General features: G+C 43.5%; 5 protein-coding genes and 3 long non-coding RNA genes across 18 annotated transcripts; 4 read left to right on the top strand and 4 right to left on the bottom strand.

Annotated features, from left to right (window-relative positions):
• Positions 1-190,261: 190,261 nt before the first annotated feature.
• On the bottom strand, positions 190,262-285,676 carry LOC142072542 (uncharacterized). Its single transcript, XR_012668969.1, has 3 exons — positions 285,487-285,676; positions 274,774-274,854; positions 190,262-190,375 (listed from the first exon to the last, which is right to left on the bottom strand). It is a non-coding gene; the product is annotated as an uncharacterized LOC142072542 (long non-coding RNA).
• On the top strand, positions 213,626-229,276 carry DLL4 (delta like canonical Notch ligand 4). Its single transcript, XM_048854624.2, has 11 exons — positions 213,626-214,020; positions 214,140-214,403; positions 214,995-215,052; positions 216,221-216,490; positions 217,978-218,038; positions 218,121-218,251; positions 220,006-220,175; positions 223,062-223,281; positions 223,877-224,585; positions 225,384-225,492; positions 227,377-229,276. The coding sequence occupies exons 1-11, from the start codon at positions 213,967-213,969 to the stop codon at positions 227,380-227,382; spliced, it is 2,052 nt and encodes a 683-aa protein (XP_048710581.1). The 5' UTR covers positions 213,626-213,966; the 3' UTR covers positions 227,383-229,276.
• An 88-nt stretch (positions 285,677-285,764) lies between the features above and the next one.
• CHAC1 (ChaC glutathione specific gamma-glutamylcyclotransferase 1) lies at positions 285,765-289,097 on the top strand. Its single transcript, XM_048854866.2, has 3 exons — positions 285,765-286,143; positions 286,633-286,668; positions 287,592-289,097. The coding sequence occupies exons 1-3, from the start codon at positions 285,940-285,942 to the stop codon at positions 287,994-287,996; spliced, it is 645 nt and encodes a 214-aa protein (XP_048710823.1). The 5' UTR covers positions 285,765-285,939; the 3' UTR covers positions 287,997-289,097.
• A 17,793-nt stretch (positions 289,098-306,890) lies between these two features.
• On the bottom strand, positions 306,891-441,071 carry INO80 (INO80 complex ATPase subunit). Its single transcript, XM_048853134.2, has 36 exons — positions 440,746-441,071; positions 413,157-413,342; positions 410,279-410,445; positions 410,086-410,153; positions 406,513-406,674; positions 399,582-399,702; positions 398,029-398,243; positions 393,346-393,399; positions 390,537-390,740; positions 388,853-389,048; positions 388,570-388,637; positions 388,012-388,221; positions 387,240-387,320; positions 386,167-386,262; positions 382,957-383,016; positions 382,355-382,497; positions 380,710-380,794; positions 379,876-379,993; positions 378,727-378,812; positions 375,925-376,092; positions 375,343-375,476; positions 372,783-372,850; positions 370,769-370,862; positions 368,734-368,911; positions 359,696-359,836; positions 350,844-351,069; positions 338,040-338,167; positions 323,691-323,785; positions 321,276-321,348; positions 315,911-316,069; positions 314,524-314,626; positions 313,838-313,926; positions 312,551-312,706; positions 311,129-311,288; positions 310,065-310,280; positions 306,891-308,963 (listed from the first exon to the last, which is right to left on the bottom strand). The coding sequence occupies exons 2-36, from the start codon at positions 413,297-413,299 to the stop codon at positions 308,746-308,748; spliced, it is 4,683 nt and encodes a 1,560-aa protein (XP_048709091.1). The 5' UTR covers positions 413,300-413,342; positions 440,746-441,071; the 3' UTR covers positions 306,891-308,745.
• A 5,397-nt stretch (positions 441,072-446,468) lies between these two features.
• EXD1 (exonuclease 3'-5' domain containing 1) lies at positions 446,469-482,705 on the bottom strand. 11 transcript variants are annotated; one of them, XM_048853142.2, is made up of 11 exons: positions 481,331-482,705; positions 480,184-480,252; positions 477,733-477,775; positions 473,143-473,273; positions 471,022-471,089; positions 465,546-465,632; positions 464,358-464,462; positions 464,160-464,240; positions 461,395-461,538; positions 459,863-460,054; positions 446,469-449,453 (listed from the first exon to the last, which is right to left on the bottom strand). In XM_048853142.2, exons 1-11 carry the CDS (start codon positions 481,461-481,463, stop codon positions 448,674-448,676), a joined length of 1,833 nt encoding a protein of 610 aa, XP_048709099.2. In that variant the 5' UTR covers positions 481,464-482,705; the 3' UTR covers positions 446,469-448,673. The 11 variants fall into 11 exon arrangements, with proteins under 11 accessions (XP_048709099.2, XP_048709102.2, XP_048709097.2 ...); XM_048853145.2 differs by having other exon boundaries at positions 482,059-482,705; XM_048853140.2 differs by having other exon boundaries at positions 464,160-464,462; positions 481,331-481,569; positions 482,392-482,705.
• A 164-nt stretch (positions 482,706-482,869) lies between these two features.
• Positions 482,870-518,192, top strand: CHP1 (calcineurin like EF-hand protein 1). The gene is made up of 7 exons (XM_048853151.2): positions 482,870-483,103; positions 493,025-493,097; positions 508,106-508,186; positions 511,377-511,504; positions 512,695-512,756; positions 514,151-514,273; positions 516,191-518,192. Exons 1-7 carry the CDS (start codon positions 483,037-483,039, stop codon positions 516,242-516,244), a joined length of 588 nt encoding a protein of 195 aa, XP_048709108.2. The 5' UTR covers positions 482,870-483,036; the 3' UTR covers positions 516,245-518,192.
• LOC125638014 (uncharacterized) lies at positions 494,924-522,400 on the bottom strand. Its single transcript, XR_012668968.1, has 3 exons — positions 521,990-522,400; positions 496,040-496,123; positions 494,924-495,777 (listed from the first exon to the last, which is right to left on the bottom strand). It is a non-coding gene; the product is annotated as an uncharacterized LOC125638014 (long non-coding RNA).
• Positions 522,401-522,565: 165 nt separating this feature from the next.
• On the top strand, positions 522,566-545,045 carry LOC125638013 (uncharacterized). Its single transcript, XR_007357127.2, has 3 exons — positions 522,566-522,704; positions 533,484-533,576; positions 535,074-545,045. It is a non-coding gene; the product is annotated as an uncharacterized LOC125638013 (long non-coding RNA).
• Positions 545,046-547,178: the final 2,133 nt, after the last annotated feature.

Below are 547,178 nucleotides of genomic sequence, written 5' to 3'. Positions count from 1 at the left end.
ATGGCCAGTTTCTGTCCATTTGTTCTTGCATCCACATTGGTGCTTAACTTAAATAACTTCTCTCCCTCCCTTTTATATATCCATCTGATGTATTTATAGAGAGCAATCATATCTCCTCTCAGCCTTCTTTTGGTTAGGCTAAACAAGCCAAGCTCTTTGAGTCTCCTCTGATAAAGTAGGTTTTCCATTCCCCTGCTCATCCTAGTAGCCCTTCTCAGATGAATTTAAACTGGAACAGGTGCTTTCTTAAATCTAAAAGACCAGAACTGCACACAGTATTCCAGATGAGGTGTCACCAGTGCCTTGTATAGTGGTACTAATGCTTCCCTGTCTCTACTGGAAATACCTCACCTGATGCATCCTAGGACTGCATTAGTTTTTTTGCACAGCCACATCGCAGTGGCACTATTAAATGTCATCCCATTTCTATTTCTCCAGTTTATAAGGTCATCCGGATCTTCTTGTATGGTATTCCGGTCCTCCTTCCGTATTGGCAATACCTCCTAATTTTGTTAGCACACTCCCACTTTTTGTGCAAGGTCAGTAATAAAAATGTTAAATAAGATTGGTCCCAAGACCAGTCCCTGGAGAACTCCACTAGTAACCTCCATCCAGCCTGACAGTTCACCTTTCAGTATGACCCGTTATTGTCTCCCATTTAAGCATTTCCTTATCCAGCTTTCAATTCGCATATTAATTCCATCTTCAATTTAATTAATAATTTCCCATGTGGAACTGTATCAAATGCCTCACTGAAATCCAGGTAGATTAGATCTACTGCTTTTCATTTGTATAAATAAAAATCAGGTATCTTCTTAAAGAAGGAGAGCAGGTGGTCTGGCATGATTTACCTATTGTAAAGCCGTGTTGTATTTTATCCTAATTACTGTTAACCTCTACATCCTTAACTCCTTTTTCTTTCAAAAGTTGTTCCAAGACTTTGCATACAATTGAGGTCAAACTGACAGGCCTGTAGTTTCCTGAATCACCTTTTTCCCCCCTTCTTAAAAATAGGAACAGTATTAACAATTCTCCAGTCGTAGGGTTTGATCCCTGAGTTTATAGATTCATTAAAAATACTGGCCCTTGGGCTTGCAATTTCACATCTAGTACCTTTAATGTTCTTGGATGGAGATTATTTGGGCACTCCGATTTAGTCCCATTAAATTTGACTTCCATGTCTGATGTGATAGTTTCTACCTCCATATCCTTGTTCCCATTAGCCACCCTGCCACTCCCCCTAAGCTCTTCATGAGCCACATTTAAAAACTGAGACAAAGTATTTGTTTAGGTGTTGGGTCATGCCTGGATTATCTTTATTCTCCACCCCTTCCTCAGTGTTTAGCAGTCCCACTTCTTCTTTCCTTTTTTTTTTTATTTCTATGGCTATTATTTTATTGTTGGTTTTAATTCCTTTTGCAAGATCCAACTCTTCTTGGCTTTTGGCAATTCTCACTTTTCCCCGTACACTTCCTGACCTTCAAGAGGTAGTTTTCCTTGCTGATCTATCCCATCTTCCATTCCTTGTAGGCTTTATGCTTTCTGTTAATCACTTGTTTGAGATGCTTGCTGGTACAGCTTGGTCTGCAACCCTTCCGTACAATTTCCCCCACCCCTTGCTTGGGATGCAGGCTTCAGATAGTTTCTGCAACTTTGACCTAAAGTAATTCCAGGCCTCCTCCACATTCAGATTCTTGGGTTCTCCAGTCCAGTCCACTTCCCTAATTAATTCCCTTAATTTTTTAAAGTTAGTCCTTTTGAAATTTAGGACCCTAGTTGTAGATCTGTTTTTGTTTATCCTTCCATTTAGTTTAAACTGAATTAGTTCATGATCATTTGAACCAAGGCTGTCCCCTACAACCAGTTCTTCTATGAGGTCCTTACTACTCACCAATACCAGATCTAAAATGGCATCACCTCTTGGTTCAGCGACTGTTTGGTGAAGAAATCTGTCAGCTGTCACATCCAGGAAAATCTGGGCCTTACCATTATTTGTAGCACTTGTCCTCCAATCTATATCTAGGAAATTAAAGTCTCCCATAATCACATAATTTCCTGTCGCATTTATTTCATGAAAAACATTAAAGATGTCTCTATCCAGATCAGATTCTGGGGGTCTGTAGCATGCCCCAAGCATGATCCCTGGGGAACCTCTGGTAGTTTTCTTCCCCAAAGTGTTTTTGGCCAAAACAGACTGTTTTATCCATTCCATCACTTCTAATTTCTTTACAGTCTACCTCATCAATATACAATGCTACTCCACCACCTTTGCCTTTATTTGTTTTTCTTGAACAGCACATTCCCTTCAATACCTATATTCTAGTCATGACTACTAACCCACCATGTTTCTCTTATCCCTATAATATCTGGTTTCGCTTTCTGCACTGGTAGTTCTAGTTCCTCCATTTTGTTACCCAGGCTCTTTGCATTGGTGTACAAACGTCTTAATGGTTGTTGCTTGGCTTTACCCACATTCCTCACCGGATTGGGTACAGTCATTCTACTACCAGTGTTGCCTACCAGACTGATATTGGCACTGTCCTTCCTCTTAATGTCCATTCTCCTACTGACTGCTGTTCCTGTCTCCATTGCTGTATTCTCTTACTTGATTTTCATCCCTCTCCGTGTTAAAATCTACACACTTTCTTCTGCTTTGTTTCCTTTCCTCTTGTGTGAAATCCCTCAGAAACACTATTTCTAAGGCCTGGGGGAGTCATACTGCAGAAAAAATACTGCCAGTATCTTTACAGAAAACAGTAGCGGGAACACTGCATACTCAGTTCCTTATTCTGATTGGCTAGTTTGAGAATGCAGAGCCATTCATTAGGGAACATAACGGCACTCTATGGCACTTCAAAGGGGGCAGTCAGCCTCTGTAGGAAGGATTATTGGAGGCTGGTGAGATCCTTGTTGCCTTTGTATTAGGGCCTTCCTTTCCTAGCAAAGAGGTCTAGCCTCTTGGGGACAAGGTTGTTTTATAGACAGATGGCATGGAGGTTCAGTCAGTGCAAGTTACTAGTTAGACAAAATTCTCTGCTTTTTAACAGCTCAGTGAATTTGAGTGGGATGCCTTACAAACCTCTCAGTTAGGATTCAGCAAGCCTGGGGAAGTGCTAAGAGTTCCAGAGCAATTCTCACTTTTATTTAGCAATGCTGTGGTTTCTCTTTGCCTGCTGGTTTGGGTGAAGAAAAAATTAAGATTCCAATTTGAGAGTCCTGGGGATTGATTTTCTTTTCTGTATTTAACATAGGACAGGGTGAGTCATACTTTTCATCCAAATGGCCTCTCTTGCTCTAAAACTAGGTGACTGGAAGCCAAACAAAATGGCATGCAGCTGGTACACTTGGTGCTCAATTGATCAAGGACCCAGTATGTGACCTTGGGCAAGTCAGTTAACTCCTCTATTCCCTCTTCCATAAAATGAGCATAATCATATCTACTACACTAGGGTGTTTTGAGCAACAGGCATTTGCCAAGCACCTTGAAATGCTCTGATGAAAGGTGTTCTAGAAGTGCAAAGTGTTTTTGTTGTTTCTGAATTGAGGAAAGGGCCTCCATTCTCAGAGGTTGGGAAGTGAACATCCGTAATTGTGAGACCCTTGTTTCTTTGCTGAAAAGCATCATGACTTGAAAATATGTTATGTCTACCCAGAGTATCTGACTAAAGGTTGGACCAGACCGGAACAACCTAGCTTATGTGTATGTAAGAGAAAATGAATGGAGAATGTTTTGCTTGAATGTTTTGCATTAATCCTTACCCATTTGCCACAATCAGAAAAGTTAATGCACTTCAGAGTTGACTTCTGTCAAAAATCTCTGAGCATGTATGGTTGCTTTTTCTTTCTTTTGGGTAAGATCCAGGGTAGCATCAGTTTAATATCTGATATTTACGGCTGGCGGATTATAATCTTCATAGGTAGAGGGACAGAATTAATCTTACAGATCTCACAAGGCCTGTGAAAGCATCAGCTGTGTGCAAACTAGTGAAAGACAGTGTTTTTTCTATATATGCTGCATTTATACATTGCAGTTCAGTCTTGAAAACAAGGAGCCAACTCAGTTCTCCTTGGGAATTAGATCAAAGAAATAGTATTGCCAACCTCAACCACTGAAAAGGCATGAGACAGGCCTACAGAATCAGAAGCTTAGAAGTCGTGAGATTTTAAAATTAATAAATGTGGGGTTCTCTTTACTTGCCTTCTGGGTTTTGAGACTTTAAGGTTCACATTTTCCAGTTTTTTTGTGCAATCATGAGAGGTAGACACTTTCTTAAAAAAGAAAGAAAAGGGAGATTCTTACCTAGGATCACCTGACTCTAGGAAAGAGGGCTTAAAAAAAAATCAAATATTGCAAGACTCGCAATACAATTGCAAGAGATAAAAACACTTGAAAGAACTCTGGTGTGGAACTTTTATGTAACTACTTTGCCCCCTCTCTCCTCCAAAAGCAGTGAAACTCATGAATTCCCATGTTTAAAACAGTGCAATTTTGTAACGTGTTTTTCCTCAAGCCTGTGTCCTTTAAAAGAATCCTAATTTTGTGCAAATGTTGCATTTCACCCTTGCAAAACTGACCGATCCCCTGTAACCATGTCAGGAAGAAGTTCCTATCTACAGGCGTGAGTTATTGGCTGTAGGTTCAACAGTAATTCTGAAACAGCAGGAGAGTATTTTCCAGAAAGCATTTCTATAGACCAAGGGCATTATGAGTATGATACAGCCTAGCAGTTGTGCCAGCAAATAGCTTTCTCTGTTGGTAAGCAACATTCAAGGCTCTTCTGTGCTGCTGCATGGTTAAGTGCTAGACAGGAAGCTGTGGGAATTCTTGAAGGTAATAAGAACAAGGTGTAGTAACCCCTCCTCTAAACAGGATTCAGCATAGGTCATGTCCAGCTCATGGGGAAAATTAATTGGGCTAGGGCAGGTGCTGCTAGGGCTAAGGAGAGAGGGGGGACCACTGAGGTGAAATAAGCAGTGTGATCCGGTAGATAGGGAGTGGATTGAGATGCAAGACAGCTGTGTTCCATTCCTTCTTCTGCCATTGCTTTGCTTTGGGTCCTTGGGCAAGCCACTTAATGCCCCTGTAAAAAAGATATAACAATGTTTGCTCTCCTCTGTAATGTTCTTGGAGATCTATGGATTAGAAATACTAAGTAGTATTATTGCTTATTAGATGTTGGGCTCTCTTACGAGCTGTCTGTGCACAAATGAAAGACCCTCTGTTGGTTTTCCCTGAAATTGCATCTCTTACCACAGTTAAATGGAATCAGGTGCTACACAGTTGAGCCTGGATGAGTTAGTCACAAAGGCTTGCAGTAGTGCTGGAAGAGAATCTGTGTGTATTCGTGCTGTTTGTTGACTGACGAGGATGCCAGATTTTACATGGGCACTACTACCAATTCATAGCAAATCCCTAGAGATCCACTTGTGTTTAGATTATCACTGCTGAGTATTGAGCTAATGCCCCAGCACGGTGCTGGAATAGAGGTTGGTGAAGTTATTTTGCCTAATACTGACTCTGTCAGGAATGGGACTGAGTTCATGTTTCATTTCAGGATGGAGGCGGTGGTGGGGAAAAGAGGCAGAGAGAGGGAAAAAGAAAAAGACTGTAATAAAGAAATAAATGTATTCCATATGTACCCTAGAAACAGTAGTCACTCCTGCCACCTTCTACCCAGAATACATAGTAGGGGGGCAAAACTCTCTATTTAAAAAGCATGGGCAAATTACAGGAGAAGAGAAGTTTGGAAATTCTGACTAGTTTTGCAACCGTGAAGATAATTCAAGAGATTTGTAAAACCACAAACTCCGTAACATTCACACACTCCTAGCTAGGTAGCGCTGTGCTCTCAGGAGTGCCACTTTTCAGATAATATAGAAACCCAAGATCCTTACCGCATGGTATTTGTCCTATGAGTCAGGGATGATAACCCCAGCGTTTTGGCCATGTTCCAACTGGAGTAATTACATTTTGCTTACCTAAAATTCCTCCTGGGATTACCCAAGGTCACATAGAGTTACTGGCTGAGCTTGACATAGAACCTCTGAGCTTTCTCTCCCAGCCCCCCCGCTAACCACTAGACACACTTCCTTCCATCAAAAACTACAGAACTCCTTGCTCTAGCTGGGCTGTCCAATGCCTCTGTAAAACAATGAGCTAAGAAAATTGATCTGAAAAGAACCCTAGAGCCCCTTCCATTTTATTTTGAAGTGTAACCCACTATCTGTCCTTCTTTGGAAGCTGAGGGGCTGCTGTGGTTTTGTTTATTTTATGGGCAGTGGGCTCTCTTCTTTTTTTTTTCTTTTGGAGCCAGTGTGGCACAGCTAATTCATGTAGGAAATTACATTTATTACTTTTTCCAGCAAATGAGCCCTCTCTGTAATGCCGTTTCGTGCAGTGCAAGGCAGATGCAAGTCAGACAGCTCATTTTCCTAATTTCATTTGGAAAGATCAGGCGACACCACGCTGGTCTCACAGGCTGGGGGCTTGGTGCTAGGAAGAAAAGCCTCAGCAGGCTCCTGTGTTGATGGAATCTATGGCATTGCCCCAAATGCTAGTTGTCCCAAAAAAAAAAAAAAAAAAAATCTCAAGGACAAAGTGTATCCTTCCAAAAACAAACAAACAAAACACCCCCTGACAACAATGGCCACAAAAGGAAGGGCTCTGCCATCAGGGCAGTTATGCATTTGCTATTTCAGAGTGGCTTCACTCAGATCGACTCATGCTGCTGCTGCTGCGTTGTGCTGACAAAAGCCTATGCTGGGAAACTTTGTCACCCAAGGACAGCACTTTATGTGCCATATCTGCACAATCTCCCCTGTGAGCTAATTCTGCCGCCTGTACCCCTGCAGATCTTTGTGTAGCAAGTTCTTACAATGCTTTTGAAACCCACTTCGGTCTAGATTCAGCCTCTTTTAGGGGATCCAGCTATTAAGGGTTGGTATTTTTTTAATGACCCAAACTAGAAAGTATGTGGGAAGAAAGCAGGGAAGATGTTAAAGTCCTGTCTTTGGGACTGTTCTCCTGTGTTTGGAGATGCTTTATTCTTGACCTTATTTTGCCTTTATGTCTGTACTGTAGCCTCCCCTTCCTTTTTTTTTTTTTCCCCTCCTTTTTGAAGTCTGAAAATGAGCAGACCCTTCCTTTCTCATCACCTTTTTTGTTTTTCATAGTGAGCTAGGATTAGGAGGAAGTATGATTATTACATTTAATGATGGTGAATCTCAAAAGGTTCAAAGATTTGGTTTGGGCAAGCATTCAGACTTGTGGATGCTCATTTTAACCTGTTGAGGCGACAAATTTAGGCTAAAGTTCTAGGTGAGATTTCTAGTATTTCACTGAGGAATGCTGCAAGAACAGACTTTGTCACACTCTTTCGACACTTCAAATTTCTGGTCCTGCCTGCAACCAGAAAGTGCATAAAAATTAAAAATAGTTTCATTCCCCCCCCCTTCTTCCTGCTCCCTCTCCTGAAGTTACTCTGAAAGCCTTTGCAGAAGGTGTCTGGGGAGGGCTGCCTTATTTTGTCCTCCATGGTAGGACACTTTACCACGCCAAGCCAGTAGCAAGTAGTCTGGAATCATTGCAGCACAAAGCATGGCAGCGAATGGTCCTGGGTTTTGGTCGCATTCATGCAATGTTTGGTCTTTACCTTTCTGTGTCAGCCTCAGGAGAGTGATATCATTCATGGTTGAAATAGGGGAAGTTTTGTAAGAGAACAGTAATCCCCTCTGTTTGGTGATCCCCGACACATTAGACCCCGGGCATGCTGGGCTGTTTGTGCTTGGCTAAAAGTGATCATCCCGGAGAATAGACAGGTGGGGGGAGAGGGGTGTGCTGCATATCCACCCCAAAACTCCAGCCCCTCCTTTTAAACGGCAACCACAGCCCCTCCTTTTAATTGGCAAACACAACTGGCATTGGTTCTATGGGAAAGGAGGGTGCTGCAGTTTGAAACCATTCCCACATGTTATGAACATGGAAGAAGCCAACCCCGCGTACCATTTGGCTTACCATGGCTGCCGGCAAATCGAATTCCGTTGCCCAGCCCTGTGTGATGCGTCACCATACTGGCAGGTGCTCAATATAAAAGGCAAAATGTGACCTTGTACCTAAACACATGTGCTGTCTGCTGTGAATTGCTTGATTCACTGTGAGAGAGACTCCCTTTTGTTCTCAAAAATGTACATTCTTAAAAGTCTACTTTCCCACTTCCCTCCCCACCCCCCGCAGCTGCAAATGCTTCTATGCTCTCCACATCAACTCTGTCCCTGAGGTTATTACAGATTAGAAGGCGAAAAAAACACACTTGTGATGACGACATGTTTTCAGAGCTCATGCAGTCCTCCCACCCTGATAGGGCACAGCTGAATGCGTGGAGGCATTTGGTGGCAGAGGCATACAGTGAGCGTGATTGGAACACGTAGGAGGAGATGCTAAGGCTAATGGGGGAGCAAACGGACATGATGAGGTGTCTGGTGGAAAGACAGGAAAGGCAACTAGAGTACAGACTACTGCTGCATCTACTGTATAACCGCTTCCCCTCCTCCCCCAAGTTCCATATCCTTCTCACCCAGATTCCCAAGAACATGGGGGTGGGGGGAGGCTCCGGGCACCCAGCCACTCAACTCCGGGGATGGCCCAAGCAACAGAAGGCTGTCATTCAACCAGCTTTGATTCGTAGTGTGGCTACAATAAGCAATGTGGCCTTGTCCTTCCCTCCTCCCCCACCTCACCCTGTTATCAAACACTTTGTACACCCAGGCTTCCTTTTACTAGTCAGCGTTGTCAGTGACCTCAATTTTTTTTTAATGTGCCAGCTGTGGTCGAAGGTGGGGGAGGGAGAGGGATTGGCTTACAGGGAAGTACATTCACCAAAGGGGGCGGCTTTGCGTCAAAGACAAACATACACAACTGTCACATTGTAGCCTGGTCAGTCATGAAACTGTTTTTCAAAGCCTCTCTTATGTGCAGCACACCTCAGTGTGCTCTTCTAATTGCCCTAGTGTCTGGCTGTTCAAAATTGGCCGCCAGGCGCTTTGCCTCAACCTCCCACCATGCCACAAACATCTCCCCCTTACTCTCACAGATATTATGGAGCACCCAGCAAGCAGCAATAACAATGGGAACATTGCTTTTGCTGAGGTCTAACCTACTCAGCAAACTGCACCAGCGCCCTTTTAAACAGCCAAAGGCACATTCTACCGCCATTCTGCACTTGCTCAGCTGATAGTTGAACTGCTCCTTTCTGCTGTCCAGGCTGCCTGTGTCTGGCTTCATGAGCCATAGGAGCAAGGGGTAGGCTGGGTCTCCAAGGATAACTATCAGCATTTCAACATCCCCAATGGTAATTTTCTGGTCTGGGAAGTAAGTCCCTTCTTGCAGCTTTCTGAACAGCCCGGAGTTCCGAAAGATGCGAGCGTCATGCACCTTTCCCAACCATCCCAGGTTGATGTCGTTGAAATGGCCCTTGTGATCCACCAGTGCTTGCAGCACCATTGAGAAGTAGCCCTTGCGGTTTATGTACTGGCTGCCTTGGTGGTCTGGTCCCAAGACAGGGATATGCGTTCCGTCTATTGCCCCACCACAGTTAGGGAACCCCATTGCAGAAAAACCATCCACTATGACCTGCACGTTTCCCAGATTCACTACCCTTCTTAGCAGAAGGGTATTGATTGCCTTTGCTATTTGGATCACAGCAGCCCCCCCAGTAGATTTGCACTCTCCAAGTAGATTACTGACTTAATAGGGGATCATAGTAGACTTTTAAGCAGTCAGACGTTGCAAGCTTCCACAGGGCTATTGCCACTTGCTTCTCAACTGTCAGGGTAGGTCTCACCTTGGTATTCCTGCTCTTCAGGGCAGGGGAAAGCAACTCATAAAGTTCCATGAAAGTGGCCTTACGCATGCGAACGTTTTGCAGCCACTGGGAATCATCTCATACCCACAACACTATGCAGTCCCACCAGTCTACGCTTGTTTGCCGGGCCCAGAATCGGCGTTCCACTGTATCAACATGCTCCAATACCACCATGATATCCCAATTGCCACATCCCTTGCTTTCAGGAATGTCTCTGTCCATGTCCTCCTCACAATCTTCCTCATGCTGGCGGCTCCTAGCTAGGCTCTGCACATACTGCAGGATAATGCGCAAGGTGTTTGCAATATTCACAACAGCAGTGCGCAGCTGAGCAGGCTCCCTGCTTGTCGTGCCAGGGTGTCTGCACAGATAGCCCAGAAAAAAAAAGCGTGAAATGATTGTTTGCCGTTGCTTTCAAGGAAGGAGGGAGGGAGGGGAGACTGAAGACATGTACCCAAAACCACCCGCGACAATGTTTTTGCCCCATCAGGCATTGGGAGCTTAACTCAGAATTCCACTGGGCAGCGGGCACTGTGGGATGGCTATCCACAGTGCACCACTCCGTGAGTCGATGCTAGCCACGCTATTGAGGACGCACTCCACCAACCTAATGTGCTTAGTGAGGACATGCATGATCGACTGTATAAAATCAGTTACTAAAGATCGACTTCTATAAAATTGATCTAATTTCGTAGTGTAGAAATGCCCAAAGTTAGGACAGTAAGTAAAAAGAAAAGGAGTACTTGTGGCACCTTAGAGACTAGCCAATTTATCTGAGCACGCTCGGGGGTCGTATAACTAGTTAGCATGCCAAACCTCACCCAGCCCGGACACGGAAAGGATTGACAGATTGATAGCTCTTTCTCGATTCTGTGGGTGGTGGTGCAAGGCCGTTCTTAGTTGGTGGAGCGATTTGTCTGGTTAATTCCGATAACGAACGAGACTCTGGCATGCTAACTAGTTATGCGACCCCCGAGCATGCTCAAATAAATTGGTTAGTCTCTAAGGTGCCACAAGTACTCCTTTTCTTTTTGAGAATACAGACTAACACGGCTGTTACTCTGAAACCTGACAGTAAGTAGTTCTGCAATCACAATGAAGACACAGAAGCTGAAGGTAGAACAGAGAGCAATGAGAGAGGAAAGCATTTAGCAGCCTAATATTTAAGTTACATGTAAAGTGATTTGCATTAGCTTTGTTAAACTAAGAACTATTTTATATTGAGATTGTGATCGAGCTTCCATTATAAACTGTGTTGTCCTATACCTTGCCCCTAAAATCCACCACAAAAGTAATATCTGCCTCAAATTGGGTACTTGAGGTCTGGAACCAGGGCAAAACTTTTCTATAAAATTTGAAGTGAATTGGCCAAGGGGATCCTGAATTATGATAAGCTAAGAGTAGGGGCATTCACCCACTATTAACACTTGTTTGTCACTTTAGCTGGGGGAGGGTGGAGAGTGGGGACCAACCAGGAAGCAGAAGAGAAATAAAAGTTAGTGCATTTGACTCCCCTGTCTGAGATGTTCTGCCTATCCACTAAAATCATTGATTATGTGCCTGCAACCTTTACTGAACAAAGGTTTTTTTCTACTGGTATATTTATAGCTTCAGAGAAGGTCCTTAACACATACAATCCAGTACAAACTGCACAGGCTTTTCCTTCTATGCAAGAAGAGGCAGTGAAGGGCTGTGTGCACATATGTGCATATTGTCATGTTGGCATGTGAGGCTGGGTAGAGTCTGTGTGATTGTGTTTGTTGCTTTCAGGTGAGTCCAGCTATGCCATTTATATGACTGGGCCAGTGTGTGAATGGGTTACAGCTGTGAGCACAGTACATCATACTGTTTATTCACTGTGGCTTTTGGTAATTAGCAGCTCTCTCCCTTCTGGCACTGGTTTCAGCAGCAAATTTGTTTGATTAAAAAGCACCAGATTAGAATCTGGTGGGAGGCTGCAGATTGATTTTAGGTAAAGTGAGGGCCTATTTGCTGGAAGGCAAGAGAGAGAGGAGGGGAGAAGAGTGAAGTCTGCAGATGGGAGAATTAATGCCTGCTGCTTGTGTGGTGAGGGCAGGAGGAGCTGGCTGCCAAAAACCTGAGCCTTGGAGAGTGACATGCAAACAGACAAGGAAGGAGGAAGAGAGAATGTGTATATGCATGTGGGCATATGTGGCTCAGTGTGCGTATATATGGGTGACCCTGTTTGCATATACATCTGGTATGTATATGCAAGAGTCTATGCATACATAAACATAGCAGTGAGAGGCCCTGGCCTATATTTTCAAAAACAACTAGTGATTTTGGGTGACCCCTTAAAGTGGCCTGATTTTCAGATAACACTGATCACTTGCCCCTGAAAATGTGGCCCATTTAAGGTGTCTTAAGTTGGCCCCCCAAAAGGCAAGTCACCCAAAAGCACAAGTCATATTGGAAATGTAAGCATGTATGTGCAGAAAGAAGAGAACATGGCCCTGTGTAGCAGTGTGATGCAGTGATTAGAGAAGTCTGGGTACTGAGAGACATGGTTCTACTCCTGACTCTGTTACTAAGCTACTGTGTGACTTTGGGGAAGTCTCTTCACCTCTTTGTATCTCACTTTCTCCTTCTGTATCAGGATCATAAAACTAAGCCCTCTTTGCCAAGTGCTTAGAGATTCTCAGATGAAAACCACTGTATTCATGCAAAATATTGTTGTATGTGCACATTCCATGTGGAAAAACATTTCTGAACTCTGGTGTGAGATTGAAATTCACTTATTAGTACATTTTGAAATGTGATTTTCTGTAAAACTCAATTCACTTTGTAATAGTCTGCACAATATATCTGGCGATAGTCAAAGAACAACAGTAAAAACTCAAATTGTATTTATTTATTGTTAAAGTTCAGATAACACTAGCTCAGATCACTTCTCTGATGCTTCAAGCTCTATTTTATTGCATTGAATAGTATTCATTGAGTTATAATGGGATTGCCCACACAGATCATCACATAACAGATTCTATTGTAGTCCTGAGTATTAGAAAAGGCCATACAAAAAGTTTCTTATGTTGGGATATTTCTCCTTTAAGAGAGAGTTAAATTCCTGACGTCACTTGAGAACCTATAACCAAGGTCCAGTGTTCTCTGCAGGAAATTTGGGTTAAGTTCTGGCAACCCTCCTGCATTATCTCTCGCTCTCGTGCATCAGACTGGATGTTCCACAGCAGCTTCAGATAAATGAAAAGAGGAGGCTTTTACTGGACTAAATATGGAAATGAATAATACAATCAAGACTATATCCTCTATATTATTTAATTTGATAGTAAATTAAATTTATGCTGCTGTGAAATTTTAATTTCCAATGTGCTGCGGAATTTTGTATTGAAAACACATAACCAGAGATTCTAAGGTCAGAAGGAACCATTATGCTTTAGTCTGACCTCCTGTATAACACAGGCCATGGAATTTCCCCACAATAATTCGTAGCTCATAGCTTCTACTAGAAAAGTGTCCACTCTTGATTAAAAAATTGTCAGTGATGGAGGATCCACTACAACTCTTGGTAAATTGTTCCAATGGTCAATTATGCTCACCATTAAAAATGTTTTATGCCTTGGTTCCAGTCTGAATGTGTCTAGCTTCAACTACCAGCCAATGGATCTTGTTATACCTTTCTCTGCTAGATTGAAGAGCCCATCATTAAGTATTTGTTCCCCAAGTAGGTATTTATAGACTATAATCAAGTCACTGCTTAGCCTTCTCTTTGTAAATTACATTGTAGAAATTGTCCGGAGGAAGCGAGAGGCTTCGGCAGTGCTTAGGAGACAGTTGGGGCTTTTGGCACCTGGAAAGATGGGGGAGACACTTTCAAATAAGCACATTAGCTGGATGTTCCTGCTGAAAGGCAGTGAAACAGTTAACTATGTTGCTGTCTAAATTACTATTATGTAACATTTCTGTTTAGGCTTGGCAGAAGTCAATTTTTATTTTTTTTATAATGTTGATGGATAATAATATCAGTTTATTTTTAGCAATTTTTTTAGACATGTATCAATTTAAATTTTCACAGTTGTGTGACATTAAGGGTTTTAAGCATTCCCCCCTAGTTTTTATTGATTTAAATATTCACAGTTGGGGGAATATATGGGGGGTGGGGAGACAGACAATAATCATTTTATAACAGACACTGAGATTCAAAAAATTAAATCTTGATAACCGTTAAAATTTGTCAAAATATACAAAATAAATATCCTTAAATCAAACTTGAGTAAGTTCTCAAGCAGCATTTTTATTACATTGCCAATCTTTAAATTTTGATTATTATCAATGGAAACGTTGTGTGTGTGTGTGTGTGTGGTGAAATCGACATTTACCAATAACATTCAAATCCTCCCAAGCCGATTTATATTGCAGTAGTGCCTCAGAGTTAACACCACCAGTGAGCTGAATGAGGCAGTTTCAGGCTATCTGCAGACTCAGGCAGACAACAGTATACATTCCATTCATATTGGGAAGGTTTGCTTTGCAAGCAGAAGGGCTAAATGGGTATTATTATTATTATTTATTATTATTAATTCTTTATTTCAGAACTCAGATTCTGCAGTGGCAAGGGTAGCTTCTGCAGCAAATTCTGCAGCTGTGGAACTGTGGAGTGTATAGAAGCCTTCCCTCTAATACACAGTATCAGAAATTAATCTACTACAGGAAAAAATGGAAACATTTAACAAACAGTTGCAGAGGAACTGCAATTAAATATTCATCCTGGCTAAATCTAAACAGGGAAGAGTGTGGCGCAGCAGCAAGGCAAATAAGCAATCAGCAGAAGGCTTTTAAAAATATACACAATCTGATAAAGAGGAGGACTGGAATGTCTGTAATAATAAGCAATCACAAGTTAAAAGGGTAATCTGAAGAGTCTGAAGAAATAGTGAACAGATTTCAGAGAATATTTCAGTTTAAAAAAAAAATCTAGCTTCAGGAGAGAGACTACAAAAGAGAAAATAATGCTCCTAAAAATAGTGAGGGATTGGAGACAGTGACTAGGAATGTGGCAGAGCTGTTAATCTGTTTCTGATTAAGGGCCCAATCCAGCTCCCATTGAAGTCAGTGGGAACCTATCAAATGACTTTAGTGGGAGTTGGATCAGGCCCTAATAGCTGATGCTGAGTGACGTACAGAAAGGTTCACTATTCTCTCCTGTCTTTGGAAACATCAGAGAAAATACTCCTAGATCATTCTGGTCCTCATAGATACCACCCCCACCCCCCCGCGGATCAGTGTAAGCAAAGCCAACAACATCAGCATCAACAGGAAATGTAGAGCTGCATTAGAAATTTGAATCCTGTGCTACGTATCTTGTGCCAAGCCAGAGGAATGAAGGGAAATTTTAATTTTCATATTGGCCAAGACCAAAATAAATCCACATTTATGTACCTAAACAACCCCTATAAACTTCCAAATTATTTCCAGATTTCAAGTAATGTAATTTTATTTTATTCATTGTCTCTAGAGCCGTAGTGCACAGAGGTCCCAGTCAGGATGGATCAGGACTGCATTGTGCTGGGTGTGTACTAACATTAAGAAAGTCTCTGCTGCAGAACTAATAAAGACTAGGGATGTAAACCCAGAGTAATGCATTCCTACCACAGCCTCAGCCCTGATCAGGAGAGTCAGCTGTTTTCAAGGGCACTCAGAAAACACTGAGGCTATAGACTTTACAGCAGCTGCAGCTACATTGCAGTAAGGTCTCCCCATAGCCGCTCTATGCTGACGGGACAGAGCTCTCCCTTCGGCAGAATTAAACCACCCCCAATGAGCAGCGGTAGCTACGGCAGCAGGAGACGCTCTCCTGCCAACGTAGCACTGGGCACACTGGCACTTTTGTCAATGAAACTAATGTCAGTCAGGGGTGTGGTTTTTCTCAGAAACATCATTCCTCAAGTCGGTGATGAGGTGCTCTTATTATGGTTCAAGGCTCTCCTGCTGTTCCCCCGAGGAAGCTGCCATCGTAGTACTCCGACCCCCAGCCCACCTGGACTGTTAGGCTGGAGGAAGGAGCCAAACCTGGTTCTGCATGATAGTGCAGGGCCCTGGCACTAGGCTGCTGCTTTGCCCAACTGAGGTATGTTTTCACTGCGATCAGAGGTGGGACGGTAGCATCTGTACGTGTACCCTGAGCAAGTTCCCATCTAGATAGTTCGAATAACAATGGCAGTGAAGCTGTGGCATCCCAGGCTGTACAGCCTGGTGTAGGACCCTGAGTATGTACTAGAGTGGCTCGCCAGTGCTGCAGAGCAGCTTCAGGGCTATTTGTTAGTGGCTCTAGCTAGATCAGAGCTAGCTTGAGTATGTGTCCAGGTGCTGCAGTCACACCTCTGATTACAGTGCAGACATACGCTGAGAGAACAGAGACAGCTCCGCAAACACTTTCACTGTTCGGATGGGGATATTCCTTCTCTTTGTTCCCAGGATTTTAGCAGTCTCCTGACTCCTGTATATCACTGAACAACAGTCTAAGGCAGGCAGATCATGGAAGTGCTCAAATTTGATGTGAATCGAGTGCCCACGTGGTGACCTTTCCCGTTGATAAAGGCTTGTACTGTAGTTACATGGCATGATTGGGTCACAAAAATACAGTACAAGCCTGAGGGGGTTCTGGCAGTCACATCACTACATTCTGAGCAATATCTTGTTGAGTGGCCTGTATTTCCAACAGCTAATCAAGTCCAGCTTCAGCTGAAATAACGCTAACCCTCAGAGCAAGGCTGCGTGGATTGCTGCAGCTGCATTTCTAAGTAACACAGTTTCCCAGATGTGGACGTGAGCTGAGGAGAAGAATATCTGAAACAGTGGTAAAGCCAGAAGGATGAAGTGGTATTTCAATGCAAGGTCAAAGCAGGAGCAAACAAATAAAAAGGTTGATGTAGGGTAGATAAGCCATTTAAAATTCCTACCAGTAACCATACCTGTCATAATCATCACTTCTTCCTCCCGTTTGTTACCAGCAAATTGGTGGCAACAGCTTGCAAGGTCGCAATCAGATTCGGAACCCTGACCTCTTGGTGTGAAAAAGCAGCAGGAGGAGGAGATGGATTTACTGGGGATAAAGGATGTTTATCAGTTAATATCAATCAAGAGAAAAAGATAGCATACAAATGCATGGGAAGTAGCTGTACCATTCATCCAGGCAGTTGGAGTGCTGGATGACTGGACCATTATGCATTGAAGATAAGGTTTCAACTAAATTAATTAAATTACAACAAGACAGAGTCTAGTTTATTCTTTAAGTACAGTGGGATTTGTGTTCATCTTGAATTACCCCCAGAAATGAATGAGAAGCCAGTCCAGTCTGTGGGGTGGTGGTGTCACCTGCTCCCTATCAGCTGAAGCACCACTGAGGCCAGCAGCAACACTCTGCACCACCTGCAGTTTCTGGATAATCTTCAGGGGTAGCTCTCTGGAGAGCACATTTCAGTAATCCAGTCTGGAGCTGACAGAGGCAGAGATAGCTGGGATGAGGCCCACATCCAGAAGGAAAGGCCACAATCTCCTGGCCAAATGTGGATGGAAATAATGTCACTATTGGCCATGGCTGCTACTCAAACCTGTAGCATAGCAGCTGAGGATCCACTAAAATCCCCAGACCGTGCACCTTACTGACAGAGGGGATGCTATCGGTTCTGCCATTGCCTCAAGCTGTTTCTGTCAGTCAATCATCTGCACTTAATTCTTCTGTGATCTGAGCCACAGTCGCCTCATCCAAGCAGCAACTTCAGCTAGATCTTGGGGAAGGAGAGACTGCACCAGCTGCATGTGAAGAAAAAGAGTGAGCAAGCTGAATTTTCTCAACATGTTGATAGCACTGTAGCCCAGTCCACTATCTCACCAGCAGCCTCACCTAGGTGTTGGAAAGGCAAGGTGACACCAAAATCTTGTGCAATACCCCTTGGGCAGGCAAGCAATTGCCCAACACTACCCTTAGGTTCTGTTCTTTTATTTCTGAGGATACCGTCTAGCACAGCTCTGTCTTTCTCTGCCAGGGCCCACAAAAGTGTCAACACCACCGAGTGGCCACTGGCATCAAAGGCTGCTGATGGCTCCAGAAAAATCAGCTGACAGATCTACCAAAAGGGACATGTAATCTTTGATCATCATAAGAAGGAGATTCTCAGCCAGTGATACATGTTCAGACTCTGTACTATTTACCTGGACCTAAAGCCAGACTGAAAAGGCTCCAGGAAATCTGAGCACTACAAGTGTTGCCACAGTTGTCTCATCACAACCAGAGCAAATATGAAAAATGATTCACCTACAACCGTGGCAGGTTTGGCTTGCTGTTGTTATTTGTTGTTTGTGAGTATTCGGGATGCCATTGAGGATTTGTGAAAATATTTTCTAACTCCATCCTACTCATGAATTTGAGCACAAATGATTATTCATTCACATATTTTTTTTAACCAGAGTACTGTGATATTCACTATTTGTTACTCTTTTGTTTAAATAATTTCATGTAGTCAATCTGTGGCAGAAAGAATACCTCATGAGTTAGGAGGACAATCATACACCATAATCAGAGAAATTTAGATGTGGAAGGGATCTGGAATGGTGAGCTAGTCCAGTTCCCTGTCCTGAGGCAGGGGCAAGTAAACCTAGATCATCCAACAGTTGTTTGTCTAACCTGTTCTTAAAAATCTCCAAAGAAGGAGATTCCACAATCTCCCCTGGAAGCTTGTTCCAGAACTTAACTATCCATAAAGTTCAAAACTTTTCCCTAATATCTAATCTAAATCTCCCTTAGTGTAGAGTAAGTCAGCTAGTTCTTGTTCTGCCTTCAGTGGACGTGGAAAACAACTGATCACTGGTTGTCTTTATAACAGCCTTTAACATTGGATGAAGTGAGCTGTAGCTCACGAAAGCTCATGCTCAAATAAATTTGTTAGTCTCTAAGGTGCCACAAGTACTCCTGTTCTTTTAACATATCTGAAGACCATTATCAGATCCCCCCTCAGCCTTTTTTTCTCAAGACTAAACATATGCAGTTTTTATAACTTTTCCTCATAGGGCAGGTTTTCTAAACCTTTTATCATTTTTGTTGCTCTGCTCTGTACTCTTTCCACAACCTTCTTAAAGTGTTGCATCCAAAACTGGACACAATGTACTGTTGAGGCCTCACCAGTGCCAAGCAAAGCGGGACAATTACCTCCCATGTCTTACACACAACACTCCTGTTAAATCACTCCCAAACAATATTACCCTTTTTTGCGACTGCATCACATTGCTGGCTCATATTCAATTTGTGAATCACTATAACCCCCAGATCCTTTTCAGTGTTACTACCACCTAGCCAGTAATTCCCCATTTTGTATTTGTTCATTTGATTGTTCCTTCCTATGTGCAGTACTTAGCACTTGTCTTTATTGAATTTCATCTTGTTGATTTCAGACCAATTCTCCAGCTTGTCAAAATTGTTCTGAATTCGAACCCTGTCCTCCAAAATGTTTGCAACCCCTCCCAGCTTGGTGTCATTCACAAATTTTATAAGCATACTTTTCCCTCCATTATCCAACTCATTAATGAAAATGTTGACTAGTATCGAACCCAGGACAGACCCTTGTTGGACCCCACTAGACTGTACTCCCAGTTTAACAGCGAACCATTGATACTTACTCTTGAAGTACAATCTTTCAACCAGTTATGAACTCACTTTATAGCAATTTCATGTAGAGATGAAATACTAGATAGTTAAATGGAACAGTTCATGAACAACCCATTGGTTGAAATTTTCAGATAAACTGTTCAGCAAACACTTACAAATAACAAATACAATCAGAGCAATAGATCAGTTAATAGACACTAAAGTGAGAAAACACTGAATGATTTGCAAATAGCCAGAGGCTAAAATAACAACAAATAATTCTGTCAGTTCTATTCACCTCAGAACTGTCTTAATTAACCTTTCTTCCAAAAAAAGATCCTGCACCTATTGGCTGTTTGAACACCTTGGGTTAACTCCTGACCCTAATGAAGTCAGTGGCAAAACTCCCATTCACTGCAATAGGGCCAGGATGTTACTGCTTGATTCTGAGGATATTTTGTTGGTTTATTTTTTGCTTTTTGCTGTGATAAACAGGCTGTTCCTTGAAAACAGAAGATCAAGTGAACATTATAATTGTGTGCCTATGTTTTTATTAAAACTTATATGCCAATGAGTGTGACCTTTGAGCTCCTGCTAGTGTGCCTCCTGGCATCATAACAGTTAGGTCTCACTAACCTAACAATTCGTTTTTCTCTGCAGAATATAATGATCAGAATGAATATAATGAATAGTTATTTTTAAATGTCAATAAATTGCAAATTAATGCAGCATGATCCAAACGATCAGCCCCTCCAAAAACACACATAGTAGGAGAAAGTCAGGGTTTAGATTCTGGTCTTCCCTTCACCCTAGGGCTGTGCTACTTGTGACAAAGACATCCATGGTCTTGCTAGGCAGGGGTCAGAGTTTTAGGTGTGCTGCCCTTGAAATATGGCCTTGGTGCCCTCAACAGTCATCTTTTCATTGGTCACATTATTTTCCCAGTTGTATTTGACCCCCTGATGGGGAACATCTAACTTGCAAAAGAGGCTTCAGAACCATTCTCTGCCATCATACAGTTCACCCAAGCTGTTATATGGCTGATGCTCTTAAAAACGAAGAGCAGTAGCATCATGGCATGTCAGATCCACTTTGACACAGCATCAGTATTTACCTTGTAAGAGATCTTCTAGCTTCTCCTGTACAGCTCTAGGCTCTTGTCAAATGTGCAGGCATAAAGGAACCTGTTTGTTGTTTTGTTTTGTGGCCCTGCTCCTAAAGGCCCTATCCAACAGGTAAGTCCCTTCGTTTTCAGTTTAAATTGATTTTTGCTGAAACATTCCCAGGTTTTACAAAAAGTATTATTCATTTTTTTCTGATTTTCACCCTACTTTTGTATCATTCAAGTATATAAAAATAACTTCTTTTATTAGGAAAACACAGTACATTGCATGAGATATATGTATTATGATAATACATTAGTCTGCGAGTATATGCAAAGCTGTCTGTTGAAGTCATGCTATGTATTAGTCTAGAAGATACACACAATAAACAAACAGCCATGCACGCAAGCTCTGAAGTGCATGCGCATCTGAACGTACTGATGAATCTCACACATTTCAAGCTGTTAGCAGATAACGGTTTAAAGATCTGATACATTAAAATGGGAAGAAAACGAAAATCTGTATCAGAATACGTTTCAGAACGCAGGGGTGTATTCGAAAGTTTAAAAAAAAACAAAAACAGGAGAAAAGGATGAAGTTGAGTTTATGCGCTGCAAATAGGGTGGCCCAATTATTAAATGTAAATATTTATAGGCTAAGAGTTCTAAGACTTACAACAGAACCTGTTTATTGAAATGAAAAGTTTTATATGGGGATTAGATATATTGTTTTCTTAAACTCAGAGTGGGCATTGTGTGTTTTGAGTTCTGTTTTAGTTCTGCAGCAAACCACCTTGATTAATGGAATCCAAAGCTTTTAATCTACTGAATATTTCCCCCATCTTTCCATCCAGCAAAATAAACCCCAGCATTTACCCAGAAAAACTATTAATCGGTTTTTGCACTGATTTTCACCTGTTTTTGTTGTTTGGTAATTAACACCGATAAATTCTTGGGGAAAATTAAATAAAATAAAAACTGAAAATGAAGGTCCCTACCTACAGGTTGGAGAAGGAGGCTGCCATCTAAGAAGAGCCTACTCCCTCCCCACCACTGGCTGCTAACCCCTCCACCCTGAGGGTAAAAGCCTCAACCCCCAATCCCAGTAGTGCAATCACCCAGCCACCCTGACCACCACCCCAGCTGCCAAAACCTTCCAGCATCCCCCTAATGACAAGCATCCCCAGCCTGACTTGTCCAGCTGCCAAATCCTCCCCACCCAGTGATGTGCTGTGTTGGCTGCAGAAATCTGCCTGAGGCCTCACATAGCTAGCTTTCTACAGGGCCCTGCAAAACACAATCTCAGACTGAGCTTCTCAAACGGGCACAAAGTGCTTTGGATTCTAAAGCTGCCCCACTGCTGCTTTTATTTTCCCTGAATCACCTTCCGTCAGAGCTGGTCTGGTGTTCGGTGGTAGTGAAACCTCTGACCCGCCAGACAGAAACACCTCTGTAGGGAAGGATGGCTCCTGGGCCCTCTGGAGTGATTGTACTTCTGACCACTCACTTATAAGGAAGTGCTGGGGCAAGCTGTTTAATAGCTCAGAGTCTTGGGCACAGGAGGCTTTCCCCCTTCCATCCTCTCTCCCCACCCTAGCAAGCAGACCCAGATGCCAGGGTCAGTGGATAAGGGCACCATGAGGGGGACCTGCCAGTTCTGCCACCACAGCTGCTCTCTTTGTCGCTGGCAGCTGGGCTTGAATATTCATAACAAACAAAAGATTAGTGCTTGTGTGTGTTTGGCACTGGAAGCAGCTAAACTTTCTTGAGGTTCCAGGGGCTCCATTCTCATCCCATTCAAACTGCTCTCTCCCCCACAGCACTTGTCCCTTTCATTTGGCAGCTGATTTCACTGCTGTATAAATAGCTCATGGGGGGGGGGCAGGGGAAGAGAAGTGGGGAGCTTGGTTAAGTATCCGGAAAGTGGTTTGGAACCAAGACAACCCAACCCAAATCTTTGCCAAGACTCACACTGACATGGAATCGAAGAAGGGCAAAAAGTTCCCCTTTAACAGGCAAAATTTCACATCTGAATATTTGGGTGCTTCTATTCTGTTCACATTCTTATATTGTCCCCATCACAGTGTTATCTGAGTGCCTTCTAGTAGTGCATTAGGTGACTTGGTTATTATCTGTCATGCAGAGTTCTTTCCTTAGTTTACTCATCCAGTGCCCAGGAGGAAAAATTGCATGTGGATTTCGAAAGAATTTTAATGTGTGTCTGTGCTTGTGCCAGGTGTTGGCATTAGGAAAGGCAAGACCAAAGAAGTGCACCTTGCAGTGGGAGTGGAAGTGGGCAAGGTCTGGGGTTGTTGTTAGATCCTGAGAGAGTTTGTTTCACTGTTTTGGACTGGCCCCCTGCACAGATGAGCATCACCCTTGCAGTGAACAATTCCATTGTGCCAGAGGAGGGGAGTTGTCAGATGTGACCCCTGTCTTAGAGCTTCGGCAATTTTTTAGGCATCCTGAGCTCATCTGACTGAACCTGTGTGCACCAAACTCTGTGAGATTTACCTGTATTTAATTAGTAATAAGAGGAGTAAAAGTATCCCTAGCCTCCGTTTGCCAGAAGCTGGGAATGGGCAACAGGGGAGGGATCACTTGATGATTATCTGTTCTGTTCATTCCCTTTGGGGCACCTGGCATTGGCCACTGTCAGAAGACAGGATACTGGGCTAGATGGAGCATTGGTCTGACCCAGTATGGCCGTTCTTATGTACTGGAAGGTGGAAATAATTTTTTCTTCCACAACTCACTTCCCACATGTTTTTTGAGTGCAGATGGGGAGGAGAGTTTTACTAGACTCCTATTTTGCTATTACATTGCCATGGTATGCAACGGGATCCTGGAGCTCTGGTAGATTCTGATCACATGTCCTGTGCCAGTATCGGGTGGGCATAGGCCCTGTGTACCATATCTGATGAGGGATGAGCAAAACTGGGACAGGTGGAAAATGTATGTTGGTAGTGGTTGCCAAATATGTACATATTAATGTGAACTGATCTTATGACACCATACCGGATGTTACTAGCATTAGCATGTTATTAGCTGGAGCAAATATCCAAGTGATGGAGAAAATGCAGCTGAGGTGATGGTATTGGTAGACAGACAATGTCCAGATTATTAAAGGCAAACTTTCTAGCAAACAGAAAGCTCTCGAATGCCCTGCTAGGGAGGTTGTGGAAAAAGATATCTCAGTGATAAAGAAACTCCTCTCGCCGATCTCCAGGCTGGGGCAGATGGAGACTCTCCAGTTATATGACAGGTAGCACCTTTAGAAGCACAGCAACTTTAATACCGTGCTGGGGCCTTTGTAGATAAAGAAGTTCCAGGTTAGGAAAACTAGCACTCCACAGAAGGGCAGTACTTCCAACTCCCTTGGAGACCGTGGATCTTAGTGGAGACCCCTGTTCAGGTTCTGAGGGACAGTGTGTGTAAAGACCCAGCACTATGGATCACAATGTTGTGCTAGTGGGGGCTAGATAGAATCTTTGTGGCTCTTCCCAAGGATATGAAATGACAATGACTACAGGGCCCAGCAATAAAAGAGCATCACAAAAGGCTGTCTGATAGAGGTTGTTCTAACTAGCTGAATAATTATCTTGCTTTGGCAAACCACATGGGTCTTCAAGTCATGAAAATATTAATAGTTTATTGTTTGCTGCTGAGTGGGGATGGCAACAATTTGGAGTTTGCTATCGTTTGCTGGTGAATTAACTTCTGCAGCCTGCAGCGAGGCTGCCTGTATTGCTAACCATTCCCCAAGGACCACAATGGGGAAACAATAGAGCTTGAGGCCATGGCCACCTGCTCCTTTCCCATCTGACGCAGGCACAGCCATAGCCTGCCAAGATTTGGCTTCCTAAGGGTCTCTTGTGGAGCTGATGGGAGTGACCTAATTAGAGAGCAAAAGTTAAACAGTCAGTCAGCAACAAAAGATAAAATCTGTTTCTCCTGGATTCAGACATCGCTGACAACGAAAGATAGCAGATCTTAGGTCTCTAGAAAGGGAACTTACCCTTTAGATCCTTGCCCCTTGCAGAGGGCACGAAGTTGTTGCCAAACTGACTGGCCTCCTCCAAAGAGGAGACCTGCACTCAGAGTCCAATCCTTTCCTCACACACCCTGGCAAGAGACTATCTCATGTTACTGATCAAGCCTTGTACTGTCCATCCCCAATGGCTGCCATGAGCAAAGGGGATAAAGACAGGCTCCTTGGCTGCATGTTCATGCTTTTATTTGAAAGATGAGTGTGGAGTGACTGGGTGCCATCAGCAATTCCAGTGTAATTCCTCTGCAACAGCATGTTTGCTCAGTGTCGGCTGGACTGCCCCTTCTGGTTGAATCCATTTCCTCTTCCTTCTCTCCCAGCCTCTTGTTAAGTTGTTTTCTTTTTGCAGATGGTCTCCAGTTTGGCCTCCCTCTCTCCACACTGATTTTAGTCAAGGCTCTTGGCCCTCCAGCCAGAGTCAGGGATCATTCACTGTCCAAATGCAGTAGTTGGGATATTTCCTGGCTTGCGTTGGGGCCCTCTGGTTTTCATGTCCTGTTGCATTCTGGGTCACCCCTCTGGGTCACCCCTGCTCAAATTGTTTGTCTTCTCAGATGTGTTTTATACCACCACCAGCCATAAGACCTGCACTCTCCCTTGAGAAGGGAAGGGAAAGCCGCTCACCCATGATGACTGTGCCTGTCTGTTCCAGCCACTGGAGGCATGTGATGTAATTGCATACTTTCTCCCTGAAATTCAGACCTCTTTGGTGCTCTGAACCCCATTTGGCTCTGGTATTGGTGTGTCTCCTTAAGGCTGCCCTATTGCTGAAACCAGAGAACCTCAGCTCAACTGGTCCTAGAGACTAATGCAAAAGCCATGACAACGCCCAAGCTGTTAGCTGCTGCAGCTCTGCATGTAAACTGCTCTGAATCCTTCCCTTGTGTGTGTGCCAGGCAGGGCTGGATTAAGACCTTTAGAGGCCCTAAGCACTGAAAAGATTATGGTGCCCCCCCATATGTAATTAAAAATAAAAACAATACAATACCCGAAAATAAAATTTTATTTTTTGAAATGACACAAAATTTACATGTATGCTGAAATTAAAATAGCTTCTTTCTAGATTTTCTGATTGCAAAATTCTGGATAAGTTCATTGAAGCTGACTCGACGAAGCATGTCTGCTTCCATACACAATAGGGAAAGTGAATCAAGTCTGTCATGACACATTGTTGTTCTCTGAGGGTTTTTTATTCTTTTCAGCTCAGAAAAAGAGCGTTCTGTGGAGCAGTTAGTAATCATTAATGTTAGAAAAATACGTAGCGCGATCTCTACATTTGGAAATACACATTGTATTCCGTCTTTCAATATTGTGTCATGAAGATCAATGTGACTGAATTTCATTTTTCCTGTTTCATTAAACTTTGCGTGCATATAACAGTGGAACTACCATACTTCTCCACAGAGGTTCATGTTCAAGTCAACAGAGTCTGAGTCAACTAGCTTTTGGGAACCTTGTGAATATTGTTCGTCAGATATGTCCATGTCATTTAGAAAAGAAAATCTACTTGATATTTCTTTGTACACTTCACCTCTCCTCTTCAAATGAGCTTCAAGTGTATCAATTATAGTGTAGTAAGTAGATACGCCAAATTTGTCTCTAGAATTCAATGCTGTTTCTGTTGCAAATGCTATCATTTGCTTGTTTTTTCCTGATTCACTTGAGGGACTGGGCTTCTTTGTGGTTAGTATCAGGCAAGATATCTTTTGATATGTCTTCAAATCCTCAAAGTGTGTAAGTGGTCTGCTAATGATTGACAGAGGTCTGCACATGTTTTCAAATCCAATTCTTTTTCTTGGAGAGCTTGACTTGTGTGGTAACTGTTGTAAAATTTCATTCCACATGGTCAACATGAATACAAACTCTAGTTCTTGCATCTTGTTTGCAATATTTTCTGCCTCTCGTATAGTTTCTCCCTTTTGTGACTGGTCTTCAGCTGTACTTTTCAATGCATCCACAATCGTTGAGTAGGACTCCAGAATTGCACTTGTTGCCACTGCATGTGCCTCCCAGCGAGTATTAGAAAGAGATTTCAATACACGATCATTGCCCAAATATGTTTTAAGAACTGCCCATCGGTGTGTTGAGGCAGAGAAAAATGTATCAAGTAACTGGGCTGTTGAGAAAAAACTTACTGCCACCGGACAACAATCAACAGCACCGCGGACAACAAGATTGAGAGCGTGTGCAGCGCATGGTATGAATATGGCATATTTGTTCTGTTCTAAAAGCTTCTTCTGCATTCCTTGATAACGCCCTGACATGTTGGCAGCGTTGTCATAAGATTGACCTCTGCTCGTTGATAAATCTATTTTGCAAACTTGCCACAGAAAATGAAGTACTTGATTTGCCATTTCTTCACCAGTGTGGCTTTTCAAATTGAGGAATGTTATAAATGGTTCAACTGGTTTTCCATCTGTGGGAGACCCATATCTTAGTACAATACTTAATTGATCAATATGTAAAAGATCAGGTGTAGAGTCGACAGATAAACTGAAGTACCCGGCAGTTCTTATTTCATCCACAATAGCTGAACGAACTTTGTCACTCATTAGACCAATGAGTTCATCACACATTGTCTTGGATGAGTATGATGGGTTACCTTTGCCAGCATTCCCATATTTTGAGATATGGCCTGCTAAAAATGGGTCAAACTGAGCCACAAGCTCCAACAATCCCAAGAAATTTCCATTCTGCAATGATCCAAATGTGTCATTTGATCCCCGGAAAGGCAGACCATGTTCAGCTAATGTTTGAAAAACAGCTATAACACGCTGCAAGCCATGTTGTCAGTATTCACGCTCCCCTTTAATTTGTTCGTCCAATTTTTGTGTCAAACCAAAGCCCTGTCTTGGATTTAAATATGTCAACATTGAATCTCTGTGACTAGTGCTATTTTCATGTTGTTCAATTAAAACAGTATTCCGCCAGTCACTAAATCCATCTGCAGCAAACCAGGATGTTGAAGGTTTATATGCAAAAAGTTTGCAAACAAAACAGTACACAGACCCTATTGATGGTGAATACAGTAGCCATTCTTGATTGTATTTCTCACCATTCTCTTTCATGCCAAAAAATATTTTTTGTGGATAATATCTTGTTTGTTTGCCATTGGTAAAAGTCTCACGTGATTTCTCAAATGGCCAAGTGTGGTGTTGACAGTCATTTGGTCCACAATCTATCCAGTAAGCTACATCATCAGTACTGAAATCAACCCACATACCAGGATCTTTTCTCCTATTATTTACAGCATGAGCAGGTTCAGTCTCTGACACATCCACACCTTCTAGAACAATGTCTGTTTTACCACCAGGAGTAGGATGATCAGTTACAGTCTCTGACACATCCACATGTTCTGGAATAAAGAAAAGGAGTACTCCTTTTCTTTTTGTGAATACAGACTAACACGGCTGCTACTCTGAAACATGTTCTGGAATGGTGTTTGTTTCACCAATAGAAGAAGGGTCAGTCTCTGAAACACCTACAGGTTTTGGAACGATGTCTGTGCTACTGAGAGAAGATGTTGCTTCTGATGGATTCGCTTTGAAAAATGATGTCAGCTTTGGAAGATTTTGGAAAATTTCACTAGTTTTTTGTTTCTTTTCTTCCACCAATTTACGATTCTGTGCTCCACTCAGTTGGTTATGTTTCATCCTGCCCCTTATCTCAGTTATCTGAACTTAAAAAAACAAAAAAATTACACAATGTACACTATTTTATGTATATATATATAATCTATATATAAGAAAGAAAAAAATGAATCAAGTATAACTCAGAGGAATATATCAATAATAAAACATAAATGTATTGCAATACATGACAGGTTCTGATTTCCTCACATTATTTCAATCTGTGTTAGTAGGATGCCTCCCTGGTTTAGGTGGGGATAAGTAATAAAAAGAGAACAGAAAAATGGGGGAAAAGTGTGTAGTGGAGTGTAAGGCAGTCTAACAAAGTTCTGATTTTTCCCATGATGACTACTTTGATGCTTTTTTTTGAAATATCAAATATCAAATTTTTTCCAAAAAAAAAAAAAATCTCATTTTTTTTGTGCCCTCTGCTTTGCTGGTGTCCTAAGCACGTGCTTAGTCTGCCTATTGGGTAATCCAGCCCTGGTGCGGGGATTTACTTTCTACAAGACAGCACCACTTGAAGAATAAAAATGGTAAGGGTGCTTTGAAAACTCAGGCTCCTATGTGGCAGCACAATGCTGCTGCTGTTCTTTTCCCCCAAAGTGGGTGGTCAGACCTGGAGCCAGCTGATGCTTTGTTCCAAGGGGAGATTGTGACAGCAATTGAACCATCAACAGTTAGCTGGAAGAGGAAGTGAAGAATGAAGTGAATGGAGCTAAACTGACTCACACCATGTGCAGATATGGCCAAGGGTTGATAAGCCTCCTGTTGCAACTTCTATTCAAAAGGAGGGACCTGGCAAGGATGTCCTTTCCCTAGATTGACTCAGAGGGCTGAAAAACCCCTAATTGCCCATCATTTAGTTAAAGCTCCAGGGACTCTGATAAGGCACCTCATTTTGCTGTGTGGAAACCATCTGACACCGAGAGGGATCACACAGGGCAGGTCATGAGAGAACAAAAAGGAAAGGGGCCATGATGGTCCTATTTGCTCAGTCACATTTATAAAAACAATGAAAGATAAAATTACGCCAGGTCCACACTGTGGTCCACAAAGATATCAGGGGAGTTAGAGATGATTTGGGGCACCAAATATCCTGGTGCCCTGCACAGCTGTGTGCTGCTCCAGCCCCTGCCCCACCTCTTCCCCATCACCCCCACCCCTGCTCCGCCCCTTCCTGCCCCTCCTCCACCCCAGCCCCACCTCTTCCCACCCCTGCTCCGCCCCAGCCCCGTCCCCCTCCCCGTGGAGGCCTGGCCTCCCCTCCCCCCCACAGGGGTGTTGCGTAGGGCCCCAGAATAGCTAGAGACGGCCCTGGCTCCTACTAATGCAGTCCAATATGCCATTAGCCTTCTTGGCAACAAGGGCACACTGCTGACTCATATCCAGCTTCTCATCCACTGTAATTGCCAGGTCCTTTTCTTCAGAACTGCTGCTTAGCCAGTCGGTCCCCAGCCTGTAGCGGTGCATGGAATTCTTCCATCCTAAGTGCAGGACTCTGCGCTTGTCTTTGTTGAACCTCATCAGATTTCTTTTGGCCCAATCCTCCAATTTGTCTAGGTCACTCTGGACCCTATCCCTACCCTCCAGTGTATCTACCTCTCCCCTCAGCTTAGTGTCATTTGCAAACTTGCTGAGGGTGCAATCCACACCATCCTCCAGATAATTAATAAAAGATGTTGAACAAAACCGGCCCCAGAACCGACCCCTGGGGTACTCCACTTGATACAGGCTGCCAGCTAGACATTGAGCCGTTGATCACTACCCGTTGAGCCCGACAATCTAGCCAACTTTCTATCCACTTTATAGTCCATTCATCCAATCCATACTTTTTTAACTTGCTGGCAAGAATACTGTGGGAGACCATATCAAAAGCTTTGCTAATGTCAAGATATATCACGTTCACCGCCAAAGGGAAAAACCAAAGGGAAAAAACAACCAAGGAAAGGTGAGAGAGACAAGATCTGTGAGGTCCCCATGCAAGTCTCTGGAGGACTTTAAAAATAAGGAAGGCAACCTAGACTAGCTCATTGTATAGAAATCAGAGCAACAGAGAGTAAATTGGAACCTGAAATTTGAAAAACCACCAACTATGTTTTCCAAGAAAGTGAAACGCAAGATCCGTCAATGAGAAAATACCATTGGTCCATAGGAATGGCTTATAATGGTGTTACAAAAATCCCCTTTCACATAGCATGAAGATTGCAGAGATAAGACTGGTTGAGAATGAAGCAGGAAGTTCTGTGCTGGCAGTTAACACTCTTCCGTTAGGAATCTTGGAAGAGCTGTATAGAGTGGGGGTTGGGACAGAGAGGGGAAATTGAGCGACAAACAGGAACCCAACACAAAAACATCTGAATTCTACAGTCCTGTGTCTTTGGTTTTTATCAAGCAACTAAGGCTTTTATCAAGTAACATGTACTTTCACCTTCAACTGTGGTAAAACCAAACTGAAATCCTATGTACCATAGCTTTGTATTTGATAGGAGCACCCTCCTATTATTCTTCCTATCCATTCTCAATGAATCATTAGTGTCCATTGATGAAAGACCCTTCTAGGATAGAAGGCAACTGTTTTTCTACTGCATGGATGCGCGCACGTACCCACCTACACAGAGTATTGGACCAAATTCTTTTCTCAGATACAGGCACACAGATCCCATTGACATCGCTGATAGTGGCATGTCCATATCCAAGGGTAGAATTTGATCCTTATGAATATATATAAATCGTACACACTCCATTATGAATAAGTTCTAATGCTGTCTCTGATCTAAGAATAAAACTGACTGGATCAAAGGAAGAATATCGAATTGTCTAATGAGTGCTTCAAACTCTCTCGGTGTGCGTGCATATACCTGAGTGCCTTGTGTAATCACAGAGGTGAGCACTTAATAACCACAGCATTTTTGTTATTAAATACTTAAACATTAACATCCCTTGGAAAGGGGGGTTATACAGGAATAACCACACTGCTTGGATCAGTTGAAGGCACTGGGGTTTTAGCCTGGTGCTTCACAATATAGGTATGCCATGCTAACTGCAAACCTTCTTGTTTGTTTTTTCTTTTTTGGCTGTGTCACAGGTCAGGCACGCCCTGTCCCCTCCCGGGGCGGGGCATAGTCTTGATAGGCCCGTGGTCATGCCTGTGCACCCCCAGCTGGGGCTGGGCAGTCTAGCGGTCAGAGTCAATAACTGCCCCCCCCCCCCAAGTGCAGCATTATTGCCAATCCCAAGTGCTTACAATACACAACTCTGGCCCCACACAATCATGAGCTTATTTTCAGATTCACGAGATTGGCTTTAAAAATCATGAGATTTTTTAAATTTTGAGTTGTTTTTATTCACCCTCTGGTTTCTGAGCATTTAGAGTGCACGCATTTAGAGTGCAAGCCTCCCTCTGCAGCTTTGACAGATAGAAACTTGCTTATTTTTAAATGAAAACTGAGAGTCTGATTCCCACATCTGGGAATTATTATCTAAGAAAAACACCATATACCACAAAACTCGCCATCCATTTGTGAGAATTGGCAGCACTGATTCTGTGTCTTGGGGATCTCCATCCGTAGCCCTCCTACTCTGAACTTTGAGGCAGGCGGAGTTTGCACCCTGCCTGTGAAGCAAGTCTGTATTTTACCTTGGAATTTCCCTTTTCCTCACATGGTCCCACTGTGGCCACACCATTTCCCTTTGCAGTTTGTGATAAATAAGGCAGAGGCAGCGGGGGCAGGGGGTGTCATTCTTTCTCCCCCTTCCTCTCCCAAAGGGCTGCATTCTTCCTTCCTGCTGTTCTCCGAAGCACTGTAGAATGAAGGGCATCTTCGGCGGGGCTATTCTATACTAACGAAGAGGCTGTCTTATCTCTGCTGACTACGAAGCTTTCTCTTTCTTTTAAGTGATTTCAAGGAAATTGTGCGCACTCCACAGGGAGAGAAGAATGAGAGGCTGGAAAAGACTTCCTTTACTAAGGGCTAGGTTCAGCCACTGTAATTATGAGTAGTACCTTACTCCTCAAATAGTCCCACTGAAATCAGTAGGACTACTTGCTGCAAGCCTGGCCTAAGCTGGAGATTCTTGTTAAGAAGTATGGTTTTGTGCTGAGTACAGACCTCCAACAGAAGATGTGGAGCAGCACTGTTGCCTATCTAAGGAACTTATATGGTCCCCATTGCTGTAGGATCTGATTGTGTCACAGTCCTTCTCCCACTGCTCATTTCCCAGTTCTGTTCATTATTCCATACCTATTCCTGTGCTGTCCCCAGTCTCAAGGACATCTTCTCTCTCAGTGTAGGGTTTACTCGTAATTGCCATGCACACTTGTGACAATGTTTGTTCCCCTACAGCATGAGAGAGAAAAAGTACTGCTCTCAGGTGGAGATGTATTATCGTGGGGGAAGGGATTATTTTGTTAGGTTTATATACATTTTAAATAGGGCTGCCAAAATGTTGCTGAGCCATTGTCAAGCTGCCAAATGCCTGAGGGCCACACCTGATTTGTGTAAAAGCAGAGAAGAATCTTAGCACAAGATGGAGCATTGCATGCTGGGCCCTGTAGTCTCCATGGGTCATGCCTCTCTAAAAGAGGAGGAAGGCCATGGGCTGTGCAGTAGGATTCCACAGACTGCATTTGCCCAAGTCTTTGTTCTTCACTGAGATAAAAGCAAAGTGATCCAGAGCCTTACGGAAAACACGTTAGCTGTATAAATATAGCATCTCATTTATTCAAAACACAATGCAAAAGCAAACAAGCCTTTTATAGTTCTAATTCAACCAGAAACAGGCACTGGAATGTTAAAACAACTCCCTGTGAACAATCAATCAGTTAAAACATGTTTTCAGCAACTAATAATTTAGACAGATTAGCCTGTTAATTATTGGTCTTCCATGCTTCTCTCTTAGGGGCAGCTCATATTGTTGTTCTTATTTTATAATTGCTTAGTGCTATGTGCTCATCAGTCTACAGGACACAAAGATAAAGACAGTCCCTCCTCTGAATTGCTAACAATCTAAGAACATATTTGACCCCAAATTGCTTCTAATCACTAATCCACAATTTTAGTCACTTACTCAATTGAAAATGCTCCACTGGGTGCAAAATGGCTATCTATACATTGGTCAACAAAACTAATGAATAACTAGTGTATAGCATTTCATACCATCACACCAAAAACAAAAAAAAGGGACAAAACCCAAACATTTTTGCTATAAGCTGGGGGTGTATCAGCTGGAAGAGCCACGGCTGCACAGGCTAGCCCTGTTTACAAGCACTGGCTAGCCCTGCCCATCCAGGACACTGTGCATACTAGAGCGGCCATCACCCAGACTGCTGTGGCTTTAGTGCTGTTGTTACTTGAGCTAGCTTTGAGCTAGCTGGATCAAAGCTAGCTCGGGTATGTCTGTATGTGCTGCAATCACACCTCCTGATTGCAGTGTAAACATACCTTGTATGATATCGTACGGATATACTGACCAATAGTGTAGACATACCCACTGTCAAGGGTCTATCAGCATGTGGGTGTTCAACGGTGTTGAGGTGAGTTACCTGGATGGAGTTGCTTAGGTGGACAGAGGAAGAGAAAGACCTGAATATATTGGTTGATCACAGGATGACTAAGAGCCACTAATATGATATAGCCATGAAAAAGGCAAATACAATCCTAGGATGCACCAGGCGAGGTATTTCCAGTAGTGACAGGGAAGCATTAGTACTATTATACCTCATCTGGAATACTGTGTGCAATTCTGGTCTCCCATTTAAAAAAAAGATGAATTCAAACTGGAACAGGTGCTGAGAAGGGCTACTAGGATGATAAGAGGAAGGGAAAACCTACCTTATCAGAGGAGACTCAAAGAGCTTGGCTTGTTTAGCCTAACCAAAAGAAGGCTGAGGGGAAGATATGATTTTTCTCTATATATACATCAGAGGGATAAATACCAAGGAGGGAGAAGAATTATTGAAGTTAAGCACCAATGTGGATGCAAGAACAAATGGATAGAAACTGGCCATCAAGTTTAGGCTTGAAATTAGATGATGGTTTCTAACCAGCAGCGGAGTGAAGTTCTGAAACAGCCTTCCAAGGGGAGCAGTGGGGGAAAAAAACCTAACTGGCTTCAGGACTGAGCTTGATAAGTTTATGGAGGGGATGGCATGATGAAACTGCCTACAATGGCATGTAGCCAATCTGCGACTGATAGCAGCAAATATCTCCACCAGTCGGTGACGGGACACTAAGTGGGGAGGGCTACGAGTTACTACAGAGAATTCTTTCCCAGGTGTCTGGCTGGTGGGTCCTGCCAATCTGACCGGGGGGGAAATTTCCTTCCCAACCCCAAATATGGCAGAGACCCTGGGGTTATTTTTTTGCCTTCCTCTGTAGGATTTAGTAAGCCAGATTTTGCTCTTGCTTACATTCATGTGAATCCAGAACACTGTAACTCCATTAACTGAGATCAGATTAAATTGTCATTGTTCATACGTAAATAATTCATGGGCCTTATATATTTATTTACATTGGTAGATCTGTGGGGTGGTAGAACAGGGGCCCCATTACTTAGCCAGCACCCAGGGGTGTAGCTAGCATTGGTGGACGAACCAGGCCCACTTCACTTTTCTCCTCCTGCCACACAGGGTATGTCTACATTGCAGCTGGGACCATGCTTCCCAGCACAGGTAGCCAGAGCCACTAGCTCCATGCAAGCTAGCACGTGAAAAATAGCAGTTTAGCCACAACAGCACAGGCTAGCTGCCCAAGTACAATCATGCGCAAACCCTAAGTAATTACTCTGGTGGCTAGCCGAAGCCACCCCTCATGCTGCCGCAGCTACTCTGCTATTTTTAGTGCTCTCGCTTGCGCAGACTATCGAGCATTCACAACTCTGTGCAGCTCTAACCATAGAGGTAGTCTTCAACCTCTCTCAGGACTTATTCACTATACTTTGAAATTGATGGAGAGACTCCCCTGGAGTTAAATGGGCATTGGCTAAAGCCTTCAGAAACCAGGGATAATAATGGCACCTTGTGTGTTTATAGCACCTTTCATCCAGAAGGATCTCAATGTGCATTGTAAACTTGTGCGTGGAGGTGCAGTTTGATGCTGGTTCAGCCACTGGCATGGTTTAGAATAGCCTTAGGGCTACTCCACATTATATTGACTTGTAATGGCACCCTTACTCTACCCAGATATTGCTAGCGCATATCTCGCAACATTAGGGTAGCCAGGGGTCTAGTTTTTGACTGGAAAGTCTGGTCAAAAGGGGACCTGTACAGTGTCTGGTCAGATATACTGACCAGACACCATAAGTCCGGTTACCATGGGTGGGGTGGGAGGTGGTGGGTCATCAACCAGTGCCAGCCCCTGCTCAGCCAGGGCTGCCTCCTACCTGTATCTCACGGGCAGGCAGGCTCTGTGTCAGGGACTGCAGCTCCCGTCCCAGTCCTGGGGCTGAGGGAGCCCAGCTTTGGGGAGGAAAGGGGGGAGAGGATGGAGCGATGAGGAAGGGGGAGGGGGAGAGGCCAGGGACGGGGCCCCAGGGGAAGAGGCAGGGGGAGGTTCTGGTGCTCCTGCTGTAGTGTCCGGTTTTCAGAAATTAGAAAGTTGGCAACCCTGTGTCATCATGCCTCTTATGATGGGGAATGGGAAGAGCTGATGTAGGGCTGGTTTACTGGTTCTGCATCAGCTGAGAATTCACCCAAGCCAGAGAATGCTCAGCTGCCCATTTAAGGCCTCTTTGTGTTACTGGAGCAGAGCAAAGGGGCCTTAGCATAGATCAAAGTCTGGGCCTGGGTCTGATTCTCCTCTCACTTACTGTGGTGTAAACTGGGAGTAACTCCACTGAAGTCAATGGCATTATAGTGTAAAAAGAAAATTGAGCTTGCTGTTCTTATATATGAATTGTCACAAGAGAAGATATAGCCGCGGGAAACATTCGTATGGCAGAGCCCAGTTAAGCTGTATCCAGCAACATCAGTCCAGGAATAAAAGGGGTGAGTGTGGGGAGAGAGGAGACCACGATAACCCACAGCTAAGCTCCCTTTGGCCCCAAGACGGAAATGATAGTATCAGTCAGAAGTGCCTTGTCCTCCAGCAGTCGTCCTGATTTTTTTCCCACGTTACACTAGGCAGGAGTTAAATACTCTGAGACCATAATAAGCCAATGTGACCTCTTCAAGGTAACATCAGTTGGAAAAGTGCAGCTGCTAATTCTCTGCTCCAAAGAGTGCGTCTGTGATCTCAGCCTGGGAATTTGAGGGACAAAGCTGTTACAAACCTGAACTGGAAATACTTCTGTGGCCTTTATATGTTGCCAGCAGGAGAGCACCCACACATTTCTCTAAAACCTCAGGCAGGAGCATGTATGTTAGGCTATTGCATTGTGGGAAGCAGTCTGTACTGAAATAGAGAAGACTGACTTAAGTTTTCAATTACCAACAAGCTAGACAACAGATGGTATGTCTCACATCATGTCCGTTTTTATTGCCTCAACATTCAAAGCCCACTTACTTTTATTATGGTGAATCATGTTTGTAACCGGTCCAACCCTTCTGCTCAGATATGGGGCAAGGGCTTGGCTGCTTCTCCATAGTCTGGGAAGCAATGACAACAATCTGAAATTTCCAAGAAGCGACTATTTTATGTCTTGCAAAATGTGCTTGGGTCTTTCAGACCTGACGGTGTGGCAACCCTGTCACTTTGTCAGTACTGTGTCACAGACTGGTGTGTCTACACTGCAATCAGGAGGTGTGACTGCAGCATGTGTAGACATACCTGAGCCAGCTTTGATCAAGTAACAATAGCAGTGAGCCACGGCTGCACAGGCTAGCCCTGTTCACAAGCACTGGCTAGCCCTGCCCATCCAGGACACTGTACATACTAGAGCGGCCATCACCCAGACTGCTGTGGCTTTAGTGCTGTTGTTACTTGAGCTAGCTTTGAGCTAGCTGGATCAAAGCTAGCTCAAGTATGTCTGTATGTGCTGCAATCACACCTCCTGATTGCAGTGTAAACATACCTTGTATGATATCGTACAGACATACTGGACCAATAGTGTAGTCATACCCACTGTCAAGTGTCTATCAGCATGTGAGTGTTCAACGGTGTTGAGGTGAGTTACCTGGATGGAGTTGCTTAGGTGGTGCTAGAACATATTTATGTGTTTCTGAACTATCTGGAGTACGTTTCTCCTTGTTAGCTAGAACTTTCTTGAATAAGAACTGACAGCTCTGAGGTGGTCTTGCTCCAACTAATCGGTATCAGAATCTGGCCCATGGGTTCACTCTGGCCTGCTTGAGGCATGTATTTAGCCTGCACTTTGGGGAAACTGAGCTCTTCTAAATAAATAATAAAGAAAGGGGGGCTGATTCTCTTTTCACTCACACCAATGAGAAGAACACCTGCCAGCCGTGAACTGAATGTAAACTGATGCAGTGGTGTCTTCCTGAGTCTCCAGACAGCCTGACACGATGAGTCTGAGAGGTGTGTCTTGCCCTTCATTCATCTCAGTGGGGTATTTGTGTTTGAGCTTAATGAAGACAATGCCCTCCAGGGTCAGTACAGTCATGCCACGAGGGTGTTTGTACTGAAGCTGACCACCAGCAACAGTCTGCTCAATTGTCCTTGTAGCCAAAACAGCCAAGAGTTTCTCTGCCACTCAGGAGAAAATGACCAATGAAACCATGCAAAAAGGTCATTCCTGTATTCCGCTTAATGAAGAAAATATGCATGTCACCATTAACTGCTTCATTGCTGATTATTCTAGCAGATAGGAGGGGGAAGAGGTAGGAATGAAGCCCATGTGGGGTGGAGGATATTGGGAGCTGCTGCAGGGAAAGTAATAAGGAGACAACACAAAGTTGGGAGGGAAGAAGGGTATTTGGGAAGGAAAAAAACCAAAGATCGTAAATAATGGCGATACTAAGGTGAGCATCCTTTTCCTGGAAGTGTCACTGACTGCAACACTAAAGGCATGGAATCAATAATAAACTATGATATGAATAAATAGTCCTTTTTGTAATAATTAAATGTTATACTCTACCTTTGCTCTTTGTGCAAACCCCCATCTGATGTTTCCTGGGAGTCAGACTGTGGATGGAGAGAACTAAATTTAAACTTTAGCCCATGACCCATAATTAAAAATGGAATTTGACCCTCTTCTCAGAATGTATTTGATACCACCCCTTATATTATACCCTAATTAGAAAACTGAAAGGTGTGTATCTGCAACATTGCCCTCTTCTGGACAGACTCAGAACTGTTCAGCTGTATATCATAGACGCTCTGCTGTTAAAGCTAATCGAGATTTTCCTTTAGCTCAAGTGATAGGGTGTATGGCTGGGGTGGAGAAACTGGGTTCTATATGCAGTGCCACTTGCCTGTGGTGTGCAGCACATGGACAACTATGACATCATAAGTGGCCATAGATGTGTTACAAATATATAACAGGACGCTCAATTATATTATATAACACCTTGCTACAGGATGACGATGGTCCCACTTACCTTGCTGAGATCTTCCTGTATTAAGTTTATGTATCGCTGTGGGCCCAGGATTGCATGTAATTCCATGGAAGAGGGTGACCACAGCCCTCCAGGAATTAAAACCAGTGGAGGGGGAGGGGAACGAAGGGGGGGAGGGGTATGTGTGTTTAGGTGAATTCACTCAGGTTGTAATAGCGCTAGAGACGTACCACCAGAGATGCTCATATATGCTGGTTCAAGCTGGATTTTCAAGAGACCAACAAAATAAGGACTTCTGGATAAATAGCCTGAGTTTAAACTGACTCAGGGCCTACTTTCTGATCCAGAAAATTGACAGAACTTTCTGTCCAAGGGAGTTGGTGGGAGGCAATTCTTGCTGAAGGGTTGGAAAGACTGACACCTACCAGAGCCCTTGCTGCAGCTGGAGTGACCTCTGACAAGCTTATTAGCATGCATGTAGGCTCTTTCATTGGTTTTAATACATTTTCTCTGTAAGGTTTTCACCTTAAGAATAAATGTGCTTGCTTTTAAAGATCTGTGTGGTAACTTATAACTGGGGGCAATTAACCTTTTCATAGCCCTCGGAGAGAAAGGAAAGCACCAGTACAGGCCCACTGAGGCAGTCAGACTTGTGGGGGTGTTCCCAATATTGGTAGGGAACTGTGAAGTCTGGAAAAACCATGGTCAAGAGGGAGAGGGCCTCTGGTCTCTGCCCAAGAAAGGTGATGGAGACAGAAGCCTAAGAGTGGCCTTTGCTGAACCAAAGTGGAGGAACACAGGTCCAGCTGCCCTGAACTCTGACAGGTCCAAACCAAAATTCCAGATAGGCACACCCACAAATTTCGGGAAAGTTTGACTCTGCATTTGAAATTTATGTCTGTGGCCAATTTCTAATTTACACTCCGGTCGATGAGCCTCTACTGTCTTTCACTGACTGTTCATATCTGTTTGAAAATTACCTTCTTGCTATTAGTTCCCAGATGGTAGGAAGCAAGATTTGTTAAACTATGCCTTGGGAACTATAAAAGGTAGAAGAGATTAGCCATCCTAAAAGAAACTGACTCTTTAGAATAGGCTTCTCCAATTGTTGTTGCCAAGAAAAAGATAGGGGAATTTTATATTTGTGTCTAAAACAGTAGGGATTGACAGCCATCCATTATCACATAATGAGGAAGTGTCCTTGGAGCTGTGAGGAAGCAGGATGTTTACTACCATGATTTTGCAGAAATTATATAATGTATTAAGGTAAGTGGGACCTCACACATTTTATAATGCATTAGGGACTTTTTCTGTTTTGACATGTGAGTTATCAGCTTGTGTCTGTACTTTGTGCTTTCGAGAAATCAGTGGAATTGAAGATGAGTCAACAGTATAATAAATGTTATTCTGAAATGTATTAACCGGAGTGTCATATGTAAGACACAGGAGATCATTGTTCTGCTCTACTTAGACTGGTAAGGCCTCATCTGGAGTACTGTGTCCAGTTTTGGGCACCACACTTTAAAAAAGATGTGAACAAATTAGAAAGAGTCCTGAGGAGAGCAACAAAAACAAGAGATTCAGAAACCATGATCTATGAGGAAATGTTAAGTGAATTAAGCATGTTTAGTCTAATGAAAAGAAAGCTAAGAAGGGACAGGATAACAGTCTTCAAATATGAAAAGGAGTACTTGTGGCACCTTAGAGACTAACCAATTTATTTGAGCTCACGAAAGCTTATCCTCAAATAAATTGGTTAGTCTCTAAGGTGCCACAAGTACTCCCTTTCTTTTTGCGAATACAGACTAACTCGGCTGCTACTCTGAAACCAGTCTTCAAATATGTAAAAGGTTGTTTCAAAGAAGACAGTGATCAATTGTTCTCCATGTCCACTGAAGGTCAGACAAGAGTAGATCAGCTTAGTTTACAGAAAGGAAGATTTAGGTTAGATATTAGGAAAACTTTCCAATTATAAGGATAGCTGAGAGGTGGAACAGGCTTCCAAGGGAGGTTATGGAGTCCTCCATCATTGGTGGTTTTTATGAACAGGTTAGACAAACACCCATCAGGGAAGGTTTAGGTATACGTGTTCCTGCCGCAGCATGGGGAGACGGACTAGATTAAGTCCCTTCCAGCCCTACACTTCTACGATTCTATGCATTGAATTTAAAAGGCCACTCTTGGTCTAATATTTTGGATGATATTATAATGTATGGAAACAGAACAGAACACCATGTTAATAACTGGAGAGCTGGGTGTGACAGTGTAGACAAGGCTGGTTTGAGATCACATGTTTCCAAATGCCACTTTACAAAACAGATCTTTTAGAGAGACACATAAACTTGGACCTAGACCACACCGCAGCTGTCACCCCAAGCCAGTACATTTGACCAGTTTACATTATCTTCTAGGACAGGGGTGGGCAAACTACAGCCCGCGGGCCAGACCTGGCCCATCAGGGCTTTCAATCTGACCCACGGGATTGCCAGCCCGGCAAGCTCCCTGCCTGCCCTGGCCCCGTGCCGCTCCCAGAAGCGGCTGGCACCACGTCCCTGCGGCCCCTGGGGGAGCGGGGGACAGAGGGCTCCTTGCGCTGCCATCACCTGCAGGCACCGCCCCCCGCAGCACCCATTCACTGGGAATGGGGAACCGTGGCCAATGGGAGCTGCAGGGGGTGGTACCCGCAGGTGAGGGCAGCGTGCGGCAGAGTCGCCTGCCCCACCCCACCCCCAGGAGCCACTGCCGGACATGCTGGCCACTTCTGGGAGCGGTAAGGGCCAGGGCAGGCAGGGAGCCTGCCTTAGCCCCGTTGCGCGCCACTGACACCCCGGAGCAGCTCGAGGTAAGCGACGCCAGGTCGGAGCCCACACCCTGAACCCCTCCTGTACCCTGCACCCCAACTCCCTGCCCTGAGCCCCCTGCCGCACTCTGCATCCCCTCCTGCACCGCAACCCCCTGCCCTGAGCCCCCTTTTGCACCCTGCACCCCTTGCCCATAGCCACTTCCTGCACACTGCACACCCTCGCACACCCCGCACTCCTTCCCACACCTCAGTCCCCTGCCCCAGCCCTATATTCATGGCCCTGCATACAATTTCCCCAACCAGATGTGGCCCTCAGGCCAAAAAGTTTGCCCACCCCAGTTCTAGGATCTTCCTCATAGCATACTGAGTTTTGTCCAGTTCCTACAGCGATTGTGGGACTTCTGCAGTCATATTATAGCAGAGGACTAGCTCTGCTATTGTTAACGTTACAACTATAGTGTTTACCAGGTAAATGGGGCCCGATTCTAAACGATGCTGAAAATTTTCTGGAAAGTATTAAAACCCCTCAACACCTGCTCCTCCAGACTTGCTGCTTTCAGACCTCCTCCATAGTGTTTTGTTTTTCCAGCAAAGAACAATAATACTTCTGATTTGAAAACACTTCTGATAAAAACCACTGCCTCAGCTGTGACCGGGTTTCTTTCTGCCCAGGGAGCTATCTCAGGAACCATGTGCGGTTAAGCACAATCTGGTGGAGCACAACTGTTACAGTAGCAATAAGTGATGCAGCAGGAAGGCACAGTTGTGGTAAAAAGATCTTTCTGGAACATGTTGGGAGGCAAGTGGTCCACGCTTAGGGGCTAACATTTGTGTGTTAGCAGCCTGGCCTCTGGTGTCACACCCAACTAGATCCCTGCCTTCTGAAACCTGACTCTCTTCTTCCAGTCCCACTCACCATACTACAGCTATCATCCAAACAGAAATGGGATGGGATGGTGCAGAAGAGTCATTATACAGCTATCAGACAGCATCTGTCCAGTTATGGTCACCTTTGGATACTTCGTGAAATGCCATTGTATAACATATAAAAACTCCACAAAATGAAAGGAAATAAAATTGCTTAAAAATTGAAATGCAAATCAGGATTTAGTGAAATGTAGAGAGAGTGCCTCAGAGAGACCAAATGCCATTTAAAAAAGAATCATTACCATACCCTGCAGAAGGGACAGGCTATGTGGTCCAGTAGCTAGGGTACTGGCTTGTTACTCACACAGTGTGGGTTCTATTCATGGCTCTGTCCTGCTGTGTGACCTTAGGTGAGTCATTTCAAACTCTCTGTGCTGCTGTTCCCCCTTTATATGCCTTGTTGATTTGGACTGGAAGCTCTTTAGGACAGAGACGGTTTCTTACTATACGTGTGTTCGTACTGCTCAGCACAAGGGAGCCCTGACATCTAAACAATACTAAAAGGTATAAAGATTCCCTGGGATGACTTCTCTGTTAGATGCAGTACAGTACTGCTTGTGGCTTTTCTGCATTCAGACTAATCTGAGAACGGGAGCCTTCATCAGTCAGTGCTAACCTATTCCTTCTCTCCCTGCCCTTGAAGAAGGACAGGACAGAGACATGCCAATAGTCATAGCTCTTCCAGAGTGTTTTTCATACAAGGCTCTCAGAGTGCTTTACAAACATGAATTAATTAAGCCACCTCACACCCCTGTAAGGTACTCTAGGTAGGTATTATTATCTCAATTTTACAGATGGGGAAACTGAGGAAGACAGAAACTAGGGCCCAGATTTTTACAGGTATTTAGGAGTTACTGTGCTCAATGTTACAAAGCCTAGGTGATGTAGGAGGCTAAGTATGATTTCCGCCCCCTCCATGGGATTTAGGCATTTAGCAGCCGAAATACCATTGACTGTTAATGAGATTTTGTCTCCTAGATGCCTAAATCCATTTTGAAAATGAAATTTAGGCCCCTAAGTCAGTTAGGCATGAACACAGAGTGCCACAATGCCTAAACACCTTTAAAAATCTGGGACTAAGTGATTTGCTTAAGGTCACACAACACATCAGTCATAAAGGCAGAATTAAACCCAAGAATCCTGTCTTCTAGACCCCCTGCTGTAACCACATAGACCGGGGTACTCAGACTTTTTGTACAGTGGTCCACAGCTAACCAGTCAAATTGTCTTGTGGACACTCCCTCCTTAATTAAGGGCATGTGGCTTTTCTCCATCCACCATTGTGCAGGTCACCTCCGTGCCACTCCTGACTGAGCAGGCCACCTCCCCTGTCACTTGTGGTCACATTATATCCCCTGGCAATTGCTTAAATGGAAAAGTAATACTAGAAAAACACTTAATGTTTTTTATCTGTCTTCATGTGGGTGAAAGGAGGAGAAGAGCCAGGAGCATGCCACCAGCCAACTCTCCATAAACCACCAGCAAAGCACCCATGGACCAGCAGCAGTACGAGACCACACACCCTCCAAATTGAGGCTGCACATGGTCTGGGCTCTTCAAATTTTCAGGACCCTGAGACTGCTCTCTAAGGGTATGTCTACACTACGAAATTAGGTCGAATTTATAGAAGTCGGTTTTGTTGAAAGCGTTTTTATACAGTAGATTGTGTGTGTCCCCACACAAATGCTCTAAGTGTATGTAGTCGGTGGAGTGTGTCCACAGTACCGAGGCAACCGTCGACTTCCGGAGCGTTGCACTGTGGGTGGCTATCCCACAGTTCCCGCAGTCTCTGCTGCCTATTTGAGTTCTGGGTAGAAATCCCAGTGCCTGATGGGGCTAAAACATTGTTGCGGGTGGTTCTGGGTACATATCGTCAGGCCCCCCATTCCTTCCCTCCCTCCGTGAAAGCAACAGCAGACAATCGTTTTGCGCCTTTTTTCCTGAGTTACCTGTGCAGACGCCATACCACGGCAAGCATGCAGCCCGCTCAGCTCACCGTCACCCTATGTCTCCTGGGTGCTGGCAGACGTGGTACGGCATTGCTACACAGCAGCAGTTCATTGCCTTTTGGCAGCAGACAGTGCAGTATGACTGGTAGCCGTCATCGACGTAGTCCTGGGTGCTCTTTTAACCGGGCGCCTGGGCAAACATGGGAGTGACTCAGCCAGGTCATTTCCCTTGTTTTGTCTCGTGGCAATTCAGTCCTGCACTGTCTTTTAATCTGCAGCTAGCAGAAGATGATGTTCCAGTAGTCATACTGCACCGTCTTCTGCCGAGCACCCAGGAGATGACGATGGCTAGCGGTCGTACTGCACAGTCTGCTGCCAGCAAGATGTATAAAGATAGATGAAGTGGCTCAAATCAAGAAATAGACCAGATTTGTTTTGTATTCATTTTCTCCTCCCTCCCTCTGTGAAATCAATGGCCTGCTAAACTCTGTTTTGAGTTCTATCCTTGAGGTTTTGAGTTCTATCCTTGAGGGGGCCATTCAGTTTCTCGCAAAGCCACCCCATTTGTTGATTTTAATTCCCTGTAAGCCAACCCTGTAAGCCATGTCATCAGTCACCCCTCCCTCCGTCAGGGCAATGGCAGACAATCATTCCGCGCCTTTTTTCTGTGCAGACGCCATACCACGGCAAGCATGGAGCCCGCTCAGATCACTTTGGCAATTAGGAGCACATTAAACACCACATGCATTATCCAGCAGTATATGCAGCACCAGAACTTAGCAAGCGATACCAGGCGAGTAGGCGACGTCAGTGCGGTGACATGAGTGATGAGGACATGGACACAGACTTCTCTCAAAGCACGGGCCCTGGCAATGTGGGCATCATGGTGCTAATGGGGCAGGTTCATGCTGTGGAACGCTGATTCTGGGCTCGGGAAACAAGCACAGATTGGTGGGACCACATAGTGTGCAGGTCTGGGACGATTCCCAGTGGTTGTGAAACTTTCGCATGGGTAAGGGCCCTTTCATGGAACTTTGTGACTTGCTTTCCCCTGCCCTGAGGTCAAGAATACCAAGATGAGAGCAGCCCTCACAGTTGAGAAGCGAGTGGCGATAGCCCTGTGGAAGCTTGCAACGCCAGACAGCTACCAGTCAGTTGGGAATCAATTTGGAGTGGGCAAATCTACTGTGGGGGCTGCTGTGATGCAAGTAGCCCACGCAATCAAAGATCTGCTGATATCAAGGTAGTGACCCTGGGAAATGTGCAGGTCATAGTGGATGGCTTTGCTGCAATGGGATTCCCTAACTGTGGTGGGGCCATAGACGGAACCCATATCCCTATCTTGGCACCGGAGCACCAAGCCGCCGAGTACATAAACCGCAAGGGGTACTTTTCGATAGTGCTGCAAGCTCTGGTGGATCACAAGGGACGTTTCACCAACATCAACGTGGGATGGCCGGGAAAGGTACATGACGCTCGCATCTTCAGGAACTCTGGTCTGTTTCAAAAGCTGCAGGAAGGGACTTTATTCCCAGACCAGAAAATAACCTTTGGGGACGTTGAAATGCCTATAGTTATCCTTGGGGACCCAGCCTACCCCTTAATGCCATGGCTCATGAAGCCGTACACAGGCAGCCTGGACAGTAGTCAGGAGCTGTTCAACTACAGGCTGAGCAGTGCAGAATGGTAGCAGTAGAATGTGCATTTGGATGTTTAAAGGCGCGCTGGCGCGGTTTACTGACTCGCTTAGACCTCAGCGAAACCAATATTCCCACTGTTATTACTGCTTGCTGTGTGCTCCTCAATATCTGTGAGAGTAAGGGGGAGACGTTTATGGCGGGGAGAGAGGTTGAGGGAAATCACCTGGCCACTGGTTACGTGCAGCCCGACACCAGGGCAGTTAGAAGAGCACAGGAGGGCGCGGTGCGCATCAGAGAAGCTTTGAAAACCAGTTTCGTGACTGGACAGGCTACGGTGTGAAAGTTCTGTTTGTTTCTCCTTGATGAAACCCCCCACCCCCTGATTCACTCTACTTCCCTGTAAGCTAACCACCCTCCCCACCTCCCTTCGATCACCACTTGCAGAGGCAATAAAGTCATTGTTGCTTCACATTCATGCATTCTTTATTCATTCATCACACAAATAGGGGGATAACTACCAAGGTAGCCCAGGAGGGGTGGTGGAGGAGAGAAGCACCAGGAGGGGTGGTGGAGGAGGGAAGAACAAGGCCACACAGCACTTTAAAAGTCTAAAACTTTAAAACTTATTGAATGCTAGCCTTCTGTTGCTCGGGCAATCCTCTGGGGTGGAGTGGCTGGGTGGCCGGAGGCCCCCCCACCGCGTTCTTGGGTGTCTGGGTGAGGAGGTTATGGAACCTGGGGAGGAGGGCAGTTGGTTGCACAGGGGCTGTAGTGGCAGTCTGTGCTCCTGCTGCCTTTCCTGCACCTCAACCATATGCTGGAGCATATTGGTTTGATCCTCCAGCAGCCTCAGCACTAAATCCTGCCTCCTCACATCAAGCTGCCGCCACCTTTCAGCTTCAACCCTCTCTTCAGCCCACCACTTACTCTCTTCAGCCCGCCACCTCTCCTCCCAGTCATTTTATGCTTTCCTGCACTCTGCGTTTTTTTCGACTTCTAATCTTCGCTAGCCTCTGGGAAGGAGAAGATCCTGTGATCCTTGAAACACATGCAGCTGGTGGAGAAAAAAAAAGGGACAGTGGTATTTAAAAAAACACATTTTATAGAACAATGGGTATACTCTTTCACTGTAAACCTTGCTGTTAACATTACATACATAGGACATGCTTTTGTTACAAGGTCACATTTTGCCTCCCCCCGCCCCTCTCCCTGTGGCTAACAGCGGGGAACATTTCTGTTCAGCCTCAGGCAAACAGCCCAGCAGGAACGGGCACCTCTGAATGTCCCCTTAAGAAAAGCACTCTATTTCAACCAGGTGACCATGAATGATATCACTCTCCTGAGGATAACACAGAGAGATAAAGAACAGACGTTGTTTGAATGCCAGCAAACATACACTGCAATGCTTTTTTCTACAATGATTCCTGAGTACGTGCTACTGGCCTGGAGTGGTATAGTGTCCTACCATGGTGGATGGAATAAGGCTGCCCTCCCCAGAAACCTTTTGCAAAGGCTGTGGGAGTATATCCAGGAGAGCCACGAATGCCAGGGCAAATTAATCATTAAACATGCTTGCTTTTAAACCATGTATAGTATTTTAAAAGGTACACTCACCGGAGGTCCCTTCTCTGCCTGGCGGGTCCAGGAGGCAGCCTTGGGTGGGTTTGGGGGGTACTGGCTCCAGGTCCAGGGTGAGAAACAGTTCCTGGCTGTCGGGAAAAATGGTTTCTCCGCTTGCTTGCTGTGAGCTATCTACAACCACTTATCATCATCTTCCTCATCCCCAAAACCTGCTTCCGTGTTGCCTCCATCTTCATTGAAGGAGTCAAACAACACGGCTGGGGTAATGGTGGCTGAACCCCCTAAAATGGCATGCAGCTCGTCATAGAAGTGGCATGTTTGGGGCTCGGACCCGGAGCAGCCGTTCGCCTCTCTGGTTTTCTGGTAGGTTTGCCTCAGCTCCTTAAGTTTCATGTGGCACTGCTTCAGGTCCCTGTTATGGCCTCTGTCCTTCATGCCCTGGGAGATTTTGACAAATGTTTTGGCATTTCGAAAACTGGAATGGAGTTCTGATAGCACGGATTCCTCTCCCCATACAGCGATCAGATCCCATACCTCCCGTTCGGTCCATGCTGGAGCTCTTTTGTGATTCTGGGACTCCATCATGGTCACCTCTGCTGATGAGCTCTGCATGGTCACCTGCAGCTTGCCACGCTGGCCAAACAGGAAATTGAAATTCAAAAGTTCACTGGCCTTTTCCTGTCTACCTGGCCAGTGCATCTGAGTTGAGAGTCCTGTCCAGAGCGGTCACGATGGAGCACTCTGGGATAGCTCCCGGAGGCCAATACCGTCTAATTGCATCCACAGTACCCCATATTCGACCCAGCAAGGCCGATTTCAGCGCTAATCCCCTTGTCGGGGGTGGAGTAAGGAAATTGATTTTAAGAGCCCTTTAAGGCGAAAAAAGGGCTTCGTCATGTGGACGGGTGCAGGGTTAAATCGATTTAACGCTGCTAAATTCGACCTCAACTCCTAGTGTAGACCAGGGCTAAGGTTTGGGGTGGGGAACCCAATAAAATATCCAGAGCCTGGGTTGGTGCTGCTGGAAAAGTACCCTTTAGAACACAGGACCCAGTTTACCTAATCTATCTGATTATGCCTGAATGGGCCCCTATGTTCAGAAGAGTTTGGAACTAGAAATATCTATCAGGTCTAAAATAAAGTAAGAACCATTCCTGATCCTTTGCTGCAAATGGTGTTTAAACCCCGGGACACCATTTCAGGTTAAAACACAGCTGCACAGGGTCTATGCCCTTCTTTTCCCTTGTCATTTAGTTGGGTCACTGGTTTGGCCTGTGATTGTATCTGTGTCCAGCCTTCAGTTACAGAATAAGAGGCTGTGAAGAACAAATTTGCTCACTCATCTGTTGCTTGTTTGCTGGAAACCAAGACTAATTAGAGTCAGGAGGTGGTAAATGAGCATTAATAGGGATATTGACATGAGACCGAACCTTGTTTAGGAAGTCGTGTACCCTGCACTCAAGTGTGGTGCAAGGGTCTGTCTGTCTGTCTGTCTGTCTGTGGTCCACATAGAGACGGACTCTTTGATAAGCGTGTGAGCCGAAAGGAACTGCGTTAGTATGCAGGCCTTCCAAGCAGCTTCCGCACAGCATACAGAGTTGCTACAGAGAGGAGTTAAATGAAAACTTCCCCCTTTGTTGAGAAGTGGAAGCGAGGCACTTTTGGCCGTGCACACCGCGTATAGCACGGTGACAAGGCCACAATGTTCGCCTTAGCAACAGGCACCTGAAACAGAAGCAACAGCTTTTTCCAACATGGAGAGCTGGCGGGACTCCCCTACAGTCAATACCAGAATGGTATTGAGAGGTGTCTACACAACATACATTGAAATGAAAAACATCTTCCTGCCGGGGGTCCTGATGGAAGCCAGGAAAGCCACTGTGAATGAAATCTAGGTATTCTCTGTACCCCGGGGGCTCTTGAGAAGCAGGACTAGGAAAGAGTAAGATGTCAGAGACTTTTCCTGCGTGTGCTTGGGCTGTCTTGCCCAGCATGCTGCAGTCCAAGTGCCTTTGATGCGTTTTTGTTTTATGCTGCGATTGGCTCATAAAGGAGCCTTCTCCTCTTTACCATTCCAGCTACCTGTCTGTGTAATTTTTTTTCTGGATTCCTCCCAAAGCATTTCCCATCATCACTTTTAATGTCCTAATTGACCCACCCCTTCTGTGCTTTTCTCTGGCCACCTACAGCCACCAGCTTTGCCCGACATACATTCCAACTCAGTCTAGAAACTATGATCATTCATGACTATCCCCACTGAATTTCTATCTACCAGGATCAGTAGTGAGGGTGTTCCTCACTGAGCCAGAATTACTGAAAAGGTGGTCTGGAGGGGAAGGTGAAGACAGAGAGGAGATAGCTGATCGCTTTGATAGAAAGGTGATGGGTATTACAGAAAAATAAGATAGAATACACACAGATAGGGAAGCTTCAGAGCTGGTATAGAGATCTGCTCACCCTTCCAAATCTGTGTTAGGCAGGCCAGAATAATGTATTTAGCTCACCCATCAGGTCTGCTTTGAAACTGCAAGATGCACCTTTTCCATGATGTGAGTGTAGTGTCCCCCTTCTTATGGAAGGGGCTGGAGACCCTGGAGTTTTTGACTCTCCTGGCTCCATAGCTACTGAGGAGTGTAGGGAAGGGGATGGATATCAGACATCACAGATATGGGGCATGCTTTCCAAATCTGCTACTTCTGAGCAACAGTGATCATTTTCTCACAGTTGAGTGGACTTTTGAGGAGGAATTCACTCCTCCTTGGCATGTTATTCTGTGCTGTACTCTGTCAGGGCTGAACACAGATGGAGTTATGTAACGGGGTTGCGAGTTGCTAGAGATTGGCGAGTCAACTGTGAAGAAAGGAAATGACCTTGTTCCCCATACTAACAAAAATTAACAAGTATCAGAGCGGTAGCCGTGTTAGTCTGGATCTGTAAAAGTGGCAAAGAGTCCTGGGGCACCTTATAGACTAACAGATGTATTGGAGCATAAGCTTTCGTGGGTGACTACCCACTTGGTCGGATGCATGTAGTGGAAATTTCCAGAGGCAGGTATAAATATGCAAGCAAGAATTGGGCTAGGGATAATGAGGTTAGTTCAATCAGGGAGGATGAGGCCCTCTTCTAGCAGTTGAGGTGTGAACACCAAGGGAGGAGAAACTGCTTTTGTAGCTGGCTAGCCATTCACAGTCTTTGTTTAATCCTGAGCTGATGGTGGCAAATTTGACAATGAACTGAAGCTCAGCAGTTTCTCTTTGAAGTCTGGTCCTGAAATTTTTTTGCTGCAGGATGGCTACCTTTAAATCTGCTACTGTGTGCCCAGGGAGGTTGAAATGTTCTCCTACAGGTTTTTGTATATTGCCATTTCTAATATCTGATTTGTGTTCATTTATCCTTTTACGTAAGGACTTTCCAGTTTGGCCTATGTACATAGCAGAGGGGCATTGCTGGCACATGATGGCATATATTACATTGGTGGACGTGCAGGTGAATGAACTGGTGATGGTGTGGCTGATCTGGTTAGGTCCTGTGATGGTGTCGCTGGTGTAGATATGTGGGCAGAGTTGGCATTGATGGTTTGTTGCATGGATTGGTTCCTGAGTTAGAGTTACTTTGGTGTGGTATGTAGTTGCTGGTGAGAATATGCTTCAGGTTGGTGGGTTGTCTGTGGGCGAGGACTGGCCTGCCTCCCAAGGCCTGTGAAAGTGATGGATCGTTGTCCAGGATGGGTTGTAGATCACTGATGGTGCATTGGAGAGGTTTTAGCTGAGAACTGTATGTGATGGCCAGTGGAGTTCTGTTGGTTTCTTTCTTGGGCTTGTCTTGAGGCAGGAGGCTTCTGGGTACACGTCTGGCTCTGTTGATCTGTTTCCTTATTTCCTCGTGTGGGTATCGTAGTTTTGAGAATGCTTGGTGAAGATCTTGTAGGTGTTGGTCTCTGTCTGAGGGGTTGGAGCAAATGCGGTTGTACCTCAGCGCTTGGCTGTAGACAATGGATCGTGTGGTGTGTCCGGGATGGAAGCTGGAGGCATGAAGGGAGGCATAGCAGTTGGTGGGTTTTTGGTATAGGGTGGTGTTAATGTGACCATCACTTATTTGCACCGTGGTGTCTAGGAAGTGGACCTCCCGTGTAGATTGGTCCAGGCTGAGGTTGATGGTGGGGTGGAAGCTATTGAAATCGTGGTGGAATTCTTCCAGGGTTTCCTTCCCATGGGTCCAGATGATGAAGAAGTCATCAATGTAGCGTAGGTAGAGAAGGGGCGTGAGTGGACGAGAGCTGAGGAAGCGTTGTTCCAGCTCAGCCATAAAAATGTTGGCATATTTTGGAGCCATGCTGGTGCCCATAGCGGTGCCACTGGTCTGGAGGTATATATTGTCACCAAATTTGAAATAATTGTGCTTGAGGATAAAGTCACAGAGCTCAGCAACCAGTTGTGCTGTGGCATCATCAGGGATACTGTTCCTGACAGCTTGTATTCCATCTGTGTGTGGGATGTTTGTGTACAGAGCCTCTACATCCATGGTGGCTAGGATGGTGTTTTCTGGAAGATCACCAATGCATTGTAGTTTTCTCAGGAAATCAGTGGTGTCACGGAGATAGCTGGGAGTGCTGGTGGCATAGGATCTGAGTAGAGAGTCCACATAGCCAGACAGTCCTTCAGTGAGAGTTCCAATGCCCGAGACGATGGGGCGTCCAGGATTTCCGGGTTTGTGGATCTTGGGTAGTAGATAGAATAAACCTGGTCGGGGCTCTAAGGGTATGTGATTTGTTCCTGTGTTAGTGTAGGGAGTGTCCTGAGTAGATGGTGCAGTTTCTTAGTGTATTGCTCAGTGGGATCTGAGGAAAGTGGCAAAATTAACAAGTAACTTTAGTATCAGGCCTTTGACCACTAGGTGGATCTAGAGAGCCTTATTTAGATGATTAAGGAAAATTCCTTTAAATTGTTTCCAGTTTTGCTTCTGACCCAGATCCTGGCTTCCTGAAAGAGGAGATGGGTAGTATGGCTTGGGTTTCCCCTCTCTGATGTGAGTGTTATTAGGCCAGAGGTGACTCTCAATAAATTATAATTGCCAGAGTTAGTCACTACAATGCCATAATTTCATTAGCCATGCTCTGAAGCCCTGAAGAGTAGTGAAGCTCTTGACCATGCTGGTGTCACTCAAATTCTCCTGCAATCCTGATAATATCTCTGCCTCCCAGGCATGCATGTTCCTGTAGTCTCCCATCAGTCACAAAGGAGGAAGCAAACAGACTTCCAGTTGAGACCAGCTGAGCACAGTTTCTACTGGCTTGACTAGAGGGATGCTCCTTCTTGGCTCATGACATTGCTGACTAGAAATCATTCGGGTCCTGGGTCATGCCCATCCAGCCATTCCAGCCACTGGAAAAAGAGGGTGGGGCTCTGCTAAGTGGTTAAGTCATCTTCAGTGCCTAGCCACCATTTTGGCGGTGGCTTCACCTCATGTCATTGCACAGCTTTCACCAGGCTGTATTTGGTCATGGACAAATCACCCCCAACTCTGTCTTACATATTACAGGAGTCTGGTTTTAAGATTTCAAGCTCCACACTCACACATGCCACTGGATATGAAATGTCACACATGAGATGGACAGGAGAGAAAATTATACAAGCAAGGTATAAAATGGGGATGATGGGAAGATGAGGTAACGTGGCTAGTGGAGACTACACTGTTAGTAGAGACTGCACTGTTGGACGACTTTTGGCAATCTACCTGGTGCAGCATATCACAGGGCTGAAGAGGTTATTTACATGCCAGGAATGAATACAAACGAATCATCATCATCAATATAAATGTGATGCTGGGCTGCTACAGCAAAGAAAAGCCCACTGAAACAGAGTAAGTCTGTTGCAGAATTAGAGTCAGCAAGTTGTGTGGTCAGCGACTGGGGCAGAAGGATGTGACTGGGACTGGTCACATCTGGGACTGGGACTGGTCAAAATCTGGGACTGGTGGTCCAGAAGTTGGGCTCTTCTCAACAAAGCAAAAGAACAAACAGACAGATAGCAAAGAAGAGATTTCCTAATTGAATTGGATAAAATAAGAACCATCCATTCTTTACCTTAGATCTGAATGGGACCTGTTTCTGTTTATCTGAAGGTTCCAAAAACTTGACTAACTTTCTTCTCTTCATCATTTTTCATTTTCATGACTGCTACTGCACCTCTCTCCCCCCTTGTTCTAGTTTGGACAGGAAATGGAAGTTCCAAAATACCTTGACAGAGGCAGTTCTCACAGTATTTCCAGCCTGGCTGGAATCGGGAAGTACAGGAAACCTTACAGGCAGCCTATTCTCATGAAATTCCCTGCTTAATATTTTTGCAGACTGAAAGGTTCAGATAGTTCAAGCAAGCAACTTTTGGATGCTTGTCAGAACCAAACCTCCAAGCCCTTGGAAGCTTGCCTGTCACCAAGTCTTAGAAACAAAGAAACAAACCCAGATCTCAGGAGACAATATTTATTGGGACATAGTAATGATTCTTGGTTGTATTTTACATAGATGTGGACAGAGCCAGAAGGACCAGATGTCCTGGTGCTGAGGAAGTGGGGGACCAAACTGACTGTGTGATGCCATTAGTCTTCATTTCCTGAGGAAACGGTGGAAACTTGTGAGCAGTAAGCAGTCAAAATCTTTTTCGTATTTAAACTCTTCCCAAGAAAATGAAACCCGAGATTCCTTGGCATATCTTTAGGGCATACACATCTGGGACTAATTTAGTCAGCCAATGGATTGCACTGTTTCTCTATTTAAGCCCAACTGGCTGGCATGTTGGCTCCTCAATGAAGAAATTTGCCTGCTGCAGAGGTAACAGGACTACAGGACTGGTGAGAGGCTAGAGGCTGCCACCATCTTGTCCCCAGCTTCACTCCATCCACACTGCTGGATTCATCAATACTAAAGTAGCACACTGGGAGACAGGTGCTCTGTCACTATAGGTGCAGCTGTACCACCATTTACAAGAGAATATACTTTAGAATAGCAGATTAGGCGGAAACTCCTGTAAGCAGAGTCTGAATAAGCCCTCCCCTGACATCTAGTGATGAGCTGTGGAAGAGGAATTCAGGAGCTGATCTCGTTTGCACGGGCACACCCACCCTGCCTAGGCACTCAGCATGGTGGGATTGCCTACCCAAATGAGCACTTTTGGCTGGTGTTGGATCCCCAGTCTCCTTGTTACTGGGGCAGGAGTAATAAAGTGTTGTTATCCTAGTGTGACTCAAGGGCAGCAGAACTGTACTTGGCATAGCCTGATTGAGGGACTCACCCTCAACTAAACGGCCCTCGCTAGGCAGGGGACATGGGTTCCAAAGCCCAGTGAATTGAGAGGGAGTGTGGGAACAAGTACTTGTACCTTGTGATGTGGGCCCTGCCTAAGGGCCCCAGATGCTATTTGAGATTTCTGCTCTCCACTGTGTAATAACAGAGCTAATTTGGACTCAACTGAGAGTTTTGTTACACCCTGGAGAGCTGAAATCACTGATATCTAGGTCTAAGCGTTAGACCTGTTCTGGGACAGTATCTCTGATGCAAGAGACTGCCCAGTGTGCCCCAACAGTGAGGCTCCCCACTAACAGCTGAAATCACTTAGAGCTGTGTTAAGTGGTGGGACCTGAAGGCATCCAGGCAGATTGGTGAGCAGCCAGCAGGGCAGCTAGCAAAGGGGTGCAGTGATTGGCCAGCAGGGTGGCTGGCAAAGAGGAGCGGAGTGCTGATCCACTGGCAGGGCATCCAGCGAAGAGAAACAGAGCACTGATTCACTGGCAGGGTGGCTGACAAAGAGGCATAGTGATTGGCTGGCAAAGTGGAGCAGAGTGCTGATCGGCCAGCAGGGCAGCCAGTGAAGAGGAGCAGAGTGTCAATCGGCCAGCAGGGTGGCCAGTAAAGAGGCGCAGTGATCAGGCAGCAGGTGGCTGGCGGGGAGGAGCAGAGTGACGATCAGCTGGAAGGGCAGCTGGGGAAGAGGAGCAGCAAGTGAGTGCCTGGGCAGTGGACCAAGTAAAGTGCCTTCTTCCCCTGCCACTCCACCCATGGTGGGAGGTGATCTCTGCAGATGGACCTCTGGACTCTGGGTCTGCACTGACCAATGGCAACAACTGTGAGTGGGGTGAAGAAAAGGGACAGGCACGTTAAAGGGACTTTTGGTTACTGGACTTAAGAACCTGACAGAAAAGGATACTGCCCAACTTACTTGGTGGTGGTCTTTTGCTCATGGTTTATGTTTATAAACCCTGTTGTGGTGTTTTCCCAAATTAATGCTGGGTTACTTCCCTCCTTTTATTAAACGTTTATTTTCTACACTCAGACTCTGTGCTTGCGAGAGGGGAAGTACTGCCTCTTAGAGGAACCCAGGGGGTGGTATGTAATTGTCCCAGGTTACTGGGTGGGGGCTGGAGCTGGTTTTGTGTTGTATTGTTGAAGAGAATCCCCTAGATATTGAACCGAGACATGGTTGCTGCCAATTTCAATGGGCAGAAGGGTTATACTCCCAAACAACTATTTGGGAGTTGGCATTCTTCATCACCTTCTCATGTCCCGCTGGGAAGTGCAGTGTCTAGGTTTTATTGTGTGAGGTGGAAGAGATAGAGGAGGTTATGTTCCTATGATCATTTCTGTCTGCACCATTGATTGCCCACAGTAAAACAGGTGAATATCTTCCAAAATGAAAACACACATAATACCGCCAGAATTCTACCGATCACCACAGAATTCTTCACCCTCTTCCAACTACAAACAAAAACCCTTCTCTGATGGGGTATAAAGCCCACACTAGCACTGAAAGAGTTATGGGTAGCTGGAGAGCTCAGTAAGGGCAATTGGTTGCACCTGATAGGTGGGCCAGGAACAATTATAGATGAGTCCCAGCCGGGGAAGAACTGGGTGGCTACTATAAAGGAAGGACTTCAGAGCAGGAAGAAGTCTGATGGGAGAACAGGTCTTGAGTGCCTCTCCTGAGAAGAAGCTCTTAGTGAAGGGTCAGGAGGAACAAGGTGCGACCACTGGGGTAGAGCAAGCTCCAGAAGTAAGCCCTGATAAAAGGGCAGGATCTGGACTTCCAGGGAGCCCTAGAAGCCCTTGAGCAAGGGAAACTTAACAGGGATGAAAGGTCAAGTCCAAAGAACACAGAAGTTGGTTTAAGTTTATGTGTTCAATTAGAATTTATTAGGAGAGTTCAGGGCAGATCCCAGTGAGTCCTCCTGGCCCTGAAAGAAGAGTAAACCTAAAGAGGCTGTGGAATCTCAGGTACACAGGGGGCCCAGAAGGGGCTGTGAGAAAAGCCCAGGGAGGTATCAGCGGGTGGGTCTGAAGAGATAGACCTTGAAGAGTAGGGCCTGGGTTTCCGTACTAGCCATGAGGGAAGGTGGTGTGACGCTCCTAGATACAAAGGCTTAAGTATTTCTCAAAGCCCTGAGATGAGAGGGTGTAAGGACGATGTCATGCAGAATTGGCAACTGGAGACCTGATATAAGGACACTGGACCTTTGTTTGCGGGACTCTTATTTACCTGTGGGGTGGGGAGAATAAAAGTGACTTGGCCAAAGGGCTGAGTCAGAAGATGAGGCAGACTTCAGGGGTGGAGCGACTGTCGACAGGAGGCACTAGATGAGGAGAGTCTGCTACGTCATGCCCGGTCGTGAGGGAGTGCACTAGTGGTGAGTCCACTTTTCTCAATTCTCTTTGTTTGCGGTTCTCTCAGCTATTGCCAAGGAGAACAAAGCTGACAAACCAGGGAATTTTAGTTTGGCAAAGACAAGCCCAGTCTGACCACGCTCCTGGAACACACTGCTGACTTTGAAAATAACTGTGCTAGCACCATGTGTGAGCAGGTGAGGTTTCCACCCTGCTCTGTACAGCGTACACATACCCTATGTAGAATCCAGACTTACCCCACTTCTGAGGTTGGTCTTTACTGGTAGCTGAAATAACAACCACCAAACAGAATCCCAAACCTTGCTGTTCTTAGGGTTGTATAGCCTGAGGACCCCTTGCTTTCTTGTCTCAAGAGACACCGTAGCCCCTCTTCTATCCTAGTTGGAGCTAACAAGATTAATCAGAAATAAATCTGGAGTAGTAATTACAAAGGGGAGAAGAGTCTATTTGTTTTTTATAGAAGAGATTCCAGTCTGGAGATAGTGACATTGCTTTGTCTGGCAAAGCTCTGGAGCAATTCCCTGTTCCGGTGTTCTCCACCTGCATTTGACAATAACAGACAATGATTCAGGACTGAAGGACTTTGTAACTTTGAGTCACTAGGGGAGATGGGACCAGCCAGGAAGCAATATGAAGGATGTTTTAAAAGTACAAAGCCAGTGTTGACAGGTGCTTTTTCAAGTGTGTGTGTGGGCGGGGGGAAGAGTTAATTCAGTAAATTCTCCAGATAAGTCCTGGATACAATTTATGGGCACTGAGTTACACTGACTTACACCAGCTGAGGGTCTAGACTTGTGTTTATGAATCCATTTTACTAGACACCCATTTGAGCTCTACTAATTTGATTAGTACAGCTAACTATAAATGCAGACTGCAGGCCAAATACTGGTTCCATTGAAGTCAATGGCAAAGCTTCCAAGTATTGCAAAGTTTGGAAATGGACGGTTAAGGCACTGCAACAACATTAACTCTGCCCTGAAATGACACCATGAAATATTCATTGTAGTGTTTGTGGTTCTAGATGAGATTAACTAATTTTTTTAAAAGATGTTTTTCATTTTACCCCTCATGGCCTCATTATAGGGCAAAGTTAAGGTTCCCTAACAGTGCATTTCAATATCTTAATATTAGGGCTGTCAAGCGATTATAAAAAATTAATTGAGATTAATCGCCCTGTTAAACAATAATAGAATACCATTTATTTAAATACTTTTGGATGTTTTCTACATTTTTAAATATATTGATTTCAATTACAACACAATACAAAGTGTACAGTGCTCACTTTATTTTTATTACAAATATTTGCACTGTAAAAAACAAGAAATAGTATTTTTCAATTCACCTCATACAAGTATTGTAGTGCAATCTCTTTGTCATGAAAGTTGAACTTACAAATGTAGAATTATGTACAAAAACCCCGTGCATTCAAAAATAATACAATGTAAAACTTTGGAGCCTACAAGTCCAATCAGTCCTACTTCTTGTTCAGCCAGTCGCTCAGACAAACAAGTTTGTTTACATTTGCAGGAGATAGTGCTGCCCACTTCTTGTTTACAATGTCACCTAAAAGTGAGAACAGACATTTGCATGGCACTGTTGTAGCTAGGGTTGCAAGATATTTACATGCCAGATGCACTAAAGATTCATATGTCCCTTCATGCTTCAACCACCATTCTAGAGGAAATGCATCCATGCTGATGACGGGTTCTGCTTGATAACGATCCAAAACAGTATAGACCAATGCATGTTCATTTTCATCATCTGAGTCAGACGGCACCAGCAGAAGGTTGATTTTCTTTTTTGGTTGTTTGGGTTCTGTAGTTTCCACATTAGAGTGTTGCTCTTTTAAGACTTCTGAAAGCATGCTCCACACCTCATTCCTCTCAGATTTTGGAGGGCACTTCAGATTCTTAAATCTTGGGTTGAGTGCTGTAGCTATCTTTAGAAATTTCACATTGGTATCTTCTTTGCATTTTGTCAAATTTTGCAGTGAAAGTGTTCTTAAAATGAGCATGTGTTGAGTTATCATCCGAGACTGCTATAACATGAAATATATGGCAGAATGCAGGTAAAACAGAGCAGGAGACATACAATTCTGCCCCAAGGAGTTCAGTTACAAATTTAATTAACACATTATTTTTTTAACAAGCGTCATCAGCATGGAAGCATGTCCTCCGGAACAATTGCTGAAGCATGAAGAGGCATCTGAATCTTTAGCACATCTGGCACATAAATATCTTGCGATGCCGGCTATAACAGTGCCATGCGAATGCCTGTTCTCACTTTCAGGTGACATCATAATTAAGAAGTGGACAGCATTATCTCCCGTAAATGTAAACAAACTTATTTCTCTTAGCAATTGGCTGAACAAGAAATAGGACTGAATGGACTTGTAGGCTCTAAAGTTTTACATTGTTTTGTTTTTGAGTATAGTTATGTAACAAAAACCCCCTACATTTGTAAGTTGCACTTCCATGATAAAGAGGTTGCACTACAATACTTGTATGAGGTGAATTGAAAAATACTATTTCTTTTGTTTATCATTTTTACAGTGCATATATTTGTAATCAAAAATAATATAAAGTGAGCACTATGCACTTCGTATTCTGTGTTGTAATTGAAATAGATATATTTCAAAATGTAGAAAATCATCTAAAATATTTAATAAATTTCAGTTGGTATTCTATTTAACAGTGCAATTAATCGCGATTAATGTTTTAAATCATGATTAATTTGAGTTAATTGTGATTAATCAACAGCCCTACTTAATATATTTTGATTTCTTTTTAGTTCAACCTTAACTCTGAAATTCTTGGGCGATAATTACAACCTCTCTAACTTTTTTACTTTATATTACTAATACATACTCCCGCCTTTAATTTCAATGTAATGTTTTTGTCTGTAATGGGAACAACTAACAGCATGTTTTAGAAGTCTAATAATACTAATGAATACAATTCCTTATTGAATGAAAACCAAAGTTCTTCTAAGCATTTAGAAATTAAGAGCTTGATTCTGCTTCCTGTTTTCACTTACACTAATGTAAATCAGGAATAACTATTGGGATCAGTAAAGTTACATATGTGTGAAGTTGATGAGAGAGGAGAATTAAAAGGAGGTGGAAAAAGTACTCTATCAAGAAAAGTAATTAAGAGGAGGGTGAAAGTTAGAGCAACTCAGGGGTGCTTTACATTCACATGTCCCTAAATTTGCTTCTGTCTGGTCCCCTTCCTCTACCATGTCATCTATGTAAGTTGCATCATTTGGTAACAATAATAATGAGGACTTTCCAAAAGATAGGAAAATACCGTGGGGCCTTTAGGATTCCTTTGCTGACTGTGTATTTTCTGCTACTTTGTTTTTTTTTTTTTTCTAGAAAAGAGAATAGTATACAAAAGGGTTAGCTTCTGGTTTGATCTGAGTTTGGCGCAAAGTTTTTGGATTGAGTCTGATTTTTATATGGACCTGACACAAAACTCCGGTTCCCATCCCCCGCAATGTTAGCAGTTTAAGGCCCGCTCTAACTTTATCTGAACCACTTTGGCTCTCCTCAAATTCAGTCTTTGAAGAGTCCACAATTCTCTCAGAAGTTTGTTTCAGTGACTTTTCAGGTTATCCCCACTTCCTGAAACCAGAGTAGCTGTGGAAGGGAGATGCCCTTCCAAGTTGTTTGAGACAGAACCCAAACTCTCTGCAATATTTACACTAATTGCTCATAACTAGCATACCAGAAACCAGGATCAGCGCTTTGCTTATAGGATCAACATGTTTATATTTTGTTTCATTGCAGCAGGAGAAAAAGGCTAAGCACTGACTGCCGAAACTGCTTCATGTCCTATCTGCTCACTGCCAAGTACTGTGTGCCCTGCTCAGAACAACCCAAAGGGAAAACCCCCTTTTTCACTCTCTCAGAAGTTCCTTTGAAACTTTGGTTGGTAGCTGGTGATCTTGCCTGTAGCTCTCAGCAGTGCAGGAACAACAGCATGCTGGAGCTCTAATCAGCAGAACTATAGCACGTGCCTCTGGGGATGGCAAGCACGAGATGGGACATAGTGAAGAGAAGGGATAATGGTATTAGGTTGAAGAGGTTTTCGGGATTGCTTCCACTTTGCCTCAGAAGATAAACGAGATAAGGGAGTTTGCAGCATTTCTCAGTTCCCCATTCTCCCTCACCAGAGCAAATTGTGGCTAAACCCCTAGAGTGGGTCTCATGAGATCTAAGTTCACTTCCCAGCTCTGTCTTGGACTTTCTGTGTGACCCTGGGCAAGTCTCTTAATCTCTTGGCCTCCATTCTTCATCTGTAAAATGGGGTAACAATACTTTTTCTCCCACCTACTTGTCTATTTATATTGCAAGTGCTTCAGGTCAGACTATTTCTTACTATATATGTGTGCAGAGCCCAGCAATCAATATCTATACAATAAGATTCCTGGAATGTCACTGTGTGTGCCACTCTGAAGCCTCAATGTCTGAGTCAGAGTGAAATGATAGAAGCAGCTACAAGCATGGCTGTGAGCTCTTTGTTCAGAATATCCTCAGGTTGAATCATCACTGGGTTTTGAGGTCGGTTACCATGCAATTTTTTAAGTTCTCCACCATTTTGACTTTACGAATTACACCGGTGCAGTCTACAGCTACAGCAAGACATCTGTCTTTGCCATGCCTAAACCACTGTGAGATCAGAGGTAACTGGACCAATCCCCACCCTTACCCTATACCTAATTTGCATACAATCACTTCATTCACAACAGCACAGATGGTAGATTACTTGGCCCAACTGCCACCTCAAAAATCAATACAAGTCTCCCAGCACAGCCCTCCCAGACAAATATCAACACAATGAGCATACACAATAATGCCAAACATGCACAGCCTTTCATGGCAGCATGCATCACTCATTTGCCACCCACACAAGTCAACACCACCAGCGCACACACAGTAAGCTCAAATATTGCTCTGAAGCCTAGAATGTCTGAGTCAGTCTGAAGTTATGGAGACAGCTACAAGCATGGCTGAGAGCTCTTTTGTTTAGGATATCAGGTTCAGTCATCCCTTGTATTTGTGGTCTGTTACAGTCCAGCTTTTAAGTTCTAGGGACAAGGTGTGTCTAGCCTCTATTTGCCAGAAGCTGGGAATGGGCAACAGGGGATGGATCACTTGATTACCTGTTCTATTCGTTCCCTCTGGGGCACCTGCCATTGGCCCAATTCAGAAGACAGGATACTGGGCTAGATGAACCTTTGGTCTGACCCAGTATGGCCATTCTTATGTTCTTATATCTGGCTTTCTTTTAGACACACTTGACTTTACAAGTTACAGCTGTGTGACAGCATGCGCTTTCAGCTATTCCTTCTACTAATGAGTGAGTTATGTGGGTCATTCTAAACTAGGGATTTTTTTTTTCTTGTTAGATTTTTGTCATTGTGCTAAGGGAATGGTTCAGGTATGGAGTAAGGGTCATTCAATCAATTAATGCCAAGCCCTTATAGGGCTTGATTCCCTCACACCTGTGTAAAATAGGAGTAACTTCATTGAACTGAGCGAAGTCATATTAGCTTAAACCCAGAGTTATACCAAAATCAGGCCTGCAGCATACTGTGCTTCCCTTTCATCTGCGCATCTCAAAGGACGCTGCAAGGGTGGGTGAGCATTCTCATTCCGGTTCTACCATTGGGGCAATCAAAAACAAACAAACGAGTGACTTGTTCAAGGTTACACAGCAGCATAGTGACAGCTGGTACCAGAACACAGATCCTCTGATGCCCAAGCCCCTGCAAAATAAGGGTCTGTTACAAAGACTGGCTAGCAAGAAAATAAATCAGGGTGTACCTTGACTGCTTTGTCTCACTCCAGTGACATGAAGCAGGTAGAAACCAGTTAAGCTGGATTTACAGCTACTGTGTACCTCTGGAGCAGCAGATGGGTACCGGTGCTTCCAGCAGTAAAACTTTATTGCCTGGCCCAGTCATATGAGGTGGGTCAGGGTTCTAAAAGCAAGTACCCCAATCACATGATCGGGGTCACTATCTCCCCACATCAGTGTTCGTTAGACCTTGCCGGTGTTGCCTCCCATTAAATAAGCAGTGATCCAACCACTTTGCCCCAAACTTAAATTTTTGAGGTTCAAAAACGTTCAGTTAACTCTTTTTTTGTTTGCTTTTAATTTTCACATGTCGTTGAACTTCCTGGTTTCTGGCCGAAGTGAAAGCAGAAGAGCTGAACTAGCACAAGAGAGGCTTCTCTTGTGTTACTCCCAGAACCAGGAAGAGTCAGAAATCTCATGAGAAAATCAACTGTCATGAGATTTCCAGCCCATTTTTTCAAGCTAAAGAGGCTTGGACAAATTGAAATAAGGATCTGAACTGTGAACTGCCTTTGGGACCTCCCTCTGACTAGCTTTGGTATGAAAAACCTTCTGCACTCAGTGAGTGTCCAGAGGCTGATAGACTCTGTCATCCGACATTGGTAGGGTTCAGGTGTTGTAAGCAGAAACAAAGTTCACGGATACACAGTGAATTCTGTTAACAAAACCTATTGAATAAAAATGAAACTTCACACTGAAATCGGTTGATGATGTGCTGATCAACTCAAAGGCCACCATGGCCAGCTGGGAAATGCTTGTGCTGTACTTTGGAGGGTGACCTGAGGCCAGCAACTCTGATTTGTACTCTGACATACCTGAGGCTGAAGCACATCAGTGAGCCAAGAGACAGAAACTGGAAACAGAAATCTGCATTGTCTAAATCTTCTTACAGGAAACAAGTGCTTTTCCTTAAGACTTGCAGGACTTTTATTGTATTATATAATAATGGTGCTAAAGTGCAGTTCTACTCTGGAAAGTGTTATTTTTATAAATAGCTCTGTCATACTCTACAGATCTGCTCCCTTGGTGTATTTAGAGTCACATCTGCTGATTTTAGTATCAAAAAAGATGTTACTGTATTTATGCCATTTAGCAGTGCTTAATTTGTGCCAGAGCTGAGCCCCGGTGCCTCTGGGCTTGGCAGTTCATAGCCCCGGTATCTCTGGGCTAGCTGCATCAGTTATGAATGTAAAAAAATTGCTTGAGCCCTGGCACCTGTTTCATTACAAATTAGGCACTGCCTGTTAGCTTTGCAGCAGTAACACAGCTGAGAGTGAGGAAGCTGAATTCTGTCTTTTCCCCCTATGCATCAACAGATTTGTTAGCTAAACCAAAACTTTCAGAAGTGGTGGCTAATTTTGGGTGATTTGTGACCTTGGAACAACTTAAGGTTTCTCAAGGCAACAACACCCAAAATCAGCTTAAGTGTCTCAAAGTGGCACCCAAAACCAGGAGCCATTTTTGACAATGCTACCCTCAGCGTCAGGCAGTTGCATCTGTCAAAGCCCACTGATGGCAATAGAGTTGCAAAGGTATCCCTGAGGGCATCATCTGAAGGTGATGGGGCTGTACAGGTGTCACTATGGGCCTAATCTGGCTGCAGAACCTCGGATGCTGGTGGTGACCCGTGAGACAGAAAGAACACAGCTTGACTCTTGGAGCCTAGGCTGAGTTGGGGTGTCGGGGGCGGGGGGGGGGACGGGACGGGACGGACGACGGGACCTTTACAGTTGTAAACTGAGCACATTGGATTTGGAATTCACTGAGAAAATGAATGTGGAACCTCAAAGTCTCCCCTCCCCCCGCAGCGTGACTCTTCTGAGCAGTACTACACTCCAACTTTTTTTTCAGCTTTGCATGTCAAGTGTTCGCATACAACAGAATCACACTGATTACAGGGAGACAGACTGCTGCTCAGGGAACTCTACAATTTAGCACATTAGGCACCATCTACTGTGCAAAGTCTGTCAGTCAAAGGATCATGTTATAATACAACAGCATCCTGACTGTGTTACCACATGAAATGCACTAACGAATGCACGCAGTATAGTTTGAGACCTCGCTACAGTGCAGTCTCCGCTATGAAATGAGACCTCACAATAGCACCGCCTCTGCTATGAAATCTTTGCAAAGAGGTGGGCAGAGACCATCACATCTTGAGGCAGGATTTTAAAGTATCTGGATTAGTGAGAGTCTATTGAACTTTAAATGATACTCTTGCACCTCTCTCTGTCTATCATTTAAATGGACTGATGGGGAATATTTCAAGTCTTATATTCAAGTTTGGTAGGATGGGTACCAGAGACTGACTTGAAGTAAAATCTCAAAGCTGAGCACCCCCCAAATTAAGGAAACTCAAATCCAGATTCAAGTGCCCTATTCTTCCGTAAGGAATAGGTATAACCCTATTATTTGTATTCCAATAGCACCTATAGGTCCCAATCAATGTCAGTGCCCCATTGTGCTAGGTACTGTTTAAACAGAATGAGACAATTTCTACCCCCAAAACATTTGCACTCTAAAATAGAAAAGACGAAGTCATGAAGTGACTTGCCTAAGGTTGTACAGGGGGCCCTTCATTTTTGGTTTTCATTTTATTTAATTTTTTCTCAGGAGTTCATTGGTGTTTATTACTACTACAACAAAAACAGATGAAAATCAGTGGAAAAAACTATTAATAATTTTTCTGAGTAAATATTGGGGGTTTATTTTGGTGGCTAGAAGGACGGGGAAAAAGTATTCAGTAGATTAATGCTTTGATAAAGTGAAATTCAGTGTGGTTTGCTGCAGAACTAAAACAGAACTCAAAACACAGTGCCCCCTCTGAGTTTAAGAAAACAGTATCTCTAATCCCCAAATAAAATTTTTCATTCAATAAACAGTTCACTGCTGGAGACTTTGAACTCTTAACCTATAAATATATACATTTAATAATTGGGCCACCCCATTTGCAGGGCATACACTCAACTTCATCCTCTGTTTTTTTTTTTTAAACTTTCGAATACTTCCCTGTGTTCTGAAATATAGTTCGATACAGATTTTCTTTTTTTTCCCATTTTAGTGTCAGATATTTAAACCATTATCTGCTAAAAGCTTGAAATATGTGCATGGTGGCTGTGAGATTCATTAGTACATTCAGATGTGCACGCACTTCAGAGCTTGTCTGTGTGCCTGTTTGTTTATTGTGTGTATCTTTTAGACTAATACATAGCATCACTTCAACAGGCAGCTTTGCATATTCACACAGATATATATCTCATAATACATATATCTCATGCAATGTATTGTATTTCCCTAATAAAACATATTTGAATGATACAAAAGTAGGGTGAAAATAGAAAAAAAAAACCCCAAATAATACTTTTTGTAAAAACCCGGAATTTTGGGGGGTAAAAATCTGTTTGGGCTTAGTTATACAGCAGGACCTCTCTAGAGTGGGGACTAGATCCCTGATCCTAGTCCCTTGCCCTATCCATTAGACCATGCTGCTTCTTGCAATTGAAGTTAATAAGAGTCACTGCTAGGCTGTGGGTGGGAGAATAGGCCTTCATATATGAACTCCACAGCTATCATCTAGTTGTACAGTAGGTTAAATGAACCCCCTCACCCAGATCCAAATGTCTCCCTCTTCAAACTTGCAGATTCCAATTTGGATCCCAACTGAGCAGTTCATCTCATCTCTAGTGGAAACTCTTTAATAGTGTTTGACCTGAGGCCCCAGACGCCTTAGCAAGGTAGTGGCTGTTGACAAGATGTCCAGAAACGGCATTTTTAATTCAAAACTTTCATCCTGAATACAGGTGTCCATTTTTCCAGGGGAGGCATTGGTCCAAATGCTATGGCTGAGAACACTTCTGCACTCAGCACAGGGGGAGAAGCTGGAGTTCACACAAGTGAAAATGCACAAAGCATGCATGATCCAAGTGATCTGCATGCTTTCCCCCAGCACATTCTGCTTCCACCCAGCTAATCTCCTCACAACATTGCATGGCAATAAAAGTGATAAATGCCCATGAGATGAGGTCACTGGTTCCCTGTATAGCAGCAAGAACATACAGAAAAGAACAATTATTGTGATTAGAGGAAAGATAACAGATTAATCAGCAATTCATTCCACCAGTCACTCAAACTGGGAAGGTGACCTCATCCTTTATAAAGTGAGGGGCCATGCTGCTGGCATTCGTTCCAGTGGGAAGGGGGGAAGTTTTCCCAAAGGAGGGTTAGCCAGGAAACTAGTCTGCCGTCAAGTGCTGAGAGCATAGTAGTATCTGAACATTGTGTCAGGGGGTGCTCTCTAATCAGGCTGGCAGCATATAGTGTGCCTACTATAGGATTCTTGAGTCACTGATCTAGGAGGATCCTTATCTGCTGCTGTAAATTCACTCTGAATGCACTTTTACCTGTCAGTTTTGCCTTTCCAGTTTCAGATGTGATCAGCGTTCACTGCCATATCTGTTACCTCCTCCTCCACCCATGGAAAAATCCATCTGTGTTGTGCAACTCGAAGGCTGGATCATGACAGCCCTCGTAGAATACACAGCAGGTTGTTGCACTCCAGCATGAGCCCCAGTAAGATAAAGCAGGAGGCGCAGTCTTTTGCACGGGGTGGCCAAAAGTCTCAGACCCCGTGCACCTGCTCCCTGACTCACAAGTGCACACTGCACAGGGTGGAAAAGGAGCAAGAGAATGGGCGTTTCTGAGGAGAAATGGGCTTTCTTGTTAGCATCAGGCTTATAAGGCAGCTTGCTCCATGGCCCCCTTTTGGGCCTGACTCCTGCTATAAAGGCAGGGCTATCTTTGCGGCAGTGCTCTCGTTAATGTAAGACTGAGTTCTCCTCTGCTCCTGGTCTGACTCATCACTTTTTACTGTGCTTATGCACCCGCACCTTCCAGGATGAGGATCTGAGAACAGGAAGAAGGCTCAGCCTAGCAGGGGGTCTGTTCCCCACCAAATGCCCAGACAAAATGATTCTTACATGGCGGAGAAGCTAACAGAGGACCTGTGAGCTTGATTTAGGAAAGAAAGCCCTAGTCCCATCCTCTACAGACATCGTCCTAGGTACATAGACTCTAGAGTTTTGACTATGCAGTAGGTGACACTATGTATTACAATTGAACTGTTTGCAGCTATCTTGTCACCTGTAGTGGCTAAAGCAATGGAAATGTTGTAATAAGCCATTGTGAGGATAGGTGACAGCTAACAAGAGGAGAGAAGCAAGGTGTGAGAGGTGGATACTAGTGAAAGCTGAGGTGGTGAGATTTTTTTCAAAAGCAGCAAGAAAAGGTGTGGTTTGAGCTACCTTCAAAAATGGGCTAGCTGCTGGTAAGGAAGCAAGCTGAGCATTCCAGAAAGATGAAGTGGTGGTAGCAAAGGATTGACCCCCGCAACATAGGGGAGGAGCAAATGGGACCCGACCAAGAGAAAGAGTGAAAGACGCTACATGGGGTGGAAGAAGTTTCAAGATCAGAGGTAAATGGGGATGTGGCCATGAAAGGCCTTGGATGTATGCAAAGCAGTGGAATTTCCTCAGGATGGGGAGGTAATGGGATCATCTGTGTGGGGGGGTGGGGTGGGAAGAGTAGAGTATTCCTTTGAAAGGGACTTATCACATAACCCAGGCCTGTAATTGCTAGAGCAGTGTTTTCCAACTGGTGTGCTGCAGAACACGCCTGTGCCCAAACAGCTGTGCCAGGGAATTTTTTGAAAAACTACCAAGGGAGGAAAGTCTCCTTCTGACTGGCCATCTGCCTTACTATTCTGCCTCCTCTGGGGCAGAGCAACCAATCAGAGGTCAACCTCCCTCTTTTCCATCCTGTGTGAGCAATGGGTCGGCTCCTCTGCCTTTCCCCTTCCCTCCTGCAACCACCAGCAGAAGGTGGGGGGAAGAGCTGCTGGAGCTCAAGGTGTGCCGCTGCAGAGGAAAGGTTGGGAACCACAGTGCTAGAGACTCACAGGATCTATTGGTGGTTACCGATAGCACACCTGAATGGAAGGTGGGCAGGAATAGCACAGAGACCTGCAGAGAAGCTCAGCATTAAGATGCAGAGGTGGAACACAAAAGGAATAGCCACACAAGATCAGAGCAGTGGTCCGTCCAGTCCAGTATCCTGGCTCTGACAGCGGCCAGGACAAGCTCCTTCAGAAGAAGGTGAAAAAATTATTTTATTATATTTATTATTAAAAGAAATTCCATTATTAACTTGCTAGTTTCTTCCTGATCCATAGCTGGCATATTTCTTGAAACTTTAGGAGAGTAGCAGATTGTATTCAGTCTAATGTAACTCTCATATTATCCATAGAAACATCTAATCCTTTATTAATCCCTTTTGTGTATTTACCTTCAAAGATATCTTGTGTCAGTGAGTTCCACAGGTTAATTGTGAGCTGTGTAAGCAAGTATTTCGTTTTACCAGCTCTAAATTTCTTTTATTTTCATTATGTGTCCCCTTGTTCTCTAATGAGAGAGGGTGAATGGGAACACCCAATTTACCTTCTTTATACAGTTGTTATATAAGTACATTAGGTCAGATCCTAAACTGCTGTAAATCACTGCAGTATTGTCAACCCCAAGGCCCCTCAAGAAAATGGCTTAAAAATCATAAGCTTAAAAATAATATATTGAGTTCTTTTTATTTTCCTTTTGATTTGGGGTGTGTTCAGATCACAATTTTAGATTTTTTTTTCTCCACAACCATGAGGGATACAAATTTACTTAAACAGAAGCTGAGAGTCTCACATAATCACAGGATTCTAGGAATTGGGACTTTAAGAAAAACACCAAATATTGTGTGACTTACAACATGGTCTAGTTATTTCTTAGTCCTGCCTTGAGTGCCAGGGACTGGACTAGATGACCTCTTAAGGTCCCTTTCAGTCCTACATTTCTATGATTCTATCACGAGAGTTGGCCACACTGTCACTGAGTTAGACGTGTCACTTTATGGTAATGAGGCAAACAGGAAATTCACAGACAGAGGGAAGTTTTAAAACAGTTTTATTTTTAAAAGGTGTTTAAATAAAGTTTGCCTGCATTATGCACTCTAAGGTATCTGCTACATTCATTTGCAGAAATATCTTGTCCACAAGTGAGACAAGATTCACCCTAATATCATTCTGGCTGTTGTGATTTGTCTATAGAAATAAGTTTGGGAATCTGGAATGATGTGTACCAAGGAGTGTGTGCTGGAAGAGGACTCTTCCTCACAGGAAGGGTATTTTTATAAACAGGAAGTGTAGTCTCCTTCCAGATTTACTTCTGTATCAAGTCTTATTTTAGATGCAACTGTGTGATTAAGGAGAAGAAAACAAGCAACTCATTCACAGGATGGCAGAGAAAATTAGCACATGATGACAAACACGTATCTGGCTTGATTCTAATCTCATTTACATCCATTCAAACTGGGAGAAATTCCACAGACTTCAGTGGAATTACTCCTAATTTACCCTTGTGTAACAGATCAGAATCTCACCCATACTTTTTTAATGAAATGCACAAAAATAAAAAAAGCACTGACTTCAGCAAAACTACTCCTGTGACTCTAGTTAAGCGTGCATGTAAGGGTTTGCAAGATTGGGGGCCAAAGACTTTAACTAACAAGATGGACGTCTATCAGTCCCTGATCACTTTGCTGGTATGGCATGTCCCTTTCCCTCACCTTCCTATTTTGTCATAATCTTTATAGATTGTACTCTGTTTGGGAGACTGAGTGTGGGTTACTCTGCTTTTTGAAAAGTGTCTAGCACATTTTGATACCACAAGGAACATAAATATATAAAGGATTATCTATTAAATATACTGAATTAATTCAGATGATAATATTTTGCTTTCCCTTGGTAAAGGGGCAGCGACTAAAAAGGTTACCTATCAATTAAAGCTGTATGCAAAAGGTGCCACTACTAAACAGGGGTGGTTAGTGAGGGCAGATTGCAAATGAAAATATATGGTAGTTTTAATCAATTATTCGAGAGGGGCCTGAATCAAAACATTGGATCCAGACTTTGAGGGTGTGGGATCTGGCTCCAGACCTGAAATTGACTGGGCCCATTTTTGTAAATTAGTACAAATCAGAAGACTAGCTCTGAAACCCTCCCTCCCCAGGGACTTTAACTGAACATCTTTATCATTCCAAATCAGGATTTCTCAGTACAGGCCAATCTCTAATATTAACAAGTAAATGTAATGTAAATGTTGTGTTTATTTGTTGGTGTATATGCACATACTTGTGCAAACACAGCTGTCATACACATGCATTTACAGTCTGATCATGTCAGAAATGAACTAGAAATATTTTTTCCCAACAAAAATAAATGTGAAGGGGTGACCATTTCTCCACTGGAACATGTATTTCTAGTAAACCAAAACTAATGGAATCCAGCTGTTACTGGAATGAGAAACAGCTCTGAAATTATGCAATTATTACAATCTGTTCATCAAGCCATTGTTTAGAGGCAATGGTTCCCTCTCCCTCATCAGTGTACACCACCATCCTCATCCACCATCAAGTTTTGAGGGGTTATATGAATTGAGCTCTGTTAAGCTGCTAGAGTTACAGCCAGGCAGTTCTTCTAAACCAGTTGCAAGTTTCAGCCTGTCCCATTACAGCAGGTTTGTTTGGTTTTGTGTGTGTGTGTGTGTGTGTTTGTCTATGACAAATAAGTTAACCTTATTCTTGGAAAAAGCACAAATTTCTCACATTTCTTCTGGTTTCTTGGAATGTAGGATGTTTTACTGGGAATTGGTATGATTAAAATGCAAAGGAGCCTTGCTGCAGTCAGAATTAAATGCAAAACATCTCTCTTCAGCTTCGTCCTCCTGTAATAACCCCTTCTGACATCTTCACATTTATATGTTAGAAAACAGTCCCAGCGCTGGGCCAGCTCCTTGGCTGCTATAAATCAGTGAAGTTGATGGAGCTACACTAGTTTATACTTCCTGAAATTCTGGCCCAGTAACTTCCTCCTGCCAACAGCAGTGTAAGAGAGATTTGGGGGTTTAGCTTTTTGGAAGGTGCCCAAGTTCCATGCTGGTGGGCAACCCTGTAAACACCTAGATAGTTCACTGAGTTTTCATTCATTATTTAAACAATTATCCTCATGATGCTTAACCTATCAACAAATATTGGACCAAAGTCTATGGAGAATTATACCTGTGCAACTTATGGCTGCCTGCTCGTAATACATGTGCCATATTCTGATCTCGTTTACACCAGGCTGGAGCTAGAGTTGCTCTGCTACCTCAGCATAAAACCAGAGTAAAATATGGCCTATAAGGGGGATAAGAGCTCCAGGAGATGTACCTTTAGCTCAAATGGTAGAGAGGCCTGGCAGCAGGTCCATTTAAGTCAATAGAGCTGTGGAAGTTTGCACCATGTGAGAAACTACGTCCTGATGGTCTATGTCTTTTGATGCTAAACTCTCGGCTGAGGGGATCACTATCTCAATGCACACAGGTGTTACAGGCTGGGAGATGCATATTCTGTCAGGCGTTACAGCTCACAAACCTAATGGCTTGTTGCATTCCATAAATATTCAAACCTACGGTCTGAAATCCAAAGAGAGGGTATAATGCATTCACCACTGTACGAAGGAACAGTCTGAGGAACTTTAAGTGTGAATAAGGCTTAGCGCCACATGGACAGTGAAAACCATCCTAGCCGTTGTTGGTAACCTCCATTTACTTTAAGCCATTTATTCAACTGTGTCATTAAATACTTCATGCGTTTTGAAATGCACAGCAATCACGTCACCCACGATCACTCAGGATTTGGCGGGAGGGACTAGCAGGCTGGGCACATTCACACCAAGCTGCAGGAGGGGGAAGAGGTAGCTGTGATACACGAAGGAGATGGCTCCTGGTAGTGGTCCCGGCCCAGCGTGCTAAGGCTCCACGCCACTATTCTACATGGCTCTTGAGAAGCGGTTGGCTGCTCAGCCTGCTTTTGGTCCCTCTCAGAAGTAGCCTTTCCTTTCCCTGCCCCATACATCTTCCCCACCTTCTCTGCAGCCCCAACAACCACCTGGCCAGCTGGCCCCTTCTGCCCCTTTCAAACAGACAGCGGGCTTGGGATTCCACTTCACCAGAAGCTTTTGTATTTATTTTGCCACTCTCTTTCCAGCTGTCAACACTGCAGAGTGAGAAACTGAACAGAGTTGATGTGACTCTCGGGGGTGAGAGACGCAGGCACCAAGTCTAAGCAGAGCTTGGAGCAGCCTGGGATGCAGGGAGCCAAGTTGGCTGTGTGACAAGGGGGTAGTAACATACAATTGTTTCACTAGCCATAAGTGATGGTGTAGCCATGTCAGTCCCAGGATATTAGAGACAAGGTGGGTGAGGTAATACCTTTCATTGGACCAACTTCTGTAATAAAAGATGTTCCCTCACCCACCTTGTCTCTCTAGCAATAAGTGATGTGTCATGCTGGCAAAGTTGTAGGAAAAAGAAGCTTATGAAGCATGCGGACGGGCCAATGTTACCTGCTGAGGCTCTAATGTTTGAGTAGTGGCAGCCTGGTGGCGCAGTCCATTTCTGGGCTCCCTGATGCCACAGCAAACTAGGTCCCTCCTAAAACCTAATAATCTTCCTCCAGTTCCATTCCTTGTACAACTCCCTGGAACAGCCCCCCCCCCCCCCAGGCCTCAACTCCCTGGAACAGCCCCCCCCCCCCAGGCCTGTGTCTGCTGGACTGTAGCTTTAGGGTCAATGCCTAGGAGTTGCATTCTTTTATCTGTCTAAATTTCTTGTTCACTGGTAATTCTGACCTGTCTTTTCCTGTTCTCAGTGCAGATGAGCAGTGCAAATGAGAAGTAGCACTAGTGATATCATCTGTTTAAAGCATAAACCAGAGGCCTAGCATGTATGTTCCCTCTATTTTTAAAGTGACTTTATAATGCTGCTGAAAAGCTCCAGCTTAGTTTTAAGGGTTGGGTTTTTTTGTTTTGTTTAACTGAATGGAGCAACACACCAAGGCTCCAGCAAGAACTGGTACTTTATTGTGCTGAAGAAGAAATGGTCCGTGACCCATAAAGCGTACACTTTAATGTAAGAAACAAAGTCCTCTAAAACAGGTTCAGAGTGAGGAGTGGAAGGGTGAACTTCCACACATTTCCCCCTCCCCCCGAGGATCAGCCTGTAGAGATGAGATGGTACGTCAGTCTCCACGGTCCGTGGAGTACCTGGTTTCTCTTCTCTGAAGACCAGCCAGGGTGCCAGTTAGTACTAAGTATGGTAATTGTTTTGGTGGTGTGGATATCTGTCCACTGGAAACTGGACTGAAGCCACCAAATTCATTTTGTAAAGCTCACCAAAATGCCCTAAAAAAACAAAACAGGCAATAACAACAAAGGGTGGAGGATTCTTAGCACTTATTATTAGCTGAGGAAGTGCTGGGATTAATCACTCATGCAAAGGCAGCTGTAAAGGATGGAAGTGGTTGATCAAAGTGGATTTCTGCTGTTGCAAATGGATCATTCTGCTGAGCAAGGAGACTCAGTGTGGGGCACGAGAGCTTCAAAAGGAGACTAATGACTCAAAGGCCTGATCCAAGGACATCACCAGAGCTAATCAAGTAGGAAACCCAGAGCAAGGTGGAAATGAGTCCTTCAGTGCAAGGAGTTTTTCCATGGCTTTCATTTCCTAATGCCATACTTTTGAGGTAATAAAACTTACAATAATGGAAAAATAAATAGTGGGACAATGGGAAATGTTGCTCTGTGGGACTGGCTTACGTGTGGCCCGGGTGCACCTCAGTTCTGTGCTAGTGTGCAAGGGAAACAGAGGGCACAAGAAGCATCTCCGTTTTGTACTCCACACTGTGCTTGTGCAAAATTGCAGCCCCTGTGCTTCCACTCATGTAGTGTCAGCTCCATGCTATTGCCTGGCAGTTGCTCAGCACCACAAAGGGGCAGGTTGGAGGCCATGGCTGGCCAGATGCACGGGGACAGCATACTGCACCCCGATGGGGTATAACAATAGGTACATTTCCCCCTGTGCGCCTGTGAGCTCCTGAGGCACAAGGCCTCCCTGGGCCCTTCTGCACCTGCTCCGAGCTATGGCTAAAAGCCACTAATGAGCCCATAAATTAGTGAGGGAGATCTGAGTGAGCAGAACAATGGAATATTCAGCTCAGTCTTAGCCACATTAGGCCATATTCATCCCTGGTGGGACTCCAGGGACATGAATTTGGCCTAGTGTTTGTAGGGTAGTTGAGGAGGAAAAATGTCTGTTGGAGGGTAAATCTCTCTGTTCTATTAAATACATTTTCTTTCTTTCCTCCGCCCCCTCCAAACAAAGCAGACATCTCCTTCCTCAAGACAGTTTTCTCCCCATCCTTCCGTAACCTGTACAGCTAGAAGGGCAGCTCCCTTCAAGAAGCAGTGCACAAACTTCAGAAGGTTTGGAAGTGCAGGTCAGATAACGATCCACAGATCTGTATGGTTTTCTGAACTTCTTTGTTAGTGGGAATTTTTCCAAGGATTCAACATCAACCTACTCTTGGGGGTAAAGGTCCCAGGCGTGATAACATCCATACTAGCCCTCAGTTTGTAAGGTCTCCTCTGAAAGCCCTACCTGGAGTAAATTACGGTATTCAGTTTAGCTAACTCAGAAAGAAAAGGCTTTTCTTCCTGAGATTTGAACCTGTGGCTCTGAGGGGTTCAAAGGTGAGGTTCAGTCTATGAAGGCACATTCCTGCTCAGAGTTCTCTCTGGATAGGCTCCATGCCAGCCCAAATGTCAGATGTGTTCCGGTTCCTCCACTTTTACTCAGCTGTTACTCTGGCAAACTCCCACTGAAATCAATAGGAATTTTTCCTGGGTAAGGAATGAGTCAAAACTGAGCAAGGATCTCAGTAAGTAAATAATTGAAATTTTTGGTGATCTTTAGTATAGATCTGGTGGAGTGGCCCTTCCTAATGCTAGATTACGCTGAGATCCCAGAGTCAGACTGCGTTATGGGAAGGTACCTCCTCTGTCAGGGGACAAAGGATGCATCCTCTTGCCAGTTATTGTATTATACCAGTCTTCAGACTCCATGGGCCACAGTAAGTCTCAACAGAGCAGAGCTGTGAAGGGAGTGGGGTTGGAGGTGCCCTTCCTGAGCAGCTGTGTCTGGAGGCCATGGGCTTGATTCTGACCTCATTTACACTGGGTTTACACTGGTACAACTCCATTGATGCCGGTAGAGTTATTCCTGATTTACACCTATGTAACTGAAATCAGAATCAGGTCCATTCTGCCTATGTACAATATAATTGCTCCGGAGCTGTTGGAGGCGGGAATGGAGGGTGAGGAGCGGGTCTTACTAAACTTTTGCATGCATCAAGGCCATATTAACACAATCAGCCCCTCTGGCTACACCCTCCTACTATGTTCCCACTCCTGCTATGGCCCAGCCCTTCCTTTGCCTGGCAGCAGGTTCCAGAGTTCAGTTGAATGTGTCAGGCTGCATGCAGACTCAGGCAGGTGCCAGTTGCATTTGGTTTGTGTTTTATTTGGACCTCTGAGGGATAGACTTTGAAACCAATTTTTTTTTTGAATGAGACCTGAGATCCTGATCTCACCCTGTGAGTTAGGTGTGGGTTTATTGCTGCCCATGCCTTACTCTAGCCCAGCCAGTGTCCTTCCCCTAGCACTCTTTCCAGAATTATCCTGTGCATGGGGATAAGGGGATAGGCTGCCATGGCTCCAGCCTGTGTACAGATGCACAACTGTTGGGGCTGCTAGTGCTTAAAGTAGCACTGGTTGACACCCCCATGCTTGCAATTCCTGGCAGAGATGGCCAAGTTCTAGCTGCCTCCTGTTCAGGCACTTGAGGGAAGGAAGGGTCTCTCTCGCCCAGATCTTTTGCTCCCACAAGGGGGCAGACGACATACTTCAGACCCAACACAGGAACACCAGTGAGAAGAGACAGGAAAGTAGAGTCACTGCATAACTTTTTCAGCTTTTTTCCCCCCCAGAAACTGTCAGTTGCTTTCTTGCTTGCCAAGTCCAGCTGGAACAGTTTAATGTGTATTTTGTGGTTTAAAGTGAAAAACGAAAGCAGCTCCCTTTCCCCAAATCCTGCAGCTGTTGGGCTGCCTTTTTTTGCTTTCCTCAGCTGAAACATGCAGCAGCACATTCTGAGGAAGGGCAAAGCAAACAATCCGCCCCAAAGGACTGACAGAAAGAGAAATGGAGGAAAGGAACCCACGCTTGGAGGGGAATTTGACACCCCACACCCTGGTCACAGAAGTTATGCTCTGTGCTGTGTTGCAGCATGTTCCGATGGCTCATGGATTCAATGGGTAAATACTAGGGCTGTACTACAGCCTATCCTGAAGAACAACCCATCACTCTCACAGCTCTTGGGAGACAGGCCAGTCCTTGCCTACAGACAGCCCCCCAACCTGAAGCAAATACTCACCAGCAACCACACACCACACAACAGAACCACTAACCCAGGAACCTATCCTTGCAACAAAGCCCGTTGCCAACCGTATCCACATATCTATTCAGGGGACACCATCATAGGGCCTAATCACATCAGCCACACTATCAGAGGCTCGTTCACCTGCACATCTACCAATGTGATATATGCCATCATGTCCCAGCCTCTGCCATGTACATTGGTCAAACTGGACAGTCTCTACGTAAAAGAATAAATGGACACAAATCAGACGTCAAGAATTATAACATTCAAAAACCAGTCGGAGAACACTTCAATCTCTCTGGTCACTCGATTACAGACCTAAAAGTGGCAATACTTCAACAAAAGAACTTCAAAAACAGACTCCAACGAGAGACTGCTGAATTGGAATTAATTTGCAAACTGGATACAATTAACTTAGGCTTGAATAGAGACTGGGAGTGGATGGGTCATTACACAAAGTAAAACTATTTCCCCATGTTTATTCCCCCCTCGCCCCCCAATGTTCCTCAGACGTTCTTGTCAACTGCTGGAAATGGCCCACCTTGATTATCACTACAAAATGTTTCCCCCCACCCCCACCCCTGCTCTCCTACTGGTAATAGCTCACCTTAAGTGATCACTCTGGTTACAGTGTGTATGGTAACACCCACTGTTTCATGTTCTCTATGTATATAAATTTTCCCCTGAATGAATCCGATGAAGTGAGCTGTAGCTCACAAAAGCTTATTCTCAAATAAATTGGTTAGTCTCTAAGGTGCCCCAAGTACTCCTTTTCTTTTTGCGAATACAGACTAACACGGCTGCTACTCTGAAACCTAGCACTTCCTTATGTATATTTCACTTGGGTGGGGATGGAGAGGAAGAGTTTCTCTTAATGCAGGGGAGTATTTACACTCTGCTTCAAGGGGAAGTTACTGTAAAGGAGTGGTGGCCAAAATGTAGCCCATAAACCAGCTGTGACCCAATCAGCAAGCGTCTGCAAGATATCCTGTGGCTGCCCTCACCTTTAGCATGGGGATGTGACCTGTAGAGATTATGGCCCTGATTCATCCCTGTTCCAGTGCAGAGCCTGACACAAGAATCAGAGCGTGGGTGCCCCACCTCCCATAATTCTGGGGCTGCTGGGGGCTGGTTCAACCACCAGCACTGCCTTGATTTAATCCCAGCTGTTCATGGCCCCTAAGGGCCCTGTGAAAGCTGGGGAATAGCCAGGGCACAAGACTGCCCTGCCTACCCTCCTTGCCTCTGCTGTAGGGATCTCTCTCAGGAGACCAGGTAATTGTGTTCCAGCTGCTTTGTACCACCTATGAACTGGGCACTCTGCTCCTAATTCCCCACCACTGAGCAACTGATGTAGTCCCAGAGCTGGGTAAAGTGGGTGTAAAGGGCTGTCTCCAGCAGGAGTGCATGAGGCAATCTGAGATGGTGGCAGTTTGCATTCACTTTGCCTGGGGGCAAATGACAAAAGATACAAAGCAGTGGGGAATCAGGAAGTAATGATCCGGCTTGATTTGAGACACATCCGCTCAGGTCAAGGGAGATGCTTGCATGCTGGAATCTGTAGTCTCTTTGGAGCTACACTATAGTAAATGCAAGGCTTGCTGCAGTCTGCTCAATTTTTTGCAAATCAGGTGCACCCCTGGTCTTTGGCAGGTTGTCAAAGCAGCCTTCAGTTGAGCCAAGGTTTGGAGGTCTCTGCTATAGAAGATGGACGGTACTTCAGAATCTCAGCACAGCAAGCCCTTATCCGCAGGAGCATCTGAGAGTACGAACTGTTCATTCCTTGCTCCAAAGAAGGCAGGAGTGAACTAAGCTGGGTGTGATGCTCACAGACATTGAAGCAGGGCTGCCAACTTTCTAATTTCTGACAACTGGACACTACAGCAGGAGCATGGGAACCTCCCCCTCCTCTTCCCCTGGGGCCCCGTCCCTGGCCGCCTCTTCCCTCAAGGCCCTGCCCTGATCACTCATTGCTCCCTCCCTGCCCCTTCCTCATCGCTCCATCCTCTCTACCCTTCACCCGCAAGCTGGGCTTCCTTGGCCCTAGGGCTGGAACAGGAGCTGCAGGCCCTGACCCAGAGCCTTCCTGGCCACAAGATGCAGGTAGGAGGTGGGCCCCAGTTGAGTTGTCCTTCTGCCATGGGAGTGGAGATGCATTCCCCAGGAAAAGGGGCACAGAAGAGAAAGAGACAGCAAATTCCATCATTACTCGCCTGGGAAGAGAGACCTTTCCTACTGGCAAGCAAGCAGTCTTGCCACCTAAAAATGTTACGTAATTATTGTAATTAGAGGGCAGTCTGGGAATGCTGTGATATCAGGGGGTGAAAGGTTGGGGGGGGTGGTCAGAGGAAGCAGCACCCCCTAGGCATGGTGAGGAGGGTTGAGAGGGTGGAGTGTGACCTGCTGAGTGGGAATCACTTTTGTTATTTTAATACAAATTATTTCAGACATTCAGTTTCTGTTGATGTCCTGAACTCTGCCCCTGAAGTCACCAGCGCCCCAGCTGTGCCAAAATAAACACAATGGCCTGCCAAGGAAACAAAGTGAGATCCTTTCCCCAGCAGCAGCATTGCAGCCTCCTCCGGGCCACTGGTATCCAGTTACCTGCTTTATTTAAAACAGCAAAGCAGATAAATATAGAGCCACGCGCTACAGTGCAGGCAACCAGAACTCCGACGCAGGGAATAGTAAACTGATAGGGTCAGTGCAGCGAGAGGGTGGACACACAAACGGTCCCTGAGATGCAAGTGAAAACAAAGACACAGGAACCAAGGTGCTGACAGGGGAGAGAGAGATGGAAATGCCTCGAGTGCTTTGATTTCAAAGCAAACATTTGGTCATGTAAAATGTTTACACTGGTTTGGGGCTGCATGGAGGCAGCAAAATGGGATGGAGCAGCAGGTCTCTCTCTAAAAGAGCTGTTGGGGCGTTGGGCCAGCCTGAGGACACAGCAGCTTTGGTTCATGACTGCGGGTGCCCTGCCTGGCGTGCTCCCATTTGGAATTATAAACCCTCAGCAGATATGATGGATCTGATTTCTTCCCAAAATGACGCTGTGAGTGGCTGAGCTGCGTGACAGAGGATGTTTCATCAGACAGCCTGGATTTTGGAAGAGTCTTCATGGGAAGCTCTTCTTTGTCCAAGGCAGCATGAACCACGCAAAAGGCAGCTGCATCCCATGGGGAAGGTGGTGGAAGAGAGAAGAGTACTCAGCAATGTGCATTATGTCAATGGACAGAGAGAAATGAACACAGCTAGGGAAGTTAATGCCAGTGACAGATTAAGGCAGGATCAAATGAATCAGTTTATCTGTGTCTCGTACTCCTAAGAGGGCCCCCAGGTTTCTGAGAATATTAGTATGGGGTTGATGTGAGCCCCAGGTTCCCAACTTTTCACTGAAGCCCAGAGGAGTCTGTCACCCTTTCCCCACTCCATGACTAGGTCTGCACGATTGCAGTCAATCCAGGACACAGTGAGCCTTAATCCTGGGCTATTTAATGCCACTTTCACTGTAAACAGCAGTGCAGCTTTCCTAGTGTATCTCTGTAAGCAAGTGAAATGGGAGGGTTTGCCTTGTAATTTCCTTTCTGACTCTGTTTCCACTTGAAGTCAGTGTGACAAACAGAATCAGTGAAGCAAAAATGCCATGAAACAACTGTAACTGCATTTATTAAAGCCCAATCATACTGGTATGATATGGTATATACTTGGGTGTATACCATACTCTCCTCCCCAAGAAATACACTGGAGATATATTAGGAACATAAATGGGAGAAAGCTCCAGAGAGTCCTGTGGCACCTTATAGACCAACAGACGTATTGGAGCATAAGCTTTCGTGGGTGAATACCCACTTCGTTGGATGAAGTGGGTATTCACCCACAAAAGCTTACGCTCCAATACGTCTGTTGGTCTATAAGGTGCCACAGGACTCTGCCGCTTTTACAGATCCAGACTAACACGGCTACCCCTCTGATACATAAATGGGAGAGGGTTTTCAGAGATCACAACACGGCACTTGGGGATACAGTATGTCAATAGGGGATGCTGTCATCGACCTGGGGACAAAATTCATTTTGTGGGCACCTGTCAACACAAATGCCAGGCCACAGCCCAGCTGCAAGTATGCTTCTAAATCTCTAGGACTGGAAGTCAGATGAATGGACATGTAGCCTGGGTACCAGCAGGGGGCACTCTTGTCAAGTTGAGGTTCACAGCAACAGAGGAGACCCCCAGACTGAGAGGATGCTGAATGGAGCATGTCATCTCTAGGCCAGCTGAGGGCACTTTCACGAGAGGCCCGGTTACAACATAACTTTTTGCTCAGAAGTTGATCACTTGTTCCAAAACTGAAATTCACACTGCTGTGTGCTGTACAACACCACAGTCTTGCTGTTGTATTTCACAGAGCCCAGCAGCTTTTTCAGCCTTGCTTAATAGACGAATAATATTCATCCATCACACAGGCTTGCAGTGACAGTCACAAGACGCTGCAGTTATCAGAGCCAGCGTCACTACAATTCAGCCTCTGCCATTGAAAAGCATTTTTAGAATTGAGGGGCTCCCTCTTCCTAGCCTCCTGAACATTGTAAGCAAAGAAGATGCCAAAGGCAGATGCCAGAGTGCATCTTTGACCATGTAATGGCTAAAACCTTTGAGGCAAGGGGCTTAAGCAGTCCCCAGACATGTAGATGTATAGTTTTCCCTTAGTACATGTGCAACTCCCTCTTTGCCTTTTGGTTTTCTGAGAGGCCTGCCATGATATCTGTTTGAAATGGGTTCTTCTTGCCTCCCTGATAACGAGGTCTAACATCCTAAACTTCCCTTCTCTCCTTAAAGCTACTGGGCCAGATTCTCAGCTGCTATAAACTACTATAGCTCCACAGGTGTCAAACTTCATCAGTTTACATCAGCTAAGCATCTGGTCCAAGCCACCTGCCCTTCTCCCTTTGTCTGCCTAATTTGTTTTCCCAGGTGCTTATTCCACACACCCATCACTGCGATATGTGAGAAACATTTTAACAATAATTGAATTTTAAAAATAAAGAAATAACACCCCTCTCCCTTATCCAAAGGGTGTGGGCCTGACCCTCTCTAAGGTCCCTTTGTGCTACTCCAGCAGAGCGAAGGGGACTTCATGCTGCTTCAAACAGGCAGCTGATGATCCCCCCAGCATGCACAGCAGAAAGTGCTCAGTGCCTCTGAGGTCACTTCTGAACAAAATATTTCAGAGTTCCCTGAACATGATGCACCCAGTTCTGAATGAAACCATGCTTTAGCTTCTCGCCTGGTTGTTTTCACAAGCATTTTGTTTAGAAGGTGAGGATGCACCTTGCCACTACAGCAGATATATTATTAGACCTAAGGCCAGGTCTTTCTTGAGCAAGAGAGTTCACCCAGCAGGTAGAATTTCAACATTGCACAATGCTCTTTTCCCTTTCTCTGATGCACATCCATATTACAAAGGATTTGACACTAGGAGATTATCTGGAATTGGAGACATGAGATGTTGGTGCATATCTGGTTACAGGTTACTGTACCAAGGCCTTTGCTCTTATTGGTCATGTGCATGTTACACTGTGGATTACTATTGTTTGATTACATTATTAATGCTATGAAATGGAAATACTGTGCGTACAACAGTGGGCATATCAATCTTACCAACACAACTATTATCTAGTTTTAAGGTGCCAATTATGCCAGGGAGTCTTTATTTTTTAATGATTGATGTATTGAAACATGAAATAGTTATACATTTCCTGTCCAGCCATCTCTGATCACTCTCTTTCTCTAATCAAATGAGATTTCAGTAAGGTCAAAACCAAAAGTATTCATAAAACATATTATACAACACAGATGTAGCATATCTATTTGACAATGTTTACTGTTTGCTGGGTCGTCTTAAATAAATAACACACTGAATCTGATATTTCAGTGTGGCTTCCCCCCCTGTTTACACAGAGAGGGAGAGAGATCTGGAGTCAACTAAGCTGCCTTGTAATTCATTAACATTTGGTTAGCATAATGAATATTCATTCACATTGTTAGCTTATTGTTCCCGTTTGCGTGGTGTGAGAAATATGAAAAGTTTTGGTAGGGAGGTTTTAATTGTGGTTCTTTCTCCTGGAGAGAAGCATTCTATTAATCAAAAGAGCTACATGATTAAGGATTAGAAAAAAGAAAATATGTTGCAATAATGTTCCTTGCACAGTTTACAGAATCCAAAGCTGAACAACTAAGTTCATGTATATTTCTTATAAGGAAATATTGACCACAGTATAATTTAAAAATATATGTGTAATCTATATAAGTAGCTATCTATATATGGATGTACCTCTACATTTAAATACTACAATATATAACCCTACAAGTAACTGTATTTATGGGGCTATTTAAAGGTAGATGTCAAACTGCATCTCTTTGGAATTAGGCCATGTTTAGTTGCTGAAATGCTGATCAGTAAGAGAATATGAACCTGTCTCAGTCTCTTGCTTTGCCCATGAGACAGAGCTGGAAGGAGATATGGAATTTTACTTGAAAGCAGCTGGCTTCCAGAGTGACTGAAAAATGATGCTGATAAGAAGGAGCATCTCAGTGCTGTCAAGCAGGTTGCTCCCACAATATTGCCTGGAGGAGGCTTATGGCGCAGTGACCATTTTGCCTGGATCAGCCGTTGTTCAGTACATCATTAATACCACTGGAGGGATAAGAAGGGACGAAAGAGGAATCATAGCTATTGTTTTTTTTAAAAAAAAACCCTAGGTTGTTTTCTATGTATAGACTGTTCTAAAGACTATGGCATATTCCCTCTGCTGTGACGCTGGTGTAGTCTAACGCTCTGAGATAATGCAACTTTGTGCTTCTATTGCATCTTTCATCCAAGTAGCTCAAAACATCTTATCAACATTCATTATTTAAGCTTCACAGCACCCTTGTGAGATAGCTAAGAGATGTATAAGGATCAAATCACCCACCAGCTGAAATGCAGGGACCTAAATTCCCAACTCCCGTTGATAGTCAATGGGTATTGGTGCCTAAGTCAAATCTGTGTCTTTTAAAATCTTCCCCACAGAAAGCAGGGTTATGATAAGTTTGCACTCTGGAAGACATTGGGATGCTTTATAATGAGACACATGAAATGTGCGCATCACTAAAAGAGATTCACCCCAGTTAATAAGCTACCACACAGCAAGAGGTCAGTTGTTGTGATCACAAAATTCCAGATAGACTTGGGATTCTGGACAGGTGCTCTGCCATGTAAACAAAAGGAGAGTTAACAGAAGAATTAAAATAACGTTTGGCCCCCATTTTCAAAATTAGGCCCATATGATTTTGTGCATGCTATCCCCAATGTGTGTGCATAAATCCGGAATTCTTCTACATAAGCATATGCCAAAAAATGCTCATGCCTAACTATAAAATATGGCTCTGTATTTATACTGCATTTTCTATCTGGAATGATTTCAAAGCATTTTATATATTGCATAAAAATATAAAACTTCCTATGACCAGGGCCGGCTCTAAGTCTTTTGCCGCCCCAAACAGCAAAAAAAACCCCAAAAAACCCTGCCGAATACGCCGCTGCCAGAGAGAACAGGAACATCGGAGGGAGCTGCTGCCAAATTGCTGCTGACGGCGAGACCCGAATCAGAAGAGTTGCCGCCGAATTGCCACCTCAGGGAACAACGGAGAGGTGCTGCCGCTGACTTGCCTCCAGGGCTGCTGCCGGAGCGCCGCCCCAAGAGCAGCCAGAGTGCCACCCCTTCAGCAGCACTGCCCCAGGCGCCATCTTGCTCAGCTGGTGCCTATTGCTGACGCTGCCTATTACTGAAATGCATCGCTTCACTGGAGGAACAAGACAAGCGCTCTGCACCAGCAACTCTGCACAGTAGCTTCAGAGGTTGGCAAGTGAACAATAATGTATCAATCTGAAATTATAGGGGGAGGTTTGGTAGGTTAAGATCAAATTATCAGAGCTGCAGTATGGTAGGACTTCAGGACTAACAACCTTAGGAGCCTTGGGATCTCCGCTGACCATGGATGGTCAGGATCTTGGCTTTATCTCTCATACAAATTATATCATCTCCAAGTGACAGAGTATCTTTAGAGAGACAAGGGCGGGGGTGAGGTATTACCTTTTATTGGACCAATTTCTGTTGGTGAAAAAAACAAGCTTCGAGCCACACAGCACTGACCGCAGACTTGAAGAAGAGCTGTGTGTAGTTTGAAAGTTTGTCTCTTTCTCCAACAGAAGTCGGTCCAATAAAAGATACGACCTCACCCACCTTGTCTCTAATATCCTGGGACGAACACACATACAACAACCCTGCAAACAGCATAGTAGGTTTAGCACAGCGCCAGCTATTGAATCACTAGCATCACTGTGAGTACTGCTTAGGGGCCAGAGGCTCTGGTCTGCTAAGGCCACGTTGCACTGTATAAGCAGCCCTAAGGGGCTTTAAACTGGCCAGAGATAGTCAGTAGACAATTCCCACTATGCAAGGGATCTCTCCTCTCGTGAGAAGTTGGCAGAGGGGTTTCTGCCACCTCCCAACCAGCCACCCCCTCCTCCCACAATGTATGAGTGTATCAGGGTAAAGTGTGGGCAGGGCATAGAGGAAGGCATGTTGACGCAGACCTCTGCAACACCCAATCCTCCACTGTTGGAAGGTCCTGTGATTCCCCTCTCCATTCATCCACATGCAGCCCAGATGGAGGGGAGAATCCAGTCTAGGTGTTCTTTGGAGTTCTCCTGTTCAAGTACTGCCCCCGCCTAACCCTGTTAATTTTCTATATCAGGCAAGCTCACAACCCAAATTCCAATAGGTCTAACCATGACAGGAGGCCCGGTAGTTGATCTCTATTGGTCCTTGTACAGTAGCCCCTGGAGTCAGTAGATATTGACCATAACCTGTCAGGTGACTGGTGCCAGGAAATAAGGACTAGTTTTACCAGCACTCTTACAGCTGACAATATTATTACAGTCTTGTCATTGCCCTTAGAACCTGGTCCATGTGGATGATGTGCACAAGCCAAGTCCTGCCCCTTTGATTCCTGATATTGGGAGTGTAGATGCACGCTGACCCTGTCCTGCCCTCTTAGCACCTGGTTCTGTAAGTGTGGATGATGCACAATGATCCTCTCCTGTCTCCTTTGCAGCTGGTCAGAGAGGATAATGCACTTTAGCCAAGTCCTATCCCTTTGTCACCTGGTGCAGGTCCTAGCACATTGGCCCTCTCCTATCCAGCTGGTATTCAGACTGTGTGGCTGATACACATTGTTCCTGTCCGATTAGTGTTTGAGATATGTGTGCTAATCTTCCCCGATGGAACCCTGCACTGCCACTCCCTTCAAGGTCTGCCACAGCTCTGACCCTGCAATTTGCCTGGAAAAAAAGGAAATGAAGGCAGTGGCTTATTTGCTGGGAAAGTCTGTGAGTGATTTTCTCTTCAGATCAATGAACGTGCTGGAAAAAGGAGTGGACAAATTAGCCAGTGATGGCTGAAGGGAGGCCACTGGGACCCATCAGTAATATAAACAAGGAAGCCACCTGATGTGACTGGGGTCAGATAAGAGAGTCGTCACTTTAAAAGCAGGTGCTTCCTGTGCAGAGCCCTGAGTCTGTTCCAGGTTCCATCTCCCAGTAAAAACAAACCAAACAAATGCTCTGGGATAGAAGTGTGATTTGCGTGGGCCTGAAGTTTATAGTGCTTAGAGGAAGCTGCTTCAGGTCAGTTCATTCTTCGCAGTGCAGGGGTTGCACCTCTGTGTTTTCTTTAGTGTACCGCTGTTGCTTCTGGAGAGGATCCCTTTCATCTTGGGATCTGAGAAACGTAGGTTTTCACAAGCTTGCATTTAAACACACAAACAATATGCTGTATAAGAGGAACAAAAACGGCAGAGTGCGCTATCAGCACATAGGGATTTCTGTGGGTCGCAGCTATTTTAAAACACTGGTGGATGAGAGCAGGAAGCCAAAAGCCGCTATTTTTGCTTGGATCTGTAAAAAAGCCAGGTCAAGTTTTCCATGCATTTGTTTGTGGTGTACTGTCCCTTGAGTCCTTGACACAGCACAGGAGGATGACTGACAGACCTGCACATATGCAGGTATGAAGAGGCTGATTGGTAATAAGGATGTTGGCTCAGTTCTCTTCCCTTTACCATGTAGACTGTAAGGAAAGTACTTACCTCCTAAAAGGATGAGACAGCCTTTTACCTTGAACCCCTCCCTCTAACACTGAGAGTAAAAATCAAAGTCAAACTTTTAATATTGTTATAACTTTGGAGATGGTGCAATTCAGAGGCCTGAACCCTAACCTGCATTTGAATCTCTGGGAACACGGGGAAGGTTTGGATCTGGTTCTGAGCTTCATAAATTGGGCCCTTAGCTAGTTTTGATCCAACTGGTTGGTTTATGCAATGTTGGAGGCTCTGTGTACACACTGATAATCTCTGGGTTAGAATACACCTGCTATATGTCATTCAAGTTGCAAAAATAGCTAGTCATATTCTGTTCTCAGCTGCACAAGCGCTGGTGCAGAGTAAATGCAATGACTTCAGTGGAGTCACTCCATCTTTACACCTATGTCACTGGTAACAAAATTGGGGCAACATCTTTAAATGGACCTTTGTTTAGGTATCTGGTGAAGCTGGTGCTCGTACTGGAGGAAACAGTGCTGTCACTTCAACAGTATTTCTACCAACCGTTAAATACTTGGAAAGGTACAGGAAAAGGCTGAGGGATTTAGCTCTTCCCTCTAGCTTTTGGTTTATGCTTGTGCAGGATATAGGATGGGTGAAGTGAACTGCTTGCCCTGGCCTGTGAAACCAGCTTCCCTGTGAGTCTGGCAAGTTTCTGAGAGTAATACAAGGCTTATTTGTTTCGTCAGGCCCTTAACTAGTCAAGCCAATGTTCAGGGTATCAAGGCACATAAGGGACAGCATTTTCATCATTCCATCTGTATGATATTTTGTACGTGTTTGTTTTTCATTTCCAAAGTGGTGCCTGCGTGGCATGGCTGTGGGCACCATAGAAACAGTTAAAAGAAATAATGCTAATAATGCCTTAGATGCGAAGCTTTTCAGAGCAAGGGTTGTCTTTTTGTTCTGTGCCTGTACAGCACCTAGCGCAATGGGGCCTCGGTCCCCAACTAGGGCCTCTAATCACTACAGCAATACAAACCATAATACAGATAAGTGAAAATGAGGCCAGCACTTATTTTTAAGATCCTTGATGCCCCAACTGTACTTCAAGGATCCATCTCTCTCTCTCTCCCTGTCCTTGTCTGCTTGTTTCCTCTCTTGTGATAATGAAATGACATCACAGCCCTCCACTAGAGGACATGGCTTCCTAGCTCCGTGGAACTCCGGCAGAGGAGAGAGGCCCTTGTTATTGTAAACAGAGTTTCTATATTCACAACACTGTGTTTCCAACACTATAAGAAGAAAAGAAAAAAGACGAACATAGGTAGCTGCATTAGGAAGCTGGGCAGGATGCTGTCCGCTGGGTTGTGTTCAGACAATTAGTTGCAAGTGGGAACTCCAAAGTTCAAGACGTAAACTCTAAGGGGAGCGGAGAACAGAAAACTACAAACAGAGCTACCAGCAGCATATATCGTAGAGCTCATCCCATCCCTCAGGACGTGGATGTGTGATGCTGCCTTCTACTGTGTGACACAGCCTTCAAATGAAAGACACAGCTCAAAGAACACCAAAAGGGAGCCACTTGAAATGACACGGGGCACCCTCCTTTATTCAGTATCAAGTCATCAACAGCAGCCTACATTGCATGAGTCAGCATTTTTTTACAGTGGCCATTTTTACTAAGAATAGAGAGATCACATTGGGTCCATGTGGGATGGAGATAAATCTAGGTCTAAAAATTAGTGATATGCCTCATTTTAGTAGGGAGTGTGATCAAGTGATTGAAGCAGGGGCCAGGATTCTAGGGGGTCTATTTCCAACCCTGCCACTGGTTTCCTGTGCAACCTTGGGCAAATCATTTAATGTCAGTGTCCCTTAGTTTATCAATCAGCAAAATAATCAGGATAATACTAGTTATCTGCTTCACTATGGTGTTATCAGTCTTCACTAATTAACTTCTTAACCTTTAGGAGATGAGTATCTGATGCATTTGGGTATGTCATACCACAGGATTTTAGGGGTAAATGGGTTAATGTTGTAAAGTGCTTTGAGAACCTGGGATGATTAATTAATACTAGAGAAGTCCAAAGAATATGATATAGTTGAGAAGGAAATTATGTATGAGGACTCTATATTTGCTTATGAGCAACCAAATCAGAGAGGCCAGCTGTAATTATTATAAATAAAATTCCTGTATGACTTAGAATGTCAGGAAGTTCCAAAACAGGCTGAGAGGCCATTGTATTCCAAATATTGTCCAAGCGCCATCTGATTTGGGAAGCCCTGCATGCATTACCCACACTAAACTCATGTATCAAGGGCACCTCTACTTGGGTGTCTTCTTCAGCTCAAGGACACGCTATTAGCTTTGGAGATCAGTTAGGACCCTAGCTGTTCGTTAGAGCAATCAGTGATAGATAGATAGATAGATATACACACAACCCTTCTGCAAGTGTGGGGCAGCTAGTTTATGACTCTATATAGTTCCCACTATGGCCCCCAAAGGTATCCCAGTCATCCTATGCTTAAAGCACCAGAGCATGGCCTTCTCCGTGCTACTCGCCCATGCTGGTACTGGAGACATCAGGCCTCTACAATCACTCTTAAGTCCTCAGGAACACTCCTCTTCTGTGCTGCCATGCTGTCAATGCTCCTACAATGTGTATCTAGTCAGATCACCTTCTTTTGGTCAAAGGGGGACACTTCCATTCCTCTCGCTGTTCCCCTTCTCAGCGTCCTTCTTGGTGCATATGAACGCCATCAGATGAAGTCTTGGAGAAAACTCTGCCTTCCTCACCTTCAGTCCCAGGAGATTCACACCCCTCCTGCCCCAGCTCTAGCTCTCACAGTAACCATCCATTGCTCTTGCCCTCTCAGTCCTGGGCACTTGATAGCCCCGACGGCACTACCTTCCCCCAGCAGCCTCTCTTCTAAAGAGGTGCTCCTGTGTATTATTTGCAGACGCTTCCTTTCTGCTCCGTTCCCAAACACCAGGTCTATTCTTGGAACGTCCGGTTAGCACACTTGTATTGACGTCAAAATTATTCAACAGTTATTGTTAGGAAGGACTTGATTTGCATTTGAATAGAGTAGCTTTTTAATGTCTCAGAAAGAAGATGCTGTTGGGGACGTTGTCTGGAAGAGTTCCTCAAGGCAAATGTGAGACGGGCAAATGACATGCCCAGCTCTACTTTTAAAGAGTTCTCCAATCCCCTATGTATGTGAGTGTGGAAAAAGTACATAGAGTGCGAGCATGGCTTCTGCCTCCAGAAAGCCCCCTCTGTCCTCTCCTTCCTCTGTCCCTAGTATACTGTACGGAGCGCTGCTCCAGCTTCCGGCACAGGAGCAACCCGGCAGCATGTGAAAGTACCATGGCAAATCTAAGCTAGCTATTGTGTGAATGTTCTCCTGGGAAAGGAGGAGGAGGAGGAGGATGGGAGGAAAGGAGTCCTGTGACCTGAACTAGTTTTCCATAAAAGAAGAGATCAACAACCTTCCCTCTTCTGTGGCTGAGGCTTGAAGAGAATTTGGTTCTACTCACTATACTCCCTCCATGCTTTCTAAAGCAAATGGAGGGGGTTGGCCTAAGTAACAGGTTTGCAATATGTAAACTCCCTAGAATCATAGGTTTTAATACAGCTATGGTCAGCTCAGCCCTTCATTCTTCTAAGGAGGGTAAATTAAGTTCCATGCAGTTTACTGTGGGGAGAATTTCTCAGGTGAGATCTTAAGACCAAGGTCCTGTCTGTGCGTAAGCAGTAAGAGATGTGTTTTAACCACACATTCAAATGCAGGTGTCAATTTATGGACATAATGGGTGCAAATCACAGCATTTAGACTTCTAATTGTAACAGGAGTCACTGGAGTTGGTGGATACTGACCCCTGCCACGTGACAAGAGTTTAACCTCTGTAACACTGACCCAAACCAGGTTTTTATTCCACTAAGTCTCTGGTTTTGCCTGTAAATCAGATAGCTAGACACCAGAATGCTGTTTTTTGCACCCACAGTCAATTATAGGTGCAAAATTAGAGGCCAAAATTAAAATCCCCTTTAAAACTTTGGCTCTAAAGATCCCATGGCACTTTTATAAGAGTAGAGTGTGACCCCAATTATTGGCTACAATTTCCCTTCTCCCATCTCCACTAGTGAGCTGTGTGCCAATTTGCTGCCACTCTCCACTTCCGAGGTGGCTGCCCTTTAGTGGTACTCTATGGATATAATTTGTGAAGTACCTTGATGATGAGGTCTATGTGAATGAATACTGAATGACTTAGAGATCCTGGGAGCTCTAGTCTCCCCAGCACAAGGTACCTATCAGTAACTCCCATGGACTTTAATGGAAGTTGCTGCTGTTCTGCGGGAGGGAAATATCTCCAGTGGTTAGGATGTTAGGACTTGGTAGAGCTGGGTTCAAGTCCCTGTTCTGCCACTGTGTGACTTCGGGCAAGTCACTTAGCCTCGTTGTTCCCCATCTGTACAATGGGGGTGCCAGGGGTGTTGTGAGAATAAACATATTAAAGATCATGAGTGGCTCTGTAATAGGGGCCATATAGGTACCTAAAATAGACAGTGCAGTGGCTCTATATAGTTCCCACACTCAGGGTGGGACATTAGAACCTGCTGTCTTCAGAGTCAGAATGTTGGCCAAGACATGGGGGTCATCTCTTACTTGGTCTGAAAACCTGCCCTGGGGATCTTTGATTTCCTCCAGACAGCCCAGGGAGACGGACTGAAGGGGCACCAGAGACAAAGATGGGAACAAGAAGCAGAACAAGAGAGGCTACCTGGGACAAAGAGACTTGAAAACAAGTCAAATCTGAAAAATTTCATTGCAGCCCTTCCCTTGTCCCTGCCCAACCGTCCTAACTCCCTCAGCAATGTGTTTTAGGGCAGCAAGCCAAACCTTGTTTTCTAGCATGCTGTTCCCAAGGAGGACACAGAACATTCCAAGCCTGGGACCGACTGCTGTGTTTGTATTGCACAGTGCTGCTGTTTACAGACAACTAGATTAAGTTTCCCTTCTGTGCGCTGTGTGCAGGGGCGTGTGGGCCACGCTCAATGTGCCGGTGCATCTCTCTGCACCAGACTGCCCACTAGGCCTCTGATTCACCCCTGGGGGGGGGGGGTAGGGGGCGTTTCCACCACCATCGTCCACGGTAGTTAAGCTTTAAGTTCTGCCACGAGCTGCATAGGAGCCTTGCTGGCGAGTCTATAGCAGGGTCTCCACCCACAGAAGCCAGTGTAGACCCACAAGTGACATCTAAACAAATAACCCTCCGCAATTCTGTCACCCTTGCTCACAGTGAGTAGCACCTGATTCTGTGAGTAGCCCTTTGAGTGAGATTGTGCCCCAACGACACAGGCCATAGGAAAAGGTGGTATGCTATTGCACCACTCCAGGAGCATTCCAGGAAAGGAACTGTGGCTCAGGGAGCAACAATTCCCTCCCTGTTTCCCTCTTGCTGCAGGGAGGCGGTAATTTGCTGCTGACCAATACCATCAGCTAATGACAATACCCCTGACAACACTCCCCAAAGCTGGCTCAGTGGGAGCTGGGTGCCATCAGCACATGGAATACATCACAGCCCATGTGTTTTCACTCACTGTCCTAGCAGCCTCATATACGCATTGAACAGGAGGGGTGACAATATAGACCCTGTGGCACCTTCCTGGAGATAATCCTTGGGGCAGAGGAACATTAGCTCACAACTACCCTCTGGGTTTCCATAGCCTGACCAGCTGCTAGTGCCAGCATCATAAAGTTCTCAAAGTCCTGTCTCTCACCAATGGTGTCACAAACACAATGTGGGAAATCCAGCTAACTAACTTGCCTTTTCCTTAATGTCATCTTTGCAAAGCCATAGTGCATCAGCAACTCTAAACACTGGGTGGTCAAAAAATAGATAAGCCAAGTATTTGAATGGCCACAACCCTGAACTTGCTGAGTTAAGCACTATGGCTCTCATGGCTTTTGACTCATTTCAGGCCAGAAAATCTTTGATCCATGAAAGCTCTCTGCCAGTTTCCTTAGTATTTGTTTGTTATTTACTTGCATTTCAGATCATTCTGACTGGCAACCTCTTGGAGAAGTGAAATGCAAGCTGGAGGTTTCATTCTGATGTCCCCTTTAATGCTCACTTGCATCCCTGATTAAATTTTAAATGTAGGCAATGATTGTACGCCATGTGGAGGCCAGAACTCTGCCTGCGTTACCACTTCAGTATGATTAGTCAGCAGCAACAGATGTGTGCATCATGCACTGACTCATGCTCAAAAGATGGGGGCGGGAAACAAATGTTTAGTTTGTCTCACACTGCCGAAGCCTGAGGAGGTCCTGACACAAAACGGCTGTGAGGAAGCTCACATTGTTGGGAGTCCGCATTAATCTGGAATGGGCCTAGCTTTGAGGAGGCCAGCTCTACTGCAGCCTGAGCTGGTACTGAAGGAGCACTGTTGTGAGGAAGGTCATGCTGCTGGCGTCCCGGCTAGTATTAACAGGACCCGGTTGAGATGAGGCTCAGTCTCCAGTAATCCTTGTTAGCACTGGGAAGGCACTGCTGTAAGCAAGCTCAATTTGTTAGAACCCTGGCTAGCATTGAAACACAATTGCCACGCACAAGCCCATGCGGCTGGTCCGTTGCCAGGGGAAGGCAAGCTGAGAATGAAGTTTAGACCACTGGATTAAGAGTGGCACCTCTACTCATGATCTAGCTATATTCACACAGTCTGATGGCAACAGAGGCACGCTTGAAGGTGTGTCTTGCATCTGTGGAGATGCAGGAGTTGGGTTTGGAAAAAGACATAACTTACTGTTGCCGCTCTACTGTGTATTTCCAGAGCCTTTCAGTCTAATATTATTGATGGTAGACTGGGGTTTCAGGGAGCCCTGTTCATAGTATAACTCGCACTAGCTTTGGCCTGTTTTCTATACTGTATGTTCAAGGCAGCCTCAACATATAAGTGAAATATCTGTATGTGAAAATCAATGGGAGTGAGCTCTGCAGTTGGGGAGTTTGGCATGTACTGGTATGTCTCACCTTTTTTGGTAGGAAAATGAAGGTACATTGCTGGAAAGATCATGTTGGTCCAGATAGGAATCTCTTGAGCATCTGAAGGGTTTTTAATATATTGTTTCATGGCACATTAGGGGACCAATCACCACCTGGTATAAATTGGTGTGGCCCCTTTAATGTCAGCAGAGCTATGTAGATTTACATCCACTGAGGATCTGGGTCATCTGGAAGAGGTAGGATCACAGCATTATTCTCTTCCTCATCACTGGTGTAAATTAGCAGTAATTCCACTGAAATAAATAGAGCTATACCAATATAAAACTAGCATGAGGGGAAAAATCAGACCCTGAGCCAGAAAAGATCCAGCTATTGTCTACATCATTTTACACCATAGAATATCAGGATTGGAAGGGACCTCAAGAGGTCATCTAGTCCAACCTGCTGCTCAAAGCAGGACCAATCTCCCATTTTTGTCCCAGATCCCTAAATGGCTCCCTCAAGGATTGAACTCACAACCCTGGGTTTAGCAGGCCAATGCTCAAACCACTGAGCTTATCCCTCCCCCTGTGGCTCTGGCTCATGCTTCCTTAGAAGTGCAGAGTACCGTCCCCCACAGAGGCTGAATCAAGTAATTCACCTACAGCATGTATAAGGAGGAGCCTGTGGACTTTACATCCATCTTCTGATCCACACCACAAAAATTGTCCACTGAAGATCATGGAAATTAAATGTACAAATTGCTTCATCCCTCTCATTAGCAATAAGTGATGCAGCAGGCAGACAGAGTTGTAGGAAAGAGATCTGTACTGAGCATGCGTAGAAGTTGGTGTAACATGCAGAGAGGCCTGTGCTTATCTGTGTAGCAGGGCACACCCAATTTGGCTTCAGACCTCGCCGCTGCCTCAATTTACCCTTCGACCCCAAACTCCACATGGTGGGTGTTTTCTCAAGAACCCCCCCTTTTCCAGGAGTTTAGTTTATTAATGTACAGTTAAAAACAATACAAATCTTCCCCCTTCCCAGCTGGCTCTGGCTCCCTGCAGGCATGCAGGCCCCTCTGCCGGGGCACTAATGACAGAGTCACTGTATGGAGCAACTCGCACAGATCACCTGTTACGTTGCACCTCTCCCCTGGCTGACCTCAGCTTGCACTTATACCCCAGCGAGTCTGGCTCCTACCCACATGCTCCCATCACATGACCCCATAGACTGAAAGGTAAATTAGTCACAGGTGAGGCTGAACCCAGCACTCCCTTAAAAAAACAGCTCATGTTCTGACAGTGTGGTAGCAGCCTGGCTCCAGCTTGGGTTCCTGAACTCCTGGTATCACACCAAACTAGGTCCCACCTAAAACCTGACTCTCTTTCTACAGTTCTACTCATTCTAAAAGACACACTCCATTAATTGGAGCATATTCTCTTGGAGATGACAATAGAATCAGCTTCCTGATGGAACTAGGTCACCATCCCACCACCATGCCAGGGCTAAGTCTACATGGTCAGCAGGTAGGGGTGTATGTTCAGGGGCCATGGAACCTGTAAATGAGGATCAGGGCTGCTTTCTTCTTTAAGTTACTGGTTGGATTCTGGTTCAGGTCAGTAGCAAATCAAACTTGCTGTCAGTTGTTTGAGGACCTTGGAAATACGTCTCCATCTAGCATCTCATATCAGATGTTCATGTCACAAAGCCACCACAGTTGGGCCCCTTGTTGGCAGTCACAGCTGAAGAAACAAGGACTGAGTGGTCGTGGACACTGAAGTCCCCTGTCACCCTAGAAGTGATCCTTCCAAGTCAGGAGTAAACACGTTGGTTGGGTGGCAACTGCCCATGCCCTCCTAATTTCGCAGTAAATAGAGGACTTCATTCTCCAGTGCTCTCAAGGCAACAGCAGCAGCTTCTACAAGCACTAAATGTGACAGATATATTTTGAAAGAAAATGCTTGGAAATTCTTTTTTCTACAACTCTGCCGCCTCCGGTGCAGTGAAGTTCTGCTAGTTAGTGCACAGTTCACACACCCACAGCGTTTTCCAGTGTGGCTAATCACACACAACAAGGATTCCCCACCTCTCACCCTCCCCAGCCATTGAAGTTGCCATTCTCTTTTTAGCTCTACTAGAGCGTGTTCAAGTTTCTGTCAGAATCAGAAACATGCCACACGCTGGTCTAATCCCTTTAGCAGTGCAGAGATTCAAGCAGCCCTCCAATTAAAGGGCAAGCGCCAACCCGAGCTTCTCCAATTCGTCACAGTCAACAGAATTTTCTCCCCCTCTTTCACAGCACAGCAGTAACTTAACACGCCTTTGATGCGCCGGCTGGTCCCTGTCGCATCTACAGAACGATGAAAGTGTGGAGAGGCAGCAGCAGACAAGGGTTGCTCAGCTAGACATTGTAAAAAGAAGCTTCCCTCCTAGCTATCTCTATCTTCCTGTAGCATGGGAGAAAAGACACCTTCTCTCAACTGTGTCTATCATCCTGCAGCATGGGAGAGAAAAAGGTTTCTTTACCCCCCACCTGAGTGTACTTTGTCATCCTGAAACTTGTAAAAGAAGATGGCTTCCTCCCCTAGGAACACCTGTCCTCTTGTCTCATGTGGACAATAAAGTTTCCCTCAACCTGGCTCCACCGCCCCAGTGCATGAGGAGGGTTCTGTACTCCCAAAACTAATTGTGTCAGGTGTAGAGTATGTTAAACACCTAGAAGGAAGAGATTGGCTAGACAATACTACAACAATGACATACAGTATACAGTGAAAGTCCCTCTGAGGTCAACACTTTGTCTTCTGAGCCCTACAAATCACAGTGAGTGCGTTAGAGCCTCAGTTAATGTAAATCTGGGTCAATCTGTTGACTTGCTCCCTCCAGCAGAGGATCTGTTCCTGTAAGTGCAAAGGGTCTGTGCCTGAGGTTCAGCAAGAGCTCCCATTAATTGCAGTGAATGTGTGTGCGTGTGCATTGTCTGTACACACATGGAGCCAGCACCGGGTTCTGTGGTGCCCTACTCAAAGTAACATGTGAGAGGCCCTGTCCAGTTCACTCTCCCTAAGCACATATCTCACCCTGACTTTCCCACCTCCTGCCTGCCAGCTAATCCCTTCAGACTGTTAAAGCTCCCCTCATTGGTTTATGAGGCTCCGTGGTTTCTGGTGAACCTCCCACAAGGTGGAGCTGAATCACAACTTTGTAAGTGGGGCAAAGGTGGGACGCAGTTGGAGAATTCATCCTCCCACATGGAATTGCTTCTCCAGCTACCTACCCTGGGAATTATGAGCCATGACACCTGAGCTATGGGACACGACTCCTACGGGATGGTTCTGCATAGGCAAATAATATATTCAGAGAACTCCAGTTACTAGAAAGCAACGTTCCTTTCTCTGCTCTGGCCCACTGATTCCAGAGTCAGAGAGGACTTCAGACAAGGAATGCTACTTTGGCAGGTTGGGTAAGGAGTGGCACAGGACCCCTGAAAGAGCAGGGCCTAGGACTATCTAAGTTGCATAGGCCTAAGGCTGTCAGCACACATGTGAACCAGTTTGTGTGCATGCAACTGCATGCATAAGTGTATGTGTGCACCTGTTTGGGTTTGCATGTCTGTGTATGTACACATAGGAGCATGAGTGTGAGGGTGCGTGTTTATGTATCTCAATGTAAGCACTTGTTTGGGGGGGCAAGTTTGCATGAGTATGCGTGTTTTTGTGTAGTGCCAAGAAAATATGGGAGGTTTAGACCATGCACAGTTGGATCTTGTTTAAGGAAGATGGGGAGAGTAATAAAGAAAGACTAGGTTATTCTTATTAATTTAACCACTGTTCTAAATGGGGGAATTTTTTTAAGGTCTGAGTAGAGGTAGCACAATATTCAATATAAACACAATTCTAACTTCAGCCTGGATGGCTTTTTGCCTTGGAGGGATCTCTATGAATTACAGAATACTCCAAGAGATGCTGATGGAAACCCTCTCAGACGAAGGAGTGAGTCATGAGAGATAATCACAGAAATGTATTTCCCAGGCTTCTCCTTGCTCTGCACTGAGAGCAGAAGCTGAAACATGGCATGGCAGATGGAAGCCACAAACATGCTCAGATCTTTGGCAAGATAAGAAGTTCTTATTACTACAAAATAGGTATCCTTCTATATATTTTATTCTTCCTGCTTCTAATCTCTCCCCCTTGCCCTCCCCTCCCCCCGCCCTGTACAGATAGCATTCTCTGATTTTCTGTCTCACATCCATTCAGTAACGTTCCATCATTAATAATTCTTAGACACACAAGCTGCAACTTTCACATACGGAAATTCCCAAAGGTCAGAGAAGGGAAATGGTTAATTCCTTTTATTCAATGCCTAACCTCCCCCCACTTCCCCCACTTCCCACCCCCACCCTGTGTGAACAGGAAGTTTAAAAAGGAAAAGCTTTCTGAATCCAGCAGCTGGGAATGGAGGAATCCAGGAACATTATACTGCAGTAACACAAAGACAACAATAATAGTTTCCCCCCTCCAAAGAACAAGTAAAAAAAGAGACACCTCTTCAAACAAACAGATAGGGAAAAAACACAGAACCCAAGCACTGAAGTGATCTTGAGATCCAGCAAAGCACCAAGAGATCAAGGGATAGTACTTACTGTGTCACCAAGCCAGTTAGTTGAAACAATGGAGGAGGATACCTCAAACAATCCCATATGCCCTATATCTTCTAAATATGCCTTTCTTAGCCCTCATTTGTATTAGTAAGAGAGATAACCCACAAACCAACACCTGAATCCAAACCTTTTCAATGGATGGGGAACCTGAGTTAGATCTGGATCCAATCTTCATGCGCATTACCATTTCTCTAATGGGCCAAAGCAAAAGACAGATTCTCAACTCAGAACTCTTGGAAAGTTTGGATGAGGGTCAAAACTTGGCTGCTTGAGTCCATCTTGGATTTCTAAGCCTATGTGCTGGATTATTGTGATTGTTATTTGCTTATACAGCACAATTGGTGTACAAGATGCCATACAGAAATAAAGTAAGTCAAGGTCCCTGTTCACTGTCGAATTGAAAATGGGATCTTTGCTTAAAGATCCAAGCTTTCACACCACAAATTATGTTCCTGTGTTTTTGACATTGCAATTGTATAATGTGGAGATTATTATGGTGCCACCAAGTTTCAGGTAAAGAGTGAGCAGCAAGAGCAGATAATCACCTAAGAAACAAAGATAATGAAACAAAGTCCCACACCATTTCCTGAGCCCAAAAACCACTGAAGTCTATAGGAGTTTGGCCTCAGTAAGGACTTGGAGAGCATGAGCAGGCTCTCTACTTACAGGACATCCTGCTGTCCTAAATCACTGACCTTTGAGCCAGATGTTCAGAAATGTCTTCTAAAATTATACCCACAATTTTTCATGTCCCATGTGCTTGTGTGTACTCAGATTTGCACATGCACAGAATGGAATTGATTACAGCTTTATGTCAGTGCAGCCTCACTGACTTCGATGGAATTACACCAACGTAAAACCCAAGTAACTCTGTGGTGAATCAGGTGTCCAATAACCCAATTTAGATGTGAAGAATTGTGGGTGTAATTTCAGAGGCCAGACTGAGACCCTTTTGGATATTTAGCCTTCGATTGCCATGTTGCAGGCTGGAACATTTTATGGCAGAGATTCATTCATTATTAATTATTATTAGTCACACTCATTTTAAAAAATATTTTAGGCTGCTTTGGGCAACCACCCAGCTGTTCAGTTGGTTATCTGGGAGTCAGGAATCCTGCAGTCTGTTTCCAGCTCTGTTTCTTACTCATAATGTGACCTTTGGCAAACTACATTACCCTTTCCCCATCTGTAAAATGGGAAAAGTAATACGGATGTAAGCAGGGTCTGAATGAATGCTTTTCTCACAGGTAGCTGGAAGGAGGAATGTCTTGGGTGTGTTTATGTAAATATGGTTTGCTCCTGCTCTGCTTACATATTCAGCAGATACAGTGGAGTCAAAGTGATCAACTTTGGCTGGTGTTGGGCACAAATCACCTTAGTACTGAATGCAGGGGTAGTGAAATATGGTTACCAATGTTGTAATTATTGTAGGAATACAGGAAAGCAGGACTGTGCTTAACCTGTCCCAAATGAGGAGGCCACGCTCAGTTGAAAGAACCTCGTTAAGCCAGGGGCTAGAATGTCAGAGCCCTGTGAAAGTAAGAGGGGTGAGGACAGGTATCCCCAGCCTGGACACTGCACACCCTCATCAAGAGTCTTCTCTAGACTGGTTTAACCTGTTCATTCCCACTGTTCAAAGAATAGAGGTAAATAGGCTTCATTAGGAGCCTCTTTGTTGTGTTAAATGTCCAATCAGAGCTGAAATCAGTTGTGGTAGGACTGTGTTTCTGCCCTGCCTGCTAAGAACTAAAAATCACTGAGAGCTGCAATCACTGGAGATGGAGCTGTGTTTCTGCCCAGCCTGCAAAGAGCTGGAAATTACGGAGAGACTAACGTGCAGCGGTCACAGTCAGCTGATGAATGAGTGGCTGGTGTGGTGGAGAGGAGCGATGAGCAGCCAGCAGGGCGGCTGGTGGATGGAGAGGCATGGCGAGAGTGGTAAGCAGGTGGCCAGCAGGGCATCAGCGGAGAGCCACAACGAGCAGCAAAGCAGGGCGGCTAGTGGAGAAAAGTGGTGAGTGGGCAGCTGGTGGAAGCAGCGAGCAGGCGGCCAGCAGGAGTGGTCAGCAGGGTGGCTGGTAGAGAGGGGCGGCGAGCGAGCGCCCAAGCAGCGGAGTGAGTAAGGTGTCTCTTTACCCCACCCAGGGGGTGAGGTGGTGAACTCTGCAGATGCACCTCTGAACTCTGGGTCTGCACTGACCAAGGACAGCAACTGTGAGTGGGGTGCAGAGAAGGGTCAGGCACGTGAAAGGGACTTTTGGGTTGCTGGACTTAAGAACCTGAGGGGAAAAGGACACTGCCCAACTTACTTGTGGGGTGGGTCTTTTACTCATTGTTTATGTTTATGAACCCTGTTTGCAGTGTTTTCCCAAATTCATGCTGAGTTACTTCCCTCCTTTTATTAAAAGTTTCTTTTCTGCACTCAGACTCTGTGCTTGTGAATGGGGAAGTATTGCCTCTCAGAGGCACTCAGGGGTGGTGTGTCAATTTCCCAGGTTACTGGATGGGGACTCGAGCTGGTTCTGTGTTGTATCAATGGATAGGATCCCCTAGATGTTGAACCCGGCCCTGGTTGCTGCTGGCTTTACCTGGCAGAATGGTTGCACATATCTCACAGTGGTGAGGTACAGGTTAATTCATTACAGTCTGCAATGTATTCTGAGGTCCTTGGATGGGTGATATTATTTGGTGACTGTGGATATTCTGAGATCTGACTGTATTCTGAGATCCTTGGATGACAGTGATATTATTTGGTGACTGTAAAACATGAGTGGAAAGCTCACCCAAAAAGTCTCTCACTCGGGATTTTGTATCTTCACCTCCCAGCAGGATCCAGGAATGTAGAAGCAGGTGGAAATGAAAAATAATTGAACTATAAAGTTAACTAAAATGTGAGATTTTTTTCACATCTCAAAAATAGGTTTGGTTCTAAGATTAAGGTCAACCTGTGTTTCATGTGAACTGGTTCAGTTACAAACCAGGAACACTAGTGGATGCTGCAAGAAGGAAAACAGCGAGTAGTACCTGGTGCCAGCCATGCAGTGCTTTACTTAGAAATGGGTCCGAGCCAATGAGTTAGGATATGAACTTCCTCAAAGTTCAAAGGCATTTAGATGTGGTGTTCTGGCTTGGGCCCATCTTGGGTTTCAATGGACCAAAATGGTTTCTGTTGTGAAGAAACCCACAAGCAAAGTCCTGCTATACCAGGTGCAGCTTTATGATTTGCTTGTGTGTGTGATTGTAAGGAAAACAGGATATATGACAGCCTCAAAAATTCTACTCTAGTGACTGTATGTGCAGCTTTTGGACAAACTAATTTGTCCTGCTGTAGCTGTTCTCTTGAATTCTGCTCAGCTTCCAGTGTTTATAAATCCTTTGAAGACATGCAGAGTGCTTCCTGTTTGGAGCTGGGGATTTGTGATGCCAGCTCCCCTCCCCCAGCCATTGTTCTAGTTTTGAAAGCTGTGTTCCTGTCCACGGTGAGTGAATCACACTGGCACTCATTCCCCCTGGAAAGGAAGCGGGGTTTCATACTGGTCTCGCCATTTAAAATCATTTCGATGGCTGCAATGTGTGACCAATATCTAGAAATCATTGCAGTTCTAAACAGAAAATGAATTGGCATTGATCTCTCAAATTACCAGCTGTTCAGATATGCAGTGACAAATGTGTATCGGCGGGCCGGATTGAGTCCAGTGTGTATCGAGGATGCATTATGACTACAACAGTATGCAGTGGCGGGTGAAAGAAAACTCAAATGGATCAGCCAGCCCCCACCCTCCACTGTATAAGGAACTGTAACCCACTATAGACAATGGTTAATTCTTTTTCCTGCATCTCCCCTGCCATGATTGCATTTAGCTTGAAGTCCCTGGAAGGATGCTAGTTCCAGTTCATCTTAATGAATCTTTGTGCATTTTCACCGGACTAGAAGTGCTTTACAAACTATGTGCACATATCTTTATCTCTAGATTGTAGGCACTTTCTTGGGTGCAGGGTGACAGCCAGCTTCACAACAGGCTGTGAGCAGGGCTAAAAGGAAATATCAGTCCAGGGTAAACCCATACTCTTATGCAAATAGATGGGAAGAGGGCATGGCCAGGGCATGCTGCACTCCGGCTATCCCCAGCTTGTGCATGACCCCATGGAGACCATAGCCAGCTGGCATAGCTTAAAGCAGCCCCCAGGCTGTACTGAGATACTCCAAGACCAGGGCTGGCATAGAATACGCCGCAGAAATCAGGCCACAACCAGCTCCTTTTTGCAGAAGCTCAGTGCAGCTGAGAATATGAACCTTGGGATAACTGGGTGCAACTCTGTAGAACTCAATAGAGTCACATGGCTTTTTCTCTCCACAGCAACTCTTTTAAAGAATCTTTCTTATCTTTATTACACCAAACCCTAGTTAACTGAAACACCTGGTTAATGAAAGCTACACCCTCCAGCGTCAGTGCACACAATATCTTGTTTCCCCGACTATCCAAAACTCTGTTCATCCAAAGCTTTGGGATTTCAGAAGTCTCCAAAACCCTTGCAGTAAACAGGATTGTACTGCATTTAAAATAAATGTATAAAATGTTGCTCAGGCTATTGTTGATGTAAACATCACATCATGTTCAATGTAGTGCTCAAAGGATGCATCAAAGGATACTAATGCATTATTAGTAGTATTTTGATACACTGCTTAAAGGGACTTCTTTCTGTAGTCCGTCCCCCCCCCCCCCGTTCTGTTGTTTCTAACATCCCCTTTGAACATGTGACAATAAAATTTCCTTCCCCACTGATTTTGTCCTTTACCACTTGGCAAACATTGACATTTTCCCCTCTGTTTCTATGGAACCAAAGCCCCCATGAGTCCCTTTTGTTTACTTCCTTGTAAGTATCCGAGCATCACTGGTGAGGTCAGTGGGAAGGTGCACAGGCTCTGGGAATAGCTGGAATAACACTGCCAAAGCAGTTAGATTGTAAAATTAATCCGCCTTCACAGCCATTCCATTTTGTAGGTGTAACTTTAAGGATTCCAGGATTTAATGTTTCCACCTACTCCTGCACTTCCTGATTTCAGCTGGCATCAGAAGTGGAAGTCCCAAAATACTATGAGAAAGTTATAATATTTGTTCAGTAGCTGTGCAAGTTAAAATAAGGGTAATAAAAACCTCACACTTCAATATCTGATCTAATTACCTGTTCACATCAAGAAGGAAGTCTGTCCCCATCCCCCATGCATCTTTGTATAATTGGCTAGTTTCATTGGGACAGATCCTCATCTGGTGTAAATTGGTCTGTCTTCGTTGAAGTCCTTTTGTTCATCCAGAGTCAACAGAGCTGAAAATAATCTTTCAGCAGCAGAAGATCTGGCCCCTGACTGGGTTTGTAGGGGTTATGGGGAAATGTTTTCCTGAAGCATCATTGGCCATTCATTGCCAAAGACAGGATACCAGATGGGATGAACAAATGCTGTGTTCTTAAAGGCTCTTCTCTCCATATTTGTGAGCTGGCTGAAGCTAGAATGCACTGCAAATCTGATCTCATCAAGCATCTGTAGGGCCAGATCCTCAATGGTGTAACTCAGCATAGGACTATTGACTTTGGATGAACACCACCTGATAATCTGGCCCTTGATTTCTGGGTTAAGTTTAACCAACCTGAGGTAAGACTTCAAACTTTTTAAGATTCACCCAGGAAAGATTCTTGGATAAAAAATAAAAGACACAAGAATATTTATCACAATGAAGCCTACTTTTATAATCATGGTTACCACCTGTAGTGTCCTGCAAACTCATCTTCAAACCTATATGGGGAAGGTGTCAAACTGTCCAATCGACTCACTAACTGGATCTCAAGAAAACAAGTATAGTGAAATCTGTTAATAACAGCCACCCAAGGGACTACTATTTTCCTTATAATTGTAACAGGTGGCTACCACACAATATAATGTAATTAATACTGAGGATCTCTCATGGAGACTGAGATTTTATTGGCTGTTGAGAAGAGCAACTGTGGTTAGTGGGTGACCTTTAACACAGATATGACTACATTAGTGTGGAAGATTTTTTGCACTTTCATTGGGATCCTTTTGGTTTTGTAGCAATGAACAATTTAAAATGTATATTCATTTCAAGGATGCCTTAAGTAGAGATCTGCAAACCAAGGCCGCTGTCACTGTAGGGTAGCGTTAAGGCCGTACAATCTTCACATGGTCCTTTTAACTGTTTGCTACATTTGCTTTCATGCACACAAAAACAGTGACTATTGCAGTTTTGCCCTCTCAAACCCCATCTACATTGGTCATGAAGTAAGTGGAGCTATGCCAATGTACACCAGGTGAGTATTTGGCTCTGTATATGTAGGACATGATTCTGCTCTCATACCACGGTAAATCATGAGTAACTCAGAAGTAAGTTAATGGCCCAGGTTAGGGGGAACCCTTCAGTAGCTTACAGATAGAGTAATGGCTCCTATGCTACCTTCCCTTCCTGCTGCCAGGAAAGGGGGTTTGTCTAGGAGAAAGAGGGTGTGGTTGGAGCCTTCCTATGCCAGGGAAATTGCTGGGGTTTCCCTAGGAGACCAGCTTGGTGGAGAGCAGGCCCATCTTTACATCCCCCCTGCTCAAGAGCAGTTTGTTTTATCTTTTGAATTTTTAAAAAGTTTTGTTTCCTTTGATATTTTCCATTTTTGTTTTGGTTTTTATGAAAAATTTTAAATGAAAATTTTCATTTCCTTTGGAAAAATTTCATTTCAGATTTTCACAGCTCCCCATTTGATCTCACTTTTTTACTCCTCCCACTCCTTTTTTCCCCACTGGAAAAAAGGCATGGTGAGGGGAGGGAGAAAGTTAAAAAAAGAAAGTAAGACTTTCCTCAATGAAAAATTGCAGCACTTTTTTAAAAATTTGAAAATTTTCATTGAAATTTCATTAAAAAATTCTATGACAACAATTGTCAATGGGGGCTGCGGGAAGTGGCGGCCAGGACATCCCTTGGCCCGTGCCGCTTCCTGCAGCCCCCATGGCCAGTGGGAGCTGCCAACGGCTGAAGCTGTGGACACTGCACGTAAACAAACCGTCCTGGCCTGCCAACGGATTTCCCTGAAATATCCAACCTGAAAGGTTGCTGATCCCTGCTGTAGAGGAAGGCAAGAAAAAAAAAACCAACCAGGGTCTCTGCCAGTCTGATCCAGGGAGGAAATTCCTTCCTGACCCCAAATATGGTGATCAGTTGTACCCTAAGCATGTCAGCAAGACCCACCAGACAGACACGTGGAAAGAATTCTCCATCGTAACTCAGACATTCCCATCTAGTGTCTTATCACCAGCCATTGGAGATATTTGCTGCTAGCAGTCACAGATCAGCTACATGCCATTGTAGGCAGTTTCATCATGCCATCCCCTCCATAAACTTATCATGCTGAGTCTTGAAGCCAGTTAGGTTTTTTGCCCTCACTGTTCCCCTTGGAAGGCTGTTTCAGAACTTCACTCCTCTGATGGTTAGAAACTTTCATCTAATTTCAAATCTAAATTTGTTGATGACCAGTTTATATCCAGTTGTTCTTGTTGGTATTTAACTTAAATAACTCCTCTTCCTCCCTGGTATTTATCCCTCTGATGTATTTATAGAGAGCAATCATATCTCCCCATAGCCTTTGTTTGTTTAGGCTAAATAAGCAAAGCTCTTTGAGTCTCTGCTCATAAAGTAGATTTTCCATTCCTCGCATCATCCTAGTAGCCCTTCTCTGCACCTGTTTCAGTTTGAATTCATCTTTCTTAAACATGGGAGACCAGAATTGCACACAGTATTCCAGATGAGCTCTCACCAGTGTCTTGTATAATGATACTAACACTTTCATATCACTACTGGAAACACCTTGCCTAGAACTGCATTAGCCTTTTTCACAGTCATATCATATTGGCGACTCATAGTCATCCTGTGACCAACCAATAGACCCAGGGCTTTCTCCTCCTCTGTCACTTCCAACTGATATGTCCCCAGCTTATAACAAAAATTCTTGTTTTTAGTCCCTAAGTGCATGACCTTGCACTTTGCACTATTAAATTTCATCCCATGTTTGTTACTCCAGTTTTCAGGGTTGTCCAGATCTTCTCGTACGATATTCTGGTCCTCCTCCATGTCGGCACTGCCACTATCCCCAAATGCTTCATTGCCATTATTAAAAACTGAGGCAAAGTATTCATTTAAGTGTTGGGCCATGCCTAGATTATCTTTAATCTCACGCCCATTCTCAATACTTAGCGGTCCCACTTCTTCTTTCCTTGTTTTCTTTATATGGTTACAGAATCTTTTACTATTGGTTTTAATTTCCTTTGCAAGGTCCAACTCTGCTCGGCTTTTGGCAGTTCTCACATTACCCCTACACCTTCTGACCTCCCAGAGGTAGCTTTCCTTGCTGATCCAGCACATCTTCTATTCCTTGTGGTCTTTCTGCCTTTTCTTAATCACCTGTTTGAGATGCTTGCTCATCCAGATTGCTCTGCAACTTTTCCCTGCACATTTTCCCCCCTTGCTTGGGGTACAGACTTCAGATAGTTTCTGCAACTTTGACTTAAAGTAATTCCAAACCTCCTCCACATTCAGATCCTTGAGTTCCTCATCCAGTTCACTTCACTAACTAATGCCATTAATTGTTTAAAGCTTGCCATTTTGAAATTAAGAACTCTTTTGAAATCAAGGACCCTAATTGCAGATCTATTTTTGTTTATCCTTCTATTTAGTTTAAACGGAATTAGCTCATGATCACTCAAATCAAGGCTGTCCCCTACAACCAGTTCTTCTATGAGGTCCTTACTACTCACCAATACCAAATCTAAAATGGCATCACCTTTTGTTGGTTTGGTGACTATTTGGTGAAGAAGTCTGTCAGCTATCACAACCAGGAAAATCTGTGCCTTACTATTATTAGTAGCACATGTCCTTCAATCTATATCATATGTTCAAATGACCTGTTGTCACTGAAACCCCCTTTCAATGAAAACATTTTTCACCTAAAAAAATTTCAACCACTCTACCCTTCTGAGTGTGCTGTGCCTTCTTTGGCAGCAGCCAGGGAACTGTTCCAATTGAGTTACACTGCCAAGAAACCACCATAAGTAGCTGTAGGATCAAGCAAAAAGGGCCCGGTTCTGCTGTCCATGACACACATGCAACTTCCACTGCACCAAGCTCTTCTCTGATTTACACCAGCCAAGCCATATCAAAATCAATTGGCCAAATGCAGCCTCAGGGAGTGAGTGCAACTCCCATGAAAATACATGGCCTGGATTCAGCAGTGATGTAGGCAGGTTTCTAACATTACATGTTAAACGCAAACTGGTCATAAAATAGGGGCAGGTGGCAAAGAAGTCGAAGTCTGATTCTGACCGGATACTAGTTGTGCACTGGCATAGCTCCCCGGGTCAGATCCTGCTGTGCAAAGCAGGTGAGGATCCACTCATCCTGGGGAATGCCTAGCTGACATAACTGTCTCTACGATACCTCCTCCAAGCCACCCAAGAGTAGGGAGGGTATTAGAGGCATACCCAGAAGGAGGATGTATGGGCAGAATGCTGCCATGCTCTGGTGATCCCTGGCCAGCGTAACAGCTGGTTCAGTCCCTATCGTAATTTAAAGCAGTCTCAGGCCTCCCAAAGCATTTCACTGAGATGGCCTTGGTTCATGCAATCAGTTTTAGAAGAGTGATGAGGCTGGTTTTGCATTCAGAGTGTGAAGTTCTTGCCAAGGACGAAAAATGAAATCTATTAATCCACAAGGTCATGTGCATCCCTAATAGCAAATGTCTCTACACTAAGTTACATTGAGCTGATGACCTCAATAATGATCACGGGGCTTTCTCCCTCTCTCTCTCTTTGTGGAGGAGAAGGGATGCAGGATCCACACTATAATTCTCCTACCTCTACTAGGGAAAGGCTTCTAATTACGAGCCAAATCCCCCTTTAATTCACACAAGAATTGCCACTGAAGTGAATTCTCCTGAGTAAAGAGCAGGATTTGGTCTTATGCATTGTGAGTCTGCACCAAGAGTAGGGTGCTTAGATCTATCACACAGACTGGCTTATGGCACCAGAGGTGAAGTCTAGTACTGTATTAACTTAGTCAGCCACTAAAACAAGCAATAAAACTCAGGGACAGAAAATTCCACCCACACATGCTGTGGCTGAATATAAAACCATGGATTAGAGAGCAAGAGAGGGGTAAAAGTAATTACTGAAATCTAAGCTCATCAAAATCTTCCAGTTGCAGGGATCTTCCATGCTGCAAAGTGTGAACAGATACTCAGGCTGACACAAGTGGTGAGGCTTTAAAATTTTCCTGCTTAACTGGAGAAAAATGGCGTATACTGTATATTCTGAATTACAGCAGCTGGCGATGAGGAAGAAGGGGGAAGTGTTGAAGAATTGACTGACAATTTTTCTTCCTATTACTGGAACCCTTGTTGATCTTTAACAATCAATGACGTTCCACTTCCTCAATTCCTCAATATATTTCCTTATACCTAATATCTTTTCCCCATGAACTGAGGTTCTATTTCCATCAATAATCATGATGACTTTCTACGAACTGCTAAACACCAGGGGTACAATTTTCAAAAGTGCTTCAGTGACTTAGGAGCCCAAGTCCCAATGACTTTCCTACTATGTCTCTTTTGAAAATAGGACTTAAGCTCCTAAGACACATAGGTGCTTTAGAAAATTCTACCCAAGGAGCCTGATTCTAATTTCACATCAGTGTAAAGCAAGAGTAACTCCAGTGAAGTCAATGGAATAGAACCAGTGTAAAACCAGTGTGGGAGGAGAATCAGTTTCAAAGAGACCTCAGAGCAGTTATGCTGGTGTAACTGACAGCAGAATTTGCATTCCATGGAAGAAAACTATAATTTCTATAATCCAGCTTCAGCTGAAGAAAGTGGGAATTTAGCCCAAGGAGAAAACAATGTCAGGTGTGAAACACATAGGGCTGAATTTTCAAAAAGTAGTGGGATAACTGTGTGCATAAAAAATGCACACACAAACGTGCGTTGACAACTGCATGCAAATTGTGTCATTGCACATGACAATGATTGGCTAGGTGCATGCCTAATGTGTGCAGTAAATGCACACAAATCACAGAGACAGCTATGCTTGCCCATTCTTGCAAATGGACCTCTAGGCTATCTTGTTTTTTTTCAAATGCATAACAAAGCTGTCCTCTACATTAATCCCCTCTTCTTCTTCAAGTGTCCTCTGAATATTCCCACTCATGATATGCTCTGACTGCTGCAGCTTGAACAGTGGAACTTTAGTTAGTAGTGTTCGTTGGAGAGCTCATGAGCATCCCTCAATCCACAGTGAACATCAAACATTCTAAGATGAGGGTATAAAAGGGGTGTGGCACTCCAGCCACCTCAGTTCCTTCCAGTTGTGACCAGCTGGTGAAGGTGAAACTGCTCCGACTGGATCCATATGATTACTATATAGTTTTATAGTTAGTTTAGTTATAATGTTAGATTTAACTTAAAAAATAAGTCTTTGGTGCTGCGATGGTGGAACCAAAGACCAAAAAGCCCAGATTTAAGAGCTGCGTCTCATGTCCAGCTGTGTTTCTGGTGTCCAACACAAATACAAGATGTTTATCATATTTGGACAAAGGGCATTCCCCTTTAGATTGCTCAGTTTGCTTGACCTGCATGACACGAGTGAAGATGGAAAGACAGAACAGCCTCCAGGCCATCTTACTCCAGGAAGCTCTGTCAGCCAAGTGACTTGGAACTAAGAGACAGCAAACCTCTAATGAGCCTCAGAGATAAGCGTCAGCGCCAGCCAGGTCTGGGGGAGGAAAAAGTTAACCCTCATCTTTGGTGCCACGCACTGGGGGATCTGGAAGTGGGAAGGCTCCAAATATCAGTAAACCTCAGTGTACAATGGTATTGAACTCTGTCTCTAGATCCAATCCATGAGAGAAGGGCAAGGCTGTTGTAGTGATTACAAAGCAATACTTAATTTGTGCCAGGGCTTACCAGGCCTGAGCCCCAGCATCTCTAGGCTTGGCAGTTCATAGCCCCGGCACTTCCTGGCTCGCTGCATCAGTTATGAATGTACAAAAATTGCTTGAGCCCCAGCCACATTTTTCATTACAAATTAACCACTGCTACAAAGGTTCCATCCTTGTTGGTGCTGGCTTCTTCATCAGGAGCCAATCCACAAGAAAAAGACCCATGAGATCTGGGTATATTTAAAGAAAACCTAGCCTGAGTATGGACTCTTGGTCTAAAATCAGGAGATGCTCTTCAAATGTTTGATTGTTTTGGATCCAGAAGAGCTGGATCTGAGAGAGAAGATAGTTTCATCTGTTAGATAGGGTAAGGAACGGGATTCAACTAGTAAAGATCCGAGGACAAGTTCCAATACAGTACAGCAACAGATAATGGTTATGGCACAGATTCATCAACCAGATCTGTCTCCAATTTGGTTGGTGGTGAATCCACAGGTGTTATTGGAACAGGAACCAGACAGTTTACTAGTACGAATTCAAATAGATAGTCCTCCAGAGCGGGGAAGGAGAATAGAAGAGGTTAGGATTTCTCCCATACCTCAACCTCCTAATAATCACTCTAGATCTCCAGAAGAAGTTTTTTCTCCATTATCTTTCATTCAGCCCATAAGGTTACTATCTCCACTTCCCTTGGAACTGAAAATGGCTCCAGAACAGACAGTGGATTTGAAGAAGAGTTTCTTGTTCCGGATCCTTAAGATCAAAGATATTTTCAGCCAGATCTGAGTATGGGGTTTTGGCCAGAGTGGCAAGCTTCACCTTGGTTTAGGTGGTCTCATTGGCCTTCTCCTGTACCTTACCAAGATATTCCTATGTATAGTAATACACCTTCACCGACTCGTTACTATGAAGACATTCAAACTTTGGATCCAAAGGAGCCAGATCTGGTGGTTCATCAGAGTCCTGATAGATCTCCTACATTTGTAAAAGATGTTTTATCAGAGGAAGAGGAATTAGTGGAGATCCAAGAGTCAGATCCACACTTTGAGTGCTTAACTTCTCCAGACGACAGTGCAGGGGTAACTTTGGCTTCATCACATTCAGATCATGTGGTGATCTTCTACAAACTAGTGGGTCGGATTACAAGGACATTAGAGATTCCTTTGATTTCTACTAAGGAATATTCACATTCTGTATTGATAGTTTATGAGCAGCTACTAGACAAAGAGCTACACTTCCTTTATTGAAAGGACTGTCTCTACCAGCAAAAATAATTTGGAATGCATCTTCATCAACTCAGCAGATGTCAAAAAAAGCTGACACTGTACCAGTGTCCTCAGAAAGGCCTGCTATATTTTATACTCATCCTTCTCCTAGTTCACTGGATTAGAGGCTGCAAAATGCACAGATCAAAGGATGCACAAATTTATTCTACTGCTTCAGATAAAGAAGGGAAGAGACTGTTTTTTTCTGTAAGAAAGGTATTTGTCTCAGCCACTTCATGTATGAGAATAGTGAACTATCAAGCTGTGATGGTGAGATACCAATATCATCTGTGAGGAAAGATGTTATCTTTCATGGATACTCTGCTTGAGGAGCATAGAGGGTTAATAAATGCTTTTTGGTAGAATGGCAGCATGTTGCTAAGTATCAGTTGAGGGCAGCATTTGCCTCATCACATGCTTCAGCCAGAACAATAGCCTCAGCTATTTTATTTGTATTGTTTCTTGATCCCCAAAAAAGATGGTGGCCTTCATCATATCTTGGATCTCAGAAGATTAAACAACTTCATAAAAAGGTTTAGTATCCGAATGTGGTCTCTAGCTTCTGTAACGCCTTCTCTTTCCCTCCAGGACTGGTTTGCAGCTTTGGATGTAAAAGATTTGTATTTCCATATTTCAATAAGACTATGTCATTGCAGTTACCTATGTTTTATGGTAGGAGAGGACCATTTTCAGTAGACAGTCCTGCCTTTTGGTCTGTCCTCAGTTTCCAGGGTATTTGCAAAATGTCTCTCTGTCATTGCAGTATATCTAAGGAAATGAGATTTTAGCATATCCTTACATAGACAGTTGGTTAATAAAGGCATGATGGAGGGAGATTATATGGGATGTAGAGAAAACATGTTTACTTTTGATCAATCTGGATCTACGCATAAAATGAGAAAAATCACTCCTATGTCCAACATAGAGGATTCCTTTCATAGGGGCCATATTGGACTCCATAGTGGCCAAAGCCTTTCTTCTGGAAGAAAGGTCAGTAAAAATAAAATCAGTGGTACTGCTGCTCCTGCAGTCCCCACAAGAGACAATACTCTTTTTTTCCCTTTGGTTGATAGCTCTTTTAGCATTGCCTCCACACACACTCTTGTCTCTAATGAGGGGACTACAGCACAAGTTATTGTGCAACCACCAACTAGGCATAGATGGTATGCATCAAAAATGGACAATTCCACAGCAAGTAGAAATAAATGTAAAGAAGAGTATACCATTCATTCTCCCCATGGCAACAGTAAAAGTTACCAGTATCTATTGTGGGACTGGGGATGGGGAATCTCATTAGGGCAACAATCTGATGATCAGAGGGCATTTGTCACCAGGGGAAAGAAACATGTTCTGGAGTTGAGCTAGGAGGAGCTCATTGTCTACAGTTGTGCAGAGAGGCAGTGTCTCTCTGGGACTGGTGTATAACACATGAGATTCACCCAACAGTACTTCATATATCTGGGAAACTCAATACCTTGGCACACCATCTGAGTGTTCACTGAAGGAGGAAATGGTGTCCCACCTCTTCAGCGGTAAGCTTTTTTTGCCTCCAGCAACAAGAAATGTCAGAAGTTCTGCTCATGAGCAGTCAGAGACAAAGGTTCAGTATCAGATGCATTTCTGATCAACTCTAGTCAAGGGCTCCTGTATGCGTTTCCCCCACTTCCCCTTATTCAAAGAGTATTAAACAACATGAACCAAGAGAAGGCCAGAGTAATTTTGTTAGCACCGGTGTGGGCCAGGCAGCAGTGGTATCCAGACTTAATTCATCTGTCCAGAGGGCTGTACAAGACTCTGCTATTGGTATCAGACTTGTTGACACAACAACAAGGGATGGTGTATCATCCAGATCTTCAGTTGCTTCACCTAACTGCATGGGGAATAAGACTCTAGGGCTGTTAGAATGGTCTCATTCTCTAGAAGTGCAAAATGTACTAATTAATTCAAGGAAATTGTCCACATGAGAATGTTATGGTTATAAATGGAAAGGATTTTTATTGTGGGTTTCCATGTATGAAGTTGATCCATATAGAACTCCAGTTCTTACATATTAGAGTACTTATTGTATCTTAAAAGAGCAGGTCTCTCTTTGTCATCAGTCAAGTTTCATCTCACAGCAATCTCAGCATACCATGTCCCTGAGGATAGTAAATTGATTTTTATTCATGTTGCAGTCATAAGATTCTTGAAAGGTCTTATCAATCAATAGCCACCAGTTAGGGATCCTATACCATCTTGGGATTTAAACTTACTGCTTACACAATTAATGAATCATCCAATTGAACCTATGTGGAGCTGTACCTTGTTCTATTTATCCTTTGAGACAGTTAATGATAGCTATAGTCTTGATAGCTATTACTTCAGCAAGGCACATAAGTGAATTATAAGTTCTAATTGCAGACCTTTATCCTTGTCTTTCATGAGGATAAAGTAATTCTCCATACATATCTGAAATTCTTACCCAAAAGTAGTGCCAGATTTTCATAAAAACCAATCAAAATATTACTTATATTTTTTCCAAACCTCACACTCAAGAGAGGGAGGGTAGATTACATATGCTAGATGTTAGAAGGGCTCTAGCTTTTGATTTAGATAAAACCAAGCATTTTAGACAATTTCCCAATTTGTTTACAATAAGAGGAATAAAGTACAGACTCTTTCACTATGGGTTAGACTGTGTATTAAAGAAATTTGCTGATGAGTCTCCCTCTTCCTAAGAGAATTGGAGTTCATTCTACTAGATCAAAACGAGCTTCTATGGCATTTGCTAGACATATTCCTTTAATAGATTAATGCAGAGCAGCAACTTGGAGTACAATCCACACATTTACTAAGCATTACTCATTAGACTTAAAATCTAGAACAGATGCAAAATGTGGCAAGGACATATTGCACTCCGTATTTAGTTAGGACTCCAAGTTCCCACAATAGATGACACTCAAAGAAGAAATGAATGTTACTTACTAGTAACTAGAAAAGGAGTACTTGTGGCACCTTAGAGACTAACCAATTTATTTGAACATGAGCTTTCGTGAGCTACAGCTCACTTCATTGGATGCATACTGTGGAAACTGCAGAAGACATTATATACACAGAGACCATGAAACAATACCTCCTCCCACCCCACTCTCCTGCTGGTAATAGCTTATCTAAAGCGATCACTCTCCTTACAATGTGTATGATAATCAAGTTGGGCCATTTCCAGCACAAATCCAGGTTTTCTCACCCTCCGCCCCCCCACACCCAAACTCACTCTCCTGCTGGTAATAGCCCATCCAAAGTGACTAACACGGCTGTTACTCTGAAACCTGTCATTACTAGTAACTGAAGTTCTTCAAGAAGGACTCTGTGTAATCCCACTCCCCATCCACCTTTCCTTTCTGCCTCGGAGTCCTACTTAGCAAAGAACTGGGATCACAGGGGAAGGAGCTGAGGCAGCTGGAGCCCCTTGTATACCCTCTCCCTGGAATGTTCGCTGAGGGAGAAGCAAGGGAGGCACGTGGGAGCACTGCTAGCTAGAGTTCTACCATTCAGGCTGCACTGGTTGGAGAGTCCCATGAGTGAGAACATGCAGCATCCATCTCGAAGAACTCTGGTTGCAAATCAGTAACCTTCATTTCCATGCCCTCAGTACTCCTATACATGAGCACCTGGTCTCCATTAACACCTCATTAACCCACGCACTAGGAGTGGTTTTACTGCAGCTATTAACTCTGTACATTGCATAAAAGAAAAGAGAGTCTTTGATGAGAGCAGGAGTGCAGCTATCACAAGGGTGTTCCTAATATGTAGGTCCTGCTGTATAGGCATAACTCATTAGATACTGCTGACATAAACATTCCCGTCTGAGCGCTTGTTTGGTTGGCAGTCTGTAAAATGGTGCATCCAGAGGGTTAAGAAATGACAGGGAGGACATTATGGATGATAACTTCTTCCAATATTTTGGCACAAAAGTTTTGAGGTCACCACCTCTGTTCTGGGGCTCCCTCTCTGACTCCCCGAAAACTTATCTACATGGAGTCAGATTTAAAAACTTATCTACATGGAGTCAGGGATTTAAAAGTCCCTGTAGACACGTAAGAATTAAGTGCTGCTCCCAGGCACCAGCTGTATGGGAGCCATCTATATGAAGCCATGCTCACAGACCCAATTGCTGAGCACCATACAGTTAGATTAAGCAGCAGCAGGCGGAGCGACTCAAGTAAGCTCCTCCACCTCCAGTCAAGCCTGTCCATTAGTCCAGCCATTTCCCATGGTAAGATCTGAAGCAAGGAGGCAGGTGAATATGCTGCCAAAGGTAGCAGCTAGTGGGCACCTGAGACTAATCCTCAGTACGAAATAATGAAGGCAGCATGCTCACAGCAGAGGTAGCAATGTTTGTATGTAGCCTGAGCATATATTTATATGTGGATGCTCAGCATTTTAGATACAAAATGTTACAAGTAATGTTGAGGGCAGTTCCTTTTCCCTCTAGTGGGAATGGATCCTGTGAAGTACTTTTCTTGGCATCACTGGAGAAGCTGGATCAGCGTTAGCAATGGTGGGAATATTAAGCGAAACAATTCAATAGGAGACAAGGCCTGTGGGCCTGCAGCTCCTCTTCCTGTTTTCTACAAGCTTAATTTCACTGACTGGACTGGAGTGATTTCTGATTTACACTGATGTGAGAGGATGAGAATCAGCCCTTCAATGCATCCTTTTTCCTAAAGTGACAGATATTGAACCCTAACAACATGCCCCCAAAATGCAATATGCTTCCTACCTCACACACTCATAGCTCACAGCCTGATGTGTTTTCAGACCCTGCAAAGCCATTTGTGTAAAGGTGGGGTATGAAAGATTGAAGGTCAGCAGACATTTTTAGAGATTACGGGACCTGAATGTCTTCTCCCTTATGTCAATTTTACACTAGGACTAACTCCATTGGCTTCAGTGGAGTTACTCCTACTTGACACAGATGTAAGGGAGAAGACAATCAGACACTGAGGGTATGCCTAAACTGTAGCTGGCGGTGTAATTTCCAGCTCATGTAGACATGCCTGCCCTAGCTCTGATCAAGCTAGCGTGCTAAAAATAGAAGTGTAGCTGCCCTAGCATGAGCAGTGGGACTGGCTAGTTGTGCCAAGTACAATCCTGTCTGATACTGAAGGTATGTACTTGAGCAGCTGACCCCTCCCATGGCTCATACCACCACAAGCTAGCCTAGGTATGTCTCCCTGAGCTGAAAAGTAGACCTCCAACTCCAGTGTAGACATACCCTTAGAAATTAAAGGGCACATTATTTTTCCATCAACTGATCTTTGTCTGGATTGTGTGATCAAGGCATTTGTCATGAACAGTGTCAAAATGATGTGGCTGCATGCTATGAGCTGGGAGAGGGGAAGGCTCTTGATGACATCTCCTTTGGGTGGAGGGAGAAAGCTGAACGCTGAAAGAAAAAATAGAACCGATGGAGGTAAAAGAATCAGGAAAATCTTCAGTCATTTGCAGGGATGCTCCCTTGTGGTTTAGCCTCTGAAGTCATACATGGAATACATCCCCCTTCATCTCTGGATGGAAAATAGAATGAGAGCGAGAAACCAGTCCTTATGCACTCAGTCCTGGCTAGCTCCTGGATAATGATTTACTCTCATTTCCATTTATTTAATGTCAGTCTGATCAATATTCCCAACAATAAAATCCCAAAGAGGAATTTCAGTGATAAATCAGTCAGACACAGAGTAAGATTTAGTGTCCCCTGTTATTAATTAGCCCTGGCATGTTGATTGGTGGAAGGGTGAGACTGCTAACCTAGGTGGATATTCAAGCTTCTGTTTGTCTTGCTGTCCTAGTTAATCCCTGCGTTATCTGAAGCCAGCAAAGCTTCAGTTAGATTGATGAGTCAAATAAAGCAAACCTAGGGGGCTTCAAGAACATGATCCCCAGTTTAACCCTGTGAGCTCCGCCAGCAAGAACAGCAGCCTTGCACCTTTGTGAATAGTGCTCAAGAATTGCTCACCACTAGGTTTGCTCACCTTTACATTTTCTCCAGTGAATGTAGTGAGGTGAAAGGCACTTGACTCAAAGCCCTGGAAACTGAAAACCTGTGTTTATCCATAGAACAGGCATAGAATGGACAAAGGGAGCTCCAACTGCCACACACTGACTGCTCCAACACATTCTAAAACCAGTTGTACTGGTGTAAATCCAGCGTAACTCCATTGACTTACACTGGGGACAATCCAGAGTAACTGAGATCAGAAAGGTTTCAGAGGAACAGCCGTGTTAGTCTGTATTCGCAAAAAGAAAAGGAGGACTTGTGGCACCTTAGAGACTAACCAATTTATTTGAGCATGAGCTTTTGTGAGATCAGATGAAGTGAGCTGTAGCTCACGAAAGCTCATGCTCAAATAAATTGGTTAGTCTCTAAGGTGCCACAAGTCCTCCTTTTCTTTTTGAGATCAGAAAATGGCCCAGTTTGTCTTAAAGTCCACTTGCCAAGCAAAACTTGTGTGTGGTGTGTGTAAGGCAGAGAGAGAGATGTTTACTCCTCTTTAAAGATGTATAAGGGTTTTTTCTTTTTGTTCTTTTTGCACACAAAATATTAGAAGTACCAGGTCTTCACTGCTTTCTCTTTGTTGGGGGACTTTGCCCAGATCAGTGTTGACACATGAGACTGAAATGTGAGTTGTGTATCTCTCAGCCAGTTTAAAAGGGGAGGAGCTGTTGAATGGAGACTGGTCAAGGATACTTTTTGATGAAAAATGGGTTTTCAAAAGGAATGAAAAAAAATGTCATTTTGGAGGGAAAGGGGACAGGAAAAAGGACAAAGGAGTGGGGAAAAAACCAACACTAACTTTTTTTATTCAAAACAAAATGAACATTTTCTAACTGAACTGAAATGAAAAGAAAATGTTCATTTTGATTGATTTAATTAAATCAGTGAAATAGTCAAAGTAAATGAATTTTTTTCACAGAAAATACTTATAATTTGCACAAAGTGAATCCCTGGATGATGTAGTGCTAGGATAGCAGCTCACTGTCATACTGAGCCTCCAGTTCAGAGGATCACCCCAAGGAATCCCGGGCTGTGTCCCAATGGCTCTTTGGGGTTTTGTGTAGCATAGACCACTCTAACTTTTGCAGTAGAACAGACTAGTCACTAGCTCGTCCCCGCATAGGGGAAGGTAGTTTGAAAAAGTGTCTTAAAGCCATCCTCGCCCACTCCCCTCTGCTCCTGGAGAAAAAAATTAAAAACAAACTCGGAGAGAGTTTTTGCATCAAAACAAACAGTAAATGGCAAGAACAATGCTTTTTGTTTCACTGTCTAACTAACAACTCTGACCTACAGTGGCCATTTCTAGAAGTGAGAGAGTCTCTGTACTTATTAATTCATTGCCCTCGCTGCTGAGTGTGCCAGCAAGAGGGTCAAAAGTGCCATCTGTTACAGTAGCTTTGTGATAAGGACACATGTCCATTAGAAGCTGGACTGAGGCCACCAACTCATTTCCACAGGCCACTAAACCATCAGATGGTTTGGAGTCACAACTGACCTGGAATTAAGTCTTGTATATATTAATAGCCCCTGTTTTGTGTCTCTTTACTTCTTTAGAGCACTATCTTGATCTTCTGTGTTCAGAAGGTACATGAGATGGCCCGTGAAGACAGCTGAGCACAGACACTCATTATATATTAAGAAACAGACATATTTTTATTGTCAACCTGGCTTTTATTGTCTGTAGCCTGGTGTGCCCACTATGCCTTCTGTTTCTACAATATAATAATTGTTTTGGTGTATTTGCAATGAGAACCACAATAGACATTTCACTGGAAAAAAAGAAATGTTTTTCATTTTGTAGTTTTGAAAGTAACTTTATTTTAACTACAGGATAGTTATCTTTAATCTTCCAGAATCTGAGGTGCAGCTGGCCAAAAATATACTTCATACACATATTAATCCTAGTTCCTTTGTGGATTTGGCCCTAGTGATGGCTCGGGATAAAAGCGGTTAACATTTGTCTTGCCAAAAAAGTGTTTTGGTGAAAACTATGCCCCCTTTTTAAAATTAGCAATGTAATGGGAAATTTCTTCTTTCATAAAATTTCTGTTTCATCCACAAAAACAAAAGCAACCAAAATAACAAATTGTCAGTTTTGAGTTATTTTCTAGTTTCGGTTTTTCAGTGTTTGAAAGCAGAAAAAAAATAGAATAGAAACTTATTTCCTTCTGTGGCTATCAATGACATTGTCAACTGCAGAGCACTTATTGGGAGTTCAATGATCAAACTCCGGTTTCCTAAAGATAGGCACCTACGTCAACATTTAGGGTATGTCAAACAGCAAAAAAAGACCCACAGCAGCACCGCAGGTCTCAGGTTGGAGCCTGGGCTCTGAAACCCGGATGGGGGTGGGGGTCTCAGAGCCCAGGCTCCAGCATGAGCCTGCCTGTACATCTACATTGCTATTTTTAGCCCCACAGTGTGAGCCCTGCAAGCCTGAGTCACTTGACCTGGGGTCTGAGCCCTGGTCTACACTAGGACTTTAGGTCGAATTTAGCAGCGTTAAATCGATGAAACCTGCACCCGTCCACACAGTGAAGCCCTTTATTTCGACTTAAAGGGCTCTTAAAATCGATTTCCTTACTCCACCCCTGACAAGTGGATTAGCGCTTAAATCGACGTTGCCAGCTCGAATTTGGGGTACTGTGGACACAATTCGATGATATTGGCCTCCGGGAGCTATCCCAGAGTGCTCCATTGTGACTGCTCTGGACAGCACTCTCAACTCAGATACACTGGCCAGGTAGACAGGAAAAGAACCGCGAACTTTTAAATCTCATTTCCTGTTTGGCCAGCGTGGCAAGCTGCAGGTGACCATGCAGAGCTCATCAGCACAGGTGACCATGATGGAGTCCCAGAATCGCAAAAGAGCTCCAGCATGGACCGAACGGGAGGTACGGGATCTGATCGCTGTTTGGGGAGAGGAATCCGTGCTATCAGAACTCCATTCCAGTTTTCGAAATGCCAAAACCTTTGTCAAAATCTCCCAGGGCATGAAGGACAGAGGCCATAACAGGGACCCGAAGCAGTGCCGCGTGAAACTGAAGGAGCTGAGGCAAGCCTACCAGAAAACCAGAGAGGCGAACGGCCGCTCCGGGTCCGAGCCCCAAACATGCCGCTTCTATGATGAGCTGCATGCCATTTTAGGGGGTTCAGCCACCACTACCCCAGCCGTGTTGTTTGACTCCTTCAATGGAGATGGAGGCAATACGGAAGCAGGTTTTGGGGACGAAGAAGATGATGATGATGATGAGGTTGTAGATAGCTCACAGCAAGCAAGCGGAGAAACCGGTTTTCCCGACAGCCAGGAACTGTTTCTCACCCTGGACCTGGAGCCAGTACCCCCCGAACCCACCCAAGGCTGCCTCCTGGACCCAGTGTAAAAGGTGAGTGTACCTTTTAAAATACTATACATGGTTTAAAAGCAAGCATGTGAAAGGATTACTTTGCCCTGGCATTCGCGGTTCTCCTAGATGTACTCCTAAAGCCTTTGCAAAAGGTTTCTGGGGAGGGCAGCCTTATTGTGTCCTTAGTGGTAGGACACTTTACCACTCCAGGCCAGTAACACGTACTCGGGAATCATTGTAGAACAAAGCATTGCAGTGTATGTTTGCTGGCATTCAAACAACATCCGTTCTTTATCTCTCTGTGTTATCCTCAGGAGAGTGAGATATAATTCATGGTCACCTGGTTGAAATAGAGTGCTTTTCTTCAGGGGACACTCAGAGGAGCCCATTCCTGCTGGGCTGTTTGCCTGTGGCTAAACAGAAATGTTCCCCGCTGTTAGCCACAGGGAGGGGGGAGGGTTGAGGGGGTAGCCACGCGGTAGGGGGAGGCAAAATGCGACTTTGTAACGAAAGCACATGTGCTAGGTATGTAATGTTAACAGCAAGGATTACCCTGAAAGAGTGTAGCCACTGTTTTATAAAATGTGTCTTTTTAAATACCGCTGTCCCTTTTTTTTCTCCACCAGCTGCATGTGTTCAATGATCACAGGATCTTCTCCTTCCCAGAGGCTAGTGAAGCTTAGAAAGAAAAAAAAACGCACTCGTGATGAAATGTTCGCCGAGCTCATGCTGTCCTCCCACACTGACAGAGCACAGACGAATGCGTGGAGGCAAATAATGTCAGAGTGCAGGAAAGCACAAAATGACCGGGAGGAGAGGTGGCGGGCTGAAGAGAGTAAGTGGCGGGCTGAAGAGAGGGCTGAAGCTCAAATGTGGCGGCAGCGTGATGAGAGGAGGCAGGATTCAATGCTGAGGCTGCTGGCGGACCAAACCAGTATGCTCCAGTGTATGGTTGAGCTGCAGCAAAGGCAGCTGGAGCACAGACTGCCACTACAGCCCCTGTGTAACCAACCGCCCTCCTCCCCAAGTTCCATAGCCTCCACACCCAGACGCCCAAGAACGCGGTGGGGGGGGCGTCCGGCCAACCAGCCACCCCACCACAGAGGATTGCCCAAAAAAAAGAAGGCTGTCATTCAATAAATTTTAAAGTTGTAAACTTTTAAAGTGCTGTGCTTAAAGTGCTGTGTGGCATTTTCCTTCCCTCCTCCACCACCCCTCCTGGGCTACCTTGGTAGTCATCCCCCTATTTGTGTGATGAATGAATAAAGAATGCATGAATGTGAAGCAACAATGACTTTATTGCCTTTGCAAGCGGTGATTGACGGGAGGAGGGGCGGGTGGTTAGCTTACAGGGAAGTAGAGTGAACCAAGGGGTGGGGGGTTTCATCAAGGAGAAACAAACAGAACTTTCACACCGTAGCCTGGCCAGTCATGAAACTGGTTTTCAAAGCTTCTCTGATGCGTACCGCACCCTCCTGTGTTCTTCTAACCGCCCTGGTGTCTGGCTGCGCGTAACCAGCAGCCAGGCGATTTGCCTCAACCTCCCACCCCGCCATAAACGTCTCCCCCTTACTCTCACAGATATTGAGGAGCACACAGCAAGCAGTAATAACAGTGGGAATATTGGTTTCACTGAGGTCTAAGCGAGTCAGTAAACTGCGCCAGCGCGCCTTTAAACGTCCAAATGCACATTCTACCACCATTCTGCACTTGCTCAGCCTGTAGTGGAACAGCTCCTGACTACTGTCCAGGCTGCCTGTGTATGGCTTCATGAGCCATGGCATTAAGGGGTAGGCTGGGTCCCCAAGGATACATATAGGCATCCCCAACAGTTATTTTCTGGTCTGGGAATAAAGTCCCTTCCTGCAGCTTTTGAAACAGACCAGAGTTCCTGAAGATGCGAGCGTCATGTACCTTTCCCGGCCATCCCACGTTGATGTTGGTGACGCGTCCCTTGTGATCCACCAGAGCTTGCAGCACTATCGAAAAGTACCCCTTGCGGTTTATGTACTCGGCGGCATGGTGCTCCAGTGCCAAGATAGGGATATGGGTTCCGTCTATGGCCCCACCACAGTTAGGGAATCCCATTGCAGCAAAGCCATCCACTATGACCTGCACATTTCCCAGGGTCACTACCCTTGATATCAGCAGATCTTTGATTGCGTTGGCTACTTGCATCACAGCAGCCCCCACAGTAGATTTGCCCACTCCAAATTGATTCCCAACTGACCGGTAGCTGTCTGGCATTGCAAGCTTCCACAGGGCTATCGCCACTCGCTTCTCAACTGTGAGGGCTGCTCTCATCTTGGTATTCATGCGCTTCAGGGCAGGGGAAAGCAAGTCACAAAGTTCCATGAAAGTGCCCTTACGCATGCGAAAGTTTCGCAGCCACTGGGAATCGTCCCAGACCTGCAACACTATGTGGTCCCACCAGTCTGTGCTTGTTTCCCGAGCCCAGAATCGGCGTTCCACAGCATGAACCTGCCCCATTAGCACCATGATGCATGCATTGGCAGGGCCCATGCTTTCAGAGAAATCTGTGTCCATGTCCTGATCACTCACGTGACCGCGCTGACGTCACCTCCTCGCCCGGTATCGCTTTGCCAGGCTCCAGTGCTGCATATACTGCTGGATAATGCATGTGGTGTTTAACGTGCTCCTAATTGCCAAAGTGAGCTGAGCGGCCTCCATGCTTGCCTTGGTATGGCGTCCGCACAGAAAAAAGGCGCGGAACGATTGTCTGCCGTTGCTCTGATGGAGGGAGGGGCGACTGACAACACGGCTTACAGGGTTGGCTTCAGGGAGCTAAAATCAACAAAGGGGGTGTCTTTACATCAAGGAGTATTTCAGGCAGGACTTCACGGAGGGTTCCAATAGGAAATGGTGCACCTAAGTTATCGTTCTTATTGGAACAGGAAGGTTAGCCTGGCCTCTGATTGATACATGGCTAGATTTACCTCGCTGCACCTTCTCTGTGAGTGACTGCAGTGTGACCTAGAAGAATGAGTCCCCTAGACGGGGGAGGGGGGAAAGCAAATGAATACAGAACAAATCTGGTCTATTTCTTGTTTTGATCCACTCCATCTATCTTTTACATCTTTGGCTGGCAGCAGACGGTGCAGAAGGACTGCATGCCATCCACATTTCATGGCTGCTCGGCAGAAGATGGTACAATACGACTGCTAGCAATCCTCATCTCTTGCCTGCCCGGCAGAAGATGGTACAGTATGACTGCTAGCAATCTGTATCGTCTGCCTGCTCACCATAAGACGGTTCAATAGGACTGATTGCAGGACTAAAGAGAATGACCTGGTCAAGTCACTCCAAATTTAGTCCCTGCGCCCATGTCTGTCCAGGCGCTCCCAGCCAACGTGGCCAGGAGCACCTCGGACATGACGATGACGGCTACCAGTCGTACTGTACTGTCTGCTGCCACAAGGCAAGGGGTTGCTGCTACTGTGTAGCAAAGCCGTACCACGTCTGCCAGCACCCAGGAGTCATAGGGTGACGGTTACCTGAGCGGGCTCCATGCTTGCCATGGTATGGCGTCTGCACAGGTAACTCAGGAAAAAAGGCGCAAAACGATTGTCTGCCCTAGCTTTCACGGAGGGAGGGAGGGAACGGGGGCCTGACGATATGTACCCAGAACCACCCGCGACAATGTTTTAGCCCCATCAGGCATTGGGATCTCAACCCAGAATTCCAATGGGCAGCGGAGACTGCGGGAACTGTGGGATAGCTACCCACAGTGCAACACTCCGGAAGTCGACTCTAGCCTCGGTACTGTGGAAGTGCTCCACCGAGTTAATGCACTTAATGCACTTAGAGCATTTTCTGTGAGGACACACACACTCGAATATATAAAACCGATTTCTAAAAAAACGACTTCTATAAATTCGACCTTATTCCGTAGTGTAGATATACCCTGAGACTTGCTGCCACAGGTTTTTTTTTGCTGCTGTGTCAAGGTACCCTGAGGTATCTAAATGAGTGCATGGCAGCCCGATTTAGACAACTCGCTGTCCATTTAGGCACCCAGTTTTGAAAACTGGACCACAAATGACTAACGGGATGCTTAGAACATAGCATGGCATCACAAACATCTCACAGCAGCCACAGAGAAACTAGGTTTTTAGGGGGAGTAGCATTGGCTGGCAAAAATTCTCTGTTTCCTGGCAAACCTGAAGGCCTCCATAAAAAGCTGATAGTCTGTTGTAACAAACTCCCTTCCACTATCACGGCAAGAGGGAATTTGGGGAAACTCCTCCCATGCTCCAAACCAAATGACACTCAATATATTGTGATATGGCACAGAAGAATCTTGAACTAAAGTGGCCTGTTTCTTCCCTCTCTAATACTTGCATAAACTGGGCGCAATTCCATTAATGTCAATGGGGTTGCTCTGGTGTTAAACTGATATAAGTGAGAGGAGAACAAGGCATAAGATTTCTAACAAACATAGTGATAGGATCCCTGGTCCTGATACATCTTCCACGTAAACTGGTGGAAATCAGGAGTAACTCCATTGCCATCACTGTATGAAACTGGGGTTAGCAAGAGGAGAATCAGGCCCTTTGATTCAGTGGGTAAGACACAAATAGCTGCATGTGCTAGGGTAATAAAATGCTATATTGCTGCTCTTGATCATTGTAGTCTGTGCATATTATGTAATTGTGAGGTTTTTTCCCCCCCTTTCCTTGCTATAAAAATAATTAATGAAAATTGACATAAAGACAAGGGGTGAGTACACCAGTATCTCTGATCAAACTGAGGAGCTTGGCGCTGTGTGCCAGACAGCTGTGAAACTGGTTCCCTTTCCTCCCTCACTGTGTACAGTCTTCAGGGAAGATAATGGAAGGCCATGCTATAAGCGTTGCCCCAGGCCTATACAGCACCTGCCTGTGACATTGAGACGTGATACATCACAGAATCTCTGGGATATTAAAGAAGAGCATTCAGCACCCTTCACTGAGACACAGCTGCTTCTGCTCCTGCACACCACAGTGTAAATGGGGAGCAACTTCACTGAGGTCAGTCGAGTTACACTTGCACAAGACCAGTGAAAGTGAGAGCCGACTCAAGCTGTCTACAGGGCTCTACGGTAATAAGACTGAGCTGTGTTACCTCCGCTATGTAATAGCACAGCATCCAGGAGCCTCTAAGACTGAAATACAATTCCCTCGGCTACGCTACAGGACAGCTGCATCCAATAACCTCCAATGCTATGACTGCGTTATTATCTCTGCCATAGTAGACTGCAACCAGGTGGGTGAGATAATATCTTTTATTAGATCAGCAGGGTTACAACAACACTGCATATTAGAGTTCAGCAGTCAGTAAGTTCCAAAACCAAGACAAACTGGCTACATTGGCCCTGTCCTAGGATCCAGGAAACCAACAGCTCTAAGATACAACTACTTAACCCCGTTTAATTACTCTTAGTATCCACAGTCCTTCAGCTCTCGGCCAGGCAAAGCTGTGTTATTTTACTACTACGGTTATGATAGATTTGGATATATAAAATACTTAAGTATCTAACCTCTATGTTTATTCTACTGAAAGCAAGTCAGCCTAGGAAATGCTCCAGTTCATGCTGGCATGTGCTAAAGCTGCTGACTGCCTCTTGCTGTGGAATTTTGGAAAGAAAATTCAGTATTTTGTAAACAGCACTTCCAGTGAAAGACTCCATATTGTTTCCCCACTTCAGTGCATGTGGAGGTGGAGGAGGGGGAGGTCAACCGTGTTGTCAAACATCATCAAGATTGTTTGATAACATGTACCAGGCTCTGATAAATGAAGCCTCCTCCGAGTAACATCAGTCTCTCTTTCTGCAGGCGTTTGCGCTTTCCAGCAGCTTCTCTCTGCCCTCTGCTCTTGGTGTCACATGTAGGAGAAGCTGTGGGAGGGAAACACAGATCTCATTCAGTGATACTTTACACTTCTATAGCACCTTCCATCTGAGGAGCTTGGGTAAAAATCCTCAAAGGTATTTAGGTGCCTAACTCCAATGGGAGGAGCCTCCAAAACGCCAATAGGGAGTTAGGTGTCTGAATACCTTTGAGGATCTGGACCATGGTGCTTTGCAAACATCAAGTTTTGCCCTATGCTGTAGGCAACCCCCATCCCATGCAGTAGGTAAATATTATCAGATACTACAGCAGTGCCTACATACCACAGTGTTGTGTACATTATAAATGCATAGCTAGATTAGATCAAACAGGTAAATTGTCCTAACAGTACAGATCAGATCTAAGGCATAGTGAAGTGCCCAGAGCCACACAGCACATCTGTAATCCTATCTGGCATAGAACCCAGCTCTGCAGACTTCCAGACATGGGTCAGATTCTCAGCTGGTATAAATCGCTATCCATTGAAGTCAGTGGAGTTATCCCAATTAGAGCTAATAGGAAATTTAGCCACAGAACATATTTCTTTGGGAAATGCCAATTTGTCAAAAGTGAAACATTTTGCAAAAACATGTCAATTTCAACAACAGTTTATTTAGAAAGAACAATTGAAAAAAAACCACATTTCTATATGGTCAAAATATTCTGTTTCAACCTTTTTTGGTGTGGACCATGTCAGTTTTCTGCTTCAAAATGACTCTTCATTTCAGATCTTTTTCTATTATAGAATATAAAAAGTTGAGATTGGAATGAAACATTTCAGTTGTATTGGAACAAAACATATTCATTGACCCAAAACATTTTTTTTCCAAAATTTTGTTTCACAGGAAGGTTCCAAGTGTTTTGTTTACACTCCATTTAAGAATGGGGAAAATTTCAAAACCATGGATTCCCGGCAAGATAAAAAAAAATGCAGTTCCTGCCCACCTTTAATGCCACTTACTCCAGTTGAGAATCTAGCCCCAGTCACATTAGCTACAAGGCCATCCTTCTCAACCAGTGAAACTAGCTAGGACAAGGTCTTTTTAAGGGTGAACTGAAACATTTTAAAAACAAATACTAATGTTAATTAGTAAATTCAATGGAATCAGGTTTGGTGGAATCAAGTCTCAAGCCCACATCATGAAATGGGACTGCAGTGCAAACAGTTTTGATCTGTCTATGTCATGCTTTCAGCTCCAGTTCAAGGTGGTCTCTTGCTAAAAAGCTGTTTAAATAATTATACTATGGCTTTGATCTGGTCCTGGTTTCTCAGTTGAAATGATCAGATTAGAAGAGATACAGAATTTGCTTCCAGAAGGACTTGAAGTGGGTGCTTAGTTGTGAATCTTGTCTCTCCCAAGGCAAACATATTGCTTAACATAATGAAGGAGACTTTCAATTGACAAACATTACACAGGAGATCGGGCACCCCATGTTTTGGTCTGTCTGAGCCATAGTTAACTTTGTATTTGAAATAAACTTACAGAAACATTGAAAGGTTTCACTTCAAGTGCAAGGGGCCTGATCTACTGTCCATTCAAATCAATGGAAAGACTCCCATTGACTTCAGTGGGCACTGGATCAAGCCCAAGGTACAATGCAGGTTGTTCACTAAGCAAATCCTCCATCCATCTTTCCAATGTGCTCATCAATCCATTTATAAAACCAGGAATTGGTTGAGCCACTCTGCGATAGAATCCTTCTTTTAAACCTTGTTTCTAGGCTACATCTCTCTCAGCTCTTTCCAGTAAACTAATTAAATGCTGATTTACAGGAATGGTATTTGTTTACATTTTATTGTTGTTGGCAGTTGGTAAGGATGACAAAATGCCTCTGCTGCAGTTCAATCAAACAAACGATTTCAGGAACTCAAAGATAATGGCACCACAAAGAAGATTTACCATGGACCAGGTGCCAGTATCAGAAGACCTGAAATGACAGCTATATATTCATCTCAGTGGGATCGCCATGTTCCACTCCAAAGATAAAGGAGTTCTCACAACCCTTTCACACACATACATAAATTACATTTTGTTACAGTTTTCACTGGGGAAAATTACCATAAAGAAAACTGCTCATCACCCCACAATGCCCTTTTAAGTTTCCATAGTTCAGGGATTTCTGAAGCTTCTATTCCATTCCCTAAAAAGAGGTAGAGATTAGGACTGGCTGGGCTGTGAGCTTCCCTACTGCCAGCATTTATACACTTCCCTGTACAGTGATCCCTAGTGGGAGAAGGACAGTCACTCCTATGGCTGTAACTTACTTAATACACATCCTTCCAGGTCAGGGGCTGGAATAGTCACAAATACCCCCACAGCCAATGCTCATATACTAGGTTAGGACTGGAGATTAGCTTTCTCATTAACTGTTCTCCTACAATATTCCCTGCAGTGACTCCTGCTGGAAGTGAATAGAGTCCACACCCATGCTGTTAATTCTACAGTGACTGATTGTACCACTGCCTGAGTTGTGGTGTGAATGCAGTTTATATAAATACAAATTGTTGATGACTCTAGCAGTTGTGAGCATACCTCTTACCACAGTTCCTTCATTCCTTACGTTGACCCCCTGCTGGGAGAGGTGGAGGCTGGAATAGCCATGAGCTCTCTCACAGCCAGTTCTCCATTCTATTCCCTATAAGGCATGAGCTGCAAAATATCCATTTGGATTGGGTCTCCGCACCATGAGAATTGGAGAGTGTTTGGATATGGGGTTCAGGCTTAGCCCATACAGAGAGAAGCTCTAATTGTGGAATTCAGATCCAGGTTCAGCTCTACCTCAATGCTCCCCATCCCCCAAAGTTTACATGTGTTCAGATTTTCATGGTTTAATTCTGATTCCACTTCTGTCTGAAATGGGTGGTTTTGGTAACTGAGATGTAAATGCGTTTCAGATGTTAACATTTTAAGGATCTAATTTTATGTTAAAAGTCATAATTTGTCAAGAAATAACTGAGGATGCTATTATACTTTTATTATTATGCTACGGATGGGTGCTGGCTCTTCTTATGAAGATGAAGATATGCTCTGACTATAGCCTTGTGTGCACACAGGTTTTGTACCAGTTCATCTATTTTGGTTAGGGGGTGTGTGATTTTTCTACTGAACTAGTTATATCAGTGTAACCCCTAGGGTGAATGCAATGCTGTCAGTATAAGGTTATTTATTATTGAAGCTGGTTGAGAATTTCCTAATGGAACAGATTGCTGCTGGAAATTGCTGATTCAGTGGAATCAAAAGGTTCTCCAGGAATGTGACAACTCTTCAACACTTTCAATGGAAACCAGGCAGGAAGGATGGCAGGCTGCCAGGCTGCCCACCTGGTGGGAAGCCAGCCTGTCTGGCTTCCAGGCTCTCCGCCTGGCATGGAATGGATGGAAATTCCAGTTCCCACACATCTCTAGTTATTACCTTCCCATACAGGTATAACTATACCAATATAAGTCAGCTTTATACAGAAATAACTGCATCCACAGTAAAACGGGTGGTACTAGTTAAAGGGGTACAGCGTTTGTATGTAGACAAGGCTGGTGTGGTGTATGTAACTATGGTATATAGCCAACAGAAGAAGTTGTCATTCTGGTTTTTGTGTACTGCACCTTTAAATGTACAGAAGTCTCCCTACTTGATGCAGAGACGGCTACAATTTTTGTTTCAGAGTAACAGCTGTGTTAGTCTGTATTCGCAAAAAGAAAAGGAGTACTTGTGGCACCTTAGAGACTAACCAATTTATTTGAGCATAAGCTTTCGTGAGCTACAGCTCACTTCATCGGATGCATCTGATGAAGTGAGCTGTAGCTCACGAAAGCTCATGCTCAAATAAATTGGTTAGTCTCTAAGGTGCCACAAGTACTCCTTTTCTTTTTACAATTTTTGTGATTCAATGCAGATGCAGAATGTTAGAGAGGGGGAATCACTTTGTGCTCTCTCACTGTCATGGAGATTTTACTTGGTTTGTTCTTTACCTTATTCTGAAATATGTCTCTTAGCCTGAAAAAATAAATGTTTTGCTCATTTTGTGTGTGAAAACCTGAGCTGACAACGTCTATAATTTTCTTGCAAGTCTCATAATATTATGGGGTTTTTTTTAAGTTTCTCATGATCTCCTGATTTCTGCCATCAAACACACAAATATTGCCCTAGGTCAACGTGGCCACTGTTTCCAATGACTTTCAATAAGTCTGAAGTCACAGGCCATTGTCTTCCAGCTTTTGAGTGTGAAAGTGAGGCTGGCCCAATAAAGATGGCCACCATCTCCCATTGTTTTCAAAACGAGAGAAGTCAGGCTGCCCTAACTGAAGATGGCCACCCCTCTTGTTGTATTGTTAGGGAACTGCAAAGGGAACTATGAGGAGATGGTGATATGAGAAACATAAGGCAGACTGAAGGAGTTTCAAATGAATGTGGGGCACAGGAGAATGGGACTACAGGAGAATTTGCAGATCAGCAGGAAAATGGAAGGCTACAGGAGAATGTAGGGAGTAGAAGGAGACAGGAGCACAGTGGAATAGAACAGCAGATGAAGAATGGGAGGGGGTAAGATACTGCAGGGAAATAGGGGCAGATGAGAGGGACAGAATGGCAGAAGCAGGGGATATGAGAGGCTAAGTCAAGTCCCTCCCGCCAAGCAGTAAGGGATGAGGCTGGCATTTTTGTGTGTGCATTTAAGGTTGTATTTGGGACTTGAAATGATCAAAGGCAAACTGGGGACACATGACTTCCTCCTAAAGTTTTAGAAGGCAGGTTTAAAAAATATGACTGATTTTACTGTTTTTTAAAAAATCTCATTATTTTTAATCTCATGATTTTTTTAGGTCTAATTCCTGCTTTTTAAATGTTTGGGACTGGCAGTACTGGAAAACACAGCAGATTGAAATGATCAGCATTCAGCCTGATGCCATGAAAACTAGTTTGAGGAGCGGAATCAGTGATGGACAAGGAACCAGCCCACAGGTAAAATGTCGACTTTTTTCCCCAATTAAAATAATCGTTCTTATGTTCAGTGTGTGACCTGATTTATAAAGAACCAAAACTCATCTTATCCCATCACATCAACTTTTGTGCCAGGAACAAGGGGACATGGACAAGAGGCAAATGTATCATGCAGAAGAAACAAATGTCGCTTTTGCTCTCCACCCAGCCCTTAGCTCCATGTTTATCCATCCCATATTGCAACAGTTTAACATGTTCCAAATGGGTGTTCTTGAGAAATGGCACTACCAACCCCTCCCCCACCCTTGATTATGAATACTTCAGTTAAGTGCTTCAGGAATTGGACGTTCTCTAAACAGTGGACCTCAACATGCCCCCCCCCCCACCCAATGACACATTTCAATTAAAGTTACAGAAATCATGTGTTGCACAATGCAAAGACACTTGACGTCTGTCTATTCCAGCATGTGTGGAGGAAAGCCCCTCTTTAATCCCCTTCTTTTAGCCTGAGTCCGAGATATTCCAGTAAATGTGTCCTATATTCATACCAGAGGCGAGGGAAATAGTATTTGTTCAAATCACACAACCTTTTCTTAATTATTTTGTACCAAAAAGGTCAATGAATGTTTTTTCCCTCTGCTGCTTGAGGGGATGTCTGTTAGTTAATGGTTATTGTGCAATATCATATTTGCCATTCCTGTAACTTTCCCCTTCCAAAAAAGGAAAGGAGTACTAGTGGCACCTTAGAGACGAACCAATTTATCTGAGCATAAGCTTTCGTGAGCTACAGCTCACTTCATCGGATGCAAGTGAGCTGTAGCTCACGAAAGCTTATGCTCAAATAAATTGGTTAGTCTCTAAGGTGCCATAAGTACTCCTTTTCTTTTTGCGAATACAGACTAACACGGCTGCTACTCTGAAATCTTTCCCCTTCCTGTAACTTTCATCTTTGCTCTTGTGATATTGTACTGTTTCTTTAAATCTATAGAATGAAGCCAGGCAGGAGGGGGATTGGGGCAGAGTCTAGGGAGAGACTCTACAACAAAGCAGAGACAGAATAGGTTTGGAGATTATCCTTTTCTTTATTCTAATACAATTTCTTATTCAGTGTTTGAAGAAAGCAACTCTGATTCTTTAACATGGTTACATGGTATGGTGTCAGAAACTGATTTATTTTGATCAAATATAAATAAGAGAGAAAAGAAAATGCCACAGATACACTCTCCACAACACTTTTGGTTTGTTAAACCCCTGGAATGGCTTGAGTGGAAGGAGCAGCTCACCAGATTTTGAACTGCAACAAAACTGAATGCAGACAGTGGTTATAATCCACTGATTAATTTATGCAATAAGGACTGAAGATGAAAATATGCCTTTGTTGAATACAGGGATAATAATCACCACAACATTGTCCTTAAAAAGGTTGATAAGTATTTCACTCCAAAAGGAATGTAGCAGACACATGATAATGCCATTACCAAAGGGATCCCAGAGAAAATACTCACAAAGATCCCTGCATGAACAATCAGAGCAGTCACAGATTCAGAGGTATTAAGGCTAGAAGGAACCATTACGGTCATTTAGTCTGAGCTCCTGCAACACAGGCCAGTGAGTTTTATCCAGCAATGCCAAAACTGACCTCAGCTACTTGTGGTTCAACTACAATGTGTCTTTTTGAAAGACATCCCATCTTGATTTAAAAACTGGAAGTGATGGACAATCCACCACACCACTTGGTAAACTGTCACAATGGTTAATATCTCTCGCACTGTTAAAACTTGTCTCTTATTTCCACTTTGAATTTCTCCGACTTCAATCTCTAGCCACTGGATCTTCTTATACTTTTGTCTGCTAACCTAAAGAACTCACCAGTATCAGATATTTTCTTCTTGGGTAGGTTCTTGCAGACCAGAATCCAGTCACCTGCTAACTTCTTCAATAAGCTAAATAAGTTGAGCTCCTTAAGTGTCTCACTGTAAGGCAGGTTCCCAGAAGATTAATCATTCTCGTAGCTCTTTCCTAAGTCCCTTCTAATTTGGCAACATCTTGTTTCAGGTGTGAACACCAGAACTGGATGCTATTCCAGTACTGTTCTCCTCAATGCTGTATACAAAAGTAATACCACCTCCCTACTCCTATTTAATTTTCTCCTGTTTATACCTCCAAGGACCATGTTAGCCCTTTTTGCTACAGCCTCACACTTGAAGCTCATGATTGGGTGGTTATCTACAGTGATCCTTTTCAGAGTCACTGCCTTCCAGGAAAGTACGGAGTTCCCTGGGTGGATATGTGGCAGGGGAGCACACAGGACAGATATGAGGTGGTGGAATCTCCTTCCTTAGAAGTTTTAAGGTCAGTCTTGACAAAGCCCTGGCTGGGATGATTTAATTGGGGATCGGTCCTGTTTTGAGCAGGGAGTTGGACTAGATGACCTCCTGAGGTCCCTTCCAACCCTGATATTCTATGATTCTTTGACTTACCCAGCCATTGAAGATATGTGCAGGACATTGGGAGTGAGTTGGTTGAAGTAATGGAATCAGAGAGATAACCCAGGGAAGCTTGAAAAAAAGTTTGCTTCCAAAGATCTTTGGCCAAAGCAGCATTCATCAATAGGCTTGGTCTGCTATTTTCCAAATCTTCAACACTGTTGCAAAATTTAAAGCTGATACAAGTGTAGAGGTGATTGTGGTCTGTTAAAAGACATTGAAGGCCATGAACCCTAGCCTTAAATTGAAACAGCCCATAGTGGGGTTCAGTAGCTCTCAGAGGGACAGATAAGTTGCCTAAATCAGTTCAAACCCCAGACTAGTTACAAAGGAAAATAGTATGTGTTTGACCCCTTTGTCATTAATGGAACCACTGCTAGACTGAACCATTGAGATAATCTGCATTAAATGTTAGAGAATGATAGGAGAGTGTTTGGTGAAAATGGCTTGCTAAAAGAAGAACCAGAGAGGAGAGATTCTAATGACAGAGGGGACAGTACCTGATGTTCTCAGCCTACCCCAGAGGGTCTCAATCCCTCTGCTTCCCAAAGAGAATGGTGTAAGTGAGGACATTACTAAACCAACAGGGTTGTGCTCTTTGATGCTTGTTACAAAAAGAAAAAGGACACAGCTGTGTCTCTATAGACCTAAAGAGACTCCATGAAGCAGTAACGGCATATTCTTCCTCTTGTGGAAGAGATAGGCCCAGATTCACTGGACTGGCTGGATGGTGCTCAGTGCAAGTCCAGAGGATGTGTCTAGCTTAGGGCTGTCAATTAATTGCAGTTAACTCACACGATTAACTCAGAAAAATTAATCCTGATTTAAAAAATTAATTGCGATTAATCGCACTTATAACAATACAATACCAACTGAAATTTATGAATTTTTTTGGATGTTTTCCTACATTTTCAATATTGATTTCAACTACAACACAGAATACAAAGTGCATAGTGCTCACTTTATATTATTATTTTTTATTACAAATATATGTACTGTAAAAATGATAAACAAAAGAAATAGTATTTTTCAGTTCACTTCATACAAGTACTGAAGTGCAATCTCTTTATCATGAAAGTGTAATTTACAAATGCAGATTTTTTTTTGGTTACATAACTGCTCTCAAAAACAAAACAGTGTAAAACTTTAGAGCCTACAAGTCCACTCAGTCCTACTTCTTATTCTGCCAATTGCTAAGATAAACAAGTTTGTTTACATTGACAGGAGATACTGCTGCCTGCTTCTTATTTATAATGTCACCTGAAAGTGAGAACAGGCATTTGCATGGCACCTTTGTAGCCTGTGTTGCAAGGTATTTACATGCCAGATATGCAAAACATTCGTTTGCCCTTTCATGCTTCGGCCACCATTCCAGAGGACATGCTTCCATGCTGATGCTGCTCGTTAAAAAAATAATGCATCAATTAAATTTGTGACTGAACTCCTTGGGGAGAGAATTGTATGTCTCCTGCTCTGTTTTACCTGCATTCTGCATATATTTCATGTTATAGCAGTCTCAGATGATGACCCAGCACATGTTCATTTTAAGAACACCTTCACAGCAGATTTGACAAAATGCAAAGAAGGTACCAATGTGAGAGTTCTAAAAATAGCTACAGCACTCAACGCAAGGTTTAAGAATCTCAAGGTACGAGGTGTGGAGCATGCTTTTAGAAGTCTTAAAAGAGCAACACTCTGATGCGGAAACTACAGAATCCAAACCACCAAAAAAGAAAATCAACCTTCTGCTGGTGGCATCTGACTCAGATGATGAAAATGAACATGTGTCAGTCCACACTGCTTTGGATCTTTATCAAGCAGAACCCATCATCAGCATGGAAGCATGTCCTCTGGAATGGTGGTTGAAGCATGAAGGGATTTATGAATCTTTAGCGCATCTGGCACGTAAATATCTTGCAACACCAGCTACAACAGTGCCATGCGAATGCCTGTTCTCACTTTCAGGTGACATTGTAAACAAGAAGTGGACAGCATTATCTCCTGCAAATTGCAACCAGCCTTGTTTGTCTGAGTGATTGGCTGACCAAGAAGTAGGACTGAGTGGACTTGTAGATTCTAAAGTTTTACATTGTTTTATTTTTGAATGCAGGTTTTTTGTACATAATTCTACATTTGTAAGTTCAACTTTCATGATAAAGAGATTGCACTATAGTACTTGTATTAGGTGAATTGAAAAATACCATTTATTTTCTTTTTTACAGTGCAAACATTTGTAATAAAAATAAATATAAAGTGAGCACTGTTCACTTTGTATTCTGTGTTGTAACTGAAATTAATATATTTGAAAATGTAGTAAACATCCAAAAATATTTTTAAAATGGTATTCTATTATTGTTTAACAGTGCAATTAATAGTGCAATTAAGTGCGATTAATTTTTTTAATCACTTGACAGCCTTAATCCAGCTCCCTGACCCTGAGGCCTCAGGACTCTTTTATCACTGGTTGATGAAGGCCCCAAAACCATGGATCAGAAAGACATGATGGTTCTCTGACCACAACCTGTTTTGCCCAGCCATGCACCCTACACCAAAACCAGGAGTGGGGAGTGGTGTTGGAACCACTACACTGACCCTTCCTACACCACCTGATGGAATCCCCAGGTAGCCTGTTATGCTCGCTTTAAATCTGCTCCAACCAGAGCGGCACAAAGTAGATTTAACAGGCTGGTGAATCCAACCCATAATCTCCATGTTAGCTGGTGTAAAAACATTCTCTGCACTAGATGGAGCTAGCGGATTCTGGAAAATTCTACTCCACCCTGAGATTGCCAGACTAACAGTGCTTTTGATGCCATGCAGAAGATACTGCTTTCATTGCCTCAAACTCAGTATCAAAGCTCCCCAGGAAAAAGGAAGCTGTAAGGCCTGGTGGAAGGAGTAGAAGTTTATATGGATGTCATTTTAGTCCACGAGAATTCAGAGGCAGAATATCATGTAGGGTTAAAACAAGTTCTGTAGGTAAGCAACTATTAAGAAATAGAGAAAAATATATGATACAACAAACTAACTAGAGTTCTTAAGGCATGTTATTGGTAAGGATGGGGTGAGTACAATCTGAGAACAAGTCAAACCTCTATTGGAAATACTGCCACATAAAAAAATGTATCAGAACTGATGTGGTTCCCCTGTGTGATCAAATTTTGGAGTAAATTCTTACCCAAATTATCCTCAAGAGGCCAAGCAAACTCTTTAGGAGCTACAGAAAAGATTCAACATGGCTGCTGGGTAAAGCAGAGGAAGATGCTTTGGAGGGTCCAAATCTCTATTGATCACGTCTCCAGTACTGGCATTTTAAACTGCTCAATCTGTACCCATGTCAGCAGTTGCCAGCATCTATAGTCTCAGTAGGGTGCTACTCCAATTACACAAAGGTTACTGGATGTCCATATCATGTTGTTCCAGGTTGCCTTCAGATGCCAAGACCAACTATGCTAAAATATAAAGAGATGTTTGCAAGTACATGGGCTTGGAAGAGAGTCACAAGATATTTGCAGACTTGTTAATTTCAAACTTGTAAACAAGCCACTTGTACCACTAATAAATAGTAAAGGCCTGGACAAGGTGTGCCTTAGATGCCCAGAAATTGCTCATATGTTTCATAAAATTTAAACTAATTGCACACTATGTACCAGACAGTATTGAGTGGTGAGCACCTTACTGAGGGACACTACCAATCACTTATATCATTCTCCAGGGGCCTGGGAAGCTGTAGATGCACACAGAAGTGGTATTTAATGGGCCTGTCAGCCTCACCTCAGAAATTAGAACTGATTAAAGTAGCTGCTAGACAACTGCAAGACCTTAGTCCCTTTGTCCAATGCCTCATCTTGGCCTTCCTTTCTGACCTCTCTCCACGGATGTCCAGCTGGCAATTTAAGCTCAACTTGGCCAAAACTGAGCTTTTGATCTTCCCCTCCAACCCTTCCTCACTATCCATCATAGAAGGTAACACCTCCATCTCACAGCCTCTCAGTTTTGACTTGGTCCTCTCTCCGGACCCATCCATCTATACCAGGGGTCAGCAACCTTTCAGAAGTGATGTGCCAAGTCTTCATTTATTCACTCTAATTTAAGGTTTTGCGTGCCAGTAATATATTTTAACATTTTTAGAAGGTCTCTCTCTATAATATATAACTAAACTATTGTTGTATGTAAAGTAAATAAAGTTTTAAAATGTTTAAGAAGCTTCATTTAAACTTAAATTAAAATGCAGATCTTATCAGTTTAGTGTGATCCTTGCCCTAGCTTTTCCCTGCTGAGTTTTCCAATGTCTGGTATGTATTTGGATAGTTTAAGCTGCATACAGGCTTCTGAGTGATCAGTTGTTAACTGGCTCCGAGAGGGACAGAGGACAGATTTCATATGTGAAAATACCTCTTCACACAGGTATGTGGATCCAAATGCTGAAAGCATTGCAAACACAATTTTCTTCAGACAGTTAAATTTCACTGGCTGGGACATCCAGCAGGTCAGAATAGAGGCCCCATGATCTCTCTCAGTAGCTTTAAGTGCACTCTGCAGATCCCCTAAGGTTGATGCCCACAATTCTGAGCTTTTTAACTGAATGAGCTGCATTTTGAAATCTTCAACACCCATCCACTGAAATACAGACAAATCCAAGTTGCTTTCGTTGAACTTTCCAGGTTTAATTAGAAAAGATAGCATTGGGCCAAATCGCTGGAAATCTTGAAATCTGTCAGAAAATTCTGATTCCAGTTCTTGCATGTACATTCCAATCTCATCGACACTGACAGTGCAAAGTGTCAATAGCTCTTTTATGTGTTGGAAGTAGCAGAAAGTCAAAGTTCGGATATCCTGGGAAAAAACTGCTAGTTTTACAACAAATGCCTTCCAGGTTTGATAAAGACCCAGAACCGTTTGCCCTGCACTCTGGAGACGGAGGTTGAGTTCGTTTAGGTGAGCGGTGATGTCAGTTAGAAACATGAGCTTACATAGCCATTTGTCATCATCCAGTTCGGGGTAGTTTTGTCCTTTTTCCGACAAACAGGCCTTGATTGCATCAAAACAGTTTACAAAGCGCACCAAAACCTTGTCACGACTTAGCCACCAAATGTTGCTGTGAAGTGAAATGAACGGACATCTAACTTTGCTTTCTTAGGAGCTGACATGTTGTCAGACGTACCCCTCAACTTACTGTGGGGAAAAAAATTGCTGCAGACGGCACGCACAATGTCAAACGTAATGTGCTGTTCCACGTGACATGATAGTGATGTAAGCAACAAATTGGGACTTAAAAATATCCCAGTACAGTGACGCTGGAACAATTTTTAAGGAGGGGTGCTGAGCTGCGCCCCCTTCTTGCCCCTGTCTGCACCCCTCTTTGTCCCAGGCTGGGGCCAGTGGGTCACAGCTGGGGGTGGCTGCAGACCCCAGGATGGCAGCAGAGTACCTGGGACCGGTGGCCAGGACCCGGGCAGTGTGAGTGCCACTCAAAATCATCTCACATGCCGCCTTTGGTATGCATGCCATAGGTTGCTGACCCCTGATCTATACCATACTGAAGTCTTACCACTTTTAGCTACATAATAGCCAATAGTATTTAAAAGAGTCAGCCTTTTCAGACTGCCAGGGCTCTTGTTCAGTCTTTCATCACCTCATGCTTCCATTACTGTAATCTCACCATCAGAGGGCCTAGGCCTGATTCCTATTAAAGATAATTTATACTAAAAAAGGGGAGAAGATGTCAGGATATGTATAGTGTTTTTTTAAATCTATAGCAGAAAACCAGGCAAAATTTGCAGAAATATACACGCAAGTCAAAATAGTAAATGACTAGGAGATTATAAAATCCCATTTCCTCTCCAAGGGAGTCATTTCTAATAATCCCCTCGTCATTTGTTATTTTGACCTCTGCATATATTTCTGCACATTTTAGGGCGTGATGTTAAGTAAGGTTGGTTGGGTGATGTAAATTAAGTGGGCTGATGTGGCAGTAGGGACTGGCTGAGTCCTTGAAATTGTTCATTTTCAGATATTTAAAAGTATAGAATTTTTGTCAAGGAGGCATAATGTTTTGGGTGCCAGCTAGGTTCCACCGAAACAAGTACTCAACTCTGACTATTTTTTAATAATTTGTGTTTGTTTGTTTTCAATTATATGCTTTCTAAACTGCTTTGGAGCCTTCTGTAATGAAAGATGCTATATATGTTGAATTCTGTAGTAGCATCATTTTTCCTGGATTTGGCCTTCTGTCATTCACTGTGCAGACCTCACTGCCCAGTTTCAGAATATATGGTAGAAATGTGTATAGTCGTCATCTTTATGCATCAGAGGTCCAAGATCATGTTGTAATAGAAGAATCCTTTTCTGCAGAGCTGTTTTGGGTTTTGTTAAGCATTAGGAGTCTTAGAAAGCATTTTCTAGTGGTTGGCGCAGTCGATTCCTGGGTTCTAGTTCACAGCTTTGCTGTGTGACCTTGACCATCTCACTTACTTTTTCTTTGCCTCAGTTTCCCCACCTGTAAGAAAGGGGATAGTAACACATAACTACTTTGCAGGGCTATTGTGAGGCTTAGTTTGTTAATATTTGTACAGTGTTTTGAGATCCCCATATGAAAGCACTACAGAAGGGCAAAGCATTCTGAATTATTATTGATTACTTCACTGAAGCTAGGAACCAGACTGATGTGGCCTCATGGTATACTTGTTTCTTCCTGCAGTGGAGAAACACCTGTTGCTATGTTGCGTCGCCTGATGCATCAGTCACAACATCTGATGTGATGAGGCCCCAGTGTTTCACTGTTACAAAAGCAGGGATGCAACAATTGTGAAGCCTTCAGTGCCTTTCTGAAAAAGGAACAGGACTGAAGCAGGTGACGTGCTTCATGCTCTGCTGCCAGATGCTGGCAGACCTATTTTAAGCAGCCTCTTTCCACGTGCTCTCCTCTCGCTTTGAGACTGCAAGCAGGAGAGGGGACATTATCCCCTGAGCCTAGGCCTGTTGCTATTAGCCCCTTGGCATATGGAATCTGAAATCACATAGGAAATCCCTGGCTGACTGCTGGGCTTCCCTTCTGACGCTCCTGCTTTCAGCACACCCCATTCTTCGGGCTCAGTGGGATTTTTACAAAGGGGAGAATGCTTCCTTTCAGCAACCTGAGGTCAGCGCAGGGCTGCTTTTCTAACAGAGGTCAATCATTAGGATGCTCAGAGATGGCTGGGATGCTTGTGAAGGGTAGAATATTCTCCACCCCCCTCCTTTTCCCAATGCTGTGCATTGTCACTATGATAAATGAGAGAGTGGGATGGAAGAAGCTCTTTACCAAGCGTGGTCTGAGCCCCTAGGGGTTAGCAAACTACTGCAAAGCGGCAGCTGATAAAATGGTAACTAATTCAATTAGTGAAATTTAATTTAGGTGAGAAGTGGATGGCGGGTTTGCCGAGACCATATGGGATACCAGTGGTGTTTCCATATAGAAGAACTTAATTTAAACAATGAACTCATGGGTCTTCATAACCCAGCAGCCTTGGAGCCCCAGGAAGCCCTGGAAAGAGTTGCTCTGATTAGCTTTACAAAAGCATGGCATGTCTGGGGGAGGGGGGAGCTGGTATCAAAAATGATCCACATGGAAGAAGGATTTGTGGGTAAAACAGGCTTAAATAAACCCCTCTGAGCTTCAGAAAACAATTTTTACCTCCTTTTTTTAATTCTCCTGACTGCTTCCTTGAAACAACTTGAATAATGAACGAGCTTCTGCAACTCAGGTAAGAAAGAGGCCAGATTAAAAGCTCAGAAGTGCTAGGTGAGAAGAACGAGCTAGGTACATTTTGTTAATCAGTGGAAGAATTGCCAACATACTGTAACCATGTCATAAAGAGTAATTAGTGCAAAAGGCGTGCTGTCTGTCCCAGCACCCTGATATCATACCCTGTACAACTACCGGGAAGATATCTGGGTTTGATTCCTCTGACCCTTCCTGCGTGGCAGGAGCTGAGTGTGGCATAGAGTGAGAGAGAGAAAAAGGAAGAGTCATGTCACCCCTTGACACTAATAGCAGCAGTTTCAGGAGAAGAAAGGATTCCTGGCCAGACTGCCCTGCTGGGAGGCTGGTTTCCCTGTTAATCTGGGATCTCAACTGGGAGGATTATAGCAGGAAAGAATTAGAGTTTGTCAAGACTCCACCTGGGATAAAAAGAGATCCCCCAGCCCACCCCTGGGAAAAGGAATCCCACTGCAAAATCTATAGTACAGACTGAAACTCAGCTTCCACTTCTCCAGCTACAGCTGGGCTAATACTGACCCTCCAAAAAAATAACCTGCCAATATTCAGTTTCACTTTATTTCCTTTGGCTGTCCTTGTGACCCTGTTGTGTTTGGAAACAGTCATGTGATTGAGTTTTACTGGCCTGAACTTCTACTGAAAGTGAATTTGTTTGTGTGGGTGTTCAGATTCACGCTTCTGAGTGATCATGCTGGAAAAGTTTGCACACTCATTCAGTTAGGGAACCGAAACAATGGCATTGATTAATCTGACCAACCACAACTAACCAACTCAACTTCAATAACAAATATTAGTTCTTTGTCAAGTGATGGCACATATCCATTCCACTTCAGGTGTGTGTGCGCATCCAATGCACCAGAGTCAGAGATCTTTCCCTTAGAGGTACCTATCACGGCGGCATATGCACCCTCAGCTGCCTCATGGTGCTGCACAATGGTATAAAGGGAAGAGCCACCCTAAACCTCCCACCCTCTCAGTTCCTTCTTACAACCCATGATCTGTAGTCAGAGAGAATGAGCTTGCCACTTTAAATTTCTCCCATTACAGAGAAATGATCTTTCTTTCTTTAAATAGTTAGGTTAGTGCTATTCGTTATTGTTAAATTAATGTAGGTTTTCATTGTTATTTTTTTTTTGAGTGTTGGGTTCCTCTTATTCTCAGGGTACCGACGCACAGTACTGGGTAAGCCCTGTGCGGGCTGCAAGCAATCTATGCTGACGAGTGACCCTCATTCCACCTGCCTGAAGTGCCTCAGTGAGTGTCACATTCGAGACTGCTGCCAGATCTTCAGGGATTTCAAACCCCAGACAAAAACAGACAAAGAGGTGAGACTGCATCAAATCCTCATGGAGGCAACCTTGCATCCACCTTCTGAACCTTCCCACTGTGGGTGAGCACCAAGTACTTCAGCATCAGGGAGGAGTGCCCCTCTGGACATTGCTTCTACAAGTCAGCCCTGACCCCCTCTAGTGCCAAGAAAAAATCAGCCCACCATTCATTAAAGAATGCCAAGACCTTCCTGCCAAGACCTTCATTGAGACCAACCCCCATTGCAATGCCAACTCCTTCAATGCAACAACAGTAGCAGGAAAATTTCTTGGTACTGATGACACCGAGGCCTATGCAACAGCATGGAAACTACTCTGCCTCTCGGTGCCAGACTCTCTGGTGGCCCAGGAAGCAAGCTAGAATGGTGGTTCCTTAGGCCCCAGCCAGACTTACCTCAGAGACAAAATCTGCCCTCGATACTATCTTTGGAGCATCCAGCACTTTCTCTTCCAGTGCAGTCCAGGGATAAACCCAGCATGCTATCTCCAGTGCCAGCATCTCTGAAGAGACACTCCAGGACCTTGGCATTGCCTGGTAGAGCACCACCAGGGTCAGGTGTTCTCCTTGGAGTCTGAGGTAGGCTCTTATGCCCCTTGTTCCCGAGATAGACACACTCCGCTTTTCCTTCATCTGTTCCTGGGTGCATGCTGGATTTCCAAAGACAGTCCACAGACATGGATCCTTGAAATAGTCACCTCTGGGTCCTATGACATACCCATGGCTTTACTGGAACCTATGGGGCATGCCCCTCACTTCTAGATCCTTCAGATTCCTCCCTCTTACAGATCTCCTAGCAGATGACAGGAAAGGTCAAATGAGGAAGTCCAGGAGGCTATAGTTGGTACCAAGCTCAGTATCGAGCAACATCCTCAAGGCTAGACTCATATTTTGGAACCTCAACACACTGCACTACAAGATGTCCAACCTCTGCCTCCTCTGCATTTTTCCTTCTCCCAATCTGACAAGACTGCAGTCTCCTGGGATTCTCAGCTGTCCAGGATGACTTATCAAGATCTTTTAAAGAGAGTAGCTATCTCTCTTGATATTCCTATTGAGGAGGCTCAGGAGAGTTCCCACGGGCTGGGGACATTTGGATTCTGCAGGGCACTCTAGAGCAGCTCTATCAATGAAGTGACTACAAAATCTTTGTGGCAAACACCATCCTCTCTCCCTCTGACAGCTAAGAGAACCAGAAAAGGTACTATGTCCCTTCTCAAGACTATGAACATTTTTACACCAATCCTTTGGTAGGTTCCTTAGTTGTCTCAGCAGTGAATGAAAGAATGCATTAGTGATGACTTTTTCCCTCCCCTAAAGCAAAGAAAGTAGACCTTTTTGGTAGAAAAATGTATTCCACATCTGGTCTACAATTTCTTATCCCTGACCAACAAGCCTTATTGGCCCAATACGACTTCTCCCTCTGGGACAATATGCTGAAGTTCTCAGAGAAGTTGCCAGAGGATGCCAAACAGGCATTCCAGGCCTCGTTGGACAAGGGCAAATTTTCTTTACTTTCTTCAGTTTTCTTTCTTTTTCATTTTCAACACATCTAAAGTAATTAAATACATAAATAGCTGTGCTGATAAAGCACTGAGCAGGCTGACCCAGTTTAACATGGCATATCAAACATGATCAGAGCCCAAGGCATTAGGACTCCAGATCAGCCCTTTGTTCTGAATATGTATTTCTCCCAATGCATTATTCTCTTTTGTCCCCCAGCAGATGGCCACATCATAGTCATGGAATTTTCATGACCCTATATTCCATTGTCAACAACATCTGGCTGTATTAACTCTCACTGTGTTTTGGGATCTCCTTTCATCGCAGATGGGACACACACTTAGAAACTATTATTATAATATATTATTTGTTAAGGCCCAGAGCCTCAGACGTATTTAGCTGCCTAACTTCTGTTGAAATCTGTGGAAGTTAGGCACCCAAATGTCTTTGTGGATCTGGGCCTAAGTGTCCACAACAGGGGTCAGCAACCTATGGCACGCGTGCCAAAGGTGGCACGTGAGATGATTTTGAGTGGCACTCACACTGCCCGGGTCCTGGCCACAGGTCCCGGGTGCTCTGCTGCCATCCTGCGGTCTGCAGCCATCCCCAGCTGTGACCCACTTGCCCCAGCCTGGGACATTGAGGGGTGCAGACAGAGGCAAGAGGGGGGCGCAGCTGAGCACCCCCACCTTAAAAATTGTTCCAGCATCACTGTACTGGGATATTTTTAAGTCCCAATTTGCTGCTTACATCACTATCATGTCACGTGGAACAGCACATTGCGTTTGACGTTGTGTGTGCCGTCTGTGGCAATTTTTTTCCCCACTGTAAGTTGAGGGGTACGTCTGACAACATGTCAGCTCCTAAGAAAGCAAAGTTAGATGTCCGTTCATTTCACTTCACAGCAACATTTGGTGGCTAAGTCGTGGCAAGGTTTTGGTGCGCTTTGTAAACTGTTTTGATGCTATCAAGGCCTGTTTGTCGGAAAAAGAACAAAACTACCCCATATTGAACTGGATGATGACAAATGGCTATGTAAGCTCATGTTTCTAACTGACATCACCGCTCACCTAAACGAACTCAACCTCCATCTCCAGGGTGCAGGGCAAACGGTTCTGGGTCTTTATCAAACCTGGAAGGCATTTGTTGTAAAACTAGCAGTTTTTTCCCAGGATATTCGAACTTCGACTTTCTGCTACTTCCAACACATAAAAGAGCTATTGACACTTTGCACTGTCAGTGTCGATGAGATTGGAATGTACATGCAAGAACTGGAATCAGAATTTTCTGACAGATTTCAAGATTTCCAGCGATTTGGCCCAATGCTATCTTTTCTAATTAAACCTGAAAAGTTTAACGAAAGCGACTTGGATTTGTCTGTATTTCAGTGGATGGGTGTTGAAGATTTCAAAATGCAGCTCATTCAGTTAAAAAGCTCAGAATTGTGGGCATCAACCTTAGGGGATCTGCAGAGTGCACTTAAAGCTACTGAGAGAGATCATGGGGCCTCTATTCTGACCTGCTGGATGTCCCAGCCAGTGAAATTTAACTGTCTGAAGAAAATTGTGTTTGCAATGCTTTCAGCATTTGGATCCACATACCTGTGTGAAGAGGTATTTTCACATATGAAATCTGTCCTCTGTCCCCCTCAGAGCCAGTTTACAACTGATCACTCAGAAGCCTGTGTGCAGCTTAAACTATCCAAATACATACCAGACATTGGAAAACTCAGCAGGGAAAAGCTAGGGCAAGGATCACACTAAACTGATAAGATCTGCATTTTAATTAAAGTTTAAATGAAGCTTCTTAAACATTTTAAAAACTTTATTTACTTTACATACAACAATAGTTTAGTTATATATTATAGAGAGAGACCTTCTAAAAACGTTAAAATGTATTACTGGCACGCGAAAACTTAAATTAGAGTGAATATATGAAGACTTGGCACACCACTTCTGAAAGGTTGCAACCTCTGGTCCACAATGTATTTGACACTGTTTTCAGAACATAATGAAGATAGTCCCTGCCCACAAGGGCTTACAAACTATTGGGTCTGCAAGGTACAGCCCTGCATTTGGAGGCAGTGCAGGGCTGCAGTACCCCATGAGAAGCACTAGAACAATGATTCCTGGAGCTCCCAGCTGTGCAGAGGCAGGGTGCCCATGGCATCACCACTTCTTGGGGTGCAATTTACTCCTCCCCCACCATGTAGCTGGCCAGCAGAGCTGTTGCACAGTGCAGAGTAGAGCCATGACTCTGTCTCCTCTCCACCTCTCTCATCTACCTTTTGAATGCTGTCTAACTCTTGGGCAGTAGGGCGGAAACAGCACCTGCACTGCAATTGTGGTTGGTCCTTACATGGACCGTATTTGTCGGAGAAGGTTCCTTGCACCCTTCTCAGCTGGATGTTTGTGTGAGGGCCAGGTACCATCTGGCCCTGTATGACAGAAATGGAGAAGATGGGAAGCACCAGGAAGCCCAGAGGATAGAATAATATGGAGTAAATTATATAGTTTTTTACAGCTTAGGTTGTTTCATTTCTTGTGGGCATCACAGAAGATGAATTGGGGGAGGTGTGCGAAAGGCCACAGAGAAAGGAGGAGATAAATGGGACACTGAGGCTGGTTAGACGGGGAGCATTGTTGTCTGATAAGGTCAGAGATGTGGAAATGTGTAGAGCTTTAAAGGCGTCAACAAGAAATTTAAGCATATTGGCTCACATCTTGTGTTGAAATTGTGCTGGGGACAAAAAGGATTATGCTTCCTCGATCTTGGGGCTGTTCAGGTGGCTGGCTTGGTCCCTCGCACAACTTAGAATATTTGTGCCAGCTGCCTATAGCCTCAGAGGGCCATTCTGGAAGACAGGGATCACCAAAGCACAAAGAGGGCCTGGCCATGCCCCATATGCTCATGGCTGGGAGTGAGGGAAGGAGAGAGGGAGGTGCAGGAGTTACTATCGTGGTTCTGTGCCACTTAGGGAATCCCAAGCCAAAAGGTAGCCGCTTCTGGCTGGATCCACCAGATTTAGGACTGCTTTGTTTTGGCAGAGGGTTGCAAAGTAGCCCCAAATTTGCACTGAGGGCAGGTTGGCAGGGGGGAATATCACAGCCATTACACAGTAATTTGTAACTGAAGAAAAGATACCCCCAGTGAAATGTAGTGAGACAAAATGTAACCTGACCAGGTGTTGCCATCTCCAAATGATGTGTAAATAAAATGGCATGGATCCTTGAGAGAGCTAAATATGGTGGATGTTGCCTTGAGCTGCTCAGAGTTGGACTCTGACCACAGCAGCAAACACATAGGGAATGCGCCTTTTGGATAGTGTACAGCACCTGCCTGACAATGTACAACCATGCTCATAGCGTGATGGATTTAAGATGCACAGGATAGCAGGGGAAAATCCAGAGTGGGGTTTGTTTCTTTTATGTACAGTTGTCAACCAGGAATTATATAAGTATGAAAGTTCAGAAATTGTTTGCGGTTTCGCAGAACTTTCGTCAGCATGGCCCAGTGCCTAAAAGTACCACAATTCATAAACATCACTACATGTCACACAGAATGAAGTGCTGGTTCCAGCAAATGGCTCTGGGAATTTCAGGGGGTTGTTTAATGGGAACACTCCAGTGATTGGCTATGGTAACATTAGAGCTGTGCAATACACTTGATTTGCCTCACAAATGCACTAGAAATTCATTCTAGTTAGTCTGACCTGCATTCAGAGACCATCTGCTGTTCACACAAAATTTTGTCACCATGTCCATGAATGTTTTAGCAAAGCTGGATATAAACTCTTTTGCTCTTTCGGGATAGCCATGAATACGTTCAGGCTGCTGTTAACTGATGGTTTTCCAGTTCAAACTACATTCACTAGGAAAGGTCACATGGGGCACATCACTTGGTCTTTTTATTGAGCACATCATTGGCTAGCCTACCCCATGGAATCAGTAGGGTCCACAGAAGCCATTTAACCATGACATTGACTTTCCTGGCATATCTCCCATAGTGTCTTGCTTCCATTACAAGTAGCAATGGTGGGAGCATTCGCCCATGTCTACACTAGCGAGCTTACAGCAGCACAGCTGTGTCAATGCAGCTGTGCTGCTGGAAGATTGCTCGTGTAGCCGCTCTATGCTGATTGGAGAGAGCTCTCCTGTTGACATAATTAAGCCACCTCCAAAGAGCAGCGATAGCTATGTCAGCGGGAGAGCATCTCCCACCAACATAGCACTGTCCACACTGGCGCTTCTGTCGGTGTAACTTATGTCGCTCAGAGGGGTGTCTTTCCACAACCCTGAGCAACGTAAGTTATACCGACAAAAGTGCTAGTGTAGACATAGCCTAAATGTGGATAAGACACTAGTGTTTTTACCACCCTGTCATCCAACCTGGCTTAGAAAAGGCCTAGATGACATAATGGTAAAAATGTTGGTGGCCAATCTTGTGTGGGCCAATGGTATTGCCTCCAGTAGAGATTTTTCACAGAAATCTCAGTGTAGACAAGGCCTATAGAAAAAAGAATAAACTATACCATAGCATGATTTGGCTAAAACCATGTTTCAAAACCATGTTCAGATATGGTTAGCTTTGCAGTGAAAATGGGGTCTTAGGTTCTGAAAGAGAATCTGCATTTCAGCTAAGTTCTCTGATGCAGCTGAAAAAATTAGCGGACAAAATTTGTATCTTAGCCTCAATGTGTGTCTGTCTTGGGCTTGCTTATTGTTGTTTTCAGTTGCATCTGTTGGTGCAAATAAACTGTGGTGTTATATACATTTTTTGCTATAGTTTTAAAAGTGCAAAGTTCGCTAGTTCCAAATCCTAACTCAGCCAACTCTGTCCAATGCCACACCAGCCAGTGTGTCTGGTAGCCCAGTTCTGGTTCTGACAGACCCATGTGAATAAGTGAGTACCCAATCTTTGCATGACACATGACCTGGAGAAAAAGGGGCTTTGTTTGAATCCAATTCTTTTTGAATTTCTGCATACCCATGCAAGTGGTTCAAATAAACATTTGTGAGGTGGTTTGGGGTTTTTTGGTTTTTGTTGTGTTTATTATCAAGTTTTGATGGGTTTGCAGAGCTCTCAATATAATGCTTTATATTGCTAAGGAACAAATTCTGCCATCCTTACTCACACTGAGTAGTACTGAACTCCATAAGTCGTCTCACTGAAATGAATAGGACTATTTGCAGAGTAAGGTGCTATTCTATGTAAGGGTGGCAGAATCAGGCTCAAAATGTACACACATACACATCTAACTAATCTCACCTTTTAATTCTTAGACATACCAGTCCTTGTTTCAGTATCTCCATTCAGTGAATGGGACTGGTATCTCTCTTAGTGGGAGCTGCCATTTTGATGACACAGCATGGTATTTCCCACAGGAGTCCCAGTTTGATGATGCAACATGGGAGTGAATAAATTTTCATGATCTACAAGTCTTGAATCTGGGTCTGCAAGAGCAGCCATGCTCCAACCCTCCATTTGGCAGCCTGCTGACACTTGCTTACCTGGGACCCATGAAGTCCAGCCCCAGTTTGAGGCTCCTCCCCTGCAGTTCCGTTGGCAGAGTCCCAGAGCAACTGATTGGCCTGCTGGCCCCACTTCAACCAGCAGCAGGAACAGGAAGCTGTCTGAACAACGAGGCTCTACCCTGTTCTGGACTGTGTGCCTTGAGCTGCCTGCTCCTGCTTTCTTGGCATCCTGACCTGGCGTGACTCCAGGTATCTGATTTGTGTTTCTGCCCTCCAGTTTGTCTCCTGACTCTGTCATCCTGGTATCCTAACCTTGCTGATTCCTGTCTTGGGACTAAGAAAAGGAGGACTTGTGGCACCTTAGAGACTAACAAATTTATTTGAGCATCGCAAAAAGAAAAGGAGGACTTGTGGCACCTTAGAGACTAACAAATTTATTTGAGCACAAGGTGCCACAAGTCCTCCTTTTCTTTTTGCGGATACAGACTAACACAGCTGCTACTCTGAAACCAGTCTTGGGACTGCAGACTCCAGCTCTGAGTGCTAGATCTGGCTGCCCATGACCCAGCCATGACATGAATGGGATTTCTCACTGGAAATCATTGGGATGAATAAGTTTCACAGTTGTTGTATAGTCTGTATTTATAATGTGGTTGGTAATTTGATAGACTGTTAAAATAACCCCAGTGTTTCTTAAAAGCCAGTTCTAGAGCTTACCTGGGAGAAGCCAAAACTGGCAGAGTGTATAATACAGAAGAAGCTGAAATCAGAGTTAGATGGGCCTTATCCGTGAGGCTCTTAATTATAGTAGTGCTATAGGCTGATCCGGCATTCCTTGCACAAACAGCATTCCCGGTGAAGGCAAGGAAAATGCGGGGAATGGCAGACATGGAAAATCAGCCCCATTTCTCCCCCTCTCTTTTAGATAACTTTTTCCCCTCTCAAAATATCACATTAACAACAAGACCGTCTTAGGCAACCATGCTTTGTGTATCCAAAGGTCACACAACCATGCGCTTTTCTGTTACTGGTTTTAGTGGTTAAGAACACACATGACTCGGTGGTTGCTTAACTGACCATGGGAGAGGGGAAGAGAGAAGCAGACACAACTCAGGTAGCCTGAGAAAACTATCCCTAGTTTGAGCTACTATTTCAGGTCTAATATTGTTGGTCTCCAGAGAATATCACTGGAGATTAACATACTGTGTGATGTCTTATGGAGCCTATAGTAGTTACCCTTCTCATGGAACCCAATTTACTGTACTGTGTGCTCTTCTTGGGGAGCATTATAAAATCTATCTTCTCCATCTTGGGGAATCATATTTACTGTAAGGTATTCTCTTCTTGGGGAGCTTTCTGTACTGTACATACTTCTTCTTGGAAAGGTCTCCTGTAATATAGGCTCTTTGGGTCAGGTTCCCAGGTCTGGACATCGTTCCCCAGTAAAGCTTGAGACCGTTTCAGCAGCAGCACATCTCTCCTGTGGGAGACAGAGGGCTCCACACCATTCAAGCGTGATCTTGCCATCTAGAATGGGAGTGGCACTGATGAGCTCCCAAGAGAGTTTGGTACTTCTTGACCTAAAAGGAGGCTGCCAAAACAGGGATGCTTCACACTGGGTGTGTGTTAATGGGAAAGGGAAGTGAACCCAGAAAATTAAGCAGGTCTTTGGCATTCTGAGAGACACAACAAAGGTCTGTACTGAGCCCAGTGCTGTTCAACATATTCACAAAGGAGTAAACAGGGAGGTGGCAAAGTTTTCAGACAATACTAAATTATTTGAGATAGTTGATCCAAAGCAGACGGCAAAGAGTTACAAAGGTATCCCACAGAACTGGGTGAGTAAGCAACACAATGGCAGATGAAATTCAGTGTTGACAGATGCAAAATAATGCACATTGGAAAACAATCCCAACGATACATACAAAATGATGGTGTCTAAATTAGCTGTTACCAATCAAGAAAGAGATATTGGAGTCATCATGGATAGTTCTCTAAAAACATCTACTCAATGTGCAGCAGCAGTCAAAAACACTACCAGAATATTAGGAACCACTAGGAAAGGTTAGTTAATAAAACAGAAAATACCAGAATGCCACTATATAAATTCATTGTACACCCGCACCTTGAACACTGCATGTAGTTCGGGTTGCCTCATCTCAAAAAAGATGTATTAGAATTGGAAAAAATACAGAGAAGGGCAGCAAAAATTATGAGGGGTATGGAACAGCTTCCATCTGAGATGAGATTAAAAAGACTGGGACTGTTCAGTTTGGAAAAGAGACAACTGAGGGGAGATATGATAGAGGTCTAGAAAATCATGAATGGTGTGGTGAAAGTCAATAAGGACATTTTATTTACCCCTTCAAATACCACACAAACCTGTGGTCACCCAATAAAATTAGTAGGCAGCAGGTTTAAAACAAACAGAAGGAAGTACTTCTTCACACAACGCACAGTCAACTGTGGAACTCATTGCCAGGGGATGTTTTTAAGGCTAAAGTAACCGGGTTCAAAAAAGAATTAGATAACTTCATGGAGGATAGGTCCATCAATAGCCATTAACCAAGGTGATCAGGGACACAACCCCATGCTCTGGGTGACCCTAAACCTCTGATTGCCAGAAGCTTGGACTAGACGACAATTGCCCTTTTCTGTTTATTCCCTTTGAAGTGTCTGGCACCAACCACTTTTGAATGATAGGATACTGGGCTAGATGGCCCATTGGTCTGACCCAGTATGGTTGCTCTTATGTAGGGGAAGCTATTATGAGATGTATAAGACAGACGATAATGTCTTTATGATAGGGCCAAATCATTAAATGGTTACTCAGGCAAAATTCCTACTAAAGTCAGTGGCAGCTGTGAGTGCTTAGCATCTCTGAAGATCATGCCATTTAGGCTCTGATCCAGCTCCCTTCAAAGTTAATAGGAACCTTCCCATTGTTTTCAATGGGAACTGGGTCAGGCCATTATTTAGGCATCTAACTTTAGTCATGCAATTTTGAAAATGTTGGCCTGGCAGTACACATTTAAAATACATGGCTGCCTCTGTATTATTGTTATTATTTCTGTAATTGTAATGTACTTAGTACAGTGCAGAACATGGAGGAGATGTGGTCTCTGACCCAAAGAACTTACAATCTTGTTGTAGCAACCAGGCAAGGTACTAACAAACTTCAACAGGATTTTATTTTTAAAGTAGAAACCTCTTTACCAAGCGGCTGCTGCACCCTCAGTAGCTCTCACTCCGTCTCCTCAACTTCCTCCCCCCCTTCCTGTTTCCTGTCCTTTCAGACTCCCAACAGCCAATGCTCCCAATTCTAATAATTACAAGCAACATCTAAACACCACATTCCCTCCTCTCTTAAGAAACTCTCCCAATTAAAATAAACATTGTTGTTCTAACCACAGGAACAAATATGAAACAAGACACTATACTGTTGGCAGAAATATTACACTGAAAACACTGTAGATACTACATAAGAGAGTCTCTAGTCCAGACAGGTGGTCCTCTGGGTCTGACAGGCCGTCTCTCAAGCCCCGGTTCCAGTGCAATGTCTTGTTGTGTTGATACTACAGTGAAGTCATCCAATGCAGACTGGGTGTTGGCATAATCTCCTCTTGGTGCATAAGCAGGTGCAAGATAAGAAGCATTCCATACCCGCCCATCAGAAAGTCGATAGGTGTAAGGTCTCTTCTTCTCTATGATTTTAAGAGGAGCTGTGAATTTATGGTCCTCTTTGCGTAAAATTCCAGGTTTTTGTATTCTAATGAAGGAACCACACAGAAACTTTGGTTCCTTAGCACCCCGCCGCTTGTCTGTGAAAGCCTTATACTTTACTTGCTTTGGTTCAACGGTTTTTCTCACATCATCCTCGGTTGAGGCATCAGCTCATGCCTTTAATAATCCAGCAATGTTCAGTTTAGTATTCATCTGTTTCCCATGCAGTAACTCTGTGGGTGATCTGTGCATTGTGGGATGTCATGTTGCCCAGTATGCTTGCAAGAAATCAGTAGTGAAGGTTATCCACAATCGCCCTTCCAGTTTAGCCATTTGCAAACTCTCTTTCAAACGTCTGTTAAATGGTTCAATTTCCCTATTGGCTTGAGGGTAATATAGGGATGACCTTCTTTGTAAAATGCTTCTCTCTGCTAGAAAAGTTTCAAACTCCAGGGAACTAAACTGACTACAATTATCTGAAACCAGTTCTTTGGGGTTACCTTCCCTGCTAAAAACTGAAGAGAGGAACTTAATTACTGTAGCAGAAGAGATTTGCGGTGTAAACGCTACCTCAGGCCATTTACTGAAATAGTCTATTAAAGTGATGGCATAACTGCAGTCACTTGGAGCAGTATCAAAGGGTCCTACAATGTCAATCACCACTTTTTCCCATGCAGATTCAGGAAGAGGAACAGGCTGTAATGGAGGGGTACATGTCACTGCTGTCTTATCATGCATTTGGCAAGTGACACTGGATTTTATGAGTGCTTCAGTGTGAGAGTCCATCCCTGGCCACCAATACAGATCCTGTAGTCGTTGTTTGGATCTGACAATTCCTTGATTAGTATCGTGTGCCAGCTGTATGAGTTTTGACTGTAATTCTTTTGGCACAAGTAGCTGGTGTGTACCTCATAACACACAGCCATCAAGCAAAGAAAGTTCATCCCGAACTCTAAAATAAGGCAGCAAAACTGGGTGAAGGTTTTTAGGGTTACTGGGCCATCTCTTTATCAGAAATTCCCATAGTTTTTGTTGAATTGGACATGCTGAACAAGCAGCTTGAAATTGTTCTTTTGTAACTGCAGTAAGAGTGCTTGTAATAAGCACAACTACTACATCCCCATCCTCCGATGGACCATCTGGTGAAGGCAAAGGCAGGCGAGAAAGGCAATCAGTAACCACATTTTGGTTTCCAGGATTATATTCTAGTTCATAATTGAAAGAGAGTAGTCTTGCAGACCATCTAGCAATACGATATCCTGCTCTTCCCAGTCCTTTCACGGTGAGCAACGTTGTCAAAGGGCTGTGGTCTGTGGCCCCACAGATAAGTTCTCCATTTTTCAGTAGCCCAGACACAAGCAAGTGCATCTTTTTTGACTGTAGAATATTTCCTCTCAGCATTACTTAGTGTCCTTGGAGCAAATGCAACAGTCCTCTCTGTGTTGTCCTCCTGAAGTTGTGTGAGGACAGCCCCAAGTCCATAATCAGAAGCATCAGTAGTTACAATTGTGGGCAATGCAGGAGTGAATAGTGCAAGTACTGGATTATGTACAATCAAGTCTTTCACCATTTCGAAACTAGCTTGTGCATCCATTGTCCACACTAAGGTTGAACTTCTCAGTAGTAATTATCATAACGGTTCAGTGACAGAAGCATAACTGGGAATGAATTTTGCATACCAGGAGGTAAGACCCAAGAAGGAACGTAAGGTTTGCACATCTGACGGAGGAGGAGCATTTGAAATTGCCAGGATAAGATCTGGATCAGGTTTTAGTCCAGCCTGTGAAATTGTATGCCCCAGAAAGGAGAGTTCAGTTTGTCTAAATTTGCATTTGGACCTATTGAGCTTGAGGCCTGCTTTGCTGATGCAGTTTAGTACAGACTGCAGGTTATTGTCATACTCCTCAGAAGTATTTCCAAACACGATAATATCATACAGATAGCGCTGAACTCCATGTTGATTCTTCAGAATTAATGACATCATTTTTTGGAAGGCACTTAGGGCAGATGAGAGACCGTATGGAACACATTTAAAATGAAATAGTCCCTCATGTGTAATAAATGCTGTGAGGTCTCTGCTATCTCCATGCAACATAACCTCGTAGTATGTGATCTGCAAATCAAGAGTAGAAAACATCTTTGCTCCATGAAGTTCTGCAAATACTTCTTCTATGTGAGGAAGAGGATGACTGTCAATCACAAAAGCTTTATTTGGCTCCCTTAAGTCCACACAAAGGCGAATACCTCCACCCTTCTTCTGCGTCACTACTATAGGTGAAACCCATTCCAAGGAGTCAATCTCCTCAATAATGTCGTTTTGAACAAGTTTTCTAAGTTCCTCTGAAACAGGTTCCCTGACTGAAAATGGTAAGCAACGTAACTTCTGTCGTACAGGCATCACACTATTCCGCATTTTAACTTTATGCAGAAACCCATAATCACAGCCGAATTTCTCCTCAACCTGGTGTTGGGTCCCAGCTGAAACTGGTGTGTGTACCACGAGAGTGCTTTGCTGAGGAAGATCAATTCTTCCATTAACTACTCTGAGATTTAAAGCAGCCAATAAATCTCTGCCAAGGATAGGAGTGCCTTTGTGGACAATGTAGAACTCTGCAGTTACACAGCAATCACCAAAAGTAACTATTGCTGGCAGGCAGCCATGTACTGGAATATGGTTTTTCAAATAGCACACCAAGTGAAGTTTGGTTCAGTAAGAGGCACATCTTTAAAGTAATGCAAATAGATGGAAGCAGGTAGTATAGATACTGCTGAGCCAGTGTCCAACATTAGCTGAATAGAGTGTAATTTGCCTGAGGGTATGGCGGAAATGTTTACAGTGCACTTTATTTGTTCTGGAATATGTGCAGTAGTGATTTTGTCCACGCTCAGCACAGTAACATCTGGTATTGTAACTGCCTGCACCTGTTGATTGAACTGGCTGCTGCGACATACTTTAGCAAAATGCCCAATCTTTTTGCAATGATTGCACTGAGGTACTTTTGCCGGACATGCTATGTAGCTTGCAAGGTGTTGTGGGGATCCACAGTGAAAGCATGCTTTTACTGTATTTTGAATTTGCTGATTCGGTAGTTTTCCATTAGTTTTCCTCTTGTAATCGTTTATCTGCAGCGATAGTGAACTTTTCTGCAAAGGAGTCACAGCCTGGACTGTGCCTCCTGTATCCATGCTCAGTATTTTGGCTTCAACTGTAGCTGACTCAATCTAAGTAGCAATGGTTATTGCTTTTTCTAGTGTAAGTTGTGGTTCTAGAAGTAAGCGTTCTCTTACACGAAGCATGGTTGTTTTCTCAGTGAGCTGGTCTCTGATCATCTCATCTGCCATATTCCCAAAGTCACAAGTTACAATCAGACTCCTCAGGGAAGCAGTATACTGCATTATAGTCTCCCCTGTTTTCTGCTCATGCTGGTGAAATCTGTAGCGATTAGCTACTACATTCACTTTTGGCACAAAAAAGTTCTTTAATGCAGTGAGTGCAGTCTCATATTTATCATCTGCAAGGGGAAAAGTGTAAAATATATGCTGCCCTTCTGCTCCAAGGCAGTGGATTAGCAAAGCATGCTTTCTTACTTCAGAAATCTCTGTAGCAGTGATTTCAAGCAGATAAGTCTCAAGCATATGGATCCAGGCAGTAAAAGCGATTGGAGGCTCACCTGGGCTTTGCAAAAAGGGTGCAGGTGGGTTCAGAGTCAGAAGATCCATCCTTGTTGCCAAAATGTTGTAGCAACCAGGCAAGGTACTAACAAATTTCAACAGGACTTTATTTTTAAAGTGGAAACCTCCTTACCAAGCTGCTGCTGCACCCTTGGTAGCTCTCACTCCGCTTCCTCAACTTCCTCCCCGCCCCCGTCCTTCCTGTTTCCTGTCCTTTTAGACTCCCAACAGCCAGTGCTCCCAGTTCGAATAGTTACAAGCAGCATCTAAACACCACAGATTTAAACTAACAATTCAATACAGCCACATAAAGCACAAAGTGACCAGAAGTTGAATTTATCATGCTGCAGGGGAACATTTCTATAATATGTATACATGATGATGAAGTAGTTGATAAAACACATATGATTGATCCAAGAGACTGCCACAGCTCCATTATGAGAGCTATGCTGGAGCCACTGCAATTTGTCTTGGATACATGTTTGTTTGTTTTTAATAAAATGTTCTGAAAATAACAGAATCTGTTCAGTCAGCAATTTTTAGTCAATACATCGGACACTCCTTGTCTTTAAAAAATGCCAAAAGCCCTTGTTATCCACTCTATGGATTACAGTCTGGCTAAATTACACTTAAGCAAACAAGACGGCACAAACCCAGTGCCCGAAAGGTGGCCTTTCACATCTATTCCCCCTATACCTTGGAAGCAGTGTTGTGTTGTTTTGAATTCATGAAGCAGACTTGGCTTTAGGCCCATAACTGATTTGGATCAGAGAAGTGGCCAAAAGTTGGAATGCTTTTCCAAACCTATTTCTGGTCTTGAATGGAATCGGGAAATTCAGAAGAGCATGTAAATAAAAAATAATGTAGGGCCAGGTTCAGTCACCCTAGCTTACATGGAGCAGAACTGTAACCCTATCATCTACCCTAAGTGACATAGCTGCATTGCCTCAGGACCAGGACATGAAGCAGCCTGTGCCCCACCTTATGGGAGAGATGAACTCCACCAGCTTCCCCATCTGTCCCAGTGCTAGGATACTCATCAGCAGTGCCCACTCCCTGCCCATGCCCACCCACCCCTGCATGGGACGAGGAGGAGCAGCCTGGCAGCAGCTGCTGTCCTCTTCATGGGGGCTCCGGCAATGCAGGTAGCAAGATTAAGCTCTTCATGATCCTTTCTCCCCTGCATGGGTGTGCAAGAGAAGTCATGACTGACCCCGTTGAGGAATAATGCCACTCAGTGCCCTTGTCCCACTGTTCAGTCTGAGTAAGAGTGGCAGAATCTGGCTCTTAAAAATAACTTCCAAATGTCGCCAAAAGCTCAGTTTGATTCTGGGAAAGGCTTTGAAGATATGCGTATGGTCTGGGAGAGGAGGGATTCTTATTTTATCTACACTGTTTCCCTTAGGAATCCTCATCCACCCCAGCAATGTTTTATAGCTGAGTGGTAAATTACTCAAACCAAGAGTTTATCCTGGAAATACAGCCAGACCCTCAGCTAAAGCAGAGCTAGCAGCTGGCATTGCTTTCATGAATGAAACATCCTAGTGAAAAAACTGTTATTTAGTCTATTAATTAGCTAGTTACATAAACTGTTTATCTTTGTTGCAGGTTTTATGCAATTTCCCTAATTTGGAAAAGTGACTCTTCAGCTGAAATGCAAATTAGTAATTCAGGTTACTGGTTAGTTACATCTGCTGTTTCATTCCTTTTCAATGAGTTTTCATGGCCAGCTCCTCTAGCATTGAGTGTGTTCTCTTGTGATGAGGAAATACGCTCTCACCCCCCACTTCAAATCTTCTTTCTTCTCTCCCTTTTTCCCTCCCATGGAGCTTCTCTTCCTAGCAGACCCCAGCAAGAGAGCCTTGATATGAAATAACACACACATGCTAGCTAACAGAGTGATGCGGGTGAGGCAGGGGATAGCTCTTAGGCATTTCAAAGATAATACAAGAAAGTAAGAGGGCACCATTTGGGCTAAAGACCTTATAAACTATGCATTAATTGTGGTCTGATATAGTGTATCACATAATTCATCTTCTCACCCTTATCCTTTGAGGATCAGTAGACTGTTGATGTTCAAAGGCCATTCTAATTTTGTGAGCTATTCGCACTGCTGTGTTTATTCAGATCATTGCTCAATAGAATCCAGTATCCTGAGTCCAGCAGTGCCCAATACCCGATGCTCCAGAACAAAATAAAGCTTTAACTACATGTTACCAATGTTATAAAATTAGCCAGGTTTTTTAAACCTGACCCTGATGTTTTCCTGTAAAAAGCCTAGCAGGTTGGCTGCTGCAGTGTATAGCTAGGAAGTGAAATTGGTAGGGCCAGGGGAGCCATAAGGAATGGAAGACTCCTGTTAAAAGCAAGAGAGCTGTAGACTTTATAGACAAAAGCAAACAGCCTCTAACTCCTTGCCCATCTTTAAACCCTGTTCATTTAAACAAATGGTCACTATAACTCATTACACAGAATCATATAAATCCTAGATTTAAAAGATCTTTAGGTCAAACTAATTTTGTTCAGGGTAGAAGAGTTCCCAGCACTAGATTTTCTGATATATCACCCAGTCAAGCTTTAAGTAACGCAAATCGCAAGCCTCCCACTACTCTTCTTTGGGAACTGATCCAGAGGCCACTTGTTCATAGTTAGGAAGATTTTTTTCATATTGACTTTCAATTTTCTTTTCCTCACATGTGTCCCATTGCTCCTAGTTAACCATCCTTGTACCACTCTGAACAAGTCTTTCCCTTTCTTGGGTTTATATCCTTTAAATTCTTGGAGACAATTGTGTCCAGCCTTAGACATTGTATAGACATAATAGCTAATTATTCTTAGTTATTATAACCATCCCTCAGACAGCCTGATTCTCCGCTCACACTGGAATAAATCAGGAGTATCTCCACCAGCGCCAAGAGAAGTATACTGGTGGAAATGAGCAAGGAATCAGGGCAATATCAGTCCCTTAATCATTCTTGTTTCAATTCTTTCCAGTTAGTCAGCATTTATTGTGAATTATTATTGTTGTTGTTATAGTAACGCCTAGCACTCCTAGTCATGGACCAGGACCCCATTGTGCTAGGTGCTGTGCAAATGCCAAACAAAAAGCTAGTCTCTACCCCAGTGAGCTTACAATCTGGTATTGTGGTGCCCAGAACTGAACGCAACATTACAGTTAATTTGGGATGGAGTCAAACAGATATGCTAATTAAACACAAAATGATTTTCAAAAATGTAACTACAGAGGCTAAACAACAGATCTACTCTATGACAGACACTTAACGACATGGCTCTTTAGCCTCGGATGATCAGCTGGGGCTGTGTTGTCTCTGCAGATATGCCTGTGTAAAGGAAGGAAACTACTACATCAACCTCTCAGTTGCCTATGTAACCCTTCTGCCCGTCAGAGTTGGCAGCAATAAGGGCCGGGTTCAGTATCTAGGGGTTCCGTTTTAATAACACAAGGCAAAACAGGCTCGAGCCCCCACCCAGTGACCTGGGACAATTTCACAGGAGGGCAGATTTCTCCCTTGCCACACACACCAAGAAAGATGCAGATGGCTAAGCCCCCAAAACCATTGGCTCCTCCATCAGCCATCCACATAGAGGCTCTGTGCTGTTTCTCTCATTGACTCCTTCTCTAGCCCTCACAGCCCTCTGCTAGCACAATGGCAGCAGCTGTGCTGTTCTGGATTTCCTTATCACCTCTGCCGTCAGAAACCCCCTCTTTGGCCATCCCCGTTTCCCACGTCCAAGGAGCCGTTCCAGAGGTGCTTGTGCAGTGTGAGGGGAAGGAGAGACCAGTGCTGTGGAGGTGGGTCTTCACCCACCCTGCCCCCAGGGGCAGTGCTTAATTTGTGCCAGGGTTTGCCAGGGCTGAGCCCTGGCACCTCTAGGCTTGGCAGTTCATAGCCCCAGCATCTCTGTGCTTGCTGCATCAGTTATGAAAGTACAAAAATTGCCTGAGCCCCAGCATCTAATTTCTTGAGCTCCAGCACCTCTTTCATTACAAAGTAAGCACTGCCCCCAGGGCACTGACAGAGGCAGAACATGCAGCAGGACCCTTGGTACAGCATTTAACTACAAATGGATGCTCCCTTTTATTGATATTTAAGGGATGCTGAAAGGTTAAAAATCAGACATATAAGAAAAAATAACCCCTGATCTACTGTACTTATAAAGCAGGAGTCAAACCACACCATCCCAAAGAACAGCCTCCTCCTTAAGAGCTGTGTTGGCATTGCCTTCTGCCCTAATCCTCTGCCCCATCCTACAGGGGATGGGGGGGTAGGGATAGGAGGGGGGGAGGTGTCAAGAGCACAGAGCAGGTTCTGCAGGAGAATGCTGAGGATGTCCAGCATTAACTTCCATGGGAGTGTTCCTGAGGGCTTGCAAAGACCAGCTGTCCCTGACCAGGTCCCCCTTTCACCTAGCCTATCAGCCCCTATTCTCACCAAACCCCAACATGCATTTCCTAGAGCATGTGCTCATTAATTTTACAGTAAGCCGCTTCCTCATTTCCTTTGTTTATTGTAGGTGGATTTGGTGATTGTCATGTACATGTGATGCAGAGCTTGGCACCTAAGAGCAGTACATACATTAGTTTAATCATGTAGGTTACTGACGTCCAGTCGATCAGACTCAGAAGAAGAGTCAAGTGAGCTGGCTGGGTCTCAGTTGGGATCACGTCATTTCTCTCCACTTCTCTGGGCCAAGTAAGACAATTCTGTGGAAACTGCAGTCACAGGGGCTTCCTCCAAACAGGGATAGTCTGAAATGCAAGTGTCATGTTTACAGTCACACTCCAGTGCAATGTAGCTTGGGCTCTGAGCTGCTTCCCACTGCCCAAGAGCTCTCTGGTGACTAGAACATGAGCCCCTAGGGCTTCAGAGTGTCACCCCGCACAGTTTTCCCTCCTCATGCTGTTTAACTGGAAACCTGCATCAGCTCATCCTCTGTCTCCCTTCCCAAACAAACAAGCCAATTCTTATGCATTGGCTTTTCCCCCGGCCTCAGCCTCCAGCTGCCATAGCATGGGAGTCTAAAGCAGGCAGAGGAGAAGGTAACATACTGAATGTTGGGTCTTGCAGTTTTGGGGTCTGGGGGCTCAATCTAATTCCTTTGCAGGAGGCCCCAGATTTGCTTGCACTGACCCTGCCAATGAGCTTTCCTGTACCTGACACATTCCAAGATCGTGCTATTAAGGCAGCCCTGAGAAGCAGCTGATGTGGTGTCTCCAAGGTGTGTGCCACTCATTAAGAGAGTGCAGCATGAACTCCCTACCAAGGGCAGCTCTGTTTGCAGGGTGGCAGAGCTATGACCCTGCTGGCTGTAGGCCTTGCTAGCCCCTTTGACGAGGCTGGTACTTGCAGGGGCACTAGCCCTGGGCTCCCTTTCCGCTCAAGATAATAGGAGCACAGCAGTTATGGATGGCCCAAGCCCAGGGACAGATGAATTGGGAACAGGCCACAATCTGACCCTCTCTCCTACAGTAACAACCACATAGTACCAGTGGTACTATGACTTCTGGCTTGGCTTCTTGCACAAGGTGGGGCACCTTTGCCAGTTGTAATAAGCATTGCCAGTTACAACGATAGGATGATTGTCTGTTGGTTAGGGCACTAGACCCTGCTTTGCACTTTCAATGTGATACTGTGGTAATGGCAGCCCTATAAATGCAATAGTTAGTTGTGGAGAGAAGCAGGGCTACTACTCTTCCCCCCCTCCTGCTCCCCCCCCCCGCCCCGGTAGGGGCAGAGAATGGAAAAGGCTTTATTCCACTGCCACAAAGCCTTATCCAGCAGTGCTGAGCCACAGATATTAGCATATTACTTCCCCGTAAAGCCGGGTGGTCATCAGAGAAACTGTGACTCAGAATGTATCCCCTCTCTGCTCCATGGGCCGAACAGTGCACACGGTCCCTTTTCTCAGGGCAGATTGTGAAGTTACTGTCTAGCCCTGGCTGATCTTCCAGGGGGAGTTCTCTTTCCCCATCCCTCTTTTTCTCTCCCTCCCTTTCAAAAAGTGCTCAGAACACTGATCATTTTTGTACCCCCAAAGACTGTGAAGAAAGCCACAAAAGTCATCATGTTGCAAGTTGAAGCTGACGCTCTATCCTTGCCCCATCTCCCCCACATTCAGAGTCAGAGCAACAGCTAGCCTGCACTTCTTGAATTTCTTAACCTTTATGTTATTTCAATGCACTTTTTCTTGTGTGCTGATGAGCAGGCTTGGAAAGCGACACCTCACTATGGGCCATGTGTGTAATGAGGATCCTGCCATTCTTATGCCAGGCGCTTTTCTTCCTAACAACCTGGGCAGTGCCAGTCCCTCGAAGGCATCCATTGCAGCAGGTTAAACGTTCCCATGGAGATTTCAGCAGCTCCCTCCCCTTCCCCCTTCCCCTCTTCCTTTTATAGTTTTCTGTTGATTGTAAACAGCATCCTGAGCTCAGCACGAGCTGGCACATCTTCTCCCTTTTACCAGGTCACCTGCCCGTCCAAGTTGCTTCTCAGCCTGCTGTTGCCTGGGAGAGTAGCAATGCCGCCCTTTGAAAACAACCCACACGTGACCGAGGGGGGTGGTTCTTTTCATTCCTCTTTCTTTTATTGGCTTTGCCTGGCTCTTTCATAGCAGCTGCAGGAACCACACTGCCAGGAGGGAAGGGGGAGCACGGTGGAAGGAATCAGCTGTGTGGACGCAGCCCCTGAGATCTGCAGCATTTGCCTGCTTTGTTGGGCTCCATGGGGGTTAGAGGACTCCTCTCACCTCCTGTGCACTCTGCCTGGTCTCCACCCCCAGCACCCATCCCAAACAATGGGGCATACAGCAGAAACTCAGTTTCCATCATGTTCCCCTCAAGGAAAGCAAGCGACAGAAATGCCGCAAGACCCTTGTGGGGTTTTCTGCTGGCTTTTGCTCCCTTTTTTAATTTTTTTTTTTTTTTAGGGAGAGGGAAGATTTGGCCCCCCCAAGAGATTTATATTTGTTGTTTTCCCCTAAAATCTACTGTCCCTCCATTGGCCGAATGTTGTGATCTCACATGCTGCATGGCTTGCGTTTGCCCTTTCCTGAAACACCAACCATCAGCATGGCTGCCTTGTTTCACTCACCAGTCAATGCCCTTTCATCTCCATTCTGATGGGTGCCAGGGAAACTTGCATCGGGGCAGAGAAGGGAGAGAGTAAGTTAGCAAAGAGTCTTCTCTTTAGAAATTTTGGAAAAAATATATATGTTAAAGTGCTCTCTGTTTCTGCCCCAGCTACCACCTTTCCCCACCCCCCACCCCCATTTGGTACTGGTGTGACTGCTGCTGGAATACTGTGTCCCTCTGGTGACCACAATTCAAGAAAAATGTTGATAAATTGGAGAGGATTCAAAGAAGAGCCATGAGAATAATGAAAAGATTGGAAAACATGCCTTATAGTCATGGACTCAAGGAGCTCCACCTCTTTAGCTTAACAAAGAGACAGTGAAGAGACTGACTTGATTACAGTCTGTAAGGATCTACATGGGGGACAAATATTTAATAATGGGCTCTTCAGTCTAGGAGAGAAAGAAATAACACAATCCAATGGCTGGCAACTGAAGCTAGACTAATTCAGACTAGAAATAAGTCATCACATTTTAACTGTGAGGGTAATTACCCATTGGAACAATAGCCCAAGGGTTGTGGCGGATTCTCCATCACCAGCAATTTTAAAATCGAGAATGGGTGTTTTTCTAAAAGCTCTGCTGTAGGAATTATTTTGTGTAAGTTCTATGGCCTGTGCTGGACAGGAAGTCAAATGATCACAGTGGTCCCTTCTGGCCTCAGAAGCTAAACAACTGACACTTCCATGGAAGATCACCAGAGGTCTCTCTGTTTTTGGCACTGTTGTAGGGGTCACATTTCCTCATGGTTGAACTGTTCCTAAAGAATTTCTGTAATGTAAACAAGCTTTTCTTCAAAGTCAGGCATACACTGCTGCAACATCTCATATTTCTTGTACACAATGCCAGTAAAATCCAGCACTCACTTTCAATATGAAGTCCTTAACATCCCTTCTTGCAACATCTCTGAGCAATAACAGAGCGTGCAATCCCATTACCACACACTCTTCCTAGAGTAGGCCAGGGCACTAATGGAGCTCAGACTGTGTTCCTCAAAACTCCTCTTTCCGTATCCTGTTGGGGTATATGATCTTCATCCTCAGGTTGCTACTGACCTGCTAGGTGTCCTTGAGCAACTCACATCACCTCTCAATGCCTCAGTTTCCCCAACTGTAAAATGAGGCTAACCTATTGACCCATGACCTCCTTTGTAAAGCGTTTTATGATCAGTGGTTGAAAGGTGTTTTAGTCCTTGCTGATCCCACCAGCTAGTCTTAGTCCAGGATCCTGGGAATGTTCCAGCTGAGACTTGAAATTGATGATACAGTCTGGTATTGTCTTTGATGCAATTTTGTTTATTTACAAGAAATGTACAAAGTCCTGCTTCTCCTAATGCAGAAGGACCCAAAGGCAAAAGAAGTAGTTTTGTAGCTTATGAGCCAGAATGCCCACCCCAGAACCTCTCCCTAGTTTTCTCTCAGGGTTGGTCGGTCAGACTACCTTCCCCAAATACTATTCAGCAAAACCCCTCTCCCCCCTCGGACAAAACTCCTGGGCAGGTTCACAACCCCTTTTGACTTAAGAGGGGGTGTGTGTGCTTGTGATTAACTTATCCTGACAGTTATGTTAATTGAAGGGTGCGTTCACACCCAGCCTCAAAGAGCTTTATGATCCATGCAATCACCAGTACCTCTCAGCTTAACAAGCACTATATATAAAGCACATATTGTAAGTACTTTCGTTATCTAGAGGATCCCATTCGCTCAGGTTTCTCTTACAGTATCCCAGTGCCATAAAGCGGTGTGGAACCACCTCACCTCTGTCTCCTTGAGGGCATTCCAGGCATAGGCGCTGACTCCGTGGGTGCTTGAGCTCTGGAGCACCCACGGAAAAAAAATGGGTGCTCAGCACCCACAAACTGTGGCCCCGCCTGTGCTCCACCCTGAGGCCCCATCCCCGCTTGGCCTCTTTTCCCATGGCCCCAGCTATGCTGCGCCTCTTCCCCCAGGGCCCCTGCCGTTCACTTCTCTCCGCCCCCCCGCCCCCCATCACTCACTCTTAAGGCAGGAAGGGGCAGAAAGGAGCAAGTGACAGGTGGGTGGGGCCTCTGGGGTGGAGAGGAGCAAGCTGTGGATGGGTGGGAGGAGCCTCAAGGGAGGGGGCGGAGAGGAGCAGGTGAGAGGCACTCGGGGAGGGGACACAGAGGAGCAAGCAGCAGGGGGGGGCCTCTGGGGAGAGGACCAAGAGGCGCTCGGCGGGGGGCGGAAAGGAGTGAGCAGCAGGTGGGGAGGGAGCCTCGGGGGAGGAAGCGGAGCCTTGGAGGAAGAGGCTGAGCAGGTGTGGGGCTTTGGGGAGGAGCAGGACTGGAGCACCCATGAGCAAAAACAAAAGTCAGAGCCTGTGATCCAAAGGGAGTTATGTTGTGCAGAACCTTGGTGTATTTGAAACCCGTTTACAATGGCCCAAGGCAGGAACAGCATGCAGGATTCCCCCTCTCCCTCGGCCCAGGTTCACAGCATATGGTATTATCCAAACAGCTCCCAAGAGGCCTTTATTGTGTCTAACTTGCCTTTGGCATGTGCATTTACTCACTCTGCATGTGTGATTGTGGGAACCATGCCGAGTCACAGGTGCATCTTTGCATGAAGACCTGCACTTCTGCCTGTGAAATAGTTGGCCCAGAAAGAAGCAGGAAGTGGTGACCTTATAAATCCACTATGTATGTTACATGCACCAGCTAATTTAGAAAGTGTTTCTCAAGAACATGTAGAAAGCACTGCACAAAACATGACTGAACTAGAACGATGACCATGTTACAGACCCATAATGGGGACACCACTTCAAAGTGGTTTTGAATTGTGATTTGAATAGGAGGAGAGATACCCAGGGGTGAAGGAAATCAGGGCTCAGGAGTTGAGCAAACAGAGTTGTGGTGGAATGTTTTTCCTGTGAGAGATTTCAAATGGATTGGAGGAGGCTATCAGCAGCCAGGACCTAGTCCAACTTCCATTATAGTGAGGCCTGTTTGACATGAGAAAATTAGGTTGGTTTAACTAAGTCGGTCAGCGGTGTGAAAAGTCCACACCCAGGTGGCATAGTTAAACCGACCTAAATCCCACTGTAGACACTGTTAGGCTGCCAAAAGAGAATCCCTCATGTTGGCATAGGTAGTGTATAAACTGAAGCACTACAGTGGCGCAGCTGTGCCTCTGTAGTGTTTTCAGTGTAGACAGGCCCTAAAGGGAAACATTTCTATTGACTTCAGTGGGAGTTAGAGCAGATCCTTCATGATCAAAAGGATTCTGATGGGTGAGTATACAGTGATAGTAATTTAGGGCCATTCCCTGAAAGCCAGGAAACTTGGTGGGTTCAGTTCACAGCATTTCTTACAGATCATCTTAATCTGGAGGCAGGCACTGGACAAAGTTTTCCTCCACTGCTGGGAGGGCTTGGGGTAGAGCCTTACGAACCTGTCAATATCTACAGAGTAACCAAGGGGAAATGCCACCAATCTCAGCTGTGCAACACCACCATACTTCCCAGACCCACATACCTCATGGCTAGGGCCCTATCAAATTCATGGCCATGAAAATCGTGTCATGGACCGTGAAATCTGGTCTCCCCCCATGAAATCTGGTCTTTAGTGTGCTTTAACCCTATATTATACAGATTTCACAGGGGAGACCAGCCTTTCCCAAATTAGGGGTCCTGACCCAAAAGGGAGTTACAGGGGGGTCACAAGGTTATTTTAGGAGGGTCGAAGTAGTGCCACCTTTATTTCTGCGCTGCCTTCAGAGCTGGGTGGCTGGAGAGCAGCAGCTGTTGGCCAGGTGCCTAGCTCTGCAGGCAGCAGCGCAGAAGTAAGGGTGGCAATACCATACCAGGCCATCCATACTTCTGTGCTGCTGCTGGCGGTGACTTCAGAGGTGCCTTCAGAGCTGGGCTCCAGACCAGCAGCCACCGCTCTCCAGCTGCCCAGCTCTGAAGGCAGTTCCGCCGCTGCCAGCAGCGGTGCAGAAGTAAGGGTCGCAGCACTGCAACCCCCCTGTACAATAACCTTGCGACTCCCTCACAACTCCTTTTTGGGTCAGGACCCCAACAATTACAACACTGTGAAATTTCAGATTTAAATAGCTGAAATCATGAAATTTATGGTTTTTAAAATCCTATGACCGTGAAATTGACCAAAATGGACCATGAATTTGGTAGGGCCCTACTCATGGCAGTACAACTTCCTCAGCAGTCACTGCCCATTGATTCCTCGACAATGTCTGCCACTCAAAAAAACCTCAAAAAGGGATTCAGAGTGCAAAAAGAGGAGCCACTGTACAATAATATGGACAGGATCAGCATTATCTTATGTGGGATGAATGCTGCTGTGTTGGGGATTTTTTTTTATGGTGGTGGGGATGCTGCTATGGAGATGTACAATCTCACTCATTAGCTCTGCCTTCCCTACTATGGAGCCTCAACCACAGAAGAACGTCCAGAGAGGCAGATGTGGGGCAGGAGGAATGGGATGACATCTCAGGCTCCTCACCCTTCCAACAAAATTTGATCCCCACAACTTCCCCCACCATACATAGAATTTTTCAAAAGACACAATCTGGCCCTTAGCCAGTTATTTCCAGCTGAAGTTATAAAGCATGATCAAAATCTTACAATTAATACAGTATTTTAACACTAGCCCATGAGCAGTTTTGTGTGGAATGTGCTGTCTACAAAGAAAGAGACCAAAGCCCTATTTTCTCCAAGTAGCGTGGTGTGGTAACATGGAAAGTCAAAGTGCAGACCAATTGTAACAAGTGTTCATGACCAGAACTGCAACTGGGTTTAGGCCCCTTGTGTGGTGCCTCACTGAGTGAGCTTCACTAGGTGAACACTCCTGAACTGCTCATTTTAAGTTTGATTAATTTGATCCTCCAAGCTCAGCATGAATCTCAGAGGTTCACAGAGGCTGTGCCCCTCCTAGTTTCCCCTAATCCCTTTCCAGAACGAGGTCCTCCTCCACTTGCTGCTGCCCTAGAACCTCCCTTCACAGGGGCAGCACATGATGGAGGAGATAGGAAGAGGGTAAGACTGTTAATAGGCTCAAACATTTAGGAGTTGGCCAAAATAGATCCCTAAATTTTTCACGTGGGTTCATTAATACAGCTACCAATGGAAGTGGAGCATTTCTTCGAGCAAAAAGATATAGGAGGGACAGTGACACAGAATCAGCCTACACCGAGCTGAACAGTGATGCATTCTACATAGCTCCAATCCACACGGAATAATCCCAACTGCTGTTCACTGGGGAGATGAGAATAACCAATTTCAGGCAGAAGTTAAAATCAAAGGGATAAATTAAATTATAGAAATTAGAGATGGCAAAGGCCTGTTATATCATCTAGTCCATCCCCTGCCCTTACCCAATGCAGGATTGTTCCCTGCCTTGTACACATGAAGAACAGAAAGAGAGAGAATGAGATAATATGAGTTAATTCATTTCCTGCAATCGAGCAATCCCAAGGCTCTGGTCTCATTCCCGCTTTGGCTGAAACATTCTCTGGGGCCAGTCCTTCAGTAAGTAAACACTGTGCTCTCAAGTAAGCTGTTTGTGGAACTGAAATGAGCTAGAGCTCAGCAAAGACATTAAAACAGTATTAAGAAATATTCTTGCAAATAAAACTTACCATCTTACCATCACAGGAATCCACAACCCTGTTTATTCACAGACATTCTGGGAAGCAAGGTTTATTTCCAAGAATGGTCATGGAAAGGAACTTCACATTTTATGATTGTATAGACTAGACTAGCTCTTTGCATGACCATTTGCACAGGAAGTGGCCAGGTGGCCAAGGAGAAAATTGGATAAAAAAAAATCTATCATGATTATAAACAGCCATAGCTTTGTAAACAGTGAAATGGCCTCCTTCTGTCTATGATGTTTAGGCTACTCAAACAGGGAGCAGAAACAATTCAGAGGTGGTCAGAAAATGGAGTTTTAATCTTGTTAAAAATGGAGATTTTGGGGGAGGAGGAAAATCTCAAATCGGGACAAAGCCAAAATCTTGAGATTTTTCATTAAAAAAAAAATCACGTTGGGTCAATTGAAGTGTTTCCTTTTGATCTATGTAAAATGTTACATTTCAATTGTTGACTTTTATACACACACATTAATCTTCTTATATTGGAAAATACATTTCAAAACAAAAAGTTGTTTCAAAATGAAAAATTTTAATTTAGGAAAAAAGTCAAATGTTGAGTTGACTTTTCTGGTACAATTTTTTTTTTCTAAACAAAATTTCATCAGAATCAATGTGATTTTGCAGTTTTACCAAAATGGCATTTTCCAGTAGAAAACTGTTTCACTGAAAATGTTCCAGGCAGCTCTAGAAAAAGATGTTCATGTTGCCTGAAATCACCAAGTAGAACACAATTAATACTTATGGTGACCCAGTCACAATCTACCCATTGACTGAAATCCACACAAACTATATCTTGAACCGTTGCAAGTCATGAACAAATTGGCAAAAGCATGACCTGTTTGAGAATAACTTGTGACTGGAATAAGAAGGCTAAATTCCTTGGATCAATTAGTTACAATGGCTCAGTCAACGCTTCATAGCAGATGTTATGGAAAAGGATTAAAGAACACTTCCCCAGCATCCTTTGTGTTTCCTTGCTGTAACTGCCTGGGGCAGTGAATTTCTCCTCTCATCCTTGTTAAAATGCTGCTCTGATGAAGACAGGTAGGATTTCTTCACTATTCTACATGCATAACTAAGTTTAATTTACAAAACAACAAGTACCTACTTGGCGCATGTTCACACTCACACAGCTAGTTCACATGCACACATGCATAGCTGGTTCACGCACATGTGCAGTGCTAGTTCACTGGTACACACTTGCCTGGCTGGTACACAAAACAACTTCAGCCACAACTTGGGCAGCAAATATGAAAGTGTAGTCCCATACTGGACAACAACATGCAAAAAAATGTTTGCAGCATGTGCAACATCTTATAAATAGGGCCATAAGAAAAACAAACAAATACACATTGTTTTATCTAGGTCACAAGTTAACACACCATGTACTTTCCTTTCTGAAAGAAGAAAAAAGAACCTTTATACACACTGAAATATACTCGATCAGTATTTCCTGGACTATTTGTGAAGTGATCTGTGGTTTAAAGGGGGTTTTTGTTGCTGCCGTGGCCAAGATTTTCTTTCTGCTTGATCCTGCAGGAAAGTCACAATCCAGCAGCTGCAAACACTACACCATTAAAATTTATGTGATATATGAACTCACCATTATGACTTTGCGGCAAGAGAAGAAGGGCTGAAAAGAAGCTTGCACTTAAACAGAACCATCTGTATAATCAAGGAGATCTGAGGTTCCTTCCATGTCCTCCATTTTAACCTTCTAGATCCTGCTTTGTAGCCACAAGTCTTCCAGTAGAGGAGTGGACAGGTCTCCACAGGGAACCCATTAACACTGTTGTTCTTGACTGGCTAAAGCGGTAATACTCATCCTGTGTCTCAGACACACACACAGCTATGTGAAGTCCTATGAAAAGTTTTCATGAAGTAGATGGTTTTGACTGAAGCTCCTCTTGTTCTGTTTTGTCTCAGAGTGAGCAGAGAGCTGATCATAGATATGAGCCACACACTACCAGACATATGCATGGTATGACTGCTACAGCTGAACAAAAGAACTGGGGAATATAGCCCCTAAAGCAGCTATAAGGGAAATCATAATACCTAGTTCTTATCTAGCACTTTTCTTCCATAGATCTCAAAGGGCTTTGTGAAAGGAGGTCAGCATCATTATCCAGATTTTTCAGATGAGGAAACTGAGGCACAGAAGTGAAATGACTCACCCAAGGTCACCCAGCAGGCCAGTGACAGAACCCAGGTCTCCTGAGTCCTAGTCCAGTGGTCTATCAGGCCACACTGTTACCCCACCTCTGCCCCTGCGGCTGAATGGCACTACAGAGAGTCACAAAATCATGTCCTGACTTTGTGATTTGCATCAGGGCATTCATTGCATGGATATTTGTAGCCACTGTGGTATGACAGGACACACATCACCATGCAATGTTAGGGTCAGAGATGAACCAGATCCCAGATATGACACCTGCCCCCAGAGCTTTGGGAATGTTGGGATCCAGCTCCTGAAAGCATGGTAAAGTATCTACTACATGTTTGTGGAGTGAGCTAGGGGATTAGTTGAAAGAGGTTTCCTTTTAACCAAAAGGAGAGGGAAAGATGTGATGCTCCCAAGGAAGAGAGAGCCCATACTCCACATCAACTAACACTGGAGCATTCATTTAAATGTACTTATAGGCATTTCTACAGCATTCACCATCATACTATTTGAACACCGCTCAGACATTACCAAGTTTCCTCACAATAACCCAGAGAGGCAGGCAAGAACCAACATCCCTATTATACAAAAGATGACACTGGGACACAAAGAGGCTAACTGACTCATCCAAAGCCACGTGCTAAGGACAGAGCTGGGGACAAAAACCAGATCTCCTACCACCTCATCCTGTGCCTCAAAATCATCCCTATTCCCTTGCAGTCACCTTCATTCCAGCACTTCACCCTGTCCCTGGGGAGAGGGACTCCCAGTGCTGGGGGGCACACTGTGGCTGCCAGCTTGGCAGCATGGCTGACCCAGCCCTGCACCCAGCGGACCCTCACACCTCTTGTCTTGTCACCAGGGTAACATACGTATAGGATGTTTCATCATTTCCCAGCTCTGTTTCAGGGCTCACATCTAAACCGCACCAGAACCCTTTGGGTTTCCTTCTGATTCGTATGTGCCTGAGGTGCTCCCTGTAGAGGTTTCCCTAGTGTTTAACAGAATGGCTTGTTTGTCTGAGGAAGCGTCCTGTCACTTTACAGAGTGCTTAGCTACTGTTTGGTTTAGGGATGGGAAATTGGTCCAGGAGAAATCTGTTAGGCTTTCACCTCTGTCAGGGTTCCCTCCCCACTCTGACCTCTGGGGTACAGATGTGGGGACCCGCATGAAAGACCCCCTAAGCTTATTTCTACCAGCTTAGGTTAAAAACTTCCCCAAGGCACAAATTCTTTCTTGTCCTTGGATGGTACTGCTGCCACCACCAAGTGAGTTACACAAAGATTCTGGAAAAGGACCACCTGGAGTTCCTGTTTCCCAAAATATCCCCCCAAGCTCCTTCACCCCCTTTCCTGGGGAGGCTTGAGAATAATATACCAACCAAATAGGTAAACAAGGTGAGCACAGACCAGACCCTTAGGTTTTTAGGACACTAAAACCAATCAGATTCTTAAAAGCAGAATTTTATTATAAAGAAAAAAGTAAAAGAAGCACCTCTGTAAAATCAGGATGGAAGGTAATTTTACAGGGTAATAAGATTTAAAACACAGAGGATTCCCCTCTAGGCAAAACTTTAAAGTTACAAAACATAGGAATAAACCTCCCTCTTAGCGTAGGGAAAATTCAGAAGCTAAAACAAAAGATTATCTAACGCGTTTCGTTGCTATTACTTACAATTTTTGTAATCTTAGATGCTTATTCCAGGTAGGGTTTTAGGCGAGGTTTTTTTCCTGCCTCGTCCCTCTCTCTTTCCTGAGAGAGCACAACAAAGAATTTATGTTTAATTCCCCCTAAAGCGTGGGATGCAGGGCATTATACATACATAGTGGATATACCCAACTGCAGATTGCTGTAGCTTCAATGCTCAATAGCCAGAGCTGCAAGTCGAGGCTGCACTTTGCCAGCAAGAATTCCCATTGCTGCTCTGTGCAGTTCCTGCAAAGTTGGGAAAACGGAAAAGAAAATTAGAACAAAATGAACAGGTTGCTATAAAAACAAGGAGCCACAAGCCCTGTTGTCTCAGAAGTCCAGCTGGCAGTCTTTTCTTCAAAGAAAGAGGAAAAGAGCTACATTCCCTGATGGACGCAGTTTACTGGGGTCAGGTGGCATGTGCAGACCTCTAATATTAGATCTTGGTGCCAAGAAAAATATCTTAGCTGAGCATTCTCTCTGTTGTTGGTGGGCAGGACAGCCCAGCATTTCCTCCAGATTGGCGGGTGCATGGATGGATAGGAAAGTTTGTTGTATTTGGATCCTCTCTCGTGCCCATGTATAAAAGGTTTTTGGTTGACAGTGTGAAGCTTACCAGCCAGCCACATACTGTAATACAAATGATCTTTGCTGAGGGCTGCCTAGATTAATTCTTAAATTAGTGCATTCCACACTATGAAGGCAGAACACTCACAGTGGTCTGAAATCAAATGGGGTTTCCTACAAACTTTGAAGTAGCGGTCCTTGAACCCTCCAGAGCCATGAAACCAACCTAATTTTAAGCCCTGTTTTGAGTGAAGAGACTGTGAAGCTTTCTGACTTGTGGTAGGCACAGTTTTCTCATGTGTCTAGAGGCAGCCCTTCCTTGAGGTGTGAAGAGATTGCCTTATGTTGGTTGGCAGAGACCCCCCTGTAGGCTGTTTAAGAACAACTTCTAGAGACTGCAAAGGCAGAACTATCCAGGCCTTAGCTAGAAGGATGATGGCTAGATGAGTGGAAGGGGTTAAAGCAAAAGAAAGGTAAATAAATTAGAGGGATGCTGAGAACTCTAGGGATTAGAGGAATATGAAGGACCACCTCTACCCAGGAAAGAGACAATTAACATAGAGCAAGCCAATAGGCTTGGAACTTAACTTATCAGTTATAGCAAGGCAAGTGGTAGTAACCAGGGCATGGGCAGTCACGCCCGGGGCTAGAGCAGAGCCAGACACCAGGAACTGGAGCCAAGGGCTAGGAGCCAGAGCCAGCTGCCAGAGCTGAAGTCAGAAAGTAGAGCTCAGGATCAGGACCATGTTACCTGGAATAAGGCAAGGCTGGGAACAAGCGGGCACAGAAACTCTCACAGCCATAGGCAAATGCTTTAAGCAGCCATTGAACAGCTGCTCCCTGCCGGGTTTATGAGCTGGCCTGCTGACTCTTCCCACCAATCAGGCAGTGTAGCCAATCAGGCAGTTCATTAGGTTGCCCAATAAGAGGACCTTGAGGACCAGAAGAATTTGGTATCTACAAATGCAGGAATCAGGAATGAGCTACAGTTTAAGACAAATAAATATAGGGCCTTTCCTCTTATGCACTCCTATTGCACCTTGAGGAAGGGCTGGCCCTAGACACACGAGGAAACTACGATCCTCTGAGGCTGATCCAGTCTGCTATTTTTAGCTATGCTATTTTTAGCTATGCTAGCTAGAATAAAGCTGGTGTGGGTATGTCTACACAAGCTGCAGTCACACCTCCAATTGCAGCGTAGACGTACCCTGAGTCTCAGTCCAGCCCCTTAACCACAAGATCATCCTTCCTCCAGTTTCAAGGGTTTTGATTAAATTAAATGGAGGAACAAATGAGACAGGATCAAATTAAGTGGAACAACATGTACAGTAGCAACTTCTTCTAACGGATGCCAAGTATTGTCTTCAAAAAAGAAGCACTGCCTTGGCTATAGTGATATTAAATGGTGATGGACCTCTTCCTATGCTCTTCACTCATGCAATATTCCTAATAGTGCCAATGACCATTTTTTCTGAACAAGTAAATCAAGGTTCGGATCCACCTTTAGTAATTTTTCCATCCCATGGTGCCCTGGATCTTGAACCTTCCCCCTTTCCGTCCATCTCTCTTCCTAAATATTTCCTTCAAATACACTTTCAAGAAGCCTATCATCTTTAATAACCAAGAAGCTCTGTTATATTTTTATTTTAAACAAACAAAATAATACTCTATCACCCTGTGTTAACTTCATCTTCTGGTCACCCCGTGCAATTTATGTCTGAACTTCGCTGTGTACTTGGGGCCTGATCTAATAAACATCTGTGAAGTCACGGGTTTTTTGTTTGTTTTTTTCATTGACTTTAGTGGACTTTGTATCATGACCTTATGTTGTAAATGCCATGGGACAGAATTTAGTCTCTTGTATATAATACCAAGCTGCTAAAAATAATAATAAATAATCATATCCAATACAAATATTCTACATCCACTGCTATTCACTCTTGCCAGTTACTATTTATAAAATAGGTAAGTAGATAAACAATAATACTGATAATGAGATGAATATTGATGCATCTGAATACAAGTAATGATTCTGATATGATCATTTTCATAATCCTAGTGCTTATCTTTTGTATCCCATTGACTTATTCATGGGTAACAGGATGTGCTGGAGAAATACCTTGAATTGCAGGTAGAGAAGGCTGTGCTGTGGATATCAAGGAAGGGGCTGGGGAGGGAAAGGAGCCAATCAAACAAACACTAAACCATTCCCGCCTGAGTCCAGATGCTATGTTCACCATAATCAGCAGTGTGGAAATCTCATTAGTACAACAGTGCTATCCACACTACAGCTTGCTTGCTCTTCGGTAATAGACTTTAACCTCCATAAAAGGTTTGCTTTTATTGGCTCCCAGCTCATCTCATTTGGGCAAGTGGAGAAATTGTAAAGAAACCTGTTTCCTTCTTGAGATGCTCTTTAATGTGTTTCTTTCTTCTGAATATGTACTTTCTATTTTTTTTATGATGTTTTGGTTTAATGTTGCATTTCCGCTAATGTGTCAGTGTATGTCACATCAGTGTATGTTACTGCTAAACAAACTTCAGTGCCTGTATATTGCTCTAATGTCGTTAGTTCCAAGCAGTGCAATGGCTGTCATCACCATAACACTAGATACTACTGCACCTAGATATGGGGATGGCTGGTCTTCTACAGGTTAGATAGGTAACTTCTATGGTCCCTAAGGCCCACATGCAGTAAAGCACTTAAAATGCCCACCCTCTCATTATTTTGTCCACCCACTAGGCCTAATGCCCCACACATCAATTCTGGATCATTAATTTCCAGACCCCTATTGCCATGTTTACCAGGCCTGATCTACCCCGGGCTATGAGTTTCAGCAGTTCTGCTTGGACTAGTTCAGCCCATCGCCCTTTCACACCTTTTCCCATCAACTTAAGTGCTTTGCTGGATGAGGACCTAAGTGAACAAAACTTCCACTGAAGCTTATTCCACTGCAACACAGATTTTGGCCTGTAAATAGTGTCTGAGGTGCTCGTTATTAAAGATACGACCTTATCAGATACTCACCTTCATTCTTTAGTGAGGTCTTCAGGAGCAACCTGAAGGATTGACCAGCTCACACAACCTGTTTATTGGACTTAACCAGGAGCTGCTCTATTTCTTCTATATAGACCTGCCAGGAGAATTTCTCTATAAAAACACATTTCCTAGCTCCAGCTCAGTAGCTAATCCCTGACCATGCAATTTAAAAACAAACAACGTACACAATTCAGCACAGGGGATGCTCTCTTTAAATCTCTTTGTGGCTGTGTTTTTAATGGAGCCATATATACAGCCACAGGCTCTCAGAACAGAATTAATGCATTGCTCAAACAAATAGAAAAACAGCACTACCTAATTCAAACAGCCCCATAAATAAGAATGGGCACTGAGCAGAGATTGGGGAGAGGGGAATTCAGATTTAGCTTCACACTTCACATCTTGAGTCTCTCACTCCCCCACCCCCAATGGGCTGAACTGGAGAACCAAATTCCAACAACACCAGTCTTTGGGGAAGTTCAGATCTGGATCCAAATAATAATACTCAGTGCTTTAAGGAATAAGCGCCTCCACGGAAACCCCCCCGTGAAGCAAAGCCCATGAGAGCAGTTCTACTGAACTGAGTGTGGGTGAACCATAACCAGGGGTGGGCATCCCCTTTGCAATGCAGTACCCTGCTTTTTGCAGGCCCCCTGTACAGTAGGGCATAGAGGATAGGGCATGGGGGGAGATGTACTGCTGCAGGAATTCTCTTCTCCCCCACAATAGGGGAAAGGGTGCATAGATATGCTGCGTTCTATCTGACAGGAGACATTTCCTCACTTACCTCTCGAGCCTGACTAATGAGTTACCTAGCTGGCCCAGCTACTTGGTACATTATATGCTCATCCCTAGATCTCAAAGCACTTTACTAAGGAAAGTAAGAATTAACCTCCTTTTACAAACTGGGTGACTAAGACATAGAGAGGTTAACAAACATGTGGCTTGCCCAAGACCACAAGCAAGTTACATAGCAGAGATAGGACTAAAACCCAGAGCCCTGGTTCTCCATTGCCTTGCACCTTGTATTATCTACGTGAGGGTGGACTAGAACACTACCATTCAGACTGTATAGAGATTTGCATTCACTTTGGAAAGGAGAAAATGATACCACAAAGTGCAAGGCAGTGGCAAATCAGCACACAGGTGTGTTATCTCCCAGTAATGCGCTCAAGGTACTAGCTACCCCTCTGCAGATCTGAATTTCATGACTTGAACCCATTTCTAAATAAATAAAGGTCTGAGCCCGGACATTTGAATGAGATTTAACATTAGGGCTGGATGCACTTGACTCTCTTGTAGAAGCTTATTTGTATTTTTTTAACTGACCCATTGTCCCACTATCACAATATAAAATAGAGATTTTTCACAAAAGTTATTGTTACCCCTATTCTGCAGCCACCAATACATTGTGCAGCGGAAATTTAGCCCACACAATTTTTTCACAAACCCACAGAATTCTATTAGATAAGAAACCACAAGCAAGGCAAAAACAACAAGAGAAAATTCAATTCAAGGTTTGCCCCAGGATGGACGTCTTGCTACGATAAATTAAGGTGTTTTCCATTATTAAAAATAAACAAAGCAACGAAAGTGAACCATGTCACCATTCATATACTTAAAAAACATCTTTAATCTGCTTGGGAAAATCTTTTTTCCCCCCTAACAGGAAAAAATATTAGTTGTCCCGATAACAAGCAAAACAAAATCAACTAAAGGGCATCAAGAGACTTCCTGAAATTGAAAAAAAAACAATGTTTCATGTTACGAGTTAAAAAAAAGCATACACAGCAGAGCAGAAGGATTCTTCCAGCGTTCTACAGGTCGCTTCTGGTTTCAGGAACATGAGGAGGAACCATGCAAATTTAGGAACCTTTTTTTTTTAAAAACCTTGCAGCATTTTATAGCTGTCTTTTCCCAGACTTGTAAAAACGCATGAAACCGCTTGCCTTTTTGGGGGCCTGATATTATCACCGCAGGTTAGCCATTAATAGATGGTTCTTAACATAGCAAAACCAACAAAACCTGGCAACATTTGGGCTCCCTCAGGCTGAACTAGCAGGACTGTTGCTAATGAGGCTGGAGATTCATTGGCAGAGCTGAGTGGGGCCTAGTAGTGGACTAGGAAGGATTTGGAGTAGCTGATCAAAAGTGAAATGCATAGGTGGAGCTGTGCATGCAAGGAAGTTTGCACAGCCTCTGCCCATGCTACACCTGGCTCCGAGCCAGTGCTATTAAACCTTCATTTTCATGGACTCACAAATGTCATCTACAAATGTCAGATTAAGACAACTGTGGCCATGGCATACACTCATTACCCGTTAATGTCTTTTGGCTACCCATGTATAGAGAAGCATGGAAAGTATTAACCCTGGCTACTAGCAGTTACTACAGCTGAACAAATAATTCACAATGAATAATGTATCTGATTAATTGAGTCTCTTGCGGCTTCTAGATATTTTGGGTACCCTCAGATTTATTTGTTTCAGAATGTATTCAGCAACAATCTTTTCATTTTTTTTTACTCTGTGGATTGATCACAAATATGCTTCAGACCTTTCTGAAGTGGGAGGCATTTGCATGTCACCAGAGTGGGTTGTGAAAATGCCATTGAGGTACCATCTAGTAGCTCTGGTGCTTTCTGCATACCTAGTCACTTTCGCTAATACAATATCCTTCTGTTCAAAAGGGTAGTTTCCAGAACACATGAACTGTACCTCAGAGGGAACTACAAGGATCTTGTTTCATTGAGAGTAGCATGTGACTTCAGCAGCTCTCTGTTTTTAATGTGTAATGTTTCGGTTCTGTGCATGTTTTGATGCTTTCCCCATCTCTTGAAGGGCAGGCTTGCTCCCACTCTTCCTCCTTCACCAGACACTGCAGTGCCAAGTGTTCACACACACAGTATCTCAAAACACTTCACAAACCCCTGAGGTGACATTCACCTTTGTGCAGGGACAGCACAAGACTTATGTGTGTATCACTTAATTCCCATTTAAGCCCTATTTTGGCCCATTGCATAGACATGAAACGGATACCAGTAGTGCAGTGACTAGGCAGACAAATGGAGCAGTGCGATGGGAACCAGACATTTTACCTCTGGATTCTTCTCTAGTCTCGGATTCGTATACTGTATCCAATCAAGTGCTAGTTCCTCCAAGTTAATTATCTTGAGTAATAACTTACATAGCGCCTTCCAGTCAACAATCTCGAAGCATTTTACAACTATGAAAAAATTATACCTCAACTACTAGGTGTGGTATTACTATTTATACCAATTTTACAGATAGCCAAACTGAGACACTGAGAAATTGAGTTGCTCTACAGCCTACACAGCAAGGGCACAGAAGTCATCACACCAGTTCCCTTACTGTAACCACTAGACAACACTTCCTTTCCAGCTCTTGGTTTTCACTACTGGAATTACAGTGTACGGCACCTTGCATCTGATTAAGTGGGTTCTAGCCCACGAAAGCTTATGCCCAAATAAATGTGTTAGTCTCTAAGGTGCCACAAGGGCTCCTCTTTTTTTTTTTTTTTTAGTGTACAGCACGTGACAGTGCACGTTAGACAACTGGCGAACTTCTACCCTCAATTATACTGGTGCAACCCCACTGAGGTCCATAGGGTTGAACTGATGTAACAGTGAAGAGTTTGGCTGGGTAGAAATCATATTGTTTCATAGATTCCAAGGCCAGAAGGGACCACTGTGATCATCTAGTCTGACTTCCTGTACAACACAGGCCATAGAACTTCCCCCAAAATTATTCCTACAGCATATATTTTAAAATTGTCAGTGATGGAGACTCCACTTGGTAAATTGTTCCAGTGGTTAATTACTCTCATGGTTAAAAATGTACACCTATTTCCAGTCTGAATTTGTCTAGCTTCAATTTCCAGCCATTGGATTGTGTTATACCTGTCTCTGCTAGATTGAAGAGCCCATCATTAAATATTTATTCTCCATGTAGATACTTATAGACTGTGATCAAGTCACCCCTTAATCTTCTCTTTGTTAAACTAAATAGATTGAGCTCCTGGAGTCTATCACTATACAACATGTTTTCTAATCCTCTAATCATTCTCGTGGCTCTTCTCTGAACCCTCTCCAATTCAAATCTCTGCAAAACATTGTTCTGCAAAATAAAAGTCTAATAAATATTCCTTGTATACAGTTTAACTTATTTAGTTCATCATGCAAAGCCGCAGGTGTCCTAATGAATCAAAATTTATTTACAAGCACCTACTATATCCAGAGGGCATACTTAATAAAACACAGTATGTAAATAATCACACTTTATAGTCAGTTATTATTTGTTATCATTAGAGATGAGCCATAAAATTCCCAGCAAAAAAAAATGTACATAATGAATTTAGCTTCCTTTTTCTGCTGATGGGATATCCATGAGCAGATCATTTCCCTTGTTTTTATTCTTCATACAGAAGTGCTTGATGATTTTTTGGTGTCATTTTTTGATGATTCTTTTTGAACTCTGTGGACTGATAATGAACCATTCCCTGTATTTGATATTGGCTGTTTAAGTTGTGTAGCTTAGTTGTGATTGGTCAGAAAAGTCATATGGTATTGTTACGGTCACTGATTGGATGAGTGCACAAGCACTTCTAGTGTGAATACGCACACTTACAAATTTAAAAACCATTTTCTGCAACTACTCACACATACCATTTCTAAATGCGCTTTCTGTAAAAATGTGTGTCAAAAAACCTCTGCTGAGTGAATGCTAACAGAAAGCAAACACAAGAGGGGCTGTAGCATGACCCAGTTCATTTAAAAATCCAGACAGATATTTGCTGGAAATTGGTTGCAGTGTTTGCCCTGCTCAGGTTATTGTTATGAAATATAATTGATATGAATGTCTGGGGTTATCTCGCCTGATTGTATCAGCAAAGTATGGTATCACTCACTAATTACTTTTAATGTGATTTTAGCAGGAGGGCACTGGATGCTGGAGAACAGAGTTGTCTTTTAAAATACAGCAAAACACTGTCTTATTATAAATTAAACTCCAGACTAGGAGCAGCTAAAATTCTTAATGGCTAACTTTGAGCAGGTAGCATTTTACCATTGAACAAGTAAAAATTCAAATTTTGTTTCTTATGATCATCTTACCCATCAAAGCAGCATTTTTCTAAAAAATCATTTTGTTGCCCTAATGAGCATTTAAATCATAAAATAGCTGGCTGCCTGGAGTTCACTCACCACCTGCTTTTCCTTGTTTTGTTTTCTAGCCACTAATTACTGAGCAGAGTCAATTCCTAATGAGGCAGTTTGATTTCCTGTTTTTCATACTTCTTGGGCCACTTAAAGAGCCAGTCCAACATAAAAGGAATCTTTTGTAAACAGATTTTAAATGAATTATAACAACCTTGGTGGTTGTTGCTGTGTATGTGCGTCTGAGTTTTCCACGGCTGTATTTCTCGTGTAATTCTTCAGCACCAAACAAACCCCTTCCCCGCGCACACACACACACACACACAACTCTCTTATTCTCGATCAGGAAATTGTAGCCACAGAAACACTGTGTCTGGAGCTGAGGAGGAAAGGATGATGATGTCATAAATAATTGGATTGTGAGAAAAGATGGAGCACAAATAAGGAGGGAAATATTCTGACGTCGGTCTTAAAAGCAGGAAGATAAACACTTGTTGGGTATAGTACATACTAGCTTCCAAAGGGATATGTAGGAAGAAGAGCAGTGTTTAGGGCCCCTGAGAAAAAAATATAGATGATGCCAATAAAGTCCTTGGGCCCTATTCTAAATCCACAGGATATGAGTAACTTCTGCTGCATTCGTAATTCAGGGCCCTCTATATACCTGTACAAAAATTCCAGTGGCTCTGTAGATCCACTGCAACCCCTTGAATACATGACAGCTCAGTTTACTTATATTTATTAATCCACTCTCTTGTCACTTCCTACCATGCTCTGCCCCCATGTTCCCCTGCTGCTGTGAGCTGCAAGTCCTGGTTCAAGTGGCCTTTGCCATCAAGGCACTCATCGCCTTTGTTTGGCCTAAGGCTGGTGGACCTAACTAGACAAATAAAGCTAGAAATGCAATAAGGCATGGGCAGTGATGTGGTGTATGACCATGGGTATATCATTTCACCGCTCTGAGACTGAGTCTCCAGGGCAATGGCAAGAGATGTAGTCACTCGCGTCTGTGCAAAATGGGGGTAAAATGCTACCGCATCAGAAGCTCCACATATACCAGTGATAGCATCTTGCACCCTCTTTGCTTGAGTGCAAATGACGGCACAAGGTGCAAGGCCATGAAGAATCAGGTTCCCCTGCATTTCAGTTTCTCTGTCTGTCAAACTACTGAGCTCAATTCTCCTTGCATCTAAGCTCTGGGGAGTGGGAGGGCCATCAGGAAACCAGCTATGGCTCCTTGATTCCCAGCATGAGTTAAAGCAGGCTAGTGGTTGCTTAAATTTATGGCACCGGTGTAAAGTCCCAAAAAGCCTCTCTACACCTTCACCCCACAACCTCTCCAGCCCCCAGCACACCTCCTGTGCTGGGAATGGGCAGCTGGTGCAGAGAATGGCTGTACCACTTTAACACCAGTGCGGAGTTCCCCTCCCCCTGGAGAATTCTCCGCTGTCCACTTACCACCAGAATCCAGCCACTTTGCATTGCCTGAGCAACGTAAAATGGCCAAAGCACAACTAAGAATCTGGCCTATTATTCTGATGTATGTGAATAACAACACCATGGAGGGACCCCTATCAAGGAACAGGGTCCCATTGTGCTGGGCCACTCTACAGCTATATGGTAGAAAGACACTCCCTGCCCCTGAGAGTTGGTAATCGAAATGAATGGGGTTACACCACTGTAACACGCTGTGCTCTTGGCATCCGCCAGCACTAGGTTTATAGTGTGCAGACTGCCCATGAAATTCATTGAAAAAACTTGTGTCGGAAACGTATCAAATGCCAGTGCTATATCTCCAAAACTAAATTGTGCATAAGCTGGGGAGAGCTGCATTCCAACCCCACCCAAACCATAAAGCTGAGAAAACTTCAGTGGACTCCAGCCTGCAGAGTATTATTATTATGACAGGGTTTTCCTCTCAGGATTCAGACTCTCACTAAATGGTGGGAAAAAGGGTTTTAAACAACCTCCAGTCTCCACATGACAAAGTGACTGCCCGTTCCTACAATCATCTCAACAGAATAGACGGAATAAGCTATTGTCTGTGCTCCAGGCTCAGCCACTGCAATGGCACTTGATTGGTCCAGGAAGTAGAAGAACAAAAAGGTCATTGAATAAAAGAAGAACAATACTTTTCATGAAACAAATGAGCGTTTGCTAATTTATAACATGTTTGGTTTGGGTATCATATACATCATAATGATGTAATTAGTAAATGTCATTTTCTGGAGAGGGAGAGATCAGCAAACCCTTTAATTATGGGAATTTCCTGATCCCGCCTGGAGCCTCTGTACTGCAGGGACATCATAGAGACGCTGCATTTCACTACTAATTAGAATAGGTCTGAACCAGAACACAGTTCCTGCACTCCAGAATGTTGGGACCTACACCAGCAAAAAGACAAGGTTCACTCATGGGTGACACGAGGCTTAGTGGAAGGCTCAATTATTATTATTCAAGGTTTAATGCAATAAAGGTGCTAGCAGTGAGCCTGGTTAAGGACACTCTTGCATTTTCCATTCCTGATGCTTGCACTCTGCCTGTATGTTCTTTGCACTTTTAGTGAGCCTTTAATATCCAAATCTGGTTTTGAATTTTGCAGATGGCCCTTGTCTTTGCGAACCAAAGACTTGAAACAGAGGCTGAAGCAAACCCCCAAATCTGAACGTCCCCAGACTCTGAAAGTTCATGTCTGGATCTGAACACTGGGGCTGGTCCCTTTGTTTATAAGGGGCAGAATCAAAAGCCCAGATCAAAACGTACCTGAGGTTTGGGGATGTTTAGATTTAGATCCAAACTTTTGCAGCTTGTGCACAGCTTTGCTGGAAACATTAATGCCCAGAAAGTTTTCAACTCGAGATCCCAGTATACCTGATGCATTAGGACTGTGTGCTATTAACTCAGTAAAACAAGACCAGCCTCCTACCTCAAATCTTTTCTAGAACGAAATATGAACTTCAATTGTTTGAGGTTCTGAAAGTCTTAGTTAAGATACCACATACAATCTGTTTCAAGTTCACACACTTCTTCACTCACAAGAATGGCTGCTCTTAAGATATGTCTCACGCGAATGAATGTCCAAAGTACTAAAGATCTCACAAGGCAGACTTTTTCTCACAAAATTTCATTCCAGTTGGCACAGGGCCATCTTTTGGGCCCCTTGAAACCAGCAGGCACAGCTCCTTCAGCCCACTGCCAGAGTCAAGGGAACTAGAAATGCAAAGAACACTGGCATACTTTTCTTGGGAAAAGCAGGCTTGAAAATATAAGATGAACTATAAACTGTTCTCATTCCATCACTAGGAGCATCGGCTGGGCCCCAGCTGTGCGGGAGGCTGAGGAGGACATGAACGTTGCACACACATGCATACTTTTTATGTAAAGTGTGTCAGTTACCTTTGAAAGTATCCCAAATAATCAGTTCTCTATCCTTGCCCCAGATCCTTAGGCCAGTCCCATCCCTAGTGCTGTGATAATGATGGGCAAGAATCATTTGTGTTTGGGTGAAGAGGAGGCACAGTGAAAAAATTGTTTTAGAGGACTGCCAAAAAGGCTAGGGTCAGACCCACTTTTGCCATTCGAGTCCCAAACAGGAGACTGACTGAAGCCAGCTGCCTGGCCTCCGACATGCCCATAGCCCCTCCTCCAGTCTTTCGCCTTGCTTCCCAGGCAAAATGTTACCTGGTCACATCTTTCTCCTGGCTCTCAGGTTACAAAGGGTACCACCTATTGCTTATGTGCAGGCAACTGGGCAGCCTCTCCTGCCCCCGAGGGCCTTGGCAAAAGTCACACACCCTTATTCCCACCACATAGGCTTTGGTGCAATACCCAGGGAAACTGAGGCACACACAGTATTCATGCAAAACAGTAAGATTCACATAGAACATAACAAGGGGGTAAATACCACTTTGTCACAGAAGCCTTGGGGATTCCTTCTACTTCCCCGTTTGTCACCCCATGCCTCTTGTGAAAGAGCCTGCACCAGGCTGATATATGCTTCTGGACAAGGAGCTCCCTCTGCAGCCTGATGACACCACATGTGGACTGGCCTGAGGGCAATAGCTCAAGAGCAATATGGAGTCTTCATAGACCATCAGACCCAGCTGAAAGCTGCAAAGGGGCTGTAAACATGATGTGAGGGAGAGTGGAGCTGTGATATAGAAAGTCATTTCTCATGTGAAAAATCCAGTAAACAGATTTATGAAATGAAACCACCCCTGACAATGACCAGCTCATTCTCTGGGCTGTGTGATAAATAAGCTATATAAGTTCATGATTGCTCCTTTGCAGAAATTACTCAGATGCATGTGAAACAATAACATGATCCGGAAAAACTTCCTTGATCCTTTTCACTGTGACTTTGTTCTCTATGGCAAATGAACTCACAGCCTATGTGTAAACTCAGTTGAGATACCAAAGGGTCCGTGAGCTATAACCCTTCTGTCAGTAATGGACTTGTTAGAGCTGGAAATGCTCAACTTTTAGGGAATTTTATCTCCGCTTTGTGTAAAGGCAGCACACCTCTAAAAGTGACATTCTTCCCCCAGGAAATACCCTTACACTCTCCTTTCACTCCATAATGAAATGGCTGAAGTGTATATCGTTTAATTCACACCCTTTGCTTCCCTTTATTTGAAATGCCTTTCTGCTGCCAACGTTTCTATCTTTTATGAAGACTAATCTAGCAATGCCCACATTTGCAAACAGCTCCAGAGGAAATGTGTTCAATGAATAACCTTGAGGTGACACAACTGAATCCTCCCATGTCCCGGCTCAGTAAGGTATGTAAGCATGTGCCTAATTTTAAAAACTTGAAGAGGAAACGTTAGTCAAGTCACCCGGGATGTTAACTGCTCTTTTCAAAAAGTGAAATGGGACCATTAACTGAGATCATCTCACGGGGTGATTATGTAGCTGGAAGTTCAGCATTTCCCCAAGAGAATGGCACCTCTAGATCCAGTCTGTGGCACATATAGCTTGAAACTGTTCTGCTTTTTCCTCTGTGCACTGTACCTTTAAATCTCTGGAACTCTGCCTTTGTGCAGAAAGCAGTTATTTTGTTCTCAGAGTTGCTCTACTCTACAGAGGAGCCTCAGATATGTGCTCCCTCATGGAACCTTTCCTTTTGTTCTTGTCATTGTTTTAATCTAAAATAAAGTCCGCTCAGGCTGATATGGTTGTTCTCATGGCAGAACATGACACTGTGTCACTACAGTAGGAAAATGATCTTTGGTGGGCCAGGTTGAAAATTGTTTGGACATTAGTGTAAACAAAGCCAGACTGTTTTCAGCACTCATTACAGAGAGCATGCTAGAACTCTCCTGGAACAAGATGTCTAGTGTGCTTTCCATAATGGGTGTTAAAAATGGTTCAGCTCTTTCTACGCTTGGCCTGGTCTATACCTAAAAGGTAGGTTGACTTAGCAACGGTCACTCAGGGCTGTGAAAAATTTTGCACCCTGTGCAATGTAGTTAGGTCAACCTAACCTCCACTGTAGACACCACTAGGTCAATGGAAGAATTCTTCCATCAACCTAGCTACTACCTCTTGAGGGGATGGAATTACTACAATGATGAAAAACCCCTTCTGTTGCTGTGGCTAAACCGATGGCAGTCTGGTTAAACCGATGTAGCTGCGGAGCCACAGCCATGCCACTGCAGTGCTTGTAGTGTAGACAATACCCTAAGACTCTGATCCTACAACTTCGGGCACACGGGCAGAATGTACCACCAGTGCGGAACCTCTGATGACAGTGCGGCTCTGTGAAGACACAGCAATTCCACTGCACACAAGAAATTGTAAGAACAGAGCCTCAGATTCCTTACTTTTATAGTTTAAAGACTTCATTTAGTCTCCAGATTTGGTACAGCAACTCTTCAAAAAACAACTGAATTTTCTGTGTACTCTTAAAGAACATGACAGTCAGTCTCGCACACATACAGCCTGCTGCTATCAGCCCCAGAGCAGACCAGGATTTGGGTGAACTCTTGGGATCCATCCAGTTCCCTTTAAGGACTTACGTGCATGCACCTGTCTTAATATCATACAGTGAACAGTCTGCATACCACATGCAGGACGTCATGATCAAAAATAGAAGAAAGAAGATCTTAAGGAAGGAAGGCCACTTACTTACTTACCTCAGTGATCATCTGTGTATCCGGTGTTCCTGTTCCCGATCCTGTGTTCCTACTCCTCCTCCCTGTCGACATCTGCGTCTCCCCTGTGCCCGAGAGGTAGTACTGTAATTACCCGTACTCATTTCCTCAGTTTCCCTAGCAATTATAATGAGGGTTTTGGGACTCTGGGTTTCATAACCATATAATACCTGTTAACAACCAAGTCATTATTTACTATTGTTTACTAGTTTAGTTGGGGTCTTTGCCTTATTATATCACCTGTTGCTGTAATAAATGTTATCTTTTTGGGATCCTTATCCTGCCTACGTTTTCATTCACTACTAAACACCGTTGAATAGATGCGGATGGGGGGTAGTACTTGCAGATAGCCCATCTTCTGACAAACAATTTTAGTTGTAATCTGTCTCAGGTTAACACCTCTAATTTAAAACATCAATGTCACACAGGCTTCGAAGGTCACACCCTAACTCATCTTTACAATCTCTATCTCATAAGCTAAGTAGTTAAACTTAAACTAGAAAAGTTTTAATGTTATTATTACTAGAAGTTGCCAGAGGCTGATGGACATGAGAAGTGACACCCACCACACCATAGATCTAGGCACTTACATACTGGTCCCCTAAGAAGTGAGAAGAGTCAGGCTATATTGGAGCTTGGGGGAGCAAACCAAAGTATGGAGGGGAACAAAGAGAGTGAGCCAAAGTCTGTGTGGAAGTGGGAGTGAGTGGTGGTGATCTAGGAGGAAGGGGCAGGACACAGGAGTTTGAAGGAGACATAGGATGTTGCTGCCATGAGGGGGGGAGTGACTATGGCAGTGGGTGTCAGGGTGAGCACAGGAGAAGGCAAAGGCAGTGCAGCAATGCTACATTGCTGCCTCCCCACAAGACAGACCTCCTGTGGCTCTCCTCTGGGAAAGGAATCCTTTGCTCTGAAACCATAGAAGTACTGCGGCAAGTTCTCCTCTTCCACAGTCTGATGGGTCACCAGCTCCTTATACACCAGCCAGCCCAAGAAGCAGGCTACAGCACCCAGGTACTGTTTCACAGTTGATTCACCTTCACAACAAAATCACTATCTCTTCCCACATCCAACCACCCCCAATACACAAATACCACAAGCTTCACTATGACATTGACTTGCTCATAGGTAAGAACATGCTATACTCTCACAGTGAAAGTGCATTCGTCAAAGGTAACCTCCTCTCTCTGAGACTGTAGTTAAGCTTGTGGATTTGAGTGTGATTGAGAGGAACTGAAGGGGTGCATTGTGGGTAGCTGTGGGTTGGAAGCAAAAGGAAGTCTGTAGAGGGGGTGAAGAATCTGTGATTGCCTGTGGATGTTATGATGTTTGGGTGGGAGATGAAGCTCGTTCTGGGTGGTAATACACACTACACTGGTACGGTCCTTGATTTATTTACTGATTGAATTTGTAGAAAAAGTACCGGAGCAACCTTAACCTTAAGGTAACATAGATTTTGGGAAACGACCATATAATTTGTCCTCATGTGCAATATTTATTTCACTTCCTGCCTAGAAAATGCCACTGCTCTAAAACAATGGTCTCTCCTCTACATGGGAATTTGCCTCACACTAGGATCTGACATTTCTATTAGATGAGTTCTCCAGAGCCGGGACTTTTTTTTTTTTTTTTTTGCAGGGTGTCTGTTTTTAAAAAGGCCTGTTCAGCGAGGCACCTCTCTGAATCATTGTGGTAGAAGGAAAGGGAGCTGGGGAGAGCAGCAAAAGAAAATAGCAAACAAAGTGAGGGAAGAGGAGGGCAAAGAAAGAGAATGGGAGAGAGGACAGCATGGAGTGGGAACATCAGAGAAAGAGGGGGAAAGGAGAAGAAACATCATGGAAAGGACCGGGGGATAGAGAACCCCAAAGGAAAACAGGGGGAGGTAAAGCAAGAGGTAAGAATCAAACAAACAGAGAAAGAGGATAGAAAGGACAAAAGAACAAGATAGAAGGAGGCTGGGGAGAGGGATGAGGACACAGACCAGGAAAGGGATGCTGTTCTTCTGGCTTCTCAAACATAAGGATAGTTTTGCAATGAGAGAAACACAGAGAGAGGATGAAAACAGGCTAGATATAAAGGAGCAGTAAAAAAAAGGTGTGGAAGATAAGACATGACACCCACCAACACCTTTGGGCTAGTGACATTTCTCATATGTATACATCTCCCATCCTGCATTTCAATGCGTTCCTCTGAAAAACCTCCTGCAAGTTCTGCTCATTTGGGGCAGCGGGGAGGGAGGTGATGGCAGAATGTGATTACAAATGGGACGTGGGCCAACTTGCTTCTTTCCATTGGGTGTGTAACTAGGTTAATGTCAGGACAGGTATTTTTAAATCCTGTGCATGACAGCAGAAGTTTAGATATATAGATAGATAGCCTGTCAGACATGAAATTGACCATAATTCTCCTGAACTGCGTAGGTGATATTTGACTGTACAGCTATAAAGAAAAATATGTAAATTTAAAAAAAATTCTGGCAGGTAGATGAATAAAAACTCTTTTGAGGGCAAATGGGGTGCAGAAGCTCCAGGAACCCACAGCCACAGCCTGTGGATAAAGCACTGGACAGGGTCCCAGGAGAGCTGGGATCTAGTCCCAGCCCTGCCACTGATTTGCTGATGGACTTTTGACAAGCACCTCCAACTTCCCATGCCTCAGTTTCATCCTCTATAAAATGGGGTTAATAATACAGACCTCCTTTACAAAGTGCTTTGAGATCTATAGGTGAAAAGGGCTATATAAGGGTTAGGTAGAACCTGGGAGGCCCAAGGTCCATTGTTTTTTTTCACATTTCTATCAAAAATTCTGACTTGCTATTTGAGACATGCCACTTGCTCCCCATTCCAAGAAGAAACATGGAATGTGTTAAAGCAGCGGTGGGCAACCTGTGACCTGTGGGCCGCAGGTTGCCCATCACTGAGTTAGCAGCAGCAATCCAACCCCAATGAGGTGGAATTGCATCCCCTAACAAAATACTGCAGCATTCTTCAGAAATGTCTCCCAACCCTTCAACCATTATTATGCATTGTAGGACCATAGTACTTCTCCGTGGGCTTGAGCCAAAGTCAGCTGAAGCAAATGGGGGCCTTCCCACTGATGTCAGTGAGCTTTGAGTCAAGCCCTGGAAGAGCCATCCAATGGCAACACATCTGACATGTTAAGGAAAGGCCTTGATAAATTCCAAAGGGAATCTCATCCAGTGTGTCAGATGGGAAGATGGTGACTGCAATTTTGGCAAGGAAGGTACAGGCAAGGAAAGTGGTAGAGAAAAGTTCTTCAGGGTTCAGGCAGGGATGAAAATGGCCGCAAGGCTAAACAAAAAAACCCTGGATAGATTATAGATTCATAGATTCCCAGGCCAGAAGGTACCATTATGATAATCTAGACTGACCTCCTATACAACACAGGCCAGAGAATTTCACTCAGTGATTCCTGCATCAAGCTCATACCTTCTGGTTGAGCTAGGGCGTGTCTGAGGCTGTGTTACAGTCATTGAATCTGAGCAGCACTCCAGGCACTGTGCCAACCCAGGGCAGAGATCTGAAGTTAAAAAAAGCCAGCATAGTGTTCCAATCTGCCTCTGTCAAAGGCAGATTTTATTTTACAAGAGGTAATGGACTCAATCTGCAGCAAGGGAGATTTAGGGTAGATATTAGGAAAATTTTCCTAACTATAAAGTGTGACAAAGTCAGACCTGGCAGTTATACGAGAGTGGAGGAAGGAAGGTATCTCAACCCTAGAATGGTAAAGGCCCTTTTCCCTATGATCGGATGGTTGACTAAAGACACCTGAGTCCAATTAAGGGCTTCCTGTGACCTTTAACCCTCTCCCCTTTCTGCTATATGAGTGATAGGCAGGAGAAATGAGAGACCAGCTGCAGCAGGGTTAGGGGTAGCAGGAAGAAAAGGTGTCTTCTGGCTGCCCGGCTGCCCTCCTCTCTAGAGGGGAAGCAACCCAGCTAACGGCTTGTTTGGGGAAGGACTAGCATACAGAACCCACCCTAATAAGGTAACACCCTGGAGAGTGGGGCAGGGAAATGTATTCCCTTTTTGTGCTAGGCGTTTGGTTTTTTTATTTGGCTGAAGAGTACTAATTGGGCCTACCCTGTGTTCCACTTTGTAAATATTAAAAAATAAACCGGGGGGGAAGACCCCTCTGGAGTCAGACTCACTCCTTCTAGGTTCCCCCATTCCCAGAGGTATAGATTCTGGAACAAGGGGCAGCATCCCCTGGCTTGAAGTGGTTTCCATTATATACAGGCTTTAGAGTTTGGTTCGATGGCTCTCAGCACCCCCACTATAAAAATTGTTCCAGCGCCCCTGCCCAGAGGGAGGAATGGTGAGGCCAACAAGGTGAAAGAAGTGCCTTGCCACAAAGGATAGTTCAGGCCTGGAACAGGCTTCCAGGGGAGGTTGTGGAATCCTATCATTGGAGGTTTTTAATAGGTTGGACAAACACTTTTCAGGGATAGTCTAGATATATTTGGTTCTGCCTCAGTGCAGGGGACTGGACTAGATGACCTCTTGAGGTCCCTTCCAGACCTACATTTCTGTGTCTTTTAGGAAAGTAAATACATGGTAGCCCATACCAGACAAGTATGAGTATTGCTACTCTCTCTCTTTTGCCTCTCCTGCAGCTTTCGGCTGAATGGTGGGTTTGTGACATTAGAGACAAGTCACCCCCTTCTTCCTTGCCATCATATTGCCAACCTTTGTGAAGAACTTTGAGCTCCTCAGATAACGAGTGCTGTAAAAGAGCTAAGTAGTATTACTGAAGATGTATACATGGTGATGGAGGTTGGTATATAGGTTTTGGTATTAATAACAAATAGCAATCCAGTGATAGGAATTGCAGGCAGACAGCATGCTAACAAATGATCAAATTTCTATTAGCTTTTGCCAATTCCTGACTGATCAACATAACTTTCTGATTTTTTGGAATAAGACTCATAAATTGAGAGGAAGGGGGATCAATGTCCGAGTTGGGTAATACACACACACACACACACACACAGCATTTCAAGGTAGTAAAGAGTTCACTTCTCTCAGAACTTTAAAATTAATATCTTCCATGATTTGTGAGCTGCTTTCCTATGAGGAACTGGCACAAATGAACGGTTGTTAACTCATCTCCACAGAGATGGTCTCTTTGCCAGCAGGAATGCAAGTAGGGTTGTACGCTCCAGAACGCAAGAGATTTTTACCGGGTATGGGGTACCGGAAAGACTTGGGGAGGCTAGCCATCCCCTCTGGAGGAGGGGTGGAGCTGCACTCTGCTCCTTAAAGGAGCAGAACTCGGCTAGGTAGGGCATTCATTCTGTATATGAGTTTAATAGCACAATTCATATGCTAACAAACTATGGAAGGTGTTTAAACACTGTTTTTGATTCCTGCTCAAGCCTCTGGACTATGAACATATACTGATGGGAGCATTCGAACCAAGGGACTGAGGACTTTAAGGTAATCTGGAGCCTTCATATTTCCTTGATCCTTTGCAGACGGACTTATGAGTTGGATATGGTACAGAGACTGTTCTAGCCTCATTGATTGCTGATTTCTCCCTTGCAGCGGACAAAGATCAGATATCTGATGACTTTCTCACATGAGTCAGCAGCCTTTGATACCTGTGGTATAAGCAACATAACTCTTGCGTGAATGGTTTTGTTCTTTCCTCTCCAAATGTCAAAGCTTGTTCCCATTGAACTCAATAGCAAAACTCCTTTTGATCTCAATGGAAACAGGATTTGGCCCCAAGAGATCAGAGAATGTGATTTTGATCAATTGCTTATCTGTCCAGAGACAGTTCTCATGCATGTTCTGCCAGGCTGATTTTGATTGCCCCTCCTGTATGTCATGTTGAGGAAAATCATAAAACAATTTGGGCTGTAGTTCTATCAAGATGCACCTGGCACACACAGCTCTGCCTCTTTTCCATCAAACCCAGATGGCGCAGGATCTTTGCTTTCCTAGTGCCTGGCGGAGAGCAATACTTAGGCCTTGTCTACACTGCCACTTTACAGCGCTGAAACTTTCTCACTCAGAGGTGTAGACAGTGCACCAGCACTGGGAGCCGCACTCCCAGCACTGGTAGCTACTCACCTCGTGGGGGTGGATTTTTTTAACACAATACTAAAGCGCTTCCTGCTGGCTGAAGTTTAGGGGACTCGTGACACAAGATACAGCTTTTCTGAGTTTGCGTGTTGGCAAAGGAGAGTTTTGGAAGCTACTTAGGCACACAGTTGGGACCAGTTATAAAGCATGGAAGCCTTGACCTGCTCTCAGTTACACTCATATAAATAAGTTGCATTTCCACAGAAGCCAATGGACCAGAGCAAAACTGCTGTGAGTAAGATCAGCTGTGGCATGTGATCATGGGTTTTTAGCAGATACTGCAGCTGATTCCCAACCATGCCTTTCAAAATAGCAACAGTCCCTGAGCATCAATAACATTTTTTCATTTTTAAACTGAAATGACAATGTTTGGTATTTAATCTATATATGCCCCAAAACTCAAATGTAGTATTTTCAGCAACAGCTCTTTTTTGCTAAAAAATGTCCTTCTCCTTAAGTGTCCTGTTTTGATGGTGTTTTGTAGCAGGGCTATAATTAATTTGTGTATGGTTCCATGTGTGAAGTCCTTGTAATTGTCTTTGCTAACAGACTTTGAAGCATTGCTCAAACAGAGTTAATTTTAAAGATTAATGGGGAAAAAAATCAATTAAAAAAATGTGACTTTCAATTATTCATATGTCAGATAGCTGTGCACAAGAGCTGTTTATAGCCAGAGCTAAAGACTTGTGTTGAGAACTGGTATACATTGATGTACAAATGAAGAGGCAAAAGTTTGGGTTTCAAGTCATTACACTAGAGAGAGAGCAGACAAGATCCCATTTAGGTTTCACAAGATATTGTATGTCTCTGTGTTAAAGCTCATTTATTAAATAGTTTAGAATAAAGTGGAGAGAAACATGCACACCAAAGAAGAAATTAATTTCATAGGGCATACACGGGGGTCTGGGCGTTGACTGGGTTTTTTTATTGTTTGTTTTTAAGATGTTTAAGGCCTAAAAAAAAAATTATGATCAAGTCTGACCTCCTGCATAACACAGGAATTTGCTTGAGATCCTTATTTGTGAATATAAGTCACTGAGTTTTGGGCATCAAGGACACTTTGGAAGCCTTTCTAATCTGGGAGCATTGGTCACCCTTTCTCCTCAATCCCTATCTCCTTGCTCTTTGTATATTGGTTTCAGTGTTCCTTAGTTAGGGTGACTCAGTCCTTTCCTCTTGCCCTTGTCACTTCCAGATGCCAAAATCAGCTGACAGCACCTCCTGTTTGTCATTGACAAGTGGTACTGTTTCTGGCCAAATGGCTCCTGTCCACATCTTTTTATTCCCTTCTGTCTCAGCCTCTCCTCTCCTGCTTTCTGCCTGTCTCTCTCTCTGCACTCATCTTCTCATAGAATATCAGGGTTGAAAGGGACCTCAGGAGGTCATCTAGTCTAACCCCCATGCTCAAAGCAGGACCAATCCCCAATTTTTGCCCCAGATCCCTAAGTGGCCCCTCAGGGATTGAACTCACAACCCTAGGTTTAGCAAGCCAATGCTCAAACCACTGAGCAATCCCTCCCGCCTTTACTATCTCCCTCATTGTCTCTCACCTCCTTTTTTCTCCACCTCAGTACATTCTTGTCTTTCCTCCTCTTCCTCCATTCCCACCACCCTCTCTCCCCCAGGTTTTAGACAGTAAGTTATTTGGGGCAGAGACCGTCAGTTGTAGATGACTGTACAGTGCCTAGCCCAATGTATGATCTCACTTGGGGCCTCCTGGCATTACTGCAGTACAAATAATAAAACAGTTTTTTCTCTTCTTTTCTTCTCAGCCCCATTGTCTCTATTCTCTGTGCCTGTCTCATCCTGCCAGTGCCCTAGCTGCTGAAATGAGTCAACGGACAAAATACATCCTGCCACGGGGAAGTCCCTGCATCTGGGCTTAACCCATGGCCTCCTGACACTGACTGACTTGAGCTATGCCATCCAGCTGAGTCCCTTCAGCATGACACATCAGCAGGACAAAGCCAACGGACGGATAGCAAAGGTTTCAGCGATATTGCCTAGAATACCTCTGTAGATATAGAAGAAGCCTGATCCGGAGGCTAGAGCACTAGGTTAAAGATTGGTTTCAGAGTAACAGCCGTGTTAGTCTGTATTCGCAAAAAGAAAAGGAGGACTTGTGGCACTGGTTAGTCTCTAAGGTGCCACAAGTACTCCTTTTCTTTTCAGGTTAAAGATTGGAATTCTAGTTCCTGCAATGCCACAGACTTCCAAGTCACTTAGAGGCTCTGTGCCTCAGTTTCCCACCTGTAAAATGGGGATAATAGCAATTCCTTACCTCATCAGGGTATTGTGAGGATAAATATAATAAAGTCTGTGAAGCTGTCAGATGCTGTGATAATGGGAGCTATATAAGTACCTGAGGGAGATGGATTCCCTATTCTTATCCACTAACAACAGTAATATCTCTAAAACCACAAACAACTTTTAAAACACACCCACTGCAAAAAGTGTTTGGTGGGTTATAGGGCTCCTGGAAGCTTTACCATATGTGCGCCAATCGACTCTGTCCGCTCACATCAGGAATAACCCAACAGGAAAGCAAGCAAGTAGTGCACTACAGCCTTATCTGTAGTAAGGTTCTGTCTTCTAAAATTTTCCATCAGTGCTATTCCCAGTCCAGCTTCACTGATGACAGCAACTGTGGGAGTGCTAGTGTATGCAGGGCACCATCAACCAGTGTTGATTGGTTCATGATCAACCAATCAAACACCACCAGTGGTGTTTTAACCTCCATGTAATGGAGGTCTGCTCTGAGAAAGGTCAGATAACACAATGGTTAACACACAGCTAACAGCACCAAGACTGTTGCAGCATCCCCACTGTTACTACGCTGTAAGGTGGTAGCTGTGGTGGTAAATGATGCAGCCAGAAATACTGTAAAACTGGAAATAGGCCCTAATTCTCATTATATTTGTTGATTCGAAAAATCAGCAAAAATATCATTAACCATGATTGTTTCTAGCAAAAGGCTGGAAGCAGCATTCAACAGCAGAGGACAGCTGAAAATGTGGCCAACCTCTTTTGCAGCAAAATAAGCCAGCATTATAATAAGCATTTGTACAGAATTGTACGCAGAGTGACTTTGTCATACAGTTCATCATTAAGTGGCACTCATTTTCCAGTTTTGTACCTGCATGAGATCATGCGTCCCAGCTTGGTGAGACACCCCAAAGACTTTCTACCACCTTTGTGTGAATTTTGGGCACTGAAAGCTGAAGAGTTTTCTGGATCTTAGACAATAAAGCCAGTGGATGTCTAAAGTGTTCAGTATCTTGGCATCTGACCAGCAAAACATTCATGTAAAACTGAATGCCAGGAAATCTGCCTTCTGTCCTTAAACTGATTATTCAATGGTACACTATGAGATCTCCTAATAAATTAATAAAACCCAAAAATATTTCAGAAGCCGAATGATCCACCACCATATCCATTAGTGGACATTCTAAACTTATAAATGGGGTGATGGGTACTCTTTACAAGCTATTAGGAGTCAGAGGTTGTGCCATATATAATTCGAAAGGTGATTTCCTCTAGATTTTCAACAAAGTTTCAGATTTTACTAGAGATAGTAACACTATCAAGGTCTCAACACCCACAAAGTCGGGGGGTATTTGAAATATGAACCTAAAATGTGAATTTTGCAAATGGCCCCATCCTGTATAATGGCCAAATTCTTTCAGGTATTCAAGCTCTAGAACCCATCTCTAGGCTTGACCAGTTACTTCAGTTCAGATATTCTGGTGAAGCCATAGAGAGAGTGAAGGAGATCTACAGTGGAGGTAAAGTGAGGCCGTGAGACATGATCCGTGAGGCTGTTTTTCTTGCTAATTTCAGTGGTTTTTTACTAATTTTATATCAAGACTTTTGTTTACACTGCAAGTGAGTGACCTTTGAGTCTGTCTCCAGTAGAGTCAACCAAGAATTAACCAAGGCACTGGACTAGGCGATTGGGTTTGAGAGACCTGACTTCTATTCCTAGTTCTACCATTGCATGACCTTGGGCAAATCACTTCACCTTTCTCCTTGGGAAAGAGGTTCTCTTCTCTTACTATGGGTATGTACATGACCTAACAGAATGGGTCCCTGATCTCAGTTGAGCCTCTGGGGCCTCCAATTTCCTGTCTTCTGCAGTTGGCCTGGTGACATAAGGAGGATGGATCTGGATGGTCACACAGTTTACCAGTGCTTAGTATAAACAATGTCATAGTTACCAGGATGCTAGTTGACAACAGAATTCCAGATCCCCACATTCTGTGTGTGCACTGTCAGCACAGGTCAATGTGAAAGGAAAGAAAAGTCTGACTTGGTGATCCTGTGGTCACATAGTTCGAGAAATTGCTGTGTAAGTTTAGCGGACTCTTCCAGTCCATGGGCTTGTGGCCCCGGTAGGCTCAGTCAGAGCTGGAAATACTTTGTTGTACCAACAAATTCAACACACGATGCTTTTTGATATGCTAGGGTTTTGCATCTTTTGTCACTGCTGGGTGCAGTTATTACTGTACATTCACTTACTGAGCCACTACCTGCTTTCTTTAGTCTATCAAATTATTTGACAAAACTTGCAATATCTTGTTTAAAGAACATACCTGGGAGACTGGATGGGTCAGAGGCCTGGTAATGAAATGTAGAATCTTATACCTCCAGCTCTAGTATGAATCCAACCCAAGTTGGTAGTGCCTGAAAATTGCTACCATCTGCTGGGTATTCAGTGGTCTGTGTGAAGTGAGTTTGATCATCTCATGCCACAGGTGTCCACAGCACAAAATTCATCAGTACTGTTGACACTAAACTGGCCCCTGGGGTAACAGTCTCACCAGTGAGGCTAAGAGTTGACTGGACTAGTGGACACTGAGCAGCCCTTTCGTACCTAGATGTGGTCCCTGCTGAGAGATCAGGCACACTGACTAGGCACAGCTTATACTGCTACAGCTCATGCTGTACCTTGTCTGTGTGGAGATAGAAGACTCCCATCTCTTAGAACACAGTTCTCACCGGCCTAATGCTTCTAGCATTGCTATATAGTCGACATTTTTTCATGCTTTGTGTATATAAAAAGATCTGCTACACTTTCCACAGTATGCATCCGATGAAGTGAGCTGTAGCTCACGAAAGCTTATGCTCAAATAAATTGGTTAGTCTCTAAGGTGCCACAAGTCCTCCTTTTCTTTTTGCTAAAAAAACAATGTGCACAAAGGGCAAATCCAGCCCTTCCTCTGTGACTTGAGTAGGGCCCTTATAGAGCAGATCCAATAGAGTGCACAAAGGCTGCTCTGCACTAGGTTCCTGCACAGCAGCACAAACACATGGGCAAAAAGCAGAGGCAAAGATGGGCCGAGGGAGGGGAGGGGAGGAAGCGGGGCATTGGATGCACTGCTGCATTGATCATCCCAACCATAGGAGGAGGGGCGGGCTTTGTAAAGACCCACAGAGGCTAGTTCAGTCATTGTGCATCAGGTTTCATTGTTTTATTTATTTCATTTTCCTGAGCAATGCATTAGATATTTAGTTTCCTCTTACAGGGCTGATTCTAAAATAAAAAGGAAAACATTGTCATGTGAAAATGTCATCATGTCATGACGCAAAATCTCCACCAAGGTTGTCTCATGGGCCCCAGAAGATACCAAAGAACATCCACAAGCAATGTTTTCAGGCTGTGGGATCACCTTCTTAAAATAAGGACAACCCCAGAAATAATGGAACTGTTGGCAGTCCTAGTTCACGTCTCTCTTGAGTGACTCCATCTGGCCAATTGTTTCTGATGGATTATTAAGACGGCTGCTCCTTATTATAAATCATAAGAACAGCTGTACTTGGTCAGCCCAATAGTCCATCTAGCTCAGTATCCTGTCTTCTGACAATGGCCAGTACCAGATGCTTCAGAGGGAATGAACAGAATAGGGCACTTAAAGTGATCCACTCCCTGTCATCTAGTCCTATATTTTGGCAGTCAGAGGTTTAGGGATGCCTTGAGGATGGCGTTGCATCCCGGACCATCTTGGCTAATACCCATTGATGCACCTATCCTCCATGACCTTATCTAATTCTGTTTTGAATCCTGTTATGGTTTTGCCCTTCACAACATCTCCTGGCAATGAGTTCCACAGGTCAACTGTGCATTGTGTGAAGAAATACTTCTGTTTGTTTTAAACCTACTGTCTGTTAATTTCATTGGGTGACCCCTGATTTGCATGTTGTGTAGGAATAAATAACACTTCCCCATTCACTTTCTCCACACCAGTCATGATTTTATGGACCTCTATCATAACCCCCCCTTAGTCATCTCTTTTCTAAGTTAAACAGTCCCAGTCTTTTTAATCTCTCCTCATACGGAAGCTGTTCCATACCGCTAGTCATTTTTCTTGCCCTTCTCTGTACCTTGTCCATTTTTAATATATCTTATTTGAAATAGAGCAACCAGAACTGCATGCAATATGCAAGGTGTAAGCATAGCATGGATTTATGTAATGGCATTATGATATTTTCTGTTTTATTATCTATCTTCTCTCTCTCAGTTTTGGCTGTTGGTGGTTCTACTTCCAATGCAAAGATTGTAACAAGTGCAGACACACACAAATATTCAATGACATTTTAAAACCCTGCACTATCACTTTTTGGCAATGTAGGGAAATGGAAAGTTACAAAACCACCTTGGTCCAAATTCTCCTCTGGCATAAGCAGATGCAACACTATTGACTCCAACTGAGCTGTGCCTGCTTTTGCCAACAGTGAATTTGGCCTCCAAATTTCATCAGGAAATCAGTCCCAGGTGCCCAGCAGCTGCTGATTCTAATGGCTTGGCTAGCCACAAGGCACAGGGAATGAAAGAGTACAGCAAAATCCCTGCAAAACCATGCCAGGCACCAATACATCTTCTAACCTGTAGTCCAGCGTATGAGTGTGGACAATATCAGAGATATATTGTGGACCCTCATTATGTGAGGGTCCCCGGCACTGTCTCCTTCAATACTCTGCTATATTTGACTGACTGAAGCTTGTTTAGTGCTATTTCGCTCCCCTCATTTGTATCCAAAGTTATGGCTGCTCAGAATGGCATCAGCTTGTTCTTTGTTCTGTATGATGGTGACAATGATATTCCAGCTGTTCCGGTGATGGGCCAAAATGTTCTTTGTGAATTAGTCCACTACCTTGCTCGTGATCATGTCCCATTTGGGCAGCATGTGTGGTGTTCGTGCAAAATTTGTGCATGGCTAACTTTGGGGGTTTTCTTGAGAAGGGTTTGAAGCCTCCTTTTATTAGAGATGGAACCTGAGCCTAAATTTGACTCTGGAATCAAACTATCTCACATTTTCAGTGGGGTTGGTATAGTGGTATGTCGGAGGTGGGGGGGAGGGAATCAAACATACCTACATGACTTTCCCATAGACTTTCCCACTGACTTTCAATAAACTCAGGCTCCTACGTGTCCTGCTTTTGCAAAATTTACCCCACATCGATACTGAATCATAGAAAGATGAATTCCACACGTGTAGCTGAGAAAATAGACAGGTAAGATTTTTGGATTTATTTCTTTGTATAAATTTCTTTAGATTAAAAATAATAAAGATGCCTTTCCAGCGTGCTGGGCATCCTAACTGAAATAATTGACACTAAATACAATTAAATGACATCTCAGCAGCATTAAAGTGAGTGGAACTCTTGACAACCAGCCACCAACCTCCCTTCATCGGCCAGCCAGCACACCCTCACCCTCGCCCTCCCTGTACTCCCTACTTGTGTTGGTTTCACTTGCTTGATAGCATAGCTAGATAGAGCTGTCTTTACCTATTAAGTAGATTTGTCTTTCATCTCCACCTGAGTAAACTGGAGGGAACATCCTACATCCTTTTGTTAATCATCCCTTCAGCATAATTCAGTCTGATTTTCACAGGTATGGGACGCCCTGCACAGACAATGCCAAGCTAAGCGGGTCTGCCTATAAGACCGGACTGTAGGACAGAGCTGCTTTCTGGGGGGTAAACAAACAAGTGCCCGCTTCTTCTGCTCTTAATAATGTCAGCCGGCGGCACCCTTCACGGCAGCGTCCAGAACCCCCCAGCTCGGTTAATCCTGCTGCCCAGCGAGCCTTCCTTGCGCTGCATTGGCTCTGGCGGTGGTTGCAGCCGCTGGAGCAAGGCTGCACTCAGGAGCCGCCTAATAATCCCGAATCTGGGAGTGGGAAAAGGTCAGAGAAAGCCTCTGAGCTGCGGGGGACAGCCCCCCAGAAACAGCCACGGGGGGAGGGTGGCTGGGTTCTCCGCCAGACAGGATCACCAGCGCCGGGCTTTGCGGGGAGCGAGGTCCGCACCACCCGGGGCATTGCTGCTTCCCCGTTACCAGCAAACTGCACCAACCCATAAATCTTGCTGCCGCAAGCTGCCTCCGAGGATGTCAAAGGAAAGCTCCGCTCGCGGTTCAGAAGGCTCCAGTCCCCTGTGGGCAGGGTTAACAAATGCAGGGAGCACATCGCGTATCTAACATGCCAACCTTTGGCAGCATGTCCTGGCGTTGGGGGGGGGGGGGGGGGAATCTATGCTTTGGTGGCGATATTGGCAAAGGAAAACAAGAACGACGGGTCACCCAGTCATTATTTAGGGACAGATTGCGAGCCCCTTGCTCATACTGGCCAGCAGTTCCACACACCCGGGTAGTTCCACTGATTTCGCGTGTGTCTGTGTACACACGCACGTACACTGGACTTCTTAATTCCGTTTCCTTAAATCATGCAAAGTATCGGTCGTTATTAAAAACACACGAATTGCCCAGCGATCGTAACCCGAAAACCAGAGATCAAAGTTGCTTAGACGGATGATTCCTTCTCCTTTAGCTCATCAGTGCTCATCAGAGTTTCGTGCACACACGCAGTGATGAGTTGTACTAGTCCAGCCATGGGAAAGGCACTTTACAGCCCACAGCGTTCAGAGAGCGAATATGATTGAAGGAAAGGGACCGTGAGATGAAGCTCTCTGTTGTGTTAGCCTTTCCATGAAAAAGCCCATTTTTGGCACCGACTTTATATCCTGCGGTATCTGGCTACGGATTTCTCTTGATTAAGAGTCCCTCTTTTCAGCTGTAAACACCGCTGGGTAGTTGATGGTGGGGGCTGTGGTTTGAGGTAGGGGTGGGGGGAGGGGTAAAGGTTTGGAACTGCTGTGGCATCTGGCATGAAAAAATGTTCCGGGAAGCTGTTACATTAAATTGTAAATCGATTTATTGAATGGCAGGTGTTAGCTACAAACAGATGGAGAACATAAAGGCATAAGTAGGCATTTGTATGGAAAAGAAGCCATCGATTTGGAGCCAAAGATTCAATGGTAATCGTTATACCATTTAATAGAAATGTTCTTATTTTATAGGTTAAGCTCTGAATAACAATAGGTGAATTGACACACCCACGTGTTGTAACTAAACCCAGCCCGAGCTATACCCCTTGGCACGAGAGAGCTGTTTCAATTGTTAGAATTGTCTTGCCGGATTTATATCTAGACGGATCGCTTTCTTCCAGCGGGCACTTTGAGGGTGCGCTATTTGTACCTAGCACGTTATCAGCTAGAGTAGAAGGCACCAGGGCTCGAGTCCTGATAAGCGGATCGAGCCCCACGTCTGCAGGTGCGAGGTAGGGGAAGCGACAGCCGGTGAAATGCAGTCTAAACTTCCCATTCAGAGGCTGGTCACATCCTCCGTCCGTGTGATATTTACATGCCTTGCTTGCTGTTAGACACAGATCGGAATAAAAAACACAGCAACTCAAGCTGGGATGGCTTTAAAGGGGATAAGTGGCAAGTGTTAAAGGAAAGCTGGCTCCTCTTCTAAGGTTTGCTGTGCTCCCTGCAGCTGCCGGGTCTGCAGGTGCCCTTTGTGCCTCCTTCCCTTGCTGCTGCTGCCTGGTGTCTGCATGCCAGGCTGGGCTGGGCCTTGTTGTCCCAGTTGGCACGTGGCGTGCTTGGCTGGCTCGTGGCAGCTCCCCTGGAGCAGATGAGGCACGCGCCGTCCTCATTACAATGAGAATGGACAGAATGGAGGAGCCATGTGGTAGCAACAGTTTGCAAATCTCCCCTCCTTCTGTGCAAATCAGGAAACATTTCCAAACATTTGTACCCCAAATCGACCACATTAACACCCCTCGGAGCTGCTCTCCCCGGAGACATGCTCTGTGCTATGGACATTTAGACTGAAACAAAACAAGCAAGTGGGACTTTTCCCCCCGTCCCTCGGTGTATGTCAGCACTGAATAGATGTGTAACTTTCTAACTAAGGGGTTTAAAAGCCATTAGGGAATCCGGCTCACAAAGTGAATCTGTGCACATGGAACTTGGTGTGTGAGCACTGAATAGATGGGCAACTTTCTAACTAAGGGTTTAAAAAGAGATCAGGAGAGCCAAACCACAAAATGAATCGGGGCATAGGAGAAAGAGGGACTGTTACCAATAAAAACATTCAAGGTACATGACAAAATCTAATCTTCATAGGGAGGGGGTGCTGTATTAGATCATTATGACTAATTTGATTAACCACTGCTGAAAGAGGCTGCTTGGAAATAGTTTATTCCTTCAGATGTTGCAGAAACCTACAAAAATGGTATTTACACAAGTTATTAGAAAAGTATACTCTGTGCACCTTTTTACATCATTTACCTGTATAACCTTAACAGTCTGTCTGCCTCACTGCTTACTCACTAATGGACCTGCCTCTAATTATCCAGGTGAAACAGAAATAAATTATTGTAGGAAATAAATGTTAAGTAGATTTCTAAATTTCCAAAAAAAAAATATTTTTAAACATAACTGTTACATAGAAATATTTTACAATTCTGGCAGGAGATCGTCATGTGCTACTTATCCATTATTTAGAGAAAATGTTGTACTAGTTTAGATAGCAAGTAATTCAATTTAGGCAAGGAAATGGATGTATTAGTCTGATTCTGACTTTTTCCATGGATAACCCCCACTTTCTTTGGGAAGAGATTGAAAATACTAACGATGTGTTAATTTATGTAGGGTCTGGTACTTTGGGTTAGCACTTTTCACCTTTGGAGAGCTGGGTTCAGAAGCCTAGTACGAGTGAAAAAGAGTTTGGTCTAAAACTAGTCCCAGACTGAGCACATCAGAAATAAACACACAATTTTTGTATAATTTTTTCTCAGGAGATTCGGAGGACTGGCGGAGCATCAATGTTGCAAATCAGATATGTAATGCAATGCCAGACTTTGCCTTCGGTTACACCTGTGCACCTTCTTTTGCAGCAGCTGGGTTTGGCTCTCGTCAGAGACTGGATACTGAACTAGATAGACCACTGATCTGGTATGGCACTTCCTATGTTCCTAGAGGGAACTTCAATAAAATCCATGAGGTTGCAGAGGGGTAACCAAGGGCAGACTGTGTCCCTGGAAGCATTTTCCAACCACATTCTGCTAGGGTTAACCACTCCCTTTCCCCCATACAATCCCATTGAGCTCAATGATGTAGGTATGGGCGGTACAACAGGGCAGAACGTGGTTCTAGGTGAGGACGTTTGCAAAGCACTTGCCACTAGGCAGGTTCCTGGATCAAGACAGTGCTTTGAGTCCTGCACTCTCATAAGCATTAAATCTGCTCAAACATGGTGAAAAATGTGGAAAGCCTACATCCCCAGCGTACAGTGAAGTGGAGCAGTTGGACCTCTGGATTCAGTTGTGCCTTTTTTCTTAAAATGTGTGGTACCATAGAGTATCAAGGTTTAAGCAGCACGTTGTTTATTTCTGTATGGAATAGTGGTCAATATAGTTGACACACTCAAAGTCGCACTGAGATTCAAGCAGCCCACGTGAGATATGACGTAATTAATCTAAAGTTTGGTAGTCCGGGATATATAATAAAGAAGATTATGGCAGCACAATACGAATTTTGGTGGTCCACATAATCTGCAGTGAGAGTTGGGGGGAATGAAGGTTAGTAAACAATGTCTAGTCTAATACTGCTCTTACTTTCCACCTTTTATGTCATTTTTCCACTTCTTTTTCAGTCTCTCTCTCTCTCTTTTCTTCCGCTCCTTCCCCTCTCTTGTCTGTCCCTCTCCTCTTCTTTTTCCCGAAGGATCTCCCAATCTAGTCCAGTAGATGAAGAGGAGACAATGCTCATGAAACTAACTTGGATAATCATACTATTCAATATACTTATACCAGTTTCTCTGAAAATTAGCAAAGGAAAAATGCAGACTTGGAATTCAAATGGTCTCTCCATCTCGTGCCAGAAGCAAATTCTGATGGGCCATGCATCCTAGAAAAGCAAAGACAAAACAAGCTCTTATCATGGCTACCCTAACCCTACCTGGTTATAACAGTACACGTTGGTGATATCACAAATTCGTCGGGTTTTGTTTTTCAAAATAATAAAAGGCCTTGCCCCATATTAATTATTGTTTTGTCAATTTTGGCTCAGAGGTTAAAAAATTCACCTGAAACCCCGAGATAATTATAAAGTATATAGCCAAAAACAAATAATACTGATCGGGTAATTCAGAATACTGGTACTGAGAAACATAATTTCTCACATCTAGGGCAGTGGTGTAAATTCTGCTGAGCAATCACAATGAAGAGGCCAGTAGTAGCCAGTGCCCAATAGTGACTAGAAGCTGTTTTTAATGGTTATTCACTGACCTATGTGAAATGAGTTGCTGAAAGAGTCTACATTACATAACACACCGAATCAGTTGGCATCATTGTCAGAGTCAGCACTGTACTACTGAAATGCCACTTAAACCCTCAACACAGGGCTTAACCTGGACTTAAATGATGCACAGGCCTTAGGCTTTCCTCAAAACAGAGGTGAATTTCCCCCAGAGAGAGAGAGAGAGAGAGAGAGAGAAGGAGGAGATGGAAACTGAACACAAAGATCCTTGGGAATGAGAAGGGCAGCCTGGGTAAAATTACATTAAGTTTCTCTCCCATTACTATGATTACTTGTTCTGTGAATAGAAAATTTGAGCAGTCTGGTACCTTTCACCAGTACTAGATTAATTAAAAGAACAACGATAATTGTTTTGTAGGGTAAATGCATTTGGCCTGGCAACTAATATCCCAAGTTTGAACTTCATCTGATATAAAATGGCAGCTACTAAACTTTTAAAAGTATAACATTAGTGAACAGTGCTCTAAAACGGTGAATAGCTGAACATGCTGGATGCTGGAGCAGGACGTTAAAGACTGGTTACTCCGCCGAGCTTTAAAAATAATTAACGGTTGTACTTTGAAAGTTTTTTATATAGTGCCTGTCACAGAAGGATCTAAACGCTAAATTTAATCCGATTGGTTCCACTGGGATTTAATAGTTTACAAAACATTATATCCTTACGTAAACACCTACCCATGTATTGTGTAAATAACAAGCCAATTATGAAAATTAGTAAAAATAATGTGCATAATGTAGTTTCATATATGAGTTGTAGCTATTTAGCAAAGTAAACATATCTGGCATTTCAAAGGGCTTTCCCCTCACCATATTAAATGGCTCCAATTTCTTTACATAAAAACACTGTCTGCAAAAATCTTTTTTTTTTTTTTAATTAAGGCCTCGAGCCTACAAACACTTACAGCATAATTAACTTCAGTGGGACTTCTGCTTAAAATCAAGCATGAGTGTAAATCTTGGAGGGATAGGAACTTCGATTTGTTTTTTAAATAAATACATACATTTGGGAGATGAAAAGAAATCCAAAATCCCTTCTTATCCATTTGCCTAGTCTCGAGCTTTTTAAGGGCTTGAGCAATAGATGGGAGAAAGTGGGGAAGGAATAATCCACCTGAGATGAAAAAGGGCATTCAACGACCAAAGTTATAAACCTCTGAAATCAGAGTTTCTAAAAAGCGGAGACCAACCTATAAGGGTGCTATGAAAGATACCGTATAATGCACTCTAGAATGACTTAAGAATGCGTGTTAATAGGTATGCAGAAGACAAACAATTAGATAAAACTCTGCTTCTCACCTGCACTCTGTAAACTTTTAGTCCCAGCTGCTCGATACTATTAATGCAGCTTTTTTATCTAAACTTTTTTGTCAACATGCAGCAGGTGGTCTATTATATTTCGCATGTATTATTTTATTACAACCTCGTTTATGGCTGCAATCACAATAATCCCTGGCGTTTAGGGAGGATTTTACATCTGTTTTGTACCAAACAGGATTCCTGAAAATATTTATTTTGTGGGGACACTCGGGAAATTTGAGCAATTCCCGTTTCTGGCAGTTGGAGAGAAATGAGGGAAAGGTTTGAAACTAAAAACAGTGGCGCGCTAAGTAGGTAAAGACAGACCAGTTACATTTCAGGGGACTGGAAAGTACACTCCCATCACAATATTTTGATCAATGCAGGGAAGCTGATGCCTAAAGCATTCAGATTCAATGTGAAATTCTATCTGCAAAGGTGCACGTTGGGAGGATTTCAGGGAGCTTTGGCGGGGCTGTGAAAAGAAGAGATCAGCTTGTCTTGCTTTAACCTACATTAGCTCAGAAGAATAGACCGAGTCCATATGGTAGATGCTGCCTGTGGATCTTCAGCACCAATGCGATGCCCTGTTCCTACACGCCGTCCTGCTTGTGCCAGATGGTGCCTGGGCCAAGTGGCCATGCGTGGGGTGGCTCTGGTTAGCCTAATAAACCTCCAATACAAGTCAAAAATCAAAACACACACATACTAACATCTGCTAGAGCCTGCAGTACCCAGCTAGCCTTTCAATAGTGAATTAAAGAGCCCCACAGCCCTTCTGTTCCCCTAGGTTAGGCACTCATTACCATTTATCAAGCACTGATGTTATCTGGCCTCTCATTTTATTTAGTACCGAAGCTATTAGCATCAGATTTGATTTTGACAGTTGAAGCTGCTTCTGGCGAAGCGGAGCGCTGCTGGTCAGATCGCTGCAGAATTCCGCGTTCATCAGGCGCCGGCACATTCCTCCTTCCGAGTTGTTTACTAGGTAATTTCATCCAGAGAGACAAAGGCTTGCCTTCTTGCAGCCCCTCTTATGTGCCTATGTAAGATACCTGGTATATATCTCATCACAAATACGTCCTCCCTTTGCTTTGAGGTGCCTGATCAAACACCCTCCTGTAATCCTTGCACCATACCATAGCCAGAGAGTCCTTAGAGGATTAGAGTGTACACAAGGGGTTAAGGACAAAAAAGGAGAAAGTCGGTCTATAGTTCGCTCAAGCTGTAGGAGAAAGCAGCAGCTGGACCACGCTCGACTGGGGACGAGAAGAGAACAACAGTCTTAGATGCTACAGGTGCATGTAAAGCGGCTCCACTCCTGCAGGGCTAGTCCTTCTACTCGGGGATGTTTGTGCTGAATCATTCCGGCCTTAATTCAAGATTCGAATTTCAGCGTGTCTTTATTTTCAGTAGCCGAATCGAAACGCAGCAGAAGTTTACGCCCGTTTTTGAGGCGAGCAATTTTTCAGCACCCACCTGGATGCCGGAATTACAAATGCAGTTCTGTCCATTCAAGGCAATTCAGCAACTCTCGGTTGCAGCTAGGGACGTCTAAATTGACGATTTGCCCCCCCCCCCCTACACTGAAGATTTGTAATGTAGCAATGATATTTCTTCACAAAAATTCTATCCCCCCGCTCCCCGACGTTTGCTGTTCCGAGTCCCAAAGCTCTTCTAAAAACAAGTGACTTGATGGAAATCTAAGAATGAGGTTAAACGATCATCTCAGTTTAGGTCGTATTCGCACATCTATATATCGGTTTCCTCGCATCAAAATAAGCGAGGTTCCGAGCTTTTCAGAGAGAGTGGATTTGGGAATTCGAGTTGTATTGAAACACCTTTGTGTAAAAGTGTATCACCGATGGATAGAACATTTTTCAAATGATTGGACCAACTGGTTGTTATACAGGTGATCTGCAGCAGAAAGGGTTATAGCCTTATGAGCTAGGCCGCGGTGTAAAGGTGGCAAGACCTCATTATCATACAGCTGAAGGTTTATCTTCCCCCAACCCCCCTCCTTTTAACAAGCTGAAATAAAAAGCCACATGAAAGGCCCTCTCTGTGCTTGGCTTTAATGAGGGACACGCGACCCAACAATAAGCACACATTGCAATCAGGCGGCTTTACTGGCACAAGCCAGCCTTACAACTAGCAGGGTACACTCTTAGACCAAGAATAGCCACTAAAAATCCGTTTTACAAACTCTATAATGATTTGCTGGGTTTGTCCCCAAAATAATCCAAGTCGATCTTACAGTTTCCCAGTTCCAGTTTGATTTAACTTTCCCTGAAGGTCTCCCTCACCTGAGTTTATCTTGTCAACATGGATGTGGCCGTGGGCAAACGGATTGCAGGCTTTTGAAGCAAAATGGCTTGCTTGGTTTTGTAACCGATTTGCCAGCATTGTGACCTGTTACAGGACCCTCCTTTAAACGGTTAGGCAGAAATTAAAGACATAACCAAATTGCTTTTGAGAGAGCAAATGAGAATGTGGATGTAGGTTTGTGCTTGTTTTTTTCTGCTCCCTCTCTTGACTGTCTTTAGTGAATTTCCTTCATTGTGATTAAAAATAACTAAAAGAGCGAATTCAGATGCCCAGAGGGCGTCAGCACGTGTACCTCAAGATTAACATGTGTGATCCAGGAGGACAGGGAACCGCAAAATTGCAGGAGTTTATTGCCGTGACAAAACTCTACAGTTTCAATTTCTTATACGCCCGATTTTGGTTTTACTTTCTACCTGCTATCACCACAAGTAGGCAAGGCAGGTAACTTCCTCACGAAAGGGCTGTACTACTTCCTGCAATGATTGTCTCTAGCGATCACGTGTCTCTGGAAGGAATTTGAAGCTGAATGGCGATAGCGTAAAATAAAAACCACATTTTTCACATTTTAGAATTCAGTGTTTGGATACTTTTGAAAGCTTATCTCCTTGGAAAAGCGTCTGATTTTCGAGGGACCTCTCCCAGTGTGAGTGCTGTAAATATCTCAACAGATGCTTGGCTTGTTAATAATCAGCTCGACTCCTTGGTGGTCAGCACGGCAGTAGCAGCAGCAGGGAATTAATTCTGGATATGAGGGCTCTCCACAACATTTGGTTCTTTTTCCAGAAAGGAAAGATGGAAAAGGGGGAGGGATCGCCCGTGAGTCTGACTGACAGTTTACATAATGAGCTTGCGAGGACAAGAGGCAACTATATAAAAGAGCTCGAAGGGAAGCAAGTTTTCCATTTACTGAGCGCTATTAGCTCCGGTGAAGGAGGAGCGGTTCAACACTAAACACTCCCCCTGTGCGTCTCTCACCAAATCCACTCGGCTTTGGAGTTTATAAAGGCGACTAAAGCAATCACAGTTTGGTCGTTGGCTGCAGGATTAATTCCCAGAGGGGGATGGTTTAAACACCTGGATTATACCTTCCATTTTCTGCTGGTGCTTGGGGAATAATTGGAAGGACAGGGTGTTCTAGGTGAATTGCTGTGACGACTTTTTGTCTCAAGGAAGAAGCATTTTCTTGGTCCAATTGAGGAATACCGGAGGAAAATTAAACCCAATTCCCACTGTGAAGCCTTGAATAACAGGAGGATGGCAGCTTTGCGCATCTTTGGCTTGACGTTTCTGTTAATGATTTTGCAGCAGGTAATCACGCATTGAAAAAAAGGGGGTCCTAAATGTAATTGGGTGATGGAAGCCAGTTGTATGGCAAAACCTGGGGTAAGCGCTGATGTGGCTCTTTTGTATGTCTCCTCTTTGTGCAGAGGGTATCCGGCTCTGGCGTCTTCCAACTGGAGCTGCACGAGTTTGCGAATAGCCAGGGGTCCCTGGCTAGCGGAAAACCCTGTTCGCCCCACTGTAGGACCTTTTTTCGCGTCTGTCTGAAGCATTTTCAGGCCGTGGTCTCTCCGGGTTCCTGTACTTTCGGCAGCATTGTCACCCCAGTCCTGGGAGTAAACTCCTTCAGCGTCAAAGAAACGGAGAGATTTGGAAGCCCCATTAAGTTACCCTTTAACTTCACCTGGCCGGTAAGATCCCACCTTAAACATGATTTAAATTGTATGGAGGGGAGATAAAAGGTTAAACAGAGTGCGCTGTTAATCTATAGTGAAAACAAACTACTTTCGTCCTTAGATTTATTTCCATAACTTCCTTTTCAAGACGAAAGAGATGGAATAATGCATCCAGTCTATAAGGCAGTTAGATGTCAGTATTACTTAAAGGAAGAGAGATGTAAATACTCGCAAGCTGGGAAAATTTGCATTCAACAAAACTAGTGGGGCGGGGGAGGGGTTGAGAGTACCCTTCTGACCAACAAAACAGAAATAAAATGCCCTTGTCAGTGAAAGACAAGAGAAACGTTTTCCCAAGAGATGAAAACAGCTCTAAGGAAGCTCCATTTCATTGACTCGGACAAAGTAATGCTATCTGCAATTAGATTAATTAAAATGTATATCTCCGACCTGGCAGCGCTACGGTTTCCTGGTTTCACACAATTGTTTCAGCTGCAAGGAAGACTCTGTGACAGACCAAAACCTTTTCGGATCAATCTAACTCAAGATCTCGCTTGTCTTAAATTCTGTATCTTCCAGTCACTTATGTTTTGTTTCCATTCGCAGGGAACTTTCTCACTGATCATTGAAGCCTGGCATGCTCCTGCAAATTACCTTCCAGAAGGTGAATATGACACTGCACTTAGCAATCACGAGGGGGCGACCGTTTCCTAAAATTCGGTGCTTGTCTGTAAACTAATCCGAAATAGTTAACCTGTCAACGTCACTAGAAAAGTTTTAAAGTAAATTAAATTGACCTTATTGAATTCCGATGTTTATACTATAATCTCGATGCTAGCTTTATCCTACAATCGGGAGCTATTCCCTAAATGATATCCATCAGGTTTGCTTTGATTTTGTCCCCTACCTAATCTCCAACACAATTGCGTTTCCTCCAGTTTATTTTTGGCGTGGGAAAGAAAGGAGCTCTTTGGTGAGAAAACTACAAGGCTGCCAAAAAGTCATGACTGCCTTTTCCTGTATTTTACACCTTTTTCAAATTCCGCCCTTTGGAAAAGGAATAATGGCTTTGGGATGTTTTTCTGACATAGAGGAAAAGGATATTTCAACAGCACAACTGTTCTCACTTTGAAAAGCTTTCTGCAAAGCCTCTTAAGTTCATGGTTAATAATCGCTGATACTGGAGACAAAAAAAAGCTTATGCTCAAATAAATTGGTTAGTCTCTAAGGTGCCACAAGTACTCCTTTTCTTTTTGCGAATACAGACTAACACGGCTGTTACTCTGAAAACTGGAGACAATAGCTGCAGTGCTGTTCCTGAACTCCACACTGGTGTGCTTTGCATTAGCACATTGTGTCTTTTTTCCCCTATCGCATGCAAACAAATAGCAGAATGCACCGAGCTTCTTTGAAATTGTCCCTCCAGTTATTATCCCTTTATCTGACGTAGACAATAAGTAATGTTTATTTGTTGCTATGAATAATGCACTGTTTCCGGGCCCGACCCTGGTCCTTATTTCATTTTAAATGGAAAAATAGTAATGTTATCACTTGGACCAGGATCGGTGCCATTACATTGAGAAAGTAACATGCATTATTTAGGTTTTAGAAATCTTTAACATTTTGCTAGTTAGCCCAGGGGGTGTCACTAGCTGCGTTGAGCAGTTTGTGGGTGGCACTGGCTGGGGATCAGAAGGCACTGTGGGATGTAGCACAGAGTCAGGGTAGATCACTGGGATGGCAATGAGATGCGTTGTGGGATGCAGTGTGGGGGAGCTGGAGGGGGCTGTATCTGGCAGCAGCACTGAGCCCGAGCTGTGTGTGTGCCGCAGGCTCCCGCGCCCCGGCCGAGGAGTGGCTGATCAGTCAGGTGGCGATCCAGCGGCCGCTGGCCGTGGGCGAGAACTGGTCCCAGGACGTGCAGAGCAGCTCGCAGACCCAGCTGCGCTTCTCCTACCGGGTGATCTGCAGCGAGCACTACTACGGGGACAGCTGCTCCCGCCTCTGCAAGCGCCGCGACGACCCCTTCGGTCACTACGTGTGCGAGCCGGACGGCAGCCTGGCCTGCCTGCCGGGCTGGACCGGCGAGTACTGCACCGAGCGTAAGTGACACCGCCCGCCCGCCGCTAGCCCCCGGGCCCGGTCGCCACCACCCGCCGCTCGGGGCAGGGGGATCCCGGCACGCCCCTCCCCTGCTCTGCCACCGCGCTCCCTTCCAGGAATCCTATCGCCCCACCTGAAGGGCGGGGCTGTGCGCGGGCAGCCGCGGCCGCCTCGCGCCCCTTGCCGGGCTGCCCAGCGGTGGTGGAGCTGAAAGCGGCGCGTGCCAGCGCCTGGGGGCGGGAAGGTGGTTAGTTTTTGGCCGCGAGCGCTGCAGGGAGTAAAGGGCGGGCGCGCGTGGCGCGCGCAGCAGAAACCAGCGGGCTGCGAGCTCGGAGCCCGCGGCGCTGCCGTGTGCCGTCGCCACAGGGAGTAGTGGCGTGGCGGCCCTCGCGGGGCGGGGGCGAGCGCGTGGGCCGCCCGTGTCGCCTTCCCCCAACCCTGGGCTCCCCCCCACCACCACCACCCCCGCGCAGCCTCCTCCCAGCCGCGTACCCTCTGGGGCCGCTGATTCACCTCCCAGGGCGGCCATCCGCGCGCCCTCCCTCCTGCTGAGCGGCTTTGCCAATGCGGGCCCCGCACACCGGGGAAACCCGCGGGCGCCTCTTTCCAGCGGCCAGCCCGCCCCGCTCTCGGCCCTATCGGGAGTACTGACTGGGGAAGCGGGGTGATCCTGCCAAGCCTCGCTAACCCAGTCCAGGGAGAGCCTAGTGAAGACAGGTGTAGCTCGCAGACGTGCTAGCGGGGCTAGGAGCTAAAGAGGAGGGTTGCTCTCGCTGCGCTGCCTTGTCTTCACGAGGACTTCCCATCCGGCCCCCTGGCCATGCCTTCGCGCTAGCAGCTGGTGAGAACAAACCCTTTTTTCCTAGCTGTAGCCAAGGCCTAACAGGTCCTGTCCGCCACCCCATTTGCACAGTTCAATAGTAGAGCTACACCGAGCCCGGCCTCCCACTGACCCCTAAGCTCACAGCCCTGGAAAGAAAAAGACATTCTGCCCAGTGAGGCCTTGCCTACATTGGCTTCCCTCCTCCCCCTCGAAACTTTCAGCTTCTTGGTACTTCTGGTGCAATTCCGCCGGTGGCAGCAATGACGACAGGATACCAGCGTTTTAAGCACTGTCTCATCTATATTCTGAGTTGAAATGACAGCAGCTTGCCTATGCTCCTTCTTTCACCACTGCTACCCCCAGAGGAGAGGCATCAGCGGTAGTGCACTCGTGCCACCCCCTCCTGTTTTTTCTCAAGCTTAGAAAAGCAGGAGGCTCTGTTTGTTGTGTAAATAGAAAAACTAAAGGACACCTCTGTTCATAGCAAATGCTGGGTTTCTCTGGTTCACTTCTTCCTGCTCCAAAGATGTCTGTGATCTGAATTTTTAAATTAAAGTTTTAAAGTATGTTGTAGGCTTTAAGATATTTTTTTTATTTTTTTAAAAGTGTAAACTATACTGCCAGATGTATTTAAACCTTTGGGGTTGTTGTTGTTTTTTATAGCCATCTGTCTGGCTGGCTGTACTGAGCAAAATGGATACTGCAACAAGCCAGGAGAATGCATGTGAGTAGATGATGATCTCAACCTGAACTTGACAGCAACTTTAGCCTTTTATTGTAATTAACGTTTTAATTTTTTTTTCTAGCTGTCGCCCTGGTTGGCAAGGCCGTTATTGTGATGAGTGCATTCCTCATATAGGCTGCCGCCATGGGACTTGTAAAACACAGTGGCAATGTATATGTGATGAAGGCTGGGGTGGCCTCTTCTGTGACCAAGGTTAGTTTGTGTATTTCATGGTACTGAGCTAAGAAGTGTAAAGGCTTGTCTACAAACATTTAATTCGCTGCAAGCTGAGGAGTGAATCTACCCCCCTGTCCGTCCGTCTGTCTCCTCCCCCCCCCCCCCCCCGCGGGTTCGCAGACTAACTTTTTCAAAGGGTTAGAGCAGAGTGCTCTAACCAACTGTTAATGTGCCTCAGTTACTCCACAGCAGGTTAGCTAGTGCAGGATAGATTCACACCCTACCTTGCCTTAAACTAATTGTTTGTGTATTCGAGCCCTAACCCAGAGCATCTGGAGTAAATCTCTTCCAGTGAAATGTCAATAGGCAACAATTTGTTGAACGTCTCTCTCATACTTTATACTTTAAGTATACATGAAAACATAAATGAACTTTTTTGGTAATTAGAAAAGGAGTACTTGTGGCACCTTAGAGACTAACCAATTTATTTGAGCATGAGCTTTCGTGAGCTATAGCTCACTTCATCGGATGCATACCGTGGAAACTGCAGCAGACTTTATATACACACAGAGAATATGAAACAATACCTCCTCCCACCCCACTGTCCCTTTTCTTTTTGTGAATACAGACTAACACGGCTGTTACTCTGAAACCTGTCTTTTTGGTAATTGTGGCTTTTTCTTTAAAAACTGGTTGAAATGCTGAATATGCAGTCTTTTTTCTTGTTCAAACAAGAACTGTAAGTTCAGCTATTTATTAGTAGAAATAAAGCAGTTTACTAACTCCAACAGAAGTAAACACCACCATTTGAGCCTTCCTTATTTTAACACATGAGGAAGTAATCTCGTGATGAGTTTGAGGTGTATGAGAAAAATCATAGAGCAAGACTAAAAAGCAGAGGTTCTGTTTTAAGGGATACCAGACCATTTTATTTGCTCACCCATTGAATCTCTGAACTTTAGCCAACTGAGTGCGTCCTCAAGGCCATAGTTATATTGTTGAAACTGAGATCATAAACTACGGTCGTGAAACAATGCAAATAGCTGCAGAGATGGTTGTGATACGGTTAGGTTAAGTGTGATTAAGTAGGAAAAGCAGAATTTTTGTATACGTATCTATTAGCCACCTGCATCCTAATTACTTCATTATATTTATACCACTTACAAAGATTTCCTACTTGTGTTCTAGGGACTTATGTTTTTAACCCCATCTCTCAATTAAAAAAAACCCAAACATGGTATACATTTAGGCAATTTATACCAGTGTCACTCTCAACAACATGCATATGGTAAATAAATAAACCCTCTCTCTTAGGTAGTTTTAAGTCTCTGAGTTTAAAGATTCACCTTTTTAGGCCCTTCTGCAATATGCCAAAGAGCACACCTATTTAAGGCAAGGCTTATTGTTAAGTTTGTCAAGGCATGTGTTGTCTTTCACAGGATGTATACTTTTCAACTTGATAAGTGCACATCTAAATCCCATTAAGGCTAATGGGTTTATACACACACAGTGGGGAGAGTATACTAAGGCACTTATACAGTTAAAGTTTTGCCAGGTCTTCCACATTTCAGAGCTTAGATATACTGTGATGGGAGAAATAACAGATTTATTGGTGATTTGGAGAGTTAAGTAATCTGCGTTCATTCTGCGGACAACAAAATGATAGACCTCTTAGCTGAAACTATTTTTTTCCTGTCTAAAACGTCCGTTTTCACTTTTTGTGCTGTCCTATTTTGACAAATGAGTGGGTTCTATTAGGTTGTCAAAATCTCTAACATTTGTCTTTGCAGATCTCAACTACTGCACCCACCATAAACCATGCAAAAATGGAGCCACTTGTCTGAACACTGGCCAAGGCAGTTACACATGTTCATGCAAACCTGGTTTCACTGGTGTTGACTGTGAACATGAAATCAGTGAGTGTGACAGCAACCCCTGTAGGAATGGTGGTAGTTGCACGGTAAGAGCTAATTTTAAATGGGAAGTCAGTCTGTGAAACAAGCACAAGTATACCTTTTAAAAAATGGCTTGTAACAACACAATGGGAATCTGATAGTTGACAGGTCCATTACTAAAACTCTGATATCATACTGAACCCTTTCCTGGAAGTGTCAGGGGAGGAAATTTACTATAGGAAGAGCTGGAGTACTAGTGGCACCTTAGAGACTAACAAATTTATTTGAGCATAAGCTTTCGTGAGCTACAGCTCACTTCATCGGATGCAAGGAAGAGATGTATTGCCTATATTAAAACTAGTCAACTGAGCTTTAGGTTGCTGGGGAGGTTATTATGAAATCCATGCAAGATGCTGGCCCAGTAAGAGAATAGATATCAAAAATAAACTTCCTCAAACCAAAATGCACACAGAAATGCACTAAAACCTTTCTAGCCATCAATAAAGGAGTAAACCTGCATTACACTAGAGTACAATATCATACAATATGAAGCTGATTTATTAAAACTTCTGTACAACAAGCTTATGCATTTTAGAGTGTTCTGCTGTCTAGTATTTCAATATATTTGCAGAACCATTCACTCGTTAATTTGAAAAAGAACAATAGATCATGGATATCAAATGTGCTCTGTATCTTCTGCCTGAAGCCAGTGCATTAAGCCCCTCTGTTCACCCCCAAAGGCTCACAAGGATCACGCTCAGAAATAGCAGAGGGTTTCATTATGGTTTACAGGTGGGTTTCTTCACAGAGTAGCAAAATAGGTCCTCACCAGAAATGAGCTGTCATGCAGAAGATGAATGGGCAGCTTGCAACTGTGTTATGAGATACACACAGTGCAGGCCTAAGAGGGCCTAGGGGATCCGATTAAATAAACAGTAGTAAAGTTATAAGTGTCCTTGTTTAGCTGGCCATTTGGATCCCTGCAGTTGCACCTGTTCTGCTTGACTAATTCAGTGACTACCCCTGCTCTGAACGTGGCTGTGGATAAAAATCAATTATTTAAAAAAAAATATCTTTTATAACTGCATGTTTTTAAAAATGCATGTTGTGTTTATATAAATGCTTTTTGAGGAAAAAACCTATCTAAAGATCATTTTAATTAGGATACATTATAGCTCAAAGATATCTCATCATGGAATAGGGATTATTAATTCTATAGTATGAGACAATATGTTCATGTAATGTTTAAGAAAAGTGTTGTAAATTAGTCCCAATAGTTCATGGATTAGGGACCCAATCTTATGGGGTTCCAGGGGCTTCTGTATAGATTATTTAGGTTAATCTTTCTGTCTACCCACTTGGACTCAGTGTTTAGTCTAGAAGATACCATCAGAGATGCTTAGTTTTGCAGTTCTCAAACTGTGGATTTGTGTCTCCAGAGATAACATGCTTGTTAACAGCAAAAATGTTTTTAAATAAATATATAGAGGTGAGAAATAACAGACCTCAACCCTATTGTCCCTCTGCAAATTTGTGTACACCGAGTCAATCCCTTACCTCTTTCTAAAAGTGCAAAGTTTCAGAAAGTTCAATGAATAGAAGATTGTTGGGGGCAGAATAGATCTGTACAAGGAGAAGAAGTCTGGAGATAAATGTGGGAAGGGAGGCACAAGCAGTAGAAACAAAAGTGAAACTGTCTGAGCAGCATATTCCATAAATCTTGAAGTCTTTCTGAGTGTAGCCCTCATTGATTTGAGTTCTACCATACTGTTCTCTCACTAGAAGGGAAAACCTATAATGGCAGCAGGCCATAAAAGAGACCCAGTTTGGGAATAAGAACCATTCAAGAAATATATGTTTGATGATGATGATTTAAAGAAAGTCACACCAGTGAACTGGTGGAAGTCACTTAAGCACTTGGGTTCAGAGACTGTTGAAGTGATAATCTCACTTTTAACAGCAGTAGCTTCTTCTGCCAGTGTAGAAAGAATATTTTCTTCCTTTGAACTAATTCATTCCAAATTGAGAAATTGTCTGGGACCTGAAAAAGCAGGAAAGCTTGTTTTTCTTTTCCAAATTATGAACAAATAGGAAAATGAAGGTGAAGATGACTGAGTTAGCTGCAGAAGCCAGTATTTTAAGTTTATCATGTTGACCTGGCTAACATAGTAGATTTAATCTATTTAAATATATATTTCATTTACCTATTTTAGTTAAAAACAATTTTAACAAAAACAAACCTGATTTTTAAAAACTTGAATGTTTAACTAAATTCAAAAATTCATATGTTTGTTTTGTTAAAATATTATATGTTTGCTGTTGAAGAAAAAAATCCAGAATACATAACATTGTTGTTTAGTTAAATAAAACAGTTTAAATGTCTGATGTTCTCCTCCTAATACAGCATGGCAAGAAAATCCTCCAATTATTAATGATAATTTACCTCCCAAAGACTTCATAAATATCTGCTTCAATTACCTTTGGTAAATGAAATAACCAACCAATCATTCATTTTCTGATATAGCTGTAAAACTAACCTGAATAGTTTTCAAAATAAATCACTTCAAAAATGTATAGTGTGTACCTTCTAAAAATGAAATCTACATCTATCTCCAAGTTGTAAAGAATATGTATTAAGGTTATAACAACCAACAAGAATGCACATTTATGTAGAAATCCACGATTAAATCGAGCCTTCCTGATTAGTGATTTAAATCAATTTGATTTAAATCAATTCCACCCTGCTGTCTAGTGACTTAATCCCTCTGAGTCCCATCTGCATTTTTTTCCTATAAACGCTTCACTGGCTGCAGAGAACAATACATTCCCATCAGGTAGAGGAGGAGGGATGGAAGAAAGTTTGCTGTTGATCAACAGAGGATACCTGAGAATAAGTGCCTTTGAATAGAGTCAAATAGCAAAAGTCCAATGTTAAATTTTTAATTTTGCAGGATATGGAGAATGGTTACCATTGCCTATGCCCTCCTGGATACTATGGTGCTCACTGTGAGCACAGTGCTTTGACTTGTGTTGACTCACCTTGTTTTAATGGTGGTACATGCTTGGAAAAGGACCAAGGGGCCAGCTATACTTGCCGTTGCCCTCTCGGCTTTACAGGATCTAACTGTGAAAAGAAAGTGGACAAATGCACAAGCAACCCTTGTGCAAATGGTAAGTCTTCCCATCAGGAGATCCTGTCTATCTCTGGATCCTTCACACTTTCAGTGCTAAAGTGATGGAAATCTTTAATTTGATCTCTAATCCTTCCTCTGTGCTATCAGCCTACCCTTCCCATTATATATTCACTTCCTACCCTGGCCTCTCAGAAGGAACCGACATTGTTATGTTGTACATAAATTACCAGTGCATTAGAGATTGCAGGAGATTTATCAAGGGAAGGAGGAAAGGGGAGAAGTATGCAGACTAAATTAAACTACCTATATATTAAAGGGACAAGGTGAGTGAGGTAATATCTTGTATTGGACCAACTTCTTTTGTTGAGAGATTTCGTCACCCACCTTTTCTCTCTATTATCCTGGGACCAATGTGGCTACAAGAACATTGCATACATTATATTAAAGGGACATGATTATAAATCAGAGTAGCTTGATTAGGCACCTTGTAGAGCTTTAAAAAAATGCATGTTGTGTTTATATAAAACTCTTTCCCACCTGTTGCAGTAATATGAATTGCTTACAGAGGAAGTGACTTAGTGTTCAGGATTAAGTCCTTTGCTGACTAAACTTTTTATTGTATTTTTTTCCAGGTGGTCATTGCTTTGATTTGGGTCAACTCCGTGTGTGTCGCTGCCGCACTGGTTTCTCTGGTCAGAAGTGTGAGATAAACATCAACGAGTGTGCCAGGAATCCATGTTCCAATGGGGGCTCTTGTCATGACCTGATCAATGACTATACCTGCACCTGCTTGCCAGGCTACACTGGTAGGAACTGTGACATTAAAACCAGAGATGAATGTGCCTCTGGGCCATGCCAGAATGGGGCCACGTGCTACGGTGGACTTTATAATGCTAACTTTCTTTGCAACTGTCCTTATGGCTTCATGGGCAGCCGTTGTGAGTTCCCAGTTTATACAGTGCCCGTTCCATATCCTCCTAAACCGGTTCCCTGGATAGCTATATCCATGGGTGTGGGACTGGTAGCTTTGCTTGTATTATTCTGCATGATAGCTATGGTCATCAGACAGATGCGGAGGCACCCAGAGCAGGACTTGGAGACAATGAACAATCTGTCTGATTTCCAGAAGGACAACCTTATTCCAGCTTCCCAGCTCAAAAATACCAATAAAAATAAAGACTTAGAGGTGGACTGTGGGCTGGAAAAATCAAACTACAAACCTAAGAACCATATACTGGACTATAACCTGGTAAAGGATCTGACCAGCAGAGGGACACAGGAAGATAAATATTATAAAAGTGAAAAGTGTTTAGGAGAGAAGCCTCCCCTCCGATTATACAGGTAAGAGTGCAGTTTTCCCTGGCTGCTGTTAAGCTGCATCTGTCCAAGGTGCATATGAGAGAAAAGGCAGTTTTTCATTCAGGGAGCAGAAGTAGGGGGGAAAAAATAGATAGGTGGGGAATCTTCAGGTTGGAGCATGAGTTTCACTGTGCATGGGAATCTTTAACTGTGCCTGTCAATTAAACTCTGTTTCTGCCCAGGATGTGGCCAGCATGTGTAATGGAGTGGATTGCAGTCAGTCCACTCATGAAAATAAGTAGTTTCTTTCCTTCCCAACTAAATGGTGGAGAGATAAGAACAGATCTTTGCTTTATTAAGATCTCAATATAGATTAGGTCAACCCTCCCAAGAACGTCCTGTTTTGTGGGCGTGGGGAGGTTGGAATAAGAATAGAGGTATTCTAGCCAAAGGGAAAAAAAGATGGGTTTCCATTGGTTCAGTCTTTTGATATATGTACAGATCTCTCACTTGTGATTTCACATGTGATTTAAATGCTGCATTGTAATGCTGACATTGCAGGAAATGAAAAGGGACAGGAGATGGAGCTGAGTAGTAAATTATTAGGGCATGGTGGAAGTGTAGCAGGACAGTACTGAATCGTCTTTTCAATTGTAACCTCCTACTCACTGTAGAGAACACTTGATTATGGGTATTACCTCATCTTTTTACCCATCTTGCCCTTCCCATTCATCCTCTACCTTCCTATTTCTCCTATGGATATTTCTAGAAGACTTTTATAAGGGATTTTATTATCTTCAGAGTCCTTAGATTTTTACTTTGTCTCTGTGTCTCCCTTAGTGAAAAGCCAGAATGTAGAATATCAGCAATATGCTCTCCGAGAGATTCTATGTACCAGTCTGTCTTTGTGATAACAGAGGAGCGGAACGAGTGTGTCATAGCCACAGAGGTAAGTGCACAGTTCCCTAAGATCCTATCTAGGCAGTCATTGATTCAGAGTGACAGAGGAAGTCATACTTCAGAACTGAAGTCTGAGAGGGTGGCAGTTGTATTGCAGGGATTTCAGGCACCCTCTGGTTTTCATCTATACTATGATCAAAGGCTATGATTGGTGGTTCACCAGTGGTACATGGAACTCTTTCTGGTGGCCCACAGGAGCACCAGAACAAACAGAAAATCCAGAAGGGAGATATGGGAGGTAATCTCCTAACTTATTTCTTTCAGAGGTGCTGAGCTCAGAAGTGAAGTCAGTTGGAGCTGAGAGTGCCCAGCACTACTGAAAATCAGATCATAAAAGTTTAATGAGTGGAGGTAGTGGGGCAGTGGTAAATAAGATTCTTATATACATGGTCCACAAAATGAAAAAGTGATAATCCTAGGACATAGATATAAAGCTAGGAGAGTCCCTCCAACAGCAAGAGGACATAAGAGAATAATCCATGGGTGGTATCTGTTCTATGGGAACACTAATATAGCCATGGAGTTCCGTCAATAGATGTAAGATAGCTGAATAAGCACCAGGAAGAGTACTGTGAGGCCTGGTCTAAAGTACTGCTTAAGTCAATGTAAGTCATGTCACTCGGGTGTGGAAAAAGCACCCCCCTGGGCGACGTAGCTTACTTCAACCTAATGCGCTGTCTACACAGCACTATGTCAACAGGAAGACGCTCTCCCACCGACTTACTTACCTTCCGCCGCTTGAGGAGGTGGAGTACAGCCATCAACGTATCGCATCTTCACAAGATCTGCTAAATTGATGCTACTGCATCAATCGCAGCAGTGCCGGTTTTGCGTGCTAGTGTAGACAAGTCAGGGAAGGGCACTTAAATCCCTTGCCACACAGGATCCCATTACTTGTATAGATTTTGATGTGTTATCTGAGAGGCCAGGGGACAATACAGAAACGGATCTTTAGAGAAAGAGTTCAGCATGGGGTAGTGTTGAGAATTTAAACAAAAACTGTCAAGGAACTGAATATTTATTAAGGAACTAACAACCATTTGGAAAAAAGGTCCAATGAGAAGTTAAGGGCAATTTAATGCCAACTGGTGGCTTTCTTATCTGAAGAAATACCTTGAACTGAGTTTGCTCTAGTTCTACTTTTCTGCCTATGTGCCCAGTTTAGTACTGTAGTTTGAGGACCCAGAGGAGGAGAAATCTACTGTGGCATTAACACTCAGTACAACAGAATTCTAGCTCCTCTAACATTCCTACTTAAAAGGCAAGCTGAAAAATAGTGGGAATGCAAATAAATCAGATAAAATAGAAAGCTTATGGCTAATGGAAGGAATTTTCAAAGGCACATATGGCAGTTAGGTGCCTAATTCCTACTAACAATCAGTGGGAATTAGGCCCTACTTGCTATATGTGCCTTTGAAAATCTCCCCTAATGTTTTCAGACCTGGCTGCCTAAAGTTAAGCTCTTAAATCCATATTTGGCATTTAAATAAAAGTGGTCTGGTTTTCAAGGGTGCTGCTTGATGATTCTTAGCACTTTCAAAAGTCGGACAAATTTGGGTTTGGAAGCCTGACTTTAGGCTTTGAAAATTGGGAAATTTTAACCTAAATGACCTTGCATTCAAACTAGATAATTCACCTGTAGAAAGTGAGGCTACTTGAAATAGGGCAGAGCTGCTAGCTAGTGATTCTCTGACCTGCGAGACAGCCTCAAGCCCTGGGTAATGATTATTAAGCTGCAGAAACCTCTGGCTTAAATTAATTTGATTTGGATGTACTTGGTTTTTTGATTTGCTTGTTTTATTTTAAATCTACAATATTCTACACATGGTGCCTTCTTCTCAATCCTTTTTAAAATTATTTTATTTCCTGACAGGTATAAGACTGAAGGGTCAGTTTGTATGCACCTCAGATTTGGTGATGCCAGGAGATGGACATTTCTGTTGCATTGTTTACAATTCAGAACTGGATTGGACTTTTTTTTAATTATATGCAACTTGCTGCTCTCAGGAGGAGGATGGAACTGGGTGAACTGGACAGACTGTGAATTTACCGAAAGATGCAATACACCTTTTTGGTTTTTAGTGTCCTTGTTTCACATTTGATACAAGGAATTTAATTCTCTATAGAAGAGGGAGGGGGCAGAGGAGAGAAGAATGAAAAATGTTATTTTGACTAGCTTTTTAAATGATATTGCGGCCAGTTCCTCCTGGACAGACCTGTGGCTTTCCAAACTCTAACTCTGAGAGATTCCAGTTGGAGCAGAAGGCACTTGACTATCACTTATATGTGCAGATGTTGCCGTGGGAAACACGCATGAAGAAAAAGATACATTGCTATACAGATATTGGATATAGAGTAAATAAGATTCTTAGGTTTAAAAGTGCCTAAAGCATGTCAGAATCTAGGGAGCCCAAACAGAGACTTGACTGCTTTCTTTTGCAGTACCTGACCAGTATTGGGCAGGGGTGGTTGACTCTTCCTGCTGCTCATTTATTTACATCTTCTTGTCTCCAGCTGCATTTATTTCAGGCAATTTAACGGGTATGGGAAAGGGGGATACTGAATTTACGTTTCTCTCACGTGGTGTTGCTTTGGAGAAATTTGGACTTGAGCAGTAATTTGGGACACAGTTCCATCCCTGAAATGATAGAGGACTCTTCAACTTTAAACTGCTGAGAAGGGGGTGGTGTAATGAATGAATGTTGGCTCTTTCCCCTTGGTATGTGGAGAGACATAATACCAGCCCTAACTGAAAGCCTTACAAATGCGTTTCAACTCAGTCAGCTACTGGACCCTACACATGCTGAGCTATCTCAGCTCTTTCATGCCCTTTGCACTACCAATGATTGTGAATAGAAGTGAATTTTTTTCTTCTGACAACTTTTTTTTTGGCAAGGACTTGGGATTTTGTGTTATGATTCTGAATCAGGTGCCACCTTCAACTGCAAATAGTCTCAAAGTCCTAGCTGTTACTTTTCAAAGGAGGGGGAGGGGTTTATTTCCCTATTCTTTACTTCCCTGTTGTAGAAACCACCCCTCCTCTCCTTACACACACAGTCCTTTCATTCCTGTTCCACATGCCCAACAGAGAAGCAGCGTCTGAGAGGCCCTCTTTAAGGACAGACTCATAATAGAATTTGAAGGCTCTAAGCTGGTCCTCTTTGTTTCACTCCGACCCGCAGCAACAGGGAAATGGGGAAGCTACTCCTTGAATGCAGAGGTGCAGTTCTGAACTGGTAGGTTCACTGCACATAGACTCATATATATACAGCAATAATATTTGACAGCCAAATGGAAAGTGCTGTGACATACTGTAGTGATGAGAAAACTGTGAGGTGGGGCGGAATGAGGAAACAAGATCTCATACAAGGCAACCTGGGACTATGCTATCTACTACTGTTCCTGACCTTGTAAATCCTAGTATTGGACTAGACCATCTGCTGCCTTGAACTGTGCAGGCAAGGTCCTGTCCTAATGTCCACTACTGACTTCTGCTCTGACCACAGAGATCATTTTGAAGATGACCTTCAGAAATCAATAATATGGATTTTAGTTTGTCTGTTTGTAGTTTATTTTGAAGTCTAGTATTTCAGTAATTTAAAAAAATCAGAAGCACTGAACTTTCTACGTTTTATAACATTATTTTGTATATAATGTATATTTATAATCAAACCAGAAATGTAAATATGTTTATTACTTCTCATGTAATGTTTTTAATGTGATAAAGTTTGAATTTTATTTTTTTTTCAAACAATGAAAATACCTTCCTGCTACTATGAAGTTTATGTCGTTTGTCTTTTTACCACTCAGGTTTCATGATCCTTTGATATACAGGGTAACTCCTTGTCCCAGAAGCAAGTTTGACTGTCAACTCTCCACAGCCGCCCCAAATTTACATCTTACGCAGACTTGCTATTATCCCTCTTGGACTATTAACTGACATCAGAGAGGTTGTACTGTAATATGGAACTGAACTGACAGAAAAGTTGCTATTGTGCATTAACTCTAAGCGTTTACATCCCCATACAAACTTCTTATGGATTTTATGTGCTTATAAAGTCGTAAAATTAACTCCTTGGTAAGGTTTGCAGTGCACCTATGGGGTAAGAATTAATGAGGATAGGTCAATCTCACATTTCTTTCAAAAACTCTTTGAGTAAAGACCAAATCTTGTCCTCTGCAGTTTATTCTTGCATAGCATCCACAAGTTTGGACGTGAAGAATTTATTCCTGCTAGTTCAATTGGGAGTAGGTTTGTCCCTCCCCTGCAGAGTTTCATGCCCCCTTCTCCCAACAACATCACACATCTCCTGCGACCTGTATTGGGGGCCTCTGCTATGTGGTATACTTCCCAGATCCTTCTGTCCAAAAGCATCACTATCCTCTTAGGATATCCTAATACCCCAAGGCCCTCTCAGAGGAAGCTTCAGCAAGCAGTGGAGGGAACTCCTGTAAGATAATGCTGACAGGGTTAGAGGCCTTTGAACATACATTATATAAAATTTACATGTAGGCAACTGAATCTCTTACTGTAGCATGTAAGTTTGGCAGTAGTGAATCTATACTGGGTGCATAAACAAAAATTGTAACAGTAAGAACAGGAAAAAGTTGTTCCTCAGTTATAAGTGCCAAAAAGCATGTTAAATTTTATTCCAAATGACTGTTTAAAATATATGTTTTTAAACTACAACACACCGTATCACAGAATTTTTACCATTATTAAACCACTACAAGTAACACTTCCTAAAACAAATACAGAAAGACCCTTAATGTATAGCAATGCTATTACTGAGTGGTTTGATTGTGTCTCCTGCTCTTCAGTTCCTTGCTTAGTAAAAGTAGCTTTTAAATCCTAATCAATTTCCTTGGCTACCACTTAAAAACATTCAAGATGGAAAACAGAAATAAAAAGCTCTCTCCTATCCCCAAACAAATATTCACCTTGTAGAGCAAATTATGAAAAACAAGCCATTGACAAAAAGCTGAGCAGATGCTCTCGGCTTGCAGCCCTTCATTGGCAATGTGAAATAAACCCAACAGATGCCTCTCTTAATTGAACACACGGATTACATACACACATGCACTCTGTCCTGTTTAAAACAAAACACACACAAAATCAAACAGGAAAATAGCCAGAGAGCTCTTCCTACAGCACTAGGCAAGCAGCAATGCAAAGACAAACAAGACCTAGTTTTGCCGGCTCAAAACAAAACAGGAAATAATATCTGGAGGGAGCTGAATCCATTAAAACCCATGGAACAGATTATGTAGCTCCGTGGTAAAGTAGGCACAGCACATGCTTTTGTGTGCACCCACATAGGAGAGATGAAAAAGACATGCATCAGATCACAAGGAAAATTGTATATACATGTTGGAGATACTACCACACAACAGAGTAGATCACAGATCCTACACAGGTAAGACAGGTGTGGTGTATGTATCCACAATAGACAAGAAGGAAAAAAATACATGTGAATCCATGCACATGTACACATCCCAGAAACATTACCAAAAACTGAAAACATGGACTGAATACACAATATGACCAGGATTTAACCTGATGTCTTTGGCCAAAAGTTCACCACCCCTACCGTGACCTTGCGTAATTTGGGACACAGTTCCATCCCTGAAATGATAGACGACTATCAGAGAGTGCTGTGCCTGGGCTGTTTACTTCCCATTCACTAAGACATGGCTGCATCATAGCAGTGTTGCATGTCATTCATGAGGCACTTTGAGATGCTTCAGGATGAAAGCTCTATATCAGTGGTTCTCAAACTTCATTGCACCGTGACTCCATTCTGATAACAAAAATTACTATATTATGACCCCAGGATGGGGGACTGAAGCCTGAGCTCGCCTGAGCCCTGCCATCTTGGAGGAGGGGGGCTAAAACCGAAGCCCAAGGGCTTCAGCCCTAGGCGTGGGGCCTGTAACATGAGCCCTGCCACTCAGGGCTGAAGCCCTCAGGTTTCAGGCCCGGGCAGTGGGGCTTGGGCTTCAGCATTGACCCTGGGCCCCGGGCTTCAGCTTTGGCTCTGGGCCCTAGCAAGTCTAACACCGGCCTGGCGACACCATGAAAACAGGGTTGTGACTCACTTTGGGGTCCCGACCCACAGTCTGAGACTCACTGCTCTATATGAATATAAAATATTCTCAGGAGCACAGAGAAAGCACCAGTACCATAGGTGCAGTGATGTAACTAGTTTTAGGTTGGCCTGATTCATATGGTGAAGCTTCATTTAACAAACATACATTTTTCAAACTAAATGTAATAGCCCTATGGACTAGAGAGACCAAATTCATCCTGGGTATTACTCCAGGATCACCAACTACAGTGAGTTGTGGATTTCTCCCAAGGCTTATATCTAAACTTGTCTGCTTTTAGTTTTAAAAGACTGCAAGTATACATAGAAAGCATAAGAAAAATATACTCTTTTGGTACCAAAAAGAAAACTGACACTGTCAGTTTTGACACTGTCAGGCCAACTGACTTCAGCGGGGCTCCACGCAGTGTAGGAGTCTGTTTGAATGGATCCAGTTTCAGGATCTGGCCTTATCTCTGAAAATAGCTGGTATGTAAGGGAAACAAATGCTGGGATATACCTCTAACTACGACAGTGCTAATGGTGCTGTTACAATATGCAGCAGCACTGCATTTATTCAAATGGATGCAGGACAATTTACTTAATGTGCCAAGGAGGGGGACACACAAAAATGATGTACCTAAAATTGGATAAAGGGGATTTTTGGAGACGCTTCTATTGGATGCAATGTATGGAGGTAATAAAATTGAACCTTGTGCCTCAAAGTGCTATTGTGGGAGATAAGGATGACTATGGAGCAACTGCCACAATCTAACATGAACATATCACTAAAAAATAATCACTTTTCAAATGCTATTGTTATTATTGCTTAATGTATTTTTGTTTGCTTGGTTAAGGGAGACGTGGAAAGTGATTAACGATACCCATGCCATAAGGGTTATACTGAAAGCTGGCAAAGGGTATATGTTCGTCGGCCTCCCCTTATCAGATATATATTTATCTGATCAATAAATATGTATTGGTTTTACATAAAAGATAAGATACTCCCAATGTATTTTACTCAGAATCCAAATGCCAGATGTGAATATGTGACATAACGCAGTGGCCCTTTGCCATCGTCTGTGTTTTCACAGCCTGAATTTTTATAACCCATCCAGAGTCTCAAAAGTAAAATGGACACAACTGTAAATAAAGATTTTCCCCTTCTTCCTGTCTCAGTTTCACTTTCGCTTACCAACATCTAACAAAGTGTTCAAAAGTCCGGAGACCCTGAGGGCAGGTTGCTGTCTGGAGTACTGAGGTCCTCCTATGATCAGCTTTGTGCCTCCTTTGATGTTGTTCCCTGGCCTTGGAACAGCATCCCACCTTTTGTCTAGGCACCACCCTCCTTCACATCTATAAAACCACTCTATTAATCCTCCTAATATTGTCCCTTCCTTTCCCCACCTACGTTGTTGCCCTGTAGTTTTTGGTCTGTCACACTGTAAGCACTGCAGAGCAGGAACCTTTCCACGTCTCCCTAATGCCACACACTCAACTTGGTTAAGGAGATCAGAATGTCCCTTCCTTCCTCACCCCCTTATTCTCTGTCAGCCACCATCAACCCCGGGGAGGGGTTTTACTCCAGGTGGAAAGCTCAGACCTACCTACATCTTTGCCAGACAGCTCTTGGGAAATGTGATGAATGAGAAGGACACAAAGCTGCTGTGTTTAGGAGGATCATTCAAGTTATTCTGGCAGGGTGAAATTCACTTCTTTGCAATAGCCTTTGCAGCACCAAGTCTGTACTCTAGTAAGCATTATTTTGAAGATTTACGTGGCGTTTAGGCCTTGTATAGACTGCTAGCAAAGGACTGAATTTTACCTATTGGTAAGAGGAATCGAAACAAACTAGAAACATCACTTAAAAAAAAATTGCGCTTGAAAATAAATCCTGACTCTTGGATCTCAATCCCACTTTCCTCTCTGCACCTCTGATTGGGTCATATAGGGTTCCTAAGTAATATATCAGCATCACTCATGGTGAAAGAGGAAAGAGCAGGAGACTGGAGGCAAGTACAGTGGCTCACACCTTGAGAAAATATAACCAAGCCAGAGAGAATCTCTGGACAACTTTATCTGACCAAATGCACCAGACCTGAAAGCACTTAATTACCTCCTGCACCTGCTCACTGCAATTTTAATAGCTTTAACAGATCAGAGCTGATTTAGCCTATTCTCCCAAAAGCCTGATGACTTCATGCCAGTCCTACACTGAGTCCAAAACTACAGCACAATGGAACAAAGGCCATGCTAATTGTCAAATGATACCTGCTTTCAATTTAGCTGGGAAGATTTTATTTATTTATTTATGTATTTATTTAAACTCCAAATGGTTCTGTCCAACACCTTTTAGAGATTGAGAGGAAAACCAAACCAAAAGCTCTCTCCTCTATGTGAAGGAACTGGAAGAAAGTTGTAATAGCTAGATCCTGATTTTATTCCCATTGAAAATAATTGGGAAACTCCTGTCACTTTAATGGGGACTGGGATGGACTCTTATTCTGGAATTGCTGCATTACTCAGAAGTAGCAAATACTCAGTAGCAAATGCGATACTGAGATAAAGCAATTTTTCCTTCTGAAAACAATGTGTGCATATGATCAGTCTCCTCAACAGCTCCAACCACTATTAGTGGAATATGACTGATGAAGGCAAACTGGGTGCCTAGCAAATGTCAGACTCTAGTTTTAAAACTACCCAGTGTGATCATCACCACTTCGAAGCTGTCATTTCCACGGTATATGTAGGTGATTAATAAGTGTGTAACAGGACATTCTCCTTCTCTAGTGCCAGTGATGCATACAAGGGCCAAATTCTGATGCTCTGACAACGAGTAGTACCTTTCTCTGGGAGCCGTCTTATTGAAGCGCAGTTCTTGCTGGCTTGATTTTAACTGTGTTGATTGTATTTTTAATAAATTGCCAGGGTGCTCAGCTTGTAAGACCAACATCCTTTGTGGTTTTACAAATCAACTCAACTTTTATTGAACAGTTTTGATTATTAACAATAATCATCATCGTGATGTTTATTATGGTAGTGCTTAAGGACCAACCAAGAATGGATCTCCATTGTGCTAGGCACCGTACAAACACAGAGTAGCACACAATTCCTGAGATTGGACACACAAGGTATGTGAACACTGCAGCAAGGAAATGAGTCTCCCAGCCAAGGTAGATTGACTCATGCTAGCTCAGCTAGAGATAACACACTAAAAATAGCAGTGTGGACATTGCAGTTCGCGTGGTAACTTGGGCTGTCAAGCCCACCCAACTCCCTGGGTCTGACCTCAGGTACATAGCCCAAGTCTCCGCCAGAGCTGCAACATCCATAATGCTATTTTTAGCATGCTAGCTCAAGCCAAGCTAGTATGAATCTGTCTACCTGGGCTGGGAGGTGGGCTCTCAGCTGTAGTGTGAACATACATTTAGGTCATGTGAGCTTAGCTCCTAAAGCTATGAAACTTTCCTGAAGGTACTCCGCAATTCTCTGCCGAAGGTTCCTTGGCAGAGCTGCTTTGCTTCTTCCCCCATTGTAGGAAACTTTGCCATGCCAACTGGCAATTACTTCTGCAGGAACTAAAGCAGCACACAAGGGAGCAGTATACGGACCCGGTCTGAAGCCGCACTCAAGCAGGATATGCACCCTAGCATCCTTGGTTACGCTCAGTAGGGAGAAACCAGCTTCGATCGCCCCCACCTATGGAAAATGGTGCCAGTATTCAAAATAGTGTCCCAGGTGCTTGTACTGATCCCCTTCTGAAACCACCCAGACCCTCTGTCCCATTTTGCACCTTCCTCTCTGGGCCAAACTCACCATGTTTAGTGCTCTTGCCAGGCTGCATGCTCACCAAGGGAAATTGAGTAAGAAATGGATGTAACTTTTATGATTCAAGGCTGTGAGTACACTCACAATACTGACTCTGTGTATTGTTTCTTTTGCTTCTGTAGATGAGCCCTTAAAAGTCAGCTCCTACACACCAACGGAGCACCTCCATCAGATAAAGAGGCAAACAAGGAGTAAGGAAGACATATTTCGAGAAGTACTGCAATCGTCTGATCATGCAGTTAGCGAGCACAGAGTGTGGAGAGAGACAATAAATGAAAAACTAAAAATGGAGAGCCAGGAGAGGAGACAGGGGCAGGAGCAGATGGTAAAGCTCATGGAGGATCAAGCAGAGATGCTAAGGCCCTTGATTGCACTGCAGTCGGAACACATCCATGTTCATCTTCCTCTGCAGCCCATAAAGAACTGTGTTCCACGCCCTCCCCAAACTCCCGCCATGCATTCTCTGCATGTTCCCGGCCCATCGCAGTACTCCCTGCACTCCACCCCTACAGACATGTTCTATAAGGACTGCTGGACTTACACGCAACTGTGAGAGCCTCATTTGAGAGAGTGCTGTTCAGTGTCATGTACCTTGTAAGAAACGGAAATCTCTGTATTGCTGTTTAATAAAAATTTAGTCTTAGAAATACAAGGATTCTTTGGGTCCTACACATGGTGGTTGCAGCAGAAATTCATATACAGTGGCAATCAAGCAGAAATCATTACAAGGGTCATTCAAGGTGGTAAGTAAACAATGTCTGGCTGAATGCATTACAGAAAGACATTACTGGGGCTCACTGTCAAAATGCTGCTTCCAAGCCTCCCTGATTGAAATAGCCCCTCACTGAACCACTCTAATAGCCCTGATATCTGGCTGGTCAAAAATCAGCCACCAGGTGCTCCACCCCTGGGGACACTTTTCCCCCTTGGCTTCACAAATGTTATGCAGAGCACAGCAGGCTCCTATGACCATGGGAATATTTTCCTCACTGAGGGCTAATCTGCCAAAAAGACAACACCAGCTACCCTTTCATCTGCCAAATGCACTTTCAACAGTCATTCTGCACCTGCTGAACCTGTTGTTGAAGCGCTCCTTGCTGCAGTCAAGGTTTCCGGTGTATGGCTTCATGAGCCCTGGAGTAAGGGGTAGGCTGGGTCTCCCAGGATCACTATGGGCATTTCAGCATCCCCTTGTGATGGGTTTGGTCACAGAGACGCCCTTGGGACTGTCACCTGATGTGCTGAAACTACCTCTGAGCCCATTTTCTTTGCCAGCTTGGGGCTCCAGAACCCTGTCTTGTTGAGCCAGATATCCTTGCCTGCTGCAACACAGACCCAGGGTCTGAACCACGCCCCCAAAGCTGCAGACTTAATTGAAAACAGCTCAGCAAGTACTCCTGTCTCCAGGACCCAGACACCCAGCTCCCAATGGGATCCAAACCCCAAATAAATCCGTTTTACTCTGTGTAAAGCTTATACAGGGTAAACTCATAAATTGTCTTCCCTCTATAACACAGAGAGAGAGATGCACAGCTGTTTGCTCCCTCAGGTATTAATCACTTACTCTGGATTAGTTAATAAACAAAAGTGATTTTATTAAGTATAAAAAGCAGGATTTAAGTGGTTCCAAGTAATAGACAGACAGAACAAAGTAAGTTATCAAGCAAAATAAAACAAAACACACAAGTTTAAGCCTAATACATTAAGAAATTGAATACAGGTAAATCTCACCCTTAGAGATGTTCCAATAAGCTTCTTTCACAGACTAGACACCTTCCTAGTGTGGGCCCAATCCTTTCCCCAGGTACAGTCCTTGTTAGTTCCAGCTAAGATGGTAACTAAGGGATTTCTCATGACCGGCAGCCCCCTTTGTTCTGTTCCACCCCCTTTTATAGCTTTGGCACAAGGCGGGAATCTTTTCTCTTTGGATCCCCACCCCTCCTTCTAAATGGAAAAAAAAACAGGTTTAAGATGGATTCCAGTACCTGGAGACATGGTCACATGCCCTGTGAGACCCCAAGCCTCCATTCTTCCCAGCCTGACTCACAGAAATGTAGGAAGGTTTGCAAGAAAACAGAGCCATTTACAATCAATTGTTCTAGTCCATGGGAGCCATCAAGATTCTAAACCACCATTAATGACCCACACTTTGCATAATTACAATAGGACTTCAGAGTTATACTTCATATTTCTAGTTTTAAATACAAAAATGATACATACATACAACTAGGATGAACACACTCAGTAGATTATAAGCTTTGTAATGATGCCTTACAAGAGACCTTTTGCATGAAGCATATTCCAGTTACGCTAATGAGTGTGAATATAATATATTTCCGTAAAACATATGGAGTGCAACGTCACACCCCTATTGGAATCTTTTGGTCTAGAAAAAGTCCCTGCATGCAGCTTTCTATACAGGTCAGTGTTCCTGAAGGTGCATGCGTCATGCACCTTCCCTGATCATCATACATTGATGTTGGTGAAATGACTCCAGTGATCCACCAGCGCCTGTAATACCACAAGGAAGTAGCCCTTTCTGTTTATGTACTCCGTTGCAAGGTGGTCTGGGGCTAAAATAGGGATATGCATGCCATCTATCATCCTGCTGCCATTAGGGAATCCCATTGCTGCAAAGCCATCTGCTATTTCCCTCACAATACCCAGAGTCACAGTCCTTCGTAGCAAGAGACGATTAAGGGCTCTGCACACTTTGCATCGCTACAACCCCCATCGTTGACTTCCCAACTTCAAACTGATTTGCGACTGACTGGTAGCAGTCTGGAGTTGCCAGCTTCCACACAGCTATCGCCACAAGCTTCTCCACCATGAGGGCAGCTCTCATTTTGGTGTCCTTGCATCCCAGTGCAGGGGTGAGCTCCGTACATAGTTCCAGAAAGTTCCGCCGCTGCTGCTTGCCATCCTATACCTGTGTCATGACCCAATCCCATCACTCAGTGCTTGTTTCCTGAGCCCAATAGTGACAGTCCACTGTGTACAGCTGCTCCATGAATGCCAACATCAAGCGGGGCAGGCACTACAGATACATTTTCAGATTCACAGCTCATGAAATACTGCAGGATCGGCCGCGTTGTGTTGATAACGCTCATCCCAAGACTGGAGAGTAGTGCAGGATCCATGCTTTCAGGCAGAGATGGCAGGCACAAAGTTTACAGGGGCAGTTGAAAAATGGCGTGAAACATAGTCAGAAGCCTATGGAATGATGGGACAGAAAAACTGCATCATGGGACAGCAAGCCTGCCCCTGTCATGCACTGCCATCCATTCTCAGAACTCCTAGTAGAAGAAGGTGGTGATTTGCACAGTGAGATAGATACCCACAATGCACTGCTCTCTCTGTCAGTGCTAGAGCACCAACTGTGGACACGCTCCGCCGACACAAGGAGCGTTGTGTTAACATGCACAAGAGATGTAATTACAGTGGTTTAGGCTAGTTGACATAAGTCAACTTAAGTTAATTCTGTAGTGTAGACATGGCCTAAGAGTGTCAGAACTAAATACGAGGTCGAACAGAGAGGTTAGCAAAAGTAGTTCGCACATATTCCAAGGGACCATACAAGGTGAAGTGGCCCATTAACATCCCTGTAGTCATAGGATTAAGGGGGGGTGGGGAGTTAGTGGTTACAGATTGTTGTAATAAGCCATAAATCCAGTGTCTCTGTTCAGTCCATGATTTTTAGTATCTTACAGAGTCATTAATTTAAGCTCCTAGGCTCATATTTTGAGAGCATCGTGCAGGTTTCCTCTGAGGAAGAGGACAGAGGTCAGATATGGATTGATCACTTTGTGAAAAAAGTGTTCACCCACAAGAAATGTGGTGTTTTTGTCTTGTATCATTTTCCTACATGAGTTTATTCCAGAGCATAACGATTGTCTGGTTTCACACACATAGTTGCTAGTGGGGCATTTAGTGCACTAGATGAGGTTCTGCAAGGGTGTTATCATAGTTACCAGCCTTAGAGTTGCTCATGCCAAGCCACTGGCCAGGTGTCCTGGACATGAGGCGGGAGCAGGGCCTTGTCAGATGCTCATCTGATGCTCCTGGAAGTTGGTTTGCAGAATCAGACCCCCAAAGTTCTCACTTTCTAGAGTCCATTTTTATAGGAATTTCTTCCTATGCCAGTCTGTGGGAATTGCTTCATCATGCTGTTGCTGAATCAATCAGCATGTGACACATTCCTGACGGCTCCGTGCTGCCAGATGTTATCTTGTTCTTTGGTTCTCCCATTCTTGAGGCTGTTGGGTGGATTCGAGTCTGCCCTCCGGGGGTCCTCTGGTTATTTCCACTTGATGCCTTCTTCAGCCGATGGACACTGGATTCTTAGGCTGGCACCTCCCTGATCATTCAGTTATTATCCACACCAAGCATCCATCCACATTCATCCTCTATCTCTATTTTAATCACAATTGTTAACAAAGCGAGATGAATACAACAAAAGGGCGGGGAGTCTCTGGGTGCTGTTTCTGTTGTTACAGAGTATTGCTTTGAGTCTCTCTCTCTGTGAGGAGTAGTTGTTACAAAGAATTGCTTTGAGAACAGACTCTGTCTTAGAATGTACTAACACAATTAGCAGCTTGCAAGTTTCACACATAGAGGGAGAGACACAGTACCAAAAACCAAGAGACCTCTTAATTAGTAATACCCTGGAATTTAAACTATGGGGAATCAAACTCATTTGTGATTTTAATACAGAACTTCTTTAATATGATCCAACAGGGCGGCATGTGACAACTAAGGATGTGTAGTCAGAGGGGGGTTTATTTCTGTTTTGAAGCATGTTCTCTCCAAGTATTTGGGTGGCCCATTCCATGATGCAATCTACTTCTCTGGTGGAGTGTCCTTGTCTGGTGAGAGCAGTTTTGAATGTGTTATGTTGTACATCCCAGAATTTCTCCTCTGAGCATATTCTATGGTATCTGAGTTCCTAGCTGTAGATAACAGATTTCTTGGTGTGTTTGGGGTGGTTGTTGAAGTTGTGGTGGAAATCTATGAGGAAGTTTAAGTCATCCCTACAGAAGATGAAAATATCATTGATGTTGCTCAGGTGCATCATTGGTTTCGTGGTGCATTTGTCTAGAAATTCTTCTTTAAGGTGGCCCATGAAGAGGTTGGTATATTGGGGAGCCATTCTAGTACCCCTGGCTGTTCCCATGGTTTGGACAAAATTCAAAGATCCATGAGTCCTACATATGGTTATTACAACATGTGGTGTACCTCATCCAGTACACTAAATGCCCCAACAACAATTATGTGGGTGAAATCAGAAGATCCCTAAGCTCTTGAATAAACTCACACAGGAAAATGATACAAGACAAAAACACCATATCACCTGTAGTTGAACACTTTTCACAAAGCAATCACTCTGTATCTGAGCTATCAGTCCTTATCCTCAAAGGAAAGGTGCACACTTTCAGAATACAAACCTGGGAGCTTAAATTCATAACTTTGCTAGACATTAAAAATCACAGTGTTAATAAAGACAGTGGATTACAACAATCTGTAACCAACTAACCCTCCATCTTTGTCCTGTGACTACAAGAGTGTTAATTGGCCACTTCACCTTGAATGGTCCCTTAGAATGTGCGCTACTTATGCTAAACTGTTTGACCTTGTATTTAGCTGTGACTCTTGGAGTACATTTCCCAGACCTGAAGAAGCACACTGTGTAGCTCAAAAGCTTGTCTCTCTCACCAACAGAAGTTGGTCCAATAAAATATATTACCTCACCCTCCTTGTCTCTCTAATATCCTGGGACCAACATGTCTACAGTATCACTGCATACTGCGTTGGCAAACATTCCTGCCAATAAACCCATATGCTAGTTGGAAGATTCACAGAAAGTGAACACAAGAGGGGCCAAAGCAAATTTATTTATAAATCCAAACAAATATTTGTGATAATTTTGAAAGTATTGTCCCCATTATAATCTTTCCTTTCATCTCATCCCTCTTGCTCCTTGTGTTCCACCAGATCCTCTCCTCTAATTGTCCCCCTTTTCTCCTCTCACTCTTAGCTGCTTTCAAGCAGTGACCTAGGCTTGGAGCAGCCTCCACCTCTCAGGTACCACACAGCCTTTCTTGCTTCCTTCAGACCTACTCCTTTCATCCAACCTTGCTAAATTGATCTTCACACTGGAAATTGTATTTGCTTGAGTTTTTTCATGAGCACTTTCAGGTGGGGGCCGGTCTTTTTTCAAGTTCTCTGAAGCACTGTGTACACTTATGCCCCTATGTAAAGGATAAACAACAATAATACAGAGCAGCATGTTAGAAGGAGGGTGCACTTATACCCAGGAAGAGGTATATAAGCTCTTGTACTAATGGTCAGGGAACATTGGGCAGGGGACTCAGAGTGGCCCTCTTCATCTTTCACAGAGATGGTTTACATGATTTGGGAGGCCCTCGTACGCCTTCTCCTTACAAGTTCCTCAGAGGAAGAATTGCCTAGTGGTTATATTATGGCAGTTCGGGGATCTACTCTCAGTTCTGCAATTGACTTGCTCTGTTAATTGGGATAAGGTCATTCAAGAGTTGTATTTTCAAATGGGCTTAAGGGAATTAGGTGCTCAACTTCCACTGAAAGATAGTTGGAGCTGGGTGCCTAATTCCCATTTGTGCCTTTGAAAAAAAATCTCCTTTAATCACTCTCTGTCCCAGTTTCCCCACCTGTAAAATTGAAGTAATGGGTTATCTGCTTCAGAGGGGAATTTTGAGGATTGGTGGTTTAATATTTGTAAATTTCTTTCAGATTCTCTGGTGAAAGATGCTATAGAAGTGCAAATTATGTACTGTCATCTTATTGTTTAAATAATAGTTCTGGGGAAATAGTATCTGGGGAAATAAAATACTGGAGCTGAAGTACTTGGAGACACAATTGTCCCCTCCTCCTTAATTCATGGTGAGGAAGAATTTTCCTTAAGTTTCAGCCCAAAGCAAGGAGATCTCATTGTGTTATAATCCTTGCTTCCTGTTTGTTACCTAATGACATCATTTCCTGTTTCCTGTCTGATTATAAGCCTGCCAACTGTTTTTCTCAAACATTAACCAACTTCCCATCGCCCCCCTTTCTTTTTAAACAAAAATACCATAATAAATATCACTGTAACCGGAGGCCCTGACAGAACACTGCTCTACCAATTAACCTTTCCACTGCTAGAATGCCTGGCACCGCCGCGACTCAGCCAGCTACAACCTTAGAGAATCAAACCAACACTGAATGACCATCATTTTATTTAAGGCTTGGTGCTTAGTGGATCTTAAGCTTCATATGCTTTATCAATTTTTAATTATTAGTTGTATATTTCCCTGTTTGCACAGCACCGCAGCATTGTGCACAACTCACAAGAAGATGGGCACCTTATTAACGAGTTAACCATCTCACTCTGGCAAATAAGCTCAAAGAACATCACCTCCAGGGTGAAGAGGTGCAGAGGCATTGGGGATTCAAGCACTAACACTTTGCAAAAGAAGTGGCCTTTACACCCTGATCCTACAAACATGCATGTGGGTAATTTCACACATCTGAGTAACCCTACTGGGAACTCTTGCATGCATAAAGTTACTCATGCACATTGGTGTTTGCAAGATCAGGTCTTCCAAGAGGAATTTGAAGGAGAGAGGGAAGGGAGCTTGGTGCAAGGGAAGAGGGAAGCTGATCCCAGTTTGCAACCTCACTGTCTAAAAATGCATTTCACCCCTTCCCCCCCCCCAAGTAGCCAAACCTTGGAGCACCCACAGGCTTTAGAGCTGCCCATTTTTGAGAAAACCTGGATTTGTGCTGGAAATGGCCCACCTTGATTATCATGCACATTGTAGGGAGAGTGGTCACTTTGGATGAACTATTACCAGCAGGAGAGTGAGTTTGTGTGTGTATGGGGGTGGGGGGTGAGAAAACCTGGATTTGTGCTGGAAATGTCCCACCTTGATTTTCATACACATTGTAAGGGAGAGTGGTCACTTTGGATAAGCTATTACCAGCAGGAGAGTGAGTTTGTGTGTGCAGTTTTTGAAAAAAAAAAAAAGGGGGGGGGGGTGAGAAAACCTGGATTTGTGCTGGAAATGGCCCACCTTGATTATCATGCACATTGTAGGGAGAGTGGTCACTTTGGATAAGCTATTACCAGCAGGAGAATGAGTTTGGGGGGGGGGGGGCGAGGGTGAGAAAACCTGGATTTGTGCTGGAAATGGCCCACCTTGATTATCATGCACATTGTAAGGAGAGTGATCACTTTAGATAAGCTATTACCAGCAGGAGAGTGGGGTGGGAGGAGGTATTGTTTCATGGTCTCTGTGTATATAATGTCTTCTGCAGTTTCCACAGTATGCATCCGATGAAGTGAGCTGTAGCTCACGAAAGCTTATGCTCAAATAAATTGGTTAGTCTCTAAGGTGCCACAAGTACTCCTTTTCTCATTGCTCAATAGTGACCCCACCCAACCATGCTCCAAAAACCGCACCTTGTTGTCTGTCTTATCCCAACATTAAGGGAAATGGGTTTAAGGTAAAGTAAAAAGTGGTGCAGATTCTCAGGACTCCATCTGGGGGTGCAACAGCGAATTTTCCTTCCAGATTAAACTTGTGTTAGGGGGCTAAAAAAGTGTCCCGTATATTTTTTCAACCAAAGTAAACATTCAGTAAGGTGTCTTGGAATTAACTGCTTGATAAGCACGGCCAGCAAACACAGACTCCCCTGAGACTGCTAGTGTCCACGCTGCCATGCCAACAGACCCATACCAAGCAGCAGTTTGAAGTTCATGGTTTCTGAAAAAGCCCAACACACAGGGAGCATGGATACTTCTGAATTCCCAGCCATCCCAAATGATCAGCATCTGGCTGAGAAATTGCAGCCCAGCTATTAACAAGAAAAAAGGACTTAGACTTTGCTATTACTACTAATAAATAATTATTATAATGGTTGCTGCCTTTGTTAGTTATTTTATATCAATGTATTATATTTGTTTATTTGCATATAAGCATCATTTGTTTACTCAAAACAGTTTTATATTAAAAAGGTTTATTTGGTACGTGGCTCGGTAGAGCTGCAGCACACATTCTGATTTCATATCGATTCTGATTGCAAGTTACAACAAAAGCACACCCCATAGACATTGTGAAACCAGAAGTCCCATCGGGGTTTGTACTAAGGTGAGTTTCCTCTGCAAACATGCACCAATAGAGGGCGCTACTGGAACACATATGAAATGCTAGCATATACCCAGTTTTGGGCATTCCTAGCTAATTGCCTTGAGTGGAGAGAGCTCTGAGCATCTACTTTCAGCTGTATGAGCTGCTCTTACGCAACTCCCCAATTCCTTCCAATCAGCCATACTCAGTCCAGCCTACAGAGAAAAACTTCTTCAGTGTGTTATTTTTGCCACAGCCCAGAATACATATGAATCATGTGCCAGACCCTGTGTTCCAAGCACACCACAACTTTTCGCTGACTTTACTAGAAGTGAGATTCACAGTATTGCCAACCCCAACAGTTCAAAAATCATGAATCAGACCCCCAAAAAATCGAGATTGGCCTAAAAATCACGAGATTCTTACAGTTCACCTTCTGATTTTTGATCTGCCCTTGCCTAATCCCAGTGTATGCGTGACTAGCATAGTACTCCCTACACTTGCATATTTATTGAAAGGAAGAGGATTTGGGCTCCTGCTGCAGAGCCCTCACAATAATGCAAAGAGGAACATCATGCAAGGAGCTTCACAAAACTTTACTCCCTCCTCCCCGCAAAGTAAATGAATGCCCCAGACCTTTTGTGGTCCTACTATTGCCTCATATCCTGCCGCTCTCCTGCAGGAAGCCCTCACTCAGGATTGGGGGGATGCAGAGGAAGATGACGGAACCTTAACTCTGCCTCGCTCCTGGCCAGAAGCAGCACTAGTGCCCAGTGCAGGAAGGAAAACGCTGGGGAAATGAGAAGGAGGTGCTGGTGGAAGCTGAGCAATCAGGGCAGTACCGCTCCAAGTAGCTGCCAGGGGAGGCAACGTACAGCCACAGCAGAGGAGATGTACTGAAGTGTCTCCCCAAAACAGTGTGCACCCCAGGGCAGTGGAAAGAGGTGAGGGATGGAGGGCTGAGCCAGAGCCGTGGGATGAGGTGGGAAGAGGCAGAGAAGCTTACCTGACAGCTGGAGGCAAGGCCAGGCCGCTCGAGACTGACAGCAATTTCTAAGTAAAATTAAGCCTGACATGATCTCAGGCTAGAACTCTCAAAAGTCAGCTGGAAAAAAAATCTTGACTTTTGAGAGTTCTGTCATGAGATCTTGGGTCAGGCTTAACTGTAGAAACTGGATCTCTTGCAGTTAATCCGCGAGAGTTGGCATGTCTGGGTTCACAAGGACTGTGGGATTATACTTTTGAGGACCAATCTTCACAACTAGTTAATAAGCATTATACGGAGGGGCGGGGGGGGCGGGAGGAAGAGAAGATATCAGGCCAAATTCTCTGAACTGACTCTTCTGCCCCCAGTGCAGCTTGGATTGTATGAGCAAAAATAAAAATTTGTGTTACTAATCTATTTATTAGACAGCCATCATCAGTGATCTAGGCAGCTGTTACATAGAGAGAGAGCACAGTTTTCATTCTTAGGTGTCTTAATTTAGGGTCCTAAGCCATATTTAAGTAGTGTCATAAATATAAAGGGAAGGGTAAACCCCTTTGAAATCCCTCCTGGCCAGGGGAAAGCTCCTCTCACCTGTAAAGGGTTAAGAAGCTAAAGGTAACCTCGCTGGCACCTGACCAAAATGACCAATGAGGAGACAAGATACTTTCAAAAGCTGGGAGGAGGGAGAGAAACAAAGGGTCTGTGTCTGTCTGTATGCTGCTTCTTGCCAGGGACAGAACAGGAATGGAGTCTTAGAACTTTTAGTAAGTAATCTAGCTAGGTATGTGTTAGATTATGATTTCTTTAAATGGCTGAGAAAAGCATTGTGCTGAATAGAATAACTATTTCTGTCTGTGTATCTTTTTTGTAACTTAAGGTTTTGCCTAGAGGGGTTCTCTATGTTTTGGAATCTAATTACCCTGTAAGATATCTACCATCCTGATTTTACAGGGGGGATTTCTTTATTTCTATTTACTTCTATTTTTTATTAAAAGTCTTCTTGTAAAAAACTGAATGCTTTTTCATTGTTCTCAGATCCAAGGGTTTGGGTCTGTGGTCACCTATGCAAATTGGTGAGGCTTTTTATCCAACATTTCCCAGGAGAGGGGGGGTGCAAGTGTTGGGAGGATTGTTCATTGTTCTTAAGATCCAAGGGTCTGGGTCTGTAGTCACCTAGACAAATTGGTGAGGCTTTTTACCAAACCTTGTCCAGGAAGTGGGGTGCAAGGTTTTGGGAAGTATTTTGGGGGGAAAGACGCGTCCAAACAGCTCTTCCCCAGTAACCAGTATTAGTTTGGTGGTGGTAGCGGCCATTCCAAGGATAACGGGTGTAATATTTTGTACCTTGGGGAAGTTTTGACCTAAGCTGGTAAAGATAAGCTTAGGAGGTTTTTCATGCAGGTCCCCACATCTGTACCCTAGAGTTCAGAGTGGGGGAGGAACCTTGAGAAGTAGCTACATATAAGTAGCCTGATTTCCAGAAGTTCTCAGTGTGACAGATAAGGCAATTTCCTGCAATAACCTGGACAAACCTTACTGAATTAAGTTAGATCTTACTGTATGAAGATTATATATTCCTGTGGGCCAGTGATGGTATGTAATTCTGTGGGGGAGGGAAACCACAGCCCTCAAAAAGCGGTGAGGGGTGGTTAGACAAATTCACTCAAGCTGTAAGAGGTGCCAAGAGGCAGCACCACCTGGAGAGACCTACATATACTGGCTCAAACTAGATTCTCCAGAGACCAGCAGACAAAAAAAAGACTTTAGGATAAATAGCCTGAGTTTAAACTGTCTTACCGTCTTTGTTCTGATCCAGCAAACCAACAGGCCCCTCTGTCCAAGGCAAAGGGGTGAAAGGACAGACACCAACCAGAACCCTTGTGGAGATTGTGGGGCTGATCTCTGTTAAGCTTATTAAGGTGTGTGTGGATTCTCTTATTGTTTTTAATGTTTTGATGGAAAACTGAGGTATCAACAAACCTAACATTTTTGTGGAAAGTGCTTATCTCTAATAGTTTGGATTTTTCATCAGGAAACCAAAAAACCCTGACTATTTTCCCTTTCAAAGTTTCTGATGGAACGCCCAATTTTGACCAGCTCTACTAATGACAGGTAAACTTATCTCATATAATGTCAATCCCACTTGAATGATGTGGTCTTGAAAGCCTGACTCAAACATTGTTCGTGTTCTGCTTTGGTGAGAGGACAAAACAGGAGCAAACAGGGTGGGGAGAAAATCCAGTGGAAAAAATGCAGCAAAAAATTGAAGTCCGAGCGAAAGAGAAAGCTACCTCCTGAGAGTCTTTGAAAAAGTGCCGCTAAAGGTATGGAAAAATCCAAAGAGCACAATAAATGTAGTTTATGGCCCTAATTCAGAAAGGTATTCAGCACAGGGCTAATTTTAAACATAGGAGTAGTTTCATTAACTTTAATGAAACTACTCCCAAGTTTAAAATAAGACATTTGTTTTAGTACCTTGCTGATTCTGTCATACACCAACACTCACTTAAAGCAGCTTAGCTTCTGTCCTTAACACGTAGCACAGGCTTCCCTTCAAAGAGCCAATTATGAGGTTGGGCTGGGCTTGCTAATGAACTCTTTTTAAATTTCAGGAAGAATGGTTGATGAACTTTGTCATACTCTCTAGAGTCGCGGACAACTCAGGTTTGGCTGTGCCAATCTCAGGTCAGATGGTCAGAAAACAGGGAAGACACCTCAAACTGGTGGTGTCCCCTGTAATTAGATTTCACCAAACCAGTAACAATTGTGCACTCCTGAATCACCATACCAGTCTTACCATGGAGTCACAGACAGTCCCCTTAGGCACTCCAGTCTATCCTGCTACCCAGACTAACTGGATTTAGTGATGATGGTCACATAAACTAAAAATCACACCACATCAGGTTACTCCCAATTCCAAAGGGTCACTTACCCCAGATCAGCTGGTACTTTGGATCTCACACCAAAGACTATAATAGATAATTGGCTGTTAGCAAACTAACTAAAGATTTATTAGCTAAGAAAAGAAATGAGTTATTGAGAGGTTAAAGCAGGTAAATACATTAACAGGTGAGTCAAAGTTTGTAAATCCAAAATGGTAGCAGATATGATGTAATCTGACTGTTAGTTTCCCAGTAGTCATTTCATGGAACCCATGTTTCTGGGGATCTCCACCTTGCATTTGGTGTCTTCCCTGTAAGAGCCCAAACAATCAGAGATAAAGGATATTCCTTTGAAACAGTACTTATAGCTTCCTCTACAAACAATAACCCGATAAGTGGTTTTTACTCACACAACAACCAATTGCTTTGAAGTTAGCACTCTTCTTCATTACATTTCCAAGGCTTCAGTTGCATTTGATGAGTCATTTTAATTAAAGGGATATACACAATGTAAAAGGTAATGTAACAGCGAACAACAACTCTTCATTCGTTTTCATGAAGTTTACACATCACATACAGTCTCATCTTAAAACTAACACACACTTTTGATCGACAAGGGTTAACTAATTACAGGAATATACCTAAAGTTATGCAATAGCAATCGACATGTTATAGGTAAGTGAAGACAATACCATTAACATGTGCTTTGAACTAAACTAATACACAAGTGAATTGGCCTGATTACGGTACCTTTGGGCACTCCTTTGATTTCTATTAGCATATGAGTTAATTAGCCTGCAGCCCTGTCCTGAGCTGGCACCTGGGTAGACAGTGTCGCAGAACTCAAGCACTTTTCTTACAAATTCCAAAACCAGTGGGAAATATCTGCAAGCTCCCAACCCCAGCCCTTATCCATTCCTACTTAAAATTAGTTCTTTTTTCTTTTAAAAAAAATCAGATTTAGCACATTAAACAGTGGTGCCAACTCTCATGATTTTATTGTGAGTCTTATAATAGTTGGTGTTTTTCTTAAAGCCCAAGCTCCTAGAGTCATGTAAATACATGAGAATCTCAACTTCATCTAGGAAACAGTACATTTCTAGCCCTCATGGTTGCAGAGGAAAATCATGGAAACGTGACCCCCTAGAGCTCAAAAACCAGAAGGCAAATCAAAATAACCAAAATGTATTTTAAAAAAAACTTGTCCCCCCCCCCCCCCCGACTCATGATTTTTGAACGTTTTGGGGTTTGTCATGCTGATCCACAAACTCAAGACCACAGAGCAGTCACAAAAACAGCACCTTTACTGTCTCTGCAAGCGTAAGACTCCAGCAGTCCACACTCTAACCAACTCTTGAATCTGGAGCATGGGATAATACATAGGGAATAAGCAGCTCAGTAAGCATCTTGGACTGTATCTAAAATAAAGATTATCATCAAAGGGTGAAATTCACCTATGGGAGAACCAATGCCATCCCCTCTGCAGCACTTCAGCCCTGTAATGGGGCTGCCATAGGGTGCCACAAGAGATAAGGATTCCTCTGCAGCTACTGCCAGGGCACAAGAGAGGTTCCTTCCTAAGCCTGCACAGAGAGCAGCAATTAAGGTGAAGCAGGAGGGGGCCTCCAGAATCTCTGTCGCAGGGTCCAGAACCACCAAGGGAATAAAGGGGGCCTGAACACCAAAGAATATGTTGTTGAGTCAACAGATTGTATACGATCTTGTGTATAAAAATATGTTGAGTAAGGTCTTTTATGAAAGCTTGTAATGCTCTAAACTGAGTAATCATTATGAATAAGACTGTGTCGGTCACAGAGGTCATGGATTATGTGGCTTTCCGTGACTTCTGCAGAGGCCAATGTGGCTGGTTCTGGGGCTGCCCAAGCAGATCAGGCAGCCCCTGGGTCAGTTGCATCGGCTGCTACTGGGGCATTTTGGATATGGGAGGGGGCTTGGGCAGTGCTTACCTTGCAGGGGAGGGGGGAGCTCCCCAAAAGCAACCAGCACGTCCTCTAGCTCCTAGGTGGAGGGGATGGGGGCTCTGTGCCTGCCTGCCTGGAGGCACCACTCCTGCAGCTCCCATTGGCTGCAGTTCCTGGCCAATGGGAGCTGCACAGCCAGAGCTTGTGGCAAGGGTGCAAAGCTTGTGGCAGGGGCGCAGAGCCCCCCTGGCCTTCTGGTCCCCAGGAGCTCCAGGGACATGCGGAGCCGGGTAGGGAGCCTGCCAGCCCAGCCAACCCTCCCCTTCTTCCCTGCCCCCCTCCCCCTCGCCCAGCACAGGTCCCGGGCCACACAGCCACTGCCCATGACCCCAGAGCACCCATGGTGCTCCCTGACTGCCCCCCACAGAGCACCCCAGCCCAAGTTTTAGTCAGGGGTATAGTACAAATCATGGACAGGTCAGGGGCTATGAATTTTTGTTTACTGCCTATGACCTGGCCATGACTTTTACTAAAAATACCTGTGACTAAAACGTAGCCTTAATTATGAGTTATATATACAGGCTGTGGTCATGAGTTTGTGTCTTCATAACAAGTTTTACCTCCATCTCACAGCAGAGCGGTGGGCAATCAGGCAGGGAGGGGCTGCCTTCCCAACCAGACCAGGCTAGCTCCAAACACCTAGCATTGTATGACCCAGGAAAGACAAAGAATAGCCCATTAGGGTTAACAGGAAGACCTACAGGATACTCCTACACTGCAATTAAAGATCCAAGGCAGCAAGTCTCAGAGCCCAGGGACAACTGCCTCAGGCTTCTGGGGCTAAAAATTGCAGTGTAGACATTCCCGCTTGGGCAAAAGCCCAAGCTCTGAAACTCAGCAAGAGGGGAAGTCCTCAGAGCCTGGGGCTCCAGCCCAAGCCCAAATATCTACACTGCTATTTTTAGCCCCACAGCCCAAGCTCCATGAGCCCAAGTCAGTTGACCCAGGCTCTGAGACTCGCTGCTGCTGCAGGTTTTTTATTGCAGTGTAGACATACCCGGAGACATCCCGGCTAGAATTCCCCTACCCTGAATAATCCTGAGTTACCCTGCAAGGGAGGGAAAGGAGGGGCAGAGCCCTTTTAAAAAGGAGGCTTGAAACTGAGGTCTTCATCCAGAACCAAAGAGACAGGTGTCTGTGAAACGCTCGATTGCCTCTATGGTGGGGCTGGGGGGTATGCTGGGCATCTGTTCAGAGGCCATGGGTAACTTGGATTAGAAAAGTGAGTTTATCGAATGTGAAAGAGTAAAGCTCAAGTTTGCTTCTTTGTTTTCTGTGTAACTTGCCTGCATTTGCTTTCCCTTACTATTTAGTCTTTGAATTGTTTAATAGAAAACCCACCCTTTTGTTTGTTTTTACCCCAAGCACATCTCTGGTGTGCAAACTGTGCAGAGTGTGTGTGCAAAAGTGAACTGATAACGGGGCTGGTTTCATACCCTCGGGGGGGGGAGGGAGGACAAACCGGGGGGGGAAAAGTCCAAATACCTGGTGCTTAAGTCCTCAGGGTGGAGGGATTTAGGGATACGCAGGAGTGGAAGGGCTGTCTGTGGAAGGAATAACTAGGCTGGTGAAAGCTGAGGTAAGACATTGATGGCTGTGAGCTGGCTACTGGCATCAGTGCTCTGAGCCATAGCATTAGAACTCCCCAGCTTACAGGACAGGCAGTACTGCTCTAGGTGATCCCAGAACATCACAGCAACATTCTCATAAGCAAACTAGGGAAGTACAGTCTAGGTGAAATGACTTTCAGCCAGTTATGCACCCACCCAACTTATAGACAGGTACCTACTCTTTTAAAACAATGGTTCACTGTTAAACTGGAAGGACATATCCAGTGGGATCCCACAAGGGTTTGTCCTGGGTCCAGCACCACTCCATATTTTCACTAACCCACGGATGAAGGAGTAGTGACTATGCTTATAAAATTTTCAGATGGCACCAAGCTGGGAGAGTGTATAAGCATCTTTGTAAACTGGAGAACTTGTGTGAAGTCAACAAGATGAAATTTTGTAAATACAGGTGCAAAGTACTACACTTAGGAAGGAAAAATCAAATGCACAACTACAAAACGGGAAATAACTGGCTAGACAGCAGTACTGCAGAAAAGGATCTGTGGGTTGTAGTGGATCACAAATTGAATATGAGTCAACAGTAAAAGCCTGTTTCCAGGAAGGCAAACATCCTTCTGGAATGTAATAGGAGTGTCCTCTGGAAGACACAGCAGGCAATTGTTCCACGCTACTCAGCACTGGTGAAGCCTCAGCTGGGGTACTGTATCTAGTTTTGGGCACCACACTTTAAGGAAGTTGTGAACGAATCGGAGAGTCCAGATGAGAACAAAAATGATAAGAGCTTTAGAAAGAATGGTCTATGAGGAAAAGTTGAAAGCATTGTGCATCTTTAGTCTACACTACAGAAGAGAAGGCAGAGGGGGGACTGGATAGCAGTCTTCACCTGTTCTCTTTATAACAGCGCTAACTTATTTCATCAGTTGCTCTCCCTGTCTACCAAAGGTAGGAAGAACTGATCAGCTTAATTTGCAGCAAGGAAGATTTGGGGTAGATATTAGTAAAGACTTTCTAACTATAAGGATAGTTAAATATTGAAACAGGTTACCTAAGGAGGTGGTGGCATATCTGTTGGAGGCTTTTAAGAACAGGTTAGATAAATTCCCGTCAGGGATGGCCTAGGTTTACTTAATCCTGCCTCATCATAGAAGGATGGGGGTGAGGAGAGGGAGGGTGGAACTAGATGACCTCTTCAGGCCCCATCCAGTCTTAGACCTTGTGTTCATAAATATGGGTTAATAAAAACAATAGGTCACGTGAAGCTAACTGGAGGTTGGTTTGTTTTTTTTAATAAACCGAGTGACACATGAAACGCTGTTGGTTTTTAATATGGCATTAAGCATGATGATTTCAAAGGGGTTTTGTAACAATCTTGGAAGAGAATGTTGTGGGTTGGAAGTCTAACTGGTGAGCTAAGTAGACCCTACTTCTGCCCCTGCATGCTCACATCCGCTTTTGTTTGGCCTTGTATAAATGAATCTGTAAAATGTTCCATAGTCTGCATCTGCAAGAAGAACGTTAAAAGCCAGCAGTGATCTTGGTGGTTTAAGAGTCATGGAACTCAAGAGCCATGGCTAGTCTTAGGTCATGGGGGGGCCCTATGTATATCACTACAGGAACACTAAAATTGTCTAGCCATTAAGGCACCGGGCTGGGACTCAGGGAAGCTGGGTTCAAGTCCTAGCCCTACTACAGTGTGATGGGCCAGTCACTTAATCTCCTTGCTCCTCCTCTACAAATGAAATAATAGCACATCTGTTCTCTCACCCTTTGGCTGACTTGTTCATTTACATTGCAAACTAGCCAGGATAGGGGCTGGCTCTGACAGTTTAGTATTGGTTGTGTTTGGGAATAGAATTGTCTCATGAGCTGTATGTGGTCATTGGGACACCCTGTATTGTGCATTTAGGGGGTACATGTAGTCATTGTGAATGCTGTGCCTTTGCTGCAGGCGCCAGAGCTGTAGTCTGTCATTGAGTGGACAGCTGTGTGGTGTATTTTAAATTGCATGTAACTCCCCCAGAGTCTGTGAGAGCTGGAGAGATTTACTACCTCAGACCCCAGCAGAGCAGAAGGATTTGTTTCCTCAGAGCCTATCAGATATGGGGAAATCTATAACCCACAGTCTGCCAGGGTTGTCATTAGAAGTACAGCTCTGTTGTGCAGAAGTTTTGTGTATTTTCATTCAGAATCCTGTGGTACTGTTGTCTATTCAGGGATTGTGTCCTGCTCAGATGTGGCACTAGGTGAGAGACACTACCAAACTTTCTGCTGTCATCTACAACCACCAAAAAGGAAGTTAAGGGCATCTAATGCCTTTAGACTATGTTGAACCCTGTATCATTTCTTCCACCTTTACACTGAGCTCACAATCAAATGAGAACACCCAGGGCCAGCTGTGCTGCCAGTCTCTGCCCTCAGAAATCCCTCTTACAGACCAAGGAACTAACCCCCAGCCTGCTTTACCCCGGTCCATGCACACCCTGTTCTCTCCTTCACAGTAGCTAGCTTGATGGATCAATGCTTTCATTGCAAACCCTTCCCCACAAAGGATGAGGTGTGGGCAGTGCAGGGCTTCATAATAGTTGAATAAATGAAAGTTCACCATGTTTAAACACAGGACGGCAATTACACATCTGACTCCATTAGTGTCCGCAAATTGGGTGGTGGAGGGCAATCCCAAAGGGGGAAGTTGTGTGCATGTTGCTTAACAGTATATATAAATACCTGATGCTTCAGAGGAATTCCACACAGGTCCATGATACACCTGTCTAATAGCACAATATACAAGGGGGAAATTTCCTTCTTGAGCACCGCAGGAGATCACCCTATGCCCAGAAGCATGGTGGCTAATGTTCTTGGTAGCTTTGACCTAGTTATTCATAGTTGTATAACCATCTAATTTTGAATACTGCTGAGCTATTTGTCCTAGTGAAATGCTATGGCAATGAATTCCATAGACTTGCTGTGACTGCATAAGGAATCATTTCCTTTGATCTGCTAATGTTGCTACCTTTCATTTCAATAGAGTCAGAACAAAACTAGGGCCAAACTGTCGAAATAGGCATCCCAGAGTTGTTTTCATTAAACTCTGCAGCATTTTATACACAGCTCATGTCTCCTCTTACTCTCCTCCTTCCTATGTACAAAACATGTAACAGTCCTCACTGCACAGGATCACCCAAATCTGGCACACACCCAAATCTGGATCTACAGTATAGAGGAAGCATGGGCTAATGGTTAGAGCAAAGGGCGGGGGTCAAGAGACCTGGGTCTCTATTCTGGGGTCTCGCACTAGTTTTACACTAGTGCAACTCCACTAGCTACAGTGGTGTGATAAGGAGTAACTCCATTGAAAGTGAATGTAGTCAGGTACCTTCCTTCCCTCTCCCCATTCCTGGTTCTGTAATGGTCTCTGTGTGAGACTCTGGCTAAATCACTCCCCTTTTCTGTACCTCAAATCTTCCATTTGTAGAACTGGGATACCATCACCTACTTCACATAGGATTAAAAAAAAAAAAGCTACAGACAAGGAAGCACTTCTCTATCTTCAGTTTCCACGCTCTGTTTTGCTCACAGGGTGTGTTTGCAGCCATCTAGTAATTGCACAAATAACTAATCCTACTCATGTTTTCCTGATGTATTGCCACAGATCCCCAGTCCAGCACAGAGTGACTGAGCTGGTTCTTCCTTCTTCTGGCCTCCAGCACAGACTGACTGAGCTGGTACGTGCTACCTTTGCCAGAAAGTTGTGGACCCAGTGATGAAAGATGTGGAGGGAATGCCAACAGGACCAAACTAGGACAGTTGAATAGACAAGAAGTTGAAAAATAATTCACTGACATCATGTAGGGCCAAATCCATACCTTGTGCATCGCCACTGACTTCAATGGAATTAGCATCTGGATGAATTGTCCAGAGGATCAACTTTTCCAAACACGACCTGAGAGTCTCACACAAGATGCACATTTGTATATGCAGCTGCATCAGGGTTGAGTTTTGCATGCACAGTCATTCACAGTAGCCGTGCAAGCGGGAGAAACATATGTGCAGCCATGCCTGAAAATCTGGTCCACTGTCTCCTTTATGGAGAAAGGAGGCTACATTTTCACCAATGTTCATTTTCCAGAATGGGGGCTACCTAAGGATAGGATGGAATCCCTTGTTCAGCCCTGTTAAGTAAGCCAAGGAGAGTCTCTTGAATAAGCCCAGAATGAATTTCACCCTTCAACTCATAATGAAGAACCGTATTGTTATATTATAGTACCATAGTTGATCAAGATCAAGGCCCTGTGGTGCTGGCCACTGTATAGACACACAGACAGTTCCTATCTCAAGGAGCATATGTTTTATGAATTAGTAGTAATGTATACGGGGAGGCAATGTAGTTTAGTGGATAGAAAACTAGACTGGGTTTTAGGAGACGTGGATCCTAGTCCCAGCTTTGCTGCTTGGTGACCTTGAGGAAGTCACTTCATTTCTCTGCCTTAGCTTCCTCATCTGTAAAATGTGGATAATGATACTGACCTCCTTTGTAAAGAGCATTGACCTCTATTGATGGAAAGTGCTGCGTAAGAACTTGGTATTATTAATTATTATTCCAGGAAAATTCTACTACCCTCGCTCATATTGAATAGTACTTTACTCTGCGTGATCTCATTAAAATCAAGGGGACTACTCATGAAATAAGCTTACTAGTCAATATAAGGAAGGGTGGCAGAATCTGGCCTTCTGTTTTTAGTGGTTATTATTTATTACAGCTCCTTAACTGTGGATGATTTACAGCATAACTAAAAGACAGATCCCTTCTCTAAGAGGCTTACAATTTAGCATAGACACAGCAAAATTGGTGACAAGGATGGGACAGGTAAAGTAAATGAGGTTTGCAACAGTGAGGGACCCTGATGTAAGCTTCTGATATGAACACCTCATATTTTTTTTTTCTAACAAAACATATTCCAGGTCAGTAACTGAAGGAGAAGAGAGGCTTGAGCATGGATAGGAAGGAGCCAAGTAAGGATGCCTGGCTCATAGGATCAAGGAGGCTATTCTGGGCATGGGGCCAAGTGACAAAAGGGGCTGAGATGCTAATCAGAGAGATCAGGTGAGCCCTCTTTGGTCTTTTTTTAAACCGCTCACCCTGAGTCTTTGCCAGGAAGTTCCTACCAACTCATGTCCCACCTCTGTCAGGCTCAGGTAGTTTAGAATGTCCTCATCTTGGGATACTCACCTACTGAAAGGTGCAGAGAAAATGATGTGCTTAATTAGATGAGACCTTTTCATTCCTGATGGAAGTTAAGTGACACTTCTTTGTGTGTGGGCTGCAAACATAATTGTTCTTTAGTAGAACTGTAGAGAGCCCAGTACATCTGCACCGGGGGAATCCCAGCAGAGGACAAGGAGTTGATTTTGTATTTTAATTTTCTTGTGTTTCCTCTAGAAAAGAGGGAAAGAAAAGACAAGCAGGGCTCTGACAGAGCCAGATTCAGTGGCTGGAACCAGGCCAACATTCCTTTTCCTTAGGACTTCCCAGGCGGTCTCATTGCTGGTGCACTACAGCCTGATGCAAATCTATTGCCATGGTGTCACTAGTACTATTTTTCTAATGAGCAGTATGACAAGCTACCATGACCTTTCCATTCAAGGTGCAGGGGCAGCGAGTTATATCTCCATGGGGTGCCTTAGCACCAGCAATATTCAGAGCCCAGGGGCCCAGCTCCACCAATATTTGGGGCCAGGTGTGTGTCGTGTCGTCCCCCCCCCCCCCGGGGGCCTCCTCTTGCTGCCCCCAGCCCTCGCCCTGCACCTCCCCAGGCCCTGGAGCAGAGAGTCCCTGCCGGTGCCTCTTCTGTGCAGCTCCATGCTGCCTCCCTACAATAACTGCTGTTGCAGGGTCCTAGTGCCCCCCATCTCCACTGCCAGGGCACACTGACTGAGCCTGCCCTTCTACCTCAGACCCTTCCCTTTTCCGGCGGGACACTCCACCAGCACAGGGGGCCCCCCCACGCCCTCAGTCACCACTCCTGCCCCATACTGGGCAAGGAGGCGGCCCCATCCCTCACCCCCAGTGAGGCTACAGTCAGGGGCAACAGCAGTGGAGGAGGCGCACGCAGCACCCACCGGCACCCACCAAGGAGGAGGCGAGGGAGATTCCTGGACCTGAGGGGCCCTAGGAGCACATGCAGTGACAGTGGTGGGGGTGAGTGTACTGCTGGGGGGGCAGGAAAGGGGGCTCCTCCTCCAGAGCTTGCTGCTGCCGGCAGGGAAAGGGCGGTGGGGGGGGCCAGAGTCCTTTCTGGCCCCGGTCCCAGAGCAGCCTGCCTGCACCCCAAACACATCCCCAGCCCTGCCCCACTCCTGAGCCCCCTCCAACACCACAAACCTCTCATCTCCAGCCCCAGACAGAAACTTCACCCCCTACACACCTACTCTTGCCCTGAGCCCCTCCCAAACCCCTCATCTGCAGCCACAGCCCTCACCCCTGCACCTCCTCCCTCTGCACCCCTGCCCCAGCCTAGGGCCTGCACCCCAGACCTCCTCCCCCACCCAAACTCCCTCACAGAGCCTTGGGCAGGTGGGGGTGGAGTTTGGGCAGGGCGGGTTCTGGGTACCACCAAAATTTCTACAAACCTGCCACAAGCTGGGAAAATTTCTACAAACCTGCCTGTTCAGGTGCTATACATCCATTTCTCAGTCAATGCATTACATATGGGATGCATCACATATAACTCAGAGTATTGCACTCATGTGACTCCACTGGGAACAGTATAGTTTCTTCTGATTCCTTTGGCTTGTAACACCCTTCATAACAGTCATCATCCAGTACATTAGTAGCCACAATACATTCAACACTGTTCAAAATAAAAACAATTTCCTTCATGGACAAAAATGGGTGAAGTTTCATGGAAGTTTTACTTCCCACAGTGAGGGCTGCACAGAGGTCAAGAGAGGTGTGGCCTAGTGGCTGGAGCAAGGGCCTGAAAGGGAAGAACTCAAGCATTTTAACTGCAGCTCTGACACTAATTCCCACTGTAGCCTTAGGCATGTCACTTAACCTCTGTTTTCCTCCATCTTTAAAATGGAAACAACACTCACCTATTTCTCAGGGATGTTGTCAAGGCTAATTCCCCACTCTGGCACTTGAAGGGCAGAAGGTGGGGGCCCGCAAGGATTCTAAAAATTAATACTGGCCACTCCAGGCTTGTAACCTTGGGAGTTTAATACAGCTTTTCTCTGACCTTGGATTGGTAGATGCTGCCACCACCCAAGTGCAGAACCCCTTTGAGAGCCCAGGAAGCCACACTTGGGAAATCCTTCCTGTGGGGTAGCCTGAAGCCCTTTCACACACACCCCCGCCTCCTCCAGGGAAAAGCTGAGAAGAAAAAAAAAAATCAGTTGTTGTCACCAGCTAATTAAGCCACATGTGCACAAACCTCTTAAGACACAAAAATCCAATTCTGTTCTTAAAAAAGGTAAATTTTATTAATAAAAAAGAAAATACACATCTGGGAACTTAGGCTATTGCTAAATTTTAAAAGATCAACTACAAAGATTAAAAGCATTAAGAATAGCTTTCTTGAGGCCTAGTTTAAAGGTTACAAACGAAACAAAAGCACCTGGGGTTAGCACAGAGGAATCCACAAGCCATAACAAAATAAAAGGGAAAAACCTAATCACGTCTTCCTAAACATTTCCTGATCTACTTACATATCTGGGGTTTTAAATGAGTAGTTTCTAGTTATGATACTGAGGATTTTTTCATACCTGGCCCAAGCTTCTTACAGCATAGCTCTGCCCTGTTCGCTTCTCTAAGGTAGAACAACAGGCAGACAAAAGGGGAATCTTTGTTTCCAATTAAAAAGTTCTAGCCTTCCCATTGGCTCTTTAGGCCAGGTGCCCACTCACTTCCTTTTACCTATGCACAGCAGAGAGACTTTTTAACCCTTTACACGTAGAGCAATTAGAGTACAGCTACTAAGAGGAATTTTATAGCTACTGGCTGGCTAGCTGCCCATAAAAGGGAGTTTCCCCACCACCCCCTTCATTTATCACAGATGTAGTTAAAATTAGTTAGAGCAAGGAAAGTCCCAAGTATTATTAGGATTGGAAGAGATCAATACAATGCCAGAACAACAAAGGTGGAAGTGGCTCAGAGTCAATGCCACAGCATGGACAAAGTCCGGATTCCATGCTCACTTTTGGCCGAATTCATACGACTTTTATGGAATATCAATATTAATTTCAAACACCCCACTGTCAGCCCCGTTACTTCCCTTTGCATCATGTGTCTTGTTGAGCGTGATGGGGATAAATGGTTCTGCTGTTCCAGGTCCTCAGAAATGTGAGAGGGGCCATATGGCTTGATGGAGGGACTTGTAAAGGAACTAACTAACAAAAGAAAAGAGCCCTTGTGTTGAGTAGTAAACAAGCACTATTCACTTGCTGTGCTCTCAGAGGGTCTCCAGGTAAGACACTAGGCAATTACATATCTCCTGTTGATCTAATTTTTCTCACCTGAAGGCACCATAACAGAATCGGATAGATTTGTTCATACAAGTAGCCCACTGGCTTTGTCAGTCTGTGGGATACTTGTAAGTAGCTGAACCATTAATTTTATCAAAGGGCACTGAGCTGGTTTCCCATCAAGCTGTCTGGAGTGGCTCATGAATGTGATTACCAATCTCAGGGCAGACTGTTACAAACCAGGGCACAAACTCCAAACTGGTTGTGTGGTCTATACTTAGATTTCACCAACCAAGTAGCAACTGTAAACTCCTCAAGCACTATAACAGACTTGACAAGCCAAGGAAAGTGTGGGCCCCTTACTGAATGAGGGAGGCAACCTAGTGACAGAGGATGTGGAAAAAGCTAATGTACTCAATGCTTTTTTTGCCTCTGTTTTCACTAACAAGGTCAGCTCCCAGACTGCTGCGCTGGGCATCACAAAATGGGGAAGAGATGGCCAGCCCTCTGTGGAGATAGAGGTGGTTAGGGACTATTTAGAAAAGCTGGACGTGCACAAGTCCATGGGGCCGGACGAGTTGCATCCAAGAGTGCTGAAGGAATTGGCGGCTGTGATTGCAGAGCCATTGGCCATTATCTTTGAAAACTCGTGGCGAACCAGGGAAGTCCCGGATGACTGGAAAAAGGCTAATGTAGTGCCAATCTTTAAAAAAGGGAAGAAGGAGGATCCTGGGAACTACAGGCCAGTCAGCCTCACCTCAGTCCCTGGAAAAATCATGGAGCAGGTCCTCAAAGAATCAATCCTGAAGCACTTACATGAGAGGAAAGTGATCAGGAACAGCCAGCATGGATTCACCAAGGGAAGGTCATGCCTGACTAATCTAATCGCCTTTTATGATGAGATTACTGGTTCTGTGGATGAAGGGAAAGCAGTGGATGTATTGTTTCTTGACTTTAGCAAAGCTTTTGACACGGTCTCCCACAGTATTCTTGTCAGCAAGTTAAGGAAGTATGGGCTGGATGAATGCACTATAAGGTGGGTAGAAAGCTGGCTAGATCGTCGGGCTCAACGGGTAGTGATCAATGGCTCCATGTCTAGTTGGCAGCCGGTATCAAGTGGAGTGCCCCAAGGGTCGGTCCTGGGGCCGGTTTTGTTCAATATCTTCATAAATGATCTGGAGGATGGTGTGGATTGCACTCTCAGCAAATTTGCGGATGATACTAAACTGGGAGGAGTGGTAGATACGCTGGAGGGGAGGGATAGGATACAGAAGGACCTAGACAAATTGGAGGATTGGGCCAAAAGAAATCTGATGAGGTTCAATAAGGATAAGTGCAGGGTCCTGCACTTAGGACGGAAGAACCCAATGCACAGCTACAGACTAGGGACCGAATGGCTAGGCAGCAGTTCTGCGGAAAAGGACCTAGGGGTGACAGTGGACGAGAAGCTGGATATGAGTCAGCAGTGTGCCCTTGTTGCCAAGAAGGCCAATGGCATTTTGGGATGTATAAGTAGGGGCATAGCGAGCAGATCGAGGGACGTGATCGTTCCCCTCTATTCGACATTGGTGAGGCCTCATCTGGAGTACTGTGTCCAGTTTTGGGCCCCACACTACAAGAAGGATGTGGATAAATTGGAGAGAGTCCAGCGAAGGGCAACAAAAATGATTAGGGGTCTGGAACACATGAGTTATGAGGAGAGGCTGAGGGAGCTGGGATTGTTTAGCCTGCAGAAGAGAAGAATGAGGGGGGATTTGATAGCTGCTTTCAACTACCTGAAAGGGGGTTCCAAAGAGGATGGCTCTAGACTGTTCTCAATGGTAGCAGATGACAGAACGAGGAGTAATGGTCTCAAGTTGCAGTGGGGGAGGTTTAGATTGGATATTAGGAAAAACTTTTTCACTAAGAGGGTGGTGAAACACTGGAATCCGTTACCTAGGGAGGTGGTAGAATCTCCTTCCTTAGAGGTTTTTAAGGTCAGGCTTGACAAAGCCCTGGCTGGGATGATTTAACTGGGAATTGGTCCTGCTTCGAGCAGGGGGTTGGACTAGATGACCTTCTGGGGTCCCTTCCAACCCTGATATTCTATGACATGGAGTCATAGACAGTCCTCTTAGGCACTCCTCTGTCTTGCTACCCAGGCAAACCTACCTTTGTGATGAATGGTCCATTACACCCAAAGTCATCACAACCGACATTCAGATTACTCCCAAAGGACCAATCACTTACCTCAGGTCAATTGCACCTCAGATCCTATGCCAAAGACTATGCTTGTAGCCAATTCCATAATAAATTAAGTAGAGATTTATTAAGTAAGAAAAATGAGTTATTTACAAGGTTAAAGCTGGTAAACACACACACACACAAATGAGTTACTATTTTGGAAACTAAGACTAATACAAGCTGCTGTACTATGCAAGCTCTATGTGTCCTTTAGGGCTAACCCAGGCCAAAGCACTGGGGAACTCTTGCTTACAAATCTTCACCCCTCAGTTCAAACAGCATAGAGACCCAGTTTCTTCTTGTCAGGGATTTTTATTACCTTCTCCCAGAGTTCAAACTGATGGGACAAGTCCCCCTGCATGTCTCCTCTTCATGGGTGTGGGGAGAACACTCAAACTCTTTTGTCCTCTGATGTTCCACAATGGCTTGTCTAGTGTCTATGAGCCTTCTTTTGTTGGGCAGATGACATTTCTTGTGGAAAACTAGTATTTTACACTTGGTAATGCTTCTCTCCTGTCTGTGGGGGTTTATAGTTTCAGAGCAAACAGTAAAATACTACCTTATAACATGGGATACAGGTAATATAAGTGAAGTGAATGCAGGCAGCAACTCACAAGCATATCAAAGTCTAAACACATTTTTAGAAATCTAATACCTATTTTAACAATGCTAACACATTGGTGTGTCAGACTGGTTTCCAGCTATGCATTTGTCAGTGATTTGTTAGGCCGAGAGGCCTTGGCATGAGCTGGCACCTGGTCTGCCAGCATCACATCCCCATCTTCACTACACTTAACTCAGAAACCTACACAGAATCTTTCCTGTTCGTTTATTTTTGACTGTTAGATGTAGATCTGTCCCAGAATTGTTTCTTGGGTTGCAAGCATTTGGGATTGCTGCAATAATCCTTCCTTGTTAGTCGAGATACAGGATACACTGGACTTGGAAGTGAAGTGCCACCTATCAGGCAGTGGTGCTGAAACTAAGGGTTCTGCCGCAACCCCAGCTTGAAGTAGTAATAACAAAACCAAATACATGGTTTCCATCATCAGCATCCCCACTATAAATATTATTCCAGCACCCCTGGTATTAGGCACCTATCATACCCCGCATGAAGGGTGAGGAATTGAGCTTGTATTTGGCTTGATCTTCCCTCACAGGAAAAGATCAGATACACCAACCAGCAAGCTGGCTGAGCCTTGAGTGGCTAGAACTGGTCTAGTTTCTTTTGCCCTGTGACTCCTGGGGCAGTCTTATTTCCACTGCTCTGCAGCTTGATGCAATTCTGTGGCCATGTTGATTCACAGGCTTATAGATTCTAAGGCCAGAATGGACCATTGTGATAATCTAGTCTGACTTTCTATATAACACGGGCCAGAGAACTTCTCCAAAATAATTCCTAGAGTAGATCTTTTAGAAAAGACAGGTTTCAGAGTAGCAGCTGTGTTAGTCTGTATCCGCAAAAAGAAAAGGAGTACTTGTGGCACCTTAGAGACTAACAAATTTATTTGAGCATAAGCTTTCGTGAGCTACAGCTCACTTCATCGGATGCCTTCAGAGGAAAATACAGTGGGGAGATTTATATACACAGAGAACATGAAACAATGGGTGTTACCATACACACTATAACGAGAGTGATCAGGTAAGGTGAGCTATTACCAGCAGGAAATAGTTTTACTTTGTGTAATGACCCATCCACTCCCAGTCTTTATTCAAGCCTAAGTTAATTGTATCCAGTTTGCAAATTAATTCCAATTCAGCAGTCTCTCGTTGGAGTCTGTTTTTGAAGTTCTTCTGTTGAAGAATTGCCACTTTTAGAGATTGAAGTGTTCTCTGACTAGTTTTTGAATGTTATAGTTCTTGACGTCTAATTCGTGTCCATTTATTCTTTTAGGTAGAGAAAAGACACCCAATCTTGATTTAAAAATTGCCAATGATTAAGAATCCACTACAAATCTTGGTAACTTGTTCCAATAATTAATTATCCTCACTGTTAAAAATGTACACCTTATTTCCAGTCTGACTTTGTCAAGTTTCAACTTCCAACCATTGGATTGTGTTATGCCTTTCTCCGATAGACTGAAGAACCCATTATCAAACATTTGTTCCCCAGGTACATACTTTTTAGACTGTAACCAAGTCACCCCTTAACCTTCTTTCTGTTAAGATAAACAGATTGAGCTCCGTGAGTCTATCACCATAAGGCATGTTCTGTAATCCTTTAATCATTCTCATGGCTCTTCTCTGAACCCTCTCCAATTTATCAACATCCTTCTGTATTTGGATTCACTATTCCAGCAGCGGTCACACCTGTGCCAAGTACAGAGGTAAAATAACCTCTCTGCTCCTACTTGAGATTCCCCTTTATGCATCCAAGGATGGCATTAGCTCAGAGGTGGGCAAACCACGGCCCACGGGCCACTTCTGGCCCGCAGAACTGTCCTGGCCGGCCGTTGAGCTCCTGGCCCAGGAGGCTGTCCTCCCTTCCGCACCACCATGCGGCACAATGCTCTGGGTGGCGGGGCTGCAAAGTCCGGCCTGACCCGGTGCTCTGTGCTGCGCAGCGTAGCTGCTCTCCTGGTGCAGCCGCACTGCCAGCCACCGGTGCTCCAGGCAGCACGGTAAGGGGGCAGGGAGTGGGGGTTGGATAGAGGGCAGGGGAGTTCAGGGGGTGGTCAGGGGCATGTATAGGGGTCAGGGCGGTCAGAGGGCGGGGAACTGGGGGCACAGCCTCCCCTAACCAGCCCTCCATACAATTTCAGAAACCCAATGCAGCCCTCAGGCCAAAAAGTTTGCCCACCCCTGCATTAGCTCTTTTGGCTACAGTATCATACTGGGAGTTCATGTCCAACTGATTATCCACCATAACCCCCAAGTCTTTTTCAGAGTCCCTGCTTCACAGGACAGAGGTATTGTCTACATTCTTTGTTCCTAGATGTTTAACTTTATATTAGTCAGATTAGAACTTATATCATTTGCTTGTGTCCCGTTTACCGAGCAATCCAGGTTCCTCTGTATCAATATGATCCGTGTTCATTATTTCTCATTTCCCCAACTTGTGTGTCACCTGCAAACTTTAGCAGTGATGATTTTTGTGTTTTCTTCCAGGTCATCGATAAACATTTTAAATAGTCTAGGGGCCAAGAAGCAATCCCTGGGGGAGCCCACTAAAAATACATCCATTCAGTGATGATTCTCTGTTTACATTTACATTTTGAGACCTATCGGTTAGACAGCTTTTAATCCAGTTAGTGTGTGCCATGTTCATTTACATTGTTCTAGTTTTTTGTAATCAAAGTGTCATGTGGTACCAAGTCAAATGCCTTACAGAAGTCTAAGTATTACAACACTATTACCTTATCTACCCAACTTGTAATCGCGAAAAAAGTCAGATGGGTTTGACAAGTTCTATTTTCCATAACCCCAAGCTGAATGGCATTAATTAGATCAACCTCCTTTAGTGCTTTATTCATTGAGTCACTAGTGTGTCATTACTGCCATGACATGATGACCCTTCCTCTCAGGTGCCACACTTCTCTCTCAGTACATTCCAGCATGAGCATTATGCAATATATTATGGATATTACATGTTCACATCATGACACCAGTTTTCCATTATGAACAGTCCAGTTTCTGATTCCCTGGGTTATTAACACATTCATCCTCCAGGAGTACATCTCTCACCAAAGCTCACTCAGAAACAGTTCTAAGGTATACATTGGGAAAATGGCTGAAAGATTGCCATGGAATTCTATTATGACCATCTCTGGGAACAAAGCATTTCTGCCTGCAGAATTTCTGGCCACATGAGATCAAGTGGGGCTCAAGCCTGATGGTCTTGAGAACAAGGTATAAAACATACACCTTTTTGATGCCCCTCCCCAGGATCAATGCTTATTTAAAATATATCCTACATACACAAGGTCACTCTGACCTGAAGGAAGAGAGAGAGAACACTACCATTTTGCTCAGCACATAGCTACAACAGCAATAAGTGATATATAAAGCCCTAGGGTTAGATGGGCAGATTTGGGTAGCTTCTTATATCATGTCCATCACAACCTTGAGCCATACCACCCAGGGTTTCTCTTTTGCCCTGAAATTTATTCAAGCACCTCCCCCTACATGTATTTACCTACCCACCATCACATCCGTCCCTTCCCAGCCCACTCTTCCATTGCCAAGCCATTCACAACAGCTCACAGCTCAGTTATCCACCCTCATCTATTACCCCTCCAAAATCAGACTTCCCCTGCTCATACCCACTGCCCTCTTAGATTTTTTGTGAGGTGAGGGAAAGGATAAGGGCCTAATTCCCAGCTCTGTGCTATTCTGACAGTACATAGAAGTTTGAAAGTTGGCTTACCTAGCCAATTAAGGGGTAAGAAGAATATTTGGTTGATATAGAGCTGGCGTAATGGCTCTATATAACCTCCTACTGCTAGTAAACAGGGGAGGGCACACCAGAAGGGGGAGAAAGGGTTTAGCCAGGACATCCCTTCACCCAGGGATAAGACTGCCACCTGGCCAGTTTTTGACTGGCCTGGCTGGTTTTCCTAGTACTTCACCATGTGCGGGTCAGAAGCAGTAATTTGCCAGGGTTGTTGCTCTGTGGCCATGCACGCAGCAATCTTAATTAGCGTTTGTGTACATCATGGCTGGGAGTGTGCCATGGCTGCCTGGCGGGCACCCAGGTCCCACTCTGTGTGCATGCAGCATTCCAGGGGCAGATATAGCCAGTGAGGAAACAGCACCCTAGTCCCACTCCCAAACCCATCCAAGTCTCACGGAACTTTCCAAGAGCTGAGCCTCTCCCCAGGGTTCTCCAAGCCCTAGGATTTTGCTTTACCCACAGACCAGCCCTGCCTCCCTTGGGATCTGCTCCCACCCATCAAACAGCTGGTTTTTCTGTGCTTCAGAAGGGGCAGCACTACCCAGAGACTTGTGGCTGCTGAAATAGCCCCTTGGGCATCAGAGTGAAACCCGGCACACCCCACACACCCCACCAGCCCCCGAAGCGGGGAAAAGCAGAGGTGGCTTAGAGCCACACTACTTTTACTCCCCCTTACCCAGCTACACCTTGTGTAGCTTATACTGTGGCTGAGGATCTAGCCCAAAATGTCTAAAGTCACAGGTAGTTTTTAATGCTGGACTCAGTGCTTTCCTGACTAGGGGCCAGAGACCCAGATTTGCAGAGGTATTTAGGCGTTGCTATCCTCAGTATCGCAAGTCTCACAGATTTAGGAGCTTATGGGGTTGTGTTCACACACAGTGCTGCAGCTGCACCGCTGTTATGCTTTGGTAAAGATGCTACTGTGTTGACGGGAGAGCTTCTTCCGTCAGTGTAATTAACCCACCTCCCTGAGAGGCAGTAGCTAGGTCGATAGGAGAAGCTCTCCCATTGACGTAGCACTGTCCATGCAGGGGGTTAGGTCAGTATAGCTGTCTCTCAGGGGTATGGATTTTTCACACCCCTGAATGATGTAGTTATACTAATATAGGGCTGTAGTGTAGACCTGGCCTATGCCTCTTTTTAAAAAAGGGAGTAGGAGACAGAACCCCTTCTGAAAGTTAGACTTCGGCCTGGTCTTCACTGCAGATCTGTATTAGTACATTGCTCAGGGTGTGAAAAATCCACACCCCTGAGTGATGCAGTTAAACAAACCTATCCCCTCAGGGAAGACATGCTAGTTCGGTGGGAGAATTCTCCCATCAACCTAGTTACCGCCTGCCGAGGAGGTAGATTACATATGCCAACAGGAGAACCCCTCCTGTCAGTGTAGATAGTGCCTTCAATGAAGCGCTACAGCAGTGGTGCTGTAGAGTTTTAAGTGTAGACAAATCCTTAGGCATTGCAAGGCTGAGTAACTGCAACACCTAAATACTTACAAAAACTTGGGCTTTAACCACTTGCTTGATTTTAAGCATATGCTTATGTCTGGCTTCAATGGTATGTCAGTGGGTGCCTAAGTGATGTTCCGAATAGAGACCTTTGACTTCCATGACCCAGCGTTAGTGAAATCTCAGCTCTTGTCATTTTTGTTTGGTTGGTTTTGGGTGGGGGGTGCACCACGCTGGCTTTGTCATAACATTCCACAAAACCAACCCACAAGCTGGTGTCACCATCAGTCCACATTCAAAGAAACGTAATTAGAACATAAACAAAAGATTTTGGCCTCAGCCTCCAGTGCTAGCCCTAGACTTTAGGGTTAAGGCTCCACCAAACAATTCCCCAGCTAGCATGCCTCCATCCCTAGCCCCAACACCCCCACCCTGCATTCCAAACTAGTTCCCTGCTGAGACCACAACACTTTTGGCAATGGCAGAGGGCTGTGGGATTTTTGGCTCATGAGTCTACAGTGTAAAAATGGATGAGAAGCGTGACCCCTTCAGAAAGGGGCTCGTTGGAAGGTGAGAGCATTTCTGTCTGCCTTTACTGGGAGCTTTACCTGAGAAAGGACTGCAGGGTTTGGACATCTTACTAGAAAGAGTCCAATTTATTACACCAGAAAGAGGGTAGACAACCCACACATTAAAGCCTATAATGAGCATCTGTTGCCTCCCACAGGTGTTTGTGAAGCTTAGTTAGTGTGCAAGAATCTTGAAGGAAAGGCGCTGTACAAGCGCACAGGATTAATCATCCCCCCCAGGGTTTGGAGGATAGTGGCTCACATCTCTTTTTGAAGTCAGAGTGGTATTTTATAACAGGCACAGGCAGCCGGAGGCGGGAGCCCTTGCTCAGAAGAACAATCTGTACCAAGCTGGGTTTCACACTGGAAGTGATTCCAAGGCAGACTTCAGATGAGAGGTGTAAAGTGGAGCATCCAGCATCGATGGGGCTGCAATGAGCTTATCTTTTCCCTCATGTGGGGAGGAAAAAATACCAAGCAAGAAGTTGACTAAGCCAGACTTCATGCTTGGCACTCGGCCAGTAGGACTGCCTGGGCCGTTTGATTGGCAGCGCTCTCCAGCCTGATGTAATCCTGAGGCCACGTGTCTCACTGGTACCAGAGAATAGCACAGTGATGATCTGTCTGCTCACATATTACCTGCCAGTGGGATCATTATGTAATAGTACAAATATCACATGTTCATATTGTGACTCGGATATTCCATTGTGAATGGTACAGCCACTTGATAACCATCATCCTCCAGAACATGTGCTACCAAAGCACACGCAGGAATGGTCCATAAAGAAAACTAGTATTTCCTTTGCGAGCTATGTGCAAAGTTTCACAGGGGAGGGCTGGGGAATTTCCCAGAGTCAGTGCTGCACAGGACATGATAGATCCACATGTATCATGTGAACCAAGGATCTCTTGGGCACACCCCAAAGCAAATCCACAAAAGGTGCTTTTAACATGCAACTAGCCCAATCAATCCCTCCCCTCTGAGATGGCGGGGAGGGGAGGGGGACAACTGCTACTGTTGCAATTTAGAAAGGCGTTCTTTACAAGCCCTTTTCCTGTGTTGTACTAGTTACCGCGGGCCCTGTTCTCCATTGTTGTACACTTTGTGTAGTTAGTTACACCTTCAAGGGACCTCAGGGAGCTGAAATCAAACTCATTTATCATAGGCCACCTCACAGCCATCAGATTGTAACTTTAGTCACTAGCACCCTGGATCATTTTGCTGACAATTAGCTAGCTACTATGCAATGCACTGCCAATCCCAAGAGTTAACTACTGCCCTGATCAGAAGGGCAATAGACTGTCCCCTGAAAAAGTTTCCTTGTATCGGGGGAGAAGACGACAGACTCTGCAGCTGTCATTTCATATGAACCATCTGCAAGACTATGAAACACTCTGAAAATAATCTTCACTTTATTCAACAACAGCCATCGCTTTACTTTCTCCCACCTGCAATCATTCAATCCAAAGCCTACATGAAGTCTTTTCAGTTCATATCTTTACAGCTAAAAAGGTGAATTCATAGCTGAATAACTGTATTTGTCCTTCAGTTCTTGATTGGGTGGGAAAAGAACATGCAGCTGTGTGACAGGGTGCTGTACTCTGCAGTTGGCCAGCACCTCCTCCTGGCCATTCTGGGGGTTAGCTTCAGGAGGCTGATACCCTCTCCCACAGTTGAATACCATCTCTGTCCTTCTTTCTCAGTCTGCAGCACCTCTCTTGCTTCACAAGTTGCTGCCACTTCTTTGCAACTTGGCCCTCTGGCCAGGCCACTATACATGTTTTCCCCATCCACAGTACAAAGGTCCTTCTTCTACAATCCTAAGCAATCTTCCCATTCTCTGCCTCATAGTGGCCACTTCCTCAGCAACTGGCAGGTGAGCCCAGGCCTGCCCTCTACTTCAAGTTCTGGCTCAGGGACCCTCTAATCAGGAGCCAAGGTCTTCTCCCTCCTAGACCTTACTGCCTTTCCCTGAGCCCTTTCCTTGCCATTTGGCACTCCCCCTCTCTTCGTCTGCCAGCCTCCCAACTTCCTCCTCCCAGGGAGTAACTGGGGGCTACGTGTCTCTACAGCCACCAAACACTCCTTCCTTCTCCCAGGGAGTGACTGCAGGCTTTCCCAGCAGCTCCCTCTGCTTCCCATTTCCTGGCTTTATAAATCCAGCTTGTTTCTCCTCCTCAGCTAGGCTCCCTCACTCAGTCAGGGGATTGCTTAGTCATGTGATTCTCCTCAGCTGTGCCCTGTCTGGTTAATTAGCCCCTTCTCAGTCTGCATTAACCCTTTCAGGGCAAGTGTGGGGTGAACACCCCACCACAGGCTGATAGAAAAATCCTTCCCATTTAGTGTCTCTCACTCAGCCAAGGTACAGTGTAGTGATACTGCTAGAATTACACTTCCAAACCCATTATATCCAGCCCACACCATCTTCCAGGGAAGGGCAGGGGTGTGAGTGTGTGTTTGACTTGATGCAATCTTTTCCCTATGGAGAAGACAGGGGAAAGCGAAGTAGAAAATGACAACCAGATTTAGTATCTGTAACCAAGCCCATATTGTTCTTTCTCTACCATGCCCTGGGTTATGTCAGTACCAGCATTTTGCAGTCTGATGCAAACACATGCCTGTTTACATTTCCGGTACCATTTTCCAATGAACACTATGACATGCCATGATGATCCTTACATTTCTGTCTTAATACACTTCAGCACGATTATTACAGAACATACTACGTCCACATGGTCATACTGAGAGTTTGGTGCAGAGACAAAAATATATGGAGGATGCAACTAAAGTTTCATAGAAGTTTTATTTACCAGGCTGGGAACCACACAGAGGATGCACTGAGATAGTGTCACAGGGTTGGCAGTGTAACAAGAAGTGCTCCATTCTGTTTATATTGAAATAAAATGGATGTGCTTTTAAAGACATTGTGCTCACAAATTCCACAGCTGCAAATGGGAACTTGTGCTTTCTATTTCCTCATTCCACACTGCCGGTGAGGGGCATTCCTTCATAATTAAACTAAAGAGATTTGATTTTGGAGTGGTTCACATTAGTTAACATAAGGAAGACACATGTTGATTTACTTGAAAACAAAGCTCCCCCTCAATAACATCACAAGAACAAACTTGGAGACTCATAGACAACACATCTGTGATTACTGCAGCTGTTAAAGTCTCAGAACCTCTCTCATTACAGGTATTAGATCTTCTAAACCATAAAGAAATGGGCTTTCTCTTGTATTTGAAAACAAACTCCCCAAGGGATATCGCAACTCCTGAATTCTATCTACTGAGACATAGACATACCCAATATCAGGACATAAGAGTCAACCCAGTGAGCACATGCTTAGAGCACATGTTTAGAGCTCAAAAGCTTTTCACTGAAGGCACAAATTCCAAAGCCTTCTTTAAGGAATGAGAGAGAAAGCAGGTGTTTGTACAACCTGGATCCAAAGAGGAAACATGTCACCCATGTTCCACTTGGAGACCCTGGCAAGTTACCTATCCTTTAAGCCCTTCCCACAGAGTTTCATACACTTGGTTACAGTTTCATGTCAGTTTTAGGATCAAATGAGGGTCCCCCTGCCTGTTCAGGCTGACCATTTATACCAAGAGCCCTTTCTTTGTTTGCTGGGCCTCTTGAACCTATTCTGAACCTGTATAGGCAATTCCCGGGGGCGTGGGAGAATTCCCCAGAGTTGTTTACCTGTCCCAGAATTTGAATTAATTACACCACACAGATTTTAGTTCCTGGTGGAAGTTCAGTGACCATTCCCCATGGAGCTATAATACAGTCCCTAATGCACACAGATATCAAAGCGTATACAAGCATAGGCATAATCCCAGTGCCTACGATAGCATCTGGCATACCTCAGTCTAACAGTCTTTTGACATTTCCACACTTCCAACATTGCACATCTGTCACATCCTTATTCCTTTATATATGCTACATAAAACCAAAAACAATTTGATAGGATTCAGAACTTTAAGCTATCTGTAGTCACTTAGGATCCCTTGACCCTTAACCTGTATCTTCCCAGATTATCTGCAGAATTTGTTACACTTGAGTTAGCTGACAAAATATTGAACACATTGGGTACTGCATCCAGCTACTCACTCACTTGTGTTCCTTCCAGCACAGTCAAATGTTATAAAGCAAGCAAGACATGGGATAGTTTATGCAAACAATGAAGGGTGTGGTAAGGTACAGGTGAAGGGATCCTATGAAGGAGCAGCTTCCCTCTGCTGTCTGGATGGTTATGTGCCTCAGTTTCCCAGCAGTTGTCTACAGTCTCCTTGTGGTGGCTCAATGACTTAGTGCTTTAGCCCTCTGATCAAAGCAAAAGTCCAACCCTACACAACAAATTTTCTCCCCTTCGTGCAGGGGAGGTTCTTTGCCTGCGCTGGCGTCTTGACCATTTCGCTTTCTGGCAGAGGCCTGTGGGCTGACACACTAATCTCCCAGCACTAAATAAAACAGCCAGGCAGTTGTGGACCCTGCTTGCCAGGGGCACTTATACAGACTGCCAACAGAAAAGCAATAGTACTAACAAAACAAAGGCAGCCACTACTACCAACAGTCGCTACAATTATGCAGAACTGTACGCTACACTCCTACTCACACCCAGCTTTCTCCCCCTTATATTTCCCCTGCTCCCTCTAGCAAGTCAGGGTTAATTGTCTACCATTAGGGACTGGGACATGGGCAATCACAGTGGTTGGAGCAGGAGTCAGTAGCCAGGAATAGGCATCCAGGGTCAGAGCCAGACTTAGAGGCCAGAGCCAAGGGTCAGAGCTAGTCAGACATTAGGGATCAGAACATGATTATCTGTAGCACGGCAAGACAGAAGGTATCATAACCATGGGCAAATGCTTTGACCATCAACCAGCTAATACCCACCTGCTGCAGTCTTCAGAGCAGGTCTGCTGATCCTCTCAGCCAATCGGAGGGTTAGGCCAATCAAGCAGCTCAGCTGGGGCCCAGATGTACTCATTAGACTGCTTGGGGTAAGGGAGCAGGTGAGCAGTCTAGCTGCAGGTCCTTACCCCTGACATCTGCTGCATTAACCCTTTGAGGGCTGAGCTTGCACCCCATCATAAGGCCTCTGCCACTTAGCTGCAGCTCCGCCCTCCAGGTGGCACAGATGAGGTATGGGAGAGCTGAGGCCCTCCCTCCACTCTGGGCTCAGGAAGCAACTGTCTCCATTACTTAAATACTCCAGCTTCACTTTCCCCTAGGCCACTGCTTATGTTGCTCATCTCCTCCTGGACCTTCCTCAGGTCTCTCTAGCCAAGCCACTCATGGGCTCCATCCCCAGCTCGTTCCCTACAAGGAACCACCCCAGCACCCATAGAACTTCCCCAGCTTGCTGTTGCTCAGGGACACTGCTGCTGACCCTCCCCAGGACTTGCTTGAGCTCATTGCCAGTCCTTCTGTAGGGGAACTTTCTTTATTTTTCAATTTTTACAGTTATCCTCACATAGCCATCTTGGATTTCCCTTCGTTGTTGTTGGGAATCCATGTTTGGTGCCCTTCTTCCCCAGCCTCTGGTGCCCTTTTTGCTAAAGGCGGGGAAAGAGGCAGGCCATGTGGCTAGTAATCTGCCTAGTAACAGTCCAGCCCGCCAGTCACACAGGGCTGCCCATCTGAGAGGCAGACAGGTATCACACTAAGGGTTGCTGGGGTAGGGTACATACCTGCATGCAACAATAGCGGTCCATCTGCTGTCCTTTGGTTCCAGTTCACACACGGACATGTGACAGCGCGGGGAGGAAGGTCTGCAAAGAGAAGAACAGAATTGTCAGCTTACCTGTCTGGAGGTCCCAGCCTCAGGAGCCTGCTGTCACGGCCTGCGTCTAGTGCTCCGTCCTATCATGTCGGTGGGCGTCTGTAACCAAGCTGCAAGATATGGTAAAGAGACATCTAGGCTCCGATCACTTGTCCTGTATATAGTTCTGGGTCAGGGCTTTAAGCCCCTGGTTGTTACAGGGACTGAAGCCAAAGCCTGAGGGTTTCAGCCCTGAGTGTTGGGACTCAAGTTACAGGCCCCCTGCCTGGGGCTGAAGCCCTTGGGCTTCAGCTTTTCCACACACCCACTCCCACGCCCTGGGTCAGTGGGGCTCGGCCTTTGGCTCAGGCTTCGGTCCCCCTCCTGGGGTCGTGTGGTAATTTTTATTGTCAGAAGTTGGTCGCAGTACAATGAGGCTTGAGAACCCCTGGCTTAGAAGATCCAATATCTGTCACAAGAAATGTTCTGTGGCTCTAAGAGCAGAAATAATTGTAGACATGTTGCACCAGATCCTCAGCTGGTGTAAATTGACATAGCTTCACTGAAGCCAATGGAGCTAGGACAATTGACACCAGCTGCGGATCTGGCCTATTATCCTAATTGCCCATACAGGTCAGTTGGTTTTAGTGATGTTACTGGAATGGAGTGTTCTAATTTTCAAATAAGTCAACATGTGTCCTTCTTTAAATTAACTAAGACAAATCACTTCAAAATCAACCAGCTCTTCAGTTCATTATGAAGAAATTACACTCAGGAACTGTAGAGTGAAAACATATAAAGCACAAGTTCCCATTTTCATTCACAGAACCTGTGATTTCCAGAACTGCTCAAACCCATATAGATAAGGCCTCTGAGAGTGCCAGGACATGATCAGTGCCCGGAAGAGATGATCAGTCAGATACAGTAAGCACTAGGACACAGGTGTGGTCTGGCTGACTGAGAAATAACAGTTCCAGGACAGAGTAACTATCATTATGTGGCCAGAGCAACACTGGCATGTCCAAGTAGTCCATGGCCTATAGAAGCAGTGCTGAAACTGCATTGATTCCTGGGTGTGAGAGAGGGGGGAAGAAAATCGTGGAAAAAGTACAACGATCGGGACATTTTTTGTATAGAAGCGAACAACCTCCAAGAGAACTTTAGATGATTTCCAGGTAAAACACTGAGATGTCAGTGACTGATTGCTAATAGATTACATGGAGTTTTTCATTATTAGATCACCAGTCAGTTTCAGGTTAGGTTAGAGGTGATTATAATTAATTACTAGCTGAAGGCGAGTCACGTGATCTATGTTGGTCTCAGGCCAGTTCTTGGACCCACACGCAATATCACAAAAACTACACACTCCGCTGTCACTAATTAGTACCCCTATTAGCAGTATCAATGAACAGACTCAAGGCTGGCTGCATCAGCAGTCTCAACTCCCCTCTCACTCTTATGGGTAGATCCCGCAAGTTATTAATTATTTATTATTTGTAGTGTGCTAACAGCCCACAAGGCATCATTAAGATGGAAGCACAGTGCCAGGACAGCATGGGAAGCCTGCCTCGCTGCTTTGGGCATTGGTCACCGGGGCTGTCAATCAGCACGTTACACTAGCACTACTGTTGCTACAGTTGGTTTAGAAAAAGACGCTGGGACATCACCAGTGAACCTTTGCCCTTTCTTTTTATTGTTCCCCCCTCAGGACAGAGTAATATTGATTCAAATGTATTTGACTGTACACCTAAGTCAAAATTCCCAATGAACGTCTATTCCCTTTGGATGTAGCCCACATGCCCCACCCTTCCCCACTTCATTTTATATCATGCAATCCTTTATTCAGAAGCCTTGGCAATATCTTTCCCGCTTGGTTTGTTTAAACTAACCAAATGCAGATGGTTTATAGCAATTTGTATTTGTCCTGTCCATATTCAGGTCTGAAGAGCATTGGTTGCTGCTGTAAGAATTGCACTGAGTCTGTCTCACTAGACAGGTTTCAGAGTAGCAGCCGTGTTAGTCTGTATTCGCAAAAAGAAAAGGAGTACTCGTGGCACCTTAGAGACTAACAAATTTATTTGAGCATAAGCTTTGAAGTGAGCTGTAGCTCACGAAAGCTTATGCTCAAATAAATTTGTTAGTCTCTAAGGTGCCACAAGTTCTCCTTTTCTTTTTGTCTCACTAGAGACAGTGAGCCAGCTCCTTGGCTGGTGGAAATCAGTGTAGCTTTACCATAATCAATGGAGTGATGCCAATTTACATCACGTGCGGCTCTGGCCCAGTGCATGAAGCACTGTTGGAACCTCTCAAGGTCCCTTCCAGCCCTACATTTGTATGATTCTGTGAATCACTTCCAAATCCAGTGTAGCCACTGAAGCCGGAGGGTAGGGGAGGGAAGTAAATGTGTGTTGAAATTCTCTCCTCTCTTCCCTGCAGAGAAGGAAAGCCATGCCAAGCAGAGTGGATGGAAATGGGCCAATGTTTCTCCTGTCTTAGGACTCCCTGTGCTATCTCACTGTCAACGATTTCTGTACAGTACAATCCCTTTCTCAATAACAAGAACGCCTCTTCCAATCCATGCACATCCACGGCTTGTCGAGATATATTTTTACAGGCCTGAAATTCGAGCTGAAGATAATTATTTCTGTTACAATCTGTTCCTGTGCATCATACCAGACCTGTTTGTGGTGCTCTTGCTCTGCAGCCATTCACTGCTGCACTGAATCCTAGCCAGTGTCGGTACTTATACATCAGTCACCTGAGAGTAACAAACAGAATGTTTGCCCTGAGGGAGCACTGTGTTTACCGCTAAATATAAACCAGGTCTTTTTTTCTCCTATAGCCTGAGAAAACCAGTTTCAGGCTGCAAAACCTAAATTTTTCTCCTTAAATGTCAGTGAGCCTGGGATTGGATGTGTTTTAATTCTTCCACTGTTAACATATCAATGCCATTCCTTTCCATTAGTTGCTTGACTGGCAATAATAAACTGCCAGATTTCTACAGTTTTCCATTTCCTTTATCCCCTTCTGTTTTATTCCTGTATGTGCATCCATCTCCTCAACACTCCACGACATCATTGTCCCCATATCCTCCCTTCGCACCTGCCTGTTTATCTTGGCATCTATAACATCCATGTGCTTTAGCTTGGAGGTCTGCTCTCCCTGCAATATGAACATATAAGCATTGGTAATACTAATGTTAATAGCCATTGCCATTCACACATGCACAGAGAAGAGGCCAGATCTCCTTGTCTTTTTCCAGATTGGTTCCTTGGCACCTATTTGATTTATTCCTGCACACGTATCTCTCCTCTTAGCACAATGAGAGAATATAAACTGCTATATAGTTAAGAGGTATAACTGGTGGTGATGATAGGCTATCCAGTCAAGTCTGCTCCACCAGGGGGAAAAAAAAGTGTGGGGGAGAGTAGGAAGGACTGGCAGGGACTGTGACACTTGAGAGAGCAGTCTTGAGAATTGCTGGTGCAGATAACCACAGCACGCTCTCTGCATTGGCTAAGAACTGGCCAGAGCTGGGGAACCTGCTGAGTAGACAGCTCAGACAGCAGCCCATCAGCAAAGGGGGAGACCCAGCTCAGTCAGGGTAGGCTGAGCCCAGTAAAGGAAGATTGCTTCTGGGGGGAGGTTCCCATGAGATGATGCTCAGCAGAGGTAAGATTTGTAGGTATTGGTGAAGAGGGTCTGGGGAGTGGAACACTGCAGGGAGCCAGCCTGCAGAAGCCCTGAGTTGAGGGCTGTGTGGGAGAAGAGTTGCAACAAGCATGGAGGTGGCCGAGGTGTGGAGCCACTGAAATAGGTGTACAGGACTTGAAGAAGAGGGCCTGTTAATACTGATGTACATGGCCTGGAAAGTGGGGCCCTGGAATAGGGGAAAAGGAACTGAGAAATGAAATAGGTGCTGAGGCTGACTCTTGGGTAGGCAGCCTAAAGTGGGGATGGAGACCTGCTTCATTTTAACATGTCTTACTTTGTGGGTTGGAGAATGTTGTTACTTGTATTAAAATTATGTCAGGGCTTCAATGAACTCTAAGAGGGACAATATTCCTTTCCAAGGTGGGAAGGTGACTGTTGGTCTGAACCTTGGTGGAGAAGATGAGCAACTTCGTTAGCCCTGGGGCCTGTAGGGGAAACTGAGGCATGACCTGCCTTTATTGGTACAGTTGGCCTATGTAATGCCTAATTCATAATAGTTTCCAAGCACCAAACTGGATTTTAACATTCCCTCTGCTTCACTTAAGATCTTTACTCCTGACCTCGGCTGATATTGGAGGCTTTTGCTTCACTTAGTAGTTAATATTAACTGCTTAATGATTAAACACAGCCAGTTAATGATCTTGACTGAAGTTAAACTGAAATTACCTGTGGCAGGTAAAATCCAGGATAAGAGACTTTGCAAATAAATTCACATTTTTTCTCTTGTGCCTCCATTGCCCACACTCATACACCCATCAGCATGGAGAAGAGAAGTAGTCTGACAATGGAAGACTTGTCTGCAAAACTAACCTGTTCTCCAGTCTGTAGTACTGACTGAGCACCTAGCTTCACTATGTCCGGCAATTAATCATCCATTCCTGGGTTAGAGTCTATTGCATGTGTGTGACCAGGCTGGAGAACAAGGAGAGCTAAGTGACAGCTCCAGCCTCCTTCCCTCCGCATTCCAATGTTCATTTCTTGCTTCCACTTAAATAAGACAATAGACTCTTGTCATCTTACAACCTCTGTTGGGAAACACACAGGGCCAGATTGTAAACCCTGTATACTGGTGAGCAGCTATCTATACAAATAGTTACAATAGGACTCCTCATGTGAGCAACTGCTTATCATTGCAAGTAAGGGGCTCCCAATCTGGCCAACAATGTTCATCAGCTGTTGCGAAACACCAGATGTGGAATCCCCACACAGAGAAGGAGTGTGTTCTTGTTGTAGATCACAGCAAAGCCTTGATTTCTTCAATCTCCTCCCAAGACTTTGCCAATTGTCAATCTGTACTTACCATGGAACTTAAAATAGTGCCAATATGGCAAAACATCTGCACACAGACACAGAGAAATGAATGCTCACACTTGTCTGTCTCTTGTACTTGTTCTTTTCTCAGTGAGAAATGCAGCTCCCATTCAGAGACCCCTCCCACGTTTTGGGCCCGATCAGCACCTCTAGCTCCCATTGGAATTGCCAGGGCTCTGTACACCTCAGGATTAGGAGAGTGGGCTTTTCAATTATACTGCCATCTCCACTTTTCCAGATGTGAAGAACATGTTCAGTAGGATGGAATGGAGATATTTATCTCAGGGCTTAAAGCATACAGTGTGGGCCTAGAAGTCCTCAGATGGACAGGTCTGCTGTACTTCAGGGCCTCAGCTTCTACAAGCGTAAAAGGAGAACATCAGTACAGGAACTCAGATTGCTGCAATAGGGTGAATTAGGTTTTCCAATCCCTGACTACTACTAAAATCTCCATTATGGGGGCAAGACAAACCTGACAATTATGAGAAGACTATTTCACTGAGGCCCCAATGCAGGCAGGTGTTGAAAAGATGATTTGCTCTCTTGGGGAGCACTGATGTTGCTTAAACCATTGTCACGGCAAAATCAATCAAAATCTCTTCTACAGCCTGCTCAGTAGCAGAAATTCATTCCATTTGTATGCAGCATACAACAAAGCATTAAAGCCCTGCCTGCATATCCCTTGCTCACCTGCAGCTATCTAAATGGGCACCACATCCAATTTTGCACATAGGCACCACCTTCTGAGGGTTGACCACTGCCAGGTTGTCACTCCAAGTACTTAAAGCTAAGTGGGAAAAAAAATCACAGTTTGTTTCATGGAAGAATGTTGACTCACAATTCTCAATCACAAATTCTTTGGGCAACTCTTTTCCTCACAGAACTCACCTGAGGGCCATGCATTCACCACCACACAGCTGTGGATAAGGTGCCTGCTGGAGGTCTGAAGAATTTTGCATGGGCGTTCAGGCAATGTTACATATTCTGTGGCATGGTCACAATATTATGAATGTTCCGAAACAAATCATTGAGAAAACAAATGGAATTTGGGACCAGGGTTTAAATTAAGTCCGAATGCACCAGGACATCAGACAAGTCCATGTAGTGGATAGAACCCTGGACAGGGACTTGAAAAAGCAGGGTTCTATTCCTGACTTGGCTCCTGGCCTGCTTGGTGACCACAGTCAATTCATATCACTGCTCTGTACCTCAGTTTCCCTGTCTGTAAAATGAGGATAATTAGGCTTATCGCCTCTGTAAGGCATTGTGAGATTTACTGATGAAAAGAGCTAGGTTTGTCTTTAGGGGCTCTACTAATTTCACTAAAATTTGTGCTTTCTTTGAGATAAATGTCAAACTCGTATGACTGCATAGAAACTTTCTGAATTTGAAGTGGTTTTCTGTTTACATGAGACTGTAGATGCAGAATGGAACACAGGCACCTATGGCATAACCTCAGTCGCGCTAAGAGCAAGCTGCAGAGCTCCCATTCATTTAAACAGATTGTTAATACCAAGGCTACTGAATGTTGCCAATTTGTAATCACCCAGTTTTAATGAGGTTAGAATTTATTCAGTAATTAAAGAGCATAAGTAAGCTTGATTGGATTCATGAATATAATTAGTTAATTAGACAGCACATAACAAAAAGAGAGAGACATCACCACAATCTGTGAAAACCAATTGCTGGACAGTTTAGCTTGCACTATTTGTCTGGTCCTAGTTTTAAATTTGGATTTACAAATTAACCTTCCTAGAGCCAGTCCTGTTTACGATTTCAGTCTTATTCCTTCCTCTTTTTCCCATACAGACATTTGTTATTAACTTATATCTTTTCGGTAAGTCCATCAAAATTTTGTTAACATAAGCATATGTATTTGTTTGTTAATATAGTACATCACTGAAAATATGTATTCCGAGCAGGCTAGCATTTTCTCTTCTTAGCATGACTCCCAGAGCATCAGGGGGAAGTCTGGCCTATAGATCAACGTGATAATTTCATTGTCAGCATTTTAAATTATTTTACTTCTGATCAGTTTATCAGAATCACACAGCTAATATGCTTATTCAAGATGGCTGGATATCAGAGATGCTGAACATGTAAATTGCTTTTAGATCATTGCAGGGTTTTTCATCAGGGTGTGTTCCTGTGCTTGGTCTAGTTCAGTTTTAAATGTTGCAAACCCTGGTACTTCAAACAATTCCCTTAGGACACTATTCCTATATAATTAATCCAATACTGACTACTCCTATCCTATTCATCTAACAATAGAATATCTTAATCTCAGTTGTGCTCTCTAAGTGCTACTGTAATAAAGTTGATAATTATTTAATTCACCTGGCACTGTCTCTCATTCAATCCCCTCGGCCCAGCACTTCCCCCAGCCCAGCCCAGCCACACTCTCCACCCTATTCCATTAAACCAGTACTGCTCCCATCCTAGCCCCTCTCTCCCAGTGTTATTCATTTATCTTGCAGTAGCCCCAGTCAGGAACAGGGACCCATTGTGCCAGAAGATCTGTATAAAACACATAGTCCTTGCCCTAGAGATTGTACAGTTTAGTCTGAGATCAAACATATCAACACTGTGACAAACAATAGGAGAGGAGGGGTCGGAGGAGGAGGTATCAGTAATAAGACTATGTAATTAAATGATTTAACAGTTTGGAAGTTCAAACCATTTATTTTGATAGACCTGCTTCTTTACATCTTAACCCCAGATCCGTACTGTATTCTATCCCTTCCCACTACTACTATCTAGATAGTATCAGGGGGTAGCCATGTTAGTCTGTATCCACAAAAACAACAAGGAGTCCGGTGGCACCTTAAAGATTAACAGATTTATTTGAGCATAAGCTTTCGTGGGCTAGAACCCACTTCATCGGATGCATGGAGTGAAAATTACAGATGCAGGCATTATTATACTGACCCATGAAGAGAAGGGAGTTACCTCACAAGTGGAGAACCAGTGTTGACAGGACCAATTTGATCAGGGTGGATGTAGTCCACTCCCAATAATAGATGAGGAGGTGTCAATTCCAGGAGAGGCAAAGCTGCTTTTGTAATGAGCCAGCCACTCCCAGTCCCTATTCAGGCCCAAATTAATGATGTTAAATTTGCAAATGAACTTTAGTTCTGCTGTTTCTCTTTGAAGTCTGTTTCTGAAGTTTTTTTGTTCAAGTATAGCTACTTCTAAATCTGTTATAGAATGTCCAGGAAGATTGAAGTGTTCTCCTACTGGCTTTTGCGTGTTACCATTCCTGATGTCCAATTTGTGTCCATTTATTCTTTTACGTAGGGACTTTCCGGTTTGGCCAATGTACATGGCAGAGGGCCAATGTACATTGCTGGCACATGATGGCATATAAAACATTAGTAGACGTGCAGGTGAATGAGCCCCTGATGGTGTGGCTGATGTGGTTGGGTCCCCTGATGGTGTCACTAGAGTAGATATGGGGACAGAGTAGGCAATGAGGTTTGCTACAGGGATTGGTTCCTGGGTTAGTGTTTCTGTGGTGTGGTGTGTAGTTGCTGGTGAGTATTTGCTTCAGGTTGGGGGGCTGTCTGTAAGCGAGGACTGGCCTGCCTCCCAAAATCTGGGAGAGTGAGGGATCATTTTCCAGGATAGTTGTAGATCACTGATAATGTGCTGGAGAAGTTTTAGCTGGGGGCTATACGTGATGGCCAGTGGTGTTCTGTTGTTTTCCTTGTTGGGCCTGTCCTGTAGTAGGTGATTTCTGGGTACCTGTCTCGCTCTGTCAATCTGTTTCCTCATTTCCACAGGTGGATATTGTAGTTTTAAGAATGCTTGATAAAGATCTTGTATGTGTTTGTCTCTGTCTGAGGGATTGGAGCAAATTCAGCTGTATATTAGGGCTTGGCTGTAGACAATGGATCATGTGATGTGTTCTGAATGGAAGCTGGAGGCATGTAGGTAAGTATAGCGGTCAGTAGGTTTCCAGTATAGGGTGGTGTTTATGTGACCTTATTTGCACTGTAGTGTCCAGGAAGTGGATCTCTTGTGTGGACTGGTCCAGGCTAAGGTTGATGGTGGGGTGGAAATTGTTGAAATCCAGTTGGAATTCTTCAAGGGCCTCCTTCCCGTGGGTCCATATGATGTCATAAATGTAGCGCAAGTAGAGGAGGGGCGCTAGGGGACAAGAGATGAGGAAGCATTGTTCTAAGTCAGCCATAAAAATGTTGGCATACTGTGGGGCCATGCAGGTACCCATAGCAGTGCCACTGACTTGAAGGTATAAGTTGTCCCCAAATCTGAAATGGTTGTGGGTGAGGACACAGTCACAAAGTTCAGCCACCAGGTGTGCCGTGGCCTCATCAGGGATCCTGTTCTTGACAGCTTGTAGTCCATCCTCATTTGGAATATTGGTGTAAAGAGCTTCTACATCCATGGTAGCCAGGATGGTGTTTTCAGGAAGATCACCAATGCATTGTGTTTTCCTCAGGAAGTCGGTGGTGTCTTGAAGATAGCTAGGAGTGCTGGTAGCGTAGGGTCTGAGGAGGGAGTTTAAATAGCCAGATAATCCTGTTGTAAATGTGCCGATGCCTGAGATGATGGAACGTCCAGGGTTTCCAGATTTATGGATCTTAGGTAGCAAATAGAATACCCCTGGTCGGGGCTCTGGGGCTGTGTCCATGTGGGGATTTGTTCCCGTGCTGTAGCAGGGAGTTTCTTGAGCAGCTGGTGTAGTTTCTTTTAGTACTCCTCAGTGGGATCAGAGAGAGGATAGTGGCATGTAGACTGTGGTGTTGGAGAGTTGCCTGGCAGCCGCCTGTTCATAATCCGACCTGTTCATTATGACTATACCACCTCCTTTGTCAGCCCCTTTGATTATAATGTCAGAGTTGTTTCTGAGCCTGTGGATGGCGTTGCGTTCTGTGCGGCTGAGGTTATGGGGCAAGTGATGCTGTTTGTTCACAATTTCAGCCTGTGCACGTCTGCGGAAGCACTCTATGTAGAAGTCCAGTCTGTCATTTCGACCGTCAGGAGGAGTCCACGCAGAATTCTTCTTCTTGTAGTTTTGGTAGGAGGGTTCCTGTGGGTCAGTGCGCTGTTCAGTGGTGTGTTGAAAATATTCCTTGAGTTGGAGATGACGGAAGTAGGCTCCCAGATCACCACAGAACTGCATCATGTGCGTGGGAGTGGTGGGGCAGACAGAGAGTCCCTGAGATAGGACAGACTCTTCCACCGGGCTAAGTGTGTGGTTGGATAGATTAACAATATTGTTAGGTGAGTTGAGGGTACCACTGTTGTAGCCCCCTGTGGCATGTAGGAGTTTGAGATAGTTTATTGTCCTTTTTCCGCAGATGCCCATGAAAGCTTATGCCCAAATAAATCTGTTAGTCTTTAAGGTGCCATCGGACTCCTTACTCGCTAGCTACTTACATCCCCCCCATCAGTGTCACCTCACTATTTAGCTTAGGCTGTGGCCTAGGGAAGCACGATTGTGCCCATTTCAGAGCGTGAGGGACAGAGAGAGGCACTGAACTCGGCTGTGGGGCTTGGCCCGGTCCAGGCTCTCAGCGTTCCACGAGACGTCCTTTTTCCTACTGACCCATAACTCTGCCGCCCGCCCAGCCCCTGGCCATGCCCTGGCTACCTGATGCAATCAGCCGCCGGCTTTGCTCTACGCACCGCCCGCCGAAAGATCCCCGCTCAGTTGCATCATCCCGGATTGATACAGGAGTCAGCATTCGACCAATCAGCGAGCGAGCTCTGCCGGGACTGACGGCCCTTCCTCCCAATCACAGTTCCGCATGGAGGCAACGGACCGGAGCCGGGGCCGCTGATTGGAGGCGGCGACAAGGAGCCCCTTTCTCGCGCCCGTCACGGACAGGTGGGCGGAGCTTGCCGGCGGGCTGGGGTTTAAAGCGCTGGGGCGGCCGGCGTTCCGCTCAGTGCCCGGCCGCCCGGTCCCGCCGTCTGAGGCACCTGCCGGGGAGAGCCGCCCCCGCCGTGTTCGCGCCCCGCCTCTGCGCTGGGGCTGCCCCCGTGCACCCGCCTCGCCGCCAGCGGCCCCGGCCCCCGCCGCCTGGGCTCCTGCAGCGGGGCGATGAAGCGGGACCCGCCGCCCGCCGAGCGCCAGGCGCAGGAGGAGGATGCTGGGGAGCAGAAAACGCCCCTCTGGATCTTCGGCTACGGCTCCCTGGTGTGGAGACCCGACTTCGAGTTCAGCTCCAGGAAGGTGGGCTTCATCCGCGGCTACAGCCGCCGCTTCTGGCAGGGAGACACCTTCCACCGCGGCAACGAGAAGATGGTAAAGGGGGATCGGGCCCCGGCTGCGGGGGGCGGGGATCGGGCCCCGGGAGGGGAGAAGGTGGGTAACCCTGGTGGTGAATCTCTCTCTCTCTCCTTGCCCTGGCCATGGAGGTGGCCAATCAAAGCCACCCCTTGGCACCTACCTGCCCTTGGTGCCTGGATGGGATGGGCCACTTACCCCTGTTGGAAGTGGTAAGTGGCCCTTGATACTGATAAAGGCACCTGCCCAAGCTCTCTCTTCAGGATTCAGCTCCACATCTAATAATCTTGGAAAAAATCTGCTTCCCTCCCACCCTGCTGTGCCTCCTGGCACAACCCATACCCTATCTGAAGCTGGTGCCATCATTATGCTGTCTCATGAGCCTGCAGTGTAGTGGTGGTACCAGAGCTGCAGTGGGTGTCAGCAGGGCTGTATCACCCTAGCCTGCCTGTACTGGTGACTTGGTACTTGATCTGGTTTCTAAAATGATATTTCTCTCCTGTGTAGCCTGGCCGTGTGGTTACCCTCCAGGAGGATTATGATGTAAGTATCTACATCTAGCATTTATTTATTTATACATACATACATACACCTATAGCTGCTACTATTCAGGTTTATTATATGGCTTTAGGTGGATTACTCCCATAGTAATGACACTAGACTATTTCAGTAGCTAATCAACATCTCCATCATTAACGACATGGCAATGGTAGCCCCTTGGCAACTGTATCTTATAATAATGGTATAATAACCCTGGGAAATTGTTTTGTGGGTTGGTATAAATCAATATGATGGCCTTACTGGAGTTCTTATTTTTTTTTATTGACACTCCTTTGGGCTGACTGCATTAGTCAGCAAACTCAGCTGGAAGTGAAGGAATTGCAGACACTACTTTAGACCATTCAGCCAAAGAAGGTTTAGAGTTAAAACTAGAGACCTGACAAATGAAATGAAATGGGATATGATGTGCCAAATTCATCACCCATATACTCACACTCACTTTAGTGCTTTTCACCAGGAATTAATCTGGTCCCTCGTCCTGCAAGATGAAAGTGAACACTAGGTTTACCCCTCCAGAATAAGCTAGTCAGAAGGTAGAGACCCTTTTTGCCCCATGAAAGAGTACTAGGCTGCTGGGAGTGTTCTGGGGCCAGTTTCTCTTATTTCAATGGCATACAGCAAGGGCTGAATTTTGCACTTTAAGTGACTTTGAAAGACAGAGGTGACTATTCCTTGTTGCCTTCTTGGAGAGCAGAAGAGGGAGACCATATCTTCCTCCATCCCTTCCTCCATCAGTTGTGTGGTCCCTTCTCAGATGCCTGATGGTCTTTTCAGGCCTTGTTCCCATTGTTTAACTAGACAGGGTGACCATGCATCCTGAAACAAAAGGTTTTGTGTATAGGAAATGCTGGTGCATTTGTTGCAGATACAATGCAACAGCAAATAATCTTCACTTGTAATTTCAGGCATGCACGTGGGGTGTTGCCTATGAAGTCCGTGGAGAGCAGATTGCTGCATCACTCCAGTACTTGAACATGCGAGAAGCAGTCCTGGGGGGCTATGACACTAAACTAGTGAAGTTCCACCCCCAGGATAAAGAGGCTGACGAACCCATCTTGGCCCTAGTTTACATTGCTACACCCCAGAACCCCACCTACCTTGGCCCAGCGTCTGAAGAGGACATTGCAGCCCAGATCATTGTCTCGAGCGGTCGCTCTGGACACAACATAGAGTATCTGCTGCGACTGGCAGACTTCATGCGCTACTTTTGTCCCAAGGTGGAGGACGAACACTTGTTTTCCATTGAGGAGGCCCTCATTTCCATCCTGCCCTGTCTATGCCAGGCTGAGAATCCCTCAGTGGAAGTGTGAACATCGTGAAGGTTGAAAGGGGGGACGTCTTCATTTCAAAATGTCAAATGAAGACATGGGGGGGAGGAAGGAAAACAAGGACCAAATACATTGGACTGGGGGAGACCTGAGCAAGTAACTGGGGGTGGGGAAACTGCTACAAGCATACTTGAGCTGCCACTCCCCACCTGTAGAAACATGGTGGCCATTCCTGGTCTCCTGGCTGGGTGGGAGGATCTTGACTGCTTGGTGAGTTTGCACTGTAAGGTTTGGTTCCGTGGCAGTCAGATGTGAAGAGTGTGGTGTTCACCCCTCTCCTTTCAGAGAGAGGATGCTGGCCTCTTCAGTGTACTTTTATTTTGGACACCAGTTGAGCTGGACTTGACTGCAGTGTTGTTTTCACAGTATAACGGTCACTCTACCTCAGACTGGCAAAGCTACTTATACGGTGGTGGGGACAAGAGCATGCTTGGTATCAAATGAGACCTCCTCTTTCTTCCCTCTCCCACCTCCAGTACAGTGACCTGACTCTTTAAAGTATAATGCCGGGGCTCCTGTGCAATATAAAATTAATTTGCCTCTATAGGTTCTTATGAGCCCTACCTCCTTATATATGTCTCAAAGGGACAGAACCAATGCACTTACTTTTGCAACTTGAAGATGTATGTATTGTAATGTGTAGTAATATATATTTCCTTAAGAGGGGGAACGTCCCTCTGCTGGTGTAGAGGCTCATGCCCTGCAGTGCAGGGTGTGGCACAAAGGCATGAGCCCCTTACCAGACCTTGAGTTTACATGTGGAGAAAAAGCTGTCCTGAGAGTGTTGAGCGGGGAGAAGGAAGCTGATGAAGCACTAAAGCCTAAACTCATCAGCTTCACCTGTCAAGTTCCCTGCTGTTAAATAGTATATGTGACAGAGCTGCTGCTATTGCAAGGTCTGGTTGAATCCCTCTCGAGAACGGACTCTTGACAACATGGACTAGTCTTGTTTTTTAAACAGTTTCTCCATGATGGGGGAGAGGAAACGTTTGCCTGACATGTTACTGTGGCTTGTGTATATGAGGAAGTGAAAGTGTATTGTGCCCAGTAATAAAACCAACTGACACTAAAATGAAAAACAAACCTGATGGATTCTTTTAAGCAGCACAGTTTATGCATTTTTTTGTGGGGGTGGATTAAAAGCTAACGGCCCACACCGAGAGAATACCCGGCGCACAAGTGACTCCACTACTCATTTTCCCTGGTGCAGGGCCCTAGAACAAGCAGTTTTCCTCCCGTCCTAGCTCTGGGGTGGAGAAGGCTGTACAGCTCCCATCATCACCCTGTTACTGTATCTTATCGATGTCAGAGTGATGAGAAGTTCCCTTTCTGCTGGAGGGCTTTCCTGTTTCACAAGATTCTGACAGGATGTCACATTTTCTTGATCTAAAAGGTCCGCATCCCAATTTTGACCTGTGGCACTTTGTGAGTAAAGAGAGCCTGAGGCCTGTAATACTCACTACATCCCCCAGCTAATGTGACATGCCTGGTACAAACCACCCCAGCTGCCCTTTTTGGGTATCTCAAGAACCAAACTGAAAATAGCTAGGTGAAGTCAGACAGGGGACTGTGCCATTTGTGTGCTATCAGTTTAGCCATTTCCTCCCTCTTTCCCAGAGGCTGCCTCCTCTGCCTACTCACACCTTCCTGCCTTTTTCTGTCATGTTGCTTGTAGGGGAAGCAGTGTGGCCTAGGGGCTAGAAAACTGGACTGGGACTCAGAAGACCTCTATTCTCAGCTCCTCCACTGACCTGTTGTGTGACCTTGGGCAAGTCATGCCACTCCTCTGTGACTCAGTTTTCCTATTTGAGATAACGATACTTACCTGGTTTGAAAAGTGCCATCTGAGCTAGGTATGATTATACCTAGAACAGCTTCCTTCATCCATTACCCCTAGACTTTCTTCTTCAAGCCCCCTCCTACACACTCACTTCTAGTAGATTGCCTCCCACTGCTTAACAATCCTCTCCTATCTACGTTAGGAACAAATTAAACTCTACAAAGTGTTTGTCAAGTCTAAATAATACCACACAAGTCACATGATTTTAATCCCTGCTTGATCCATCCCCCTTTCTCCATCCTCTGATGAGATGATAAACTCTTCACTGGAGGGAACTTGGTCCTGATTCACTGTTGCCTTACAACACAACAGTAGCATTTTATACCTACTTTACACTGCTATAACTAACTATATAAGGTTCAGGAAACCAGTTAATCTGCCTCTTTCTCTTCACATATAAATCACCATACACATCTATGGTACTGTTCCCACAAGGCCAGAGTATGAAGGGGGGAAACAAATTCGGACAGGAAAAGGGTTAAGAGGAGACAAAAGAGATAAAAAAATCTGGTTCTTCAACCTTAGACTATCATCTAATTTCCAGCTGACCGCCACCTAAAAGCTGGGAGCTGGTCTATACCAGCAAACTTCATGCCCATCATTCACCATCTGTACAATTCCAACATTGGTAGCAGACATAGAAATGGTCATGTAGGTCAGGCTCAGGATTTGTTTGTTTTTACCATGTCACCTACCCCTAGTCTGGGTTAGAAGACATGGTCGTAAAAGTACCTGAACTGCACCGGTGATGAATTACAGGTATGAAGTTTGCTAGATTAGATGCAGCCTTGAGGGGCTTGGAAAGGGTTGATGTTACTTGCCATGGGAAATGGAAGGAGGGTTGAAGTACTTGTTTCTGGATTGCAGTAGCCTAGTGGTGCAAGAAAGGGAAGAGGTGCAAGAGCACTAGAGATCTGTGGTGGGGGACTGAGGTTCTTTGTCTGGGTGGAAAGGTTCGGTAGCCTAGTGGTGGGGTGGGTCAGTCTTCCTTGAGAGATATTTAAGCAGCTGGAAAATGGGTGTATGTTACAATTGAGGCAGTTCTGAGAGTTCACCATAGTATGAATTGTCTCTTTCTGGCATTTGCTCCCAGTGATGGAACTGGCAAACTGTTCATTTTGTAGCTGTATCAGCAGTCCATGTACAGCTGTTCATATCTGGCATACACATGATTCCACTTGTGTTTGCTAGCCTGCCAGCTAGCTGGGGGACAGATTTTGTTGTTGGTTTAATCACTTACAGGTGTTTCACAGGCAGAGAAAAGGTAAAAATGTACCATAGGTATCTATCATGCCAGCCACGCTCAACCACTAGAGATGTGTATTCTGGCTTTTGTGCATACCCTAGAAAGTGGTCCACATACTTTATAATAAACTCAATGTGGTCAACAATGGCTGAACCAAACAGAGCTTTTCCAGCTGTAGCCATGGCACTAGCAGCATTCGGTATATACAGTCGATGGTAGGCACCTCATAATGAGAATAGTATTTTCTGTCACAGTCACGTATTCCATTCCTACTACCTTAAAATAGGAGCCTGACATCTGTACACCAACAACAATAGTAGTAAGACTGACTCACAAACTGCTGCATGAATCAGTCAAAGCAGTACATGTAGAAGCTGTTCCATATTATACTGAGAAGCTCTTAAATACGCAATTACATACAAACCCATCAATTTTACACAAATCACGTACATTTGCAAGTAAAATAAAAAGACCAGAATAGCACCACCAGCAGCCAACATGTTACAAAATCCCATCACAAGCCATCCCAGGAACTGATCCAATTTATGAGTGAAAGGATGTAGGTGGTGGTTTGCTTTAACTCACTTCATACTAAATTCCAGTTTCCATCTGCTGACAGGTCAACATCCTGCCTCCCAAAGTTACAGGAAAATTAAGGAATGGACAGGGTTTTAATTTTGGGGTTGTTTTAAGTTTAGTTTTCTATTTTGAGCGATGTGCATTCTCTTGAAATGTGTTGAACTGAGTGCCACTAAGTCTGAAACTTTCTCTATAAATCATCTAACATGTTCAGTATGGACAGTAGATATGCACAGTTCCGCACACATCACTCTGCCAATGTGCCTTTAACCTTAACACTGACACACCAAGCTCATTTTCCAAGCTCATTTAATTCTTGGACATCTCAGCAGAGCAGCCAAACAAAGGTTGTGTGGTTTTTATGATGTTCACATTTATCCACTAGGAGCTGCAGTGTTGCAACAATAGCTAAAAGCCTGTAATTCCAATCTAAGCCCAGTTTCGACACACATACCCCTATCTTTAGTCAAAAACAGAAGAACTCCCCTTTTAGCCTCAAGTTTTAAATGCCTCAAGTCTTATGCCAGAGGAGAATATTCTTGGGAAGTCTGAGGCCACTAAAATACATTTGTGAATTAAGGGTCTTCAGATAAAAGTTATACATGGAAATACATTTTATACAGAATGAATGATTAACCAGAGGAACTGACTGCCACAAGATATCATGGAATCCAAGAGTTTAGCAGGCTTCAAAAAAGGATTCAATAGCTCAGACATAGGTTAGGGGTTTGGTACAGGAGTGGGTGGGTGAGATTCTGTGGCCTGCATTGTGCAGGAGGTCAGACTAGATGATCATAATGGTCCCTTCTGACGTTAGAGACTATGATTCTATGAGTCTATATGGATAAAGAGAATATCTACAGTTGTTGTAGGTAGAATATAATATGTATGGGATGGAGACTCATGTTCAGGGCATAAAATAATCACTGACCAGATTAAAAAACATAAAATCATAGAATCATAGAGTATCAGGGTTGGAAGGGACCTCAGGAGGTCATCTAGTCCAACCCCCTGCTTAAAGCAGGACCGATCCCCGACTAAATCATCCCAGCCAGGGCTTTGTCAAGCCTGACCTTAAAAACTTCTAGGGAAGGAGATTCCACCATCCTATGTGGGCATGTTACTCCTTTTTATTGTCATACACAAGAGAGACTCCTTTTTATCATCTAGGTATTTATATGTCCCTCATTACTGTAGTATCTGAGTGCCTTCCATACATGTCCATTAAAGAGTGCCCTCCTCCAAAATATTTCGTACTGGATTGTCCGACACAGATAGTGGGCTAGATGGATCACAGGCTTGATCCAGTATGGCAATTCCTATCTTTCACCCCGCTCCTGTATCCCACAACCACCCTTACCTTTTCATGCCCTTCTAATACAGCCACATAAACTCCTCCGCCTTCCACACTACAAGAAGGATGTGGAAAAATTGGAAAGAGTCCAGCGGAGGGCAACAAAAATGATTAGGGGACTGGTACACATGAGTTATGAGGAGAGGCTGAGGGAACTGGGGATGTTTAGTCTACAGAAGAGAAGAATGAGGGGGGATTTGGTAGCTGCTTTCAACTACCTGAAAGGGGGTTCCAAAGAGGATGGCTCTAGACTGTTCTCAGTGGTAGCAGATGACAGAACAAGGAGTAATGGTCTCAAGTTGCAGTGGGGGAGATTTAGGTTGGATATTAGGAAAAACTTTTTCACTAGGAGGGTGGTGAAACACTGGAATGCATTACCTAGGGAGGTGGTGGAATCTCCTTCTTTAGAAGTTTTTAAGGTCAGGCTTGACAAAGCCCTGGCTGGGATGATTTAGTTGGGGTTTGGTCCTTCTTTGAGCAGGGGGTTGGACTAGATGACCTCTTGAGGTACCTTCCAACCCTGATATTCTATGATTCTATGATTCCTGCAAAAATAGGTATGAACTCAAGCTGATTGCATAAACATTGTCTACCCAGTCACTGATTCCTCTCACAATGAGCCACCTACTCTGTTCCACCCCTTACCGAGATCAAAGACTCTCTAGCCCCATTCCTATATTTCCCATTATTCAAGAGACTTTTTCTACATCTGACCTTCTATGTATGGCCTTTTGTGATAATTGGGCTGACAAATTTACCCTAATTATGAGCTCAAGTGTAAAGAATATATGAAAGTTCATAAGATGTTACAATATCCTATAACAACAAATGCTGATGGAAAGTAAGTCAAATTGTTTTCAGTAATGAATGTTATGAACAGGTGCAAGAGAACCAGAGAGAGAGACTAAATTAGTCCAGACAAAAGAGGCTGCCACATTGATGAGACTCAAGGACTCCCTTTAAATCATGCTTGGTTAAAAACAGATGTGGCACCAGATATTAATAGGCCTAATATCTGACACCAATTTTGGTTTAATTGATGGACAAAATAATGAGGGGATGGGCTATTCCACCCATCATTCCCTTTGGGGGTCCTCAAAGAAAGAGACTTTGTGGGAAAAATAGAGAAGAACAGACAGAGGCCACTGGAGCAAGCTTCACCATCATGGCCGTTAGCCCCACTGTTTCCTGAGATCCCGGACCTTCGTCACCCTGAGAAATGTCCTGACCAGACCAGGGCCAGAGAGAGGGACCCAGATGACATCACCACCTCTACCAGCACGAGCTAAATCCCAGCCACCACCTGGGATGAAATGGGATTTGACTTCATCAGCAACAGCCACTCCATCACATCTCAACTAACTTCTTCTCTTTTCCCCAAAAGGGCAGGTATTACTATCTTTCATACCATCTTCTAAGAGACCGTCAGACGTGGGTTCTTTTCCTTCTAAAACTCTCCAGCTAAAGGGAAAGGGAACAAGAGATGTTGTTAAAATGAAAGCCTTATTTAATGGTTACATTTCAAATGCTTTAACTGTTTTTCCTTCTTTCCTGTATCTTTAATAAAGGTTAAAAATATGTTTAATGGTGTGTTTGCCATGGAACTAAGCAGGCTGAGGTCTCTGTGTACCAAACCCTGGACTTTGTTTAATACTGTTTAATGCTGGATAGTGACTGGGTTATATTAACACCTTTGGCCCATTTATTCATCTAAATGAATACAACCAGCCCCCAAACAAACCAAACTCTCACTATATTCTCCATGAAACTTGTTGACACATCCAGGGTTGATCTGGGGCCCAACCATTTATATACAACTAGATATCAGCTATGACTTCTGTCTAATGTACAAATGTATCTACCAATCACAGAGTGTTGTACCACATTCTTCAAAACAAACTTCTGTTCCACATAACTATGCTGTGTTCCACATAAAGGACAAAGTCTGCAAATATTTGAAACATGCGACAGAGGCATAAGAATGCATCACTTTAGCAGGGTGAAGGAGAAGCGTTAAGGCTGTTTTTGGAGCCTTAACTGAATTTCCAGATTTTTAAATTTGCCTAAATGTAACTTCAGCTTTGAATTTCCCACCTTTCAAACATCTTAAAAAACCCCAACCCTTAACATTCTAAGTTTTTGTTTTAAAACAGGCATAAGGTGGTAAAGATATATCCGCTAACTGTATTGTTGCTGAGAAGTTGTTTTTCTGGAAACATCTCATTCCAGTGCTTCCTGTGCCTGTACTGCTAGCTAGTCTCTTCTCTACCTCCTCATGTTCCAGAAGGACATTGCATATCGTGAGGTGCCTCAGGCCCCAAATGAATACATCACCCCACAAACCATCCAAGCTAGGCTCATACAACACGGTCTGCCCTTTGCGGTGTCTAGTTCCTCTCAGTCATACCTGCTCCACTCCTCTACCCGCACTCCCCTTGGAGTCAGTGGGAGCTTTGCTCGCACAGAGGAGCATGGGATCAGAACCTAGGAAGGTTAAAGATGTGCAAAGAGATTCTATTCAGTCTGGAGGCAAATCCTACCCCCTTCTCTGTGGCTTCAGAGGGCCTTTCTCCAGCAGAACTGGTGCTGCCCAAGTGTGCAGGTGAGGGCACACTACCTGCATGCAGTGGAGCCCAGCCCTGCATGGCTCCATGAACAGAGTGGGGGAAAAGACAGGGTAGGGGTCAGTGGAACCACAAATACAGGTCATTGCCCCAGATAGTCACCCCACTGCCGCTCACCAGCCTTTGGGTTTCTTTGCCTCCAGTCTGGCTGCGTTGCCTATGTGAAAATCCTCATTGGTTTGTCTTGGTGCTATAGAAATATTAGAAAATTAAGGATCACAATATTTGAGTAATGTTTTACAAGGGCTTTAAGGCTTTTTGGGAGTGGGCATTCAAACATGCTTTATTTAAAAATCCCTCCTCCTTCCCCCCCATTTTTGGATGTGCTTTAATCTCTCCCCAGCATCCTTTTCATCCTGTCCACTGTACCAGCCAACCTGATGTGCTTTTATGCTTTTGAATTCCTGAGACACAGCCAGTACCTTGAACTCTGAAGAATGACACTGAAATAATGTGAAAGGTCAGTGAAATCCAAAGATAGGGAGGTGCTGAACAGCCAGAGCTGACCTCCAACTCCATCCCAGGCCATCTTGAACTGTTCTGGGGATATGGAGACAAAGACCTCTCTCTCATCTGCCCTCCCTTTTATTCATCTTTTTGCCTCCTTCCTCACTGTTCTCCATTCCCACGTTCCAAGAACACAAAGAGCCAAATTCATCCCTGGTGAATTTTAAATAAAATCAGGGGAATTCCACCAGGATCAGTTTGGGCCACTGTTGCCAGTCTTGCAGTTTAGGACAAACCTGAATAGTTGTTGGCATTTAAAGCTCACATCACAGAGAGCTTGAGGAAACGGGAGGATTTTAAACTAAACTCCCCTAAGACTGGTCTGAACGGGAAGCTACAGAATGTCTGCTTTGCCTGTGCAAGGAAACTGGGTATGTCAGTGTTTGGGGGCACCTAGACTTTTTCAAACCATCTGTACTTGAGGGGGATGTAAAAGTAGAATTCTTAAATGGGTGAAGCGTGTGTGTGAAAAAGGTTAAAAACCTCATTGGTGTTAGCCGGTGCTATACTATTAAAACAGAACTAAAGTCATCCATATTCATAGTAATACTTTGCACCTATGGCACTTTTAACCTGCAATGTGCTTTACAAATCTGCACAGAACCCTTTGAGAACGAAGTAAATAACAGATGAAGATGCTGCAGCGGAGAGGATAAGTGACTTGGCTAAGTCAGTATCAGAGCTGGAATTCATTCGTTCGTGGCTCTCCGTCCTCTATTCAAACCACTACATCACCATTCTGCTCTGAACCAGAGGCATGGCTGGATCCATCTACACTACAATTATCTTTTGGAAGCAGTTCACGACCCTCCCATCTAACCCAGTTACAACAAACACTATTATATGTCCTCAAAGCAGCTCTCGCCCGCAGCTGCTAAGTAGTGTTTGAAATGTGTTTAATGTTAAATTTAAAACACTTCTTTTCTCCTAGTCTAGATAAGGTCTAACTGGTTCCAATTCAGCTGAAAGTTGCACAATAGATATGGCATTAGTTCTCAGGGGAGGAAGTGAATGTTGCCCCTCTTTCAGAGAATGCTGAGGAAGTTCTGTCTTAAACTGTGAAATCCCATAAATTGTTTGTGGATGTGTTTACATTACCTCTCTTGACTTCTAGTAATCATCTTGTGCCAGCCACTGTGGTATGTGTTTACACTTTCAGAGGCCCTAAAAAAAGCCAGTATTGTAAATAACATGCTCATTATTGCAGTTGAAATTATGTGAAAGGTCAGTGAAACTCAAAGCCAGGGAGGTGTCGTTTACAGCGAACTGAGGACAACCACCTTGTCCCCACCTCACCTTGAATTGTTCTGGGGACCAGAAAACAGACAGCACTCATTGAAATGACCTACAAGGGAAACAGTTGTTATACTGAGGTGCTCTCTCCCCCAGAGAATTGGCCCTAAGGTATATTTTTAGCAGCTGGTTAAGACTGAGGCTACACAGAATTTTTCCTTTTGGGACAGGAAGATTGGGACAAAGACCCATGGGGGTGGAAGAGGACTGGGATTGGATAAGGAGCCCAGGGAGAAGACTGGGAGCCAATGTGCGTGAAGGGAAACAAGCAGGGGTGATGACTGGAGGCCAGGGGGAGGTGAGAGAGAGATTGGATGAGGAGCCAGGAGGGGGAACAGGGAGTGACTAATCAAGGAGAATGGGACTGTAAGTGATAGGAGACAGACTGGGGGTGATGGGGAGCAGCTGGTCAGACAGACAGGGATGAGAAGCCTGACAATTGGAGACTGGGAAGGCAAGAAGAGTGGGACTGGGATGAGGAGCTGGGGGTGGGAAGAGACAGGACCAGAACAGAGACAAGTTGGAGGGGATGGGACAGAAGGAGTCAGGCTTGAGGAGAGAACAGACAGAAGGATCTGTGCCTACTACAGCACATTCATGGAACACAAAACTCCTGAGTATCACTGTTCCTCTGCTATCATCAAATATCTGTGCAACCCACAGGCAAAGTGTACGTCTCATCCCTCCAGTGCTGGTCCACCTATTGAATGACAGCCTACTTTCAGTTACTCCATTAGCTTGAGTGGCAGATGTCTGTGCCCTAGATCTAAGGTCCTACCCTGATGACCACCCATGTTGGTGGCAATATGATGCTACATGATGGATTTTCTGTTGTTTCACAGTTGGCTTTAAATAAAACAAAACAACCCTAGGATATTGCAACCTTAACTTTTTAATGCAAGTTTTCTGTGTGTGTAAAGTCAAGTGTGCAAAGTTAGGAAATGCCAGAGTTAGGGTTGCCTGTGCACCATTAATTCAGCCCCCTTGTGCATACGTTTTATGAGCTAGTCTTTAATTAGGTGACCATAGACTATTTTTTCCACAGGACCTCTTTTAACATATATATATATTGTGACAGGGTCAGGCCAGATGGCTACAGGAGAGTGACAGAAGGCAGATATATTAGCCCCAGGTTAAGTAGGTCCCTTTTCCCTGGGTAAGGTAATAGGGAAGGTTCCAGAACAATCAGGAACCTTCTGGAGACAATTAAGACTGACAGGCTGATTAGAACACCTGCAGCCAATCAAGAAGCTTCAAGAATCAATTAAGGCAGGCTAATCAGGGCACTTGGGTTTAAAAAGGAGCTCACTTCAGTTTGTGGTGTGCATGTAAGGAGCTGGGAGCAAGAGACACTAGGAGCTGAGAGTGAGAACACGGACTGTTGGAGGACTGAGGAGTACAAGCATTATCAGACACCAGGAGGAAGGTCCTATGGTGAGAATAAAGAAGGTGTTGGTAGGAGGCCATGGGGAAGTAGCCCAGGGAGTTGTAGCTATCACACAGCTGTTCCAGGAAGCATTCTAGACAGCTGCATTCCACAGGGCCCTGGGCTGGAACCCAGAGTAGAGGGCGGGCCCGGGTTCCCCCCAAACCTCCCAACTCCTGGTCAGATACAGGAGGAGTTGACCTGGACTGTGGGTTCACGAAAATGGCCAAACTGAGGGCTGCTGTGAGCTCCAAGGTGAGCAAATCCGCCAATAAGTGCAAGACCCACCAAGGTAGAGGAGGAACTTTGTCACAATATATATATATATAGTGCCTATATAGCGCGAAGCACTCTGAAGTATTAGATTCTAGGTGTCTCAAATTGGGCACCAAAAATTAGTGGATACTCAAATCTCTCTGTGCTTCTATTTCCCACGTATAAAATGGGGGAAAGAGCACCCCCTCTTCCTACAGGGATGTTGTGAAGATAAATTAATGTTTGTGAAGCCCTCAGATACTAGCGATGAGCCCCACAGAAATGCCTATGAAAAAATGAATTCTGTAGTCAGAGCAGTGTTTAAATAATGTGCAGTAAATAAGGTCTGGGGTCTCACATTGAACAACTGAGGAAAAATACTTGAATGGTTGCTCGTTAAATGGCACCATCCATTCTGTGCACCAAATCAGGCAAGTGGTCTGTGGGGAAAAATAGGATGTGATTTTGTAATTAAAGGTTCACATAGATGCATATGTACAAGGCAGCTTAGTTAAGATTCCACAAGAAACCCTTATTCTGGCATTTCCTAACTTCTGAGTGCTTGACTTTGAAACTTCATAATGTTCTTTCTAACAGTTTTGTGTGTATAATAATCTCTATATTTACCCCACTTTTCATGGTACAACTGAACTTCCTACAATATTTGTGTGGTCAAATTAATGTTAATTTTGGCAAAGGAAACATTTTAAAACAAGTTCTTTTTAACATATCCTCTCAGTTTATATTGATTTCTCAAGTTCCTCTAATTAAAGAAACGTGGTTGCTGGCAATTCCAAACTACCCACATACATTTATTCCCATAACATCTCAGACACAAGCCATGGTTTAAATTGTAACATTTAAACAACACTGTTTCTTCATTCATTAACTATTATATCTCTGGAAGGAAGAGCTGGATCTGTCAAGTTCTGCGGGCTACTTCCATATTCCAATTCTACTAGCCTATCCACAGCTCAGCACGGAGACCATCAGGATGCCAGGGAGAGACACTGGACAAAAGAGGCATGGGGGACAGACAGGGCTCAGAAGGGGACAGCAGAGAAGCAGATCTTGGCACCACACAATAATTGTGTGCCAAGACCTGCTCTATATTTTTGACCCCCCCCCCCGAGGCACTAATACTCTAGCTCAAAGACTCTGTCCTACTAAGCCAGAGTACTGGTGCCTCAGAGGGTCAAAAAAATATAGAGAGTTACAGGGAACCTTAGGTACTTTTGAAAATCCACCCACAGTCTGCAATTCCAGACATCACAATGCCAGACAGACGTCACCCTGGAGAAAGAAAAGGAGGACTTGTGGCACCTTAGAGACTAACCAATTTATTTGAGCATGAGCTTTCGTGAGCTACAGCTCACTTCATCAGAGAAGAGCAACAAAAATTATTAAAAAGATAGAAGGATTCATTTGTGAGAACAGATTAACAGAACTAAATGTTCACTTGGCCAAATTATGACTAAGAGTAAAGACACAATAATTGTAAACACATTGCAAACACTGAAGAGTGGAGAACTGTTTAGGGTGGTCCATTAGAGTACCAGTGTATTATACATATCTGTAAATGATTATAAATTATGTACTGCATAGGGCTATTGTGAGGTTTAACTGTAGCTTGAAAAACACTGAGATCCATGGATGAGGGATGCTACAGTTTTAAAGTAGCAGTAATATACTTAGTCTGTGATCCGCTCTAGATCCAGTTCCTTGCAAGGCAGATGACTCTGCCTGCGATTCCGAGCCAGAAGACCCTCTTCTAGTTGACCAAGATGGTGCTGTGCCCCGTGGTGCCGAGTGGCCTTGCCTCAATGCGGACCAGTGTCTCTAAGGAGGATGGTACCACGACAAGTAATGGTGCCGCCATGGGAAGCGTTGTTGTGATAGAGAGTGGCACCTCAATGACAAGCGGTGCCAAGATTGCGAGTGGCGCTGGGGCAGGGAGTGGGGATCAGTGCCTGGAGCGTGACTGGTGCCAGGAATGAGACTGGCGCTGGGACTGCAACTGGCATCTAGGCGAGCTGCTGCGTTACTGTGGTGATTGTGGTCTCAGTGCTGAGTCTCCTGATGATGAGCAGGATGGAGAACGATCATTGCGGACTTGCCCAGGACTGGTGCTCATCCTCTTGTGGCTGGAACCTGCAGCGTCTGGTTTATCCCCTGCAGGCCTCGGTTCAGGGACAGTGGTGCTAGGACAGTCAAGAGGTTTTGCACCGCCTCATAAGCCTCTGGCGTCGATGGTGCTGTGAGGGTCGTGTCCCCTTCTTGTCTCACCCTGTGGGGAGCCTCTCAGTGCTGGACTCAACCGTTTCCCTGCTGGGGCCGGAGTCAATGGTGCCGGTTCAGTCGCCTCCGATTGAGAGTGGTCTGCCACAGATCACACTCTCTCAACTGTCTTTCTTGAGGGGGAATGTGCCTGATCAGACTTCTTCGACCGCTTCTTCGGCGCCTGTGATGGGGTTGGTGCCGTATCATTGGTGCCGCAGCCTTGGGCTCCGGAGAAGCGTGCCGGTGCTTGGAGGATTGTGCTGGGGATCCCAAGCCATGTTGGGTGTCCTGAAAGGACGCCGGCACACTCCTGGTAGAGGAGGTGCTCAGTACGGGGTCCAGTTGCCGCTCTGAAGTGGGACAGAGTGCCACCTCCATAAGTAGGAACTTCAGTTGATTGTCTCTTTCTTTTTTGCTCCTCATTTTGAAGTTCCCAGAGATCCGGCACTTATCCTGAATATGACCCTCTACCAAGCACTTTAAACAGCTCTTGTGAGGGTCATTAATTGGCATGTGCTTACAGCACACTGCACACTGTTTGAAGCCCTGGGACCGAGGCATGCCCCAGGGGCCAGGCGGGATACCGCCTCCCCCCCCACCCCAGGGCAGAGCAGGTGCTCACTGACTATTATCCACTAAGTATCACTATACTTATGCTAACGAACTATTTACAGCTATCTACAATCTATTTACAGGAAGAAGACTACTATTGGAATCACTTGCTAAGGAAGAGATAGGAGCGTTCCAGCGACCACCATGGACGGAAAGAAGGAACTGAGGAGGGGGTGGGCCGGCAGGTGCCTATATACCGTGCCATAGAGGTGCCACTCCAAGCGGCACCAGAGTCGACCCGACGGATACCACTAGGGGAAAATAGTCTTCCAGTGATGGTCTCGCAATGCGCGCGCACCAATATGGAAATGGACATGAGCAACACTTGAAGAGTAAGACTCTTGAAAAGCAAAACCAGCATCTTCCTAAGGTTTGGGACACAGAGAAAGCTGCGGGCTAGAGGTATGGAGAGAGAGCCCCTCCCTGTGAGATGCCAGGGATTTTTTAAAAATAGATTATGCCCTCCAAGTAAAACACACAGAGGTGAAGGTCAGATGTGGAGGCAGCGTCTGTCCAGTAAGACACACAATGGAGTAACTGGGAGTGAATTAAGTGTATAGATGACTTTTCCCCAAGCAAGGCACCCCTCTAATGCAATCTGAGAACAAAATAACCAGCTTCAGGTTACGAATATGGAAATGGGAATAAGCTCGACTTTAGCCTCATCCTACGCAAAAACATTGTATAACAGTCCAGCAACAGTAATAGTTTCAAACTGGTTCTCCTAGTCTCAGGCTAAAAATAAAGGCACCTCTGGTTTTTGGAAAGGTCAGTGAGGACTGTTCATACTAACAATACCTGCAATCTACACATACATTTGGGTTTAGTATAATTCATTCTGTTTCCATAACCTTGAGATGGAAGCAGGTTTTACTAAACCTTTTGTTTTAACAATGCAGGCAGACAAAGCCGAAGTATCATTCCTGTCAATCCAAAGCCCTGAAGGCAATGTAGGGATCCTGAATGGTGGTGTAACACTCATGAGGAAGGCTGAAGGAAGGACTGTTGCTTGTAAACAGATGTCACAACGATAGGAAGTCACTGTACATGCCAAGTGGCTTCGAAGCCAGAAGATTGCTCATTCCAAACTTGCTACTGTTGTCTTGTGCCATTTGAAAGGTGCTAACGGTGTAGATGTAAAAAGAACGAGGAGTACTTGTGGCACCTCAGAGACTAACAAATTTATTTGAGCATAAGCTTTCGTGGACTAAAGCCCACTTCATTAGATGCATGCAGTGGAAAATACAGTAGGAAGATATATATATATATATATATATATATATATATATAGGCTAAAGTCGAGCTTATTCCCATTTCCATATTCGTAACCTGTTTTGTTCTCAGATTGCATATATACACACACACACAGAGCATGAAAATATGGGGGTTGCCATACCAACTCTAACAAGACTAATAGATTAAGGTGGGCTATTATCAGCAGGAGAAAAAAACTTTTGTAGTGATAATCAGGATGGCAAATTTCAAACAGTTGACAGGAAGGTGTGAATAACAGTAGAGGGAAAATTAGCCTTGTAGCCCCATCATGGAGGAAAACAACAAAGCTTTTAGGCTGTAGTGAGAAGGAGCCTATCTGTACAGGAATTCAAGAGCACACGGCTGTTTTGCTTGAAGAATTTCCCTTCCCACCCCATATCACCCCATCCTTTCAGCCACAATGGATGATCCCCATCAGTCAAGGGGAGAGGGAACTGTTATTTCATACTTGAACACTGAAACATTTCCTCTCGCCTGAATGCAAACTCATAGCCTCACGCATCCCAGAAAAGAACATTATGTAAGTAAAGTCTAACATCAAATGAGTTGGAAGCTTCATCTGCTTTGGAATGATTGTATTGCTACAAGGAAGAGGAGAGGTGGGAATTAAGTTAGAGGTAGGATGAGGCTAGAGAGAGCCCAGAACACAACATTTTGCATTTCTTATTTTCAGAGGACATTTGTCAAGAAGGCTTTCTGGAGGAGCATTCCAAGGTGCTGCAAGAAAGAGGAAGGTTGTAATTTGGAACATAGGACTTACCATATTGGTTCAGACAATTGGGCTATTAAGTCCGGTATCTTGCCAATAGCTGATGCTTCCAAAGGAGATGAATTCTTCTCCCCAACACTATTCCCCATTCACAACGACAACAACAAAAATCTTTCCCAACTTCCGCAGGTAATCAGGTTATGCCCTTAAACATGAGAAGTAATTAGCCTTATCCTAGCAGTGCAGTATAAATCTAGTGAAGTTAAGAAATTAAGTAGCTCCCAGGTCAAAATCCCTTTTAGAATATCTTGTTCAATATTTAGCAGACCAATATAACTGAGGTGATCTAGCCCTTGAATAGCTACTGAGAAGGACAAGACACTTGATCCAGGATTGAGAGCAAAGAGTTGGTGCACAGGCTGCAAACTCTAAATCTAGATGCCCTAAAGCAGGAGTTCTCAAACTTCATTACACCATGACCCCCCTCTGACAACAAAAATTACTACATGACCCCAGGAGGGGGGACCAAAGCCTGAGACTGGATGAGCCCTCCTGCCTGGGGTGGGTGGGTGGGGATGGTGAGAGGAGAGAGAGCAAAGTCAGCCCCACCGCCCCAGGCAGGGACCTGTAACCTGAGCCGTACCACCCAGAACGGAAGCCTTCTGGCTTTGACCCCGGGCGCTGGAGCTTGGACTTTGACCCTGGGCCCCAGTAAATCTAAGCCAGCCCTGATCAGTTTTCAGTACAATCCTTCGTAGAAGTGAGAGGTGGAAGAGTCTTCAGGCAGGTCTACACTTAAGTGCAGCTGTGCTGATGCAGCATTTTAAGTGAAGACATGCCTATGCTGACAGGAGAGCTTCTCCCATTGGCACAGTTAATCCACCTCCACAAGAGATGGTAGCTGTGGAGAAGCTCTCCCGCCGACATAGCGCTGTCTACCCCGGAGCTTAGGTTGGTATGACTATGTTACTCAGCGGCGTGGATTTTTCACACCTCTGAGCGACGTAGTTATACCGATATAGGTCTGTAGAGTAGAAGCTAGTGGAGGTTGTCCTGTCTATCTCCCTGCCTATGAAGGGAGGGAGACAGATAATTGTTCCCTGCTATACATCTTCTAGAGTTTGCACAGCCTACTTTAAATGTCCCAAGCAATTAGGCTTCCACCACCTTCCCTGACACAGCATGACAGGTCATTGAGAATTTAAAAAAAAAATTAATTTGACTACATCAAATCTAGTACCCTCACTTTAAGCCATTGTAGATTAAATTATAATAAATCTTTGCAATCTCCTCCTATATGCAAGGTTTTGCTCATACTGATACTATTTTCTTCACCCGGCTGTGGCATTATTTCAATATCTGGCATAACTTTCTAGCAGTTTAAAAATAAAAAAATGCATATAAACAAGCCCTTGACAACTCCATTTGAAAATTGGAGTGAAATAACTATATGGGCTGAAGCACTGAAAAAGGAATCAACCAGGTTGAACTAAAACACCATTTTCCAGAAACGAGATCTCTGACCTTCCTTTGAATAAATCCATCTGCTACAGTAACTCCTCACTTAAAGTCGTTCCGGTTAACGTCGTTTTGTTGCTGACCAATGAGAGAACATGCCCGTTTAAAGTTGTGCAATGCTCCCTTATAATGTCCTTTGGCAGCCGCCTGCTTTGTCCACTGCTTGCAGGAAGAGGAGCCCGTTGCAGCGAGCAGGTGGGAGCTTGGAACCAGGGAGGACCGGCAGCCCCCTATCAGCTCCCCTAAGTTCCCTGTGTGGTAGCCGCCCAGCAGGCTATCAATTGCCGGGCAGTTCAGCTGTCCCTCCCCCCACTGCCATGTGCTGCTCCTGCCCCCTGCCTTAGAGCTGCTCCCCGGAGCCTCCTGCTTGCTGTGCAAGTGGGGGTGAGGGGTGAGGAGGGCTAATGTCAGGGTGTCCCTGTCCCCCCTGCTCCTACACCCGATTACCCCATTTCCATACAGCGGGGGGCAACGACAGGGCTCAGGACGGAGGGAGCTTCCTGGCAGCAGCTTCTGTCTCAACTTGCTGATCTACTTAAAAAGGCTGTGTACTTAGAGTGGGGTCAGCGTACTTAAAGGGGCAATGTGCATCTCTCTCTCACACACACACACACACACACGGTGTGTGTGTCTGTCTGCCATGTGGTCTCCCCTCCCTCCATTCGTGCTACCTTGTAGAGTGTGAGGCTACATTAACAACAATGGGTTAACCCTTGAGGGCTCAAGCTGATTGTTAGCTCATCATTCAGCAGTAAGGCATCCCCTGGGAAATATCCCACCCTCTGACTTCACCACCTCAACCAAGCTTCACAATCAACATTGCAGTGTACAGTATTAAACCGTTTAAAACTTACACTCTGTGTGTGTATATATATATATATATATTCTATGAAAATATATATATATACACACATACACAGAGTATATTATAGTCTTTTGTCTGGTGAAAAAAATTTCCCTGGAACCTAACCCCCGGTATTTACATTAATTCTTATGGGGAAATTGGATTCGCTTAACATCGTTTCGCTTAAAGTTGCATTTTTCAGAAACATAACGACAACAAAGCGAGGAGTTACTGTAACCTGTAGTGTACTGTACATGTTCTCTCTGGACTGCAAATAGTAGGTTGCTTAGTTATATAAAATGTACATATCCAGTAAATTAATTGGACAACAACAGTGGAAAATAATTAGAGTGCACTACTGCTCAGAGGGTAGAACACACAGACCTCCTGATTCCAAAGCCTATGCACACTTACACATCCCCACAGACGTACACTCACTCCCACACACCTCACTCCCTCACCTCACCCCATCCCATTCATATGGCTACATGAGTACAAACCACAGAGACTCTGATTTACATAAAATTATCTCACTGCATTTATTTAAGATTTTCTTCTCCAATTAGTAAAAGAAAGATGTGTCTCTTTTTATACATATATACAAGTTCAGTTATAAAAATAGACAGCACATTCAAAGAGAAAAAAGGCTTGGCATTTTTCTGATTCCCTCTAAATATCATTATATACATGTGAATATGAGGGGAAGGGGGAAGTCTTCATGATTTAATTTAAGTGACACCTCCCCCCAATTATCCCCTACAAATCTGTTTAAAAATCAATCTAACTAAACTCAGTTCCGCTATTTTCAGGTGTGCAAATTTGAGGCAGAGCCCACAAGAAGCACTTGCTTCACACTGCGAGATGCCAGGCAAGGGGTTTGGTGATGAAAAAAAAAATCATCATCTGCTGTCACAGCAGAGACCTGTAACTCATAACTTGTCCCCCCCCCCCCCCCCTCCTCGGGATGAAAGTGCCCCAGTAGTATAACCATTTGATTTCAATGAGCCTGCCAGGAGAACTGCTCCTCCCCCACCCCACCTTTGTCTCAGTGCAATGCAGACAACGCTTACAGCCAAGTGAGGGGCTCTAGAGAGGTTTGTGCATTTAGGATGGGGAAAGAGAAATCTGAGAGAATGAGGACACAGAGTGGCACTGACAACACTCCTGTTCTCTTTAATGGCTTCTATAAGTCTTATGGGGCTTGGCTATTAGTGCCTGCACATTGTAATGCACTCAGCCAAGCTGCTGTGTAAGACCATCACTGACAAATGGGAAACATGCTGGAAGAACATACTGTGTAGGTGGCTTGGAATGGGGGACTTCATTTTTCCCAGGGAGTTGACTGGCACACTCTTTGTTTCAGTAAAGCTCCCCATTGCTCCCTTTGTGGCATGGCAAGCTGCGGTACCCAAAGGCAATGTCAACAAGTTCTGCTATTGCACAATGAGAGGAATAGCAGCGAACTTCTCCCCCCCTACACATCAGCATTCCCTCTTCTTGAAACATATACAAGCAAAGCCTGATGGTTCCTACACCTTTAAGAGCTCAGCATAGCTCAGAATGAGAGAGATCATGGTGAATGCTCAATGCTAACAGACCTGGGCTTTGAAATGTAAACCAGTTACTTGCAGCTTCTTTTTCTCTGTGAAGCAGACACAGCAACATTAAATAGGCATACTCTGGCCAAGTGTGTGGTTCCAGCTACTGCCAGATGTTTACAACAGATTCAAAAGCATAGCACTGACAAGAGTCCAGACTCTGGAAACTGTGTGAGATTTCTTTCCCGTAGCCTTGAAATCAAGGTCTTCAGATAATCCTTCATAGAATCCCTAGATTCACTACTGATTCACACTAGAGAAGCCAGACTATTCAACCACCCAGCTCCCCTGGATGGGCACACCCTCAAATGCACTGTCAGGTCCTCAGTGCAGAGGGTTTCTCTGACTTCACAGAATACCCTCCGAGTTCAGATAGTGATTTCTTAGAATAAGAATGGAGCTGAACTCCATCTGAAGCTCAAAGAATAGGAAGGACAGTACACTGGTGTGTCCACAAACACAAATAGCTGCAGGATCTCTCTCACAGCACACTTGTAGGATGTGTCAGTAAATCTTAATTGAAAAACTAATCTGAAACATTCTCAGTTAACCCCACTCCTTATCCATACTCCTCACAGAATCTGCGAAAGTAATTTTTTTGGATACACGTAATCAAAGTGCTCACGTAAACCACCCATCCCCATTGTGCTGTGATTTTCTTTTCACATACATGTGGGATGGCAACAGGCATTTCTCTGCATGCCTTCTGCTGGCAGGGTGGGCTACTTTGAAAGCCAATACGGTTAAGGTAAGCTCCAGGGCTCAAATTTACTACCGCCCACCCGAGGTGTGGGCTCCTTTGCTTTGTTTCCGAACTGGGGTTTCTGGTATCATAGTGCTCGTCACATTTAAGCTTTTTGGGGTCCCACAAACACTGTTGCCTTTGCTCAAGGGGGAACTCAAAGGAGAAGAGGCGCTTGAAGGTCCAAAGTCTGCAAGTCCAGAAGGCCGAATTATTGATGTCTGGAGAGGGCTGCTTGCAGACATACCTAGCAACAGGGTTAAAAAAAAGATTCCACGTGAACACACCATTCACACACTGTGGCTTGTCAGCAACACACAACATTTAACTTCTATGACTTGCGTTTACGATATAGGAATATATTAATGGACCCTTAATTCATGCTCTTTAATCCAACTAGCTTTCACTGACTACCTGATGCTTATGAATTCTCTGAGCCTGTTGATCACATAAGGGAGAGAGGTCTAAGAGGGAGCCATAGCCCATCTGGTATACACCACTTCGCCAGGGCCTCAGCAGGTGTGAATCACTGTGGCACCAACTGATTTCAATGGAGTTATGTCAATTCAAACAGCTGAAGTTCTGGCTCTAAGGCTATAGCTACAGGGCGACCATGTGACAACCGCAAAGAACAGTCAGTAACAGCCATGTTTCAGTGGCAAGCAGCGCTGTCCACTCTGACTGAACAAAATCCCATTTCACTGAGGCTTGCCTACACTACTGTGCAGGGTCCATCTAAGATACGCAACTTTAGCTACGTGACTAGCGTAGCTGAAGTCGACGTACTTAGATCTACTTACCGCGGTGTCTTCACTGCGGTAAGTCAATAGCTAACGCTCTCCCGTCTACTCCGCTTGCGCTTCTTGTTCTGGTGGAGTACCGGAGTCGATGGGAGAGCGCTCAGCAGTTGGATTTATTGCATCTATACTAGACACGATAAATTGACCACTGCTGGATTGATTGCTGCCCGCCGATCCGGCGGGTAGTGTAGACAAGCCCTGAGAGAGAAAGAATGTGTGAGGAAGGAAATGCATGAAGTGCTACTTAATCCAAGAACAAGCAAGATTTCTGCCTATAATACATAAGAGCAAAGACCTAGACGGGAGTTAGAGGCAGTGCTCCCAGTCTCTTACTTCCCCTGCACTGGGGTGGTGGAACTTGCTGTATTATCACAATGTTATGACATCATATTACATGCCATTCAGTACAGTTACATGACTGAATCGCAATGAGAAAGAACACAAGACTCTAGAGATACTGTAATACAACTCCTGTTCCCTGGCAGGATATCTGAACAGTCTTACATCAAAATATGGTTTAATTTGCTCTATGTAACAGACTCCCTTACCTTTAGACACACTGTACCCATATGCTGCATATGCTGCTGCAGAGGCCGCCGCTGCCCCTGCTTTTGCGCCTGCCATTGCAGCAGCACTTCCTGCTGTTGACTTCCGGCTCCGGCCTTTCCCTGTGCCTTTGGATCCACTGCCTGAACCTTTAGGGCGACCCCGGCTTCTACCTGAATTACCTCTCCCTGTGACAGGTGTATCTTGGATTGAAATTCCTTAAACAACGAAGGAGGGGATGAAAATATTAGCTGTTGTAATACACAAGGTGACTCATGAGCTAAATTCAACTTCACACATACCTGATATCTACATCAGCCTGCTAGTAACTAAACCATCAACCCCCAAGAAAAAACAAATACGCAAGTTTTGTTCCTCAATTTTCTCTAATTAGTCACACCTCACTAACTCAAATTAGCTGTCATGACTGTGAGCCCCGCTCCTAAATCCAGGGGAGAACTCTCCTTTAACATCTCAGGATAAAAACACTCTTATTTGGAGATACTCTGGCTCTTCCATTTGCTATCTGTAAATTAACCCATCAAAAACTAGGGCTATAATTATTTTGGAATCTAGAATTATGTCTAGCTAATGTCATGCAATTACAGTGGGCTCAATCATGCAACAGAAAGGTAGGCAATACAGAACCTGTCCCTGGGCTCCACAGTGAGCTCCGGGAAAAGCTTAGACATATAACTGAATGGTCCTATGGAGGATTCTACTTCTTTACACAGCTGTCTAGTAATAGCAATGAGCTTTGCAGATATGTACACATTGCAAAAAGGGGAATGGACCTTTGCATCACAGGAGCAAACAAGACTTGTATTAAATATCATGGGAATGGTAAAGCGTGATAGATGATTGAATACAGCAGTAGATGAAACTATCTGCCAAAGTTGAAAAAAATTCATAATGAGAAGGAACTCTTTTTCTTAGACCTTTTCACCCCTCACTAAATCCTACAAGGTAGGTGTAAAGTGGGGGTAAAACAGCTATACTATGTAGATATACAAAGTCCAGGCTTGACTACTCCTTGTAAGTATTAAGGTAAGTGAAGAGTACTGACCATTCATGGTATCTGAGACTGAGCCAGTGATGGAAGCAGGAGAGTTTGTGGCCCTCGACTGTGGTGCTGAAGAGGCTGGATCATCCACAATCACCAGCATGTCACTGCTGCTTTCATCAGGAGGGATAGACCCCATATGCAACTCACTGCTGATGGAGATCTAGACAGCACAGAGACAAAACTTATTTACATCAGCTTATTTACAGCAAGGGGAAAAGCATACTAAGAACTTCAGAAAAGGTGCAACTAGATTAAAGAGCATTTTACTCCCAGGCAATTAAATGACAGCTAGCCTGGGCTCTCTCTCAATGCAAGACTGAAAACACAATATATATCCTGTCTCACCACACCATGTCCTCTACTTACACACAGTGCAAAATTAAATTCTCTCTCCAGCCCATGTTTAATGTTCAACTCTGAACTAAAATATATGCTAACTTTAAAAATGGGAGATTCAGGGATTTGGCAGAGATCCAAAGAGAACCTTTATTTTCTCTTCATTCACTTGTTGATTCCCATGCAGATTACCCTCAGGAGAGCACCCACTTCAGAAGGAGAAAGGTTGAGAATCCTGTTCTCTGCTCAACCACTACTGCTAATCAAAATCTTTTAGTAATGAGTGAAGGATCTTAATTAACTCAACCTTGTATAAAAGCAATAATATTTATTTAGTACTATAGAACATGGCTCTTTAAAAACATGAAGGAAGACAAGATCTGTCCTGTGAGGTATGTGTTTAAATCACAGAACACAACAATGAAGGATCAGAAGCACATGAGGGAGAAGAAAGAGCTCTAGGAGAGACTAGTGCTGCATGATTACACAAAGAAACTGAGCTTTGAGGAGGTATTTGAAGGAAGAGAGGGAAGTTGCTCGGTTCACAAAAAGAGGGACTGTTCCAGGCATGGGAAGTGGTGATAAGAAAAAAGACACAAAATCACAAATATGAAGAGAACATAAAGAAGAGGAGGGAGAGTAGGGTGACCAGATAGCAACTGTAAAAAATCGGGACGGGGGTGGGGGTAATTGGTGCCTATATAAGAAAAAGCCCTCAAAATCGGGACATCTGATCACCCTCAAGGGGAGGGTAGACGGAAACAAGCTGGAATGCAAGCAGGAGTGGAGCTATGCAGAGTCTGAAGGTAAAGAGGAAGGGATTGTCATAGAAAGAGACAGGAAGTCAGTGAAAGAGACACAATGATTAAGTTTGAGGTGACATCATCAGAGCAGCAGAAGGGGAAGATTATTTTAGCTTCTACATTTTAGATAGACTGGTTTGAACTCTATGGGTCAATATTAGGTTTAGACATCTCTGGTTCCCTAATAGTACACAGGTTCCACACTAGCTAGAAGGCAGAAAGCAAGAGTCCTAAAGACCACGAGACTAAGGTGGCATGGGAGATGGTTCAAAGACCGTCTTACCTCACTGAACGGGCTGGGCATGGCAGAGTCTACGCTAATGAACGAGTCATCCCCATCAGCAGAAAGGTTGGAGTTATCAGCAGAGGGAACAAATGGGATCACCAGGTTCATGCCTTCTTTCCTTCTCTTGCCATCCAACTCATCTTCTTTTTTCTTCTGCAGATAAGCAAAACAAACCGATAATACAGGGACCGAAAACACATTAAGGAAGAAGAAATGGGGCAAGTAAACTGGGAAGCCCACCATGCAGTGCAATATAACAAGATAAAGGCCATGCATGGCATTTACCAATAAGGCATTTTGGGATTTTTTTTTTTGGAGGACATGGCACCAGATGCATCAGGAGCTCCTATATTAGATTTAGTAAGGTTTTTTAAAATGGCTTGAATGACTTATCAGCATTTCCGCTACAGAAGAGTTAGAGCAGGGGTTCTCAAACTGAGGGTTGGGACCCCTCAGGGGGTCGTGAAGTTATTGTGTGGGGGTCACCAGGGGGCAGCCTCCAACCCAAACCCCGCTTTGCCTCTAGCATTTATAATAGTGTTAAATATATAAAAAAGAGTTTTTAATTCATAAGGGGGGGGGGGTCGCACCCAGAGGCTTGCTATGTGAAAGGGGTCACCAGTACAAAAGTTTGAGAATCACTGAATTAGAGGATTTTGATTTCAATTTTTTGTTAAAAAGTGAGCATGAAATGCTTTCTTATAAACACTGATTATCCAATTTCCAGTATCTTAAATTCAGACTATGCAAATCCGAAGAGCCAGCAAATGAAATTCTGATTTTACAAATTTCTGTTTCCCCTCTCATTAAGCCATTCAGATAGTGAGATTTTACTGGTATCGGGTATTGAATTTATGTTCCATTTGTACACTCCCAGAACAAAATCTGATAAGATGACAGCACCAATAAGCCTCTGATTTATGAACTATGAAAACAGAAAAGTATTATGCCATTTAGTTCTTTAAACTAGGGGGTTCCAAATTGCTCTGTGGATCACTGGTGGTTCAGAGAGCTGTATAAACGCATAGCGTTTCATTATTTCCAAGCTGCAAGTTGCATTAAAAGGCAGATAAAGATAAAGTAAAAGATACATTACATATTTTCCTAATATTACTTTTATATGTAAGCAATTGCTGTAGTTGCCACAGGGCTGTTACATAATAGGGAATGGGAGAAGAGGATGTCCATGAGATCATCTTTGTATTAAAACTTGGTCCATACTATGTAATAGTGTGAGAACCCCTGCTTAAAACCTTTCAGGCTCTTCTCCTTGCATCCAAGTACCTTTTCAGCATACTTCTCCCTCTTTCGTTTACGCTCTTTCACACGATTTGTCTCCTCCTGCTGCCGCTTCTCCTCCTGACGCTGACGCACTGTCAGGAAACAAAGGTAGCAAAAGCATAATGTAAGAATCAGTTTCTCAAAGCTATTTCCTATCCCTGTATAAATATTCTTTATCTCACAAAAGACTCCGGTTCTCGAAAAAGCCTTGGATAAAACCCAGCAATATTATAGTAACACACTGAAAGTCCCTAAAGAGTAATGCTAGATTCAAAGTCCCTGAAATCAGAAAAGTAAAAGCCTTATTGGGAAACTCTTCTCTCAAGTGGTATTAAAATGTGCAACTATATTGTACATCCAAACGTGTGCTGAAATATAAAGTTCTTATTAGCATTTATTTGGAATAACCTTCATAATTCTGCCAAAGCTTGGTCATTCATGAATAATGTGGTGATCCTAAAAAAGCGACAGTAAAAACTTTATACCGCACCATCACATACCTCACTCTCATTTTACTCAATAGTGATATGAAATGAGCTGGAACTAAAAACAACTAGTGATACAAAATAAGCCAGGAAAAAGAAAGGGTTATCTACAGTGCGTGTGTTTGTAGGGTATGAGAGGACAGATTTCTAAACCAGTGAAGCACAGGACAGAAGGAGAAGGAAAACAATGTGCACTGCACATACATTTCTTCTCAAGTTCCTCATCATCCAGCAGAAGGCTGACCACTTCTTTGGGTTTCAAGGTGTCTGGTTTGAAATTGCCACCTGAAATCACCATCCGCTGGATCTAAAAGTAAAGAAAATATAAACAGAGGAACCATGAGCTATTTTCTTTTCTCTTTACTAAATACTAACCAGGAAAAGGTGCTAGTTAAAAGGGTGAAAGTCAGGAAAAAAGGTTGTGATTATTCTATCCTGATAAACTCAGCAGCAAAATTTAACCCAGTACTGAACAAATATTAATTAATAATCCTCAGCCTCCCTGTGAGGTAGATAAGTATTACTACCCCTATTTTTCAAATGACTTATGTGGGAGGCTGTGTGGTTTACGGTTTTAGGAGGCCTGTGTTCTAAACCCTAGATTTGACAACAATTCAGTGTGTACATGACCAAGTCCCTTAACCTCTCTGGGTGGATCTACACTGGCAAAAATCAGATGCACAAGTCATCACGGGTGGTAATATCTGTGGAAGCTATAGTATAAAAAGATCAGAAGTATTTGTCAACTGTCAAAGAGGACAGCCACCTCCCGACACACTCGGTGTTAGGCAGCCCTAATCTGCCTAATCTGCACAGGGGAAAACATACACTGATTCAGGGTGGGCAATGTGGATGCACTCAATTAGCAATGCATCAATTGCTGCAATACAACCAACCAAAGCACAGTTGATTGAAGGCTCTAATGTAGTCAAAGTCTAATCCAGAGGAAAGATGTTACAATTCCTGAGCCCTGTCGGCAACACAACTTTCAATGCTGCTACCGCTAATAATGGTTAATTGTGCACCCAATTTTTGTAAGTATATAAAGGTGTTGTGAGGCTTAAGGTTTTAAAGCATTTACTACTTGATTCTGCAAGATGCTGAGCACTTTTGGGAATTTTCATATCTTAAATACACCCTGTCTGGTTTTTGCCAAAACTTTCTGAAAAAAATTTACATATATTTAATAAGATAAGATCACATATTTGAAATTGTAGGAAGATTGATTTAGTTTTGCAGAATTTAGCGGTGGGTGTGCCACGATGGTTTTGTCTACGCCAGAAGAACTGGAATTCCTAGATTAACAACAGCGTAAGCTTTAGTTTAAACTGGGCTCAGGCATTTTCAGCAAGAACAGTGGGTTGTTTTTTTAACCACATGACACAATACCACCTGGGCTCTGTCCACATTACACAGTGCAGCTACCCTGTTACAATATGGATACTATTTTTTTCCCCTGTAGCACAGAGATACCCATGTGGGTATCTATATGTCTGAAGAGACTATTCTACTTCTCAGAGCAATTCCACAGCTGAACTCTCTGCTATCTACTCTACCCCACTCATGTTCCAAATGGCTTCTTCATTCCTACCTCACTCTTCTCTTTTGCCCTCTGCAAGATGCGCTCCTCAATGGTGCCTTTACAAATCAACCGGTAAACAGTGACCTGTTTCGTCTGACCCAGTCTGTGTGCCCGGTCCATGGCCTGCTGGTCCACTGTTGGATTCCAGTCACTGTCGTAGAAAATTACCTGCAGAGGAACATCAGAGAAGTACATACAGGCTTAAAATGACTAGAATTTGCATTTAAATGTATGTATTGAGAAAAGAAAATAACCTGCCACTGTGGGAACTTTATTCTGCTATACTTGCTAACTGCAGACTAAAGTCCCACAAAGCCTTCCATGGTACAGGATTGTAAAATCTTTTGCACTGCCCTTCAGGTGCTTCCAAATTGGTGATTACCATTAGTGTTTGGAATCCTATGGAACAACTGAGGAAGTCCTATCTACCTTGATATATTTTGCTTGGATGAACAGATTTCTAAAGTTTATTACAATGCAAAAAATAAGAGTTGTCTGGCACCATCTACATTATAAAACCCATTTTTAGAGGCTGTGTGATTTGCTTGCAAAAAATTCATTCTAAGTGAGCTGTTCATGTAAAGGGTTTCTGTACAAGTAAGGAGAGTGATCACTTTAGATAAGCTATTACCAACTGGAGAGTGGGTTTGTTGCGGGGTGTGTGTGTGTGTGTGTGTATGGGGGGCAGAATGGATTTGTGCTGGAAATGGCCCACCTTGATTATCATAAATATTGTAAGGAGAGTGATCACTTTACATAAGCTATTACTAGCAGGAGAGTGGGGTGGGGGGGAGAGAAGACCTTTTGTAGTGATAATCACTCATTTTTTCATGGTTTGTGTGTATAAAAACATCTTCTGTATTTTCCACAGTATGCATCCGATGAAGTGAGCTGTAGCTCACGAAAGCTTACGCTCAAATAAATTGGTTAGTCTCTAAGGTGTCACAAGTACTCCTTTTCTTTGTACAAGAACAATTTCTTCTCTCTAATCAGAAAAAAAACTCTTTTGGTGCTCATATCACAAACATCCACTGCCATCTTAAATTTATATTCCATTTTTATCCCAAAATACTTTACATACATATACCATACAAAACAGAAATTAAAAAAACATTAAGATTGAAAAGTGAAGCACTCCAAACATTAAGGAAACCCAGAACTAACGTAGCTTATGCAAGACCGCAGAAGCTCTCCTATTTTTCTTCAGATAAAAGAGTCTCGGCTGGTTTTTCAACCCTACTGCTACAACAGCTGTTTCAGTTTAAGGCACTTCCATATGAAATTGATTCTTCTTTTAGAATCCTTACTGCTTCATAAATGGTCTGTTGATGTGTCTACGTTTCATGGACTGGTCTTGTTCTTATCCAATTACCTTATTAATGCTGACACATACAAGAAGAGACCTGGCTGTTTTCTGAATTTATACTGGAATCCTTTTCTGCATGGAGTGTTTCAGTTCTCCCTTGCTGTAATCAGGAATCTGATGCAGGCTGAGTGCTAGGATCACCTATTTCTCCATGGTATTGAAGTATTTGTGGGCAAATGACCTGACCTGGGAGTCAGCTTCTGGTTTCTCCTAATTGGAAAACTCCCAATCTCATGGGGCAAGGTACCCAAGGAGGATTCTGACTTCATGAAGTAGTTTCCTGAGTGTTTTCTTTGCTATCCCAGTCTTATTAGATTTTCAGGCATCTCATTCAAAAGAAAAGTACTGGTGAACTCTGAGAGGGAAGAGCAGTGACTTTAACTGCTTTCTTTTTGGTCATTTTAAAGTTACTCTTGGCTTTTTCCAATATAATTGTTGGTTGATGGGGCCTCACATGGGACCCTTATCTTGTAGGGGCAGTGCCCGCCCTCTGACCCATTAATATAACCATCCAACTGCACCAGGGGGCGCAAGGGGATTGGAAGAGTTCTTTCACAGGAACAGGAAGACCAGAAATGCTGACCAAGCAAGTAACTGCAGGTACAGAAGTGGAAGGTTTGCTTCCTCATATATCTACTACAAGAGAGGAGCCCCATAATAATTTTCCCTTGTAGGAGGAAGGTTTGTCTTGCTTGCCAGTCTTCTTGTTTTTCTTTGAAAAGTGCATGTACTACTGTTGGTCTTCTGATGCTCACTTGAGAGCCATGCTGAATCTGGGAGCAATGCTTTCTTCCTGATTATCAGGTTTGGGGGCTGACGCGGATTGTATGGCTCTCTGTTGTTGAAGAGTTTGGCCCTTATCTAGAGACCAAAGATGTTACAGGGATACAACATATTTAAGGTTATGCAGAGCCCTATAAATATGGGGTACCTAAGAGTACAAGAGACTTTTTGGGCTCTAGGAGAAGGGGTCCCCTGCATTGTGCACTTTCTGCTTGTGCCATCCTCTTGCACTGGCTAGTTGCAGAGTTCCCTAGATAGAGAAAACACCTCTATGCTGTGAGGGAAGGTGGTGAGAGAAAACAAAGAATAGCCTAAAGATGGGAGGGGGGGAGAAGTACTCAAAGAATTTCAGTGGGCTTTTGATTTAAAATAGTGGAGAGAGCAGGCGCTCCAAAACTGTCTGTCTCTTAGGTGGGAGCAGAAACATCTGGCACAAAGTTGCCTATCAAGGTTTGCCCAGAACACTAGCAGTAGCTACCATCATCCAAGTAGCGGAAAAGATTTGACCAACATGTAAAGGGTAAATGGATTTGTACATTCAGAGGAGTAAAGATGACTATTCAGAGAAAGTATTTTGTATATCAAAATATAGTTGCCCTAATTCAAATTCAGAAGACAGTATCTTCAGTAAACCCAAAAGAAAAGCAGATTAAATGGACTAAAAAAAGCCAGGCAAGAAGTCCTCGTTTTCAAGTCATGTGAAGCTATTTCATCTTCTGTTGATATACAGCCTCTTCTTTGGCCTTTGAAATATGCAAAGGATGTGGCAACTTTGGAATCTCCCAAATAAATCCATAGTGTAACAGAATAAAGTTGGAGAAAATCTAGGTTAATCATTCTTAATTTCACAGTGCAAGCCCTTTCATGTTTTAGAAGAACAACACTATAACCGTAGCAAGAGAGTATTCTATCAGCAAAGATACAATTTGGTCATAGAGGTCACGGATTCTATGACTAACAGACCTCCCTGACTTCTTCAGCTCAGACGGTCAACTCCAGCCCCAGGCAGCCGTGGGGCTCGGGCTGTCAGTTCCCGGTGGCGGTGGGGCTTGGGCTGTCAGCGCCCCAGCCCTCTCGGGCTTTGACCTCCTCCCCCACCATACTCTGATTTTGTAGTACATTTTTACCATGACTGTTCCAAGAATTTTTGCTTAATTTTATCATGACAAAAAACCTTATCCGTATCTACCTCTAAATCTCAAAATTCCAGTTCAAAATACCCCAAATTAAGAAATATACTGGTTATACCAAACAACGTGAAAGTCTATGACATCTATCCATCTTTGTTTGTACAGGTAATCCTGTGGGTGCTTGCTTTGTTCTCATTTCTTTAAGAGGCTGGAAATGGGGACAGACTGGTTGAAAAAGGGAGAGGGCATGGAGATTTTAGGTTCAGAAGCCTGCTGCCTTTCTGAGACCAAGAGCCACAGTCTTACTTGCTGTCAAATCTAAGCATACACAAACTAAAAAGATTACAAGCATTGGAATAGATCAATGATTCATATGGTCCAATATCCTGTCTCAGTAATTAATGACAGATGCTTCAACAGAAGATACCTCTCCCCTGCCATTCACCTACATAACTGGGCAATATTATACCATGGGTAGGTGAAAGAAGAAATGTTTTTCTGACCTTGGCTGGTGGTGATCTAAACTTCTGAAGCATTAGGGTAGGAAATCTTTGTAGTTCTTACCCTCAGTAATTTATAATTGTGTTCTTATTCTTATTCTTTTTTTTTTTTTTTTAAGTGTCACTTTTTTTTTTGGAAACTTAAGATCCTGTAGCAGCAAATTCCATTGGTTAATTATAATATAAAAATATAGTTCCTTTCATCCATTTAAAATGTAATGCCTTTAATAATTTCAATTCCATGCATTATTTACTAAAGTTAGTCTCAAACAGATACTTAACAGACATTATAAAACTTAAGTTTATCAGACTGAAAGACTAAACAAAAGATAAAACATCAAAACAAGTTTTTAATATATTTCATTGAAAAAATGCTGTACAGCCATGCAAGTCCCAACTGTTGCTTGGAAGGATCAAAGTGTGCTCACTATGTTAATTAAAGTGACCACTGTGCTTATTTCTTTGTTTACTTATTATACATTCTTTTTTAAATCCTATTAACCTTACCTGGGTGCTGGATTTTGGCAAGATTCTCAGTTATAGTGGCTATTTGACACCTGAAATGTCTTTCTGTACATATACTTGGAGGGAAAAAGCCCCAGTAATAATTCCATTTTCTTTGATTTATCATGTAAGTTGTATAGCACCTTTTAGAAGATACTCCGTCTATGCCCTCTTGAATGCCAACATTATGTCTCTTCTATTCTACTTCTCTTTTAGCAGTGTATGCTTATTGAACTAATTTTTATCATCTCAGAAAAAAGGCAACTGAAACTCAACAACTGCCAATTTTAAAGTCCTAAAAGGAGAATTAAAGTGATCCAGCAGCAGTTCACACACAGCCACCTGATATGGTGTAGACATGAAATGGAAAGTTGACCCATTATTCTTAAATTGTATTGCCAGAGTTGTACTAATCTACTGACAGATTCAACAAGTACTACAGCTTGGCTTATTGGCTGCTCTGCCCATTCTCTGACTTCACAAATGCTTTCAAAATGGACAGACCTGTAATAATTTTGCTGAGGTATGTTACCATATTCCTTTACTACTGAAGCTTAAGTTTAAACTGTCCAGCGGTAAAGTACAATCCATTGTGAAAATGTATTATCTACTATTTGTAAGCTCCCAGTGTCATTCAGTTACATTCCAGGTTCACCCATAAAGCAGACATTAAAAACTCTTAGGGGTAGGGTTGTCTCCAAGATCTCACAAAGCCAATGCTGTAGGTCGGCAATTGTCTACAAACTGTTCCTTTATTTCTCATACATGCAACAAACTGCAGTAATGTTTCCCAGATATGAGTGGAATCAATAAGATAACGCAGTTTTGTGATAAGAATGGTGGTATTAAAAACTAACCATGGCTGAGACAGCTCAGAGTTTCACACAGACAGGCAAGACTATCAGTTTTGCTACAGAATGGAGAAAGAGAAAGGTAGGGAAGCTTGAGAGAAAAGGATGTTTGGGATATGTGAAGGCAGGATAAAGCAAGAGAACAGTTACAACTGAAATTAACCAAAATACCAGCAAGCTAACTAACCTACAGACATAAGTCTTGAGATCTGGTGTTACTATACTAAACTATCCACCTACCGTATCTGCAGCTGTGAGGTTAATACCCAATCCTCCAGCTCTTGTGCTTAACAGGAACACAAAGATATCATTCCTGCAGACAGGAAGAGAAAAAAAAATCTGCTTAGTTTATGATGCCATCATTACAAACATTACACTATATAATGAGCTAGAAAAGCCCCCCCAGGAGGTTTTTATAGGTATTTAGGCACCTAACTCCCATTGGATGGTCTGAGAAAAAGGGGTGAGTGGAGACAGACAGAAAGAAAGGGAGTTAAAATACAGTTCAGTGCTCACTATAAACATCTACTGGTAAAGAATAAAGGAAGAGGAACTCAGAAAATATTACATAGATAAAAAATTGTTCCTAAATGGAATGTTTTCTTCAAGGTCCCAACAAATTGTTCCTTTTATTAAAAAAATAAAATAAAATCTGATTTTCCAACTGTCTCAGCTCATACTGTTATAGCAGCATGATAGACAAAGGTAATATCTGGTCGCCTGAGCATAAATCTAGGATCTAAGAACTCCTGAATTCTGGCCCTAGCTGTGACACTGACCTTGAGCTACAAACTACAGTCTGTTTTCTTCATTTGCCTTATCTGTAAAATGCAGATAACATTATCTATTTCGCAAGAATGTTGTGGGGCTACAGTAGTGAATTATTGTAAAATATTTTGAAGCTGAATGACTATTTATGTGATATCAATAATAGGATGATGCATGAAATCTGCAGTTTTGAAAGGTCCAAATATCCTTTTCTGGAAAAGTCACAGGGAAGGGAGAAAGGGGGGATTTTACTATAGAACTTATGAATGTATCATAGTTCTATAGTTGTGTGTTAACAGTGTCCTGCCAGGACATCCTGCAGAACAGCCTTTAGTCTCGGTCAGACTTTTTCCTGGACTTATTCCTCACAAATAAATACTGCACAAGGGGAATTTAAATTGCTTTTTATAGGAATTCTTGTTTAGACTGGCTGACCTTTATATCAAAGGGATTTCTAGCTGAAATGATTATTTTTCTTTATAGATGTTCATTAATAAAATAATTTGCTGAACTTGTCATAGGAAGAAGTGTTAAAATTCTAGAGAGGAGATCATAACCAGTTGGAAACCTGTTTTGACCGCTGGAATCAATTAAATATTAGGTAGTGTATTTTCATCTCACTTTTCTTTAAGGTTTGCACACGTTCGCCCTTTTCAAATATTCCTGCTCAGGGAGGCTTACCTAATAGACACTACATAGCACACAATCCCTCTAAGTCCTTCTGCCTCAAAGGCATTGATGCTTGGTTTTATTTTCAAAACCCAAGAGTTCACATGCTCCACCTTCAAAAGTGCAATTCCACTCTGACAAGGCCAGCACAAAGACCATCCTGTACTCTAGAACCTGTATTTTTATCCCTTGGAAGATGCAAAACAACAGTATTTTATAACTCCTATTGCTGTGAAAGGATAGTGATCTTGTTCTCAATGGCTAACAATTCATTCACAAGGGTGTTTTACCAATAAACATCACATCATCTCAGACTGTGGACTATCTGTCACAGCAACATCTTAGCAAGTTACATCCCATGACTACATGAGGGAACTTGAGTTAGTAAACATAAATACAGATAGTCGGTATAACTTGCATTGATGGAGATGAAGTTGTGCAACAATATGTAACCCTGTAATAAGGTGAGGTAGACTCCATATCCCTTCTTTTTGTGCTAGTGTAACCTAAGAGGGCTGGTTTAGAAACTTTGCTTCATTACAATGGACTGGTCCTACATAATTCAGTTCCTATAGTTTAACATCAAAATTGGTAAGTAGAGGCCTACTGCCTAAAAGAATATATAGTTTATTTCTTTTGCCCTTCTATGAAACATACTGCACTTAAGAGAATGAGGCCTATTTTGAAAGCTCAAAATCACATCTGTGATTTCAATTTAACGCTCAGAATGTCACTCCACAGAACATATAGTACTCCACATACCACCATTTCATTCTCACTGGGATTCTCTATAGACAAGGCCATATTCAAGACAAGTAAGGACAGATTTTCTTGTACTGGAGAGTTGCTTTGTGCTACTCTATTTCACAGCATCCTAGCTTCAGCCCTGTGGAGCTCCTAAGCACCACAGGACTAGAAATCCCGGTTAACCAAATGCCATGTATCTGAAGGTGTCACATGTTCAGTGAGACTTTCAGTTAATCAGGGTTAACTTGAAATTAAAAACAAACAAACAAAAATAGAGACAAAAATAAAAAGCATGGAACTTCCATGATGTTAGCTAAACTTCACTGGTCAATCAGACTGATTTCCATTACATCTCATCCCTTTCCCTCCATATATACATTTTCTATTTAGTATGTAAGCCTTTTGAGACAGTGACTTAGTTTACTTAACATTTCTCAAATGTGTAATCCATTGCTTTTATAAGTAGATTACCTGTTCTGAAAGTCAGCTACCATGTCCCTTCTTTCAGAGATCTTTGAAGAACCATCCAATCTCATGTAGGTATGTTTCCTGTAAACCATGTACTCCTGCAAAGCACGGAAAAAAAATATTGAGTCAGTGTCATGAAGTAATTTAATCCTGACTCCTCAAACAGAAGACACCAGCGACGGAAGTTATACTAATGAAAAGATTAAAAAAAAAAAAATTCAGAATGCGCCTGGTACAGGGACGCTATCAACTTAAAAAAAAATCTTAAAATGATTAAAACTGATGTTTAAAAATCCAATTTACTTTTTGCCATTTGTACCATTTGTTTATTTTCTGCATTTCACTCAAGTTGGGCAATGACAAATGAAGTTAGCTTACCATTTTATTTTCAGGATCGTATTGGTTTGGTAACGGACACTGCCTAAGAGTATCTGCTTATTAAAAAAAAAAAGTTTCCAATGCATTCGTTTTTTAAAGAGAAAAGGATCATGAACAAGGTCTGGTCTTATGGTTTGGTAAAAACTTGTTATTATTAAATCTAATTTTTGGACGAAATTTTGAGCTGACAGTATGTCTTTAAATGACCCCGCTCTCATTAGACCAACAAGATATCCCCAATCATTATGCATAAAACCTGCTGGTGCTTTGAAAAACAAAGATTGACTTCAGGTAGCCACCAACATCTAACGGTCAGATATTAATCCACTTTCTAGTTATGGCCTATTATCTTCCTCCTAGATACGTATCTGAGAAAGTAGTGTTCACCCAGCTTTCTCAGTATTTACTCCTCCCCCACATACACAATCTGCTAAACAGCTTCTGAAACTAACTAGCATATAGCAACAGCCTTCCATTTATCCATGGACTCCTACTGTTCAGAGTGTCGCTCTTTTCCCTCATCATCCTGATTGTACCAACTTCTTCAAATATCTCGAACATTTTGCTTGTATCTTTGGCTCTCACCCTAGCTCTACATGTGTCTTGATTGCCATTCATCGTGCAACTCCTCTACCAAAACGAGCACTTTATCCAACCCATCAAGCTGTGTTCACTGGCCCCCTATTCATCACTTTCATTCCATTCCCACTGTACTGTCTCATCTCTCAGTGCAATATTAGGGTTTTCATTTGTTGGTTTGTTTTTTCCTTATGACATTCAGATTTCTCTTGTTTAGCCCTGGTGAAGACACCTCTGCCCTTTATCCATCTCCCTCTCTCTAATCAATGCCTGGAAAAACCTCACTTTTTGCTAGATGACTGTCTCGCAGCTTTATGAAAAGCAAGGTGAACACTCACCTTCTTAACTCTGACTGGAAAATTTGGTATCTAAACTTTTCTAGTGTTAACTTCAGGACCCATCAGAGTAATATGCCATGCCTTGATCTGTGTAGATCTCAGAGGCAGTTTAGCTTTGTTGCTAGGAAACTGGGTTTAAGCCATGCCTCCTCACTTTCTCACTAGAAAAGCACTTCCAAAGCTAAAGAAACATTTAGATGAATTAATTAATAATGAAAAAAAAATCATATTCAAACACCTGTCCCACCTCCACTCTCAGTTGTGTAGATATGGCGTAGTTGTAGTGCTGTCTGACTGTGCTAGGAAGTATACTCCCTTGAAGCTGGCACTTGACCCTTAGAAAGACCAGCTTCTCTACCCTTAACATAAACCGATTCTTTCTTTAACTTGGATCCCATACTCCCTGAGCTATACAGTGTAATTGCTCTCCCCATCTTGAGACTTGCATTAGACATCAATATTTGAGGGTCCAGTAGCCAAAACAGGGAGTGCCTTTCAGTATGACCTGGTCTATGCTTGAAGTGTGCATCAAGAGGAGACAACATTGCCTCTGCATCACGTCAGATAAGGAGTTTCAGATCCCTAGCAGGAATTTCTGTAGGTCTCTTGGAGCCTTGTCCATGGCACGATATCTATGCAAGAGACATCCAGACTCAGAATTTGAAGGCAAAGTGGTATCATTAACAGTGGATTGCTGAGATTCTTTTTACAAAGATCTAGATTTTGGGTAATCTATCTCATTATGCAGACACTTTGACCACAGCAGTATGTATTGCCTCTCCCAGATGGGAGATTTTATTAAATGGATGGTGTGAGCTCCTCAGATTTACTGTAAATTTGTGCACTTAGATCATCTCCAAAGATTGATCTGTTGCTTTGCAACAAGCTGTTCTGGATGATGACCTTTTTAAAATGCTGTCCACAAAAGGGATATAGTTGTGTCCCCTGGGATACCAGTCTCACTAGTTTGATTACCAATATCTTCAGGAAGTCACTGGGGGTGGAAAATAAGCTAATGGTGTAGGCCTGGCTTGACATAAGTAATTGGACATGGATGAGGCCTCATTTTTTGGGAGACAGGATTAGGGAGGTAAATGGATCAGCAAACTGGAAACAGAATGTGGGAAAATTTTGCAAGGTGTACCCCAAAGCGGATCTCTGAATCGGGTGGAGATAACATCAGTCCTGGTTTGCAACTCTCAAGTGCCTCATCAAAAATCTCTCTTGGTTCGCAGGTGAGGTTCAGTAGCTGTGGTTGAAGCAGAAGGTGCAAGGTCTCTTGACCATTCCATTTTCTGACATTTGCAAAGTGGCTCATAAAAGCACTGGTGAAAGGAAGATTGCGGTAAGGACCTCTGTTTGTAGAGCTGTTTATGGCATTTTCTCTTCGGGGTCAGCGCATATATATTCAGGGAGCTGAGGGTTTCCCTAGAGTCTTTCAAGGAGTGCAAAGATTCATCTGTCTTCTCATTGAAAAGATTAAAGGGTAAGTCTTAAACAGTGTTTTGGACTTCCCTGGGAAATCCTGAAGAGTGCAGCCAGGATTTCCACCACATCACAGTGGCAGCCGCCCTAGTTTTGATGCCGTATCTGCCACACTGGCTGCATCAACCACAGCTTGTAATGAGGTTTGGCGACTAGTTTGCCCTTGTCAGTAACGGCTTGAAATTGAGTCCTGTCTTCCTAAGATAACTTGTCCCTAAAGTCCAGGAACTTTAGAGTAATTCGAGAAATCATATTTGGCAAGAAGGGCCTTATAGTTTGAGATGCTAAACTGAATGCTGGTAGATGTATACACCCTTCTTCCTTATATGCAAGAGTGGCCCTTCTATGTTGTTTGGATCTTTCTATGGCTGCCTGGATCACCCAGGAGTAAAGGGCAGGGTGGGTAAACAAGATCTCCCCGCTGGGACAAAAGTACCGCTTTTCTGTACTCTTGGGGATAGGGTCAAAGGTAGTCAGCATGTGCCATACTGACCTTGCCAGTTTTAATATGCAGGAATGCAATCCAACAGGAACCCATAGGCTGAGAGAGATCCAGGAACATGTGTTGAGAGTCCTGGATCTCCTCTAAGAAGATATGGGAGCTCTTCCACCACTCTCTGTAACAACTCTTGAAATTGTCCGATTGTCTGGCTTGCAAGTGAGGCTGGGGCAACAGCCTCATCAGGTAATGAGGATAATATTCCTGTTGGTACCGGATAGTCTTCCTTCTATTCCACAGGGGGAGACTTTGGTAGACCCTTTGAAGGAGAGGGGTGGTAAGACTCCCTGTTGGGCAGCACAGATTCTAGGTACCGTGACCCTAATAAGGCCAGTATGAGGGCTCAAAAATAGGTTGCAACAGTCCCTAAGGCATTGGGTGCCACCAGTCCCAAGGAGGAGGTCCCTGTTTGTTGTGGCTGAGACTGGTTATAGGAGACTCTCGAGCCTGTCTGGGCTGATCTTTCTAAGTAGAGGTGAAGCTGGTTCCACTGGTACATCTGATCTCCCAAGAATGAGAAAGTCAGATCTGGCTCCATTGTGCTGTTGGTCCTGTTGAGGGGACACAGCAGCAAGTGGAGAAGACAGGAGATAAACTTCTTCCAGAGTCCTCAATTGCCACTGGTGTTAGAATCTCTCTCACGAGTATCAGCCTTGATAACAAGGGAAACTGTGGGTCCAGGAGGAGGAAGATATCCTTCCAAGTGGTGTAAGTCACTAGCCCCTTTGGCAGTTGTGTTTTGTTACTCCATTTTGCTGGAGTAGGTATAGACAGTTGTTCCTTACAGTGCCGTGATGGTACTGTCAGTGAATGAGTCTTCGACCTGGTGGTTTTCAACGGTACCCAGTATTTCAGGTCCCAGTGTTTCATTTTAGTTTGTACTGCAGTTAGTGTTGAAGTTGATGCGGAGGCTGGTACTAAAGGATCCTTGCTCCTATGTGCCTTCTGATCCTGCCCATGAGACTTAGGGGGCCTAAATCCTTGTGGCTTGGGTGTGAAGGCTCACCCGACTTGGATGGGGTATGGGAGTGTTTTCTCCTCTTAGAAGGTGCGGATCTGTTTGTGAGAGGGCCCAGATGAAGAGTTTTTCCCTCTACTCTTCTCCACTCTGGAGTCTGACATAGTACTGGGGAGGTGCACTCCTTGATGATTCTGGCTGATGTACAGGTAGCGTCTCCCAAGATTGGGTCTGACTTGGACCTCACTGCACGCTCTATAAGGTGTTTCCAAAGCTGGAGTTCTCACAACTGCTGAGTTTGGATGGGAAAAGAGTGGCAAATAGTGTACTTAATATGAGCTTCTCTGAGACAGTAGAGGCAGTGCTGGTGGTCATCACTGATGAAAAATGGACAGGAGATGCAATTTTTGAAGCCCTGGGCATTATCTTTTTGAAGTATCCTGGGCATTATCTAAGTCCAGAGCTTATCCTTTCTGCTTTTCCTGTAAATTTTCAAGTGTACGCATTATTCTTAGGGTTTTTTTTCGTTAGTGTTTTGATAGTTCTCCAGTTAGTTAGTGTTTTCTATTAATTACATTTTATTCAATAATCTCATCATTTCAAATACACAAATTTAACAAACCATTTTTTTCTAAAATCTTTCTATTCTCATTTCACCCATACCTCATTTGGTGTCCTTGGTGCTCCCCTGAATTTTGTATTTTGGGTAAATATCTGAACATAGCAACAGACTGCAAAGCACTTAGGACATAATTCTAACGCAAAGAAACTATACAAAACTAAATGGTAGTTGTAAACTAGTACACCAGCTCCTCTATTGTGACTGAGGGAGAGGCCTAATGACAACCAAGTATTCAAGCTCCCCTAAAATGGAGATCTAAAAAAGCACAATAGTGATGAAGAAAATCAGCATTCCACACCAAGACCCATATAATGATTCAGAAAGTCACAACAATACTGAGCAGAGTACCCCAGCTGAAACAAGACAAGGCAAATACAGCAACTATACCAAAGGGTCCAAGGAGTACACTGCGATACTTATCAAATGGTGACTCAACCTCTTTAAACAAGTACAGACTGGTATATTTTGTTTTTTATAGTAAAACAGAAGCTGGTGACTAATCCTATGGGGATACCTATATTAAACCCACTTGAAAATCCTCCTGCTAATCTTGTTTAGCCAAGAATGTCAGCATGATTGCAAGGGTATTAATCCAGGAAAATATTTAAAACTATTCTGGTTGCAGAAAGTCTGTTCACTGAAGCAACAAAGAAGTCAAGCCACTTCCATTTCCTCCTCCGCTCTATCCACTGGGACCTACAGGGACATCAGGATACTAGAGAAACTTTTAGATACTCCTCAAGCAAACTGATTTAAACAAAACATAAAAATGCCAAAAATGCAGAACAAGCTAGATCTAACGCAGCAACGAATCACACACACACCACCCCGCTGCCCATAGTAGGCTTTTCTGATGGCAGACAGCTGAGGAGTGAGAAGAATACTGAAAAATGTCTCATGTTTTCTGCCTACAAATCCCACTTACACCTAGGTTACAAAAAGAAAAGGAGTACTTGTGGCACCATAGAGACTAACCAATTTATTTGAGCATAAGCTTTCGTGAGCTACAGCTGTAGCTGTAGCTCACGAAAGCTTATGCTCAAATAAATTGGTTAGTCTCTAAGGTGCCATAAAGTACTCCTTTTCTTTTTGCCAATACAGACTAACACGGCTGTTACTCTGAAACCTGTCACCTAGGTTACAGTACAGTGGGATCCTGGGTTATATTCTGAGACATTTTATTCCTTATAACTCAGGGGTTCTCAAACTTCATTTACACCGTGACCCTCTTCTGACAACGAAAATTACTACATGACTTCAGGAGGGCGGACTGAAGCCTGAGCCTGCCTGAGCCCCACTGCCCCAGGCTGATGGGCCAGGACTAAAGTCAAAGCCAAGGGCTTCAGCCCCAGGCAGGGGGCCTATAACCTGAGCCCCGCTACCCAGGGTTGAAGCCATAGGGCTTTGGCTTCTGCCCTGGACCCCAGCAAGTTAACGCCAGTCCTGGCGACTCCATTAAAATGGGGTTACAACCCACCTTGGGGTCCTGACCCACAGTTTGAGAACTAGAACTGAGCTGCACAGGGTGCGGTTTTCCATACCCAGAAGTTATAATGCTGTATATTCACTGGCTACTAAGTTTTGGATTTCTAAAGCAAGTAATTTAACTGACCATAGCTTTTAGTTTTTATTGTACATAAGGGCAGATACCGATAGTCCCCACTATATTCTCCCTGCCTATAAAAGGTAGAAAGACAATCCTTTCCTGTTCTGTGCTCTCGTTTCTTCCTTTCCCCACTACAGCCATTACTGGTCCCATAGGCACTGACTCTGTGGGTGCTCTGGGGCTGGAGCTCCCACATGGGGGGAAAACGGTGGGTGCGCAGCATCCACCGACAGCCCCCAGTCAGTCCTTCCCCACTTCCCCCAGTGCCTCCCACCCCCCAGCGGTCCCGCAGATAAGCACCTCCCTTACCTCCCTGTGCCTCCTGTCCACCCCAAACAGCTGTTTCATGGCGTGCAGGAGGCTGGGAGGGAGGAGCGAGGACGTGGCATGCTTGGGAGAGGGGGCGGAACTGGGCAGGAAGAGATGGGGTGGGGATGGAACAGCGGTAGAGTGACCAGATGTCCTGATTTTATAGAGACAGTCCCGACATTCGGGGCTTTTTCTTATATAGGTGCCTATTAACCCCCATCCTCTGTCCTGATTTTTCACACTTGCTATCCGGTCACCCTAAGTGGGGGCGGGAAGAGGTGGGGCAGGGGTGGGGCCTTGGGGGAAGGGGTGGAGTGGAGTCAGGGCTTGGGGCAGAGCAGTCGTAGGCACCGACTTTCCAAAGAGCCGGGGAGTGCTCGACCCCCAGCTCTTTGGAAAGTTGGTGATGTGACTGGGTCCCAGGGAAAAGCAAACTGTGAAGTGCTGAGGAAAATTTGCAGACTCACTCTAATAATGCTTCTTCCCTGATGCAAAGGCTATAGGTAGATTTAAGCTTGTTTTTCTCATAGAGACTCCTGCAAGGAGAATCTATACATACCTGTCTCTATTATTAGGTAACTGTGCTTCACACCTCTTCCTTATTTAATGTGAACAACTTGGCTTTGCAATCCCTATTTGGTGTTGTCAGAAACAAAAATGCCCTTCCACATTCCTAAACATTCCACCCCTCCCTTTCAGCAGATATTATCAAACACCACAGCACAAAAATCAATGCCCACAGCACAGGACAGGAAAGTGGGGGAGAAAGAAGAGGAGCTAAAAGCCAATTTAAGCAGGCTGTCAGAAATGCCCTACAGCTTCTTGGCTGAGCATATGTTGCACACTCCTCATTAAATCTATCAGAACACACCCAGTGCCTGGGCTCTCAAGTCGTACCTCTTATCTTCTCTATAGGCAGTTGTGGGAGTCAACGTTTATCAATGGATTAAGAAATAACTAGGGCTGTCAAGCGATTAAAAATATTAATTGTGATTAATCGCATGATTAATCGCACTGTTAAATAATAATAGAGTACCATTTATTTAAATATTTTTGGATGTTTTCTAAATTTTCAAATATATTGATTTCAATTACAACACGGAATACAAAGTGTGCAATGCTCACTTTGTATTTATTTTTATTATAAGTATTTGCACTGTAAAAAAAACAAAAGAAACAGTTTTTTTCAATTCACCTAATACAAATAATGTAATGCAATCTCTTTATCATGAAAATTGAACTTACAAATGTAGAATTATGTACAAAAAACCCCTGAATCCAAAAATAAAACAATGTAAAATTTTAGAGCCTGCAAGTCCACTTAGTCCTACTTTTTGTTGCCAATTGCTCAGACAAACAAGTTTGTTTACATTTGCAGGAGATAATGCTGCCCACCTCTTGTTTACAATGTTACTTGAAAGTGAGAACAGGTGTTCTGATGGCACTGCTGTAGCCGGCATCACAAGATATTTTCATGACAGATATGCTAAAGATTCATATGTCCCTTTATGCTTCAACCACCATTCCAGTGGACATGCATCCATGCTCATGACGGATTCTGCTCGATAACCGTCCAAAGCAGTGCGGACCGCTGCATGCTCATTTTCATTATCTGAGTCAGTCACCACCACAGAAGATTGATTTTGTTTTTTGGTTATTCGGGTTCTGTAGTTTCTGCATCTGAGTGTTGCTCTTTTAAGACTTCTGAAAACATGCTCCACACCTCATACCTCTCAGATTTTGGAAGGCACTTCAGATTCTTAAACCTTGGGTCGAATACTATAGCTATCTTTAGAAATCTCACATTGGTACCTTCTTTGCGTTTTGTGAAATCTGCAGCGAAAATGTCCTTAAAACGAACATGTGCTGGGTCATCATCCGAAACTTCTATAACATGAAATATATGGCAGAATGTGGGTAAAACAGAGCAGGGGACATACAATTCTCCCCCAAGGAGTTCAGTCACAAATTTAATTAACTCATTTTTTTTTAACAAGCATCATCAGCATGGAAGCATGTCCTCTGGAATGGTGGCTGAAGCATGAAGGGGCATACGAATGTTTAGCACATCTGGCACGTAAATAGCTTGCAATGCTGGCTACAAAAGTGTCATGCAAACGCCTGTTCTCACTTTCTGGTGACATTGTAAATAAGGAGAGGGCAGCATTATCTCCTGTAAATGCAAACAAACTTGTTTGTCTTAGCGACTGGCTGACCAAGAAGTAGAACTGATTGGACTTGTACGCTCTGAAGTTTTACTTTGTTTTGTTTTTGAGTGCAGTTATGTAACAAAAATTTTTTTAAAAAAAATCTACATTTGTAAATTGCACTTTCACAGCAAAGAGAATGCACTATAGTACCTGTATGAGGTGAACTGAAAAATACTATTTGTTTTATCATTTTACAGTGCAAATATTTGTAATACAAATAATATACACTTTGATTTCAACTACAACACAGAATACAATATATGTGAAAATGTAGAAAAACATCCCAAATATTTAATAAATTTCAATTGGTATTCTATTGTTTAACAGTGCAATTAAAACTGCGATTAATTGCTATTAATTTTTTTTGAGTTAATCGCGTGAGTTAACTGCGATTAATTGACAGCCCTAGAAACAGAGGAAAATAGGTAGCTAGCAAAACCTCCCTCCTGCTAAAACTAGGCCTTTCTGAACAAGACTTTAGTTGTATCCTTAGGAAGAAATGTTGCTCATACCCAGAAGACTGTAGCTGTTGATTGGACTCTCAGCCTATCTGTGAGTCACAGTCCAAAGACTGTAGAACTGCTGGTGGATTCCTCTAACAGTATGAAAGCTGTACATATACAGCAATGACCCACATTGTATGTCATAGTATGTCATGAACATGATAACATGGTTTAAAATGACTACATTGGCTATGTCTACATTATGAGTGAGGGGTGAATCCCAGCTCGAGTACACATACAAATGCTAACTGCAAGTAGCACAGACAGTAGCAGCACGGCTTAGCCATGCTGAGCACAAGCCTGCCTGAATCGTGTGGGTATGTACTTAACATGGCTGCCACTGCCAGTGCAACCACAGCTTCACTATTTATACTCCCACTAGTTCTCATCAAGCTAGCATGACTATGTGTAAACGAGCTACGAATCACACCCCAGCTCGTAGTGTAGACAAAGCCATTATGTCTATATGCAGAATCTGTCAATATACAGAGAGCAAAAACGGCATCGAAAGGACATTTATTTTCTAAAATGAACCCACATAAGTCAGGGAACTCAGTTTACGATAAAACCTGCACTAACTAGATACAACAGGGTGTTCTACTAGCCTGCTAAAGTAGTGCTCCACTGTGCTTAGGTCCTGGACTTAGGGATTGTCTACACAAAGAGTTATTCATTTTAAATTAGTGGCACCACTTCACATAATTGCTATTTATCTATCTTGGGTTTTATACTGCCATCTATCACTGCAGTATTTGAGTCCTTCCCTGTAAAATCAATAGTAATAGAGAAGCCCCTTAGCGGACTTCATAAAGTCTCTGGCATTTCTCTTTTGGGGCAAAAACTTTGGTTGGGGGTAGGTTATTTTTTCTTTAAGATTTCATTAGTTTCTATAATTGCTATATCTGCTCTGGTTATATGTCAAATTAACATTTAAGCCCTTTAGCCACTGTTTATTGTGGATATTACCTGTAATTAGCTTTATGCTTTTGAAATAAACAGAACAGTAAAAATATGAGCTAGGAGGAATCATCAGATCTGCATTATTTATCCCCCCCATACACACTTTTTTCTTTTCTTTTAAAGTATGTTGAACACTATATTTGCACTTTAATTATGGTTTCTCATCTTAAAATGTTCTTGATTGATACATTCTTTAATTTTATCTTATATTTTACCTTTGTCAAAATATTTTGCAATATTCAGTGAACCAGAGAAGCAGCAATAAACTGCTACTATTATTAACGCTAAGTGGTACTTCTCTAGTGCCTTTCATCCAAGAATATCCAAGCATTTTTCGAACATTTAATAAACAACAATAAGTAAGCAGCAGCAGATATAGAATATTTAACATTTCCAAAGTGCTGTGTAAACATTAAATAAGTCTTTCAACCCCTCTAAGTGGTAGGTGTAGTGGGAAGACATAAGCTCTTGTATCAGAAGCCTGGTATGAGGCAGGACATGCTCACAGAATCTGGCAACAGGGTTAATCTTGCAAAAATACACATTGCTCAGAAGTGCTAAGCACAGAATACTCACGCAAACACATCCCAGTATTAAGTAGTACCAGAACATCCTGATATTAAGGATGGTACAAAAAACATTCCCCAAGGATAACAGGAACACACTGACTCCTTCTAAAAGATAAGGTCAGGATAACAGTATGTAATAAAGATGTTTTGATCAAACCAACACGTACAAGGTGATAACTAGCCACCATGTCAGGGGGAAGTAATACTAACTTGTTTGTATCAGGGAATAAAGATGTATGTCAGAGGGAGTATCTTTGTCCAGCCCAGGGGGGAATGGAAAGTCCCGCCATTCACTGAGCTAGTCCATTGTCATGGGCATACATATCTTAGTATCCTCATAGAGTCTGCCAGGTGCTATTACCATGCTTTGTCAACAATAAACCTGGCCTGGTACCTTCGTACTTTAAGGGCTCTTGTGGTCATTGGGCAGAGTTTGCTCAAGGTCTGATGTGCCAGCTGTCTGCGCAGAGCTGGGGCAGCACACAGGGAGAACACACACACGCAGCCAAACATCTAACCACACTAGGTAAGTGTTTTCCCCATCTTTGTAGATAGGGAACTTAAAGCACTAAGGGTACATCTACACCTTTAGGAGAAACTGGACACAATTTTCTGCTAGTGGTAGAGCTGTAGTGTAGAAGCTGTAGTGTAAAGAAGTCAAACATTTTTTACCACCCTGTCATCTAAATTTACAGACAAGCTTAAACAAGTTACTTGCCTATGGTCACAGAGCAAATCAGTTGTACAACTAGGAATAGTATCCACAACTGATTCTCAGCCCCTGCTTTAACCGAAGTGTATTTCTGTAAGTTCATTAAGCTTTTTCTTTCACTAGCAGCGAAGACACCACTATTACAAAACTGTTCTAAATAAGGGCACTTGACTTTTTCTACACTGATGTGAAGTGCAGAACCCTCTATTTAACTGTAATTTACATTTACAGAGACACAATCAAGGCTGAGAAGCCCAATGTTTTATGTATCTTTACATCATTATTCATTTTTTCAATAGTTTTTCTGAACCATAAATATCTGCTCCCTAAAGCGTGGGCTGGAACACTGAAAAAATAATCATCTTCTCTGATGAGTGATTGTCAACGAAGCCACACCCATGCTGGGACAGCACATGATAGTCCATGGAATTCCACATTCACACACCATCCCACTGCTCTACCTATCTGCACAGTTATTGGTAGAGGACAAAATAGTGACACATATGAGTATTAAACCTTCTAAGTCTTCAGAAAACTAAACTTTGCCTATTTCATTATCATATCCACTAATTAGAAGAGAGCTGGCAGGCAAAGGTGGGTAAAGAGAATAAATGTGCATGTTCCTGTTACCACATATGCACTCTCAGAACAAAAAATTTGGTGCATCTACCAGCCTTGGTGCATCTAATTGAACTTGTGCATTTTGATTCATCCCACATCCGAAATGCTTTTGCATGGTGGATTCATAACACTCCATCAACCCAACACCAAGCTTTCACATACACACTTCCTCCACGCCCTTCTGGATTAAGGCAGCAAGTAATGTCCTCTATTCTCCAAACAAAGACTATGTTCCTCAGTGCTCCAGTATGCAAAGGGAGAAGTAATGCAGGTGTAGATGCCAGAACTGCTAAGAGCCTCTTATTGAGAAGGAGAGTCAGACAGCAGGCCAGACTACTGCACAAGTGAACCAATTACTCACTTGAGGTAGAAGGTATATCCCTGGAGCTTTTCCTTTTTCAGGTGGATTGAAAAGACCTGGGAAATTATGGGACTTGCATTTGAGAACATGTTTTATAGAGAGGGGTGTTGGGTTTGCTGTTCCCTGGCATCAAGGAAGGTAGATCCACATTTTACAAAAATATTTGTGGAGAAGTCTTGGCTACCACCGGGAGAAGAAAACACCCCAATGTGCAGTCCAGTCCCTTCCTTTGGTAAAGCGAGGATCAAAGGGCTCAGAGCAGCACTGACATAGTTTCTGAGAGAATTTTCTTGCAAATGGAGCACTTGTTGGGCTTTGGTTTGCTCAGCACAAGTTTCTCTGACATGATAGAGGAAGAGGACAAACAAAGAGATCTTGACAGGCGGACCTGTTTGGGGAACAGAGCCCTGGAAAATGTTGGTTCCCTGAGGGAGAGGAGAGATCACAGGGGAAAATTTGCTCACTGGTGCTCCACAACAAAATTTAAAAGCTAGAATGCTAACAGACAAGATGAGAGCTCTTAATTGCCACTTTCTTTGACTTCTGAGGTATAATCTGGGGTGTGGACAGCCTTTAATGCCTGTGGACAAGACTGAACTACGTCCAGTATTGCAAGAGGAGAAGCAGGCTGGGGAATTGGCCAAGATCCAGAAAGGCAGCCTTATATCCCTCTGTCATTTGGAAATGTGTGATCATCTCATAGCAGTAGAAATACAGCTCAGCATGCAGATGGCTACCGAGCCTCCTGTCAGCTGTACTCCCAGTAGACTCCAGAATTTGTGACCTATACACAATGTTGATTCAGCCTTCGCACATTTTTAAGTCCTGAAAATACTTTCCTGGCTGTCTTGACTAGATGGCAGAGATACTGTAGCATAAAAAATGTTATTTAATAACCACCACCTGCACTTATGGAAGGCTACCTCAATGATCACCGGACCCTGATGTTCCAGCAGTACTGAAATTTCACTGCCTCATACGTTTTTCGTATTTGCCAGCCACACTACTCAGTCTGAAAACTTCACCCTCAGCCACACACACTCCAGTGGTCTTTTGAAACCTCAAAGCCATTTCGTACCTAGCATGCATCGCGGCCACTATCTTTCTACTGGGAGAGTACTGCAAAATCACAAAAGCTATTAATGCTGATCCTTAATTGAAAGGGAGGGGTTGGCACTGATGGACACGATGCATCCCTTCTTCTAGGGGATGCCTGTGCTGTTTTGGCAGGACTCATATACCCTGCAGCCACAGAGACAGGGTATTGAGAAGTGATTTCATTTCCCACACGGCAGTTAAGAGCTCTACCAATAGGCCACCTGGTTTATGATCATGGTTCTCACCCATACCTCCTCAGACAGATTCTTCTCACCTACCCAAGAAACTAATCCAATGGAAATTTCAATTCTGAGGCAGGGACTGAAGATATTTCAACAATGAGTTCCAACTTCATCCTTGGCCATTATCTTCCCCCTTTCATACTTCATCTACACTCATCATTAATGTCCATTAAACCTCTATGAGAATGTGTTTCCTGGGTGGCCCTATAATAATTGTATGCCATATTTGCCTAATCCAAATTACAATTAATGTATCAAAAGAGCTAGATTTCAAATCAGTGTCTTCAGAATCCACCACCTACCTCCAGCAAGTCAATCATCCGTGTCATCTGAGAGTAAATAAGAACTCTGTGTCCTTGAGATTTCAGCCGTGTCAACAGAAGGTCAAGAGCATAAAGCTTCCCACTGTCTGTGATCAGGCTCTCTTTGTCTGAGAAGGAGAGGGTGAGAAAAAAGTGAGTAAAAAGCTGAAACAGCTGCATGAAACAAGCTAATAAAGGATTTATTTCTGAAACTTCGTAGTGTTTCACTGCAGTATCATTTCCTAAAGCGACTGGGACTGGGGGAGCTGCAAGCTCCCTTCTGGCCAGCATGTCTAACCTCATTGTTTATAGTAACTTTTGCTGGTTTGGGCTGGAACTGGCGTATAAGAGCTCCCCAACCTGGGAATCACGTCCACACAAATAAGACATGGTCCTGTTTAGATAGCCACATCCCACTGTCAAGGCCTCTCTCTTAGTATCACCGGGGACTATGTCCACACTAGTATAATAAGGAATCTCTTCATGTTATACCACACAGACAACAAAGTTCTGTCTTTTGGACATCTGCTATTGCCATCCTCCGAGGTTTGGTTATATTATTCATATTACTGATGCATGCACAAGACCAACAGTATTACCAGTACACAAGTTTGGTTCATTGTGAAACAAAACATCCTTCACACACTGCCTGGATTCCCTCCTCATTTCTAGTTTTCTTTTTGTTTTTAAGAGCGGTTTCCAGCTGACAATCTTTAAGACACTTTAAATATAATTTTTCATATCCTCTCTCCTTCAGCACTGCAGCAGCAGTTTGGGCAGGAAGGAGTTTCTGTTTGCAGATTCTGTGCATAAGCAATGTACTACCACTGAAAAGGAGACAGGAGGAGGGAAATGGTGGTGGTGGAGAAATTTCCTCAAAAATTCTCAGCTAGAAAGATCACAGATGACTTTATCCTTTTGATGTCTGAATCCTAGGCCTATAATCAGGATGGAATGTGATAACTGCAGATAATTCAGGTTGTAGCAGAGTCCTGAGATTTTGAGAATATATTTTCCTATTAACTAGCAGGTACCCTCCCACCCACCCGCCTTTTTTTTTTTTTTTTTTTTTTGCAGACTTGTCAATGTATAGATTAGACCAGAAGTGATGGGCTAACATAACAGACTTCTGTAAGGCATTTAACTTCGTACGGCATAACATTCTGATTAAAAATAGCAATATAAAAAAAAAAATCATGGTAGCACATATTAAATTGATTACAAACTGGTTAACTGATAGATCTAAATAATAAATAAATAATAAATGAGGACTCATCCAAGGGGAATGTTTCTAGTAGAGTCCTGTAAAGATCTGTTCTTGGTCCAATGCTATTCAATATGCTTCTCAATAATATGATATGGAAGAAAATATAAAATCATTTATGACAAAGTCTACAGTTAGCTCAAAATTATTAGTGGTAAGTAATAAGGACAGGTCAATTATACAGAGTGAGCTGGAAAACCTGCCTTATGGTGAGAGATGCTAGAAGCTTAATTTATTTGTTTATCCAGGAGAAATCTAAGAGGTGATTTAGTCGTCTGTGACCCATGCCCCATGCTACAGAGGAAGGCAAAAAACCTCCAGGGCCTCTTCCAATCTGCCCTGGAGGAAAATTCCTTCCCGACCCCATATATGGCGATCAGCTAAACCGTGAGCATATGGGCAAGATTCACCAGCCAGATACCCAGGAAAGAGTTTTCTGTAGTAACTCAGATCCCACCCCATCTAACATCCCATCACAGGCCATTAGGCCTATTTACCATGAATATTTAAAGATCAATTAATTACCAAAATCATGTTATCCCATCATACCATCTCCTCCATAAACTTATCGAGTTTAATCTTAAAGCCAGATAGGTCTTTTGTCCCCACTGCTTCCTTTGGAAGGCTATTCCAAAACTTCACTCCTCTGACGGTTAGAAACCTTCGTCTAATTTCAAGTCTAAACTTCCCAATGACCAGTTTATATCCATTTGTTCTTGTTTCCACATTGGTACTGAGCTTAAATCTCCAGTATTTATCTTAAATCTTAAACCTCTCCCTCTCCGGTATTTATCCCTCTGATATATTTATAGAGAGCAATCATATCTCCCCATAACCTTCTTTTAGTTAGGCTAAACAAGCCAAGCTCCTTGAGTCTCCTTTCATAAGACAAGTTTTCCATTCCTCGGATCATCCTAGTAACCCTTCTCTGTACCTGTTCCAGTTTGAATTCATACTTCTTAAACATGGGAGACCAGAACTACACACAGTATTCCAGGTGAGGTCTCACCAGTGCCTTGTATAATGGAACTAAAACCTCCTTATCTCTACTGGAAATACCTTGCCTGATGCATCCCAAGACTGCATTAGCTTTTTTCACGGCCGTATCACATTGGCGGCTCATAGTCATCCTATGATCAACCAATACTCCAAGGCCCTTCTCCTCCTCCGTTACTTCTAATTGATGCGTCCCCAGCTTATAACTAAAATTTTTGTTATTAATCCCTAAATGCATAACCCTACACTTCTCACTATTAAATTTCATCCTATTACTATTACTCCAGTTTACAAGGTCATCCAGATCCTCCTGTATGATATCCTGGTCCTTCTCTAAATTGGCAATACCTCCCAGCTTTGTATCATCCGCAAACTTTATGAGCACACTCCCACTTTTTGTGCCGAGGTCAGTAAGAAAAAGATTAAATAAGATTGGTCCCAAAACTGATCCCTGAGGAACGCCACTGGTAACCTCCCTCCAGCCTGACAGTTCACCTTTCAGTAGGACCCGCTGTAGTCTCCCTGTTAACCAATTCCTTATCCACCTTTCAATTTTCCTATTGATCCCCATCTTTTCCAATTTAACTAATAATTCCCCATGTGGCACCATATCAAACGCCTTACTGAAATCTAGGTAAATTAGATCCACTGCGTTTCCTTTGTCTAAAAAATCAGTTACTTTCTCAAAGAAGGAGATCAGGTTGGCTTGGCATGATCTACCTTTGGTAAAACCATGTTGTATTTTGTCCCATTTACCATTGACTTCAATGTCCTTAACTACTTTTTCCTTCAAAATTTTTTCCAAGACCTTGCATACTACAGATGTCAAACTAACAGGCCTGTAGTTACCCGGATCACGTTTTTTCCCTTCTTAAAAATAGGAACTATGTTAGCAATTCTCCAATCATACGGTACAACCCCTGAGTTTACAGATTCATTAAAATTCTTGCTAATGGGCTTGCAATTTCATGTGCCAATTCCTTTAATATTCTTGGATGAAGATTATCTGGGCCCCCCAATTTAGTCCCATTAAGCTGTTTGAGTTTCGCTTCTACTTCAGATATGGTAATATCTGCCTCCATATCCTCATTCCCATTTGTCATGCTATCATTATCCCTAAGATCCTCTTTAGCCTTACTAAAGGCTGAGGCAAAGTATTTGTTTAGATATTGGGCCATGCGTAGATTATTCTTGACCTCCTCTCCATCCTCAGTGGTTAACGGTCCCACTTCTTCTTTCTTTGTTTTCTTCTTATTTATATGGCTATAGAACCTTTTACTATTGGTTTTAATTCCCTTTGCAAGGTCCAACTCTACTTGACTTTTAGCCTGTCTCACTTTATCCCTACATACTCTGACCTCAATAAGGTAGCTTTCCTTGCTGGTCCCTCCCATCTTCCACTCCCTGTATGCTTTCTGCTTTTTCTTAATCACTTCTCTGAGATGCTTGCTCATCCAGTTTGGTCTACAACTCCTGCCTATGAATTTTTTCCCCTTTCTTGGGATGCAGGCTTCCGATAGCTTCTGCAGCTTTGATTTAAAGTAATCCCAGGCCACCTCTGCCTTTAGATCCATAAGTTCTTCAGTCCAATCCACTTCCCTAACTAATTTCCTTAATTTTTGAAAGTCAGCCCTTTTGAAATCAAAAACCCTAGCTGCACATTTATTTTTGTTAATCCTTCCGTTCAGTTTGAACTGAATTAGCTCATGATCACTTGAACCAAGATTATCCCCTACAACCATTTCTTCTACGAGGTCCTCACTACTCACCAAAACCAAATCTAAAACAGCATCCCCTCTAGTCGGTTCAGCAACTACTTGATGAAGGAATCCATCAGCTATCGCATCTAGGAAAATCTAAGCCCTATTATTATTGCTAGCACTCGTCCTCCAGTCTATATCTGGGAAGTTAACGTCTCCCAAGATCACGCAGTTTCCATTAGTATTTACTTCATTAAAAACATTTAAAAGGGCTCTATCCATATCCAAATTAGATCCTGGCGGTCTATAGCACACCCCAAGCACTATCCCAGGGGAGGCTCTAATACTTTTCTTCCCCAATGTAATTTTTGCCCAGACAGACTCTGTCTTATCCATCCCATCGCTTCTTATTTCTTTACATTCTACCTCATCATTGATATGCAACGCTACTCCATCACCTTTACCTTTATTTCGGTCTTTCCTAAACAGCATATACCCTTCAATACCTGCAGTCCAGTCACGACTACCATTCCACCATGTTTCTGTTATCCCTATAACATCTGGTTTCACTTCCTGCACCAGTAGCATACCCTTCTATTCTCTGGATCAGTTATTATAAGGTAAGTAACTTCTTTTTTGAGTGCTGGTCCCTAGGCATATTCTACTGTGGGTGAGTACTGCTGAGAAGCAGTACTCAAGTAGGAGGAAGGTGCGAGGATGCAGGTGACAGAGTCATCTGAATGACTGCTGTCCCAAAGGATGTGTCAGCAGAGGAGTCCTGTATTAGAGCATCATGTCTTGTGACTGTATAGATGGAACTCCATGTAGCTCCTTTGCAAATGTAAAGTAAAGATACTCCCTGCAGCAGTGCACTGATGTTACTTGTGTTCTTGTAGAATGAGCCTTTACTCCATATAGGGTAGAACAGCTGGTAGCTGAGTAGGATACAGCCAGAAATCCATTTAGAGATATCCCTAGTGAGAGAAGGTCCCAATGATGGGGAAAATTGAGGCTTGGGAAGAGAAAAACATCTTCTGGTGTAATATAAGTCTCTGTCCTCCCCAGGAGAGGTGGAGGTGGGTGCTCCCCCAGGCAGGGAATCTAACTTATTAAAATTACAGTAAAAGCTGTTTTATCTGGCACTTCACCAACCAGAAAGATCTATAAACTGGCATTTCTGATCTTCATTGAAATTCCGGTTTATAGTCTGATTGGCGGGGGGCGGGCAAGGGGTTGCAGCGCAGGAGGGGATGCGGAGCGCGGGCTCTGGGAGGGAGTTTGGGTGTGGGAGGGGGCTCAGGGCACAGAGTTGGGGCGCGGGAGGGGGTGCCGGATCCTGAAGGTGCTCACCTTGGCGGCTCCCCGCAAGCCACAACCTGTCCCAGCTGCTCCTAGGCGGAGGCATGGTAGGCGGCTCCGCGCACTGCCCCTGCCCCACCCTGAGTGCTAGCTCCACAGCTCCCATTGGTTGGGAACCACAGCCAATGGGAGCTGCGGGGGTGGTGCCTGTGGGCAAAGGCAGCGCACAGAGCTGCCTGCCACACCTTCACCTAGGAGCAGCCGGGACAGGTCGCCACTTGCGGGGAGCCGCCAGAGTTGAGTCCCCCCCAGATCTGGCACCTGCCTGTACCCCCTCCCATGCCCCAACCCCCTGCCCCAAGCCCCCTCCCACAACCAAACTCCTTCCCAGAGCCCGCACCTCACAACCCCTCCCACACCCCAATCCCCAGCCCTGCACGCCCTCCCACACCCAAACTCCCTCCCTCTTAGTTAACCAGCACTTATGAGCACCCCTATTCCCACAACATGCTGGATAAAACAGATTTTACTGTATTAAGAACGAAGCACAAAACACAGTAAAGGCAAACTATGAAATATTTACAGATCGAAGAATAACGAAGAAACCGTTCTGGACATTGGGAGATTCTGACTCAACCACACAGTGGTAATAAGGAACGGGAGAGGTGGTTGAGCTGCTCTGCCCTTTATACCCTAGAAGCATGAGGAGAACAAGGGCACATGTATAGACCAACCGACACTGCTTGTAAGAATTCTCTGACTCCACGCGCATGAAGTGCACGTGCGCCCACAGTGGAATACACATCGGGACCAGCACAAGAAGAAGACAGACAGTTCAAGACCTGAATTTAGGCACTCAGATGTTTTCCAGCTGCAAATGATGGCCTTAGTAACCTCTAAAACAGAGCACAGCCACCTTAACAGTGTTAGTAATTTCATCAACTCTCTTAAGAAAAACAGAACCCTGAACTCAGGCTTTGGCAGGTAAGTGACAGATGAAATGCTTTAAGCGCCATTTGGTTTAAGTGGATATATTTGGGATCTTTAAAAAAGGTATAAATTTACTTTCAAATGAAGACCCATTTAATTTTGCTCTTCTTCCGGTTGCTAGCTTTCCACTGCAGGATGAATTAAATTATTTAGCTTCATTAGTTATGAAACATTAAGACTTTAGAAATGATAAAAAGCTGATGTGGTTGTTAACTATCAGTGGGATGAGTATGAGAGGAAGAAGTGAAATAACAAGTAGTGGTTGTTCAAATGTAAAATCTGTCTAGTCAGTTTGCCAAAAGAAATTATGCTGAGACAAGCAACCCAACTAAAGGATTCCGTTGTAGTGCTTAGGAAGAACTTTTGGCATGGTTCAAAAGGCAAAATACTACTGCTTTTCTTCTGCAATCTCTTAACAAGTGTGAATAGGGGATTAAGTTTTGGTAACTGGAAACATTAGATGCCTCATCACTGATTCCAACCATCTCCCCTTTAATGGTTCATTATATTTTAAACAATTACAAACAACTGGATGCATACTGGGAGTGAAGGACAACTTATCATCAGATATCCCTTGACTCTGAGTCGGGTGAGAAGGAGGTCACACTGTCACAAAAATAATCTGTTGATCCCGATCTTTGCCTAATCTCTTGGCATACAGAACAAACTAAACTACGGAGAATTTAGGCAGAGATCCCTCAAGGAATGCAACCAACCGGAAAGCAAGAAACACGTATCAAAGGGAATATTTTTATACTGGAAGAGAAAATTGGTTTGTTTTAATTTTGTGTGTTGCGGTGTCCTCCTATCTTGACAATATTGATTATTTAAAACTCAATAATTTCTGTATGTTTAAAGATCGCCACCTAGTGTTCAAGAAGCATCACAGACTGCTTCTGCAAAGCCATGATCAGGCACATACCCTCTCCACCTATATGTTATCCCCAATAGAAAGCAACATTGTGTAGTTTACTAGAATAGAGTTTAAAAGATTTTCTCTCCCTACCCACTTTCTCCCACTGTTTTTACTTTCCCCCTTATCCCCTGTGGAAAAAAGTTTTTTAAAAAAGTGAGTGGAATTTCTCCAAAATTCTGAAAAAAAAATTTTTTTTCCAAAATTTGAAACTGTAAAAATTTTGATTTTTAAATTTCATCATAAAATTTCAACTAAAGTGATTTTTTCCAGCTCAAAATGTCGTCACTGACATTTTATTTTTCATTAAAAAAAAGTCAGCCAGTCCTATGACTTACAGATTGCACTGTGCCCAACAACAAATTCTTTATTACTATATAAAGTGGAGGAGGAAAAAGCAGTCAGTCCTGTAATCAACAACAGCAGGAAAGGGGCTGCGGACCTAATGGTGCCTCTTCAGTCAACAGAAAAAAAAAAAACTACCAACCAGCCAGGCAGGGGATGGACTGAAGCTGGCTGAGACCGGGTGCTATAGATACTACTGCCTGTGGAAAACAGATAGTCACTAATGATTATGACTCAGAATAACCTCAGTGAGAGTTCTGGCTGATGACTGTGGCCGGACACATGGACCCCTGGGGAATTAGAAAATGCCCCTCTGGATATATAAAAATATAGAAGAAAGAGAGATAACGAGTCTGGATTCTAGTGACCCTCCCCCCGGGCAGTCTGCAGAGCACAATGGGGTCAATAAGAAGCTAGCTGGCTCTCACAGTAAACAGCCAGTGCTTTTTATCGATGCTAAAAGGACTCAGACGCTTCCTGCCATTTAATCCAGGACCATTTTTCTTTCAAAGAACAGGAAAAGCCTCAAGAGATTCCCACAGTGATCGCAACTACGTCTGCTGCCAGGGGTAGTGGGAATTCAGTCTCAGAGAGAGATGGGGACAGGGTTAAGAGATAGAAGCTGCTTCAGTACCTACTTATTTTAGAGCTTTGCACCCATAGTTCCATTTTACATTCACTGGGCTTTATCCTTGCATCAAATTGCTTCTTCGGTGCTTCATTATTCACTTTCCATAATGACTTGGATCATACCTGCATCCATACATACACACTGCTCCCCTGTCCCTGCATCTATGTCCCTTCTCAGCGCTCAAACTTAAACCTACTCTATTTCTCACTTAACCAACATCCGTTTGCTTAACCCAGTTTCGGTATACACTTCCTCAAGCACCCACCCATATGCTTAACCTTGCACCTGCATCATTCACCATATAGTTACTTACAAGTGCACACCCACAAGATTCCTGTGTATTGTTATTCAAACAATATTTAATTCCAAACTTTTTCTTTTATAAACTTTTTCAAGTGGCAGAATGAGATATCAAGATTTTTTCAGAACACATCCTCATCTTTCGGGGTCCACCTCAGCCACAAAACTTTCTTACACTCATGCACCTCTCCTTTCATGCCCCCCACCTACTTTACCCCAACACTTTTATCCCTCCCATTTTCTTTTAGCTGCAGTTATGATGTTGCACTCTATAAGATTTTATGAAAATATGCTAATGAGCGTGACTATAATGTAACTGGAATATGCTTCATGAAGAAGGTCTCTTGTAAGGTATCATTACAAAGCTTATAATCTACTGAGTGTGGTCATCCTATTTGTATGTATGTATCATTCTTGTATGTGAAACTAGAAATATGAACTATAACTCTGAGGGCCTACCGTAATTATGCAAAGTGTGGGCCATTAATGGTGGTTTGGAACCTTGATGGCTCCCATCAACCAGGACAACTGACTGTGGATGACTCTGTTTGCTTGCACGCCTTCCTGTGAGTCAGGCTGGGAGGAATGAAGGCTTGGGGTCTCACAGGACATGTCACCTGGTACTGAAATCCATCTTAAACCAGGTGCTTTTCCATTTAGAAGGAGGGGTGGGGACCCAAAGAGACAAAAGATTCCTGCCTTGTGCCAAAGCTATATAAAGAGCAGAACAAAGGGGAACAGAACAAAGGGGGCTGCAATCATGAGAAATCCCCTAGCTAGCACCTGAACTCGAACAAGGGCTGTACAGGGGAAAGGATTGTGCCCAGACTAGGAAGGCATCCAGTCTGTGATAGAAACTTACTAGAACATCTCTGAGGGTGAGATTTAATCTGTAATCACTTTTTTACTGTATTAGGCTTAGATTTGTGTGTTCTATTTTATTTTGCTTGGTAATTCACTTTGTTCTGTCTGTCATTACTTGGAACCACTTAAATCCAATTTTTTGTATTTAATAAAATCACTTTTTACTTATTAACTAACCCAGAATATGTATTAATACCGGGGGGTGGGAGGGGGGAGGGAAGGGGAGAATAGCTGTGCATATCTCTCTATCAGTGTTACAGAGGGCGAACAAATTGTGAGTTTATCCTGTACAAGCTTTATACAGGGTAAAATGGATTTATTTGGGGTTTGGACCCCACTGGGAGCTGGGTACCTGAGTGTTGGAGACAGGAACACTTCTTAAGCTGTTTTCAGTTAAGCCTGCAGCATTTGCGAGACGTGTTTCAGACCTGGGTCTGGGTTTGTAGCAGGCTAGCGTGTCTGGCTCAAACCAGGCAGGGCACTGAAGTCCCAAGCTGGCAGGGAAAGCGGGCTCAGAGGTAGTCTCAGCACATCAGTTGGCAATTCCCAAGGGGATTTCTGTGTTCCAATCCATCACAGCAGTAATTAACCTTTTGATTTTGTATAATTGCTGGAGACCAAACGTGTAAGAGTTCACCACACTGTATAAATCAGATTAATCTGAAACTATCTCAGCAAGTATGTTAGCCCCACTTAATAGTGTGTGCGCGTGCACACATACTTCCACACACACATATCCCTCTGATAACCTGTCTTCAATTCCCCTATGAGAAATCTTAGTAAACCAGAAAGCAGCAAGCAAAAACCATTTTCCTTTTACCCTGTTCATGTCCCCCTCCAAAGATCCTTGACCCAAAAAGGTCTTGGGAACAAGCTAGCAATCTGTCAGCGTGAGCTGTTTTTCCTCTTGACTATCTCTTAAATCTCTAGCTCTTCATGCAGGCCACTATTCAGGACCATCATTCTGCAAAGTGACAGTATTCCCAGCTACTGAATGTCACTGTGGTACCGGTAATCAAACTGGGAGCTAGTTACCTATGCTCAGAATTATGGGCTAATCAACAGGATCAAAATGAAGGCTGAGATTGCTTTATTATTGCAGTGACATCTTTCCTCCCCTGGCCCCAGAATTTAAGCAAGTCTGCCATGTTGCAAACACAGATTTTTCCAGTCCAAATCCAGTGAATCATCCCCCCGCTCGCCTCTGCTTCTCAGGCCATTTTACCCTATATTTGGTACCCCAAATCCTGCCTTTTCTTTGCAGACTGCTGCAAGTATAATGTTTATCCTCTAGTTCAGAGGACTGGCAAATAGACCTCCTAGACCAATACCACAGTGTCTCAGTGGACTTGCTCACAGGAGGCACTTGTGAAATGAGTGTCTATCCACCAATCTCTAAAGAGTCTTCTGTTCTGGAGCAGTGATGGAAGAAGTATTTTTGAATATGTGCCTAGCAGGAGGACAGGGGACAAGGGGAGGGGCAAAACACAAAGCCCTAGTATTGTGGTCTAGCAATCAAAAACATCTCTTTATAGCCTAAAATGCTGGTTGAGTTACAGGGCTGGCCTAAGGGAAAATGGCACCCTGGGAGAACTTGCATTTTGGTTCCCCTGGCCCCCGTGGGCGTGGTGCCCCCTCATTGCCCCTGGCCCCCATGGGCTCCCCAGGCTCCCCTCCCTCCCTTCGCCCCAAAGACCTGCTGTCCCTCCTGCGCCCCTAATCCCAGCACCCCCTTTGCTCCTAAGCCCTGCATCCCCCTCCTGCACCCATGGAAAGTGACCTGGATGCACGAAGCAGCTGGCATTGCTGCTCGTTCCCCCCTAGACTGCTGCTCCTTTGCCCCGCACACCCCTAGAAGACTGGGGGGGGGGGAGGCCGAGGAGCAACATATGGGCTCCCTGCAGCCAGGTCACTTTACCCACATGGGCTGCGAAAGGAGAGGGCATGAGAGCAACAGCTCCTGATGCCTCACAGCCCAGGTGGGGAAAGTGACCTGAATGCAGAGAGCCCTGGTGTGTGTGCACGGGGTGACTCCGTGAGGGAGACTGTGTGTAAGAGTGTGTGTGAGTAAAAACAGCTAACAAAAGCCAAAACTGGCCAAAACACCAGCCATATGCTGCTCCCACTAAAACAGAAATATCCCACTATCTCATCCTTCACGTTTCTCATATGAACGACTAGGGCTGGAATTAAATTTTGGTATGAAATTGGGGGAAATTTAAAAACTGTTTAAAACATTTTAAAAATAAAAAATATGAAAAACTTTAATACATTTTATTTACAGTGTCACTATGCATACTAATTTTGCTAGTCCTCCCCCACAGACAGAGAGGCACCAAGGCTAGGATCAGGACCAGCTGTGCCCCCAAAAGACTAGGCCAACTCTCCACATCGGACCAAACCCACATCCTTACCCAACCCGAACTGGACCGAACCCCCTGAACTGGACCTGACCCACATCCCTCCCCAGACTGAACTGGACCCAACCCACATCCCTGCCTAGACCAGGGGCACTGGTGGGGGGGATGGGGCAGGAGGAACTGGGGGAGGTTCAGTCTCCCCCAGGGGTGCTGGTGAGGGGCAGGGGGCACCGGGTCTCCCCCAGGGATGCTGGTGGGGGGATGGGGCAAAGGGACTCTAGTTGCTCCATGGGGCCCGGACCAAGGGGGCTTACCTGGAGCAAGGAGCACCCACTGGTTGGGGTGTCCGTCCACTGGGTGCTGGTGCCGCCTACTGCCCAGCATGGTCCGGGACCCCCACACTCCCTGGTCTCTGATTTCGAATAATGGTGGGGCTGGGGCGAGCTGCATGTGAAGCACCCTCCCACCAGTGCTGCCCCAGGCCTGACAGGGACCTGGGAGCCAAGGAGGAGGCGGGAGCTACACCACTTGGGAGCCCAAGAGTCCAAGGCACGCAGCAGCCAGAAACCCCGGGCCTGCCGCCAAGCCTCTCCCTACCCCCGCTCACTCCACCAAGTGGTACGGGCCTCTGGGGGGAGGAGGTGAGGCCGGAGCAGAGCTGCAGCGGCTGAGGGCTCCTCTCCACCCCCGTCACTGGAAGGAGCTCTCATCTGACTGCTGGCGGGCTGACAGGAGCAAAGGGGGGGGGGAAAGGGACAGGAAGGAGGGGGCAGCCCTGGGCCCAGTGGCCCAGAGGGGCTGGGCTGGGTGGAGAGGAACCACTGCCGCAACCGCTTGGCTGCAGCATGCAAGTGGAGCTCCGGGCCAGGCCAGTGCACGGTGCCCTCTTTGGCAGGCTGCCCTGGGCAGCCACCCCACCCAAAGGCCGGCCCTGTTGAGTTAAGCACCAGAAGAGGTTGTGTTAAACTAGCTCTCCCCCCACTGGCTGCTTTGCTTCAGAAAACGTATGGGTAGAAATCAGAGCACTTTAAGAAGTTAAAGGGATACTTTTTCACTCAAAGGAAAAAGAACAGATGACTTTATTTGCCTAGTCCCATTAATCTATTCCACTATAGAAATTTAGAAAGGAATTAGAAACTCACCTGGTATTCTGATGAAAGACCAGCCATTCTGAGGCCTGACCCCCAACAATCCTCCCGGATACTCTGGGAAGAACTGGGAGCATCGTTTCAGGCAATCAGCTGCTAGTTCGGGTGCCCCATTCAATATACACTGCTTTGCTTCAAGACTTCCTCCTTCCTTAAATGCCCTATGTTCATACTCTGCACTTTTATCATTGCAGTAGAAATCCAGAGGCACTGCTATTACCTATGAGTAAACACAAGTAAACTAATGAATACATAAACTCACATTTTCCCTCTATTCACAAAAAAAGTCTTCAGTTAAATTAGTTTCCAGAGGGACAAGATTTAAAAGCAAAAGTCATTATGTTAATATACAAATGGTAATACCATCTTAAACTGATTTAAAATAATGAGAGCTGGAAAAAAAGTGCCCAGTCAATGCTCAGGCATGAACTATTGTCCTTCTGCTAATCTGTACTTTGACTTGCATTTAGTGCCAACAGTTGCAAGACGGAGGGCAAAACTAAGATAAAGTAATGTGCACTGTCACTGTATAGCTCATTTCATCTATGTTTGGTTGGAATTCTTCACTCTCTAGTAGTTCCTACTTGTCGGAGTCCAGCTTTGCACAACTCCCTCAACTTCTCCCCTACCCTAGAAGGCTACTGCATTTCAGCAGGGACCTATGTATAGTTGAAATACTGAAGACGTGGAAATCAGGAAAGAAAAATGTAAGAAGGGGGAAAGAAGACACAGTTTGGTAGTCTTTCAGAGGCAGCACTTGGCAATGATGGGCCAGACAAATATTAATACAAGATTTCAGTATCTAAGATGAGTAGGGGGTTTATCTTATGTTTTTTAGCTAGTCATTCTGTGCATCCCTTTCCTCACTGACTGTTTTCAGTATGCTCTCTCCAGCTACATAGAATAGTCTTTTGCCAACACAGGAACCCAGGCTTTATATCATAACTAGCTATCTTGGACCATCTCCATCATTTTAATCTTTGCTGCTATCTGGATGGAGAGTAGAAGGGACTGGTTAGCCAAACAGCTGTGTGTTCAGATGGCTGAAAGTCCCTTGATAAAGTGTCTGCTCCAGTAGACAAAGCTGCCTTTTGTATCATCTATAGTATTCTCTTATCTCTCCTCACCAGGCTAGCAGGCAACTCTGAGGTGCCATCCTGTGCAGCAGATAACTACTCAGAACAAATACATTTTAACAGCTCCCTAATGAAGGAGTTAAGATGGATGCAAGAAGCAATGGGAAAGACAGGAAGTGCTGTGCCATGTAATCCCAGATGTTCTCATCCATTTTTACCTAGGACTGTTGAAAAATAGGGTTCTACTCCCCTCTGATAGTTTCCTTTTCTCTCTCCATTTCCCCAAAGTGATGAAAACAGAAGGAATTGTGGGAAAAGTATGACACATCACACACATACAACTGCTCTAGTGGGATGCTCTATAGACCTCTCAATAACAGTTAGAGCATAAAATCCAAAGCAGATGGAGCAAATACATCACTTTCTTTTACAAGCCTAAAATTAAAGCACCAAATCACCATTTAACATGCAGTATTTTACAAGAAGGGGTACACTGCCAACTTCCTCTTCTCCTTTCTGAGTGTAAGTCTGCTTTGGGACAAGCACTCTGGGGGAAAGACTCTGCAAAAGCTCTTTATATTCCATTTCCTACAAAGATGATAGAGGAAGTTTTGATATGCTTTCGAGAGACCTGGAAAGGTGCTTTGAATTCATTTACCTCAACAGCTTCAAAACAATGAAAGCTAAATTGCAAATTTCAATGCATATTATTAAATTAATTCCCTAAGATGAGAGAAAAGTTATTTACTGATAATGGTGTGTTTGTAGTTTTCTTCTCTAATCCAGGAAACAAGTATGTCATCACTTTAGAGAACACAGTGTTATACACCAGAAGCAGGATGTAGAAAATTGATGTTATTTATGCACATGTATGAAAACTAGGAATTCTCTCCACAATTTCCAGCAGTTAGGGTAGATCCAGACCAGTTAAATCAAGGTAAAAGGAATTAGAGCCTGCATCTACACCAGGGGAAAGACTGTGGCTAACCTTTACCTATCTTCAACCTCTTTTCCTTATATTGATAAAACCTTGTTTCCCAAATGGAAGGTTTTCTTTGCAACCATAAGGACTAGAGGTTTTTTTTTTTTTAAATGAATGCTTAGATTCTGGCACACAATTATGGTACAAATTCAAACAGAAAAACAAGTAGTGCAGCAATTTGTGTATTTCAGCATGCACAAGGTCTGACTTATTCACGGACTAAAAATGCCTTTGAGCCTACTTGTTTTCATAGTGCAAACAGACGTACACTGCAGCTGCAGCTCTTCCAAGAGCAAAGGAATAGGAATTTGGGAAGGTGGAACAGGATGTTAGGATTGCACTTTAGACCAATCTGAAATCAGTAACGGATACTAGAACAGTTAATACACTGAGGACTCAGAATACCATCATTATGAAAAAATAAAATTAATCAGAACCAAAAGGCAGGGTTGAGCACTTAGCACTGATTCAAAGATGATTTGCTACAGTACACTGCCATCTGCAGTCAAAGCAAGAGACTGTATTTAGTGCAAGGCAGCAAGGTTTCTCATGATGAATGAATTTCAGACTCCTCTGCCTGAACACTGACCCCACAGTAATAGTGGCAAAAATGTACCCAGGGGCCTGTCTTTCCCCTTTGTTAAGGGCATTGTTTACCCTCAAGCTGTAGTTCATATTTCTACATTGAACAAACCTGAGTTGGAACAGAGAAGAATATTCCGTACAGCAGTGATGCCCAAACTTTTTAGCTTTTACCACTTGGAAGGTGCTTGAAGGCCAGCACTTTACTCAAAATAGAGCAATCTGTAGCCACTTTCATATTCAATAAAGAAGTGTGACCTTTGTAGTAGGTCCTAGCATGCAATTCATTATGGCTGCTGAACTCAAGATGGGAAGTTTTGTTCCAGGAACCCTAATTTCCTCAGGCTACACATCTGTATGGAAAAAATGAGAGTGACTCTGAGGGCTGCACCTGCGTCACATCTGATCCTAAAGGAAGAGCTATTAGGAGAGAATGCCAAGGGAACTCTGCATGCCTGAGGTGTCCAAAAGCACTCTCTATATTAACAGGAAAGAACCTTCACCTGTAGGAAGTGTGCACATGTAAAGGTTATTAATATCTTAGGCAATAATTGGGGCAATCTGAGTTAGTCATGACAGCACCAAACACTTGTAAGACATTATCCAAAAACATCTACATGTTCTTCAAGAAAAAAGAAATCATACAAAGTGCTGAGGAACCTGTAAAAGGAAGGGAAAGAAAAGAAAGACAAATAATACTAATGGAAAAGTTTCATATATGCGCACATACCTCTCCCTCACTGTCAGGTCTGTTCTTGTGGTGCTACATGTAATGAAAGGCAGATAGTCCCCGACTCCAAATTCTCATGTTTATTAATGCATGCTATCAAATTGTATTAGTGCAGCAATCATGGATTAGATCAGTAAGACGACACTCTGTTTTGAGGTAATCTACATATATCATCTTTAACTCAACAGTTATACAGTATAAAATCAGTGCTAGTTTAAGAAATACTTTCTCTATTTTCATGCAAAATTGAATATGTTGAATATGTTGTAGGATTTTTAAATCACCTATCATTGTGATATTTGGAATCCATACAGGGGTTTATCAAACTCTTAAACTGAAGTGAACAATACATAATGCTCTGGGCTGATTTCATGAGCCCATTAAAAGTAAGAACATGAGACACAAATGTACCCTTCAAATCACCTCCGTGTTTTAGGCCTCTCTCTGATTCAGTATAACAGCTTGCAAATGCATAAAAATTATACTCTGTCACTACCTTAACCATCATCTACAAACAATCCCATCCCTGTCTCTTGCTCCATTAACTTCCCACACCTCATCATAGCTCAGTACCAACAGCGGGACATTCTTTCTGGAAGCATTTGGGCTCATTCTGCTGTTTAAAGACTTGTACATTCTTGCCAACAGTTTATAACAAGCATGAAACTCTTAAATTTTCACTTCCCAGGAAAACAAAGCCCTGTCTCCACTTAATCCTTTCTATGTAGTAGCCAAGCCAAACCAAGGCCAGACAATTTCCCCATTTACAAGTGTTATGACAAAATAAACTGCAGACACTATTTTCCCCCACCTGCCCAATACTGGATCAGCATATCAATTCCTGAGCTGAGCTTTTAACCATGCTCCACTCACATTGACCTGCAGTACAGAAAATACACATATACCTTCATAGATGACACAACTTATTTATGGAGGTCAGTGAAGAGCCCCTATGCTATAGAGTTGACATAAGTAATTCTAGGGAGATCAGTGTTTCATTCACATCTATTTTCAGCTGTCTGTCCGGTCTTGAACAATGTGATGTTAGGACCAGGAACGATATCCCCCATTCTGCAAGGCCTAGTCAGATTCTTGGCCTCACAATCAGAGCAGATGAGCTCATTCCAGGAGGTGCCAAGGAGAAGCAAACAGGCCATGAGTGTAGACAGCTATTTGCCATCTTCCTTTCCCTAGATGCCAATGTATAATTACACACACATCCAGCTTTAGTCAAGCCCACTGATAAATCCAGCAATAACACAAACACAGATTAGGAATGGAACATTTGGGTGGCTTGGTGATAAGAGTCTTCTGCTCCCAGTCTGTTTCTCTATGATTATTGCTGTTATTGCTTCTCCATCAGCGACGGGGATTTATTGGTCTGCTATCGAGTCAAAGTAAACAGTAGACATCAGGCTTGGGAGCGTAGGCTAATTGGAAGCAGATGTCCTCACCTGAGGCTCCTCTGCAGCTAACCTTCCAGTTCCTTTAGGGTAGGGTTCTTTTTTTTGAGAGCAGGTGGTTGACTGGACTTCTGGAGCTACATATGATAACCTATGAAGGTGTTTCATACCCATAAACACAGTTATTGCTAGCAAGAGAGTGAAAGCTTTTCACATTTTATTGGATCATAAAATAAAGGGAATATAAGGTAAAAGAATGCCACGTGAGTCATTTCCCGTAGATTTGGAGTTTCTTCTCATTCAGCCTGTTTCTTATTCTCCATGTTCAGCTTGCCGCCCCCCACCCTTTTTGGAGGGGCGGGGGAGGTGAAGCCGAGGATGATGGATTACATAGTTCAAAAAAGACAAAAAGTCTAAGGTGCCAATCCTGCTGTTTGGCTAAGTGCTCCTGCTTGGTGCTGAGCACCCACAACTCTCTTTGACTGCACTGTAACTGCACAATGTGCTCAGCAGCTTGCTAGATCACGACCTGGCAAAGCGACCTCATTCTTATCCATCATCATCGTATCTGTGCTATGGAGTCTAGCATGGTGTAGTTAGCGCACACCACATGCTTTTCTCACTTTATGCTGTTTCTCAAAAACTGCACCTTTACACTGGCAACTGGGAGAAGCAGGATTCAGTGGCTCACCTTTTATTAAAAAACAATGTGTCAAAAACTCCTTATGAAAACGGTATGCATGCATGGTTGGGAATTAATAAACAGATAACTGAATCTCTAGAGTGCCACAATAAAAAGAATAATTTACAGAGTAAAAATGGATTTCATGCAGTATTATTGTGATAGCCTGTACCTCATATGACACCCTGTACTCCATGTTCACCACTTTTATATAGTTATGATGTATTTTGTACAAAATGTGCCTTGTGAGGTATCATTTGAAAACCCATAATCTGCTAAGCATTGCTGTCCTGTTAAAATGTGTGCACCAACATTGAATATTGAGCTATAAGATTTTGCTATATGTTTGTTACTGAAACATTTTGTAATTCTGGGGAATGCCCACAGACTAGCTCCCCAGTGTTAACAAAGGACTGACCACAGGTGTTAGAAAACTACTAGCTAATGAAGCAACCATTCACCATTAGGTGGGACTGTAAACAAAAGATTTGCATGTCATCCCTTACATATGCAGAAGGTGGGTGAACAAGAAATTTACAAAAAGAAAAGGAGGACTTGTGGCACCTTAGAGACTAACCAATTTATTTGAGCATGAGCTTTCGTGAGCTACAGCTCACATCATCAGAGCTGTAGCTCACGAAAGCTCATGCTCAAATAAATTGGTTAGTCTCTAAGGTGCCACAAGTACTCCTTTTCTTTTTGCGAATACAGACTAACACGGCTGTCACTCTGAAAGAAATTTACAATTCACCTGGCAGATTGAATCTCACGTACCCCTTCGAATCTCACATACCCCACAGACTGCACCCAGCAGGGGGTAAGGGGCCCTCGGGAGAAGAATCCTCAAAGAGAGGAGAGTATAAAATAAGACATAATGGCTTCCCCATGACTCTATTCCCACACCTCGACACATGGAACCAAGATCATTTGGAAGACAGAGAGAAGCACCATTGAACTGTGGGAGGGGTGGCCCCAGGCTGGAAGGAGACAGCCTATGAAATGTATTGCAGCTTATGGTGAAACAATCTGTTTTGCTTTTAGAACTATTAGCTTTGGTAAAGTTTAGGAAATAGCTTGCGTTTTTATTTTTTATTTCTTTCATAACCATTTCTGACTTGTATGCCTTTATCACTTAAAATCTATCTTTTTCTAGTTAATAAACTTGTTTCATTGTTTATCTAAGCCTGTGTGCTTTTGGTTGAATTGTCTGGAGAATCTCTATTCAGGTTAACAAAGGCTGTTGCATAGTCATTACTCTGTGATAGAATGTTGGACTTATAATGAGCTTACACTGTCCAAGGGGGCCTTGAACAGCATAAGATGCACATTTCTAGGGTGTCAGGGACTGACGGATTTGTGGGTGTGGCCCTACATCTGTTCATGAGTTGCTGGGAGTAACTTTGTTGGGTGTGCCTTTACATTGTAATGGATGTGTGAGCAGTGCTTGGAGAGGCTGCTTTTCACTAGCAGAGCAGAATAAGAGCTCTGGTCTGGAAAATTAAGGTGACACAGCAATTCAGTGGTTCAGCTTGCACTCTGGGACTATGGGCTAGTCTACACAGTTCTCCCAGCGCTCTAAAAAAAACCCACCACAATGAGAGGACTTGTGGCACCTTAGAGACTAACCAATTTATTTGAGCATGAGCTTTCGTGAGCTACAGCTCACATCATCAGAGCTGTAGCTCACGAAAGCTCATGCTCAAATAAATTGGTTAGTCTCTAAGGTGCCACAAGTACTCCTTTTCTTTTTGCGAATACAGACTAACACGGCTGTCACTCTGAATGAGAGGCATGGCTCCCAGTGCTGGTGCACTTACACTGGCGCTTTACAGTGCTGAAACTTGCTGCGCTCAAGGGCGCGTTTTTTCATTGTAAATTGCCAGTGTAGTCAAGCCCTATGTCTACACTACAGACCTTACAGCAGCACCGCTGTAAGGTCTCCTCTGTAGCCGCTCTATTGCCAGAGCGGTGGTAGCTACAATTCTTCCATCAGCCTAGCACTGCCTATGCTGGGGGTTAGGTTGGTATAGTTACGTCTCTAAGGGGGTGTGGATTTTTCACACTCCTGAAAGATGTAGCTATACAGATGTAAGTTCCTAGCATTGACCAAGTTCCTAGTTGTAAGTTCCTAGCATTGACCAACACTTAGACAAAAACCCATCCCACCCTCCAACAACCCTCCCTTCCCACTCCCCCAAAAAGAAAAAAAAAAAGCTCACTGAAGACAACAAACAGCTCCAATCCTCTTTAAATAACTCACTACTCTAAGCCTGAATGTTAGTTTTACAGCTTTTGAAATTAAGAGAGCAGTTGAAATCAAGAGACATATTATTGGAAGAGACTACCCATATTGCAGAAAAACAGCATATTACTGGCCAGATATACTGCTAGAGTATTTGGGCTGAATTTCAGAAAGGGAACATGCATCTTTCATTTTGTAAAAATACATATCCAATCTTCACAGCACTACATAATGAACCAAATTCAAAGGTGATCAAAGGTGGTACAAGTTACACACTGACTAAGGGGCATAGCAGCAGCACTGTAACAGAAAAACAAAATGACAGGTTTCAGAGGAACAGCCGTGTTAGTCTGTATTCGCAAAAAGAAAAGGAGTACTTGTGGCACCTTAGAGACTAACCAATTTATTTGAGCATGAGCTTTCGTGAGCTACAGCTCACTTCATCAGATGCATCTGATGAAGTGAGCTGTAGCTCACGAAAGCTCATGCTCAAATAAATTGGTTAGTCTCTAAGGTGCCACAAGTACTCCTTTTCTTTTTAGAAAAACAAAATGGTTATGAAAGTTTGGAGTCTGATAGGCCAATTAACCTTGCATCTTCCTTTGGTTGCTTTTGCTACTAGAACCTTGCCCTTCCTCCTCCTGGGTAAAAAAGTTACAAAAAGAAGTTCTATAGAATTTAATACCAAAAGATATGCTTATTATAGTTCTTTTTAAAACCAACCAATGGAATTTAATAGAGAACTCTATCCCTACTACAGCATTCCATAAAATGGTTTAAAAAACCCCCCACACTAGAAAGGGTATCATTTGCTATAGCTGTTTTGGGGGTAATGTCTATAAAAGTCTGTTATATTCCTATAGAACTACATTGGAGTCAATCCTATTAATAAATTCTCTAGGACTTGACCAAATGAAATTAATACCATTTATCTCAAAATTTGGGCCAATATTAGAGATATTTCTTGCCACATAACATCTGTACAGGTAGAGATTTGAAAATTTTGTGGAGACAAGATATAGGAACACTTTTTTTAAGTGCACAAAAGGATATTTTCAAAGACAATGGTACTGTACAAAACAACATAGCAGCTTCATAAATAGTTACAAATAGATTCCCTCACTGTAATATCATCTTTGCAGGACTTACCCGTGGGCTGGCTATGCACAGGAAGGATGGCAGTTCAGTGACCTGGCAGCACCGGACTGATGAGGTAGCTGATCTCCTTCGATGTATGACATGGTCTGAATAGCCAGTAACTGTTTTACAGTGGCTACTGAACACAAGGTTCTAAAAATTAAATTAAATAAAGAGTTAATTCAATCAAGAAGGGAATCCTTTTTAGTTGTTTATCCCTGTGTCAGAAAGAATGATAATGAACAATCACAAAAGAATTTCCTTGGGAACAGGGATCTTTACATAGCTTCTGTAATGTTAGTGCACAGAATTCTCACCACCTCCATTTGCAACTGCCATTTTCAATTAGAAAAGGAGACTCTGCCCAGCTGCCACTTCTCCCCCTCTTGACATATATTTTGGAATTGGACACACTGTTTTGCCTCCTCAGCACTTTTTCACCTTAGCTTTTAATGGCAGAAAAGCAAATACATATTCCAGTAAGGATGACCCTCCCTCACACTCCTCAAAGGCACACCCTATGTGGACAGAAAGAACCTTAGCAGGAGAGAGCTCTACAAGGACATCAGAGGTGAACAGATTGTTATATTTCCACTATTTACAACCCTTTTCTAATCCTTTTTTCCTCTTTCCATGCAAAATTGCTCTTGAATTTATCATTGATGGCCTGAGGGTGCTGGCACTTAGGGTGTATATCCCATTGCCAGAATTGTGGTGCCCACATAGCGGCAGATCCCTCATTTTACAAAGGATACTTCTGGCATCATGAAAGTAGATGGAGCCAAAACTGTGGGGTCTGGGATGGCACTACAGTTTAAAGAAAGAAAAGCCACTCAGTATGCTCTGGTCCTCAAGGAAAACAATGAAAAACCATCTACTTCAGAACAATTTTGCTTGCTTATTTTAGTTTCTGTCCCTCTTTCCCTTTGTCTTTATTACCATACATATCTGTATCAAAATATGACTTATGTGATCTAGAGATGAATACACTCCTGATGCTTACTCTTTATCTGAACTTTTAATCTGATCACAATTAGTTGCTGTGGGATAATTATGATGTCAAAAATGGGAGATAATTTTGTGGGGACACTAGCAGCAGGAGCAGATGAACTAAGGAACATATATCTTTTATTTTCATAGAATCAAAGGATTTGTTGTAGGGAGTCAGACCCCTAGTTCATTAAGCTCTGTAAGTAGCAACCATTACCTGATGCTTCAGAGAAGGACAACCCAAAATATACATATCCTATAATGCCTCTAAATCAATTGTGTGACAGTTAATATAGGGAGAAATTTCTTTCTGATCCATAGATCTATGCTCTGTAATGAAAACTGAAGGGAAAAAATCTGACACCAACAGAAATGTTTCTACATGGTACTGCAGAACTTACTGCAGAATATCAGCTGGATTCTGCCACTTTACAGTCCAAGCAAACACAAGAACTAAATACTGTAGTTGAAAATACTGTAGTTGTAACTGCAAGACAAAAAAAATATTCTCATGGCTCAATAACTTAAAACTCTCAAAAACAATGAAGGTAACTGTCTTCATGGTCAATCTATGCTAGTAGCCCTTCTGTCACCGCAGATCTCCAAGTACATGCAATCAGCCCCACCTGTGAAAGCAGTGTTGCAGCTGCTATCAGTCTAGCTCCAGGCCTTGAGCATCTATGCTAGTAGCCCTTCTGTCACCGCAGATCTCCAAGTACACGCAATCAGCCCCACCTGTGAAAGCAGTGTTGCAGCTGCTATCAGTCTAGCTCCAGGCCTTGAGCTGGCACCAAGCAAATTCATACATCCTGACTCAATTCCTGCCCCTCAATCTGACTCAGTCCAGACTGGATTGATTCTTCTTTTACGTAATTTGAACAGGGTCAGGAATTTCTCAGCAAGTTCTTTGACAGCAAGCATTGGAATACTGGCTGCAGCACGTTTTTGTTTTTTATTTCCTAGAGAGAGAGTTGGGGATGAGGTGGTGGGAAACTGGAATTTCTCTCCACGCAAAACCTGGAGCGTAGGATATTGTATTGCAACAATTAGCTAAAAAAATATTGATTCCACTGATACACACTTTCCACAGGACATCTTCACTGTTTGAGTCTCCGTTGGGCACTGATATAAAAAAGCAAGCCATGTTGGCTTCAGCCCAATTAGAAACAGGAAAAAACAAAGGAAAGACTAAGACGGTATCTCAAATAAGGAAAACCAAATTATATTTTGTATGCATGTGTACAAAGAACATTAAGAGACTTTTAATACAGAGTCTACTTCTCCATGTTATCTGACCACAAATTATGAGACAGTCACAAGAGAAGTGTCCCTGTTTGAATTCCATGACGTGCTGCCATTAAATATTTATGATTGGAGCAGGTAGTAGATATATCAGACACAGTGGAAAACTAGCTTCCCATCAGATTCACATACATGGGAAGGAACTGAGTAAGGTTACAGGACATGGCATAGATAGAACTCTAGGATGGATCACATACCCTTGTGCAACTAAGCCAAGAACAAAGCGCGCGGGGGGGGGGGGGGGGGGGGGGAGAGGATTTGTCACAAAGCAAGAATTAAAGTACCTGTCACAAGGGTGCAGTCACCAAGCGTGCTATAAAAGCATTCTTTCTGCTGGAAAACGGACTGCAAAACAGATATGGGACACAGGCTTCCTGCAGTCTCACTAAACTTTACTGCGTTCCCGGCCTTCTCAAACACAAATGAGGAAACGAAAGGAAATGAGGTGCTGTCTCCCACTATATCATATTAGCATACATTATATTTATAATATATATTGTTCTGAAAAGGAGATGTGAGAGAACCTGCCCAACCACACACACATTAAAAGTAGTTATAATTTCAGTGCTAATATAAGCAAGGTCACTCAAGACAGCATTAAACTGTTTCCTTAATCCCAAGAGGGATATTTAAGAGATTCTGGATTATCTTTGTACTTTGACAGATTATGTTTATATTTCACGCTTTTAATTGGAAGTGTTGACCTGAAGCACGAGAGAAAAGACTTTCCATGTTTATGCTGTTTTCTTTTTTTCTGTGTGGCTTCCTATGTGCTCTTATCTGGTTTAAGCCTGCAAGCAGACCCAAGGAGCATGAAAACGTCTCAAGCGGGTTTGCAATAAGAAAGTGACTTGGTATGTTTCCAGTACACACATAGCTGAAATAAGGCACAACTGAGTAACAGCTTATTCTTTACCAGCTATTTTGATTTTGCATGGCTGACAGAAATGAAATTTAGATGTCTGTAAACTGCACAGATAGGGACTCTGAAACCACATAGGAAGTGCAGATATACAGTAATGCGTGTGTCCTAAAGACCCACTTTAATTATTATTACCATATTTTAAACTAATTGCAGCCAGGCCCCAAGTTGCAACATACTCTAGCTGAGAGGAATGGACAAAGCTCTCAAGAGCCTTTCAGCCCTAGAGTCAAGCTTCCTCTAGATCTACCAAAGGTAACACAAGCACCCTCTGTTGTACACACTACTGGACTTCCCACCCTGGCTGGCTCAGCTTTGCCTGGAGGAGCTGCTGACTACAACACTCACAACACCTGGACCAATAGTGACATGTGACTGCATCTTTGCCATGAAAACAGAGGTGATCTGGAGAAGGGGATGATATTTATGTCTTGCCAGGTTCTAGTACAAAAGGGACTGTATTATTCTCAACACAGTAATACTAATGGGAGTAACAAGTAACAGCTACATGAGCACACTATCAAGAGAATACACCTTGAATTCAACACCAAAATGCACTTGTTTTCTGCACTTTCCATTTAGCTGAGACATCCACTTTTATTTATTTTTAAATATGTATGTAACCCAATCCAAACCCAACCCATACTTCAGGACGGACACCCACCATTTTAGATCCAGGTTTTGTTCATAGCTTTTCCACTTATGCAAATATGAATACTAACCTTTTTAAGTATACACAACTCAATTCATACTATGAACTGCTATCCTCTGCAAGGCAGTTTTCGAATAATCAATTTATCAACAACTGGAGGCTACTCACTTGTATGGGCCACTGACTTTTGGCTGGCCACAATCAAGCCAAGAGAAAATAATATCGCTGAAGCCTAAAAATTCAAGTGTACAGATGATTACATAGGAGGCCCTACTCCCAATAATATCTGATTTCTCTGGTACATAGAAAAATGTTTATAGACATATTAGTCCACTACATTATCTATATCAATTATATCTGTGTCAGTTATATCTTTGTAAAAGTAACTGGTATTTCAGCTCATCTACAAAAAGAGTTACTTGCCCAGGTGTGTACTGTCTTGTCACCCTTTACTGTGATAGGCTTTCAAAGCCTCTAGGTTTTTATAAAGCACACAGTGAGAACCAGGGAGAGTTTCCCCCCCCCTCCTTCTCGATAGTGCAATGTCACCTCATGGTTTATGAGACTAGTACTAACATGCAGTCCATAGCAGGCTGTGCAGGGTTCCAGAAAATGTACTTCAGCCAAAACCCCACACAGGAATCTCATAGGAGAAGAGCAGACATTTCATCGAACCAGACATGAATCATGGTCTAAACTCCAGCATAGCCAGAGTTAACTGGCGTATGCACATGGTTGCCCAGTTGTTTTTGTTTGACTGAAAATTAGAGGGGCTTATTTTTCTTGGCTTTTCTGATAATGCTACAAAATATGACACACCAAGCCCAAGATTGGTTTTCTACCTGTTACGCATCTTCAATTTCAACTTCCCTTTCAACTAAATTCTGGCTACCTGTTTCTGTCCACACAGACATTGTCTCCTTTCCCTCTCCAAAATTCACATTCAGAGAAATTAGACATGCCCAAACAAGACCCCACTGCTTCAGAAAAGGTCTCCCTCCCTGCAGATAAGCTAGGTGCTACTCAATGAATGATCTGTCTTTTGTGAATTTGATTCTTCATTTTAACACAGGATCAATTATCAAAACTCAAGGTACACTGTATATTTCCAAAAGTTGATATCATTTTTAATCATAAAGAGACATTCATTCCGGCAAAAGGTGGGAAAAGAAACTGACTTTTTATTGTGCACTAATACACTAATATTGTGCACTAACAGATCTGACATTTAAGATTCAGACACTGTTAGGTTGAGATCTCTGTTCATCCCAAAGACTACAGCAGCAGCATATGAGAGTGCAGGGGGGAAAAAGCAATCTCTTGGACAGCCAGGACCCAAGCCATAATGGGCTTTGCACCTTAGAACTACAAACTAATTTCTTCTGGTTGTTTTCTAACTTTCTTCACTCTTCAGTCCCCTTTGAAATACTTTACATTCTGTAGGCTCTGTCCGCTCTCCCACCTTACCCAATACTACAGCTTCCAGGGTTTGTGCGCCATCTTCTATATGGCAATTCAACTGAGCCACAACCCACAGCTCCCGAGACTCATGCAATTACTCTGCTTAGTTTTTCAATAGATTTTATCCCATGTCTCCTGAGCTCATGTGCAGAATCCACTTCCGGCAACTAGCTACTCAAGTTGTATTGCTTTAAGGACATTTGTGAGATTCTAAATGAACTCATAGCCCTTTCATTTTCTCTGGCTTCTATAGCACTTGGACTTGAAAGTACAAGTAACAATCAACATTCAGCACATTTTGCTCTTGAGCATGACTGGCTTCTCATTTGACTAGTTATGAGAAAAAGTTATTGTATGGAATGCCAAAAAGCAAAACTTGGTCCCGTGACAGCATTTCCAAGCTTGAGAGGGTGAGGGAAGAAGGGCTGACGGCTACAAAATTTTGGAAACTCGATTTTTGCATTAAGTCCAACAGGAACTCAGTTTATATTTAATATAAAGTAAAACACATTCAGCAGCTTTTATCTGGAAATGCACAGATAATGCAAAAAACAACTTTAAGGATCCCAAGCTATGAAGTGGTTCAAGCTAAGGACAGAAAGCCAGGAAAAACTTTGGCTTAGAAACATGAACTGTGATCTGATTCACTATATGGTTCTGGGTTTTGAGAATCTGGCCTAGTTGAAAAGTTGGATAAAACTGGAACCTCACAATGAGACTGCAGCTGAGCTGTCCTGAGTAATTACAAAAATAAAACACCCAATATGCCTGCACTATAAAACCTATTAACACTGACTTCATTATAGGATTGAAATGTCACCCTAATTAATCAAAGAGAAAATATTCACAGAAAGAAGTGGGAAAAAAAGCTCAACAGGAAGAACAAACCAGAAAAGTAGTTAAGTGTATCCTGCCAAGTAAAGGGAATCGAGTTGATGATCAGACAGACACTTTCACTCTCCAACCACTGTGATCCTATGTCAATACTGTCACTCATGCTATGAAGAAGCTTGTCCAGGTAAATAAAGATAGTACTTTTGACTGGTTAGTGCTCCCTAATTGCAGATTGATTGTGGTGGACAGAATGCATACCAGTTGTGAATGAGAGCACATCCAGCAGAACAAAGAAGAGAGTCCAACTCACTCAGTAAGGCAAACATATATCAGACTGCCCAATGTCTTCAGCAAGAACCATCAGTTTCCCCTACTGACATCTTCCACTGTCTGCAAGGAGTGCATTACTGACCTGTCCTGTCCAGAAAAGCAGCACTTGATCTAAAGCCAGCCCTAAGACTCAAAAAATTGAGTTGGCTTAAAAATCATGACTGATATATATACATAGTCTCTCACACACACACACACACACACACACGGAATTTGGGGTTCTTTTTATTTGCCTCATGGTTTTTGAGGGCAAGATTTTCAAAGGCACAAAGGGGAGTCATATGCTCAACTCTCACAGACTTCCAGTGAAAACTGAGCAACTAACTCCCCTTGCTCAAATAAATTGGTTAATCTCTAAGGTGCCACTAGTACTCCTTTTCTTTTTGCGAATACAGACTAACACGGCTGCTACTCTGAAATCTAACTCCCCTTTGTGCCTTTGAAAATCTCCCCTGAGCCACTTGGATTTTTCAAGATTTTCTCCACAGCAAAGGGAGCTAAAAATTTACATATTTTCAAATAAAGCTGTGGCTTTAAGAAAAAAACAACTAATACTGTGAGACTTGTGATAACGTGGCAAGAATTGGCAACACTGCACTTATAACACTCTGGTATCCACCCCAGCCCCCTTTACACATTATTCCAGTCACTGAGTCCACAGATGCTTGCAATAGTTAAAGTTTGAAAAAACAGCAGGGAGAGCTTAAAAGTCACACAAGCACTGGAGATGGTAGCTCCTAGGCACTTGGCATCTTCCTCACAAAAAGAGCAGTAACTCTGTATTAAAGTATCACTCCCTCCCACACAGCACATGGCTCCAGCACATCCTGTCTATGTTCTTCCTGCCCTCACTCACACAAACAATCCATCCTACCTACTCCCATAACCCAAAAGAGATTTGGGGATTATCATCCAATATTCCAGAATAAGGCACATTCCATTCCATAAATTCAGACATGAGCCACTCCAACTCCCCCAAATTATTCACATGGAAGTGAATAAGTGAAAGTCCAGATACAAAATATTTACGGCTAGATTCACACTTGCCAAACTGTACTCACAAGACTGGAAGGAGATGCGGGTGGCACAGGTGGTATTAAACCACCTCTCTATTTCCCTAATCATGGGATTGGCGAGCAAGGTACTAGTCCATGTGCAAGACTGAACAGCCCTAAACCTGCTCTACCTTATGACAGATGCTTATGGTCTCAAAGGGCTGTTTCAGCAGCTATGGATCAGGCAGCTGTAATAGCTTCCTGGCCACGACCCTTGTGTCAGGCTTGGGAAGGGGTAGGGGCATAGGGCCAGTATGTTGACCTTTTATCACATGAGGATTCACCTGTGCTGAATAATCCCCAAGTAGCTAGTTAAGCCTAGTTTTTGGTACAATGCAGATTTAAATGGCCAGAAAATCTGAAATTTAACCAAAAGCAAGTGCCAGGTACATGGGCTCAAATTACTGATCTGCACTGCTACATAGATTACTTGTACTATTGTTGATGAGTCTATATTGCCCAATACTGCACCACACTGTAGCACACAGCCCCAGAATCAGGCCAGCGATATCACTACAATCCTAACCACAAAGCACGCGAGAAAAAAGAATAAATATATCTTGTGGTCGCTATGCGTTAGACATTTCAGGTGCAGCCTGGACTGCTGTGTGAGTACTAGAAGTAGCACGTCATTACATGTAGGAGATACAGCTTAAGAGCAATATCAGGGTTCCCTAATCCCCCAGATCAGCAGCATGGCCACTTTTCTCTGCAAGTGACCTGCATCTCACAATAGCATCAGAGTTTGTCATTCTCAGTCTACAGCTTGGCGACAGCATCATATTATATGTAACAGACATGAGCCGAGGAACAGCAATGCACTCCCCACCAGGCAAGGTTGTGCTGTTTCTTTTCCCTCAAGTCTCCCTCTGACACCCTGCCCCAAGCACAAACACTCTGATTTTCTTCAACCGCCATTTTTGTTGTTGAGTGCAAAAAAGTTACCCTCTGGTCAATGGCTGAGTATAGCATACAAAAGGGTTACTAAAATGTGGGTATTTATTTATTATGCTCCCATTGCCTGGGTACATTACATAATTTAAAAAGGAAACATCAACTGTGAGGCCTGCACTGGCTGCAGGAACCTCTCTTTACCCTTCCCCCCCATTCAGCCATCACTAAGGGGAAAACTTTCCAAAGACTTTACCCAAGATCAAAGATCAAGCTGAAACTTGGTTGAAGAGATGAGCCTTGCACTGGGCACTAAAAGTCAGCTAATCTGCACTCTGATGCAGATATATTTATTTAATTTTCTTAATACACTACGTATGGTATATAAAAATACGTTGAAAGACTAAAGTCCACTTTACTGATCTTAACTTTTCTTAGGGAGTGGTATATAATTAACTGTCATACTGCACCCATCATAAAAGGAAGCTTATTTCCATGTCAATCCTTCCATGTGTTTTAGAAGGATGGAAGGGTTCTCCCTGTTTCCCCTTCACTACAGCCTGCTAGTATTTACTGAATGGAGGATCTGCATGTCTTTGGAAATTTTCCTTACCTGCAGAAAAGTGCAGCTGTGCAGGTTGGGAAGAGAGAATGGAAAATTGACTCCCAGCAAGAAATCTTTATTCCCCAGACATTGAGTCCTCTGTGGGTGCTCCCCTTCTGGATCTGTCCAGGAGCGCAAGTGATGGAGCCTGTAGGAGGCTTTCAGAGACAGGAAAAGAGCTAACCATCTGAAATAAACAATAGTAAATGCACTTATTCACTGCTCTGTGGAGGGGGCTGAAATAGATACACCAGGACTGTGGTTGGCATGTCTTATTCCTTTAACATTTCATTTTTACAGTATCTGGCTTCGGGGAAACAGGGTTTTTTTTCCCCCCAATCCAATTTCCAATTTAACTATTTCTCATTTTTACTAGTACTTTTCTCTGACTTCTCCACAAGCACCTGCACATATAGATACTCATGGTAAGAAGAATGTACAGAGCTACACAAAGATCTATGTGAACTTTGTCACTTCAGAAGAAAAAGTCTTAACACGTTACTGAACCACAGAACAGAAGTGACTGGTCCAATAATCTCAACCATGAAATCTAGAACACTTACATATTACCTAAGCAAGATATCTAGATTATACTGCCCTCATTTTTATGTTCAATTTTCTTTCAGTTAACAGCATGGTACTAATCCATTTTGCAAAAAATGCTCACTTCAAAATTTTAAGATTTAGAATTTTCATTTTATATAATACTATGGAGGAGGGTGTTAATTTAAGCAGGCTTGGCAGGGTTTGATTTAAATTGATAGATGTCTGTAGAAATCCATTTCAGCTGACACACTGAAATCGACCCCAAAATATCCAACAGTAACAGCAGGAACGAGTGCAGCCCCTTGGCACCATGCACCTGCAGAGACCAAATGTCACTGGCCCTGTGGCAGCACAGGAAGCCCTCTGCAGCCCAGCTCTTTCACTCCCATGACAGTGGGGCTCCCTGCATTGCTGGAGGGCTGAACCAGGTGTACGTAAGGCTGCAGTACTAGCAGGCAGAGAAAAGACCTCCAGCCAGGATTGCAAGGAGGAGAAGAAGCCTCCAAATGTGAAGGAGGCCACCCTGGCGCTGAATTGCTCTGTCACTGGGCAGGAATCATTCACCAGCAGGCTCAAGCCCCAATGGCAAGGGGCTTGTCCTCCTTCTTGGGGCCCTGGTCATGGGGTCTCTGCTCTGCCTTGCCAGGACCACAGCTTCCTCAGCATCTCTTGTGTCTGAAGGGAACAGGTGTCACCAGCCCAGCAGCCACCCAGGGAGCCCTCCGCAGCTCCACTCTCCCAGTCCCGCTCAGTCAATCACCAGCCTGGAATGTGGGAGCCATCCCTCAGCTGCAGGGTACCCCCTGACCCCAGGCTAGGGGCTCCTCATCCTCCTCGCAGCCCTGACTGGGTGCCTTGGTGGGTTGCACTGCCCTGCTATCAGTGCCAGAAAACCGCTGTAGCCCCGCTGTCTACGACAGTGGAGTTCACAGTGCAAATCTAGCATGGAGTCCTTCATGGTTAAAAGTCTATCAACCTGCAAGTGTGCCTTGGAGAATCATTCCATGCTGTGATTGGCACACTTGGAAGGAAGGCAACAGTAACTTCAGTTGAAGTATAGCCAATATTATGGCCCAGGGTAATTCTCTATGAATTTTAAAATATACAAAGAGAGAAGAAAAAAATTAATAAAAACAGAGAGGTAGTGTGGTCTATGGAAGTCTGGATTTTATTCTTGCCTTGGCTCTGCCACTGCCCTGCTGTGACACCATGGGCAAATCTTTTCCTTCACGCCCTTTGCCTGTCTTGTCTATTTAGAGCGTAAACTCTTTAGGGTACAGACTGTCTTTCTCACTGTGTGTTCACAAAATGCCTAACACAACAGGCCTCTTATCTCGGTTGATGCCTCTAGACACTACTATAACACAAATTAATAATAAATGATAGCTCATCATAGCCCAAGAATATGTAAGTTTATTACAGAAATACTGATTAAACTGCACATACTTTTCCTCTAAGTTTCTTTATAAAATTAAATGAATAGAATTACTTTCCTCACCTGGCTAAATGTCCCTGATTCATGAGGTTTGCCATTTCTGCTGGAGACATATCAATAAATCGGAGGAAAGAAAAACAACTTTCTTCCTTGGCACCTAAGATCACAAAAATGTCAAAGTTAAGGCTGACACCTGTTGCAGGTCCACATACAGGAGACAATCAGCACACATGACCAGTCCGGGTGAATTCTGATCCCAAGGTTTTAGACATCCAAATGCCTTATTACAAAAAGAATGTGAAATGATACAGGAACTCTCACTGTTACCTATCTCTGTAGAGCAGTGGTTCTCAAACTTATTTGATTGGGCTCCCCTTCTTTGTGTTTGTAGTAGTTTACATCCCCCCCTCCCACCACACAAGTACATATGTGGATATATGTGACGGTGGTGCTTCACTTGAGTCAGTTTTGGCTTGTTTTTCTCTTGAAGTGTTTATTTTTCTTGTTGCACGAATGAGCCAACGATCCATTGTAATAAAAGCAAAAGCAAAACTGTGATTGTGGTCCATACTTACAATTAAATTTGCACATCTTGTCATAGCAAACAGATTAATGGACAGATGGCGACAACTTTGTATAATGCTATGCAAGCTTAACAAATCAGTCAAAATGCACAGCACTATCTGAGGCCCTTATATGTCTGTAGGAATCAACTTTGCTAGTTATTCATTGCTATGGGTACAATGTGTGCAATAATTCACCCCCCCCCCCAAAAAAAACTTGTCATGCCCCCAGAATACATTCCGCACCCCCAAACCTGGGGGGCCCATCACCCAGTTTGAGAACCTCTGCTTTAGAGGATGCTAAAGGTTTCACCTTGATTGCTATTCCCTGAATTTAAGTCACTGCTTCTGGGCCAGACAAGAGGAGGAATATTAAAGATGTAGGAAGGGGTACACTCATTTAGTTTCATATTCTTACCATATTTAGCTCTCCACCATCATTACATTTTTCTATTCAGTTAATGCAAAAATCTATCTCCCTGAAGATTTATCAAGCCAAAACTAATTAACAGATACAGAGCAGCCAACGGGATATGCAAAAGAGCTGTACAGACAGCACCCGATCACCCATGAAGCCCACATCCCTGTGGCTGTGCAAAGTCCTTCTGACTTCAATGGAACGCCACACAGATTAAGGGGTCCATACTAACAGATTTTGATGCAGGAATAGAGCCTTAAGTGTGCTCCTGCTCCTCTTCCAAAATCTACCCTCTCTTTCGGCAAGTTAATTACCACGTTCTCTCTTACTAGCACAGTTAGTAATAGCAATTTTAAATGGAATACTACATCAAATGTACAAAGCTTGTTTAGTTTTCTGTTCAACTGGTCACTAATTTGGATCCAGCAGTCTCTCAGTTTAATTCAGGTCCATACACATTGTCCATTCTCCTACTCATCCATAGGAAAGAGGAACATGTAGCTTGGTGTACTATAGAAATTGTACTAAAATGCTCCTGAGGTTTCACTAGATTGAATCTACGAAGCATTCACAAACCTCAAACTAGTGTACAAAAGCTGTATTAATTCTTTTAAACTGGACTAAAAGGGCAAGAGATATGAGCAGAAGAACATTGAGGCTAAATAGAGCTCTTTTAGATTATCCTTCTATCTTGCCTTTTATTAATCAACTGAAATAAGCCTCAGAGTAGCAGCTGTGTTAGTCTGTATCCGCAAAAAGAAAAGGAGTACTTGTGGCACCTTAGAGACTAACAAATTTATTTGAGCATAAGCTTTCGTGAGCTACAGCTCACTTCATCAAAGCTTATGCTCAAATAAATTTGTTAGTTTCTAAGGTGCCACAAGTACTCCTTTTCTTTTTGTGAAATAAGCTTGTTGACTTCATGTCAAGTATTAAGGTTGAAAGGTTCTAATGAATTGTGACCAGAGAGGCACAGAATCTATAGTCCTAGGGAGAAGTTAATCTACACCAATTCTCCCTCCAAACAAGACAGCTTGCATCATCATACTGCAGTGTGCTAGCCACCTTAACTGCTTCCCCAGGGAAGTAAACCTACCCTTCCTATGGAAAAGAGACTGCTGGATGTGGTCCGGAGCGAATGGCGAAAGTAAAACCCGTAACCACCTGAAAATGAACAGAACAAAATAAAAAATAAGAAAGTGGTAATTTAGTTCACATTCAGTCAAGAAGTCAGAAGTACTAAGCTCTGACCCCAAACTACAGAATGACTTTCAGTTACAGTATCACAGTTTCACTCGCCTCTTGCTGTCAAGGAGTTTACAGAATTTGGTTCTTCATGTTAAGAAACCTGATCCTCTGGTTTTCCAGTACTGCATGATAATTAATTAATGAAAAGCAGCAGCCACAATGTATTTTACTTAATTTAACCATGAGTCAGAACATCATTTCTGGATTGCTTTTCATATTGGGAAAGAGTGCTGATCCTATTCTTTACTATAAAATAATGGTTTATGCGATACACTGCTCTGCGCATTTCTCATGATTGAATAAGATAAAGATTAAGCAGGCGTTGCCATAAACAGAGCAACCAGCAAACTGCACTCGAACAGCTCTCTTCCATCTGGTGTAAGCTATTACTAGCTGTCAAGGCACTGGAAGATGCTCACAGCTTATCATGTTACACTTAATCAACATTGACAGCTTCCTTACATATGAAAAGCCACGCAAGGGAAACCAGGTTCCTCCAGTATTCTACTGAAGCTTAATTCCATTACACATCATCAGCAGAAAAAGGAGAGAGTATAAATTGCTTTGTCTTACTTTTCCTGAGGGCTTGTCTACACTTACAGCACTACAGAGGTGCAGCTCCATGGCTGTAGTGCTTAGTGAAGACACTACCTACGTGCTGACGGGTCTCCTGTTGGCGTAAGTACCCCACCTCCCCAAGAAACTGTAGTTATGTCGACAGGAGAACTTCTCCCAATGACATAGTGCTGTGTACACTGGGGGTTAGATCAAAATAACTACGTTGCTCAGGGGTTTGGATTTTCCACACCCCTGAGTGACGCAGTTATACAGACATAAGTTTGTAGTATAGACCAGCACCGATCTGCTTGTTCAGTTAAAGGATTATTTGATGACTATGGCTCTGCTATGAGAGAACACTGAATATTGGATGTGTAACAGCTAAATAAAATGAAAGAAAACAGGGAAGCCACCACTTGGCTAGCTCTATTTAAAAACCTCAGGGAATGGGGTTAATCAGAATTTATAGATTCATACACATTACAAGACCAGAAGGGATAACTGATCATCTAGGCTGACGTCCTGTAAAACACAGGCCATATAACTTCCTTGAAATATTTCCTGTTTGAACTAAAGCACATATTTTAGAAAAACATCCAATCTTGATTTTAAAATTGCCTGTGATGGAGAATCCACCACAACCCTTGTTAAATTGTTCCAAAGATTAATTATCTTCATTGTTAAAAACGTACACCTTATATCTATGAATCCGTCTAGCTTCAGCTTCCAGCCATCAGTTCTGGTTATACCTTTGTTCGACTGAAGAGCTTTTTATCAAGTATTTGTTCCCCACATAGGTACTTATGAACTGTGATTAAGTCACCCCTTAGCCTTCTCTTTGTTAAACTGACTATCACTATAAGGTATGTTTTCCACTCCTTTGATCGTTCTCATGGCTCTTCTTTGAACTCTCTTCAATGTATCAACATTCTTCTTGATGTGTGGGCACCAGAACTGGACACACTATTCCAGCAGAGGCAACACCAGTGCCAAATGCAGAGGTAATATAACTTTTCTATTCCTACTTGAGATTTCCTTGTTTATGCATCCACGGATTGCGTCAACCCTATTGGTCACAGCATCACACTGGGAGCTCATGTTTGGCTGATTATCCACCATAACTCTCAAGTCATTTACAAAGCTACAGTTAAGTCTGAATAACATTATAAAAACACTGTAAAGTACTTCAACAGTTTCACTTGTCATCTAGTAGCAGGTGCCACAAGAAGCAGGTGAGCGACAAGCCAGTAGGGACAGAGTGCTGTGGACCCATGTTAGGGAAGAACCGTCTCACACTAGTCTTTAGTGACAGCTCACTCATACATCTCTCTAAAGGCATTAAATGGCTCCAGAGGGAGCTGCAATTAGCCCTCCTCAGCAAGGAGGGTAGGCCAACAAGGGGAGTTTTGAAGGTAACTGGAGGACAAGAAAAAAACAAAGGTAGACCTTACAACACCGCCTCAAAATAACAGTGCACAAAATGCAGAGATGTGCCATAACACAAAGGAACATGCTAACACATAATTTAGAATACAAATACCCACTTAAACAATGCTACATATCCATTCATGCATGTATCCCCCCAGCAAGAGAGTGAGAGAAAACGATATACAACTCAATCCAGCCCTATCAGTAAAATTGCAATGTTGTGTAGGCTACTGACTATTTCAGTCTCTGGCTAAAAGCTTTACCAGCTCCGTTTTGTCTAAAATCAAAATTTTGGGAGACTGACTGACGAGCCCCATAAAACCCTTGCAGAATCACAACAGCACAAAAGAGGGAGAGCCAATATTTTAAGAGACGAAATCAAAGATGCTGAAGAAGTTGAAGGGAAGGTTGAATTGGCTTGCCTGTCCCGCGAGTGATTAAAGACCCTGATCTGTCCATGACGGTAGATGAACTTTGAAATCTGGTATGGCTTTAGGGAGATGTGAAATGGAGACCAAGTTTCTTGTCGTTCAAACAGCTCTGGGTGATTACACACCTGGGTAAGAAAAGGAGGATGTCAGCTACTTGGGTGGGGAAAAAAAATAGAAATCTAATCATATGCAGCATTTTCCAGCCCAATGTTTAGAAAAATTGCTCGCTCAAACCATAGAACCGGTGAGCACACAACAACAACAATTTGACAGAGCGTCCATCTTAGTTTAGATACCAGATAATCTTATTTCCTGACCACGTTACTGCTATTGCCTCTTCTTCCCCAAGTGAATGATTTCCTCAGTGATGAATGGGGACCCAATTAGCAGACACATGCACTGTATGGCAGGGACTCTGCTTTACTGTATATATTAGAACTGCTGGTCTCAAGTTACACTGCGTCGGGGCACAACTGAGGGCTGCATGCAATCGACCAGCCCGGGTTAGGAAGTATTTTTTTGCTATGGTGTTTCCAAGATGGCTGATGATTATACATTTTTTGCTGACCTTACCTTCCTGAACTGCATGACTAGATTCATGAGGCTACTAGTGGTGTTCTGTGCTTGCTGGGTAGTGCCCATGGAGGACTGCAGCAGGTCATCAATAGAGATTTTGTTCTTTAGAGCTTGGTACAGCAGTTTCTGCCTGGTGGTCTGCTGGCAGTACATGAGAATCTCAATCTGCAAAACAGTAATGGGATTATAGTCCTATTCTGTCCCTAAACAGAGAAATACCAGATCAAGATTCAGTATATATAGGCCTTGTAGGATCATATCATAGAAAAAGCACAAAGGTATTTAAGGCACCTAAAGATGCAAATAGGCACCTTGTGGATTTTTAATGGTGCCTAGGCACGTAACTCCCATTGATTTTAGGTGCGTTTGAATATCCTGCTATGTGCCTACCTGCATCTTTAGGCACCTTTGAAACTGTGGCCCAGGACCCGTACTATGGTAAAGTCATGTCACCAAGCAGCTGTTCTCAACCCAGGGGTCACAAATCAGGTGCCAGTCATCATGATCATCCTGGCCATCCCATATTACCATATATGGGGTGGTGTTCAGTATGGAAAAGGCACTGTCAGAGCAAAGAATCATCCCGTAAGCCCTTGTCTGCTTCATCAACGTCTCCAGCAAGCCCCTGTCGCTCCCCTGGCTCTGACCATGGAGAACATTCTGAGGAAGTGAGAAACATCACAGAGGAGAAGGAATGGGACCCATGGATCCAGGCCCTACACGGCTCCACCTGCCAATTCTACTTAGTAAAAGGAGGGCGTATGAATGCTGGAGAATACTGTAGCTCTGTAGTGGCTCCACTGTACTCCATGGGATGGGGGAGATGATTCCCTTCTGTGCCGAACTCCTTAACACACAGCCTAGTTACTCTGGATGTGAACTGGGACCAGGATTAGTCCCTTACTAAACCAAGGCTTGGCCTACATTATGTAAGGGTGAACCAGCCACATCGCTCATGGGTGTGAAAAATCCACACTCCCAAAAAACGTAGTTAAGCCTACCTAACACCCAACGTAGACAGCGCTAGGTTGATGGAAGAATTCTTCTGTTGACCTAGCTATCGTCTCTCAGGGAGGGGGATTACCTACACCAATGGGAGAACCCCTCCAATCGGGATAAGCAGTGCCTATATTTGAAACGTTACAGCGGCGCAGCTGCAACATTTCAGGTGTAGACAAGACCTAAAAGTTGGTCTATACACAAACTTGCACCAAAATAACTAAATCAATTGTAACTAACACCTTTTGTTATTTTGGTGCAAGGCTATGTGTGGACACTAGTTTCTGTTTAAGAGTGCACCATATTGACAGTTGGTTTGTTTTTTTAAATGGACTAGCTGTTCATATACAGCGCTGCCTTATTTTCTGATACTAAACTGCATTAAAAGAAACTAGAGACAATATCTAATAATTCCCTGTGATGGGGTGTTCACCCCACACAAGGCAGAGCAGGTTAAAATAGGACAATGAACCATTTAGGCTGCACCTGGAAGAAAGCAAGAGACTGATAAAGGCTAATTGATGACATTCTGCTGGGAAGGAGCAGGCTGAGGCTGCATAAAGGGATGAAACGGAGAACAGAAAGGGGCTGTAGGGGAAGTAGTCTGCAGTCACTCCTTAGGTGAAAGAAGGTTTGTCTGGGGCTACAGAGTTTGGATTGATGGAAGTAGTTTACAGTTATGCCCTGGGGGAGGCAGTTTGGGCTGGTAAACTGCGATGGCAGAAGACAGAAAAGAGAAGTAGGAAGGAGTCCAGGGAAATAGCAACAGATCCTGTGAGCAAGCAAACAGTAGTTACTGGACACAGGGTGCTCGGGCTGGAACCTGGAGTAGCGAGCAGGCATGGAGAAAGGGCATGGGACCTTGGACCGGAAAATTGTCTGGAATGGCATGCGGACAGCTGAGCCAGCAGCACGCTGTGATACCCCAGAAAGGGAGGGCTATACAGTGACCTGGCTGGAGGACCAACCCACAAAGGAGGAGCACCGCAAGTCCTGGAGAGTGAGGGGGGACACGGTGTGAACAACTGTTGGAAGGAGGGCATCAGATATGAATGGAGCTAATCCCCAGACGTGGCCACAATGAGGCACCTCAACAGTGAGTGAACCCCATTTTCTTTATAGTCAATTGCTATAATTACCACAGTGATATTATATAATTTGGAATGGTGGGATGGCATCCATAAGACAATCTCTGTATGTATATGTGGTCGACACTATGGACAATTTTGAGAACCTCTGCTCTAAGGTATATCAAATCACTGCAGTTTTACTTAGGAGCATTTTTAAAGGAAGATAAAGAGGTGGTGGGGAGACCAGACAATGAGGAAGGAAAATTACAGAGCATTAAAAACAAGGAATAGTCAACATGTATTTATTTTATTCTTTTTAAAGACACTAGGTAATTCTCATATCGTTGAGAGGATCTTGCCTTTAGTGCTCTGTGGGCTCTTGTTTCTTCTAGATATTTCAATGCTGTATATAGTCCCCTTCAGTTCATGTACTGACTTTTCCATTAGCTTACTCGGTTTAAGGATCATTTGTTTACAATCTTTGGATTAATGGTTTTACTTGTAGATGAGGAGGTCATTAATGGGCTCTTGTAAGTTCTCCAGTTAAATACAGGTGTGATCTAATAGGAATGTGCTAGCAAAAGTGAAAGGGATGTGAATGGGTGATTTTTTCTGATCTTTCAGTCAGCTGTAGATAAACAGATCCATATATGAACTAAAAACCTGAGAAGGGAAGCACTGAAAGTAAGCCAGATGCAGAGCTTGCTTTCCAAATTATTTTATTTCGCACCTTGTCTGACAGCTCATTTTCCACATCCTTCTTGATTCTTCTCAACATGAAAGGCTTCAGGATCATGTGCAAGCGGGACAGCTGGTCTGAAATGCCAGGGAGAAAACATGATTACTGCCCCAATGGCCAGAAACTATATCATGTCCAGTTGCTTCTCAAACCCTTCTTGCTCACCCAGTTCCCTTCACGCATGTCACAGGATTGATCTGTCTGCACTGAAATTGGTTCTTTTATAAGCACATTCAGACAGGCTGATAACTCCATGAATCCCTAAATCTCTCCCTCAGGCAATGCATTTCTATAGCATAGTATGTATTACAATCCGATGAGCAGAACTCTGTGGACGTACAATTATCATCTAATTTCTATTAAAAGGTAAAGACCATACTTGATCATGCAGCTCGTTCAATACTATTAGGATATAAAGCTAGTCATCACTAACAGTTGGCAAATTTCTCCCAGAGTCAGACTTGAACCAACACAGTGCTAAAGGGCACTGTGCCATTGCAGATGTGCAGTCTTTTGGATGAGAAGTAAAACTGAAGTTCAGACCCTCCACTGATAATTAAAGAACTCATGGCACTTTTCATAAAAGTAAGGGTTTAACTCTGATATTCTGGCCCAATTCAAAAGCATGCAGTTATATTCTGCCTACCTAAACTCCCCCCAGTTGTTGGTATTTTAGGCTTCACTTCACCTAAAACCTCTTGTGTAGCGTTACTGAAATAGAATAGTTGTCTTTCCACTAAAAAGGTGGCTGCTATTCAGTGGTACAATCTCTGTACCATACACGGCCTACAAAACACGTAGGAGTCCTTCATGATAAAAGCTGTATAAGTGTACAATATTTTAAATATCATTCCTCATTCATTTAGAATAGGGGAGGAAATGGAGACAGCAAATATGAGGCAAATCTGATTCACCCTGTGAGTAGCTTTTCTTTCTATATAAGAAGCAAGATGTCTCTGTCTCTGACAACAACATCTGTACTGCAGAATTCCCAGCCCAAATGACAATCAGAGCCACTTCACTCGCCTCTCTGTATTGGAACGGCAGATTCCACATATGCAACCATTAGAGTTGAGGTGAACCCATAGGCAGCTAGAGCAGGCAAACTGGAAACTGAGGCCTACTGTGATTAGTACTCACTCTCATCGATGGCAGATTTGTTCTCTGCATGGCTCTCTATGTCCTTAGAAAACCATTCGTTGAACTCCTCATGGGAATCAAACAGTGTTGGCATGATAAAGTGCAGCAGAGCCCACAGCTATAAAGGAGCGGCAAAGAGGCAGTGAATCAGTGAAAGCCATCCCCATTCTAGAGAGGATGATCATGAATCTCAACCTATTGCAGAGCATTATGGGCCAAGTCATACCAAATGACAGTGTGTTCTGCCAAGCTCAGCAGACTAAATTAGTGGTGGTCTCATCTTCCTTTCACAATGGACAGAAGCCAGATACGTGCAACTTTTCAAACCAATGTCAAGGCATGGTTCCAAGTAAAGAGCAATAACTTCACCATGCTGAAGAAAATGGCACAGAAGTAATATTTTCCTCATCCCATGATTTAGGGATGACTGAGTATCAGCAACCTTCAATCGTACTTCTTCCCTAATGAGTAGGATATGGCCACATTATCCCTTTTGAATCTGATCTCAGTTATTGCTCACAGCATGGTATGGAGAAAAACCCCCAAGTATACACATAAGCACATAGGAGTACTACAATTCTCTCACTATTTTTTATGTCTTTGGATAAATTACTCTTTTGAACAAAAAGAAAAGAGTACTTGTGGCACCCTAGAGACTAACCAATTTATTTGAGCATAAGCTTTGCTGTAGCTCACGAAAGCTTATGCTCAAATAAATTGGTTAGTCTCTAAGGTGCCACAAGTACTCCTTTTCTTTTTGCGAATACAGACTAACACAGCTGTTACTCTGAAACCTTTTGAACAAAAATCAGCTCTTGCTGGCCTCCTGCTTACCTCAGCCATGGTGTTCTGGATGGGGGTCCCAGTCAACAAAAGTCGATTTCGGCACTGGAATTGTAGTAGGATTTTCCAGCGGACACTGACCAACAAAAATGTTTTAAAAAATGAACCACAGTAAAAACAGTAAGAAAGGAGAGCAATTAAATTTACATTTTAGGACCAACCATTTTTCAGACCCATTCCTGGCATGATTTTCTTTAAGAAGGCACTGGGTAACATTGACAAGAGTATAAATACTCTCCCTTTGCCCCATTGGGAGATTTGGTTCTTATGGGAGGTCATAAAGAGATTAGCACTGTTTATCTTACACACAACAGGTGTATTTTTATTTACTTTGTAACACCTCAGTGTTTGGCTATCGGTAAAGGCCAGTCACTAGAGTATTCATCCCCTCAAGATAGCAAATAGGTACCCCAAGTAAATGGTGACATACACATTTTGCACAGTTACAAAGTTAAATTTACAGGCCATTATGTAAGGGGAGTTGAATTGTATGTTATAGCCCTCTTAGAATGGGAAATTCCTGAAGAGGCTAGCTCACGAATGTGCATAAGCCTGGCTCTGGGGCTGTCACACATTTAGAAAAGAAACACCGAAGTATATGAGTAGCAATTTTTGGAGAAAAAGTTAGGAAAAAGCAATTAAAGAAGAAAAGACAGACAGACAGCACCTTACTAAATAAACAAACAATACACAGGAGCTGAGAACAGACAGGAACCACCATGGGCATCAACCTTATAATAAGGAAGCCTGGATAGGGTTGCTGGGCTATACTGCAATCTGCAGGTTTTATGGGGCCCTGATTCCTGATTGGGACCCTTAGGTGCTACTACAATACAAATAAATAATGCTGTATTTAACGGATATGTTAGCATTATATGGCTGTTAATGAACACAGACCACTCAGTATCTAAGAATGTCTTTGCTGGGGGCTGAGGTGGAGGACTGTTACAAATATTTCACACCATTTTTTTGCCACAACCCCCTCCCCACCCCCACTCCTATCCTACAGTTACTTTGTAATTACACTTTGCATGTTTGGTACATATGACCAAATACCAAGCCATTCAAATCCATGGAGATGGAGCCATATAAACACCTCGCTCAGTACAGTCAGGTACTTCGAAAGGTAGCTTTTACTTATAAATGGTAACTTCCTTCCATCAAAAACGTCACATACAGTAAGTTCAAGGATGTGAATACTAAGTTCCCCAAAGGTATGCAGTTACGTCGACTGGGGTAGCAGCCTACTTGTTTAATTTTTGCACATAGCAGTGTTCAGCACTAACTTGATCTTTATTCCTTTTGGGAAGGGAAAGAAGAGAGCCTTGCTCTCCTCCTAGGTGACATTAGAACTTGTTAATCCTTCTTCAGCCAAAATGACTGTTGTAATGGGACCTTGAGAGGGGGAAGGGAGAAACTGAGGTTCCCTGCTGGGTGCCTTAAAAACATGTGCGTAATAGAATGCAATGTCATAAGGATTCTTTACTTTTCTGCCAGTTCCTGAGGCAATTTAACCTTTCTTTCAAATTTTAACTCATCAACTTATGTATTCCTGGTGTTTTCCCAACTCTCTCTTCTCTACCAACTCAAAAGATTCCTGGGCGAGAGAGGATTTTGTTTCTGCTAGAAGTATTACCTGGAGCTACTCTTGAGTGCCTGTGCCTCATCCAGGACCATATACTGCCACTTCACTCGCTGGAAATACTTCACATCCTGGACCACCAGCTGATAACTAGTGATCACCACATGGAAAGGTGCATCCTGAGTGTACAACGTCTTCTATAACCACAAAATGAAAGACACATATCTGGATCATGTAAACACATTGGAATGAAGAGTTTGTTCATCTGTACTGGGGTCTCATACTTTCATTCAATAATCTTCTATCACCATTATACTTTCCTTTCCCTAATTTGGTATTTTTTTTAAAAAATGAGTTGGGTTATTAAAGCACCATCAGCAATGCCAGACACTGAAGTCCTCTGCTTTATTTGCAGAATGCAGTAGCTTTGACTGAATTCTAGTACGCCCTACATTGTTACACCCTACATCGTTACCCAGAACAGGGCAGTCCTTTCACTTTATTTATATAAATAAAAAAAAGGTGAAGCAGACGGGGATGAAGAAGATAGAACTCTATGTTTACTCATTCTTTTGCTTTGTAGAACATATCAGCAGTTTCTGTTTTACTCTGTAAAAGCAAAAGTGAGGGTAAAAGGACAGGGACACTGACGTTACCTGACTCCAGAATTTCCTGATCACTTTTCTGTCATGGGGATTTCCCCAATACGGTAGCACCTAGAACAAGTCAAAAGTACAAAAGTTATTTTCAAATATTGATATACCTGAATTAAAACTGTAAATGTCATGTTCTCCATAGTAAAGCAAAATAAACCTCAGAGAGTAGCACACCCCACCACCAAAACAACCAAAGGGAAATCACCAAAGAAGGTCTTTCTTAACCCAGAGGAAACATGAAAGCATTTAAATATACTGAAGGAACAGAATCTTCCAAACAAAAGCCTCAAGCAGCTTAGTTCCTCAAGGAGAAACTGCTAAGAGAATCCCTTAATAGCCCCAAAGCAGCTGTGGCCTTTTCCAGTCAGACCTTTCAAGAAAATAATACTGATATTCTTTCAGTTCACTGTAGAAAGAAGTTTGCCCATGGCTGTTAAACCAATTTAGCAACTTACTCTTGGACATCCCTGAATGATCAGCGGTTCCCTTAGTATTTAATTCCCCTCTTCACTGGCACAATTATTGTTGTGCTTCAAAGCTATGCCTCAATATTTTACTATGGGCTAAAAGTAAAGTAATGCCTACCGGACTGCCTCAAGGAAGAAATAAAATAGCAAGCACAACAGCCTCAGAATTCTATTAATTCTTTTAGAACTCAGAATCCTGCTGAGCCATTTCCCATGTAGGGAGATCTGAGCTCAGCAGTTAGCTCCACAGCAATTCAGAGTAACTAGTTACTGCCATCTGTTGTCCGATATGGGAACTGCACAGAATTGGTATTGAGCATAAAAGGATACTGGTTTCTGAGGCACAGAAGAAAACAAACAAAACCACATACACAACTCTGCCTAAACAGCTTCCTAGCCCCTGTGTGATGATCCCTAGTTTCTACAGCTCTCACAGAAGTCCCTGTGGTTGGCATTTAACTAAGTTAAATGCTGAATGTTCTTTCTGCCATTTTGAAAAAAGATCGCAGATGTCAGATTATACAGAACTAGATCTGCATTTTATTTTAGGAATTATACCATAGCCCTGAAGGAATTCAGCACCTATGTTTCAATGTAGGCATATTAACTACATAGTTATGTATGATCAGAAGCAGATCATGAACTCTTTGTGGCTGGAAAAGTTTTATGATTTTTATTGTGTATATTTTACAACTTTTAAAAATTATGAACATTTTAAAAACTAACTTTTTAAAAAATTGTTTTGTTCCAGGGATGAGGAAAATGGCATCTTAAAAAAAACAAAAACAAAAAAACCCCAGCCAATCTAAAGACAAAAATAGTCAATTTAAAATTACTTCTACAATGCCAGAAAAAGAAGCCGGTTTTTCCCACATATAAAACTGTTCCATACCTCTTTACCTATATGCCACATTCACATTCAGACATCAGTGAAATACATCAAAATTACTTGTCTTTAGCCTCAGCTGGATGTCCTTTCCAACTGTCCACTCTCTTTGTAAATTCTTAATTCTTCTAGTATTTTCCCTCTTCGTTGGAACCCAAGTGTCCAATCACCTCAAGAATCACCACCCTTGGCTAATTTAACTACTTCAGAAAAAATTGACCAGGAGATGACTAAAACTAAATAATCTTATTACACTTTTCACATACACGAATCTCAATTTCTTTTATCACCTTAGCTGCCTTATGTGGTGTACTCTCCATTTTAGCAGTGTCTTTCTTCAAATAGGATGACCCACACTGAACATGATACTGCAAATGTGGCCTAATCAGTGATTTGCATAAAAAGCTACTCAATATAAGCCAACAATTTTTAGCATTGCTGCACACTGGGCCAACAATTTAAATAGTAGTTCAAATAATACTCCCAGATCCCTCCTTTACAATATTAATTAACACTAGGCATTCAGACTATTAAATTTGGAAGTATTTGTTCTCAGGTGCACCACTTTACTCCTAAACACCTTGCATTTTATTCTTTATCCTATTTTTTTTTATAAAGAACTGCTCTTACATTTATAGTTTTCTAATAAGCCTCTTGCTACTGGAGATACTGGTTACTTAAAAATATTTGATGATGACTCAGATATTTGATCTATAATCTTCTATTGCCTGTAGCTGTAACTCATACCTACCTGGGTGCTTTGTCCATCTGTTTTATTCACATACTTCCTTAGCACTCAGTGATACTCCGACTGTGGCTCTTTAATGCGTCTACTGAATCTCTTTGCAGCTCTCTCTCTCTCTCTATATATATACACACACTAAATATTTCCCATCATTCACACTATGATGGCTCTTTTGGATAATGCTGATCGCTCATTTGGCTTCATCAGTAATCTCATTTTCCTCCAATTTATCTTTTGCAAGACTCAAATATTCTCCATGGATATACTGTTAATAGTTTATTTTGCGGCAGTTCCTTATTTCTCATATTTTTCATCCTCCAATATGTTTAAAGAACGTGTTTATTTTATCTTAATATATGCAGCTATTTGTGCTTCATTACTCTCCTTGTTTATTGAATTATTGAATTTTATTTATTTTCGCTTAACGATGCTGAAGTTTTGCCTCCCTCTAAATTTTTAGAGCTGTTTCAGTTCACAATTAAACCATCTGTCACTCAGACACGGATTTTGAACAACCCACAACGAACCACTAATCCTACAGACAATGCAGAAGATTCAGAAATCACTCTCTTGCCTGGCATTGTGGCACAATCATAACTGTGTCATCTCCATGGATATGTCACTGCAGAATCTAAATGCTTTGCTGATAAGGTGCTTTTTTAGAAACATCTGCCCCAAAATGAAAATACAGAGGCTCCCCAACTTACGCAATTGTTCCGTTCCAGAATGCCTTGTGTAACTCAAATTTTTTGTAAGTCAGAAACGTATACCTGACCATTACGGGGGGGGGGGGCAGGGGGGGAACCAACCACCCCAACCAACTCCTATTTCTAGTTTACGGAACTTTTTCCGTAAGTGCGGATTTGTGTAACTCGGGTCTTTGCGTAACCTGGGGAGTGTCTGTAATGGAATTCAAGTGATAGGAACTCAAGTTCTGAACAACAGAATGTTCCAGAAGAGCAGGTCAGGGACAAGATCACAGAATCGTGTCCCTCACATCCTCTCAAACGTCGAGCTGATCAGATCATCCAGATGTGACAAAGAGCTGAAGGGAGTGAGGAAGTTAGTTTTCTAAGCCAAAAGGAATAGTCTCCTGAATATATGTTTGTTACCTTAAATCTAGGAACAAATCTGGCAAACTCCTGATGCCAGTTGTTGAGGGTAGAGGCAGGTGAAATAATTAAAAAAGGTCCCCAGATGTTCTCTCTCTGGTATAGGAAAAAACAAATCAACTGGAGGGAAACAGGAACAGTTTCATGCAGCATTATGACAAATTAAGGACAAGGGCTTCATGAGAGGGAAGTATACAGATCATAATAAAGCTTCCTATCAACACAGCAGGGTGATGCACAGCTAGATTCAGCAGATTAAACATTTAGTGTGGCCTCCTTTCAAATCCACAATGTTGCTCTGCAAACAGCCAATGGATGTGTGACCACTAAATTCAACTGTGACCGCTCTCTCACTTTCTGAAAATTACTATTTGCTCATTGCTACTGCCACTTACCCAGGGCTCAATGCATCTGCCACTTTGGCAAGCAAAAGATCTAAGGTGGCATGGAAACCTGAGCTTCCTCACATAGCAGCACATTCATGTTGGTGAACAAGGAATTCTAGGCCTACTGACACAGGGTCCAATCATGAGCTGGCCTACACAAGGGAGTAAGGGAGAGTAAAGTCCAGTGTGGGCTTCCAGAATCATGACTCACAACACAATGGGGAGAACAGCCTCTCTGGGAAGCTAGTTTCCCTTCCACACAAAAGAGAGAAGCACAGAAGACAGATTTACTATGTTCCTTACTGCAAAGAGCAGTGGGAAGTAGGAATTCTTGCTTAATGACTTCAAAAAGCAGAACTCAAGTTGCCCTCCTACTGATGTGTTCATGTCTTACAAATCAATGGACAGATAAAACTGCATCATGTTCTCTCCCTGGGTCTTTATCCTTTCTTTTTATAAAAGACTTCAGCTTAAATCAAAGGGAGTTGGTCTCTGGATGCCAAGTATGCATATTCCGTATGCATATTCTCTTTTTAAAGTTGCATTTTTAGAAGGATATGCACACTGAAAGGAAATAGTCCATCAGGCATCCATCTTAAGGCATTCAATTAATCAACTAGAACCCAGTTCAATCACGTTAAGTATGTGTCTTCCACCAGGTACACAGGTCACAAAGAATCCACTTACCTCAGCCAGGTGTGCTAGCAGAGCGATACTCTGGACTGTTTTACCCAGACCCATTTCATCTGCAAGAATTCCATTGATGCCCTGCAAAAAACCCACATGGAAATACCTCGACCTCACTTTTCCATAACACACGTAGGGCTATCAGAACACATGCCATCAAAGGGACCAAAGTGAAGTCAGGCAGCCCTGTTTATAATCCATAGGAAACCTCCCACATCTTCTTCCCCCAGTGATTCTATGAACCGGTAATCTCTCCCTTCCACCGCTTCAGCCATTTCCCAACCTGATTTTTTCCCTCAGCACGCCTGCAATTTGCAATCTAATTTAAAGCATGTTTGCGTTCAAATGCAAGGCTGTCTCCAGTTTACAGACTGAGCTAAGCATTAAAGAACGACAATGTACATAAACTCTCCATTTTTCTGTCTAGTTTTGGTGAGGGTGCATAAATATGCAAATGAAAAATCTAGAGGCCAATACCACATGCAATTTTATCTTATTAGTTCTTTAAAAAGTCAGGGATACTTGTTTGGTGGAGCTACACAATATTCTCTTCTCTTCTGCAGAAAGACAGGCAGTATATATATATATATATATATATATATATGAGGGATGAGACTGAGGAGTTTCTACACCTCAAAAAAGATCTTTTGATCTGGAATAGAGACCAGGGGCCAAATGTACTCCTAGTATAACTGCACTGGCTACCATGGAATTACACCAGGATTGAATTTGTCCCTGGAAGTGTAAATGGCTGCAAGAAGGACTAGCATACCTGCTCATACAGGTTGGCCAGCCAATTCATGCCTTTCAGCTGGTACCCCTTCAGTTTACCATTGAAAATGGTAGGCTGTGGAATGTCCTCTCCAGCCCGGATAGATGGGTTTGCTAGGCTGTAGCTCTCTCCGAAGCCAGTGCCAGACTTGTTAGCAGCCCGTAGAGCAGCTGCCCGACTCTCCTTTGCATCTTCATCAAATGACCTGGTCTAAACAAGGGGAAAATTTGGGTAAGATACAGGATGCAAACTAATACAAGAAATTCATTGGGAAAAGGTCTCTCATCCTTCACATGCCAACACATATGGTCCCCTTCAAAGCAATGGATAACACGGCTGTCCCTGTAGCTTGATTATACACTTTATTTTCATCCAATTCTCTGCCCTCCAGTTTCCCAGATATTCACAAATGAACAGGGCAACAATCAAATTAAAAGAAGCTTAGCATCCATAATTAAAATAGGTGACTTGAAAGATCACTATAGAAAATTCCAGTTCTAGTGCCTCTTCAATTTACTCCACTTCCCCTTCCATCTCAAGCACCCAAGCAATACACACCCGAGCCTGGTGAATCTGGTAAGCGTCTTCTGCGTTCTTCAGAGCCTGGGCCTTGTAGTAGTTACTATCTGAAAAAAATATCACCACATTAAAACACATCAGTTAACCATATTACAGTATCACCTCAAACTAAGACCTGGATAAATTCCAATGATTTACAGAAGGGCTTCTTCACATAATATTCCAAGCACAGAAGCCCCTAGGTCTGTATCACTCTCTGCATACAGTAACCATCATCTCCAATGGCTCCTATGGCCTGCTGGAATTTTGTTTCTAGCCTTACCATAATCCTCCTGGGTAATGTTGACCACCACCCCGCCACCAATATCAATCTGCCTTTGGGTAGAGCTGTCTTCCAGTTTGCGCAGGATTTCTTCCTGTATTCCATCATGTCCAATATCTCGTTTGCGACTCATGAAATGGGCATATAACTCGGTCTGGGTGATCAGGAAATTAAGTTTTCGCTGCTGTCTCTTAGCCTGAGACAAGAGAATTTATTTTAAAAAAAAAAGGGCAGGGGGAAATGAAATAAGGTTTAATGTTTAAAGAAGAGAAAAAGACAAAGACATGCAAGCAAGTTATAAGTTTCAACCTTTTTTAACCCTGTTATATATAAACAATCTAGATTTTTATATTGCAGTCATCACCATGGTATCAGAGTGCTGGAATACTGGTTACACACTAACACTCATCATACAAATACCTATACTGAAATGTACAGTGGTTATGCGCTTAGTTTCTCTTAGCACAGTAAGCTATGACCAGGAACACCAAGACCTGGGGAAAAGCAGCTTAGCAATTTTCTTTGCAATGTAAAAATTAGGTAGGAGTGTCCAGGTGGCCGAAAAACTGCATGTCCAACTAAAAGTTTTCATACATGTTTAAGTCACAGTAATTAACTCTGTGGTAACTGTTTTACCATTCACTCACTCACAAGAGAGAATAATGATGGAGCTAACAAACAAAATGCATCTTCAGGTAAAACAGCACCAGGGAGAGAAGTTAGGAATGAGGCGGAATGCTCAGTGTTCAACAAGATTCTGTTGTATAAATTCCTTTTTTTAGATCTGGCTATACAACTGCTGTGGTAAAGCTAGCGTATTAATGAAAAACAGCAGAAAGGCTTCACAAAATGCTTGGGAGATGGGATGGATGCAGAATACACTATAAATAAAGGCATGATTTGATCTGAACACATGACTGGGAATCAGGAACTCCAGAGTTCTAATTCCAGCTCTATCACTGACTTCCTTTGTGATTTTGGGCAGACTGATTTATTTTTATGTCCCAGGCTCCTTCACCTGCAAGTAAGGATGAAGAGAACATAAATCCTCACAAAACTCCAGTAAAATAGCTAATTTTGCCTGAATTCATCGCTGAACTGCTCCTGGGGTACTCCCTGAGCAGGTCATCTGATTGCTTTGTGAACCCTTTGCACTGGCATCACAAAGACAAAGGGACCACAGAACAATTATCAATTGGGTCCTCGATTGCTCTTATGTGTTCTGAAGATAAATTCCATATGTTTTATTATGCTCTATACATAACTTAAGATAAAATAAGCCTAACACACCAGTGAATTGAAAAATAGCCTGATTTCTGAACTTGGGGAAGAATCAGAGTTACAATCACTAAAAGATCATCCTCTAGAAATAGAGAGCACTGAGCCCTATGTGCAAGTCAGACACATTACATCTCACTAGTCACACCCTCTTTATCTAACATTATGATCTGTAACTGTAATTCTTGCAATTTGAAGGTTCTGGCTATAGCTAATTTGTCAGAGGATTCTGGTAAATCCTTTTAAGATACAGTGGAAGAAAATCTCTGGAAGATCATTGAAAGGAAGAACAGTTGGTAAATTTGATTGTCAAGGTTTAAAGACCCTGACTGTTGTGCTTGTTCCTGTCTCTTCAGCTCCATGCTCTTGCCAGATTAATTTTCAGCAGTCTGTGTTTTGGCCCTACCTCTCTCATCTCCTCATCCAGTTTGCGCTGCTCCAAAGCCTCCTTCTCAGCTCGTTTGCGGTGTTCTTTTTCCACCTTCTCATACTTCTTCCAGTAGAGAAGCATTTCCTTGGTGAGGCGACGTGCCCGTGGTAGAGTCTCCTTGCAGTTCTTCTGGGCCTGGATAGCAGCTCGACGCACTTCCCTCATGCACTGATGGGCCAGCTGGGGTGAAGAGGGAGGGTTCAGGGACAGAGAAAAAAAGATTTAAAATCACCATCACCAAAAGGCAACATTTAGGTGTTGCAAGGCTGTAAATTCCTACAACCAAGGCTGACTCTCCAAAAACCTCTGATGCTGTGCTTATTTATAAAGCTTTTTATTTATTTATTTATTTTGGGGTGGGAGTGGGGTACAAGAGAAGAAAAGAGCTTCCATAAGGCTCCACAGATATATTATCAAACAAAACATTCCTTACAAAGCCCAACATTAAAAACGTCAAGGTTGAATGGTTAAGCACTCAAAGGGGATGGTGTTTTCTGGCTAAGGCACTGGAATGGGACTCAGGAGATCTGATTTTGAACAACAGCTCTGCCACACACTTCTTGCATAACTGTGGGCAAGTTACATAGACCTTGCCCGCACCACACTTTACGTCTCTCACTGTTACCAAGAGTGAGGCTGCACCAATGGTAGCAATAGTGTGTTAGTGTAAAGTGGCCATTGGCTTTTTAACTCCTCTGCTGTCCATGCCTACACCTGCTTTAGATATGCATTATGATAGTCTTTAATTACATGATCACATACTATTTATAATTTATACAGTATATTATCACACAATTATTCCTACAACTTTAAATAAATGTTTACCATATTGTATTTTTTCATTCTATTATGCTAACTTCCTTGTCATCATGGTCCAGTAAATCTCTGCTGGCTTAGACAGTGTGTTAAGTTCTTTTTTTCCTAATGTATGTATTTTAATAACATGTAGGACACATTTTCTTTTCAACTAGCAGCAAAGTCTTCCTTTGGTTCAAGTCAAGGGATAAGGCAATCAAGTATAAAGCTAATTTAGCTACACATGTAGGTGGGCCTACACGTAGCAGATATTTTACAAAATTACTCTATGTAGTACACTAAGTCTGTAGTGTGTTCTGTAAATAATGCTTACTGTGTATTTTTCATATAAAGTCTTTCATGGAGTGTCTATCTAGTATCACAAAATGACACATGTAGCTTCTTAATACTATATATCTACGGTTACAGAAAAAGTATATGTTGTTCTGCATTATTTGAGAATTGTGCGCAGAAATAGGTAATTAAATGCTGTATTTTAGTGCGCATGCATATTTATATACATACACACACACACACACACACACACGGCAGAGTTAAGGATGTATGTGCAACCTTACCTTACCTTTGGCATTTCCTGACTTTTGAGAGCTCAGTCCTGAAGCCTTAATTTCTATTAATTGGTATGTGGGTATGGCTGTGTGTTTTGAAGAAAACAGAGCACAGCTTCACTCACCAGAGCTTTGCAGCTCTGCAGGCTGGCAAATGGTAGACAACAGCTGCTGTAAATATTGTAATCTCCAACTACTCATCCACATACCACCAGAACACCCTGTCCCATGTACTTTAGTAAGCATGCTGGAAAGAACCTGCCTGTTGTAAAGCTCCTAAAATGCACAGGAGATGCCACCTCTCCCGAATATCTTATAAATGTACCCAGAAACCCCTCCCTCAATCTATTCACACTTTATAAAGTCAGTGGGAGTCCTTCCCCCATCTCTAGTTGTTCCTACTGATTCACAGCAATATATTTCACTACACTTCTCACTAGCTAATTAAGTTAGCTATGCACTTCCTTAGATGTGCACCTCACAATCTCAGAGAAAAATTTTACTGCACATGCTGAGAAAGCCAACATCAAATGCTCTTTAAAAATAACTTTCCGTACTACAAAGAGGGGCACTTGTCATCTGCTGAGCCAAAAGATTTAAGAATATTTATTATTAAATTTGTTTTGGAATCACCTATACAGAAATCTGCTCAATTGTTAGGCTCTGATCCTACACACATTTATGCACATGCTTAACTTTACTACCACGAGTAGCCCCATCAATTTCAATGGGATTACTCACAGTAGTAAAGTTAAGCATGTGAATAACTATGTGCAGGATCAGACCTTAGTTAAAAAAAAAAGACAATAAAGTGATCTATAATGGAGTCAGTTTATTGTCTCAAAGAACAGCGAACTAAAAATTCTCAAAGTAGCTCTTACCACCAAAAATAAAACAGATCCAAATCTCCAAAAATCCATGTTTTATTTTTTTAAAGTGCATCTATTGCTTATGGAACACAGCACACAGACAGACCTGGAGTGTGAAGATCTCCATCTAAAGGATGGATGTAGAATTGACAGTGGCTGTGCAAGTACAATATTCCCAATACGACCCCGCAAAAGTGATCCAATTCCAATCCGGAGAGACTACCTCTAATTGTTGGTGATGTGAACATCTGCTCACCCGGGTCCTGATCAAAAGCCCACCAAAGTCAATGGGAGCTTTCAATTTACTTCAATGACCCTTGGATCAAGCCCAAAGAGCTGGACTGAAATCACCAACAGCAAATAGTCATATTCCTACTTATAAATGGATAAGTTAAAAACTGGAGAGAGAGGAAGAGGATCTGTAATGAAAACAACAAATTATGTGCTACCATAATTGCTATATTAGCAATGACTTAAGAAGAGACAACAGGAACATGCAAATTTTTTTTGCACAAGATATAATATGAAAACATAAAGCTTAATCACCCTTACCTTTTTGCTGTTGGTTAGAAAAAGATTGCGTGCTGAAGCTTTTTGCTTGTATGCCTAAAACAAGACAAAATTTCATATACCCATTAATTAAGGGATTATGGTTTGATAATGTTTTATAAGGTAATTATCCATTTTTTAAACACCATACACACACAAACTTAAAGCACTATATAACTGCATTACAATACAGTCTTCAATTATATAATCATAAACATTATGGGGATTTCTGCCTTCCTCAGAAGTATTAGAATGGCTTTCATCCTGGCAACTGGAGGCACACTCATGTATTGCAACAGTTAAAGGAAACATGTAAAACAAACTTAAAAAACAGTACAATTCAGCTGTCCCACTAACCCTCTTTTCACGATAGACTCCTTGCTTACTATTTCATGTATAGTTTCAGGCATCCTGGGACCAGGTCCTCTGTCTCTGCAGATGATTTAGTTGGGCACCCCAACCTGTCTTTGAGGCATGTGTGAAAAGTGTCATTGTTGGGAAGAGGGCAAAGAATGGTACCCCTTTTGATACACTCTTTGGGTCCAGCCACAAAGTGCGTTCTTGCTCAACTTGAGGCAGGACAGTGACTCTTGTTCATATGATATTGGATAGCAAGTACACTGAACTCTTCCACATTTGCAAGGACAGACAGTTACATCTAGTAGCATCACATGCCAATATATGGCCTAGCAGCTCCAGATATGCATGCACTGTCATTGTTGGATTTGATTTTAGGTTGTTTGTCATTGACTGGAGAGACCAAAACCTGTCTTCTGGGAGATAAGCTCTTGCCGATCATGAGTTGATCAAAACTCCTATGAATTCTATCATCTGTGATGGTGTAAGAAAAGATTTCTTGCAGTTCACAAGGTATCCTAGCTGGGAAAACAGGGAAAGGTCGTACTCTAGGCTGTTGCTCCTGCTGTGACTTGCCTCTGATCAGCCAGTTGTCCAGGTATGAGAAGACATGGATACCCTTTCTCCTTAAATGTGCTGCCACCCCTGCCAGGCATTTTGTGAAAATTCTTAGTGCTGGAGAGCCAAAGGACAGCACCCTGTACTGGTAATGGTTGGATTCTACTGTGATTAGGTACTTCCTGTGGGCCAGATGGATAGTTATTCAGACTTATGCAAGCTGAGAGCCACAAACCAGGCCTGAGCTTCAAGAGATGGAATGACGGAGGCAAAAAGTTACCATCCTGAGCCCGAGATGGCATATGTATCTGAGTCTTCTAGGTCTAGGATAGACCCTGCCTCCTTTCTTCTTCAGAATAAGAAAATACCAGAAAAAGAAGCCTCTTCCGCAGAAAACTGGTGGGCACTTCCTCTATGGTTCCTAGATGAAGTAACAAAACCACTTCCGCTTGTAACAAGGGTCCCTAAAGAGGGATGGGAAAGGAGCAAAGAATGGAACTGGATGGGGTAGCCAAGGGTGATGATCTCTAGTATCTGTCTGTCCGATGTTACGGCATGAATGAAGTTAGATGTTGGAATGAAGTTAGACGGCTTCTGAAGGTCATGATTTCAGGACTGAATCTGATGGGCTCTCAAAAGCCTTGTCAAATTTGTTGACGTATGGTACGAGAGGGGTGCCTTGCCAAGGAAAAGGAAGGCTGACGATCTCTGCAGGACTAGGCTTTTTCTGGCAAGATACTCAGGATGTCTGGAATGGTTAAGACCTTTTGCCTCAACTGGGGTTAAGGGCACTACAGTTTGCAGTCTGATGTTAGGGTGTAAATCCCTAGGGAGAGCAAGATGGCTTTAAAGTCTTAATGAGTGTAGAGCACTGTCCATTCACTCGTTAAATAATTCCATGCCTTCAAAAGGCAGGTCCTCAGTCTTGGGCTGTACTTCCCTAGGGATCCCTGCCCCCTGAAGACACAATGTTCTGTGCATTGTCACCACTGTGGCCATAGATCTACCATGGTGTCAGAGCGTCCACTGCAATCTGGAGAATGATCTTGGCCACCAATTGGCCCTCCTTGATTATTACTCTGAGCTCTTCCCTGTTGTCAGACAGGATCTTAGACAGGAAAGGCATTACTCTATTCCACATCAAAAAGATTCTTATTTGGCCAGGAGGGCCTGGCAATTTGCCACTTGCAGTTGCAGGGAGGCAGAGGAGTAAGATTTCCTCTCCAATAGATTAAGCCTTTTTGATCCTTGCCTTTGGGAGCACTCTTGTTCAATTTTGATTTTTCCTTTATCATCAAGACTATTAAGCAGCTAGGGGTAGGATGGGTGTAAATTACACAAACCCTTTTTGAGGGACCTGGTACTGCTTCTCTATTCACTTTACAATCGCTGTTATCATGGCCGATTTTTGCCACAGGGCTTTAGAAGGGTCATGCAGCCCTTCATTTATGGGGAACGTGATTCTGGCTGGACCAGAAGGTGTCAAAATATCAAACAATTTAGGAGATTTCTCCGGTATGACAGGTGCCTATATTTCCCAGAGTCTCTGTGACTCTCCTAAGCAGCTCTGGAATGAACTGAAGTCATCTGGGTGCCAGTATCCATGCCAAAGACACTGCTTCATTGCATGATGAAATTGAGAGGTCCTTAGGTGGTGAGACAGGACACTGGTGTTGCTCTGCCCCCACATCTGGTTCTTCCTAGTTCTTTCCAGGTGTCACCAGTGGTCTGGCCAGGGATACTACTCGGGAGAGCAATCTTTTCCTTTTCCTAAAATGAGTTGGAAACCTGCTTTAAGAGGCATATGAAAGTGGACCTCAGTAAGCCCAATACGGCCACAGTGGAATACTATACTACATATGGGTATGGCTGTCTTATCTGGTATTGAGTAGTCCAATGCCACTCCTGACAAGACGGCAGCTGAGCCCGGTAGGGAGAACCAGCTAGTTGTTCAATAATGTCACATGGATCTCAGAGGAGAAGGTCCTCTGGCTCAACTGAGATGAGAACATATGCCCCGGTGATGGAGAGGTGGAATAAGTATCCTTTAGGGGTGACACCAAGGTATATAGCGCCAAGATACCAGGCTCTGCACTGGTACTGGTGGATGCCTCGGACGATCCTAGTTCTTCCAGTGTACTTCACACAACCCTGGTTCAGCTGTAGGTTTCGACACTGAAAGGTGCACTGCTAGAATTGGAGTGGTGCCTTCTCAATGCCAAACAGGGTTTGGTGGTTCCCTCTCCTGAGGTTTTAGTGGTCTGTCTTTGTGCAAAGTCACTGACTTCCAAGCTAGGGTCTTTGCCCTCATGTTTGGAGCAGTCTGTTTCAGTGCTGGACTTCAGTACCAGAGGTGTCTGTAGTGCCAGTGGAGACTCCTTCAGTGCCTAGACCAGTTCCAGGTCTTCTCTCAGTGCCTCCTTCTCAGCGATGGTGTCACATGTGTCCTAGATGGGGTCCTGGAGGAAGCTGGCTTGTCTGATACCAAGACTCTGCCCATCTCTTCACGATCTGAAGGATCCAAGTGATGGAATTTCAACCACACATCCCATATTTTTTATAAGAATGCACAAATCAACAGGTACACCAAGCATATGCTTGGGATTCTCCCAAACAAGAGGCACCCATTGTGGCTGTCTTGGAACAGAATTAGTCTATCAGAGGAAGGACAGGCTTGAGCCCCCAGATTTCAAACTTGCCATGCTGAGGGGCCCTGTAAAGGGGTGAAGGGCTTATACAGACTGGGTCTCACCATCTGTACTCAGTACAGATGAGTAAATATTGTGCAGAGCAGTCATAAGTCAGGTGGATCAGAAGAGTTCTGAACAATTTTTTGAAGACTTACTTGGAGCTCACCAGATTCTGTCTTGCTGCTATCGGCAAGGGAACTGAGGGAAGGTCATAGCCACCCCAGCCTTCATATGGAACACAAGGAGGCACAGGGCTCATGAACGGCCCCAACGGACATTGCTATTCAAAAGACTCCAATCTTGCACAGTGAGATCCACTCAGACACATACTTGAAGAAGCAGGCACAGTTCTCTCTGCACATTATGGCTAAAATTGTCCCTCTTTATCTCCCCAATCTCACCTGAGTTGCAGTTGCTACAAAGTTTAGATCAATTAGTGTGTTATTACAAAATACTAAAAAAGTATAAGTATAAAACAAGACTCCCTGAAAAAAATTTTTAACTATAAAAGTCTCCATTTGGCCCTGGCCGGTTAGTTTTGTTAAGCAAGCACACTTCAATACAAGTTGTACAAGGTTCTCTAAAAGACCCTTCAACCAGTGTTCTATTGAATACTACTTTAAATAATTTTTCTTCACTGTAAAGGTAGTGTGATTGAGTGCTCTTTGTATGACGACTCATTTTTCCTTTAACTGTTGAGCAGCAGCTAAGCCAGTTCAGAGAGAAGCCTTGCTTCACACATTCTTTATTTTCTGAACAACCCATCGATCGCTCCCTCCTCTCCTACACTTCTGCCTTTGTCTCCATTCTCCTCTTCTCTAGCCTTTTCTTTGTTTCTGTGGAATGCTCCCCCTCCTCTTTGCAGTGATTATATATCTACTTAAAATTAAATGAAAACTTTAAAAAAAAAACAGAAGTTGGAAGAGCACCTCACTCACCAACATAGCAACAGATGGAGTATGGAATATTATTGTGATATCTGGTGATCCACAGAAAGCTCTCAGACTGCATTCTGACTTCCTGATTCCTCAAACCTTCTCTGCCTTGGCATCCCCCATTCAATGCCATTGGCCAAGCTCACCTTTGGTAGCTCCTTTTTGACAATGCTAAGCCACACTTTCCGTCGGCGGGCATTCAGTTGTTCGATGGTCAAGTGCTTCTTCTTGGACCCTGGTGGTGGTGCATCATGAGAAAACTTAGCAAAAACTTTGGTCTGGTGATGGTGGCGTCTTGGTGACTCTTCTGAGGAGAGTTCTTCATCCCGTCTCCTCTTTTTTTTCACCTTTTTCAACTTGGCTGCATGGGAACAATTGGCACAAGATCAGTTTCTTTTCCTGTCATTTGTGATCCTCCACATCAACTCCTATGTCCTCCCTTGCCCTGCTTTCCTAGCCACTTTATATCTAACAACAAACGGGACCAGCAAAAACGGAACTGGTCCAGGAGTAGTTTTATGTTCATCCCATTTTGGGCCCACCCATACATAACACTAGCTACCTTTTCATTACTTAGCCATTAGACAGGAAAAATCTGATATTGCAAGATGATGAGAACTCGATACTCCTCTCCCCAGGGAAACATGCCTGTACAGTTAAAATACTTGGAAGCTGGTATGTTTTTCTGCCCTTGAGTGAAGCTCTAGTCACAGACATTTAAAAAAAAAAAAAAACAAGATCAGCATTCAGTATAAGTCTCAAACCAAGCTGTTGGTCATTTGAAAGAGATGTCTAGTTATATTTAGTACAGATACCATGTGTTCAGAGGAAACTAACAGACACTAGGATCGGATAATTAACAAGTAAGCTGCAGAGATTCTGCAAAGCCAAGTACACTGTAAGTTTCTGAGAGAAAAACATATGTAGCTAGAAGGATGTGCAGGACAATAAGGAAGGAAGGAAGGAAGGCCAAAATAACCTTCTTGAACATAGATCAGGCTTTCAGTACTTGCACTAGGCAGAATCCACTTTGCATTGATAATTCATAACCTTCTCTTCCTGTTTCCGCCCAGATTTCTAGCTGCTGTCAGCTCAGTCAAGAAAGGAAACTGTGTTTCCTGAAAAACATGCATCTGAGAAACTTTAGCTGAGAGTTGTCAGAAGTAGATCTATTTTAATTCACCCCAGACAGCAGTTTCCTAACACATCCCTCCACTTTCCAGACTGTGGTCTCAGTCCCCATAATTCCTTGTTTGGAAGGATCATACTTATAAGGAGAACTATCCAGGTATGTGGCAACTTCTTGTGCTTTTCAAGCATTTGCTATATTTGCCAGAAAACCGAGTACCAGAACCACAGTATGCAATGATATCTGTTGATTCCAAAACATTATTGAGTAATGAAATAGGTTGTAGGGTGATTAGCTCTAGAGTGACAGAGACAGGCATAGTCTAGTTGTCAGAGACCAAGACTAAGAAGCAGGAACTCCAAATTTCTAATCCCAGTTTTCCTATCAACTCTCTCTGGGGGGAGTGGATAAGCCACAGCCTATGTCTTAGGCTCTTTCTAGAAAATGTTATATTGCCTACCTACCTACCATCAGTGGTATTGAAGATTAATGTTTATTAGTAAGTGGAAATACAATATGACAAGTCTAATCACACAAACTCCAGTTAGTAACACAGGGTGGTTACCTCACCTTTTAATTTTTTTTCATCTTTGAACTTCTTTTTCTTGGGCCCTAGGAGATGGCGCTGTTGCTCATAGTAGGGATCATGTGTGGAGAGTAGCCCTGCACTGTAGTACTGATATTGCTGCAACTGAAGCAGAAGTAAACAATTAAGCAACATAATTGCTAGCAGATATAGATGAGTAAACAAATTCAAATATTGTCCATGAAGAAAAGTTTGAAAAATGTGTACTCCTCCATATTTAAAACTGAACTGGATTAAGATAAGGTGCCCAAAGTAAAGCCACTGGCCAGATTTGGTTCCCAAAGCTCTACAAAGTGAATTGCAGCCTACTCACTAATACAGTAATATGTAAGAAGTGTCTGTACAGCCTACAGATCTCAGCATACAATGCCCCAACTAAATTCAAATATCCATCTGCTTGGCTCCAATTAGAACACTGCATGTTAGAACCTATATTGTTACTATAGGCCACATTCCCATTTTATAGCTGAAATCTGCTCTACTTTATGCAAAGCAGGCATAGCCATCAGACTCCTAACCAAGTTGCTAATAGGGTGCTCAAAAAGCTGCACTAAATTAAAGCATAGACACTATAAGAACATGTCTAGGGCCCCACCTCCTGCAGTCACATGATGAAGTCAGAATCGCTGTTTTCGTTTTTTTTAAAAAGTAATGTTTCTAACATTCAGGTTTGCAAAGAGTGAAAATATGGCCAGTGTAGCCAATGCAGTGTTGTCTGTCAAGACTATACACAGGCTCCCAAAGAGGGAGAAAGCCATGTACAGCCCCATGCCCATCACCAGAGCAGACTAGGAACCTGCTCGCTGGGGGGGGGGGAGGGGGGGAAGGGGACAACTACTGCCACTGCTGTATCTTGAGAGGGGTAGGAGTCACCACTACCATCAAGGGAAGAGGGGGTCTTCCTGGCTGTCCTGAGTGTGATGGAGAAAAGAGAGGGCCTCTGAGGTGTACCCCCAGACACCAAGGAAGGGGCAGGATGCTCCTGCTTCCTCTGGTGCATTCTGGGTAGGAAGGGAATCACAGCCACCACAGCATCTCTCAGCAGCCAGGGAAATGGGAGGCCCTGTCTTTGCAGCTCCCAGCTGGCCAGTATTAGTGAGAGTCATTGCAATTGCTCCTAGTACTGAGCCTGAGTAACCAGACACTACTGCTTCTCTCTTGGGTAAAGGAAGGACCTGAGGCCAACCCATCCTCAATCTCTCTAGAGAAAAAATAGAGGAGGGAATGGGAAGGCTGCACTCATACGTTTGGGTGGCAGCCAGGGCAGGTATTCCTACAAATGGGTGCTCCCCACTCCTCTGGGCACCAACCCAGTAGAGGACTAAGTGTGTGTGGTGGAGATTTCAATGGTGCCACTCCATCATAGCTCTGTTAGGGTAGCAACAGCGGGAACCTAACACATAGAATCCTATGCTGAGGTGGCATGAAGGGACCACATACACAGAATCCTCTACAAGAATGGGTGGGGGCCAATTCCTCCCTCCTCTGAGACAGACTCCAACCCGCTTGAAGACAGGTGTTTACTTGTTATCATCATACAATTACTATAATTGACAGATGAGAGCTGGGGAAAAAACAAAAGCTCTATTTTTCCAGTTTGCATACTTTGCGCATTAGATAGCATTTTGTGTGAAGTCATTCCTACCTAGTCAATCAATGTCCTTAGGTGTGTGTGTGGGTGTTTCACACAGCAATTTGAAGAAAACATTTTAAAAAAATAGGGAAACAACTGCAGTGCCATAAATGCTGCCTGAGAAACCACAGGGCAGATGTAGTACCTGAAATTATTTTTAATAATTTTTTTTTAATTGAAGTGGATAGCATCCATTTAAGCATGAAGAGGGTACAGCATCTGGTTTTTAATAATCTAATCCAGAAATTACATCATTTCCATGACTCTCCAGACAACAACATAAGTAGAGTGTCCATAAATCAGGCTAGGAAAAGAGTGTTAAAAGCAATTACTCCAAGTACAGTGAAACCCCGCTATAACATCATAATTGGGGTCCAAAATATTATATCGCGATAAATGCGGGATCGCTTTATAGCGGGGTTACAAAAATTTACCATTTCAAGCCGGTCAGTTTAAGTCTTGTAAAAAAAAAAAAAAAAAAAAAACGGTTATCCCAGCGTGTTTGAAACACAAAAGTAGTAATTTAATTACATGTACATGAAAGAAACATGTGAAATCGACTATACTAATCATTGCGGAGAGTGCAAAGTCAATCTGGTTGCAGGACTCCATAATTTTAAATTTCATCACTTCTAAAAAAAGCTATCTAGTGTGGTCTGCTTATTTGCCACGGACTGTTGGCTTCTAGCAAAGTCAAGAATGCTTTTGAGTTGGAGGATTTTGATGCTGTCCACATCTTGAGTTTCCAGCCACCTCAAACTGGCTTCTAGGTGCTTTACTGCCTTGGACACTTTTGGTGGGGGAGTTAAGGTGCCATCATCATCATCATCGTCATTAGCGCCACTGGTTTCGGGCTCTGTTGTGGTGCAGCTTTATTCTTTCCGCTGACATTTGCAACAAGTACATCATCTCACGTGTGTCCATATTTGGGGCAGATGTCATCTGCTGAAAACCAGTTGAGGATATCATGATGATTATGCTCATATTCTCTGAGTGCTTCTTCGGCTAAACATACATCGTCTTCAATGAATCTTGTAAATTCAGGCTCGTCGTCGTGACCTTCATCGTGCGTAGATGACGGAAAAGTTGGACCAAGACCCTATATCCAGCATTGTTCAATGCAACGTGCAGAGATAGCAGCCCAGAAATGGGAACTCCTTCTGAGCGAACCTGGACAAACTATTGGTACAAGGCTGAATCTAGGCGTTCACCTTTTTACGCTATAAACCAGTTTCCTCTTCAAGAATGCAGGGTAGGCTACGGAGCTTTTCTTCTTTTTTCTACCCTCACAGGGTGGACTTGCTAATTCCTAGATCTCTAGCAAGCTGAGTTTGTTGTTTGCCCTTCTTTAGTTGATCTAGGGCGTACAATTTCTCTTGGGCAGAAAACGACTTGCATTTGCAAACTGGCGTATACATAACGGTAAAATATTTTTTAAAATATAGGAAATTAATAACAAGTTAATAGGCAAACACCATACACACGTACAACCCGAGAACTAAGTGCAATGGGCCTGCAATGGCCACGAGTCACTTTATCCTGTAAGACTGGAAGAACGCGGTTTATTTATAAATGTCGTAAAAAAAGTATTCTGGCAAAACACGAACAGTATTATGGCCTTAAAGGGGAGCCAACTTATGATCGTGTTACATCCAAATTTGTGTTATCGCAGGGCGCGTTATTGCGAGGTTTGACTGTACAACTAACTAATATTCAGGTTGTCAAACAAAAAAAGTATATATAGTTGACAGAACATTTTCAGTTGTCAAAAATCATAAAATATCAGGGTTGGAAGGGACCTCTGGAGGTCATCTAGTCCAACCCCCTACTCAAAGAAGGACCAATCCCCAACTAAATCATCCCAGCCAGGGCTTTGTCAAGCCTGACCTTGAAAACTTCTAAGGAAGGAGATACCACCACCTCGCTAGGTAACCCATTCCAGTGCTTCACCACCCTCCTAGTGAAAAAGTTTGTCCTAACATCCAACCTAAACCTCCCGTACTGCCACTTGAGACCATTACTCCTTGTTCTGTAATCTGGTACCACTGAGAACAGTCTAGATCCATCCTTTCTGGAACCCCCTTTCAGGTAGTTGAAAGCAGCTATCAAATCCCCCCTCATTCTTCTCTTCTGCAGACTAAACAATCCCAGTTCCCTCAGCCTCTCCTCGTAAGTCATGTGCTCCAGCCCCCTAATCATTTTTGTTGCCCTCCGCTGGACTCTTTCCAATTTTTCCACATCCTTCTTGTAGTGTGGGGCCCAAAACTGGACACAGTACTCCAGATGAGGCCTCATCAATATCGAATAGAGGGGAATGATCACTTCCCTCGATCTGCTGGCAATGCCCCTACTTATACAGCCCAAAATGCCATTAGCCTTCTTGGCAACAAGGGCATGCTTTTGACTCATACCCAGCTTCTCGTCCACTGTAACCCCTAGGTCCTTTTCTGCAGAACTGCTGCCTAGCCATTCGGTCCCTAGTCTGTAGCAGTGCATGGGATTTTTCCGTCTTAAGTGCAGGACTCTGCACTTGTCTTTGTTGAACCTCATCAGATTTCTTTTGGCCCAAACCTCCAATTTTTCTAGGTCCCTCTGTATCCTATCCCTACCCTCCACCATATCTACCACTCCTCTCAGTTTAGCGTCATCTGCAAACTTGCTGAAGGTGCAGTCCACGCCGTCCTCCAGATCATTAAAGAAGATATTGAACAAAACCGGCCCCAGGACCGACCCTTGGGGCACACCACTTGACACCAGCTGCCAACTACACATGGAGCCATTGATCACTACACATTGAGCCCGATGATCTAGCCAGCTTTCTATCCACCTTATAGTCCATTCATCCAGCCCATAGTACTTTAACTTGCTGGCAAGAATACTGTGGGAGACCGTGCATCCGATGAAGTGAGCTGTAGCTCACGAAAACTTATGCTCAAATAAATTTGTTAGTTTCTAAGGTGGCATAAGTACTCCTTTTCCTTTTGCGTATCAAAAGCTTTGCTAAAATCAAAGAATAATACATCCACTGCTTTCCCCTCATCCATAGAGCCAGTTATCTCGTCATAGAAGGCAATTAGGTTAGTCAGACATGACTTGCCCTTGGTGAATCCATGCTGACTGTTCCTGAACACTTTCCTCTCCTCTGAGTGCTTCAAAATTGATTCCTTGAGGACCTGCTCCATGATTTTTCCAAGGACTGAGGTGAGGCTGACGGGCCTGCAGTTCCCCGGATCCTCCTCCTTCCCTTTTTTAAAGATGGGCATTACATTAGCCTTTTTCCAGTCTTCCGGGATCTCCCCCGATCGCCATGAGTTTTCAAAGATAATGGCCAATAGCTCTGCAATCACATCGGCCAACTCCTTTAGCACCCTCAGATGCAGTGCATCCGGTCCCATGAACCTGTGCTCATCCAGCTTTTCTAAATAGTCTCTAAAATCAGCACTTCTGAAGTACCAGTCACCATAATAACTAAGTGGTGTACACAAATTTCAGATACAGGGAAATCTCTGTCCTGCTCTCTAGTTTAGTTGACATTTTACTTCTGAACACACTGTCAGATTAATCTTCTGCTCCAGTTAACTGGCAAGTTTTTGGAGAAGTAGTGAGACTTCCGGCACAAAAATAAACTTGTAACAGAAGTCTTTTGTATGCATGTTCTCTCTTCCTCCTTGGGGACAAACTACCGAATATTGTGGGTGTTTCAGCTGAATGGTACCTTGAACTGCAGTCTGAAAACAACAACTAGCGTAATCAGCCTTCATTTTTTTAAAAAGGCCTAACAGTTGTGTTCTATATTGCACTTTCAAGAATATGAATGCATGCAGAGTTAAATTGGGGCCTCTTCCCAAAATGGAATATGTGATTTGTAAAAAAGTGGCTTGCCTCTTAAAGGTTAGAGGTGTGAGGCCAGCCAACCCTAGTTACTAAACAGGGATCATCTGATTTCCCTATAAAAGGCAGCAGGAAGCTGAAGGACGGATGCTCAGGGAAGAGAGACTGTTCCCAGCTAAAGGCCACTGTAGAAGAACTTCATGCAAATAAAATCAGACTCTCAGATCAGCTGCTGTCACTGGAGGGCTGCTCTCATTAGACTTATGAAAGTCTGTGTGGAGTACATTTAAGAAGCAACGTGTAGGGGGGAAAACTGAGCCAAGGGACTGCTTGCCAGGCTCCCCTGAAGCCACAAGGGGGTGCAGGGAGGAGGCCACTCACTGACAAGATTGCACTGAATGAACAGGGACAGAGAAAACTGGACAGAAGCAATGAGAAGGGTGGGAAAATCATCTATTTCTCCACCCATGTGGTGGAATTGGCAAGTAAATTGAAGTGAGACCACCAATTTTCATTTCAGACTCTGGCCCAGCACTATGGTTTGTCAGTATGTAATGGGGAATACAGGGAGTGTTCACCTCCACACACTTTCTACTGCAATTCAAATAGAAGCAAAATAGTTTGGGCAACATCCATTTAACGTAAGAAGGGATGGAATGTTGGAATCAGAAGGGTCCATAACATTTGGGGAGATCTAAAAGTGCAGTGACAGCAGCAGGATCCCCTCTTCTCCCAAAAGGGGGAGAGAAAGAGGGACAGTTAGTGAGGGAAAGTTATAGGGATTTGTAAGTGCGTGAGGAGAACAGTGTCTGGAATGTGAAAAGGAAAGTGAAGAAAGGAAAAAGACTGAGAAAAATGAAAAGCCAACAAAACCAGGAGAAAGAAAAAGGAGGAGGAGGGGGAGGACAGAAACCTCTGCTGAAAAAGTAGAGTGCTCATGACTATTCTCTTATTGCAAAGAGGCTGTGTGTGGGCCATGAATTGCTGCATGTGGTTTAAATATACCATTTCAACCTTAACTGCTGCAGCTAGCTATACCAAAATGTATCCCTTAACACCACACTTCTCACACTTGCTGAGTTAATTCTGGTCTCAGGACACTAGTTAGCTCTGGCGAGGACGTACATGGGTTTGGGGTAAGGAGAGATACCACCGGTGCATTGGTGTTTGTGTAATGTTGAGGGATTCTCAGAATAGGGGATTCTAGAATGTAAGGTCAGCAGCTTGCCCATTGGCCTGTAAACTAAATTACGTTTGTTTGGACCAAGTTTTAGGTTGTCCTGGGGTGCTGCACAATAGGATGTTTTCCTAGTCTGCCAGAGACTACACTCAGTTCTGTAAGCAAGTTTAAGATCAATTAAAATATTGCACCATATTTAAAAAAAAAAAAAAGGGGGGGGGGGGAAGAGTCAAAAATTCATGAGAAATGTGTCACATTCTGGGGATTTTACCTCTTTGTCCTTGCTGTATTTACTTTGATGCAGTTTCTTATACTTGTGCAATCGCAGCATATTATGAAGCTCCTCCCTGCTAAGAGAAAACTCCTCCTCCTCCTCTCCATCCTCATCACTTGGTGAATCCGTGTCACTGGAGTCATCACTCAGGAGGATGCTCTGGCAAGAGTGAAAGCATCTCTAGTTTTACAACAGCACACCTCACAGTGAATTTTTTACTTAGGCAGAATTCCTGCAGTTGTTTACCCAATTAAGTACTGCAGAACTGGCCCAATTGCAGTAATTACCATTCATACAGTGCTTCCTAATTGAAATCACCAAGAAGCATTTCCATGCAAAACACAAATAGTTTTCTTAGTCTGTCCTAAGAAATGGAATGCCTCATATGCAGCCAAAGCAGCAATTTCTACACCATTCCCTTTAGTTATACGACTGATTCTAATTCCTTTTCTTGTATTATTTGATTTTAAAGGGACACTTGATTAAACTGAAGGGGTAGTAAATGGCAAGCATTTTTTCTTTCAAGTGTTCAGGTTATCCTGCACGTCTTAGTGCTGCAACAGATCAGAAATACCACAGCTGGATTCACAAAAGGATATAGTAAATTTATTACTGTAACAAAGCTAAAAATTCTATATGGAATTTAACCTCATGATTCTGGACAAAAGAGGAGCAATGATGAAAGAGAGACAGGAATCTTACACACACACACACACACACCCCACCCCTCACCACATATTGCACTACATCATTGCCTTATTGGGATTTCTGCTTCTCTCTGAAGACACTGGCAACTACCAAAAGCAAGATATCAAATTTGATAAACCTGCAACCTGAGCCACTATGATAAGTTTTCAGGAGAGCATTCCTGAAAGGCCAAGCACAATACTCTAAGGGAAACATTCTCTCTCTTTATACAAAGCCAGAAGAGCCTTTGAGGCCATACACAGTGAGGTACAAGTTATGTCATGTCCTAAAACTACTTTACGTTCACTGGGGATCAGCTCCAGAAGAAAGGAGCATAAAGTCATCAATTCCTGCCACTCTTCTTTCCCATTCAGACCTGGAGCAATGAATTGGGCCTGAAATGTGTTTCATTTATTTGACCACAGCTTATTGTAATTTGGACATGGTAGTAGGTATATTTCATGTTTTTGAACACACACCTCTCATTTAAACAAACCAAAAATACACTGAGTATCATCAGTTCAGTCACTATTTTAGCATATAGAGGAGACTAAGACTCTGATCCAAGGAGACCATAACTGCATTCTGTGCTATATAGGTTCTCATACCATACATTACCATAGCATCAGAGAGCCTTCCAGTAGTGCATTAAGCAACGTGACTAATATCTGTCATGTGTGGTAATTCTCTCACTCACTCTCCCCCCAAGGACAGAACTGAGTGTAGAATGTACAGCTTTGTTTTGGTAGCATTTGTTTTGGGTTTTTTTTAAATCTAAATAAAAGCTGTCCTTCCCCTTAATAATACAGAAACTAACAAAGCTTTCTGAAAAGTAGTCAGATTTTACATTGAACTAATGAAGAGGGTGCAGTGAACAAATGAGAAGAGACCAAGAAAGTGCAAGACCTACTCCTGGGGGCATTCTGTGCCAAAAAATTAAAAATTCTGTAAATTTTATTTGTTAAAATAACACTATGTAATCACACCAGTTTCAATTATTTTGGTAATTTATTTCAAAATATCTGTAAGCAAATATGTCTGTAACAATACAGACACACACAAAAATTCCCCCAGGAGTAGAGAGTTAAAGAAACCACTATGACAATTCAGTTCCTGTTTCTCTACCCCCACGCCCCACTAGAGCCTAGCCAGGGATGGAGAGGAGGGGGGGAACAGACAGCCACAACCCCTCCTGCCCCTCGAACCCACCTGCAGAGTTACCCCTAGCCAATACACCCGAACCCCCTCCTCCCCAGAACCCAACCACCCCCCCACCCAGATTACCCGTCCCCCCGAGCCCATGGATCCAGAGAGAGAAACAGCCTGATGCTTGGTCCCAGACTTGCAAGGAATTTCCTGCACACTGCCCTCTCCTTCCCTCAGGGCATGCCAGGAACCCCCTAGCTCCCTCTCCCTCCCCCCAGCAGGGTCTTCTATGTGCAAGCTGGGCTCTACCAAGTCCAATGACCCCCCTAGTAGCAACTAGCAGCACGGCAGCCCATTTCTATGGGGGAAAGGAAATTTTGTGCACACGTCAAGTTTCTGCAAAATTCTGCATTGCACAGTGGTGCAGAATTCCCCCAGGAGTAAATAGCAAACTAAAATTTTTCATGTCATCACTTTTCCTCTTTTCACAGCTCCACAACACATTCTCACACCCCCGCACAGTTAAACAACTTCACAATACTATGTTCTGTCCCCAGTAAGAGGGTACTGCATTTTCTTCCTAAAACTGCTCTGCAGTACAATATTCCTAATTTTAGGCTGTATCCAGTGAGCCCTCGGTACAGGTGAAGAGCAAGGGTTACAAAAGTGGCTTTAAAATACCTTGACATTCCCCCAATCCTGAAGCTGAGAGCATACCAGTCTGGTCCCTGATATGACTTACAGCAGCCTTTACACTGCTCTAGTTTGTGACAGCTGCCAATGGCCTTAGGGGTTATTCTGGTAGCCAGGAGTTGCTGAGACATATGGGAGCCCTGGCCTTGCTCTATTTCCAACAGCCACAAATCCTGTGCTAGTGACCAGGAGGGGGATTGTGTATAACTGTTATATGGCTCAATGCCACGTGAAGATTTGCCTTGATGGAGCAGAGGGAGTTGTCATGTGGCTGCAATTGCCAATTTTAGTACATCACCAAGCAATCCTAATGAATAAGGAACACCAGGAACTAGACTTTCAATAACACATTATTTTGTCTTTACAAGGAAGGGGTAAAATGAAATGAATCACTGAGAGGCTTACTGTCAGAGGAAACGTTTAGTGCACTACATTTGATGGGCTGTTTGTGAGGGAGGGGCAAGGAAGAGGGTTGGAGCAGTCTATTCACCTTGGCTTCACTCCACACCTGCCCCTCTTATTCTCTTTTCCCCGCCCCCTTCACCGCTCCATTTCCTTTTTCTTTCCATTTAGCTTTTCTCTCTTAAGTAAACCCACCAAAAAAATAAATTAAAAAAAAGAAAAAGTGGAACTAACATGACATTGGCTGCCATCACTTTGTTCACTCTGCTTATTCACTCCCTTTCCCCCACCATATCTGTCTTGTCTATTTAGACCATAAACTCTTGAGGGCTCGGAATATCTCCTACTCTATGTTTGTACAGTGCCTAGAACAATGGTCCCCCATTCTTGGTTGGCCCTTAGGCACTGCCATAATAAATATATTAATAATACACAAGTTAATAAATGGATGTGCCATATTTTGATCAGTGTTTACTAGCAGGTTCAAGTTCGTTTTTTTTTTAAGCATTCAGTGTTTCATAAGAACGCTAAGGAATACCACCACACAATCACTTTTGTTTCCCCAGTCAAGGTAGAATACCCCTAGAGATTACACCACAATAGTTATTGATCACAGCTTCCCTTCACCTCCAGTACTCTTACCTTCAGCCACTTTCTGCTTTTCTTCAGTTTGGAAAAGTTATACAAACTCCCTTTTTCTGACTTTGGCTCTGTTTAAAGAGGACATTTTATTTGATTATGAAGTAAGTGAATTTAAAGAAAAAAACCTATAAATATAAACAAAGAAGCCACCTTACCCCATAGCAAGCAGGAATTCAATCTGATGCACACTCACCTGGCTGCAGTATTCCATTGAGGGAATGTGTGTTTAACATCCCAGAATTTCCTGTTCCAGAAGATTCCCCAAGCAATGAATTTGGGGGCTCTTCCTTAATTTGCATCAGGGAATCCCCAGACTGTGGCAGCAAAGGATTGTCATCCAATCCATCCTCGCTTTCATCACTGCAATAGGACACACAAAAATATGATCACAGCAGGAGAGGAAAACACTCATAACTAGGGGCAAGGACACCCATAAAAGACATTATAGAAAATGCAATTTTCCTGTGTGGCACTTGTCCTGGAGATTAGGAACTAGGGATTGGAAAGGTCTCAAACTGTCTGCAACAATTATACAATATGAAGCACTGCTTAATGTTAACTTCTTACATGAATCTGTCAACTGCTCTGTAATTTGATAGTATCATAAAACTTTTAATAAAATGGTGTAGTGATTTAAAAATATAAATGCAAAGCAAATGTAGTAATAATTTTGCCTTATTATTTTCCAGGGAGAAGGCTCTTGGGAAATAGGAAAATGAGTCTAGAGCAACATTACATGGAAAATTTTGGAAGAGGAGGTAATAGAAGAGAGTCAGGTAATTGATGTAGGTCTTATGGATGGCCCTCTACTTCAAAGACCATTTAAGCAATCTGATATAGTGGAGTCTGATATCCTTTATGGAATCTGTATTAAAGGGCATTACAAGTCACTACTCTTTACCTGCTGTATGTATTATATAGACAAATGTGTTCATCTCTTTGCTGGAAATGTATGGTCCTCAAGTACTGTATTGTTCTCAACCACATATGCAATTAACTGATAAACCAAGACAGTGCACATATTGTCCTGTGACTCTGCCCACTTTAACCCCTGTCCTAAATCATCAGGAAGACCATAGCACCTGACCTCTCCCTTAGCCTTTGCCAACCAGCCACAAGTATTCCCTGGATTGAGAGGGCTTTACAGAGTACAGCAAGGCTCCCCTGGACTGCATAAATGGGAGTGCTGACTTGGAGATGTGCAGTGTACAAAGTGACAGGGTTGGGTATGGAGGAGTAAGGTACTGTTATAGTCCTAGGTCTTAGTGTTATCGCTTCAAAGCCAAAGTTAAGGTTCAGATCAGTGCCACTCAGCCTAAGCAACCAACTGAGCGGGTCGGTCATTCAGCTTCTCACTCACTGAGCATGTCCTTGGGGAGCATGAATTGAGTAAGAACCTGAGCCTTGAGATAAGCCTGGGCACAGGTTCCTTTGTCTCAGCTCCTTGCCCACATCTCAGAACTATGTAGCTGTGTCATGTATAGAACATGTCCATTCTCAGTTCCCCATGTTTCTCAATGCCGTGTACTTGTAGCATGACCATTCTCAATTACTCACCCAGTTTCGCTGATGTGTGCGATTCTAGAACACTCTGAAAATTAAAAGCAGGTCACTGGGGGGAAGGTCTTTATCTTAGGAACTCCTTGGCCAGGTATGACTCAAATCTGCCATATCTACTAGCCTGTGACATAACTATTTTCAAGGCAATCTGCCTAGACACACATTTAGAACACACTGAAAAGTAAAAGCAAGCCTAGTTAAGGGCTGTATCTTAGAAAACTCTTGACCCAGTGACTCCAAATTTACACCACAAACTGTAATCCAGGTCCTCTATTGGCACACTAAATTTTAAACCAATCTGGATGTGCCTGTAAATTACACAACCCTTTGAAAAATCAACTTGAAATTGATGTGTTTTGGTTCTATCCTCCATCCCAGATTTGACTACCAATAGTTGTAAACCCCTTTACAGAACCAGAAAAAGTCTAAACTTTTGAAATACTGCCGTATAGATAATTCTCTGTGGCAGTCACTAGCTGAAATAATGAGAAATCCACTGTTATCAGTTTCATGGGGATCCTTCCTGTATTTTTCCCCCAACTCAGGGGGGGCGGGGGGGGAGGGGGAGGACTCAGAACAGAAATTTTTTTAAAAGTGGGCTATTTTGAAGGGGAGTCTGTAACTTGACCCACTGGAGCAAATAATCCCAGATTCACACCATTAACTCTACCCCTGCCCTGATATTTCATGGAAGTTTTCAAGGCAATCGGTCTATAAATATTCATATGCATTTTAGAGCACTCTGAAAAATGAGATCTTGAACAGAAAGCTCTGCTCACCTTTAGCTATGGCATTGCTACTGCTCTTCAGTAATAACAACAGAAGAAATCATAAAAGCAGTAAATGGTGGTTAAAAAAAGTCTACTCCTTTTTATATTTTCCTATGGGTAACCAATTTTTTGACCCCCCAAAACCTCTTATCTCATATCAATTTCCATATCCAAAATTCATATAGAAAATGAAATTTGTCTGAATGAAACATTTTACCAAGGATGCTAATGGACACTTTAGTAAAGTCATGTTTGGCTTGTACAAGTAATAATACTTGACGCTTACATAGCACTTCTCATTGGAAGATCTCAACATGTTTTACAAAGATGATACTGGTATGTTGGTTTGCTTGCTTGTTTTTTTTAAGAGAAGATTTTTGTTTCTTAATAGTTCTATTTGTTTCCTACCACACAATTCTGTGTCTGACAACAGCACTGAGATGTTACAAATGATTAAGGGCCAATTCTCTTCAAAACTAATTTAAGATTTAATAAACTAAGCCTACTTTTTAGTAAAAGCTGACAAAAAGAATTCTTGACCATTATATCTGGGCTAACAATGAGCCAAGTAACCAATCTATGTGAGGTAAAAAGACCAGAGAACAAAAATCCTTGAAAAAGCAGGATTTATACTGTGCAAGTGGTTACTAACCCCTTACAATGGGGGTTGCCTGGAAACAATACTATACAATGTCTCTTTTCTGGGTGTTCCCAACCTAAAACAGGATAGGTTTTTGGTACCTGGATATACTCCTGTTGAAGATGGTGGATGTCTGTCGTAGAAACTGATCCAATCGCAGAGCTCTCTCCAGACATTGCAGATAGAGGGGCTTCGCCAGCTCTGTGGAGCTGCCATCCTCCCTGGCACCCAGCTCCGAGGCCATAGAACAAATCTCTCCTCATGCACAGATGCTTCCAAACACACAGCTGGGTGAGAACAAAATGCACCCATTATCTCACTTACCAGGGACTGAAGAGAAGGAATTAAGTGCACTGGCAGAACGTATTGTATATTATTTTATAGAACCCCAAAAGAAGCTAAGCACTTCATAGAAGACAGAGAAAAACAGGGTTCCTGATCAAAAGAGCTTATAATCTAGAGATTTCTGAAGTAACCAAAAGATTAACCAGAGAACAATGCAAAGTTGGAGTGACTGGGGATGTGAAACAGGTTTCCCAAAAACATTCCAAACAAATCAAATTGACAAAACTGTCTGGGAACAAAAAACTCTAAGCAATAAGAAATAAAAGAACAATAAAGTTGTTGCTCTTTTCTGTAGTGCACCTTCATTCTTGTTACAAACAGGTCAAACTGCTGGAACCTAGATATTAGAAACACAGAAGGTTGACTTTTATTAAGTATTGGGTTCTGGAGATACTAATACGGGGTGTGGCGTCAGGAGAGCCCATTCTCTACGTTAATTTTGTTGTGGACTTCACCACCATGTGTGGTCTTGGACAAGTCACTTCACCACTCTTCCTCAGTCTGCATCGTAAAATGGGAAAAGTAATATATAGCTACCTCACAAAATTGTTATGGGGATTCATTAATGTTTCTACAGCACTTTAAATATGGCAATAACTTTTTAATAAGAGATTATTTCAAGCACACTGGTCAACCAATTGCCTGAAATAAGAGTTTCAAAACAAGCCAGCAGTTATGCTATTCTAGTGTTGCTATATCACTGATCACTTTTATCCCCAGCTCATAAAACTCCTGTTCCTCTAGTTGGCTAGCCGACAAGCACCTTATTTCAATATATGGTCACCAAGAATAGGACTACAAAATTCTGGGCATATTAAATAACACAACTTTGTATACGTAAATCAGCTGCAAAATCTGTGTTAATGCAATACTAAGGTTGCACAGTTAAAAAATATCAGGAAATGCACAAACTAGGATTTTAACAGCAATGTTAACTTGGCCAAATAAGTTCTCTATATTTTCCTATAGGCATTTATGGTCTATTTTCAGAGAGACTGAGCCTGACCTAGTATAACAATGCCTTATATCAAATAATATTGAGTTAGGAATACAGGAAGTACAAAGAATCCAACTGATGAAAGAAAGCATCATGTACTGAAACATTCACCATTATTAAAGGAAACAAGCTGAACTTTGAATGAAATGGGCAGCCACATATATCATACGAACCGCATACCTGTAACCCAGAAATTAAAAAAAGTTAGAGAAAACTTTTTTCAGTTGAATCTTATATAAGGTGTTCTGGAAGAGAAAAGAATCACAAAAACCAACATGGGAGACTAACTTTTTGAGTGGACCCCCTTAAGTTCACAATTGAAACTAGAATGTATTTTTTCCTCATGCATATCTTTTTGTAAAAAACTATTACTTTTATAGTGCCACAAGGTGTGCTTGATATTTGGTTTACAAACATACAACAAATTCTTGCCCAAAACAGCTTACAGTCTAAAATTAGACTATTGCTCCTTTTGCTATATTTAGTATCAACTGTTGCCTATGTATTTTTTTGCGTATGTATTTTTAAAAAATCATCCAAATTCCTTTCTTACCCTGCCCATTTTGTAACATTAGTGAAAGCTCCTGGGTTCTTTAACACTAATCCAAATAGACTTTTTGCTTCAAGCTATTCTTCATTTATCTTCAGGATTTTAGGTTCTCCAAAGAAAGCCTGAAATATTTATGTTGCTGAAGTTATTCAAGGTAAATAAATGTTGAGCAGACTTTGAGAATGTCTCTACTACAACCTTATCAATTGTTCTTTTGTTTTCTTCTGTTACAAATACAGGCATAATGCCCAGGACAGTGTAGGAAGATTATTTTTGAACACACAATTGGTTTTATTTCCAAATTCAAAGAAGTTACTGTGCATATGAGAGCTACTTATGCCCTATGTGTAGGGCCCTACCAATTTCATGGTAGTGAAAAAACGTGTCACCGACTGTGAAATAAGCCCTTTCCTGTTAAATCTGATTTCCCTCTTGCTGCTGGGATGGTAGGGACAGGACTGGTCCTTCCCCGCAGGGCAGCTCTCCCAGGCAGATCAGCCCTACCTTGGAGTGCTTTCCCCTGCTGCAGGAAGCTCCAGCCCCAGAGGTTCCTGCAGCTGGAGGAGACTTGTGGAGGTGGATCCAATATTCCCCTGCTGCTGGGAGTGCCCCAGCTCCTAGCTAGGAGTCCCTGCTGGGCTGGGGAGGGACAGGACTTGTTCTTCCCTTGCATGGCAGCTCTGGGGCGGGAGGCAGGAAGGGGGCAGATCAGATCCACTTCCAGGTACCTTTTGGGTTGAGACCCCCAGTTACAACACTGTGAAATTTCAGATGTAAATAGCTGAAAACGTGAAATTGACCAACTTTAAAACTGTCTGGCCATGAAATTGATCAAAATGGACCAGGAATTTGGTAGGGCCCTACCTATGTGATAATGATGTTCAGTTGCAAATAAATTTGTTCAGCTTGAGATTTTGTTTCTTGGGAAGCACCATAAATCAGCTGTTGGAGAGTTTTATAGTTTCTTTGCCAAGATCAATTGCCTTCTAAATAATTCTTATGGTTTGTGTCATATGTGTAATAACAATTTCTCAAAAGGTATCCTTGAATGCCACAAAACTTGAAAGGAGATTTCCTCCATTGTCATTTGTGTCAAGATATTGCTACATTTTTTCAATGACTGAAGTGAACAAATGTGTTTTATTTTTCACTTGTGCATTTAGTCAAGGGTCTGGGTCTTCAGGCACATCATCTGAAATGAGTACTGTACCCATTTTTGGCATTGATCCTGCAAGGACTTAGTACAGATTTGTAGATTTTAAGGCCAGAAAGGATTGCTGAGATTACATAGTCTGACCTCCTGCATAACACAGGCCATAAGACTTCCCTGAACTGAATTCTACTTCAAATTCAATGGGTGTGGTTGAACTAGAGCATATCTTTTAGAAAAATATGCAGTCTTGATTTAAAAATTTCCAGAGATGGAGAATCCACCAAAACCCTTGGTATATGGTTCCAATGGTTAATTACCACAACTATTTAAAAATTGCATCTGATTTCTAATCTGAATTTGTTTAGCTTCAACTTCCAGACACTGTTACATCTTTGTCTGCTAAACTGAAGATCCCTCTATTATCACATTTCTGTTCTCCAGGTAAGTATTTATAAACTGATCAAATCATCCCTTAAGCATCTCTGATAAACTAAACAGACTGAGCTCCTTAAATATCCCACTATAAAGGCATGTTTTCTAATCCTTTAATCAATCTTGTGGCTCTTCTCTGAACCCTGTCCAATTTATCAACATCCTTCTTGAATTGGAGACACCAGAACTGGACACAGTAACTCAGTAGCAGTTCCGCCAGTGCCAAACACAGAGGTAATATAATCTCCTTACTCTCTGATATTAACCGTTTTTGCATCCAAGGATCACATTCACATTGGGAGCTCATGTTCAGCTGAATATCCACCATGACCCTCTAAGTCTTTTTCAGAGTCATTCCTTCCCAAGACAGAGCCCCATCCCTCAAGTATGGCCTACACAAGGTGGATAAAAATCAATTTTTTTTTAATTTAAAACTGATTTTTTTGATAAAATGCTTTTTGAGGAAAAACCTATCTAAAGATAGTTTTAATTAAGATACATTATAGCTCAAAGATATCTCATCATGGAATAGGGATTATAAATTCTAATTCTATAGTATGAGACAATATATTCATGTAATGTTTAAGAAAAGCTCTGTAAATTAGTTCCAATAATTAATGGATTAGGGACCCAATCTTATAGGGTTCCAGGGGCTTCTGTATAGGTTATTTAGGTTAATCTTTCTGTCTACCAAATGGGACTCAGTGCTCAGTCTAGAAGATACCATCAGAGATGTTTAGTTTTGCAGTTCTCCGATTTGGGTCTCCCGAGATAACATGCTTATTAACAGCAAAAATGTTTTTAAGTAAATAAATATATAGAGGTGAGAAATAACAGACCTCAACTCTACTGTCCCTCTGCAAATTTGTGTACACAGAATCAATCCCTTACCTCTCTCTAAAAGTTCAAAGTTTCAAAAAGTTCAATGAATAGAAGATTGTTGGGGAGGAATAGATCTGGACAAGGAGAAGAAGTCTGGAGATAAATGTGAGAAGCGAGGGACATATCCTTGGTTTTGTTAAAACATGATATGTTTGCCATTGAAGAAAAAAAATCCAGAATACTTAACATTGTTGTTTTAGTTAAATAAAACAATTTAAATGTCTGTCTGGTGATGTTCTCCTCCTAATACAGCCTGGTAAGAAAATCCTCCAAATATTAATGATTAACCCTTTGAATTGGGGATAGTTCACCTCCCAATGACTTCATAAATATCTGCTTCAATTACCTTTGGTAAATGAAATGACCAAACAATCATTCATTTTCTGATATAGCTGTAAAATTCATCTGAAAAGTTTTCAAAATAAATCACTGTTTAAAAATGTATAGTGTGTACCTTCTAAAAATGAAACCTACATCTATCTGAGTTGTGAAGAATATGTATTAAGGTTATAACAACCAACAAGAATGCACTTTTATGTAGAAAACCATGATTAAATTGAGTCTTCCTGACTAGTGATTTAAATCAAATCCACCCTGGGCCTACATATATAGAAATTAACAATATGACCTTACATTTGGCTGTATAGAAACATGTTTGCTTGACTCCAGTTTATCAGACGATCTAGATTATTCTGTATCAGTGACCTGTCCTCTTCATTATTTACCACTCCCCCGATTTTTTGTCATCGTCAAATTTAAGCAGTAATGATTTTATGTTTTATTCCAGATTGCTGATAAAAGTCTTAAATAGCGGAGGGACAAGAACTGATTTCTGTTGGACCTGGCTAGAAAGACACCCACTCCATTATTCCCTATTTACAATTACACTTTGAAAAATACACAAGTTTTAATCCATCTAGTGTGTACCATACTGATTTTGTATAGTTCTAGTTTTGTAATCAAAATGTTGTGTGGTACCAAGTTAAATGACTTACAGAAGTCTAAATATATTTCATCAACCCAATTACCTTTATCAACCTAAATTGTAATTTCATTATCTTATAAGGGCAAGTCATGCCTGACTAACCTAATTGCCTTCTATGATGAGATAACTGGCTCTGTGGATGAGGGGAAAGTAGTGGATGTGTTATTCCTTGACTTTAGCAAAGCTTTTGATATGGTCTCCCACAGTATTCTTGCCAGCAAGTTAAAGAAGTATGGGCTGGATGAATGGACTATAAGGTGGATAGAAAGCTAACTAGATCGTCGGGCTCAATGGGTAGTACTGGAGGGTAAGGATAGGATACAGAGGGACCTAGACAAATTAGAGGATTGGGCCAAAAGAAATCTGATGAGGTTCAACAAGAACAAGTTCAGAGTCCTGCACTTAGGACGGAAAAATCCCATGCACCACTATGGGACCGAATGGCTAGGCAGCAGTTCTGCAGAAAAGGACCTAGGGGTTACAGTGGACGAGAAGCTGGGTATGAGTCAACAGCATGCCCTTGTTGCCAAGAAAGCCAATGGCATTTTGGGCTGTATAAGTAGGGGCATTGCCAGCAGATCGAGGGAAGTGATCATTCCCCTCTATTCGATATTGATGAGGCCTCATCTGGAGTACTGTGTCCAGTTTTGGGCCCCACACTACAAGAAGGATGTGGAAAAATTGGAAAGAGTCCAGCGGAGGGCAACAAAAATGATTAGGGGGCTGGAGCACATGACTTACGAAGAGAGGCTGAGGGAACTGGGATTATTTAGTCTGCAGAAGAGAAGAATGAGGGGGGATTTGATAGCTGCTTTCAACTACCTGAAGGGGGGTTCCAAAGAGAATGGATCTAGACTGTTCTCAGTGGTACCAGATTACAGAGCAAGGAGTAATGGTCTCAAGTGGCAGTACAGGAGGTTTAGGTTGGATGTTAGGAAAAACTTTTTCACTAGAAGGGTGGTGAAGCACTGGAATGGGTTACCGAGGGAGGTGGTAGAATCTCTTTCCTTAGAGGTTTTTAAGGTCAGACTTGACAAAGCCCTGGCTGGCATGATTTAGTTGGGGATTGGTCCTTCTTTGAGCAGGGGGTTGGACTAGGTGACCTCCTGAGGTCCCTTCCAACCCTGATATTCTATGATTCTATATCTTGTCTCTCCCACCAACAGAAATTGGTCCAATAAAAAATATCACCCACCTTGTCTCTTGAAGATATCAAGTTAGTTTGACAAGGTCTATTTTCCATAAACCCCTACTGACTGGCATTAATTAACCTGTGACGAAGTGGGACTGTTCTTAATGTTTCCTCTGAATAGTGTGGGGGTGCCTCAGTTTCCCCTAGGCAGTTCTTAAGTATCTAGGTGGTGGGGTAAGGGTGTATGATCATTGCAGTGCCCTAGAGGGCATGTGTGTGCAGGAGTCTGGACACAGAGAATGGCCGACACCCTGTTTCCTGGCAACTGATGGCCTGGGCCCTTCCCCCCCTGCAAGGTGAGAGCTGAAGGGTTGGAGAACAAAGGAATCAGGTGACCTCCTGGCCCGGGAAAGGAACAAAGCCCAGAGGAGGAGGGGCTGGAGGGGTTTTTCAGTTTGGGGCTGGCTGGGACATGGAGTGAAGTGCAGACGTGGTTGTCTGGCTCACTGCCCCCCAGAATGGACCCAGCTGAGGGGTCCCGTTCTCTGCACCTGCAAGCTCTGTTTTAGACCATGTTCCTGTCGTCTAATAAACCTTCTGTTTTACTGGCTGGCTGAGAGTCACGTCTGACTGCGAAGTTGGGGTGCAGGACCCTCTGGCTTCCCCAGGAGCACCGCCTGAGCGGACTCGCTGTGGGAAGCGCACGGAGAGGCAGAGGATGCTGAATGCTCCGAGGTCAGACCCAGGAAGGTGGAAGCTGTGTGAGCTGTGTGTCCTGAAGACAGGCTGCTCACAGAAAGGCGACTACCCCAGAGTCCTGACTGACTTCATGGGGAGCAGTTCCAGAGCATCGCCCAGGAACTCCGTGACAACTGGTGGCAGCGGTGGGATCTACTGCACCCCGTGGATGGCGCTTCCTGCAGTAAGTGACTGGGGAGCAGTAACACGAAGGGGGATTGCCGAGGACCAGGCCTGCTGAAGGCTCAGAGAGGAGCGGTTTCGGGGGGCGGTTAACCCTTGGGAGTGTGTGACCAGCGAGAAGTACTGTGCAGTAATGGGGTCCCCCTGGGGACTGCAGTGAGCAGTCTCAGGGGCGGAGGAGTCTGCAGCTCGACCCTGGCAAAGAGGTGGTGACCTTGAGAAGGGCTGGCACACTAGGGGTTCTCCCTGGAAACCGTGGGGAGCTGAGAACACACGGGCCTGTGAGTCCACAACAACTTGGGAGGAGCGGAGTGATGGCCTGTCACCGTCTCCTTAAGAAGGACATTGTAACCCTGTGCAGAAAGAGAGGGTTGAGCATTGGAAAGTTCACCAAAGCAGAGTTAATCGTGCAGCTGGAGGAGGATGACCGCTCTAAGGAACAGATTCCTGACCCCAACTGGGGCTATAGCAGGATCTGGGAGCAGCTGAAGCGGGAGCCAGGCATCGCCAAGACTCCTGTCCCCGACCAGACGAGGGTCTTCATGATCGGGTTCCCCATCGGGGGATCAAGACGGACGGGATTGCAGCTGAGTCTGAGAGAGCAAGAGGACCGTGGGAGACAGCGAGAGCCCGAGAAAGAGCTGCAGAAGCAGCAGCAGCATGAACTGGCGGTGGTGGGGCGGAGAGGCCTAGGGGACCTCCCCGGGGTGAGTGGGGATAGATCCCGGGGGGCCAGTTCCGCAGGGAACCTCGAGACTAAATTGCTGCCCCTGGTTAAGGAGGGGGGGGGTGTGGATGCCCACCTCACTGCCTTTGAGCAGGCTGGCGATTTGAACCAAGGGGACCCTGCGGAAAAGCCCCGGTGTCTAGCTCCCTTGCTGGGTCCCAAGGCCATAGACTCCGTCAGCCAGGTGGTTGGGGATGTGGACAGGCTCCCACTCCTGACCCCAACCTATATGTCTGTGTGGAGTTTCCTGGGGCCAGGCCCCCCGGACCTCCAGTGGGAGTAGAAGGTGATGGTCAATGGGGAGACATTCTTGGGGTGGCCAAAGGGCATGGGCTGCATAAACCTTCCCACATGCGGCCTGCGAGTGCTATCGACCACCCCTGATCTAAGGGAGGGCGTGAAACTGGAAGGGCCTGGTGTAACTCCTACCAAGGAATGGGAGAGATGCTGGGGCATCCATGGGAACGTTGGTGGCTTCGAACTTCCCCAGGTCACCGGCTAAAGTGACCCCGCTCAGTTCGATCTCGAAGGGGGGAGAGATGTGACGAAGTGGGACTGTTCTTAATGTTTCCTCTGAATAGTGTGGGGGTGCCTCAGTTTCCCCTAGGCAGTTCTTAAGTATCTAGGTGGTGGGGTAAGGGTGTATGATCATTGCAGTGCCCTAGAGGGCATGTGTGTGCAGGAGTCTGGACACAGAGAATGGCCGACACCCTGTTTCCTGGCAACTGATGGCCTGGGCCCTTCCCCCCCTGCAAGGTGAGAGCTGAAGGGTTGGAGAACAAAGGAATCAGGTGACCTCCTGGCCCGGGAAAGGAACAAAGCCCAGAGGAGGAGGGGCTGGAGGGGTTTTTCAGTTTGGGGCTGGCTGGGACATGGAGTGAAGTGCAGACGTGGTTGTCTGGCTCACTGCCCCCCAGAATGGACCCAGCTGAGGGGTCCCGTTCTCTGCACCTGCAAGCTCTGTTTTAGACCATGTTCCTGTCGTCTAATAAACCTTCTGTTTTACTGGCTGGCTGAGAGTCACGTCTGACTGCGAAGTTGGGGTGCAGGACCCTCTGGCTTCCCCAGGAGCACCGCCTGAGCGGACTCGCTGTGGGAAGCGCACGGAGAGGCAGAGGATGCTGAATGCTCCGAGGTCAGACCCAGGAAGGTGGAAGCTGTGTGAGCTGTGTGTCCTGAAGACAGGCTGCTCACAGAAAGGCGACTACCCCAGAGTCCTGACTGACTTCATGGGGAGCAGTTCCAGAGCATCGCCCAGGAACTCCGTGACATAACCTCCTTTATTTCTTTATTAAATCTAGCCCTGTATCAGCAATGCCATTACTTTGCCAAGGCTCAATGTCAGGGTGACAGACCTATAATTATCCAGATCATCCTGTTACTCTTTCGAAGTATTGGTACATTAGGGTTTTTTTTTTCCCCAGTCCTCTGGAACTTCTCCAGTGTTCATATACTTATTAAATTAATTAACAGTCCAGAGAGCTTCTCAGCCAGCTCTTTTAAAACTCCTGGATGCAAGTTACCCAGACCAGATGATTTTAAAATGTCTAACTTGAACAGTTATTGTTTAATATCCCCCTTAGATACCGTTGCAGTGGGAAGTATATCATCACCAGGATACGAATACATCATCCAACTTTTTCCCAAATATAGATAATAACTTTAAACTCATGCATACTTTTAGCAGGATCAGAGCCTCAGAAACTAAATATTTTGAGGCTTTTTCAGCCTTTATGAAAATCAAACTTATTCCAGATGAGGAATCATGAACTTTGGAAAGCAGATTCTTTACTTTTTGGGTTTAACAGCCACCAGACATCAACTACATTATTTCCCATAAGGACAGAATTGAAGATTTTAGATTTTTTGCTAATCTGTAAATTGGGGGAATTTCATCGAACCCAAATTTTAAACACAGCACTAAAGTCTCCTCCCATAAATAATTTATTTGTGTGGTGGGAACAATTAGTAAATAAATCTGACAGAAAACAGATATATTTAGAGGGGCATACATACACCAAATATTAAGATTCCCAGGCAGTATGCCAGAATGCAAGAGAGAAAATTCCTCTCTGGTCTTCAAAAAACTGTAATAACCACAAAGGGTAAGTTGTATTAACATAGTAACTTCCTTTTGATGGGTGTATTGTTGAATACATCAAATACTTGTTCCACCCAAACATTTTTTTCCCCCCATTTAATTGTGTTCTGAAGTATATAGATGCATTTCTTGAGTTAGGGTAATACCCACTTCCACACTTGAGACAGAAAAAATCTCTGCCTCTTAGAAATATAGTTGGGTGTAAAGAGAGAGGGGAAAGGGTTGAGATTTGCAAGTGCTACAAAATTTGCTTATTGTGTTTAATGTTAACGATGGCAAAATCTGAATCTCATTTACACTTTTTTATTTGGTTATGACATATTAATAGTGTAAAATATGCCCGCAAGTGAAAGCGGTAAACTTCATTCATCCCTATATCACAGTTTTAGTCAGACGTAGAGATCAGCAGTAGAATTGTAAGAAAAGGATACCAAGCCCTGGTCTACACTAGGACTTTAGGTCGAATTTAGCAGCATTAAATCGACGTAAACCTGCACCCGTCCACACAATGAAGCCCTTTATTTCGACTTAAAGGGCTCTTAAAATCGATTTCCTTACTCCACCCCTGACAAGTGGATTAGCACTTAAATCGGCGTTGCCGGCTCGAATTTGGGGTACTGTGGACACAATTCGACGGTATTGGCCTCCGGGAGCTATCCCAGAGTGCTCCATTTTGACTGCTCTGGACAGCGCTCTCAACTCAGATGCACTGGCCAGGTAGACAGGAAAAGAACCGCAAACTTTTGAATCTCATTTCCTGTTTGGCCAGCGTGGCAAGCTGCAGGTGACCACACAGAGCTCATCAGCAGAGGTGACCATGATGGGGTCCCAGAATCGCAAAAGAGCTCCAGCATGGACCGAACGGGAGGTACGGGATCTGATCGCTGTATGGGGAGAGGAATCCGTGCTATCAGAACTCCGTTCCAGTTTTCGAAATGCCAAAACCTTTGTCAAAATCTCCCAGGGCATGAAGGACAGAGGCCATAACAGGGACCCGAAGCAGTGCCGCGTGAAACTGAAGGAGCTGAGGCAAGCCTACCAGAAAACCAGAGAGGCGAACGGCCGCTCTGGGTCCGAGCCCCAAACATGCCGCTTCTATGATGAGCTGCATGCCATTTTAGGGGGTTCAGCCACCACTACCCCAGCCGTGTTGTTTGACTCCTTCAATGGAGATGGAGGCAATACGGAAGCAGGTTTTGGGGACAAAGAAGATGATGATGATGAGGTTGTAGATAGCTCACAGCAAGCAAGCGGAGAAACCGGTTTTCCTGACAGCCAGGAACTGTTTCTCATCCTGGACCTGGAGCCAGTACCCCCCAAACCCACCCAAGGCTGCCTCCTGGACCCAGCAGGCGGAGAACGGACCTCCGGTGAGTGTACCTTTTAAAATACTATACATGGTTTAAAAGCAAGCATGTGAAAGGATTACTTTGCCCTGGCATTCGCGGCTCTCCTGGATATACTCCCAAAGCCTCTGCAAAAGGTTTCTGGGGAGGGCAGCCTTATTGTGTCCTTCATGGTAGGACACTTTACCACTCCAGGCCAGTAACACGTACTCGGGAATCATTGTACAACAAAGCATTGCAGTGTATGTTTGCTGGCGTTCAAACAACATCCGTTCTTTATCTCTCTGTGTTATCCTCAGGAGAGTGAGATATAATTCATGGTCACCTGGTTGAAATAGAGTGCTTTTCTTCAGGGGACACTCAGAGGAGCCCATTCCTGCTGGGCTGTTTGCCTGTGGCTGAACAGAAATGTTCCCCGCTGTTAGCCACAGGGAGGGTTGAGGGGGTAGCCACACGGTGGGGGGAGGCAAAATGCGACCTTGTAATGAAAGCACATGTGCTATGTATGTAATGTTAACAGCAAGGTTTACCCTGAAAGAGTGTAGCCACTGTTTTATAAAATGTGTCTTTTTAAATACCGCTGTCCCTTTTTTTTTCTCCACCAGCTGCATATGTTTCAATGATCACAGGATCTTCTCCTTCCCAGAGGCTAGTGAAGATTAGAAAGAAAAAAAAACGCACTCGAGATGAAATGTTCTCCGAGCTCATGCTGTCCTCCCACACTGACAGAGCACAGACGAATGCGTGGAGGCAAATAATGTCAGAGTGCAGGAAAGCACAAAATGACCGGGAGGAGAGGTGGAGGGCTGAAGAGAGTAAGTGGCGGGCTGAAGACAGGGCTGAAGCTCAAATGTGGCGGCAGCGTGATGAGAGGAGGCAGGATTCAATGCTGAGGCTGCTGCAGGACCAAACCAGTATGCTCCAGTGTATGGTTGAGCTGCAGCAAAGGCAGCTGGAGCACAGACTGCCACTGCTGCCCCTCTGTAACCAACCGCCCTCCTCCCCAAGTTCCATAGTCTCCACACCCAGACGCCCAAGAACGCGGTGGGGGGGCCTCCGGCCAACCAGCCACTCCACCACAGAGGATTGCCCAAAAAAAAGAAGGCTGTCATTCAATAAATTTTAAAGTTGTAAACTTTTAAAGTGCTGTGCTTAAAGTGCTGTGTGGCATTTTCCTTCCCTCCTCCACCACCCCTCCTGGGATACCTTGGTAGTCATCCCCCTATTTGTGTGATGAATGAATAACGAATGCATGACTGTGAAGCAGAAATGACTTTATTGCCTCTGCAAGCAATGATTAAAGGGAGGAGGGGAGGGTGGTTAGCTTACAGGGAAGTAGAGTGAACCAAGGGGCGGGGGGTTTCATCAAGGAGAAACAAACAGAACTTTCACACCGTAGCCTGGCCAGTCATGAAACTGGTTTTCAAAGCTTCTCTGATGCGTACCGCGCCCTCCTGTGTTCTTCTAACCGCCCTGGTGTCTGGCTGCGCGTAACCAGCAGCCAGGCGATTTGCCTCAACCTCCCACCCCGCCATAAACGTCTCCCCCTTACTCTCACAGATATTGTGGAGCACACAGCAAGCAGTAATAACAGTGGGAATATTGGTTTCGCTGAGGTCTAAGCGAGTCAGTAAACTGCGCCAGCGCGCCTTTAAACGTCCAAATGCACATTCTACCACCATTCTGCACTTGCTCAGCCTGTAGTTGAACAGCTCCTGACTACTGTCCAGGCTGCCTGTGTACGGCTTCATGAGCCATGGCATTAAGGGGTAGGCTGGGTCCCCAAGGATAACTATAGGCATTTCAACATCCCCAACAGTTATTTTCTGGTCTGGGAAGAAAGTCCCTTCCTGCAGCTTTTGAAACAGACCAGAGTTCCTGAAGATGCGAGCGTCATGTACCTTCCCGGCCATCCCACGTTGATGTTGGTGAAACGTCCCTTGTGATCCACCAGTGCTTGCAGCACTACTGAAAAGTACCCCTTGCGGTTTATGTACTCAGCGGCTTGGTGCTCCGGTGACAAGATAGGGATATGGGTTCCGTCTATGGCCCCACCACAGTTAGGGAATCCCATTGCAGCAAAGCCATCCACTATGACCTGCACATTTCCCAGGGTCACTACCCTTGATATCAGCAGATCTTTGATTGCGTGGGCTCCTTGCATCACAGCAGCCCCAACAGTAGATTTGCCCACTCCAAATTGATTCCCAACTGACCGGTAGCTGTCTGGCGTTGCAAGCTTCCACAGGGCTATCGCCACTCGCTTCTTGACTGTGAGAGCTGCTCTCATCTTGGTATTCATGCGCCTCAGGGCAGGGGAAAGCAAGTCACAAAGTTCCATGAAAGTGCCCTTACGCATGCGAAAGTTTCGCAGCCACTGGGAATCGTCCCAGACCTGCAACACTATGCGGTCCCACCAGTCTGTGCTTGTTTCCAGAGCCCAGAATCAGCGTTCCACAGCATGAACCTGCCCCATTAGCACCATGATGCATGCATTGGCAGGGCCCATGCTTTCAGAGAAATCTGTGTCCATGTCCTGATCACTCACGTGACCGCGCTGACATCGCCTCCTCGCCCGGTATCGCTTTGCCAGGTTCTGGTACTGCATATACTGCTGGATAATGCGTGTGGTGTTTAATGTGCTCCTAATTGCCAAAGTGAGCTGAGCGGCCTCCATGCTTGCCTTGGTATGGCGTCCGCACAGAAAAAAGGCGTGGAACGATTGTCTGCCGTTGCTCTGACAGAGGGAGGGGCGACTGACGACACGGCTTACAGGGTTACCTTCAGGGAGCTAAAATCAACAAAGGGGGTGGCTTTACATCAAGGAGTATTACAGGCAGGACTTCACGGAGGGTTCCAATAAGAAATGGTGCACCTAAGTTATTGTTCTTATTGGAACAAGGAGGTTAGCCTGGCCTCTGATTGATACATGGCTAGATTTACCTCGCTGCACCTTCTCTGTGAGTGACTGCAGTGTGACCTAGAGGAATGAGTCCCCTAGACAGGGGAGGGGGGGAAGCAAATGAGTACAAAACAAATCTGGTCTGTTTCTTGTTTTGACCCACTCCATCTATCTTTTACATCTTTGGCTGGCAGCAGACGGTGCAGAGGGACTGCATGCCATCCACATCTCATGGCTGCTCAGCAGAAGATGGTACAGTTCGACTGCTAGCCATCCTCATCTCTTGCCTGCCCGGCAGAAGATGGTACAGTACGACTGCTAGCAATCCATATTGCCTGCCTGCTCACCATAAGACGGTTCAATAGGACTGACTGCAGGACTAAAGAGAATGACCTGGTCAAGTCACTCCAAATTTAGTACCTGCGCCCATGTCTGCCCAGGCGCTCCCAGCCGACGTGGCCAGGAGCACCTCGGACATGACGACGACGGCTACCAGTCGTATTGTACCGTCTGCTGCCAGAAGGCAATGGGTTGCTGCTACTGTGTAGCAATGCCGTACCGCGTTTGCCAGCACCCAGGAGACACACGGTGACGGTTACCTGAGCGGGCTCCATGCTTGCCGTGGTATGGCGTCTGCACAGGTAACTCAGGAAAAAAGGCGCGAAACGATTGTCTGCCCTTGCTTTCACGGAGGGAGGGAGGGAACAGGGGCCTGACGATATGTACCCAGAACCACCCGCGACAATGTTTTAGCCCCATCAGGCATTGGGATCTCAACCCAGAATTCCAATGGGCAGCGGAGACTGCGGGAACTGTGGGATAGCTATCCACAGTGCAACGCTCCGGAAGTCGACTCTAGCCTCGGTACTGTGGAAGCACTCTGCCGAGTTAATGCACTTAGAGCATTTTCTGTGGGGGGACACACACTCGAATATATAAAACCGACTTCTAAAAAACCGACTTCTATAAATTCGACCTTATTCCGTAGTGTAGACATACCCTAAGAGAAAGCTGCCTTGAACAATCTATAAGAGAAGTATCTGAATGGTAGCTGATATTATTACCCAAGGACTTCTTGATGCCAACTGGCATAAGGTTAACAGGAATCCCCTGGGTTTGGTATTTGGAGAACTAGAATGTAAAGAGTATCATGTGAGGTCTCTAATGAAAGATTGCATCACTCAAGTCATCAAAATCATTACAAAAATGCATGTATGGATGTTGTATAAGGATTTACATATATAAATACTGAAAATTCTGTTCTTAAGATCTGCGTCTAGGGCTGGGCACAAGCAAATGTAAAAAGCAGATTCTCTTTCACACAAGAAATGTTTCTCTATATGTCTGCTTACACATAAATTAAGTATTATATGGTTCACAATGGACCTCCACTCACAAATCTGAACTGAATGCCAATGAAGGATGGTGAAATCTTCAGAGAGAGGAAATTAACAGGCAGAGGTAAACAGCAGGTGTTGTCCTGTTTAGGAGTAATACAATTAACTTTTGAAACTATATTTGGTGTACAGAGGAACGCCCGCCATACTCCATCAGTCTGAGAAGACAAGCTCTCAGCAGGCTTGATTTTATGAGAAAGGGTCTCGATCAAACTGGTGGAAAATGCTGGAGAGAATTTTGGGTGAGATAAGCTTCTTTACACAGGAAGATAACTTGTTAGTTAGGTTTAGGCTTTAGAATGTGTGCTGTGATGTTGTTTTATGTTACCATTTGATCCCATCTCTCATACTGGTTTTTATTTGAATCTACAACCTTTCTTTATTCTTAAGAATTTTAAATTCTTTCCTTTTGCTTTATAACTGAAGTCAAGCACCGTGCATATTATAGGAGTGGTGCTCCAAGGTAAAACTGGTGAACTGCGATACACCTTTCCATTGGAAATAGAGGATCTGGGATTTCTGTGGGTATCCACTGATCGGGACTGGATACCACCGAAGGACACTTTGAAGGGAGTCGGGGGCATCTGTCATCAACCTGCAAGGCAAAGAAAAGTCTGATGCACCCCAGAGGAGAGTGCTTGAGTGACTAACAGGGTGATTGTGTTAGGGAACTAACACTTACTGGGTACAGACAAGACTCCCTCGCTCTGGAGGCAGGTGGTAACAAGCTGACTCACAGCTCTGGGTATCCCAAGAAGCGTCACAGATATAGGCCCCCTTAATTAGTACAGTCTGTAGGCTACATGGAAATTAAAGACGTCTCTCAATTAGAAGTATTATAATGTTTCCTATTAACATATCAAAGATAAACATAACACAGAAATAAAGTAAAAATATTGAAATATCTTTCACCTAAATAATATTGCTATTTAAAGTATATATCTGTATTAATTTTCACAAAAAGGTGCCTTAACACTTTGAGTTACGTATTTCTTAAGCCTGTTTAAAAACCGCTGTGGAAGCTCTGAAATTTGCAAATTTGTATTCCTTTAAAGATCTTTAGGGTTGCTGGATACAAAGTAATACATATCTAAAACCATAATCTCTGAATAGTTTTCTTGCTGGATTGAATGCTGTTCTCTGTCACTGCAAATAGGGAGAAATCTCTTATGCAAATTACAGTTTTTTGCATTTGAGAAAGTAAAATGTCTTTAAAATTATGTAGGTAGACAGTTGCAAATTGGGGGTAACAGTCATTTCTTGCACACTTGGCACCCGACAGGCTCTTATTTTTAGACTTAGTCCTTTTTGTCAATCTGGTAATTTTTTTGAACCATCGAGAAATAATGCTTGTTTGATCAGGGTTCTCCACTCCTTCCAGGAGATTCAAGATATGAGTACTTTTCCTTTTCCTTTTTTTAAAATGTCTTCAGTCTCATCCACATCAGTAACTAGGCGACACCATTCAAGGAGCCACAGACAGCCATCTATTATTTTTGGTCTGTTTCAGATGGCAATACAATGTGTTCCCTTGTTAGACAATTCTGAAATCCATTTATTCCATCAGCTAGTTGGTCTAAAGAAGACTGGAGAGACATTTTGATTTCTGAAAACTTACCATCCATTACTTACCAACACCTGTTAGGGATGGTCTAGATAATTCTTAGTCCTGCCTTGAGTGCAGGGGACTGGACTAGATAACCTCTCGAGGTCCCTTCCAGTTCTATGATTCTATGATTACTGTGGGAAAGTTTGGGTGATTTATCTTGGTGCCCTGATGGCTAGATTTTGCCCAGTAAATGGCTCCACCATCTTGATTTTCTTTCTGATTTGCTCCAACGCTTTAGTAAGTTTTAATATCAAATTTAGCAGGTGGTCTGTCTTAGTTCTAAAAAAAAAACTATTCCACAGTTGTTCAGGAAGTTATTTTTGTGGTTTTTTTGGTTGGAGTGCTGAAGGTTGGCATTTGAAATAAGGATAATAAAAAGATTCAATCAAGAGCTCACAGAGTAACTACTTGGCTGTGTCATATTAATGTTGATAAATGCAAAGTAATGCACATTGGAAAGCATAATCCCAACTATATATATAAAATGATGGGGTCTAAATTAGCTGTTACCACTCAAGAAAAATCTTGGAGTCACTGCGGATAGTTCTCTCAAACCATCCACTCCATGTGCAGTGGCAATAAAAAAAAAAAAGCTAACAGAATGCTGGGAATAATTAAGAAAGGGATAGATAATAGGACAGAAAATATCATGTTGCCTCTATATAAATCTATGGTACGCCCACATCTTGAATACTGTGTGCAGATGTGGCCGTCCCATCTCAAAAAAGATATACTGGAATTGGAAATGGTTCAGAAAAAGGCAACAAAAATTATTAGGGGTATGCAACGGCTTCTGTATGAGGAGAGATTAATAAGACTGGGACTTTTCAGCTTGGAAAAGAGACGGCTAAGGGGAGATATGATTGAAGTCTAGAAAATCATGACTGGTGTAGAGAAAGTAGATAAGGAAGTGTTCTTTACTACTTCTCATAACACAAGAACTAGGGGTCAGCAAATGAAATTCACAGGCAGCAGGTTTAAAACAAATAAAAGGAAGTATTTCTTCACACAATGCACAGTCAACCTGCGGAACTACTTGCCAGAGGATGTTGTGAAGGCCAAGACCATGACAGGGTTCAAAAAAGAACTAGATAAATTCATGGAGGATAGGTCCATCAATGGCTATTAGCCAGGATGGGCAGGAATGGTGTCCCTAGCCTCTGTTTGCCAGAAGCTGGGAATGAGCGACAGGGGATGGATCATTTGTTGATTACCTGTTCTGTTCATTTCCTCTGGGGCACCTGGCACTGGCCACTGTCGGAAGACAGGATACTAAGCTAGATGGACCTTTGGTCTGACCCAGGTAGGGCCACCCTTACGTGACCCTCTACATTACTAAAGGCAAACGTGAAGTTATGCCAATGGGTGTAGAGTTCTAACCACCTTCAAGTTGGGTAGGAGTAACCTCGATTAACCTTCATCAAGATACACTGAGAAATACTTAAGGTTTAAGCTATTTTTTTTTTAAAGTATTTTGCCCACAGATGTTTCTTTTAGATCACTATTTAGTTGAACTATAATTTAGGTGTGGGGTTTTTTGTTTGCTTTTTTTTCAGTCTGCCTATTACAATGACTAGTCAGTCAACAAACAGCACTAGAGGAGAACTCTCCAAGGACATATTCGGAAAGCCACTAGTTATGTTTTATATTAAGGGGTTTCCAAGGTTTTGGCATTTATTTCCACTAAACAGCAGCAAACATATTGCCTTCTAGAAGCACAGAGAAAGATCAGCTTTAAAACACTGGGTTTTCCAGTTTAAACAAATATTTGCTGGCTATTGCTGACTTTGATTTCAACATGCTTTTACAATAAAAGTCCATTTAAACCAGAAGCCCTATATATGACATATAATTTTTAAGTTGTGTACGTTTCACTTCAAAAACAGAGAACATTTTTATGTATGTCTGGTTGCAACAGTGGATCTTTCTTCAAGATTCTTGCCTTACATTTTTTCCCATGCCTCAGAACCTCTACATCCTAGATGAAGCCCACAGGATTGTTGTTTTCTCCTCCTTTGCATTTAATACTGAGGCCAAATGGTGTGATAACCCACCAACCTGCTGGTGAAAGGTTGACTAGGCTTCCTTTGGAAACCATCAACACTATCCTCTAATCAGCTAGAGAGATCATTATTGAGCAGGGTGAATTAAAAATCACAATTTTTTTAAAAAAACAACAAAATATATTTTTATTTCAAACATTTTTATTATGTTGCTAGTTCTTTATTTTCTTCCCATTTTATAGTCTCTGACTGTTCAAGTGGATATTTTGTACTTGTTTTTATTTTTTTAATTAGTTTTCAAATTCTTATTAGAATTTCAGATTTTGCAGGATTTTCTACTGAGAAGTTTTACACTTAAAATATTCATCTGTGCTGAAAATGACAAGTCCAGGGCCTCACTAACATCCTTTACTGTGAGAACACAAATGCAAAACACAAAGCTGAAAGCAAATAGCTTGTGGTATATTTGCAACCTACATCACGTTCTGATATACTTCCACAAGTCAAGAAAGTTGAAATGTTCCATCAGCATTGGCAGTTTGAAGTCAATGGGACCTTTGCTCTTAGGTCACTTACGTACTTTGAAATATCCATCCTTACATGCCTAAATATGGAGTCTTACCTTAGAAGTCCAATTTTGATAATTTTGGCCTGTGTTTAAAAAAAGTTCACAATAACTTTGCTAATATATTGAACCTCTGTTAACACTGAACCACTACAAAGACTTCATGCCACTAAAAGAAAAGTTGAATAAAAATACAACTGAATCCCTTATGCTGCAAACACTTATGTACATGTTAGTTTTGAGCACGAGTAGTCCACTGAAGTCAACGGTACTATTCATGCAAATAAAATTACATATCTGCTTAAGCATTTGCAGGATCAGGGCCTTCACTTTCAATATTTTCTTTTTTGCCTAATAGTTTAATCAAACTCATATAGGATACCCTACCAGTTGTGCTATTTAAAAAACAAACCCCAAACAGCATTACTGATTTAGTTCACTATCAATTTAAATCTAAAGTCGTAATACCATACATTTTCATGTTAGCATTACAAAGCTTCAATTTGTTTCAAATCAATTTTTTTTGAAGTGATTAAAATTATGGTTTGAATCACTTTACCCTGCTAATGACAAAAAAGGAACTCCTCCAAGGCAGAATAGGCCATATCTCTGACATGTTTGCATAGCTCTGCTGGCCTGGGGGAAGGAAAAGATAGAGGCAGACAGCAGTACTAAGTCCCTGTCTACAGTAGTAAGTTGTATTACTTAAACTATACTGTACAGTGAAAATGGTACAATCCTCCACAGTGTGGACAAAGTTATTCCCAGACAAGAAGGGGAATAAACTATACCATTAGTAGGAAGTGTTATTTACTCCTTCTCATAATACACGAACTAGGGGTCAACAAATGAAATTAATAGGCAACAGGTTTAAAACAAGTAAAAGGAAGTATTTCTTCACACAACATACAGTCAACATGTGGAACTCTGTGCCAGAGGATGTTGTGAAGGCCAAGACTATAACAGAGTTAAAAAAACCAAAAACTAACTACGTTCTGTTTGCCAGAAGCTGGGAATGAGTGACAGGGGACGTATCACTCAATGATTACCTGTTCTGTTCATTTCCTCTGGGGCACCTGGCATTGGTCACTGTCGGAAGACAGGATACTGGGCTAGATGGACCTCTGGTCTGACTCATCATGACCATTCTTATGTTCAGTATAATCAGAGGTAAAAGTAAGCCGGTACAGCATGCTGGCGTGCCATACCAGGGTGGATCGGCTGCCCCAGGTGCAATTTAAAGGAAATGTGGCTCCCACCAGCAGCTGGAGCCCCCGGCCCTTTAAATTGCTGCCAGAGCCCCACTGCCGGAACCCTGGGGTAGCGGCAGCGGGGCTGGGGCGGCAATTTAAAGGGCCCAGGGCAGTAGTGGCGGCTGAGCCCTGGGCCCTTTAAATCGTTCCCAGAGCCCCGCTGCTGCTTCCCCAGGGCTCCGGCAGGCTCCGGGGACAATTTAAAGGGCCCGGGACAGTAGTGGCAGCCAGAGCCTCGTCCCCGGAGCCCTGCTACCGGAGCCCTGGGGAAGTGGCGGCGGGGCTCCGGGGACGATTTAAAGGGCCCCGGGGCTCTTCTTCCCCCAGGGAGGGGGAAGGAGGCACTTGCTGGTACAGGGTGGGCTGGGGCTGGCACTGGCTCTGACCTCCCCCAGGCCCGCCCCTTCCTCCTGAGGCCTCGCCCCTTCCAGGGACCAGAGCTGGCCCCAGCCCAGCCCCATACTGGTAAGTCCCTAGACTTACTTTCACCCCTGAGTATAATATACCTTAATATCAGTATAAACTGTGTCCACATTGGGCTTTTCCCAGTATAACTTTTTTTTAAAAAATGCAAGAGTCATACCCTAATTGAAATAGGTATGGTACTAAAACATTCATAGATAAGGCCTAAGAATGGAACCCAGAACAACAAGACGACAATCTATCAGGCCTCTACAGTTCCTTCACACTTCTGTCACTATTTTTTCCCCTCATCCAACCCTTCATGTTTTGCATTCTAACTAAGAGCCGTTACAAGAGTTTTTCCAGAGCCAAAGAATCCCAGACAAATTGTATTTCTCTCCACTCTCTAAGAGATACATTTCATTTTTCTTTTTCCAGGAAAATTCTCCATTGTGACATATAAAACATAACATCAGAATGGTGCAAGAAATAGCATCAACAGCAACAATGTTCCCAAGGTAAGCATCCAATTTAAAAACAAACATACACAAAGAGGCTGAAGGCCACGTCCACACCAGAAACTTTTGCCAGTATAAATTATGCCAATTAAGAATGCAATTTTTTTTTTTTTTTTTTTTACTGTTTTTAACCAACAAAAGCCCTAGTGCAGATGCAGTTATACCAGACTGCTTTAGCCAGCACAGCTTAATTTGCTTGGGTAACTAGAGGGCTTTTGCTGGTATAAGTTATGTCTACAGTAGGAGGGTTTGCCAATATAGCCATGCAGGTAAACCCTCATTTACACTTGGGGGAATTCCTGTACCACATGAGCAGAATTTTTTTATGCGCAGAAAATACATTCTGTCTTTTGCCCACCAGAGGCCAGCCAGCACGGCTGACTGGCAATAAAAGCCAGCAGCTGGCTGCATTCATAACAGCACCCTGCCCAAAGAGCCAGGTTAGCAGGCACGGGATATGGTGGGGGAAGACAGAGTAGGGCACACAGGGCTACTGGAGGGTCACAGAATGGGGTTCAGAAGGGCTAGTGGAAGGAACAGACTGGGGCAGGGGCTCAGGAGCCAGTAGAGTGACAGCATTAAGCCAGAGGCTAAATGGAAAAGGGACTGCAGGGCCACACAGGGACGGGGGAAGATGTGTCTGACTGAATGGGAAAGGCTAGGCATCAGCCAGGGTTCACCAACAACCCCCACCCTCCCCACAAAAAAGACTGTTTGATACTTTTCTCACCCACACCCAGCTCCCACGAGGTTCGCTCCCGAGCTCCTTCCCTCTCCCTCAGCTCATCCATTATCCCTGACACTCCACGCCTTTGCACTGCTTCGGAGGGGTGCAAGAAATGTTTCTGTAGTGTAGTTTAAATGAACTATTCAAAGTTCTGTACTGATTTATCTAGTAAGGAATTTTCTGTATTGTTACAGACATACTTGCTGACAAGTATTTTGAAACAAATTATCAAAATAACTGAAAGTGGTGTGATTATATGTGTTATTTTGACAAAATTTCCAGAATTTTAAAATACTGTGCACAGAATTTTTAATTTTTTGGTGCAGAATTCCACCCAGGAGTACTTCGTAGCATACACTAGGCCTTAGTAAACCAAGTGTAGTCCCCATTTATTCTTTTTTCTGGGGAAATATTTCTCAGTATAACTTCAGGGTAACAAGCGAGTACATTTATTAACAAAAGATTGCAGGCAGGCAAAGAAAATTTAATTTTACGAACCTATAAATTTCAGTCCCCATTAATGTTAAGCCTGAATAAATACAAATTACTTTGACTACCTGCGTACATATACCTGGGGGGGGGGGGGGGGGGAGCATTTGCGACCCTTTTCAATTTAGGATAAAAAAAAAAAGAGCGATCATTTCTTTGCCTTCTCTGATTGATGGCCCTCATAGCTGAATTTACACTATTATCTTTTTATAGTACATTTCCTTTTGCTACATTACTTTTTTTGCATTTTTTTCAAGAAGGAAATTAAGTGGGATGAAGATCAATTACATTCTGTTAGCTATTTTGAATAATGGGTTCATTATTATTGCACCCAAATATCCCAATCAGGGTTGGGGTCCTACAGATTATAAAAAGGAATTACAAACATGTATGACAGTTTTATTGGAAACATACACACAAGTGGATAAGAGAAAACCTTAATACATATGCATATACCCAATAAACAGAAAAGTCTGACAGTACTTCCAGCAACACAGATACCACCTTTAACTATGTAAACCGCAGACTAGAAAAGTGACTTGGAGAAATCAAGCAATGCAATTGACTATATACTTGTTCAATAAGGGGCAAATCCAGCTCTAGAGGGCAGGGGACTGGATTTCTGGAGCCCCTGCACAAAGACTCACACACATTCTGTGCCCCCTGAAGCACCTGTCTACAGGGGCTTCACGTGCACTTGCCACACAGTGAGAATTAAGTTGCATGTTGAGGGTAATTCAGGACATCTGTTGTTATCCTGGTACACCAGCCTTTCCCTCTGCATAGCTGGGGTACAATTCCAACCTGGAGGTATTTTCAACCCCAGTTTGGAATATTGGCTGTGGAACATTAGAGGAGAGAAGATCTTTCTTCCGCCAGTCCCTAAGGAGATTTCCAGCACACAGGCTTGCCAGGCTGTATGCTTGGTATAGAATTTATACAGTATAACCAAGTGAGTAAGAACTTGTTCCCCCAATTACTAGACAATGTTAAAATACTGCCTTGCAAACATAAATGAGACACAGGGAACACATAGGTTTTCTTTAACTCGCTTTTTGCCATTCTATAAACCTTAAGAACAAGCTCACATTGCAGTCCATTTCTTGTTTTTTCATTACATATTGATCCGAGAACGTTTTTAGTTTCAAGATATTGTTTATGAATAAGGCTAAGATTTTGTCATGGGTATTTTTAGTAAAAGTCAGGGACAGGTCACAGGCAATAATGAAAAATTCACGGAAACCTGTGACCTGTCCCTGACTTTTACTAAAAATATCCAGAATAAAATAAGGAGCCTGGGCAGCTGCGGGTGGTCTGTGAACTCCAGGGTCCCCCTCCACTGGCAGCTCCAGACTCCGGGGGTTCCCCCTGCCACCACGGAGGCTGGGAGCTCTGGGGGTCCCTCCTGCCCGAGAGCGGTGAGGTCCCTCCTGTCGCCCACAGAGGCGGAGAGCTGCGGGGGTCCCGTGCCGCCCGGAGAGCGACGGGGATCACCCCACCGCCCGTGGCGGTCAGGAGCAGCGGGTGTCCCCCCTGCCGCCTGTGGTGGCCTGGAGCTGCAGGAGGTGCACCTGCTGGCAGGGGACCCTGCAGCTCCCAGCCAGGGCTGGCTGAAGTCACAGAGGTCTCTGTAACTAAATCGCAGTCTTATTTATGAAGAATACACTAGAACAGTGATTCTAAAGTGCAGCACATGACCGCATGCAGCCACCAGGAACTTTATGTGTGGCCATCACTACTGGAAGAGAGAGAAACATTGAACAATTCCCTTTCAAGAGCCTTTTGAAACAAACAAAAGTTCATTGACATTTACAACTACTTTACTACAAAAAGAAGCGTGAGAATTGTTACAATTTTTTTAAATGTATATAGTTAATAAAAACCCATGTAACATTTGTAGTATTAATAGTACATATTATTCTTCACAATTGATTATTTTATTTACAAGACACTTCCAAATAATCACATGACAAAATATTATATTAATGACAGTTTAAACTGCCAAAAATGCAGCCACAATGAATTTGCTGTCACTATGTTTGTCCACAGTAAAAATTCATTTGTGAACCACTACATTAGCACATGAAGAATTTGTTACTGCATAAACTAAAGAAAAAATGTATTTAATGTTGGTGGATGTACAGCCACATGACAGTAATGTTTAAACAGTATTAATATAGTTTTGTTCAAATTAAGGAAATATAAACTGTTAAAATTTTAAAAGAATATCCATAAAAAACAGTTTTAGTATAAAATAGTACATTATTCACATATCCATGTGCATGCAAAGGGAAAATGGCATAACTGAGATGAAAATTTACTATATAGGATCATATTAGTAAGATAAAGATTGCTGTACTATTGAGAAATATTATACAATCACATAGAGATTGTATGGTAATGTACTCTTGCAAGGAAGCAGAATTAAGTTTGATCAATGAGTCTTAATTCAACATTTTCTGACTTGTGCACTTACCTGCATAAGCAAAATATTTAACTTTATTTTATTTTACCTTTTAATCAGCAAAGACTCTAAATATGCACGGAGTACCTCATAAACCAACCTCTGTGCCCACCCAACGCATAAGTGCAGGTACCCACCTACATGAAGCTCATTGCAGGATTAGGATTTTAAGAACTGTGTCACATATTTACATTATACAGAAAATTCATAACCACCACTGCCCAGTACAGGACATTGTGGGAGCCAATGTAAAGCTGATTTTACAAACGTGTCAGAATCCTTTAATTCTTAAGATACTGAAACTGGAATACTCAGATCTGATGATTTGACAAAAATTGGTGAAACTTGATTCAGCTGCACAGTAAAATAAAATGCATATATACATTTCAATATGCACATCTTGCCAAACACCCCATACTCCTCCAAGATACAAGAACAAATATCTAAGATCTAAAATAAAAAGAGTATTGAAATTTGACATCTGAATGATAAATGAAAGATTACTTGATGACATGCAAAATGTACAAATATGATTCACATCATCAGTGATGTCAAAAGGACAGTTACAGCTCCCCCTTGCTGCCCATGACAAAAGTAGCTACAGTGTGTGGGTGAACGAATTGGACATTGCACAGTTGGTGTTTGGTGGATTATATTTAGTCTGACAGTTGTGGCTCTGTCTCTATGGAGCAGTGTGTTTGGGATGCATTTACATTCTATAGTCAAGAACAGCAGTAGAGAAGTTTTCACCAGCAACCATAATTATAATCATCAAATCATAGATACTTGTTTACTGGAGATCATTAACCAAACACACAAACTTAATCCCCTCTCTGCATCTACTGTCCTAACAGCAAGATTTCAGGAAAAGTTATGAGTGACTAAACTCAGGATATAAGTATTTATCCCGTCTTTAACAATACTGTTTTCTATCTGCAAACACAACTGTATATATAGAAGCATTAGCCTGTGCAACAGCAAACGTCAGTGTGCCACTTTGCTGGTAATGCATGTTACAAGTATACATACGACACATGTCCCAGCTCTTTTAGCCATGCAACGGCAAGCACCATTGTGCAATACGATTCCTTGAGCTTATAGGTACAGATATGAAACAGCCCCCAGTCCTTGTTTTTGAGCAACATTATTGCATCTGGGTGCTACAAGTGCCATAAGGAGACATGGCACTGATTATCACTTTCATGGGACAATACTGGAGATGCGTATGAGATACAGGTGTGCCACGCACCCTGACTCCCTCCGCTGGGCAGCAGCAAGTAATCTGCGTGCAGATTACTGCACGTGTGCTCCAGGTACCAGCCCGACCCGCAGAGCCGGCTGTCACCCCCCGTGTGACACGGTTACGCGTGTGCATGACAAGTGTGAGTACACCTCACACCCGGCTGCCGCGTCGTGCAGCGCCCGGGCACGTGGGCCTTCCCGGTACAAGCTGGGACACATCGCCCCGGCGAGCTCCACAGCCCAGCCCAGCCCAACGCACACGCCCCTCCCCCCGCTCGAGGGGCAGCTCCTCCAGGGTCCGGGGGGGCCCGAAGCGGTCTCCAGAGCCAACCGTGCCCGGGGGCCCCTCCCCCCGCGCTGATATCGGGGTGTGTCCCCGGGGAGGGAGAGAAGAGACCTGCCCCTTTAAGAAGAGACCCGGCTGCTGCGGCCACTGCTTGGGGGGGGAGGTGGGGGAGAAGCTGCGGCCTGGCCGGGCCCTGCAGCCGCCTCTAGGCGCTCTCCGCCCCGGGCGAGCGTGCCCTTGCCCGGCCGCCGCTGTAGCTCACCTGGGTGGCGGGCCCGGCTGCGGCGCGGGAGCGGCGGGGGGCTGGGGGTGTCTCCTGGGCTGGCTCCCCCGCTCTCTCCACCCGGCCTCTCGCCCTGCGCTGCCTGGGCTGGCTCAGCCTGTCTCCTGCCGCGGGGCCCTCTCAGCTCCTGCCTCGCCAAGATGGCGGCCGCGCTGCTGCTGAGGAGGAGGAGGCGGCGGCTGCGGGCGCTGGGACGGCGGCGGCGGCCACTTTCGCTCACTGAGAGGAGAGGAGCAGGGACACGGGGAGCCATGGCGGGGGGGAGGAGAGGCGCCATGGCCAGGCCTAAACAATCGAGCCCCGCACGCCCACCCGTTACCCCGAACCCCACCCCGCAACCGCCGCCCCGCGCGTAAGGCGGCTTCTGCCGCACAGCCCCCGCGTCCACACCCCGGGGCCGCCCCCCACACATTTGTCGCGCGGGGTCCGCACTCATCGATGCGCTCCTAGGTCCGATTGGTAGAGCCTGGCAATGACGAAAATTGCCGAAGGGATTCGGCCAAGGTGGTCGGGGTGAGACAGCAAATCTCGCGTGAGGGAGGAGGAAACCCTCGCGATGGTTAGGATCAGAAGGGGCGGGGTCTGATAGTCGGAAGGGGCGTGTGTTTGTGGTTGGCCAGGCTTGGTGGGTGCGCGTGGAGCGGGTGAGGGACCTAGTGGGGCCTCTCCGCTGCAGGCCACGGCAGCAAGGCCTCTGTGAGACTCCTACGTCTCCCCAGGGTGCCCCAAGGCACAGGCAGCAGCCACCTGCCAGTACCCCCCCACTGTGACAAGGCGCAAGCAAGTGGTCAAGGGGCAGTTGCAGTAGTCCAACTGGAGCACCCTCCCATCGGGCAGGCAGCAACGATGAGCGGGGTTAAGTGACTGCTGATTTCCCCCCCAGCTGTGCAACTGCACCTTGCTCCATGCTCATCTCTTCCTGGATGTGGTGGAGGCACAGAGTGGGGTCCTTCTGCATGCAAGAGATACGCACCCCTTACCTGGGCACAGGATTTCCCTCCTGAATAAGACCATAAAGGGCAGGACTGAGAGCTGCAAGATGCACACCAAAGTGCCAGGGCAAGTTGCGAGCCTCACAGCTGTGGAGAATTAGTAGTAGTAGAAAATGTATTTTGAAAGCACTCAAAAGCCTGATCTGGTGCCCCATTGTGCTGGGTAATATATAAATAAAGAGACAATCTGTGCCATGAAGAATGACTTCTCCATGTTTTATCACCAGTGTCAATCCAGAGGGATCACCACCAAGTTGAGAAGCAGCTCAGTCTTCAGGCCCATTCAATCCGTGGCCTCTGCTATTGAAGCAACCAGTACATGTGCTAATGGGGGTATTTGCAATGTAGACATTTGGCTATGGAGACCTGGACTGAGACCAATCACTCACTCGCTCACTCACTCACTCATGTGTAAACTATCAAAACCCATCAAGTAGTTTAATTCACAACTGTCAGAACTGGACATGAACGCTAGACCAGAAGTTCAAGATTTTATATCTTGTTACTAATCCTTTGAGTAATCAAGTCTCCTAGAAATGTATTGTGATAGATTTTGAGATATATAGGTAGGAGCTTGGTGTGAAGCAAGATGGATAGTAGGAAGAGCCAGGTGACAAGTTGGGGTAGCAGTAGTGGGACATAAGCAGGCATCATTGTTCCCTCTAAGCTGTGCGCATTTCCGTGTGCACACAGATCCTAAACCCCGTGCACACAACGAAACACTATGCACACAAAAATTTGCACAGAAGAATGTTTTTGCACACACGTCCTGTCAAAAAATAGAGGGAACATTGGCAGGGATCCCAGTTTTCTGTGATAAAACCTCCAAAATTCTCAGATAAAAAAACATTAAAATCTGCATTTTTCTACAATTAAAATTAAATGCTGAACTTTAGTTTTTCTAGCCATAATATATATAGGTATCGGTTGAACACAATGTTTTATTGATATATTTCCAATTGTTAAGCTAGTTCAAAACCTACCAGTGCCATCAATCATAATAAAATACAATTAATAGAATGATCCAGTCACAGTGCATTGTTTCTTTAATGTTGTCAATGGCTGCGCTGTTTTAGGTCTTTTGTTTTCATTTCTTTTAATTCAGTTTATGTTTAGCGCTTTCCATGTGTTCTACAAGTGACTGCCTTCAAACATAATCTATAGCTTTGCTGCATACAGTAGAGAAAAGCATATCACCATCAATGTGAAATTTGTCCTTTACAACCTCAGTGACACAATGTTAAGGGGTGATTTTTAGTGTTCGGCATCTTTCCATAATTTTAATTATGTCTGGAGGTTGAAGTGAAATTTGAGATGCATTAAAACATGAACTCCTAAACACCACTGAGTAACCTCTATACACCAGAAGCAGTTTATTGGAGTATGTTTAGCTATGTAAATTTAAAGCGCATTCAAAAATCAACCACAAAGGGGGAAGTTTGTGTGTACTGAGTAAGTGACACCAGTACTTTCAGTAAAATTCAGTTAATAGCTAATGTTTTTATTTTTTTACAAAATGCAAAAACTAAAGATACTCTGTAAAAATGTAAATTCTGCATTTTTCTGTGGCAAATGGATTTCTAGAATCCCTGGACAAGACACTGCAGCTGAGCTCCTTTATTACTGCTACTCGGAAGCCAGGATGGTCTCTGCACTAGAGTAAGCACACATTTTAGTGCCTTTTCAGAAGAAAGCAGACCAGCTGTACTATCATCTTGTACAGGTTTCAGAGTAACAGCTGTGTTAGTCTGTATTCGCAAAAAGAAAAGGAGTACTTGTGGCACCTTAGAGACTAACCAATTTATTTGAGCATGAGCTTTCGTGAGCTACAGCTCACTTAATCGGATGCATACCGTGGAAACTGCCGTGGATGTGGAAACATCTTGTAGTGGGCCTACTTGCAACTAATCATATCTGCAATACATATTCCCTGTACTCCTTTCCCATCCATTCTACACCACCTTCAGTCCTTCCTTACTGTATGCCAAAATGAAGGATCTGGTCTCACAACTGGGCCACTCAACTGCTTCAGGAACGATTGGTTGCTTCAGGAATTGTCATCATCAGAGGCAAAGGATATCCTGAAGTAACTAGTAAACAATTAATTAATTAAACTCAGGATTTTGAGCAGGAAGACTGCAGGTTATGCTAAAATATGTACAGACCACATTCAAAATATTCTGTACACAAGAGTGATCAACAGCTGCAGTAGTCACATTACTTTAGGATTTTCTAATTAATTCATGGTTGCCATGATCTCAAGTAAGTCCACAGAGGGATCACAAACCACATTCTATGTTTTTATACCAGGCTCGTTGCCATGATACTAAACTCCTTACAGGTTTTTGATGTATTTATTTTAAACAAAGTATCTTATACTAAGTATTAAGCAGCTCTAATAAACATGAATTGAATGTAACTTAAGAAACAATTTTATTTGTGACTATGCTATAGAGCGCACCTATGAGTTTCTCTAACAAGGTGCTTCTACCTTTAATATATGGCCCTACTACTTAGAAAGACCCAAGCCAAGGGTTTGAGCTAACCTTCAACAAAGGTTTCAGAGTAGCAGCCGTGTTAGTCTGTATGCGCAAAAAGAAAAGGAGGACTTGTGGCACCTTAGAGACTAACCAATTTATTTGAGCATAAGCTTTCGTGAGCATCCGATGAAGTGAGCTGTAGCTCACAAAAGCTTATGCTCAAATAAATTGGTTAGTCTCTAAGATGCCACAAATACTCCTTTTTCTTCAACAAAGATACTCTGCTTTTTATCTTCTTTAAAATCGTGGGTAGTGAGGGCTGCAGCCAAGTGATATTATAAACCACTGAGGCACTTGTAAATGTCTCAAGAATGGTATATCTCCTGCAGAGTTCCTATCTGGTTTTGGGTAAGCCTCTTCGCCTCTCTTCACTTTACCTTCCCTGTTATTAAAATAGGGATAATATTTACCATTCTCCCGGTTGTTGTGGAGGTTAGTGAAGGCTGATAAAGAACCTTGCAGATGCAGTGCTAAGTGCCAGCCTGCCCCGAGTTCAATCCAATGAGGTGTGCATGCATATAGAGTCCACACGCTGCAACAAGGGGAGAATGGCTCTGGGAGTCCCCTGGACATCATAGTTCATTGGCTTCTGTTCTTCTCCCGACCTAACTCCAGTTAGGAGTATATGGCTATGCAAAGTTCCCCCACTGCAACAAGGGAAGGCCTGCTTGAATATCGTGCCTCCCACTTTTCCTCAAACTTCTATCCAATCAAGAGTGTGCTAATAGAAAGATCCCTGAAGTATGTTTTTTTTAAATTTATTATTGTGCAGCATCGGCTTTCTTATAGTAAAGGTTCAGATGCCCTTTCTGTTTAAAGATTGTCTTGAAATTTGCTGTGCCTCATGAGGATGTGGAGTAGGGTTAGTGGTCTAAATTTTGGGTCATTTGAGCCAGGGGTTCCTGAAATACAGGCCCTGGAAAAGAATAGCATTTCACAATATCAATAGTTTATCAATTCCCCCCAATAGACCCACACACACAACCCTGGGCCTCAAATCATGGCTCTGATCCTCCCCCAACAGATCTCAGTTATGCAACATTTATCTCAGCTAGTGCATGTCACCTGCTGCCCCTTTGGGAAGCAATGTTGAAATATTTATTATAGAAACAGTTTACCTCTCTAGAATAGTACATGCCAAACACTCACACAGCAAAGCAATTGAAAAGCACACATGTAGAAAGACTAGCCAAGAGGGTTTCCAGCCTTCCATTTTCACATTACATGTGTGGCTCAAGGGGACATGCTGTCTGTGGAACCGGAGCTACACGCATGCAATGTAAACATGAACCCTAAGGTTAGCAGAAATCTAAAAATGATCCATAGGCATGTTGGTACTATCTGCCAAGGTCAAGGGTTATTTTTCTCTTCGGGAAATTCACCCTGCTAATTTAGAAGAGCCTCTGTTTTCTGAAAGATAATAAATTACACATGCCCTGGGCAGATATGGGAGAATGATTGCTGGGCATGTGTCTACTTTTCCACCTGAGGGATTATTATACCATAGTTCCAGCACTGATTCATCAATGCCCCTTTGGTGGGTCCAGCCTTACTCCCTTCCCCTCATAGGTGAGCCAAGATCTTGAGGGGGCCTGCCCCTCTGGAGGAAGTCTGAGCCCCTCTCCCTATTTCCCCATATGAGCCTGGAGCTGGAGGATGTTGCACCTCCAGGAGTTATGAGTCCCTCTCCAGTCTCCTCCTATCAGCTGCAATGTGTGGAGCTCTAACCCCCCTTCCTGCCTTCTGTGTGCGTTGGTATTCAGGGGATCCGCCAGACCCCGCAGAGAGCGAGTAACTGGGGAAGACCTGCCCTGCTGTGGGTATGTCTACACTGCTGTCAGGGTTCTCTCCCCACTCTGAACTCTAGGGTACAGACGTGAGAACCCGCATGAAAGACCCCCCAAGCTTATTTCTACCAGCTTACGTTAAAAACTCCCCAGGCACAAATTCTCCCTTGTACCTTGGATTTAAGTAACGCTGCCACCACCAAGTGATTTTACAAAGAACCAAGGAAAAAGACCAATTGGAGTTCCTCTTCCCCCAGCAATCCCCCCAAGCCCTTATACCCCCTTTCCTGGGAAGGCTTGAGAATAATATCCTAACCAATTGGTTACAAAATGATCAAAGACACAAACTCCTGGGTCTTGGAACAATGGAAAAATCACTCAGGTTCTTAAAAGAAGGATTTTATTTAAAAAAAAGAAAGGTAAAAATCATCTCTGTAAAATCAGAATGGAAAATACTTTACAGGGTATTCAGATTCAAAACACAGAGGATCCCCCTCTGGGCAAAACCTTAAAGTTACAGAAAACAGGAATAAACCTCCCTCTTAGCACAGGGAAAATTCACAAGAAAAACAAAAGATAAACTAATTCACCTTGCCTGGTTTACCTATATTGGTTGCAACATTGGAGACTTGGATTGGGATGGGTTGGAGAAGATGGATTTCTGTCTGACCCCTCTCAGTCCCAAGAGAGAACCCCCACACAAAACAAAGAGCTCAAACAAAACCTTCCCCTCTCCCAAGATTTGAAAGTATCTTCTTTCCCCATTGGTCCTGTTGGTCAGGTGCCAACCAGGCTATTTGAGCTTTTTAACCCCTTACAGGTAAGGAGGAATTCTAGGTTACTCTTAGCTGTATGTTTATGACAACTGCAAACAGGTGTGACTGAAGAATGAGTTGACATACCCAAGTTAGCTTTGATTTAGTTAGCTCAAATACCAATAGCAGTGAAGCCACCCTAGCAGGGGTGGCAGCACAAGCTAGATTCTCAAGTACGTATCCAGGGTCTCAGACAGGGCTGTAGAGCCTTTGCTGCTGAAGCTTCACTGCTACTGTTATGCAAGCTAGTATGTGCTTGAATAACTGCCACCATTCTAGAGATACTAAACTGCAACCCGCAGGGGAATTATGCATTTATCACACACATGGGGCAAGGGTCAGGCAGAGCACTCAGGAAACCCCCTCAGAGAGGAAGGACCCCCCCCCCCAGGTTGCCTCATCTCACAGCTCAGCCAAACTTCTCCAACTCATCCCTCCATTATTCAATACAGCAACTTATAATATAATGAACAGAGCTTGAGCACACACAGATTATTCCCATTGCCAGCTCCAGAGGGCAGAGTTAAGGTTAGGTGGGTGTTCACCTTAACTCTGTAGTGTCTGGTTTTCAGAGCCTTGAGTTTAAGTTTAAAAAACTAAAAAAATTGAGAAGCTTGTTTCAAACTGATTTTATTTTTCTATTTAAACCATGACAGGAGACCCTGGATTTTTTTTCTTAAATTCAGAGCACTGTAAATGTTTCAGAGAACTTGTGGAAGCTTGTCTCTCTTTAGCCCCAAAATGCACTGATATAGGGAGCATAATCCACCTCTGAAACACCTTCCACACAACAATGAAAAAAAGTAAGCCAGTACCAAAAGAAAGTCCTATTTGGGAACTGCTAGTTTAGTATTGTTTGTAAAAATATATGGAGTTTGTTTTCCCTGGCAATAATACTTCAAAAATGCACATATACATCACAGGCTGACAACTGGAAATCAATGACTCAACAGTTTGTGTCCCAGTCAACACAACTCAAACAAGTATTTTTATACATTCAAAAGCACCAACCCTGGATTCCATATGATAGTGAAACAGACTCACATTTCATTAATGTAACTCTGCAATCTAAGAATGAGGGGACCAAAGATTGCAATCTTCTTGGGACAGAGAACCACACCTCCTTCCTGTTATGTACACTGTTAGTGCTCAGTGAAATCTTACTGGAGACAACCAGCCACAAAACTTCACAACACAACCTTCTCATTTCTCCCCCCACTCCCAACAGAATGAGGTGATTTTCTCTTCCAAAATATCAAAAGTGCTGACCATGCAATACTTAAATATATGTATTTACCAAATCATGGACAATCTTGAACAATCCCATGCTACACAGCTCAGTTACTTTAGCAGTTTGTGAAAATGATGGAGCTGAATCTACATTAGTGTTGTCACACTGAGGCCAGGTCTACACTAGAAACTTTTGCAGATATAGTAATGTCATTTAGGGATGTGATTTTTTTATACCAGCAAAAGTCCTATGTAAAATGCAGTTATACCTGCGCAAGAGTGCTTTTGCTATTATAGCTTATTTTGTTCAGGGAACTGATATAAACTATACCAGCAAGCTATATCCACAGTAGGGCCTCGTCTGCACTACAAAAACTTTGCTAGAACTGGGTGAGAGTTCTGTAGAACTATTTCAACCAGTGGGGAACATAGAAATGAAATATTTTTCTCCAATACCTAAAAATTCTCGAAGACACTTGTACAGACAGGACAGTGGAGACAATTATATTTTCTTTTTTTGAAAGAGTAATAAAAATAATTCTGCTATTTTCCTGCAGGGCTTGGTGCCGGCATCCGGGAGCTGAGACCTGAAGGGAAGGCAAAGCGAACAGCGGAATTCCTTTCCCCTTCTGGCCTTACTGGGAAATGGGAAATGTGGGTCTGGGTCATCTTCGAAGATGGGTTCTGCCACAAACCAACAGTCTCTAGGACTGGGCAAGGAGGCAGTACAGAAAGCGAGGGCTGCCGTGGAACCTGGAATGAATCTTGAAAAGAACGGCTAATTTTTGGAGGGGTATAGGCAGACACAATGGCGCTTTGCTTTGCACAAAGTAAGTCTTCATCCTTGTTTCCCATGAACAATAGACTTATCTCTTCTTTTAAAGATCGAGCAGCCTGTGTGTGAGGTTTCTGCATTGGAGAGAATCCCTTCCCCGTTGCTTTGTTGTTCTCTGATACAGAGTTCCAGCTGATCAAGTCTCTTGCTCCTGCCTCCATTTCCAAGGGTGGATTTTTACAGCCAATTATAGACTTTTTATTTTCCCAGTGATCTACCACTTGCTTTTGCTCATCATAATTTTGATGAAGTGGATCTTGGGGATGGAAGGATGTCTTTTGTAAGGCTGCTCCATTAGAAGAAAGCCAACCACTATCCTCTCCTTGTTTTTCTTCCACCTCCACTGCCTTCTTTCCTTTGGATTCCAGAGGTGGTCTGATCAAGAGACCCTCCTCATTTACCTTGTACTTTTTTAATGCTGTCTCTCTTCGCAACTTTTGGAAATCTGCCAGCTGATGCAGCTCCTCTGGCAGCTCCATACAAGAGGTCTGATTAAAAAGACAAGGAGAAAAAAAATACAGGCAGAGCATGAAAGACCTCTGTACAAGTCACAGCCCAACAGAATAATCTCCTGTCATTAAAATTGTTTACTATAATGCCTCCCAAATTTAAAGTATAGTTTCTCTGGAAGAGAGGAATAACACAAAAAATTTTCAACTTCCTTCTTAAAGGCAACCTACCACAGAAAAAATATTTGGGCTTGTACCTTTTGCTTCTTTATGATGTATAAAGAACTGAAAGGTTTTAAAAAAATCCTTCTGCTCATTTTTACATTAGAAATTTAGGCTGATCTACCCTGAAAGCCTTTCTGCACTAGGGAATTGTAGTAAAAAAAATTCCCACTGATAGCACCACCAGTTCAGCTGCTCTGGTGGTGGGGTCTCTCTTTTAGACAAGGCTCCAGTGGCTTCTGGGGTTTTTACTGCCATGTCATTTAAGCGTTGGTAGAATTCCCTATTGTGAACTGGAGAACTAAGGAAATGACCATACCATAAGAGTAAAAAAGACTGAAAGAAAGAAAAAAAACCCTCAACCTCCCCTGCAAAAAAACCTCTCCCCTCCAAAAAACAAACAACTAGGAAGGAAAGGGATTTTTAGACAAAACAAAACCAACAGATTTTAAACTAACACCTATTCCAATACCCAGTGACAATCCAGACTAATGAGCAGCTATGTCACCCCGTCCTCCAACCTAGGGTGCCCTTTATAATGCTTTACTGCTGTTGCCTCTTCCCTGGACTGCTCACAACCAGCTTCCAGCATGCAAGTCACTCCCAGCTACATCTGTGTGTGCTGCAGCCAGCCAACCACACCTTTGTTCTTATCAGCCTTGGTCATACTGCAAGGTGACCCCTACACACTCCCAGTCCCAGATTTCCTCCCAGAAATGTATGTCTTGAATTACCCAGCCCTCTCCTAAGCAGTACAAATTCATATAAAGTCCACATTTCTTTAATAGAAATAATATGCACACGCCACCTTGTTAGCCCAAATAGAGTTTCCCAGACACTTCAACTTAAACACGCTAGATTAGAACAAGCAAAAGTTTATTAACTACAAAGTGAGATTTTAAGTGAGTGCAAGTAATGAGGCATAAAAGTCAGAAACGGTTACAAGAAAAATAAAGGTAAAGTGCAACTGGTGCTTAACATAAACTATGTTAAATTCAAAGCAAAGTTTTTCTCACCACATACTCTCAGCAGTCTTACTGACCAAACTGCTTAGGCCAGGACCCCTTTTCCAGTTCAATAGGTGCTTCTTTGTCACCTCTGGAACATGAATTGATGGACAGAGAGGAGGGGTGCGTTGGGGTGTCTGTCTCTCCTTTTTATATTGTCAGTCCCCCTCTTGGAAACCATTTCCAGCGGAGATTCTGGAGACAAAAAGTCTACAGAGAAGGATGTTCCCTGCTGCTTTTCCTCACCTGTTTGGAGTTTCTTTGTCTACCCTTCCTGCTTGATGACTCTGTTTACTACTTAAATGCAAATTAAGTAGCGCACACATTCCTTTGTTTGAGACAGACCTGTTTGCTAACTTCTGCTGTGGTTTGGAACATGTGTTAACAACATTATACAGAGAAATATTATAACTTCACATACAATATTGCCACACATTTTATCAGGACAACACTGACCAGCAAATTATGAGTTTTTAGGTGATACCTCTCAAGGCATAGTTTGTTCAACATTTATTATAATAGTGTGTAGGGTGTGGACAGAGGGCTACATTGTCATAGAATCATAGAATCATAGAATATCAGGGTTGGAAGGGACCCCAGAAGGTCATCTAGTCCAACCCCCTGCTCAAAGCAGGACCAATTCCCAGTTAAATCATCCCAGCCAGGGCTTTGTCAAGCCTGACCTTAAAAACCTCTAAGGAAGGAGATTCTACCACCTCCCTAGGTAACGCATTCCAGTGTTTCACCACCCTCTTAGTGAAAAAGTTTTTCCTAATATCCAATCTAAACCTCCCCCACTGCAACTTGAGACCATTACTCCTCGTTCTGTCATCTGCTACAATTGAGAACAGTCTAGAGCCATCCTCTTTGGAACCCCCTTTCAGGTAGTTGAAAGCAGCTATCAAATCCCCCCTCATTCTTCTCTTCTGCAGGCTAAACAATCCCAGCTCCCTCAGCCTCTCCTCATAACTCATGTGTTCCAGTCCCCTAATCATTTTTGTTGCCCTTCGCTGGACTCTCTCCAATTTATCCACATCCTTCTTGAAGTGTGGGGCCCAAAACTGGACACAGTACTCCAGATGAGGCCTCACCAATGTCGAATAGAGGGGAACGATCACGTCCCTCGATCTGCTCGCTATGCCCCTACTTATACATCCCAAAATGCCATTGGCCTTCTTGGCAACAAGGGCACACTGCTGACTCATATCCAGCTTCTCGTCCACTGTTACCCCTAGGTCCTTTTCCGCAGAACTGCTGCCTAGCCATTCGGTCCCTAGTCTGTAGCTGTGCATTGGGTTCTTCCGTCCTAAGTGCAGGACCCTGCACTTATCCTTATTGAACCTCATCAGATTTCTTTTGGCCCAATCCTCCAATTTGTCTAGGTCTTTCTGTATCCTATCCCTCCCCTCCAGCGTATCTACCACTCCTCCCAGTTTAGTATCATCTGCAAATTTGCTGAGAGTGCAATCCACACCATCCTCCAGATCATTTATGAAGATATTGAACAAAACTGGCCCCAGGACCGACCCTTGGGGTACTCCACTTGATACCGGCTGCCAACTAGATATGGAGCCATTGATCACTACCCGTTGAGCCCGACAATCTAGCCAGCTTTCTACCCACCTTATAGTGCATTCATCCAGCCCATACTTCCTTAACTTGCTGACAAGAATACTGTGGGAAACCGTGTCAAAAGCTTTGCTAAAGTCAAGAAACAATACATCCACTGCTTTCCCTTCATCCACAGAACCAGTAATCTCATCATAAAAGGCCATTAGATTAGTCAGGCATGACCTTCCCTTGGTGAATCCATGCTGGCTGTTCCTGATCACTTTCCTCTCATGCAAGTGCTTCAGGATTGATTCTTTGAGGACCTGCTCCATGATTTTTCCAGGGACTGAAGTGAGGCTGACTGGCCTGTAGTTCCCAGGATCCTCCTTCTTCCCTTTTTTAAAGATTGGCACTACATTAGTCTTTTTCCAGTCATCTGGGACTTCCCCGGTTCGCCACGAGTTTTCAAAGATAATGGCCAATGGCTCTGCAATCACAGCCGCCAGTTCCTTCAGCACTCTCGGATGCAACTCGTCCGGCCCCATGGACTTGTGCACGTCCAGCTTTTCTAAATAGTCCCTAACCACCTCTATCTCCACAGAGGGCTGGCCATCTCTTCCCCATTTTGTGATGCCCAGCGTAGCAGTCTGGGAGCTGACCTTGTTAGTGAAAACAGAGGCAAAAAAAGCATTGAGTACATTAGCTTTTTCCACATCCTCTGTCACTAGTTTGCCTCCCTCATTCAGTAAGGGGCCCACACATTCCTTGGCTTTCTTCTTGTTGCCAACATACCTGAAGAAACCCTTCTTGTTACTCTTGACATCTCTGGCTAGCTGCAGCTCCAGGTGCGATTTGGCCCTCCTGATAACATTCCTACATGCCCGAGCAATATTTTTATACTCTTCCCTGGTCATATGTCCAACCTTCCACTTCTTGTAAGCTTCTTTTTTATGTTTAAGATCCGCTAAGATTTCACCATTAAGCCAAGCTGGTCGCCTGCCATATTTACTATTCTTTCGACACATCAGGATGGTTTGTCCCTGTAACCTCAACAGGGATTCCTTGAAATACAGCCAGCTCTCCTGGACTCCTTTCCCCTTCAAGTTAGTCCCCCCCCAGGGGATCCTGGCCATCCGTTCCCTGAGGGAGTCGAAGTCTGCTTTCCTGAAGTCCAGGGTCCGTATCGTGCTGCTTACCTTTCTTCCCTGTGTCAGGATCCTGAACTCAACCAACTCATGGTCACTGCCTCCCAGATTCCCATCCACTTTTGCTTCCCCCACTAATTCTACCCGGTTTGTGAGCAGCAGGTCAAGAAAAGCGCCCCCCCTAGTTGGCTCCTCTAGCACTTGCGCCAGGAAATTGTCCCCTACGCTTTCCAAAAACTTCCTGGATTGTCTATGCACCGCTGTATTGCTCTCCCAGCAGATATCAGGAAAATTAAAGTCACCCATGAGAATCAGGGCATGCGATCCAGTAGCTTCCGTGAGCTGCCGGAAGAAAGCCTCATCCACCTCATCCCCCTGGTCCGGTGGTCTATAGCAGACTCCCACCACTACATCACTCTTGTTGCACACACTTCTAAACTTAATCCAGAGACACTCAGGTTTTTCTGCAGTTTCGTACCGGAGCTCTGAGCAGTCATACTGTCACAAAAGTAAACTTAGCATTCTGGACGGAGGATATCTTTGCTAAATATTCACACCTCCACCCTTTCAATTAAGGTGCAAAAAGTTCACTAACGTGCTTAGAGACAGCAAGCAGGTCCTTCAGCTAAATTAGAGAAGACCATCCCCAATACTGGTTACATATGAAGCAAGCAGTTTCAGGCCATCCTTATGCATCATAAAGTGGCAAGAAAAATGCAAAATAATTTTAAAAAAATCCTTTAACATGTCACCTTTGAAAGGGACAGGTCAAATCAGATTGACTCCAAAAATCTAGGCTTATAAAAACAAGATTTTTTGTAAGAACAATCTAAAAAATGCTCATGATATGTTCTGGTTATTTAAATTCCAATGGAAGTAGTTGTTTTTTTTTAATTCCCCTACAGCATTTGCAACCCAGACATGTGGTCTTGGCTTAGAGACTTTATGTATGTATTGTTAAATCCCCTATTCATTGCTCTAAGTGCCTACATAACATAAACATACATATTAAAGAATGTCACATTAATACCTACCCAGCCCTTTAGAACCACAACTCTTCTCCTTCCAATCCACTCTCACCCACTTAACCACCCCCTCATAAAGGCCTAGAGAAATAGATAAGCCTCCTAGCTTGCCTGAAGGTCAATGGTTTGGCTCCGCTGGATCAGAATGGTGGTGGTAGTAAATTCTAGTGTAAAACGCTTTTAACTGAAAATGTCCTGTCACTAGCCCTGTCCTGTTTGACCAGGAGGATGTGTGTCTAGCATCTTAAGTGCTGAGGTATCCTACAGGGAGACGGGAAGCCAGGACCTAAACATTTAGGGCTAGGTCACTCGGAAACAAACTCGAAGCCAGTGCAATCTGTGGAACACAAGCATAGCATGCTTCCAATGAGAAGTAAATAGGCAGTCATTCTGTACCAGATGAACGTTCTAAGTAGTTCTCAGGAGTAGTTGTACAGAGCACATTGCAGTGATCTGTTCTAGAAGTGACTGCCATGGTTTCCTGTGTCTCTACAAAAAAGACTGTGACAGGTCTGAATGCAAAAGAAAATGTTGCCAAATATAAATTGAAAAAAGCACTCTTGATCATTTCCGGTAACAAGGACATTGTCCAAATAAAATTGTATGCCATTCAGTCCCTTCAGGATCTCATCCATGGCTTTCTGGAACAGGGCAGGTTTTGATGTGATACCAGAAAGCCACTTGTTGTAACAAAATAAACCTTTATGTGTGTTGATTGTGAGACGCTGCATCAATCTCTATTTGTAGGTATACGTTGAGCAAATCCAAATTATTGAAACAACATCTTCCACTAAGGGTAGCAAACAAATCTTCAATAGGAGGTAGTGGATACTGGTCTCCACATAAAGCTGGATTCAGCATCACTTTGAAATCTCCACAAATTTGACCTTAGCCATCCTTCTTGATCACTGGTATAATGGGTGTAGCCCACTCACTGTGTGAAACCAGTGACAAGATGCCAATGTTCACTCAACGGTCCAAATTAGCCTCCACCAGAGGCTTCAGAGCATAAGGCACAACTCTGCACTGGCAATATTTTGGCTGGCTGTCACACTTAACAGTGAGCTTCACTGACTTGTTGCTCATCTGTACAAGTTCTTTTTCAAAAACTTTAGAATGACTGTCAAGTATTTCCTGAAGATTTTGAGATGCTTTCATGATCGCCTTGATCTCAGTCCAACTCACATTGAGTGTGTCTCAAGCCAAGATCTACCAAATAATTGTGGATACTTTCCTTCAATCACATATTGTAAGTGTAAAACAACTGATTGTCCACCTAGTTGAAACTTCACCTGGAGTATCCCTTTTGGGACCAAACTTTTCTCCAGTATAAGTCTTCAGAACTGTGTAAGTTTATTCCAGAGGAACTAGTGACAAAGTCTGGTGATAGGTAAATACAGAAATCAGTGAGATGGCAGCTCCAATATCATGCTCCATTCTTGTATGAACTCCTTTGATCAAAGGTATGACCCAGATGCCATCGCTGACTCCAGCTTCTGATAACACATGTAATGCTAGGTCTCGGTCACTGTCACTAGAGCTAATCTTTTTCCACATTATGAATTCCCAAATTCCATCTTTTCTTAGGTTCACTCTTCATAGGTGTCTTCTTGGATGGATGGTTACTCTGTGTTGGTTGCTGAGCTGAGCAACAGGTCATGGCAATGTCTCTTTTCTTCTGGCACTTTCTGCAAATAAACTGGCATGGCCAGCAATCCTTCTCAGTGTGCATAGTTTGGGCACAATGGCCACATGGAAATTGTTTCCGTTCCTGTAGTCTTCTGTCTCACTAATTCATGAGATGAACATCTTGGTTCACACTAAATTCCAGAGACTACTTCACTGCAGTTTCCATTGTAATTGATACTTCAACAGCCTTCTTGAATGTAAGCACTGATACAATCAGTAACTTCTTCCAAACCGGGTCACTGCTTAATCCAGAGAATAACTGATCAATCAGGGCATCACTTAATGTCTACCCAAGCTGACAATGCGCAAATAACTTCCTTAGAGCAGCAACAAATTATGTTACCAACTCTCCACTTCCCTGATGGAACCAGTAATGTTCTGCTATCATTGATGTGGTAGAAGAAAAATGCTGTGGATGTAACAGTTTCGGTCACAGTTGGAGATAATAGCAGTCTATATGCCTTCAGACCCATCACTGTCAGGAAGGTTGAAACTCGTTCATTTGGAATGGTGTTGTAGATTACAAATTGCTCAAAACATTTGAGGTACAACACCATTCATGATTTGGATTGTCACCAAATTCACCAGCAATGCCCACAAAAGTTGCCATTTCTTTGTTCTCTTGTTGGACTTCACCTTCCTGAACACCTTTAGTTCCACAGAGAAACTCCTTTTAGTGCACTATCTGTATTCCTTCTGCAGACTTCTTTCTTTGCCTGTATGTGGCCTCCCACTGCTGGCTATAGACCCTCAGTGCAGGTTTAAACTGCTTGCCAGCCGCTTGCATGTGGTCAATCAATATGGCAGCTTGCTTTCCCCTCACTGCTTTGTTTGCAGGAGCTCCAGGCAGCAACCTCTTCCTTTGTTCTGCTTTTAATTGCCAATTCCCCCTCTCTAGCTGGCTGGTTCACACTGTCCCAGCAGCAAAATCAGCAGTCTGCCACCTTGAGCCTCTAGATAAACTTTTCCCCTTTTTTCATAGTATTATTTGCTTAATGTTTCTTCTTCCTCAGGCAGAGGCAGCTGTAGACACTTGTGGGACAGAAATCCTGCATCTCAGAATGATATATTTGGACCCAGCAAAGAAGGAGATAGACACAAAGGGAGCTTATAGGACCACAGCTGTCTGCTGTGCTCCCTTTATTACTCAGGCTGCAAAACTGAAAAACAGCAGGAAAGTGAGGCTTTGCACTGGGGAGGGGAGAGCACTCAAACATTCAAAGGGGAAGGAAATAGCAGATACTTTTAAATTGGTTTAGTTTAGTTAAGGAACCAAGTTTAATTCAATTCAAGAGTGTCTGCACAGTGATTTTGCAGTGATTTAAATAAATCAGTTTTTAAACACATTTTACTTAAACTGGTGCAACTTTGTGTTTCACAGAAGGCCATAATCTAGTGAACATCTAGTTGTTTCCCCCACACACTGAGGTTACCTCTGCTAGTGCAAGTGTAGCTGAAAGCACAGTTACCAACTTTCACGCAGTAAATAAGCACCCCGGACTTTCACAATAAGCCAAAAATCAAGCTAATCCCGTTTCAAAACAAGGCCAAAACAAGCCAATCCCTAAGAACCTCAACACTCTATGTAACTAGATCCCCCCGGCATGCAGTCTGGGACTGTGGTGGGCCCACTGTGCACCCCGACTCTCTCCCCCCCTTCCCCCTGCTTGCCAGGAGCTGATAAAAAAAAAAGAAGCAACAAGCAACAGCCAAACAAGCAACAAGCTACAAGGCAAAAACTAGCCAACAAGCAACTCACAAGCCAACTAAGCCAAAAACAAGTCCAATTTCTGAGGGTTTTTCGTGGGTTTGGCATGACTATGCCAAACAGAAACAGAAGTGAAACCAACTATTTTCACTGTCCCAGATGAGAAGTTTTTTAAAAAGGAAACAGATAGCGTGAAGAAAAATAGATCATCAAATGTAAGAACTATTTAGATTTTAACAGCAATTAAAAAAAATAAGTAAGGATTTTTTTAAATGAACACAGCCAGATTAATTCCCAATCTAAATCCTATAGCGTCAATGGATTATAACCCAAGATTTGACCCATTGTTAGTATGGCTACTCCATCGGAGTAACCTACAAACATTTTTTTTTTTTTTTGGTGAGCTGGTGGGGAGGGGAAAATAAATTTATGCTTTTTTGCTTCTTTATTACAAATAACAATGGTCTAAAAGGTTGGGTTTGCCCCCACCCCTTTTTTTGGCATGTATGTTACATTAGAAATTCAGGTCCGCTCAGACCTATTTTTCCTGAAAAACTATGGACACCTTTTTCTTCCTTTGCAGGTCACCTTTACAAGAAAAAATGTATTATTATGGCCTCTTCCCCTTCATCTGTGATGCAACAGTGACATCTACTGGATGAAGCATATGAGTAGTCCCATAGGATTTAAATTTGCGCTTTGTTGAATTGGGGCCAGACCAGAAAAAGTTTAGATCGTGTCTCCTTCTTAAAAGTGAGCTACATTATTATTCCTTATCTCATGTTTCCCATTTAAATGTGGGGCAGAAGAATATTATCAGTAATTTTAGAACATTCTTCCTCTGTGGATATATCCCAGCCTCATTTCTTATTTACAATAGTAATAGCTAATTAAATTAACTCAAGAGTAGGTATTCCAAGACCCAAATCCTGCTGAAGTGCGATCCAGTGATGCAAGAGGATGGATTAGAGGTCCTTTCCAATCACTATCATCTGAATTCTCCAGTGAGTCTAATTCCAGACATACCCTTCAGATATTGAATCCAATGCAGAGATTCTAATGAGGCTTAAGGAAAAAAAAACCTCATCGACCCAAAGTGATTCTCATGCAGGGGACAAGTCAAAAGCCAAAATAAATCATATTAAAGATTTTAAAGATTATAATGATACTTTTTAAAACAATGGCTTCTAAAATTATACACTGAAAGAAAAAAATTCTGCATCCTTTTAAAAAATACTCACATATCCAAGACTAACATTTTTTAAACCTTTGATCCCAGGCCCAAATTACATGGTTTCTACTGACATTTGTGCTGATGGTAACTCAGACCTTTAGTACTGTAAACCAGGGATAAAATACTAATGAAGACCCTGATGCTGCAAACACTTATGCAGGTGCTTAATTATTCATGTGTGGAGTCCCATTCAATGGGACAGTTCATAGATATGTTTAACTATATGCACATAAATGTTTACAAGATTGAGGCCTATGGGTGGGGTTTTATGAAGGGAAACCAAATTGGAGAATGCGTCTAAGAGAATTGTTACAGAGAGGATTATGGAGGTGCTAGTGAATGGAGTGACAGGAGAGGGAACGCAGATGCCTAGGAATATATGCACCAGAATGTACACACAGAGAGTAGCAAGATCATTTTGAAAAGCATTGCAACTTCTTTCCCTGAAGTCAGCAGCCCTTTGAGCATCCCTGCTGATTCTGGTTTGTGTTACAGTTCTTTCCTCCTGATATCAGGAGTCTTGCAATAACAATCCAGAACCACTTTCATAAGAACGTAAGAATGGCCATACTGGATCAGACCAAAGGTCCATCTAACCCAGTATCCTGTCTTCCGACAGTGGCCAATGCCAGGTGCCCCAGACGGAATGAACAGAACAGGTAATCATCAAGTGATCCATCCCCTGTCGCCCATTCCCAGCTTCTGGCAAACAGAGGCTAGGGACACCATCCCTCCCCATCCTGGCTAATAGCCATTGATGGATATTTCAAGATGGATGCTTCCACATTCCTTCAAATATCACAGGAGCCACTGCAAGGAATTCTGGGATGTGTCTGACAGGCTCTCTGCAAGCAAGAATGTGTCTACCTCTGTGCTCCCCAGCAGATCTGCAGACCCCTCCCGATATGCATTTAAGTATCCATCCACCAAGGTTGTTAAGTCAGACATCATCTCATCCATTAGCCACAAGCGGAGAGGTAGAAGGTAAACGGTTTCCAGAGCCAACACTTTCAGCAGCGAAGGTGGAAGAGGTCTCACAAACCATATATCAGGGGTCTCCTGCATGTCCCAAATATAAATGAAAAAACCCAGTTATTAACCTAGCAAAATTTTTAAGAGCAACTTTTGCTCATGTGCTTCCTTTTCTCATCTGCTCACACTGTATTTCCAGATGCTCATAATATTCCCAGGGCTGTTGAAGCACACACTAGCTATACCATTGCAGTAGCACCCTCTAAGGCCTTCTCTATGCACAAAAGTATTGCCAGTTTAACTATTCCAATCTAGACATACCCTACATTATCTAAGAGCTTCATGTCTCTTCATGGTTTGTAGTTTTTTTATTATATATTATTATAAATCATAATTTCAAAATGACCTTTTAGAAAATACAATTATGAGCACTGATGGCAAGTGAAGCTTGAACCTGCTGTTGAGGGGACTCATGAGAGGGGCACAAAAGGTCAAGTGCCCCTCCAGCAGGGTCAAGTGCCTCTCCAGCAGTCGGCCGGCCCGGGCAGAGAGAAGAAGGAGCAGGGCCAGAGCTGGAAGAGAAGAGGCGGAGTCAGGGCCAGAGCCTCTTCTAGCCACGCTGCCTTGGATGCTGCCTGGTGCAGCTGGGAGAGCACCTGGCTGTGGCAGCAGCAGGCTGCCCTCCACCCAGGTTCAGCTTCTGGAGACAGTGGCCAAGTGACCCAGAGCGCCTTCCTCCCTCCCCGCCCCGGGTATGCTCAGAGTCGTCTCGTGTCCCCAGAAGTCAAGCCTGAGCAGAGAGCAGGCTGCTGCTGCCCCCTCCCCAGACAAGCTCTCTCGCAGCCAGCTACTGCTGCGCACAGAGCATGTTGGGGGGGCTCCAACTCACTCAACTGCTGTCCCGGAAGCCAAGCCTGGGCGGGAGGCAGTCCGCTGACTCTCCCAGGCAGCTGCTGTGCTGTACTGGGCAGAATCTGGGAGTGGCTCCAGGGCCTGGCTGCTAGGGAAAGCAACCAAACATGGCAGGGGGAGCCGGCGCAACAGGAGGACAGAGACCTCCACCCAGGTAACATGGGGTGGGAAGGGGCCACGGAGAGCGCAGGGGCCCCTGGCTGGGGGTGGGGCAGGGAGGAGTCATATAGGGAGGTCACATGTCCTCCCCTTTAGCTGGTGACCCTGAGCATGGGGTGGCACCAGTCGTCTAATGTGCTTCCTAGGTGGTTACAGAGATTGCCTGGATAATACCAAGTAGAGTCAAACTCCCTCAGTTACAATTCCAAACTGCACCAATTAATCTGAGTTTCCTACCATCAAGCTCCTTCTCCAACCGACAATCATGATAGACAAACATTTAAAAGGGGCAATGTACAGTTCCTGATTGTCTCCTTAGAGACAATGACTGGTATTGAACTAGCTGAGCCACTCACTTGAACAGCCTGCTGCCTGTACACCAGGAAGGACACCTTTCTGGGGGACATCTTGAGGTGTCGCATCAAGCACTCCTGTAGAGAGCTGATCCGATGTGGAAGGAACCCACCTGTTATACTGGAGAAATGCAGGACATCAGCAACCTGCAGAGGGAATATGAAAGGGATCAGTATGTCATGATCAGCATCTGTTGGCCCTAAAAGCAAAGAATATAGAAGTTTGTTACTGGAGAGTAAATTAAAAATAAAATTTCCAAATCATAATCTTTCCATGCCTTCAAATGTCGCTTAGGGCATGAACAAGGCTCCGCCATCCCTGTCTATCCTGGGCCACTCTTAACACATCCTCTAGATAAGTTTGCTGCCATCAAATTAATCCTTATTTCAGCTGTGTACAATCTCAGAGCTAAGAGTTTTCTGCCCACTCCCTTTAAAATGTTACAGTTATGTTTAAGGAGAGTTCCCGTTAGATTCCTTCCTTTCTCACTAAACTTGTTGTTTCTTAAATTATTAAACTACTGACACAAAGGGCTTGACTACACTTGTATTTTATAGCGCTCTAACTTGCTGGCTCAGAGGTGCGAAAAATCACCCTGAGGGCAGCAAGCCAGAGCGCTTTAAAGCGCTAGTGTAAACAGGCTCCGATCACTTGGAGCTAATCCCCTCATGGAGGTGGATTACCAGGAGCGCTGGAAGAGCTCTCTCCTGGCGTGCGAGTGCGACCACACTCGCACTTCAGCTTCCGCGACAGCGCTTTGAAGTTTCCAGTGTAGCCATGCCCCAAAATGAGGAAAAATATGATGAAACAAATTTATACACAAAAACGATAAGCTTCAGTATTATAACACAGTAGTAAAGCTACAGAATCAATACTTTCGCGGAAGTACATTAAAAGCCACACATAGCACAAAGGGGCTGCATTGAATGTTATATCACCTAACTAATAGCACCTGATTGGGCAGTTACCACAACAATTGTCTCACAAGTAGAAGGTAAATAAAATATTTTTGACAAGCCAGGCAGACTTGGCTGTATCTACACTGGAGATTCTTTTTTTAAACAAATAATTTCATTGTTCCTAATATCTGCACAGCTGTTAGTAACAGCGGGACCATGCCACTGAGTGAGGCATACTGATACATCTTTTGAATTTTCCTCTGAAAAGTTGTTGCTCTTTAAGAACTGGTATTTGCTTGCTATAAAGTGACTCATAAATGAGATCTATGTGGGTTTGCCTGCACTAAGATGTGGTGACTTCTGGGCACTCTGACTCCAGTGCAATGGAGTGCAGAAAGGAAAACAGGTTGATTCTTCAGTGACTGGTGCACTGAGACAGCAGTGGAAGGACTGTTAGCATCAGTTTAGATATACTGGAAGTGGAATGCATCTGCTCTGCCACTAAACCAATTTACCTCCCACCAAGACAGAGCTGGACTGATTATGAATCAGACAAGAGATCTATCAATGGGGGAGGGAGGGAGTATATGAGCATATTAATTCCCAGCAAAATAAGAGGAATTATACCAATGCAACTTGCCTGCCTAGACCAGGCACTTACTATGTAGAAAACAATTTGCAGAGCCATCTGCAATGTGTCAGTTAACCATGCAGGAGCCAGAAAACCTGCTCTAGCATGGAAGGTTATCTGATGGTGGGTACTGAAGGAAATGTTTTGAAAAAATTTGCTTGTACAGACAAAACCTATCACTGGCTTGGTGATTCTGATTGATATTTGGCTGCTGGTGGTGACTCTGAACAACAGTTCATCCATCTGCTCCAAAAGTCATTTAATAAAATACGTTTTGGGATGGGTTAGGAGAGAAGCCTTGCATACACTAAGAAAAATTATCCTGCTAGACTACGATTTCAAGAGTTGAGACAAGTAACACTATGCTGACTATGTCTTTTCACAAGTCATGCTTAGCACAATGACTAGCCAAACAACAATTTGTCCCTGTCTGCACTGAGTGGAGTCATAGTTGGCATGTGCTGGTTAACTCATTTCTTCACTATCAAGTTCCAACACAATAGCACTTAGTAGTCAAGACAAGCCTCATGCATAGTACTGATGCACCTCTATCACAGCTAGCAACTATGGAACCAGATGCTTTTACCACTGCCTGGTCTACTCTATCACTCTCACTGTTGCTAGCATTTGTGGAGCTGCATCAGCAGTAGACATGTGTGGTCTAACTCATTCACTCTGTTTCTGCACTTGTAACAGGGATGGAAAGAGTAAAAATAGATTTACACTGACTTTATCCAGGGGCCAATCTGGCCTTCATGTAAGTGGGAGTAAGCCTCAAGCTCCCACCAAGCTTGATCATGATCAACTAACATATCTTTAAAGGTGTTAAGACCTGTCTACACTAGTTGCTAACATATTTTTAAACCAGCGCTCAAACAAACACCTTTTTCATAGGTTAAGATTTATCTTGACTAGGATAAAAAGGTCAGGGGAGGACTCAGAACTTTAGCTAACACATTCTGACTGACATTCAAAAATTCCTATTTAGACAAGGCAAGCTATGCTTTAGCACAAGCTGGCTGGTCAAATTGAAGCTTTTGACCATCTGTTCACACATATATACAGCTTGCCTTGCCTGTACTGGAGTTTCAGAGTGTGTTCGTTAGAACGTGACAGCTAGTACATTCGAAGCAAAATGCTTGTATCCTAGTCAGGAGAAACCCTTACACCAAGCCAATAAGCTTTTCTCTCGCTGAAACTATTCTCTGGTTACAAACCAAACGGGTCAGCAGGGTACCTGTGTATCAAACACGTTGGAAAGAATGACTCCATACTGGTGTGAGAGGCAGTCTGAGATCAAACGGCAGTCATGGATGACCTGAAGAACCAAAGAAAGATGCTGGAACCTGGCTGTCGATTCAATATCCAATTGCAATTTCTTACTGATGTGGCTCAACCATTTCACACATGCCCTGCCACCCTTCTGAATACTTACTTTCAAAATGTTCTTGTCTTCCAGCACCATTTGCAGTCCATTTTTGAAAACTCGAGGCCCCAGAAGGAAAATATCAAATAAAAAAACCCGACTCCTCGTGGCTACCTAAAACAAACCAATCCCAATTTATTTGCAAGTGGGGAGGCCAGAGAGGGATATAAAAAAAGGGGGAGGTCTGCTGTTACCCAGCTTTGTCAAAGAATGTCCTCAATGTATCTTGAGGACAGCAGGTTTACAGTTTCATGAATATTAATCTGGAGAAAATCCCTGCTGTTTTCAAACAGATACTCGCAGACTAGTTTGCCATAAGGGATTAAACTCAGTAGCTTGTTGTGTGTAGTTACATAATGGGCATTTTCAGAACATGCATATCAGAAATCCTATCCACAATGCTTGAATTAAAAACAACCTTCCATTTCCCCACTTCCTTCACTGGATATAGACAAAGCGAACAACAGCCCCCCCTGAACTTTTCCATTCATTGACTCCCCTTTCACTGCAAGGGTTAAAATGAAAACACTGTCTCCTGTCTTCTGCCACCAGACTTTGATACAAGACTTGGCCTTGCTCATATTCAAAGTTGCCCTGGCTTAACTAAAGGTGTTATTTTAAACCAATTTAATTAAACTCATTCAAACCCTGTGTGGACACTTAATTTTACATAAACCAGATTTAAAATTGAATTAAGAGCATCTACACAGGCTTTGGACACATTTAAATAAATTGTTTTTTAAACCTTGAAAGTTAAACCAATGAAACTTTTAATTTAGATAAGGCCTTACTATCATGAATCTAAACATCTCTGGACTCATGCTTTTAAGCTAATCTTCCCATATTCTGACCTGTTTCAAGATCGATCATCATCAAGGCCCTGTCTACATATAAGAGTTTTGCTGCTAGCATAGTTAAAGCAGCAAAATTCTCCTAGTGTAGATGCAGTTATATCAAATTGCTTATATTGTTATAGCTTATTCTGGTTCAGCAAAGTAAAATAAGTAATACTGATATGAAACACTTTATATCAGTATAATCGCTTCTATAAAATGGCTTTCACCAGCTTAACTATGTGGGTTATACAGGTATATTTTTTAAGTGTAGACCTAGCCCAAGTTTTTCCCCAGATTATGCCTTCTTAACAGTGGAACACCTTGAAAAAAAACATTCTCTCTTTCTTTAACTGCCCCTTACCTGAAGCCAGCAGAGTCTTCCATGACGACACAGATTAACACCCTCTGCTGCCACACCAAAAACACACTGTTTTTTGATGTGCAGCATCTAGTGAGAACAAGAAGGAAAGGAATATACAAATTGGATGCCTTGGGAGTCTGATCATAAAAACAGGGAGTCTTTCAACAGAAGTCATTAGTGACCAAAAGTAATTTGCATCTGACAGATATTCAGTGGCCTGTGAGAAATACACTGGAGGTTTCAGTCCAATTACTGGAAGATAGCCATATAAAGCACAACATATACTATAATCAGTGCCTTCAGTGATAGTCTAGGAAGAGAGCTCCAGGACTGTATGGCACACGGATAATGAACAACTCTTTCACCACTAGAGGAGGTTTGAGGCATACTGTTGAGATAGTATGGATAAGCTTGCTCCCTGTACTTTACCTCTTTCCATGAATTAAAATATGGGTGGTGGGTGAACCACGGGCTCAGGGAGGTTAGCCCCCGGCCCGCCCCTATCACCCACCTTCCCCTGCCGGAACCCAGATCATCCCCTCCAGAGTGTAGGGCAAGCGTCGTGAGCACCGGATCCAGCTGCCACAGGCCAGCCCACATTAGCCCCAGCCCCAGCCCAGGGTCCTGGCCACAGGGGAAGAGCTGCAGAGTGCCGGGAAGCAGGAGGGGGCCTGGGGGTAGAGTGTGACTGGGCCACGCAGGGCTGTTTGTGGAAGCTCAGCCTCCCCCAGCCTTTGATACCCACTGCCCATGGATTAAAAGGAGTTCATCCTCTAAAGCTGTACATATTATTATTAATATTATTGTAGCATCGAGGAGCCCACGCACTGGCCAAGATCCCACTGTGCTAGGTGCTGTACAAAAACAGAACAAAAAAAGATGGTCCCTGCCTCAAAGAGCTTACAATTTAAGTATAAGGCAAAATGGATTCAGACAAACAGATGGTAGAATACAAGAAAACAATGACACAGTATTGGTCAGCATGACTGGCAGTGGTCTCAGTACACCAGCAGCCTAACCACTGTCAAGTTCTGTCAATATCTTTTGCAGTACTAAAAATCAGAAAAAGAAAGAGAGGCTCAGTTGGGGCACTGAAGGAAAAAGGGTCTGGACCATTATAGCATTCTTATAATAAAGCAAGTCTCAGAGCATAGGCCATTCACAGCGGCAAAGGCCAACATTATCGTTTTTTAGAAGGAAAAAAAATCTCACATCTTCCTTTTCAAACAATGCTTAGATTAGCTCTCTGGGGCAGGGATCATCTTTTTGCTATGTGTGTGTACAAGGCCTAGCACAATGGGGCCCCAGTCCCTCGCAGGTCCTACTTCCATGTAAAAACAATAACTGTTTATGTTATACAAACACTGGGGACAAGATCATTTCCCCCAAATAAGGCTTTTAATCATGAACCTGCCATTAGTTCAAAGGGTGCTATGACAGAACCCTCTCACCACCAGGTACTTAAGCCTCCTGTTGAATCTACAGCAGCAAAGCCAGTTTCCAGATCCGGGGCAGATTGGGGAAGGAAAAAAAAAAAGAAAGTGGTGGTAACTTGCAAAAGCCCCACACACCACTGAAAAGACAGACCAACTGATTCTGTCACCCAACACCAAGTAATTCTGAGGCTCCACACAACACAGACCATTTAATTTTAATTCCTACAAAACACATCCATTGAATTCTGACCCCCAGGGATTGACAGACCCCCATACACACATGGCCCCTTGCACAACCGCTATGCACAATTGATATAAATCACACACACAAAAAAATAGACACAGATCTCCATATTTGGTAGACTTCACAAAGATAACAAACCCCAACATGCACAGAACTCCCCCCACCCCATTTGATACATGTGCACACACCTTTCCGCATCATTGTTATGCTGGTATAAGAAGTCATTGGTGGTTATGAAAGAGATCATTGCCACTTTGCTCAGACAAATAGTGGTTACCACATCTCCATAGGAGTTAGGTAACACCAGCTGTAAAGTGTACTCCAGAACAAGATCTCATGGAGAACTGCTCAAGATCTTGCATAACAAAATCTATTGGACTAAGACAGGGTCTCAGGTCATCACTCTAAGGCCATGTCTACACTACAAAGTTAAGTCAACATAAGGCAGACAGACACAGCGTCAGTGCAGACACTGCATTGCTTATGTCACCCTAAGTGGCCTCCAGGAGGTATCCCACAAAGCCCATTGTGACCGCTCTGGCCACCAGTTCGAACTCTGCTGCCCTGCAGCCAGGTACACAGGCATGTGCCCCATCTCCTTTAAAGCCCCAGGAATTTTTGAAATTCCTCTTCCTGTTTGCTCAGCATGGAGAGCTCACATAGCATTTGCCCAGCTGACCATGCTGGCTTCCTGCAGCAAAACGCGCTCCTGCCTGAAGTACACTGGAGTTGTTGGATCTGCTGGGTCTGTGGCGTGAGGAAGCTGTGCAGTCACAGATCCACTTCAGCCATAGGAACTTTGATATCTATGGGCAGATAGCTCATGGCATGGAGAAGAAGGGGCACAATAGGGACACGCAGCAGTGCCATGCCAAGATCAAGGAGCTGAGGCAGGCATACCAGAAGGCAAGGGAGGCCAATCGTTGGTCTGCTGCTTCTTCAAGGAGCTGTACACCACCCTCGGTGACTACTATCCAACCTCCAAGGCCAAAAGCCCCATGGATACTTTACGGGGGCTGGAGACAGTGGTCAGTGGAGTCAACCCCGAAGAAGATGTGATGGAAGAGGAAGTGGAGTTGGGACAGGTGACAAGGACGTCCGGTGGCATGGTGAGCCAGGACCTCTTCTTAACTCCAGAGGTGTCTAGCCAGTCCCAGCACTCTGGCTGTGGCGCGCATGATGCAAGAAAGGGGAGCTCTGGAAAATACTCTTTGTTCTTTGATACTGCAGGGAGACAAGAAGTAGAACTCTGCTTTTTTAATCAGGGTAGAAGAGGGACTGAAATAACCAACACAGGCACAGTATATGCTTCTCATTCCCCTGTGCACCTAGGCAGAGGGGGTCCTGCAGAAAAATGTCTTGATGCCCACCAGGACGTCCCAGGAATCATCCATAGAGATCTCTAGGAAACTTACTTGTAGGTTCTCTGCAATCCTTTGCCAAAAATTGCTTGGGAGGGCTACTTTGTTTTCCACCCCCCGCTATAGGAAACTTTGCTGTACCAATAGGCAATTATTTCTGCAGGCAACAAAGCGACACAGAGGCAAGCAGCATACGGACCAGGTCTGCAGCCACACGTAAGCAGGAGCTGCAACCTTGCATTCTCGGTTACCCTCAGGGGCAAGATAACAGCTGCTATCTCCCCCGCCTGTGGAAAATGATGCCAGCATTCAGAATAGTGGCCCTAGGCGCTTCTAGTGATTTCACTCTGAAGCCCCCCACCCTTAGTCCCATCTTGCCCCTTCCCCCCAAAGGCTGAACTCCCCATGCCTGGGGCTTCCACTGTGCTGTGTGCCTGCAAAGGGGAAGTGAGGAAGTGGTGTTTCTAACTAGTTTGAATCAAGGCTGTGAATGCACTCACAATAGTTCCTCTGCCTATTATTTCTTTAGGTTCTGCAGATGTGCCCTTGACGATCTCCTCCTGCACACCGGCTGAGCGGCTCTGTCAGATTAGGAAATGAAACAGGAGGAATAAGGAAGACATGTTCCAGGAGGTGCAGCAATCCTCAGATACTTCGGATTGTGAGCAGAGGGCATAAAGAGAGGATATCAATGAGAAAATGCTTATGGATAGCCAGGAGAGGAAACAGGGACAGGAGCAGATGATACAGCTGCTACAGGACCAAACAGACATGCTGAGGTCCCTGACTGAACTGCAGACAGAACATATCCATGCTTGCCTCCACCTGCAGCCCATACAGAACTGCCTTCCATGCCCTCCCCACACACACTCCTTGCATGTTCCTGGGCCGTCTCAGTACCCCATGCACTCCGCCCCGAAGGACATGTATCACAATGACAGCTGGACATATACCCAATTGTGAGAACCTCATTTGAAAATGTACTCTTCATTTTCATGTCCCTTGCAGAACAAATAAATGTTTGTATCGCTGTTGAATAACAATGTATTTATAGAAAGATATGGAATCTTCATTTGTTTCCTACAAACGGTGGTTGCTGCTGAAATTCATACCCAGTGGCAACTGGTGCATTTGCATTGTAAAATTAATGCGCACACAGCAATCATTACAAGGTTCATAATACAGTACAAGAAAACAATTCTTGGCTAAATGCATTACAGAGAGACATATTACTGGGGCTCATTGTCAAAATGTTCCTTCAAAGCCTCCCTGATTCATATAGCCCCCTGTTGAACCCCTCTAACAGCCTTAGTATCTGGCTACTCAAAATCAGCAGACTGATGATCCATCTCGATGCTCCTTCCCTGGCCATTCCACCTTGACGTCGGTGAAACGACCCTAGTGATCCACCAGAGATTGTAAAACCATAGAAAAGTAGCCCTTTCTGTGGATGTACTCTGTCGCAAGGTGGTCTGGCGCCAAAATGGGGATGTGCATGCCATCTATCACCCTGCTTCAGTTCGGGAATCCCATTGCTGCAAAGCCATTCACTATTTCCCACTCACAGTCCTTCATAGCAGGAGGTAATTAAGGGCTCTGCACACTTGCATCACTACAACCCCCCACAGTGGACTTCCCAACTCCAAACTGATTTGTGACTGAACGGTAGCAGTGCAGAGTTGCCAGCTTCCACACCGCGATCACCACTTGTGTCTTCACTGTTAGGGCAGCTCTCATTTTGGTCTTCTTGTGCCAAAAGGCAGGGGTGAGCTCCGCACACAGTTCCAGGTAGGTGGTTTTGTGCATCTAAAATGTCTGCAGTCACTGCTCATCATACCATATACACATCATGATGCCATCCCACCACTCAGTGCTTGTTTCCTGTGCCCAGAACCAACGGTCCACCATGTGCAGCTGCTCCGTGAATGCAAAAAGCAATCTTGAATTGTTTCTTTCCACGACATAGAGCAGGAGTCATCATCAGATCTGCAGCTCATGAAATACTGTGTTCATAACGCTCATCACAATACTGGAGAGCAGTATAAGATCCATGCTTTGGGACAGAGATGGCAGGCAAGCAGTTTACAGTGGCTGTTGAAAAGTGGTGCAAAATATAGTTGGAAGCCCATGGAATAATGGGATGGAGAAAACTGCATCATGGGACTGTGAACCTGCCCCCACGCGGCACTGCAAACCCTTCCCAGAATACCCAGCGGCAGATGGTGGCAAGTTGCACAGTGGGATATCTACCCACGGTGCACTGCTGTCTGTCGATGCAAGAGTGCCAAATATGGATGTGCTCCGCCATCACAACGAGCATTGTGTGGACTGCAAAAGCAGTAGAATTAGAGCGGTGGATGATGGTTGACGTAACTTAAGTTGATTTAACTTTGTAATCTAGACATAGCCCGAATATTATCATTGTTATTACTCACAGCGGGACCAAATTTCTGCTGGAATTGATCAATGACTATGTACTCCATATTTTCCTCTTCTTCCTCCTCTGCAATGAAAAACACAACATTAGAGATTTTCTCTGCATCAGTAATCACAGTGGATGTATATTCATACCCGCACTCAAGTCCCATCTTTACAAGAGCTGTACACAGTCCCACCTTCCCTTTCCTCCAAAACAAAAAACTCCAAGTACATTACTGCACTTCCAAACAAAGTTTGCTGCAACTATTCCCAGCAAACATAGAATGATTGTCTGTCAGCAGCAACTCCAGCCTCCAGGATTTTGATCTCACTGTGAAACAGAAACCACTAATGAGTTTTAAAAGTGATCTTCAAAGGTAAACAAAATAGGTAGGTGCCCTTTTTAGTTTCTGTTATGAAATACAGAGGAGTCAGGAAAAGATTTGTAAAAAGGTTTTTAACATTTAAAATTCAGCTTCTGTCCAGGCTGGAACATGTTATAATGAGGGCAGAACTACAAAGTGATGACATCACAAGAGAGTGAAAATTAAGCAATCAAGAGAGAAAGGGATTTTTAGCCAGTCTTAAAACTGATTTTTTTGGTTTTGTTAATACTTAGTTAACAATAATGTCTAACAAACACCTGGAGCAAGGCTCTCTTTGCAAAGATTGAGCACTCCCTTTTCTTTCAGTTAAGGTGTGAGAGCTCACAACACACATCTCTGACACCCCAGAAGGTCCTCTAGCAAAGCTAGGAAAGACTGGACTTGACACAATCTTGACATTTCTAATTTTTTTAATGCAGATTAAAAAAACCCTTCCTTTCAGTATTTTTGTCCATCTTAAAGAACTGAAAAAGAACATAAACCTCACTTTAAAAAAATCCTTTGCAAGTCATGTTCAAATTTTGCTCCATTCTCCCACTTCCTGAGTTGTTGTAACTGTACTTCCAATACAGAACAGAACAGAAGGTTCTTGTAGCACCCTGGTATCTGAACCCCTTGCAAGACATTAGCCAGATTTTGAACCTGGGACCACTTGCACACAAAGCAGGAACTGTTCTACTTGACCACCAACGCACTGCAACTATCCTCCAAGTGTAATAACCAGCCTCGCACTGATCATCAATGGCCAATCAGGCTTAAGTTTTTAGTTGACATCACAAAATAATGAAACATCAGATTAACACACTCACAAGATGTATTGCTTATTGCATGAAATACTTTGACTTCTGTACAAGAGTAGTTGTGGTGCTTTGTGAAAGAGTCATTTTACAGCTGGGAGAAATCCATAGTATAAGTGTTATGAAAAATGTATAATGTGACAACTAAGATTTCCTTATTTTTATAGAATATATATTGTATATTTTAATACTGCTCCTTATGAGCCTGCAGTCGAACGTGGGAGGAAAAGACGTTGTGAACCCTTGAGTTCAAAAGGTGAGGAGGGAGAGACTACAGGGTCACAGTCCCAGAATGGCTGCCTGTTGATGCTGAAACAATCAACAGTGAAATAGTCAGCAATGTTGACATTTAAATTGGCATCATTAGGCTTTAGTGTTAACTGATCTACGAGATAACTGGAGCCCATTTAATGACGTTTATTCAAAATGCCTCTTGAAGGCATATATTTATTATGGAGAGAACCTTTTCCTCCTCCTTAGTCAGGACAAATTGGAGAGTATTTTAATAGCAGCTCCAGTGCCAACGGCATCTTCTTGTTTTCAGTGTATGACAAGCCAAGGAGCTTGTACCACTCTGATGTAAACTTGCACCGCTTCATGAATTAGGGCTTGTCTACCCACAAAATAGAAATGAAATAACTAAATCGGTTTTAATTCACACAGTTAGTTATTTCAGGGCAAGTCTGTGTGGACTGCCATATTTGGAACAAGAGTGCCTTATTTCAATTTGACTTAAGAGAAAGGCACTCTTATTCCAAAATACAGGCATTCACACACAGATATGCCTAAAATAACTAAAGGTGAGAATTAAAAAAAAAAACCTATTTAGTTAATTTGGATCCGATTTGGACATAGAGTGTGAAAAGGATATAGAACCTGGGAAAGGAGCTTGTGTCGCATACTAATTGTTTGGCTTGCAGAAAGACTGAACTTGCATTCCTAATATCACAGTTACCTGCCAGGGTATATTTTAAGTTACTCAGGGTGGTGACCCGGCTCTTTGGGGAAATGCAAGTAGAACTCTGTGGGCTGTGCTCTGCTGGTTCTCCCCTCTCCATTCCAGTTCCTCCAGTATCTAGACTGTCCCTGCACAAGACGACAGTGTAAGATATCACGGACAGTGCTGCAGTGAACACACATTGGGACATACAACATAAACTTGATAATATGTTGTAAGGCATTGTTTGACTTTCATCCAGGATCCTACACTTACATACAGCCATGTGGTGAGCTGCCCCACATATTGTAATAGCTTCCTAGTCAACATTCACATGTTTCCTGAGAGCTTCTGGGCCGTCTCTTAACTAAAAGTTTGCTTTGTTTATTGGCTATTTATTTCAGAGGGCAAATGTAAAGAAGCCAAAGGCAAAATCAAGCAGAAGAGAGGTCCACTGAGGAGGTTGGTGATGAAGGCCCCGACAGGGAGAGGAGGGGTCCCAAGATGCAGACATAAGAATGTAAGAACTGCCATACTGGGTCAGACCAAAGTTCCATCTAGCCCAGTATTCTGTCTTCCAACAGTGGCCAATGCCAGGTGCCCCAGAGGGAATGAACAGAACAGGTAATCATCAAATGATCCATCCCCTGTCACCCATTCCTAGTTTCTGGCAAACAGAGGCTAAGGACACCATCCCTGCCCATCCTGGCTAATAGCCATTGATGGATCCATCCTCCATGAACTTATCTAGTCCTATTTTGAACCCTGTTATAGTCTTGGCCTTCACAACATCCTCTGGCAAAGAGTTCCACAGACTGACTGTGCACTGTGTGAAGAAATACTTCCTTTTGTTTGTTTTAAACCTGCTGCCTATTCATTTCATTTGGTGACCCCTAGTTCTTGTGTTATGAGAAGGAGTAAATAACATTTTCTTATTTACTTTCTCCACACCAGTCATGATTTTATAGACCTCAATCATATCCTTCCTTAGTCATCTCTTTTTCAAGATGAAAAGTCCCAGTCTTATTAATCTCGCCTCATACAGAAGCCATTCCATACCCCTAATCATTTTTGTTGCCCCTTTCTGAACCTTTTCCAATTCCAATATATCTTTTTTGAGATGGGGCAACCACATCTCCATGCAATATTCAAGATGTGGGTATACCATGGATTTATATAGAGGCAATATGATATTTTCTGTCTTATTATCTATCCCTTTCTTAATGATTCCCAACATTCTGTTCACTGTTTTAACTGCCACTACACATTGAGTGGATGTTTTCAGAGAACTATCCATAATGACTCCAAGATTTCTTTCTTGAGTGGTAACAGCTAATTTAGACCTCATTTTATATGTATAGTTGGGATGATGTTTTCCAGTGTGCATTACTTTGCATTTATCAACATCAAATTTCATCTAACGTTTTGTTGGCCAGCCACCCAATTTTGTGAGAGCCTTTTGTTGCCCTTTACAGTCTGCTTGGGACTTACCTATCTTGAGTAGTTTTGTATCATCTGCAAATTTTGCCACCTCACTATTTACCCCTTTTTCCAGATAATTTATGAATATGTTGAATAGGACTGGTCCCAGTACAGACCCCTGGGGGACACCATTATTTACCGCTTTCCATTCTGAAAACTGACCATTTATTCCTACCCTTTTTTTCCCTATCTTTTACTGAGTTATCGATCTGAGCTTCCCTCTTATCCCATGACAGCTTACTTTGCTTAGGAGCCTTTGATGAGAGACCTTGTCAAAGGCTTTCTGAAAATCTAAGTACACTATATCCACTGGATCCCCCTTGTCCACATGCTTGTTGACCCCCTCAAAGAATTCTAGTAGATTGGTGAGGCATGATTTCCCTTTACAAAAATCTCTTCCCCCAACAAATAATGTTTATCTATGTGTCTGACAATTTTGTTCTTTACTGTAGTTTCAACCAGTTTGCCTGTCCTGTAATTAATTGCCGGGATCACTTCTGGAGCCCTTTTTAAAAAATGAAATCACATTAGCTATCCTCTAGCCATTTGGTACAGAAGCTGATTTAAATGATAGGTTACAAACTACAGTGAAAAGAAAAGGAGTACTTGTGGCACCTTAGAGAGCTACAAGTACTCCTTTTCTTTTTGTGGATACAGACTAACACGGCTGCTACTCTGAAACTACAGTTAGTAGTTCTCCAATTTCACATTTGGGTTCCTTCAGAACTCTTGGGTGAATATTATCTAATCCTGGTGACTTTTTACTGTTTCGTTTATAAATTTGTTCCAAACCTCCTCTAATGACACCTCAATCTGCAACAGTTCCTCAGATTTGTCACCTAAAAAGAATGGCTCAGGTTTGGGAATTTCCCTCACATCCTCAACAGTGAAGACGGATGCAAAGAATTCATTTAGTTTCTCCACAATGGTCTTATCGTCCTTGAGTGCTCCTTTAGCACGTCGATCGTCCAGTGGTCTCACTGGTTGGTTAGCAGGCTTCCTGCTTCTGATGTACTCAAAAAAATTGTTGCTATTACTTTTTGAGTGTTTGGCTAACTATACTTCAAATTCTTTTTTGGCCTTCCTAATTATATTTTTACACTTCATTTGCCAGAGTTTATGCTTCTTCTATTTTCCCCCACTAGGATTTAACTTCCACTTTTTAAAGGATTCCTTTTTGTCTCTCTCTGCTTCTTTTACTTTGTTGTATACCCACGGTGGCACTTTTTTGGTTCTCTTACTATGTTTTTTAATTTGGGGTATACATTTAAGTTGAGCTTCTATTATGGTGTCTTTAAAAAGTTTCCATGCATCTTGCAGGGATTTCACTTTTGGCATTGTACCTTTTAATTTCTGTTTAACTAACTTTCTTATTTTTGTGTAGTCTCCCTTTCGGAAATTAAATGCTACAACGTTGGGCTGCTGTGGTGTTTCCCCGCCACAGGGATGTTAAATTTAATTATATTATGGTCACTATTACCAAGCAGTCCAGCTATATTCACCTCTTGGACCAGATCCTGTGCTGCACTTGGGACTAAATCAAGAACTGCCTCTCCTCTTATGGGTTCCAGGACTAGCTGCTCCAAGAAGCAGTCATTTAAGGTGTCAAGAAACTTTATCTCTGCATCCTGTCCTGAGGTGCCATGTACCCAGTCAATATGGGGATAGTTGAAATCCCCCATTATTATTATTATTGAGTTTTTTATTTGTATAGCCTCTCTAATCTCCCTGAGCATTTCACAGTCACTATCACCATCCTGGTCAAGTTGTCGGTAATATATCCCTACTGCTATATTTTTATTATTAGAGCATGGAATTGTATATCCCTACTGCTATATTTTTATTATTAGAGCATGGAATTACTATCCATAGAAGTTCTATGGTACAGTTTTGTTCATTTAAGATTTTTACTTCATTTGATTCTATGCTTTCTTTCACATAGAGTGCCACTCCCCCACCAGCACGACCTGTTCTGTCCTTCTGATATATTTTGTACCCTGGTATTACTGTGTCCCATTGATTATTCTCATTCCACCAAGTTTCTGTGATGCCTATTATGTCACTATCCTCATTTAATATGAAGCCCTCTAGTTCACACATCTTATTATTTTAGACTTCTAGCATTTGTATAAAAGCACTTTAAAAACTTGTCACTTTCATTTGACTGTTTCTCATCAGATCTTACCCATATTTTCAAGGAATTCTGAAGCACCTGGCTTACGACTGATCTACACAGTTTTATGGACAATTTCACTATCTTGTTTAGGAGTATGCTTTTATACCAAAATACTTACATCAGTACAATCCTTGGTGTTTATAAGCTATATCGCTATAAGCGTGGTTACACCATTATAACTGCATCCACACTAGGGGGTTAAACCTCTTGAACAATATCTGTTTTTACACCAGTATAATTAAAGCAGTACAAGAGACAAGCCCCTAAAGACATAAAGGGTCATTTATCAAAAAGCTTCTCTTTAAAGGATTGATGAATACAGGAATAAGTTTTGGTAAAAGACTAAGTTCGACTTTTTGTACACGTAAAAGATTGCTGCTAAAGAGAATGGTATTCACCTTGCAAACTGCAGTTTAAGGGATCGGTTAGCAAAAGCCAGTCAATCCCCATTTCCCTTATGAGGGAAATTAAATAGTTTCAAATATGGCCTTGGGAAATACTTGAAAACCAAGTAACCTAACACAATTTGTGTTGGAGATGCAACTCTGAGTAGAAATTCAAGAGTTTTACGTACAAATCCACACCTGTGCCAGCTTCCAGATGTTACATTTACCTACATTTGATAAGGTTTGAAATGTAGCTTCCCCTGTACAACTGTTTGGCCGTGGATGAAGGGTTTTTTGTGAGAAATATTCCCTGGAAACCATGAGTTCATTATCAAACAAATCAAACAAATTATTCATTGATGGAGAAAGGAAGAACATCTTAGAAGAGTCTTTTCAGTAATGGAAACACCCCAGCCATCTCCTTACCCATTCCCTCTTAGAACAGTTCAACACAATCTTGGTGTCACTTAACCTTATACTCATAAGATTTTCCCTCCATTTGTTGGCTATTCTAATAGGTACATTCTTTTTCCAGTCATGAAAGATAAGTCCCTTCCAACATACCTGATGGGAGTTGCAGCTTGTTCCAGTTCCTCCAGCAATTCCACTGTAATACAAACCAACAACTTCTGTTACAGCTCTAACATCAGCAACTCATTGACTAAGAACTACATTTAATCCCCAAGAAATTGAAGACGAGCCAGAACTAGTACTGACCAGTGTGGAACACAGTCATGGCAAGGCATTCGTTGTAAAAAGTAATCATAGATCAGATATCAAAGGCAATAGCATGCAGTAGAAATATTTTACACCAGTGGCATTTAAGTTGAACCAGCTGATGCTACAGCATCTCTACTGAAACCTATATGGCCCTGCATAAGGCCAGTATTGCACCACCAGTTTACAGATTACATTTTGTTGTAAATGTGATAACCTGAAGAAGGAGGCAAGGATGTATAGTACATAGATCACTCTGAGAGCTGCCTTCCATCTCCTTGCCCCCAATGCAAAACTGAGAGTGTCAGCAGTACACAGAGACAGATAGGCCTGTCTTCACTAGGGACATTTCTAAAAAATTCACAATGGCTATCCCAAATGAAGCTTTAAAAAGGCCTCAGAGTAGCATACTGCACATAAATTCTTCATCCGTGGGAGTGGCTTCAAAATAAAGTTATCTTAGACAGTTTGACTCCATAGTTTGTTTCATCAGTTTTCAGAGTAACAACCGTGTTAGTCTGTATTCGCAAAAAGAAAAGGAGTACTTGTGGCACCTTAGAAACTAACCAATTTAAGCTCATGCTCAAATAAATTGGTTAGTCTCTAAGGTGCCACAAGTACTCCTTTTCTTGTTTCATCAGTAAAATTCTTCTGTGTCTGAGAACAGAATGCTCTGACTCCTCTTTTTGTCTTTTTGGATCTGGGGAAGAAGACAAGCAGAGGCCCAACACAGCCTTTTCACAAGGTGTTTCCATGAATTATTGAACTAAGTGAACAAGACATAAACACAAGGCTAATAAATCTCAAAATGTACTTTGATCATTTACTTTGCCTAGTTTTAATGAACTCAGTATTTCAGAGCATATTAATCAGTATAATTTGGCACAGTATACTAACCAATGTAATGTAGCATACTTTATAAAAATACTTAAGAGGAGACCATCAACTTGAAATATTGTCAATTTTTTAAAAAAAGCGTTAAAATAGTTTAAATTAAAGGATCTGATCCAAGGTTTAAAGCAATGGCAATCTTTACATTGACTGTAATGGGCTTTGGATCAGCCCCATATAGCACTTTATATGTTCAAGAATTCTATAAACATTAACTAATCCTAACAACGCGCTTTGAGATTGACGATCAAGTACTACTATCCCCATTTTATAATTTTTGCAGTTTTGGATACTACTTCCCTGCCGATTTTATTGTTGCATAATCAAAATTTCCTATTTTTTTAAATGTTCTTCTCACCTATATTGCTATGTGACAGACCCGAAACAAATGAATGGGGAAACTGACTCATTATATAGGGAAAAAACCAAAACTGATGATATGCTAAGTGCTGTTATATGCAAAAAGTAAATAAGCTGAGGGGGAGTGGGGAAAGATGAACAGGAAATATTTTCCCCCTGACCTCTCAGCTACAGTAATCTTAGGTTTTATCTATTATTTTAAGTACATTTTCAGACAGAAGAGTGATTTTTAAGTTGACAGTATCCCTTTAAATCATAGTAATAAGAGACCTCATTATAAAATCTACTATTAAATCTTTGAAAGACAGGAAAACATCAGCTATTTTGTGTGTGTTTTACAGAATGCACAATTTAATGAATTATTGAAGAGAGAGTTCTGTGCTGTTCAAATTATTATGTCTTAATGAGTCCCTTTAAAATGCTTCCAGTTTTTAATTACTTAACACTTGGATTATAAAGTTTTATTATAGTCAGTTTCATTTGTTATAATCAGTTTCATTTTTAACACAATTCTATTGTGTTTGGCTTAAACACTCTAGGGGAAAGTGAAAATCTAAACAAGAAACTTCTCACTGAATCTTTTTCAGTTTTGTTTTTTTCAACTACAAAAGTCTTGCCCACAAAAGTGCTAGTGTACACAAAGCCTAAAGATACTTACATGGCCCTCCCTGATTACTGTAGCATCTGAGCACATCACAATCTTTAATGCATCTATCCTCACAACATCCCTGTGAGGAAAAGTAGTAGTATTATCCCCATTTTACAGCTGGAGAAACTGAGGCACAGAGTGGTTAATGACTTGCCCAACATCACAGCAGGGACTTGAATTCAGATCTCCCAAGTCCTAGACTAGGGCCTTTACCACTGGAGCATCCTTCCTCTCCTTACTTAGGAGTTACACAGCCAAAACTCTCAGTGACTAAAATGGGACTTTTATCTAAGTAAGAAATCCTGAATAGGGCCCATCATTAGAAAAGAAAAACAAAAGTGCTAAACATGTGATAGTACCCATGAACCTCACCCTTGCAGAACAAAGAAAGCTCTCACCATTCACAATTTCATAACCAAAAAACATCTTCACACCTGGCATGCTTCTGCCTGTTTCCAAGTTCTTCACTGAAATAATTAAAAGACAGGTAGATAAATAAACAGAAACATTGAGCTCTGCATTAAAATTAAAGGTAAGAACTGATTACACACCAAATAAGGCCAGAAAACGGTCTTTGCTAATGACAATTGGCAACAGCACTAAATCAACAATTTAAAATTACTGTATTGAGTAAAACTAATACAAAAAACAATGAGGCTGTTGTATGCAAATGTCTGGTGGACACAACGGGGCAAATTCTGGGCTCAGTTATTCTTTTGCAATCCCAAAGCTGTCAGCACAGCTGGGCCCACATCCTTTGTAACGTTACATTAAGTAAGAGTGTTCACTCTTCTGCTGCTTGTTTTTCATTGCATGAGTACAACTATGCCCCTCTGAAATCAATGGAAGGTTAGTCTGTGCCTGGTGCAATCAGCAGTAGGTGCAATCCGCACGAAAGACTGAGCAGCCTAGTTCTAGTTAGTTTCTGAATGGCTGAAGATTAATTATTCTGGAGTTATCAGTGAAAGTCAGCCATTGAGTAATTTGAGTGGCACAAATTCCAGTTACACATAATTATTGCTGAGCAAGGCATAAGTACATCAGAACCCACTCCTGTTCCTACTAACTCTCTTGAAATGAGGACTACATGCAGATTTAATTTGCTCAAGATAAATCCTGAAAGTAGATTATGCCTCTATTTCACTTAAAATCCCAGATATCTTTTAAAATAAACAGAATCTCAGATTTGTTCACTTCATTCAGAATTTGGGCAAGCAATGCCCTCCATCTACTCAGTCTAAATAGTCTCAGAAAAGACCAGAGAACGGTATAGAACAAACACCCTGTTCAGTCCTGGCACATCAAACAATGTATATCTATCACATGAATCTATTCTTCCTCATGTGGGAAATAATGTTCTCTTTACAATGTGGGACATGACGTTCCAACCCACACACCCTTCCAACATATGATATAGCATGCCAATGAGCCCCTACCCTATCCAATCTAGAATATGTAAATACACCTTCGTGAACTCCCCCATTCCCCGCCAGGATTTGAAGAACTACATTAATTTAGGTGACAAGTACAGAACAAGAATTAAACCTCTGCTCAGAACGATACTTCTGCTGGAATCCACATGCTGCAATATTCCCTGGAAGATGCCACATTTCAAGGTGATTTTCACTGTTTTTCCCAGAATCTCATTGAGGAACTGGTAATCGCTGCTCGGATCCATGTTGGTATATCCCCAAACTAGCTCCCCAAATAGTCTGGTTCTCAAAGCAGAGTAGGAAATGAAAAGGGGAACTCCTCTGTCAAAAGATTTACTTTTCTTAGGACCTCTGCAGGACAATCCAAGAAGAAAAATGAAAAGACAGAGCCAGAATCATTTTAATGCCCTCCAGCTGTGACACTCAGCATCCAGTAGAATAAAGCTGCAGACCGAGGAGGAAAGGCACCCCAGCATGTAATAATTCATAACATACAGGCACTGCATTTGTCAACCAACTGCATACATGGGGCAATGGTAATAGAAGAAATTACATTTAGCTCTAAAAACCATCATTGTAGGCTTCCCAGTCAAATGGAGCATAAATGCCAAAATCTGAAGACCCTTTGCAAACTACAGGATTGAAATTATGATGACTGTAGAAAAGTAGAACAATCTCAGAAATTTTGCTGAACAGATCAGGAGTTTCTCTCCTAAATGGGACCTGTTAACAGTTAAGATGAAGCAGATCCAGTCACTGAAAAGCAAATACAGTCAGTGCACTGTTTGGTCCCTGTATAACTGCTTCTCTGCACCTATCAGCTAGGCAGCGGTTCCCAACCTTTATGGACGTCTCTACTGGTCTGCCAGACCAAATCCTCCTCTCTGCCAGCCAGTACTCCCTACTGTGCAGCGCACTAACTCGCCCCACGCTGGGGCGGCTTTTTGTGACCTCAGCGCCGCCCTTGGGAGCGACCTCGAGTCGCAGCTCACCAAGTTGGCGTGACAGTGCGTGTGGGGAGCCTCTCAGCCCGCACGCAGGTGCAGGGCAGGGCAGGCAGGAAGGGCTCGCACTGGGGGCCCCAGGGCAGCTCTTCCCAGGGGAGGGGGAACCCAGAGGCAGCCCTGTGGATAGGTCACCACTAAGGTCACTGCATGGGGCTCGGAATCACACCAGGGGGCTCGGATCCCGCAGGGGCAGCTCCCAAGTTCCTTCCCCACTACCAAGTCCTCCGGACCCGTACGGAGCTACTCGCTACTAGATAGCGCGGGCAGGGCGGCGGCCTCTTCAGAACGTACAAACTCCCTGCTCCTAGCGTGGCATCAGGGCCATGGTAGGGACTACAACTCCCAGAGAACAAAGCGACACCTTGTGGTGAGTAATCAGAGCAACGCGGAATGCAGAATGCTGGGAGTAGTAGTTTTCAAGGGCCGCGCTTTTAGGGCCTCTCGTTGATGACGTTAAACAGCCCTAAGTGTGACCGTTAGCGAGAAGAAAGATAGGAGCCGCTCCGCGCAGGCGCTGATGAGCTCTCCTTTGTGAGAGGCGAGGAGCTGCGGGGCGGGGTTACAGCGCGGTGTGGGAGGGGCCGGGCCCGCAGCCGGGGTTGATAAGAGGAAGCGCAGGGGTCTCTCTTTCTCTCCCCTTTTTTTTTTTCTGGCGTCCAGTCGCACCGGTGTCCGGCTGCAGCGTCCGGGGCCCGCACGCCGCCGCTGCTGATTGGCCGAGCCCGCCATTGCTTGTCCCCCCCCCCCTTCTCTGCGCGGCGCCGCGGCTGTCACTGTCCCGCTCCCCTGCGGCCAGAGGCGGCGGCCGGAGATGGGCTCACGAGCATCCTCGCTGCTGCGGGACGAGGAGATCGAGGAGATCAAGAAGGAGACGGGCTGTGAGTAGCGGGCTGCCGGCCCGGGGCTTTGCGGGCTTGGGCTGGGCGAGCCGGGACGGGAGCGGGCGGCCGGCCGGTCTCTGCCCCACAGAGCAGCGGGGACGGGGCGGTGCTGGCCAAGACTCGGGCTGGTGGTCGCCTGAACTCAGGCCCGGGGGTCGGGGCCATTGAGAGCCTGAGCGCCGCTTCCATGCCGCGAGCGTCGTGCGGGCCCGTCTGCCGGCTTGTTCCCAGCCGCAGTGCGGAGATTGCCTCACCGCCTCTGGCTCTCCCCGGCTGGGCACAGCATCTTTTGGGTGCCGGGGCAGGCACAGTCCCCCGCTCCGGCCGTGCTGCCAGCCCCTTGCCTTCTTCCCTTGGCTGGGCCGCCGGGGGCTCTCTCCTTTCCCGCTCCGGCCAGGCGGGGGCCGCTCGCTCGCCTGTGCACTGGTGCTCTCTGCGTGGCCAAGTCTCTTCTGCCCTGGTCATTCCCTCCGTCCCGGGAACGAGCCTCCCAGGAGGGAAGAGGGATGTGACTCACCGGCCCGCGTGAGCGCCTCATGATTGGGGGGGATGCGATCCCAGCAAAAGGGGCCGACCATCACTATAGGATTATGGGGTTTTGCTGTAGCGGATCGGAGGCCTTTACACTCCCTAACCTGCACCCTCCGCCCCCATTATTTGGTGTTAGTAAAGGAGGAACACGCAGGGTGGAAAGAAAAGGAGATCTTGTGGCACCTTAGAGACTAACCAATTTATTAGAGCATAAGCTTTTGTGAGCTACAGCTCACTTCATCGGTAGCTGAAGAAAGCTTATGCTCTAATAAATTTGAGCTACCGATGAAGTGAGCTGTAGCTCACAAAAGCTTATGCTCTAATAAATTGGTTAGTCTCTAAGGTGCCACAAGTACTCCTTTTCCTTCTAGGGATACAGACTAATAAGGCTGCTACTCTGAAACCTGTCATTGCAGGGTGGAAGCACTGCAGCACTTCCTGTCAAAATCAGTTACCTTTGCTGAGAATCCTCTTTTTGTCTGCAAAGGTCCTACCTGCCTCATAGGTAAAACTGTGCTAATATCAGCCATTGTTTAACTCCTAGTGCTAGCAGAGTTCCTAACCTGATAGGCCTAAACCAGCAAGACAGATTCTCTGTTGTGGTGGAGAGCTACATGGCACAATAGAAAGCAGAGACTGTCAGGGAGCTGGGTGCAAATCTCTCATTCTGTGCTGTAGCCCAGGGAACGTGTAAGTGCTGAATAGGGACTGCTATTGAGCGAATATCAGGAATACAACACTCACTGTCCCCTGCAACAGTGCTATAGGGTGGAAGGTAGGAAGCACAGGAGCTGTTACTATGGACATTAGAAGATAGTTTTTGCATTCGCGTTGCCTGAGATGCGAAGGGAGAAGAAGACAACCGTCAATCTACTTTTGTATTTACCAAAATATAAATTGATGGGGTACTTTCTGGTAGTCATTGGAGAGCTGGCTTATTGCATGTTTCTGGTTTTCATTGTTTCCAGCTACTAAACTGCTTTAAAAAAGGCTAAAAATACAGTAAATGCCTTCCTAGTATTACTTTGCAGTTGAAGTGATTGCATAGTTGCATTAGGGATGTGTTATGATTGCAAGTAAGAGGGGCTGTTGAAAGCACCATGTATGCAAGAGAGGTGATCCATGAGACTTGCGGATGTGGTCAACAACAGGAAAGTATGCAAATCCTTGTACTATGAATGCAGATGGAACATTTTAAGAACTGTTATAGTAAAACTCTGCTCTGTATAACCTACCTCATCCTCTAGTTGTTGAACATTGCCTTTCCATAAATACAGAATCTGGGCAAAATAGGAGTGGGGTCACTAATCGTCCATGTATTAGTAAATGAAACTGTCTGGGTAAAATTGAGTGTGTTGTGGACTAGACATGATTGTTGCAGCTCTGAGAACCACAATCGTTCACTTTCCCTAGAATTAAGAAATCACTTTTTTTTTACTTCCAGGATTTCATTTGTCTTTTGTATAGTCTTGCTGCTTCAGCCCCTGCAAAGAATTAAGATCTTTCCAAATTAAATGTTTCCCTACCTCTTGTTTTTTGCCTTTATGAGGATATTGTATCTCTTCCAGAAAGATGGATTTCCACCACATACATATTCCTGATACAAGTAGATTGAGTATGTAGACTATTTCCATGCTCGTTGGATTCATCAACAGCCATGGATCTTTATTACCTGTAGCCCCCTGCATACTGTCAGCCGGAATTTGCTCTGCCCAGCTGATCATTGCATGTGTATTCAGACATCTTACTAAAAAGAGGAAACTTAAAAACAAGCAAAGGTTTAACTTAAACTGTTGGCCTCTATATAGTCTGAATGTTAACTAGTCCCAGTACCACTAGCAAATATTCGGGAATGATTTTTCCGACAGGCCCCTGATACTTGGTGCATTATGCTGTTATTATTTCAGCTAATATTGGAGAATCATTACTGAGCAATGGGCCTGGTTTATGAACATTTAGAACAGGAGTGGCCAACATGTGGCTCCTTGTATAGGCACAGACTCTGGGGCTGGAGCTACAGGTGCCAACTTTCAGTGTGCCAGGGGGTGCTCACTGCTCAACTCCTGGCTCTACCATAAGCCCTGCCCCCACTCCACCCCTTCCTGAGCCTGCCATGCCCTTGCTCCTTCTCCTGCCCCTCCCCAGCACCTCCTGCATGCCAGGAACTGGGAGATGCTGTTTGGCAGGGCTGCCGGTGGGTGGGAGGTGTTTGGGGGGAGGGGCTACTGCCGTATTATTGTGGTTCTTTGGCAATGTACATTTGGTAAATTCTGGCTCCTTCTTAGGCTCAGGTTGGCTACCCCGATTTAGAGTATGTGTAGAGACTGAGTATTTAAGTGACCGCATTGGTACTAGGAGAGTTCCTGCCCTGATTACCCTTAAATGCTTCACTTAACTTTTTTTAGTGTGAGACTTATATTTGTGGTTTGCAACTTAAATTTCAGATTCTGGTTTTTGAGGTCTGAGTTAAAATATTTATTTTTAGGATTTAATTTTTGTTTAAGGATTTATAAAACAAAACTCTGCTGTCAGTGAATTAATTTAAATGATTCATGTCTGTATGGACTGTAAAGGCTATTACGTTTTTGCTCACTTCAGTAATCTTTAACTTTTCTAGTGTTTAATTTTAGACTAGAAGCTTGTTCTGCTCTACCTTGTGTAGTCTGCACAGTGGATGGAAAATTCCACCATTCGGTTAGCACCTTACTCTCCCTTTCCACCGGTATAAACGTCTACACAAGTAAAAGTACCTGGAACAAAGTTTGGTGGAAAAACAGTTAGTATTGCTGTGACTGTGGGTCATTCCGAAGGATCTGTAACATCCACCAATTCTTAGAAGCTTGGTGCTCCTGATACTTCCTCTGCTAAATAGTTAAAGTGAACCCAGCTAAAGCAAAAAGAAAAGGAGTACTCGTGGCACCTTAGAGACTAACAAATTTATTAATGTTAGTCTCTAAGGTGCCACGAGTACTCCTTTTCTTTTTGCGGATATAGACAAACACGGCTGCTACTCTGAAACCAGCTAAAGCAGAACATCATGTTGTCACTAAATGTCCAACTTGAGAAATGGTAACACTGTTAATTACTCTGAGGACTCTATACTCGTCTGTCTCCATTTTACTAAACTGTATTTTCTCCAGTTTCTGTTGGATAGGAGGAAGTAAATGAAAAGGGCATTTGGTTTAAACATTAAGTCTATTGGTGGATACTTGCCTGTGGAGTTCTCTCAATTGTGGGTGACCTTTGTCTTTCCCACCACTGAAAGTGGACCCCTTACAGGCAATGCAAAGCCACAGCTGACAGTATTAATAGCTACACAGTACTTCATATTAGCCTTTGTACCTGGAGTGGATAGAAAAGATCTTTGTGGCAGAATGCTTTTTATTTTCTCCCAAATTGAATTTAAAATTTAGGTTCAAGTTTTAGATTTTCATACTTAAATTCTGTGCTGACAGTCTGAGATTCATTTTGTGCATAATAGTAATTCTGCTATACCTGTATAGTTAAGGCTTTCAAGAAGGAAAATGGGTTAAATGTTCCTTAAAACCCAGCTATCTGACAAGTAATCATCAGTAGATTCTTGTGTAACCACAGTAACTTCTGAACTTTTGCTCCCTGAATTCCTTAGTCCAAGGTAGTGTAGTACCATGCTAAGATCTTACATGGCATTTTACAGTCCTGCTCCTTCTTTTCCTCCCCCTTAGTTTGCTGTGATCAACTTAGAAATTTGCTTGGAACTTTGTTTCAAGACCATCTTAAGAACCCCCCCTGAAGTGCACATTTCAGTAGCCAGTGTAAGAAATAGGGGAGAAGTCTGGAATGATGCCAGGTTTGGAAAATGTTGCTTGTTGATATTTGGTTTTTACAGGTCCTTGAATAGACATAGGAATGTTACAGTACTTGAAGTTTTAGGTCACACCCTTTTCCCCTTATGCTGAAGTAATGCACCTAAACATTTAGAGTATACCTCTATCATAGAATATTTGTTGCCCTGCCTGTGACCTGTCTCTGAATTTTTTGATCATATAATTATCTTGTTTCATGACTAGTCAGATTACTATTGATCTGTCCCCTTCCTTTGTGTCTATGTGCAGTGGGAGGGGATTACAGACCAAGTTAGGTGTGTGTGCACAAGATCACAAAAGAGAACTAATCAGGAAAACTCATTTCAAATGAATATCTGTTACACGGAAAACATAAGTTCTCAAAATGCACTTTTATTTGATAATACATCTGTACTATAAGGCTCTTAAAAGCATGTGATTCAGAAATATTAAATGTAAGTGCACCAAAAGGATTATTGTAGTAGTCCCAATCAGGGTGTTTAAAAGCAGTTTGCAGGCTACAAGGGGGGGTGGGGGGGGGGGGAGATTTCCCTGAAGAGAGTGCAAGAGTTTGTAGATGTGTGTAAAATTTAATTTTTAATAGAAAAGTTCAAGTGGATTCTTGATTGCAAGGAACTTTCCAAACATGAAACAAATGTAAACGTATGCAAGTGATAGCATACAGTGGGGCACTGTAAGTGCTTAATGGAAAAACCAAGACACAGTTTCTACCCCAAGCATGTACAATTTAAATTTTACAAGTGATCTTATGAATAAGGATGACTAAAGTAGGGAATGTTATCATCCTGAGGCTGCAGATTGCTCAAGGGCTGCTGCTGCTTGGTAAAGCTAAAATCAAAGTGAAATTAACACAACTGGAATCAGTTTCACTGTTGCCTTTCAGAATTTTGTGGATAGTAGTGAAAATGCCAAGAATCTTGTCATTCTCACACTGCCATTCGAGAATGCTGAGGACAGCCGAGTTGAGCACTGCAGATTTTTATGGGGGAGCATAGGTAAGGCTCTTTTAGTCACAGGTATTTTTAGTAAGTCATGAACAGGTCACAGGCAGTAAACAAAAATTTACGTCCCTGTGACCAGTCCATAATTTGTACTACATACCCCTGACTAAAACTTGGGATGGGGGGATGTGGGGGAGGCAGGATCCCTGCTAGTACCGGGGGGGGGGGCAGGCTCCCTACCTGGCTCCTCACAGCTTCCCCCCCTAGGTGGTGGTGTGGCCAGGTGGCTCCATGCGCTGCCTCCATCTCAAGTGCTGGCTCTGCCAGATGGCTCTGTGGCCAATGGGAGCTGCAGGGGCAGTGTCTGTGTGTGGAGGCAGCAGGCGGAGCTAGGAGCTGAGGAAAGGGACATGTCACCCCTTTCCAGGAGACCCCCAAGGTAAGCGTCACCTAGAGCCCTTACCCCCTACTGTGCCTGAGCCCCCTCTCACACCCAAACTCCTGCTGCTGCTGGGGCGCAGGGGGACGCAGTGTCTGAAAACTGCCCCAGCAGCGGCTGGTGCGGCTGGCCCAGGGGCTGCCTGAGCAGCCTAGGCTGGCCCAGGGCCAGCCGCACTGGCCACTGCAGAAGTCACGGAAAGTCACGGAATCCGTGACCTCCATGACAAACTCACAGCCTTAAGCATCGGTGCTGACTCTGTGGGTGCTCAACAGCTGGAGCACCCATGGAAAAAAAATAGTGGGTGCTCAGCACCCACCCGCTTATCAGCTACTCACCTTCTCCCTGCAGCGCCTCCCACCCATTGGTGATCCACTATTTAGTGGCATTCAGGAGGTGCTGGTGGGGGAGGGGAGGAACAGGGATGGAAAGAGGCTGGGTGGGGGCAGACTGGGGGTGGGAGCTTATGAAGGGGTGGGGCCTAGGGTGGAGCAGGGGTCGAGCCCCCTTCAGGAACTCAGAAAGTTGGTGCCTCTGTGGGGAGGGCCAAAAAGAGAAGTTAAGAGAGGAACGTATTAGCAGAGCCCTGAATTGCTTCCCCGTTGCAGCAGTCATGAGATTCTCAATGGGGAGAAGACAATGCCCTCTCTAGTAGCAAGGGCACAGTTTTCAAATTTATCAAGCTTCTACTAGTTGGGAGGTGATCCCAAAGATGGAATACCTGATCATTGTTCAGAGATGATACTTGAGTAGAAATCCTGGCACCTTCCTCCTTTCCAGTGGCTTCCAATTCTGGACACTGGCCTAGACTTAGATGGTAGTGCATCCCTCTTTCCCTATCACTTAACTCTACTCAAAAGTATGCATCTGGTAAATATTTGAAGCTCTGGGACCTATCGGCTGCGTCTATAATACAATGAACTTCAATCTTTGAAAGACCAGAGCCAATTTGCTATGTGCTTGCATTATTTGGAATTGTCATTGCCCAACCCATGCTAAGACACAAGGTTGTCAAGGAAGCATTGAGCAAAGTACTGTTGGCAGCCCATCCTAGAGAAAGGAACAGCAGAGTTTAAACAAATAACTTAGTGAAAGAACAAGCCTGATAAAAGAATTCAGTTATTGTGTCCCAGTCATACAGACTTGATACCTGCTGTGCAACCTATTCAGGTAAGAATAAACCTTTGCAATTAATCCTATTTATCAGCTCTTGAAACAACTGAGTTGGCATGGTACCAAATTAGTGCACTAAGGCCTGGTCTACACTACAGAGTCAGGTTGACATAAGCGTCTAAACCAGTGATACTCAGACTGAGGTTTGGGAGCCGTAAGTATCTCTTTAATGTGTCTCATGAAGCTTTTTGCAGCACATGATGATAAAACAGTTAACTAATCAGGATGCTTTGACCAAGTATTCTACAATTGGTCAACATTGTAAGTCATTTTGCTGTGGGAATAAGATGTATATAAAAACAATAGTAAATGAAAAAATGAATTCACACTATTGTGGCTCTCTTGGGTAATGTTGTTTGTTAATTTGGCTCCTGTAAACCACTGAGATCTGAGTATCACTAGTCTACAATAAAATGTAGCTCCCACTGATGTAACTCGCCCACTACACTGACTTAACTCCACCTCCAAAAGGCATAGCCCTTAAGTTGATGTGGTTAGGTCAATGCAGTGTCAGTGTAGACACTGCATTGCTGGCAGCAACTGTTGCTGCTTATCAGAAACCATTGCACTGATTTAACTGCCTGCGTGGGGCATTGTGAAAGTGGTCTTGGTGAGGACGCACTGTTAACTGCACAAAATTCTGTTACGTGTGTGCTTTAGGGTAGTGGTGGGCAATCTGCAGCCCGTCAGGGTAATCTGCTGGCGGGCTGCAAGAGTTTGTTTACACTGACCATCTGTAGGCACAGCCGCCTGCAGCTCCCAGTGGCTACAGTTGGCCGTTCCTGGCCAATGGAAGCTGCAGGAAGCGGCGTGGGCTGCAGGGACGTGCTGGCCGACGCTTCCCGCAGCTCCCATTGGCTGGGAACGGTGAATCGCAGCCATTTGGAGCTGCGGGCGGCCATGCCTGCGGATGGTCAACGTAAACTGTCTTGTGGCCTGCCAGCAGATTACCTGATGGGCCGTGTGCAGGGTGCCCACCACTGCTCTAGGGGCACCCACCTTTACCCAGTTCCTAGCATTCAAGGTGTACTCTTTGCAGGTTTTCAGGACCTTTTACCAGTGAAAGAGCTTTACACAGTAATATCCTTATCCTCTATTTATTAACAATTACCAAGCTAAATACACATGCTAAGCACACAATGCTATGCTCACCAATCCTGACTTTCCCTGTTAGCCAGGCAGACTTTCCCTGTTAGCCACACAAGGCCAGTCTCATCTGGATTCTGGTTGCTGCATGTCATGATCGGTCGTGCAGATGATTCTTAGCAGCTCTGATCTTAGGCTGTGTCTGAGAGGTGAGTTCTTCCAGGTCTTTCCTCCTCCTTCTGTTCCCTTTGCTGGTCTCCTTCTTGGACCCCAGTTTATATAGTGAAACTTGAGTCCTGCTTAGCTATACCTTTAGCAATATTTTAGTAAAATAATTGGTTAACAGTTCTTTAACCAATTCTAACCTATTGTGTAAAAATTCTTTAACCAATCATACCCCACCACCTTAATTGATTTACACCTAGCAAAATTAATTATGTGACAGAAACAATGGAAGAACCAGACCGAGATCATACACACAATAGAGAAGTGGGGACCATAAAGACAAAACTATCCTTACAGCACACCGCCGACACAAGAAGTGTAGCATGGATGTGTAAAACCAATTGAATTATTGTGGTGGCTGTATGTCAACATAAGTAGCTTCACTTAATTTTGTAGTGTACAGTTGCCCTTAATGTCACTTCTATAACTAAGTCTTGTAGAGGGCTGTAGACTAAACATCAGGATTTAGGAAACCCCTGCTCTAGGTTTGTATTAAATTGGTACACATCTGAAATACCTAACAAGGCCTGAGCCATACTGCCAGTGCAGACCTACCTGTTGACTTCGGGGATCAGGACTCCAGAATCCACAGAAAGAACTCCCTCACTAGAGTCTTTGTAAGATGTTAGACAATGTCTTCGGCAGCACCATATCAGTTGTCGCCTCCAAAACCTGGGCTGATTTGAATAGTTTGTTTTGAATTTGGCATTTCTACCACTAATTGTAGACTTGTTGGGTATGTAATGTTTGTCTTGTCTGCATGTGGGATCCCTTGAACTTTCTGATCTGAAAGCTTTATTGCTCTGCTCTCTCAAAACTGAGCTCCTTTGCGTGATCTGTCTTTAATTTAATTTGAATGGGTCGTGGAGATGGAAACAAGTACAGCAAGGAACCCTGGAAACTAGTTGCATTCAGATTCAGGCAGACTTTTGCAGGAGGAGGCAAGTAGGTTTGATGTATTCTTCGCTGCCCTTTTTTCTCTTGCATGCTCAGCTAGCTTTCTAGAGGAACTACCCTAGCTGTAAGCCAGATTTTAAAATGTTTTGCTCATCAGAAATATGGCAGAGATAAGAGCTTTGGTTTGTTTAGCAATACAGAATATGCTATTGAAGGATATTCACATTGTATGAATTTAGAATGAATTTGAAAGCAAATTACAAGTGTAATCTGTATCAATGTAATTTTTATAAAAATGCAAAGTTTCCACTCTTCAAACCTGAGTGGGGATTTGGGAAGGGGTTGATACAGTGAACATAACTGACTTTTGGGGCATGAAAGGCTTTTGATTATGGATTCTGACAATTTAGGGGTGGAGAGACATATTGGGGTTGAACTTGGCTATCATTAAATATTTAGCCTCAAAAATGTAAACTAAGCAAATTGCCAGGGTTGAAAACTTCTCGGTGATACTTTTGTTAAAGACCACAAACTAACTGATCCCACTTACAGATGTACAGCACTGGCCTCTACTCTTCTGACTTCATGGGAGAACCCCAGAATTATTCCCTGCTACTGGGGGAGGTGGGAAGGGGCAGTGCGGCTCAGACTTCTGACAAGTTTGCCAGTGCTTTAGTATTTTCATCTGTCTGTTTGCAGATGACTGGTTCAGTATACTGAACCAATCTGGAGATGGGGTTATTGTTTAACTGACTTGTCTAATTTTCCTTTTTCCCTCCAGTTTCCCACAGTCAGATCACTCGTCTGTACAGTCGGTTCACCAGCCTAGACAAAGGAGAGAATGGGACTCTTAGGTAGGTACTTTCTACCACTCATCTTGTGATAATCCAAGTTAGTTATGATGGTTAACGTAATAAGATTTTGAACACAGATCTTCCCACCTGATAAATCAGGAGTCTTCTTTCTACTGGCCTAAAATGAACTTCTTAAAATAAAGCAGTTTTTAAATTTATATATTAAATGTTTATAAAGCAGTTAAGTATTTGGAGAGCAACAGACAGTTACAATTAAAGCACAATAAACCAGACAGTGTTTTAAAATGCATATAAAAATCAATGTCAGCAAAAATCTGACATCTTAAAAAATTATACCAAAAGGTAAGCTTGACAAGCCAGGTAACTGGCTGGTCAAATAATGTCAGATATTCCAGGAAGAATGCCCTGATATTGGTGATGGCCTACCTTTTTGATTTCATTACGGTACTGTTTGTTAGCAAGCCTACTTAAATGTCTTGATCACTTACTTGCTACATGCTGTTGAGGAAAAAGGTGAACTAATAGAAAGTTGAGTATCTTGGTTGTCTGGAATTTTCTCAAACATTGTATGTTATTTATTTGAATACCAAGCCTTCAGTGTACATGTGCTTTGTAAACCACCATTAAACAAGTTTAAAGGTACCATCCCTGCTCCTGAGTTTAAAATCTGATCTAAACTGACTAGATGCACAGAAATTAACTCAGAAGGGAGCTGAGGAGGGAGGAAGGGTTCAGTCACTAAACCTCTTTCCCAAAACCAAGAAAATCTGCACAGCCATTAAGCCTCTTCCTTCTCAAATGCATCACAACTATTAACTCTTCCACCCTCATTAAGCAAACAACTCTGTATTAAATGACTATGTAAATAAACATCCAGTTCCCTCCCTCCACAAATATGCCATTTGTAATCCTCATGTTCCACCTGTGTCCCCAGCTAGACCTTGCTGATCATATTAAAAGCTCTGTGCTAGTGAGGGGAGTAGAGAGATCCCTCCCTTCCTGCTCTTTCCTTCTGCTGCTGCTTGAGTCAATTTTTCTGACTTAAATAACCTAGTTAAGTAACTTTGTAATTAGGCATAAATGTCTATCCATGGCTATGCACACTAGAGATCATAAAGCCTTACTTTTTTGTTACTTTTCTAATAAACTAATAATTTAAAATATTTGACCACGTTTGACAGAACTGATGATATTTGATCAATGTTTGACTCAGTCAGTTAACCAATTGTTTTTGACCAGTTAAATGCCCAACCCTACCAAAAGGCTTCTTCCTCCAAACCAATTTTCATAGCTACCACTTTGATCTCCCTCAAATACTTAAGACCCACCTCTGCCTATGTTAATGGCCTAATGGCAGTGGGACAAGTAACCTGTTGCTGAGTCACTAATATCTCTTGTTCGCTTACTTTTAAAAAAGCATCCCAATTAATATATGTAACCTTGTATTTGGCCACTCTTGTTATCCCTCTACCTTACCTCCCCTCTGCAGCTGTTTTCTACGCTCAGCTGAGTCTTGACCACTTAGATTGTAAGCTCTGGAGCAGGGACTGTTTTTGTTTAAATACCTAACCCAAATTGGGGGGAGGAGGTTCTCTAGGCTCTAATGTTTGTAAAACACTGTGCACACCTATGATGCTGTGCGGATTTTCTTTTTCCTACAGAAATTATTCACATTGCATCTCTGTGTAGCTAGAAGAGTTCATAAGAGTTCAGTTGCATTTTTCTTAAACACCTTTTAAAACATAGTTAGGCTTAAAGTATTGCTTCCGCAAAGCCTCAGCAAGACTGCTTTCTTCAACACAAATATCTGCAGCACGAGAACTCTCACAAAATGGCAGCTTCCATAGTTGTATCTTCCATATAACGTGAGTTTTGAAACTTTCTGCCACTTACTCAATGCTCTTAGACAGATTTGGGGTCAAGAAATGCTAAACTTTTAGCTAAAATATTTTGCTATTGGGCTGTCAAGCAATTAAAATTAATTGTAATGAATCACACTGTTAAACAATAGAATACCATTTAAATATTTTTGGATGTTGTCTACATTATCAGATATATTGATTTCAATTACAACACAGAATAGTGCAGTGCACACTTTATTTTTACAGTGCAAATATTTGTAATCAAAAATATAAGTTTTTTTCAATTCACTTAATACAAGTACTGTAGTGCAGTCTCTTTATCATGAAAGGAACTTACAAATGTAGAATTTTAAAAAAAAAAAAAAACAAAACCCACCCTGCATTCAAAAATAAAACAATGTGAAACTTTAAAGCCTGCAAGTCCACTCTGTCCTATTTCTTGTTCACAGTGTCACCTAAAAGCGAGAACTGGTGTTCGCATAGCACAATTGTAGCCAGTGTTGCAAGATATTTACATGCCTTATGTCCCTTCATGTTTCAACCACCATTCCAGAGGACATGCATCCATGCTGATGACTGGTTCTGCTCGATAACAATTCAAAGCAGTACGAACCAATACATGTTCATTTTCATCAGCTGAGTCAGATGCCACCAGCAGAAGGTTGATTTTCTTTTTTGGTGGTCTGGGTTCCGTAGTTTCTGCATTGGAGTGTTGCTCTTTGAAGACTTCTGAAAGCAAGCTCCACACCTCATCCCTCTCAGATTTTGGAAGACACTTCAGATTCTTAACCTTGGGTTGAGTGCTGTAGCTATCTTTAGAAATCTCACATTGGTACCTTCTTTGCATTTTGTCAAATCTGCAATGAAAGTGTTTGTTTGTAAAATGAACAACATATGCTGGGGAGTCATCATCTGAGACTACTATAACATGAAATATATGGCAGAATGTGGGTAAAATAGAGCCAGAGATGTACAATTCTCCCCCAAGGAGTTCAGTCACAAATTTAATTAACGCATTATTTTTTAACAAGCGTCATCAGCATGGAAGCATGTCCTCTGGAATGGTGGCTGAAGCATGAAGGGGCATATGAATGTTTATCATATCTGGTACGTAAATACCTTGTAATGCCGGCTACAAAAGTCCCATGCAAATGCCTGTTCTCACTTTCTCTCTTTTAAATAAGAAGTTGGCAGCATTGTCTCCTGTAAATGTAAACAGACTTATTTGTTTTACGGATTGGCTGAACAAGAAATTGGACTGAGTGGACTTGTAGGCTCTAAAGTTTTGCATTGTTTTTGAGTGCAGTTTTGTAACCATCTATATTTGTAAGTTTCTCTTTCACGATAAAGAGAATGCACTACAGTACTTGTATGAGGTGAATTTAAAAATACTGTTTTGCATTGTAAAAACAACAAATATTTGTAATAAAAAATAATATAAAGTAAACAGTGTCTACTTTATTCTCTTGTAATTGAAATCAATATATTTGAAAATGTAGAAAAACATTCAAAAATACTTAATAAATTTCAATTGGTATTCTATTGTTTTACAGTGATTTTAAAAATGAGATTAATTGCAATTAATTTTGAGTTAATCGCGTAAGTTAAATGCAATTAATCGACAGCCCTACTTTGCTGCCATTCTTTTTCTTCTCTATAGAAGGTGCAAAAGATGTTATAAAAGGTTTTCTTTTGCCTGTTTACATTAAATTGAGGTCTTTTATGAAATTCTGTGGAGAACGGATAGTAGAGCATAAGGTAAATCATGCAAGTGAGAACCTGACTGAGACAGAATTGCTTTATTGTTCAGATTGCTTTAAAGCTCTAACACCTGCTGAACTTAGTTGAGATCCTTCTAAATATTCATTGTCCCCAGGGCCATCTAAGCTCAGAGGAAGCTGTAAGTGGAAGATCTAGCTATGGAAGCTGCTGTTTTGTGTGGCCATCATGCTGCAGATATTAGTGTTGAAGAAAAATCTTCCTGAGGGAAACCTATTTTAAACCAAAAGATGTTTTAAAAGTGATTTCAGAAAGCTGCAACTGACTTAAGAACTTTTCTAGCTACATGGGGTTACGATGCAAATATACAGGCTGAGCCATGAAAGAAATCTCTCAGAAAAATACAAGACCAGACTTAACATTCCTGATACTTATAAGATTTAAACAAAAAAATGTTCAAGCCTTATTAAAAGGACACAAATACAAACCCATATTTTCCTTGTAAGTCACCTAGAACTTTTATCAATACTTATCACAAAAGTTGTTCCATAATACCAGCTTTGCAGCTGCTTCTGTGACTAAAAGGATTGTTTGTATTGCTGCTGAGTCACAGGCTATTAATTGTCTTGGTGATGCCTAGTTAACTTGATACTATTTTGATCTGCAAATCATTTACTTGTTCATTTGCACCTTTTAAATGTATTTTATATACTTTGCTCAATAAAAGAACAAACAGGAGCGTGGGAGCCAAGTATCTGGGGCATGGGGGGCTTTGAATGTTGTTCTTAAAAGTAATTGTTCATATCTAAAGGGTGCAGGGTGTGTTTTTTTCATAGTTTGTCTTGTGTACAACTTTCAAATGAGAACTACAAAAATAAAGTGAAAACTGAGTTAAGCACTGTGTTCCAATCAACCAGGCCATGGAGAGTTTGGCACAGAAAAGTTTGAAGTTGATTCTTCACAAAACTTTCCCCTCTGACATTTTGTTACTTCCTGGTTTTCTAAATATATATTCACAAACAGAAATTTAAACTTGTTTTAATTACATAAATGCAGTGTCTTGGTCTTTACTGTTAACTTCTTTGGGGGTTGTTGAACTGTGTTATTAATACTTGTCCATCTACTGAAGTAATTTGGGATTTTAGTTCTGTTCACATTTGCTACCCTTGCATTTTGATGTCTCTTGCAAATCTGATCTACTGAATTCACAATGAGGAAACATGTAACAGAGGAGTCAGCCATGCAAAGTGTGAAGAGTTGATTAGGGTTTGTTTAGCCAAATAAATCTCCGGAAACGCAGCCTTGGAATGGGCTACAATGGCAAGCATCACTCCTTGAAATCTGTGGGTACATCTACACAGCAAAAGCTAGCCTATTCACACTAGCTTGAATGCAGCTAGCACAGGTAATAGGTCCATTGGCACCCTAACAGCAGGATTGTCTTGCTTTGTAGACTCCCTCCTCAGGCCCTACACTACCAGCACTCCCAGCTGTTTTCAAGACACCACTGACTTCCTGAGGAAACTATAATCCATCGGTGATCTTCCTGAAAACACCATCCTAGCTACTATGGATCTAGAAGCCCTCTAGACCAACATTCCACACAAAGATGGACTACAAGCCGTCAGGAACAGTATCCCTAATAATGTCACAGCAAACCTGGTGGCTGAACTTTGTGACTTTGTCCTCACCCATAACTATTGCACATTTGGGGACAATGTATACCTTCAGATCAGCAGCACTGCTATGGGTACCCACATGGCCCCACAGTATGCCAACCTTTTTATGGCTGACTTAGAACAGCGCTTCCTCAGCTCTCATCCCCTAATGCCCCTACTCTACTTGCGCTACATTGATGACATCTTCATCATCTGGACCCATGGAAAAGAAGCCCTTGAGGAATTCCACCATGATTTCAACAATTTACATCCCACCATCAACCTCAGCTTGGACCAGTCCACACAAGAGATCCACTTCCTGGACACTACGGTACTAATAAGCAATGGTCACATAAACACCACCCTATACCAGAAACCTACTGACCGCTATACTTACCTACATGCCTCCAGCTTTCATCAGGACACACCACACGATCCATTGTCTACAGCCAAGCTCTACGATACAACCGCATTTGCTCCAACACCTCAGACAGAAACAAACACCTACAAGATCTCTATCAAGCTTTCTTACAACTACAATACCCACCTGCTGAAGTGAAGAAACAGATTGACAGAGCCAGAAGAGTACCCAGAAGTCACCTACTACAGGACAGGCCCAACAAAGAAAATAACAGAACGCCACTAGCCATCACCTTCAGCTCCCAACTAAAACCTCTCCAACGCATTATCATGCTCCTCTTGACCTCCTGCTCTCAAACAGGGAAGAATTGGTAGGTGAAGTAGAAGTGGGTGGCAACTTGGGTAGCAGTGACCATGAGATGGTAGAGTTCAGGATCCTGACAAAAGGAAGAAAGAGCAGCAGAATACAGATCCTGGATTTCAGAAAAGCAGACTTTGACTCCCTTGGAACTGATGGGCAGGATCCCCTGAGAGGCTAATATGAGGAGGGGAAAGGAGTCCAGGAAAGCTGGCTGTATTTTAAAGAAGCCTTATTGAGAGTGCAGGAACAAACCATACCGATGTGCAGAAAGAATACCAAATATGGCAGGCGACCAGCTGGGCTTAACAGAAATCTTCAGTGAGCTTAAACACAAAAAGGAATCTTCCAAGAAGTGGAAACTTGAACAGATGACTAGGGAAGAGTATAAAAAAATTGTTTGAGCATGCAGGGCTGTAATCAGGAAGGCCAAAGCACAACTGGAGTTGCAGCTACCAAGGGATATGAAGGGTAACAAGAAGGGTTTCTACAGGTATGTTAGCAACAAGGAGGTGGTCAGGAAAAGTGTGGGGCCCTTACTAGGTTACCCCCTCCATTCAGTAACCGTGGAAAAAGCTGGAGTACTCAATGTTTTTTTGTTTTTTGTTGCCTCAGTCTTCACAAGCAAGGTCAGCTCCCAGACTGCTGCACTGGGCAGCACAGTCTGGGGAGGAGGTGAGCGGCCCTCAGTGGTGAAAGAATAGGTTAAGGACTATTTAGAAAAGCTGGACATGCACAAGTTCATGGGGCCAGATCTAATGCATCCAAGGGTGTTGAGGGAGTTGGCTGATGTGATTGCAGAGCCTTTGGCAATTATCTTTGAAAACCCATGGCGATCAGGAAAGGTCCCGGACAACTGGAAAAAGGCAAATATAGTGCCCATCTTTAAAAAAGGGAAGAAAGAGAACCTAGGGAACTACAGACCAGTCAGCCTCACCTGAGTCTCTAGAAAAATCATGGAGCAGGTCCTCAAGGAATCCATTTTGAAGCACTTGGAGGAGAGGAAGGTGATCAGGAACGGTCGACATGGATTCACCAAGGGCAAGTCATGCCTGACCAACCTGACTGCCGTCTATGATGAGATGACTGGCTCTGTGGATATGGGGAAAGCAGTGGACGTGATTGTCTTGACTTTGTCAAAGCTTTTGACATGGTCTCCCACAGTATTCTTGCCAGCAAGTTAAAGTATGGATTGGATGAATGGACTAAAGGTGGATTGAAATTTGGCTAGGTCGTCTGGCTCAACTGGTAGTGACCAATGGCTCAATGTCTATTTGGCAGCCAGTATCAAGCAGAGTACCCCCAGGGATCTGCCCTGGGGCTGTTTTTGTTCAACATCTTCATTAATGATCTGGATGATGGGATGGATTGCACCCTCACAAGTCTACGGATGACACTAAGCTGGGGAGAGTGGTAGATATGCTGGAGGGTAGGGTTAGGGTCCCGAGTGAACTAGACAAATTGGAAGATTGGGCCAAAAGAAATCTGAGGTTCAACAAGGACAAGTGCAGAGTCCTACACTTAAGACTGAAGAATCCCATGCACTGCTACAGGCTGGGGACCGACTGGCTAAATGGCATTTCTGCAGAAAAGGACCTGGGGATTATAGTGGACGAGAAGCTGGAGGAGTCAGCAGTGTGCCCTTGTTGCCAAGAAGGCTAACTGCATATTGGGATGTATTAGTAGGAGCATTGCCAGCAGATCAAGGGAAGTGATTATTCAGCACTGGTGAGGACACATCTGAAGTACTGCGTCCAGTTTTGGGCCCCACACTACAGAAAGGATTTGGACAAATCAGAGCGTCCAGCAGAGGGCAATGAAAATGATTAGGGGTCTGGGACATATGATTTATGAGGAGAGGCTGAGAGAACTGGGCTTACTTAGTCTGCAAAAGAGAAGAGTGAGGGGGGATTTGATAGCAGCCTTCAACTACCTGAAGCGGGGTTCCAAAGAGGATGGAGTAAAGCTGTTCTCAGTGGTGGCAAATGACAGAACAAGGAGCAATGGTCTCAAGCTGCAGTGGGGAAGATCTAGGTTAGAATCATAGAATATCAGGGTTGGAAGGGACCTCAGGAGGTCATCTAGTCCAACCCCCTGCTCAAAGCAGGACCAATCCCCAATTAAATCATCCCAGCCAGGGCTTTGTCAAGCCTGACCTTAAAAACTTCTAAGGAAGGAGATTCTACCACCTCCCTAGGTAACGCATTCCAGTGTTTCACCACCCTCCTAGTGAAAGTGTTTCCTAATATCCAACCTAAACCTCCCCCACTGCAACTTGAGACCATTACTCCTTGTCCTGTCCTCTTCTACCACTGAGAATAGTATAGAACCATCCTCTCTGGAACCACCTCTCAGGTAGTTGAAAGCAGCTATCAAATCCCCCCTCATTCTTCTCTTCTGCAGACTAAACAATCCCAGTTCCCTCAGCCTCTCCTCATAAGTCATGTGTTCCAGACCCCTAATCATTTTTGTTGCCCTTCGCTGGACTCTCTCCAATTTCTCCACATCCTTCTTGTAGTGTGGGGCCCAAAACTGGACACAGTACTCCAGATGAGGCCTCACCAATGTCGAATAGAGGGGAACGATCACGTCCCTCGATCTGCTCGCTATGCCCCTACTTATACATCCCAAAATGCCATTGGCCTTCTTGGCAACAAGGGCACACTGCTGACTCATATCCAGCTTCTCGTCCACTGTCACCCCTAGGTCCTTTTCCGCAGAACTGCTGCCTAGCCATTCGGTCCCTAGTCTGTAGCTGTGCATTGGGCTCTTCCGTGCTAAGTGCAGGACCCTGCACTTATCCTTATTGAACCTCATCAGATTTCTTTTGGCCCAAAGGTTGGATATTAAGAAAAATATTTCACTAAACGGGTGGTGAAGCACTGGAATGGGTTACCTAGGGAAGTGGTGGAACCTCCATCCTTAGGTTTTTAAGGCCCAGCTTGATAAAAGCCTTGGCTGGGATGATTTATTTCGTGCTGGCCCTGCTTTGAGCAGGGGGTTGGACCAGATGACCTCCCGAGGTCTCTTCCAACCCTAATCTTCTATGAAATTGGTTGGAGTGTGTGTGTGTGTACATGTTTCACACGTACTAGGGGGAAGAGGGATTCTAGTTTTATCTAAAATTTACTGTTTTTTTCATGCTCTGATGCAAATACCACATCTAGAATATAAGTATGGCCACACTGGATGAGACCAATGGTATCCAGTCTTTTGATAATGGCCAGTGCTAGATGATTCAGAGGAAATGAACAGAACAGGGCAATTACTGCGTGATTCTTCCTTCCCCAGGGCATGGGCTTGCATCCCTGGCCATCTTTGCTAATAGCCATTGGTGGACCTATCCTGCAGGATAGATCTAATTTTTTTTAACCCAGTTATACTTTCGACCTTCAACATCCCCTGGCCATGAATTCTAGCTGACTGTGCGTTGTGTGAAGTATTTATGTTTTAAACTTGCTGCCTGTTACTTTAATTGGGTGACCCCCTAGTTCTTGTGTTGTAAAGAGTAAATAACACTTCCTATTCACTTTCTCCACACCATTCGTGATTTTATAGACCTCTATCATATCCCCTCTTAGTCATCTTTTTTTCTAAGATGAACAGTCCCAGTTCTTTAATCTCTCATATATGGAAGCTGTTCCATACCCCCAGTTACCTTTGTTGCCTTTCACTATACTTTTTTCAGTTCAGACCTCTTTTTTGAGATGGGTTGACCAAAACTGCATGGAGTATTCAAGGTGTGGGTGTGCCATGGATTTGTACAGTGGCATTATGATATTTTGTCTTTATCATCTAACCCAGTTGTGGGCAAACTTTTTGGCCAGAGGGCCACATCTGGGTGGGAAAATTGCATGCATGACCATGAATTTAGGGCTGGGGCAGGGGGTTGGGTGCAGGAGGGGGTGCGGGAGGGGGTGCGATGTGCAGGAAACAGCTCAGGGCGGGGGGTTGGGGTGCGGCAGGGGGCTCAGGACAGGGTGCAGAGTGCAGGAGGGGACCAGGGTGCGGGCTCCAGCCCGTCACCGCTTACATGGAGCGGTGACGGGGTGGCAGCCTCACTACGTGCTGCTAAGGCAGGCCCCGGCCCCGCACCCGAAGCGGCTAGCACCATGTCCCTGGAGGAGGGGAGGGCAGAGGGCTCTGTGCGCTGCCCTCGCCTGCAGGTACCTCCCCTGAAGCTCCCATTGGCCACAGTTCCCCATTCCTGGCCATTGGGAGCTGCAAGGGGGGGTGGTGCATTACTAAGAAGACTGCCTAATCATACTTGACTTGCCAGAGATTATGCTCCTTTTTTTCTTGCTCAGTAGGATTTGACTTCAAATTTTTAAAGGATGTCCTTTTGTCTTTAACCACCTCTTACTTTGTTTATCCATGATGGCATTTTTTGACCCTCATACTACAGATTTTTTGTTGGTTTTAAATTTGGGGGTATGCGTATAGTTGGAGCCTCTGAGTATTTTTAGAAAAGTTTCCAAGCAGCTTGCAGGCATTTTACTTCTGTGATTATTCCTTTTAATTTCTGTTTAACTAGCCACCTCAATGTTATGTAGTTCCCCTGTTTGAAGTTAAACACTACTGTGGTGGGTTTCTTTGGTATTTTCCCTCTTCAAGGATGTTAAATTTAATTACATTATGGTCACAATTACTGAATGGTTCAGCTATAGTTACTACTTGGACCAAATCCTGCGAGTCACTTAGTCCTAAGACAAAATTCCCTCTCCCTTCATGGCTTCTAGGACTAGCTTCTCCAAGAATCACTCATTAATGGTGTGTATAAATTTTTGTCTCTATCAGTACTGAGGTGACATGTTCCCATTCAATATGGGAACAGCTGAAATCCCCCATTAGAGAGGCTACAAAAACCGAAAACCCAGTAATCTCCCTGAGCATTTCACCTTCACCATCCTGGTCAGGTGGGCTGTAGTGTATCCTACTGCTAGTCTTATTATTCAAGCATGGAATTTCTATCTATAGAGATTCTGCAGTAGTGTGAGGCACTTTTTTTTTTGAGTCACTCAATTTTTTTACTATGTTTGATTCTATGCTTGCTTTTGCATATAGTGCCACTCCCATCTCACCTGACTCATTTACACATTTAATCTCCTTTGTATTTTTCTGCTTTTTCTGTTTTTCATTTCCTCTCTACCCGTTTCTCTTCTAATTCTTTCTTCCACTTCTGACACATGTTTCCCAGTTCTCTGGCCTGGTCTACACAGGGAAACTTCCCCCAAAGTTTGTGTGTTTGTAACCAGCATAGACGAAGCTTTGCTCTCCTTGCCAGTTTTCTCCTCCCTTTATTTCACTTATTTCTCTCTCCACTTCTCCAGTAGTTCCTCCATTTCCTCACTTTTGGGAACTGTCTTCCATTTATCTACTCCCACAGCTGCTGTCACATTCTCTCTTCAGTTCTTTCCTCAGTTCTATACAGTGCTGCTCCCTCTCTTGTCAGACATCGGGGAACAGCACTATGTGTGACCACCTAGTCAAGGAAGACCAAACATAAGAGCAGTAGCGGGTGAAAGAATGAGTGGCCAGCAATGGCCCTGCAGATGCTTGGGACAAGGCAATGAGATGGGTGTGTCCCCCATGTTGGGCTCTTGTGTTCCCTTCAGAAGACACATCCCACAGCTTAGAAATGCATAGCCTACCTAGAAGCTACTAATTGTTTGCAGCAGAAACTCTTGTTTAGTACTGAAAAATGTCATGGACGCTCGTTATTATGCAGACTAACCAATTTGCAGTTAAAGATCATAGGCAAAACAACCTTTAAGCAAGGTTATAGTAGAAAAAGGTTCCTGGAAAGTCTCATTGGGAGAAGCCTGCTGCTATGGCCCCATGAATAAGGAAGAAATAGAACATCCGATTTCCTGTAGGCTCCGGCCTCAGCCAGGTGAAGTAGGTCCCTAATGACTCTGAGGGGCCTTGGGTGTATAAAATGAGGTACAACTTGCCTCTCTGCATTCAGTTATTTTTATGGCTGTTACAGCTATTCCAATTATAATACCTACCCCATAATGTCCCCTTAATGAGCAAAAATAGAAGTGGATTTGAAACCTAGGGGTTACTTGTAGTTAATTGTTAAACTCTTACCATAAACCAGGCACAACATGAGGCTGAAATGTTGAATGTAAATTCTCTGAAGCTGAAATTTAACAAGCAAGGAATCTGACGTTATGTCAATGGAAAATTCTAGACAGGATGTGGGAGTAGTTGATTTCAGTGGCTTGTATACATTGGTAGGGCCCTACCAAATTCACACCCATGAAAAATGCGTGTCAGACCATGAAATCTGGTCTTTTGTGTGCTTTTACCATATACTATACAGATTTCATGGGGGAGACCAGCTTTTCTCAAATTAGGGGTCCTGACCCAAAAAAGTTGAAGGGGGGTCACAATGTTATTTTAGGAGCGGTGCAATATTGCCACTCTTACTACGACACTGTCTTCAGAGCTGGGCGGAGAGCAGCAGCTGTTGGCCAGGCACCCAGCCTGAAGGCAGCGCCCGCAGCAGCAGTGCAGAAGTAAGGGTAACAGTACTGCAACCCCCCTAAAATAACCTTGTGACCCTCCGCCTTGCCACTCCAGCTCCTTTTCGGGTCAAGACCACGACATTTCAGATTTAAATAACTGAAATCATGAAATTTGATTTTTAAAATCCTATGATCGTGAAATTGACCAAACTGGACTGTGAATTTGGTAGGGCCTTACACATCGGAATTTGAGCCAAAACACTGTAGTTAAAATGGCTTTTATCCCAATGTAGATGCTTCACCGCATCTTGGCTTCACAGCATCTGTGTGCTGTGCCCCTTGTCTATTTCAAATACAACCATATTGAGGGGGTTGAGTTACAACATGGCTATCTATTTTTGATGTATAGGTGCGTCTTAATCATGTCTCTGAAGCATAACACAGGCATGGGCATGCACAGGGCAGTAGCATTGTTCAGAGACAGTTAAAAAAATTGGTCATTTCCCCACTGTACTCTAAGATCACACTGTTTTAACCATGTTATGACAAATATACTATAATTGGGACCAGTGTCCTCTCTAATTTTTTACATACATGTGTGGAATGAATTTTGTTATGTGCACCCAGTATGGAGGCAGTGTGTGACACATAGTCTCCATATTGGTGCACATAACAAAATTCATGAGGTGGGGCTGAGGGGTTTGGAGTGTAGGAGGGGACTCTGAGCTGGGACAGAGGGTTGGAGTGTGGGGGGGATGAGGGCTCTGGCTGGGGGTGCGGGCTCTGGGGTGGGGCTGGGGATGAGGGATTTGGAGTGTGGGAGGGGGCTCGGGTCTGGGGAAGAGGATTGGGGTGCAGGCACAGGGGTGAGGCCAGGGATGAGGGGTTTGGGGTGCAGGCTGCCCTGGGGCTGCATGGGGGAGAGAGGACTCTCCTTCCCCCGCCTCCCCCCCAGCCCTCTCTTGCCACAGCAACTCGGGGCCGGGGGGGGGAGGCCATGCTGGGGGAGAGGCAGCTGCACGACCACACAGCTTAGAGGGAACTTAGATTGGGACCCCAGCAATAGTTACACTACAACTGGGTCCTCAAGTATAGCAACAGCAGGAGAAATTTTAAAACTAGACTGGAAGAGCACTAGAGAACATTGTGGGGAGCAGTTCCCACTGACAATAGGTGAGACTAGACTCCATAGGTCTCTTTCTGTCTTATGTTTATAGTTCTGTGAAGTGGTAGCTCACAACTGTCTCCAGAATGTCCTCATGTTCAGATTCCTGCATTACTAGGCCTGGTGCTTAGAAAAGCTTGAACTGACTGTCATCTGTATCACCACTTCATTTGCTTAAGACAGTTTTCAAAAGCAACTAGTTCTTGGGTGCCCAACTTGAGACCTTTTAGTTGAATTTCAGAAGGGCCGAGTGCCCAGAGCTCCCGTTGATTTCAAGTGGAATTGTCGGTGTTTAGTATTTCTGCAAATCTGGCACAAGGTCACAAATTGGGCACCCAACAAGGAAGAGTTTGAAATCACTTCTTGGCGAAAATGTGTTTAAACTTTCAACCAGCATTTTAGTACATCTTGGCCTCTACCACTAATTAATGCTTTAATACCTTTCCAGCTACAGGCCTAAATGAATAAGGAAGTCTAGTACCAATTACCAACTGTTATACTGGTTGAACTTTTTTTATAAACATAGCAGTATAACTATAAAGGTGCTTTACTGTTGCTTATTTTGCATTCTTAATTTGAATAAGCTATACAAGTACAAACTCTTTTATACTAACGTAACTTTGTTTACCAGTGTAGTTTTTAAGCAGCACAGGTATTTCATAGAATCCTAGAATGTCAGGGTTGGAAGGGACCTCAGGAGGTCATCTAGTCCAACCCCCTGCTCAAAGCAGGACCAATCCCCAATTAAATCAGCCCAGCCAGGGCTTTGTCAAGCCTGACCTTATTTAGTTTCGATGGGTGCCTATAGAAAACTGCTAGTGTTCTAAAGCAGGGAACGCTTCCTGTTTGAAACAAGCTCAAATTTCATTTCCACAGCATTATTTAAATATTTTGATCAGACAACAAAGGGTCCAGACAGAAAGAAATTTAAACCTGAAAATTGATTAGTGGCTTTTGGTGATATCAAGACTGTGATACATCGCTCCAGATGAACTAATCTAAAATTCCTTCCAACTCAAGTGACTCTGTTGCTAAACAAATTTACTTTAGTTGTTACTTGCTTTTCATTATGTTGCTTTCTTTTCCTGTAGTTGCGTATTGTCCAATCATTCTAGAGGGATAACTAACTAAAATTGTTTGGTAGATTTTCTTGCATAAATTGGTATTCACTGTATCTGAGAAGTGCTATTAACTTGATAAATTAGCACTATTATAGGCATGTAATGTAATACAAACTCAGCACTATTCTCCTTGTCTTGGTGCCATTAATAAACTTTTAACAGCTATTGCACTATTATGGTTGGAAAGCAAACAGCAAAGTACTTTGCTGAAGAAGTAAAATCCAAATGGATGTACTGTATTGTGGATCCTCTCATTAGACTTTACTCAGTCTTTATGCAACTTTCTCTACAGCTAAGTTTATGAAGACTCTCATATTCTTGCTTCCCTTAGCCGTGAAGACTTCCAACGGATTCCTGAGCTTGCCATCAACCCCCTGGGCGACCGGATTATTAATGCCTTTTTCCCAGAGGGGTAAGTTCCTATTGAATGCATTTCCAAATGGTCTACAAGTTTTGTGACAAACATTGCAAAGTTCTAATCAGAGGTATGTTTATGGTTAAAGCATGGGAGTAGGAATTGGATACCTGGATTCTATCTTCAGTCTTCCCATACATTTGCTGTGCGACTTTGGGCAGTCACTTAACATCTTTTTTTGTATGGTTTCCAATCTGTAATATGGGGACACTTGCCTACCTTATCAGGGTGTTATGATCCTTAATCAATACTCAGTTCTGGTTCACATGTTAACCTATTCTCCATTCCTGTTATCTTGCTGCTGAATGCCTCTGGTGACAGTCCAAGAGACTTGAAATGTGTTAACCATAGGCGCTGACTTTCTTTCACGTGGGTGCTCAGCCCTCCCCCCACTCCATCTCTTCCATGAGGCCCCACCCCTATTCCAACTCCTTCCCCAAATCCCTGCCCCAACCCCGCCTCTTCCCCACCTCCTGCTCCTCCTCCTCCCTCCCGGAGTGTGCTAAAGCTGCCAAACAGCTGTTTGGCAGCAGCCAGGTGGGAAGTGCTGGGAGATAAGCAGAGGAGCGGGGATGCAGCATGCTCAGGGGAGGATGAGATGGGGTGGGGGATGAGGGGAGCTTGGTTGCCGGTGGGTGCTCAGCACCCACTAATTTTTCCCTGTGGGTGCTCCAGCCCCAGAGCACCCACGGAGTTGGCGCCTATGGTGTCAACTACTTATGTTAAACAGTCTGATCCACCTTGTAGTTAGCTGTGATGCTGAATACATTTTCCAGACCTAAAGAACAGCTCTGTGTAAGCTTGAAAGCTTCTCTCATTAACTGAAGTTAATCCAATGAAAGCTATTACCTCTCACACCTTCTCTCTAATATCCTGAGACCAATATGGCAACAGCAACCCTGCATAGAGAAGACAATACAGACTTATCAGCTACAAACTCACTTCTAGCACTAGTATCTCTTATCAAGCAGCTTTACTCCCTAATTGTCTGGTTCTCCACCTTTGGACTTTCTTTAAACCACCTTGCCTTCCTCCCAGGATCATCAACTTCACTGAAAAGTGACATTCAAGTGTAAGGTTTCAGAGTAGCAGTCATGTTAGTCTGTATCTGCAAAAAGAAAGAGGACTTGTGGCACCTTAGAGACTAACAAATTTATTTGAGCATAAGCTTTCATGAGCTACAGCTCACTTCATCGGATGCTTATGCTCAAATAAATTTGTTAGTCTCTAAGGTGCCACAAGTCCTCTTTTTTTTCTTTATTCAAGTGTAAGCTGCGTTGTCCTGCACCTCAGTCTCCAGCTTGGCAGACTGTCAATCCATCAGCTGTAAGGCCTCTTCTTTGTCCTCTTTCTTCTTGCTGTCTTGATGTAGTCAGTCACATAAGTGCCGACTCCGAGTGCTCTGCACCCACCGGCAGCCCAGCTCCCTGCCCCACCTTGCCTCCACCTCCTCCCCTGAGTGTGCCATGTCCCCGCTTCTCCACCTACCTCCCAGCACTTGCCGCCGCAAAACAGTTGTTTTGCTGTGTAACAAGCTCCAGGAGGGAGGCAGGAGGAACGGGAACGTGGTGCACTCAAGGGAAGAGGTGGGGCCGGGGCGGGGATTTGGGGAAGGGGTTGGAATGGGGGCGGGGGGCAGAGGGGAGTCAAGCACCCACCGGCACCAGCAGAAGTTGGCGCCTATGGTCAGTCGGACCCTCCTAGAGACACTTTCTCTGGGATTCAGAGACACTGCTCTTCTAGATTACTTTAGTATCTGTCTGATCCTTCAGTATCTTCTTTGGGGATGCCTCTTCTTCCCCTTTCTCTGTAGGGGTTTGTCCTGGGCCTTTTCTCAATAGGTAATGTCAACCTACTACATGGCTTCTGCTGCTACCTCAATACTGATCCTCAAATCTGCATCTGACATCTTGGATACCATACCACCAGCTAAAACTTAACATGGCTAAAACCAGACTTCTTTCTCTTCCCATCAAACTGTTTCAAATCTCCAAAATTATCCATTCCTATTGCCAGTGCCAAGACCCTTTTCCAAGCCCTTGGATGTCTTTTGCAATTTCCTTTGGGCTTACTCATGTTCTCCTCCCCCACACACCCCCAGCTGATCAGTCCAGAAATCTGCTGCAAAATCTTTCTTGCCTGTCACTCTGACTACACTCTGCATGGGTTGTAGTTGCTTCACTGGCTTCTCACCCTCCAGTTCAGTAAGCTCCTTGCCTTGAATGTCTGGCATAAACTGCATTTCATCTGTCTCCTAACCACTTCACTTTGTTCAGAGCACCTTTGTGTCATTCTGTGTTCTCCTATCTTTTGCCTACCAAGCTGTCTCATGTACCTGGAACTCCCTTTTTGGTCCAGTGTGTTAGATCTCTACCCTTCTCCCCAGTTCCTCCGCGTTGACCCACTAAGGGAAAAACAAGATTGCCTTATGCCTTTCTTCCTCCTTTGTTGGATAAAAAGGGCCTGAGAAGAGAGGTCATAGATAGTGTGGTTTCCTGTAGTAAAAAGCTTTGTACAAGACTTCAACAAATTATTTTGGGGTTCCTGAACTTCTGAGCTGCCCAACTTGAGGCACCTTAAAGGGGCATGATTTTGAGAAAGTGGGATCTCACACTTTCTGAATTTAGAGCTCTTTTAAGTTGTCGAATTTGACACCCAAAGTTCGTCACTTTAAAGAACTAGTGCCTGAGATTTTCAGACTCTACTTGCACAAACCTTGTTCATTTCTAAATTTTGGTTCCTCATTTTGTGCTTCATCTAAGAAATTTTGAAATGTTTTAGAAATCTTAAACCCCCTACAACAGTTTTGAGGTGAGTAAATGTACCTATTTTATAGAAACTAAATGACTTATCCAACCTCACCTTAAGAAATCTTGATTCTTTTTACTACCTCAGACCATACCTCCTCTCTACGTTGCATCATGTATCCACCAATAATTCTGCTACTGCTCTTAAACATTTGCAATTCCTGGATGACCACAAGGAAATTTCCCTCTACTGAAGGAGACCAAGAAGGCAAGGGCTTGCTGGATGTAAATAAAAAATTTATAGAACACCCAATTAACTTGCTCCTACAGAAATACCACGAAGGGACTTGTTTGGTCACTGAAGCTTGAGTTCACAACTGCAATAGACAACCTGTATTATGCTAAATTTTAGACAATTTACCTGTTGTAATACCTTGCAGAGAGGACCAGGTGAATTTCCGTGGATTCATGAGGACTTTGGCCCACTTCCGACCCATTGAAGATAATGAAAAAAGCAAAGACCAGAATGGACCAGAACCACTCAACAGCCGGAGTAACAAGCTGCACTGTAAGGAACTTCACACTCTACCTGGACAATTCCATTCCTTGCCTCCTGGCTCTTTAGTCTTCCACCCTTATGTTTCCTGAGAGAGTGACCCTACGCACACACTGACTGAGCTGACATACTGCAGTACTTATTTTTAAATACAAACTGACTTATAAAACCTGTAAGTAGTAGATTGTAACAGAGGCTGCCATAGCCATTTCAGAAGCTAGTAGGATATGTTGAAGCTTAGTAAAAATGGCGTTACGTACAGAGATTCTCAGAGCTCACTCTGGAGACTTGATTATGCTGGACTAATTTCAGCTCTTTCCTAAATGTCTCATGACAGGTTGCTGTGGTGTCAGAGCAGTTCTGAGAGATGCTCTCTGGAAGTAGAGTAGTATTCCAGCCAAGAATGGGCCTTCCAGTTCCCTTCCTCATACCACTTGCTATTTCTCCAGTCCTTCATATGATATGGTATTGCCACTCATCTTCACACCTCCATCCCACTCTCCCCTGTCATGATTGTTCCTTATTCCGCTTGAAGCGTATGGTCAGAGTGGAAAGTGAATTACTCCTATATACTAAGTAGTCTGCAGCAGTCTTCTGATCAGCATTTTCTAGGCTCTGATTTGACCATATACTTAAGGCAAAGTGTAGGCCAGTCAGAGAAGTGACAGTGCAAAGATGATTCCTTATGGAATTAAAGAAATAAACTCTCATGTTTCAGGGTTAGAAAGAAACTTCCCCTGCAAGCAGGCTATTTATAGAATTGTCCATTATGGAGGTTGCTGTGTCTTCCTGTAAATCTAGTACTGACCCATGTCACGTTAGATACTTAACTAGATGGACTACTGGTTTGATCTTGAAAGGTAATTTCTAAGTGGCTGTTGTCTCTGGACAATAATGTGCAATTCTCTGAAAAGGACTACATATATTGAGACACTAGCAAATTGCAGAAACAAACTGATTATCGTGGTAGGTGGGAAAAATGTTTTATATAATTATATAATTCAGAGTTAACAGGATCCTAGAAAAGCTGTAGTCTAATATTTACATCAATGGTCATTTTTTAATGACCCAACACCTACATTGCTGCCAGCTTTCGGACAACCATGTTTTTGAGTGCATAAAATTTAAATTTACGTATGTGGGTGGGGAAGGTGAACAAATAGTACCTGAATTCAGCTGACTCATTCTCACCTTCCCTCTAGTTGCTTTTCGACTATATGACCTGGATAAAGATGACAAGATATCCCGAGATGAGCTGCTTCAGGTAAAGAGCACTTTGGGCTAGAATGGGACTTAAATTGAGTCCGTTGGTCTTTAGATGACCGAGCTTGCAACTTTAACCCTTAAAGAAATTCTTTCCCTAAGAATGCTTTTTGTAAAAGAGTGAAATTGACCTGCTCATCACATTGACATGTGAAAGATTTTATTGGAAGTTGGGCACTTGGGTGACCTTCCCAAAAAATGTGCCATCGACCTAAAACCGCTTTAGAATATGGAAGAAGTCTAATGGCAGCCTTTGATCTAATAGTTGGAGCATCTGCAAGCAACTGTGGTTAGACTAGTTTTACAGGCCATTCAAAAATGTATGGCTGACTGGACTCTGCCTACCTGTAGCTTCAAAAATATGGTGACTTTTGTCTTTCAATCTCCAGTAAGAGCATAGACTTCCTACTCCATCAAAAACTTCAGCAGAGTGTTAGGTTAATTTTTAACATGTTTGATTATTTATGGATGACTATACTTCCATTGGAACACAGAGATGAGCAGATGTAACCTGCCCCTACAAAAAAAACCCACTATACTTAGTTTTTATGGCCGGGACAACAAGACTAGGTATGGGTCTGTTTTTTGAGGTGGATTAGTTTATCTGATCAGTTTTTTCCCCATGGGGATAAAGCTTTTGTTGCCTTCCTCCTGGATGGAGAAAAGCAACAAGAAATAAGTACTGTAATGGCATGGATCTGCATATCAGGCTAGATTTGAGTTGGGAGTAACTGCATTCTACTAATCTTGCCAAGTAGGCAGTAATTTGTGGCTCATGTTGAGCAAGGAACTGCATTTGATCAAAACTGCTCACTTCTGTCTTCAGCACAGAAAAGCACCTTACAAACTGGCAGGAAGGAGAAGAGCTGACTAGTGCAGTTTTGATTGCATATCTGCAACTTGCAAGGCTTCAGAAAGCAACCAAACAAACCTAAACAGGGAAAGGTCAAATCAAGCAGTTGTCAGTCTTGTGAAAAATAGTTGAAACTACCAGATTTAAAAAAAAATTATTCCGAGAATCCTATTCACTCACTTTGTAGGAGCTCTTTTTTGAATTCCACTCTTTTGGGAATGAGGAAGAAGCTTGCACTTCTGTTCAGGGGGCACATAAAGGCATCCTTGTATATTCTGTACTTGTGTGGAGGCAATTTTGGTCAATAGGTTTGGTGTACAAGAGGAACTGAAAATCTTGCTCATAGAAAACATTTCCAGACAGTAACAAGGGTCCTGCTGTGTTCTATTTACACAGAGTTGCTACTTGGATGGTATCCTTGTTCCGAGTACTGTGCATAAACTCTGCACAAGACTTTCAGAATAATCTTCCCATAACACTCTTAGCTTAAAGGTTATTTATATAGCGATATTCAGACTTCCTGGGCTTTCTGTATCTTGCAGGTATTGCGGATGATGGTTGGTGTAAACATTTCAGACGAGCAGCTGGGCAGTATTGCTGACAGGACAATCCAGGAGGCTGATCAGGATGGAGACAGTGCCATCTCCTTCACAGAGTTTGTCAAGGTTGGGAATTAACCTTTTGAATTACAGGAAGTGATTGAATGTGATCATCACTGAGCAGTCACATAAACAGTTGGAAATGAGCCAAAAAGATACTACCCTTCATTTTTGCAGTTAGTGTAGCAGTCCTTCCCAGTATATCATAATTCCCCTGTGCCCTAGCAGAGGGAATGAGATCATAGCCTCTTGAAGGGCAGGGTTCACTTCTGGGGCTGTGCTGCCAGCGTATAATCCCTCATAATCAGCCTGTATACCTCTTCTGTGAACTTTTTCTTCTGAGGTTATGTAGCTGGATCTGTTTTTTTAATTTTTAGTCAAGCAGATTTTCAGGCAAGAGGCCCACCACAAGGGTAACTTTCTTGTGGGAGAGAGTTAAATGGCCTGTGCCAGGAGTCAAACTAGGGAAAAAATAGTGGTCTTCCAAGGTCCATTTGAGATCCCAAAATGAGACTCCGATCACAGTAGATCAGAAAATGATAATCCACTTCCTTCCTTGAGGCTTTTCTACATGGGGAAATTGGCTGGCACAGTTATAGCGGAATAATTACTCCACGTTATTAAATAATCACCCAGGGGAATTATGCTAGCATAACTAAAGCAGAGTAATTATTCTTCTGTATCTGTGCCAGTCAAATTCCTGATGTAGACAAGCCCATATACCTTGTCCAGTAGTGAAAAATGATAAAACCTCGGGAATGGACGTTGTTCGTAACTCTGAAATGTTCTTAATGCTGAACAAAACGTTTTGTTCTTTCAAAAGTTTACAACTGAACATTGGCTTAATATAGCTTTGAAACTTGACTATGCAGAAGAAAAATGCTTTTAGCCATCTTAATTTAAACGAAACAAGCACAGAAACCATTTCCTTACCTTGTCAAATCTTTCTTTAAACTTTTTATTTTTTAGTAGTTTAACAAAGTATTGTACTGTATTTGGTTTTGTTTCTGTTGCTACCTGATTGCGTACTTTTAGTTCCAAATGAGGAGTGTGCTTGACAAGTCAGTTTGTAACTGAGGTTCTACTGTGTAGTGTTGATACTTGTTAACCTTTAACTCATGTGACAACCTCTTAAAAAGGAGGATAGTCCACACTTCTTAGCTGTTTCTGGCTGTCTGGAGATTGACATTACTATATTAGTATTAGAGGGGTAGCCGTGTTAGTCTGGATCTGTAAAAGCAGCAAAGAGTCCTGTGGCGCCTTTATAGCCTAACAGATGTATTGAACTATAACCTTTCGTGGGTGAATAATGAACACAAATCAGATATTAGGAATGGCAATATACAAAAACCTGTAGGAGAACACTTCAACCTCCCTAGACACCCAATAGCAGATTTAAAGGTAGCCATCCTGCAGCAAAAAAAACTTCAGGACCAGACTTCAAAGAGAAACTGCTGAGCTTCAGTTCATTGTCAAATTTGACACCATCAGCTCAGGATTAAACAAAGACTGTGAATGGCTAGCCAACTACAAAAGCAGTTTCTCCTCCCTTGGTGTTCACACCTCAACTGCTAGAAGACGGCTTCATCCTCCCTCATTGAACTAACCTCGTTATCCCTAGCCTGATTCTTGCTTGCATATTTATACCTGCCTCTGGAAATTTCCACTACACGCATCTGACCAAGTGGGTATTCAACCGCAAAAGCTTATGCTCCAATACATCTGTTAGTTTATAAGGTGCCACAGGACTCTTTGCCGCTATTACTATATTAGTTACACTTGGTTCACATTGTGGTTTTCTTAATTTTTAAAAGGAAAGCTTAGCTTCTGGGGCACAGCATTAGCAGCCTCCAGATGAAAGACTGGCTTGCCAGGATGCTCCATACTCCTTTTGCTTGCTTTTTTAATATCATTCAACATTTTAACTGGAACAGAACTGTGTACATAAGTGACTTAACCAGCTGTCTCTTGGTTTTATTGCAGGTTTTGGAGAAGGTGGATGTAGAGCAGAAAATGAGCATTCGATTTCTTCACTGATGGATGGGAGACCCATTCCTTACCACTCCTAATTTCTAAGGACTAGAACTCCATTTTCTCCCCACCATCTTTCCATAGTGCATTGCTACTGGTACATGGAAAAACACATCTGCAATCCCTCACCAGCTTGTTCCACAAAGGTGAACATTCCCTGTGTAGCAGGAACAAAGGGAAGTGGCTGCAGTGCAGCTTGGAATGGAGCATTAAAAAGTCCCTATTTCAGATTTTTCCTCTGCATTGCTGTATGACTATAATGATCGCCTTTCCTTCCTATGTATTGCTGCTGCAAACTTATTCTTCTGGAGCTCTACATCTAGGAAGCCAAAAAGGGGGTGATATCCCACAGAAAAGCCATCTGAATTTTTTTTACTGGGAGTAGTGTATAGTGTGAAACAAACTTCAGCTAGTCCTAGGTGTCAGTAGCACTGCCTTTTTCCTTCCCATGCTAGTGCAACAGAGCTGCCTTTTTTGCTCCCCGCTTGGTTTTTTTAAGACCTTTCTTCCCTCTTTCCAGATTTGCCCTTTAAAGCGACCTTAAATTAATCATTTAAGTCATGTAGCTTCTTTCCCAGGACTGTAGGATTGGGAATACTGTGCCAGTTCTGAGCAGTCTCAAATGCTGTGACTGGATTCTGTAGAATTAATCCACAGTGGGGAGAGTAATCTGTCATGATTGCAGGTTGCAACTTCTGTGGAACAAACTGGACTCCACCTAGTGATCCCTCAAACTACCCCAGTACCAGGTGCAGAAGTGGCTGTCTTAAGAGCAGCTTGCAGGCTCTGACTGCCAGTGGACCACAAAGCACCCCTCCCTAGGTTGCTTTTCTGTATGACTGTTCCTTCCCACAGGGCACTCTTACCTCCACCATCACAATTTACTGCTTTCATTAGTGCAGATTTATTTACCGGTGTTTATAATTCAAGAAAACTAGCCATGCACAAAGTTTGATTTCATGTCATTGTCACCATCCAGTGGTAATAGCTCTAGTGACACCTTGTGCTGCTTTCATATTAATCCTTAGATTATTTGAAAACCAATGATTTTTTTTTTTGGGTAACATCTATCTGAGCCCCACCCTGGCTGGTGGATCTGCACTGTGGGTGTTAGTTTAGCTGCACTTGGAACAATTTCATGGCAGTTTAGATACAACTGTTTTTAGGGAATTGCCTAGTATATCCCAGTTCAAATTAAAAGGTGAGATTTTAGAATATAATACTTTGATCAGATACTTTCCACAAATCTTTATGAAACCAACACAACTGAAAGGATAACTTTTTTAAATTAAAAAGTTAACAGCAAGACTATATATTAAATCAAGGATTCAAAAGCAATGCATGTGTTCAGTTGTTAACCTCCAAATTCATTGGCTACACAGCTTCTTGTGCACATGTGGATAAGTCAACAAATGATCTGACAACCAGTACCAGTGGAGTGTCTTGAGTTGACTTGGAGGTCCATCTCTATGGAAGAATCAGTGTTTAAGTGCTTCCACACACCTCCACATCATGTGTTAACGTAAGTTTCTGTAAGTATTGAGCTAAGATTCAATCCTCAAATGGATTTCTTTAGTTCCTTTACTTAATTGTATTAAGGAATCCTTCAGTGGATTCTTCAGACACTCTGTTTTTGAGTTGCAGAAAGATGTTGCACTTCGAAATGTTCAGACTGCAATTCAATAGTAAGGCTGGAGAATTGTAAAAGATTCCTGTTCTGTACAAGAAGGAAACATTCTGGTTTTATGACCATATGTAAAATAGGAATTGTAAAAAGGAAAGGAATGTGACTGTTAACATGGAAAGGTACACAAGATGTTATAGGCTTTGATTTGCTTATTTAAAAGATGTTTCTCTATTTCTTCTGCCTGTGTAATTGTAGTCAACTCTTGTGCCTTATTGTCCCAATGAGTTCTGTATTTATCAATCCATAAATAAGTCTTCACTGTAAAAATTGTGCCTGTGTGGTGTTGACAGACTCTGTTCACTATAGAACAATCTTAAGGCTGTTGTTAGGCTCTACAGTCTGATTCTGCACATTTCAGAAAGCAACCTAAAGTGATCTCCTTTCTTCAAGAAGATTATGAAAAATCCTATAATTAACTGAAGCAGTCATGACTTTGAAACAAGCAGTCATTTACCATCCTACCCACCCTGCAAGGAAGTTCAAACTGGGGAAGAGATTATTCTAAGCCTCAGCTCCATAACAGGGCATCTGTTAAAGGGAAGACTAGCAGTACTTACCCATGAGTCCATAAGTAACTTGAGCCTACTGCTCTATACTCAGCTCTCCAGTGTTCTAAACCAGTTGTTTTCAAACTTTTTTTTTCTGGTGACCCAGTTGAAGAAAATTGTTGATGCCCACAACGCAACGGAGCTGGGGATGAGGGGTGTGGGAGGGGCTCAAGGCTGGGGCAGAGGGTTGGGGTGAGGGCTGTAGGGTGGGGCTAGGAATGAGGGGTTCAGGGTGTCGGGGCTCAGGGCTGGGGCAGGGGTTGGAGTGCAGGAGGGGGTCAGGGCTTGGCTGGGGATGCAGGCTCTGGGATGGGGCTGGGGATGAGGGGTTGGGGTGAAGGAAGGGGCTCCAGGATTGGTGAGGGGGCTCAGGGCAGGGATTGGGGTGCAGGGTTGGGGCATAGGCTTACCTCAAGCAGCTCCTGGTGAGCAGCACAGCAGGGGTGCTACAGCAGGCTTCCTGCCTGTCCTGGCACCATAGACTGTGCCGCATCCTGAAAGCAGCTAGCAGCAGGTCGGGCTCCTAGGCAGAGACACACGAGCAGCTCCATGCGCCTCTCACCTGCAGGCACTGCCCCCCCCCCCGCTCCGTCCGGCTCTCGCCTGCAGGCACCGCCCCCACCCCCAGTCCCTGCTAGCTGGAGTGCAGAGCCAGTGCTCAGGGCAGGGGCAGCGCACACAGCCCTGTGGCGTAAAACACGCCCCACCCCAAGCCGGACCTGCTGCTGGCTGCTTCTGAACAGGTAGGGACTAGCCTGCCTTAGCCAGGCAGCACCACCTACAGGACTTTTAACCGCCCGGTTGGAGGTGCTGACCAGAGCTGCTGCAACCCAGTGCCTTACATTCCATGACCCAGTACTGGGTCATGACCCACAGTTTGAAAACCACTGTTCTAAACTACCCTTTGTTTCCTGTTACCATCCTGTTAGTCCCTGTGTTAAGTGCACTTCTAGTCTGATTTTAAAAAATACATTAGATATGCTCTGCATACTTAATCATATCTAGTTGTACTGTGACACTTTAGAGTCCACACAGCTTTGGGACAGGGAGCTGAATGCTATACTGACTTATGCATAAGTTTAAAAAAGTCTGCTTCAGGGCCATATTTTGCTGCTAGTTATGCAACTGCATTGATGACAAATGGAGTGTAAAGGTATAATTGATGACTAATTTGAGCCTGTAGAACACCTTAGTGTGGGGCTGATGCATGAGGGAGTGAGGGCAGAAATAAGCTTGACTTTTACATACCAGTTGGAGTATGCAGGGCTTGTTGCTGATGGGAGAGGTGTAAGTTTTTTTGTTTTGTTTTTTTACTAGCTATCAAGCTATAATTGAGTAGTGAAGGTAGATCTACAGTGTAACAAAAGGAGCAAGGATCCTTGAGGGGGAAAAGGTATGTGTGCGCTGATTTAACTAGACTAGCATAATGCATTTGCATAACAGGAAAGAACTGAAGTTATAGCTTTAAATTAGGGGAGGGGGGTTGATTTTTGCAATCTACACTTTTTTTATTGTAGTGTTTTGGTGCGTAATAAGTTGCTGTGTGGGAAAGCAGTGTCAAAGATTCAAGATTTGAGTTTCAATCTGAACATGGACTTGTGATGGATCTAAGATCCTACAAAAGAATCCCCTGGTTGTGGGCACACCTCAACAGAAGCCCTGTTGGTAGCATTCATGTGCTTTACCCCACAGACTGCGTTTAATTATAGCTAAGAATTGAAACAGTCAGTGAAGGTAGAGATCTGAGGATGAGTTCATCTATCAATTTAAACACAAGTGTTCAATACTTCTGTCGTTACAAAGAAGCAGGATGCTGCACATAACATGAGGAAGTACTTTCCAGTCCACTAGTAACTGAAACAAGGATGTTTAAACATCCTCTTATCCTTACCAGAAGTTGTCAGTAGGCCTGAATAATTTGCATGCAACGGTCATAAGTGTTGGCAAAGAACTTCAAGGCTTGCTGATTATTTTTAATCTTGGAATAGCAGAGATATTGCAGGAGACTGGAAAAGTGCTACTGTTGTGCTAGTAGTCAAAAGTTTAAACAGATGACCAAAGTAATCAGAGGCAGGTTAGTCTGACATCAATCCTGGGAAAATAATGGGAAAAAATGATTCAATTGATAAAGGACAGCAATATAAGGCTGCTCAACATGATTTTTATGGAAGAGATCTTGTCTACCTTGGTTTCATTCTGTGAGGGGATGATAATTGCATAGATACAATATACTGAGATTCTTAGACCTATGTAGTACCAGATGACACACTGATTAAAAATTAGCACTACACTATCAAACACACATTAAAAGGATTAAGAACTGACTGACAAATCTCAAATAGTTGTCAATGGGGAAACATCAGATGGGTCTGTTTCTAGTGGGGTTATGCAGGATCAGTACTAGGCCTGATACACTAACACTTTCTTCAGTGATTTGGAAGTAAATATAAAATCACTACATTTGCAGATGACAGTGGTAAACAATGTCAAGGACAGGGTTGTCATACCAAGGGATCTGGATTGCTTGGTAATCTAGGCCTATTCAAGTAATGCATTTTAATATTGCCAAATACAAAATTGGATTCCTAGGAACAAGGAATGCAGACCCCATCTACAGAATGGGGGCAAGTGAATATTGGAAAGCAGGGACTAAAAAGGATTTAGGAGTTATAGTAGACAAAGCAACTTAACATAAGACCCCACTGCAATGCTGTGTTGAAAAGATTAAAGTTATTCTTGGATGTATAAATGGAAGTAGTGCGTAGGAAGATTTTATCTCTGTTTATGGCATGGATACTAGAATAGTGTGTACAGTTCTGATGTCTGCATTTTAAAAAGGGATGTTGGAAAAAAGGGTGAGAAGACCAGTGATCCTGAGGGCTAGAGAAAATGCTTTACAGTGAGAGACTAACCCATAATTCTGATGGTCTTACCAAAAAAGATTCAGGGGTGGCAGGGCTTGCTGGTGTAGAAATAGTTTCATGTGGAGAGCCTACTGCCTCCTAAAAATGGTCTTTTAACCTAATATAGAGTATAACAACAACCAATGGCTGGAAATTGAAACCAGACACCTTCCACTCAGAAACTAAGCACAAATGTTAAACAGTGAGGGTGATTAATCATGGGAACAAACTACCAAGGACAATAGTAGGTTCAAAAGAATGGCCATATTGGGTCAGACCAATCATCCATCTAGCCCAGTATCTTGTCTTCTGACAATGCCTGGTGGATGATGTGTCAGAGGCAATCTGGTCCTGGTGACTTATTACTATTTAATCAGTTTGTTCCAAAACCACCTCCACTGATGCCTCAATCTGAGAGATTCCTCAGGTTTGTTACTGACAAAGAATGACTGGTATGCAAATCTCCCTTCGGTCCTCTGCAGTGAAGACCAAAGCAACAATTAATTTTGCTTTCCCGCAATTGCCTTACCTTCCTTGAGTCCTCCCTACCACCTTGATGGGCTAGTCGCCCCCTTGATGTTTATAGAAAAACTAAAAAAAAAATTTGTCTTACTAGTTCAAATTCTTCATACTTTTTCACTGGGCTTGCTCGAGGTTTTTGCTCTTTTCTATTTTCCTCAGTAGCTGCCAGGCCGGCTCCGTGCTGTCTGTCACAGCTGCTAGGGAGGGGCAGGCAGTGTTAGTGGTACTACATGTTCCCTGGCACAACAGGCTCAAATCCCACGCCGGGAGATCAGCTCAGGCCTCCCTGGGCTGGCCCCACGTGCTCTAGGCAGCGTGGGCCTTTCCTAGTAAAACATCCCTGGGTGAGGGGGGGCGCCTTCGGTAACGGCTGGGCCGCCTCCTGCCCTGCCCGCTCCAGGTCAGGGCTCACTCCCTCCGCGCCAGCTGGCTGGAATCGCAGTCACACGAACACACATTCAAACGTAAACGGCCCGTTTACATGTAGGTGAGGGGAGGTCTTATCCCACGGGGTAACCAATACTTTCGCAAAAGGGTGCTCCTCTCCTGGCCAATCAGAGGAGAGAGTTTTGCAGGCGGCCTCCAAGTAACTCCGACGGATGCGTCCACTGACCAATGCTTGTCGAAGGCGGAAGGATGACGATGCGGTGCCCCATAGGTTGGCTCTCGAGTGGGCGGGACTGGAGGCGCCGGGCGCCTGAGCCCCCGACTGGGTGGCCGAGGTGAGCGGGGGAAGATGGCGGAGTGAGAGGAAGAGGCTGAGGGGAGAGGGCCGGCCGCGGCCTGGCGGCCTCGGACAGAGGCAGGTAAACGGAGCGGGGAACGGCTGCCCGAGGAGCGAGACTGAGCCTGGGTAGCGGCGGGACCTCACCGCTCCCTGATTGGGCTGGGCCCGGGCATCTATGTACCCGCCTCCCCTTCCTGCTCCCTGATTGGGCTGGGCCTGGCCGTATACGAATTCCGGCTGGTACTCGCTCTGGTTAAGTACCGGCCCTCTTCCCCCCCCCCCCCTTTAATCCCTAAGCCGGCTGGGCCTGGGCACGTACGTCTTCGATGTCTCCACTCCCCTCCCCTCCCGCGCCGTGTGTGTGTTTGTGTGTATGGTATCCCCCTGATTGGGCTGGGTGCTGCCTCTTCACCATCTCCCCCTGCCCCCCCCCCCCACACACACACATGGGCCTGGCAGACGGTGTGTATTAGCGATGCTCCAAAACTGGAGCTGCAGAATTCTAGGGGGAGTGTTTAATTAGATTCCTCGTATCTGAATTTTACACACACACATACACGCTAGTTTACTCCAGTTGATAATACTCCTCCCGAAGCTACCCGTCTGCTGTGGTTTGTATCGTCGTCTGTCTATCTTTGGGCTTATCACTGTTGTATTTAAATACTAATGTAGTTCAAGGGTTCGTAGAAAACCATAGCAGAAATAGTTTGGAGTGCTGGTTTAAAGGGTCCTGAATTCAAGTCTGTCTGAATGAGGAGAGCTCGAATACACCCTGAAAAAGTCTGAATAACTTCAGAGGCACTGGAAGTATGGATAACCCATAGCGATGCATTAGATATAGAGTTGTTAGTACGCTGCAGCAGATGGTTAGAAGAACCGTTTCCTGCATAGTAAATCAGCTGTAATTTATGTTCAGAGAACAGCTGCAACTGTTGATGTGCATGGCAGAAAAATCAAAACACATAATTTGAATTTAGTCTATTCAGCTGGTGAAAAGAGTGCTGAATATTTCAGACTACAAAAATAGAGGCCTGAAAATTACGCTATTAAAAGATTGTATCTTTTATACACGAAGTCTGGATGTTAGTGGAATGCTGTTAAATTGATGACTTGACCTATTTTTTCTACCTTTGTTTTCTGTGAGCATATTGCATTAGGTGAGGGTGCACACAAGGGAATGGATTTCAGATGCTTAAAAATTCAAAATCAGGATTCACAAGCAATATTACAGGTTTCAGAGTAACAGCCGTGTTAGTCTGTATTTGCAAAAAGAAAAGGAGTACTTTTGGCACCTTAGAGACTAACCAATTTATTTGAGCATAAGCTTTCGTGAGCTACAGCTCACTTCATTGGATGCATACTGTGGAAAATACAGAAGACGTTTTTATACACACAAACTATGAAAAAATGGGGGGTGGGGGAGAAAACCTGGATTTGTGCTGGAAATGGCCCACCTTGATTATCATACACATTGTAAGGAGAGTGATCACTTTACATAAGCTATTACCAGCAGGAGAGTGGGGTGGGGGGAGAGAAAACCTTTTGTAGTGATAATCACCCATTTTTTCATGGTTTGTGCGTATAAAAACGTCTTCTGTATTTTCCACAGTATGCATCCGATGAAGTGAGCTGTAGCTCCCGAAAGCTTATGCTCAAATAAATTGGTTAATCTCTAAGGTGCCACAAGTACTCCTTTTCTTTAAACAATTATTACAGCAATAAAGGAGATTGTATGCACGGTGGAGAGAGGGAAATGTCAACAAGAAAATTGATTTCAGTTTCAAGTTTCCAAATGATTATTGAAGACAGCAAGCAGGAAAGTATTCTATAAACAATGGGAAAATTCACATAATACAATATTATTTAAAAACAGGCTTCCCCTTTTCCAGATTTGTAACTTGTAGCCAAGGTCAGTGTACTTACTAAATTATGCACCTAGGCCTTCTGGATTCTTTGTTGCTCTGATGTAGTAGACTGGTACTAAACTAAAGAACTTTTTTCATAGAATCATAGGGTTAGAAGGGACCACGGGGTCATCTAGTCCAGTGTTTCTCAAACGTGGCCACCAGGGGCTTTTTCTTGCTGCCACAGCCTCCTGGGCAGTGGTGATTGGGGAAGGGTCAAAGCAGTCGCCCTTCCCCCAAGGCCACCAGCAGGGGTTGGGCCCTGTCCCATCCCCCCCTGGAGCCACAATTGCCAAAGGAGCAGGCAACCAGTGAGAGTTCCCGGGAACGTTGGTGCTCAGGCTTTGGGCTTCAGCCTGAGGGTGATGGTCTGCAGGGTGGCCGGCTCCAGGTCCTAGCTGCGGGGTCTAGGCTTTGACCCTGGCTACATGACAGCGGGCACCAGCCCCAGGCTCACCACCACTCCCCATTACCTCTGCCCCCCTCTGCCTCCTACCCACGTCCCCATCCAAAGTTTAGTTAGTTCCTTGGCTTGCCAGGGCTAAGAAAACTTTGTTGTGAAATTTGATATTTGTATGTTTGCTAATATCACTTTTCACAGCAGACTTAGTAGCTAGCTGAGAACTGTGAAAGGTGATATTATCAAACATACAAATATCACTTTTCACAGCAGCAGACTAACTAGCTAGCAAGCCTTTTAAAAAAAAAAAAAAAGCAAAAGAAATAACAAAAAAGACAAGAACATGAAAAGCACCTTATTTGAGTTTGTATTCTATTTAGGTCCAGTAAAGAATAGAGACAACTGTACATTTATTTTTATTGTTGAGTCTGCAAAAAAAAAATCTACGTAAATAAATTATGATTTGGATGTGTATATATGCATATTTATTTATTTTTCCTAAAGTTAATTAAGTATTTTAGGAAAAATTGTCAGAGCAGCCACCAGCAAGAGTTGGGGGCCACACTCTTGAGGTCCCCAAAAATATTGTTGTGATAACCCCGATCTAGTCTAACCCCCATCCATGACCGATGGCTATCCAACCTCCAGCAAAGGAGCTTCCACAATTTAATTTGGTAATGCTGTCATGAAATTTTCAGTTTGCTGTAGAATTTTATGTTGAAAATACATAACTACATTGTACTTGTCAGGAGGAAGGTAGAAGTCTTGGTGGGTAGGTAGAGGACATTTGGAGTTTTGGACACCTGTGGAAAACATGGCAGGATGTTTGATATTAGATGCATGTTACTGATAAAATAATTATACTGTAGTTAAGTTTGAGTTAATTATTGTTTTAGGTTGTGTGCATATTCAGGAAGACTGCACTCACATTGATTCTCTCAGTTTGTATTAGGAAGATTTTCTTACCAGAAATCTTTCTTTTCAAATTAAAGCTTAGATTCTGTTCTCTTTGATTCTGCAAGAGGTGGATATGTTGCTGGGATATTCCAGAATAAATATGGTCCTGCTTCTGACTAGAATTAACAGAATAATAAGAAGGCAAGTAACTCCCTTCTCCTTCACATGCATGCACTCACCACTTCCATTCAACCCATAATAGCAGTATGCACATTTAACATGGATTAATGGTGATATTTAGTTGCATTGGCTCCCCAAGAGCTGCAGAAAATAAAACCTAATAATCTTGTTCCCGTGGGCGAGGAGTGGGGGGACCGAGGGCCTGACTGTCCATGTTCTAAACTCCCCTGGCCAGCTGGGGCTAAAACTGCTGCCTGAGTTGCTGTTGAGCAATTTCCACATTCCTTTCCCTGTCTGGAGGATTTGTTTGAGGAACTCAGGAGATTATGTATGTCCAGCTGTCTACCTTCATAGGTCAAGATAGTCTTTGAGAAGGAAAAATAAAAGGCGAGTTCTCTAAAACTTTTTTTCTGAACTTGCTTCTGTTTTATTTTTCCCCATTATTGCATGGAATGGTGTTCTGGCTTCTTTTTAAAACCTCTCTCTAGAATATAATAGCAAGACTGTGAAGGACATTCATTTCTGGACTGATTGTAAGCTCCTGTTGGAGCATTTTGTGGCCAGGCTTCAAGTGCTTGAGATGTCATTAACTTCTTCAGCAAAAATGTGGAATCCTAGTTCAGATAGTGTTTTTTACAGGAACTTCCCCTTACTATGTGATTCCATATCTGTTTCCATTCCCCACTGATGTGAAAATCAAGATACTCCTCCTTACCTAATTGCCAGTAAAAATAAATAAATCCGCTGTTGGAAGTTAGTTGACATTTTTGTTGCTGAAAGGAATCCAATTTATGCTGCCAGAGAACACGGGAAAGAAAGAAGAAGCAAAGAACACAGAAGAAAATACTAGAAGCAATACAAAAAGCAGATCAATCAAGAAGCTGCCATTTTCAGTTGCTCAGTTTTCTGACCAAAACTGCATTTTAAATCAATACTTGTGATAGAAGAGGAGGATCTGAAGGAAAAATTTAACTCTGGGGACCATTGCTTATGAAACCATTAGAGTCTTGCAGGTAGTGTAGCTCTCATGTATATTCCCTCAAATCAAAAAACATGGTTAAAAAGCGGTTAAACTCCGATTGGCAATTTCCTGGAAAAAATTTCCTAGCTTAGGACAGGGTGCTGGTAAATACTGTCTTAAACTTGGTTTGAATTAGAAAAATAATTGTACCAGTTTCCAGCAGGTTCAGCAAACACAGAATGAATCTTTTGAAACTGTGGATACATCCATTAAAAATGGAGGAATAGGCTTGATCTGTCCACTACATCAAAGTTAGTCTTCTGCTACAGAATGCTGCCTGACCAAATGGACCTAGACTGGTAGTCTGTAACTTTGCATGCTTTTGATTGCTTAATGCTTCAAGCGTGCAACTCAGCATTATTGTCATTTTCATGTAATCAACTGTTTTTTACTTTTGTTTTATATCGAAAACTGAAATATGTGATAACGTGTATAACTTCCTTGAGAAGATACAAAACCAAATTGCATACAGACATTCCAATAATTACATATATTTGTATTATGCCCACTGCAGTTTTGTTTTATTTGTATAACCCTAAATTAATTACAAATCTACTGCCTTATGTAACTACAGTTTGAATATGTAACTAAAACTAATTGAAATGAGGTGTGTGTTGACGAAACAGCAAATAGAAATAGAAAATGCCTTAAACTGGGACTAACTGGTTTTTCCCATGGTGGTAAAAACCACCTCTCATAAATACCATGCCATCCCTGGTTTAACTTGCTCAAGTGACAATGCCACTAGTGCAACTGTGAAAAACAGGAAATTCCTAGTTAAGACCTTAGCAGTCTCTTGCAACCTATAACCTTGACTTTTGCCTTCTCCATACTTCCTTACCTACATCCATCACACATGACCTGAACAGTCCAGACCAGAGATGGATCCCACATTCCTGGCACATGAGTGAAGAAGTGCGGTCATGACAGTGGAGCTGCGGAGGGGTCCCTGCGGGGCTGGTGACCCCAATCCCTTTGGCACAAGGTGCAGGGGAGGCTGGGGTCCTGGTGGGGGGGAGCAGAACCCCCCTGTGGAGGACCATGAGTCCCTAGCCGTGGTTGAGGTCACTGTGTTGCTGAAATGGCTCCTACCCAGGATGGAGCCATTCAGCAGTGGGATGGGCTCCTTTGTTATTGGGGACTATTCCTCCTCCTTGCAGTCTGAACTTGCAGTCCTGGCTGGGGGTCTCTGCTCCACTGGGCCAGGACCCGAAGCCTTGCCTGCAGGGATTAGGTGTCACTGGCCCCACCCACCCACTCACTCATTGGCCAAATGTTTGGGAGCCATCCTGGGCTAGAACTATTCAGCAGCAGGATGCTCTCCCCTGCAGCTGGAAGCTTGTCCTTCTTGCAGCCCTAGCTGGGTGGTCTCTGATCCACTGGGCCAGGATGACCACAGCCTTTCCCGCATCTTGTGCCTGCAGGGATTGGGCACCACGTCCCTGCGGCCATGCAGGGAGCCATCTGCACCTCCCACGTCATGAACACACTTCTGCCACGGGGGAGCTGCCAATCCCTGCAGGTACAAATTGTGGGGAAGGTTGTGGTCCTGGCAGAGCAGACCCCCCTGGCATTCCCTGATGGTGAGTGTGAGAGTGGGTCTGTAGCAGTGGGGCAGAGGGCTGCCTGCACTGTCGCAGGAGCCATTCAGCACCTTGTGACCTCACCCTCAGCTGGGGAGTCCTTCTTCTTGCAGTCCTAGCAAGGGGTCTCTGCTCTGCCCTGCCAGGTCCACAGCCTCCCCCACACCTTATGCCTGCAAGGATCAGGTGTTACAGGCCCTAAGGCAGCACAGGGATTCCTCTGCACCTCATACTCCTGTGACACCAGGAGTGCAGAGGGCTTGTTTTTTCCATTGATTTCAGTGTCTGCTAAAATGGACGTTTACTGACAGTTATCAACTAAAATTAAATCCTGTGCAGCATACCTGCAAATTACTAACCTTATGACCAAACAATCCTCTTTTTGTAAGGAACAACATTGTCAAGGTTCCTTCTCCACTCTGAACGCTAGGGTACAGATGTGGGGACCTGCAGGAAAACCTCCTAAGCTTACTTTTACCAGCTTAGGTTAAAATTTCCCCAAGGTACAAACTATTTTACCCTTTGCCCTTGGACTTTTGCTGCCACCACCAAATGTCTAACACCGGTTACTGGGAAAGAGTTCGTTTGGAAACGTCTTTCCCCCCAAAATCCTCCCAAATCTTACCCCCTTTTTTCTGGGGAAGGTTTGATAAAAATCCTCACCAATTTGCATAGGTGACCACAGACCCAAACGCTTGGATCTTAAGAACAATGAAAAAAGCATTTAGTTTCTTAAAAGAAGAATTTGAATAGAAGAAAAGTAAAAAGAATCACCTCTGTAAAATCAGGATGGTAAATACCTTACGGGGTAATTAGATTCAAAACACAGAGAATCCCTCTAGGCAAAACCTTAAGTTACAAAAAGACACAAAAATAGGAATATCCATTCCGTTCAGCACAGCTTATTTTCTCAGCCATTTAAAGAAATCATAATCTAACGCATATCTAGCTAGATTACTTGCTAAATTCTAAGACTCCATTCCTGTTCTGTCCCCGGCAAAAAACAACGCATAGACAGACACAGACCCTTTGTTTCTCCCCCCCTCCAGCTTCGAAAGTATCTTCTCTCCTCATTGGTCATTGTGGTCAGGTGCCAGCTAGGTTATCCTAGCTTCTTAACCCTTTACAGGTGAAAGGGTTTTTCCTCTGGCCAGGAGGGATTTTAAAGGTGTTTACCCTTCCCTTTATATTTATGATAAACATTTTTAAGAAGTGTTCACTAATTTTAAATAAACTTCATTCACTTGTGTCTGATTTTCAAAAGTTCAGAGCACCTGCATTTTCCTTTGATGTTCGTGTGATGAATGGTTCCACATCACCTCTGAAAATCAGGTGGAAAGGGTGTCAAGCTGAGCACTCTAAAAATTAAATATGAAGTTAGTGAATGTCTGAAAATTTTGCCCCTAGCAAATTGAGGCACATTACTAGTTGAGGCACTCATTTGCATGATGTAGTTATGAAAAAGCAGCAGCAGCAGATGAAATATTTAAAATTTGACTTATTTTAATGTGTAGTTCATTCACTTATAGTCTTGGGTCTTACTTTGCTCATTCTAACGTTGGTCGGAATCACTCTTCTTTATCAAATGAATTATTCTATGAAGGACTTAATGTTGTGTTCACATGCTCTCAAAATCTATTGTGTATTTAGTTATTGTAGTATGATTTGAGATTGTCAAATTCTGACCTTTCACAATGTGAAAATGTAAGGGCTAACCTAAGAGAATAGAGCTAGAAATCACAATAGAGCACAGTGGATTGTATCTTGGCTAAAGGTTCTGGTTCTTCTCTGCCTGTGAAAATGTTCCGCAGTGCAGGAGGAGGAGAATAAAAAGGATCAGAATGCTTTCGTGTGTATGTTGGGAGTGTTTTTTAATTGTGTAAGCTCTGTGTAATGAAGCAGCCCTGCTTACAGGTGATCCATCATTCTACCAGTTGGGTTGTCAGCATCACATTCTTGAGGCCTGACATTATTCCTTCCCCCTACAACTGTTTAGACAGGCAGTAAAGATGTATTTGTTTTATCAATCTGCAATAATTCCATTCACCTCAGTTTCTAAGGAAATGGAGTTGGACATATGTCTGTAGGAAAATCTCAGTCCCAGTGTGTTGAACAATTATCACCATAAAAAAAAAAATTCTTACAGAACAAATCCAATTAAGAGCAGTGTGGGAAGTAGTGTATTGTACATCTAGTTCTCCAGGTGAGCTCTTCCGTGCGTTCTTAATTAGGTATGGGTATGTAAATTTTAGGAGGATGAGGAGTACAGTGTTTACTCCTGGTGGCATTCTGCACCAAAAAATTAAGTTCGCACAATATTTTAAAATTCTGCATATTTTATTTGTCAAAATAACACAATATAGTCACACCAAGTTTCAATTATTTTTGGTCACTTATTTCAAAATACCTGTCAGCAGGTATGTCTGTAACAATACAAACAACAACAAAAAAGATTCAGGAAATGTTTTTTGACAAATAGATTTCTTACTAGGCTTATTAATACAGCACTAATTTGGTATTAATACAGTAATAATTTGATAAGTTTTCAGAATGGAGAGAGGTAACTAGTAGTGTTCCCCAAGGGTCAGTCCTAGGACCAATCCTATTCAACTTACTCATAAATGATCTGGAGAAAGGGGTAAACAGTTAAGTGGCAAAGTTTGCAGACTATACTAAACTTCTCAAGATAGTTAAGACCAAAGCAGACTGTGAAGAACTTCAAAAAGATCTCACAAAACTAAGTGATTGGGCAACAAAATGGCAAATGAAATTTAATGTGGATAAATGTAAAGCAATGCACATCGGAAAAAATAACACCAACTATACATACAATATGATGGGGGCTAATTTAGCTACAACTAATCAGGAAAGAGATCTTGGAGTCATCGTGGATAGTTCTCTGAAGACATCCACGCAGTGTGCAGCATCAGTCAAAAACGAATGGGATGTTAGGAATCATTAAAAAAGGGATAGAGAATCAGATGGAGAATATCTTATTGCCCTTGTATAAATCCATGGTACGCCCACATCTTGAATACTGCGTACAGATGTGGTCTCCTCATCTCAAAAAAGATATACTGGCATTAGAAAAGGTTCAGAGAAGGGCAACTAAAATGATTAGGGGTTTGGAACAGGTCCCATATGAGGAGAGATTAAAGAGACTAGCACTTTTCATCTTGGAAAAGAGACTAAGGGGGAATATGATAGAGGTATATAAAATCATGAGTGGTGTGGAGAAAGTGAATAAGGAAAAGTTATTTACTTGTTCCCATAATATAAGAAGTAGGGGCCACCAAATGAAATTAATGGGCAGCAGGTTTAAAACAAATAAAAGGAAGTTCTTCACACAGCACACAGTCAACCTGTGGACCTCCTTGCCTGAGGAGGTTGTGAAGGCTAGGACTATAACAGGGTTTAAAAGAAAACTAGATAAATTCATGGAGGTTAAGTCCATTAATGGCTATTAGCCAGGATGGGTAAGGAATGGTGTCCCTAGCCTCTGTTTATCAGAGGGTGGAGATGGATGGCAGGAGAGAGACCAGTTGATCATTACCTGTTAGGTTCACTCCCTCTGGGGCACCTGTCATTGACCACTGTTGGCAGACAGGATACTGGGCTGGATGGACCTTTGGTCTGACCCAGTATGGCCATTCTTATGTTCTTAATTCATTTAAACAACAATGCAGAACCATATTTCTCACACCCCTCAGAAGCAGAGCAAAGGCTTGGGGGAGTCAGAGGTAATGGAGGAGCTGAGGGAGAGGGAAGTAAATTGCTGGGAAGGAGCCTGGGTGTGAACTTGGAGGGCTGTTGAGTATGGGTGGAAAAAGTATGGAACCTTTTTTTGTGTGTGTGTGTGTGTGTGGGCAGGGATGGATTGTTAGGGAGCTTCCCCCATACAGATCCTGGCTGACCCCTAGCCTCTCCCATTCAGTCAGACACATCTGCCCTTGTCCCCACGTGTCTCTGTGCCCTCACCCAGCCACTCCCCTGTCCCTGTGTAGCTCTTCACCCCGCCCCCCCGCCACATCCCCATGTGTCTTTGCACCACCCTAACCCCGTGGCCCTGTGCCTCCACTCCCATTCAGCCCCTGCCCCAGTCTGTCTTCCCTCACTAGCCCTTATGAGCCCCTGTCTGACACACCTCTCTTGCCCCCCACAGCCCATCTCCTGACCTGGCCTGACAAGCGCTGTGAAGGCAGCTCTCTCTTCCCTCCCTGCAGGGAGCTGCAACTTTGTTCTGTCGCCACAGCGTCCCTGGTGGGCAAAAGGCGGAACTGTAGCAACATTTTGGCAGAAACTTTTTTCTGCTTGAAAAATTAGAAATCTGCGGGGCTCATTAAATATGCACACGTGCAGTAGTGTCAGATTCCCCCAGGAGTAAGTGTTGCACAAACTGACTAAAGTGAAAGATTTCACCAACTGATCTATTAAATAACATGCATATTCTTACCTCAGGGACAGAATGGTTTCTGAACAAAAACGTTTTGGAAATGTCTTGGGTAGGTGCTCTTCTCCCCAGAAGTGAGGGGGAAAGTTGATTTGCTCTCATTTAATCCATTGAAAACTAAACTTTAAAACCAGTGGCATTTTGCTACCATTTAGAATGAGGTATTTGTTGGGATGGATGAGCTCGTTCTAGGGTGGCTCAGTAGGCTTTTTCCTATCAGGGGAAGGAAAGACTAATTCATCTGTATAATAATTTATGGAGTAACATCATGATTCTTGCTTAACTAATTCCTGGAAGATAACCACTATTGCTCTTTTCCTAGTGTTTGTACCCTGCACAATGTCAGGATAACAGAAATTTTGTTCTTGCTTTGCTCTTTTGTTTGTTTTATTTATTTATTATCCATCTTGTTGTGCCAATCAGGTTCACTTATGTTCCATTTTGAGTGCCAATCAGCAAACTGAAAGGAAAGGCTCTTGGTGGAAAATGATGGCATGTGTGGCCATGAGGTTAAGGGTAGGTATAAACTATCTGTTTCTTTTTTGTTTCTGATTTTTTTTTTTTAAGTCAGTCCAAGAGGGATTTGGCTTTCCTTGGCATGCTATAGGGGTACTGGACTATTACCACAGTGTCTGCTTGAACTGCTCCTGATAACTGAGCCTGATTTAATGATTTATTCCAACAAGAATAAATGCTAATTGCATTCTATTTTATGCTGACAGTCAAAATGTCAAATATTAAACAACTAATTCGAGGGTTTTGATTTCATTTTTGTCTCTTGCAATGCGGAAAGATGTTCTTGCCGTTAAGGCATAGGACAGGGAGTCAGGAAACACTGGATTCTCTTTCCAGGTCACCACAGACTTCTGGTGTGACATTAAGCAAGTCACTCACCCTCTCTGTCACAGTTACCCCATCTGTATAATGAGAATAATAAGACCTTCCTACTTATATGGGTATGATGATGTGAAATTTGCTAATATTTGTGAAGTGCTTTGAGCTCCTTGGTGAGAAAGTTAGAGGGATGTGTACAATAGCTGTGTTTTTCTGATCCACCAATATCCACCCACTCTTTCAATATGGGACCCTAAAATGTTAACTAGGAGATTAATTTCAGCTACCTGCCAAGCAAGGAATGAAGGTGATCTAGAGCAGGGAGGTAGACATAGGCAAGAAAAGACCAGATAAAGGGGGAAGAGGATAATGGAGGAAGAATAAAAGCTGGTGTGTATATGAAATCTTCCCCCTTTCCCACATTGCAGCATAGAGAGGGTCATTGATGGACTTCCTGCCATAGAAGAGAAAAACGATCTCTTGGCACCAACATGGCTGTGCCCCTACACAGTTGCATCATCAGTTTAAAACAGAAGCTTCATTTCAAACTGCCACTATGATCAGATATGCCAAGAAAGTGCTACTGGTGCAGGAGCATAGGTGTAGTCACACTGGGATTCTCTATCTTCAGTGAATGAAGAAAAGCAAGTGGGCACAGGAAAAGAAGCTAACTTGTGTGATCTTACAGCCACTATGAACACCTTTCTTCACTTGTGGTATTCATAGTCTTGTAGATTGTGATTAATTAGCTCCTGGTTTATGGTACCTGTTTGTTTTGAAAATTTGGCCAAAAAGACAATCAAGGTGCAATGTGTGTATTCTTTTCCTGGCACCACACTTCCCTTGCAACAGCATATTTCTGGGTCACAATTAAGAAATAATATAGTTACCTACCACATTCCCAACAGTGTGATATTTGTTGCTGGACACACTGCTTCTGTGTGAGCAAGTAAGTTTTTAGTTCAGTATATCTGTAGTGTTTACTTAGCCAGCCTAGAAACTTCTAAAGTTAGAACTCTAAGAACTTTAAGTCTCGCTATCATTGCAGTTTGTGCAACATCCTGATCTTGTATAAATTGAAATCAGATTTTGAAGAAGTGAACTTTTGAGCATTTTAATTTTGAGTTAATTTCATTCTGTTCTCTGTTATTCCTTCTGTTTTTCCTTTTGTGTTTTCAGGTCTGTTCCTGGCATCCCAGAGGAAGTTATCCTGTTACTTTTGCTTAGAAACTGATCATAGACAGTGAAAGGTGGATGCTCCACTACTAGTGAAGAAAAGTCTTTTCCTTATCTCCATGGCATGTAATGAGAAAAGATTCTTCTCTTTATGTTTCAACTTCTTAAACCACCATTTGATGTGTGGAGCCTGCACCAGCTGGCATCCGCCATAGGAGCACACAGCAAGCATTTTACCAACCCTTACAAGCGAGCAACAGAAATCATGTTTGATATGTCCCTGAAGTGATGTCTTCAGAGTTTTTGAGCTCTGTTTTTGCACCCTAGAGAAGATTTTTACAGGCATGCTCTCACAGAAACCAGTCTTCTTGAATGGTATCTCCTTTCTATAATCTTAGGAGCGTAACGTCTTCTCCCACTGTGCCCTATTGGAGAACCAAGTAAATGGATAGTGCATCTGCATGTGATGCTGTGCCAAGCTGTTTCAACATATGTGAAAGGTTGCAGCAAGAGAACCAGAACAGATTTCCACCCTGAAATGAGGAACAAACTTAAAAAAAAAAAAAAAAACCCACAATCCTGGAAAATCCCTTAATGAGGATGTCCTAATCCAGAACAAAGAACTGACTTTGTAGATAAATGTCTCGATGTCACCTCGTGAAGCAGCTAATGCGCAGAAACAAATACAGAATTACCTTGTATATCATGGATGGATGAATCCTCACATTCTGTGATCAAAAACATCTGCATGTGTAAATCCACATAACCAGTGAATGTGAGGAGCTTTCACCAGGAAAAGAAGTTGCTCTGCACTGTCTCTTTTGTAGCAAGCCCCTTCCCTAAGAAGGTGAATCTTTGAGAGCCTCCTAGTGCTAAAGTTGATCCTGTAGTGTTGGGTTTACATTGTACCTCCAGTCTTCTCCAGCAGCTTCAGCAGCAAAAGGAACAAAAAAACTGTCTATGATCCAAGAGATGGAACAGAACTTCTTTTTAATAAAGCAACTGACCTCTGGTGGGATGGGAGAGGCTACAAGGATAATGCTCCAGCTCATCCCCTCAACGTCCTGGATGCAGTTTATAACTTCTTCATACAGCTGATGGAGTTGTTTTTTAACTCTCCTTTGGCTACTGGAATACTGGGATGGGTACTCTTCCAGGGTGTGATAGAGAAACAAGTTCAGAGAGAGCAGAAATGCTGAAGGAAGTGTGCTCTTTTTCTGGCTCCTCCTGTATCTCCTTCCCAAACTAAGGAGGAGATCATGGTTCTCACGTGTTTACACCAGAGTCTTTGTCTCCATCACTTGTGACTTACACGGGATGTTTTCTTTCCTTTTGAGATAGAAGCTTTATGTTGTTTAGTTGCTCGCTGCAGTGGTAGTCTGTGTGGTCAATGAGGTTTCTTGGTGGAAAGGCCATAATTGGTTTATCTGTTTTCTTCCACTTGAACCTGGACCACTTAGTAGTGCACCTTATTTCAAGCTTGTGTTAATGTGAATTTAGCAAATGTGATTTGCTGATTTTAAAACATATAATTTCAAATCTGGATAAAAAAAGGGGTATAGGCTCTGTTCATATTAATTTTTATTTTCTTTTAGAAAACCGCTGGAGAGAGCCAGGCAACCTAAAAATGGCTTTTTTTAAAAAAAAAAACAACAAAAAAATCCAACAGCTGAAAGTCTACTTAACTCCTGGTGACAAGTAGCAAGAGCAACATTTTATGGCTGGTAGAGAAGGGAAGGGATTATAAAAGGATGGGGAAGAGAGAATCTCTAAAGAAACTTTTTCTTATATCTCTCTAATCTGTCTATCTAATCTATCTATTGTAGTGGAAGTTGAAGGAGAACAAATTCTGGAGTTGAACAAACCCATGCACTGGCTTTGGTCCTGCTCTTCACTCCTGGAAATAAAGTTGTGTAGAGCCACAGGGAACTTGTGTTGTGACAATAAGGTTTAATTACATTGTTTCCTGTTTTGTGCTCTCTTAGAGAGAAAATCAGACTCATTGGGTAGGGAATGTTGAGCTGTACATTTCATGTTGAAAATAATACAAGATGTAATGGCATCAGAATATAGTAGGCACCAATGCACCAGTCAGCTGTGTTTATCTGTTCACTTGGAGAAATAATTATATTCATCATGGGTAGGCAGTTGGGCTGGTTTCTTTTAAATACAGTGCAGTCCCTTGCCAAACAGAATTTGGATTTTTGAGCGTTAAAGACAACTGGAAAAATATGTTCCCTTTTAGAGCCTTCTCTTACTGAAGTCAGTGGGATTTAGAATTGATTTCAGTAGAGGCAGGATCAGGCCATTAGTGAGGGAAATATCTGCTGTCCATGTCACAGGTTTAAATGTGATTACAAGGCATCCATTATGGCAAATGTTTGTTCTTAAGCCTGGTGATTCTTCTTTTCGCCTTCCTGACTCCTATTTGTCTCCCTTCTGACATAACCACTTGCAGCTGTTTCTAGCACAGCCTCATAGCAAATTTGATATTGTTTCCCATATATTGTAAAAGGCAGAGAATGGACTCTGGAGAAGGTGGACACACTTTAGTCCACTTTGTCACATTGATAGGAATAATTGTCTCCAAGCTCTGCCTCATAGTGAGAAATGGAAACAAATGTTGACTTTCCCTGCCTGCCCCCTAACATGTAACCACTTGATTAATTTTTAAGATAAAATTATAATCCGGCTAATGTTCTGTGGCTGTCACAGGAGTAACTGCAGTTGTGCATGCCCAAAAGACCCCACTGCAGTATGCTTCCTGCCAGTTTCTTTATGAAACTGCTGTATTAGGCAATACTGCCTCAGCCTTTAGACTTTACTCTTTGCTCCGCTTCTGTTTCTCCATGTTGGCAGGAAATCTTCCCGTATGAAAGGTTAAACAAATAAATAAGGGGCATGTGCAATAGATATATATACATATATATATATATATATTTTAATACTTGTGGACAAAATGATGTTACAAGTTGTTTGAAAACAACAAAATCACCAATGTCTTCCATTTTGAGATGTGTATAGTTCCATAAGCATTAGTGCTTCGTAGCAAACTGTAGTGCCATGTTAGGATCAGTGCATGAGCCTAGTAGTATTTTTACAATTTCAGAGTGGCAAATTATTATTGACAATAATGTAACTAACAGTAGAAAGCAGACAGTAACAGATGTTATGAACGTGGTCTAAAGATGCAGTATCCTTCTTAGGCAGTGGTAGTGACAATGCTATCTTTGGAAACAGAGTTTTTAACTTGAGGGGCTTTGTGGAATAATAGCTGACTTTTTTGTTTTGTTTTTGGTAAAGTCTATCCAAGCTAAACAGTAGACTGTGAGCATCCAGACGAATCATCTCTTCGTCCATATAAGGTGAACTGCAAGACAAATCCAGGACACCCACCAAATTGACAGTGGTATTTGTTTCCTTCTAGTCTTAGTGAAACACCCTAAACTGTTCTTGCAGACTCTGTCTTCGTGTAGACCACTTCATTACTACCTATCCCATCCACCGTACAGAAGCTGAAGAGGCACTGTACGTGTTTTATAGGCAACTCTGCTACCTTCTCATATGAGTATAATTAATGAGTTCTGTTAACTGTTGAGCAGACTCACATTTTGCAGAAATAACTCTATTTAAAAAATGATATGCTAATGATCAACTTAATTAGTAAGACTAGTTAAATTATTAAATTCAAATTGCTGTATACAAGTTTTTTCAATTTTGTGCACTTAGCATCCTAAATTATAGATTGACACTTCCAGTACTTTTCCTAGCTATCTGATTTCTTTTTTAACTGAGTGGCAATTTTCTCTCTCTCCACAATGCCTCTCCCTCTACCTTCTGAGAATGGAAAGCTGAGCTAGGTGAAATCCAAATGGTTTGTCACTAAGGATAAGATTTTGTCATGGAAGTCATAGATTCTGTGACTTTCAGAGACCTCTGTGACATTTTCCCTTCAGCTTCAGCCCTGTGCCTGGGGCATTGGGGCCAGAGCTGTCAGCCGGCGGGGGCTCCGAGACGCTGCGGGTGGCAGGAGCCCCACTGCTGTCAGCCATTGTGAGCAGTGGGGATCCCACATCTCCAAGCCATCATGAGCAGAGGGGCCCTGTAGCTGTCAGCCTGCTATGGACGGTGGGGGCCCCAGAGCTCTCAGTCACTGGCACTGGAGCCATCAGGCGTTGCAGGCGGCAGGGGCCCTAGAGCTGTCAGCCATGGTGGGTGCTAGAGCTCCCCCTCCTCCAACTGCAGGGCTTGGGCTCTCATCCCCCCTGCGGAGCTTGGGCTTCAGTCATCCCCTGGTCAGTTTCCCGCATCCCCATTATTTTTAGTAAAAGTCAGAGACAGATCATGGGCTTCCCTGCATTTTTTTATTGCCTGCAACCTGTCCCTGACTTTTACTAAAAATAATCTTGACAAAATCTTAACTTTATTTATCACTTTCTCAAAAGGCCGTTTGGACTATTGAAGCAAGAGATGGAAATGACTCCCAACCCAGGTTTACAACAACCTGTGTATGATATCTGTCTGATTTCCTGGAATAGCTTTTTAATTGCTCTCACTGTTGGTTTTCACCCACCTCTGTTTTAAAAATAACAAAGACTGCTGTCAGCTAAGAGAGGGTACTGCATCTTTTCTTGAGCCCTGCCTGTAAATGGCCACCTGGGAAAAATGGGTAGCTTGGGTTTCTGGGTTGATCTAGATTAATTAAATGGGCAAAATGTACTGAGATACAAAACCAGTGATTCTTGCAGAGTTAATTATGTAATAAAAAACAGAGTCTCTGCATATTCCGTCTCTCCATGTATATTGGGCAGGTGGGCTGTTTACAGTAGAGCTCTGGGGAACTGTGCTCAAAGCTAGTTCAGTTCTGAATAAAAGTAGCTATACCATTGAATCAAGTAGCTTAGTGCTTGGGGGAATCAATTGATAAAAAAATACCTCTGAAACTGGAATGCAAAAATAGCACAGTATGTAGGGGGAAATATCCCTGATGCAAACAAAGCCATAAAAAGATTTAATAAAACTAGAATTTTAGTAGCAATAACTGTTTTGCATGTAATAGTAACTAACTTGCATTAGCAAGATTGTACAGTAGAATAAGTGGTAATAACCAAATAAGTTTGTGGTCTGTGCTGCAGGGAGTTGCATGAAGAGAATAGTGTCTCTTTTCAAGAAGATGGAAGAATTCCTCTTTCTTTTGAGGGAATATGGCGCTTAAATACCATGGTGATGAGCCTGGTATAAAACCTGGATAGCTATAGGTCATGCGTCTGAATTGGTGCATGTAGGGGAAGAGTGGGCAGTTGTGTATGAGTGGCTGGTTTCCCTGTTGCTTGTTTTGTAGTGTAGCATGTGCAGTGCCTCTGAGAGGAAAGTGCTGAGATACAAAGAAGACCCGTTTCCCACAGTTGGAAAGCATGATTTAAAGCTTTTATTGCAGAGAGGGGTTTTTGTTTTTTGTAAAAATAAACTAAGTAGAGATATGACAGGTCCTAAAAAGAAAGTATTGTCAAATGTTGACATACCAAATGTTTCTTCTGCAGGGACAGAATTGCAGGATTTATTTCTTTCAAAAGACTGTCCTCCTTCCTCTTTTAAAATTTTAAGTACAAACCGGCCATACGCTTCCATTTAAGATTAAAACTTTTCTGTTCACCCTTTGAGTTTTGCAAAGCCAATTGCAGTAGATTCTCTGGTAAGGCAGAGGAGAACTGATCTGCTGCTGTGGTCTTTGTCCCTGGCAACTATTAGAGGGGCACTCAAAAGAGCCCATGGAGTTTTAAAATACAACCCACAGCTGACCTTGTCTTCAATACAGAAGTGTAGCCTGCAGAGAATATACAGCTCGGCATGCCATATTCTGTCCTGAATTGAATTATTAAACCAAAGTGTGTATTGATCCATGTGGTGGCTTAATCTCTTTGATCAGGGTGGGATATTGCATGCTACCATCTGTAGTGTGTGAGAGTGGCTGAACTTTGCTTCATTATTTAGTAAACTAGGTGGGGCCATTTGTCCCTTGGCAAGTCAATAACATGAGTCTCTTGGGGCAAAATGTGGGCACCCCTAATCTAATGTAACCAAGATGGATGTATGGATAAGTAGTTAAGTATTGGCAAGTAGGGCATATCCAATAGTAGCCTTGCACATGAAAACCTGTGATCTAAAAGATGGTGATTTGAAATAAATTCCAACCACTAAATTATTATTAAAACAGGAAACATACCAAGAAGAGACCTTAACTTGATCATGTCCTAGGCATACTAGATGGTATTAGACCAGCCTTATACAATTACGAAAATCTACTTGCCAGTCTTTTACCATAATAATGAAAACACTATCTTGCTCATATCTCCAGAATATGTACTTTTCCTAGCTGAGTAGAGTTTTGCAAGACTGTGTTACACAGTTAAAATGAAAACTTGAAGGCTATCTATCTGCTTGTTGCTGCCATTGCAGACTTTCTGGTGAACTATTCTCCAGGGGTGACTAAATTTCCAAAGACAGCTCACAGCAGCAATGTCAGAGATTCTGCTGCCCTGGGGCCACTGACCTGTGGTATAATTTTTTTTTTTCCCCTCCCAAGCCCTTGATTTCCTTGCTTGCAAAACAAAGCAGAAAGTTCAGATAATGTGATGGTTTTCAAGTAGTGGCATGCTAATACTAGGTCTAAGCAATGCTAAGTCTAGATCATAAGTGTGTGGACTGTGCAGAAACCTGTGGTCTGCTTTCTTGCTCATTGGTGCTGCTGGAGAAGTTCTAGCCAGTACCTATCCTGTGAATTGCAGCTCTTGCTCGATACAGCTGGCTGTTACAGACCTTCTCAGCGCTAAGAAATCCTTGTGGCAAGTTTTTGGGAATAGAGAGCTGTGACAAGCTTCAGGAAAATGATATTTTAAACAGGGCTTCGCTACGAGCTCTGCTGTGAAGGTTATTTTCTGGGTTTTATGGAAGTACTCCTCAGTAATAATGGGAGAACAGAACCTTTCCTGAGGAAGTTTGTCAGTGCTCTTAGAGACCCCTTTTTTCCTTGCACTGCAGTGACCATCCTTTCAGCTGTGAATGGAGACTAGCTGAGATTGCCTTCCAAGCCCATTTGTACAGCTTTTTACTTGTGCCAGAGGGCTATATGTTGGGCAATTCAAGGTGTAGCCTTTCCTCCCAAAGGTTCAGCATGTTGCCTTCACAACTGGCCAGGCTAAGGCACGAAGGGCCAGCAGCGGAACCTGGGCGTCTCACACAGCAGTGCAGAATGCTACCTATGGACACCCACCCCCACCACCCCCATTTTCCTTCAGTCTGCTTTGCACTTTTTCCTGAAGTTTGACTTTAGAATAATGTGTATACATGTGCAGCATAAATAATGGATATGTCTGGCACTAAACCTACGTACCAAGCAGTCACAGTATACTCAAATTCTCTAAGGCTTACCTTTTATCTTTACTGTCAGATGTTCTAACTTGCTGTAGCATGTCCTGTGTAAATTCTGTTTTCCCTCCGAACTGAATGTGTGTTTGCAGAGCAACTAAAAGAATGTTCATTTGTGAAGCCCTAGGCACAAAGACCTGCATGGACAAACTGAGGAAGAGTGGCACAGGCCCACAAATCAAGTCTTATAGAGCTAGTATTCTAATTATGCATGATTCAAAATGTCTAGTGTTACATAGTTATTACCAGTAAATTCAGATATGCATTTATTCATAACGAAGCAATAGGAACTAATATACCAATAGCTTGAACTTACTGCTTTGATTCTCAAATTTTGTTTTTAAAGAATGCACTGCCTCTGTAGAGAAAGGGGCAGATTATACAGATAGGGACAGAAGCATGGCACCAAAACTGCATATCAGGAACGAGGATCAGCAGAACTCGCCTTTTTAACCTCTTGCCTGGTTCACATTAGTGCCCTGAGCATGTAAAAAACAGGGCATGAACTAAGCATGTTTAGTGGCGAGATGAGGTTTCTCAGCTGCTGCAATTGTAGCAAACAGAAAGGTGCAGAGTTTCCCAGGGTGTGGGGAGGGCAACAGGTGAAATCCAAGTTGGATAACATAAAACTGACTCATAGTAAACTGAGTGTAGGAATTGCCTGACAATAGGTGAAAGAGGTCTTGGCCTAGTGAGGTAAATTCTTTGCAAGGGGTTGAAATCAATAAGCACAGTCCACATATTTCAGGTGTTGAATAGCTTTTTAATAGTATTTTCAGGTAACTCGTTAGCCACATAGGCCGCTGTACTGAAGCATACTGGTATGAACCAGCAGTAATGGCAACTTTTAGGAATGAACGTGAAATTTTTGACAAAACTTGTGTTTTTATTTTGTTGAGCTCTGTGACTAAAACTTTGAAAAAGTTATAAAATGAGATTTGCTCAATGAGCGTCCTGACCTCTAGCAACATAGGTGACAATGTTTTGTTCTTAATTTAACTGATTAAAAAAAAATAGTAATTTTGACATGAGAGAACTAATGGAAATCAGGTGCCATCTATTTGTTTGCAAACTTTCACTATGTTTTCTGCAAAGAATATTTCTTGAGCCACTTTGTGGGTGTTTGGGGAAAATTGCTGCTGAGAATGTTAAAAAAAAAAAAGTTATATCTGTAGCAGAGCACAAGAACTAATGCTGCTTTTCCTAGTGTAGAGCATGTAAACTCAGAAGCTCTCAGACTTGAGACAAGTAGCCTTCGAGATTCATTACTTCTATCTTATTATGGCTACATCTAACTTTGCAGGAGGGACCTAGTTTATGTGGAAATTCCTCTGTCAGAAATTCCCACCTCTTTCTTTGAAGAAAGAAGATGGGGCAAGAGGAAGGGTTTATGGGTCAAGTTAACTCCTGTCTACATTCTTAGCCAGTGTAATACAAGCACACCCACAATGCTGGCTTGGTGTGGGGGGCTATATATTTTTTTCTCATTGTTCTTTCTTTAGATGTACAGTCGTTGCAAAATGAAAAAGGGAATATTAAGATTTAATCTGTGATTGACTGTATTTTATAGTATCAGAATATGGTTGAAATTTTTCCTTTGGGCCAACTTCTGTAGGCAAAAAGGAATGGTTAAAACATGTTTAGCCCAAGTGGTCAAGCATGCCACTAAAACCCTACTGGACATCCTTCAGGACTACTCTTCAGTTTAAAATCCTGCATTAGTACCTTTTTTTTTTTTTTTTTCAAACAAGGCCTGGTCTGCATTTAAAATTTAGGTCAACACAGTAACTACACTGAGAAAAATCTCCACCCCTGAATGTGACAGCTATGCTGACATAAACCCCCTATGGCTAGGTACACAAAGAGTGATAGTAGCTAGGTTAAGAATTCAAGTTGGTGGAGTTACTACAGTGACAGAGAAACTTCTTCCATCGCTGTAATGTACACTACTGCTGTGCCACTGTACTATTTGGAGTGTAGACATTGCCTGAGGGGTAAGCAGTTAGTATATTTACAAGTACACACTTATTTTCCTTCTAAACAAAAAAGAAATAAGACTTCATTGTAAGTAAACTCTTTGTGAGGAGCATGGTGGAAGAGCAGAGGAGAAATTTTGAAGGTGGTTTTCAGCTCTAACATAGGAAGGGGATTGAGTAGATGCCTTTTTAAAAAAAATTGTCCTTAAGTTTGGAAACTAGGCTAGAGAATACTTCCTATACTGAACTTCTGATAGTATGATCACATATTCATTGTACTCAATAGACCATGCACAGGAAAGATTAGTGAAGGAATTTAGTGGTAACACTGGAAACCATTTATTCCATCGCACTGTGTTTTATGTGGTAATACTAAAAATTTCTCCCTGTATATAGTTGACGTTTTCCAAAAGGCAGCTTGCTTTTATATCTATGCATCTTTGGGGATTTGAAGAAAAGACTTTATTCTTTTGACACTGTAAAGAGGAACTGTTTAAAAATGAACTTGGAAACTCTGCACCTGTATACAATTTTTTTTAGCAATAAAGCAGCACGGGCTGAGAATGCACTGAAACCTCATTGTGTGTCATTTGTTAGGAAAAAAGACAAGCTAGAAGGTAGCCATGTTGTTTCAGGTGGAACTGGTAGTTCTGCCTGTTAAGGTTACCCAACCCTTCTCATTATAAGACCTTGTTTTCAGAGTTATAAACTACTTTGCCAAAACTTTAATGTGCCTCAGGCTGAATTATTTTGGAAAACTTCAGCCAAAATGATTCAGCCATTTACAAAAACACAGCTAGGGAAATGTACATTGTTTTGCATACATTTAAAAAATGTCTGACTTTTTCTTTGAAAATCTCTAGCACCCAATTTAGCAAGTGGCTTTTGTGTCAGGGATGTGCCTTTTGCCATTCCTGAACAAATTTGGACAGATTTTCATAAGTTAAATCCATTGTGAAAAATCGCAATTTGCTCAGTTTCAGTAGATTTTAGCAGCTACATCCTCTGAAGATTCAGTCCACTAACTCTGCAGTTGTAGCTTCAGACTGCATTGGGTAATGCTGTACTCACAACATGCGCACACACACCCATCCCCAAAGCAGTGCATAGGAGGAAGTTGCCTGATTTGAATGCAGAGGGAACAAAAGTTCAGTGTGATTGGGACAGGTAGCCTGAAGAGAGGGGGACAGAAACTAGGACTGAAGAGGGAGAGGGAAATTGAAAGTGGGAGTTGGAGTGGTAAGGGAGAATGGAACTGGAGATCAGTGTAGTTGGGGAAAGAAATTATATAAGGAACTAGCATGTATATGTGGCAGAAGTGGAACTGTTTGGACAAGGAGACTGGGGCAATGATTGGAGGTGATGGGCAGACTGGGAATGGCTAAGTAAGGAAGATGGGAGTGGGATTAGGAGCAGGGAAGAGACAGAACTGGGACACAGAAGGGGTGGAAAGGAGCCTGTGACCATCAGAAAACACTCCCCTCCAGAGTCAGAAATGGAACCCAAAATTGCTTTCATCAGCTGTCAGCAAACATCTTGGAAACCCATTGGCTGAGTGTCCAGTCCCCATCTAGCACTGGTCCACAGAAAGGATGAGACCCTACTACTGCTAATCAGTTACTGGGTTAGCTCAACTGGCAGAGGTTGGTGTGGTAGATGTAAAGGTTCCAACACTACTGCTAACCTGTGTGGGTGTTAATATCATGCCACATGATGGAATTTTGATTTTTAAAAACCTAGGAACCTACATACACAAACTACATTAACCTTGCAGCGTCAAACACTCAAGTTAGGAAATGCCAGAATTAAGGTTTCTTATGCAATATCAGTTCATTCCCCTTGTGTGCATGCATTGAGAGAGTCTTTAATTAATGATCACAGTCTGTTTTTTCCACAGGAATCCCTGCCTCCTATCAGTGCACAGGTTAGACATCCTCTGGCACTGAGTCAGAGTTGTGTAGTGAAGGAGGCTGTTGCCTATAGGACCCCACCCCACCTATAGGACCATTTGTTGCAGAAGCTGGAAAGCATGCACTGAAGGAGGCAGTGGATGGTAGAAAGAGAGGGAGTTAAGGCAGTTGAATGCTGCTCTGGAGAATTGAATTGTCCCATTCCTCTGATGCTAGGCAAGTCATTTAAACCAAAAGCTTCTCAGGTGTACCCAGTTTGAGACACCTAGGTGCAAGGATGTCAGTCTGCATGGAAATCCCCTTCTCACCTCCACCTCCTTTCTCCGCTGGGGCACTCATTTAAAGGATAGTACAGATGGGCTCCACTACAGTTGTTGCTACACATTAGTGTCCTCTAACTTTGAGCAGTACCTTAGGCTTTACTTCCAACATCTCATTCAAGGCCAACCACAGCGACGTGGGACAACTGAATGAGCATGTACTATATAATCTGCTAAGGAGGAGCAAAATCCTGATCCTTACGCAGAGCTGGTGAGGCAATGGAACTATTGCATTGCTCCATGAATACTTGTCTCTCTGATGGCGTTATAGATCATGATCAACCACAGATTTTTTCCATCAAGACCACAGGCAAGAGCTGCCTTACCTAAGGTCTTCTGCAGGTAGACCTCCGCCACGTTTTCCAACACTAAATATCATCAGTTCTTAAGGTGGTGGAACATGGTTGCAACTTCCTGGGAATACCCTCCTTGCCCTTTGGGTCTCTTCTACATCTTCCCCTTAACTCCACTGATCCA

This window comes from Caretta caretta, chromosome 6 (genome assembly GCF_965140235.1).
Source record: "Caretta caretta isolate rCarCar2 chromosome 6, rCarCar1.hap1, whole genome shotgun sequence".
In the NCBI taxonomy this organism is placed as follows: Eukaryota; Metazoa; Chordata; order Testudines; family Cheloniidae; genus Caretta; species Caretta caretta.
Note: the sequence above shows the minus strand (reverse complement) of the source record. Positions and strands in the feature narration are given on the sequence as shown.

Coding starts and splice junctions, on each gene's coding strand:
- EXD1 (XM_048853140.2), bottom strand. CDS start 481,463: ATGGATCCGAGCAGCGATTACCAGTTCCTCAATGAGATTCTGGGAAAA. Junction 471,090..473,142: donor CTTAAAATATACCCTGGCAG/GTAACTGTGATA, acceptor TTTTCATTGCAG/AGGAGGAAGAAGAGGAAAAT. Junction 461,539..464,159: donor CCAACGTGTTTGATACACAG/GTACCCTGCTGA, acceptor TTCCCTCTGCAG/GTTGCTGATGTCCTGCATTT.
- CHAC1 (XM_048854866.2), top strand. CDS start 285,940: ATGAAGCGGGACCCGCCGCCCGCCGAGCGCCAGGCGCAGGAGGAGGAT. Junction 286,144..286,632: donor ACCGCGGCAACGAGAAGATG/GTAAAGGGGGAT, acceptor TCTCCTGTGTAG/CCTGGCCGTGTGGTTACCCT. Junction 286,669..287,591: donor CCCTCCAGGAGGATTATGAT/GTAAGTATCTAC, acceptor TTGTAATTTCAG/GCATGCACGTGGGGTGTTGC.
- DLL4 (XM_048854624.2), top strand. CDS start 213,967: ATGGCAGCTTTGCGCATCTTTGGCTTGACGTTTCTGTTAATGATTTTG. Junction 214,404..214,994: donor CCTTTAACTTCACCTGGCCG/GTAAGATCCCAC, acceptor TTCCATTCGCAG/GGAACTTTCTCACTGATCAT. Junction 218,039..218,120: donor AACAAGCCAGGAGAATGCAT/GTGAGTAGATGA, acceptor TTTTTTTTCTAG/CTGTCGCCCTGGTTGGCAAG.
- INO80 (XM_048853134.2), bottom strand. CDS start 413,299: ATGGCCTCGGAGCTGGGTGCCAGGGAGGATGGCAGCTCCACAGAGCTG. Junction 387,321..388,011: donor TGGCCAACCTGTATGAGCAG/GTATGCTAGTCC, acceptor GGTTTTTTGCAG/GGCATCAATGGAATTCTTGC. Junction 308,964..310,064: donor TGGGTACAGTGTGTCTAAAG/GTAAGGGAGTCT, acceptor CCCTGTTGCTAG/GTATGTCTGCAAGCAGCCCT.
- CHP1 (XM_048853151.2), top strand. CDS start 483,037: ATGGGCTCACGAGCATCCTCGCTGCTGCGGGACGAGGAGATCGAGGAG. Junction 483,104..493,024: donor GATCAAGAAGGAGACGGGCT/GTGAGTAGCGGG, acceptor TTTTCCCTCCAG/TTTCCCACAGTCAGATCACT. Junction 514,274..516,190: donor CCTTCACAGAGTTTGTCAAG/GTTGGGAATTAA, acceptor GTTTTATTGCAG/GTTTTGGAGAAGGTGGATGT.